A 547,405-nucleotide genomic window follows, 5' to 3' on the forward strand; every position below is an offset into this window, starting at 1 on the left:
ACAAGCTTCTCAGTGTTTCCTGGCAGTAAAATGAGAGAACGGAGGACCTCAAAGGAATGCCACGAGAGTACAATGAAATAATGGATGTGAAAAGGCCTCGGTGAACAAGTGCAAGGGATCAGGCCTACCCACTTGAATCACTGTCGAAAACTGGCTACCCAGGGCCCCCGGCCAACGGTTTCGAGCCCCAACCCAGCCCCTTCTCCGCCCAACCCACGGCGATATCTTTGAATCTCTTTCTCTATCTCCTCGGCTCCTGCCCCCAAACACTGGGTTGAGGGGCGGACCGGAGAATAGAAGGTACGCGCGCGAGCAGGAGGCGGGGCCTGCCGCCCCGAGCCGTACCGGGGGTGGCTTCTGCACATGCGTCGTGGCTCTGCGGCTTCAGCTGCCCCCTCGCTGCAGCCAATCAGAGCCCGCGGCGCGCTCGAGACGTATTAACGCTGTGTGAGTCGCTGCGTGCGAGGGGGGCGACGTAAGGGCGCTCCGCGAGCCCGTCTCTCCTCGAATGAAAGGAAACAACCTCCGGCGACAGAGCCCCGCTCCCAGACGCTGCTGGAGAACCGAGACCGACTTCTTTCTCTTTCCCCTCATTGGCGCTTCTCGCCTGCCGTTCGCCTCTGGGCCCCGCCGGTGAGTCCCCACGGTACCCTGGGGCCCCCTATTCTCTGCCCGGCGGGAGAAGACAAGGAGGATGGCGGTGGCCAGGCCGCCGCCCCTGCCCGTTGTTAAGGGGGACTCTTGGTGGTCTCGCTTTATTGTCAGGGACCCCAGAAGCGCCGCTCATTGAAGGCGCTTGGCAGAGAGGCTGCGGAGAAAAGTGCTGCGGAGCCACCAAGGGAGAGGTTAGGCTTTAGGCTAGACTTCGGGGGAGGGGGCGCAACATTTAAGGAGGAAAAAAAATACTGGGAATTTTTAGTCTTGGCCATCGCTTAGGACATATTTGGGAAGGAGGGAGACTCCCAGTTTGGGAAGAGTGAGAAGAATTGTTAGGGTGGCAGGAAGGTTAGCCTTACGGAATAAGGAAAAACTCCGGGGTGGGGGGAATTAGGGGTGAAACTGAGATAGGAAGCGAAGACTGTTAGAGGGCGAACTCCTGGGGGGGAGGAGGATTAAGGAAAGTGTAGGGTGATATTTCCCTGGATCCAGGAGGATTGGCAAAGGACAATTAGGGGACCCTGACTTTACGACCGAAAGGAACCTGCTAAAGTGTTTTAGAGGAAGATAGTTTTTGCGAGTTTACCTAGCTCTTGATTAGAGGGAGATCTTGGAGTCTAGTGTATATTGAGGAGTAAATAACGGAGAGGATCTGGTACGTTATGTGTACCATCCTTTATTATATGGACGAACAGCACGGCATTCTTTTGAAATTTCTTCGTTTCGATATTCTGCGTGGAAGTTGAAAAATCCTTTATTTTCGAAAAACCTTCCCTCTTCGTCGGCTTACTACGTAATATCAGGTCTTATACACTTCAAATCCTTTCTCTACGCTTGGGTTTGAAACAACTGGAAAATTCCTTCAGTTTCCTTTTGAATAACCGCAAAAAGCAGTGCGAAGCATGTAATAATATCGTGCAGCCAAATTCAGGTGCCCTTCCGGTTCATCTCTTATTCGTTTATTTCTCTCCAGTGTAACTTTCCTGACAGAAATACTGCCTCTTGGATCGTGTTTATATGTTTTGGTCTGTATATTTATTTCAGCTTGCTTGCGTGGGGAATTGTTTGATCTTCCGAAACTGCAATTTTTGTTTTGTTTTGTTTTTCTGTAAAAATGGTCTTTCAGATACCAGCCATTGAATGAGCTCTCGAGTTGGCTCTTGAATGCTCTCCTTGATGTTTCAGGTTATTTCCACCGTGGTGCTTTACAGCATCTTGGAAAATCGGAAATGCACTGATTGCTTCAGCCTGACTAATCGGGCTTTTATTTATGCATTTTTTTCAAATGTTTGAATGATGTTTCTGACGCTGTTATCTTTGCCTCTTCATTTCTGTTTTGTAATATTATCCATAATGCTGCGTTTCTTTTAAGGAAAAGCTTTCATTGTTGGGTGAAAGCATCAAAGTTTGATCTCTGCCTGCCCTGAAAAACCTTTTAGACCAAAATTAAAATGCCTTATACTGTATGGATCATTATGAACCTCTTAATACTGGTCCTTGGAATGCCCTTATTCCACTAAAGTAGAGACCACAAATGTGACAGCAATAGATAAAAATCTGTATTTTTATGATAAAGACATTTTTGCTAGGAGTCATTGTTTCCATGATGTTCGCCACTTCATGTTTTACAAGGAGACTGTAAAAAAAAATTAGCAAGATATGCACAGATGCATTATTTGAATTTTAGTGGAAAAATCCATTTAGTCATTGCACGTTGGGGAAAGTTTTTAATTGGTTTGATGCACTTTGTGTGCATTTTGTTCACCTTACAAATTACATTTAAACTGGTAACAGAAAAAAATACACTAGGATATTTTTGAATGCAAAATAAAGTGTACCTTTTTTTTCTCTTTTAGATTTTGGCGTCTTTGATATCTAGAAAAGTAGGTTCTAAAAATTAGGATGAGAAATTTACCTGTGTATAAAATGGAAAGAGGCAGGATTCAGTGTAGGTAGGATTTGGGGTGGGGGGGCACCATTTTCAGAATTAATTTCAAGAATGAAAAGCGATTTTCTAATCTAGGAATTTACTTTATCTTAAGCTGGTTTTATAGCTTATGCTAGGGTTGTACAGAAATTACACATTAAGATGTCTGTATAGATCGGATTCATAATGTGCCATCCTTTCAACTAGCCAAGTATGACCGGGAGAAATGCTGTGTACACTACAGTGCTTTTAGAGTGCTTACTGTTCATTGCGTAGTAGTGAAGAAAGCTAATTTAGAACTCAAATAGCAAATTTTGCTGCTATTTATGAATTTTGGTGTTTTGCATATTTAATTCTAAAGGTTTTGGCAGCTATATTCTTGATAAAGCAACTGAACACATATTTGCTTGAGCAAATGCAAACACACTTCCCCTTTTGTTTCTTTTGTTTCTCTGTTATGTTCTTTTTTTTTTTTCTTTAATCCTAAAAGTATTTGCTGCCTGTTTTCAATCAGTTTCACGGTTTATAGCCAGTGCTATGAATACAGTATTGTTGTAAAGTATCTGATGCCATTTGGAAGAGTGAGGTATTTAAAATTGTAGATACATTAAGAGTTTGTTAAACCCATCAATGCAGAGACTGTCAGAACATTTGAAGTTCCATTAAAGAGAAAAACCGAGATATAAGTTGATGGAGAAGACCTGTTTCTTTGTGGCTTCCTGTGAAATTTTAAGTATCTGCATTTTTACATTGGAAAGCACTGAATGGTTTGCATCTACCACCTTGCTAGTGTCCAGCTGCTGCTGCTGCCGTTGGTGAACAAGTGCTTCTCAGAAAGCAACAGTATGGTAGTAGTGAATCCATTTTTTCAACACAGTGTTATGAAAATGTTCAAATATAGAGAAGAGTGGAAAGAATTTAGTAAATTTTAAGACAGAAATTTGAGATTTTATTGATTATCATGTGTGTTGTGGTAACCTGGATCCCAGGCTGCTTAATTAGTTATGTTGATTTGAGAAAATTGCACAATTTAAATAACTGATTTTACATCTGTTTAGATTCTTCTGAAGAATCCATGTTGAGATTGATGATCTAAATCTGAAACCTTCCATGTTAGAGCTTTTCTTCCCTTTTTTTGTTTGACTATACTAAGATAATTATAATTTGAGTAAATTTAAGGCTCATTCAGAAAAATTTTCCTTTCTTTATACAGTATTACTAATTTAAGTAGGAAAGTAACTACATTTAGAACACCACTGTCAGTTTGTAACTTTAATAAGCAAGCAGACTTTTGGAGTGAATCTCAGAGTCAGATAATATAGTTGTTTTTTTATAAATAATTGGTTCCTAAAGTCTATTTTTTTTATAGAGTGGTATAAAGCTTAATTTTTCTTTTCTTGCAAAAGGAGTACAACAGCAAAATTAATAAAGATGTATACATGATTTTTTAAACTTGAAAATAATTCAAGTTTTAAAAATAAGTATTCCAAAGTCATGGTTATATAAATACATGTCTTATTCATTGTATCATCAATATGTGTACTTTAAGGAACTTTGCAATTATAGGATTCTGTTCACTCTGGATATTGTGTAGTTCTCTTAGTAGTTTTTGGTCTGCTCTTAGATGCATAATTCTTTGTCTCCTTGAAGGGGCACCTAGCTATACATGAAAAATATTTTTCGTTAATTATGCTAGCAGATGATTATTTTAAAATCACATATTGTTCATGTTTTATTTATCCATGTAGGAATAGTTCTAATTATTTCACGTCCCTTAATTTGAGAGCAGTTTGTTTCTCAGTTACTTCATTAACTTATCTTTATGCATACACAGTACATATATTTTAAATTATAGAAGCATCTTATGTTTCAAAACTAATTTGTCTATACTAAATAGCTATTTTAAAATGCATATATTAAAATCTAGGTCAAATATATGAAAAAATAAATTTATATGACCACATGTAAACTGATTTTAAAACAAAATTAACCATTTTGTTGTGCTTCTTATTCTCTGTAGCATTTCTTGAGGCATAAAGTGGCATTCTAAAGGCAATTTAAAAATCATGTCAAGCTCAGTTGAACAGAAAAAAGGGCCTACAAGACAGCGCAAATGTGGCTTTTGTAAGTCAAATAGAGACAAGGAATGTGGACAGTTACTAATATCTGAAAACCAGAAGGTGGCAGCACATCACAAGTGCATGGTAAGTACTGCTGGCAGCTGCCAAGAGGCTGAAACCTTGAGAATCTTGACAATGGCTCTTCCTAAATACTAAAAGCAAAAAACAAACCAACAGCAGCAAAACCCAGTTAAATGTCCAAGAAGTGGTTGCTCACTAATGCTATGCCATTTTTTACTTGATTATTTCTTTTAAATTTAACATCTTACGTTTCACTGTAATTTGTTCATATGTGAACCTTAATTTTTTTAATGTAATTTATAGCTCTTTTCATCTGCTCTGGTGTCATCACACTCTGATAACGAAAGTCTTGGTGGATTTTCTATTGAAGATGTCCAAAAGGAAATTAAAAGAGGCACGAAGCTGGTAAGTTAGTATTTCTGCCTCTTGAGAATAAAACTTACTTTAAGCTCATTAAGGAAGAAATTGCTTATTTTAGAGTGTATTGCATTATTAACTGAGTATATGCTTTTTTAATTGCAGTCTTATTTTTTTCATCAAATCAACAAATTCTAAGGCTGGGTTTAACTTATTTGCCAATCAACAAAAAAGGAGTGAATCAATATTTATATTATCTAATTTTTTTTCTTTTCAAAGAGAATTCAGAATCTTCTTGGAGGCTTTGTTGACGTAGAAAACAGGCAGCTTGCTTTATTTGAATGTTTTATGTGTTAAAGTCGTCATTCAAGTATATTTTCATAATTAAAATTCTGATATGTTTTCATTTTCCATGATAAAGTAATTGTGATCCTTACAAATGAAGATGGCAGAACCCTTTCAACAGGAAAATGTTAGCAGTTGCTAAACAACGTAATTAACTATACCACACAGCTATACAACACAGCATTTATGATTTTGGATAACTTTTAGTGAATTTTACAGTTTTTTTCGGAAGCTAAGCTAGTGTAACAACCCTGCAGTTTTCTCCTCTACCAGGTCACCAGTTTGGCAAGATGCTATATTGCTCTGTTGGAAAAGTCCTCAGTTGATATTTGATACACTATGGTTTACACTGAAACAATTTTTTTTTCTTTTCTTGGTTATTTTTCTCCTCTGAGTTCTTTATTGAAATTACATCTGTAGCATCACTGTCAAGTGTTCATCGTTTTAAAACAGGTTTGGGAGAATATATATGTGTCTTCTTAGGCACGAACTTATATTTCACAAAGAACCTGATGGGAAGGGGGCTGTCATTGTGATATCAGGAATAACCTATTTTGAAAAGTAGTCAGTTTTCTAGTATTACATTAAGAAAAAAATACGAAGAAGTTCAAAGAGAGCAGTTGAGATTTGTTTTCGGATCGTCTCAAGCTCTAGAATCAGTATTGGCACAAATGGGAATGCAGAGGTCAACCCATTTTTGTTGTAGTGAGACCTTAACTGGGAAGATGTTTATCTTCCTCACCCCCCAAACCGTAGATAGCAAAAGAATGCTCCATTTTTTAAATGTGATTTAAAAAAATGGGGGTTTTAGATTTCTTCATGTTACTGTGGCATGCTGATTTTTGAGAACCAGAGCAGTATGTTTTTATTTCCTAATCGTTAAAAACAAATTTGGATACAAAGGAAGAATTTCTGTTTACTTGAAACTAGTCATACTGTAACCCTTAGCACCTCATTATTTATTCCTTTGCATTATGAATATTCTTGGAAAATTCTTCTACATCTGACTTGTTAGCATTGCTATTTGACATGGCTGCTCCAGTCAGAACAGGAGCAGTTTTGATCCTTAATGTTACTGTGTTATTAACAAATGCAGTGCCTAGTTTTACACAAAGCAGCAGCATACATCTGGCAGTATGGCTAAATTTAATGGAGATTTAATTTATTTAGACCTGTTTGTGCAGAAAGCATCAGCACTTTGTACAGATTTCACTATTATAACTTTTTTTGGATTCATTTTTAATGGTATGGTGTAGGGACTTGATATTTGTTTCCCAAGTGTAGTGAGTTATAAATAACTAAACTTGTTTCTTGATCTAGGGAGTAGAACAAGATTAGAGGTTAAAACCACAAGCTATAGTCACGGCCGTGGATTTGAATCCCAGCTCTCTCACTGACTAGCTGGGTGACCCGAGGCAAGTTATTTACTTCTCTACGCCATATTTTCTTCACCTGCCAGAAGGAGATAATGACAGCCCTTGCCTCCCAGGGATATGGTGAGAATTAGAGACTATGCAGGACTTAACATGGTGCCTGGCACGTGGTTAAGACTTGATAAATGGTAGCCCCCATTGTAGTTACTGTTCATAAGTAATAATAAGGTCCTGCTAATATTGTTGTAAGCTAATGAAAAGCATCCTGGGTGGGGAAGTCGTAAAGCCTGTTTTTTAAATAACTCTGCCACTTTAGACAAGTCATTAACTTACTTGTATTTTCACCAACAGTAAACGGATAATGCTATATCACTGCTTCCTAAACAGTGATGTTGCATAACTAAAAAGTGCTATAAAAGATATAAAGAGTTACTTAGGAAAGGTGTTTTGAAGCCATTTTGAGGCTGTGGGCATCCAGCATTGAGGAATAGTGGCAGAAGGAACTTGTGAGCTTCGGTATATAATTTTGCCTCTTTTCCTTCTTTTAAAATGTCAGAATTTAAATAATTTACATAGGGGCTAGGACTAGAGTAGCATTTATATATTCTTTAAAAATTTTTTTTTTCGGTCTCTTTGCCTTTTCTAGGGCTGCTTCCGCGGCATATGGAGGCTCCCAGGCTACAGGTTGAATCAGAGCTGTAACCACTGGCCTATGCCAGAGCCACAGCAACGCGGGATCCGAGCTGCGTCTGCAACCTACACCACAGCTCACGGCAACGCCAGATCATCAACCCACGGAGCAAGGCCAGGGATCAAACCCACAACCTCATGGTTCCTAGTCGGATTCGTTAACCACTGAGCCACGGCAGGAACTCCATATGTTTAATTTTGAAATAATTTTTAAGTTTCCATTTAGCCTTTAGTTTTGCTCTATGTTGTTTTTACATGAAGTACTATTAAGTAATCAAAACTCCAGATTTCAGTTTTCCTCTTTACTTTTCCCTGTGTAGATTTGTCTAAGCAATAAAAGGGCCATAAATCAAATAGAAAGGGAGGGGAAAAGTGCAGAGCTTCATGTAAATGGGTAGACTACATGTAAACTAGGTAAATCAACTTCCCTCATTGACTTTTAAAGACATTTTCTCCTGCGAGTCTGTTCACTCTGGCTCCTGTCCATCTCGATTTCTAGGTGAATACTCATTGAAAGTCATCGAAAACAGGAGTGCTGGTCCGTGGGTGCTTTTAAGACAGGTTCCAGTCTGTATCTCATGCTGGCTCCAGAGGTTCTCATTTGCCCCCAAAGAAAAGTAGAAGAGGCTGGGGTTTGAGGTGAAAATATATAGGCGGCCAAATGGGTCAGAGTCTTAAGAGGATGGGCAGTCACAGAGGAGCAGGCGCTCCAGGTGGCAGGTTTCTGTGTTCTTGCTGCTGTAGGCCATTTTCCAAGGTTTTCATGTCACCCATAAAGATCGGGGGAGGAAAGCACGAACACATTCATCCCCTTTACGCACCAAGATGGACCAGAAGACCTTTGCCACCTTACTAAGGTTTTTATAATTCGAGACGCTGCTTTTGCAGTTCAGGAAGAGCTATGTTTTTCCAGGATGATTTCTGGTTCCTGTTGAATCCATATGTGGAGACACCACATCTGTACCATCTACTCTTATTCTCCAGCCATCTAGCCAAGAAAGGCACATTTCAAGGTAAAATTATCGTCGCCGTTTTCATTTGGTTTAAGGAGACACCTGCGAGGAGACTGTGAAGAATGTACTCTTGCCAGCTGCAGCTAGGTGGTGAGATTGTTAAGAGTATCCACAGCAGATAGTCACTGTTGTCATTGGTACCTGTGTCAGATGTATCACAGACTCAGAACAGAAGGCTTTGAGAAGGCTGTTTAATCTGTTTTCCTTCCCCTGCGGCAGGATGACTGACAAGCCATGCGACATAGTTTTTTTGTCTGCCTTATTTTTAAGTATATCAAGAAATTGTGATTCTACCCAAGCAACCTGAAACAGGACCGGTATTATATAACACTCTTCACAGTTGAGAAATTCATCCTTGTATATAACTCCTCAAGTATCTCAATTTAAAGTCATTTATTCCAGGTCTATCTCCTTCCGTTAAAGGAAGTATTTGATTTTTTTATACTAAAAATGAGAAGTCCTTCACATACTTGATGACTGTTCCTCAGGTCATTCCTAAACTTTCCCTTTTTCAAATTTTACTCACATGTCTTAAAAAATCCTCGGGACATGTTCCTACTTTTTCCAGCAGCAGAAATAGCTAACATTTATTGAACACCAAATATGTGCTAAGACTACGTACCTTAAATACAGGATCCTTTTTAATTCTCACGGTCATACTTTGAGATAGGAAGTATGTCATTCATTCTCACTTTGCAGATTAGGAAACTGAGGCTCAGAGAAGTTAGGTAACCAGACTGTGGTCATATAGCTTAGTAAGTGGAAGAACTGAACTTTGAATCCAGGGACAGTAAACTCCAAAGCCAGCATTCTGAACCACTGGGTTATACTTGACTGCCTTTTAAGCTACCCAGCCAAAAATCACATTTTAAAAGATGTAATGATCAGGAGTTCCCGTCGTGGCACAGTGGTTAACGAATCCAACTAGGAACCATGAGCCTGCAGATTCGATCCCTGCCCTTGCTCAGTGGGTTGAGGATCCGGCGTTGCCGTGAGCTGTGGTGTAAGTTGCAGACGCGGCTTGGATCCAGCATTGCTGTGGGTCTGGTGTAGGCTGGTGGCTACAGCTCCAGTTAGACCCCTAGCCTGGGAACCTCCATATGCCCTGGGAAGCGGCCCTAGAAAAGGCAAAAAGATGAAAAAAAAAGATGTAATGATTAGAGCTTAGTAGTTTTCTAATAAAGATGGAAATAGTACTGAATTTAGGACATAGTAGATTCCTATTAAGATATTCTGTTACTAGCATTGTTAGTTTTTAGGACAACAATCTTATATCCATGCTATGTAGGAATATGCCAAGTCTCTATTACCCTCAAAATATTATTTTTTTGTAACTTCTGAAAATAAAAAGACCAATTCTGCATAGTCTTTACTTTGTTGTTTACCCAGTACCGGTACCAGTGGAGTGCTTGACACCCTAGAGAACAGCATGTCTGGTTTTGAGAATACCTCATCTAGGTATTGGGCATGTCATCCATCTGCATATACGACCGTTTGTAGATACACCTTTTTCTGCTCTGTGGGAGAAGTCTTGTCAGTTTAGGTAACTAAGACTGCTTCCTAGAGATGGTAAGTTTAAAAAAAGATGATGAGTCCACAAAACAGGTTAATTGTACCAGAATGGGTCACTGAGACTGGCAGTCATGGATTAGAATTGAGAAAGGTGGGATGCCTGCAGAGTCTTTAAGCATTAGACGGGGATTTTGACTCAAATGGGAGGGGAGGGGCAAAGCAGGATTTTTTCAGGAGACAAGTGATGCACAGTAGTCACTGGGGAGAATGAAATGTAACAGTGGCAGCGTATTTGTCTGCTGTGCATAGATGTCCTGCAGGCATCTTAAAGTCAGCCTGTCTGCACCAGCAGTCATCATCTCCCTGGCCTGAAACCTGATTCTTCTTCTGAATACTTTACCTTCAGTTCTTCCTTCTTCTGCATCCGTCCCATAGATTCTGTTTCTGGGGTGTCTTGGCCTTCTTTTCTTTCTTACTGTGACCCTGTATCCATTTGCTCTTCCCATCCTTCCACCATACTGCTGGCAATGACTCGATCTCTACCTTTCAAACCTAATCTCACTCCCAACTCCAGTGCTTTACTGATTCCTTACTGCCTACAAAATAATATCCAGAGGCCTCAGGCTGCCTTTCAGAAGCCGTACCTTAACCTGCCTTTTCCTTATCTCATCCCGTCTCCTCTTGGTTTCCCACACATCCTCTGCTTGTCTCCATTGCCATGCATTATTGATGTTGTTTATCTACCAGCTGCCTCTTAAAAGTTGTGTTTTTGAGTCCAACTCAATTGACTTCACCTCTGTTGTAGAGTTTATGCATTGTTTTTGCCGCATTTGCGGAGGCCATTCTTCTCCACTGTGTTGTGAACTCCGGGAGAGCGCAGACTATTCTCTTTGCCTCGCACAGGACTAAAGTGGGGGAAACTCATGGAAAACACTTAGCACGGTGCTTGACATCTCATTTGTGCTCAATAGTACTCTAGTAAGTGGACGCTTGTTAATTGTTGGCTGAGTTTGAAGGAGAGAAGAGCTTCAATTGGATAATAGTGTGAAGTTTTAATAATGGGCTAGGCGTAAATTGACCAGGGAAGTAATGGTATAGCATAAAATTCCTCTGTTTTGGTTAATCAGTGTTTTAGTGTTATTTGCAGCTCTAGCGGTTTGAAGATGAGAGAAATCTAAAGGGAAAAATCAGGTTGGTTATTTGTTCGGGATGGTGGAGAGCTGTGTTTGCCTCAAACGAGAAGGTTTTCGTGTTTCTTCAATCTTCTCTCTCCCAGTAGGGTATGATTTTTGTAGTTTTCCTTAGGCGTTATATTTGTCAAGGCCTCCATCTAGACTCTGAAGATCATCTCTTTGCCCTTTTATCAGATACTTAATTGAATGCCTTCTTTGTACCAAGCACAGTGCTGGACACTTTGAACAGTCATGAATGCATGTAGTTTAGCCGTAGAAATATATTGTGAATGCCACAGGGCACCTGGGAAAGAGGACTATAACCAGTTCTACCTGAGAAGTCCAAAGACTTCATAGAAAGGGACATTTGAAATGTGTTGCATTGGGAAAACGATGCTGTAGAAGTGAAAGGGGGAAGAGTGTCAAGGAGGAGACATACTTTTTTTTTTTTTTAATCTTTTTAGGGCTGCACCCGAAGCACATGGAGGTTCCCAGGCTAGGGGTCGAATCAGAGCTGCAGCTGCCGGCCTACGCCACAGCCACAGCAACGCCAGATTCAAGCCATGTCTGCAACCTACACCACAGCTCATGGCAGCGGTGGATCCTTAACCCACTGAGCAAGGCCAGGGATCGAACCCACATCTTCATGGATACTAGGCAGGTTAGGTACCACTGAGCCACAGCGGGAACTCCAGGAGGAAGTACTTTTGACAAGTATTAATATTTGATGCCTGTGCTATTTAAAGTAGTGTGTGTGTGGCTCATTAAGCATTCAGTAAGAGTAAAATGGACCACCCAAAGTGTATAGAATGCTACTACTGCTTACTACATACAAAGAAGCAGAGGATGCCAGGTGATTAATGGCCCTACTAAATCCTTAGAGCAGTTGGTACTTAACCAACTATTAAATCAGAAAGCAGGGGGCAGTTACAGAGAGGTATCTTTTGAAAAAGGTTTCCAAGCGATTTTTGATGAACACTCTCGATTCCGGACCGTTGGCTTAGGACAGGGTTGGCACAGTTTGTGTAGAGGATCAGATAATAAGCATTTAAGGTTTTGCCGGCCAAACTTTTTCAGTTACAGTCACAGACGGTACACAACAAAGTGAGTATGTGTGTGTTCCAATAAAACTTTATGAAAACAGGTGATGGGCTGAATTGGCCTTGTAGGACCTTTGCCTTAGAGTATTTTTGGGGGAAAACGGGTAAATTTTTTCCTGAAGATTTGTTAACTGGCCTCATTGTCATCTGTGTAACTTTTACAAGTGTACATACATCACGAATGTATTTGTATAAATGTGAATTTTTTTGAAAGTTTGGATTATGGCATGCAGATTAGTTTTAATGTGTGCAGATATTTTACGTGTCATTTATATAAAATGAACTTTGTTTTACTTTGGAGGTGATAAAGAAGAAGGAATGTAAGACCGAAAAGAAACTAAGGCTAATGATGGAGAAAATCAGGTCTTTCGACTATTACTGAAAGTTCACGGCTTTTTCCCTTTGCCTTCATTCAGTACTTCTTTGTAATTGAGAATGCTGCAAATGTATGCCATTATATAATTACTAATGACTTATTTGTGCTAATGGAAGAGAACCCAAACCAATAATATAAAAGAATCTATGGTTTGTGGGGGGCAGTCTTGTTACTTATTTGACCATGGATGTATATTTGGTGTTCGTCACAGATGAAGTATAGCAAGCAAGCAGCACGGCAGTTTAAGGGTACCCTCAGCATGAAAGACCTGCATCTCAGAAGAGCTTAAACATAAAGAGCTGAGCTTGGAAAATCTGTCTGAATCTTTCAGATGGATAAAGAACTTTAAAAGCGCCAGTAAGAGAATTATATTCCTCATCAATGTTGATTCATAAATTTGGATGGAGCTGAAATCTGTGATATTGAGAACAAGGTCAGGAGATGGTTAAGGAAGAGCTTGGTAGGCTTACTTATTTAGCTCCTTGGCCTCTGATTTCCAAAAGAGCTCTGAAATGATTTACCCAGTAACTGCTTAGATTTAGTCTGTTACTCTAGTTAAAAAAACACAAATACTTTTCAGTGGCCCTGTTTTTTAAGAAGCACTTGGAATTTAAGGTTCTAATATATCAAGTCACTTTTCTTTTTTTAATCAAAAACATTATCTTTTACTTGTCTTAATTTTCAAGTCCCTTGTCAAAGACTTTGACAACTTTCAGATTTCATTTTTGCTTCCTAGCTTTCCATTTAAACCTAATTATTTTATTATATAACCCTTATTATTATTTTGTTTTTATGAGACCTTCTTCAAAATGCTATAAATACATTTTTTAAATTATAGCTTTCAGATAAACCAGAAACAGTTATCAGTTATGTTCTACCCTTCTAGGCAGTGGTAATTTTTTTAGGGGTTTTTAAGAAATAGGGTGGAAAACATCAGCTGAACATAGTTCAGAGGTTACTCTGTTTTCTAACTATGTTGGAGACATGAGATATTAGTATATATAAAGTAATGAATCTGGAGTTAGGAGCATTTTTTAGGGAACTCTGAAAATTTGTCCCAGCCGCACTGTCCTGCTTTCTAGTTTATACTGGAGGTAGCGTTTTCTGTGATTAAAAACAACACACACAAAAAAACAAACACTAGCATAAGGTAAACTGCTCTCACTTTTTGTCTCATGTCTCCTGCGTAAAGACCCTATTGCCAACTCCAAATGCTTTTGGCATTTTTTCTCTGCCTAGAGACTCTTTGTGAAACCTCTCGCATTCTCTGTGTATTTGGAGTTTTCTTGGAGCAGGGGCCTTGAAAGTAGTAACTACTTGGCCATGAGAATTTCTGTCTGTACACCGTGGTCCGTTACTGACATGCATGGTAGATACTCAGCAGTTAAGCTGGGCAAAGCTACGTCTTAGAGAGCTCTTCCTCCTCTGGTTCCGTATGGCTGTCTGGCCTTCTGAGCCCAGCCTTCTCTGTCTGTCTGTCCTGGGACTTGGCAGTCTCATTTGTTTTGCGTGATGTCTGCCTGTGGTCTTAGTTGAGTTTTCCCCACGCTTTCCCCACTGCTACTAAGAAAGCAGTATTTTTTCCTTTTATGACTTAAGACTTCTTCCTTTTGCAAGGTGAATTTCAGTCCTAGCCTAGTTCAGTTGACTGAGGAGCAGGTATGTGCCAGCCTCTGGCTCCTGTGGGACTTGAGTTAAGTCATAGTCCTTTCAGTTCCTTTTGTCTCCTCTCATGTGTGACTTAGTTCCTCTTTCTCCTGAGGATCAGCTCCTTGAGACTCTGCTTCTGTGGCACAACTTAATCTCAACGTAGTAGAGCTTCCCAGACAGTAGAACCCTGGTTACCAGGGGCAGGAGGGGTGGGGAAAGTGGGCGATGATCAGAAGGGACAAAGTTGCGGTTCTGAAGGATGAGTAAGTCTAGAGATCTGCCCTAGAGCATGATGAATATCATTAATAACACTCTCTGGTAGCCTGGCAATTTGCTGAGAGTAGATTTCTAGTTGCTTGTACTACATGCACCAAAAGATGGTAACTGTGTGAAGAGATGTGTATGTTAATCAGCTCAACTGTAGCTGTCATTTCACTATATGAATATTAAAATAGCATGCTGCACACCTTAAATGTATGTAATTTTTATTAAAAAATTTTAAGAGCGTGATATGTAGACATCTGTAAGAGGATGAGGTCTCTTTTTCTAATCTCCCTGTTTTGGAAGAAGTAATTGATTATTGAAATTTATTAGGTCTACTGGGTAGCAAACTGAATAGAGGAGTAAAAGTAAAAAAAAGAAATCGCTAACAAAGAAATTTTCACCTGTGTCTTTTTTTTTTTTTTTTTTTTTTTTTTTTTTGGCTGTACTTGCGGCATGAAAAAGTTCCCAGGCCAGGGATGGAACCCATGCCACAGCAGTGCCCTGGGCTGCTTCAGTGACCACACTGGTCCTTAACCCACTGAGCCACATAGAAACTCCCTCACCCTTATTTTAAAAACTTGGAATCTGGGTATAGTCAGGATAAGCTGAGAATTGACGTTTATACCTATATTTGAAGATAGGAAATTAGCCCTCCACAGAATATTTGACATGTGGGACAGACCTTTTTTCAAGGGGGAAGGAGTCCGCCACTGTCCTTAACAAACATGTTCCTGTCAGGTTAACTTTCATCTCCCTACGTTTGAGAGAGCCCTGGCTATGGTGCAGGGGGGCGTTAAGTGGCAGCTGACAGTCATTCTGCTGAGGGCCCAGTACGGACTGTGACAGAGTGGAGGGCACATAAATGTTTTGTGTAAAGAGGATAAGGTCACTCAGGTCTAACCAACTGGCGCCTTGCTCTATTCTACTTTTTTTTTTTTTTTTTTAAATAGAAGTCCTCTTTGTTCTATTTTATTTTCCATAAAAGAAAGTTTTTAAAAGAAACCATCTATCTAGTTTCCCAACTTTAATTTTCTTTTTATTTCTGTTTCTCAACTTTGTTCCTAAACAGGGCTAATCTTTTCCCCCAAGTATTCCTGCCTATGCTCATTCTGTGCCCCTTCAACTGGTTTGTTCTCCATTTCACCTTTGCAAATCAGACTTGTAAAATATTTTTAGATGTACTTGAAGATAACTGTGTCAAAACTGCGGCTATTAGAAACATGAACGAGAAAGAATATGCCATATGCTATTGGCATCTTCAATAACAGCGTAAGCTTAAAATCAGCTTAATTGAGGACTTCGTGGTAAGACACAGTGTTAATTTCCCCAAAACTTAATCTAGAAACAATTGATGGATAAGATCTATACATTTATAAAGATAATTAGCCATACAAGGAAATAAAATGGTAAAAGCCAAAATGAATACTCTAAGTCCCATGGAAGTTCAAGGAAAAGATATAATTTCAGGGGTTGGAATATAGCAGTGATACCTTGAAGATAACAGTAGTGCTCCTGCTCTGTATTCATAGGTACACAAGCAGGTATATTCATTTTTTATCATGGAGAATTTTTTGCTACTTTCTTAGTACCTTGCCAGAATTTCCTGCTAGTGTATGCGTGCTGCATCAAATAGATCTTATAAATTCTAATTAAGAGAAATTCCTGGAGTTCTTACCGTGGTGCAGAGGGTTAAGGATCCAGCATTGTCTCTGTGGCAGCTCAGGTCACTGCTATGGCTCAGATACAATCCCTGACCCAGGAACTTCTGTATGTAGAGGGTGTGGCCAAGAGGGGGAGAGAGAGAGAGAGACCTACTTCTAACCTTGGGGAGAATCTTCCACTCTCTGAAAATATTTTTAGTATATCTTCCTCTTTCTTTTCTTCCTTGAACAAAACTGAAAATAAAGGTGTGAAAATAAGCATTTTTTTAAAAGCTCATTTAAAAAATTTTTTATTTGTCCTGTGTTGCTGTAGTTAGTTACTTATACTTTGAACTGGCTTGACTTTATAACCAGCCAAAACAGGTTTTTATATATATATATATATATATATATATATATATATATATATATGTATTTTGTCTTTTTTGTCTTTCCAGGGTCGCACCCTTGGCATATGGAGGTTCCCAGGCTAAGGGTCGAATTGGAGCTGTAGCCGCCGGCCGACCCCACAGCCACAGCAACGCGGGATCCAAGCCGCGTCTGTGACCTACACCACAGCTCACGGCCACGCTGGATCCTTAACCTACTGAGCAAGGCCAGGGATTGAACCCGCACCCTTATGGTTCCTAATCGGATTCGTTAACCACTGAGCCATGACGGGAACTCCAGGTTTTGATATATTTTTGACATCTGGTTTTCTTCTCATTCTCAGTAAACTGAGAGATGGGCTTGTGAGAGAGAGATGCAAGCAGGCAGGCATGGGAGCTCTGGCCCCAGTGGTTTTTAAAGAATTGTTTGTATATCACAGTCATTTGCACATTGTAGAAAAATCAGAAAATATAGGAAATTAAGAAAAAGAAAACCAGCCACACAGAGATAGCCACTCAGCATTTTGCTGTGTTTACTTCCACCTCTTTTCAGAGAACGTATGTTATAAACATAATTGGGGTCATTGAAGGCTTGTCACTTGTTTTCCACAGGTGATTTTACATTTTGGGCTGTTCTCAGTACTTCTGCAGTGAACATGATTGCATATGAATCATTTAAGTCTGATTTATTTTGTAGATTACTAGAAGGAAAATTACTGGATCGGAGAACAGAAACTTTTCAAAAGCTCTTTGATAAATAAAGCAAGTGGCTGTCCAGAGAGCACACTGATTTCCAGCAGAATCTGAGAGTGCCCATCTCACTGTATCTAGGCGAGTGCTGAGCCGGCCCAGGATTTTTACAGCACCTCTCCTTTCATTTTTGCTTTTGCTCATTGAGTTCAGTATTCTTTTTCAAAATGTGCCTATGCAAACCAATTTTAGATGTAATTTCGAAATGAGCTACCTGTGCTAGAGGTCTTACTGAAGGAATGGCAGTGTTCATTAAGTTAAAAAAAAAAAACAGGTAGCAAAATAATACATACAGAATTACATAGAAAAATACTTTCACATAAGCATGGCAACACTGTAATGGTGTCTGCACTTGGTGAGTATGAGTGATTTTTAAATTTTCTTTATACTCTTGTGTTTGCCACAATTTCAAGTATTTTTTTAATTAGAAGTATAATTTACTAAAATAATAGAACCTCATAAATAAAGCTGTAGTACAAATGCTCCACCTCCTCAAGAATTTATAAGCCACCCAAAGTATTTAATAGCTTTCCCTGCTTGATAATTTGGCAGAGTTTCTTTTTACAGTAGTACTTTGAAGTTTCCGTGTTTATTTAAGGAAGTGGCATGTTTCTTTAGCATTAATAATGGGCACTGGCCCTCATGTTTTCTGGGAAGTACCTGTATTGAAAATGTTTCTGTTTCTTACGTAGGAGTCTTTTTTGAAATGATAGCTCGAATGAGAGGTTGAGTGTTTGACTTGCTTAGAGAAATATAAAGCATCTTATTCAAATAGCTGTTAGCCTCTTGCTCAACCAGAATTGCTTAGGGGCCAAGTAATCCAAAAGTTCAGATGTTCTCTATGTTAAAATTAATAAAGAGGAATGAGAACAGTTCAAATGAGGCATCTAGCAACCAAGAAACAAATGAGCAGTTTTGAATATTTACCTTATTGTGAATTTATTCAGGCATGGCATTTATTGCTTAGGAGACAGCCTCATTAAAAGTCCACCCAGTACAGTATGCTGTGATATACTGATATGTTCATCAAAACCACTAACAATCATTGTTATGTAGTTAAAGAATTTTTTTTCTGAGTTTAGAGCATGAGCTAGTTAAACAATGTGAATTATCCAGTAAAGTCTGAAGATAAGGTATATTAAAACATGTGGAAAGAATCTTGTAGTTTTTTTATCTTTTTGCCTGGATTCATAATGAGAGGTAAGTAACATAGGTGAAATTAAAATAGATGAGCATATTTTCGCAATCAGTTGATATCACAGTGTTCTTAGAGATCGAGGCATTTAAAAATCTACCTAATCCTTTTATTTTCTCTCCCTCCCTCACGTGAAGTTGATTTTACCAAGTTCCGAAATACTATGTGAGATTTTTTCTAAAAATTCTCATTGATTAAATGCAAATGTGAAGGAGTATTTTTCTAGTATGAGCCATTTCCCCCAGTTACTCATTTCCAGGAAGATCTGGGTAGTGAAAAGGTCTGCAGCTTACATTCCTGATTCGCAGCATTTCAGATTTTCTCTTGACCACAGTGAAACAATAGACATTAATAATATTCCATTCATTTTGTCAGTGTTTAACATGGGAAAAAATACTCCCCGTAGAATTTTATTTGAATTATTGCTAGGTGAGAAAACAAGAAAAATAGCATCATTCGTTACAAAACTTTTCAATAACCAGTTTGTTTTCTTTGACAGAGATTTGATATGCCTCTAACCTGGTATCATAACCATAGCGAAATCACACACTAATAATATTATTTTCTTGTTTTGCTGTAGATGTGTTCTCTGTGCCATTGTCCAGGAGCAACAATTGGCTGTGATGTGAAGACATGTCACAGGACCTACCACTACCACTGTGCGTTGCATGATAAAGCTCAGATACGAGAGAAACCTTCCCAAGGAATTTACATGTAATTATGTAACTTCTCTTTTAGTGGGGTTTTTGTGTTTTTTTGTTTTTTTTGTTTTTTTTTGTAACAGTCATTCTTTCTTTAGGCTCTTGTGAAAGATTTTCCCATTTCAAATCATTTTTATCTTTATGAGCGTACAATGGTTTTCACAGGGAGTTTAATGCTTAGACAAATGGCATAGGGAGTTTAATGATAGGGTTTTGGGAATCCAGCTTGTGAATTCCCAAAGGGATGAAGGGTAGTGCTCATTCTTAATTTGAAAAATGAATTTTCTTTGTGTACTTGGTAATTTTTAGTTTCTTCATTTTTTTATAGGGTTTATTGCCGAAAACACAAGAAAACTGCACATAACTCTGAAGGTATGTCATTCAGCCACTTTTCAATTTCAAGAGGAAATTTTAGTAAAATATGAGTGAATTATATGAATTTTTACCATGAGATATATCTCAATATTGAATGCATTTCAAAGAATTAATAAAAACATTGGAATAAACTGATGTACATAGTGAAAAAGATCTGATTTTTTAAGAAAACTTTTATCCCAAAGTTCTCATAAAGAGTACATTGAGAAAATACTTATCTTTAGGAGGAAATGATGCCAGTAGTTATGATTTCTGTGTTCAGGTAAAATATGTTCGTAGATTGTAAAGGTGATCATTAGAGTCCTTGCTAGTGTCAGGTAAAGAAAATGTGAACTGGGGATGCGGGCCATTTTGTGATAACTAGGCTTTCTCTTAAATTTTTATTCGCATTGTAGTACTTTTTTTTCTTATACAGACATATTCATAAGAAGTAGTCAATTTTGGAGTTCCCATCGTGGCGCAGTGGTTAACGAATCCAACTAGGAACCATGAGGTTGCGGGTTCGGTCCCTGCCCTTGCTCAGTGGGTTAACGATCCGGCGTTGCCGTGAGCTGTGGTGTAGGTTGCAGACGCGGCTCGGATCCTGCGTTGCTGTGGCTCTGGCGTAGGCCGGTGGCTACAGCTCCGATTCAACCCCTAGCCTGGGAACCTCCATATGCCGTGGGAGCGGCCCAAGAAATAGCAACAACAACAACAACAACAAAAAGACAAAAAAAAAAAAAAGAAGTAGTCAATTTTAAAATACAAACTTTTAAAATTATTTTATAGTTTGCTTCCACTTAAATTGACACAAAACCAGGATAGTCATATTTATATATAGTTAGCCAAGCTGTAGTTGGTCTTGAAAAGGTATGGGAAAGTCTCAAATTGAATTCTGTCTTGTTTCAAACCTTTTCAAACAGATGGTTTTGATACACTTACTAGCAGTATAAAAGGCTTAGATTTAATCTGAGATTGTTCTGTCCTTCCATATTAGATTAGAGATCTTTAAAGTTTTTGTTAGCTTCTGAAAGCATGTTGCTTAGAATTAAGAATGGTTTGAGCCTGTTGTTTCAGGAAGTTGTTTCTTTTATAAAGACTTAGCTAATTATCAGTGTTAGCATATTAAAATTTGTAGCCCTTTTTGATCTCTTAGATCTTGTTTTTATAATACAAAATAGTATTGTTTCCACTTGAGGACCGGATTAGTCTAAGTACTTTAGAAGTGCTGGTTAAAAATTCAGTCTTTAGCAAAAACTTGTCATTAAGGTAAACAAATTGGACAGATAATAAGAGAAGAATGTTTTTGAGGTGATAAAGTGCAACTGATAAACATTTTTAGTGTTTTCCTTCTGTTTTTTTTCCTGACTTAATTCCAAAATTGAATTGAAAAACCTTTCCTGAAAAGTTAAGAATATGCTTTCCTACCTTTCATTATTTCAGATTTTAACAATGTATTTATTGGACTCTCTTCAAGAGTCCAATAAATATGTAGTGAGCATATATGATAAGCCGAGAATTGAGACTTAAGATCTGGAAAATACGAATGTATCCGCATACTGGGGCAGATGTTTGAGGGTGGCAACCATGATTAATGTAGACATCTTCCCTTTTATTCTCTTGGTTTCTGCAGCTGATAGTGCCATCTAGTGGTAGAGCTAAATCACTGCAGGCCACCTCTTTTTTTCTTTCTTTTTTTGGAGGACGTGGGGGCTGCCTGTGGCACATGCAAGTTCTCCAGGCCAGGGATTGAACCCACCACAGCAGTGACCTGAACCGCTGCAATGACAACAGCGGATGCTCAACCTGCTGCACCACAAGAGAACTCCTGAAGTAGAATAATTTTGACTACCTTTTTGCTTAGAGAAACTTTAATGAGGAAGATCTAAATTCATACTTTTCAAGATGACTTTTCTTTTAACATGACTGGCAGGAATACTAAAATTCAAATTTGTGCTACAGTTGATTTGAATTTTGGGTTCAGTGTATACTTTGTAGCACATTGGGGTCACTTCTATTATTTACATGTGTGTGTATTTATACTCATAGAGCTTGAAAGCATAATTTTGCAATTTAAACCTATTACAGAGTTTGTATTTATTGAATTTTGACTTTCATCACATTCATCTAGCTTGAATTTATTAGATATTGAGTGCTTTGTCAGTAACAGAACTTTCAATTATTTCATTATTTTAATGGGGAGCATATGTTCTACTTTATGATTGTAATTTATGGTGGGGGTTGTAGGGTTGTACTTCAGGGCCTGTCTTTGAGAACTGTACTGCCCTAGTCTCTACAGCAAAGAGGAAAGAGGAACCTGTGACAGGTTCTTGATCATTTGCCATCTGTAGTTTAATACTTGCTTTGCTAATACTTGAAATGATACATACTCTTTAATTCAGTCTGTCATGTTAGTTTGATATAAGGTGAACTGTGTTTTGAAATATTATATTTGAGACTCTCTTTACAGTCTCTGTAGTTTTGTCTTTTCCAGAATGTCATATAGTTGGACTCATACAGTACGTAGCCTTCTCAGGTTGGTTTCTTTCACTTAGTTGGCCTTTTCTTGTGGGGGGGGAATTAGTCGATATAACAGTACTTACAAGAAAGGATCCATTGGGCAGGAGAAGAGTGCAGATACAAAAAGGAGGATTCAGTGCCCAAGTGGAACAATTGCCCTGTGATAAGGAGGACATTTCCACTGTGACAGGAAAGGAGCAAGAGGAAAGGTGGTTCCTATCAGGTCTCTTTCCTCAGTGAGCCAGGGAGAGCAGCAAGGGTTGGAGGTTGAAGGAGAAGAGTTTTGAAAGAATAGTCGTGAAGACTGAGGGAAGAAGCTCGCTTAGAGAAATGCAAAGTTTCTGGACTGGGTTGGACCAGTTGCAGTTGGTAACCGTGAATTTATAAAGGGATGCCGTCAGTCAGGCTGTGTAACATTTCCTCCAGCAATTCCGGATCCTGGGTGTGGCAGAGAAAGTGGCTAGTTGGTTCATTCAGAATCGGGGTTTTGCCATGTGGGTTCAACAAAGAAATAAAGGGATAAGGGAGTTTAGAATATTTGCAAGAGAGAAATAAGAAACTGAAAGGAATGAATAGGCTGGAGGTCCTGATAAGACTGAAGAACAGTGGGAATGAAAGCACGTGGGAAAGCAGTCATTTGTAGTCCCCAAGTATGATGTAGAGAATTTCAGGGGTAGAAGCATTTTAGGTTATCTTGAGATAGCTGGGTGTGATTATAGGGATTAGGTGGTTGCCGGAGGACATCAGCGAAGATAAGAAACTGAATGGCTAGGTTGTTGCTTGGATTGTCCCTGTGGACTGTAAAGTCACCCACGATGATGGCAGGGTTCGGGATGGAGGAAAGGGCTGTGAGCTGAGTGCTGAAGAAAGTCGGATGTGGAAGGTCGAATGAGTGGGAATTGGCAATTGTTAGCAAGGAGGAGGGGAAGAAGATAGCATAGTCTGTAGACCAGAAGAAGTGGCGTCAGCTAGGAGTTTGTTAGAGATGCCTAACCTGAAGCCCCGCCGCGACCTGCTAAATAGGAATTTAAACAAGATCCTAGGTGGTTTGTATGCAGATTAAAATTTGGGAAGCAGTGGTTTAGCTGAATGACATGAATGAGCTCAAAGGTGCAGGGCTGTTTACAAGGGAATGGAGGATTCATGGCCCAGCAGTGCTGTCTGGCAGAACTTCTGTGATGATGGAAATGTTCTATGTTTGCCCTGTCCCATGTGGTAGCCACAGGCCACATGTGGTTTGTGGAGTGCTTAAAATGGTTTAGTGCCCTCCTATTATTATTATTATTATTTATTTATTTATTTATTTATTTTTTTGCTTTTTAGGGCCGCCCCCGCGGCATATGGAGGCTCCCAGGCTAGAGGTCAAATTGGGGCTGTAGCCACTGGCCTGCACCACAGCCACAGCAATGCCAGATCCAAGCCACATCTGCGACCTACACCACAGCTCACGGCAACGCCGGATCCTTAACCCCCTGAGTGAGGCCAGGGATCGAACCCGCAACCTCATGGTTCCTGGTTGGATTTGTTTCTGCTATGCCATGATGGGAACTCCTCCTATTCTTTTTTTTTTTTTTTTTTTTTGTCTTTTTGTCTTTTTTGTTGTTGTTGTTGTTGTTGTTGTTGCTATTTCTTGGGCCGCTCCCACGGCATATGGAGGTTCCCAGGCTAGGGGTTGAATCGGAGCTGTAGCCACCGGCCTACGCCAGAGCCACAGCAACGCGGGATCCGAGCCGCGTCTGCAACCTACACCCCAGCTCACGGCAACGCCGGATCGTTAACCCACTGAGCAAGGGCAGGGACCGAACCCGCAACCTCATGGTTCCTAGTCGGATTCGTTAACCACTGCGCCACGACGGGAACTCCCTCCTCCTATTCTTAATAGAAACTTCCATGTTAAAAATGGCCAGGAATGGTCAGAATTAAATCCTACATCTTAAATGTTTCCCCCCCACTGGCCTGTTTTAATAATAGGTACATCCTTTACCTTTTTTAAAAAGCGATATTTCAAAAATGTCAAACGTTGGGAATAACTCTAGCTGCAACTGATGCTAGTCTCCCTTTTGTAGCAGTACTTTAATATGATAATTTGGCATCACTAACATTTGAGTACTTACAAGGAACTGTTAATTACAAATGAATGGTGGTTCTTTTAAAATCATTTTCATTAGGAGTGTTAAGATCTTTGTGTTTAATAATTTATATAGAGCAAAGATCTGTGATGAGCTGAAAACAGTATCTAGGGTAGATGCTGCGTGTTAGCTATTCACAGCAAGAATGTGTAGAATGTAAGTCATCATCACAGAGATAACCGCAGCTTAGCTTAAGTTCTTAGCTGTAGAAGAGCCAAACTTGTGGTTTATTATATTACTTAACTTACCCAATATAGAATGGTTTGCGTAGGATGGGTACTCAAGAAATGTTTGTAACTTCGTCAGTTTCTTTGGCTTGGAACTAAGCATGGTATTTGATGTGTCACTTGTTTGCGGGCGACGCTTATATATGCTCACTACAATCCTTAGCTTCTCTTGTGTGAGGAGTGAGTAGAGCAAGACGAATGAATAAAACAGGGTTTCAGTTGTGGGGGGGGGTAACACAATTTAGTGTGTGACCAACTGAGTAAAATACAGCGGTGATACATGGAAGTGCTTAGAGATAAAGGGCATCATGTTTGTATCTTACTCTTTAAACCTTTCAGAAAAATTATGTGGACAGAGAGAATGAATGATAAAGCATATGTAGTAAGATATTAACATTTGCATGAAGTGTATATAGTAACTTTTTTTTTTTTTTTACAAATTAAGTCTGAAATTACTTTTAAAAATATCCTAGTAGAGTTCCCCTTGTGGCTCAGCGGAAGTGAACCCAATTAGTATCCTTGAGGACATGGGTTCAGTCCCTGGCCTCGGTCAGTGGGTTAAGGATCCGGTGTTGCCGTGAGCTGTGGTGTGGGTCACAGACGCGGCTCGAATCTGGCATTACTGTGGCTGTGGCGTAGACCGGCAGCTACAGCTCCAATTTGACCCCTAGCCTGGGAACTTCTCTATGACGCAGGTGCGGCCCTAAAAAGACAAAAAAAAAGAAAAAAAAATATATATCATAGTGATAAGTGCCACAATTACAGTGACCATAAAATCCCAGGTATTCTGAGACAGACAGTGTAAAAGAATCTTTGGTACCTATAGCCTTGGAGGCTCTCATCTTGAGTTTGTTCAGGGACTTGGTGGGTCCTCCAGTGGACAGTTTAGCAACTTTCTCTTAGAGATGCTTGTCTAATGATATAACTCAATTTATGTTTTAGGAAGTATGTGGAAGTATGAAGTTATATTGGAAGTATTTTGGGGGGAAAAAGTGTGTTACCATTTAGATTCAAAGCCTTTGCCTGGTTTAATAGTCCCTTAGTATTTTCTTTTCCTTGTTTTTTTCCCTCTAGATTTTGCTGCAATTTTCAGTCTTCATTACTTTTATTAACTGAAAGCTTAGAGAGATTTTAATGTGGCATCAAAGTCTTTTCAAACCTTTTAAGTTGGGGTGCATTGAATAGATTAAATACTGGAAAAGCAGTTTTGTACACTGGTTGAAAATGGGCTTTGAGTTCAGATCTGTATTTGAATCTTAGCTCTGCCGTTTACTAGTCACATGATCTTGGGCAAGTTATTTAGCACCTCTTAGAACCTTAGATACTGCATCTGTAAAACGGGGATTAAAAAAAATCTCACCTTGTCGGATTATTGTAAGAATTGAATGAGGAGCTCTCTCTGTGGCGCAACGGGATCTGCAGTGTCTTGGGAACGCTGGGACGAGGCACAGAGGGTTAAAGATCTGGCGTTGCCACAGGGGGCTTAGGTCGCAAATGTGGCTTGAATCTGGTCTGGGAGTTCCATATGCTGCAGGTGGCCAAAATGGGGTGGGGGGGAAAGAATTGAATGAAATAATGCATGTAATAAAAGGACTCTTGGCAATGTTCCTGGATATAGCAAGTTGCTCAGCAAATACTTCATTCTATGTCATTATCGTCATTACTGTTATTCCTTGAAAAGTCTACTTACCCCCCCCCCCCCCGTATTTCTAAGGCTGTACCCTCGGCTTATGTAAGTTCCCAAGCTAGGGGTCCAATCAGAGCTGCAGCTGCCGGTCAACACCACAGCCACAGCAATGCCAAATCCAAGCCCCATCTGCGATCTACACTGCAGTTCAAGGCAATGCTGGATCCTCAACCCACTGAGTAGGGCCAGGAATCAAACTCATGTCCTCATGGACACCAGTCAGGTTCATTACCGCTGAGCCACAACGGGACTCCTTTACTTACCTTTCTTATTACAACTCATCTTTCATGTGCTCTTCCTTGGAAGATAATAGAATTTAAATTGCATTTGCCTTGCTGTACAGTGGGAATATAAAAAAAATTATTTAAAAAAAAAATAAATTGCATTTGTGGTTAGGACAATTTTAGTAATGTATTCATATTGTGCTCTTTGCTAGAACTAGCTCCATGTTTTTTATTTGCTTTTCCAGATCTATTGATCAGCCATGTGCAAAGGCTGCGCTAGGCATTATTTACACCCATCTTTGATTTAGCATACTTCATAGACCTTCATTATAGAAAGTTTCAAACATATGCAAAAATATGTTAGAAAAAAAAAGCCCCGTCTCTTAGCTTTAGCAGCCATCAGTTCATGGACAGTCTTGTTTCATCTATCCCCCCTACCCACTTCCTTCACTTGGATTATTTTTTAATTAAATCCCAGACATCGTATTTCATTTTAGCACACTTAAGAATAATAAGTGTATATGTTGCATATTTATATACATATGTATGTTACATAAAATAAATCTGTTAATCTGAAACATCTTATGAAATAGCAAAATTGGCTCATGACAAGGGGCATGCAGAGCAAATCTCACCACGAATCTGACTAGCATCCATGAGGACGCGGGTTCAATCCCTTGTTGCATAGGGATAATCAGAAGGGTAATAGAGAGAGGCTTGGCCTGTCTAAGGGGACTTAGACATCTGGGGCCTGTGCTCATAAAGGCTGGGAAGGCTTGGTGGCTCAGGAAAGGAGGACTACCTTATTGGTGTCAGCTACTTTATCAAACCTGGATTTTTAGAAATTGTAGGTGTGAATATAAGGATAAGGTTTCATTTTCCACCATATTCATTTCTTTGACTAGGTAGATGAACATTGTACAAAAATCAGCAATACAAAAGAGTATACACCATAAGTAAGCTTTCCTCCCATCCTTGTCCTTGTATCTCAGTTTCCAAATTTTTTTTGCCAAAAGCAACAGCTTATCAGTTTCTTATGTGTCCTTTCAGAGCAGTTCTGTGCATACATAAGCATGTGTATAGCTATCCCTTTCCTAATTTGTAGGAGCATATGAAAATATTAATTTCCATGATAATGGGTATTGGCCACTTCCAAAGCAGGTAGTAACTCACTGACATGTGTTTGTCCCAGCTCTGCTATTCCCTAGCTTTGTGACCTTGGGCAAAAGTATTTAACTTTTATGAATTTAGTTTTCTTACCTATAAAACGGAGATGGGAATGGAGACTGATACAACCTTATGCGGCTGTCGTGAGGCTCAAATGAGGTCATGACTATACTAGATGTAAACTGCATAGCACATCCAGTGTAGTCAAAACTAAAAAAGCTCAAATGTTAACACTTATATTTTGAGTATTTGCATTCATATATTAAATGGAAAAGGGCAAGATGCAGAGTAGTATGCTTAGAATGCCATTTGTTTGTATATTATTTTAAAATAGATTTGTATATGCATAGAAAATAATAGCTGACATTTACTGAGAGCGTCTTTTGTGCCAGGCCCTGTTCTAGTACTTTATGTGAACTCACTCATTTAATTGAAGACCCCTCAGAGGTAGGTCTCAGATCCAAGGACACAGAGTCTCTGACAGATCCAGGATTCAAAACCAGACTCTCTACCATTGAGACTGAAAAAAGAAGTGTTAAGAGTAATTACCTGGAGGAGTCCCTTGGTGGCCTAATGGGTTAAGAATCCTGTGCTGTCACTGCTGTGTCTCGGGTTGCTGCTGTGCGGGTTCGATCCGAGGGAGTGAGTACAAAGAATGGGAAGCATGGAGGCTAGGGCCCCAGCTGAGAGGGCAGAGCAGGTGGAATCAGGAGGTGGAAAGGAAGATTTTTTTCCCCTACTTTTATACTGATAGTTCTTTTATAATTATTATGAAAAAATAATAATAATTTTTTGAAATGTTGAAACATTTTCAGTTTCAATTTGGGAAAAAAACAGTAAGTAACTGAAAAATTTAAACAAAGGTGCTGTGACTAGCTTCATACTCACATTTTTTTCATGTGCAAATGATCTTCAGTTATTTTCTAGGATAAATTTCCAAAAGTAAAAATCAGTGGGTCAAAGGGTTTAATCTTTTTAAGGTTCCCAATACACATGCCATATTACTTTCTAGAAAGATTGTGCTAGATTATATTCCCATCAGCGGTGGATAACTTTACCCCCTCCTTTCAGCACATTGGATATTAACAAATTCCTTTAAATACAAAGGTAGTGGGAGTTCCCGTCGTGGCGCAGTGGTTAACGAATCTGACTAGGAACCATGAGGTTGCAGGTTAGGTCCCTGGCCTCACTCAGTGGGTTAAGGATCCGGCGTTGCCGTGAGCTGTGGTGTAGGTTGCAGACACAGCTCGGATCCCGCGTTGCTGTGGCTGTGGTGTAGGCCGGTGGCTACAGCTCCGATTAGACCCCTAGCCTGGGAACCTCCATATGCCACGGGAGCGGCCCAAGAAATAGCAAAAAAAAAAGACGAAAAAAAGTAAAATAAAATAAATAAATAAATAAAATACAAAGGTAGTATATTGCCCATTGTTAAAACAATTAAAGTAATTCAGAAAGCCCTCTCTTTAGCCCCCAATCACATTCTCTGGGTAACTAATGACAGTTTGTATATTTCCAGAGCCTTCCCTACATACATACAATCTGACGTATATATGCATATGTGCACTATTTGTAGTACAGTAGTACAGTGGCATCATAGTATATATAATTTATCCAACTTGTTTTTTTCATTCTGTATTATATCACAGATACCCTTCTCTGTGTGCATGTAGCTCAACCTCATTCTTTTTAACAGTTGTGTTATATCCCCTAGAATAAATAGAACTGTAGTTTAAGGATTTCTCTATTAATAAAAATCAGTTTTATCTTTTTTCACAAATACAAATAAAACTGCATCGATATTCTGTATACATATGTGCTTATGTACTTATACAAGTGATTCTTTAAGACAAAGTCCTAGAAATGGGGATGGCAGGTGAGAGTGTGCATTTAACTTTGAAAATAAGTACCGTCACATGTACTAACAGTGTGTGAGAGTGCACTTCCCTACACCTGTACTGGGGTTATCATCAGTCTTTCATTATCTCATCTAATTTGCATTTTTCTTATCACTAGTAAGGCTGGGCTTCTGCCCTTCTTTTTTTTTTTTGTCATTTATATTTCATCTGTGAATTGTTAGTCCTATTCTTTGCACATTTTTCTTTTGAGGTTTGTCTTTTTAAAATTGATTTGAAGGAGTTCCCTTGTGGATCAGAAGGTTCAGGATCTGGCATTGTCACTGTGGTGACTCTGCTTACAGCTATGGCACGGGTTTGATCCCATGCCCAGGAACTTCCACATGCCCCGAATGTGGCCATAAAATAAAAGTGCACTTCCTAAAAAAACATTAATTTGAAGTGCTCTCTTAATATAGATATTAATTCTCTGCAATTAAATGGCTTTTTAAGTGTCCTAACTCCAAGATTATAAAAAATACTCTCTTCCGTTTTCTTCTATTACGTTTTTAGCTTATTATTTTATTAGATTTTTTTTTGCCCCATCCCTAATTTTTTCATGTTAATATGAGGAAAGGAATCTCAGTTTTTAAAAAATAGCCAATTTTGCCAATATGTCTTTTCCCCCACTAATTTGAAATGCCACCATTATCATACTCTGATTTCCCATATGCATAGGGGGCTGTTTTCAACCTGGCTTTCTCTTCTGATGATACATATCTATTCCTATGCCAGTGTTTTAACTACTGTAGCTTTATGGCATATTCTGATATCTTTTTTTAAAAAAAGATAGTCTCTGTATTATACATTTACTCTTGCAGAAAACCGTGGAATCAACTTGAAGTTCCTTTTTATCAGCATTTCATTAAATTAGGTCAGTGAGAACTGATATTCTAATGTTGATCCCATTCATCTAAGAGAAGCATGGTCTACCTCAACATTTTTGTGGAGCTGCTTTTATATTTGTATTTCTAACATATTTTTAGTTGGGTTTATTTGTAGCTTTTTATAACTATTTAAAGGTTCTATTTTGGTAGGCGAAAATGATATATCACTTAATTTACACTTTTTTGACTCTAGAGAAGCCAAATTTTCTAAAAGTATATTTAAATACTTCTATGAATTATTTGATCATATGCTTGATCCATTTTTCTGTTGGGGGTCTTAATCTTTTGTGAGCTTATCAGATCATAAGGATACTAATCCTTTGTCTTAAGTACAGCAGGTATTTTTCCAGTTTGTTTGCCTTTTAAACAAATTTTTTTTTGGTAGTTGATTTACAGTATTCTCTCAATTTCTGCTGTATGGCAGAGTGACCCAGTTACACATATACATACCTTCTTATTCTCACATTATCCTCCATCATGTTCCATCACAAATGACTGGATACAGTTCCCTGTGCTATACAGCAGGATCTCATTGCCTATCCACTCCAAATGCAGTAGTTTGCATCTACCAACCCCAAACTCACAGTCCCTACCACTCCCTCCCCCTAGGCAACCACAGATCTGTTCTCCATGTCCGTGAGTTTATTTCTTTTCTGTGGAAAGGTTCATTTGTGCCATATGTTAGATTCCAGGTATAACTGATATCATATGGTATTTGTCTTTCTCTTTCTGACTTCCCTTAGTATGAGTCTCTAGTTCCATCCATGTTGCTGCAAATGGCATTCTTTTGTTCTTTTTTATGGCTCAGTAGTATTCCATTCTGTATATACACCACATCTTCTCAATCCATTCATCTGTTGATGGATATTTAGGTTGTTTCCATGTCTTGGCTGTTTTTTTTTTTTTTTTTAGGACCACACCTGTGGCATATGGAGATTTCCAAGCTAGGGGTTAAATCAGAGCTGTACCCACTGGCCTATACCACAGGTCATGGCAATGCCAGATCCTTAACCCACTGAGTGAGGCCAGGGATCGAACCTGAGTCCTCATGGATGCTAGTCAGATTTGTTTCCGCTGAGCCATGCCAGGGACTCCTTGTCTAATTTGAATAGTGCTGCAAGGAACATAGGAATGAATAGTGCATGTATCTTTTTCAGTGAAAGTTTCGTCCAGATATTTGCCCAGGGGTGCAGTTGCTAGATCATATGGTAGTTCTGTATTTAGTTTTATGAGGTACCTCCATACTGTTTTCCATAGTGGTTGTACCAGTTTACATTCCCACCAATAGTGCAGGAGGATTCCCTTTTCTCCATTCCCTCTCTGGCATTTCTTATTTATAGGTTATTAATGATGGCCATTCTGACTGGTGTGAGGTGGTACCTCACTGTAGTTTTGATTTACAGTTCTCTAATAATTAGTGATATTGACCACTTTTTCATATGCCTACCTGTTGGCCATCTGAATATCTTCTTTGGAAAAATGTCTCTTCAGGTCTTCTGCCCATTTTTCAATTTGTGTGTGTGTTTGCTGTTGAGTAGTAAGAGTTATTTGTATGTTTTGGAGATTAAGTCCTTGCTTAATTGTTTACAACTATTTTCTCCCATTCGGTAGGTTGTCTTTTTGTTTTTTATGGTTCCCTTTGCTGTGCAAAAGCTTGTAAGTTTGATTAGGTCCCATTGGTTTATTTTTGTTTTTATTTCTCTTGCCTTGGGAAACTGACCTAAGAAAGCATTTGTACAGTTGATGACAGAGACTGTTTTGCCTATGTTCTGTTCTAGGAGTTTTATGGTGTCTTGTCTTAAGTTTAAGTCTTTAAGCCATTTAAGTTTGTTTTTGTGCATGGTGTGAGGATGTGTTCTACTTTCATTGATTTAAATGCAGCTGTCCTTTTTTGCCAGCATCACTTGCTAAAGAGACTGTCTTTTTCCCACTCACCACTTTTATTCAACATAGCATTGGAAGTCCTAGCCACAGCAATCAGACAAACAAAAGAAATAAAAAATATCCAATTTGGAAGAGAAGAGGTAAAATTGTCACTCTATCCAGATGACATGATACTATATATAGAAAACCCTAAGAATTCCACATGAAAACTACTCAAACTGATCAACAAATTCAGCAAAGTCGTAGGATACAAGATTAACATTCAGAAATTGGTTGCATTTATATGTACTAACAATGAAATATCAGAAAAGGAATATAAAAATACAATACCTTTTAAATAAATCACACACCCCCAAAATTAATTTTTTAATTTTTAATTTTTTTTGTCTTTTCTAAGGCCGCACCCACAGCATATGGAAGTTCCTGGGCTGGGGTCTAATCGGAGCTGTAGCTGCCAGCCTACGCCACACCCACAGCAACGTGGGATCTGAGCCACGTCTGCGACCTACACCACAGCTCACGCCAACGCCGGATCCCCAACCCACTGAGGCCAACTGATCGAACCTGCAACCTCATGGTTCCTAGTCGGATTCGTTAACCACTGCACCATGACGGGAACTCCACATCCCCCAAAATTAAAAATTTAGGAATAAATCTGACCGAGGAGGTGAAAGACTTGTTTGCTGAGAACTATAAAATGTTAATCAAGGAAATTAAAGGGGATTCAGAGAAATGGAAATATATTCCATGCTCCTGGATTGGAAGAATTAATATTGTTAAAATGGCCATACTACCCAAAGCAATCTACAGATTTAATGCAATCCCTATTGGATTACCCATGACATTTTCTCACAGAACTAGAACAAATAATCCAAAAATTTATGTGGAACCACAAAAGACCCAGAATTGACAAAGCAATCCTGAGGGGAAAAAAAACCAAGCAGGAGGCAAAACTCTCTCAGACTTCAAACAATGTTACAAAGCTACAGTAATCAAGACAGTAGGTTACTGGTACAAAAAGAGACATACAGACCAATGGAATAGAATAGAGAACCCAGAAATAAATGCAGATGCCTATTGTCAACTAATCTTCAACAAAGGAGGCAAGAAAATAAAAGGTTTGCCATTTGGGAGTTATCGTGGCTCAGTGGAAACGAATATGACTAGCATCCATGAGGATGCAGGTTTGATCCCTGGCCTCGCTCAGTGAGTTAAGGATCCGGCGTTGCTGTGAGCTGTGGTGTAGGCTGGCAGCTACAGCTGTGATTTGACCCCTAGCCTGGGCATCTCCACGTGCCACGGGTCGGGCCCTAAAAGGACAAAAAAAGAATTATTTCAACTTTTAATATCTTTTTTTTTTTTTTTTTTTTTTACTTTCAGAACTTTAAAGGTCTAGTATAGTTAAATCTGTCATTCTTTTTGTGATTTTTTTTTTTTTTTTGTCTTTTTAGGGCCGTACCCACGGCATATGGAGGTTCCCAGGCTAGGGGTCTAATTGGAGCCGTAGCTGCCAAGCCTACGCCACAGCCACAGCAACGCGGGATCTGAGCCACGTCTGCAACCTACACCACAGCTCACGGCAACACTGGATCCTTAACCCACCGAGCGAAGTCAGGGACCAAACCGCACAACCTCATGGTTCCTAGTCGAATTTGTTTCCACTGCACCACAACGGAAACTCCTGTGATTTTTTTTTTTTTTTTTTAATGGTTCCTGTTAAAGTCCTTCTAAGTTTTATACTGAATGATTCCATCTTTAGGACAGATAAATATGCCATGTGGAAAACTAGTCATGTTGGCATGTATCAGTTAAGTAATTTCTTTATAGGTGTTTAACAATGTAGTGTTGTCATAGTGTTAATGATTATTTGTTTTCATTTTAAATAACAGAATATTATGCATCTTACGTATATGATATGTATCGGGATGATCAAAACATTTGGTTATGATTTTCAATTGTTTTAAATTTTTGTACATGCAAGTAATTCTAATGGCTTTAATGGAATTCTGTATTTTAAAAATTGTCAGATTTATTGTTTAAAATAGGTGTTATGTTCTTATGTGAAATTTGCCATAGTGTTAATGATCAGAAGATCTTTAATTGACTTGTCTGTCTTCGCAGGAGAGTTATTCACATGAATTTGTCATGTTGCCTGTGAAACACTCTACTACTTACTAGCTTTTACCTTTTCTTCTCTCAAAGTCTTCCTCATTAGGTGAAGTTACATTGATATTAATTCTTATTAACTGTTTTGCAAATGATCTAATGCTCTCAGTTCCCCTGGAGCTTATATATTCAAGTATACTAATTAAATTACCCCTTTCTTGTCATAATGAATATGATTTTATTTCTTTAAAAAAAAAAACAAAAAACCTGTAAAGGGAGTTTCCATCGTGCCTCAGGAGTAACAAATCTGACTAGTAACCATGAGGACGCAGGTTCGATCCCTGGCCTCGTACATTGGGTTAAGGATCTGGCATTGCCGTGAGCTGTGGTGTAATGTTCAGTAGAGACTCAGCCTTTGGCACATGTGACTGTGAAGACTTTGAAATGCGGTCATGGAGACTGAAAAACTGAATGGTTTAATTTTCTTTTTCTTTCTTCTTTCCCCTTCTTTCCTTCCTTCCTCCCTCCCTCCCTCTCTTTCTTCTCTTTTCTTTTCTTTTGTCTTCCTGAGGCATATGGAGCTTCCCAGGCTAGGGGTCAGATCAAAGCTGCAACTGCCGACCTGCATCACAGCCACAGCAACATGCAATCCGAGCCATGTCTGTGACCTACACCACAGCTCACAGCAACGCTGGATCCTTAACCCACTGAGTCAGGCCGGCGATTGAATCTGTGTCCTCGTGGATACTAGTCGGGTTCATTTCTGCTGAGCCATGGTGGGAACTCCTAATTCTCTTCAATTATAAATGACTTAAATTTTAAAAAGCCATGTGTTGTTAGTGGCTACTGTATTGGATAGCACAGGTATACGTACTTTATTTTCATTCGATTTTCCAAGTTATAGTAAGTAATTGTTCTGATTTTACCAACAGTATGAGGTAGAACTCTCTGAAACCGATGGTAAAAAATAATTATACAAGATCTAATTCTAAAAATTTACTTATTAGAGTTTAGAAATATTTACTGAATTATGTGCATAGTCAAGATCAAAACTCATTTTCATAGAATTATAAATGTGGAAATAATTTTACAATGATTATAATAAAACTATTTCTTTGTTTTTGATTGTTGCATTTATATGAAATGTTAGGTTGCTATATGAGACAGACATATCACAGACCACTTCTTCTCATATCTTGAGGTGATTTCATTCTAAGGAGAAACGTATGTTCTAAGGACCCATGAACTAATGCTCATTTTTAGGATTGGTCCATGTAAAGCTTTTGTTCATTTTTAAGCAGCTGATTTAGAAGAAAGCTTTAATGAACATGAACTGGAGCCCTCATCACCTAAAAGTAAAAAGAAAAGTCGCAAAGGAAGGCCACGAAAAACTAATTTTAAAGGACTGTCGGAAGATACCAGGTCCACATCCTCGCATGGGACAGATGAAATGGAAAGTAGCTCCTATGTAAGTAGAAAAAAATGTCGGATTCTTACTTTTTGTTGCATCATGAATATCTCATCTAAATTGTGTTTATAGGTAAAGTTCATCATTTGAAATGTTAACTAAGCCTGAGCTACTGGTAGTATATTTTCATGGATTTTTTTTTCAAGTTTATTTTTTTGCTTTTTCATTTGCAGAGAGATAGGTCTCCACACAGAAGCAGCCCTAGTGACACCAGGCCTAAATGTGGATTTTGTCATGTAGGGGAGGAAGAAAATGAAGCAAGAGGAAAACTGCATATATTTAATGCCAAGAAGGCAGCTGCACATTATAAGTGCATGGTAAGTATGGTTCTTTTTATGTGCTTATAAACCCAAGTTTTGGAAAGGCATTTCAGATATGGCACTTTCCTCCCCAGCATTCGTGTTTTATGAACAGTGTATCCTATAATCCCAAATCTTATTTTTAAAGTATAATTGACTTACTATGTTAGTTTCAGGTATACAACATAGTGATTTGATATTTTTGTACATTACAAAATGATCACCATGATAAGACTAGTTACAATCTGTCACCATACACAGTTATTATAGCATTATTAACTATATTTTCTATGCTGTTCATTACATCCCCATGACTTATTTATTTTATACCTGGAAGTTCTGTAATCCCAAATTATAGTTTATTTCATAAACTCTAGATTCAAAAATATATATAGCCTTTATTATTTAGAGGGATTTAAAGTAATCATACTTATAGTTACCATGTTCCAGATAATCCTTAGTTAACAATTTCATAACTGTAAAAATTTCAACTTTATAAACTTGTCTTGGAAGCTGTTTGGCTTCCACTATTATCCTAGTAAAACTCTGGCTTAAGAGTTCCCTGGTGGCTCATCAGGTTAAGGATCTAGCATTGTTACCGCAGCCACTTGGGTCGCTGCGGCATGGGCCTGATTCCCTGGCCCAGGAACTTCCACAAATTATAGGCGTTTTTAAGACTTTATTTTTATGTCCACACCTGTGGCATATGTAAGTTCCTGGGCTAGGAATTGAACCTGTGCCTCCACAGTGACCTGAGCCACTGCAGTTGGATTCTTAATCCACTGCATCACAGCGGGAACTCCATTTATGTAAGCATTTTTGAACTATATTGTATTGAATTACTCATCCCAAATACTATTAGGGTTTTGGGGGGGAGGTTGCGGAGGGGACCGTACTTGTGGCATATGGAAGTTCCCAGGCCAGGAATCAAATCCGAGCTGCAGCTGCAACGTATGCCAGTTGTGACAACACCGAATCCTTAACCTGCTGTGCCACAGCAGTAACTCCCTAGCTTTTAAAAATTATTTTATTTATATCAGAAGTTCTTTCTTAACCAGTGATGCATATCACATTTACCTGGGGAACTTTTTCCAAAGTATGCACCCCTAGAGTAGATCCCAAACATGTCTTGTTTGGGAGAAAAAAACACCAGGTGATTCTTCTCTACATCTATAGTTGAAACTTTGTGGAAGTGTAAAATAGTTGAGATGACAAGGTGACATTGCTGAACTCTCCTTGTTTAATGAAGCATTTAATCTTGGCCTCACACTGGCAACCTTAGTTTTATTCCATCATCCTTACTTTGGGTTATATTTGAATCAGACATATGGATATATTAAAAAATATTTGAGCCAATACTTGATTATTAAGGAAAAGTCATCTTTCTCAGGACATTAAAATAATATAACGCATTTGTTCTTATGTTGTTTAATATTTTTCTCACAAGGATTGTGAACATTAAATGTTCCTGCATTTTTCTTCTCTAGTTATTTTCTTCTGGCACAGTCCAGCTCACAACAACATCAAGAGCAGAATTTGGAGATTTTGATATTAAAACTGTACTTCAGGAGATAAAGCGAGGAAAAAGAATGGTCTGTGGATTTATGTTTATGCTATGCAACGTTACTCCTCTGACTTTGTGCTTTAAATTTAGAACACAGTTCACATATATGCAGCCTTCAAAGGTTTAATATAATGTAGTTCATATGTTAAGTTAGCAAAGTATATATTTGACTTATTTGTAATATAATAAAGGATGCTGATGTTGCTGAAAGTTATTCCTCTTTCTATGTAACTTCATTACTTAAGAGAATTATATTAAGATTTATATTTCAGGGTATCTGAAAGTCTTTTTTTTTTTTTCTGTCTTTTTGCCATTTCTTGGGCCACTCCCATGGCATATGGAGGTTCCCAGGCTAGGAGTCGAATCGGAATCGGAATCGGAATCAGAATCGGAGCTGTAGCCACCGGCCTACGCCAGAGCCACAGCAATGTGGGATCCAAGCCACGTCTGCAACCTACACCACAGCTCACGGCAACGCAGGATCCTTAACCCACTGAGCAAGGCCAGGGATCGAACCCACAACCTCATGGTTCCCAGTCGGATTCATCAACCACTGAGCCACGACAGGAACTCCCTGAAAGTCTTAATAAAAGAAATGAAGATGTGAATGTGACCTTATTAAGTTTAAAATGTTAAGCTGTTTAAGGTCACTTAAAGAAAAATTCCATAACTCCAATAGAACATTGAGAACCTCCCCATGTTGTTATGCATTCCTTTTTTTAAAAAAATAAAAGGAAAAGATTTTTTTCAGAGCCTTCTGATTAAAGTTCACATACACAGTTATATCCTAATATAAACTTTAAAGTTTATATTTAAAGTTTCCTTTATAAAATGTGCCTAAGTCTCATATTTTTAAACGTACTGAATTACTAATAAATAGCTTTAAGAAATATTGGCATCTTTATTGATTGCTTACTCCTTTTCAGTTTATGAATATTATAAAATGTCATTGGAATGCAAAATCTTTAAGACAGTAGTTGTCTCTAGAAATGACTTTAATTAAAAATTTTTTTATCGTAAAAATTTTCAAACATCAAAATTAGAAAGATTAGTAACATGTCTGTCCATCACCTTGACTCATCAGTTATCAAGAATTTGTGGCACTTGTTTCATCTATGCCTTTTATTCTTATTACTTGAAGTATTTTAAAGCAAAGCTGAGACTTCATATCATTTTACCTCTACACATTTCAGTATGTAGCTCTTTAAAGTTGGACATTTCTTAACCTAACCATGTCATTACACCTTATAAATTAACAATGCGTCTTTAGTGTCATTTAATACGCCAATTATCTGAAAACTATATTTTTTAAGTTGGTTTGTGTGACTCAGAGGAGGTTCACACATTACATTTGGTGGTTATATATCCCTTAAATAATCTAGGGCACTCCCTCTTCCCTGTCTTTGTTGTTTCTGTTTTGTTGTGTTGTGTGCCATTGACTTGTTGAAGAAAATGACTTAATTGTCCTGTAGAATATCCTACCTGTCTTGTCTGTTTGCTTTTTCATGATGCCGTTTAACTTGTCCCGCTGTCTGCCAGGTTTTCTTTTAAAGCGTAAGGTAGATGTAAAGGCTTGATTAGATTCATTTTCAACATTTTGAGGGTAAGAATACTTCACAGGTGGAAGTCTGTCATCCATATTTTGTCACATGAGACAGGTCATTATGTCTGATCCTTGGGTTCAGGTGGTGAGTCTGACCCCTCCGTTGTGAAGTTCCCTGTTGAGCTTTCATCTCGTGGTTTCAGACATTGCTGATCTTTGTCTGAATCCATTAGAAATGACCCTTTCCTTGTGGAACTGCATTTTTGAAAATAGAAAGATATTGATGTCATCTGTTTCATTTAAATCCATTTCGGTTTCTTGATACTCTGTTAAAAATGAAACTCCTTTAAATAGAAAAAAGAAAAAAAAAAGCACTTGATCATGTCACGTAGAGCAATGCTGTGTCAGACAGCTAAAGTCCAAATAGGTCACTAGGATAGCAATTCTGTTTTCTTTTTTCTTTTCTTTTTTTTTTTTTTGTCTTTTTGCCTTTTCTAGGGCCGCTCCCTCAGCATATGGAGGTTCCCAATCTAGGGGTCGAATCAGAGCTGTAGCCACCAGCCTACACCACAGCACAGCAACTCTGGATCCCAGTCGAGTCTTCAACCTACACCACAGCTCATGGCAACGCCGGATCCTTAACCCACTGAGCAAGGCCAGGGATCGAACCCGAAACCCCATGGTTCCTAGTTGGATTGGTTAACCACTGAGCCACAACTGGGAACTCCAATTCCATTTTCTTGATCAACTTCCTTACCTGTGCACTGTGATATGTTAGCATAAACACTAACCTAGCATCTCCCCAAGTGTGCTCCAAAGGAAATCAGTCCCCCAGGATCCTCTTCCGCTGCTCCAAAATGAAAAGGGCATCTGGAGTTCAGTAAACTTGGGAACTGTTTACTATACCCTCCTTCATGGAGCAAAGGCTATCAGAAGTTCTGCCATCAAAAATCTGTTTAAAACTGGCATTTCTCAAAAACTTATTTGACTATGAAACCCCTTTGTCAAAAACCACTTTTAAGTCTTGAAAAGATTGCAGCCCCTTTAGTCTCCTTCTGCCCTTTTGCCTACTGGTTAGCAATCCCTCCCTGAAGGGAATTGCTTTCCTACCTTCTCTTTCTTGTCCCTGGTTGTAATAGGAAAGGAACTGATACCAGAGAGGAAAAGAAGCCAACCACTAAAATATAGACTATCATCTTTTTTGTGTGTTCGGCAGTAATAAGAAGTGTTCTCTTTATGTTTACATGTCAGATCTCTGATGGCTGGTGCAATTAAATAATGAAACATTAGGTGTGACTTAGAAAGTTTCAAAGTATGATTTAAATTGCAGCATTACTTAATATAGATGTTATATAATAAGTTCAGTGTACTCTTTTTCAAGAGAAAAACTGGCTGTTTTCTTTGTAAAGTGGAATATTTGGCTGAGATATGGCTAAAATAGAAGAATAAGATTACGTAAACTTGGAAATACTGCTAATGATTATTCTTTCTCTTCCCTTGAACAGAAATGTACACTTTGCAGTCAGCCCGGTGCTACTATTGGATGTGAAATAAAAGCCTGTGTGAAGACTTACCATTACCACTGTGGAGTACAAGACAAAGCTAAATACATTGAAAATATGTCACGAGGAATTTACAAGTAAGAGAACCACAATTATCCATGTTCCTAAACTTGTCAGTAAGTAGCTGCTCTTAAATATATGACGTTAGTTTACTTGCTCACTGTTCTTAGATGGTGTTTAGCCAAGCGCAGAATGCTGAGGACTCTGTGTAAGACATGGGAACTGTAATTGCCATTTTCCTCTGCCTGTACATCCCTGGATTAGCATCCATTCCTGAGTGCCAGGCATTGTGCTAGGGGCTGGGCATTGAACGGTGCTCAAAACAAACAGAGACTGTGTCCTCATGAAAGCTTACAGTCTAGTGGGAGAGTCAGCTCAATTAAATGGCCACATATGTAAATATACAATCACTGACTTTGGAGGTGCTATGAAAGATCTGTGACAGAGCCCTGAGAGAGCATGTAACAAGGAGGAGCTAAACCAGTCTGTAGAGGGGAAATGTTTAGGCATTTCCTTAAAGACATAGTGCTTGAGCTGAGAAATGAAGGGTGACGTGAATGCAGGTGTTGGGAAGGTGTTTTAGACCAAGAGACTAGTGTGTACAAGGCCCTGAGGTGGGCCGGAAACAAAGGTGCAGATGGGATGGGGCGGGGGCAGGGGGGACCGGTTAGGAGGCTACTGCTGAGAGTTCAAGTGAGAATTGTCGGTAGCTTAGAACAGAATGTAGTCATGAAGACAGAGAGATATACTTGCAAGACTGAAAGAGTAAGACTGGGAGATTTGGGATTACGTGTTACCTTCTTTTTTTATGGCCTTCCACTTAGCTGTGCTGCGTTAGGCTAGTGGGTGCCAGTGTGAATCTGAAATGGTTCTTTTTGTTTTTTTGTTTTTGTTTTTGTCTTGTCTTTTTAGGGCCACACCCACAGCATATGGAGGTTTCCAGGCTAGGGGTCAAATCGGAGCTGTAGCTGCCGGTCTACACCACAGCCACAGCAACTCGGGATCCGAGACACGTCTGCGACCTACACCACAGCTTACGGCAACGCTGGATCCTTAACCCACTGAGCAAGACCAGGGATTGAACCTGTGTCTTCATGGATACCAGTCAGATTCATTTTTGCTGAGCCATGACAGGAACTTCTGGTTCCCTCTGTTTAATGGAATGGAGAATGAGTTGGTAGGGATCCCTGAATATTGGGTTTGCCTTTGCAGGTTGTAAAGCACTTTCTTGCTCTTACATTCCCAGGATGCAATAAACTAATGACTCAGGGTCTACTATTCCATGTACAAAGCAGTCACCAACTGATTTGCATGACCGCATGAGGTGCTAATGCTCTGTTATAAAATTGGCCAAACTTTGCTTAATAGTAAAGGCACATGTTTTTCAAGTGAGTTCCAGCGAGCCTTTAAGGAACAGGTAATTCCAGCATTAAAGAGGTCTAGCACAGAGCAAAAGATGGACAACTTCTTGGTTCGTTCTGTAACACTTGCATATTTGAGACACCAAACCTGACAAAGATAGCATTTAACAACAAAAATTGTAGAACTATAACAATCTTATTATTAATATTATATACCAAAATCCTAAATAAAATATTAGAAAATCAAATTCATTGCTGTATTCTAACAATTTAAAGGCTATTCAAAATTAGGAAGTATGTTGGAGTTCTTACTGTGCTGCAGTGGATTAATGATCTGGCTTATCTCTGTGGAGGCACCGGTTCGATCCCTGGCCTGGCACAGTGGGTTAAGGATCCAGCATTGCTGCAGCTGTGGCATAGGTCTCAGCTCCAGCTCAGATTCAATCCCTGGCCCAGGAACGTCCATAAAAGGGAACCTAGTGGATAGTGAAAGACATTTGATATCATTCAGCATCGATTTCTGAATTTTTTTGTTGTTGTTCCTTTTTTTGTCCTTTTTAGGGCCGCACCCGCGGCACATGAAGGTTCCCAGGCTAGGGGTCGAATCGGAGTGGTGGCTGCCGGCCTACACCACAGCCAGATCCAAGCCACCTCTGCGATCTACACCACAGCTCACAGCAACACCAGATCCTTAACCCACTGAGCGAGGCCAGGGATCGAACCCAGGGATGGTTCCTACTCGGATTCGTTTCTGCTGCGCCATGACGGGAGCTCCCATTTCTGTATTTTAAAGTAAGGTAGCAAGAGTGCTCGTGTTAAGCTAGGAGTCTTAGTAAGAGTGTTAAAGAGAAAGAAAACAGTAGTTTATTTAGTATTAAAGTAAATGGACCTGGTTCTTAACCAGAGCTGAGCCTCAGAATGGCCCGGAGGTGGATAGAGCCCTCTTTAGAAATGTTCATGCCCGAGCCCTACCCTCAGCTTGAAATTGTGTAGGTTGAGGCCCAGACCATCTATTTTGATGACTCCCCAGGTGACTGTCGTATTCATCTCTAATTGAGAGCCTGAGCGCCACTCTATCAGGACACTTCCATTCAGCTCAGGAACCAGACAAGCTTGCCAGCTACCAAGGTGACTTTCACTGGTCTTCTGGAGGATGTGGCCGGTGCAACAAGAGAAGGAAGGAAGATGTATAGTAAATATTGTGAAGGAGAAGAGTATTTATTGATATCATTGTCTGCCAAGAAAATCCCAAGAAATTAACCCTGAACTTATTAAAATTTATAAGAGCTCATTAAGGCTGCTGAATATGAGATGAATTTTTAAAAACAATTCCAGAAGTAACTAGTTAGAAAATGTAAAGAAGTGTCTACCCACTCTCACTCCCCACACATAACCAAGAGTGAACCTTTTTTTAAAAAAAAATAGCATCTTGGAGTTCCTGTTGTGGCTCAGTGCTTAACGAGTCAGACTGGGAACCGTGGGGTTGCAGGTTCGATCCCTGGCCTAGCTCAGTGGGTTGAGGATCTAGCATTGCTGTGAGTTGTGTAGGTTGCAGATGCAGCTTGGATCATGCATTGCTGTCACTGTGGTGTAGGTCAGTGGCTATAGCTCCGATTGGACCCCTAGCCTGGGAACCTCCATATGTCACAGGTGCAGCCTTAGAAAAGACAAATAGATAAAAATAAATAAACAAATAAATAAATAAATAGCATCTTACACAGGACCCCAATGAATGACGAAATATATTATGTTCTTTGATACACTCAACTTTGAAAGATACCTCTTCTCCCCAAATAAATCTATATGTTGAATATAATTTTAATGAAATCCAACTTTTGACAGTTTTATCCAAAGAAGTAAATGTGGTATTATTATCTATTGGTAATGATTAAGTTACCTATGTAACAGGAAAAGAAATAAAAGCTTAAATAGGGAATTCCCACTGTGCCTCAGTGGGCTAAGAACCTGATGTAGCGTCTTTGAGGATTCAGGTTTGATCCTTGGTTAAGGATCTGGCATTGCCACAAGCTTTGGTGTAGGTTGCAGATTCGACTCGGATCCAGCATTGCTGTGGCTGTGGTGTAGGCTGGCAGCTGCAGCTCCAATTTGACCCCTAGTCTGGGAACTTTTATATGCTGTAGGTGCAGCCCTGAAAGGAAAAAAAAAGAAAAGGAAAAAGAAAAGGCTTAACAAGATAGAAGTTTGTTTCTCCCCTAAAAGACTTCCAGATGAAAGCGGTGCAGTTGTGGTGGCAGCATTTCAGTGTTATCAGGGGCCCCATGAGCGTCTTTCTGCTCTCTCCTCCTTGGGTTGTCCTTCCATCGGATGTAGGAGGAAGCAGGGGCAAAGGAAGATGTAAGGACAAAATAGCTCTTCCTCCAGCTGAGTCAGGGGCTTTAGTCAGCCTTCCTGAAAATTCCATACACACTCCTGCTCAGCATCTGATTTGCCAGAATTTAGTCACACATCCAAAGGAAGCTGGGAAATGCACTCTTAGTGGACACAGTGCTAGCCAAATAAAATGTGGTTCAGGAGTTCCTGCTATGGTGCAACAGGATTGGGAGCATTTCTGCAGTGCCAGGATGCAGGTTCAGTCCTCAACCCGGTACAGTGGGTTAAAGGATCTGGCATTGCCACAGCTGCGCCTCGGATCTGATCCCTGGTCCAGGAGCTCCATATGCTGCAGGGTGGCCAAAAAAGAAAAACATTAAAAAATATATATATGGTTCAGTACAACTGAGGGGAAGGGAGAAAATAGATATTGAGGTAGCCAACTGGTTTTATCACATCAAGCCAAGAAAAATTTTAATTTGATTAAGGAGAAATCTTCTGTTAGATATCAAAGCTGATTGAAGAGTAATAACACAGTATGATCCTGGCCCAGTGACAAAGATCACAGAAGATAGATCCATGTATATATCTGTGAAGACAATAGATCGATTCAGTACCTGATGTCTATGCGATTGCCTCTCCATTAGAAAACAGTCTTGCGTCTAGAAGGCCATTCTAATTAAACATGGTAGGAAACTCAGAACTTTCATTTGAGTACATTAAAGTTAGACTACATAAAGAGAACTCCAAATCATTAAGAAGATCACAACCCAATTTGAAAAATGAGCGAAGGACATGAGCAGGCAATGTATAGAGGAAATAGCCACTGGTTATAAGCATGTGAAAAACTGTTCAACCTTCCTAGTAATGAAGTGAATACAAATTAAAACAAGGTCTTACCAGTTTTGGGCAAAGATGAATAGGATTTATTATCTAATGTTGGCTAGGTTTTTGAGACACAGGCATTCTCATTCCATGTTAAGATGAATACAATGTATGGGTACAACTTTTTTTTTCTTTTTTGGCCGCCCCTGGGCACATGGAGTTCCCGGCCCAGGGATCAGATCCAAGCCGCAGTTGCGACCTACACTACTGCTGTGGCAATATTGGATCCTTAGCCCACTATGCTGGGCCGGGGATCAACCTGCATCTCAGTGCTCCAGAGATAGCACTGATCCTGTTGCACCAGAGTGGAAACTCCAATAAATGGGTACAACTTTTTAGGAAAGCAGTTTTGCATTTGAGACCAAAACCTTAAAATAATGTATATATTTTGCTACTCATTTGCTTGTAGAGATTGAGCAGACAACAGTTCAGAGATATCTATGCAAGAAGTTTCATTGCATTACCGTTAATGATAGCTGCAGCAGCCGCCCCCCCAGAGCATCCTCTTAGACTCAACTCTACTTCAAACTAACAGGATTACCCCAGATGACATCAGTCTACTGAGGAAGGATGCAGACAGGAACTACAGCTCGCCAGCAGGGTGACATCCACTCTTCCTCTTCTATGAGCATCCTTGCAGCAGTCAGTGCAGCACTACAGCTCAGGTCGAGTAGGATAGGATTCACATTGGGTACAAGCCTCAAACCCCATCTGAGTCAACCTCTCTTATAATATGGTTACATAGGCATAGATAATTTTCAGATTACACCACACTGAAAGAGGACCAAAGATAAAGCTTCTTATCAGAATATTCATATTTTTCCCAGTCTAGATACAGTCTACCAGTTGGGGGGTAACAGATCAGTGAAATAGTTGACACCAATTTTTGTTAAGTTGCCTGGGGGACAGAGCTAAATAGTTAACCAAAGGTAAAATTCTCATGCAGAAGGGGAAAAAGTTTTTAACTTTTCACCACAATAGCAGAAAGGAAGAAAGAAAAGGAAAACCAGGATTCCATCAGGAGACTTAATAAATTTCAGTACGGACGTGCATTTGGTGGAGTACTGTGCAGCAGTTAAAGAATGAAATAGACCCATGTTTAGAGTTGTGGAGAGGTATTTCCATAATAGAGTCAGGGGAAAAACGTGTAATTCTATTCCAGCATATAAAAAGTACACAGGCACACACATGTATATAAGATATGTGTATGTTTTTTATAGATAGAAAATTTTCTAGGAGTATAGTCAGCAAACTTAACAGTTGTCATCTCTCATTCGAGGCATGGGTTGGAAAGGCAATCTTATATTCTCCTTTATATAATTCATGAGCAATACATTATTTTTAAAGTAGCAAATAATACTTTAAAATAACAGGCCCATTTAAAACATTTAAAATTAGGTATGTGGAGAATTATTGTACTTAAATTTTAGTTTTATTTAGATATTCTTATTGCAATAGTTGTCCATTTTCATTTTGGGAAAAAATGGAAACTATAGATAAGAAAAATAAAATTTAGTGTCAACTTACAATTCTACCACCTGAAATAACTTTAAATCTTTTGGAATATTTTCTTTTAGACATTTATATGATTGTATATGTGCGTACATTTATAAAAAACAAAACTTTCATATATATATATACTTTTTTTATATACATTTTTTCTTTTTAGGGCTGCACTCATGGCACATGCAAGTTCCCAGTCTAGGGGTCTAATCAGAGCTACAGCTGCTGTCCTGCACCTCAGCCACAGCATCACCAGATCCGAGCCATGTCTGTGATCTACACCACAGCTCAAGGCAAAACCAGATCCTTAACCCACTGAGTGGGGCCAGGGCCTGAACCCACATCCTCATGGATACTAGTCGGGTTCATTACCACTGAGATGTAATGAGAACTCCGTTATATATACTGTTTTATAGCCTGTTTTCCACTTAACTATATCTTGAATCATTTTTTTCTGACATTGTTGTATATCACCATTTTAATGGTTGCATAGTATTCCGTTGTATGGGCATGTTTGCTTAATTGAGCTTTTTAAGACATTTAGATAGTTTTTATTTTTTAGCTATTAGAAAACCATGTTGCAGTCATCATCTCTCTCTAAACAAAAATATTCGGACTGGGATCCATGATTTGAAATGCTTTTTTTATTTTTCACATTGAGATTTGTTTCTAAAATCTGCTTAGAAGGTAGATTCCACACTTTTTCATAGAGACCATTGAGTTCAAATGAGAGTCCATAACAAGTAGTTTGGGGAGAGAAGAATGGACAAATAGGAGGAAATGCAAGGAGGAGTTTCTCTCTCTCTCTCTTTCTCTTTTTTTTGGCCACATCTGTGGCATGCAGAAGTTGCCAGGCCAGGGATGGAACCCACACCATAGCAGCAACCTGAGCTGCTGCAGTGACAGTGCTGAATCCTTAACCTGCTGTGCCACAAGAGAACTCTTAATTTTTATTTTTATTTTATTTTTTTTGGAAGGAGGAATATTTCTGAATGAAGTGGCTTCCTTCCCTCCTACATGTAACTTGCTTTCTTTTTTTACCAACCCTTTCTGGATCCTGAATGTATTCATATTTAAAAGTCAAGGGAAGATTATATAGTGATTCTGTTTATCCTATTTTGTTGTGTTTATTATATTTCTAAACTATTTAAATATGTGTTTTTCTAAAATGTCAGTCTCCCACCATAAAAATGGTAAGTTCTATGACAGCAGGGATCTTGTTTGACTAATCGACACCTGTAGCTGTTGGTGTCCAGACTGGTGAAAGACACTTAATAGGTCTATGGGAAACAGTCCTTAAGTGAAAAATGATCTAATGAAAAGATTAAAATTTGTTCTAACAAGAAAGGGTCCATCCTTTTAGATAAAACTTTGCTATAAAAATTTCTAAAAGTATATGCAAAGGAGTTGCTGCTGTGGCACAGTGGGTCAAGGACCCAACGCTGCCACAGCTGTGGTATAGGTTGCAGCTGTGGCTAGGATTCGATCCCTGCCCTGGGAACTTCCATATGCTGTGGGAGTGGCCAAAAACAAATAAATAAACAAATAGGTAAATAAATAAACACAAAAATAGAAGAATGTAGCAACTCCCCATCTCAGCAGGTACCAAATTATTGCCACGCTTGTTTCATGTATTTTTTTTTTTTTCTTTCTAAGGCATGTTAGAGCAGAATCCCAAATCTGTCTCCTATCACTTTATCCTTAGTACTTTGGTATCACTATGTCATCATCACACCTTATAAAATTAACAGTATCATCTCCTACCTAGTCAACTTTCACATTTCCGTAATTGACTTGAAAATACCTTTTTAGACTTAATTTGTTCAAATCTCAATGCATACAAGGTCCTTACATTGCATTTAGTGGATGTCTCTTAAATCTCTCTCAACATAGAGCACCCCTGCCTTTGCCCCTACTTGTTGAAGAACCCTGATAAGTTGTCCTGTAAAAGTCCCATATTCTAGATTTATCTATTTGCTTTTCCATGATTGTCGTTTACTTCGTTTCTCTACTCCTGTAATTTATAAGTCGGTTCAAAGGCTTACTTCTGTTTAGGTTATATTTGGGAGGAATATACTTCATGTGTACACTATATAGACGTCTTATTCTTGACATTTGAACTAATGATTTTAAAAATGCTTTCCAATGTGCAGCTTTTAAAAAGTAGAAATTCTCCATAGTTCTTTGAAAATTATTGAAAATAAAAAAGGATGATTCAGTAGTTCCCTGGTGGCTCAGTGAGTTAAGGAGCTGGTGTTATCACAGCTATGGCTCAGATCACTGCTGTGGTGCTGATTCAATCCCTGACCTGGGAACTTCTGCATGCCACAGGCACAGCCAAAAAAAAAAAAAAAGAGCAAAACTAGGTTGGATGTCAGTTGTTACGGTTGCCCCCCCAGTCCCACTTGTTAAAAACTTTCATATTAAACTTTCATCTATCACTTGTGGTAGATGAATTCTTACGTGGTCATCTTTTATCCATCGCTGACCACAAGAGGGCATTCACTGAACATTTTTTAAGCATCGTTCCATCTTGTCATCTTGTGTATAATTGACCTAAAACTGAGCTCAGATCCGCTCCCACCTTTCTTCAAATATGGTGGGGGTGGTTAACTATAAAAAATACATTGGTGCAGATACAGTAAAGTGGCCTGATCCTTTGTTCAAAATCACCTGCATAGCTGTTTTCGTTAAAAACAATGAATGTCAAATGTATAGTGTGTTTACCCAAATAAAGGTTGTTGGAATAGCATGATGTCAGAGTATCGCTCCAGAGATAACTTGCTAATTTCAAAGAGGGAAAACCTACCCTTAAAATGCAGGAATCTGGCCATCACTACCACCTTAACCAAACGAAGACAGCATCACTCATAGCAGAACTTTCTAAAATTACACGCCTCCCAAAGTATGCAGAATTACCCGCAGAGCATCCTGGACTAACAAAGCAAGGTTGAACCTAAAGTTAACCAAGCCCTTAGACCTTATTTCTAGCTTATAGGAAATAAAGGGTGAGAGAAAGCAAAATAAAACATTACCACAGTAAGAAAAATCCAGAATGTGGTGTAGTTGAGAAGGTGTATGTTCTCTTCCCAGAAAGTGTCATAGGGGCAAAAACTGGAGGAACCAGTCTACATCATGACAGATGTAGCTAAATGCAGTGCCTGGAAAGCTGTTAGGTGCCCCATAAAGGTGTTCTAGTGAAGGCCAGGAGGCTAATGATGAAAAGGCACTTGAAGAGTTTGGGTAAAATTGTTCCATGATGGAGTTCCCGTCATGGCTCAGTGGTAAACAAACCTGACTAGTATCCATGAGGACACGGGTTCACCCTGGCCTTGCTCAGTGGGTTAGGGATTTAGCGTTGCCATGAGCTGTGGTGTAGGTCGCAGATGCGGCTTGGATCCTGAGTTGCTGTGGCTGTGGTGTAGGCCGGCACCTACAGCTCCGACCTGACCCCTAGCCTGGGAACCTCCATATGCTGTGGGTGTGGCCGTAAAAAGCAAAAAACAAACAAACAGAAAAACCCACAGTTGTTTCAGGAAATGTGAGCAGAAAGCAGCAGTATATATAGAATTTGTATCCTTTCCCAAAATGTGCTTTTTATGTTACGTATATGAAACCTAGAATTTATTTCATGTGTATACCTGAAAGTTGATATTTTCATGTTGGCCGAAAACTTTTTTTAATCTCATTGGGCAAAGTGAAGAATTGCCTTATATTTGGGCATATGTAGTAACTTAACTTTGATCCTAAACCAGAGGTTTTATTTCAGGTGAACTTTTATTATCTCATTTATAGTGCTTTCCTTGCTGTCTTTTAGATAGAAATGGACGTGTAGCTAATTGTGGAGTGTTTTTTAAGTGTGGATGAGGAAACCTATGTTTTAAATGGGCATCAACCTCATTCCCTCATGACATAAATGTATTCTCATGAGCAATGGCAAAACACTTTGAGTTTTTTATCTTTCATCATAGACTATATTGTAAAAACCATAGTGGAAATGATGAGAGAGATGAAGAAGATGAGGAACGAGAGAGTAAAAGCCGGGGAAAAGTAGAAACTGATCAGCAACAACTAACTCAGCAGCAACTTAATGGAAACTAGGTATGAAAGTTAATTATATTGGCTCTGTTATCAGGATACAGTACATACTGATAAGTATATATTGAGGTAATGATCTGCAGTATGATTTTTTTAATGCTCTTATGTTTAGTTAAGCATGTTACTAGAATGCTGAGGACATGTAGGCTTGCATAGTTTTTTCTTTTTTTAACTAGCTGATTTTGTAGCAGTAAAAACAAGCTATCCACTTTATCAATAAATGTAGTCGTAATGTCAGACCAGTAAGATATTCTCGCTCCTCGATGACATTATATTTATTATGTTCCGCTCAAGCATCATATTTTACATTTTTTTATCATCTTTTAAACAGGTTCATGGGACAGAGTTAGAAAACTGGGAATGAATAAGACATCCATAACTACTATTCTTTTTTCACTGTTTTCTAAAATCAAAAAGGGTTTGTAACTTTTTACTGCCCAACTCTTAGATCCTTCATTGAACTGCCTAAAAACATCTTGTTTGTTTTATGAGCCTTCACTAGATGGCAGAGTTTGACATGTTGATATTACGTAGCTGTAGTTTGCAGTTTCTGGGAAGCAATTGAAACACTATTAACCCTGTGTATAGTGTCATCAGTTAAAGCAGACATTGAAATGAAGTAAGCTATATTTCTGGACTGAACAAAGTTCTACTGTTTATAGAGTGTCTAAGTTTGTTTAGTGAATTCGTACTCAAGGGAAAGCATAAGCAAATTTCACTTTACAGTGCAAACCTGCCTCTGGTGGCAACACATAGGAATTTGTGAAATTTTTTTCCCACACTCAAGTAATGGAGGCTAGAAATGAAGAGAACCTTCTTTTTCTCTTGGCTTTAATAGCACATGCTAAACATCTCTCCCAAGAAGTGTGCTAAAGCTTTTCGTTTGGTTCGTGTTAAAGCTGTTCTCACTGACCAGCATGGACTCGGGCAACTGGTGATTATAAGCTATGAGCTCCAGTGCTTATGCCAAAATTCTCTTGACAGTACACCTCTTCTCTTTTCATGTCATACAAAGAGCTTCTAGCAAAATGATTGGATCCTTTCAAGAGTAAATTAATATTTGGCAACAGCAAATTAAACCTCTTTAAGATTGAAAGGGTTACCACTTACTGAGGACTTTAGCCACCATGTCTGAACCCCGTTCCTCTCAAGTGCCGTGTTGTTGTGGAACACTTCATGTATTGGCCCAAAGTATGTATGGAGGTCTCATGTGCTGTAGAAGTTAAAAAAAAAAAAAAACAGTCTTTGCATAAAACAGTATTTATTTTTAATTTCGTGACCACTATTTTAGAAACTTTATTTAATATTGTTGATGTTTTCATTCATTGCTTTGCTTATCTATAAAATAGACTTCTGTGCCCTGTTTCTCTTCTGGTAGGGTTTGGTGTTGTTTTATTGATCATCCGAATTGTTTCTCAAAGCCTAAGAACCCAGCTTTTTAGAAAGGATTTTCACACTGGCATTTCTAGCTAGTGATACTTTCTTCCACTTACCTGCTGAAGCACATTTATATATTTCTTTATGGCAAAACCAAAAAACGTTAGTTGTGTTCTGCCTGATGTTGCCATAGCACCTCAATATCAAGGGTAGGGATTCTGATGTCTGAATTATGAGTTAACCTACCACATAAAAGCAAATTAGCAAACAAGACATAACATGTTAACTTGACTGTACATTGACATTCTGCAGCTTATGGAAAAGCATTTTAAAAATGTAACAGGTGGAAAATTACACTGTGCTTAATGACTGATTTTTTTTAACTGCTCGTCCCTTAAAGTCACATTTGTCAAGTGTGTATTCACACATTTACTTAAATCAAGGGACTTGATGATTGCTTTATTTTAACCATCTTTGATTATTTTTAGAAGGAAACTAGCTTTAGTAGTGGTTTGCCCTATATGTTTTTCTCTTTTTGCTCTAAATATACCATTGGATTTTTTGTGTGTGTATGTGATGAATTTTCAAAATTCACCATGACTTGAAGTGCAACGACAGATCTAGATGTTTGTTTACCAAGCTATGTGACTTTTCCCAAAGGATCTGTACTTTATTTCCTTACAACAGCTTGAAACCCGTTAGTTTAAATCTTTGAATCACTGTGTCTAGATCACTTTTACATTGTGTGCCATAGACTTACCCATGGAATAATAGAGCACCTTCATTTTTGGACAACTACTGTAACGATGTTTTTCGGAAAAATGGAAGGTGCCAGGGTAATAATGGCCAGTCAATAGTCATGTAACGGACTTCAAATACTATAACTGTCAGTTGACGGATTTGTTATGTAATAAAGTGTATGACTTTGTATGGGTTTCTTCAACCCTTTCTCTGCCACTAGCAACCAGAATAGCACTTTACCATTTGGTTGGCTAGAGAAGTGGCTGGCTACCTATTTTTCTCACTGTGGTGTGATTGGCTAAACAGTCTTTCATTAAAAATTGAAATGTAAATTGAAGTCACATGAAAAATCACCTTTGGTTGTAAACCTCCAATATTTTGATTCTCTCTCCATGTTTTCGTCACATGCTGAGTAAAAGTGCCTTACAATGTAAAAATTGTACAGTACTTATGTTCCCGAGTAGCATCATCATCTTCTGGGTAGTAATTACATTGTGGTATGAATATTTAGCAAAATGGACCTCAGCAGTGTATTTACTGTTCATCTCTTAAGTCCTTAACTGTAGTTTTAATAAGCATGACATTATTTGCTAAGTATATAACATTTTACATCATTTCAAAAAATACTGCCATGACTGTCTTTTACGCATTTTAGCTTGAAATTTTGAAGCGTCTGTTCTTTTTTTCCCTTTTTCTTTTTCCCCTTTTTTTGTTTTGTTTTTGTTATTGATATTAAACAGTGTAATCTTTGCAAGCGTATATTGAAGATTATTCTGGAGCATTTATTGCCTTACCAGAAATGTTAGTAAGAAATGTTCTTTAGAGTAGAAAGATAGACTTGAGTTTCTATACTTTAATAAGAGCTCTTTGTTCCTGGGGGGAGGGGGGAGGGGAGGGGTGAGTTTTACTTTCATCTCAATTTATTAAAAACCCACAACTGAAATACGTTTTATTTCAAGGATCAGCAGTTTTAGAATTTCAGATAGTACTTGCTCAGGAGTACATGCTACTCAAGATATTAAGAGAATAACAAGATATGTAGATCTACTGTTGAATCAGAATCTATGTACTTGAACAAATGTGTGAATCTTAAATATCTCAAAGAAAAAGAAAAGTGTTCTAGAATGTTGTTGCTTTTTTAAAAAGCACTAAAGTTAGACCAAGGTATACAGTTTTGTTCTAACAGACATTTAGGGTAATTGTAAAGATAAGGAATGCATTATGGGTCAAAATCAAACATTCCTCTCATGTTATGTATATTTTGTTCCTGTTATATTGGCTTTATTTTCAAAATTGTAGTTTGTAGTATTAGTTTCCTTTTATTGGTATTCTTGCATATACTATTCATTCAATAAATGAGTTATGACTTTCATGTTTGTATTTATGTCTTTTTTTGTGCAACGGTATGATGAAGCTTATTTGTAACAGCAGCAGTATTATGTTCCTTTTAGTCTCGTTCTTATTTCAAGGTGAAATGCCTAGTTTGTTTAATAACTTTGTCATTAAACAGGTATGAGACAGAGAAAGATGTGAATTTGAGTTTAGTCCAAAGTTTCACACATAAAGATTTTTATCATGGAGAGAAACAGCAATCTTTCAAGCATGGTAGAACTGCATTACATCTTGGTTCTTCCTCTGGAACCTAGTTAGAAGGTAATTTTAAAAAAAAACAACAACAGGAGTTCCCGTCATGGCGCAGTGGTTAACGCATCCAACTAGGAACCATGAGGTTGCGGGTTCGCTCCCTGGCCTTGCTCAGTGGGTTAAGGATCGTGCGTTGCCGTGAGCTGTGGTGTAGGTTGCAGACGCGGCTTGGATCCCGCGTTGCTGTGGCTCTGGCTCAGGCTGGCGGCTACAGCTCCGATTGGACCCCTAGCCTGGGACCCTCCATGTGCCGCGAGAGCAGCCCAAGAAATGGCAAAAAAAATTTTTTTAATTTAAAAAACCGAAAACTCCAAGTACAGTTTATCTGATTGCTAATAAGGGTGCAGGATTAATGTCCTTGTCATAGAGGTGTTCCACCTTAACCATTCCAGTGTACTTACTCCCTTTTCTGTGCTTAGCTTACTTCTAGCAATAGTGCTCATATATTGAGAGGGTCCTATCCAAGGCAGAAATCAAAGTTTTAATTGATAGAATATACTCTTTTCATACATACAATTCCTAAGCTGCATTCCTGCATTCCTACTCAAGAGGAAAACTAAATCAAGTAAGAAGTTCTGATTAACGCTATTGCAATAGGACCGTGTGCTTTCTTGCAAATGTTTCCTAGTTGTGCTTGGTGTGTGTGTGTGTGTGTGTGTGTGTGTGTGCGTGTGTGTTCAAAATCCATTACTTAGTTTCATTTTAATTACCCAAAAATATGGAGAAGAGAGTTATGTGGTTTTCTTTAGCTAATTGAAACTGCTGACAGCTGGGTTTTGGGACTGGGGTGTTTTGGGGTTTGTTTTCCTTTTTCATTTGCAGTCATCAGCAATTGCTTAGGTCATTCCAAAGCATAAATGTCATAGAATTTCCTAGGATAATTCTTTGGCCAGCAAATGGCCGGTCCATAGTTTTTAAGGGAAAAACTCAGTCCCTGAGACAGTGCTGCTTTATGTATCAATCAGTGTTGCCTTGTTCAGATATGGAGGTAACTGGACATTAAGGACAAAGCAAAAATGTACTCTTGATTTTTATTCAGAAGATGAAAACTATATCAGTTACCGTGAAAGTTAGCGATAGCATTTTAACTCGTTCTACTGTAGCAGACAGATTCTGTATGTAGTCAGCCTACTGGTCAGTCCACTAGGAGTTCTGTTGTGGTTAAGGATCCAGTGTTGTCACTGCAGCAACGTGGGCCACAGCTGTTGCGTGGGTTTGATCCCTGGCCTGGGAACTTCCACATTCTGTGGGTGCGGCCAAAAAAAAGATTTAAAGTCAGTCAGCAAACCAGACCTGGGTCTTTGTCAAGAGATAGCAAATTCATGAATATAAATCCTACCTTTGCCTGTACTTCTGTAGGCTAGAAATGTGTTTTTGTGTTGGGGGTGGAGGCAGTGGTGCAGAGATAGGGAAGGTGCAGCTGGGCAGAGAGCTAACTAGGTCTGCTCTGTGACTGATAATAGCCTACTAAAGAGACTTATGTGAAAACAAAAATGTTTTGAAGGGACAACCCTTTAAATGAGACCTGAGAGAGTAGCTGTTCAAGGGAGCATTGGGAGCAGGGAAATAGAGGTAGACTGTACTTTAACATGGACTTTGGATTTATAGCTGTTGAGTTTCTATTAAGTCATTTGTACAAAAGGATAAGGTTTTTTAGTTTGTTTATTTTAAAAATCAGAGCTATTTCCAGATTTTGTGTGGATAAAAGTCATATGTGGCCGTAAAAAGAAATGATGTGTGCTACAACATGGATGAAGCCAGCTAAGAAGAGTCCAAGAAGTCAACACAAAGGGTCACGTATTGTAGGAGTCCCTTTATAGGAAATGTCCAGAAGAGGCAGATTCATAGAGACAGAATGCAGATGAGTGGGTCCCAGGAGCAGGAAGGAGGGGGAATGAGAAGTAACTGGGAACAGGCATGGAGTTTCTCTCTCTCTCCTTTTTTTTTTTTTTTTTTTTTTTTTTGGTCTTTTAGGGCCGTACCCGTGGCATATACAAGTTCCAGGACTGGGAGTCAAATCGGAGCTGTAGCTGCCGGCCTACGCCACAGCAACAGCAATGCCATATCCAAGCTGTGTCTGTGACCTACCCCACAGCTCACGGCAACGCCGGACCGTAACCCCATGAGCGAGGCCAGGGATCGAACCTGCATCCTCATGGATGCTAGTCAGGTTCGTTACTGCTGCGCCACTATAGGAACTCCCAGGCATAGAGTTTCTTTTGGGGTGGTGTAAACATATGGAATTAAATAGTGGTGATGGTTACACAACTTTGTGAATATACTAAAACCCACGAATTATATGCTTTAAAAGTTGAGTTTTATGTTTATGTGAACTTTACCTCAATTGAAAAAAAAAATGTAGCCATGGTACAAAATTGAAATATGCAGATACATAAAGCAAAATGTAAAAACCACCCCTTTTCCACGAGCCTACTTCCCAGTATTTGATGTGTATTCTGCCAAATGCTTGTGTATAGATACAACTTCGACACTTTTTTTAAAGCATAAATAGGCTCATGCTGTATCTACAGTTTTGCACCTTGTCTTTTTCGCTTGAACACCACCACAAGGTGTCATCAGCGCAGTTAGAGTCCTCACATTCTGTTTAGCAGCTACATGGCATCACAGTGTATGGATGAGCCGGAGTTGTTCTGTCCAGTCTCATGTATATATCTTCATGTTCTGAAATTTCCAGAAGCGGAACTGCTGAGTAAAGGGTTTGTATAGAGTTTTGATAAAAAAAATGCTGTCCAAAACATTTGTAGTTTGGGAGTTCCCATTGTGGCTCAGCAGTAATGAACCTGACTAAGTACCCATGAGGACTTGGGTTTGATCCCTGGCCTCATTCAGTGGGTTGAGGATCCGGCGTTGCCCTGAGCTGCAACGTAGGCCGAAGATGAGGTCCCACATTGCTGTGGCCATGGTATAGGCCGGCAGCTGCAGCTCCCATTCATTCCCTAGCCTGGGAACTTCCGTATGCTGCAGATGAGGCCCTAAAAGACCAAAAAAAAAAAATGTAGTTATTTAAAAGTCCACCCATAGGCCTTGGGCTCCCCTGTTCTGCTGCTCCAAAGGAGTGCTTTTTAATGAAAAAAGGTATGGTACCTCTAAAAAAAAAATACATGCTCTCTAGAAAATTCTGTGGGGTTTTGATTTTATTATAAGGACCAGATAGACTATATCTCAAAGTGGAATGTGAATTATCTTTGGGACACTGGGCAGTATATTTCATGTGTGAAAAGATTAAGTCAAAAGGTTTTGTTTCATATGTATTATTAACAGTAGTAATTGCTGAATCATTTCCCTTCTGCTTTCTGAAAATAAATAGCTTGCTCAGAGCTGTTCATTTTTGCCACATGGATCTACTTCTCTGTGTGTCCAGGGTCAAATATAGCCCAGTTCAGTGTACTTGAAGGAACCGGGTATTGTTTTGCTGAAGAATTCCTCTGACCTTTAGCTGTTGTGATGGTTCCTACTCCCCACATCACGACTCTGTCTTCCCACTGGTCAATTATGTAAAAATAAGATAAAATCATTTGAACTTTCCACTTTTCCACTAGTTATTTTGTCCCTGTATGAATAAAATCTAACAAAATGAGTGAAAGACTAACTAGAAAAATTGACTTGAGTTCCCATCGTGGCACAGCAGAAATGATTCTGACTAGGAACCAAGAGGCTGTGGGTTCGATTCCTGACCTCCCTCAGTGGGTTAAGGATATGGCATTGCCATGACCTGTGGTGTAGGTTGCAGATGCAGTTCGGATCTGATGTGGCTGTGGCCTAGGCTGGCAACTGTAGCTCCGATTAGACCCCTAGCCTGGGAACCTCCGTATGCCGTAAAAAGCAAAAAAAAAAAAAAAAAGAAAGAAAAAGAAAAATTAACTTGATATACATATCATTTGCTAGAAAAATTTTTATTTAAAAATTTCAAGTGACAGATACCTGTATGTATGAAAATAAAAATGAAGAATAAAAATAACATGAATATTCAGTTCTACTGGTCAATCAACAAGAAAGTTTCTAAATAGGGAGTTCCCATCATGGCTCAGTGGTTAATGAATCCAACTAGGAACCATGAGGTTGCCCGGGTTCCATCCCTGGCCCTGCTCAGTGGGTTAAGGATCCAGTGTTGCCGTGAGCTGTGGTGTAGGTCGCAGATGCGGCTTGGATCCTGCATTACTGTGGCTGTGGTGTAGGCCGGCGGCTACAGCTCCGATTGGACCCCTAGCCCAGGAACCTCCATATGCCGCGGGAGCGGCCCAAGAAATGGCAAAAAGACACACACAAAAAAAGCTTCTAAATAAAAAATAAGTCGAATGTAGTCAAGGATGAATTGATGCCATATGAAAACTAGTTTTTTCCTAATTCTCAAAATCACATTTTGTGCTAATTAGGTGTTTATGATAGTAACCAAACAACTATTTTATTTAAAAAGACTTAACTCAGATATATAACATTACAAAGATAATTTTTAAATATTTTACCAATAACCTTTTCTTTGGCCACGTGTCCTTCCTTTTTTTCCCATATGCTTATGAGATAATTAAGTCTTTAAGGAGGGGTGACAAAACAGGATGACTACATTAGAGAGTTGTTCTGGTAACTTTGAACTGCCGTGATCATGGAAACGATGTTATTTTCATTTCAGAGTTTAGGCAGACGACTTAACCCACAGGCTTATTTTCAAATGTTCCTGATCCGTAAGCCCAATAGGCTTATGTTCTATATTTAGTATTGATTTAGTATTACCAGGAAGCAATAACTCTTTGGACCCTGGTCTCGTATGTTCTCGGTTAGAGAGCAAGCACAGAAGATAAGCAGTGTCTGAAAGTTTGCAGATCAGAGAGCTGGAATTTTGGCATTATCCTCAAATACAAGTCTTTCCGGACCTCCCTTAGAAGAGTTGTTCTTAAGCATTTCTCCTCATCCCAGGTACCCAAACAGCTTAGGGAAGCTATGAGGTATGCGGGGGGCAGGGGGCGGGGGCACAGAGAGAGGAGTTAGAGAAAACATGTTGCTGGAGTTCCCGTCGTGGCACAGTGGAAACGAATCTGACTAGGAACAGATGAGGTTCCGGGTTTGATCCCTGGCCTCGCTCAGTGGGTTAAGGATCCTGCGTTACCGTGAGCTCTGGTGTAGGTCTCAGACACAGCTCAGATCCCATGTTGCTGTGGCTGGGGGGTAGGCCGGCAGCTACAGCTCCAATTCAACCCCTGGCCTGGGAACCTCCATGTGCCCTGGGTGTGGCCCTAAAAAGCAAAAAAAATTAAAAAAAATAATAAAGAAAACATGTTGCTTAGGAAAAAGGCTTGACAAATTTCCTTTCTTCCTGGGAAAGAGGCAGGCTAAGAGAAGATTTAGGCAGCCTTTACTGCATTTAATAACTGGGGTCACTCCATTCCATGAAACTTGGAAATGCAGCCAATGTTTTAGGCCACTTCCTAGAAAGATTGTCACAGAACTTTAAAACATGCGTAGCTTTCTTTCTTTCTTTTTTTGATTTTTAGGGTCTCACCTGCGACATATGGAGGTTCCCAGGCTAGGGGTCTAATCGGATCAGAGCTGCAGCTGCTGGCCTACACCACAGCCACAGCAACATGGGACCTGAGCCGTGTCTTCGACCTACACCATAGCTCACGGCAATGGCAGATCCTTAACCCACCGAGCGTGGCCAGGGATCGAACCTTTGTCTTCATGGATCCTAGTCGGGATTGTTAACTGCTGAGCCACGAAGGGAACTTCCTAGATCACCTTTTAAATGCATGTGAAAATAGTACTGGATGCATAGACCTGGGAGGATTAAAGGACTGAAGATTCTCCATCAACTAATGCACTGTCCCCGGTTCCTGTGTTCCCTCTCATTTTACCATATTTCTCTACTCTTCTCATATAATTTTTTTGAAAGTCAAGTCCCCACTAGTCTCCACTTCTGTATTTTTACAGCCCATTCCTTTGCTCACCGCACTCGCTTCTGTCTACACCTCTCCATTTCTCTCAACTACAGTAAAACTGCTCAAGCAAAGTTCACTAAAGCCAGTGGGTGCTTTTGAGTTCTTATCGTACTTGACTTCTTGACTCTATTTAATGTCCCTGACAGCCAAGAGCCATCACATTGTTCTCTGCCAGTGTGCTTTGGCAGATGACCCAAAGATAAGAGTAACTCATTAGATGACAGGACCCAGACTGAAAAGGCCTTCCATTGGCTATGACTACACTTGGACTGTCTACCTGGCCCCTCCGCACTAGCAGAGATTTAATAGGCACCTAAGCAAAATTACAGTCTGGTCTTTCCTTGGCAGAGGACCTTCAGATATGGAGCGCAGTGAACTGTAGGTGCCTGGGAGGTAAAAGGGCAGAAGGAAAAATTGAGAGGAGGAGGATACTGAGACCAGGGTGTCAAGAGGACAATGACATCGACTAGCCAACTTGCTTGTGAAAAATGCCATGGGGTCAAAGACAGCTCAAAGCGGAAAACACATCAGAAAGCAAAATGCACTTGTGTACGTAGATAACACATACGTAATTCTTGTTGAGTAGAAAAAGTAAAAGTTAAGATGTGTGCCTACTTATAAAACCTATGAAAATCACCAGAGGTATGGTGGTGAGACCAAAAGCTGGGGAACTGTCAAAATTCCCAGCCATCATCCAGATGGAGTCAGGCAGAAGACCCCTGAAAAAGGGCCACACGGGAGCAGAGTGAGGTCAGTGAAGAAAGGACCTAGGTTTGAGTTCTAGTTTTGCCACTAGTAAGCAGTAACTCTGAGCAGGGTACCCTTCCCCTCTCCCAGCCTCAACGCTCACTCCGTGGTTCCGAACCACTGGGTTGTCTTATAGAGCAAATAAAGATAAAGCGATTTTAAATGAAATTAGCTGGTTCATGGTAGATAACAGGACAGATAAATAATTGCTATTCACTTTTCCACACAATGATCCTTCAGATATAAAAGTGAAGCTGTCCTGTCACTTTTTAAAGTTTTAAAAAATATTTTCACTATTCACAGATGACTTGATGCTCATGTCAAAATTAGAACATACAGATAAGTTTAAAAAAAAAAAAAGTCCCTCATAATCTTGGGAACCATAGGTCACTGTTAATATTTTCTATAAAATCTTCAATGTTTCTATGCATATATATAATTATATAAAATAGGCTCATATTACACCTACTGAGTTGTATTCTGCTGTTTTCACTAAAAAATTGGAAATATCTTCACAGGTCAGTAAGAACACTCTATCATTCTTATTGGTTGCATAATGGAACATTTTGTGGCTGTGTCACAATGTATCATCGGACAGTTGTTTGCAGGTTTCGTTGTTGCCATTATTTTGCTATTGCAAACAGTGCGGATCTAATCATGAAGAAATAGCAGAGAATCCCAGATTGAAGAATATTGTACAGAACCGCTGGCCCGTACTCTTCCAAAAAGTCAACACCTTGAAAGACAAAGGCTGAGGAACTGTTCCGAGTTGAAAGTGACCAAAGAGACATGGCAACTCAATCCTGAGTTGGATCCTGTTCAGAAAAAGAATTCTTGCAATGAAGGACATTTTGGGGACTGTTACCTCAATGTAAATATGCATTTCAATTAGTTGATATCAAATCAATGTCAATTTCCTGATTGTGATCACTGTTGTTACATAAGAGAATATCCTTGTTCTTAGAAAATACATACTGAAATGTTTAGGAGTAAAGGGATGTCATGTCTGCATTTTTAACTAGCTCAAAAAATTTGTGTGTGTGTGTGTGTCTGTAAAAAGACATAAAGGCAAATAGGGCACAATGTCACAAGTTGGTACATCTTGGTGAAGGATATACAGGAGTTCTTTGTACTATTCTTGTAACTTATCTGTCATTGTGAAATTACTTTTTTTCACCACTGGAATATGATCACTTTATGTCAGAATAAAATAGAATGGGCAACGTAAAAATAAATGGCATTAAACTCAGCAAATTGTTTTAGGATAAAAAAGGAGGAAGGATTTGCCCAACATTGTAAATCAACTCTATGAAATGATTATTTTTGCTTTAAATTGAACACACGAGCAAAAACAGCAGCTCTCCGGGAGCCTGAGGAAGGTCTAATCTCAGGAAGCAGGAGCAAGCCTTGCGGTCACCGGGATGTTTCACTAAGGAAGCACATGTGGAAGAAAGAGTGCAAATTGTGTTTGGATCAAGTGTCCTAGAGAGGACTTTCTCCTTTCCATTCAGGAATCAGGGAGGAGTTCCCATCGTGGCACAGCGGAAATGAATCTGACTAGTATCCATGAGGATGTGGGTTCGATCCCTGGCCTCGCTCAGTGGATTAAGGATCCGGCGTTGCCGTGAACTGTGGTGTAGGTTGCAGACGCGGCTCGGATCCCGAGTTGTTGTGGCTGTGGTGTAGGCCGGCGGCTACAGCTCCCAGTCGATCGATCCCTAGCCTGGGAACCTCCCTATGCTGCGGGTTCGGCCCTAAAAAGAAAAAAAAAAAAAAAAAAAGGAATCAGGGAACTGGGAGTCAGAATGATTCCCAGCCTTTTCTATTGAAGTACACCCAAAATAGAGCAAACTGATCTTTTGAGCTGTTTTTGCCCTCCAGCTGCCCGTTTTGCTTGGTCTCATGTTTGCATCCGTCTTTTATTTCTTTTTCATTTTGTTGAGGTAACCTTTTTTCTTCCTTATAGGATACGTAACAAGTATTTTTAAAAATAATGCTGAGACAAACGTCCTTCTTTTTTCTTTTTCCCTTTTGGCCAGGCCTGAGGCATGGGAAGGCTAGGGATTGAACCTGTGCCACAGCAGTGGCTTGAACCACACCAGATCCTTAACCCACTGGGCCACTGAGGAACTGTGAACATTCTTATACATAGGGTTTTCTGTTCTTGTCTGGTTATCTCCTTAAGATAAATTTCTAAACAGAAATCCCAAAGTCAAAGTTCTGTGCACACTTTTTTTTTTTTTTTTTTTTTTTTTTTGGCTGTACCTGTAGCATGTGGAAGTTCCCAGGGCGGGGATTTAACCTGCACCACAGCAGCAAAGATGCTGCGGCACAAGGGAACGCGATCTGTAGCACATTTTTAAAAGCCCATTAATTCATACTGGTAAATGCCCCGCAGAAAGTTTTTACCGTGAACACATTACCCAGCTTCAGCATTTTTTTCTTGTTGTTGTTTTGTCTTTTGAGGGGCGCACCCGCGGCATGTGGAGGTTCCCAGGCTAGGGGTCGAATCGGAGCTATAGCTGCTGGCCTACGCCAGAGCCACAGCGACATGGGATCCGAGCCTTGTCTGCGACCTACACCCCAGCTCACAGCAATGCCAGATCCTTAACCACTGAGCAAGGCCAGAGGGATCGAACCTGTGTCCTCATGAATACTAGTCGGGTTTGTAAACTGCTGAGCCATGACAGGAACTCCTTCAACAATTGTTAATAACTTATTTCCAATCTTATTTCATATATAGCCCTGCCTGTTCCTCTCCCACAAATCAGATGATTGAAATAACACATCAGTCAGGGAAAGAGTTAAGCTTTTGGTTTAGAAATTGCGGTTTAGGTTGAAAGTCCACTGGTGGTGGAATTTTTGAGCTAATGTGCTCATCCCAAGGGCATTGATGAGCCTGCTAAACTGAGGGTTAAAAGTGGAACAAAAAAAAGAAAGGGGTCTTTGTCAATGGCTGTCAGAAAATAGGACATTCAAAGCAATTCTGATAAGATTCTAAGACAACCGCAACTAGCTTTCTCATCTATTCTACTCAGTCCTGTTTCGTTTTCCACTTAGAATAGTCGACTGCTTTTAGGAAGACATCTGTCTCTGCACTAAAACAGTCCTGGAAATCCTGCGTCTTAGGTGCAGGGGAACAGTCTGTCATTTTCGTGCACCTGGCAGCGATATCAGCTTACACTGAGACACCTGCTTCCTTCCAACCGAGGCTCTGAGGCTGTTCTTTGTCATTCCTTTCAGAAGACCCACTCTAGCCCAGAGCTGTCCTGCAGAACTTTCTACACGGATGGGAGATGTTCACTGGCTGTGCTCATACAGTAGCCCCTAGCTACAAATGGCTGTTGAGCATTTGAAAGGTGGCTAAGTAGGAATAAGGAACCAAATTTTAAATTTTATTTAATTTTAATTCATTTAAACTCAGATTTAAATAGCCACATGTGGAGTGTGGCTACTCTGTCAGAAGGCACAGTTCTATCTAGTTTATAGCAGGGCCCTTTAAGCATGAAGGGAGAGCCGGGACCACCTGCTGCAAGATGGGAGGATTCTGTTTCATTTATTAGAATAACCAAAAGTATCAGAATGGAGGAAAATGGAATGCCTAAGTAGAGAAGAGCAAGTGAATGGACCTACTTGTAACTTAATTAGCGTGTGGTAACCCTGAGACAAGAACATATTAGGAACAGGGAAGGCCTTGCTAAATCTTCAGGGTGTTAAAATCTGTCCTGTACAGCGTGTTCTATGTAACCACTTTCAAACAACAGAGCTGTTTTAAACTCAGCAATAAAATCTTCAGAAGTCTATTTGTTACCTGTCCACCTTGTTACTAACCAACTTGAAAACACACAGTATGGAGTTCCCACTGAGTCTCAGTGGTAGTGAACGAACTCGGCTAGCATCCATGAGGATATGGGTTCGATCCTTGGCCTCACTCAGTGGGTTAAGGATCCACCGTTGCTGTGGCTGTGGTGTAGGCCAGCAGCTGTAGCTCCGATTTGACCCCTCTCCTGGAAACTTCTATGTGCCACAGGTGCAGCCTTAAAAAGACAAAAAAAAAAAAAGAAGAAGAAGAAGAAAATATACACAATTTCCTAGAGTGTTATTCTGCCTCTATAGAATTAATCTAAAGAAACTTGAGCTTCTGTTTTCGACTTAGAACTTTCTCAGTGTTGGGAGTCTGAACTCTAAGACAGTTTACTGTTGAGCTGATTAAAAACATATGAAGCATATCTATTATACCTAATTATTTCTAACACACACCCCTCCGCCCTTTTGCTTGTGATACCACGCTGTGCAGGGAGCAAGCCTTTGGTGCCAGCAGCCTTCTACGAGGGCACTAAAGATGGTTGGTTTGGTGTGAAATACCCTGTCCATTTTAGTATTCTGAATTTTGGGCCCGATCCTGGAAAAGAGCCCCATTAGAAAGAGATGTCATTTCAGCATACAGATACCCGAGAACCCCAAAGAGCCACAGCTTTAACTGTATTAATAAGCAGGTCACCATGCTGTACAGTAGAAACATATATATGAATAAATGATAAAAAAAAACATAAAAAAAATAAGCAGAGTAACAATGCTTTCTGAAAACCACACAGAAAGTAACATATCCTTAGGATTTTAGCTTCTCTAGAAGCAAGGAAGCTTCATGTAGGAAGTAAGTCTTTAATGCCTCACATTGAGAACAAACTTTTTATTTTTGTGAGCTACTAGTTCTATTTAATGTAAGGTTCTCTTTTCCAAAGAGAATTTAACAGTTTTCTTGTGGCGTAGCAGGTTAGGGATTGGTGTTACAGCAGCGGCTTGGGCTTGGCTCCCTGCTGTGGCATGGGTTCCACCCTCACCCAGAAACTTCCAAAATGCTGCACCTGCAGCCAAAAAAAAAAAAAAAAAAGGAAAAAATTAACATACATCAATATGTACATATTCCAATATTTAAATTCACAGACTTAAGTTTAAGTACACATACTAAATACTGATATGGCATTCAGTTTTAAACCTCAGAAGAGACTTGGTTTTTACCATCATGATTCAAATGTTATAACCTAGTGCCCAGAGCTTGGTTTCTAATGCCACTCTTCAGTGAAAGGAACGAGGGCCTTTTGACAAAATGGCTGATTCCAAGGCTAGGGCAGGGACAGTACAAGAAGAGCCTAGAATATCAGGTGGTGCCAGAAATTAAGTGTGTTCAATGAATGGTGGGGACATACCAAGACACAAGAACCAACATTGAGGAACTCCCAATGAGCCGATCTTCGGCATTTTGGGCAACAAAGTAATGCTACTAATGGATCATTACCTATAAAACTGGAATCCCTAAGTCCATGATGATATAAATAATTTAATAAATAATGAATGAGGAGAAGGGAAAGCTCTTCATTTTAATAGCATTCCAGCTAATAAACTAAGAAGTAATGATGTCAATAGGAAAATTAATACTTAACAAACACTCCAGTAATAATGATTTCAGGCAAGATTCATCAATGGATGCTAAACTTGGTGAAAGTTTGATAAAGAACAATATTTTCAGTCTCAAAGTATCATTCCTCATAATCTTTATTGTTTGCAAAGGGGGAAATAGTATCTTTACAGTGAAGAAGCCTGGCAGATACTGCCCTAAGTAAGTAATCCAAGTTAATATCAGTAATGGGGATTTCTCTGTTGGCCTAGCAGTTGAGGATCTGGCATTGTCACTGCTGTGGATGTGGGTTCAATCCCTGGCCCAGGAACTTCTGCACGCCCTGGTGCGGCCAAAAAAAAAAAATTCAAAATTCAAACCAAAATAAACCATATTTAATATGAGTAATGGGACAGATTGGTAGCGTGTGCTTCAATTTGAAGCACTGTGAAGGACACATCATCACACCTACTATATTTCTGGCCCAAATGGAATGCCTAAAATTTAATGATGTCATGACATTAGACGAACCCAAACTGAGGGAAATTCTACGGAATAACGCACCAGTGCCCTTCAAAAATGTCAAGATCAAAAAGACTGAGGAACTGTTCTAGAATGAGGGAGACTTAAGGAAATGCAAACATGTGTTCCTGGATCCAGTTCTGGTCCAGGAAAGGGACATTAATGAGACACTTGGTGAAATTACATAAGGGTTCTAGATTAACTACTACTGTTACAGCAATGTTAATTTCCTGATTTTGATCACTGCACTTAGTGTGGCAGTGCTGGATGTTAACACTGGGGAAGGTATACTAGAAACAGAGAAAGCAGGAAGAAATAGGGCGGTAGGAGAATCAGGAAGGGGGTGACCCAGAAGCCAAAGAAATACAGAAACATTCAAGGACAAAGTGATAAGCAGTATCAAATGAAATATAAAGGACAGTTATGTAAGGCCAAAAATAGTGTCCACTGAATTTGGCAAGATAGCAGTCAATGGTGTTCTTTGTCAAGGCTCTTTCAATACAGCAGTGGGTACAGAAGACAGGGTGGTGAGTGTGTTGAGAAAGTGGATAGAACAAGTATGAACAGACACATCAGTTCTGGGCCTGGAGGAAAGAGGGGAAGAAGCAGTGTGGATGTGGATGGAAGGAACGGGTGTGATTCGGGCCCGATTCCTTCACTCTCTTCATAGGTTAATGGGTTGAGTCTGCCATTCTAGAGTGAATTTGATGGGGTTGAATGGGAATGAAGCTTCAGAACATTACAGGGGAGCAAGGGAGGAGCCGACCCAGCACTTGTAAAGGATTGTGGAGTGGTGTTGAGTTGAGGGTCCAGTTGAGGTTTGAGCCTATGCACCTGTAGAGGTTGTGGGATTTTTCTCCAGCAGCCCTCCCGAGCCTCGTAGGCATGGACAAAACAGGCTGTGAGTCAAGCCAGGGTGTGGCTCTGCCATCTCGGCAAAGCAGAATGAGAAGGATGCAGAGGACTCTGACAGTGGTGAGAGAGTGGTTTAGGTGGGAGCCAAACTGAACTAGAAAGTATGGGAAGCCAAGTGATAGCCCGTGGGATTGGAGGTCTCCCATGAGTCTGAAGCACAATTATGCTGGGCAGGGTGGCCAGAGTGAACTGGAGAGGAAGAAAACTGGTCAGAGGTTGGGAGACTGCAGTTGAGGAGCTGCCATTAGCAGCATTGGGAAGCCTCTTCCACCAGGCCCTACACCATTGTAGGGGGACTATACATTCCAGTTTGCCCAAGACAGTCTCAGTTTCTGGTGTTATCCTGGCATCTTTTTTTTTTTTTTTTTTTTTGCCTTTTTTAGGTTCCCAGGCTAGGGGTCTAATCGGAGCTATAGCCGCCGGCCCACACCACAGCCACAGCAACTTGGGATCCGAGCCGCGTCTGCAACCTACACCACAGCCCACAGCAAGGGCAGGGATCGAACCCGCAACCTTGTGGTTCCTAGTCGGATTCGTTAACCACTGCGCCACAACAGGAACTCCCTATCCTGGCATCTTATCCAACCTAGCATTTGTCCTAGATTTTTTTGTTTTCCTACAAAGTGAAAGGATTAATAGTTGAATCAAAATAAGCCAAGATGGGTCTGTCGCACCCCTCCCCCGGCCTTTTAATTCCAGCTTCTGCCTTGGTCTTGTCCACTAGCTTGTGCGATGCATTATACAGAGGACCAAATTCTCACTTCAACAGAGAGTTAAAACACAACCAGTGATAACCCCTTCTTCCTTTTCCTAATCTTTTCCAGATAGACTGTAACTAACACCTCCCTCACAAAGACAGCATGCTGGGTGTTCACTGATAACAAAGCAAATGCCCTGACCCTAGAGTTAGAGACAACTGACTCATTCTAGTCCTGGGTGGGTGTTGGAGGGAGTTGTCACCACTGTGTTCCTTACTGGACCCTGAGTGTGCCAGCTGGGTGTGCTTATACCAAAACCTACAGGACACATGAAGCTGCTGGGCCCCCAGTCTGTAGGCCAGAGGACATAGGAAATTACATATTTGTGTGTATGTAAAATATTCAGCAAATAGAGGCAGAAGTGTGTCCTGCCCAAGAACATAATATAGCAAGAAATCTGAATGCTCCTGGTACAACGGATATGTCATTCGTTATATGGAGCAAATCTACAGCTGGTCCTTATATATTTTTTCAATTTGCAATCCACCCTTTCCGCATGAGTTCAAAAACTAAAGTGCATAACTAACTAATGAAAAATTACCAGGGAGTTCTTATTGTGGCACAGTGGTAACGAAACTGACTAGTATCCATGAGGACGTGGGTTTGATCCCTGGCCTCACTTAGTGGGTTAAGAATCTGGCATTGCTGTGAGCTGCTGTGTAGGCCACAGATGCAGCTCAGATCTGGCATTGCGGGGGCTGTTGTGTAGGCCGGCAACTGTAGCTCTGATTTGACCCCTAGCCTGGGAACTTCCATATGTTGTGGGTGTGGCCCTGAAAAGAAAGAAAGAGAAGAAAAATTAAACACCAAACCTGTTACACAAGAAAATTGAACATGTAACACGAACAAAACATTTGTCGATAATTATCATCCACACTTGGGTGCAGCTCATGGGTATCACTGACCACATGAAAACCAGAAAATATATCTGCAGACACAGCAACATCATCTACGTCAGAGGTTTGCAGTTATTTTAAGGCGACTGTGCCCAAAAGTGATTTCATGAGGTGCACCTGCAGAGAGGGTACCTGCCTATTGCTTGTGAATGATTTTTGTTCAGATCAAGTACTTCTCTTCAAATTTCATGTACTCATTTTTTGATTTCAAGTTTTCTTGTACATGATGAAAAGTGACCCAATAGCTTTTACTAAGTACTCTATTAGCAGAACTTCACACTTAAATGATGTCAGTTTTATATTGAGATTGTGAGATGATTCAAACAAAATCAGTCATATTAGTCAGAATTCTCTAGAGAAACAAAACTAACAGGAAGTGTGTGTGTAAAAGAGAGAGGGAGAGAGAGAGAGGAGGGAGGGAGAAAGAGAATGAGAGATTCATTTTAAGGAATTGGCTCATGCAATCGTGAAGACTCGGCAAGTCCAAAATCTGATGGCGAAAGTCAGCAGGCGGGAGACCCAGAGCTGCAGTGGCAGTGGCAGTCCAAAGGCTGGCAGAATTCCTTGTTGCTTGCTGGAGCGGTCAGCCTTTGTTCTCTTCAGGCCTTCAAATGAGGGCCACCCACCTTAGGGAAGGTAATCTGCTTTACTCAAAGTCCACTGATTTAAATGTGTATCTCATCCAGAAAACACCTTTGCAGGGACATCCACAATAATGTTTGACCAAACATCTGGGCACCATGCCCCAGCCAAGTTGACATAAAATTACCTATCACGTTGGTCAATTCCAGGAATGGTTCAATTTCTCATCCAATTCGTGGAATCAAAGTAAAGCTAATGGAAATTTATTCTGGTGAAGGAGAAGCATCTGACATAGAGAAAGCTATTGTACATTCACTTTAAACGTTCTGTAGTTAGGGTGAGTGTTTTTTAGGTGATGATTTTTTTTCATAGAAATATGAATTTTGGTGGACCATAGCACCATGGCAAAAACAAAGCTCTTACTAAATGAAGTAACATGTGGAGCAGAAATATACTCAGAATTGCTGAGCATAATGAATATAATGAGTATAATTGCTGAGTGCTAACAGAAATAATTCCTCATTATGTCCACACAAAGTGGACTACAAAATTGTTTCTGGAAAGGCAGGAGTAGGACAGAGGAATCTTGGATTGTATCCATGTTTTCCTTATTTCTTCCTGCATGCTGGTATTCTGTAAAAAACGGTGGCACACCTGACACCCAGAGTAGATAACTTTAAAAAAAAAGACAAAATTATATGAGAAAAGTACTTGTCTATCTGACAAAATTATTCTCTATATTAAAATTAGTAATCACCATTATGTTCTTGATTTCATCTGTAGTTTTAAAACAAAATTGAAAAGAATACAGGAGTTCCCTGGGTGACTCAGCAGGTTAAGGATCTGGAGTTGTCACTGCTGTGGCTCGGGTTCCATCCGAGCCCAGGAACTCTTGCATTCTGAGGGTGTGGCCAAAAATTGTTTTTTTTATATATATTTTTTTGTTTTTTAAAGACTACATTTCAATTTTAAACACAAGTAAAAGCTCCAAGTTGTCGCAAAGAATGCCAGGGTTAAAATAATGACAGTTTCTAGTCTCTACAATCATTGGGCTTTCATTATTTCAAAATCTCTGTTAAAATACGGGAGCACGTGGCACCACAGGGGTTGAAGAAAGAAACTGCAAGCCAAAAGCAAGCTGGGAGGGTTCTGAAGTGTTGGGTACCTAATTTAGAAACCATTGTGGGCGGCTGAGTCCACATGTGTCAGGGGCCAAGTGTATAACCGAAAGTTCTCTGAATTAACTTCCTAGTGAAGCGATGTTTGTTAAAAGAATAATAAAAATGTGTTGATATGCACGTCAAAGGAAATGCACTCATGTTCACCAAAAGTTACATTAAAAAAAGTTGTTAGCAGCACCGTTTTTTGATAAAGAGACAGGCTCGGAGTTCAGTGAAATCTCCCATCTATTCCTCAGTGGCCTTAATGGAGGCCACCAGCTAAGTGCTGGGCACTGTGATGGGTGCTGGAGCTACACAGATGAGTTAGGGATGGAACAACTATTACTTGCTTACCTGACCTACTGGAGAGTAGGGGAAGATTTTTTTCCCCCCAGTTTAATTAGGAATTGTGGAGGCAAGAATAAAGAACAATAATAGCAACAGTTCCTATTTACTGACTGTGTGCAGTGCTAAATCACATATACACATATGCACACGCCATATCGCTTCTTTAATTTTCACAAGATCCTTGTTAATACCCTCATTTTACTGAGACGAAAAAGGCTGAAAGGTAAAGAGCAGTTAAGTGTTCCCCTCGGATTTGTACCCTGATCTGGCTGACTCTAGGGCTCTAGGTCTCAACTCTTACATCCATCTAAAGATTTGTGTTAGAACTGGGCCACGAGTCAGGAAAATGGAAGCCGCAATGCAGTCCAAGGTCTTGAGAAGGGGACGCTGGGCGAGAGGAACCACGTGGTGACAGGAACCTGAAGAGCCGGCGCCCAGTTTAGGGCCACAGGGAAGAAAGGAAGGCGGCGGCAGTCCTGGGAATTGGGGAGCCGTCTGGATGGGAAACTGAGGGAAAGAGGGATGGAGGCTGCGCAGGAGACGCCGCTTCTTCGGGAACGCAATTCCCACGGCCACCTCGGGGGAGTGGAAACTCGCAGGCGCCCGCCGGAGGCCCGGGGGCGGGGCCTCGGGCGGGGCGGGGCGGGAGGGGCGGAGCCTGCCGCGCCCGGGCTCTGAGCGGCTGTTGCGGCGGCGGAGAACGCTCGGGCGGACCTCTCGGCTTTCCCGCGCGGCGCCGCCTCCCGCTGCACCTCCGCCTCTCGCTCGGCCCCGCCGCCGGCTTCCTCCTCCCCAGACCGCCCTCAGCCCGCGCGCCAGCCGGCTCCGTTATGGCGACCCGCAGCCCCAGCGTCGTGGTGAGCAGCTTGGCCGGCCAGGCCCGCGGCGCCGGCCCCCGAGGCGCGGGGCCGCAGTGCGGGCTCGGGCCGGGGCGGCCCGGGGCCGGGGGGTGGGGGGGGCGGCCGCAGCCCCCTGGGTTCGGCCGAACGTCACCCCGGGGCGGCGGGGGGGACGGAATGGCGAGGTCAGGGTGGCCGCCCCCGGAGAGCCCCGGGAAGCAGGGCGGCGTGTGGGGAGAGAGGGTGGAAATGGCGATTTGGTTGACATGTGCGGCTTGCGAGCGTGCGGTGGGGAGGGGCCGTGGGCCAGTTCGGGAATGATCTGGCGGCGTGAGGGTGGGGGCTTTCTTAGGAGAGGCTCTCGTCTAGATTTGGGGGACTGGGGGTGAGGTCCTCGGGGCACCTCCGAGAGGGCCCCGGGGCACGGAAACGACCACATGGGAGGCATGCGTGGACTGGTATTTTCACCTAGTTCTGCAAACATTATAATGAATGTTTGTGGGAATGCGCATTGCCTCGTTGCATCCTCACGGCAGCCTTGGCAGCAGTCACCATGCCTACCTTTTTTACACACGTAGAAAATTGTGAACCGATATTAGGTAATTTCCTCACGGCCCAGAGGTAGCCGAGCCTCCGAATCAGATCTTCTTGAATCCGTATCCTCTGCTCTTTGATGCCGCGGGGGACGGAAAATGCGAATCTGGTCCTTAACCTTCAAGGACGTTCGTGTCTGGTATCCTGCCTCCAAACTCATTGGTTCTTTTTCTCATTTCTCGAACTAGCCAAGCTGCACCCTCCCCCCACCTTCCTTTTCTGATCCCTCTTGCTAAAATAGCCAACCGTCTGTCAGTTAAATGCCTTAGCCTGCATTATTATTATTATTATTATTATTATTATTATTATTATTATTTTGCAGTTACCTGATTACCTGTTGATTATCTCTCCCATAAAAACATAAACTTTATAAGGGCAGTAATCACCACTGTAATCCAGTGCCTGGCATGTAAGAAATTCTCAACATGGTCTGTTGGATAAATAAATTAAATAATTAAGCACTTGAACCCTAAAAAAGGAAGGATTCTCTTTCATATTAGGCATTGTGACTTGAGGTAAAGAGCACTGCGCTTCATGGAGTCTGGCCTGGAATCCTGCTGGTTTGGGCTATTTACTAGCTGTGTGGCCGTGGGTAACTACTTTTCTCTTTCTCGACTTGTGCCCTTATGTGTAACTGAGGTGCTAGCTACCCCATGGTGTTGCTGAAAGGATATCTGGTCTTTGTGAATGAACAACCTTTGTGTTCCCTGATATGTTATTGTGTTCTACCTATTTAGTCCTCAAAACAACCCTCCAACAAGAGTGTGATTATCATTTTACAGACGAGGAATCCTTGAAGCCTCAGTGAGGTTAAGTAACTTAACCTCTTAATGTAACGTACTCAGGTCATACAGTCATTAAGAGGAGCTCATGGAGTTCCCGTCACGGCTCAGCACAAGCAAATCTGACTGGTATCCATGGGGACGCAGGTTCGATTCCTGGCCTCGCTCAGTGGGTTGGGGATCCGGCATTTTGGTGAGCTGTGGTGTAGGTCGCAGACACGGCTGGGATCCTGCATTGCTATGGCTGTGGTGTAGGCCGGTGGCTGTAGCTCCCATTCGACCCCTAGTCTGGGAACCTCCATATGCCGTGGGAGAGACCCTAAAAAAAAAAAAAAAAAAAAAAAAAAAGAGGCGCTCAGACTCAAACCTAGGTCTCTCAAGGGCCCAGGCACTTAAATGTTATGCTAATAGTAGATTCTCAAGCATTTTTACTCAGTTTAAGCTTTGGAGTCTAGTGCCTCCCCCAGCATACAGTGAATTACTTTTGCTAGAACTGGCTGTTAGTTTTGTTTGAACATCAAGATATTCATTGTGTTTTTGGTTTCCAAATTCCTGTTCCTTTTTTTTATTTCCTCCCCAGAAATTGTCTGCATGTTAGCAATAATGAACACTTAAATAGTGCTTACTATGTGCTGGCTACTAAGCCTTTTACACATATTAATTGTTTTGATGTGTATAAAAAAATTATTTGGCTCAGAGAGGTAAAGTAACTTTCCCAAGATTACCCAGCAATACTAGGAGTTGCATCTAAGCTGTCTGGCCCCAGAGTCTGCTCTTAACCCCTCCACTTTTAATAGTGACAGATATTTATTTAGTACTTACTATGCCTTAGGCATTGAAGTAAATGTTTTGCAACATTATCTAATGCAAATGCCCCAAAGCTATGTAATAGGTACTCTACTGGGTAGATAAACACTAGCATGACCTTGCAGGCACAGATGGGGTGAAGTAACCTGCCTGGTATCACTTAGATGGACTTGGCCCCAGATCTGCCTGATAGGACCCATGCTTCTTGTGACTAGCATACTGAACTGCCAGGGTAAACCTGGACACACTGGAACAAAGAACAAACTTCTGGATTTTTGCAAATTATTGTGAAACATCAGATACACATTATGTGGATAAAATATCTTCTTAATTTCAGGATGGTAGTGATAAAAATGTAATCCTTAATTAAGTGGACTTAAATCTTATCCTGCTAATAATTTTCACAGAACTGATAAAATAGTGCATTTTTGGGGTCCACAACACTATCATTGTTAGCAACAGGGTTTGACTGACTTTAGTCAGTATAGACCCAAATTATTCTTTGTGACCACCAAGAAATGGAGCAGTTGAGTTTGGGGTTTTCATTCTACAAATTAATGTGAGACACATACTGTATTTTCATCTGGTTTTCTGTTCATTTTTGGTATCTAAATATCACAGAAAGTCCATAAGCAGGAGTGGGAAAAAGACAAAAGGACCAACCAGACTGGCAGGGAAGGGGGTCTTGGGGTTCTCTTTTAGATTTCTGTAGTTGACTAGACACAAACTGGGCCATGTCGTCTTTGCCCCCTGTGTGAAGAGATGCTACATCTGTGCTAATGTACTCTTTTTCCTCTTTGTAATTATATATTCTGCATCAGTAAGATTTATATGCCGTTAAAGTGTCACCCACCACCATTAATATCAATATTGAGGCTCAGTTGTTATTTTCCTGCCAGTGACTACCAAATTGCTTTTAGAATAATTTGCTATGTAAGAATTCAGGAGTTCCCACCGTGGCTCAGTTAATGAACCCGGCTAGGATCCATGAGGACGCAGGTTTGATCCCTGGCCTTGCTCGATGGTTTAAGGATTCGGCATTGCCATGAGCTGTGGTGTAGGTGGCAGATGTGGCCTGGATACTGTGTTGCGGTAGCTGTAGTGTAGGCTGGCCCCTGTAGCTCCGATTGGACCCCTAGCCTGGGAACCTCCATATGCTGTGGGTGCTGCCCTTAAAAAAAAAAGACCAAAAAAAAAAAAAAAGAGAGAGAGAATTGAGACACTTCAAATTGTTATGGAACTACTGTCTCCAACACTGTGCTTCTGATAATTGAAAGGTATATATGTTTTGCCCAGAATGAATATGGCTGTTATTCTACTGTGCGCATTGGAAAGGAAAGGTCATAGTGTTGGATAAATATATGCGTGTCCTTGCATATGTAGATAATAGTTATGGGCTCACTTACTTAGGACCAGCTAATAATTTTTCCCTGAGTTGAATAGAATGCTGATTTTAATTCTTGTAACGCTTAGACTCTTGTCAACCTTTTAGTTATTTAACACTTAGAAGGGAGGGCAAGCAAGTTATATATGTAATTTATTTGTAAGACTAACATAAAATTGGAAAGTGGATATACTACTAGCTGAAATTATTTTCACATTTAGGAACATATGCATCAGTAATTCATAATTTTGGTTTTATGATACCCTGAGTTATCACAGATTATCCTTAAGAAATGACACATCTACTTGGGTAGTGTTTTTGAGAATTTTTGTTTTGTTTTGTTTTTGTTTTTGTTTTTGTCTTTTTAGGGCTGGACCTTTGGCATGTGGAAGTTCCCAGGAATCCTATGGATACTAGTCAGAATTGCTTCTGCTGCACCACAATGGGAACTTCGTTTTTGAGAATTTTAGGGTATCTGAATGTAAAATACATTTCTACATGTATCACCTTGAAATCTGTTCATTCTAGGAGCTTGGAATTATTGTTGGTTACTAGGGAATAAACAAAAAGTGTATTTTATCTATTATTGTACCTCTTATAATTCACATTTTAAGACTGACTTCCTCACTTCCATTTAGTTTTGTTTGGACCCATGAACATTATCATTTTTTGACCACAAACTTAAGCAATTCTGCTTAGAGATGATGAAGTGCTATTGCATGTTGTCTTTGCTCGAGTTAATTTCCTTGCTTACTATAATTTTAGATAATATATCTTTGTAATTAGAAGTTTTATGTATAACCACAAAATTTTTCATATATGAAAACCACTATTATAGATGTGACACATGTAATTATTAAGAATTTGTGGTTCCAGTTTTACTGGAAATAAAATTATTTTGGTAATTCATGATGGCAAAAGTATTGACAATTTTTCTAGACAAAAATTGTAATGTTTTGTTTGTTAGTAATCATTCATATTAATAAAAGTGCCTTGTAGAATTTACCATGAACAGGTATATTACAGGTAGGTTAGAATTTGAGAGCTATGTGGGTTTTTTTTGGGGGGGGTCTTTTTGGGGCCACACCTGCAGCATATGGAGGTTCCCAGGCTAGGGATCAAATCGGAGCTGTAGCTGCTGGCCTAGGCCACAGCTCACAGCAACACTGGATCCTTAACTCACTGAGCAAGGCCAGGGATTGAACCTGTGTCCTCATAGATGCTAGTCAGATTCGTTTCCACTGAGCCATGACGGGAACTCCTTGAGAGCTATGGTTTTGTTTGTTTGTTTGTTTGTTTTGTTGTCTTTTTGCCTTTTCTAGGGCCACTCCTGCGGCATATGGAGGTTCCCAGGCTAGGGGTCTAATTGGAGCTGTAGCCACCGGCCTACACCAGAGCCACAGCAACGTGGGATCTGATCCGCGTCTGCTACCTACATCACAGCTCACGGCAATGCCGGATCCTTAACCCACTGAGCAAGGCCAGGGATCGAACCCGCGCCCTCGTCGTTCCTAGTCGGATTCGTTAACCGCTGAGCCACGACAGGAACTCCGAGAGCTATGTTTTAAGCTCGAGGAGATGCAGTCAGATTTCTGAACTGTCTGAGTAACTCAGAGCTGTTAATAACCTATCCTTTGGCCATTTCTGGCTAAATTGGAAATCATAATAGGAAAGATGGCTCTATAGAGAAACCACATTTTCATTTGTTTACCACTTCCAGCTCCTCCAGAGCTCTCCCCCAAATATTTTGGGGTTGGGCCCTCCCCAAAGCCATCTAGGACCTTCTTTGCGATCTTTAGCCATTTTATGTTAAGTTCATGTGTTGAAGCTCTAACCTCCCAATGTGATGTTATTTGGAGATGGGGCCTTTGGGAAGTAATTAGGATTAGATAAATTCATGAGGTTGGGGCCCTGGTCTTTTAAGAAAGACACTGGAGAGTTCCCCGAACCAGCCCCAGCCCCCACCACCCACATAGCCAGGAGAAGATGGCTGCCTGCAAACCAAGAGAAGAGACCTCAAATGAAACCTACTTTGCTGCTACCTTGATCTTGGACTTCCCAGCCTCCATAACTGTAAGAAATAAATTACTGTTGTTTAAGCCACCCAACCTATGGTATTTTGTTATGACAGACTAATACAGATCTTTTAGAAGGTGTTGGTAATAAATGTGATTTATTTGTTTGTTTGTTTTTTTATGGCCACACCTGCAGCAGCACATGGACGTTCCCAGGCTGGGGGTCAAATCTGAGCTGCAGCTGAAACCTACCCCACAGCCACTGAAACACTGGGTCCTAGCCACATCTGCAACCTATGCCAGCTTGCAGCAATGCCAGATCTTTAACCCACTGAGCAAAGCCAGGGATCGAATCCAGATCCTCATGGACACTATGAAGATTCTTAATCTGTGGAGCCACAGTGGGAACGCCATGATTTATATTCATATAGGAAGTTGGGCATTGCTATTGCCTAGTTAGTTTAGAAGGCTGTGCTAATTCAGTGTGACATGCCAGTCTAACTTACTCAGTTTATGTCCTAGGCAACAAAATATAATGACTACTTTAAGCTTGGTATTGCTTTAGGAGAGTCATTGGTGCTGGGTGACCTTGGGTTCTAAGTTTGTCTTTAGTGTATATATAACTACTTTGGGTAATCACATGTTTATGGGCTTATGAAATTAGATTTGGTACAAATTATAAGCTTTATTGTGCTATATAGCTGTATGTTATATATGTCTTTTCCATTAGATTATAAGCTCTTTGAAGGCTCTAAATTTATAATCATCTCTGTATCCCCTTACAAAATCTATTGCATAGTGCCTTAATCAGGGTGGATGTTGAATGCATTTTTATGTAATTAAATATGTTGCAATCCCTTCCTGTCAAAGTAACCACTGCATTATTAACTAATCCGTATTAGATGGAGTTAATTAATAATCAGACATTAACCAGTATCAGATGGAACAAATAAGGGCTAATAAGATTAGAGACCACTGCAGAGTTCCTGTCGTGGCAGAGTTCCCATTGAGGGTCAACGGGTTAAGAACCCAGCATAGTGTCCATGAGGATCTGGGTTCAAGCCCTGGCCTTGCTCAGTGGGTTAAGGATCAGGTGTTGCCACAGGCTGTGGTGTAGGCCAGCAGCTGCAGCACCAATTCGACCCCTAGCATGGGAACTTCCATGTATCACAGGTGGGTGCAGCCCTAAAAAGAAAAAAAATTAGTATTCTAATGTAATACTTATTTGATCATTAAACATGAATTTTTAAAACTTGGATTTTTCATTAAATATAAAATTGAAAAAAAATTGATGTTGGTACCTTATCATTTAAATAAATTACTCCTTATTTAATTTTATTTGAAACATATGCCAGTAGACATTAGTACAATGAAACTCATGTACTCATTGCCCAGTTCTTTTTTTTTTTTTTTTTTTTTTTTTTTGCTTTTAGGGCCACACCCGTGGCACATGGAAGTTCCCAGGCTAGGGGTCCAATCAGAGCTACAGCCACCGGCCTACACCACAGTCACAACCATGCTGGATCCCAACTGCGTCTTCAACCTACACTACAGCTTACAGCAATGCCGGATCCCCCCACCCACTGAGCAAGGCCAGGGAGTGAACCTGCAGCCACATGGATACTAGTCAGATTCATTTCCGCTGAGCCACAACAGGAACTCCTCATTGCTCAGTTCTGACAATTATCTATGCATGGCCAAATCATGTTCCTTAAATTAGGACCCCCTAATAAATATATCCCATGTATTTATAGTGAATTATAACAGAGGTTTAAATTTATGCCTAAAGTACCTCATGCGATGCAAGTTATATGAATTCATTTTTGCCTTTAGGAAAAGTTACACTTAGGTTTTTTATGCTTTAAATAGCAAATCAACGCTTTGACATTAAATGTGATATATAAATCTAACAGTATTGATTGAAAAGAAAGCCTTTTGAATTTGAAAATAATTTGGGAGTTCCCGTCGTGGCTCAGTCGTGGCTCAGTGGTTAACGAATCCAACTAGAAACCATGAGGTTGCGGGTTCGGTCCCTGCCCTTGCTCAGTGGGTGAAGGATCCGGCGTTGCCGTGAGCTGTGGTGTAGGTTGCAGACGCGGCTCGGATCCTGCGTTGCTGTGGCTCTGGCGTAGGGCGGTGGCTACAGCTCCGATTAGACCCCGAGCCTGGGAACCTCCATATGCCGCGGGAGCGGCCCAAGAAATGGCAAAAAGCCAAAAAAAAAAAAAAAGAAAAAGAAAATAATTTGGCATGTCAACAGAGGGAGAGAATTCATTTTCGGGGTACATCCATGCAGGTCTGTCTGTATTAGATCAAATGTCTGGGATGAATTCTGGGAAGAATTCACATTGGTTTCGATTGAGACGAATAAGACTCTTGAAGTTCTGAGACTACCTGCAAAGCCCACAGCCAGGCACTGGCCATTCTCACAGAACCAATAGTCTTTACAAGTGTTGCGTGTTTCAAAGAGTCCGTGGTGGGTTCTGGCTTATGTTTGTGGCAGGAGCAGTGAGTAACTGGGAGGAAGGGATGAGTAAGCCTCAGGGGAGCCATTTTGGTGCTCTGGATCTTGATTTTAAAGCACTGTGAAATGGTACATTTTCTTGAAACACATGAAATGGCACATGTGTTCTCTTGAACCTGAGATGAGTGTTTATCCTCTTATAGGATCTATCAAGGTCTGTCTTCTTTTCTCAAAACTTTAACTCAATTTCAGTTTGTAACATTTATTATTATTATTATTATTTTGCCTTTTCTTGAGCCGCTCCCGCAGCATATGGAGGTTCCCAGGCTAGGGGTCTAATCGGAGCTGTAGCCAGCGGCCTACTCCAGAGCCACAGCAATGCAGGATCCAAGCTGCATCTGCAACCTACACCATGGCTCATGGCTACGCCAGATCCTTAACCCACTGAGCAAGGCCAGGGATCAAACCCACAACCTCATGATTCCTAGTCGGATTTGTTAACCACTGCGCCATGACGGGAACTCCAGTTTATAACATTTATAAAAGTTAGGCTAGCTTATTATGAAGCATCTTTAAATACCCCTATAGGTGACACAAATGTCCCATTCCCGTTCTTTTTGTAGTCAATGTCTTCTGAAATAAGCACGATACGAATGTTTAGCAGATAACACCAGTACTTCAACTTAGAGGATCTGGCATAATCTTTTTTCCTTACAGGTAGAATTTTTTCTACGTATGAAAGTAATACATATTTGTTTAAAAACAAATCAATATTGACTTCAGACCACATGCTGAGCGAAAGCTTGTGTACTGTGTACCACTGGACCTTGCCCGTGGTCATGTCCTGGTCCACCTGCCCGAATCACCATGTGTGCCAGGTGGAAGCAAAAGGCAGGTACTACCAGCCTGACATGACAATACCTGAAATTCCATCAAAGTCTGGAAAACTCAGAGCTCTTGGGACTGAAAGAGAGACCACATGAACCTTAAATTTTCTTAGAATATAATTATCAATTCTGTGGATAATAATATAAAGTACATATATAAATATATACTATTGTGAATATATGTATGTAAACACCACAGTGGGCAATGGCTTGATGTAGCATCTCAGTTCCCAGATCAGGGATTGAACCCAGGCCACAGCAGTGAAAGCACCAAATCCTAACCACTAGACCATCAGGGAACTCCCCTTAAATATGTATTTAAAAAATATATTGAAAACCAAGCTACTTGTCCTTCAGCACCTAATACAGTGCTGACTGAAGGAGGAGGTGCTCAATAGATAGTAATTGATGCAGTGAGATTTAATTAGGGCTTGACCAATATTTCTTGCATACTGTCGGAGTTCATGTCATCAGCTTTTTGAATGATTTAGAAGATATTTAATCTTGAATATCATATGAAACAAAGTATTATAATTCTGGTTTATGTCTTTGAATTATCTTTAAATATAATGCTGTGTGGGAAATAAGAATTAACTAATTATTACAAAGTGAAATTGACAATTTAAAAAACTAAGTCAACATTAAAGTGTAGAAAGTGGCAGGTCCCACTTCTTAGAGTTGACCATTGTTTGATATAGTCCTCCATACCCACTCTTTTTTTCTCCTTTCCTCTCTCACCCTCTCTTGCCTCTTCCTCTTTTTTTTTTTTTTTTTCAGGGCTGCACCCACGGCATATGGAAGTTCCCAGGCTAAGGGTCAAATCGGAGCTGCAGCTGCCAGCCTATACCACAACCACAGCAATGCCAGATCCTTAAGCCACTGAGTGAGGCCAGGGATTGAACCCGAATCCTCGTGGATACTAGTCAGGTTCGTTACCACTGAGACACAACAGGAACTCCTTCCTTTTATTTTTGTATTATAATTTTTTGTTTGCAGATTTGGTTTTAATATATCTTTAAAAATTTTCCCTTCCTTTTCATATATATATGTATAAAAATATACACTACCAAAAATAATTTATGAGAAAGACTTGAAATTTCTTTTTTTTTTTTTTTTTTTTTTTGATCTTTTTAGGGCCTCACCCACGGCATATGGAGGTTCCCAGGCTAGGGGTTGAATTGGAGCTGTAGCCGCTGGCCTACACCACAACCACAGCAACGCCAGATCTGAGCCACATCGGCACCCTACACCACAGCTCACAGCAATGCTGGATCCTTAACCCACTGTTCAGGCCAGGGATCAAACATGCATCCTCATGGATGCTAGTCAGGTTCATTAACCACTAAGCCACAACAGGAACTCCAAGACTTGAAATTTCTAAAATGCAGTATTTTCGCTTAAGAAAATTTGAAATATGTAGTATAAATAGCTAAAGAGAATTGCTGTAACTCCCCTCCCCAAAATAATCATTTCGTTGATTTTGTTATGTTTTTTCTGTGTGTACAGGTAATATTTCAAAAGCTGTAAGTGCATTTTACCACCACAGGTACCACATTATCAGTGTTAAGTGTTTTGTCTGCCAGGGACTGAGCATACCAACCGGACCAATATGTAGTCCTGTTCAATAGAGTATCTACTATGAAGGCACCTCCTGAGAATCTCAGACTTCTAGAAGTTTGGGTTTTTAAGGAATCGTGTAGCTTTTTTTGGTGATTTGTTTTCCCCCCTTTACTCTGAGATGAGAGAGGCTCTTTGGATTTGAGGTGGGGAACAGCTCTTTTTCTTGTTCACTGTACTATTTTATTGTATTATTTTATTTTATTTTTTTGTCTTTTGTCCTTTTAGGGCCGCACCCGCAGCATATGGAGGTTCCCAGGCTAGGGGTCAGATCGGAGCTGTAGCCACCGGCCTACACCACAGCCACAGCAATGCCAGATCCCAGCCGTGTCTTCAACCTACAGCTCATGGCAATGCTGGATCCTTAACCCACTGAGCGAGGCCAAGGATCAAACCCGCAACCTCATGTTTCCTAGTCGCATTTGTTTCCTTTGCGCCACGACAGGAACCCCCAACTGTACTATTTTAACTTGTTAGACTGCAGTGCATTAAACATTATCTTAAACTGGATTTTCAAACATACACAGAAGTGGAGAGATTAGTATAATGGTTATTATCAAGACTTTGCCACATTTGTCTTAGCTCTTTCAAGTTTTTTACTCTTTGCTGAACTAAAGAAAATTTCATATCATGTCATTTTTGCTTCTATAATCTTAACTATTTATCTCTAAAACATGTTGGTTTCTTAAATAACTATAATTCATTATTATACCTATGAAAATTATAGAAAGTTCTTGATATCTCATATCTAAATTTTTCTGATAGGCCAAAGTTTTTTAACATCTAAATCCAATCAAGTGTATCCTGAAATGCTCTCATTGAAACAGCCATGTGTATTTCTTTTCCAGATTAGTGATGACGAACCAGGTTATGACCTAGATTTATTTTGTATACCTAATCATTATGCCGAGGATTTGGAAAAGGTTTTTATTCCTCATGGACTAATTATGGACAGGTTAGTATGATCTTAAATTGAAGTTTTGTTTTATTCTTATATTAATTACAAGTCTCATCAACTGTTTTAAGTAGTTGATATTTGAACATAAACTAGGTTAGCTTGTCACATATAGATGCTTTCTATTTTAAAAGCCCTCTTTACAAAAAAGAGAGGCGGGGAGAGCTTACTAATTACCTAGTATAAGTCATGGTATACTGGGAATCTGTAGAGGGTAGAATAAAGTAAATATTGAAGGGACATTGAAAGAATGAACTCTAGGCATTAAGTCATTGATTTCCCAACCCTACACAGGGTAATGGACTGGGGTTGAATCAGGTGAAGGCAAGGTCAGATTTTGATTATTATGTACCTCTAACTTGAAAATCTCCTGTTAAATGAATTGCAGTGAAAAACTTCACTTGGTATTTAAATGCTTGCCTTGTGTGTGTGGCTGTTGTTTTTTATTTTAAAATTACAATATCAAAATTACAGCCAAATTATAAGACAGCTATATTCTCAAATTCTAAAATATTCCAACTATAGAGGCTTAAATGAGAAGAGGAAAGTTCTCTCAGCCTCCCGTACACATTTCCTCCCTACACAGTAGCTGGGTACATATACTGTATATTTTAACACAAACTCTTATAGGTCAAAAATTCATTGGACAGCTTTTCATATTAGTACATGCAGAGCTATCTCATATATTTTAAATGTTGAGTGGCATTCCATTTTCTGGCTGTATAATAATCAATTTAACCACTTCCTTCCTTATTTATTTATTTTTTTAGAGCCGCACTTGTGGCATATGGAGGTTCCCAGGCTAGGGGTCCAATCAGAGCTACAGTTGCCGGCCTACACCACAGCCACAGCAACATGGGATCCAAGCCGTGTCTGCGACCCACACCACAGCTCACAGCAATGCCAGATCCTTAATCCACTGAGCGAGGCCAGGGATTGAACCCACAGCTTCATGGTTCCTAGTTGGATTTGTTTCCGCTGTGCCACAATGGGAACTCCTAACCAGTTCCTTACTGATGCATGCAAAACGTCTCCATTATTTTGCTTTTATAGATCATACTAGAATGGAAACATCCTTTTATAGACCTTTGAGCAATTGCTCAACTTAGTCCACATGGAAATTTTGGTTCGAAGGGAAGATGTTTATTGAAGGTTTTGAAGCTACCAAATTATCCTCCAAAAGAGTTATATTAATTTATATTCCCAGTGGCATATGAAAGTCTTCTTTTCCTCACAATCTGTTTTAATACTGTATATCAGACTTTGCCAGTTTGGTAGGTGAAACTGTATTTTGTCTTAATTTATATTTTTCAATTTTATGGTAGATGCTATAGAGGACTTGGATTTTAAAGGTTTTTGAAATTTTCTCTCCACTTTTTGAGCAAGGGTATATATACTTCATGGGGGCAAAAGATGTGTTTTGTAGAATTTTAATCCTTAAGAGATGTTTGTTATAAATTTTAAGTGTTTCTAGTATAATTTAATTTCTATGAAATTCTCGATTTTATTTCTGTAGGACTGAACGGCTTGCTCGAGATGTGATGAAAGAGATGGGAGGCCATCACATCGTAGCCCTCTGTGTGCTCAAGGGGGGCTATAAATTCTTTGCTGACCTGCTGGATTACATCAAAGCACTGAACAGAAATAGTGATAGATCCATTCCTATGACTGTAGATTTTATCAGACTGAAGAGCTACTGTGTAAGTAGATTTAACACATTTCAAAAACACATGGCATTTTTACTATATGTCCTATATTCTTCAGCTTTAAATGTTATATTTAAACTCCTTTTTTACTTATAACTTTTATACAACGAAAGGACTCAAAGTGATTTACATAAGAAATTAAAACCATATGAATTCCAAAATTCAAGGTAACATTAATTTGTGGTGAAGGATTGTTTTGCTGGAAAAAAAATCCAGCAACTGTAGGTTTTCCTGTATGTTTTTGAAGCTCTGCAAACTATACTTACATTTTACTTGGTTCATTTTACTTGGTTATGGTGAGATTTTCTGATCTATTCCATAGTACCTTATATCCAAGTGAATATTGTCTTTTTCAAACTAATTGCCTTGGAAGCTATATACTTATTTTAAAGGTGTTTTGGGTTTTTTTGGATTTTTTAAAGCCCCTTTTAGGCATTGCTGCTGGGACTTGGGAGGTAGTCTTACATCTAGCCTCTCTGGAGTTAGATTAATTTGCAGAGGAGTTGTAAGTCATTTTGAACTAGGTGCGAGGAACAAGGTGGGTCACCAGTTGTCTTTTAGAAAAGCATATATGGAGCAAGAGCATTAGCATGTCGAAGAAACCACTTTTGAGTCACAGTTGCTCTGCCTGTGTCACACAGTCTCAAATGCTTCAGAATATTGACACAGTAAGCCATATTGACACCGTGGGGTGAAACTAAATCCATGTCTTTTTTTTTTTAGTCTTTTTAGGGCCACACTGTGGCATGTGGAGGTTCCCAGGCTAGGGGTGGAATTGGAGCTGCAGCTGCCACCCACAGCCACAGCCACAGCCACAGCCACAGCCAGGCCAGATCTGAGCTGCGTCTATGACCTACACCACAGCTCATGGCAATGCCAGATCCTTAACCCACTGAGTGAGGCCAGGGATCAAACCTGCGTCCTAGTGGATACTAGTTGGGTTCATTACTGCAGAGCCACAATGGGAAGTCCCCATGTCATCTTTACATGTGAATGTCATCATCCTCAATTTCTTTGGCCGCAGTGAATGTTTGATTTTTATTACTTCATATTGTTGCTTTTTTTCTGGTTGCATGTTGGCATTGTTGTTTCTGAGAGTTACTATTTTCCTTAAGGTTAAGATTTCTCCCAGATTCTTCAAAGGTTAGAACGAATGTCTGATCTTTGCTGTTTCATGAAATCGGTGTTGCAGTGCCTCTTTGTAGAAACTTGCTTTATGTTTATTACATCTTTTTTTAGTAATGATTTTTATTTTTTCCATTATAGCTGATTTACAGTGTTCTGTCCATTTTCTACTGCACAATGGGGCGACTTAGTCACACATACATGTAGACATTCTTTTTTCTCACATGATCAGGCTCCATCACAAGTGATCAGACATAGTTCCCAGTGCTATACAGCAGGATCCCATTGCTTATCCATTCCAGAGGCTATAGTTTGCATCTATTAACCCCAAACTCCCAGTCCATCCCACTCCCTCCCCCTTGGCAACCTCAAGTCTGTTTGCGTGTACATGATTTTCTTTTCTGTGGAAAGGTTCATGTGTGCCTTATATTAGATTCCAGATATAAGTGAAATCATATGGTATTTGTCTTTCTCTTTCTGACTCACTTCACTTAGTATGAGTTTCTAGTTCCATCCATGTTGCTGCAAATGGTATTATTTTGCTCTTTTTTATGGCTAAGTAGTAGTCTATTGTGTATATATACCACATCTTCCTAATGCAGTCATCTGTATGTTTACATTTTCATTGAGAATAAGACCACTTTTAACTCTCAGCCTTCATTCTCATCTGTTTGACTCAAAGTCTTTGCCCTTTTCCCCGTTTTCATCAGTCCTGTGGGTGCTTGGCCAAACATTTCGGTATCGTTGTAGACATTTTCCCTATCCCATTACAACCCTTTGTGCTCAGATAGCATGACATTACTTCCTACTTACAAGCTCCTTTTAACTTGAATTAAAGACTTGTTTAAATACAAAATTTGGATTTTTACTCACCAAAAGTTATTTATTTTGCTGATTTAATCCTAGTTAGTATAGCTACTAACATTATAGCCACCCAGCCTTTAATGTATTGTGCTCAGAGGTAAAATAATGTGCTTACAATCCAGGGCATGATTTCTCTTTTTGGTCTTCTTAAGCCACCCCTCACTCCCTAACACACACGTACACCTAAAAAACAATTTTCTTACTTTATGACTTACACTTCATTCCTCTGGGGATTTGTGCAGAATGTTCTTTCTTTGAAAAAGATCATTTAAAAAAAGAGGGCAGTTTCATACTTTCTTTTTAAAAATATTTTATAGTTATGGAGCAATTTGAAATGATAGAAAGACTTTGGCATTTTATTTCCATTTTCTACTTTTAGTTTTTTTTTCCTATGAGTTTTAGATCTTGGAAGATTGTTAAGCTAAACTAACTTCTCGACTGACAAAAGCATGAAATCTTGAACATAAGTAAAGCAAATTTTTAGGGTAATTTTTTTTCTTTCTTCTTCTTTTTTTTTTTTTTTTAGCTGTGCCCAAGGCATGTGGAAGTTCTTAGGCCAGGTATCGAGCCCACACCACATCAACAGCCCAAGCCACTGCAGTGACAACACTGGATCCTTAACCTGGTGCGCCACAAGAGAACTTCTAGGTTAATTTTCACATCGAAAAAAATAATATCTGTTCTGTGTTAAATTCTGTGTAGATTGATTACTAAACAGTAGAAATTAGGAAAACCATATACTTTGGTTGATTTAAAGTAGCATTTCTATCCTATTGAATAATTCATCAGCTTGTCATGGAAGATAGTCACAGGTACATATAAAAAAACGAGGTGATTTAATTTGATATAATCATAAAATGGAAATTTAAAGTTGTTTTCAGCATCAGTGACATTGATGTTTGTGTAGTTCTACATGCTGATCCTGACCAGTTTGAAATAGCAAATTAAATATTAACTGATCTGTACTAACCCTAAAGAAATGCTCCATGAACTATTAAATGTGCCCAGAATATGTCAGGAGCCATAACAGTGTTAACACACCACCTCTCATTTTTCTTCAGAGTGAAAATTTTCTGATTAAAACATACATGTTCATTATAAAGAACAGCCACAGAAAATTATAAAGGAATTAAGTCACCCTGAATTCCACTACCACTTTTATTTCTAACATTTTAAAAGAATTTTCTCTCTGTGTACACACACAGGTTATAGTTTCCATACTCATCATCAGAGTAGCTAGGCAGAGTCTCATTTGCTTAGTGGCTAGATGGGAAATTGTTTAGGGATTCCGAATACCATGTTGTATTAAATCTAAGAGAGTCCTGATTTTAAGACTTACCGCTATTTTTTATACTGCTAAGAAAGAAGACACTGTCCGTCATAGCTGTAAGTTGCTGTCAATATGTCAGTCTTAGGGATATTAAAATGTGAATGTACATTCTAGAACAATAAAATGTAGTACTATATATTCAGTGACCTTTTCCATCCCTAAGATTCTGTGGTATTCAAAAAAAAAAATGAAATAGTTGAAAAGTGTGCAGATGCATTTTCTTTATTGAGAGCTCAGTTTTGTAGTGAATTTTTTTTTTTTTTGTCTTTTTAGGGCCACACCCGTGGTGTGTGGAGGTTCCCAGGCCAGGGGTCGAATCGGACCTCTAGCCACTGTCCTACACCACAGCCACAGCAATGCAGGATCCAAGCCGTGTCTGCAAACTACACCACAGCTCACGGCAACGCCAGATCCTTAATCCACTGAGCAAGGCCAGGGATTGAACCTGTGTCCTTATGGATACTAGTCATGTTCATTAACTGCTGAGCCATGATGGGAACTCCTGTAGTACATTTTTTTTTACTAAGATAATTTAAAAAATTTATGAGGCTTCAGGAGGAAAAGTTGTTGGACAAGTAAATTTTTTGTGGGAATATTTTTGTGGGCCTTAAGCAAAGGAAAAATTAGCCCGATTTATGGTATGTCCAGACTAAATGGCTTACATGAAAATGAGATTGTCCTTAGGATTTTAAATCTTGGAGAAAATTCTTTTTAAGTTATGAATTTTGTCTCTATGTACATTTGATAACAGTGAGGTACAGAGAGGGATTAAGTGACTTGCCCAAGACCATATAGATCTTTGATTTGAAACCCAGGCCTTTCATTCTGTGCAGAAATGAGAGTATTATTTGAGAAAATTTTTAACCGACTTGGACCCTTTAATATGGGCTTCCTATTAATTCTTTTTCTTTTCTTTTCTTTTTTTTTTTTTTTTTTTGCCGTACCTGCGACACGTGGAAGCTCCCAGGCCAGGGATTGAACCCACGCCACAGTTTTGACCTGTGCCACAGCTGTGTCAATGCTGGATCCTTCACCTGCTGTGCCACAAGGGAACTTACGAGCTTCCTCTTAATTCTTAATCTCTAGGAGTTCCCATTGTGGTACAGCAGAAATGAATCCAACTAGTACCCATGAAGATTCGGGTTTGATCCTTGGCCTCACCAGTGGGCTGGGGATTTGGGTCGCCTCGAGCTGTACTGTAGGTCTCAGACGTGGCTTGGATCCCGAGTTGCTGTGGCTGTGGTGTAGGCCAGCAGCTGTAGCTCCTGATTTGACCCCTGGCCTGGGAACCTCCATATACCACGGATGTGGCCCTAAAAAGAAAAAAAAAAAATCTCAATTCTCTCCTAGTCAGTTTTGCATGCAAGCAATTCATTTTACCAGTTAAGGGATTTTTACTCAGTTATAGTCAAGGTTCATTAAGCCGTAAGTTTCAGTCCTAATTGCACAAGTCCCTTGATTAGTAGCTTGATGAGGCTATCTGTTTAATGTATCAGAGGTGCAGATTACTTTATAGCAATTTATTATTTGTAAGAAGGTGGCTTTGTGAGTGATCTTGTTAAAGAAAAATATAGGAAATAGTGGAGTTCCCGTCGTGGCGCAGTGGTTAACGAACCCGACTAGGAACCATGAGGTTGCGGGTTCGATCCCTGCCCTTGCTCAATGGGTTATGGATCCGGTGTTGCCGTGAGCTGTGGTGTAGGTCGCAGACTCGGCTCGGATCCCACATTGCTGTGGCTCTGGCTTAGGCCGGTGGCTGCAGCTCCGATTGGACCCCTAACCGGGGAACCTCCATATGCCGCGAGAAGCGGCTCTAGAAAAAGGCAAAAAGACCAAAAAGAAAAAAAGAAAAAAGAAACATATAGAAAATAGTGAAGTAGTTCTTAAAGTATCTCTTATGAGAAGAGGTCAGTAGCTTTCAGTCTGACATTTTTCTCTCTATGTATTTAGTCAGTTACTTTAAGGTATGCTTTTTTTCTCCAGAACAGTTGGAAGTTAAGTGCAAGGGTACTCCTGTGATGTTGACACTAGATAATCTAAAGCAGATCTTCTCTAAATCTGCCTCTCTCTCTCTATATATATAAAGCGAGTGAAGGGCCTCTGTTCCACTTGTTGAATTAAGACCATAGACATGGATGGGGGAAAGAATTTGTTCAGTTTAAACTGGCAGGAATGGGGATGTGTACTGTCCATGGCGTAAGAAAGCTCTAACAGAACTAAGGTCAAAAGTATACTTTCTAGCCCTTGCCTGTGAATTTTCACTTTAATATAAGTCCTTGCCAGGCAACTTAGGTTTTATATAAATAAGCACCTTGATTCTTAGAACGTAAAGGCAGTGTTCAAATTTGGTCCCACGAAACCACAAATTTTGTAAAAAAAAAATTTAAGGAAATTAATTTGCTCAGTAAACATATTATCACCTATTGTGTGCATTAGGCCATGTAAAGTGGCTTGTCGTTGGGTTTTTTTGGGGTTTTTTGGCCACACCCACAGCATATCTAAGTTCCTGGACCAGGGGGCCAGGGATCAAAACTGAGCCGCAGTTGCAGCAACACCAGATCCCTAACCCATTGCGCTGGGCCGGGACTGAACCTGCCCCAAAAGAGTGGTTCTGTTGAACATGTTTATCAGGTCCTCGTCCCAAACCAGACATGGAATGAAAAGCATGAAGATAGGATGCAATAACTTCTGAAGGTTTGAAAATAATGCACTTAAAAATACCAGATATTAAATACTAGTACTAACTCGTCAGTCTTTTCTACTGTGTTGTGCTAAATGGTATCTTTGATTTGTTTGTTTGTTTGTTCTCTGTTTTAGGGCCGCACTCGTGGCATATGGAAGTTCTGAGCCATGTCTGTGACCTACACCCCAGCTCACGGCAACGCCGGATCCTTAACCCAATGAGCAAAGCCAGGGATTGAACCCTCGTCCTCAAGGATCCTAGTCGTGTTTGTTAACTGCTGAGCCACGAAGAGAACTCTGCATCTTTCATGTTTTTAGAGTGGTGCTGACCAACAGAACTTTCTGTGATGATGGAATGTTCTGCTTCTGTGTTGTCTAATACAGAGCCACTAGCCACAGGTTCCTGTGTCTTGTGCAACAGAGGAGCTAAATTTTAATTTTTGGTAGTTGCCACATGTGGTTCGTAGCAACTATATTGGATAGTGCAGGACTAGATGATCTCTAAGGGCCCTGCTTCATTACCATCATTGTTTAAACTGATAGTAGCTTTTTTTTTTCTCTTTAAAGCAACATTTTTTTTTAAGTTTAAGAGAACTTGTGAAATACAGGTAAATAAATTAGCTCATTGACTGGGCAGATATCTTTCTAGACTTTTTATTTTCTGCATATATGCGTATATATATTTTTTTGTCTTTTTTAGGACTGTACCTGCGACATCTGGACATTCCTAGGCTAGGGGTCAAATTGGAGCTGCAGCTGTCAGCCTACACCACAGCCACAGTCACACCGGATCCGAGCTGTATCTGCCACCGGATCCTTAACCCACTGAGCAAGGCCAAGGATGGAACCCACATCCTCATGGATACTAGTTGGGTTTGTTACCGCTGAGCCACGACGGGAACTCCTCTGCATATATTTTTAGAAATTGGATTATCTGCCGTTTTTCATCTGAAGTGCAGTTTACCTCTAAAAGTTTATGACTTTAATGTTCTCCCTTTGGTTCCTGTTTTATCAGGGTGTAGGAGGAGAGCTAAAAGAACAGAGGAGGGTTGAAATGATGAGGTGAAGAGAAGGTGTGATTGAGTACAGTAGAGGTGGGGCCTAATTGGACATAGAAGGAAGGACTGTTTCCCAATAAGTCTATGCTGGGGGCCTAAAGAATGATCTACCCTGCAGGAGTTCCCGTCCTGTCGTGGTGCAGCAGAAACGAATCCAACTAGGAACCATGAGGTTTCGGGTTCGGTCCCTGGCCTTGCTCAGCGGGTTAAGGACCCGGTGTTGCCGTGAGTTGTGGTGTGGGTCGCAGACATAGCTTGGATCTGGCGTTGCTGTGGCTGTGGTAGGCTGGCAGCTACAGCTCCGATTCGACCCCTAGCCTGGGAACCGCCATATGCCACAGGTGCGGCCCTAAAAAGCAAAAAAAAAAAAAAAAAAAAGTTCCCTGCAGAAAGCAAGCTCCATGGTGCTAAGCCTGGACTTCCTAGCTCAGTAATACTCCTAGTCTCACCCTCCTGGGGGTCCAGGTTTGGTGACTAGTCTCTGTACATTGTCTTCTTAGGGTCTCAACCTGTCTGTTGCAAGCCATTCTTTTGCAGCCCACTTACTACGTGTTTTCACACAGCTTTCTGGCCTCTTCCTATACCAAGCTGCAGTTCTGGTTGCTGCCTGGAGGTTTTCAAAATTTCTAGGGGTAGACAAATAGGAATAAACCAAGTTCCTTCCTGTTTCCCTTCTCATTTTTTTCCACCTGGACTCAAGAAAGGTAGATAAAAACAGAAACACAAATACTAGGGGTATATGTATGTAGACCCAAAGAGCTTCTCTGATAATTTTACGTAGTTGACAGTGACATTCTGAGTTAAAAGGACAGGTTGGGCTCTCTGGCTGGGGGTGGGGGTGGGGGCTTTCCCCTCCCCCATGCCAGTTCCGCCGTCTCATTAAAGATGAAGCCCGGAAGAGTCACTCAGTAATGACGCGAAGCAGGGATACAGCGGGACGCTTGTTCTGGGCAGGAAGGGAGGTAGCGAGGGGAAATCCTCTGGTGGAGTAATTGGTCCATGGGTGCTATTTGCATGCAGTTTAGGCGCTTGTACCTGCATTCTAGCACAGTGGACTGTAATGTTTTTCTTCAATGAATCTTCTATACTAATTTCCATTTAAACGGTGGCTGTACGTCCAATCTCTTGGGATAGAATGTGATGAAAGATACTATGAGAAAAAGATTGTGTGTATATATATGTATATATGTATATATATATGCGTTTGTATATATGACTGGGTCACTGTGCTATACAGCAGAAATTGGCACAACATTGCAAATCAATACTTTTTAATAAAAAGAAATACAAATAAACACAAATAAAATACAAATAAAAAATGAAAGGTGGCTGTATTTCCAGGAAAGAAGCCTCAGAAGCTAAAACCCTTGGGGTGAACAGGAAGATGGAGATTTAGGTCTCGGAGAGCAGCAGTGCTTGAATGCTTGAAGTTTTCTGTCTCTTACGCTGTCACCATTGCCTGGGTTTTTTCCACACCTCCATGCTTTTCAGTTCTCAGTTATTCCTTCCCTCTAAAAACGGGTCCCAATTGAAGTTGAACTGTAATACCAAACTTCTACAGAAGATGTCACTATTTCACTAGATTTACAGTGTAAATCTTTTAATAAGATTCACCATGCTGTACAGTAGAAAAAAAAATTGTATTGGGGAAATAATTTAAAAAGTAAAATAAAATTAAAGAAAAGATTCACTCATTGAAAGCTTCAGGTTTTGTCAGGTTTTTTTTTTTTTTTTTTTGCTATTAATTCTCTGTGTTTGAAATTAGGTTTAAGTTAGAATAAGAGATGTCCAAAATTTCCTTAAGATGAGAAGTAATATACAGGAGTTTTTTGATGTTGGAAATCATACTCATGTATCTTCTCTTTAGCTTGCAGCATTGTATACTGTTGGCCCATTTGTGCTTTTCAAAAATAACACTCCATAAAGAAATGGACAAATACATAGAAGCATAGGACAAAAACAGAGGTACAGGCATGGCTCACTTTATTGTGCTTTGCAGGTACTGCATTTTTAATAAATTGAAGGTTTGTGGCAATTCTTTGTCAGGCAAGTCTATTGATGCCATTTTTCCAGCAGCACTTAGCCACTTTGTGTCTCTGTCACTTTTTGGCAATTCTCCCAATAGTTCAAACTTTTTCATTATTATTATATTTGTTATGGTGATCTGTGATTAGTGATCTTTGATGTTACTCTTGCTAAAAGATTATGACTCCCTGAAGGATCAGAGGATTTTATTTTTAGCAATAAAGTATTTTAAAATTAAGGTATGTGCTTTGTTTTTTTAGACATGTTGTGATTGCATACTTAATAGACTACAGTATAGTGTAAACATAACTTTTTTTTTTTCGTCTTTTTAGGGCCACACTTATGGCATATGGAGATTTGCAGGCTAGGGGGTCTGATCAGAACTGTAGCTGCTGGCCTACACCACAGCCACGCAACACGGGATCTGAGCCGCATCTGCAACATACACCACAGCTCATGGCAACACCGGGTCCTTAACCCACTGAGCAAGGCCAGGGATCGAACTTGCATCCTCATGGATGCTATTCAGATTCATTTCTACTGAGCCACAATGGGAACTCCTAAACATAACTTTTATATGCACTGGGAAACCATAAAAATTCATGTGACTCGCTTTATTGTGATACTCACTTTGTCAGAATAGCCTGGAACTAAACCCCAAATTACTGAGGTATGCCTTAGGTAAAGGTAAAAAGTCTCCTTATCCCTTCTCACTACTCAGGAGTAATTGCAGTTATAAACTTTTTTAAAAATGCTGAACAGAAGTGGTTTCACAGGCAACACATCGCTTTACAATTTGGTATTTTTAGTTACCATCGTTCATATCCATATGTATAGATTATCAGATTCTTTTTAATAGCTACACAGTGTTACATTGTGCATATATACCTAAATTAAATAGCTCCCTGTTAATAGACATGTTGGTTGTCTTCAATTTTTGTTTTTTATAACAGTTGATACAGCAAACATCCTTGTATGTACCTTTGCACACCTGCGCTTTTGTAGCATTGATTCGTGGAAGTGGGGTTGCCAGGGCAAATGGCATGCATGTTTCCAGTTTTAATAGGGATGCTCTGTCTTTTTCAAAGGACACTATACTAATTTATACACTCACCAACAACAGGGTGCTTATTGCCTCTCACTCAAGTTTTGCCAGCATGAAGGGCTGGACAGTAGAATTACATTGAGTATCTGTTTTTCACATAATCATTTTAGATGTTATGGCTTTTTCTGTGAATTACTTATTTGTGTTTGTTCCCCATTTTTCTCTTGGAGTCTTATTGTTGGAGCCCAATGTATAATAGAAATATTTGTTACAGATATTTTCTTTCACTTGGGGTTCATGTCACGCCTAGGTTTTTACTCTCACTGAGAATGTGAAAATATCCTACATTTTCTTCCAGTCTGCTTATGGTTTTGTTTTTTACGTTTATATTTTAATCCATCTGGAATTTATTTTTGTGTATGCTGTGAGGTAGGGATCATACATTTTTCCCCCCAAATGGATTACTAGTTGATGAAACACCATTTATTGAATAATGTATCCTTTTCTTACTGACTTGCAATACCATCTGTATCATATACTAAATCCTCACATATTTCTGGGTCTGTTTCTGGGCTCTATTCTGTTCCTTGATCTCTGTGTATATGACTCTGCTGGCACAGTCCCATGGTAATTGCCATAGCTTTGGTGTGGTTTGCTCTTTGGTAGGGCAAGTCTAAGCGCTTTCCTTCATTCACCTGCTCTTTCAGTTTTCTGTCTTGAATCCAGCACAGCCAAATTATGATCGTTATCACCACCAATTACGGTGGGTATGGAACATTCCCTTTTGAAACTCCTTTAAGGGTTTCTACTAGATTCTGTGATAGCAGAAAACTGGCAGCCCAAGAGATGTGCCTTAAAGGACTACTGATCAGACCTGACTTCCCAGACTATGCTGAAAATGGCCTGGGCCTGGGCTAGACTTGTGAGGGAAATACATTTGGAGTTGTTGGTGACACAGACCAGACCCTACAACTCGACTGACTCATGGGAATGGTCCAGGGCCAGAACCAGACACCTGTCATGCTAATAACTTCTTTCCTGGTTCAGAAATTACTGAGACTGAAGATGGCGGCTGCTATAATACTGCCCACTCAAAAATGGTGTACCCTATTTTTAGGACTCTTAAAAGCATTGACTCGGCAGTGGCCAGTTAGCACTTCTTAATTTTTACTAATCTCTGGTGGAACGTTACCTAGTCATTCATTTCTAGAAATGTAATTCTTACAGTTTGTATCATTGAGAATACCATAATGCTATGACATTAGATAGCTAACTCCCGAAATCTTCTCGTTCCCATTTGATAATTTGAAATGTTTGTGTATACATAGAAGGATATACATATACATTTATTATCTTTTTTTTTTTTAACTAGAATGACCAGTCAACGGGCGATATAAAAGTAATTGGTGGAGATGATCTCTCAACTTTAACTGGAAAGGTATGTATCCTGGAGGGGGAAAAAGTACTCCATACCAGGAGTCAATGAGTAACACTGCTTTCAATCCATCACCAAGAGGCAGTTTAGATAGTTACTTAGGCACGCAAAGGTTATTTAACCGTTAAAAACTGTCAGGTATCTTTCTCTAGGTCATATAGCAAAGAGGCAGCAGAATTCAACAATAAACATGAAGTTTGGGTTGCCAAGTACTGCTGGTCTGCCTCTGTGGGGCTCTAATTTGGGTTCCTTCAAAAATATATATCTGGGAAGCACAGTCTTCTTTTTAAAAATAGACCACGCATATAGGTTTCTTAAAAGGTAGAGAAATGGGGAGTTCCCCTTGTGGCTCAGTGGAAAACGGATCTGACTAGCATCCCTGAGAACGCAGGTTCAATCCCTGGCCTCGCTCAGTGGGCTAAAGACCCGGCGTTGCCATGAGATGTTGTAGATGTGGCTTGGATCTGGTGTTGCTGTGGCTGTGGTATAGACCAGCAGCTACAGCTCCGATTCGACCCCTAGCCTGGGAACTTCAATATGCCATGGGTGCGGCCCTAAAAAGACAAAAAGACAAAAAAAAAAAAAAAAAAAAAGTAGAGAAACAGTATAATGTGGTGGCTGAATGTGTGGGCTCTGGAACCAGACAGCTTTGATTCAAATCCCAGCTCAGTACTTCCCAACTATGTGACCCTGCACAGGTTATTTAACTTCTCTGTCTCCCATATATCTATAAAGTGAGGTGACAGTGGCAGCCACCTCAGTGACTTAAGAGGATTGAGTGATAGACTGGTTGTAGAGCTCTCACAACAGTTCCTGGTAGTTAGAACACTTAGTACAGAGAGTTTTAAATATGTTAAAATTCTTCCAGTGTAGATATTTGGCTGAGATAGTAGAGCTTTTAAGCTATTTCAGTATTATTCTTCTGATAACACTGTAATGATTTCTGAGTAACCAGTGGTAAATGATGGAAAGGTACATTTTTTTCAGCTGGCAGTTATTTTTTTGCTTATAGACACAATGCCAAATAGAATGACATAATCTCATAAAAGTTTCCTAAGAATCCTGTAATGTAGATTTTCTTCACCCCCATTTTACGGATTGGGAAACTAAGACACTTATTAGCAAGGTCAAAAGATTTGGCCAAGGTCACACTGCCAGTTAAGTGGTAGAGCTTGAAATTAAATGCAGATAGATCTGTCTGGCTCCAAAGTGCTTTTCTTCCTCTGGCTTTTAGATTTTAGTGTTTCTAGCTTACTTGACTGAGCATCTGTAAAGCAACTTTAACATACAACACTTGTGTCATAGTCTGTGGTCCCATTATCAGGGTCGTGCCAAACTAGTGTTGTCTTCCTCAACATCTTTTGAAAACTTCAAAGGAGAAATTATAATCTGTTGACTCTTTTCCCTTCCTGCCAGACCTATCCTCCTTCCCTTTCAGCATGTTTTGCCCATATTTAGAAGTCATTTGAAGCCCTTACTCCTATAATCAGTTTTTAGTGCTGGAAGGAGCCTAGCCATCAAAGCTTTCTGTGATTCCATTTGACCTTGCCTTTCCCACCTAATGGCTCTGTCCCACTTCATGGCTCTCTGATCTTAAAAGGTCTCTGCTTCTAAAATAACTTTCTTTTCATGATAGTCACAGTAAAGCACATTTATTGTGGAAAAAAATCAAGACACAGAAGTTGGGTGCAGTTATTTCTTGGTGGTGAAATTATGGGTTACTTAGACTTTCTATTTCAGTTCATCTCTTGGGGATACTGTGTGTGTGCAGATATGTATGTATATGCATACTTGTCCCTTCTTTTCCAGGTAGTGGTTGGGAATATGGGTTTTGGACCCTGAAAACCCCTCTTGAAATCTATCCTCTACCACTTGGCTATTTTTATGACTTTAGGCAAGTCATTTGACGTGAGCCTCGGTTTTGGTTTTTTTTTTTCATTTATTAACTAAGGACGTTACTGTTTGATGTAAAATAAGCTCTCAGTAATGGTAGCAATTCTCATTCTTTTTTTTTTAAACAGTAGCGATGATGTACTCTGGATGCTACAGTTTTGTGTTGGACAAATATTTAATCTCTACAGACTTTGATTTGTATAAACTGTCACATGCTACTAAAAAGCTATGATTATGATTTAATCAAAGTTGTGCATCTACTTAGTATTAGAGCCAAGACTAGAGTCCTGTTTCTCTGTGTCATAATTCAGTGCTATTTTCAAACTATAACTCCATCCCATGGTAAAAATCGCAGCATCAGTGAGCCACAGTTACTGATGTTATACTTCAGCTGAGAAAGAACCATGTGGTAGGTGGTGAAACAATTATTGGTTCATTAATCGACTACAGTTGACCCTTGAACAACACAGGTTTGAACTGTGTGAGTCCATTGCATGTGAATTTTTTTCAGTAAAGCCCTAGTACACTGCTACATGATCTGCGATTGGTCGAATCTGAATACGGAGGAACTGTGGGTAGGGAGGGCCAACTGAAGTTCTATGTGGATTTTCAACTGTGCGGAGGGTCAGTGGCCCTGGCTCCCTTTTTGTTCAAGGGTCAACTGTATATTCAATTTTCCTAAAGATTTAGGTTACAGTATCTTTTGAAAACAGATTGGTTGTGATATGAGGAAAGGAGTACATTATATATGGACTATAATAGTAATATAATGTATATTATAAATACATGCAGTTATAAGTATAAATTACAGAGTAAATAAGTTGAAGTTTTACAAAAGTGCTAATATTTCTTTTAACCCAGTGGATCTTGTGTGCCCTAAGAGTATATAGAACATTAAAATTCTGATGCTATAGGTATGTGACAGAGAAATGAGAACTACAGGTAAACAGTAGAACATGAATCTTCTTGTGACAATGAATATACCCAGTGTGTGACGTGCTTCCTCACTGCCAAGCATAGATAGGACAGTTACCTCGACCTTGGAGGTAACTGTTAGACAGTATTTGCTCTCAGGGTTCTTCCAGCTCTAAAATTCTGAGAGGTAGAAATTGGAAGGAAGCCCTGTTATCTTTCTTAAGTGTAGTCCAAGAACATGAACACATCCAGAAAATGCAGATCAGTCTCAGCCTACTGAGGAAATGGGTTTCGAATTGGATTCCATATGGTAAAGTAAATATCTGATTTTGGAGTTATTATACAAATTAGAGTTTTTGAATGTTAGGCTTGGAAGACACATACTAGTTCAAGTTCCTCATTTTACATATAGGAAACTGAGGCCTAGAGCAGTTTTGTGATTTGCCCAAGATTAGACCTCTCTTTAAGTAATGAAAACTTTTAAAACATGAACGTATGGGTCAAATTTTATTTTTAAAAATTCCATTGCTCTGAAAATTTCTTATTAATGAATTCCAAATCCTAATAGATGGCCCACTTGTTTATTTATTTATTTATTTTTGTCTTTTTACCATTTCTTGGGCCACTCCCATGGCATATGGAAGTTCCCAGGCTAGGAATCGAATCAGAGCTGTAGCCGCTGGCCTACGCCACAGCCACAGCAACACAGGGTCCGAGCTGTGTCTGCAACCTACACCACAGCTCACGGCAATGCCGGATCCTTTACCCCCTGAGCAAGGCCAGGGATGGAACCCACAACCTCATGGTTCCTAGTTGGATTCGTCAACCACCGCGCCACGACGGGAACTCCATGGCCCACTTGTTTAAATCAGGGTTTGATAAAGTAAAGTATTTTCTTATCGGCTTCGCCTGTGGCATGAGGAAGTTCCCAGGCTAAGGATCAAACCCACACCACAGCAGTGACTTGAGCTGCAGCAGCGACAGTGCCGGATCCTTAATCCACTGCACCACAAGGGAACTCCAGTATAGTAAAGGATTCTTAAAACAAGATTTGGATAAATCGTTAGAGTTTGTTCTGTTGTGATTTGAATTATAATTGGAAACACTGTCTGATTCATTGTCTTGATTTTAATTTCTCTTTTTCTTCTAGAATGTCTTGATTGTTGAAGTAAGTTTTACATACTTTCAATATGGTGTTTATGATTTTCTGACTTGGTATGCACAGTCCTAAAGGTAACCCAGGGAAAGAAATTCCTTCTCATCAGTTTTAACGGTGGGCTTGTGTTACAAGGGAGTGAGGGTGTGTTTTTTTGTAAGAAATATTTAGTGATTTATTCTTACTAGATAATGAAAAAAATTTTGGTGTATTTCTTAACCCTCTCTTTGTGGCTTGACTTTTTAAAATTTCTTTTAAAGTTGCAGGTGTTATTCCCATCCATGTTTTTATGCTTCTATTACACATGTCTAGCCATATACAAAATATATTTTTTGATAATTTATATGGTGCTGCACTCTGTATCTCTCTTGCAACTTGTTATTCTCACTCGAAATTGGTTTTGAGGTTATTCATGTTGAGACATAGAGAGTTCCTTGGCTTTAATCCTTCATAGCATTGCAGTGTACAAATCAACCTATTTATTGCCCTGCAATTAGGGAGCTTGCTTCCAATTTTTCCTACTATAACAGGGCTGCTAAGAGCATCCTTTTGCAGTATCCTGTGTGCAGGGGTGTGAGTTCGCTCTGGATACAGGCACTTAGAAGTGGAATGAGTGGTTATAGCGTTTGTACGTTTTCAGTTTTGCCGTTATTGACAAATGACTCGCCATAGTGGTCGTGTGCTTTGTACTCCCACCAAAGGCTGAGTTCTCACTCTTGTATGTAGAATGGTGTAAGGCTTAAGAGCAACAATAACCCCTAATTCATTTTTGTTGTCGTCAGGGTTTTTAGAAACTTTCGCTTACAGATTAAAAAATAAACAAATAACATCCTTTTCCAAGGGTTTTTGTCCATGAGTCATCCCTGGAAACTGGTTGTTTTTTTAAATGTACATTCACTAATTCCACTTTAGATTGATTCACTTTGTCTGTGGTAAAGTGCCACCTAACACATCACCACAAACTTAGCTTAAAATAGTCTATATTTATTGTCTCAGCTTTATTGTCTCCTGTCCTAGGGGTCAGGAGCCCTGAGTGCAGGCTAGCTTTGTCCTATGCCCCAGTTCTCATGAGGCTGAAATCAAAGCTGGGGCTCCTGCCTCACTGGTGGCTCTCGGTCCTCCTCCAAGTTCACTCAGTTTGTTGGCAGAACTGAGTTCCTCTGGTTGCAGGACTAAGGGCCCCATTTTCTTGCTGGCCCATGGCCTTCTCACATGGCAGCTGACTTCTTCAAAACCAGCAGCATCTCTCCAGGCTGCTCCAGCTCTCCTGTCTAACATAACCTAATGACTAGCCTGTCATTTCACAAGTCCCACTCACATTCAGGGCGGGGTTATTCTGGCTGTGTACACCAGGGGGCGGAAGTCCTGAGGGCTATCAGAATTCCGTCTGCCACAGCCCAGAAATCTGCATTTTTCACAAATCCCCAGCCCCGATGTTTCTGATGACTTAAAGCCCCACTTTGTGAACACTGCTTTATACCATTCTGTAGAGAGTGTTTTCATTGAAGAGCATTAGGGTTTTGGTTTAAGAAATAATTTCGCAGTTAAACATGGGTTTGTTTTAAATAATGTCCTACTTTTGACTAAATTGCTAAGATTCACTTTCATGTAGTCATTCTACATGGTAAAAACCTTATTACTCTGGATCCTTTTAAGATGATATAAAGCAGTGTTTCTCGGTGTGATCTCTTACCACCTGCATCTGAGAGTTGAAGGGAGAGTATCCTGATCTTGAATATATGAAAATCCCCTATATCTTTTATAATAAAGGGCAGCATCACACAACTCTCTAATATGTGTGTATGCATACTTGTATAGTATATATATATATATATGAAAGTATATATATATTTAAATTAGCTGTCATTGACCTCTTGATGTCTATAAAATCCAACCCTGAGGACTAGCATTCCTACTGCTTGCTGAGAGCTAAATTTACAGGTTCTAGAATATCTCAGTATGAATTGTGGTGAGAATTACTACACTAAAAAAAATGGCATTATTCCAGTTATACGTGGGATTTGGGTATTTTGTGTTTATATAATAATGAATTTTAAGCTATGATGGTTTTATTTACCATTTAAATGTCTTCCCTTTTTTTAAAGGATATAATTGACACTGGCAAAACAATGCAAACCTTGCTTTCCTTGGTCAAGCAGCATAATCCAAAGATGGTCAAGGTTGCAAGGTATGTACATAACATTTTGATATATCTCCTTTCCTCAGTTGAAAAAGGATTAAGTAATTGCTTCTTTATAGGGTAAGTTCTCTCAACTCTTTTTGTGTGTGTGTGTGTGTGTGTGTGTGTTTAGGACCGTACCCACAGCATGTGGAGGTTCCCAGGCTAGGGGTCAAAGCGGAGCTACAGCTGCCGGCAGCGCCAGAGTCGAGCCACATCTGTGACCTACACCACAGCTCATGGCAATGCAGAATCCTTAACCCACTGAGCGAGGCCAGGGATCGAACCTGCATCCTCATGGATACTAGTCTGGTTCGTTACTGCTGAGCTACAATGGGAACTCCAGTTTTCTTTATCTTCAAAACGTAATATAATCTCAAATAAGAATCAGTAAGTGTCCTTTGTAAATAATTTGTCATGTGTTAAAGCCTTTCCGTGCAGTCACCTTATTGCCTAATGTTCCTAACATTTGGTTTTTCAGCAATCTGATAATGGCGTCAACTTGTCCTGAGTAGCATGGCAGAGGATTTTTGGCCTCTTTGCAAAACTGAGACCAAGGATCCTAAAGAGGGCTTAGGCAGTGGCAGGAAGGGGTGGGCCCTGGCGCTCCTGAGCTCCTGGAACCAGTGATGCATCAGGTTTTGTAGCCACATGGGAAATGTGCAGTGCCTGTTTCCTGTCTTCTAAGCCAGCCTCACCTCCTGGTCTGACCTACGCTGTTTGGCTTTTGCTTCATTAGTTCTACCCATGTTTATCCTTGATGGGGGTTTCACTCCCTGACAGCTCTGTGATAGACTGTTACCCCACTTCACAGATGGGGGGACACCAAGGCATAGGGGGTTAGCCACACAGGCACAGAGCTAAAACACTGTAGCAGGGAGATTTGAACCCAGGCAACCTGGCTCAGAGTTCATACCTTATTATTTTAAGCTTTTTGTCCAGTGACATCCCTGGGTGTTTTTTTGTTGTTGTTGTTGTTTTTAATGTTTGACCAATCTGCAGTTTTTGTGTAGGGGTCACATACTGATCTAACTTTTTTTTTTTCCTAAATGATTAACCAGTTTTTATAAACCTTTTGAAGGATGAGAATATCTGCCCAGTGTCTTTGAATCCCAGTAAGCCTCCTACTGAGTCATATGTCAGCAGTTTGTCCGCGGGGGCTTTTCTGACAGCTGGTGCAAGTGTATTGTCAAGTGAGCTTTTACTTTAAATGGACTGGGGACAGGCATGCTGAGTGTGTATAAATGATGCATTTGAGGGCACTAAGTAGTTTCCTGTAAACCCGTCAGTGCACTTGCTTATTTCTCTCCATGCTTTTAGGGTTTTAAATGTCACCCTACTGTGGCTCGGGCTCCTCCAGATGCTCTTTTGTGCCTCTTTCTTGGAATATGCTGTGAAACTGAGATAGGCTGCCTCAAGAGAGCTATTTCCTGTGGCTGGAGGTGTGAAGTGTAAACAGAATACCTAGGTCATTTCTTAGTGATGGAGCTGGCCCAAGTCAGGTGTTTGAGTTGTTTCTCAGCCTTCTTTTTTCCTCATCTCTTCCTTACCATTACATTTTAATATCACAGATATATTATATATCTTTATGTAGTGTATGTGTATACATGCTTTGTGCATAACAAGAGTAAGTGTCAAGCTTATTCTTTTTATTCAGTGCAGGTTTAAGAATGACCAGAAAGCTTCTTAACTTAAAAGTTTAATTAAAGGGAGTTCCCATTGTGGCTCAGCAGTAACGAACCTGACTAGTATCCATGAGGATGTGGGTTCGATCCCTGGCCTTGCTCAGTGGGTTAAGTATCTAGCGTTGCCGTGAGCTGTGGCATAGGTCACAGACGTGGCACATGTCCTGTGTGGCCGTGACTGTGGTGTGGGCCGGCAGCTGTAGCTCCGATTCTGCCCCCAGCCTGGGAACTTGCATATGCCTCAGGTGCCACCCTAAAAAAGAGCAAAAAAAATTTTTTTTAATTATGGAGTTCCCGTCGTGGTTCAGTGGTTAACGAATCCAACTAGGAACCATGAGGTTGCGGGTTCAATCCCTGGCCTCGCTCAGTGGGTTAAGGATCCGGCGTTGCTGTGAGCTGTGGTGTGGGTCACAGACATGGCTTGGATCCCATGTTGCTGTGGCTGTGGTGTAGGCCGGCGGCTATAGCTCCGATTCGATCCCTAGCCTGGGAACCTCCATATGGCAGGGGAGTAGCCCTAGAAAAGGCAAAAAGACAAAAAAAAAAAAAGTTTAATTAAAAACTATTAACCAACAGGCATGTCAAATGCTATGGCCACTTTGGAAAACAGTTTGGCAGTTTCTTAAGAAAGTAAACATGTGACTACCATACAACTCTAGCAGTTGCAGTCTAGGCGTTAATCCCAGAGAAATGAGAACTTAATGTCCACATAAAAATCTGCCTATCAGTGTTCATGGCAGCTTCATTTGTAATGGCTTCAAACTGGAAAGAACCAAACTGTCCTTCAGTGGGTGACTGGTCAAAATAACTGTGGGCCACCCTACCGGGGAATCCTACTCAACACTAACAAGGAACAAACTGTTGAGCCACACAACGACCTGGAAGAGCCTCAAGGGAATTGTACCAATAAAAGCCCATCTCAATACTGTACTGTACTGTATTGAGTACTGTACTATATGATTCCGTTTATCCAACCTTCTTCAAGTGACAAAATGGTAGAAATGGAGAGCAGATTAATGGTTGCCAGGGGTTAGGGGTGATGGGTGAATGTGACTATAAATAAAGAGGTAGCAAGAGAACGCCAGGTGTGATGGAAAGTCCTGCATCCTGGTGGTGGTGGCTACATGGTTTCTCCACATATGTGAGAAAACTGCGTAGAACCACACACATACAAATCTGGATAAGGTCAGCAGTGTCCACGTCCTGGGTGTGGGCATCCACTACAGTTATGTGTGATGTTCATTGGGGGAAACTGGAGAAAGGGCACGCAGGCCCTCCCTTTGCCTTTTTTTTTTTTTTTTTTTGCAACTTCCTATGCATCTGCAATTATTTCAAAATAATTCATTCAGATCTATAGGCATATGAGGTGCCAGGTTCCCCAGAACTCTCAGTACAGCTTGCACTGCATTTAATGATACCTTTTCTGGATTGTTCCTGGATGAGTGAGGTACATGGCTGGGTGTTTGCTCTGATTGGTTCGTTATTTCCTTTCTGAGTGGAAATCGAGTCCAGGTATGCCTTCTGATTCCTAGAAGGAGACTCACGAGGGACTTGCTTGCTTAGGCCAGTGCTTCTCAATTTGGGCTGTGCGTTGGAGTCATCCACGAGTTTGAAACACAAAACCACCTATATCTGTGTCCCACCCCCCGAGATTCTGATGTGAGTGGTCAGGGGTATGGCCTGGGTATCTGAGTTTTGTTACATATTTTTTAAAGTTTCCTCTAATGTGCAGCTAAGGTTGAGCATCCTTTTAAGTCCTTTCGAGCCCTTTTAATATATTTATCTAGGAAGGTATGAAATCTTAAGTTGTATCGGGACTGCCCTTATTAACATATGTAAAGGCTTTCAAAACACCGTTACAGATTTTTTAAATGGTTGAAAAATTTCAGCAGGGAGTGCTTGGGTTATGAATGAGACTTTGTTAGAGTTGACGCATCCTACCTGCAGGTTCTGCTCTCAAAATTAAATACTAGCTCCTTCACCCTGCTACTTATTTTTCAGCCGGAGGTGATACTCACCTCTGCCACACCCATTGGTGGCTTGGTGACTGTATTTCCCAGGAATTTGGGACTGAGAGCCTCTATCTGGTCACCTTGCTCAATTGGCGTTCCCCACCCATTCAGCCGCCCAGTGAGTCGGGGGCAGCCCTCAGAATGGTCCATCATGTTCCAGGTGGAGATGAATCCAAGGCCTCCTCTGTCATGTGAACCCACAGCACCCCCTGCCCAGGGACCCCTGGGATTGAGCTCTCCATTTCAGTCTTTCTTTGGGTTTATTAAAACTGACCAGGGTGGGCTGAACTGCAGATGAAACCATGCTGCAGCACATGAATGTTCTCTTCTGTAGTGCCCTGCAGTGTCTCTCTGTGTCACATGTCACATTTTATAATTCACAGCTTGCTGGTGAAAAGGACCCCTCGAAGTGTTGGCTATAGACCAGACTGTAAGTGAATTCGTTTTTGTCAATCATTTAACCATCTTTAACCCAAACAAGTTTTATATGAAATGGTTTAAAGTTGCTTTAGAGACTCTTTGCATGTATTCAATTTGAAAGTGATGTATTCTGTATCTAAATGATGGATTATGATTCTTTTTAGTTGTTGGATTTGAAATTCCAGACAAGTTTGTGGTAGGCTATGCCCTTGACTACAATGAATACTTCAGGGACTTGAATGTAAGTGATGCTTCTTTTCCTCACTCGCATTTTTCAGAACCCATATAACAATTTACAAAAGAGAAGAATTGTTTTCTCTTTCCAGCACCTCATCATTTGAACAGCCTGATGGTTCCCATTAGTCACATAAAGCTGTAGTCGAGTACAGACGTCCTTAGAGCTGGCACTTGGCCAGGCTAGGGTGACACTTCTTTCTGGCTGAAACAGTTGAACAGCTTTAATGTACAGTAACTGTCCCATTATTATTTCAGAAGATAGATGTGGTCATAAGTAAGAAATAAATGAACCAGCTTAAGTCTTTTAATTCACTCGCCTTCAAATGCGTGCCTCCTACTCCAGAGGCAGGAGTCCCAAGAACGCATTTGCGAACCCGGGTGAGGAAGATCCGGGAGGCAGCGCAAACCTCTGTTTGTCTTGTACAAACCCCTGCAGCGTAATCCTATTCACATAAGACATGCAAACGACTGTTCTTGCCTTTCATTTCTGAATACACTTTTCTAAGATGAATTTCTGGATGTTTTATTTTGTAGCATGTTTGTGTCATTAGTGAAACTGGAAAAGCAAAATACAAAGCCTAAGAGGAGAGTTCAAGTTGAGTTTGGAAACATCTGGAGTCCCATTGAAATCACCAGTAAAGTTATCACATGTTCTAGTTCTGTGGCCAGCTGCTTAGTAGAGCTAATTGCATGTTATCTTCTAAGAATTTTACGTTTTGTATTTTAGAAATGTCAGTTGCTGCATTCCTGAACTCTTTATTTGCACTATGAGCCTATAGACTATCGGTTCCCTTTGGGTGGATTGTTGTTTGACTCGTGAATGAAAAATCTCTTAAACCACACCACTATTGAATGAAAATATTGAAATCGTATCTGTAAGAAACATTTAAAGAGAAGAATATATTAGTTTTTTAATTGGTACTTTAATTTTTATATATTCAGGAAAGAACAGAAGTGATTGAATATTGTTAATTATTACCACTGTGTGTTTAGAAAAGTAAGCAGTCAGTTTCATATCAGTGACAGCACTTAGAGGTATTGTTATGTCAAATAAAAAATATGTCCTGGGATTATTTTAGTAGGTTTCAACACTATTGACTGTATTTTCTCTCTTGTTCAGATTATTTCCGGTGAGTTGTTGTCAATAAGTACAGACCCATAAATTCCAGAAACCTACCAATTTTTGAATTCGTCAGTGTAAAAATCCTTAAAATAAAGGCTGTCTCTTTAAAAGAAACTATGCATGCCTGTTGTTTCTCTACAAATTAACCTGGTGTAGTTTTCTGTTGGCTACTTTTCCCTGTCTGTTAAATTTTAGTAGCTAGTTTAATTGTAATCTTTACCAAGCACAGAAAATAATGATTATCTGGTAGAATGGGTTGGTGGAGCTACTGAGATTCTTACCTACTTCGGAGACATGCAATTTGAGACACGTGGTATATAGTTTACTATATTTGCCTATGCTAAAATCACATGGCTCTCTCGGCATTCTGTTAGATTGCAACCCCACAAGCATCTCCACGGTTTGTTTTCAGACATACTATTAACCTTCTTTGTGTAGAAGTACCCTGTCGACTAAAGAACAGTAATAAAATCTTTTGTTTTCTGGGAGCAGGAAGAAAAGTTTTAAACTCAAATTCTTCACTGCTTCTCTGCCAGGTAAGGTATGAACTAGCAACCTTGCAAGCCATCCAGCTATATTTATCCCTTTAAAAAAAGCTTGCTGGGGGAGTTCCCACTGTGGCTCAGTGGGTTAAGAACCCGACTAGTATCCATGAGGATGTGGGTTCGATCCCTGGCCTCGCTCAGCAGGTTAAGGATCCGGTGTTGCTGTGAGCTGTGGTGTAGGTCGCAGATGCGGCTCAGATCTGGCGTGGCTGTGGCTGTGGCTGTGGCCAGCAGCTGTAGTTGCAATTGGACCCCTAGCCCGAGAACCTCTATATGCCGCGGGTGCAGCCCTAAAAAGAAAAAAATAATAAAAAAGCTGCTGTAATTTCTAGCAGCAACTAGGGATCTTTAAATGATACTAAATAATAATTTGTTAAAGACCTAGAACTTCCTAGTTTACAAATGTTTTCACTTTCGTCATCTCATCAGGTCTTCCTAATAATCCTGTGAGGCCAAGATACGTGCAGATAATAGCCAGGATAATTCCTCACCCCTGTCGTCTTCTCAGCCCGCCACCTCCCACCTCACTTCCCCTGCATCCTGCCTCCCACCGTAGGCCCTCCTCACCTCCTCTCTCCAGTTGCACTTGGCTCCTTGGGTTAGGTCGAACCGTATGAAATTACCATTCTTGTAGTTAAAAATCGTTGGCTCTTGGCAGTTTTGGGTGATATAACTGAATAACCTGCAGAATAATTTACATTTCTATTTGTACTCACCCTATCTCTCCCCTTCCTGTCTTCTAGAGTGTAAGTTCCTTATGAGGAGGGCAAGGGTGTTTTCATTTTATCGAAGAATAGAGTGAAGGGGGAGGGGCAAGATGGAGGGAAAGAGATGAAGAGGTTCGAACTATTACATATAAAATATTTTATTCATTTACTTATTGAGGCCCCACCCATGGCACGTGGAAGTTCCCAGGCCGGAGATGGAACCCACGCCACAGCAATGACCGACCGGAGCCACTGCAGTGACAACACCAGATCCTTAACCTGCTGTACCACAAGGGAATTCCGTGTGCATAGGATAAAGGAGGACAAGAATTTGTATTGTTCAGTGATGTATAGCTAGTGCCTCAGACGTAGTAGCAGCTCAGCTGGTTGTTGAATGAATGAGTGAATAGCTAAGGGCTCTAGGTTAGACCATCCTGACCTTTCCTTATTAGCTATGTGACCTCGAGTCCCTTAACTTTGGAACCTATTTCCTCAACTGATCAATAGAAATAATGCTGGCTTGTCCACAGGCTTACTGTAAGGTTTAATGTAAGGTTTAATTGGATGCGGTGGTGCAGAGGAAACAGGACAGTGAAATGAAATGTCCTTTGCTTGATTTTAGGACCAAGGGCAACATGAACTGTTTTAGGAGTACTACCCTCCGAGGGCGTGTTGGGGCTTACCTTAGCCACCTGGGAGGTGCCTGTGTCAAACCTCTCAGGTTCCCACATTGCGAATGCTTAGACTGTTGTCCATGTCATACCTGTAAATATAGGTAGGCCCCCGTTTATAAAAAAGATTTATAGATAATCTGCGCCACTGCTCTGATTCTTTAGTTTGGTAAGTTAAACATTTAATGTCCTTACCTGCATTTGAGATTCTGGAAACACACCAAGCACCCACAGTGTGCCAGGAACTATGGAAGATGAGCAAGGTTTCTGATTTCATAAGGGCTACATTCCACTTGGGGCAAGTGACAGTAAATAGACGAATTCAAATAGTTGCAGGCTGTGAAGGCTGTCCAACAGCAATGTGGGAGGGGCTGGGGACCCGGGTTGGGCGCCATGTTAGGTCAGGCTGTTGGGGAAGGTCATGGTCGAGCTACCACTAAAGGGAAGAGTTGGAGCACAGAGTTCTTCCAGTAAGAACAGCAAATGCAAAAGGGGGCTGAGATGGGGACAAGCCATCTGAGATGCTGGAGGGAGAGAAGGAAGGTCAGCGTGTGACAAGAGTAAGGAGAGGGGTAGGAGCTGGGATTGGAGAGGAAGGCCACGGCCAGACCCCGGACTGCTCAGGCCCTCCATTGGCTGTGACACGGAGGCCGGATGGCGCGCATTCCGCAGAGGGAAGGCACTTGAGAGTTGTTTCCCTAGAGAGGGGTATGGTTTAATTTGCATTTTTAAAGGGACAAGAACCGGTCAGCCCCATCCCTACCCCGCATTGCACTTAGGGTCATTCTTCATTCTAGGGTTTTCTTTTCCTCTTTTTGGATGATGATCTTCTAAAAAACGTACGTCAGGGTACAGTTGGCCCTTAACATGATTTTGAACTGCGCAGGCCCACATTCACAGGTATATTTCAATAAGTACCTACAGTGCTACAGGGTCCTCTGTGGGTTGAACCCAAGCATGTGGAACTGCCAAGTTCTTTGCGGCTTTTTGGAGTTCCTGTCGTGGCTCAACGGAAACGAATCTGACTAGTATCCATGAGGACGCGGGTTCAATTCCTGGCCTCACTCAGTAGTTAAGGATCTGGCGTCACTGTGGCTGTGGTGTAGGCTGGCGGCTACAGCTCTGATTCGACCCCTAGCCTGGGAACCTCCATATGCCGCGGTGCAGCCCTAAAAAGACAAAAAAAAAAAAAAAAGGTTCTGTGTGGCTGTTTGACTACTCAGAGGGTCAGCGCCCCTAACCCCCGTGTTTAGCTGTTTATCACTTGCCTCCTTACCACTTGAAAGCTCGAACCATCCTCTGGTGGGTAAGCCCATGTGTAAACTGGCCCCTGGCCACTTGTGTAACTGGATTTATCCTCCGTCTCCTTGCACATTCACTTCCCACTGCTGTTCCCCCTGCCTGTCACTCAGTCGTCCCCCCCCCCCCGCCACCCATGGGCCCAGCTGGCTCAGGATCACCTTGACAAACCCTTCCCTGGTCTCCCTCCCCAGCAGCCTCAGAGGCTCTCTCATCACTTCTCTTTTAGTTTCCTCGTGATCCTCAGCTCTGACCCAAGTGCACTCCCTAAATGGCAGCTACGACCACAGCTGCTAGTTGGAGCTGCTCTGCCATCCATTCGAGCGGCGGGGCAGGGAGGTGGGGGGAGCAGAAAGCCTGAGGGGATGCAGATAGTTTATTATTTAGCAGCGTAGCCAAGACCAGCGCGATGTCAGCTTCCTGTATCCCCAGTCCCACAGGATGCCATGAAACTAGAGAGGAGAGATGACGCAAGTGGTGGGATGCCCTGCCGTGGAGGAGCCGGGCTCCACACTCCAACCAAATGACTGCATAGCCTGCAGCTGCACCCTGAGTGGGGTGGCCAGGTTGAAAGTCCCATGCCTCACGGGAACCAAGGAGGAGGAGGTGGGTGGCAAATGGCCTCGGGACAGCTCCTCCCAAGGCTGCCTGTGTTCCCGGGAGGGCCCAGGGCATTCATCTGAGACTTGGGTTGGACTGCAGTTGACCTTGTCCGTACCATATGGCCTGGGCAGCAACGTCCATGGCAAAGCTGTTCCCTTACGAACACCCGCCCAATGGAGCTTTTCCTGTATTTCTCTACTTACTGGCTGTCTCCCCTAGTAGACCGTCAGCTCCGTGAGGGCAGGACCCTGACAGGCTTGTTCACGGCTGTATTGGACACGTATGGGAATGCCTGGCAGATTAAAGTGCTTGATAAATATTTGTTGAGTGGATGATAGAAAGTTAAAAAGCGAATATGTTAAAATTAATACTGAATTACCTAGAATAAGAAACAAAACATTTTTCAGGTTGAGCAAAGGAAAAAAACCCCTATATATTAGTAATCATTTACTGAATTATCACCATGTGCAATGGAACCATACTGAGCATTTTTTTTTTTTGTCTTTTGTCTTTTTGGGTCCACACCCACGGCATATGGAGGTTCCCAGGCTAGGGGTGGAATTGGAGCTATAGCCGCCGGCCTACACCACAGCCACAGTAACGGGATCTGAGCTGAATGTGCAACCTACACCACAGCCCGCGGCAATGCTGGATCCTTAACCCACTGAACAAGGCCGGAAATCAAACCTGCATCCTTATGGATGCTAGTCAGATTCATTTCCACTGAGCCATGACGGGAAATCCCATACTAAGCACTTTTGAATCCCCTATGAGGTGGGGTGAGGTTTTTTTAAATCATCCCAATTTCACATATGAAGAAATACAAGCCCAGAGAGGTTGCATCATTTGCCCAGGATCACACAGCTAGACGTGGCGGATGAGGAATTTGAACCCAGGTAATTTTATTCCAGAGCCTGGCTCTTAGTTCATTGCCACTTAACCTTTGGCACCCAGCTCTTATGTGGAAACTAATACACTGTAGAGGAAAATATTAAGCTCAATGATTCCAAATGGCTTGTACATTAAAGAGTTTTTTTGAGGTCACAGCTATCTTTAAGCATGTAAACTTATCAACAGCAAAAAAGAAAAAAAAAGACCCAACAACCCAATTGAAAAATGGGCAAAAGGAGTTCCCATTGTGGCACAGTGGTTAACAAATCCATCTAGGAACCATGAGGTTGCGGGTTCGGTCCCTGGCCTTGCTCAGTGGGTTAAGGATCCGGCGTTGCCGTGAGCTGTGGTGTAGATCGCAGACGTGGCTCGGATCCCGTGTTGCTGTGGCTCTGGCGTAGGCCGGTGGCTACGGCTCCGATTGGACCCCTAGCCTGGGAACCTCCATATGCCGTGGGAGCGGCCCAAGAAATGGCAAAAAGACAAAAAAAAAAAAAAAAGAAAAATGGGCAAAAGACCTGAATAGACATTTCTCAAAGAAAATATACAGATGGTCAACAAGCACATGAAAAAAAATGTTCAACATCACTGATTATTGGAGAAATGCAAATCAAAACTATTGGGAGGTACCACCTCACACCAGTCAGAATGGCCATCATTAACAAGTCAACAAATAACAAATGCTGGAGGGGGTGTGGAGAAAAGGGAACCCTCCTGCACTGTTGGTGGGAATGTAAATTGGCACAACCGCTATGGAAACAGTAAGGAGGGACCTCAGAAAACTAAATATAGAACTACCATATGACCCAGCAATCCCACTCTCAGGCATATATCCAGACAAAGCTTTCATTGAAAAAGATACATGCATCTCATGTATTCACAACAGCCAAGACATGGAAACAACCCAAATGTCCATCAACAGATGACTGGATTAAGAAGATGTGGTACATATACACAATGGAATATTACTCGGCCATTAAAAAGAATGAAATACTGGCATTTTTAGCAACACGGATGGAACTAGACACTCTCATACTGAGTGAAGTAAGTCAGAAAGACAAATACCATATGCTGTCATTTATACCTGGAAGCTAATACATGGCACAAATGAACATTTCCTCAGAAAAGAAATTCATGGACTTGGAGAACAGCCTTATAGTTGCCAAGGGGGACGGGGAGGGAGTGGGATGGACTGGGAGTCTGAGGTTCATAGATGTAAACTATTGCATTTGGAGTCGATAAGCAATGAGATCCTGCTGCAGAGCACAGGGAACTGTATCTAGTCACTTATGATGGGAGATAATATGAGAAAAAGTATGTGTGTGTGTATATATATATATATGACTGGGTCACTTTGCTGTACAGTAGAAATTGACGGAACGTTGTAAATCAACTATGATGGAAAAAATAAAGATCATTAAAGAAAAGAATGTAAATTGCTTCCTCTGACACTGGGAAGCATTTTCAAAGACAACTGTGGAGTTCCTCTAATGGGATCTTCAGATTTTTCTGCTGGCTCATTTTATGATCCCGTGGGCAACTTCAGACAAAATAACTTTCTGGCCTGAAGGATTGTGTGTGCTCTTTGCCATTTGTACATGTAAATGTTATAGATACTTCCAACCACTTGAAAGAGTAATGATTTTTTAGTGGTTTTTCATTATTATTTGTGACTTCAAGCATTACTGATAATAACAGCCAAATTAAGTTTCAAGTTTTCTCTTTACACAGCATGAGTGTACTTCGTAATGAGCTTCCCCATTTTGATTCATGAGTGAAGTGACTTTCAAACTTTGAAGCTTTTCATTTTTCTTTTTTTTTTTTAATTGCCACACCAACGGCATATGGCAGTTCCCAGCCAAGGACTGAATCTGAGCTGCAGCTGGGACCTTCTCTGCAGCTGTTGCAGCACCGGATCCTTTAACCCACTGTGCCAGGCTCGGGATCGAACCCACACCTTTGCAGCTACCTGAGCCATTGCAGTCAGATTCTTAACTCACTGTGCCACAACGGGAACTCCCTAAACTTGGTAGCTTTTCTGTAGAGTTTCTTTTCCTAACTTTTTTTTTTTTTTTTGGTCTTTTGTCTTTTTAGGGCCACACCCTTGACATATGGAAATTCCCAGGCTAGGGGTTGAATCTAAGCTACAGCTGCCAGCTTACACCACAGCCACAGCAATGGCAGATCTGAGCTGTGTTTGCACCCTACACCGCAGCTCACTGCAACACCGGATCCTTAACCCAATTGAGGAGGCCAGGGATCGAACCTGCTGCCTCAGGATTCCTAGTCAGATTCATTTCAGCTGCAACATGACGGGAACTCCTTGAGCTTTGAACTTAAATCACAGGTTCACTTACATTGCGTCTTTTCCTCTGGAACTTTTGCTGTGCCTACCCATTTTCAAGCAGGTTCCTACTTCCTGGCACCATGGACTATTATAGATTCACCTTGTGTTTTCCCTGCCCTGGTCTGGAATCAGCCATTACTTCAAGGAGCTCTGGTTCCTTTATTGGAGAAGGGTATTAGAAACCAAAATCTGGTTGCTGGGTGTGCTTATGACTATCTGAGTGTCCTTGCTTCTAGGTCCTCCCAGTGGCGAGACCTAGGAAATATTAGCATGCGTACTAACCCATGTGCAATCTGTATCTACTTCTCTATCTGGGTGAGAATGAATCTTGTATTTTATTTTCACATGTCTGATGTCTCCACTCTAACCTACACCACAGGATTCAGTCTAGCCTTCCCTTTTGCCTTATTCTTCACTTTTTTCTTTGATGGCAGGGACACAGCTCTATTCACTAGTTTGTGCAACTCTAGTATAATAAAGTAGTTACATATGCCTGTAACAGATTTATTGACTAGAGTCCAGTATTTGTGGACAGATCTTTGTCGTAAGCCTTACAGTATCCAATCAAAATGCTGTTTTCCAAAATGACTTTGGCTGTGTTATTAACCTGTTATGCAATTCGATTCATGTGTTAGTGTTTATATCTTATGTACGCCCCCATCTCCCATATCCTAGTTGTAGTTACTTATTGTGGTGAAACATAATAAGAGTCAGAACTATATAAAAAGTTCTATGCAGGAGTTCCCCTTGTAGCACAGAGGAAACGAACCTGAGTAGTACCCATGAGGATGCGGGTTCAATTCCTGGTCTCGCCTAGTGGGTGGGGGATCTGGCATTGCCTTGAGCTTTGGTGTAGGTCACAGATGCGGCCCGGATCTGGTGTTGCTGTGGCTGTGGTGTAGGCTGCCAGCTGTAGCTCTGATTTGACCCCTAGCCTGGGAACCTCCATATGCCATAGGTGCAGCCCTTAAAAAAAAAAAAAAAAAAAAAGTCTACACAGATATTGTTCCCTCTCCACGTCCACATCACCCCCATCTCACTGCCTTTCCTCCCATCCCTCCCATGCCCTTGTTAATGGCAGTTACAGCTTTGCCGAGTACTCACTGCATGCCGGCACCTCGCACACATTGCATCGCTCCTGTTCACAACGCCTTGAGGTAAGTACTATTCTGACTCCCCATTTTCTTGGATGAGGGGGCTGAGCCCCCAGAGAGTGAAAGGAACTTGTGCGCGGTGACATATCTGGAATATAACCAGCACTCATGCCAGGGTCTGACACCAGAGCCAGTGTTCACACCAACCACCCCCTTCTTAAAAATTGCCTGGTCCCTCCTCCTTCCAAAGCCACCTTTCTGAAGACACTCTGTTAATGTGTTAACTAGCCCTTGCTCTAGTTGGTCAGGTGCGGTTAGGCAAGGTCCACAAGGGGCAACCTGGCCTTTGGTTGGAACCTGGGGAAAGATGCTGCCTTCGGCTGATTCTGCCCATTTTCAAAATATATTTACATATGTTACCTGTAAATTTGAACACATAACAATTTCCTTAAGGAGTTCCTGTCGTGGCGCGGTGGTTAACAAATCCGACTAGGAACTATGAAGTTGCGGGTTCGATCCCTGGCCTTGCTCAGTGGGTTAAGGATCTGGCGTTGCCGTGAGCTGTAGTGTAGGTTGCAGACGCAGCTCGGATCCCGCGTTGCTGTGGCTCTGGCGTAGGCCGGTGGCTACAGCTCCGATTCGACCCCTAGCCTGGGAACCTCCATATGCCACGGGTGCGGCCCTAGAAAAGGCAAAAAGGCAAAAAATAAAATAAAATAACAATTTCCTTAAAAGGTCACTGAGCTTTCATAGAAAATAATTGTCGGGGGTCACACAGGTTAAAGCTGCTCAACTTCCTGTGTCGCAGGCTCTGTGCTAGGTGCTTTGGGGCATTCAAAGAGGAAACTCGGAGCAGGGAAGGGGAGGCAGGAGGTATTCTGGGAGCAGCAGCATTTGAAATGGGACTTGGGAGAATGGGAAAGGGTCAGACAGATACGGAGGAAAGAAGGCCATGGGGAAAGGTTTCAGCCCAAAGGTCTGCCTGGGCAAAGGGACGGGGATGAAAACCACAGGAGAGTAGGGGGGAGGGCGCGTGGTCTATTCTGGTTGTGGCAGAAAAAGGAGGAAGAGGGCGATGAGAAGAGAGAAGGCCAGACAGGTAGGCTGCGGTCATCTTAGTGGACTTGGTATCAGCTAGGATGTTCTAGGCTTCCAGCCCTATTGCCCCGATCAAACTGGCTTCAACAACAAGGCTTAGGAGTTCCCCGTGTGGCTCAGTGGTAATGAACCCAATGAGCATCCATGAGGACCTGAGCGCGATCCCTGGCCTCACTTTGAGGGTTAAGGATCCTGCGTTGCCATGAACTGTGGCTGTGGCTGTGGCTGTGGCAGGCAGCTGCAGGTCCGATTGGACCCCTAGCCTGGGACCCTCCGTGTGCTGAGGGTGCAACCCTAAAAAGCAAAACAAACAAACCAAAAACCCAATGAAGTTTATTGGCTCCGTCACTGGGAAGTCAGGCCTGACCAGTTTGATCCGCTGCTCTACCAGGATGCCCAGGCCCGTGATTTTCATGAGTCCAGCCTGCTGTCCATAGCGCCAGCGTCACCCTCAGTCTGGTCCTTCTTGCGGTCAGAAGGAGCTGCCAATCATCATCTGAGAGTAAGCTTCCTTGAGAAAGGCTTTCTGTGTCAGCTCTGTTAAAAGGGGTGAAAAGAGTTCCCGTCGTGGCTCAGGGGTTAACGAATCTGACTAGCATCCATGAGGACATAAGTTTGATCCCTGGCCTCGCTCAGTGGGTTAAGGATCCGGCGTCGCCATGAACTGTGGTGTAGGTTGCAGATGCGGCTCGGATCCTGCGTGGCTGTAGCTGTGATACTGGCTGGCAGTTGTAGCTCCAATTCGACCCCTAGCCTGGGAACCTCCATATGCTGTGGGTGTGGCCCTAAAAAGCAAAAATAAAATAAGACACACATTTATGACACTTAGGACGCAACTGGAAATTTGAATAGACTTGGATGTACATTGATAGCCAGAAATTGTGGTTTTTAAAGTATGGAATAATATATTGTGGTTATGTTTCTTTAAAAAGAGTCCTAGCTTTTAGAAATAAATATTCAGTTATTTACAGATGAAAATAGCTTGATGTTTGGGATTTATATCAAAATAATCCGGGAGTGGAGGGAAGTAGGTGGAGATGTGGCTGCAAGATTGGCCACAAGGGAGTTCCTGCTGTGGCTCAGCGGTAATGAACCTGACTAGTATCCATAAGGATGAAGGTTCCATCCCTGTCCTCCATCAGTAGGTTAAGGATATGACGTTGCCACAAGCTGTGACGTAGGTCACAGATGTGGCTCGGATCTGGTGCAGCTCCGATTCGACCCCTAGCCTGGGAACTTCCATATGCCTCAGGTGCAGCCCTAAAAAGACCAAAAAAAAAAAAAAAAAAAAAAAAAAAGATTGGCCCTGAGCCGCTGATTACTGAAGTGAGTGATGGGTCTATGTGGAGTTTATGATAATGTTGTACCTTTTTTTATACGTTTGAAATTTTCCATAATAAAAAATTTTTAGGAAAGGAAGAAAAACAAGATATCAGGATAAGCCTAATTGAGAAGGTGACATTTGCTCTGGAATGCTTAGCATGTACAGGGCCCCCGCCACCATCTGGCATTAAAAATACTAAAAACATACTGTCTAGGGACTGCTATGATAGATCGAAGATGACCAAAAATTCTTTCCTAATCCTCCCTTTAAGGGGTGGAGAAAAGCCCTCACCCCCACCGCCTTGAATCCAGAGACTTGAATTTAGAGACTTGCTTGAGCAACAGACTACAGCGGAGGTGACATTCCAGCAGGTCTAGGCTACGTCATAAGAAGTCTTACAGCTTCGTGTGGCTCTCTTGAAACACTCAAAGTCCCAAGCTACTCCATGAGAAGGTTGACCACCCAGAGCCTGTCACCCAGGAGGCCAGGCTCCAGGAAAGAGTCCTAGCTGAAGCCAGTCTTCTACGCATCCCTACCAAGGCTCCAGGCTTGTGCAGAGCCCGTGTGGTCCTTCCAGGCCAGCCCACCTGCCATGCGAAATAGAAGAAAGTCCTTAGCTGAACCCTGCTTGAATTCCTAGCCCATAGAAATCATGAGACATAATTGATTGGTTGACGCTTTAAGTCACTGAGTTTTGAGGTCGTTTTTAGACAGCAAGTGGCGGCCAGAATAGAGCTCTATACAGATGGGACAAGTTATTTAAGCAAGGCGATAATAAACACCAACGTCGGAACGATGTTTATTGGAGGGGGAGGTGCAGGTAGGAAGACGCAGGGGATGAGATGGGAATGGACACAGGTGGATTTGAAGGTGTCCACAGGGCCTAGTCCTGAGATGGGGTGTGCATTTTAATTTTTTTTTTTTTCTTTTTAGAGCTGTACCTGCAGCACATAGAGGTTCCCAGGCTAAGGGTCCAATCGGAGCTACAGCTTCAGCCTACACTGCAGCCACAGCAACACCAGATCTGAGCCGTGTCTGCGACCTACACCACAGCTCAAGGCAAGCCAGATCCTTAACCCCCTGAGCGAGGCCAGGGATCGAACCCGCAACCTCATGCTTCCTAGTCAGATTCGTTTCCGCTGTGCCACAATGGGAACTCCTTAATTTTTTATGCACTTTACAGACATAATATTCTAGGCACTGACTATTTCATAATAAAAGACACTTGGAAAAGGTCTCAAGTAAGCGTGGGAAAATGCTGACATTTGTTAAACCCAAGTGGGGGGTACATGGACATGTGCATTATGATTCTCTACGCTTTACATTTGAAATATATTACAAAAAAAATATTTTGAGGAGTTTCTATTGTGGTGCAGCTGAAATTAACTCGACTACTATCCATGAGGATGTGGGTTCAATCCCTGGCCTCGCTCAGGGGGTTAAGGATCTGGCTTGCCTTGAGCTGTAGTGTAGGTCGCAGACGCGGCTCAGATCTGGCATGGCTATGGCTGTGGTGTAGGCCGGCAGCTGCAGCTCCAATTTGACCCTTAGCCTGGGAACTGTTTCAAGGACAAAACCACTATATAATATGTATATACATAAGTGTAGAAAAAGATACATGAAAAGATGTGTCCTAAATTTTTATTTTTTATTTTTTGGCTGCATCTGGGGCATGCGGAAGTTCCCAGACCAGGGATCCATCCCGTACCACAGCAGCGACCCAAGTGGCTGAAGTGACAATGCCAGATCTTTAACCTGCTGCTCCACGAGGGAACTGCCATGGCAATTCTTATTGCAATTTTTACCTAGACTTTTCTTCCCGATCTTCTTAACAGCTCTATGTTACTTTTTTTTTTTTTTTTTGTCTTTTGTCTTTCCTAGGGCCGCACCCATGTCATATGGAGGTTCCCAGGCTAGGGGTCGAATCGGAGCTGTAGCCACCGGCCTACACCACAGCCACAGCAGCGCAGGATCCGAGCCGCATCTGCCACCTACACCACAGCTCATGGCAACACCGGATCCTTAACCCACTGAGCGAGGCCAGGGATCGAACCCAAAACCTCATGGTTCCTAGTCGGATGCATTTCTGCTGTGCCACAATGGGAATTCCCAACAGCTCTATGTTACCTTTGAAACAGTAACTATTTCGAAATGAAATAGCTTTCGTTTCTTCAGGAATGCCCTGGTTTAGAGGGTGCCCTTCCACAGTGCTACTGAGATCGGTTAAAATTTTCAAAGCAAGGTCTTTGAATCATACAAAGGCAAGATTTTTAAAAATCAAAGTTATTAATTTATTAATCAAAATGGCATTATCATCTTTTCTAGATATACGAGAAGTTATTGAAGAGCATTGGAAATGGCAAGTGAGTAAACATGAAAGACTATGCTCTCTTCTTGGCATTTACTTAAAAGACAAATGACCATAAAGAAAAAACAATAAGTGCTATCAGCTGGGGTTCCTAAGAGTTGTAGAAGTGAAAGATAGGACAATAATTGGACAAAGAACAGGAGGACAGGTGTGTGGAATTGTGTAGGAAAGCTATTTGACGTGTGAAGTGCCACACATACGATGAGCCCGTTGTGGCTTAGCGATTAACAAACCCGACTAGCATCCGTGAGGACGTGGATTCGATCCCTGGCCTCGCTCAGGAGGTTAAGGATCCAGTGTTGCCGTGAGCTCTGTTGTAGGTCGCAGACTTGGCTCAGATCTGGCATTGTTGTGGCTGTGGCTGGCAGCTACAGCTCTGATTGGACCCCTAGCCTGGGAACCTCCATATGCCACAGGTGCGGCCCTAAAAAAACCAAAAAAAAAAAAAAAAAAAAAAAAAAAGATGAGCAGGGGAAAGTTAGAAGTTTGATGTTTCAGGAGTGAAGTATGAGAGAGAGACAGTAATGACTCCAGACTTTATAGGTTAAGGCTGCCTGTCTCAGCCCTCGAGCAACTGCGAAAAAATAACAAAAAGCGGTAAAGCTAAGACAGCTATAGAGGAAATAACATTATCACAAAGAAATGTTAACCCAAATAATGGCAGGAAAGTCCCAAATATTAGAAACCCAACACACTTCTAAATAACCCATAGATCAAAAAAAAGAAATGTGAGAACTTAGACTTGCAAACAAATTAAATCCTGTGGTTATGCCGCTCTTTCCTGATTTGACAATATTTAATATTTTCTATTGATGGCCTCTCTCTGTCTCTGTCTCTCTCGCCCTCTCTCCTGGAGTGTCTTCAAATCCTTGGCTAAATGTTTTCATGCTGTCCAATAGCTTTGTACAACAACTTTCAACCCCAATTTTCATGTGGGAAATAAATACATTGGCGAATCTTTGGCTCCACCTTTTTTTTTTTTTCCTCTTGGAAAACAGCCTTCCTAAGGCCTTCCATCCCCTGCTCAAACCTGAACTGGTGGAGCTCAAGGTCTAGCGTTCTGGCTCCTCCTGGCGCAGCCCTTCCTCGTCACCGTGGGAGTTTCCTTTTTATCTCTCCTGTGTTTCACTCCCTATTCAGTGGGTCCTGTGTCTCTGTCTTTATTGGTTTGCTCTCACATTTTGTTTGGTTTTCTTGTTTTTAATCCATGACTCGATTTGTGGTTTTCAGTTTCCTGCCACAGTTGTAAAGCTTGGCATTCTCCCTATGAACAAAAGATGCATCCCTGTTTGATAAATTCTGCTCTTTGGAGTTCTTCTGCATTTATTTCTCTTGGCTATCATTTCTACTGGTGCTTGCTCATAGCATCTTAAATCTTCATGTGTTTAATTATATGTTGGATATTAGATTTGTTTTTGTTTTCGGCCACACCCATGGCATATGGAGGTTCCCAGGCTGGGGCTCGAACCTGAGTCACCACAGAGAGAACACTAGATCCTTAACATCTGCGCCACAGCAGGATCGCCAATATTAGATTTTGCTTTATTTTATTTTGTCTTTTTGCCTTTTCTTGAGCCGGTCCTGCGGCATGTGGAGGTTCCCAGGCTAGGGGTCTAATTGGAGCTGTAGCCACCGGCCTACGCCAGAGCCACAGCAACATGGGATCCGAGCCGCGTCTGCAACCTACACCACAGCTCACGGCAACACCTCAACCCACCGAGCAAGGCCAGGGATCAAAGCCGCAACCTCATGGTTCCTAGTCGGATTCGTTAACCACTGCGCCGTGACGGGAACTCCTGGTTTATTTTTTTATTTTTTGTTTTTAAATTATTATTATCATAGTTGATTTACAATGTTTCGTCAAGTTTTATTGAACAACAAAATGACCCAATCACACACATTTCCCTGTGCTGTACAGTAGGGTCCCATTGCCCGTCCATTCCAAATAGAACAATTTGCATCCAAAACCTCCCCCAGGAGTTCCCGTCGTGGCGCAGTGGTTAACGAATCCGACTAGGAACCATGAGGTTGCGGGTTCGGTCCCTGGCCTTGCTCGGTGGATTAAGGGTCCGGCGTTGCTGTGAGCTGTGGTGTAGGTTGCAGACGCGGCTCGGATCCCAAGTTGCTGTGGCTCTAGCATAGGCTGGCAGCCTCAGCTCCAATTAGACCCCTAGCTTGGGAACTTCCATATGCCGCAGGAGCGGCTCAAGAAAAGGCAAAAAGACAAAAAAAAAAAAAAAAAAAACCTCCCCCAAATGCCCATCCATCCCACTCCTTCCCTGTCCCTCTTGGGAACCCCAAGTCTGCTCTTCTTAGCCATGATCTGTTTCTGTTTGTTTGTTATTTTGAGATAGGATCATCTGTTCCATATTTTAGATTCCGCAAATAAGTGATATCATATGGTATTTGTCTTTTTCTTTCTGGCTTACTTCACTTAGTATGAGAGACTCTAGATCCATACATGTTGCTGCAAATGGCATTCATTTGTTCTTTTTTATGGCTCAGTAATATTCCATTGTATATATGTATCACATCTTTTTTTTTTACTACTCAAATGAATTTATCACATCTGTAGTTGTATAATGATCATAACAATCTGATTTCACAGGATTTCCATCCCACAGCCCAAGCACATCCTCCCACCCCTCAAACTGCCTCCTCCAGAGACCATAAGTTTTTTAATGTCTGTGAGTCAGCATCTGTTCTGCAGAGAAGTTCAGTCCGTCCTTTTGTCAGATTCCACATGTCAGTGAAAGCATTGGATGTTGGCGTCTCATTGTATGGCTGACTTCACTTAGCATGATAGTTTCTAGGTCCATCCGTGTTGCTAAAAATGCCAGTATTTCATTCTTTTTAATGGCCGAGTAATATTCCATTGTGTATATGTACCACATCTTCTTAATCCATTCATCTGTCGATGGACATTTGGGTTGTTTCCATGTCTTGGCTATTGTGAATAGTGCTGCAATGAACATAGGGGTGCTGCAATGAACATAGGGGTGCATGTATCTTTTTCAAGGAAAGTTTTGTCTGGGTATATGCCCAAGAGTGGGATTGCTGGATCATATGGTGGTTCTATATTTAGTTTCCTGAGATACCTCCATACTGTTTTGCATAGTGGTTGTACCAGTTTACATTCCCACCAACAGTGCAGGAGGGTTCCCTTTTCTCCACACCCTCCTCAGCATTTGTTATTTGTTGTCTTGTTAATGATAGCCATTCTGACTGGTGTATTGGATTTTAATTTAAAGACATAATTTGAAGTCTAGGATATTGTTATTTTTATCCAAAGAAGATTTCGATTTGTTTTGCCCACGTGCCTGGAACTGCTAGCAACCTGAAACCCATGTAGTCCAATTTCAGGATATGAGGTTTTGAAGGCTGCTGGGATGAATGGAAGACAGGCTGCAATGCAGGTGAGAGCTGGTTTATTTCCAAGTCATCCTTCCTCCCGGGCTAGCTTTTCCGGATATCAGCCCAAGGCAGGCGATGATTTACCAGAGTCTTGGGCTGCTCCTGGACTGTGACTTTTGTTCCCTGATCCTGGGAGGCCAAGTACGGGGAGCACTTGGTCTCTCAGCTTCTTGGTCCTGATGGGAAAAATCTCCCTGAGCTGAAGTGACCGAAAGAGCTGGTGTCACCTCTCTGGGATCTTGGCTCACTAGTTTCTATCTTGTTAAGTGTTTCATGCTTTTAAGGATATTGTGTTGTGTTGTGTTGCATTGTATCGTAGGTATGCATGCATGTATTTTATTTATTTTGCTTCTTAGGGCCACAGGTTTGGCATATGGAGGTTCCCAGGCTAGGGGTCTAATCAGAGCTACAGCCGCCGGCCTACTCCACAGCCACAGCATCACGGGATCCGAGCTGCATCTTTGACCTACCCCACAGCTCATGGCAATGCCAGATCCTTAACCCACTGCACAAAGCCAGGGATTGAACCTGCATCCTCATGGATACTAATCAGGTTGTTTCGGCTGCGCTACAGTGGAAACTCCTAAGGATATTTTAAATTATGTTGTCCACCTTCTTTGATGTTCTCAGCAGGAGTCTTGGGCCAAATGACCTGGGCCGCCACCCGCAGAAGCTGAAGTCTCTCTTCCTCATTGCGGTGCACATCGCCTCCAGTAACTTCCTGAGAAAGGGCGCACCAGAAGGAATTATTTTGAGACCCTGAATGTCTGAGAATGCTTATATTTGATATCCTCTCCCTTAACTGTGGCTGTGGCTGGATGTAGGCTTCTGGGCTGTGTCTTAATTTTCCTTCAGAACATGGAAGGAATTGCTTCCTGTCTTCTAGCTGCCGGTATTTCTCTTTGGAAAAATCCCAAGACATTCTGATTTCCGATCCTTTGCATGACATCGATTTTTTTCTCCGATAAGCTCTCCGAATCTCCTCTTTATCTTTGTGTTTGAAATGTTCACGATGAGGCGCCTCGATGTGGGCTTTTTTTCCATTCAGGTCTTTCATTTCTGGGCATTTTCATGTATTATTTCTTTGATAATATCCTCTCTGCCTTTTTCGTTTCCTGACTCTCTTTCTAGAACATCTATGATTTGTCTCCGGGAACAGTCCTCTAATGTCCTCGTTTCTTTTCTTTCCTAATGTCCTACTCTGCCTTTTTTTGTTCTACTCGCGGAGGGACAGCCGAAACTTTCACTGCTGAGAGCTCGTTCTGTTCTTTACCTTTTTTTTTTTCCCCTTCCTGCTTGAGGAGTGCATAAATTACGTCTCTGCGGCTATTGTGGTGTTTTTAACTTGTTTTCTGCTGTGGGCATTATTTCTCTTATTTACTCTTTTATCCATTTGCTTGTTTCAATTTTTTTTTGGTCTTTTTAGGGCTGCACCCGCGGCATATGGAGGTTCTCAGGCTAGGGGTCGAATCGGAGCTGTAGCTGCCTGTCTACACCACAGGCCTGTCCACTGGCTTTACTCTAGAATGGGCGGACACGGACATTTCACTCTGGTCTCTAAATGGTGAGCGTCTCAATTTGGGTCCCCTCCAAAGAAGGCACAGAGGAAAGGATTTGAGAGCAGGTAGTTTATTTGGGAGTCGATCTTAGGAAGTTGGAATGAGGGGGCTGAGAGAGTGAACACAGGGAAAGAGGAAAAGCCAACATAATGGTGTGTTATTGAGGTCACCCCTGTAGGAAATATGGGTTTTATTCCAGCTAGGGCCTCCCTAGAAGCTTCCAGAGGCCTCCCAGGATTGACTGCTGGAGAACAGGAAGCTGCAGCCTTTAAATACCAGTTCCCTTCTCCTAAAACCATCACCTCAGGGGTTAGGTTTCAACATATAAATTTGTGGGGCCAGAGGCACAAACATTCAGCAGCCACAGCATCAGAGAAGGCCTTGAAACTGAAAGCAAAAGAGGCCTAGTGAAGGTCAAACGCTGCCAGCGTGAGGTCAGTCTGAGCTTGCACAAAACGGTGCACTTCTGCAGCCGAAATCCGAGGTGGCCCAAGAGGCACCAGAGGTCTGCTCCCTAGAGTGAAATCCAACCTCCTGCCTGGGGGACGGAAGCCAGGTTGCCAGCATTCTGGAAGCTCACTGGGGAAGGGAAGCTGGGGTCAAGGTGGTGGAGTTCTCAGAGTTCCCGTCGTGGCGCAGTGGTTAACGAATCCGACTAGGAACCATGAGGTTTCGGGTTCGGTCCCTGTCCTTGCTCAGTGGGTTAAGGATCTGGCCTTGCCTTGAGCTGTGGTGTTGGTCGCAGACGTGGCTCAGATCTGGCGTGGCTGTGGCTGTGGTGTAGGCCGGCAGCTGCAGCTCCCATTCGATCCCTAGTCTGGGAACTCCATGTGCCGCGGGAGCAGCCCAAGCAATGGCAAAAAAAAAAAAAAAAAAGGTGGTGGAGTTCTCCTTCATTTAGGCTTTCGCTTCATCTTTTCAATTTTGGTTTGGGAACTAGCTCCCATCCTCAGCTATGTCCCGTGTTAGCAAGATCAGATCTTCTATAATTCACTGCCCCCCGTACCCATGTCTTCCTCAACCCTTTTGGGCCAAGATGCCCATGTCCCAGGCTGCCCCCTCCACATGGATGTGCCCTCACCGCGCTGAGGTTTGTGTTTTGCAAGCAGCTGCAGATTTTCTGGCTCCCCCTCCAGGAACCTAAGCGCATCCGGTGCGGAGGTTTAAAGGCCCCTGGGCAGTGGCAGGATGAAGCTGTGACTCTGGGGAGACGGGGGTAGAGGGGGAGACGGGGGTAGAGGGGAAGACGGGGATGAGGGTTTTTTTTCCTCTTACGGGCGCCCCTGAGAGGCAGCCTTTCCCAAGCTAAGAGCTGAAAAGGACCATCAGGCAGCAGTTGGCCCCGGCGGCTGGACTTCCGGTTTGTTCATGAATTGCCTTTGAATACCTCCTGGATCTGGACTGAGCTTGGGTGCCTTTCCAGTCTTTGGGGGGGCAAAACAGGGCTGGTTTACACACCCGTGGCATGAAATAAACAGAGGCGAACCCTGTAACTTGTAACAGGCTCGACTGTGGCTTTAATGCTTCATGTGCTCAAGAGAGTGTGGGAACCGGATGCAGCCGAGCAGGCACGACTTCCCAGAGCACTGAATTGCAATAGGATGCTGTTTGGATTTTGTAAATATTTTGTCTTATATCAGGAGCCACTTCAACGTGGCGGCAACAAGAGCCCCTTCGGTACCCTTCAGATGAGTACGTGGCGGTGTATTTTATCATCAGACACTTCGGAAAGTGAGAGGACACTGCTAATGATTATGGCAAAGAAATAGGCCTAAACCAGTTCTGTCCCAGGAAAAGGATTTCGATGCTCTTACCCCTGAACCATCTGCACAATCAGCCCCATCAACCAAGCAGGGGTTGAGCACCCCCTCTGCAGGGTCAGGCACAGGGCTAGGCTCTGTGGGGGGGAGGTGGTGAAAGGAGCCTGGTTCTGGGCCTCATGCAGCTTCCTATGAACGGCAGGAGGCACACCTGGCAAAAGTCCACATGCAAGTACCTGATTGTGGGAGCAGCAGGAGCTCAAAGGAGGTTCAGCTGGGCTGGGGCAGTCGCAGGAGTGTTCTGGAGAAGGAAGCACTTGCAATGGGTCTTAGGTGGGTGGGTTGGAGCAGGGAGAGGGCAGCCTAGACCGGAGCCACGGTGGGCCTTCCCTTCAGTGTCCATGGGCAGCCTGTGAGCAGGGCAGGGGAGGCTGAACCACACCACCAAGAGGGGGCGGTAAGTGCAGATGGGAGGAGCTGGAAGAGCTGGGTCTGGAGCACTTCCTGGAAGCACGTTACTTTCCTTCTAAGTTGAACTTCATTCCAGGAACCTGAATTCCAGCAGGACATCCTCTTCATGGGGTCTTTCAAAAATGGAGCAAATCGGAGTCCCAGCCATGCCAGCCTTTTCCTACTCGCTGCTTCTCACCTGCCTGCCTCAAGCCTAGACGCCTGTGGATGACCGCGTGAGTCCTCTGCTCAGGAGATTTCTGACTCCCTTGGAGATTTCCTAAATAGTATAGACGTGCGCTCTTTCTGGTCCTTATCCTAGCATGTACCTTCTTCTGCGATCTAGCGGGCAGCCCTGTTTGGGTCACAAGTGACAGAAGCACGACCCAACCGAGAATGTAAATCCCCCAAGGGCGTTGTTTACGGCTCTACATCCAGAGCCTAGAACCGTGCTCCATAAGTGTTTGTTGAATGAATCAAGTGAAACCAGCTTAAACGAACAAAAAAAAAGGCACAGACAAGATACACTCTGGACCTGGGTTCAAGGACATAGGCTAGGTCACTTGCCTCGTCTACACCCCCCCTGCCCCCCGCCCCGCCCATGTTTCTCAGTATTTCTATGTGCATTCTGTCCTCCTCTCGCCTGCTGAGGAGGGAGGTCCCCCTGGGGCTGGACGTGGTGGAGCAGGCTGATCCAGGGCACATACAGCTCCAGGCCTAGAAACTGCAGGAGAAGGAGACACTCTCTCCATATCAGGATTAACCCCACGCCCCAACATAGAAGTGTTCTCATTGGTTAGGCTGGGATCACGTGCGCTTTCCCAGCGCAATCAGGCCGGAAGGGTCATGGGGCAGTGCGGGATTGGCCTGACCTGGGTCACACGCCTGGCAGGAGGCTCTAGCAGCTTCCTGTGATTGGCAGCTCTTCCAGAATCATGTGACGGGCTGGGGAGCAGCAGTTCCCAAAGGGAAGAGCAGGGCAGCTGTTATCACAAGTCGAGGACCCTGGTACTGGCAGGAAAAACAAAAAGCCAAATGTCTAGAGACGAGTGTATAAGTCCGTCCCCCCGAAGGAGGCTGGGGTGGGAGTCCTGAGGCCGCCTACAGGGGCCTGCAAGAAACCTGAAATGGTTTTGAGGTCTCAGCTTTATCTTGTTGCTTTTGTATCTGTCTTAACAGAAAAACAATGCTTTAAATGGCTCACTCTCAAATCTGTGCCCTGGAAAGTTGTGCCATATGTATTCTGTGGCTTTTTTGTGGTCTTTTTTTAGGGCCGCACCCGCGGCATATGGAAGTTCCCAGGCTAGGGGTCGAATGGGAGCTGCAGATGGAGCCTACTCGACAGCCACAGCCACGCAGGATCCGAGCTGCCTCTGTGACCTACACCACAGCTCATGGCAACGCCAGATCCTTAACCCACTGAGCAAGGCCAGGGACCGAACCCACAACCTCATGGTTCCTAGTCGGGTTTGTTAACCACTGAGCCACGACCAGAACTCCCTTCTGTGCCTTTTTGCACCTGCTGGGACCCTGTCTTATGCCCTCTAGGGTCCGCACGGACCGCATTGAGAGGCTAGACTTGACCTTCGCAGTTTCTTCCAGGCCTGTCTCCCGACGGCCCGAGTGCCACCCACATCCATCCCTGCCTGCGCCATCATCCCCACCTAGAAGGTCCCTGCCTGCCTCGCTGCCTCTTCTAGCCCCATCCACCTTCTCAGGTGTTCCGCAAGCCCCACATCCTTTGTAGCATCTTCCTGGGTTGCCCTCTCTGTCCTTTGGACGTGGCGTATTGCAGTTGGAAAGAGCCCTGAAGATCGAGGTTCACGTTCTGACGTCGCCACCCATTCTCTGCACAGCCTCTCTGCGAGTCACGTCCCCCCTCGGCAACTCTGTTTCCTCTTCGGTAGAATGAGGGACTGCACGGACCCCGTTACATACAGGCAGCTCCCAGCTCCTTCTGTGCCGGCGCCGGGCCACCCCCAGCCCCTCTTGGCAAGCTCCCAACTAAGAGGAGTACTCTCTGTACCGGCCAAGTTCTAGGACTTTGTATTGGTTCAGAACATCAGGGGCTGGAGCTTTTTTTCTCTGGTACAAGGGTTTATGGTCAGCGCTTACATTAAGGCTTCTCTCTCTCTGGGGTGGACGTGAAAGCTTCCATCAGGGAAGGGGGCCCTCGCACAGCCCCCGCTCTTCCATACTCTGGTCTAACCTGGGCCAAAGGAGGACGCTTGCTAATGCAGCGAAGCAGAGCAGATTGTGTGGTCCGCTCCGGCTCAGAAGGTCAAAGCCACAGCTCTGCCCCGGTGGCAGAGAGAGGGCAGGGTTCGCATTCGTGTGTTCAAGGCCGCACAAGCGAGTAGCACAAGGGCACGGCGCTGGGAAAGTGGAAGCATGTTTCTCAGAGTTTTGTTTTGTTTTGTTTTGTTTTGTTTGCTTTTTAGGGCCACCCCTGCGGCATATGGAGGTTCCCAGGCTAGGGGTCCAATTGGAGTTGCAGCTGCCGGCCTACACTACAGCCACAGCCACGCAGGATCTGAGCTGCATCTGGGAGCCACACCACAGCTCACGGCAACGCCAGATCCTTAACCCACTGGGCAAGGCCAGGGATTGAACCCGAGTCCTCATGGATGCTAGTGGAGTTTGTTACCACTGAGCCACAAGGGGAACTCCTCTCAGTCTATTTTTGCCTCACAACTGCAGCTCCTGCTCTAAGGAATATTATGGACATAAGTAACATCTAGTTATATGGGAGCTCCTGCGAGCGCATGGGTCTTTGGGTGGTGGGTGGGGGACAGTTTCCCCAGAGCGCCTCTGAAAGGGTGGGAGGGACCCTCGTCCTCTTCTGTTCAGATCAGTGCAACTGAGGAGGGTTCGACCCTGGCAGGTGTGTCGTTGGCCCACGGGCCTAGTGTGTCTCCAAATGCCCACGTCTCTCTTAAGGGGACAAGGAAGGCTTCAGTTCCAATGGCGCGTGTGTCTGCCACCACCAGGGTTGTTATGGAGCGCAGCAGAATTGGGGGCGGGGGGAAATGCAGGGGGCATTTATCCGCATCTGCGAAAAGTTAGCCAAGTGGAATGGGACTTTCTGTAAGGTGTTTTCTTGACTCAGGCATGTTCCAAACTGGCCAGTGTCTCGAGGCCTGGGCAGCAGTCCAGGCCCCACCATCCTCAATTGCTCCTGGAGGAAACGCAGCCTGTTTGCACTTTCTATACTTCTCAACGTGTTACTTCGATTAGACAGGAGATAGCAGTCTGCTTAGCAATATTACTATTATTACTCTGTCACGGTTATATTTCTCAATCACGCTTTCCCTTTCCTTTGCCAAGAGTAAATGATAACATACGTTTGCACCACGAAGCCAACCGAAGCTGTGTAGGTTTTGCCCACACAGGTTTGAAAATGCAGGCCCACTTGCTGCCCAAATAGGAAGTCTTTTCCCATCCCCAGGCCAGGGGGCCATGCTTTTTTAAAACAAACCAACAAACTCTTTAAAAAATAAAATGTTTTATTATCGCTATGAAAGTAATGCATCTTGTTGTTTACACAAGTATTACTTGGAACATACATAAAGGTGTAAAGAGAAAAACAGATATCATGTATAATACTAGAACCCAGAAATAAGTGCTACTTAACTTTGGTATATTTCTTTCTAGCCTTTTCTCTAAATATCGATACAAAACTATGGATGCAAAATGTTCCCAATATACTTATATTACATATTCAGGAACATATTGCAAAAATAATTTTGTACCTTACTTGTATCGCTTCATATTATAACCCACAGATAACCATTGTACGACTTTTGGTTTATCCCCACCAGCCTTTTATCTGTATAGTGATACAAAACCATGCATGCAAAATGCTCCCAATATATTTATACTGCATATTAGGAACACATCGCAAAACCAGTTTAGCATCTTTCTTTGACAGACTTTTGGTATCCTTCCTCCTAGCCTTCTTTCCATATTATTGACACAAAACTACGAATGCAAAATGTTCCCAATACACTTAGATTACGTATTAGGAACACATCGCAAAAATAGTTTAGTGCCTCTCTTTTATACCACGACTCAGAGATAACCAGAGTGAAAGTTTTGATCTACCTCCTCCCAGCCTTTTATCTGGATATGGAAACAAAAGTGCACACAGAATGCTCCCTGTGTGCTCGCATAGATGGGAACAGTGAGAAAAATGTGCTCATTTCTTTTATCGCTACGTGCACCAGCAGGAGCGCATTCTCGTGCAGCTGGCTAGAGGCGCCACAATTTATTGAGGCGATCTTTTGTTGTTGGCCATCAGGATGTTTCTAATTTCTATCCTTAAAAACAATGAAAGGAGCATCTTTAATGTATTCTTTTTCTGTAACTTTTTTGTTTGTGGGGTGTTCATGCCTTTTCTTGACCGCGTATATCGACTCAACGTATTACGGATGAGTTGGTTGCTTGAGCATAAATTCTTTAACATTCTAGCATGAATATAAAATCTTATGCCTTGAATAAGTTTCAATTCATTAAAAAGGAACTTAAAATACCAGTGAAAGACCCAGAGTCTGACCCCCCACCCCCCATTAAACTATTAGTGTACAACTCGCCCTACCTACCCGCTTCCTCCTTGTCTAGGGCCCACATCAACCGGCCTTGTAATACTTACCCGTCATATTGCTGTGAAGATGAGCGGCTCCCAGACCTTTCAGTTATCAATCTGTCACAAGTGCACAGTGGTCTCTCGTGACATGATGATCCCCGAGACGTCTGAGGTCTGTGCATCCTTGACCCAAAACTGCTGTGTCGCCCATGACCCCTAAAGACTTTTTAAGAGAATAATGTTTGACTATGTGATGAAAAACATGGCGTAACAAAAAAAAAAAAAAAAACATGGAAAAGCAGAGAAAGAAAAAACTTCAGCTCCAATTCCGCTACCTTCGGCAACAAGTATGTTGCTTTGATATTTTTTCCAGTTTCTGAGCCTCTACAGACCCGCTGGTCAATTGTGGGGTCCACGTTATTTTATCGCCTTTATTTGAAAACATGATATCATAAGCATGTGCCAGATTTTGATATAGTCTTTAAAATTATTATTTGTAATGGCCAAAAAAGGTTCCATTGATCGAGTGACTAAATTAAGGTAACGGATGGCCATTGCATCTGTTTCTTTAAGACTGAGTTGGTTGAAAATATAGAAAAATATAGAAATAATGTGGTTGGGTCTATCTCAAATACGGCTCAGAGATTTTTAAATGATTTCAAATCACACCTTTTTTTTTTTTTTTTTGAGTGTGTACATCCTTACATGTACACAGCTGGGTAATTTACTGTCGCTATTTGTCATCTTGGGGCCAATGCTGGGCCTCACCCAGGAGGTGTCCAGGGTGTAGGGCAAATCTCAGCATGTGAATAATCAGTTTTAGCTCTAATGTTTCGAACCGAACGGCTTCAACTCCATTTGCTGTTCTAACCGCAACTATGTAGTAGTAGGTTCCGATTAACAGACAGTGAAGCAGCACAACACGCGGTCAGGAGGAGGTCCCAGGCCAGCCTCCTAGCCTCGCTGGGACAGGTCCTCACCCTCCAGGAGCCCCAGTTTTCTTGTCAGCAACTGTGTTTTTTTTTTTTGACACCTTATTTATCTCTTGGGGTTGTTGCAAGTAGAAAATATGAAAGCATTTGGAGAAGCTTGTAAAAGCACCATTAAAACAACCAAGATGTTGGGATGATTATGTTTCTGATTATTGCGGTTTTTGTGGGCACATAAAAAGTCTGGTCTTGGGACCACAGTCTGGTCTGGAGAGCAGGTCGGGGCGGAGTTGGGGGACAGGTGAGGGAGCTGCTCGGGGAGAATCAGGCTTCAAAGCCATCAAGACCCTCACTCAGTGCACTGCTCTGTTCTCAGCTCCCAGACCAGGGAGGGTGGGAGGGGGCGTGAAGCCAGGGCCCCCCACCCAAACTTCCACTGGGCTGCTCAGATTCTACAGCTCACTGGTGGAAGAAGAGTGCTCCACAGCCCAGCAACTGCCACAAAGGGAAGTCTCCTCATGGCTCAATTTACTACCCCCTGGAGCGTCTTCCTGAACTTGCCAGAGATCACTGGTGGGGGGCGGGGGGAAGAAGGAGGTAAAGGCTGCAGGCAGGTGAAATATTACGAAAGAGCCGGCAGATCTTTGTTCATTTACTGAGCAGTAGTTGATGGGGAGGGTGAGGGAGTGGCGGGGAGACAACACATGGGCTATAATTGGTGCATAGACGGTTCTTCCTTTAATATTGTGATCATTCTAAATACAAATGCACAGATCAAGTTTTAGGGTTAGGAGGAGAAGTTACACTGCAGGCTGATGGGAAAAGAGATCTTTAAAATTTTACTCCAACTTGGATAAGGCCCCCAGCTCTCATCTCTAATTCCTCTCCGTAAGTTTTCATCATCCAGAAAGTTCGTTTTGGACCTATTTTTATTTTCATCGTGTGCTTTCTCTCGGGGCAACGGCCTAGACGTTCATTCCCACCTGTGTAGGATGGCTTTTTCTCCACGTGTTGCCCTAAGCCTGACAGTCCAGCATTGGGAGAACAAACCCCATCCCCTGCTGCCCCATCTGCCTTGATGATTTGATAGGTATGGTGTTTTTTAAAACAATCAGCAAAATAATTTGCACTGCAGAGCCCTTAGTAGGTCTTTTTAATTGGACAGTTATCTTGCATTAATGGAAAATCCAAAGCAGCATACAATCAGTCTCCCAGCACTGGCGTGTATCCAACTCTTTTCCTGGGGGGGGGGGTCCCCCTTTAGTCATTGTCTGTAGGCAGGCATAAATTTTTACAGAGTTGCAACCACTGCCCTTTTTTTGTGGCCCTGGTTATTGGCATCTAGTTTTCCAAGTAACATTGACACACATCTGTTCAAATCAATTGCCGTTCCCCTTCATGACTGACTCATTTGGCCGGAGAGACAAGTTTACATGCCAATTGGAACATAGAAGCGTGGGTATAAGGGAGCAGCAGGGAGAAAGAAACGATGGGAAAGGGTTATTTTGACTTACAGATCATAAAACATTTTCCAATAACATTTTTAAAGGATGTATAATATTACACCGAATGATTGATTATATTTTACCCTATGTTGTGGGACACTTGGGTGGCTTTCAATACCTAGTGAGTTTAAACTGCATATAAATTACAGGATTTGAGAGATGATTGTATTTTCTTGAAACAGGAGTCTTCTGTGTCCAGATCCAGGCCAAGAGTGTTGATGTAGTGTTGGGGGAAAAAAGTCAGTACTGCTAACTGGAGATGCTGGATGCCTTCAATAAATAGTCCTGTGATTAAAATATTTCAAAATTACGTTCAATTCTGGCTTATACAAGTAACATATATCTTGTCCCAGAACTTACACAAATGTGGAATTTAAAATTTGGAACTTGACTTAACTTTTCCTAGTTTATGGGCCAAGTTGGTCTAATAAACAATACAATGCTGTGTGCACCGTTTTCTAACCACACGTGATGGGAAAAAGTGAGAAAACCATGGAAAGGTGCCTCCTTGAAGGTGGTTAACATTGGCTCAATTAATCGGCTGACTAGAAATGGATGCATTTTACACAAGTCTGCCACACGTTAGGATGCACATCTAACAATGCTGAAAAGCAGTTTGAAAGAATACCTAAGAGAGTTGTTAAGGAGAATTTATAGTCTGGAACGAATTGCCATCTTCTTAATTGACACGGAAAGGTTTGGCTAAAATATTGCTTTATTCACATTTTCGTCCTTGGAGGAAAATCTAGGCACACTGCACCTTCGATCGTGTGAATGAATAGTGGTGCAAGATTAAGTCAGAAAAGGGGTACCACGCAGTCTGAGGGCTGTGTGGCCGCCCTCGATCTCGATGCCTCTTGGGACCCCCGGGCATCTGGAAGGCAACGCCTCCATCCGGATCGCTGTTCCCACCCTCCGCGCCCCTCGCGGACCCCAACCCGAGTCTCTCACCTGGGTCCCGCAGGAGGGAGCCGGATGGCGCCGGTGTGGTCCTGGGCGGTGGGGGGGGGGGGGCGCCGCTGGCCGCTACCCAGCCTCCTCCTTGCTCGAGGGGACCCGTCCGGAGCGGGGAGAAAGAAAGGGAGAAGGGGAGCTGGTGAGAAGCAGGGGACGGCCTCGAGGGGCCCCCCGCCCCGCCCCGGCCCCAGGGCACAGCCAGGCCAGTGCGGGGAACCTGTTCGCCGTTCAGGCCTCGGGAATGCGGGCCGGAGGGGCCCTGGGCCGGCCGGGAGCCAACTCTCGGGCTTCCCCGCCCGGGCATCGCGGCCGGGGCGGGGCTGCAGCGGCCGGGGAGCCGGGTCCGCCCCGGCAGCCGAGTGGCGGCGCCCCCGGGAGCCCGGGGGTCCGCGGCGGCCGGAAGGGCCCCGACCCGCCCGCCCGGGCGCAAGGGAGTCTGGGAGAGCGCGCCTTGGGGCGGCGGGAGCCTGAGCCCCGGCCCGGGCTACCTAGAGCCCCCGGCCTCCTCGGGGGCCCCACTCCCGGCCCCTGGAAAGGCCAGCTCAAGGCAGCCCGTACAGCCAAGAGCGGATTTCTTGACTTGAGTTTCTTTTCGGATGACGGCGAGCGTGGGAACGATTCCACACCCCCCCTTTGTCTTGGCCGGTAGTCCTTGACCTGCCCAGGCTCCGGGTCGCACCCAAAAACCTAAAGCGATTTTCACAGGCGACGTGGGGCCTCGGCCAGAGAATTAGCCCGCTCTTTCCTAGGCCGCCTGTCAAGCTCCTGGCCGACTCGGGGGCGGGGGGGGGGGGGCGGCGCCCAGAGAGGGATGGAGGTGGCTTTCGAAGTCGACGGCCGTGCAGCAATCACTAGCAATAGTGCCCAGAGGTCTGGAGGCACGAAGGGCCCCTGAGTCGACAGCTCAGGTGCTGGCATTTTCTCAGGGGCTGTTGAGCCGGTGCCCCGCCACCGGGGCAATCCCTGTGTGAGGCCCCCGGGCGACCGAAGTGGCCTGCGGCGGCGTCCAGGGTGGGATTCTGGGGCCAGATTTTGGGAGATAGGGCAAGAAACGGATGGAAACGCGGAGCGTCCTTCCGAAGCCACCCCCTTGGGTCCCGGAGCTCCGGGCAGGCCTCAGATCGGGCAGGTCGGCGGCGCCTTTCCATGCGGCTGGGGACTCACCTGCGGGCAAGGCCCCACGCCTCGTCCGACCTCGACGGAAGCTCCTCCCCCCACAGCTAGGGAGAAGGGTGGGGAGGGTGTGGAGAAGAAGGGCCAGGAACTTTTGTCTTTCCTGGACTCCAACGTCTTTTCCACCTGCAGAACGTGAGCCTTTTTACCAGGCGCCGCAAAGGGGCCTGGGGACTGCCGACAACGGGTCCCCTTCCCGCGTCCCCTTACTCTTTTGCCAATACTCCTCTCCTCCCCAATTTAGTCGTTGGGGCTTGATGACAGTCTGTCTTCGTTTCTGTCGTGTGGGTGGTATTCTAGGTAATCAGGGGGGATTCCCACCCCCAACTTTAAATTTTATCCGGGCAGGGAAAGGAGTGCTAAAATGCAGTATCTTCCACGCCTTATTTATATATTCGAAGGCGGGCAAATATTGGAGGATGAAGGCGCCTGACTCGCTGCTGGGGTGGACACTGCGGGCACCGGGCTAGGACTTACCTGGAGGGTGGGCCCCGGCGGGAGTCCCAGCCTTGCCCGGGCAGCAGAAACAATACCCCAGAGTACCGATCGCCCACTGCAGTACTGTTCCCGCTGCTAGGGCACGGCTGAGTGCGGGGCGCCGCGTCCCTCCACTAAGCGCAGCACCTGCACGCAGCCCGGCCGCCCCCAGCCCCCAGCGAGCAGTAGCGCCCTCCCCGGACTACCGCGGGGCCCCGTGGGCGGGGAAGGGTGCAGAGGGAAGAGGAAGAGATGCGACCCCCACCCCCAGCCCACCTACCTGCTCCAGAGCTGGCCTGGGGAACCAGCGCCCCTAGGGAACGCACGTCCAGCATAACCCCAACTTCCAACCTGCTCGCGAGGGGGTATAGCAGCGCCTCACGTTTTGAACCATTTAAAGCCCTTCAAAACATGAATTGCTGCTGCATCCCCTCGGAGTCAACGAAGTGGGATCGCTCTGGGGAACCTGCAGAAGGAGAAAGACGAGGTGGCTTGAAGGAAGCCCCGGCCCGCCCTACCCAATGGCTAAGACTAAATCCAAACGTCATTCCAAATCGAGGTACTTTTTAGAACTTCTGCCGTCTGATTTCCAGGATTGGCAGGTGGGGTGAAGAATGTGACTCTCATTTGTTCCCCCCGCCCCCCCCGAGGGTGAATCTTGGAAATGTGTAGTGGTGAAAAGCAGGGAGGTGAGAGAGGAATTAGGGTGGGAAAGAATCTTACCTCTGAAAGTAAGAATAATAAGATAAAACAAATTGAGGCAGTTTGGCAAGCTGGGATCACTTTTGCCAGCTTCTAAGTCTTAGTGAAACTTCCTCCCGATGCATATTGTAAATCATAAGTGTCACTCAATGTCCCCACTTAAAAAGTAACTTTTCATTTATTGACTTAGAGAAGATCACCAAAATGTCTCTGGCAGCTGCAGCTGATTTTAACATATAGGTTAGCTGGGAAATATAGTCCATCCACACAAGCATCAGATGTCCTCAACTCGCCAGTGCTTCATTCTTATAGCAAACGCTCTGTTTTGAGTTCTTTTTAAAGGTATTAAAGAATGAGAGATAACTGTCCCGAGATGAAATATCTGGATATTTACATATGGACGTGATTATTCAAACTTCTTTTTAAATACTTTATACCCTTCCATGTCACCTATCAAAACAAATCAATCAAAAAGTTTAAATGCTTGATGTTACGTTACTCCTTCTAGTCTCAAGCAGTTCCACAAAAACTTTTTCACGGCCTGAAATGGCCGGCACTGTGCATACTCCTTAATGATTAACTCATTGGAGACCACTTTTTACTTTTTAAAATGGACACACATTAGCAATAAGTTACATGCATCCTCCCCCACACAGTTTAAGCGAAAGAACCAATTAGGCATAGAAGAAAGGACCCTGTAACCTCAACGGCAAACCTAAAAGTTAAAACAACAAAACCAGGACGAAACTCCAATGGTTTTGAAAGTTAAACTGCATTTTAATACAAGTAATAGACTCTCAAAGTATCCCAGTCAGCTAAGTGTTTTGAGGTCTATTGGCTTTTCAAAACCAGTATAGTGGATGTTGTCTTGTTAATTAGCTAATAGAATGTGCAGAGTATTTAATGTGACTAAGTACAAAATTCACACTAGACTGAGATCCAGTGTCACCACTGAACTACTTATGTCACTGTAAACTAACATATTAATAATAATAATAACCTCACTCCCTAAACTGGGACATAATTTAGGTGTCTCTAAATTCCATCTTGTTCTGGCTATGCTATTTACAAACAACTTTGACTTTGGGGATTAATGGAGATAAACGTCCTTGGTTGTCCTTAAAAAGAAAAAAAAAACATGTTTAGCAAATGTACAGTTATACTTTATAACTCCACAACCTTCTCCCAGTTAAATATTTATGTCCCAAACAAATATGTAAACCAGACATTAAAGTCATCCCTAATTTAACATTTCCTTATTTGACTACTTAGAAAAACAAAAGTTCTTGCGAAATAGCAACGGTGTCAAAGGCGAAGGTTCCTTTCAGATTGCTCCGCAAACTCACTGCAATCGAATTCTTTTGTATCTTTCACTTAAGCCCCTTTTTCTCTCCAAGTGACAGGACAACGATTTACATTCCTAAAAAGCCACCTCGCTCCCCTACTTTATGGATTTCCCTTTAGATTGAAATTTACTTACGAAAAGAGATTACAAAGAGGCGTCTTGTCACTTCAGAAGACAGTGTAGTCGCTGATACAATAGACAAAGAATCGATACTTTCGAGTTGCCCATAGCCCCGCCCCCCCTCCTTTTTGAACTGTTTGGCCAAATCAGTTGAGTCCAAGAATACGCCTCTTCCTCTGCTCATATTTTACAACGTTTTGTCTTAATTTTGCAGATACCCCCCCCCCACCCCAAACAAGCTGTAACTTCCCTCGGCGCATTCGTGCCAAACTTTCCCAAAGTCAAGTTTCCTACTGGGAAATCTAAACAACCTTGAAAGTTTTAATTGGGAAAAGACAGTGCAAAATTAATCACATATTTATTTCCAAGACATATTTTACTGCTTGCAAATCAGAGCCACGAAAAATCCATTTATGGTCTGTCAAAACCAGTCGATCCCGACCCTGGCGAGGCTGACAGGCGGTCACTGCCCCTTACTCAATTTTCTCTCCCCGCCCCTCCACGCTAGCTTTTTCCAGCCCGGTTCCTAAGAAGCCTCCCGGCCGCACTCATGTGTCCGTTTCGCCCGCACCCTGGCCCCCAAACGTGCTTTACAACCCCAGAGCAACACAGAACTTTTCCAGCATTGTGACCAGAGTTCTTTTTTTTTTTTTTCCAGTCTGCCGTAACCAACGTTATTAAAGGGAGAAACGCCAGCCAACAAGTCCCTTAAAAAAAAAAAAAAAAAATCGCATGTCACCTCTCGATCCACTCGAAAATGGCGCCGAAATCGAAGAACTCCTTAAATTTCATTGTCGGCTTTTTGCAAAGGTTTCTGGGATTTTCCTGCGAAGCTGCTTCGCCGCGTCTGAGAGCTAGCGAACAAGCAAGCAAGCAAACGAGAGGAGGGGGGAAGGGGGTGCGGGGTGGGGGGCACCGCCAGACGGTGAGAGAGGGGGCCCGGGCGGGGAGCAGGGCCGGACTTGGGGGATGGCGAGGTCGCGGGGCGCGAGGGGCCCGGCACCGAGTCACAGGGACCCGGCGCCGGGCGCGGAGAGCCGGGAGCCGGGGGCCGGCGTGGCGGCGCGGAGGGCGCGCTCCCGCGCCGGCTGCAGCCGAAGCCCGGAGCGCGGCGTGGCGGAGGCGGAGCGGAGCGGAGCGCGGGGCCGGAGCGGAGCGCACCCAGGGAGGCGAGCGGGGCGGCCGGCGGAGAGCCTCCTGCAGCGGCTCTAGAAAAAGCCGGCTCCGGGGGCGTGGCCACGCGGTGCCCACGCCCCCGAGTCCCTGCGCGGCTCCCGGCCCGGGGGCGGAAGGGGGGAGGGGGAGGGGGAGGGGGAGCGGTAGGGAGGGGTGGGGGGGGTGCAGGCTCTCGACGCCACAACCTTGGCCTGCAGCCGGGGAGGGCCGAGAAGGGCACAGGGAGCCCAGTATAGCCGGTACTGAGCCGAAGAGCGGGCGTTCAGGGAGGAAAAAGAGAGAATGGGCAATGGCAAAGCCACTGGCACGGGGTAGCGCAGCAGCGCACCCAGACCCAGAGGATGGACGCCACCCCGCGCCCACCGGTGCCCCGCGGTGTCGTCTGAGCCGTCGGGAGGGAACCAGGTGGCTGAGCAAAGCCCTTTGCGCTGTGCTTGCTGAGAGGGTGCTTGACTTGGTTGGGGAGGAAACGGGGCGGGGGTGCCTCGGACGGCGTGAGTGTAGGTAGCGCTCTCCCCATGGGTTCGAAGCCAGCCTTGTCGGGACCCCCTTGCCCTCGCCACCCTGCCAAATCCTCAGGGAGAGAGGCCCCGGGGCGGGCCCCGTACGTGCAGGCTCGGGGGGACAGAGCCCGGGAGGGAGGGAACCACTGTCTGCGCACGTCCCAGTCCTAGAAGGGAAACTGATTTTAAGACTGACCGGGGAAACTGGAGGGACAGGAGCCCTTATGGGGGATGCCAGAGGCTGTTCGGGACGGAGAGTTCATTTTCTTAGGTGTGAGAATGGTACTGAAGGTAAGTAGGAGGATGCCCTTATACTTAGAAGATGCAGGCTGAAGTGTAGAGGTGACATGTCACCGCGTCTGCAATTTTCAAATGATGCAGCTAAACATGCACACGTTGTGACAGAGAGAGGAAGCAAGGGTGGCAGGGTGTTAAGTTATTACATCCAGGTGGGGGGTAAACGGACCTTCGGCGTGCTGGTTTTTGCTTTTCTTTTTCAACCTTCCTGTCTATTTGCAAAATGTCATAATAAAATTTTTGTGACAACTCCCCCTACCCCTTATAAAACTGCGCCTGAACGCTGTCTAAGAAAATGAGCGCGGCTTCTCGCTCCGTGTCCCGGGTGGGACAAATCTACGAGCACGCGCGGCTCAGACCCGCGGGTTCTGGACGGGAAGGGCAATGGGTAGCGCTGGCCCGCAGCGGCCTCTGTCCGGGGCACGCGACCCAGGCTGGGAGGGGCCCCAGGGACCTCGGGGCAGGTGGGCTGCCAGGCGCGCGGCGCCGCCGAGTGCGCGGGGCAGGGCAGGGGGCTCGGCGGGCGGCTCTCCGCCACCCGGGTCCGACTCCGACTCGGTCGGCTCAGCGCCGCCCGGCCACCCGCGCCGCGGACGAGCGAGGAAACCGATGGGCCGCGGCAAGCAGAGCCGCGCGGCCGCCGCCGCCGCCGCCGCCGCCGCCGGGGCCCCGGACCCCGCGCTCCCCGAGGGAGGCAGGGCTTTCGGGGCCTGCGCCCTGTGCCCTGTGCGTGGGGTGGTGGGGCACCGGCGCGCGGCACTGGGGGGGGGGGGGAAATACGGGTTCCAAAAAAAAAAAAAAAAAAGCAACACACACACCCAAAATCAGTATACAAAAATAAAACCATGGATCCCGCCCTGCTAGGCGCTCAGGTTTCTTGAGCTACTTAACTCTCGATTGCATTTCACTGTGATGTTTCTGCAGCGCTGATGTAAAGCTTTAATTTCTTTGCAAGGGCGATCTCGCAGCCCCAAGGCTTTGCAAGTGCTGCGCGGCCTGTCGTTGGCCTCTGTGGCTTTTTTTTATTTTTTTAAACGGGGGCGGGGGGTTGGGAATAGAATCTTCCAGGGTCTGCAAAACAGTTTTTAAAAATTAACCCAAAGATTATACAGACCAAGATGTGATTTTTCAGAAAAGGTTTTAAGACTGCAGTGACTTGTACGGCTTCGGTGGGCGCTAAAAACGTATTTCTCAACGATAATTTCCCTCTGAAGTTCTTCAAAACACTTGGTGGACAGGGCCGAAAGTGTCGGGCTGTCAGACGTGACCGAACAAGCTTCTAAATCCTCAGATCATTTATAAAGCACCAGTGTCCTTGGGGTGAAAGACTTTTCTGGGCTTTTAAGGCTCGGCTTCGTGGGTAAATTTGCTTGCGTTGATCTAGCTGCGCACAAGCGTGCATTTCCCTCCCTGGATTAGCAGAAGGGCAGCAGATTCCAGCACTATAAGATAAAAGTCGAGTTTGCAGCACGTCCTCTAAACAAACAAAAAAATGCAACAGCTTCCTTTATTAAACTCTTTTTGCTACCTCAGCAAATTAGAGAGCCAGTAGACTATTGATGAATGCTTTCGGGGTGAGTAATATGGCTACAGCCGCAGAAAGTAAGGGAGGGCAGGCTAAGTATTTACTCAAGTGAACAATCCTCAAATAGTTTTCAAATACGATGCCTCCAGGATTTTCTTAGGTTTTCTTAGGACCTCTGAAGCAAACCCTGATTCTGCAAATGGTTTCTCATTTTAGTAGGCCCTCCCTAACCTGACAAAATAGAAATTGACCTAAGAAGTGGTTAGAAACTCAAACTGGCATGAGAACCCGGCCCCAGCCCACCCGTCCAGGTGTCAGGGAGGGAACTGCTCACTTGCCAACCGAGAGACCCAGAATGAAATGGACACAATTCACGGGCTTTTGTCGTTTCTGAAATTCTGTTTCACAGCGGGTGTTTTCAGGAAAAAATAGCACATATTTTTTCCTTCCATGAAACATCCAGAAATTACATTGATAAGAAATAATTATAGTCAGTCGTGGGAGGAGGGTTTAGCAAAAGCTTTGAAGGATCTGAGGGCGCAGCTGAGAAAAATAAATTAGCCCCAGACTGTAGATATTTTGCAAGGAAGTTACCCATAATAAGGTATTTGGAATAATTTTTGGAAAGTGTTTTCAGAAAAGCCATTGCGAATATGTCTTTGGAATTATATATTAGGAAAAGGAGTTGGAGAGTCTTTTTTAAATGGTCAACAAAATTTCTAGCACTTAGCATTTTAATTTTAACTAGAAATGTCTTTTATGATTATGTTTTTTCACGAAGGCCTTGAGTTAGGGAAACCAGACTTTCCTTATGTTGTAAATATCCAGAAGTCTTCAGAGAGATAAAATCAGGATAGAGTTACAGATTTAACCGAAAGAAAACAACTGGAATCGTGTTATGAAGCTTCTACTGTGTTATTTGTAAGAGCTTTTTTTTTTTTTTTTTTTTTTTTTTTCAGGGTTCAAGCCGAGGCTAGCAGTGAGCAGTAATAGTAAAATAATGCTTTTGCCCTACTGTCAGATTAAACAAAGAAAGATAGTGCCCTTTGGTAATTTTTATTTTACTTTATGAAATTAGTTATGATAAAAAAATAGTTCTTTGCGAAACTTAGAACTTTGGGGAAAATGTTCAGATCCTAACTTCTCCCACCCCCATGATCTCACCAGGAAAAAGTCGAATGAATCAGTAAATTTTTCCTTCCTGCCAAAGAGGAGCTAAGTAAGTCCTTGATGGCTGTTGCTTTTGATTTCGAAGCCTCTTCAAAGACACGAAGAATCACTGCCTTCAGTGCGGCTGGGATTTCTTCTTTAAACACGGCATGTTTTTCTTGTTGGGTGTGCACTATTACTGTCTTAATTATTCCTGGATTTTGGCCCATGAAATCAAAGACTGTCTCAGATGACAGAAATGATCGGATCTCTGCACAAAGGAAGGCCACATGAAGGGACGGACATAGGGTGACCAGTCTCTACACTCTGCTGGCCCTACAGGGTCCCCTTCCTGTACGTGGGTGTGACTCACTCTCCTTTGCACCAGTGTGAGCTGCTGGAGCAAAGTGTAATGACGGGGGCGGGGCCACCTGCCTTCACCCTAAACATGATGATCCTCAAGTTCTAGCCTCATCCTTCGAGCACCTTCCTTGAGCCTTACTTGACTATACAAAGGAGAGAAGAAAGAAACACAAACATTCAGTATAGATCAATGACAACATGTCAAATGTAATGGCATTCCGGGAGGCTCAAGTGCATTTGGACAGTTGGTTGCTCCATTTATATCAAAAATTTATAAAAAAAAAAAAAAAAGCCCCAAAGTGGCCAGCGTCAAGGAAGTCCTGTAAAAAGCACAGAGGTCCACCAAATCTGAATGACATCTCTTGTAGGGTCTTGCCACCTAAAGAGAGAGCTTGCCAAGGTGGTGGGCAAGTAATAGCCGGCAGGGTGGAGGGAGGAGGAGAAAACTGGAAACCGAATGGGGCTAAGGGGTGCTAACTTGGTTTAAAACCCACCGTGCTTCCCAAACCACGAGGTACTTTGTTGCAGGAGGACAGGAGGGAACGTCAGTACGCATATAACTGCAGCAATTTTATGAAAGCTGTCAACTATCCAGAACTCGCAGCTCTCCCACTTGTCCCCGCAACATACCTGTGTGCATTTTTAAAAATTAGACGTCATAGGTAGTTTCTAGGACCAGTGGAGAATGTAGTTTCCTTTACCTCCTGCCTCTTAAAATACTTCTTGGGTTTAGAATCAGGTGGCCTTTCGCAGGAGCCGGTGACGAGGGGGCGCCCTATCCCTGGGCAGCAAATGGAATTGGAGAACTGGACCCAGTTTGCCTTCTTAGCATTTGCCCTGAAGCCAGGGCTCAGCAGCTTCCTTGGGTCATCGTCCCCAGGGAATGCCTGGGCCACCGGAGACGAGCAGGAGGCAGAGAGGGAGGGCGAGGATAAGAGAGAGAAGAAAGAAGGTGAAAGAAGAAGAGTCCTTCCCCAGCCTCATTCCTACCTCCTGTTTTCTTTCTTTTTTTTTTTTTTTTTTGTCTTTTTGCTGTTTCTGTGGGCCACTCCCGCGGCATATGGAGGTTCCCAGGCTAGGGGTCGAATCGAAACTGTAGCCACCGGCCTACACCAGAGCCACAGCAACGCGGGATCCGAGCCGTGTCTGCAATCTACACCACAGCTCACGGCAACGCCGGATCGTTAACCCACTGAGCAAGGGCAGGGACCGAACCCGCAACCTCACGGTTCCTAGTAGGATTCGTTAACCACTGCGCCACGACGGGAACTCCCCTACCTCCTGTTTTCTAATGCAGACCCTCAGTTGGCCACCACTAGACCGTCGAGGTCACCAAGGTCATCTTCCCAGCCTCCCCACTCATCTCCCGGCTGAGTTTGGCCCCCGTCCCAGTGGTCTCCTGAGTTCTGCTCTGAGACTCATTCTGATCATATTCATCCTTGGCACAAACCCCATACGGCCGAAAGGGTAACGTCACACAAGGAAAGGTGTAACCTTTGACCGTGGCCTTCAAGGCGCCGTCCAACCTGGCCCCGTCTGCCCCTTGGGCTCTGCCCCCTCCCCCGCTCCAGCCGCACCTTCTTCTTCATGCTTCCATGCAGGAGATGCTTGTTCTCACTTCATCACCCTCCAGGGCCCAGCCCAAATGCCATCTCCCCCCTGAGGCCTTCTCAGATGACCTCAGAGCTGGAATGAACTGTGTCGGGCCCGGCCCGGCACAGCACAGTAATCAAGCTTGTCATTCGGAGTCTCTTTCTGGCAGACGGGCCGCCCCATGCCTATCTAGGGATCTCTGCTCTGCACGTCACACAATCACGTGCATCAGTTGGCATCCAATGTGCATTTGTCAGATAGATGCGTCCCCGAGGAAGGGACACGCGGAAACGGAGGGAGTGAGGGAGAACACGGAGCCGTGTCGCCGGTAAAGATTCCGGCCAATGTCCTCAACCGTTGGCTTCGGTGGCCTCCGGCGCCCTAGGTGCTCAGGGTTGTCTGACCCAAAGCTAACACGGTGGCTGAACAAGTCGGTCTGGGATTGACATTTGAAACGCATCCTCTTGGGTAATATGGAATTCAGTCACTTTTATTTTTTTAATTTTGGGGGGCTCTGCACCCGCGGCATATGGAGGGTCCCAGACGAGGGGTCGAATCAGAGCTACAGCTGCCCGCCTACGGCAGAGCCACAGCAACGCCAGATCCGAGCCATGTCTGCAACCAACACCACGGCTCACGGCCCCACCAGATCCTTAACCCACTGAGCAAGGCCAGGGATCGAACCCCATCTTCATGGATACTAGTGGGATTCTTTACTGCTGAGCCACAACGGGAACTCCCCGAATTCGGTTACTTTTAAATTAGCAGCATGAGACACCCTCTCCTAAAAAACGATCACCGTCCTTTTATAACTTTTAAGTTTCAAGCATGTCCTTGAAGGGAAGGTGGGATTGGGGTGCAAAGGGGGAGACAGGGTTCAGAGGCCAAGAAGAGAAGGGTTAGAAGGCGATGGACTCAGCGAGACAGAGGCTCTCCACTGGGGAGTTAGCTGGAGACTGAGCTGGACAAACAGGGTCCATCCACTTGAGGACAAAGAGATTACACGGGGCGTGCAAGTAGGCGGAGGAGTCTTGATGTGGGGTTCCAGGATGGCGAGGAGCCTTCGAAGGGCCTTGAGGAGGGGCGTGGTGTAATGAAAACAGTGTTTGCAACGGATTTGCTTGGCTTACCTGCTAACTCTGCAAACGGAGCAGCTGATAAACCTACGACGAGCTGGACTATTCAACCCTCCTCTTCTCCACACGCTCAGGAGTGTTTTCTTCCTAGGGAAGAGGACGGATGGAAAACTACTGCTTCCTATATGCCTGCTGTGTTATCAGGCCAACGGCTAGGCTTCCTCCAGCAACGGTTCTTTGTCCCCCCCCATCCCTCTCCCCCCTTTCCTCCCCCGCTCACACCGCCACCATCCTGTCCCCCCCCCCCCCCCCCGCCACTAAGACTCGACTGGCCTTTAAAGTTAATACATTTTCTGTTACATTACTCATAAAAACATGTTTTTAAACTACCAGTAAATATCAAGCAAAAAATTCAACGAAAGAATCCAGAAGTTTCCCATCATGTGGTGATTTGATGGAACAGAGGCACACACACCTTCTGGACTGAGACGAACTGTTTGGGGTGGTGGCAGAGCTTCAAACTGGAGAAATGTTATTTTTCGTGGGCAGCTCAAAAAATTGTCATTAAATATCTTCAAGAAGTTAAAATAACATCGACAGCAACCTGGGCACCTTAAATAGTCGCCGCCGTTGCTGGAACCCAAATAGCCCAACGTATTTCGAGCTTAGGTGCCTCTGAAAACATCAGAAGAGGGGGATTGGTCTATACCTTAGTGGAGCGAGAATGAAGCGGATGAAATATGGCATGAACACAAGAATTAAAAATTTGTACTGTGGATCATAAAAGCCAGATTTGTGAAGAGATTATTTTATTTTGATTGCAGACTGTAAATTATTGCAGGGAGTTGGTGTAGGAATGACACGGAGGCTTACTTTTGGGTCAATCTGTTCCCAGCTTGACCCACCCTTGGTCGTGGGGAGGGCTCGGATTTCTCTAACCCCAAAGAAATCCGTCTCACTTTAGGACTTGTCTCTCCTCTTCTCACACTGGCTCTCTTTCACTATGTTGTCATGTAAATGCAGCTTAGAAAGCAGAATAAATATTCTCTGGGCATTAGTTGGGAAATAAACTTTTAACGATTGTGTGTGTGTGTGTGTGTGTGTGTGTGTAAGTTGTAGACTTAGAACTCCAAAGAATTCTTGATAGGAAGAAATAGGTATTTGGCTAAAAGTCAAAAATTTTGAAGTAACTTTAAAAGGTGAATAATTTACATTAGCGTGGTGTTTATATAATAGGGTGTGTGTGACAAAGTTAAAATAACATTGAAAATAACTCGAGCCATTTAAATATGCCTCCTGGTAACTGTAGAATATAAGTGCCTTCGCATGGGAATGGTACGTTTCCAGACAGCTGGCAGGGATTTTTTTTTTTTTAAATGTTCCTTTACATTTGGAAACTGGTACTAGTCTTTACTTCTCAGTTCCCCCTCGCCTGGCAGAGAATGTTTACAAATGAAAGGCTGACGGAACCAGACAGGGAAGGGCAAGCCAGTCTTCACTTCCTGAAACCTGTTCCTGCAGCCTCCTGCACCCACCCCCTGCTCAGACCCACGCAGCCCCCTCAGCTCCTGCTGCTTAAGAATTCCGAGAGCTACTTTGATTTCATGCATCACCTTCCAGGTAAGTTACAGAAACTTCACCAATGGCCAAGCCAGATGGTTGCGGATTGGATGAGAACGAAGCAAAAAAACGGAAGTAGGAAGGGACAGGAAGCATCGTGTTATTATTAGTATCTATAAATCAATGAGCAAAGCCCCCTACCTCTTTGATTTTGAAGGTGGATAATAATGCCATATATATGATGATATACATATACGTACATATATATACTGTATATGCCTACGTATGACACAGATTCCCCCACGTCCCCACCCCCGCTCTGAATGACATTAGGAGATCGTTGGCCTGATCTGAATTACAGTACAGCAGAGGATGGTTGGAAGAGTTTCTATCCGACTCAGATACAGAGAACAGACTTATAGTCACCAAGGGGGAGGGCGGGAGGGCGTGGGATGGACTGGAGTTTGGGGTTGGTAGATGCCAGCTATCATGTTGAGAATGGGCAAGCAATGAAGTCCCACTGTACAGCTCAGGGAACTCTATCCAATCTCCTGGGATGGACCGGGATGGAAAAGAATATTTTGAAAAAACGTATATATAGGGAAGACTGAGTCACTTTGCTGTTCAGCAGAAACTGGCACAACATTTTCAATCAAAAAAGTTTATATGATCACTAATACAGGTAACATTAGAAACGTTAGAACCTCGCCCCAGTATCTTCCTTTATACGATTTACTCTGCCGTCCACATGTCCGCCCTTGGCTTTAAATGTCTTCATCAGTGTCCTCTATAAAAAGAAGGAGACGCTTACTCTGGAATACTTGCCTCCAGTCAATCAGTCAGTCCTGTAATTTGCAGCTGGTAAGACTTGCTTTCCCCAGAGATGGAAAATGGAACGGACTGGGGCAAGGGTTCGGCAGCGACGGATCACGCACTCGCCCACCCAGTCTGCGTCCTGCCATTAACTGTATTCGCACAGATGAAGGGAAGAATGGTGCGTTTGTAGACTTTGCCTGTGTGCTCAGCTTGCAGGTCCTTGCCAGGATGCTCCCCAGGGATCCCGCCTCCCCCGAGGGTGGGCGGCCCTGGAGACTCGCTTGTCTAACAAAGAGAATGCAGCAGAAGCGACATGTCACTTCTGAGGTGGGGATACAGAGGGCTGGGGGCTTCTAACTTGGACTCCGTCCCTTCCCTTGGACTCTGACGCTCCCCTCGTCCCCTTCCCTCCTCCCCTCTCTCTCTCTTCATCGCCACCGCCATCTGCCAGACGTTGAGGACACTCAGCCAGCCTATGACGAGGCCCACAGAGAGGAGCTGAGGCCTCCTGCCAACAGCCGCTTGACTGAAGCTTGCAGGTGAAGTTAGAGCACCAACTCCAGTTGGGTCTTGAGGTGACAGCAGATGCACTGACAACTTGGTGGCACCTTCCCGGAGACCCTGAGCCAGAGGCACCCCGGCTGCATCGTGCCCGGGTTCCCGACCCGAGGAAGCCGGGAGAGAATAACTGCTGTTGTTTGGGGGTAGTTTGTTGTTGGACAATAGGTAGCTGGAGTTCCCTGGTGGCTCATAGGGTTAAGGATCCAGTGCTGTCACGGCTGTGGTGCAAACAAACAATAGACAGCGAACACAGAAGGTCTCGTAATCGTATACACTTAAGTGTATAAGCTATAAGCTGACCGAATCGTTTGTAGAAAACTGCAAGACTGAAAGCCCCACCCCCGCCCCTTCTCTCTCTATTTCTCTGTCCCTCTGTCTCTCTCCCTCTCCCTTTCTTCTCTTTTTTGGGGGGAATAAACAACTATAATTACAATTTAAACAGGATATCATAGAGATCAATCGTAAGGATGAACACTAATTAGATTTAAAGTAAAGAGAAAAAAAGAATTAAAGAATGTTACTGGGAAAGTTCCTTTCCTTTATAATAAACACTTGTTCCTTGATAATGTGCTTCTTATAAACATGGTATGAGTGTGAGTGTGTGTGTGTGTGTGTGTGCGCGCACACGCTGTGTTTAGTTTGATGCTTGACCAGGCTTTCCTTATTGGTGGAGGAATATGGAGGAATGAGGATACTTACATGCGGCTCCAAAATGGGCCATTAGTTAAAACTAAGGATAAAAGACTCTTTGCCCTTGACACTTGTATATACTTTACACAGTTAAAGAAAAATCTGGTTGGCTGTTTGCAGGGTATAGGAATACAAATTAAATGTTACTCTGAGGCTCCTTTTATCAGGGAAAAAAATCTCATTATGGCTCTAATTTTTAAATATTTGACAAGCAATTATCATAACAAATGGTTTCAGACATTTTTGGCTCTCCTAGAGATTGAAAGAAAGGTGAAAATGCTCATTTCTTGGGAGGGCAATAAAGCATCTCTTATTATTATCACAAATATGATTAACACCACGTGGTAGATTTTTATAAATCATGTCACTTTAAAAATGGAATGAACACTATACCACAATAAAGGAGGAAAACACTCTTTCAGAGTGGCTTTTCAAAAGGTACATAAATCAGCCAACTAAAAATGCACTTTTCTCTTAAAGCACTTTCATCTTCTCATCTTTTTTGTCCCCTGTACCCCCAGGGTGTGGAAGTTCCCAGGCCAGGGATTGAACCTGTGCCACAGCAGTGACAACCCCAGACCCTTAACCAGCAGAGCCAGCAGGGAACTCCTATCTCCCCATCTTTTGAACGGTTCCCATGGTTAGAACTCCCAGACCCTTTCTCAGTACCAGTCAGCCCCCTGGCTTGAGCACCTACGCAATACCTTCACCAAGTAGTATGGAAGAGAATGGCCACACAAAGAAACAAACGAGTAGGAGGGAGTGTCTCAGGCTCTGGAAGCACACAACCAAGTGGAGAAGATCAAACCTGGAACGGAAATGGTTGAAGTACACTTTTCCTGAGTAGTAACAAGTCCAGGTTAGCAAATGCAGATCACTCTTGAATTCTGAAAAATTATGCCTAATGCTACGGAGCCGTTTCCCCAGGCAAAATGGAACTCTCAACCGCAATATCGCTTTGCATCTTTGTTCTTGCTGTTCCCTTTGCCTGGAATGCCCTTGTCCTCCATCTTCACCTGATGAGATGCTCTCCCATTTAAGGTCTAGTTCAAAGGCTCCCAATTGCAGGATGCCCAGGCTTACTCATCCGGACTTATCTAATGCACTGGAAAATCTAGCCCGCTCGGCTCTTCTCTCTAGAATCCCATCAGTCATATTTCTTCCACTTCTTGAGCACTTCTGTTCTGTCTCCTTTTATGTCTCTTTTTTTTTTCTCTCCTAACTGTGCCTTGAAGAGTCTTATTTGCCTGTGTTCATGTCATCCCCCCCGCCACCAAGTCTTTATCTTCCAGTAATTTACCTCTTAGACCCTGTATTGGAGCTGCAGCTCAAGGAAGCTCTATTTCTTCAGCTTCTTTCTGGGATATGATGAGATCATGAGGGTGGAGCCCTCGTGAATAGGATGAGTTCCCTTATAAAAGAGGCCCCAAGAGTTCCCATCACGGCTCAGTGGTAATGAACCCAACTAGTATCCATGAGGACTCGGGTAGGGTCCCTGGCCTTGCTCAGTGGGTTAAGGATCCGGCGTTGCCGTGAGCTGTGGTGTAGGTTGCAGATGTGGCTTGGATCTGGCGTTGCTGTGGCTGAGGCGTAGGCCGGCGGCTACAGCTCCGATTCGACCCCTAGCCTGGGAACCTCCATATGCCGCGGGGGCGGCCCTAGAAAAGAAAAGAAAAGAAAAAAAAAGACTCAGTCCAAATGACAAATTCTCAGAAGCTGTCCCTGACTACTCTGACTCCTCCAATTTCCCTCATATCACCTTGTTTTCAGTTCATCATGGCATTTGTCGCTACTGATTTTCTCTTTGTGTGTTTATTTATTTGCTTAATTTCTCGGAGCCTGTTTCTGTTCAGTGCCATACCCTCAGTGCCCAGAATGATGCCTGAACTATAGTAGCACCCAGTGAATATTTGTTGAATAAGCTGACTTCCCTTCCCCTTCCAAGTCTTTGAGAAAAAGCTAATGGGTAGCCAAACTTGGGTGATAATTTCTGATCACGTAAGTCGGGGAAGAAAGCTCTTTTCAGAGTATTATCAGCCTGTGACTAAAGATGCAGCCTCTGGCCTCAGGAGCTTGCCCCCCACAGGGTGGGATGGGAGTTGGGTGATTCTTGGAGCCCCTGGTGGTTTATCAATCCCTAGTGCGAACTCTGACCTCTGTGGACGAAAAGTGACACACGACAATGATAGCTCGGACGAAGAAGGTATGTAGCTAAGGGCTAAGTTGGGTGCTGTCACGTCTAAGGGACGGGAGTAGGCAGAGAGCGGGATTGGGCCCGGGGACCTTAAGGGAGAGAGAGGTCATCCCAGAGAGAAGGGACCAGGCGGTAATACGTGTAAGGCACTTCGAATGACACCTGGCCCGTAGTCACAGCCCTGCATGTGTTTATGAAATGAAAATGCCCAGCGGGTATTTTCATGCCATCAGAAATTTATTTTCTCTCTTAGGAAAGATACACAAAATATCCAAAAGCTTTATTCATGAGATTAGCACAGGCTACCCATAAGAGGGCCACAAGAGCACGGATTAGTCCCTAGTATATACCAATTTCAGAAAGGGCAAGTACAGGAGCCCCCCAAGCCCGGGGATCCCTGGACTCAGCCAGATCACCCGAGAGAAGAGATTCATCGTCAGAAGTATAAAGGAAGGAAGACTACTGCACAGGTGGCCCTCCCGAGCCCCCGCCTGGGCCCGCAGGGCTAAGTACGCCCGCCTGCGCTGAAGACATAGGGCGGACAGTGGCAGGTGGGCCTTCGGCCGGCCTGAGACAAGGTGAACACGTCGTAGCAGGGCTCCCCCGCCGCGGCCGCGGGCGCTCCCTCGCCGGCCGCTTTCCTGGAGCAGGGCCTGGTGAGCCACGGGGAGCGCTGCGGGGCGGTGCAGGACACCGGGATCACGTACTTGGACGAGGTGCCCTTGGACGCGTAGTACATCTCGGTGCTGTAGAGAACCATGTCCTGCGAGACGGCCTTGGCCCGGATGCCACATTCCGTCACGCGGTAGGTGAACCGGTAGGCGTGGGGCTGGATGTGGTTGGGAGGGCAACCCAGGCCCAAGTGCAACTCGTGAAAGTGCACATACACGTCATTGTTCAGCAGGAAGGGGTGAACCGTGACCATGAGCCAGTCTATGGAGCACAGCACGGTCATTGGGTTCTGTCCGGAACAGGCCGAAAACAGAGAGGCGAGGACCACCAGCCCCCGCATCCACTCGGAAGCTCTCATCTCTGCAGCAGGTCAGGCGCTGACGCTCAGGACGCAGGAGGCTGTCTGGTGGAGGTTTCTGGAGCACACAAAGACACAAAAGGCAGATCATCTTATTTCCCTTCGAAAGTTCAAGCATGACCTTTTTCTTTCGTTTTCTTTTTTTTTTCTTTTTGACAGATGCACCTGTGGCACATGGAGGTTCCCAGGCTAGGGGTCGAATGGAAGCTGCAGCCGCCGGCCTACGCCACAGCCACAGCCACGCCAGGTCCTACTCACATCTGCGACCTATGCCACAGCTCATGACAACGCCAGATCCCTAACCTACTGAGCCAGGCCAGGGATCGAATTCGAATCCTCATGGATCCCAATCAGGTGCATTAGCACTGAGCCACAACGGAAACTCCCTGACCATTTTTTTTTTTTAAACAAAAGGCCACTCCTAAAGCATTAAAAAGAAAAAGCTGAGAGTAGAACTTAAATGTTCTCACTGAAAAGAAAAAAAGGTTGGAGCTCCCGTTGTGGCTCAGTGGGTTATGAACCCGACTAGTATCCATGAGGATTCGGATTTGCTCCCTGGCCTCGCTCAGTGGGTCAAGGATCTGGCGTTGCTGTGAGCTGTGGTGTAGGTTGTGGACGTGGCTCAGATCCTGTATTGCTGTGGCTGTGGCGTAGACCGACTACAGCTACTCTGATTCGGCCCCTAGCCTGGGAACTTCCACACGCTGAGGGTGTGGCCCTAAAAAGAAAAGGAAGGAGAAAAAAAAAGAACAAAGAAGACAAGGTCAACGTGTTAGGTGAGGGATGTGTTAATTGCCTTGATGGAGGAAATTCTTTCACAAGGTATTCTTTTTATTTTAAAAAAAGGTCACACCCATGGCGTTCAAATTTCCCCAGGCCCGGGATCAAACCTGCACCACAGCAGTGACAACGCTGGATTCTTTTTTTTTTTTTTTTTTTGGCTTTTTGCTATTTCTTGGGCCACTCCCACAGGCATATGGAGGTTCCCAGGCTAGGGGTCGAATCAGAGCTGTAGCCACCGGCCTACGCCAGAGCCACAGCAACGACAACGCTGGATTCTTAATCCACTGAGCCACTAGGGAACTCTGACTTTACCGTGTTGTTTTGGTACAAAAACACAGATCCCTCGCCTGTAGGATGGAAGTGTCCCCTGATCCAGAGCAGCATTCCTTGGAGTGCAACCCCGTCAACGAAAAAGAAATCAAAACAGTTTTCATGCCAAATATTAGATAAGGTGCCCTTCCATAGACCAGGCAGGCTAATGAACACTGCCCCATTTCCTTTTGGTGGTTAGCGACACATTTAATGAAATGAAAATCTAAGAAGCAATTGTAGTCTATTCCCGACAACCATCTATTGAAATTTTGCCAAGTGGCCCACTTCAAATGATCGAATGAATGCTTCAGAAATGCCCCCAGTAGCATCAAAAGTCATCATGAGCAACAGACTCCCTGATATATTAACCACCACACACTGTAAAAGAGTGAAGGTGCAGAAATAAAAACATGCTAGTTTTAAATGTGACCTTTTTCCGTCCATATCACACACAAAAATTACTCAAAAGTCCCATATTAAAGAAAGTGAGGAGTTCCCGCTGTGGTGCAGTGGGATTGGTGGTGTCTCGGGAGAGCTGGGACGCAGGTTCCATCCCCAGGTCCGACACAGTGGGTTAAGGATCTGGGGTTGCCGAAGCTGCAACTTAGGTCCTAACTAAGGCTGGGATCTGATCCCTTTTCCGGGATCTCTACATGCCGCGGGGCGGCAAAAAGGAAAAATTTACATATATATGTGTACACGCACGCAACATACACATCGCCTTGCTTTTCTCTTTTCTTTTTTCGTTTTTGTTTTTTGTCTTTTTTCAGGGCTGTACCCATGGCATATATGGAGGTTCCCAGGCCAGGGGTTGCATCAGGGCTATAGCTGCCGGTCTACGCCACAGCCACAGCAACACTGGATCCTTAACCCACTGAGCAAGGCCAGGGATCGAACCCACGTCCTCATGGATACTAGTCGGATTCGTTAACCACTGAGCCATGATAGGAACTCCTACACATTCCCTTTCTTATCTTCCATCATGTTCTATCCTAAGAGCCTGGATAGAGTTCCCTGTGCTGCACAGCAGGACTTCCTTGCTTATCCCTTCGAAAAGCCATAGTTTGCATCTACCAACCCCAAACTCCCGTCCATCCCACTCCCTCCTCCTCCCCCTTGGCAACCACAAGTCTGTTCTCTATGACTCTGAGTCTGTTTCTGTTTTGTAGATAGGTCCATTTGTATTTCCACTAGTTTTCACATTTCTTTTTCAATAGGAAGCTCAGTGGCCACTTCCCAGTCCTATTGCCTTTTACCTCCTCAAGAGTGACAGGCAGAGCCATAAGGAAAAAAAAAAAAAAAAGAGTAAGGCTATGACCGAGTGTCTAAAACATGGTTTCAGAGGGAGGTGACACATGAAGAAAGGAGGCAGCAACAGGAATATCATCAAATATTGTTCAACTCAGCTTTCATTTTAAAAGTGAAAATGAAATAAATCAAATGGAAAAGTGCCTAAAATTTCAAAGGAAATGTTTCTATAGGGTTTGTGTTTGTTTCCTGCAGAGTTAAGCAATCCCTGCATAGATGAATTCATTCTTTTTTTTTTTTTTTTTTTTTTTGCTTTCTAGAGCCACACCCACAGCATGTGGAGGTTCCCAGGCTAGGGGTCTAATCGGAGCTATAGCTTCCGGCCTACACCACGGCCACAGCAACACAGGAAATGAGGCGTGTCTGTGACCTACACCACTGCTCCTGGCAATGCCGGATCCTTAACCCACTGAGCGAGGCCAGGGATCGAACCCGAGTCTTCATGGATACTAGTCGGGTTCATTACTGCTGAGCCACGATGGGAACTCTGAATTGACTCTTGGACTGCTATTTATTGAGCGTCTACTATGTGCCCAGCACTGCACTAAATGTAAAGCATCCAAAGACACGTCTCTCCTCCCTTTTTCCTCGTTGTAAAAATGCAGCTCTTTCTCCTCCTTTGATACTGATGAATTTGCTGCATTCCTTCATGGAAACCAGGGCTGGGGAGCCCACCAGCAGGGTACAGCCGCCTGGAAGAAAGGCTTGATTTTTACATCAGGCACTCAATCTGATTGGTACCCTCCTCTCTCCCTCTCTCATTATGGACTCCCCATTCTCTTGGGGATGTTGAGGTGTAAAGAGAAGCCTAAGAGGTCTACAAGGCTCCTTGCTGTCCTCTTTGTTCTGAAATGTCTCTCTTAGAATGGCTTTTTAGGGCCACACCCGCGGCATATGGAAGTTCCCAGGCCAGGGGTCGAATCGGAGCTACAGTTGCTGGCTTACACCAGAACCACGGCAACACAGGATCCGAGCAACATCTGCAACCTACACCACAGCTCATGGCAACGCCAGATCCTTAACCCACTGAGCGAGGCCAGGGATCGAACCCGCAACCTCATGGTTCCTCGTCGGATTCGTTTCTGCTGCGCCACAACAGGAACTCCAGGACAGCTTTTTAAATTTGTTTTTCAAGAAGCAAAAAACCAAACCAAACCAAACCAAAGAAACAGAAGCAGCAGCAACAAACAAAAAACCCCAACCCTCTTACCCCTCAAAAAAAAAAAGAGGAAAAAAAGACAATACAACGACAACGACAATAACAGCAAAAACCAAGTAAATTCTGATGCCAGCTGGTCCTGGATAACGACGATGCAACAGTTGAATAAGCAAACCATTTGCTCTGGGATGATGCAGGTTTGCTGAGGTTCCTTTTGGAAGCTGAGAGCATCACTCCATCGCTGCTGCACTATTGTCTTGGTCTAAGCCTGGTCCTTGGCCTGAGCTTGCTTTAGGAGTGCTTCGCCCTAAACAGCCCCCCTCTTACGTCGCTGCTGAAATCGACCAGGGAAACCCCCCTTTCCGCTCCAACTTTGTTGTTCGAAACCCAGAATTGAGACTCAAGTGTAAGGCTGTGTTCTTGTGCAGGGAGTTAGCCACCCTCTTCCTTTCTCCCCTTCAAACATCACTTCTATCCTCTCCTCCTCCTTCTCACCGTTTTTTTTTTTCCCTACACCCCACTCCCGCCCCCGGCATCCACTTGTTGAATTGCATTGCACTGAATCAGTCTTGAAGGAAGGGGTTTAGTAACACCACTGAGTTTGAGGGTTTCTTTAGCGCAAATCTCCAAACTCGGACAGGGCAGACTCTGTTTCCTCTGACTTTCTTGTAGCCAAGGAGAGATTGCCACAAGGTCGGAGCAATGAACGCATGTGACAACATACCTTTGAGCTCAGATACAACTGAAAAATGAAGTCAGTGGGACCCACGTTTAGAGACTGCATCTCGAAGGTGAGAGGGAGGAGTTGGGAGGTCGTGGGAGAGCAGAATGCACTTGCTAATGAACTTGCCAACGCCTAGCTCAGCGGCTCTTGGGGAGTTGCTCTCTTCTGCTGAGCACACACAGGTCATCAGATCTGCGTAGCCTCCCTTCCCTGCTGCCTGCAATTCCCAGGGAAGGGTAGAGGTTGTATGTGTGCGGACGGGTGGGGGGGAATGTGTGGGTGTGTGTCTGCTGAGGGATGGTTATAAGTCATTTCACAACACAGTGTGAATTCCTCAAATCAGCTGGCTTTTCTAACATCCAGCTGAGATGTGCGGGCAGGACGGGATCTTGGACAGGGAGGGAGATGCTGGGCTCGGATCTGGGGGCAGAGGAGAAAGAGGGCCGAGGGGCTAGAGATGGGAAAGGGGTGCCAGAAGAGAGGGTTGTGCAGCGGGGCGGGGGTGTGTGCCAAAACAGAGGCCTTTTTAGCCAGAGTGGGGGCTGTGCCCAGCCTCCCCGGAGCGAAGGCAGTTGCAGAGTGGGGAGAAGGGAGCGCTCATCTTGGGGTTACCGCCCAGGTTGTCCAGGCGGCTGGGCTGTTAGAAAGCAGGTCCCAGGCTTTGCATTATCATAACCCCATTTTGGCTTGCTTGCACATGATCCCTGCTGCATTTCAGAAGCGAGGAGCTTAGATGCCTCTGCAGAGCCAAGCAGGGCTCAGCTATTGGCACCTACAGTCCTGAACTGAGCGATAGAGGGGCCGGCAAAAGCAGAGCTGCTAATGATGCTAATGACACCTGGATGCAAAATGTTTGCTTTCCTTGCAGCTGCAGCGTACAGTAGCTTTCTGTTTTTCTAAATGTGGTTTATGCATATACATTTTCCAATAGTGCTTTTAAAAGCGCTTTCCTCCTTCCCCTTCATAAAAAAAAAAATTAGGTTTTCCTAATAAGCCTAATTCTTAATATATCCTTTACATTTTAAAAAAATCATGAAATGTTTCATTCCGGGAATATGAACTCTATCTCTTAATGTCTTACAAGAAAGAGATTGAATATTGGTCTGAACACAGTGTGTTTTTAATCTCGGGGGGTGGGGGGAGAATCTTTTTTAAGAGAGACAAAAGCTGAAGTCCAAATTAGTTTTGGGATGTTGGTGAGACGTGTAACACAAAGCTCCTTGAAAGCAGACCGGATTTTCCCTCTGCATCTCCTCTGATGTTGTTTAGAGACACATACGAACTCTTTGCATGGGGAACGGGGAGGGGCATTAGCTAAACATTTCCACATCTGGTTTGGAAGAAGAATTCACTCCATAGGCTCCTGGAAGCTTTTGGGGTAGACAGTTATTTATTTTTAAAATTCAGTATGCTCAGGACAGCATAGTTATCATTTGTATATTGTTTTCCCAGAATCTTGTTGTCAGAACAAAAGGAAACAGAGGGGAGAAGGAAACGCCGAAGCAGTATGCAATTATCTCCGGGAAATATAACTGTCAGGGCCTTGATTTGCAGCAAAGTTTGTTCATTCTCTTGCAGCTGATTCGAAGAGAAATGAATCTGAGTTGGAATAAAGTTTCCTTTACACAATAAGAATAGAGGGGGGGGAAATCCTAATGCTCTGGGGACCCTTTAGTTTAGAAATTCAAATAGTCCCATATTGACTTTGCCCAGCCAGCTAGCTCAAGGTCTGGGAGCCTTTGCAAACTGAGGCCCAGTTTTAAAGAATTATTAGTTGTGGGTTTTTTTTGCCCCCCCCCCCTTTTTCCTTTTTAGGGCTCCCCCTGCGGCATATGGAGGTTCCCAGGCTAGGGGTCAAATCAGAGCTACAGCTGCTGGCCTACACCATAGCCACAGCAACGTGGGATCCGAGCCGCATCTGTGGCCTACACCACAGTTCACGGCAATGCTGGATCCTTAACCCACTGAGCGAGGCCAGGGATGGAACCCACAACCTCATGGATTCTCATCAGATTCACTTCCGCTGCACCATAACGGGAACGCCTAAAGAATGAGTCGTTTCGCTGCTCTCAAAGAAAGTGAGGTTCCTGATTCTACTAATGATGTCGAAGAGGCATTAAATTGAGTTAGAAAATCAAACAACTGCTTTTGGAGAATTTACATCCGGTCTAATGAATCTGGGCCCAGTTCCGTTTTCCAACCTCGTGAAGCCCGGTGGGTGTGAAAGTAACCACACATTATTCATCATTTGGCGAGGAAGAGGAATTTTGAACCGCTAATGCTTACCAATGTCCATTCTCAACCGAGCAAAACACCTGGACTCAACCCGAGGAAGGATTTCCTTCAAATTCAACTAAAAAGTAATCATTAGCAGTGGGTTTTTTTTTTTTTTTTCTGATTCCAAATGAAGAAAAAATCATAGGGAAAAAACTCTAGAAAAATTGGGAGATATAGAAAAGAAAAAAGAAGAAAACAGTTGTCAACCTCAAAATAATCCTTGTTAAATTTTTGGCTCCTATACTTTTAGTTTTCTGGCAGGGGGAAAAGTCTACATACATATATATGATCCAAAGTCATTTCTGGAAAAAAAAAAAAAGGCATGGCTTTTTGAAAGCTGTTTTTAATTTTTGACATTGAATTTGAAAGCAATCAAAGCATTATTTTTGTTTGGGCCATCTGGTTTTGTTCTTATAATCTGTTAAGCTATCAAGCATAGTTTAAATGTCATGGTTCAACTCATGCACAAATAAAGGTTGCGAAATAAGTAAGAATCCAAGCTCCTCGTAAGAGGGAGACGTTTGCGTTGGGTCATAAATTTGGTTACTAAAAGGTAAGGAGGCGGATACGAAATCAGACCATAATGATGGGGACACAACCAGGGTAAACCAACCCCAACTGGGCATAAGGATTTCCAAGCAGATACGGAAAGCTGTGCCTTAGCGCGAATGGCAACTATCAGGTCATGGGAGCGCCTTCCCTTTCATGCAGAGACGCTGAGTTAGTTTAATTTTCAGCGTTGAACGAGGCGCTGCATTTCACCATGTCCTTCAAATGTAAGGAAAATCCCAAGTGCATGCCCCTAATTCGGTGCACCTTTTAATTTAATAATTGATTTTGAGTTTGATTTTTCAGAAAATGACACCCTTTGCCACAAGGCCCCAGAGTCCCTTCTCGTTTGAAAACACCAGGTAAGCGTGTGTCTGCGCAGACGTGCCCAGTCCTCGGGCGCGTGGCCTCCTTTTGAACCCACGAGCCGTTTCTGAGGGTCTGCCCAGACCAGATAAAGGCCCGCTGGCCGGAGGTGATTTCTTGGGGGGTGGGGGGGACAGGGCCGAGGCCTGAATCAGACGCTCCCTCAAGGGCTCGGGCACCTCTCTGCTCCACCTGTGTCAATAAACCCGGGCTCTAGACGGCTCGCAACAAAGCGCTCAGGCTCATTCCTCTCTCCCTTTCGAAGGTGCAATTTGGGGGTGCGAGTTTTCTTAAAGTGAGGTGCACGCGTACGGCCCCGGCTGAAGGGCGGCCTAGGTCCAACTCAAACCACAGTTGACTTTACAGACTGTGTGGTTGATTTTTAACTGACTTGACCACTAAGCAGCTCTCCAAACCCCAAGGCCGCCTTGTGTAGGCCCCGGCTAGAATGTGGCCCCGTGCTGCGTGCGGGTCCACCCTGACGGAGGCCATTCACCTTCCCCGGGCGGGAGAAAGGGGTTAGAAAAGGTTCCTTTGCCAGGAAGGCTGTTGGTCGTTGTTGGGGAGGCCAGAACACTGAGAGGAGCAAATCCTTCTCTCTCTCTCTCTCTCTCTCTCACACACACACAGATGGACAAATAGACAACAGACACACACACCAAGGAGAAAGGGAAGCCCAAATCTATTTCTTGCTGTGGTCCCAATTCTGACTATTTTTTCCCGCATCCCTTTATCCCTGCCCTATAAATTCCTCAGGGAACGGCGTCTTGCTCTACTACGGTGTCTGGTCCACCGTCAGTCCTCAGGAGATATTTATTGAATAAAAGAATAAAGGCATCAATGAATGACCACCAGAAATCGCCACTTTCCCCCGAGCCTCCTTGTGTAGCCCCTTAGGGCCCGAACCTAGTTACTGGCTACACCGCTCCTCCACTCCTTCTCCAAATCCCCAGGTGAAGGCCTGGAGTAGCAGCACAATTTCTCTTGACAGAAAGTGTAGGGTCCCTGCCCACTTATCCACCTGCCTGCCTGCTGTCTGCCCAGCCCAATGGTACCCACCACCCCCCAAGTAGGTCCTAGCCAGCCACTCCTCATGGAGCCAACTAACTGCTGGCACGACCTCCTCAACTCTGGTTACCATCTTCCGCCCTTCTCTCGAGCAACCCAACACAACCAGTGTCAGCGTGCCTGAATTTAGTAGTAGAGTCACAGGCTATTCCGACTCTGATGGTTTGAGGCAAGTTGGAGATATATATATATATATCAACGCGCGCGCACACACACACACACACACACACACACACACACACACAGATATGTTGATTTGTGTCCTCTCAAATTCATATGTTGAAGTCCTAACCCCCAATACCTCCAAATGTAACCTTATGTGGAAACGGGGTCCTCACCCTAAAATGAGGTCATTGGGGCAGGCTCTGATCCAATATGACTGGTGTTCTTACTAAAAGGGGAAATGTGGACACAGAGACACACGCAGAGGGAAGACCTTGCGAAGACTCGGGAAGGGGCGGCCATGGGACGGGAGCGATGCATTTACAAGCCAAAGACTGCCAGGGATTGTCAGCAAACACCAGAATCTACAATTGGCAAAGAAAGACCCTCTCCTAGAGCCACTGGAGAGCACGTGGCCCTGCTGACACTCCAGTCTTGGACTTCTAGCTTCCAGAGCCCCGAGAGAATACATTTCTGTTGTTCTAAGCTACCCGGTTTGTACAGCAGCCCCCAGCAAACTAATAAATACGTTTTCCCAACAAACTGAACAGACACACATGCCTCCTTCCCAAGATAAGAGCTTGCAACGATTAATGTCCTGACTCTATGTCTTGCTACAACATTAAATTCCTTCTGGGATTAGAGGAATGATGCCTAACCAGGAACGAAGACGGGAAGTGAGAAAGAGAGAAGCCTGTCAAAGGGGCGCCGGTGCTGGCATTGGACGCCTACAGGAGCGTGGAATTAGGGAGGGAGAACTCAACGTAACATCAGGAAGCCTTTCCTAACTCTAAAAGCTGCCCAGGAGTTCCCGTCGTGGCGCAGTGGTTAACGAATCCGACTAGGAACCATGAGGTTGCGGGTTCGGTCCCTGCCCTTGCTCAGTGGGTTAACGATCCGGCGTTGCTGTGAGCTGTGGTGTAGGTTGCAGACGCGGCTCGGATCCCGCATTGCTGTGGCTCTGGTGTAGGCCGGTGGCTACAGCTCCGATTCAACCCCTGGCCTGGGAACCTCCATATGCCGCGGGAGCGGCCCAAGAAATAGCAACAACAACAACAACAACAACAAAAGACAAAAAAAAAATAAATAAAAGCTGCCCAAAGGAGTTCCTGCTGTGGTCCAACAGGATTGGTGTCTCTGGGACGCAGGTTCGATCCCCAAAGCAGTAGGTTAAGGATCCGGCATTGGTGCAGCTGGGGTGTGGGCTGCAGCTGGGGTGTAGGTCACAACTGCGGTTCAGATCTGATTCTTGCCCATCCCTGCCCCCACCCCCCGGAATTCCATATGCTGCGGGGAGGCCAAAAAAGGAAAAATGAAATAATAAAAGCTGCCCCCAAACGAACGGAGAAGTCTGGTGTAGGACTAAGTTTCCTTGGTTGTCTCCAGGCCTTCCAGTAGAGTCCAGGTGGCCACTTGTTACACTGGCTGGAGAGGGGATTCTGATCCTGTGTGGGAGGCTACATCAGGGGGTCTTGAAGGCTCTATCACAGAATGCCTTGTGTGCTCATAACATGTTATCATCATTCCGAATGTGTTCATAATTATGTATCATAACGTGGTCATAATTAGCGCATCTATGAAGAATACAAGCAGGGGAGAACACACACACACACACACACACACACACACACATACACACACACACACACACACACACACACACACACACACATCATGCCTAAGTTATTTGTATAGATCTTCCTGGTATAGACAAGACTATACAAACCTGAGCTTTCAGCCAGGTTTTTGCTGTGATCGGAGCTGGCTGATATTGGTAACTGGCAATTACAAGGCAAGAGCGAAGGGGGGGGGCGGTGAGTCACAATATGGACTAAGTACCCAGAATGGGGCTCCCTTTCCAGCTCTAAACGATGGGGGCCCACAGGGCCTTTTGAGCGACAGCATCTCTGAAAGCCCTGCTCCCGGGGATTCTCTTGACAAGCTTCCTGCCCTGAATGAAAAGGCTGGGGCTTTGCTCTTTGAAATCATCTTTGGAGGCCCTGGCGCAGCGAGAGGGCAAGTGCTCAAATGGGCAAATCTTTTCTTCTCTTTTTTTTCTTTTTAGGGCCTCACCTGAGGCATATGGAAGTTCCGGGGCTAGGGGTGGAATGGGAGCTGCAGCTGCCGGCCTACACCACAGCCACAGCAACATGGGATCCGAGCCGCGTCTGCGACCTACACCACAGCTCACAGCAATGCCAGATCCTTAACCCTCCGAGCTAGGCCAGGGATCGAACCTGTGTCCTCGTGGATACCAGTCGGGTTTGTAACCCCCTGAGCCACAACAGGAACTCCTGAATATTTTCTATTTAATCTAGAAAGGAGTCGTGGGAACGACTTTCCCCCCTCTGTTTATGCTTCTTTGCAGTGTTCTAAGCAACTGCAGAATCCCAGGATTTTTGAAAGTTTGTTTCAATATATATGAGTCATACATGGCAAAAAATCTCAGTTATTTTCTTTAATTTGGGTGTCTTTTCTGTGTCTAGAGACACCCCTCTCATAGAGTGTCCTCTGTCCTGTTGTGTCCCTTAATCCTTGCAGCCATCCCTGTAAGGTCCTCAAAAACAGACATCACACGTGAAAGCTGTGCAAACAGTGGCGGGGACGGGGGTGGAGGGGTGCTGGGGGGCAGAAGGTCAGAGGGCCTTTGGGCCTCAGGCCTTCCCAGCCGCCTGCCTGGCTTCTCTCCCTCTTTTACGCCATGTATAAAATCAAAAGATGTTATGGTGAGCAAGTCACTGTGGAAAGGAAGACCAGGTCCTGAACCTCTGGACCTCTGCTCCAAGGTCCCCAGAGAATTCTGTGTCAGGGCCAGTGGCCGGGTTCTTGGGAGAGGGAGCAGAAGTGGCCCTCAAACTCAGCCCGGGGAGCCCGAGAAACCAAAGTCCAGCGGGGCCCTGGGAGCGGAAAGCCGAGAGCGGCTCTCAGGTGGCGAATGGCAGGGAGGGGCATGGACCGAACTTTCCAGAATGGCCCAAGATTTGAAAAGGACAAGAGGAAGAAGGGAGCATTCACAGGCTGGAGAGGGCAGACCCAGCCAGACAGCAGCTGGGTGCACCATTTGTGCGTCCCCTGTCACTTTTCAAAGTTTTCTTTCTCCTCCCAAGTTAGGGCAACAAAGGCAGAAACCGAGTCCACCGGTTAGATAGGGCTGTTCATCAGAGGCAGCTGCCTGGTGTAGACACCGAAATTCCTCTGAAGAAGGACGGAAGGGAACAAACATTTATTGAGACATTGTGTTGGGGGCTTTCCTTGCAACATCTCACTGAATCCTCCCAGCAACGTCCTGGGGAGATGTCCTTAGTAATAGCAGCATTTTACAGAAGGAGAAAGTGAGGATCAGATAGGTTAGGAAACTCACTAAAGACACAGAGCTTGGAAGGAGCCAAGATCAGTTTGGAAGCGTCTTCCATGCTCATGGAGTTTCCATAGTTTTTTGTTTTGCAGCTTTGATTGTGGCACAAGGACGTTCCCAGGCCAGGGATGGGACCTGTGCACCACAGCTGCAGCAACGCTGGATGCCTCACCCACTGTGCTGGACGGGGATCCAACCTGTGCATCAGCAGCAACCTGAGCCACCACAGAGACAACACCGGATCCTTAACCTGCTGTGCCACAGCAGGAACTCTCATGGTTCTCTTTTTAGTATCACGCCGAGGCTGGAAGGTATTTAACAAAGAGGATATTTTTTAAAAAGGCATAGGTTGTTTATGGGGATCAGCGTGTAGAGTGATGGGAAGGTGAGCAAATTAAGAGCTTTTCAAGCCGGGGGAATTGAGAAAAAGAGGCATTAAACGAGAGACAGAAATTCAGAGGCACGCAGAGAAGATCATTCTAAATCACTGGTATCACTCCTTGCACTTTTGATGGCTTGAGAGCAAGCAGTCATTCCTGATTTCAATGTAACACATTTATTCCGTGAGTCGCATGTTCACCCAGAGTCGGATCAACCCCGGGACACGCTATACATGCAGGCCTTCCCCATCTATTTTGCCCAGGGAAGTGTGGACGGCTTCTGTACAAAGCCATCCCATAAGGCAACCCCAAACTATGACGACGGGCCTGCAAGCTCAGCCCCAGAATCTCTATGAATGGAAAAAGGGTGCCGCACATTCTCAAACTCTTACGTTGGTTACAGAAGAGGGCAATCACATGTCCCTAATTCCACCCCGAGGACAGAGATTGTGTCTCTCTTTGATTTCATCATGTCTGAAAAAGGAATGCTGGGCTTCATTTACCAGGCCTGGATGTTTGTGCAGCTCCACACAGGGCTTAGATGGGAGGCGGGGAGGCAACGGACAGCCGAAGGGGACTTCACATGAGTTGCATGTTCTAAACAGCTAGAGCTGGCCAGCCCTGGTGCCCAGACGAAAGTCGGGTTTTCCTAAACATTTTAGTACTCGCTTAAAAAAAAAAAAAAAAAAAAAAAAAAAAGCACACTTGGTGGGTATAAAGAAAGCAGCAGATGGAGTTCCTGTTGTGGCTCAGTGGTAACACACCCAACCCATGAGGACGTGGCTTTGATCCGTGGCTCCGCTCTGTGAGTTAAGGATCCGGTGTTGCCGTGAGCTGTGGTGTAGGTCACAGATGTGCCTCGGATCTAGCATTGCTGTGGCTGTGGTGTAGGCCAGCAGCTACAGCTCCAATTCGACCCCTAGCCTGGGAACTTCCAAATGCCGCAGGTGTGGCCCTAGAAATACAAAAACAAACAAACACACACACACACACACACACATAAAGCAAGCAGCAGAGCTGGGGTGCTCATGGATCCTGGTCAAAGCCACTAGCCTGAGATGCTGGAGAAAGGAACTGAGCTTATTCCCCCAATGATACCATCTGACATTCTTGCAGACTCTTCCTGAAGAATCTGATACTGTTTGAGCCAAGCACTGGCTCATAATCAGAGAGGAACAACTGTGGCGCCCACCTGTTAGAAATCAAGACTGTTCCATCGAGACCGGACCATTAAAACAGCAGCGCTGACCCATGGGTAGGGCCTGACCATTGCGCATGGAGGACGAACCTCTCCTAAGCCCAGGGATTAGCATGTTCCCAGTGGGACAGTCACTGAAGCAGGTGCTGATTCTCCGGGTGGTTTGGAGTCGGTTTTTTTTTTTTTTTTTTTTTTTCCGACTGCCTAGAGGTAGAAGCTGAAATCCACTAAGTCCTCAAAGGGCATGACCCATCTGGGGGACTGGGCGATAAGGGAGACATTCCTTGTTCTTTGCTTCCTTGGAAAATGGAGAGAGAAACTCTCGGCACAAAATGGCAGCTGCCTGGCTTTTTGGTGTTTGGCCTCCAGAACTAGGGAGAGGCGCTGATTAAAGAAAGATGAAGCATTGGCCTTATCAAGAAGTAGGGTCATTTGGAAGACATCCCTCCCTCACCAGTAATGCCTGTTTAAGTTCTGAGTCTCTACTTAAGCAACACTTGCAAAAGAGCCACCTTATCGTTATTTATAAAATATACTGATTTTCAGGAAGGAGGAGTTTTGCCTTCCTCTGAGAGATTTTGCTGGTGGGAGATGGTTGACCTGGGGGGACATTTTTTTCAGTCAATTTTTAAGTAGCATTTATTATTTCTTTTTTTTTTTTTTGCCTGTTTTTCTAGGGTCGCACATGCGGCATATGGGGGTTCCCAGGCTAGGGGTCTAATTGGAGTCGTAGCTGCCAAGCCTATGCCAGAGCCACAGCAACACGGGATCTGAGCTGTGTCTGCAATCTACACCACAGCTCACGGCAACGCCGGATCCCTAACCCACTGAGCAAGGCTGGGGATCGAACCCGCAACCTCATGGTTCTTAGTCGGATTCATTAACCACTGAGCCACGATGGGAACTCCAGCATTTATTATTTCTATTAAAAATTTTTTATTTTAGGGCTGCTCCCACAGCATATTGAAGTTCCCAGGCTAGGGGTCGACTTGGAGCTGTAGCCATCTGCCTACACCACAGCCACAGCAACGCCAGATCCGAGTCGCGTCTTCGACCTGCACCACAACTCACGGCAACGCTGGTCCCACGGAGCAAGGGTGGGGATTGAACCTGCATCCTCATGGATACTAGTCAGATTCGTTTCTGCTGAGCCATGATGGGAAGTCCAGTAGCATTTGCTCGTTCCAAATACAAGAATGTATGGTTTTTACTTTGTCTCTTTAAGATTCCACGACGCAGTGGTTAACGAATCTGACTAGGAACCATGAGGTTTCGGGTTCGGTCCCTGGCCTTGCTCAGTAGGTTAACGATCCGGCGTTGCCGTGAGCTGTGGTGTAGGTTGCAGACGCGGCTCGGATCCCGTGTTGCTGTGGCTCTGGCGTAGGCCAGTGGCTACAGCTCCGATTCGACCCCTAGCCTGGGAACCTCCATATGCCGCGGGAGCGGCCCAAGAAATAGCAAAAAGACAAAATAAATAAATAAATAAATAAAGATTCCACGAGTCTCTCAAGGCGACTAGGAATTTGATGCCGGTCACTTTCTGGTTCCGATTCCCCCTACAAGGCACGTCCTTGGGATTTCTAGGCTGAGCAGTCTTGGGGAGGAGGCGGTGGAGGAGAGAGTGGCTTATGTCGTCTTCCGGGACAGAAATGGGTGAGATTTATATGGACAAAAAGAGGGTGAGCAGAAAGTTTGAGGAAGGACTATAATAAGATCCTGGCGGGCTGATGGCAGGACAGTCTAGTAGGTGAGTGGCTGTTGTTACATGTAGGGTGACCCTGCCATGTTCCTTTCTAGGCATTGCTCTCCTAATTGGCAACATGAAGATAGTAATGACGACAACAACAACAACAACAATAATAATACTTGGTAGGGTTGGCGTAATGATTAAATGAGACCACGAGTGTGAAGCTGTTTAGTTCCTGACATATAAGCGCTCAACCAACATTAGCTATTATTCAAGTGAGTATTCTTGAATATAGAAACTCCCCAAGTAAACTGTACAGAGAAACAGGGCTCTTAGCACCTTTTAGAAACTCCTAATCTATTTTCACGCTGATGTCTAAACCACATTCTGAGGTGGGCGACTCACTTCCCCTTCCCGGCCTCAGTTTCCTCACTAAAAAACCAGGGCCAGTTATAGGAACTGCCTCACAGGATTGGAGGATTGAATGAGGTCTGAGAACCGCACATCCAGGGCCTGGCAGAGAGTCAGCGCCTGATAAACGGGAGCTCTAGCGCAGGCTTGGGCAGACAGCCTGGCTGCAGCCTTCCTTCCATCCCACCTCCCTCCACCCCCTTGTGAGTCCCAAGGAAAGTCCCATCAATCTGCCACTCTCCCCGGGGGTTGCCGGAAATTCCTGGCACAGATGTCTCCTACAGGGAAGAATTTTGGCTATTCCTGCATCCACCCCTGTTACCACTGAATTATGGGGAGAGAGAGAGGAGAGAAGACCCATTGAGAGGGAGAGGAGCAGACAAGCATCGTCTGTACACCCTGCCCTGGCAGCCCCGGCTGATGCCTGAAATAGGTGTTCGGTAAATACTCGAGGAATGTATGTCCAAATGAATGAAAAAAGAGACGGGGCGGGCGGGCAGCCAGGAAGGGACAGACAGAAGGGGGAGTCATCGCAACTTTTCCCTGACTGGGCACCACAGCATCTTTCCACCTCCGAGGCCTCCCCTGACCAGGGGACGCGGCCAATCCGGATCCTCTCCTTCCTCATGCACAGGTGACGCGCCCCGTCCGAGACACCCACGCAGAAGCTTGGAGGATGGGTCGGGGCTCCCCACTCAGCGTCTAGAGTACCTGGATCTCTCAGCTGTGCCCAGAAACCAGCTTTGTTCCAACGCTGGACTCGGGAAGCTCCCTCCAGGGAGATCAGGAGGGAATCCCACCCAGCACTGTGGGAGCCCCTTCTTGTCCTGAGGCTGCGCAGTTGGGGTGCCCGATGACACATCCACTTCCATTCCTCGTCTCACACACGCTCGCCATCTGACTACCAGGTTTTGCTGTGCGTGACGCGCAAATGAGCAAAGACATCTGTACACGCAGGTGGATGCGCACAAACATCCAACATGACTGTGGGAAGCACTGAGGCTAATGATGATGCTTTTTACAGGGAATGTTTTTTTTTTTTTTTTTTTTTTTTTTGCCAAGCCCATGGCATGTGGAAGTTCCCAGGCCAGGGATCCAACCTGCACCACAGCAGCGACCTGGGCCTCTGCAGTGAGAACGCTGGCTCCTTAACCTGCTGAGCCATCAGAGAACTCCCGGGCAACATTTTAAAACCTTCTGTGCCGTGGTTTCTCAGTGCCTTCCATAAGCTCAACTTCTGTTCTGACATTTGTTTCAAATAAGGTTTCCTTCCATAAAAATACCGCTTAAGGACACACATGCAGGAATGTGCATTTGGCTTTTCCTGGGTGTTAAATATTTTATTTGATGTGCTGATTTTCAAACGACATTGCTGGGAAATTAATATACACTTAATTGCCTGTGTGACAACCTCTCAGCACAGAAGCAACAGTGATTCAGATCCTGAATTCTTGATTCTTGGGTTCTTGCTCACGGTGGCTTCCAGCCTCAATGTCACACCCAATCTCCTATTGCCCACAAATTCTGCAAATGACACAGAGAAACAGGCCAAACATCTCAAAAAAACCCAACCCAAACCAAACCCAAACAAAACCTCCAAAACCCCTCCAAACCAACAACAACAAGGAACTGGAGGAAGTGTGAGGATTCCGGCTTCCACGATGTGATTGAAAATCTAAAAAATATTTTAAAGGGAACCATTAAGCCGGTTCTTTCTAACACGTGAAACTTCTTGATTGGTTCCACATTCATATCATCTCTGGCTCGATCTGGTTCTCGGGATCTGACTCAGCAAGCTCTTGTTTTATCTCATTCCATACATGCTAGCGTGAGGGGTATCTGTAACCTGCCCTTTTACTGTTCAAATAAAAACAAGACAAAACATTGGTGAAAAACAGAGCTGATTCCCAAGTGGGCAATTCCAGCTGCTGGGTCAGCGGATGAGCCCCGGGGAGTGTGTGACGGACCCGAGGTGGGGGTGATTCTGGCCTAACGGCAGCTGGCTGGGCAGCTGGGAGGGAGCAGCTGCAGGAGGGGACTGCTTCCACGGACGGGAGAATTTAAACTTGGACTTCTGCACAGAACTGTTCAAGTTGACCTGATCCTGGGTCGAATTCTACGCCGCGGTGTACGTTACCGGCTTACTCTTTGACACCAGAGGCACAGCAGTGGGGGTGGGGGGTGGGGTGGGGAGTGAGCCGGGCCGTGACCAGGACCCGTGCCTACTTCCTGAGTCACAGCATTATTGGGGAGGTTTCGGGATCCAGAGGTGGCAGTGCTTAGGGGACCTCCTTTCCTCAAGGCGATGTTTTGATGGAACTTAGCTCTGAGAATATAACCGCCACCAACAGGGCTCTCATTTAAAGGGTTTTTTGTTTGTTTTTTTGTGTTTATCTTTTTTAGGGCCGAACCTGCAGCATGTGGAGGTTCCCAGGCAAGGGGTCCAGTCGGAGCTACGGCTGCTGGTCTACACCACAGCCACAGCAACACGGGATCCAAGTCATGTCTGTGACCTACACCACAGGTCATGGCCACACCGGATCCTTAACCCACCTAGCGAGACCAGGGATTGAACCTGCATCCTCATGGATACTAATCGGGTTCATTAACCACTGAGCCACAACGGGAACTCCTCATTTAAAGTTTAAAATGTCTTTTCGTAACCGTTGGAAAGGAGATTTGTATATATAGAGAGTATCTAGGATTTTCCCATTTCTTAAAAAAAAATCCTTCCTGACTGTAAATCCTGTGCTCTGTAAATAATTTTGGGGTCCAAGAAGACCAACGACTCACATTTTCGTACCCCACTGGAGCCCACAGCGACAGGGGTGGGGGGATGGTGAGGGAGGGGCAACAAATGGATCCAATCATATACATTTTCTTTCTTTCTTGGGGGGGAAGCACCCCCACGGCATATGGAGGTTCCCAGGCTAGGGGTCGAATCAGAGCTGCAGCGGCCAGCCTACACCACAGCCACAGCCACGTGGGATCCTTAACCCACTGAGCGAGGCCAGGGAGCGAACCCACATCTTCATGGATCCTAGTCGGGTTCTTGACCTGCTGAACCACAACGGGAACGTCCCAAACATACATATTTATTTAGTAAACAAGCTCATCATCTTCTAAATTTTCAAATTCACTGTGAGCAAATACAAGGGCAGGCTCCCCTTGGGAAAAAAAAAAAAAAAAGTACAGCCTTCCCCTCAAAGCGATTTGATACCTGCAGGAAGGCGAGAGCCACATTCCAGCCACGTGCACAGGACGGCACACCCATCAGTTTGGGAACAAAGTCTCAGCTGCTGAACCTGAGGGGCCACGAAGTGAGCTTTGAGTTGGGCTGGGACAGGTGGGCGGGGGGGAGAGCGAGGCCGGCTGCCAGGGCCCTTCTTTCCAGTAGGATCCAAGGTCCTCTTGCCCCTGGCCCCACTCCTCCACTTCACGTCCGACACTCACCGAGCACTGACAACAGAGCCAGCGTTGCATTTAGGGTTTTGCAAGCTTTCCTGATTGTCCTTCCTCTCCCACTTCATTCCGGAGCTACTTCCCTTGGCCTCCACCGGGCATGCCAGCTTATTTAGGAGACCCGCTAGGTTTCAGGGTGGCAGGCGGGGTGAAAAGGGGACAGACCATGACATCAGTGGGGCTGGCCTTTCCTTCTTCTTAACCTTCAAGCTAGAGAAAGGGGCAGGTTTCATGCAGAAGAAAGTTAACTGCCAACCCATTTCTTCGTTTTATGAACTGGTATGGTTTTCCCCTGCTTAAAAAAAAAAATGTGGTTGTGCCTAGGAGAAAACCCCCCCAATGTAGAAGGTTCTGGAACTTGTAGTCTCAGAGTACTTTGAATAAGGTTCCTCTGCATCACGTATGCACGCAGGGAAGTGCTGTAAAATGCCCTTGCGTAGACTTGATTATGATTTGATGAGCCGCTCCCAGTTCTGGCTGTTTCGCTGAAAACGGCTCTCATGGGAACACTCCGTGCTGTGTGTATCTGGCCTGTCTTTCCCTACACCCTTCTCTCCGGTTTTGTGTGTCCTGGAATCAGACCCTCTTCGTCGTGGAGAATAAGGGGATCTCAGGCGGCTGGGGGTGACTGGCGACTGCCACTGGCTAAAGGACCATATTCTCTGAGACAGGGAGCCTGGGCATCAAAGAGGGCGGAGTGGACACGGGCCCAGGATGCGGGGTGGGGGGGTGGGGGTCCGCTGTGAGATAACAGTGTGAGCAGGGTATGGCGGGCAAGAGAAAACCCCTCAAGCTTGTAGGAAGTGCAGGTCAGAGGAAGGGAGGAGAGACGCGGGATGAATTCACTCAGGAGCGGTGGAAAGCAGAGGGGCAGCTTGGGAAAAAGTTGACTTAGCTGGGGGCCCAGAGAACCAAGCCGATTCAGGCCCCTCAGGCCCCGGAGCCATGGGAATGTGGGAGGGTTGAGCAACCGCTCTGGTGTCAGGTGGCCGTGAGGAGAGCAGGGTTCACTGGAACTTGGGAAATGCATGTGGAACTCAGCCAGCAAGGACCTTGTTTCCCCTAAGGGGCTGGGGGTGGGGGGAGCCTGGGTGGCCTGGGGCTGGATCACGGTATATTGAGAAGAAAAGGCGAGTTTATGTGTTAAAGGCTAAACAGGTTGGACTTGTCCCTGAAATGTACTGATATGGAACCCCCCCCGGCCCCCGCCAGTTCCTCCCACTGGAAAAATCCGGTTTCCTTGCTGGCTGGTGGGGGGCTCCAAGTTGCATGACGGGGAATGGACAACCTAGAGAAGCATGAGCAAGAGCATTTGGGCTCTAAGGTCAAAGTCTAAAGGAGACTCTTCTCGAGAATCGTCTGGGCTCTCCCAACTCAACTCAGTTATGCCCACTCGGGGGAAGAAACTTTATGGAAATTTAAACATTTTTGATACCTACCAGTCCTTATTTAGCTTGGGCAGTAACTCAACCTAGTGCACGGTTCCATCAACCCCTGGGCTCTACTGGGTGAACTGGAGGGATAGTGGGTGGGTAGAAAGAACCCCTAGTGATGGATGCATTTTCACACACTGCACTTCTAGGGCCTGGATGCCCCGCTGCAAAGAGGATACAATGAGTCCCCTCGAACTCAAAGGGTCGGAAGCCTGTGCTTTGTTATCATTAGCCCATGGACTTGAACCGTGCTTTTTACTCCAGAGCTTCTCCATATCTATTCAGTCTTATCTGATGTGATAAGTGGGATAAGGAATGTTTTTCCTATTTTCATAAGAGAGAAAATACAGATCGGAGTTTATTTTCCTTCATGCGATTTAAACTAACCGCTTAATTCAATCAGGATCAGGCTATCTCCACCCCCAACAACTTCATTCATCCAACCAATAAGGACTGAGCACGCTCTCTGGACCAGCATGGGGCAGGTGCTTGGGAATACGCTAAAGTGAACTAAGAGAGGGTTTCTACCTTCACAGAGTTTACAGCCCCAAATCGGAGACGAGTTGAATAAACACGTACATCATCATTTAACATTCAGTAGTTAATCTCTAGAGCAGAAACTGGCACAACATTGCAAGCCAACTAAAATTTCATGAAACAAATTAAAAGAATAGTTCATCTCAAAAACATGTAACTAAAACTGTGATAAATGATAGTGACGTCAGAGTCAAGTGTTGTGAAGAATGTTCAACACGAGGACCTAACCTAGTCTTGGGGTCTGGTGTAAGGGCTCCCCGAAGAAGCCCCATTTCCAGATCAGTTCTCAGCCTCAGAACTGGGGCTGCAGATGGGGAGATAGTGAGCATGGGTCAGGAGAATGGCCAAGACCAAAGCTACAGAGCCGGAGCACAGGTCAGCCCCAGCCTCTCCCTGAAAATGATCAGGTTTATCTTTCTCTCTTCCCTGCTCCTCTTTCCCATCGCTCTATCTCTCATCTGCGAAAACGAGTCAACAGAGGCAGAAATCCCATAGCACGAAAAGCCCGACATCTTGGATGTGTGTGTGTGTGCACGAGAGTGTAGATGTAACAGTGTCTTATAGACGTAGGAGGAGGATGAGAATATTTAAGAAACATGGCTTTAGAGACTGCCGCTGCGCATACATTGGAACAAAACTGAAATCACCTGGGGTGCTTCTTTTTGTCGATATGTCTTTCGAATCCTAGGGGACTGCATCTATCATGTTTGCAATTAGGGGTGCTGGGGTAGGGGGACTGGGGAGTGAGGGGGTGGAGATCTTGGAGCAAACAATTTGGCCACTCAGAATAAGACCCTTGAAGTCCATCCAAGTTGCTGTCTATTCCTTTTCATCGCACCCACAGTTTGTTTAACTAGTCACCTGTTGAAGGGCACTCTGATTGTTTTCAATCGGGGGCTATTACAAGCAAAGCTGCTCTAAACGTCCATGTACAAGATTTTTGTAGGGACATAAGTTTTCATTTCCCTGGGATAGATGCCCAGGAGTGTGATTGCTGGGTCCTATTGTAATTGCAGGTTTAGTTTTATAAGAAACTGCCAAGCTATTTTCCAGAGTGACCGCAGCATTTCACATTCCCACCAGCAATGTCTGAGAGATCTGGTTTTTCCACATTCTCGCCCGCATTCGGTATTGCCACTATTTTTTATTTCAGCTGTTCTAATAGCTGGGTAGTCACATCTCACTGTGGTCTAAATTCGCATTTCCCTAATGGTTAACGATGGCTAATGTCTTTTGTGCATTTACCATCTGTACTTCCTCTTTAGTGAAATGTATCGTTATGTCCTGTACCCATTTTTTTCTGATGGGATTGTCTGTTTTCTTAACTATTGAGGGTTTTTTTTTTTAAGTTCTTCATATATTCTAGACATGAGTGGTTTGTCAGATGTGGTTTACCATGTTTTCTCCCACTTTATAGCTTGTCTTTTCATCCTCTTAACAGGGCTTTTCATAGAGGAAAAATTTAAATTTAGATCAGGTCCAATTTATTGATTTTTTTCTTTTCTGTATTAAGTCTAAGCACTTTTTGCCTAGCACTAGGTCCTGGAGATTTTCTCCTATGTTTGATTTTTAAAAATATTATCGTTTTACATTTAGGTTCATGACCCACTTAGACTTACTTTGTATATAAGTTATGAGACTTAGGATGAGGTTTGTGATGGTTTATTTTATATGTCAATTTGACCAGGCCATGGTGCCTGGATATTTGGTGAAACACAGCTGAATGTTGCTGTGAAGGTATTTTTTGTTTGGTTTGGTGTTTTTGGCCACTCTATCTGTGGCATGCAGAAGTTCCTGGGCCAGGGATCAAACCTGTGCCACAGCAATAAGAACATCAGATCCTTAATCCACTAAGCCACCAGGGAACTCCAGTATTTTTTATTCTGAAAAAAGATTAGCATTTAATTCAGTAGACTTTTAGTAAAGGAGATCGCTCCTCACAATAGAGGTGGGCCTCACCCAATCAGTTGAAGGCTTTAAGAAAAAGATTGCGCTCCCTCAAGGAAGAGGGAGTTTTCTAGAAGACTACTTCAGATTAGAGCCTCAATTTCAACTCTTCCCTGGGTCTCCAGCTTGCTGGCCCGACTTGCAGATTTGGATTTGCCAGCATCCACAATTGCATGAGCCAATTTCTTAAACATTTCTCTCTCTCCCTTGTATGTATGTATGTATGCTTTTAAAGTACACATGGAATTCAATAGAGGAAAGGCAGATAGACTTTTAAATAAATGGTTCTGGAGAAACTGGATATATATACACCTACACACACAATTTGCTGCATCTCTCTGAAGAACTCTAATACGAGGTTCTTTTTTTGCCTCTGGATATCCAAAGCCTCCAGCACTATTTGTTGAAAAGCCTATCTTTCCTTCACTGAGTTGTATTTATACTTAAAAAAATCAGTTGAGCATATTTGTGTGGGTGGATTCTGGATTCTATTCTGTTCAATTGCCAATATCGGTCTTGATTACTGTAGGTACATAAAAGGGCCAACTATTTCCTCCCACTTTATTCTTTTTCAAAATTGTTTTAGTCTAATGTCCTTGACTTTCTGTATAAATTTTATTATTTATTTATTTTTTTATTTTTTTGACTCCTGGGTTTGGGCTCTAGATTAGGAATTTTGTTGTTGTTGTTTTGGTTTTTTTGGTTTGTTTTGTTTTGCTTTTTTAGGGCCACACCTACGGCCCATGGATGTTCCCAGGCTAGGGGTCGAATTGGAGCTGCAGCCACAGCCACAGCAATGCAGGATCCTTAACTGGCTGAGTGAGGCCAGGGAGAGAAGCCGCATCCTCATGGATACCAGTCAGGTTGGTAACCCGCTGAGCCACAAAAGGAACTCCTGACTTTCTGTATAAATTTTAGATAAATCCTTAAAGAGTCTTGCTGGGATTTTGATTAGGAACTATGTTAAACCTGCATATCAAAATCTGAGGAAAACCGGACATCTTTACTATGTTAAGACCTCATATCCAGAAACGTGGTATGTCTCTCCATTTATTTAGACCTTCTTTGAAATTTTTTTTTGTCTTTTTTTTTTTTTTTTTTTTTTTTTTTTTTTTGCTATTTCCTGGGCCGCTCCCGCGGCATATGGAGATTCCCAGGCTAGGGGTCGAATCGGAGCTGCAGCCACCAGCCTACGCCAGAGCCACAGCAACGCAGGATCTGAGCCACGTCTGCAACCTACACCCCAGCTCACAGCAACGCCGGATCGTTAACCCACTGAGCAAGGGCAGGGACCGAACCCGCAACCTCATGGTTCCTAGTCGGATTCGTTAACCACTGCGCCACGACGGGAACTCCCTTCTTTGAATTTTTTAATTAGCTTTTAGTAGTTTTTAGCATATGTCTTATGCATGTTTTATTAGACATACATCTCAATCTTTTTCTGAGGCATTATAAATGGCACTATACTGATGATTTTGGTGTCCACGTAGTCAGTGTCAGTATATAGAAATACAATTGATAACATTATGTTTATTCTGTGACCTTGCTGAACTCATTCGTTTTAAGAGTTTTAAAACTAGCGATTTTTATTTTTTCCATTCTAGCTGGTTTACAGTGTTCTGTCAATTTTCTACTGTACAGCAAGGTGACCCAGTCACACACACATGTATACATTCTTTTTTCTCACATTATCATGCTCCACCATGAGTGACTAGACATAGTTCCCTGTGCTACACAGCAGGATCTCATTATGTAAAAATGAAAAAATAAAATGAAAAAATAAAGTAAAAATAGGTTCTTTGGGATTATCTACGTGGATCATCATGCCATCTGCAAATAGGAAAAAGTTTCGTTTCTTCCTTTCTAATGCGTATGTCTTTTATTTTCTTTACTGGCCTTACATACTAGCTAGAACTTGTAGCGCTGTGACAAATAAGAATAAATAAGAATGGTGGAAGCGGGTATCCTTGCCTTCTACCTGACCTTAGGGTGGAAGCCTTTGGTTTTTCACCCTTAAACATAGTAGTCGTTGTTGCATTTTTTGGTAGATATCCTCTATCAAGTTTCTTTCCATTCCTTGCTTGCTGAGAGAATTTGTCCCGAATGGATGTTGAATTTTGTCAATGCCTTTTCTAGATCAATTGATATGCTCAGGTGATTTTTATTCTTCAGCCTGTTAATATGGTGGTTTACACTGATGGGTTTTTAATAACGAACCAGACTTGCACACTTGGAATAAACCCCACTTGGTCATGGTGCATAATTCCTTTATATTGCTGAATTCTATTTGCTAATATTTTGTTAAGGGCTTTTGCATCTATATTCATGAGGGATATCGGTCTGTAGTTTTCTTGTAATGTATCAGGATAATACCAGCTTCATAAAATAAACGGGGATTAGAATGGATAAGCGAAGAGGTCCAACTCTATGGCACAGGGAACTATATCCAGTCTCTTGGAATAGACCATGATGAAGGGTAATACAAGAAAGAGAATGTGTGTATATATGACTGAGTCACTTTCCTGTACAGCAGAAATTGGCACAACATTGTAAATCAACTGTACTTTAATATAATAAATAAAATAAAAGGAATGGGGAATTGTTCCTGCTACTTCTATTTTCTAGAAGAGGCTATGTAGAATTAGCATTACTTTAAAAAAAGTTTGGTAAAATTATCCAGCTAAACCATCTGGAACTAGAGATTGCTTTTGGGGAGTTTTTATATTATGGATTTAATTTCCTTAATAGTTATAGGGCCACTAACTCTGTTTATATTGGGTGAGCTATGGTAGTTTGTGCTTTTCAAGGAACTGGTCCATTTCATCTAAGTTGTTAAGTTTATGTGTGTAGAGCTGTTCATAGTATTCCTTTATTATCCTTTTGACATTGCAGGATCTGTCGTGATCTTCGGGAGCTGCAGGATCTGTTTTGTTCCTGATATTGGTAATTTGTTTCTTCTCTTTTTCCTTGTCTGTCTTACTAGGGATCTGTCAAGTCGATTGATCTTCACAAAGAAACAGCTTTCATTTCATTGATTTTCCTCTTTTCGGTTTCATTGATTTCTGCTCTTTATGGTTTCCTTCCTTCCGCTTGCTTTGTGTTTCTTTTGCTCTTGTTTTTCTAGGTTTTTACGTGCGAGGTTAGATGACTGATTCAAGATGTAGTTAGTGTGATAAATTTCCTTCTCAGCATGGCTTCTGCTGTGTCCCACAAAATTTTAAATGTTATATATTAATTTTCAATTTAGCTCAATGTCTTTTTTGATTTCTCTTGAGATTGCCTCGTTGACCTATGGATTATTTAGAAGCGTGTTGTTTAGTTTCCAAGTGTTGGGAAAACGTCCTGTTATCTTTTCTAATTTGATTCCATTATGGTTAGAGAACACATTGTGTGTGATTATAACCCTTCTAACTTTGTTGAGGTTTGTTTTATGGCTCCAGATATGGTCTATCTTGGCATATGTGCCATGGGTGTTTGAAAAGACTGTGTATTCTTCTGGGGTTGGGTGGAATGTTCTATAAATGTCAATGAGATCTTGTTGGTTGGTGGTGATGTTGAGGTCTGTATCTTTGTTGGGTTTTTGTCTCATTGTTCTATCAATTGTTGAGGTAAGGGTGCTGATATCACCAACTATAATTGTGGATTTGTCTATTTCTCCTTTCAGTCCTATTAGTTTTTGCTTCATATATTTTGCTTCAAAAACAACTCAGTTTTGGGGGGCCATACACATTTAGGATTTTTATGTCTTTTTGGTGGATCGACCCTTTTATCAGTATGTTATTATCATATATCATAATGTCCCTCTCTGTCTCTGGTAATTTTGTTTGCACTGAAGCCAATCTGATATTAATATAGACACTCATACTCTCTTTTTATGAACTTTTGCATGATATATCTCTTTCTAGCCCATATCGTTATGAAGTGAGTTTCTCGTTGAATGCGTATAACTGAGTCATGCTTTTCTTATCCACTCCACCAATCTTTGTCTTCTAGTAGATGTACTTAGACCGTTTATATCTAGTGTACTTTTTTGATATATTAAGGTCTAAATTGGCCATTTTATTATTGTTATTATTTTTTTTGCTTTCTTCTTTTCACTCTTCAGCTTTCTTTTTCCTGCCTTCCTGTGGGTTACTTGAATATTTTGATTTATCTGTCATGGTTTTGAGTGTATGTCTTTGGATAAATTTTAGAGGCTCCTTTAGTGGTTCTTTTCAATTTCAAGTGAAGTGGAACCCTTACCTCCATTTATGTCCATTTACCTTCCTCACCTTGTAATTATCTTTTTTTGTTTTGTTTTGTTTTGTTGCCATTTCTTGGGCCGCTCCCGTGGCATATGGAGGTTCCCAGGCTAGGGGTCGAATCAGAGCTGTAGCCACCGGCCTACACCACAGCCACAGCAACACGGAATCCAAGCCACATCTGCAACCTATACCACAGCTCATGGCCATGCCGGGTTCTTAACCCACTGAGCAAGGCCAGGGATTGAACCTGCAACCTCATGGTTCCTAGTCGGATTCATTAACCACTGAGCCATGACAGGAACTCCACCTTGTAATTATCTTAAATATTTCCTCTGCATATATTTAGAACCATATCAACTAGTGTTATAATTTTTGCTTAAACCATCAAACATAATTTTGAAGACTAAAAAGGGGAGGGAAAGTTTATTGGTTTTTTTTCCATGTTTTTGTTTATTGTGTTCTTTCTTCCTGATGTTCCGATATTTCTTCTTTTGTAATTTTCTTTCTGTTTAGAGAACTTCCTCTAGCTATTCTTTTAGGGTAGGTGTGATGGTGACAGATTCCCTTAGTTTTTCTTTATCTGAGAATGTCTCGATTTCCTTTCCATTCTTGATGGGTATTTTTGATGGACATAGGACTCTGGTTCTTTTCTCTTAGTGCTTGAAAAAATGAGCCAATTCCTTATTTAAAACATTGTTTCCCTGTAAGTAATATCTTCTCTCCTCTCTCTGCTTTCAATATTTTTTCTTTGTCTTTGGTTTTCAGAAATTTCACTATAATGGATCTTAATGTGAATTTCTTTGAATCTTTACCCTGTTTGAGGTTCTTTCCGCTCTTTGAATATGTAGGCTTATATATTTTCACAAATTTGGAAACTTTCAACCATTATTTATTCAAATGCTTTTCAGCCCCATTCTCTTTCTCTCCTCTTCCTGAGACTCTAATGATCTGAATATCTTCTGTTACAGTCCTACAGGTCCCTGAGGCTCTTTTCATTTTCTCGTCTCTTTTCTCTGTGTAATTTCTATTGCTATATCTTCGAATGAATTCTTTCATTCGTCCCCTCCATTCTTCTGTTGAGCTCATCCCCTGAGGTTCTCAGTTCTAAAATTTCCATTTACTTCTTATTCGTATCTTCTTATTTGTTTGCTGAGACTTTGGATTTCTTTGCTGAGACTTTCTATTCTTTTCATTTGTTTCAAGGATTTGTAATTGCTCATTTTTTTTTTTAATCTTTTTACGGCCGTACCTGCTAGGGGTCTAATCGGCTAGGGGTCTAATTGGAGCTACAGCTGCTGGCCACTGCCACAGCGATGCAGGATCCGAGCTGCATCTGCTACCTCCACCACAGCTCACAGCAACGCCAGATCCTTAACCCACTGAGCGAGGCCAGGGATCAAACCTGCAACCTCATGGTTCCCAGTTGGATTCGTTTCCACTGCGCCATGACGGGAACTCCTGTAATTGCTCATTGAAGCCTTTTTACCATAGCTGCTTCCAAATCTTTGTCAGATAATTCTAACACCTCTGTTATCTTGGTTTAGGCATCTATTGATTATTTTTTAATTCAGATTAAGATCTTTCTGGTTCTTGATCCGATGAATGATTTTCAGTTGAGTACTGTTCATTTTGAGTATCATGTAATGAGGCTCTGGATCTTAACCTTCTGTTTTAGCTTTTTTTTTTTTTTCCTGACACTGTTCTGGCAGGAGAAAGGGGGTTGCTGCCTTGTTACTGTCAAACCGGGGTAGAAGGTCAGGCTCCCCACTCGTCCTTTTGGCTTGGGTGAGTGTGGAAGTCATGTTTCTTCCTGTGGTGTTTGGCTACAATAGAACCGTGCTTGCCTAAAAGTTTTTGACCTTGCTAAGCTGCCCCTTTCCTGGCCCTCTGGCTAGACAGAGCAGGCTTTTGGGGGGTCACTCCTATTTAGTGTTTTCTGAACTGCTGGTGTCTCCAGCAGCCAGTGTGGGATTTGTGAGGCAAAAAGAAAATCCAGGGAACTCACCACCATATCATTCTTTGGTTACTGAGGTCCTGCCTTCTCTCCACCTTTCTTGGCCTTTCTATACTTGTTTTGTATATAATGTCCAGGGTTTTTGGACATACTTAGTGAGAAGAGCAGGGAAGAGTACATCTAGTCCAGCTTCTTGGAGGCAGAAGTCTCTGACTTTTGGGATGCCACATCTCCTGTTAGTTAAATCTCATCACTTATCTCTGAAGGTACGGTGTTAAAAAGTCACATTTTGATATGCGGTCCTCATTGAGTGACTGGATCATGCTCATATAGCTTGTGAGATATTGAGGCAGAACCATAGATTAAGGCATCTGCAGAGTTCTCCAGCTGCTGAGCTGGTGACAGATTCCTTAAATCTGTTCTGCTCTCAAACAAGTAAGTCTTTAATATGTGCCCAGGGATGCGATGGCTCTTTAAGAGGCTCTGGAGAAAGTTGTAGCCTCAACTCTCAGGGTGTTAATGTCTAGTTGAGGAGAGAAGACAATGCATGCTCCAACTCAGGGCCTGGCATATAGTAGATACTCAATACATGCCTCTTGCCAGAATGAATGCTGCTGAACAAATGCTAATTGCCCCGAATGCCAGGTGCTAAGCTAGTTGTGTGTCGAAGACTAGAATTTCTGCATGAAGCCAGAAGAGAGGCAGCAGTGTGGGCTGGAGTAGTCAAGAAGGGATTTCTTTTCTTCTTCTTCTTTTTTTTTTTTTTTTTTTTTTTTTAGATCTTTTTAGGGCCATGCCCGCGGCACATGGAGATTCCCAGACTAGAGGTCAAATCAGAGCTGTAGCTGCCGGCTTATACCACAGCCACAGCAACTTGGGATTCAAGCCGCGTCTGCAACCTACACCACAGCTCACGGCAACGCCGGATCCTTAACCCACTGAGCAAGGCCAGGGATCGAACCTACAACCTCATGGTTCCTAGTCGGATTCGTTAACCACCGCGCCACGATGGGAACTCCGTGACGAGAGTTTTTAAGATCTACTTTTAACTTTCAAATACTCGATACAGTAGCATTGGCGACAGTCACCATGCTATGCATCACAGCCCTATGACTGACTGATTTCATAACTGGAATTTTTGTACCATTTTGAAGGAAAATTGACAAGACTTGTTGACAGATTGTTTATGTGGAGGAGGGGGTGTGAGCGAGAATAAAAAGCCAGATTTTGGTTCAGATCGTGGGTCAGTGGAGCCAAGGGGAAGATTCTATGTTTGATTTTGGTCCTGATTAGCTTGAGCTGTTAGCAAAACATCCAAGCACAATTACACCATAAGTATTTGAACTATCTGGAGCTGAGGGGCTAGAAAATACTAGAAAAAAAAAAAACAAAAAACGTTGCACCTGAGAGTCCTCAGAAGATGTAGGACCTAGCTCCAGCTTTGCAGCCAGCAAACCATGTGATCTAAGGCAATGCACACCCCCTCCCTGGGCTTTGCGTTCCTCATCTGTAAAATGGGGTGTGTGTTGCCAGATGGGTTCTAATGAGATAACATTTGATCAGCACCCAGCACAGTATCTTCTGGCATCTGGAAGAAACTCTATATTTATTGGAATATTTTCCTTCCAGCTGTAAAGTTCTCAGATTCTGAGATTTCTTTGAAATGTGAATAGTCCTCACTGTATCTGCCTTCTAGGACTGAGTTTTTACTTCGTAGTTTTTTTTTTTTTCCCCCAGCACAGCCCCCCAGCTTATATTATGTGGAGCTCAGAATGGAGGGAGGGGGAAGATTGCACATGTTGTGTCTCGATCTTTTCAGATTTCCTAAGTTTGTCTGTGTTCTGAGCATGTGCAGTTTTCACGCTTGAATCAGAAAAGCCTCCGTGTTGGCTGACTCCAGCCCTTCACTCTGGGGAGTGCATTGGGCAGGTAGCCATGAGTACACAGGAAGGGAGGGCTTGTGGCGTCTTAAAGCCATTGGATTGTATTTATTTCCAGTTTGCTCAACATTTGTTCCACAGATCTGCACAGTTTAAAAACGGGTGGGGATGGGGAGAGAGAAAGATGAAACCTAAGTAGACCTAGAGAAAGGATGAACACGTTTGCCTTCCAATATCACACTGCGGTTCATTACTGCTCAGCCACAGTGGGAACTCCCACACTGGGGCTCTTAACACTCAAACCTGAAAAGACCTGTAGGCTTTCATCTTGTCTTTCTGAAAACTTAAAAACCCTGCCCTGACTTGCCACGTGGCATCTGAAGAGCTGACTTGGGGTTGAGATATGGTTCCACATCTTGTTACGAGGATCATATTTACGGCTTTCAAATTAGAGAGATACTTTTCAGATTGTAAAGTAATACGAGCTCATTGCAGAGGATGTGGAAATTCCAAAAATTAGAATGTGAAAAGAACTCATATTTGTTTGTGTCTGGCTTGATTGTAGATATAACAATATAACCACTGTTAATATTTGTACTTTCAGTCTTTTGTATACATACACAGACACAGACACAAACACACACATGCAGGATCATACTGTATGTTCATGTGTTTCTTTCCTTTCCCCACTCCATTTAGGTTGTGAGCCTTTCCCTGTGTCATTTAATACTCTCCTAAACATGATTTTAAATAACTACATGTACATTTCATAGTAGGAATGTTACTGCATAGCCTTTTATAGCACAGATGACATTTAAGTTGATTTTACTTTTTCCTCTATTTTAAATGCTGCTACTATGCGTTTCCTATCTTTTTTCTTTTATTTTTTAGGATAAGTCCTTAGAAAGAGAATTACTGGGTGAAGGGACAAGAACACTGTGGGAATGTGGTACCAATTTGCATGCCCGGTAGTGTTTGAGAATGCCCAGTTCACTACACTCATACAGAATACTTCACCACTATGTACACACGACACTATTTTGGACCATTTCCATGCAAAAGACATTTCCTGAGCACCTACTGGGTGGATAACATACATACGAAGATGTTTAAAAATGCAAGTAAATATCACCACATATAAATCCCTATGGCCAGGGCTGATATCGCTCAGCCTTTAAATGGCTACTTTTTGAGGAAAGACACTGTGATAACAATTTTCTTAAAAAAAAAATTCAGATCTTATACATGGTTTCAAAAAAAAAGAAAGAAATGCATTGGTACGAACCTTGCAGACAACGGGGGTTCAGTTAGAGTCATTTACACCGGCTCCCTGCTGTATATTAGCGTCAGAATGGAAGGGACTATTATAAATCCACATCTTTTATAAAAGAAACAAAAGGACCATTTCTGCTTTTGTCAGTTCCCTTTAGAAAGTTAACCTGTGAGTTATCAGAGGAGGAGGACACAGAACACCCAGAGAGCGAACCTCCTTTTGGCGGCGGGGGATAATTTGTCAGTCTCCTTTGAAATGTGGCTTTGTGCTCACTGGTGAAGGCAGCTGGAACAGGAAAAGCATGACAGACAAAAGCTAAAATCCACATGAAGAAAGGTCTTTTTCCCCCAAATTACGGCCCGAGTTAGCAACGGCCAGGACAGAAAGCACCTGTATATCTTCCCAGCCACAAGCACGTTTGGAGCTAGGGGAGCCCCCTGTGCCACAGGGGCCCTTTCGAAGAGCAGGAACCCTGAACAGGGCAGCTGGATAGCCTTTAAACCTGCCCTCCTACCCCCGTGGAAAATTACACCCTCAATTTCAACCTCTTTAAAACGGAGACGAAATGAATAAATTACCAGGATTTGAAATCCAGTCAAAAGCATTTACTATTCTGAAAAGGAAGACCTGCTTAATATATAGTGGATGATAGGAGTTCCCGTTGCGGCTCAGTGGAAATGAATCTGACTACCATCTGCGAAGACGAAGACGCGGGTTCCATCCCTGGCCTCGCTCAGTGGGTTAAGGATCTGGCGTTGCTGTGAGCTGTGGTGTATTTCGCAGACGTGGTTCAGATCCTGCATTGCTGTGGCTGTGGTGTGGGCCAGTAGCTGCACTCTGATTCGACCCCTAGCCTGGGAACCTCCATGTGCTGTGAGTGTGGCCCCCCCCCCACCAAAAAGACAAAAAATATAGCGGATAATATCTAGAGAAATAGAAATAGACGATTAAGCATATGATTTCAAGTTAAAAGGCAACCAATAGAATCCACTAAAAATAACACTATCAAACTGGAAGAAACCCAGATGTCCTTCCACTGGTGAATGTGTAAACTGGTACATCCACTCAATGGAATACTACTCAGCAATAAAAAATGAACTACTGATACATGAATCTCAAAATAATTACACTGAGTGAAGGAAGCAGTGTCAAAAGATCACATGTTTTCTGGTTCCATTTCTATAACATCTGGAGAAGGCGACATCATAGGAACATAAAACAGACCAGTGGTTATTAGGGGTTGGAAGTGGAGGGCAGGGTTGACTACAAAGGGCAGCATACGGAAGTCGGGGGGCAAGGGAACTCTGCTATATCTTGATTGTGGTGGTAGTTACATGACTTGATGTATTTGTCAAAACTCATAGAACTGTACATCCCGAATAGTAAATGTGACGGTATGCTATTTTAAAAGGTGAATTTAAAAACCTCATAAAGGTAATACTATCAAACGTCGGGAGGTGGAGGAAAGAGAAGAGGTTGGGAGTAATGTTAAGTGAGCTAAATCCTGTTTTTATAGTAGGGAGTCGACAGATAAGGTCCAAAATGGATAAATCAAGAAATAGGAGTAGAGGCATATTTAGAGAGATCCAAGTAACCACCAGATGAATTGAAAACAGAATCTGGGCAGTTCCTGTCATGGCTTAGCAATTAACGAACCCAACTAGTATCCATGAGGACTCGGGTTTGATCCCTGGCCTCGCCCAGTGGGTTAAGGATCCCGAGTGGCTGTGGCTGTGGTGTAGGCCGGTGGCTACAGCTCTGATTCAACCCCTAGCCTGGGAACCTCCATATGTCGCGGGAGTGGCCCTAGAAAGACCAAAAACCAAAAAACACCCAGAATCTGCTAAAAATGGTTGCTTCTGAGGAGTGGGACTAGGGGTGGAGCAGAAAACTTTTTTTTTTTTTGTTAATTACAACTGCTCCTGTATTATTTGATATTTTAAAACCACGCTCATGTAGTACTTGGATTTAAAATAAATGTAGTGGAAAATGCACTGGACTGGGACTCAAGAAACCTGATCTCTAATCTTCCTTCTGCACTAATTGAGCAGCTCCCTTCTCCTCTCTGGGTCTTGGTTTCTACATCTGCACCATAAAGGGGTCGGACTAGATAGCCTCTTTTTTTTTTTTTTTTTTTTTTTTTGGTCTTTTTGCCTTTTCTAGGGTCGCTCCCGCAGCATATGGAGGTTCCCAGGCTAGGGGTCGAATCAGAGCTGTAGCCGTCGGCCTACGCCACAGCCACAGCAACAGCCACATGGGATCCAAGCCAGCTAATACAGGATCTGAGCCACGTCTGCAACCTACACCACAGCTCACGGTAACGCCGGATCCTTAACCCACTGAGCGAGGCCAGGGATCGAACCCACAACCTCATGGTTCCTAGTCAGATTCGTTAACCACTGAGCCACGATGGGAACTCCCCCTAGACGGCCTTTAAGATCCCTTTTGGACCAAAAAGAACTTATAAAATGAGGTGTTTTGCATAGCTACAACAATTCTTTGTTGACCCCAAAGCTGAGACAGTTTAATTTTTAAGGCCGAAAGCGACTAAACCATCCAATTAAACAGTTTTAACCACCCAAGAAACCAAGACTCAGATTGGTTAAAAGACTCACTCGGAATGACAGTTACTTGGCAACAGACCTAGGACCGGAGCTCAGGCTCTTGCCTCTGCACTCCCGCCCCCAGCTTCACGGGTCTCATGGAATCATGTCCGGGCACCAGGGCTGACAAAACCTCCCAGGGATGACACCCGGCATGTCACTCCTATGCGGACATGGTTTCGCTGGCCTGGGAAATGAGTCAGAATTTTGGAAGGGGTCCCTGACTTAAGCATGGATGACGCGGTCCTGCAGGCATCCTGAAGTTGGTCAAGGCGACGTTCGAGCCAATCCGGGGGCTCCATTTCCTAATAACCGCTGGGCAAACCGCCTTGGACGGCTCCTGCCAGCCTACGGACGTTCCTTTTTGTGTGCCAGGAATCCCACCACTCAGACATACCACCATTCTCATTCCGATGGAAGACAGTGGGCATCAGTCTTTTATCTCTACGACCGCCCGGCCCAGGCCCCGTCTCACTGAAATGTGTCAAGTAGGATCAGTGTCCACGTGGAAACGTTTATCGGCCGTCCTCAAATTAACCGGTTACCTCCTGGGGAGAGAGGAGAGGCGGACCCCTGACTCGGACCACCCCATCTTCCCAGGGAAGGTCTTGCATGTTGGCGGGCAAGCCAGCTCGGAGCATGCGCCTTTCGCCAAGGCTCCCCCCTCCCCCCGGGCCGGCAGCTCCCTGGCCCCTCTTCGCACAAGGTCTGAGGTTGGGAGAATAAGGACACCATTATGCGGGCCTATCATTCTTCCTCCGTGGAAACAGCGCTGCCCTTTGTAAGCTCCCAGCGAACTTCAAAGGGTGTGGCTATCTTGCTGGGCTCCCCGGGGAAGCCTCCTCGGGGAAACACAGCTCACTGTGCCTTTCCAGTGCTAGAATCTTCTTCAGCTGATAGTGAGTTAAAGCAGGAATTTTGTAGGCAGCTCCCCCAGCCCGCTAGCGCTTTTTCGACCTTAGAAACAAGATTGTATTTTTTTTTTTTTTGGTAAGATTGTGTTTTTAACCACCCCCTTGGAAAACACTTGTTTGCCAACTTTTGTGCCTCTTCCCCCCCCCCCCCCCCGCCCCCGCATCAATGCTCCCACTCAGGCCTGGCCGCCTGCCCGGTTCGGAATCCAGCCTTACCTACTGCCTGGCGTTTACTTTACAACAGCTGGCCCAGGCATCTCAAGTGCTTAGCCTCAGCTGCCAGCTTAGGGAAGGAGAGGCCCCTGTAGTTGAGCCTGTGACAAAGACAGCATTTGTTGCCACACCGGCATTCTCTATGTCAACAGCAGTGACAAGCTCCAAAGGGGATCGTGCCCAGTCACTGCCCTCTCGGCAAGAACTCCGAGAGCCCAGGGAGGGTCACCCATCCAGCTTCTGGATCTGCTTTGACTCCCCCCACCGTGCTGCGAGGGGGCTAGAAACCAGTAACGAGAGTCTCCTGTTACACCGGGGAAAGGCCAGCACCTGGACACCAGGAGATTTGCCCAGGGGGCTGATGCTTCTGTGGTTTGAAACAGACATCGGGATACCTGGGCCTGACGAACGCTGGTTTCTGGGATTTGCCAAATTGCGTATGTGAAAAAGCGCTGCAGCCTGGCTCGCTCATCACTGAGTGACAGTGTTGGTGCCCCCCCCCAAAGTGCTGGAGGATGGAAAGGAGGCCGAAGCAAGGGTGGGGGCATCTCTGTACCCTGTGGGAGCACGGCGAGAAGAGACCCCACACAAGGCCCTCTCTCCCATGGGGCTGGGTGGCACCTCTGTCTTCCTTCCACCAACACATGTGGACTGTACCAGGCTCTGGAGTGGTGAGGTTCTCACTGGCTTCAGTGGTGACTGGGGGCTACAACCAAGAGTCCAGCTTCCGCCTTGAGGGCGTTCACGCTCACCCCTGGGCGGGCCAGCAGAAAACGGCATGCGTGTGGGTTTTCTAACCATAGTGCTGGGTTTGCTCTGAATAACTCACCTTAATTCCCCTCCAGGGGAGGAGCCTCTTTGTCCCTAATCCGGCCAGGCAACGTACAATGCTTCAACATACGGCTTCAAATGACTGTATGTTGGTGGTTGGGTTTTTCTTTTCAATATTAAGAATGGTGCCCTTCTCTGATTCCTCAGTAAGTTAAACACAGCATGACTGCATCATGCCCCAACAAGTCGACTCCTAGGTACACCCCCGCAAGGCCTGGAAACGAGGGTTCAACCCAAAACCTGCACAAGAATGTTCACAGCGGCACTGCTCACAACAGCCAAAAAGGAGAAACAGCCCGAAGGCCCATCAGCTGATGAAGGGGGAGGCAAAATGGGGTTTGCAGAGTCTTCATCTGTAAGAGGGCATGACCTTCTGACACCTGCTCCAATGTGGATGAACCTCGAAAACGTTAAGCCAAGTGAAAGAGGCCAGATACCAAAGGACAAACACTGTATGGCTCCAGTTCTATGAAGTATCCAGAACATGCAAATCCGCAGAGACAGAAAACAGACTACTAGTTACACAGGGCTGAGGGGAAAGGGAAAATTGGGAGTGATTACTTAATGGGTGAGGATTTCCTTTTGGGGTAATGAAAACGTTCTGGAACTAGCTAGGGGTCATGGCTGCCCAACACTGCAAATGTACTTTATGGCTCTGAATTGTATCATTGAAAGTGGTCACAACGGTAAATTGTGTTGTGTGTATTTTACCACAACAGAAAAGATGGGGGGCCCTGCTCTCTGCTGGCCATGTCACCGTCATCCCTTAGCAACCACAGCCAGGACCCTTAGATACTCAGCTACGGGCTGTCCACCAGATGGACAGACCCACGTCTCCCACAGGAAACAACGAGTTTCACTGAGACCCAGTGAAGATGCTCAGACACGTGCATATACGCAGATGTATCCATAGAGACGCAAACATCGAGAACAGGCCTTCTGCACACAGTCCCGCCTGAGCCCTCCAGCCGCAGGGTCTCTCTCTACTCATCCAACAAAGGCAATTGGAACACAACAAAGGCATTTTCACACTCTTTCAAAGTTTGTAAAAACAAGCATCTCCTCTTCCCCAGAGCGGAGGTGTGGTTACCTTGGTCTGCCCGACCCCGCCAGGAGCTGAAAGCCACTGGATCCAGACGCAGTCCGCAACCTTGATCGGGCACACCAACCCCCCCTCTTTCCCCCCTCCCCCCGGGGAGGGGGTTCTGGGGCTCCGGCCGGGCTTGGCCTCCCAGGCACCCGCCCGGGGGCAGGTAGAAGCGGGGCTTCAGAGCTCCAGCCGATGTGATGCTCAGACAGCTCGCCAGCCACCAACCCTCCCCGGCGGCCAGAGCCAGAGTTTCGAACCACTTTATTGCTCTGGGATTCACACCCCCCCCCCAGGGAAATGCTCAAATCCGAGAAAAAAATTCTCAGGACTACAACACAGGGAACCGAATCCCCAGACCCCTGTGCAGACGGCGCTTCCATACCTTTAATGCTGAATGTCAACAAAATCGGTTCCTGACCCATCCAGGCCCAGAGGCGTTTTTCCATCTGAAAAGCTTCTCGAGGCCTGGGCAGAGGCTGAGGAGGGGGACTGCCGAGGTGTTTTGTCACCCACCCTCCCAAGCCTCCCCAGGACACAGGGAGCTAACGTGCACCTGACTTCAGGGACTCAGTTCTGTTCTTTTTTTCTTTTCTTCCTTCTCTTTCTTCTTCCCTTCCCTTCCTCTCTCTTTCTTTCGTTCTCTCTCTTTCGTTCTTGGGATATTGTGGAATTTAGTTAACTTCTTTCTCGAAGAGCCTCATTTTTCTCATCTATGAAATGGTGGGACTAGCAGGAAATACCTCAGAAGATTGTGAGGAAGGTTACACAGGATAATTGTTGTAGTGATATGTCTGTTTTATTAAACTGTTTAGTAATACATCTCATACTTAGCAAGGCCTCAATATGTGTCTACTACTCTTATTATTATTTTTTTTTTCTGGCTGCACCTGCAGCATATGGAAGTTCCTGGGACAGGGACCGAATCCCAGCTGCAGCTGTGGCAACGCTGGATCCTTTAATCCACTGTGCCGGCTGGGGGATCCAACCTGTGCCTCCACAGTGACCCGAATCCACTGCCCCACAGCGGGAACTCCTTAACTACTACTATTATTACTGGTTACGCCTCACATATTTCATCTTACTAAATGACCATAGCTTAGTATTATTTTCAGAAGTTGTAAGTTGCTTGCGGTTCCCACGAATCACAAGAAAGGACAACTGGAAACATTTGACTTTTTTCTCCTCCTCTTTTAACTTTTTTTAAGCTAGTTGAACAGTTTTTTTTTTTTCCACCTAATTTCTGACTCTGTTCGTCCTAAATTCAAAAAAGCCCAGGTGCTCCAGTCTGAAAGCATTCTAAACTTTAGCGAGGTTCTAAGTCAAAGAACCTTCAGGGTGTCCTTTGGTAAAGAATTGTCTTGTGGAGTTCCCTGGTGGTGTAGCAGTTAGGGATCCAGCATTGTCACTGTTGTGGCACGGGTTTGATCCCTAGCCCGGGAACTTCCACATGCCTCGGGCATGGCCAAATACCAAAACAGCGTTTTTGCAACAGGAAGAATCATTTCTTGGTTTTTCTCTTTTTCAAGTGATTTTGCCTGGTTGTCTACAGCAGCCGGCCGCGTGCTCCTATTTGAAAGAGGCGTCACTCATGCCAGACAAATATCAAGGCCCCAGATCGGTCTGCTCCTTACAGAGAGAAGCGGCTTTGGGTTCCTCGAGGCAAAGGCCTCCAAAGACCGACACGCTCTCTGCATCGCTCCCTTTCTGTGTTTCTGCAGTGTCCCTAGCCCAGACTCTGACTGCGTAGATCTGGATTCCCACTCCTGGCTCCCAGCTGGGCTCTTTGACTGTGTCCCCTTGTCTGGCCCTCTGTTGCCACCTTTAGCTGCTCCTCACTTCCTACCACATCCGATCCGGAGCCCTTCCCTTTCTGTTTGGGCAACCGAGGTCTCCCTAACCTCTTTAACCAAAGCTCCCGCTACTTTCCAAAGCCCCCCGCGTCCCTGGCTCGTCCCCCTGGGTAAGCGCCTCCGTTCCCCAGCAGGCTCATTCCAGCCGCTCTGCTCTTGCTTATCTGCCTCCCACACCTTCCTTCTTCCCTCTGCGTCTCTAAACAGCCCAAGGCCGGCCTTCCTTAGGAAGGCTTTCCGGTGTCCTGCTAGTGACTTATGTCTTCCCTTCTCTAAAGTCTCACAGCCCGTAACTGGACCAGACCATCCGTGTCTAGCTAGACTCTCCTGTGTTTTTTTCCTTTTATGGAATTTTTGACACCCCAACCTATGTGAGCCTGTGCAGGTGCCCAGCTCTGTGCTATAGCCATTTATAGTCAATAAACTCAATACTCACAAACCAATACTCAATAACCATTTTTTTTTCGCTAATACATTCATGATGCTCTTTCACAAAACACTGCATTCTCATCAAGCCCTCGAAACCCCCAGACTTGCTTCTATCGTTGCCACAATAAATGGCTTCTCTGACACCTGTCCTGTGGGCCTCATGTGGCTGTTTTGAGGCTCAGATGGGAACAGGGGTGGGAAGCCTTTGAGACACAATTATTGTGGCTGGGCCAAAGCACCAACTGAAGGTTCTGAGCTGCTTGGACTGGACCCAGTTGCTCTGGCCTGAATCCCTTCATAGATGGATAGACCTTCTTGGTTCAATAATCAAATATGGTTTCGGGGCTCTTCAACAGCAGAGGACAGGTGTCGAACAGGCTGTATTTTGACAAAATGCCAAAGGTCCAACGGGTTTTGTTCCCATGCCCACAAATAGGTCACTGAACATGGCTTGGGGCAGCAAGGTGGCCCCAGACAGAGTGATCCTTGTCCTCGTGTCCTCAGAAAAGGCCTTTGGATTTTTTTTTTTTTTTGGTCTTTTTGCCTTTTCTAGGGCCACTCTCGTGGCATAAGGAGGTTCCCAGGCTAGGGGTCGAATCGGAATCGGAGCTGTAGCCACCGGCCTACACCAGAGCCACAGCAATGCGGGATCCAAGCCGTGTCTGCGACCTACACCACAGCTCACGGCAACGCCGGATCCTTAACCCACGGAGCAAGGCCAGGGATCGAACCCGCAACCTCATGGTTCCTAGTTGGATTTGTTAACCACGGAGCCACGACGGGAACTCCAAGACCTTTGGATCTCCTTAAAGACTGGGTCACCTGGAACAGATACTGTTGGCGTTGTTATTTATTGAGCACTTACTATGTGTCAAGCACATAATAGCCACCATCTCACTTACAATCCTCCCAGCAGCCACGTTACTCTCCCCGGCCATCTGATGAGGAAACTGCCGTTCAGGTAGATTAAGTGACTTGCTCAGGCTCACAGAGCTGTCTGCCTCCAACACTCAAGGTGGGCAACACATGCATCTGCCTTGGAGGCCGCACTCTGGGATTGAGAACCGAGGACGAAGACTTGGAAATTTGATCACCTACCTTACTGCAATCTACAACAATCACCCCTCAGCCCCATCAGTGTGGCCATTACCCTGCACCCAGGGCAGGGAGAAGACCAAAGCCTGGCAGCCCGTCCCAGGGCTCTCCGTCCTTTAGAGGTAGCAGGAAAGAGGAGAATCAGACCACGGCAAGGGACAGAGACGATGCCACCTTCCTAAAAACTTGCAGCCGAAGTCGCGTGTCTTGGGACTGATGCACACAAGCACAGCTCCACCCTCTTTTCAGCCAATCCTTCTCCCCCTTTGGGGAGGCAGACCCCTTTGAGAATCTGAGACCACCTGTAGACTCTCTTCTCAGAAAAGATGTCGAAATGCAAACGCACACTTTTGCATACACTGTCAGAGAAATGCACGCAGCTTTCTGAATCTCATTCAAAACGACAGACCCCAAGTTTCGAAACTCCTGCTTCCAGCCAACCTAGTTCTAGGTCTTAAAAAGGTGGTCAACTAGGGAACAATGATTCCTTGAAACAGCAAAGCAACCTTGGGCACAAGAACCAGGATTGGCTTTGTGGAAATTTTGTTTTCATGTAACTCTTGAGGATCACACCTAATTGCCCGCATGACAGGCATTTGCAATCGACCCCTCTGGATTTCCCCAGAAATGCAGTCCGACGGTGACAGTGGAGCCGCTGACCATCCGCAGAGCTGGCCAGAACCCAGCACTGGAAAGTACGCACAGAGCGGTCGTGAGTTTTGGGTCAGCGGAGGGTGGGCACCACTCAGCAGACAGAGGCGTCTTCATCGGATGGGACTTGGACTCTACGACCCATGGAAACCTGGAGAAGTTTCAGAGCACAAGTCCACTGCTGCTAAGCCACTGAGAGGCTTCATGAGCGGACGGGTGCCTGAAGGGACGGATTCAGTCTACACTGGCTCGCCTACCTGAGTCCAGAGTCGGCCTCCTTACACTGGCCTGTGCTGTTCCAAATAGCGACTGTTAGTTCCCTGCCAACCAAAGGCTCTATTGTTCTTGGACAAAAATACCAGACGATCCGAGCCCAAGTCATTCCATGTCGTGTCTTGAGTGGACAAGACCTGGCTGTAAATCTTTAAGAGCGCTGTTCAGCATAGCTTGGTACCTCTTCTTCTGAACCCACCGCCAATGTTTGAAACCCTCATACAAGCGGCGCTTAGTTGCAAGGCAAAGACCTGATGCATGCATCGGCTGGCACGTTCTCCTTGCAAACCCTTTTTATTTGCAAATAAGAGGTGGAGTAGTGCGTTCGGAGGCGCCTGGCTCTGGAGCCCTAGTGCCTTCATGGACCACCTCCCTGCCTCTCTGAGCTTCACACCCCATCAGACAGATACAAACCCTTACCCTGCTTGTCTCGTGAGCCTCAAACAAGGCGCTGCGTACCCAAGTCCATTAACTGTCAAGTGCCAGACAAACAGAAGACTTCACAGCCATGATTTCGTTTGCTTCAAACCAACTCCACGAGCTCCACAAATCCTTATCGCTCGGCCATGCCCGTGTTCACAAAGCATTTAGAGGCTGGATTAGCACCAGGCCCTACATGTAGCTCGAGTAAGTGCTCACAGAATGGGAAACAGGCTTAGGAGCGTGAAATAATGCTTCCAAAGTCACACTGCGAGGTGGCAAGGAACTGGGATTCCTCCTCTCCTCTCCTCCCCTGGCCCAAGACTGGATTCTTTCCAGGCCTGCACGTTGCGGTCCCAGAACCGCCCCCCCCCCGCCCCCACCCCATTGGCATAAGAAATTGTTACTCACTTTTGAAAAATAAATCCTCGACCCTGTTTTCTCTTGGGACCGCGCGGGTGGGGAGGGGGCGAGGCAGGCCCCTCGGGCTGGACTCCTGGGCGTCGGGCACTGTGGGAGGGGTGCGGAGCTCCTGGCTTTCAGAAGGGGGCCGAGGACATGCACGCCCCTTCTCTGCCCGCCCCCCTTTTCTAATTTGCAAGTGGCAAACATGTGTCCCCACCCGCCCCGCAAATGCACCAAGTACGTCCAACTTTGTCATTGAGCAGGGCAGACTCCCTCCTGGCCCAGAGCCTTGAAATGTGTACCCCATTTTCGTTTCACTGAATTAAGGCCTTCAGCTGGGGAGCGGACCAACGGAAGGTCAATGTTCGTTTCCTACAATCGTCCAATGTGTGTGCGGTATTCAGACCTGAAAATGATGACTCGACTCCAGACTGCAGCCTCCCCAGAGGGTGCCCTGGGGATGGGAAGCCAGCCCACATTGCCTTCTGATCAGTCAGCATAAATGAGCCTCTCTTGCGAGTTCAAGGTGGGCCCGGAATGGAAGCTGCCTTGAGATAAAGCAGATCAGCCCCATTCACCCCCGGGGAAGACCTCTGAGCCGGGGAACGTGCAAGGCCCCCTCCGGTCAGGGAGACATCCGCTCCCCTTGGCTTCGGGCTCTACCACTTGGCAGATGAAGCTCTGTGCAAATGCTGGCCAGACCAAAATGGTGCCGAGACAGCCGCAGTGTCGTTGAGCAGAAAAGAAAGGCAGCAGCTGCAGACGCTGCCTTGGTGCTGAGCGGGGACAGCCCGCGGCTTTTCCTCACGGGCCCACGGTGGGCCAGCTCCTGACGGATCAGGATGGTTGCCCGAGACAAATGCACTTGAAAGATATTTTCCATCTCCCGCCTCCCCCCCCCCACAGGAAATTCTTGTGTTTAGTCATCCTTGCTACATGGGCTGAGTCAGCAAGCCCTGCTTTAACCGCAGCTGCTTTCAAATGGTAAGCTAAGACGGCCAGTTAGTCAAGTGAGGAGGCTTGGCTGAAACACTTTTGACAGCCCGAGCTCCAAAATCAGAAGGATAAATTGGAGGACTCGCAAGTTGGGCACTGCTCAGTACCTTTGAGTCCTTCTGGGTGGGCCTCAGTGACTGTGTCGTGTGTTGGTACTCTGGGGCATTCGAGAACCCGAAGGAACAATAGTTTGAGTGCCTTAAGGGAGCAGCATGGTGCAGTGGCATAATCTTTTGGCCTAGGATGTAAATCCTGGGTCTGCTAATGATTAGCTATAGGGACTATAGGGCAACTGTCCCCTCTCTCCGAGTCTGGCATTTCATCCTTAAATTCAAGGCTTGGATAAAATAGTCTCTAAAGGCTCTTCCTGCTCGGATGGTCCATGAGACAGTCTAGGACAGATGGCCAGCCATTCCCCACCCCCACCCCCCATTTACCAGGGAAGGACACTACGTAACCTGCTGTGGGAATCTGGCCTAGTATTTTGTCCATCCGTGGTAAAAATCTCTTTCCTGGGTCTGACCACAATCTGTTTTGTGTTGTTTGGGCCTCAGTAGACATGGAGTGCCCTCAGGGAACATTCTTTTCTAAGGATCCTTTGTCAACTCCAAGAGCCTTCAAGTCAGAGTTCTGGTATGTCCTCCCCAAGCAGGGGAGACAATTGCTTTGGTTTAAATGGCCACACTTGGAGTTCCCGCCGTGGCTCAGCAGTAAGGAGCCAGACTAGTATCCCTGAGGATGCGGGTTCCATCCCCGGCCTCGCTCAGTGGGTTAACGATCCGGCATTGCTGTGAGCTTTGGTGTAGGTTGCAGATGTAGCTCGGATCTGGTGTGGCTGTGGTGCAGACCGGCGGCTACAGCTCCGATTCAACCCCTAGCCTGGGAACCTCCAGATGCTGCAGGTGTGGCCCTAAAAAAAAAAAAAAAAAAAGAAATGACCACGCTTTCCCTCCCATGGATTAGTTTTCTGCCCTTCTGGTCATTATCACTGACTTGTGAACCCAGAGAGACACAGACTGGGACAGACTTAATACCCAGTAGACTGTCAGCTCTGTAGAAGAGAGAAGCCACTTCATTCAGATCTGACACCTCACAACTAGACCACAGAGACACATGACCTGTGAGAAAAGATAGCTCGATGTGGTGCGACTGTCTCTACTCCTGGAGCCACGCCTGGCCATGTACACCTGACGATGAAAATGCTTAACATTGCGGGTTCGATCCCTGGCTTCGCTCCGTGGGTTAAGGATCCCACGTTGCTGGGCTGTGGTGTAGGCTGGTGGCTACAGCTCCAACTGGACCCCTAGGCTGGGAACCTCCATATGCCACCAGTGTGGCCCTAAAAAAGACAAAAGAAAGAAAAGAAAAGAAAATGCTTCGCATTTACTGAACACTTGATATGTAGGTGTCAGACACTGTTCTAAGTACTTTACATGCTCATTTGATCTCACTTAACCTTCACAACAGAACAGTTCTGAGTCTTATCTTACAGCTTAGGAAACTGAGTCACATAGAGGTTAATTAATTCGATCGAGCTTAAACGGCTAGTAAGCGTGCTTCTGAGCGGGACCAGCCCCACGAGGGGACTGAGGCTGTGCCGATGTTTCTGGCTCCTGTAGGGACCCCCCCACCCCACCCACCTCGCGTCTGTATCTGTTGTCAGGTAATAGGGCTGCTCTGGTTTCCATGGCATTCTGCGTCTCTTTGGAGAAAAAAAGCTTTCTCAGGCAGTGCTGCCAGGGGTTGACATTATGACACTGAATTGGGTTGTATTTTCCTCTGACGGGGGCAGCCCAGGGAAAGAACACGATATAAAACAGTTTCCCCCAAGTGAAGACAGCGGTGGAAAATGGCCACACCGCTCGGGGCTGGCGAGTCCCTTAGATCTGTCCCATGTCAGAGACTGGGGAGAACCTACGGCCTGTCTCCTCATTTCTCTCTCTCTCTCTTTCTTTCTTTCTTTCCTCTCTTTACGCCTACACCAAGACCACACTGGAGGCATATGGAAGTTCCCCGGGCCAGGGGTCCAGTTGGAGCCGCATCTGCGACCTACACCCCAGCTCACGGTAATGCCCGATCCTTAACCCCCTGAGCGAGGCCAGGGATCCAAACCACATCCTCATGGATTCTAGTCGTATTTGTGACCACTGGGCCACAACGGGAACTCACAAGGGAGCACTTAAAAGGCTGGGAAAGGGACAGAAATTACGGGGGGGGGCTGATTTAGAATTTCCCTTTGAACCAACCCCACAAGGGGCTGGGGAGGAGGGATTCACCCATACCAGAGCCACTTCACCCAGGGCGCTGCCCCCACGGGGACTCCACAAGGGGGGCGTCTGGCGCAGGGAGGTACCAAGCCCGGGCTGCCCTGAGCTGGCCGGGGGGGCCCCCCACCTAAACGGCCACGTCCCTGTTACCTTTGTAGCACAGGACCCGCTTCCAAAATGGATCCCATGTTGACAAACGCTAACCCCTTGTGCTGAAAAAAGCAGCAGATCAAAAAGTCTGGCCCGAGGGGGGGGATCCAAGGTCACCTGTCAAAGCCCAGGATGATGAGGGCCCAACGGAACCACCTCCTGTCTCCGCCTCCGTATTGAACGTGCCGACATTATTGAAATATTTTCTAGCCCAAAGGCTTGTAAAGTATTATTTTAAAATACATTTTGTAGTCGTATACCATTTCACTGATCCTAACACAGGAGCCAATGTGGAAAAAGAGAAAGGACCCGAGGCTTTGTCTTTGGTTAAAGCCGCCCAGGAATTGGCCCAAGGGAGCGGTCTCTTAATGGCTGTTTTCAAAGAAACAGTAAATCTTCTCTCCTTCCCTACTGTGAACCCACAAAGTCCCTTCCAAGTCTCTTCCTCCTAAAGTCCCAAAAGAAGAAAGTACCAGAGTTGAACAATAAAAGGTACACAAGCAGGGATCTTGCCTGAGTCTCACAACCAGTAAAACATTACGAAGGGTCCTGTCTCTCCGGCGCCACTAGGGCGGGGCTGGAAGAGGTCGTTAAAAGAACCACAGCGTAATATGAGAAAAAGAGTCGGTACATATGTGTTATGCCTGGGTCACTCTGCTGTACAGCAGACATTGACAGCCCGCTATAAATCAGCTATACTTGAACAAAAAGAATTTTTAAAGATGAAAAAAACCAAAAACCCACATCGCATTTGGGGGTCTGGTGCGCTGCGACTGGTGGTGCAGGAGGCCACACACCCTCTTATCAATAACCAGATGCACCTCCGCTTGGTGTCACAGGGTCGCTGAAGCCTGATTGCCTTTCACAATCAGCCACCCTCTTCCTTCATCCCGGGTTGCTGCTGGGCCCCAGCAGCATGGACGGGCTTTGGTTGAGGAGGGAAAGCAGAGAGACAGAGGCACCCAGAACCACTCTGGAAGGTTTCGGATAGGTAGTCAGGGCTTTGAAGCTCGGAAAAAACCACCCCAGCCTTTGTGGTGTTAAGGGATGACATTTCATTGCAAAAATAAATGATTTGGTCATTACCATTTCATGGTTGCTGGCAACCAGCATCCTCTGCTTTCTAACAATTTCCATTTTAGGCACTGACAGGCCCTTCGAGGTGATTCAGCCAAATATCCACCCAAAGTTGCGTATTTGGCAGTTTCATACTTGAGAAATCTGGGGCCTCTGGGCAAATATGTCAGAAAGGGCTCCCTCCTTCTTTGTCGGTTGCGAAACAAAGAGATCTCACCGTAAGCAGTCACGGGGGTGGCGTGGGGTGGGCGTGGGGTGGCTGTGGGGTGGGCATCGAGGGGCTCCGGGGCGGCGATGCCAGACGGAAGGGAAGGAACGGGAGTTGCTGGCAGGGGCCGCTTCCTTGGCTCCGGGTCCTGCTCTGGCTCCCCGCTTGCACTCGCGCTTTGCCCGCAGGCCGGAGCGGCCTCAGCCCTTCACCCTGACCAAGGCGAGGCCTGCCCTGCGGGTGGGAAGCAACGAGCAGAAACGGAGACCCCTGGGACGTGACCCTCTGCGGCCCAGGAGTCTAGGCATCTTTTGGAAGCTGGCCTTTATCCAACCGGTGGTCCCTACAAGCAGGCTGTCACCACGGGTCCTCACGGGGCCACTTCCCCATGGGCTTCTGGAAGCCACCTGGGTGTCTGGGCCCCGGAGCCACCACAGGGCCTAGAGAGAGCGCTCTGGATTGCCCGGGGGAGGGGAAGCGGAAGGTCGAGCATCTCCCAGGTCGCCTCCTCTTTGCCCGGCAACTGCAAGGGTCTGATCCCCCAAAGTCCTTTCCTGTGTTTCCCTCAGCCTCAAAGATTGTCCCCCTGGCTCTTTAAGTGACTGCCACCACCACCACCCCCCGCCCCCCAGGACTGGACCTCGGCTGAATTTCCTTTTGCCTAGAACCTATTTTTTTCCCCGTTCAAATCACTCCTTACCATTTATAACGAGGTATTTGTGTGTGGCTTGCTTATGACTTGTCCCTCGGATGACACAGTAAGATCCATGAAGTGAGGGACCATCATGTTATTTTATCTTATTCAGTTTTTGGCTGCACCCACGGCACATGGAAGTTCCAGGCCAGGGATTGAATCCATGCCGCAGCTGCAAACGACTCCACAGCTGGGGCAACACTGGATCCTTAACCCACAGCACCTGGCCAGGGATCAAACCCTTGTGACCTCAGTCGGGGACAACGCCGGGTCCATAACCTGTTGCACCACAGCAGGAACTCCAGGACCCCCCTTATTTTGTTCAGCACTGTACTTCCAGATGCCTCTCACCGTGCCTGGCACACAGGAGATGCTCAGGAAATATTTGTTGAATGAATGAATAAAATGCTGATATTCTGCGGACTAGTCCATTCTGTGGCCATTTCAAAAGCATACTTATTGTCTCTATGCACAGCGCCTTTCCTAAAAGCTTCTTGCCTTTGTCCCTTGCAATCTGTTTATCTGAGGGACAGAGCTAGCTGGCCCTCAGCTGCCTCCCTGCCCTGTGCACTTCCTCTTTCGTAGTTGGTTCACGCCGTCTAGGATCAGGCAGCTTTTTGGTCAGACGTAGTTAGTGCTGGGCATTTGCCAAACAGAACTGCCTTTAACAGCAGCGTGTCAAAATGTCTCTTGAGGGGCCAGACTATTAGACCTAAAAAAAATTTGGTTTTGGCCATACCCATGGCATGTGGAATTTCCTGGGCCAGGGCTTGAAACCAAGGCACAGCAGTAACAACGCCAGATCCTCAACCTGCTGAGCCACCAGGGAACTCCAGACTATTATACTTAATACTTAAGTTCACCTCCCCTTCCCTTCGGGAGCTACTTTTGAGAGGTTATTTAGATGCCCTATCTGAAAACAGTGGCCAGTGTCCTCAAAGCTACAAATAAAGTCAAGTCGCTATTACGTCTGAAAATTGCCATGCTTCCAGTGTGCCAGCCTTCCTTCTGGAAGCCTCTCGGAAGACTGTCTGCTCTTTAAATAACAGCCACAGCCATCCTGTTCAACACTCCGGCTTAGTTCCTCTTCCTTTAAAATTAAGGACTGCAGAGAGATGAGTGACCCGATCTCCAACATGTGAAAATGGTTCCCAAAGGGTCCCCATGCCTTCTGCTCCCTCTCTTCCTGTCACCAGCTGCCACAACGCTGGTGTCCATTCGCTTTAGAAATGCACAGGAGGCCCTGTGCTTTTTGATTACACTCTCGAATAATGACCAATCAATCCATTTATCTCTGCTCTATCATTCCCTAACACTGCCAAGGAAAGTGTTTTTGCATCCTTGTTTTAAAACGTGGGTTTTCATCTCAATCCTGAAAACCTTTTTCAAGAAGTCTAGCACAATTTAAAATGTGTTTCAGCCTAGCAGTTGTGATGTTTGGAATTACAGGAGGCAATGATGTATGTACATCCAGAACGTTCCCTGCGACTGCGATGGTGGTGTTCTTCCAGAAGGAACCCTGAACCGTCACAGAAAGAGTAAGACAGAGCTACATGCAGGGTCACAGAAAGATCTCCATGATGTCCCCAAGGAAACAAGTGACTTTCGGTACAGTAGGATCCCATATGGCTTGAGAATCTGTCAATTCCTTCTCCCAGCGGTTTCGCCGAGTCTATGCTTTTCATCCCCTCTCATTGGTTCAGCCTCCTAACTGGTTCCCTAATTCCAGGGTTTCTCTTTCCAGTTCCTCTTTCCCACCAACTGGAATGAACATTCTGGAACATCACCTTTGTCCGATCTCTACTGCCAGAGGGAGAGTCCCAAGCAACCAGGTCCCAAGCAATGACACAGGCAGGATGGTGGAGGGCATCCATGTTCTGAGGAAGTGAAGGGAGACCCGGATTTGAGAGCGGCTTCTGCCATGGGCTAGCTGTGTGACTTAGGGCAAATGACTCAACCTCTCTGAGCCTGTTTCGTCATCCGAAAATAGTCACAGGGCGATTGTGAGAAAATGCTGTGAAGAGCTCAGCACGGTGCCTGGCACACAGTCAGCACTCCATCAATGGTAGCTATTATTAATAATGTTATTATTACTGAATCAGGAATTGGTTTATTTGAAGTTCTTTGAGAGATGCTTTATAAGTCGATAACACCTTTCAGAAGAAAAAGATCTGCACGTTCCCTTCATGTTTACTGGGCATCCAGTACCCACTGTGTACAGTCAGGCTGCCTTTTGCTTGTCTGCTTTTCCTCAAATGCACCACAACGTCTGCCCTTCTTATACTCCAGGATCTGGAGGATGTGTCTATGTCTTTTGGCTCCCTAGCCTTCTGGAACTTCTCTATAAACTTTGATCATATGATAGCCTGTCTATGCCTTCATTTCCCCCAACTATTTTGTTCGACTCTTTCCTGCCAGGCCTTGGAGGGCAGCTGCCCTGAGCCTTCGGTCCTACCCTGGCTTCGTTAAGAACTTTCTTTGCAGCTGCCTGTTTTGCATTGCTCGTCTTTGGGATCAGGTGACTGTTTTACTCCACTAATTCTTTAAAACCTAAGGGGCCATTAGCGGGTGCTGTGGAATGAAAGGGCATGCCACTTCTGTTTTCTTTTCTTTTCTTTTCTAGTGTAGAATCCTAATGTGATGGCATCATTGTGAAAGGGCAATCATGTTTTTATATTCCATTTTGATATCCGTCTCTTTCAAAGTGGGCCTCCAGAGTGGAATCATGTCTCAGCTCCGCCTGGGGACAAATTCAGTGTGTGACCTTGGGCACGTCCAAGCCTCCTGTACCTGTATCCTTGACAGCGAGACTAGTGTTGGATCATGGTTCCTAGTGTGTCTGCCAGCTCTGATATTTTCTATTCTTTTTTTTTTTTTTCTTTTTAGGGCCACACCTGCAGCACATGGAAGGAAGTTCCCTGTCTAGGGAGCAAATCAGAGCCACAGCCACAGCACTGCGGGATCCGAGCCACATCTGCAACTTACACCACAGCTCACGACAACGCCAGATCCTTAACTCACTGAGCAAGGCCAGGGATCGAACCCGCATCCTCATGAATCCTAGTTGGGTTCTTAACCTGCAGAGCCGCAACAGAAGCTCCTGCCAGCTCTGATGTTAAGTTCTTCTAGGATGCGGATGGGGTCCTGAAGGCAGTGCTGTGACTAAAGTTCTCTCACTATCCCCATGCCAGTCACTGCGCTGGGCTGGTTCAAGATGAAATTAGCTGTCTTCTGAAGGACTGTTCCCTATATTTCTAAGGGCCCATCTTTGGAAAGTTCTTCTATTGTGTGGCTGTCAAAAGAATTCATTTTTCAGGGAAAAAAGTGGGGGAGAGTTCCCTGGTGCCTCTATAGGTTAGTGAGCCAGCAGTGTCACTGCTGTGGCTCAAGTCAATGCTGTGGCATGGGTTTGATCCCTGCCTGGGATCTTCTGCATGCTGTGGGCATGGCCAAAAAAAAAAAAAAAAAAAAAAAGAGAGAGAGAGAGAGAGAGAATTGATTTTTTTTTTTTTCCTCCCTGGGCTCAGCCCAGCACCAAGCTCTAAGCCCGACTTGTGCTGAGAAGAACCAAACTTGCTGAGCTCTGGTTAGATCTCAGGGTAAAGAGCATCTTTCTCGTCTCCACGTCTATTCCCAGTGACGGCCGCCCTCCCACGGTTACATCTTTTGTTCTCTTCCAGGCAAATGCGGAATGGTTATTTGCCCCAACGATTTTCGCATGCCCTCGCTTGGCTGTTGCCTCCAAAGTCTTTTTACTGAGAATTTTTACATTAAACATACACTAAGTCTCAAGCTTGACTTTAACGGATCCCACATGAAGGAACGATTTTCAACTCATCACACATGAGGAACATCTGTTCTGCTTATTTGAATTCAGGCTGTACTGTTATTATTGCTGCAGAGGCAGAGTGTTGAGTATCAATATTTGTCTCTTTCGGTTCCATTGAACTTTCCCGAGTGCCACTCCCATTGGCGGAGCTTTGAAACATACATCCTGGAGTCTAGAACACAGTGGGACAACGCACACCTTCCCGTCTCTTTTCCCCACCTTTGGCTGCTGCATTTGGGGGTCAGGCCTTGGCTCTCGCTTGCACACATGGTTGGGCATGAGAGTCCCTGTGAGATGCAGCCAGAGTCACTGTTCAAAATCCAGACATCAGGCGCACAGCCTTCAAGGCTGCCTCGCAAAGGCCACCCCAGACCTTGGTTTGAAACAGCCAGCTCCTCAGGCCCCTGGGGAAACTTGACTGAGCAGAGTCATAGCTCTCTGGAGCCTCTTGATGGACCACGAAGGGGAAAGTCATTGGACCAGAGGGTCTCATCTTTGCGGGCAGCACATTTTGATGGTCTGACCATCAGTTGGTATTTGTTCCTAATAATCAAATACCAAAGCTTGTGTGTGATTTACTTAATAAACTCAAGCAGATTCAAGGATTTCTTTATAAAGAACTCCCACATTCCCACATGCTCTCGTGAGGAGGAGGGAAGGAGCGGGGTTGTGTTCCGTGCTCTGGAAACCAAAGGAAAGTCTGGGTATGCTCGACGGCATGTGAGCCCTAGGGGCACCCGTGCCAGCCTCCTATCTCTGGCAGCGCAGGGCTAGTTTAACAAGGGCCTTGGGAGCTTATTCCTCTGCCTATGGGGTCTCAAAGGCAGGCAAGATGGGGCAGGCAGCACATACCACAAAGGCAGTATGTTGGCTCTAACTAAGCCGATTGGCTCAAAGTCGGGTTAAATACATGACAAATACCAGGAGGACTTAAGTTGGAATCTTAACTGCTCGTGTGACCTTGGCTAAGTCACTCAATTTCTGTGAGCTCCGGGAGTACTCACCTTTTTTTTTTTTTTTTTTTTTTTGTCTTTTTGCCTTTTCTAGGGCCACTCCCGTGGCTTATGGAGGTTCCCAGGCTAGAGGTCTAATCGGAGCTGTCGCCCCCGGCCTACACCACAGCCACAGCAACACCAGATCCAAGCCGCGTCTGCAACCCACACCACAGCTCACAGCAATGCCAGATCCCTAACCCACGGAGCAAGGCCAGGGATCGAACCCGCAACCTCATGGTTCCTAGTCGGATTCATTAACCACTGAGCCACGACGGGAACTCCAGGAACTACTCACCTTTAAAAGGGGACATTACTGTTACCTACTTCAGAGAGTTGTGAGAATTCAACAAGGTGGGGGACAAAAATTGCCCAGCACGGGTCTTGAGTGAGCCGAGCACTGTATTCCAGAAAACACAGCTGCAACTGCTACCTGGTGTGCCATCAGAGGCTGAAGCCTCATGCCTATTACGGCAACCAGCAAGCACATGTACGTACTAAAAAAAAAAAAAAATGCTGGCTTGACACAAAAGGTCACGTAGTGTATGAGTGCACTTATATGAAATATCCAGAACAGGTAAATCCATAGAGACGGAAAGCAGATTAGTGGTTTCCAGGAGCTGGAGGGCGAGGGAATGGCGGGTGACCGCTTAGTGGGTATGGGTTCTCCTTTGGGGGTAATGAAAATGTTCCAGAACTAGACAGAGGTGATGAGTGCACAACCTTGTGATTGTACTCAAGGCCACTGAATTGTGCCCTTTAAAATGGTTGAAAGGGTAAGCTTCGGAGTTCCCTGGTGGCCTAGCGGTTAAGGATGTGGTATTGTCACTGATGCGGCTTGGGTCATTGCTGTGGCTGGGGTTCCCTGGACTGGGAACTTCTGTATGCCATGGGCACACACGCCCCCAACCCTCCAATGGTAAGTTTTGGGTTATTTGCATTTTACCACAAAAAATTCGCTGGCTTGGATCTAGCACTTTCTTCTCTTTTGTGGGTCTCTTCATAGACAGTTCGGAGACAGTGCCCGTGGATGGAGGCTGATGATCGGATACCTGCTGCTACCCCGGGGTGGGCTGGAGGCACGGCTATGAGGTGCTCAGGTTCTAGGCAGACGTCCAGCAAAATGGCAGGGCCCTCCCACCCGTCTCCTGCGAGCTGGCGGGTCTGTTGGCTCCGTTGGCCTTGCCCCTGACCTGAGCCCATGTAGGAGGAATAAGATTGGTAGGACAGATGCCAGCAAGACCCAGAGGATCAGGCTGAGGGCCAGCAGAAACGGTGGGATCCAACGCAAAGCCAACTGTTTCTCAGTCAGGCCACTCTCAGAAAAGGCCACTCGCCGCGCCAATTGCAGGGAGCCCGAGGGGGTCATATGATTATTAAGCCCGCCCAGTACCCTCGTTGAGCAATCACCCAACACTCCAAAGGCCAAGATTCTCGAGCTACTAGGAGGAATGTCCCTGGAGTGAATTCGTTTTGGGGAGATTGAGGGACAGGCTCCAATCTGGGGTCTAGAGTGTGACCGGCTGCATTGGAGATTTGTTACCCAATAAAAAACTCTGCTGAGGCCCAAGACTGAAATAACTCAGCTGGGCTCTGGACTCAGCAGGGACCATTCATTAGCTAACACTCCTCATCTGTGATAGTTACAGACAGGTTTTTTTCATGCCCCCCGAAACGGGCTTGAGCGTTGCAGCTGGCAGACAGCTGTGGCCTCACCGTGTTTACACGACCCAGACTAATGCAGTCTGTGCAGGAGACACAGAATGAATCTGATTTAGCTTTTGGAAAATGGGATTTTGAAAAGTTCCGTGGTTTTCTCTCACCCCTCCCTTCCTGAACGGCAAAAAGACGGAGGTGGAACGAAAGAGGCCCGGCGAGGAAAAGAGGGCTCTTGTTTCTCAGGCTGACCCTTTTCTTTGTTTGGGACTTGGTTGGTTGACACCTCCAGGTGGTGGGAGCTGCGCGGAGACCGTAGGATTAAGATGAGCAAACGTCGGGTCATCGCTTTGGAGCCTCGTCTTACCGGGTCAGCACAAGCTCCCCGGGGACTCAGCACAGCCGGCACAGAGACAGCTGGACGGAGGCCCCTCGGCAACGGTCTGGTCCCTTTCACTCTAGATGTGGAAAGAACAGAAGGGCCAGGGTCCCCGTAGACAGCTGGGTCCATGACCAATTGCCCACAGGATGGAAGCAGGGGCTGGCTAATCCTCCTGGGTCTGGAGGACCCAGCCCTCCGCCTCGGGAGGGTCTTCCTCCAGTTCAACAGCCATTTTGTTTTATTTCCTAAAGTCATTGTTTTGTTGTTGTCTTGTTTTGTTTTTAAGGGCTGTGCCTGTGGCATGTGGAGGGAGGTTCCCAAGCTAAGGGTCCAATGGGAGCTGCAGCTGCCGGCCTACCCCACAGCCGCAGCCACACCAGACCCAAGCCACGTCTACGACCTACACCACAGCTTAACCCACTGAGCAAAGCCAGGGATCGAACTCACAACCTCATGGTTCCTGGTCAGGCTCATTACTGCCGAGCCACAGTGGGAACTCCCTGAAGTCATTGTTAGATAAGGTTCCCAAGTCTTGTGCATTCTTCCTTCAAAATGCATCTGATATCCTCCCTTCTTCTCCGTCGCCATTGCTCCTGCTGGGGGCACGGGGGTGGGGGGGGAGGGCGCAGGGCCAGGTTCCCTTATGTCTCTTCCAGGGCAACATCTTTCCAAGCTTATCTCCTCTCCCCGCCTTCCCTTGCAGATGGCTCCTCCAAATAGCTAACCTCGTATCCCATCTCATCCCATCAGTAAACATTTCCTGAGTGCCGGCCATGGGTTAAGCCCTTTGCTGGGCATTAGAGATATACGCATCCACCAGACGTAAGCTCTTCCCACAAGAAAGTCAGTTTGAGAGGCAGAACTCCAAGGAAGCAGAGAATTACAAGAAAGTGTCAAAAGGGCTGAGATAGAGCCCAGGGCATTGTGGGAGCCCAGAGGAGGGCACCCAGTGTCGACGGGAGGGTGAAGAGAAGGCTCCCCTGACCTGGTTTTCATCTGATCATTGCTTTCACGAGCTGTCTCCAACTTTTTCAATCGAATATCCCATGACTCCCTTAAAAGAAACCTCTATGCCAGAAAGACTGGTCCCCTACTATTCAGCATATAGAAACTCTGCTCCCTCGTCAACTTTGCCCTCGGCCTTGGCCATGCTTTGTCTTCCTGGGGGCTGTCGGGCTCCTACTGGACAAGCATCACGTCTTCCCTCTGTCCTCTCGTGTCTTCCTCCAGGACCAGCACAGTGCCTGGTGACAGTGTCTGGTGACCAAGGACCTACTAAGCACATTTTCTTTTCGCTATGGCACGGATCTGACTCTCCCTGGCAGCGTAAGGGGTTGTGCTTGTATTACGGCTCTCAGAAAAATCTGAGTGCAGATGACGGGGTTTGGAAAACTGCTGCTAAGTTTCGGTCACACTGTCCCCAGCTTTGTCCTGACCTCCTGGAAAGAGGACGCCGTTGATAATCAAGTGGAGATGAACAGTGTCAAGAGCTTCAGTAGGCGTAGAGTTGGATATATTTTCCATTCTGATTTAAATATTTAGCCTGATTTGGTTTTTGGCTTTCATTTTTTTTGTTGTTCTGTTTTGTTTTGGTCCCGGGCCTGTTGGTCAGGGCTCATTTGTACAGCTGCTTTTTCATTTGGTTTCTTCCAAGAAAGCGAGAGGAAATAAGGTTGCCAGCAAATTTGCAGTTACCAAGGTTTTCCTAAGATGAATATTATTTTTCTCTTCTAATACTGCCAAATACAGTATAAAGAGAAGCATGTGATTATTCCACAACTTCAGTTGCACCAGGGCTCAAATCCTGTCCTTGTCCACATCCCGGTGTGGGAGACCTGTCATGCACACTCCCTGACCCGCTATTGAGTCAACCAGATTTCCAGCGTTGTACCATATTTCCAAAATTATAAATTCACCCTGATTGTGAGCTTGGATTCTCAGACTTGACTCCTCCTGGATTTCAGCAGGAAGGGCCAAAGGGGCTGCTTTGGGTAAGGCAGGAGCAAGCGGGGCAATGGAGAAGCTGGGGCAAAAGTAAGAGCCCTGGAGGGGGGAGTTCCTGTCGTGGTGCAGTGGAAACAAATCCAACGAGGAACCATGGGGTTTCGGGTTCGATCCCTGGCCTTGCTCAGTGGGTTAAGGATCCGGCATTGCCATGAGCTGTGGTGTAGGTCGCAGACGCGGCTTGGATCCCGCATTGCTGTGGCTGTGGTGTAGGCCGGTGGCTACAGCTCCGATTGGACCCCCTAGCCTGGGAACCTCCATATGCCGTGGGTACAGCCCTAGAAAAGACAAAAAGACAAAAAAAAAAAAGCAGTGGAGGGGAGTCAGTGGTGTGGGGTTCTGGTTCCCGCTCTGCCACTGACTCAATGTGTGGCTTGGCACGTCGCTTCCCCTATCTAATCCACAGGGAGCATTGGAGTGGATTAGCTCCAAAGTCCTTTCCTGTCCAATATTACTGGGTCCTGTGACTCTGGGATGGATGGCTCTATAAAGGCTGATTAAAAATGCCAAGGCCTTGTGGGTATTACCAAGGCTCCTCCCCGCTGCTCTGCCCTTGGGAGGTATTTGCCCAAGTTGGTGCTTGGACAACCTTCGAAGACGGAGAAGAGTGGCCTGGAAGAGAGTGCCCGTGTTCTTACTAAAGGCATGCCAGGTCCAGCCTGGGTAGCCAGGACTGAGGCTTGCTTAGGCCTGGAAGCCACTTTTGAAAACAAGCTTTCTTGAGATGGGATTCGCATGCCATTCAATTCATCCCTTTAAAATGTATGGTTCAGTGGGTTTGAGTACATTCGAAGATGTGTGCAACCATCACCACAATTGCTTTGAGAACATTTTCATCAGCCCCAATGAAAGAAGCCCTGTACCCTTCAGCTGTCACTCCCTGTCCCAAACTCCCTACTCCTCCCGGTCCTAGGCAACCACTAATATTTATGTTTCTATGGATTAGCTTGTTCTGGATATTTCATAGACATGGAATCATATGATGGAGTCGTTGGTGTCTGGCTTCTCTCACTTGGGCCAATGCTTTCAAGGTCCCTCCGTGTCGAAGCTTGTGTCCATCCCGCACTACTTTGATGGCTCAATAATATTCCCTTGTAAGGATAGACTGCATTTTGTTTATCCATTCATCAGCTGATGGACATTTGAGTGGTTTCCCCTTCCTGGTTATTATGCAAAGGGCTGCTGTGGAACTCGATGCACACATTTTGTGTGCGTGGAAATTTGCTTCCATTTCTCTTAGGGGTAGAACTCTTGGGTCCCATGGTGACTCTGTGTTTAACGGCCTGGGAACCCCCAGACTGTTTGGCAAAGTGGCTGTGCCATTTTACAATCCCACCAGCAGTGTGTGAGGGCTGCCCTTTCTGGAGGCTGCTTTTTCATCGTGTCCCTTAGGTAGAGAACACTCGCCAAGGTTGACGGCTTGGAGAATCCATTTCCATGGAATCATTTGACCACGTAATGTTATGCTTTCATGGGGATAACTTTTTTCAAAAAGCATTTTGAGAAATTTTTCTGGACTTGGTTTTTTTTTTTTTTTGGCCGCACCTGTGCCATGTGGATGTTCCCAGGCCAGGGATCAAATCCATCCCACAGCAGTGGCAATGCTGGATCCTTAACCCGCTATGCCGTATGGGAACTCCACCAAAGGGATCATTTTTATCAGCAAGTCACCTCCATTTTGTTATTTGGCGGTTGGAACCTGGGAGAAGATGACTTGGGGGAAGCCACTGTTGGCCTTTGAAACCTACAGGAATTTGGCGAAAACACTTCCCGGATATCTGATCGATGACTTGTCATGAGACGCCGTGGCTTGGTAGTCGGCTCCTATCAGTTTTAACCCTTTTAAGGTTACTTTCTGTCAGCGCGAGATCATTTCTGGGGTCGGGGGAGTTGAGGAAGTTTGGGTATATCTGCCTCCTCAGTCTCAGGGTCAGCCAGTGCTGCCTGGGGCCTGGGGCAGGCACGAAATAAGTCACAAAGGAACTCAGTGCTTTGGGTGGGTTGAAGACAGGTACTGGCTTATCCAGGGATGGTCCCAATTTACACCTGCTAGTCCAGGATTATGAATTTCTTTTTTTTTTTTTTTTTTTTTTTTTTGCTTTTTAGAGCCGTGCCCGCAGCATAACTTTATGCACAAATGCCTATGGAGGTTCCCAAGCTAGGGGTCCAATGAGAGCTACCACTTCCAGCCTACACTACAGCCACAACGACGTGGGATCCAAGCCACGTCTGCGACCTACACCACAGCTCACCGAAACGCCAGATCCTTAACCCACGGAGCGAGGCCAGGGATCACACCCACAACCTCGTGGTTCCTCGTCGGATTCTTTTCTGCTGCGCCACGATGGGAACTCCCCCGTGTTAGAATTGATGGCACTGCTCTTCCCCCTCAAAAGTGGTCCAGTTTGGACAATAAACTATGTCTCCCCGGTTTTAGGCTGCAACCATGTAACGCCCAGACTCACACGCAGGGCTATAAAGACTACAGAGACTCCCATCCTGACGGATTTCTATCTCACCGCGCTAAAGAAAGGACCTCTCAGATTTGCTGAAGGTCGGCTCCAAAATGACAGCGTGAGCCAGGGCTGTACACCAGAGAAAGCAAATGCTGATGCGATGCAAACAGGAGGCGGGGTAGGAGGTGCGTGGGGATGGACGTCCCTGCAGCAGAGGCTCACATGGAAGAGGTGAAGCTTAAAGCGAACCTTGAACGAGGTGTAGGATTAGGGTGCTCCCGGTTCCCTGACAGACCAAGATCTCCAATGGCCTTCATCCTTGTTCTAATTAAAGGCGCCGTGCTCCCTTGTGCTTGGGCAGACAATTCACATGACCTCCCAGCTCATTTGGCAGCACTTGGGGGAAATCTGGCCTTGCAATCAGACTGAATGATGTGTTACCCTACACTTAATCTCCACCATCCATCAAAATCCAGAGGCCTTGGCCTCAGCCCTCGACAAGAGGCCCACGGTACCTGGGTAGGATTTCATCCAGGGAATGAAGGCAAAGCCCCTAATTCTCCATCCGTCTCAGCCCTCTGTAAACAGTTAAAGCCTGCAGCCAACAGCGAAAGAACTGCCAACCCAAATGAAAGCAGTGAGTCAGCAAAATAAAGACAGATGGCAACGGATTAAGTGTAGCAGAGGCGGCAAGAAGCAGACCTTTCTGAGTTCGGACCCGACGGCTTCCCCACCACTGCAGGCGACCCGGTGCTTGCACGGAGCCCCTCGCAGTCATGGTGGGGGTGAGAGAGAAAGCGCATTTGGGGCACGCGGTGTGTGGAGCCGAGGTGGGCCAGGGGGCCGCTCCGCTGTCTCCAGGCGCTCCAGGCATGGGGAGAGGGACAGAGGGGCCGGAGAGCCGGGAAGAAGACCCCGAGCAGGCTCTCCAATCTCTCCCACCTCCCCTGTCACAGGACTACGGCCGCGTTTTCAAGTGCTCTGCTGTCCCTTCACTGCACGTGTTTTGTTTTTTTAAACAATTTTTTTATTTTTTCCATTATAGCTGGTTTACAGTGTTCTGTCAATTTTCTACGGTACAGGGACCCAGTCACACACACACACGTATATACAGACCTCCCCTTCACTGCATGTCTTGCACCGCACAGTCCGGTCTGTGGAGACACCGTCAACCGGCCCTGCTCTGGCTCATCCGCTTGGTCAAGCTCTAAGTCTGCGAAAGGTTGAAATGAGCATCTAAAAATGATTTTTGCGGTTGTATGTGACTTGCTTTTATCCACGTCTGTGACGATGAAAGCCTAGCACTCTGCTTCCTCAATATTTGTTGATATTTCTGCTCAATATTTGTTGAGTTAAAGAACAGAGGGATGAAAGCTCTGACACGAAACATGGCCCGGAGACCAGAAACATGAGGGGGCCTCCCTGAAGGCAGATCCTTTATGTCAATATCTTTATTTATTCAACCCACAGACCCGTCAATCGATAAGCATTTCCTAGCCGCCCCCGCCAGGTACCCAGTACTCTGTGCTCACCCATCCACTTGGCTACATCGACATTTTCTGAAAACTTCTTTCAAAAGGTCATTTAAAAAAAATTTTTCTTTTGGGTCATACCCACAACATGTGGAAGTTCCCGGGCCAGGGAGCAAACCCATAGCACAGCAATGACTCGAACTGCTGCAGTGACAACACGAGGTCCTTAACCTGCTGCACCACAAGGGAACTCCTCGAAGGCTATTTTCTTAAACTGACCTATGTCTTCATGCTGGCTTCTCATATGCCTAAAATCTTTGATATCTGGGGTGCCTTGGAAGAGCTCCGAACAAATAACAATGGCTTTTCTATGAACAGGCCTCTGAGAAGTGGAATATACTTAAGAATAATTCCAGACAATGCTTGCATATGAACAGGAACAGAAATAGGAATAAACACTTGACATAGCCGGGTGGGAAAGGAACAAGCATCGGAGCACGGTGGAGAGGGGGTGCAGGAGCAAATCGTGCCCACTCTATACCCACCTCATCGGCCACTTCCCACACCTCCCCATCTGCCCAGAATCAGCACTGGGGCTTCGCTAGGCTCACTGTTCCTAAGGTAACCCTAATATTATTATTTTAAAAAATGATCGAAATGAAATTCACATAAAATTAACCATTTATTTTTATTTTTTTGTCTTTTTAGGGCCACACCTGTGGCATACAGAGGTTCCCTGGCTAGTGTCAAATCAGAGTTGAAGGTGCTGGACTACACCAGAGCCACAGCAACATCAGATCTGCAGCCTACACCCCAGCTCACGGCAATGCCGGCTCCTTAACCCACTGAGCAAGGCCAGGGATCGAACCTGTGTCCTCATGGATACTAGTCGGGTTTGTTAACAGATGAGCCACGACCGGAATTCCTGAAATGAACCATTTATAACTGAACAGTTCAGGGGCCTTTAGCACATTCACATATTGTGCAACCATCACCTCTATATAGTTCTCGAGCATTTTGGGGGGTCTTTTTAGGGCCACACCCACGGCATATGGAGGGTCCCAGGCCAGGGGTCGAATCGGAGCTGCAGCCGCCAGCCTCCACCACAGCCACAGCCACAGCCATGCCAGATCCGAGCGGCGTCTGCGACCTACACCACCGCTCCCGGCAACGCCGGATCCTGAACCCGCTGAGCGGATGCCAGTCAGATTCGCTTCCGCTGAGCCACGGCAGGAACGCCTCGTTCTCAGGCATTTCCGTCTCTGCGAGGTAAAGCAGATTCTCCCCCATTCCTCCCTCTGTCTAGGCCTGCCAACCACCAGTCTGTGTCGGATTGCTATGGATGGATTTCTTCTGGATCTTTGCTATAAATGGTATCATACACGTGTGACCTTTGCGTCCAGCTTATTTCACTTCGCGTCCTGTTTTCAGGGTTCATCCAAGTTGTAGCCTGTATCCGCACTTCCTTCCTTTTTCTGGCCGAATGGCATTCTACTGTATGGATATCCCACACTTTTAACATGTATTCATCCAGCGGGGGGCTGTGGGCCGCTGCTGTCCTTTGGCTCTCCTGTCTGCTGCTGCTGGGAACATGCATAGACATTCCTAGCTCGAATCCCTGTTTGCAGTTCTTTGGGGTGTATGCAGAGGAGTGGAGTTGTGGGGTCATATGGTAACTTTGTTACTAGGACATTAATGTTTAACTTTTCAAGGAGCCACCAAACTGTTTTCCTACTGTATTATTTTAATACCTTCAAGGATGAGTAAACACAAGGATAAAAGTGACCGATGCAAAGTCACCGGCGTCTGTGAAGCTGACTTCGGTATCTCTGGGGGTTTTGGCCCATGATTCTGGGGGCTGCCCCTCCGGAGCCTGAAGTGTTGACACCTAAGCCTCTTTCCTCCCATCCTTCCCTCTCCTGGTCTTTCCTTCCTTCATTCATGTAACAAATGTTGTTGGAGTGCCTGCCACCTCTGAAGTAGTGAGCTAGATATTGGGGGTACAGAGATGAATGACACGTACTTCCTGTCTTTGAGGCCATTGAAAATGCTGAGAAGGAGTTCCCTGGTGGCACGGTGGGTTAAGGTTCCTGCCCTTGAGGAGCAAAGCAGCCTCAGGAAGCTCTGCAGTAGGCTGCCTGGCAACGTCAGGGCATCACCTTTTCCCAGTACCCCCGGGTGGGGTCCACACCCTGCCCTGCGGACCGTCTCTCTTCTGGAAGGTCTATCTTAGGTGGGTGGCACAGAGGGGGTGTACTTTGGGTCCTGCTGCCTGTAACTTTCCTCTAGTTTCAGAACGAGTTCTCATTCAAAAGTGTTTTGGGAGTTCCCGTCATGGCGCAGCAGAAACGAATCCGACTAGGAACCATGAGGTTGTGGGTTTGATCCCTGGCCTCACTCAGTGGGTTATGGATCCGGTGTTGCTGTGGCTGTAGTTCTGATTGGACCCCTAGCCTGGGAACCTCCATATGCCAAGGGTGCGGCCCTAAAAGGACCAAAAAAAAAAAAAAGCGTTTTGATATTTTTTCGTGTCATGATCCCTTCTTTCAAAGAGGACCCCAGATGATGCAAGGAGACCATCAGTCACCGTTTTGATATCTGTCTCTAGAAATCGTCTCCTATCAGACTGTAGCTTAGGGTGGAGGTGGAGGCTGAGGTGGGCGGGAGCTGGCCCTCCTGCTCGTGGGGTTCCATGATTTCGGTACGCTTCTCTTTCAGTTCCGCCTGTGTTCTGCTTTCCTTGGACCTGATTGCTAACCACAGAAGTTTCCAGAAGAAAACCTAGAGCAGCAATGCCTAGATGCTGCCAATTTCATAAACTACTACTTCAGTTCATATTCTTGAAACACCTCCTGGACACAAGTAATAAAAAAAAAAAACCCTGCAGGGTCAATGGTGAATAAAAGGAGGGAATTGAGGGGACAGATGGATAGAGAGGAAAACGCATTTCAGATGAGATTGGAGACAGGCGAAAGCCCCCCCCCCCCCACCCCGGCCCCTCGGGAAAGTTGCTTTTCAATGGAAAAGCCCCGGGGGCAGCCTGTAGACCTTGAACTCCAGTTAGTCTCAGCTCCCTTAATGGCTAACTCTTGGCCTTGTCTCCTTTGCGGTTGAAGCTTCTAGGCCCCTGCCGGGGTGCAGGGCTGAAAGTGGCGCGTGGAAGGTCTCCTCCCTAAGGGATGACCGTTATAATCACACATTTGAAGGGTTTTCATTTTTTTCTTTTAATCAAGAAAAGAAGTTTTAGCAAGGGGAATTTTTTTCCTTTTTTTTTTTTTTTAAGATCCAAAGGGGTGGATGAAATAGGTGAAGGGGGCAAAGAGGTGCAAGCCTTCAGTTTTTTGTTTTTGGTTTTTTTTTTTTTTTTTTTTTTTTTTTGTCTTTTCAGAACCGCACCTGCGGCATATGGAGGTTCCCAGGCTAGGGGTTGAGTCGGAGCTGTAGCTGCTGGTCTACACCACAGCCACAGCAACACAGGATCCGAGCCGCGTCTGCGACCTACCCCACAGCTCACAGCAACACCAGATCCTTAACCCGCTGAGCAAGGCCAGGGACCGAATCCGAAACCTCATGGTTCCTAGTCGGATTCGTTTCTGCTGCGCCACGACGGGAACTCCCAAGCCTTCAGTTATAAAATCAATAAGCCAGGGGGAGTATTCTGTGATCATCCAGGTGGGAAAAGAATCAGAGAGAGAATGATGTGTGTATGCGTGTGACTGGGTCCCTGCCGTACAGCAGAAGTGATCACAGCCCTTGTACATTAACTATATATACTTCATTAACACTAAGAAAAGATAAGCCATGGGGAGATACTAGACAGCCTAAGGAATACGGTCAATGATATTGCTATAACTCTGTATGGGGACAGATGCTGACGACTCATCGCGGTGGTCGTTTCGTAATGTATACAGACGTCCCATCACCATGCAGCACCTCTGACATGAACCTAAGCCTGCACATCAACAATATTTCCATACATGCAAAGAAAGCCCCCAAACCTCAAGCAACAGACTGGTGGGAGCCCCTCTGTTAGATGTGCCTGCCGGCCCATGGGCTGGCGCCCCCAGTACAATTTCTACTGAGATGCCAAGTTCTATGTGAGCCCCTTGGAGGTACAATGATGAACCAGACACGGTCCCTGCCCTCAAGGAATTTACAGTCTAATAAGGGAGAGAGACAAGCAGGCGGCCAATTATAACACGACATGATGAGAGCTAGAACGTCGCTGGGGGAGGACAGAGGATGGGCACTTAAATCATGCAGGAGGGTCAGGGAAGGCTTTCCTGAAAGACGTGATGCATAAACTGAAGAATGAGGAGGAGTCAGCCGAGGGCAGGGGAAGGAGGAAAGGATAGTCCAGACAGATGGGCTTTGCGGGAATAAGGCTTGCTAATCGAGATTAAAGCAAGAATGTATAAAATACACAATGGCAGAAAATGGAAAGTTGATCTACACAAACAAATGTTGGCTCTTTGGAAACACCATTAAAATAGGCAAGGTTAGCAAGTTTGTTAGAAAAATAAACCACTCAGGAGTCAAGAGAAATACTGAGAGGGAGAGGGAAAGAGAGAGAAGAGAGGTATTAAAAAGTATCAAAAATAGTAAATATTCTTCGCAGTTGCGTCCCTCCTGGTATAGGTATAAGGTTATAAATAATTGGTATTTTGGATTAATATTTATACCCATACATTTGGAACCTGGGTGAAATGGACAATTTTCTAGCGGAAGATAAATGACCAAATTTGGCGTTAGAGAAGAAGGTGAAAATCTGAGGACCCCAATAAACTAGAGAAGAAATTGAAAAAGAATCACAGATGCGTGTACCTCAACCCTATTTACACACACGCAAGGGTTTCAAAGGTAAACCGTACAAAACAATTACGGGGCAGATAATCTCCTTATCCAACAAACTGCTTCAGAGCATTGAAAAAGATGAAAAGTGGCCAAGTTACTTTCCAAAAATATCATTACCCCAATACCAAATTGTATGAAGGCAAATAAATAAATAACATTCTACCAAAGCCCTCAATAAATTACCAGCAAATCAAATCCTGCCCTTTTGACAAAGACGACCATAACAAAACCAAGTAGGGTTTAACCCCAGACAGGCAAGGCTGGTTCATCTTTAGAAACGACACCAATGTAATTCATTATATCTGCAAATTAAAGGAGACAAATCGCTTTAACAGATCATTTCAATAGATGCAGCAAAAACATGTGACAAACTCAGCCCCCATTTGCTCTTGAAAGGCTCTAAGAAATCTGGGAATAAAAGGAAACTATTTTGATAATTAGGAATAAGAGTATCGTTCAGAAACCTACCGAAAAGCCCCTGCCTAAAGAGGTAGTGGACATAGCAGAGTAGTTCAAAAACACAGCCTCTGAAACTAGAGCGTGGAAGTTTGACTCTCTGTTTGCCCCTTGCTGGCTGTGTGACCTGGAGTAAGCGACTCAGCTTTTCAGGGCTTCAGTTTCCTTGGCTGTAAAATGGAAATGACAACAATAATACCTATCTCAAAACTTGGAAGGAGCATTAAATAATGTTTAGAGTGTTGATAAATCATACCCTCTAAGACACTTAGGTATCACTCTCTTCTTCTGGATATTTCTACTTGGATGTCTTGCCAGCCGATCGAACTGAACACTGAATCCATGACTCTTCCTCCACGCCTGCTTTTCCTCTTGACTCCCATTTTTCTGTCAGTGGAACCACCACCTTCCAGGTCATCTAGATGCAAAACTTTGGAACCCTTTTGGCCTCTTCCTTCTCTTTCATTTCCCACATCCAATGATCTACTTTATTCAGTCAATCCGCACCGCCCCCCCCCCCGATATGTTCAAAGGTCTTATGGTCTCACTCTCATGTCCAAGGCCACATCAACTCATACTCGAACTAATAGACATCCCTCGGTCCCCTCCAAGTCACTGAGCACACCCCAGGACAATCTGCTGTCCTCAACTCATTCTCCTGCTTCAAAGTCTCTGGCGGCTCCTCACTTCCTGTCATTTCCAGTCTCAACTCCCCTGCTTGGCAGTCAGGTCTAGCGGCCCCCAACCTAACAAAGGTGATTTTCTCCTGCTCCTTTAACACGTGCCCTCTGCTTTAGTAAGACCATTATCTTCAGCATCCTCAGACATTCCCTTTCCTTTCTCTTCTTTTCTTTTTAAAAATGTGTTGCTTTTTAGGGCCGCACCTGTGGTATGTGGAGGTTCCCGGGCTAGGGGTTGAATCGGGGCTGCAGCTGCTGGCCTCTGCCACAGCCACAGCAACGCAGGATCCGAGCCATATCTGCAACCTACACCACGGCTCATGGCAACTCAGGATCCTTAACCCACTGAGCGAGGCCGGGGATTGAACCTGCAGCCTCATGGATACTTGTGGGGTTCGTAATCACTGAGTCACAACAGGAACTCCTCTTTTCTTTTTTAATTCAGTGCCTTTGTTTAATTCTGGGCCTTGTGTTGCCCTGTCTCGCCCTGAGTCCCTCCAAATCACCCATTCTCCAATGGTCAGCTCAAACGGGGCCTTCATGATACCATTTGTTGAACACTTAACGGCATGCTGGGTCCTGTGTTCATTTAATCTTCTCAGCAACCTTATGTGGTATTTATTACTCTTCATCTCATTTTATGATAGGGTACAGCTCTTTGCTCAGAGTTCACACTGCTGGTAATGTGACATCTGGAATTCGGATGGATGGATCTGGAATGCGACGCCATGTTTATTGCCCAACCCCAGGGCTCCTGCTTTTAGCCACCCGCCTCTGTTCTGACTCTCTGGGATGCCTCTCCTGGCTCCGTCGGTTCTCCCTGACCCTCACTGTTTTGTCTGCCACGCACTGTTGTCTAGTGTGTACAAGTTCAGCTCCCAGCAAAACCGGAAGCTCCTGGAAGCCAGGGCCCACGTCTCTGCGCCCCCACCTAGGCACTTGATGACCTGGTAAAGGTGGATCAGATGGAGCGAGCATCCAGCCTTTGGGAAAGAATGTTTGAGGAGCTAGAGGATAACATGAGCCACCCGCCCCCACCTCAAAAGCCTGGGTTTTAGCTCCAGAAAGGGAGGGGGAGAATGACAACATTTTTCGAGATTGCTCTCTGGCCCATCCTGTCACCCTTGATGATCAGGCCTCTCTGTCCAGCTTAAGGTCAGTGTTGAAGGACGAATCTTCCCTTGGCCTAAGGATTGGACCAGGCCGGGTTGTGCTAGCATGTGAAAATGGAGCCAAATCTGCCAACTTACAACTGAGCAAAACCTGACTGCTGGGCATCTTGCAGAAGCGAAGCCCCAGGGCCAACAAAGAGCGGTCCTACCTACCTCACAGGGTCCTGGCGAGAACCCCGTGGGATCAAGGATGTGAGCACACACACTTTGGAAAATAGCAATGGGAGCAGCTTGCTTCTTGAGCCTGGAGCAGGGCGAGCAGAGCTCTTTGGTGATATCAAGGCCACGGCCAGGTGAAGGGCGGGGGCGCTTCTGAAATTCTTGGACTCACCATTTCCCAGAGGTTGCGAGCCTTGCTTTCCGGCAATTCTTGGGAAAAATTCACTTTATCATGAGACTTCTTCAGCTACATTTGAATTTATCCTTGACTTCCCTCTTCCTTTTTCCAATTACACTTACTCAGCTCGTCCACAATACCCTGGGGGCTTCTGAAAGATAAGCTAATGTTCCCTCCTTTTGGTGCAGCGAAGAGACAGCATTTTGCTGGTGGTTTACATTTAGCTTTCAAACCTCTCCCCAAGGTCAAGAGCAAGTGATGAGGGGAAGGCACCCTCAAAGCACTGCCTTCTGTGGATGAACTGGACCCGATCGAACCATTGGACGTTATCAAATAAATGAGGAGCCTCCCTGCTTCCCCTGGAGAGGCCAAATTCCCCTGGAATTCAAGTGTGGGAAGCCTCAAGAGAGTTTAGGAGTCCGGGTTGGGAATCAAGTTGGAGGGAAAAGAAGAGACTTTTGTAAGAGAGAAAGTCTGGGTTCAAAAGACTCTGATTCGGAAAGTGAAGGGCTTTGCGGGGAGCCAGGGGAGAGCGAGCTCAGCTTGGCCAGAGAAGAGGAGAAAGTGCCGACTGTGCAGGGGCCGGAGCCAAAGGGCTCTGGATGGAGAATAGACCGGGCTCGCAGAGGTAGCCAAAGGTATTCTGACCAGGGAATTGAGCAAGATTTATCACCTAAGTTGGCCTAGACGGGACAGAGCTTGGCTTTGAGTCGGTTTTACGTGTTGGGCATGCATTCCTCCCTCTCTCCAGTTTGGAGCCTTCGGATAGAGAGCCGTCGCTCTCAGGGAAACGGGGACAAGGGGAGGCCATCGGGAGCGGGCATTGAACCTGAGAAGCCAAGCTACGGAAGGACCCCCAGCCTCTGAAGGCAGCCTTGCAGGCGGGAAATAGCAGCCCCCACCCCGCTCTCGTGCTGCTGGGCCACTGGCTACCCTGTTTGCAGCGGAGCAGTGCGCACGCAGCGGACTGGGCAGCTGGCCGGGAAGCTCACCACGGCAGCCCCCCCACCCATGGGCCCCCAGGCCCCAGCTTCCAAGCATCACTAGCCGTTGCTCCGTTTTTGATTCTAGAACATGGATCTTGAGGAGCTGAGCTGCTGCATTGAGCTGTGGGAACATTGTGGGCGTGTGTGTGTGTGTGTGTGTGTGTGTTGAGGAGTTCCCGAGTGGCCCCAGCCTCAGCCTCTCTGCCTGCGGGCTCCAGAGGGTGCCTGGGCCTGTGAACTTTGCTCGGCAGTCGGCTGTGACTGCGGGGCGGAGAGATGCGAGCAGGGCCCCCGCTGGTTCTGTCCCACACTCCCCGTTATGATAGGCAGTGAAGCAAATCATTTGGGCAATTGCCTGACCTTAATGGGATAGAAAGGGCTCCTCTCTCGCCCGAAAGGAACATCCAAGTATGTGCTTACTGTTTAGTTTTCCTGGAAAAATAATTTCTCTGGCAAGCGAAAGAGGGTGAATTTGCCTTCAGAAGAGGATTGTGTCACATCCATAACTCCCGCGGCCCCTCGTGCATTTCCGCGGCTGAAAAAGTTGCAGTCAGTGGAAACGCCACCAAACATCTGCTAAGAAAAGGTTTTCCTTTTTACTTAAAGGAAACGGTGTTATATAAAGAAACATAGAAACACGCGATGGGGCAGCGATGGGTAAGTCCACGGAAATGCGGAGATTTTGGAAGGAGAATGCGAAATAGAAGATAGGTCAACATTAGGGATTCCCGGGTGGTGCAGTGGGTTAAGGCTTCAGGGTGCTCACTGCTGGGGTTTGGGTCATTGCCGGGACGCAGGTTCAATCTCTGGCCTGGGAACTTTCACAGGCTGCGAGTGCGGCCGAAAAGAAATAGGTCAATTTTAAGGGTAGCCCTCCTTCTTGGAAGTCTTCCCCTTATAAAGCCATCCCTTTGTATTTGAGACCTCTAGAAGCTTCTGGAGTCATGTGTTGAAGAGTAAGATATGCCTGGGAGGGATCCCACCTGAAACCAGATCGGGTGACTCCAGCTCTGTGTTCCGTGGAGATGGGGGCCTCTGGGTGGCACAGAAGGATCTCTGGGAACAGCAGGAACGAGAGGGCCGAGTGACAAGAAGGGACAAGGGAATGAAAGGGGAGATGGAAACTGGCTAACTTAGGATATCCTAGATGGAAAGCGCCTCAGAGGCCATCCACACCAGTGTCTGCCAAAAAAAAAAACAAAAAAAAAAAACCCACCCAAACCTTTTAAAAATATTAGTAGCCTTTGTTCAAACGCAGATCCCCATCGTGTATAAAATGAATGCAAGTGGGGTGCTCTGGTTAACGGGCCGGTGAGGCCCCGGGGCCCTGTTTACTCAGCTTCTCTGGACAGTGAGAGGTGACTGTTCAACAACAAGTGGGGGAGTTGGTTTGTTTAATAGAGTCACTGTTAAAAATTAAAATAGTTATATTTACGGTTAAGTTATAGTCAAGATAAAGCGAAGGAATACTCAATACCCATCACTTCCAAATGGTTTTGCTACAACTCCTAGTATCTACGCCCTTGATTTACAGCTGTTGAGTGCGGGTGGCGGAACCCCCTGGCGACAGGTCGCTGATAAGCCTCTCTTCCTGACTCCTTGTTCCGGGACATCAATTTGGGAGCTTGCGATTGGTGGTGGTGGGAGTATTTACACCATGGAAATCAGCAAACACTATAAATCAGCACCTTCTCCCGCCCCCCCAACAGAGACAGCCGATTGTTAAACATTTACTGAGGAGAAGGCGCCTTAGACCTCCGTTTTCTAGGGGAAGATAAATGACCAAATCTGGCGGGAGGGAAGAAGGCAAAAATCTGAGGGCACCGACAGACTAGAGAAGAAATTGAAATAGAATCAAAGATGCATGTACCTCTCAACACTCCTGACACACACACACACACACACACACACACACACACACACACACACAGGTTTCAAAGGTAAGCTGTACAAAACTTGAAGGAGCAGATAATCTCCTTATTCAACAAATTGCTTCAGAGCAGCGCTCACTGCTTCTGAAGCTGTTATTTCCAGCAACTTCAACCGAGGAGAAGCTGCCTCAGAACTCAGGAGCAGAACAGGAAATGCAAGTGACCGATGTTACAAAACACAGACCCTTGACTCTGGGGAAGAGACTAGCCCCTACGTGGCTCCGGCCCATGCAGATATGGGTGAAATAACGCGGTAGAGGAGAAGCGACAGGGTGACAAGGGCATGGATTGACAGCTGACGGAGGGAGGTCCCAGTGTCGCAATCTTGAGCCTTAGACTTTTGAGCCTTAAACACCATCCAACGTATTCCTAATTTCTGCCTGGTTTCAGTAACTGCCGAGATCGCATGTATCCCAAGCACTGTGTTCGTTTGAATCGAAGGACACTAGTTTGCTAACTGGTTGTGCGCCTTCTTGACGTGGCTTGCAAAAGTCAGAGCCACATGTGCAACCTTCTGCAAGCAAAGATCTGCAGGGGACCTCGCAGCCTGCGTTGGATTGACCAACCTCGGTCTTTGTTTCATCTTTTCTCGCTATGCTCGCTTTCTCTGTGGTTTTCCTTCTAGCTTATTATTGCATATGTGTGTGTCAGCCACTTTAAATCCTTTTTGGAATAGAAATGAGAATATATTTAAAGAACATAATGTTACTTTTAAAAAATACTCAGGTCACCTAGTAAAGGAAGGAGGAAGGAGGAGGAGGAGAAGCAGCTGTGGCAGGTCTGTGGGGTTCCCCGGGGGCCCGCAGCACCCAGCCCAGAACCCGGTGCCTAGAAGGCTCTAATAATCCTCTATTGAAAGGATGAACCAGTTTTTACAAGCCAAGCCCTGGCCCGTTTCGGCATGATTTCTCCCCTACTGCCCCCACTGCAGACAAATCTGTTCCTCTTCTCTCACTTCCGCTCTCTGGGCCCCCCTCCTCTGCCCCCCCTGTCCTCCTCTGTCCTCCTGCCCTCAGCCTGCCAGTTGTCAGCCCCTTGCCCCTCCCCACCCGCCCCAGCCCCCGCCACGCCAAGTCCGGCCGGGGGCCCTGGGGGCTGCAGACAAGTCCCCTCCAGGCCCGCCGACCCGGCCCCGTGTCTGCCGTCTTTACAGCAGGAAACCCATCTAGAGCCTGTTCTCCTTCCTCATTTTCTGCTGGCGCGGGGCGTGCCCCACCCCAAGCGCCTCTGCGGGGCCCCAAACACCTTGGACGCCTTAGTGTCCTTCCAACCTCATTTGCCACATCGAGGGTCTGGAGCGCTGCTGGGACGAGCTCGAGCGTATGTCCTGAGGCTAATGAAGACTTTCGGGGTCCTGGTGACCCAGATGCAACCATCTAGCTAGTTTAGGCAGCCTCCGGAGGGGGCCCAGGCCAAGTGCTCTTGGCAGAAAGGACCCAGATGGGCAGGGGATGTGGTCGCAACGTTGGGACACTTGGTGTGCTGGCACTCTCACTGCCCAGCGGTGAAGGCAGCCATCCGACCGCTGTGCTTCAGGGACATTTTCCGGGGTGGGGGCAGTTCTGAAGGATTGGCAGGCTTGTGGCCAACACTGGGGAGGCTTCTTATTTCGGTCCTATAGGTCCGAGGTGGCGGCCCTCTGAGTGACGAGGCTGGGTCCTGCTCAGGCTGACTCCACAGCACAGCTACAGGCAAGCTTATTATTATTATTATTATTATTATTATTATTATTATCTTTTGAGGGCCACACCCGCAGCATATGGAGGTTCCCAGACTAGGAGTCCAATCAGAGCTACAGCTGCCGGCCTCCACCACAGCCACAGCCACGCCAGATCTGAGCCGCTTCTGCCACCTACACCACGGCTCACGGCAACGCCAGATCCTTAACCCACCGGGCGAGGCCAGGGATCGAACCTGCAACCTCATGGTTCCTAGTCGGATTCGTTTCCGCTGTGCCACGTTGGGAACTCAGGCAACCTCATTATATAGACAAATCTCTCGCCTGGGGCGCTGAATCGATCAGGAGAGACAATTTAGAAGTTTGAGTTTAGAAGTGTAAGGCGGTGGATTCTAGTGGGCTAGCTGACTTCTAGAAGCTCTGCTACTGCAGAGGTGAGCAGAGCTGGCGGAGGCACTTAACTCCTCTGTGCCTCCACTTCCGCATCTGTAAAACAAAGCCAAGGACAGTGCCCACCTCACCGACTTGTGGTGAGGGTTAATTAAATGATGGAGCTAATATGCTTACTCCAGCACTTGGCACAGAGTATGTGCCTTAAAAAGTGTGTGGGGGGGGAGGTCCCTACATGGTGCAGTGGTTAATGAATCCGACTAGGAACCATGAGGACTCGGATTCGATCCCTGGCCTTGCTCAGTGGGTTAAGGATCTGGTGTTGCTGTGAGCTGTGGTGTAGGTCGCAGACGCGGCTCAGATCTGGCGTGGCTGTGGCTGTGGTGTAGGCCGGCAGCTACAGCTCCAATTCGAACCCTAGCCTGGGAACCTCCATATGCCAAGAGTGTGGCCCTAGAAAAGACAAAAAAAAAAAAAAAATTGTGTGTGTGGAGAGTTAAAAGTAAAAAAAAAAAAGAAAAGAAAAATCGAAATTGTGGCCTTCTTAAGAGGCCCAGCAGAGTTGGAATAAATTATATTGCAAGGTCCTTGAGACCTGATCCCTCAGTGGTGAGGCCTGTGGCTGCCCCCTGCCACCTGCCATCTGTCTGTCTGTTTGTCTGTGCCACAGAACCATGGCGCACGAAGAACTGTCTCAGGTTACAAGGCTCACAGGAGACGTGGGAAGCACACACACTCGGCCAGGTCACGGTAGCGACAGAGGTAGGGAACTGGGGACTGTGACTTCCCAGGGTCACAATCACTCGGGCCAGTGTGCCGGTGGGGCCACATGTGAGGGTCTTGGCCCAGGTTCCTCATGTGCTTCCTGATTCTGCCTCTGCCTGAGCCCCACACCTTACCTCCGTCATTCCCGAACCTTCTACCAGTAACTCCAGGGCCAGGTTGACAGGTCTTGGGCCCACTAGGCCCTCTCTTGCCCTTTTGGTTTTTTTCACTCGAAGTGAGAAGTCAATCTTCTTCAAAGATTGAGGATCCTGTCTCTATGTCCAAGACACTTGGATTTAGAGAGGTCAGGGGACTGTAGTGCTTCACACTGAAATGGGACCTTTTCAGGCAGCGTGGCAAGCCAATGGCCCCTCTGGCTTTTTGGGTCCCTGCCGTGATGAAGAGACATGGATGCCTACTCCACCCAGTCCCGCTTCAGGGGCTGGTTTGGATGCAGGGCTACGGTTTCCAACGCTCCCCAAGGGAATTCTTTGGGGTCTGGGGACTGGCTTTATAGGTCTGCAGGGACTCAAGGCCCCACAGAGCTCAGGCTCCTGTCTCAGGATTGTTTTCGAAACACTGTGACAGACTCCTAGGACTGCTTGTAGCAGGAGTCCAATTCCCCAGATCTTAAAAAAAGTCATTTCTTAGAAATTCAAGTCCATATCAGGAATGATAATGGGATGGCTGCCTCCCAAGGTTTGCAAGCTGTTCAGGATTTAGCTGCAAAAAGGAAGAAAGAAAGAAGGAAAGAAAAAGAAGGAAAGAAAGAAAGGAAGGAAGGAAGAAAGAAAGAAAGAGAAAGAAAGGAAAAGTAAAGGAATCCAGTCCCTTTTTGTTAATTGTGCCAATGCTTTCATTTTTCACGCAATTGCAGTTCAGTCCCAGATCTGGTTTCTAGGTCACATTGTTCCAATCAAATCCTTCCCACTTGCAGGGAGGAGCCTGGCGGCCGAGTGGAGGACTTGAATTTGCTCAGGTGCTGGCAGTTAGGGAGGGTTTTCCTGTCCGAAGCTGCACATGCTTTGGAAATGGGACCCGATGATTGCAACAGGAGGCAGTCCTCTTTGGCGGGAAGGGCAGGGGGCTAAAGCTCATATGTGAGTTTGTGGGCTCTGTCCTAGGACCTCAGCGTGTCTCTGGCGTCCTGCCTTCTCCTGCTTCTACGAGCACGTTAGTGACCTTCCGCTCCTCAGAGCAGTCTCATCACGGGAAGCCCAGCCCTGTTTCTCCCACTGCTTATGGCGGCATTGCCCAAGCTTGGGAGCGTGTTTGAAAAACACCCAAGTATTCTTCCGATCAGGTGAGTCCAGGAAGCCCAGGCAATTTCCACCCAGTGGCACTGCCCCCCCATCGTACCCCAAGTACAACATGACTAAAATCATACTCATCCTTTAAGCAATGCATCCTCAAAACTGTGCTGAAAGAAGGCAGATCTACCCAATGTCAGATGGAACAATCTCTGAGAAGGCCAGGGAAGTTACAAGAGAACAAGCTGCCAGCACTGCCAGGGACACTCGCTTACCTGGGCTCTCTGGCGCCACTAACTCTCCATTCCCTCCATAAAATGCATAAAATGCATAAAACGCATAAGACACTGGATGCGCGCGGGGCTGGGGGGGGGGTGCCTCTCCCTAGGAGATCCAGGCACTGCTGCTTTAACCGAGTTTTAATTAACTGACTAATGACTCCCCCAATCGCAGGGATAAAAGAGAGTCTACTGCAGCTAACCAAAAGATTTATAGCATCATCCATCAAAAAAAGAATCTACAAATACATATATAAGCTTGTAAATGCAGATGAAATTTCAAGAACTGTGCACAGTGATTCTGGAGGGGAAGTACGGAGCGTCTGGGGTAGAAAGACTCACAAGATTCACTTCATATCCTTCTGTATTAACTTTTTACATTGTTTATGCGTGATTTTTTCCCCTAAATTCTTATTTTGAAAAATTTCAAACATACACAGAGATCGAAAAATAAGTACAACGAACCTACATACAACTCTCAAGTTTCTGCAGTTAACCTTGACATATTTACTGTATATTTCTGTTTCTATCAATCAATTTATACATGTATTTTGTTGTTGTTGTTGAGTCACTTGAATGTAAGTTACAGGCATTGTGACAGGCGACTCTAAATTCTTCAGAATGACTCTCCTAAGACTAAGGAAATTCTCCCTCCTCCTCACTGCAAACCATGATCACACCTAAGAAAATAATCGAATCTAATATCTTCTCATTTCCAAGCCATATTCAAATTATCCCAATATCCCACAAATGTCTTTCAGAGTTTTTAAAAATCCCTACCCCTACAAAAAAGAATCCAGACTCAAGGTCTGTGCATTGCATTTACTCATTTCTTTCTTTTCTTTTCTTTTTTTTTTTTTTGTCTTTTTAGGGCCACTCCCACAGCATATGGAGGTTCCCAGGCTAGGGGTCGAATCGGAGCTGTAGCCACGGGCCTACGCCACAGCCACAGCAGCACCAGATCTGAGCCTCGTCTGCGACCTACACCCCAGCTCATGGCAACACCGGATCCTTAACCCACTGAGCGAGGCCAGGGATCGAACCCACAACCTCATGGTTCCTAGTCAGATTTGTTTCCACTGTGCCACTACGGGAACTCCTAGTCATTTCTTTTTAGTGTTATTGATTCTATAATGGTGCATATTTTTTGTTTTTGTTTTTGTTTTTTTGTGGCTGCACCCACAGCTTGCGTAAGTTCCCAGGCCAGGAATCGAACACATGCCATAGCAGTGACAAGCCTGGGTCCTTAACCTACTGAGCCACACGGGAACTCCCGCATGGTCTTAATTTGTGTGTGTGTGTGACATTGACTTTTTGAAGAGTTCAGGTCAGTTGCGTGTAGAATATCTCATATTCTGAATTTCATGGTCTCCTCATGGTGTACATTCTTTTTCCAATAAAAAGATTTAATAGCAACGGTCATAAAGGAAATCAGGCCCTGTTTTATATAAACAGCAACTTCCAAATTAGCTCAGCTTCCCAGTATCCCCAGCAGCAGCATTACCAGTCTTCGGTTCTCAGACCCGATATTTAATCCCTTCCCCTGCATTCTCCACGTTCAGTCAGTTCCCAAGACTGTCAGTTTGCCCTTTGACCCGCCTCTGGGTCAGGCCTTTAATCCCCACCCCTAAATTACTGCCACTGCTTCTCCTCTAGTGCTAGAATCTTCCCCCAAACATCTGTGCCCCATGCATGTAAAAGAAACTCTGCTTGAGAGTTCCCTGGTGGTCTAGTGGTTAGGACCTGGCACTTTCACAGCTGTGGCCCAGGTTCCATCCCTGGTCTGGGAACTGAGATTCCACATCAAGCCACTGCACACTGTGGCCAAGAAAAAAAAAAGAGAGAGAGAGAGAAAGAAAAAGAGAGGAAATATTGCCATCATTATTTTACTCCTCTCTGAAAAAAAAACTGTCAATGGCTCCCTAGTTCCTACTTTCTTTCCGGCAAAAGACCATCTTTTTTTGGTCAGAGTCAGCTTTGAACACAGCCGCCAGCATCAGAGACCCATCAATTCCAGCACAGCCAATTACTAGCTGAGTGGCCTTGGCCAAGTCACTAGGCTTCTCTGGCCTTGCAGTTTCATCTTCGGAAAATGGAAATACTAATTGTGCCTGCCTCCTGCGTTTGTCCAGCACATGCCTGCAGAGTGCCCCCTTCTTCCAAGGGTCCCTCCCAGTCGCAGCCTTTCTCTGAGCCTCAGCTCAAGCCCTGCCTCTTCCAGAAAGACTTCCAATCCACAGCAGCACCCCACCCCCGCCCCATGCATTCCCCCAGCACTCAAGGTCTACAGGGAATAGTTTAGCAGATGCTAGTTGCCATGGGCTGAATGTTTGTGTCCCTTCTCGACTCATATGTTGAAACCTAATCCCCAATGTTTACATTTTCCTCTTATCATCGGCTAGTTCGGGTGGCTGGGGCCCCTTGAGGGCAGGGGATCTGTCTGTTGTTTGGCCTCGCGTTTAGAGAGCTAGTGCCTCTGTCCGCAGCACCAGCAGCTCCGAGCTGATCACATGACTGGATGTGAGAAGATGTTTGTGGATCTTTAGACTCCGTTGAACCCTGAGAAAATATGACCCTGAGCTTCTCTGCCTCAGGTGAGACGAGAAGGATGGGGGGCTGTGACCATCGTCGGAATAAGCAAAGTAATCGCTCCTGTTTGCAGAGTCCCTGTCCTGTGTCCAGCCCTTTGAATATGTACTCCATTTGATTCCAAAGTTATCGATTAAGAAACAGAGGCTCAGAGAGGGGAAGTAACTGGCTCAGGGTCACCCAGCTATGAATAGCTGACGTTGGACTTTGAACCCAAGTCTAAGTACAGAGTGTGTGTTCTTTCCCCGCTGCCCGGGGCGGGGGGGGGGGAAGGGGGCAGGAGTCACAGCGAACAATCGATTGATGGAAGGACGGGTTATCAGAGATGCTATGATTAGGATCAAGTTTATTCTCCTTTCTAAATGGGAACGCGCACACCGGGAGTGGTGCTGTGTTAGCAGGGAGGGGGCAGCTCCTGTAAGGAGCTGAGGCCACAGACAGGCTTCTCTGCAGCCACGGGAGAGAGAACGAAGCGAGCAGCCCGCGCTGGAGAGGGACCGAGGACCCCGTATCTGTCTTAAAGGGCCCCAGATGGATGGTCTGGGTTAATGGGAACACTAAGAGGGTTAAAAGCCATGATAAGGAAATAAGTCGGAGAGCAAAGGAAGGGAGAAGGATGAGATGACAAGTAAACAGGGGACCGCATCGGAGAGGCGCTTAGGAAATATGTGTTCAGAGGAGGAGTCCAACAGGAAATCCTAAAGAACACTCCCTGGAATTGGGGACTGGTGTGTACGTGCGTGCGTGCGTGTATGATACTGATTTTATACGTGTGTGTGGGGGGGTGGGTAAGTGTGTATTGATTCAATCTTTGGATTTAAATATAGAACAGACCAAATTCAGAGGCAAACTGCCTCCTTCGCAGCAGCCACTCCATCACCCCGGCGTCACATTTCCCAGCTGGAGGGCAGTCATTGCATGGCCAGATCTGGACCCATCTGGGAAACACCAGCGTCTTTCTGAGTCGTCATCCAGCATGCCAGCTGCCAAAGGAGTCAGGCGACCTAAGTGAAGCCTTCACACCGAGTCATAAACCCCCAAGGGAATGTGGTGACACAGGCAGCCAAGCCGGCGTGCCTGCCAAATTTCCAAGGGGAAGAAGGAACTCGCCGCGTCCGTCTTTGCCCCCCAGGATTGGAAAAATGTATCTCAGTCACTGGATCTGAAGGGGGGTGGCCTTTACCTTCATAGGAGAGTCAGTGTTTGTACAAACACTGCTGATGCCCTGATATATGTCCGTGTCTTTATATAAATAGAGCCATGCACTTGCTTTGCCAGATTGCATCAGCTACCTGTTTAACGTTTTCCTCTCGTGCTTTACAACAAGAAACAGTCTGAAAATCAGAATAAGCCGTGGCCTCTGCAGTGTTTTCCACTTTGCTCTTTTGCTTTGAGGGTAAAAGAAACCCGGATCTGGTGCTTAACCTTGAGCTGGTCACTGATTGAGCGCCTTATACCTGCTGTCATTTGTTAGAAACCATAGTGCTTTGACAGAACCTGGGCACAGGAAACAGGAGTGGATGCCCCCCCCCACCGGCCCCGCCCTGCACCGTGGTCTCGGTGGTAATTCTTAGAGAAACTAAGCACTGAGCTGGCCATTTGTAGCACATGGTGTTGCCAATGTGGTTTAATTTCTTCATTCAGGAAACGTCTGTCAAGTGTAGCAGGCCCTGTACCAGACATAGGGGATACAGAAGCAAGCAAAACATGTCCCTTCCTGGCCTGGATCCTTCTCTCAAGGACCCCAAATGAGAAGTAAGCCTCTTTAGAAAGGATGTGTGGAGATTTCCTTGTGGTTGCCTGAGCTGTGGCAGGAAGCTCTTCCTCCACTCCAAATGCATCGTTTTGAGGACATTAGAATACGAAGCAGAGAGCAAAAGGAAAAACAAACAGATTCTAGGGCTGGAGGTAAAGAGGTAGCTCGGGGCCAGAGCAGTGAGCAGGAATTGCAACTCCAAGATCTACAGGGGAATCCAAGACGGACATGCGTCCCGGGTGCAGCTGTCCTCATGGCAGGGTGGGGGTGGGGTGGGATCTGAGCTCTTCTAGAAAGCCAGCAGCTGGAAGGGCTGGCCCTTAAATGCGTGTGGGGGTAGAGAGAGAGAGAAAAAAAAACTATTCCAAAGCGTCTTGGCCACATTGAGCTGAGCATGGGGAAGGCGTCTCTTAACCAGAAGTACAGAAGCAGGCCTCCCAGGTAAGACAACTCCTGCCAAGTAGGAGCATTAAAGCTAACCGAGTGCTTAATTATATGTGGCACACTGCACCAAGTGCTTCACTTACATTAACACATTCTTAGAACAGCCCTATTTGAAAGATACTGAACCCAAAGCACAGAGAGAGCAAGTAACTTGCCTAAGGTCACACAGCTACTATGTGACAGAGCCAGAATTCAAATCCAGGTAGTACGGCTCATGAGTCTGTGTCTGAAGATGAACTCACAGCCCCAACCTGCTAAGTCCCTGAGGAAATAAACCACTCAGACCGGCATGGCAAATGGGAGAATACATTACAGCAAACAGAGAAATTTGAAAGAGACCTCAAAATCAGTATGCTTTGAACGTTTAAAAATACTTTTTAAAAAGAATAGGAATGGGGGAGTTCCCGTCGTGGTGCAGTGGTTAACGAATCCCACTAAGAACCATGAGGTTGCGGGTTCGATCCCTGGCCTTGCTCAGGGGGTTAAGGATCCGGGGTTGCCGTGAGCTGTGGTGTAGGTCGCAGACACGGCTCGGATCCCGTGTTGCTGTGGCTCTGGCGTAGGCCGGCGGCTACAGCTCCGATTCGACCCCTAGCCTGGGAACCTCCATATGCTGCGGGAGCGGCCCAAGAAATAGCAACAAAAAGACAAAAAAAAAAAAAAAAGAGAGAGACAAAAAAAAGGAATAGGAATTATAAGACAAGAACGGTTTGAAAAATATGGGTGGACTTGGAAAAGAACAAAAATATGGACATTGAAACAGAAAAAAAGAACACTTGATAAATGGACTAAGCAGCAAACCAAACACAGTTGATAAGAGGATTAGTGAACTAGACGCCAGATCTTAGGAAATCATCCAGGACCCAGATCAGAGGAACAGATTGATGGAAACTTCGAAAGAGACATTGAGCCACATGGAGGATGGACTGCGAGTTCTAACAAGTATCCTAAGAGAGAATAGCTGAATGGGAAAGAGGCAGTATTTGAAAGATAATAGAGGACATTTTCCAGAGTTGTTGAAAACCAGGAGTCCTCTAAATTCCTGTCTTAACATCAGGCTCCGGAACCTGCAGGTAGGTCGCCAGTCCTCATGGGAAGAAGCCAGCACCTTAGCTCTGCCGCTACTACTACAATAGCTCAAAAGTGCCACATTCTTTAAAGAGACTGATATTTTTCCACCTTTTTTCCTTTCATTATTGCCTCGCTCCTCCCACTCGAGAGATTCTAACATCAAAGATACACAGGAACGGAAGCTACGCTACTTTCTTCTCCCTCGTCCTTTGCCTGGCTTTCTACTCATGCTTCGGCTATCAGGTTAAATGTCACATCCTCAATCCCCCAGGACAGGTCAGGTCCCTACGTTATATGAACTCCTTTACGGCGCTTATGAAAAGTGGACGTAAATAATGGTGTAATTGCGTTTTCAGCAGGGTCCATATCTCTCTTGCGTTCCTGCTGTGTCTCTAGGGCTCAGGACAGTGGCTGCCCCATGGTAGCTGAATAAGTGAATGAGCACGGTGAGCGGCGTTACCTGAGCAGATGAAAGGAAAGTCACAGCCTTGGGAGGGACCTTGGGAAACTATTTTAACTCTTCCCCAGTTTATGAGCAGGACTGTTGTGTAACTACTTCTGAAAGAGCAAAGTATGTGCTTTTCTTGAAACCACACGACAGTAGTTCCTTTTTCCTTTAAATAGTTCTGATTATTTGGAAGCAAAAGGTGGTCAGGAAGCTGTTGAGAATAGAGGCAGATCTTTTTTGAAAATATGTAAAAATAACATCGAAAATCATTTCCTATTTTAGAGGAGCCAAGGAAACTGCCAGCTTCAAAGAAACTCTGTAGTAAATCCTTTTGTTACAGGGAAAAGTGGACCAAATTGAGTGAGGATTCTTTTTATCCAACAGAACCAACACAAACAGGTTGTTAGGTGGTGTGGTCACAGTGGTTGCCCATATCAGCTCGTGAGAGCCAAATTATGAAATTTGCAGAAATGTTGAGAGCCGGTTGTTAAATGACAGCCATTATTAAAAATTAAGTTACAGCAACTTACAATTAAATAAATTAGATTAAAAAAAGCAAAGGTGATAGGAGTTCCTGTGTGATGAAGCGGGTTAAGGATCTGGCGCTGCAGTGGCCCAGGTCACTGCTGTGGCACCAGTTCCACCCCTGGCCTGGGCACTTCCATGTGCCGCCGTTTGAGGGTGGGGGGGAAGGTAATAAATACTCAAAACTCATCACTTGGCTAAGTATTTTCTTATACTTCCCTCTTATCTATGCTCTTTCGGTGATTTATGTCTTTTGTATCTATGTAGTGGAAACATTATACAATATTTTGTGTCTGGTCATCTCTTTGCAACTCCACGATAAGTGAAGTCAGGTTGGTAGTTTGAAATCGGCCCCAGTCAGAGTAGTTCCATCAGGGAAATTGGCACCTGCTACAAATCAGGGCTTAATCTATTGTTCTGCTGATGGTCTTGACCAGGGGTCAGCGAACTTCCGTCCACAGTCTGTTTTTCTACAGCTCACAAGTTAAGAATGGTTTTTATGTTTTTAAAGGGTTGTAAAAAAAATGAAAAAGAATATTCAAGAGAGACCCTCTCAGTAGCCACAAAACCTAAAATATTTATTATCTGGCACTTTACAGAAAATTTTAGACGGCCCTTGGTCTAGACGTAAGAAAGTGATGGAGAATTGTTAATGGTGCAAATTAAATTTAAAATTACAGAGTTCCCGCCATGGTCCAGTGGGTTAAGCATCCGACTGCAGCAGCTTGGGCTGCTGCGGAGATACAGGTTCAATCCTGGGCCCAGCGCAGTGAATTAATGGATCCGGCATTGCTGCAGCGGTGGCTGGGATTCAATCCCTGGGCTGGGAACTTCCATATGCCACTGGTGCAGCCATTAAAAAAAAATACATATATATATATATATTGCACCATCTCTGTAACTGTTACATTTTATTTATTTATTATTTTTATTTTTTTCTTCTTTTTATGGCCGCACCCACAGCCTATGGAAGTTCCCAGGGCCAGGGGTCGAATCCGAGCTGCAGCTGCTGGCCTGCCCCACAGGCATGGCCACACTGGACCTGAGCCGCATCTGTGACCTACACCATAGCTGGAGGCGTCGCTGGATCCTTCTGAGCGAGGCCGGTGACTGAACCCACATCCTCACGGATACTAGTCGGGCTCTTATCCCGCTGAGCCACAACAGGAACTCGTATACCTCTTACATATTAAACAACACAAAAAACAGAGGACATCGTTTTCCGGTATTCAAAAACGACTATCTAATTTAGTACAGAAGTCACTCATGTCACTGATGTGAGCTAGTGACATTTCAACATACATTCTCTTGTTTCGGTTTTGTCTTACTCATTAAGATAAATCAATATATCAACCAATACCCCAGTCGGAACCACGCTTACTTGTTAATTGCCATCTTAGGTTGGCTATGGACACAAGAGGTAAGAGAAAATTGACTAAAGCATTCTATGAGAGCTATTCAGCTGTATGAAACTTACAATAATGAATTTTTATTTTTTGGTATTTGTAAATCATGTGCTACACATTATAATCAAAATATATAGATGGTTCTCCTCAGAGAAAACCATTAAGTTTATTAATTATTTAACACCGTTAGTCATACCTTTGGGGTTTTTTTTCAGATCTCTAGCTTATTTTATAGTTAATGTCTTTAGTTAATATCGGTATTGATGTTAAGGCATTTAACATGAGATCTTAATAGCTTTTTGGGTGTATAGCACAGTATTGTTAGCCAGAGGCATGATGCTGTAGAGCAGGTCTCTAGAACTTCATCTCGAATACCTGAACATGTATGCCTGCTGATCAGCAACACCCCACTTCTTCCTCCCCCTTGCCCTTGGCAACCGCTGTTCTAGTCTCTGCTCCTTTGAGTTTGACAGTTTAGGTAACTCATGTAAATGGAATCACACAGTATTTGTCCTTCTAGGTCTGGATTATCTCACTGAGCATAATGTCTTTCAGGTTCGGCCATGTTGGGAATGGCAGGGTTTCCTTCTTTTTTAGGGCTGCGTGCTATCCCACTAGACGTATATACCGCATTTGCTTTATCTAGCCATGTGTCGACAGACCTTCGGAGTGTGTTCATATCTTGGCTATTGTCAAAATGTTGCAATGAACATGGGAGAGCCAAGATCTCTTTGACATCCTCATTTCAATTATTTTGGACAAATACCCAGAAGTGGAATTGCTGGATCCTATGCTCATTCTAGTTGTAATTTTTTCAGGAACTTCCATATGCTGTCTTCCATCGTGGCTAAAACATTTTTTTTTTTTTTGGTCTTTTTGCTATTTCTTTGGGCCACTCCCGCAGCATATGGAGGTTCCCAGGCTAGGGGTCAAATTGGAGTTGTAGCCACCAGCCTACGCCAGAGCCACAGCAACGCTGGATCCGAGCTGCGTCTGCAACCTACACCACAGCTCACGGCAACGCCAGATTGTTAACCCACTGAGCAAGGGCAGGGACCGAACTCGCAACCTCATGGTTGCTAGTCGGATTCGTTAACCACTGCGCCACAACGGGAGCGCCCATCGTGGCTAAAACATTTTTACAATGTACAAGGGGTCTGATTTCTCTACATTCTCACAAGCACTTGTTATCTTTTTTTTTTTTGGTCTTTTTAGGGCCACACCCAAGGCCCATGGAAGTTCCAGGTTGGGGTAGATTCGGAGGTACAGCTGCAGGCTTACGCCACAGCCACAGCAATGCTGAATCCAAGCCACATCTGTGGCCTACGCTGCAGGTCACGGCAACGCTGGATCCTTAACCCACTGAGCGGGCCGGGGATTGAACCCGCGGCCTCGAGGCCTCATGGATACTAGTTGGCTTCACTACCTCTGAGCCACAAAGGGGACTCCTCCTTGTTATCTTTTGATTCTTTGACAATAGCCACACTAACAGGCGTGATGGCTCATTTTGAGTTATATTTCCCTGATGAGGTTGGTAGGGTTGAACATCTTTTCCTAGACCTGTTGGCCATCTGTATATCTTTTTTGGAAAAATATCTATTTGAGTGCTTTGTTTTTGTTTTGGTTTTTTTTTTTTAATTGGGTTATTTGCTTTTGTTTTTTGATATTGAGTTGCGGGAGTTCCTTATATAATTTAGATAGCATCCGCTGTCACAAAAATGGCTTTCAAATATTTTCTTCCATTCTACAGTTTGCCTTTTTCACTCGGTTGGCTGTTTCCTTTGCCGTACAGAAGCTTTTTAGTTTGATGTAGTTCCACCTGGCTATTCTCGATTTTGTCGCCTGTGTCTTTGGTGGCCTTATCTCAAGGAGGCGAAGTCTGCGGGGAGTCTTCGAGGCGTTGCATAGGTTCATGGTCTCCTTTCTTCAGCTGTGTCTGAGCAAAGTTACTAACCTGAAAACAAACTTCCATCTGAGCTGTCGTAAAGCATTTGAGTTATGGCTGTAAAGCTCTAACCCTCTTCATCTGATCCTGGGGAGGGAGGAGGCTGTCTAGTCCTGGAGGCCTTGAGATGCCTGGGAAAATCCTCAGGAAAAGATAACATTTCACTTTGGTGACAAATTTGTTGATTTTACAGATAACATCCACATTTTGCTTTTGAGAAGGAGCACTTAACAAGGACAGGGGTTTTTATGTTTTTCTCTAAACAGTCATTAGTACAAATTAATAAATCTTTTTGTTCGGGGAACATTGGGCTATATTTCATCTTCGTTCAACTAACAGAGAAAAAAGGAATGCATTTCCTTGGGTTCAGGATATAAAGAACAAGAAACTTTGAAGTTACATGGACCTGGCTAAGTCATGCTAAGGACACCGTGCACTGGTTGTGAGCATGAGAGAGCATGCGTGAGGACATTTTTGCTTTCTCTGGCAGTGGAATTTAGAAACCTCTAGAACAGAAACTTGAGAGTGCATCAGAAACACTTGGAGGGCTTGTTGAAACACAGATGCCTGGGTCCGACCCTTAAAGTTTCTGAATTACCAGGTCTAGGGTGGGCCCCTGCAATTTGCCTTTATGACCAGTTCCCAGGTGATGGTGGTGGTGATGCTGGCACTGCTGGCCCAGGAATTGCACTTTGAGAGTGGAAGTGATGCTGAATCGTCCTTTCTCCGAGAGCCAAAGTGGTACCACACAGAGGTGGAGCCATAAGAGAGGTGGAGGGGGCAATGCAATATCTAAAATGTCTCCAGTGGTTATGTTGGGGGTGGGTCCAGGGGATATTTTTCTTTTTACTTCTCCACATTTCGTAAATTAAAACTATTGGGAGTTCCTGTTGTGGCACAGCGGAAATGAATCCGACTAGGAACCATGAGGTTTCGGGTTCGATCCCTGGCCCCACTCAGTGAGTTAAGGATCCCGTGTTGCCGTGAGTTGTGGTGTAGGTTGCAGACATGGCTCAGATCCCGAGTTACTGTGGCTGTGGTGTAGACTGGCAGCTGTAGCTCCGATTAGACTCCTAGCCTAGGAACCTCCATATGCCGAGGGCACAGCCCTAAAAAGCAAAAAACAAAACAAAGGAAACCAAAAAAACCTTAATGTGTACATATGCTAATTGATAATCAAAACCTCCTCACCATTTTTCCCTTTAAAAAATGAAGGCACAGACTTCCCGCTGGGGCGCAACAGGATCGGTGGTGTCTCTGGAGCCCTGGGACGCAAGTTCAATCCCTGGCCAGGGATAGTGGGTTAGGGATCTAGCGCTGACACAGCTGTGGCATGGGTCACAACTGTGGCTTGAATCTGATCTCTGGCCTGGGGAACTCTATATTCCGCAGGGCAGCCAAAAAAAAAAAGAAGAAGAAGAAGGCATAACATATATGGCTAAGTGCATCAATTCCAGTAATTTTGAGTGCAAGCTTCATGATTGTGGGAGTACGTGTACCCATGTTACCAGAATCTAGATCAAGGCAGCGAACATTTCCAACTTCCCATAAGGCTCCTTCATGCCCTCGGCCTTGAACATCAGAAGAATGGAAGCAGGATTGGGCAGGGGGTCTGTCAGGCCATGGTGCAGACCTGCCAAAGTCCATCGGCGCTTCGGAGCAAAGACTGCCTTCTAGAGGAGTCTTTCATGTGGTGGAAACGGGCTCGTATCACCCCGTTGATCAGTCACTGGCTGGGGACCGCCCCAAGAACACCGTGACCTTGGCTCCGAAGCGGAGGAGGCCTTTGAGGAGCCAACAGCTGGAGGCCGTCAACTAACCTCACAGCCGGGCAGAGGGCTCTCTCTCCACAGGGGTTCCGAGCAGTGGGCAGGGATCAAAGCCGGCCTATCCGGAGCCAGTGTCGCCCGCCTCTCCACTGGGACACGCTGCTTCCCCCAAGTCCAGGAAGTCTTCTCGTCAAGAGGTCAAGAATCTCTTCAGGACATGAGCCAGGGTCCTCCGGCCCTAGAAAGGGCTGAACCCAGGGGAGGCCGGGTTCCCGTTCTGTTCTCGGCAGTCTGCTTCCACTGTCAGGTGCCCATGGTCAGGTGGGGTCCCGTCAGCAAACGTGGGAAGGACACGTGCAGAATAAACCCACTGCCCCTTGCTGGGGTGCTGCCCAGAGGACGAGGCTGCGTGTGAGGCCAACGAAGCAGGGGGAGGAGCAGTTTCTCTGAGGACAAAGAAAGAAAGCCCAGCTCCTCTGCTCGCCGAAAATCTGGGCTCTCACCGCAGCTTACACGCAGAGGGGGCAGTCTTGCAGGGGTTAACACTGGACGGGGCGCCCCTCGAAGGGCAAAGGGCCTCAGTCAGGACAGGCGACTTCTTAAACCCAGGGCCGCATGCTCAGAAAGAGACACGGGGTCTACATCGAAGCATAACTTTCCAGGGAAAGGAAGCTTGGCTCTGGAAACCCGTGGAACTTTCTAACAGGATTTGCTTCCAGGTTGAGTCATTAGACCTAATTTCGGTGACTGTGTCCCCGGGCTGTGCCTTCTCTCTGCAGAGGGGAGGCCTAAGAGGCCGCTGGGTGCGCGCGCCTGAAACACTGGGACGGTTGTGAGGCCTCTGGATCTGACCATTCTTTTCTGTCAGTTCAAAATGCTGTGGACCAGACACGAGCCCTCACATTTATGGTCAAGTTACTTTCAACAAGGGAGCCAAGCAATTCAATGGGAGAAAGAATGGAGTTGGACTCTTACCTTATACCATAATCCAGAGTTAACTCAAAATACATCAAAGCTCTAACCAGAAGAGCTAGAACTATAAAAGGCTTAGAAACAAACACAGGTGTACATCTTTCTGACCCTGGGTTAGGCAATGGTTTCTTAGATGTGACCCCAAAAGCACGAGCAACCAAAGGGAAAAAAAAATATACATATATAAATGGGACTACATCAAAATTAAGAGCTTTTGTGCTTCAAAGCACACAACCAAGAAAGAGAAGAGACCACCCACAGAATGGGAGAGAAATTTTGTGAATTATATATCTGATAAGAGACTTGTCTCTAGAATATACACAGAACAGTTACAACTCCATCATAAAAGCACAAATAACTCAAAAACGATCAAAGGATTGGAATAGACAGGCCTCCAAAGAAGATATACAAATGGCCAGTAAGCACAGGCAAAGATGCTCACCATCACTAGTTATTAGGGAAACGCAAGTCAAAACGACGAGGAGATACCATTGCATACCCGCCAGGACGGCGATAATAAAAGATAAAACGGGAAATAGCAAGTGTTAGTGAGGATATGGAGAAATCGGAACCCTCAGACATCGCTGGTGGGACGGTAACATTGTGCAGCCACGTTGAAAAAATAGCTTGGTAGCTGCTCAAAAAGTTAAACAGAGCGTTAGTTGCCCTATGACCCAGCAGTTCCATTCCTAGGTGTATACCCAAGAGAACTGAAAACACATGTCCACACAAAAACGTGTACATGGATGTGCATAGCAGCACCGGTCCCAAGAGCCCCAAGGTGGAAACTCAAATGTCCATCTCAGTGAATGAATGCGCAGGTAAACAAAATGTGACATCTCCATGTAAGAGAATATTATTCTGCTTATAAAAAGGAATGAAACACATTCTACAGCGTGATGAATCTTAAAAATATGCTGAGTGAAAGGACCATCTATTACATGATTCCATGTATGTGAAATGTCTAGAATATATAAATCCATAGAGAAAAAGTAGATTAGGGGTTGCCAGGAGCTGAAAGGGAGGAAAGAACCAGAGTGATGGCTCAAGGGCTGTGGGGTTTCTTTTTGGAGTGATGACAATATTCTAGAAAGGTGATGATGGTTGCACAGCTCTGTGAACTGACGATGGTAGGTGAATTATTGCTCCATACAGAGGCTGTAAAAAATGCTGCGGATCCCTGATCACCTTGCACGCATACCCTGGGATCCCGCTGAGCTGTCCCGGATGGGTGGTCAGTTTTATCCAGTTCTAAATTCCCGGACCGGCACAAACAGCCAGAAGTTAGGAATTAGGGTTGGAGCGGCTTTTGTCTTTTGCTCCCAAGTAACATTTTTCTAAATGATGTTAGCACAGTGCAGTCTTTCTTCTGAAGCAGCCACTGTCAGAAGGCCAATTTGGACAATGTCCCTTGGATATTTTTTACCCTGAATGTAGTGCCTACTTCAGAGGCGATGCGAGGGACGGCTTCCTTCTTGAAGACCTGCGTCTGGCTAGTAGAAGCCAATCTGCAAAGATGCTCAGGTGCTACCCTGTCTCAGCAACGTAGATAAAGCTGTGTTCAGGCATGCGCACACACAATCACACATCAACATGGGTAAGAGAAAATGACTGACAATACTTAGTGTTGCAAGGGTTTATAGCAAATGGAACTCATACATTGCCGATGGAACTGTGAATTAGTAAAACCACTCTTGCCAAGGTTTGGCTATACCTCCTAAAGCTAAATAGGTGTACACCCTCTGGCCCATCAGTGCCACTCTCGCCCATACACCCAACAGAAACGCCTAAGTGTGCTCACCAAAAGCAAATATAGGAATGGATACAGCAACCTATTCAGAACAGCCTCAAGCTAGAAACAATGCAAACGGCCATCGACCGGATGAAGGATAAATTGTGATCTATCCATACCATGGACCACGACTAAGCATTTTAAAAAACCCCTCCTTGGAGTTCCTGTTGTGGCTCAGTGGTTCACGAACCTGACTAGCATCCATGAGCACACGGGTTTGATCCCTGGCCTCGCTCAGTGGGTTAAGGATCTGGCATTGCCCTGAGCTGCGGTGTAGGTCGCAAACATGGCTCAGATCCCGCGTTGCTGTGGCTGTGGTGGAGGCTGGCAGCTACAGCTCCAATTGGACCCCTAGCCTGGGTACCTCCATATCCGCCAGTGTGGCCCTAAAAGCCAAAACAAACAAACAAACCAAACCCTGAAAAACAACAACAACAAAAACCCCTCCTGTACACATAATAATACAGATACATCTCAGAAATACAATGTTGAGCCAAAAATGCCAGACACTATCACCAAGCATGGTGTCTATGATTCCATCTCTATAAAGTACAAGAAGAGGCAGAAGGAATCTATGGCGATGAAGGTCAGAAAACGGGTTTTCTCTAGGGGAGGGTGCGACTGGAAGGGACACGGGGAAGCCTGTGACTCGCTGCAGTCTTTCCGGATCTTGATCTGAGTGGTGGATACAGATGGAGACACAGGTACGCACGTAATGCAACAATTCATGGAGCCCTAGCACGAGGTTCGGACAGTTAACTGAATGTAAATTGTATTGCAATTAAAGAAAAAAAGAAACTAAGGTAGAAAGAATATGTTGTTGTTGAAAGCGAGAGCTAGAAGGGGCCCTAGGGATCAGGTCCAACCCCTCTTTTACAGATGAGAAAATTAAAAAAAAAAACAACCAAAAAACCAGTTAAAGATTTATCCAAAGCCACGAGCTAATTGGTGCAAGACCCAAGACTGACAGTAACAGTTGGCTGTCTTTGGACACTTACGTTCCAGGAGCTGTTTTCGGTTAAGCGATTTAGGCTGGCATTAACCCTATGAGGTGGGTGGGTGGTGTTATCACACCCATTTTACAGATGAGGCACCTAGGACCACATAGCCATCAAGTGGTGGGGCCAAGACGCCAGTCCAGGCAGTCTTACCCCAGCACCCACAGCCACAGCCACTCTGCCCAGACTCATATTCCAGGGCTCTCAATCCTGGGCATGATGCTCTATTTAAAAAAAAAAAAAAATTAAACTTGAAAAATAAAATAAAATAAATTAAACATTTTTTTTTTACAGGGCTATCTGTTTATTTCCTCAAAAGGTCCTCTGAGAGTCCTGGGAGGGCGGGTGGTAGGTCTAACCCTTGTGATAATGGCCAGCTTGAACTTTTCTATGGGAATTCCACCTAAGCGAAGATTTTACACAAAGGCTTCGAGGCTGATGACAGAAACTTCTAGAATTCGCAAAGATTTCCTCCCGGCTGCTCCAAATCTCGCTGGGATTGGGGCAGGATGGGCTAAGTGTGACTCCTCCAAACAAAGCCCGCTCCCACCCCACCCGCTCTCCCAGTGAGCAAGTGCATTGTTGTCTTTAACTGAAACCAAATGAGAAGCCATGGTTACCCTGGTGGCCAGGAGGCAGGCGGGCCCAGTGGAAACGGGTCTGCCTCCCAAGGTGGGGCCTAGAGCCTGGTTCTGGCCTTTGTGCTCACCCTCGGGGGTAGGGGGGGCGTCTGCTAGGCTTGGACATCTGTCTGCAGGGGCAGCTGGGAGACATGTGTCACCAGGGCCCTTCTCTTCTGGTCCTTCTCATCTTTCCAGGATCTCCTGCAGAGGCTCAAGGGTCAGATGTGCTTCAATTAAATTCATCCAACATCCCTGGAGGGGCTCCTCTGAGGATTCAGATGCGCTTTGATTCATCTGTCCTCAAAGAGTTCACCTTCCAGTGAGGCAGATCCCAGAGCCAGACAGCTTGGGTTCAAGTCGTGGCCTCAACACTGCCTCCCTGTGTGGCACTGGGCACACTCTTTAAGGTCTGGGGTCCCCGGTTTCCTCATCCATAAGATGAGGCCATCAATACCACGGCAGCGTTGTGAGGATTCGAGGTTAATACACGCGAAGGATTTCAAACAGTGACTTTTGCTCAGTGTAAGTCCGAGCTAAGTGTGAGCTACTGTCATTATCCAGTGGAGAAGCACTGCGATTAGAGAAAGCCCGGGGATCTGTGGGAGTGCAGAAGGAATCGGGGAAGGCTTCCCGAAGGGGGTGACACCAGAAGCAAGCCTTGAAGGTTGAACAGGAGTTTGGACAGAGACGCAGTGTGGAGGGACCACTGCAGACAGAGGGATGAGCATGAACGGCAGCAGAAGGGCCTGGAAACTATTTGGCACCAGCAGGGTGCGGGGGTGCAGTCTGGTGTTACTAAAGCTGGAGGCACAGAGTGGGGTCGGGGGGGGAGGGTCGCCGAGGCTGAAGAACTTGAACTTGGTGGGGTGCTCCAATGGCAGAGAGTCTCAGAAGCCTGACCGCTCTCCCTGAAGTCTCTTTTCCTCCCTCTGAGCCAGGCCAGCCTGCTCTTGGCCATGGGGCTTGCCCTGGATCTCGAAAGAACCTTGGCCGGGGTTCACAGGAGGCTGCAACCATCTCCAGGAAATGCCAAGGTGATGAGGATGGCCCCGCATACGGCTAATGTAACTGTCACTCCAATCTCTCCCCCGCCCCTCCCCCCCCCCCACATTTTTGTCTCTGTCTCTGGAAAACATGTGTGCAGGCGAAGTTTGGCTGGGTGGCAGAGGAAACATTTTTTTTTTTTTTGACAACAGAAAGGCATCCACAGTCCAGCTACATAAGAGCCCCCAGCCCAGCCTCCCGTGTTCACCTGAAAAACATGCTCATCTGAAAAGCCCCGCTCCCCTGGGTGGTCCCATTCCACCTTGGGGGCTGTCCTCAATGCATCTGTTTCCCGCTGACCTTACAGCAGAGATCCAGCAGGCAGAGGGACCCCACTGCCTCATGCTTGAGGAATGCCTCGGGGGCTCCCTCCCACCTCCAGCCTCCTGGCTTCCAGAACTCAACAGCTCGCCTCTTGTGGGCCAATGTTTGCAGAAAATGTTTGCAGACTTCATAGCATGCCACTTCCAGGAATAATTAGCAGTCAGGCAGCCAGTCTTTCACGCAGGTCTGGTGAAGAAAACCTCAAGAATGCGGAGCTGGGGGTGGGGCAGGTGAAGGAGGTTAGGGGTGTTGGCCGAAGTGGGCTTACGAGCCCCTGGATTGCAGTCTCTGAGCCTACACCTATCCACCCCAGCACACCACCCCGAGAACCTGCTCGGCCTGGCCGCCACAGAGCAGAGGGTCATTGGCTAGTCTGTGTGTGTGTGTGTGTGTGTGTGTTTGTGTGTGTGTGTGTGTGTGTGTGTGTGTGTGTCTTTTTAGGGCCACACCCGCGGCATATGGAAGTTCCCAGGCTAGGAGTCAAAACGGAACTGTAGCCACAGCCACAGCCACAGCCACACAGGATCCGAGCCCCATCTGTGACCTACACCACAGCTCATGGCGATGCCAGATCCTTAACCCACTGAGCGAGTCCAGGGATCGAACCCACATCCTCATGGATATTAGTCGGGTTCATTACGGCTGGGCCACGCTGGAACTCCTTTGGCTCGTCTTTGTATTGACATGAGGAACACCAAGTCGCAGGGTAGCCTCCAGCCTTCCAGGCCAGCCAGACAAGGAGATGCCCTCGCTCATGCAGCTTGCGCTGCGGGCTGCATTCGCGGGTGCTTTCCAAGAATGTCCCTTGCCTTGGAGATCTGGCATCTGCAAATCGCCCTTCCGCACTGTCACCAAACAGAGACACTGCTGGACTTGGAGCTCCCAGACACAATCGGGTGTCAAGCACATGGTAAGCGATTGGGGACCTTTCTGGGAAGACTGAGCTATGCTGTGTGTCAGAGTTTTCGGCACCATTTTAGAGAAGCAAAGCAGAATATGATCGCTTTGCTTCGGGGTTTAAAAAAATTTTTTGAACCCCATGGACATATTAGTATGGGTTTTTGTCCAGCCTCCAACTGTTGGCTAAGACCTAGTTTCTCTCTGTGATAATCCAGTGTTATAACTTTTTTTCTCTTTTGGGCCGCACCCGCAGCATAGGGAGGTTCCCAGGCCAGGGGTGGAATCGGAGCTGCAGCTGCTGGCCTACACCACAGCCACAGCAACGCCGGATCCAAGCCACATCTGCAAGCTACCCCATGGCTTACGGCAGCGCTGGATCCCCGACCCGCGGAGTGAGGCCAGGGATCGAACCCGCATCCTCATGGATACTAGTCGGATTCGTTTCTGCTGCACCACAACAGGAACTCCCCAGTATTGTGACTTTTACATACAGGCCCTTGAGTTAAATTTGGCAAAGGACTTTCTATCCCGCTGAATCCCAAACTAGCTCGAGAGACAGGAATGACAGGGTGTTTTAGCAAAATAAAATTGAACAGAAATCAAGGAAAAGTCCTGTAATTTGGACCCCCAGTTCAGTTGCAGAAATACAGGCTAGGAGAAAACTGGCTTAATGGTATCATATGCTTTTAAAAGGGGAGGAGGGGAGGAAGCTTATAGTTTTCTGGTGACAGTCAACCCGCTGTAATTCAATGTATGACCCAGCCAGTAAACTAAAAAGAAAAGGTGATTTTAAGTTGTATTCATAGATCTCTAGTCTTCAGAATAAAGAAGCCTCTGCTCCAGTCCCATCAATTAAGCAAAATCCTCCTGAGTCCTTGGGTTACATTTTGGGCACCACAAACCGGTGTGTCAAGGGCCAGAGAGTGACAAGCTGGGTGTGTGGGACATTCTGCTCTTGTATTATCTATCTGCCCACTGGACGGTAAACTCCATGAGGCAGCGATCACACTTGCTTTGGCCACTCCTCTATTCCCCGTACGTCGAGCAGCCCGTGTGTGCTCAGTAAATAGAACCGAGGGATGGAATAAATGAAAGGAAAATCTTTTCCTGGCAGAGCTCTTCCAGAGTGCCAACATCCTTCCCCTCCCCTCTGGGGCGAGCTTCCCTGCCACTGGAGGAGGGCAGGGAGAGGCTGGAGAGCCCCGTGGTGTGGGGACTATAGCGGGGCTTCAAGGATCATTAGATGGGGGGGAAGCACCCTTCACCCAAAGTTCCAAGGGCTTATAACATCCACGGTAGGAAATGCAGAGGCTGATGTGGTGTCTCTGGGTGGTCCCTATACCCTAGGCTGGCTGTGGGCTCAGAGGCACATAAAGCATGTGTTCCCCTCATGCTTCCTTGCCCTTTCTTGCTCTCTCTTCCCTTCTATTTTTTTCCGATAAGGTTGAATGGACATAGAACATTACATAAGTTTCAGGTATACAACATAACTGGTATATATGGTGAAATGATCACTGCGATGGGTCTAGTTAACATCCACCGCCGCACATTAAGGTTTTTTTTCCCTGTGACGAGAACTTTTAAGATTGACTCTGTTAGCAACTTTCAAATATGCAATACAATTATTAACTATATTGTAATATAATTACAATATATATTATATTGCATTATAACTATATTGTAACATTGTAATTGTATTGCAATGCAACATGCAATACAATTATTAACTATAGTTGCGAAATGGTACACTACATCTCCATGACTTACTTATTCTATAACTGGAAGTTTGTGCCTTTTGACCCCTTTTACCCATTTGGTGCCCACCCCCCAACCTTGCCCTGCCTCTGGCCACCATCAGTTTTTCTCTGTATTCGTGAGCCAAGTTTTTTTTTCTTTAGATTCCACATATAAGAGAGAGAGTCAGTACTTGTCTTTTTCTGTCTGACTTATTTCACTAAGCATAATGCCCTCGAAGTCCAGCCATGTTCTTACAAATGACAAGATTTCACTCTTTTTAATGACCAACTAATATTCCATTGCATATATGTACCACATCTTCTTTATCCATTCATCCACTGATGGATACTTAGGTTGTTTCTATATCTTGGCTATTGTAAATAATGCTGCAGTAAACACGGGGTGCATATATCTTTTTGACTTAGTGGGGTTCTTTTTTTCAGATAAATACTCAGAAGCAGAATTGCTGAATCACATGGTAGTACTATTTATAATTTTTTCAGGAAACCTCCATACTGTTTTCCATAGTGGCTGCGCCAGTTTACGCTCCCACCAACTCTTCGCTTCTATTTTGATGTCAAAAGCTGTCTTGCATGTGCCTTGCGGTAACTATTAAAATCAGGCAATACTCTGTTATCTTGCTCAGTGACAGAGAATGTTGTTGTTGCTAATCTAACCAGCTGCTCAGAGGCGTAACTCCACTCTGTAAAGAAAATGTCTTTTTCTTTTTTTTTTTTTTTTTTTTTGTCTTTTTAGGGCCGCACCCTTGGCATATGGAGGTTCCCAGGCTGGGGGTCCAATCAGAGCTACAGCTGTCAGCCTACACCACAGCCACAGCCACGCAGGATCCCAGCCGCGTCTGCGACCTACACCACAGCTCACGGCAACCCACTGAGCTAGGCCAGGGATAGAACCCACAACCTCACGGTTTCTAGTCAGATTCGTTAACCACTGAGCCACAAGGGGAACTCCCGGATTTATTCTTTTAAAAAAAGAAAGAAAGAAGGAAAGAAAGAACGAACGAGAACGAGGGAGAGGAAGGAAGGAAGGAAAGAACGAAGGGAGGGAGGAAGGGGGGAGAGTGTCAGGTGGGTTGGTGACAGGATATGAGAAAGGGAGCTGCCCATCATTCCTTGGCCATTTCCGTTTAGCTTAGAAGCTCTGTCACGTGAAAGCCGCATCATAGTCCCCAAATTAAACTCTATGAACAGAGAGGTTTAGTGTGTTAAATGATCCCAAATGGCATAGGAGACAGCGCGCACCCTGTTCCCCAGCCCCTCCGGCTGAAAGCGTCGGTTCCAGATCGCCACCTTGCCAGCAGAGAGCCGGGTTTATTGATGGTGCGTGTCAACCGCTGGAGAGATTTGTGGGGAGTAAGGCTGCCACTGCCTTTTGATCTCCAGCAGCAGAGGGAGGGAGGGGCCTGCCTTGTCCCCTGACATAACGTCATTCCAGAGCGAGGGCCCAGAGATCTTCCAACAGTGTGACCCAGGTACTGCGGGCCCGTTCCCAAGGGGTCCGCATTTGTCTTTACTCTCCTGCTAATGAGTAAAAATGGGCCTGTAACACAGGGCAGGGCTGCGCAGCCCCGTTCACACAGTCTCATCTATTCTGGACATGAAAGAAGGGAAAATGCTCAACAGATGGATGTGTCCAAAGGCGACCATCCTTGGCTTTTGTGAAGCTACGCATCTGTTAGATATGGTGACACTCGTCCCTATGGGGGTGAAACACAACACGCTTGCCTCGGACCCCAAAATCTCAGCCCAAGAGCCCCCTTGGGCGTCATTTAGGAGATGGCCTTTGGGTGAGGCTTCACAGGTTTAACGGAGGCGGGAAGACACCGAGGTTGTCCGAAAGGACCTGATGTCATGGATCTTCCCCGGAAATTCTAGCTTCAGGATGCCATGTGGCCAAAGAGTCTAAGCACTAAATCCTAAAACTGAAGGTCTCGGCCCCACGCCTTGGACTCTCTTGGGAAGCTTGAAAGGGACCCATGGAGATGCCCTCGATCTTTGCAAAACCAAGACAGCCTCCATCCCAAAGGCCTTTCAGGAAGGAAATGAGCGGCCTGGGGGAGAGGGCAGGGAAGCTTTGGTGCCTTCGGGAGACCCGCCAAAGGAGAGCGCAAGCATCCAGTGAGAGAAAGCCAGAGTGAGAGAAGCCCCAAGACAAAATAAGCTGGGTTCCGACAGCATTCGTTCCATGACCTCCAGTGCACGTACTGTGACCCCCGTTTCTGTGGGTCATTCAGAGCTGGACAAAACAAACATCCACAGCCTCTCCAAAGGCGCTTGACTGCGTTCCTCACTTTCCTACCGGCTCTGGTGGTTTCACACACACATGGCCCGAGACAGACCACGCTAAATTCTTTGGAACTTCCAGGTTGTGGAAGAAAGCATCTTAGCGCCTTCAAGGAAAACTTGAAAACGGGTTCCCTGGTTGGCTTCTCATTCTTTCCTTTCCCTGCCTCTTACAGTTGGCAATACAGGCTAGACTCAATCTTCCAGCTGATGCGGAAAAGAGAACTTGGGAAGAGTTTCCTTCTATAGAAGACCCACAGGATAGGAATTTGGGGATGTTCCGTAAGAGAAAAAGATAGGATTGAGGAGACACTATTTACTCTCCTCAATTCTTAGCAGAGGGTCTTTGGACACATCATGGAACCACTGGATCTCAGCTGCCTGACTCAGTGTGTCGAGCACAGTAACGTCAATTTGCCCCAGGGAGGAGAGCTAACCTGGTCTTCGCTTGGGAATCACATCTAGGATCAGCAGGCTTGGTTCTGGCCCGTGGACACCCATGGGTTCTGAACGGTGTTGATGGCTGAACTGGTTTATAATCCAGAAGGAAAAAAAAAAAAAAGCTATCACATCTTAGCAGAGCCCACAGCCACTGCCTGGCTTCCTCCTTTACTTTTATTTATTTATTTATTGTCCTTTTGCCTTTTCCAGGGCCACTCCCGCAGCACATGGAGGCTCCCAGGCTAGGGGTCGAATTGGAGCTGTAGCCGCCGGCCTACACCACAGCCACAGCAACACGGGATCCAAGCCACATCTGCGACCTACACCACAGCTCACGGCCACGTCAGATCCTTAACCCACTGAGCAAGGCCAGGGACCGAACCCGCAACCTCATGGTTCCTAGTCGGATTCGTTAACCACTGCGCCACGACGGGAACTCCCCTTTCCTCCTTGACTACGCTGGAATTCTAGAAGAGGCCAACACAAAAGTTGGTAAGCTTTGCTTGTCTCCCCATAAGCCTCTCCAAACATTTCCTCTAGATGTGACCTAGTAAGAAATAAAAGTGGCCTTTTTTTTTTTTTTTTTCCTCCTGTTGCTTCTGTCCCCAGAGGATGAGGCACAGTTGGAACTCAGTGTGGACAACCAGTACAGAAAATCTGAGCTCACAAGATTCCTTTTGGGTGGAGATGGAGAGCCTGAATTCCCAGATGGACAAGGTCACCACATCATTGCTCAACCCTCTGTTGTTCTGAGCGAGGCAGCCGAGCCTCTCTCCATCTCCCCCCAAAGGTAGAAGGCGCAGTAGCAGACGCAGGAGCAAGAGGGGACTCAAGAACAAAGGAGTCTTTCTTCAGCAGCGTGACCTTCCAGAAGTCACTTAACCCTTCCATGCCCCTTGCCGCCATGGGACTCAAGTCATAATTTATTGGTTACAAACGTTTCAGTTGCTCAATGAAAAGTAATGGAAAAAGGGTGAACTTGTGTAGTTATCCTACTAAGGAAACTTTGTCCATTCAAAGTCAGGTTACAGAGTGGCCTTTATTTTAATTAGAAAGCATCTGGAAATTGAAAAGCCTGTTTGGCCCAGGGCCTCCTTGGAGAGTAATTGATGCATGTCATCTGGCTGAGCCATCCCGTGGTCCCCTCAGTGGGGGCCGCAGGGGCGGGGGCTGCCTAGGCCTGGTGCACTTTCTCTAGTGCACATGCTGCTCCCTCGGCGGGCTTTAGGGGGCCATTCCTGCATACCAGCCTCCACCAGAGCACGCCCCTTGCATCCAGGCTTCCAGGCCTCTGGCTCTGTTAACGTCATTCCGAGGGAAAAGGATCACTGCCTTTAAGCACACATTTCCGGAGAGATGCTTGGAGAACCCGATGCCAGGGTGTGTTCCTGCATTCCCTGACAACCAGCACTGATAGCAAAAACATTTCTAGATAACCTCTCATGACTGGGTTTTTATGTGGGACACGATCCCAGGCCCTGCTCCTCCCAGAACATGGAATGACTGCACAGAATGGAAGCCTCCGTGCAGGCAGAGACACACAGTCTGTCTCGCTTCTGACTGGCTTTCAAGAGGTCCATTCTCTTGTCTGGGCTTCACTGTCCTCGTCAGAGAAAATGTATCTGGGGGTTCCAAGCAGAAGAGATTCATCACAGAATCGAGGATGGGGCGTAGAAGGGGAGTTAAGAGTACGGCCTGCCTGTAATGTACATGATCGATGTAATTAACATGGCTGTATGCTACGTACGATTGTCATTAAGAGAGTAAATCCTGGCGTTTCCATTGTGGCTCAACAGAAACGAACCCGACTAGGAACCACGAGATTGCAGGTTCGATCCCTGGCCTCGCTCAGCGGGTTAAGGATCCAGCGTTGCCATGAGCTGTGGTGTAGGTGGCAGATGTGGCTCGGATCCTGCATTGCTGTGGCTGTGGTGTAGGCCAGCAGCTCTGATTTGAGCCCTAGCCTGGGAACTTCCATATGCCGCCGGTGCAGCCCTAAAAAGCAAATAAATAAATAAATAAAAATCAAAAGCCTCTGGGTTATTCCAATGCCCAGGCACTAAATGGTCCTTAAGCTACCACCTAGCCGTGCACCATGAAAGAAGTGCATTCACTCAACAAATTTAACGAAGGGATTACTGTGTGCCAGACATTGTGCTCGGTGCTGGGGATACAGCAGTGAACCAGACAGATGTGAACCCTGCCACAAGAAGCTTACCTCTTCGTGGAGAGAGACAAATGTCAAACAAGTAACCATATAAAGACATAAGAAATTAAACAAATACCTGATAGAATATAAAATTTCAGAGAGTAATAAGTGCTCTGAAGGAAACAAAAGGGTGGCGGTCAGGGTCCTACTTTCATGAGGGTAATCAGGGAGGCCTCCTGGAGGAAGTGACAGCAGTTGAGAAGACCTATATTACTGTCTAGGGGAACAACTAGTGCAAAGGCCCTGAGGTAGGAACCAGCTGAAAGGATTCAAGGAAGGAAAACAAGACCAGAGCAACTGGAATGTGGAAAGTGATGGCAAAAATGGTAGAAAGTGGGGTTGGTGAGTCAGGTGGTAGAGCGCTTGCATTTTATTTTAAGAGTACTGGATAAACCATTAGGGGTTTTAAGCCAGGGGTGATATGTTCAGACTTATGCATTTCAGAGATTGATCTGGCTGCTGTGGTGGGAATAGACTAGAGAGGCTAAGGTTGAAGCAGGGGGACTAGTTAGGAGGCCGTTCGCATGGTCCTGGCTTGGACAAGGATGGCAGTGGTGAAGGTGGTGACACGTGGTCAGACCCTGGATATAGTTTAGATATGAAGCCAACAGGATTTTTCAGTGGGTTAGATGTGGGTGATGGGAAAAGAGAAGAATCTGGAATGAGTCCCAGGGTTTTGGCCTGAGTAGCTGGAGGGGCGGTGATACGATCCCTCCGTTTCCACTGCCTGCAATCACCGCCTGTTCCCTACACGCTTGCCCCACTGCTGGGCCTTCATTCTCCACCAGGCAGCCGGGCTGATCTGCTGCAAAGGCAAGTCAGGCCATGTCACTCACCTGAGCTCTAGCCTCAGTCTCATGGTTTCCCATCCTGCTTAGTAGAAAACCAAAGTCCTCTCCACAGCCCACAATTCCCTACGTTTCCTCTGCCTCCAGCACCTTCCCCCATGCTTCAGTATTCCCTGGGATGTCGCCTCTTCCAGGAAGCCTTCCCCGAGCACGCTATCAAAACTAGAAGCCCCTGTCGTTTTCTAGCTTCTTGTCTTCTTTCCCTGTTGTATTTTTCTTCTGATCATATCATATCATGTCATTTTACATCCAATCATATTATTATTTATTATATCCTGGCATTATATATTATATTCTGACATTAGATGTTATATCGTTACCCATGTATGATCCATCTCCTTACAGTCTAGTATAATTTCTATGAGATCAGGGACTTGGCTTTGTTCTCCACTGTACCCCCAGTGCCTATCATATCCCTGGTGCCCGGTAGGTATCCTGGGTTGAATGATGGCCCCTAAAAAGATATTTCCATGTCCTAACCCCAAGAACCAGTGCATGTGACCTTATTTGGGAAAAGGGTCTTTGTAAAAGTCATTAGGTTAAGGGCCTTGAGATGAGATCACATAGATTATCTGGTGAGCCTGAAATCCTTATAAGAGACAGACAGAGGAGAGATACGGAGAAGGCCCTGCGAAGACAGAGGCTGGAGTGATGCCCCAGCCACAAGCCAAGGAAGGCCTGGAGCAACCGCAGCTGGAAGAGGCGAAGGCAAGGAAGGACGCTGTCTGCGAGCCCTGGGATAGAGCACGGCCCTGCCCACACCTGGATCTGGGACTTCTGGCCTCCAGAGCTGGCAGAGAATGCGTTTCTGCTGTCTTAAGCCTTCAGGTTTGTGATAATTTGTTATAGCAGCTGTAGGAGACTGATACCGTAGGTGTGCAATGCTGAATAGTGTAGAGTGAATACATTCAGGAATAATGAAGAACGGATACATATGGGCAAGAACGAGAGAGAAACAGGGCAGGGTCCAGAATCAGGAGTTCGCTGTTGGTCATGCTGGCTGAGATGCCTGTTCCCTGTGCAGGAGAGATGCCAAGCAGGCGGTGGATGCATGAGATGGAAGCGGGCAGGAGACGTCAAAGCTAGAGACACGTGCAGGAGCCACCAACCACGGGGCTAGATGGTGTTGCCCCTGGCGATGGTGCAGTTAGGAGTTGAGGAGAGGGCTGAGGAGGAAGCTGCATTTGCGGTGCTGCTCCGTTCAGCGCTGCTTCTCAACCTGGGGTGATTTTGCCACCCACCTCCCTAGCAAAGGACACTGGCAATGTCTGGAGGCACTTTTCACTGCCACAGCCTGGGGGAGGGGATGCTACTGGCATCTAGTACGTGGAGGCCAGGGACACCGCTGAACCCCCTGCAATGCACAGGACAGCCCCGCAAGGAAAAATTACCTGGCCCCAAACTGTCAATAATGTAAAAGTTGCGAAACGCTGGTATACGGGGAGGGATTAGCTTAAGTCTTCCGGATTTGTGGTTTGTAAACTGTTTTGTGCTGCACACATTTTTCTTTTTAAACTTTTCTTTATAAAAAATTGGGGGGAAAGATCAAGAGGTGGTAACCATCCCTCCACTACCAGTTTATCGTGTGACCTTGACCCATTCACTCCCTTTATTTGGAGTTTCTGGGTCCTTTGGGTGCCTATGAGTGCCCATGTGGGGGGCTGGCTGCATTCGCTGCTCTCTGTGCTTCCTACCAGACACGAGGGTCTGCATGTCTCTGCTTTTCGTTTGTTTGTTTTTGATTTTTTGCTTTTTAGGGCCGCACCCGTGGCATATGGAAGTTCCCAGGCTAGGGGTCGAATTGGAGCTGCAGCTGCCGACCTACCGCACAGCCACAGCAACGTGGGATCCAAGTCGAGTCGACCACCTCCACCACAGCCCGTGGCCCCACCAGACCCTTAACCCACTGAGCGAGGCCAGGGATCGAACCCGCATCCTCATGGACCCTAGTCGGATTTGTTACCACTGAGCCACGATGGGAACTCCTGTGTGTCTCTGTTCTTTCCCCCCAAAGACAGGGAAATTCCCACCTGGCCAAGCTATTGGGCAGAGTTTTCAGGACAACCTGGCACAGAGCAGAATGCGAGCTGCCTGCTGGGCACAGAGATGACAGCCCCAATTTCAAACATTCTATCCCCCCGAATCTCCAGAAAGACACGGGTGTTTTGTGTCTCGATGTTCTCTGGGAAATGTTTTCCTAACACTGCTAAGCGCCGGGCACGGTTCTAAGTGTTCCGAGCACGTGACTTCATTTAAGTCTCACCATGACCCTGTGAGTTCGTACCATGATTCGTCCCATTTACAGATGAGGAAACTAGGGATCAGAGGTTAAGTAAACCTGATAAAGGTCACACCCAGCCAGCAAACGACAGAGCTGCGACGGAGACCCAGGTCTGCCTGGTGCCCCGCGCACCGTCTTCGCGACACCATTGCCTGGCTTTTCTCGCCAGGTCGCCCTGTGCCCTGAGCAGTAGGGGAGGGAGAAAAGGAGAAACGGGTCCTGCCTCCAATGTTAGCCATGTCTTTGTCTCCGGAAGGGCTTCTGGATGAGCAAATGTTTGAAAAAAGAAAACTCCTTCCCCTAGCCCTACCTCTCTTGTGAGCAGCCTCTCAGGAAAATTACCCAGTTCAGGGCTCGGCAAATCTATTCTATGTGTGGGACACTGGCTGTAATTTTAGACTTTTCATTCGGTTGCCTTGATGAACACCCAGAGCCAAGTGTCTGTGCACTGCACGTTGAATTAGAATAGGGCAGATGTGGTGGTGATGAGGGCCATTTGGGAAGAGGCTGTACCTTCATTACTTTTTTTTTTTTTTTCTTTTTAGGGCCGCACCCACAGCATAAGGAAGTTCCCAGGCTAGGGGTCAAATCAGAGCTACAGCTGCTAGCCACAGCCACAGCAATGCGGGATCCGAGCCGAGTCTGCAACTTACACCACAGCTCACGGCAATGCCGGAACCTTGACCCACTGAGCAAGGCCAGGGATCAAACCTGCATCCTCATGGATCCTAGCTGGGTTTGTTAACCGTTGAGCCACAATGGGAACTGCAAAATGCTCTACTTTTTTTTTTTTTTTTTTTTTTTTGTCCTTTTGCCTTTTCTAGGGCCGCTCTCGCGGCATATGGAGGTTCCCAGGTTAGGGGTCTAATTGGAGCTGTAGCCACCGGCCTACGCCAGAGCCACAGCAACTCCATATCCGAGCCACATCTGCAACCTACACCACAGCTCACAGTAATGCCAGATCCCAAACCTACTGAGCAAGGCCAGGGATCGAACCCACAACCTCATGGTTCCTAGTCGGATTCGTTGCCACTGAGCCATGAGAGAACTCCAAAATGCTGTACTTTTAATCCTGGTCATTTCCTCCCTCCTTGAAGTCAGGAGGAATCAAGCCCAACAGAAAACTGTAAAAGATTCCAGTGTCCAGAGGGCAACCCCTTGGTTGTACAGGTGAGCATACGGAATTTCAACAGCCTAAGGCTGGCCCAGAATCATACAAGCAGGTTGTGGGGGAAGCCGTGATTATACTTATGTGACCAGGCCAGGAAATTTCTGCGTGCCAAGGGGTCCTCATCAGACAAGGGGCAGAGCATCACTCCTTCTCAGGACCCAACATTGTGTTTGCTGCTCTTTTGTTAGGTCAGCGTTGTGGTTTCCACAGGCTCCCTGGGAAACTAGGAATTTTTGCACCTTGGAGGAAGCTACCCAAATTCGTCTGTGGTCAGGAACAGAGTTAACTAACCAAACTACCATCACAAAATGGTGTCATATGAGAAGCAAATGAGTGGTAAACACTTTTTTTTTTTCTTTTTGGGGCTGAACATGCTGCATATGGAGGTTCCCAGGCTAGGAGTGGAATCGGAGCTGCAGCTGCCAGCCTATGCCACAGCCACAGCCATGCCAGATCCAAGCTGCAGCTGCGACCTACACTACAGCTCGCAGCAACGCCGGATCCTTAACCCACTGAGCGAGGCCAGGGATCAAACCCACAACCTCATGCATACTAGTCAGGTTCGTTACCCCTGAGCCACAATGGACACTCCCAAAACACTTTGGTTCTTAAAAGGAGGAGGTCCCCTTGAAAGATGTCTTTGAGCAAATGAGGCTGCCTTAAAGGACAGTGAGAGAGAAGTGGAGATGCTGTTCCAAGCAGGGGGGATAGACGGAGCCGAAGTGCAGACACGAAGCAGTAATATGCACACAGTGTCAACACGCACACACACATGCACACATGAGTGCATGCACACACACATTCATTAATTCAACAATTTATTAACACATACTTCCTATCAGGGCCTGGAGATATTATCCATTTAGGAGTTTCTCTGCAAAGGACGGTACATTTAAAAGAAGGTGAATACAATAAAATGGCAATGAGAAGGATGCGCATGAAGCAGGCAAAGATGAAAAATACGAAGATGACAACTGCAACCAGAGCCATAGCTGTAACAAGGCCAGATCCTTAACCCACTGAGCCACCAGGGAACTCCCTGGAAAGAAAGTTTGAATGTGGGGTCAATCTGGGTAAGATTAAAATAAATTTAATTAAGGTAAAAAAAAAAAGAAAAATACGAAGATGCATGAAAGCCCCAGGAAGGCTGAGAGCTTTTGTTTTTATTCACGGATGACTTGAGTGCCCAGCGCGGTCCCTGGGACCCAGCAGGAACTCCAATGATATTTGTCGGGAAAAGAAAAGAATGTAGCATCGTGATCAATAACAGCATCATCACGCTTGGGACTGGACGGCGCACCAAGAGGCCGTGGAGAAAGGATTCTGATCGCAGTTTTTGACACCGTTTCTTCTCTTGGAGTATCAGCTTCCCAATTTGTGCAACAAGGTCCTTTTTTGCCCTCAGCCTTTTATTTTAAAAATACTCCATAAACAATGCGGTGTCCTTATCATTACTGATGTTTGTGCCACTGTTGCTGCTGTTAGGTTTGTAAATTCGAAGGGAAAATACTTTTACAACGGAGCAACTGAGCAGACACCACCATAACCAAGAAATTAAACCAACATAGCCTCTGGCTTCGCGTTTTCGGCTTGATTATCATCGCCCAGATCCCTTATTAAGATGATGGCTGCAAAATGGTCATCTGCTAAGTCTGTGATCTCTTCTGTACATATTTGTTGGCACTCTTCTGGGGAAGGTGATTTTCAGGCCCTTTCTGACTCAGATATTCTGTGCTTCTACAGTTCAACTGGATTTCGTTTATCTGGCAGCAGACACTTGGGGGAGTCGCGCCATTGAAAAATGGAGTTCCCACTGTGGCGCAGGGGGTTAAGGGTCTGGCATTACTGCAGTTGTGGCTTAGGTTGCCGCTGTAGCTTGGATTCGACCCCTGGCCCGGGAACTTCCATACGCCACAGGTGCGGACAGAAAGAAAGAAAGAAAGAAAGAAAGAAAGAAAGAAAGAAAGTTCCTCGCAGGGCAGTCGGATGGGACACGGAGCCCAGGCTTTCTTTCTTTCTTTCTGAGAGGCTCAAGGGGGAAGGACAAACCCTCTGGCCAAGTGGTTCCTGTCTTGATCAGAGTCACTGATCAAGGTTACTGAAGCCTGGCCTTGCCCTAGGTGACTCACATGGCTCCCTATCTGCTCTTGACTCAGATGGAAGCTGATCCAATGGCTGAGGAGAAGTGTCATATAAATTCCTTTAAAGCCAACTCAGATAGTAAGTGGAGATAAAGTAAGAGGACATGTGAGCTCTTCCACTGGGAAACCAAGATGTCGTTTTCACCCCAGTCCGGTTCACAAGTGGTAGAGATAAGCCCAGGAAATCTGTGCAATGTCATTTTGTGCGTGATTTATTTGTTCAGTTGCAACGATTAAGAAAGTTCCTTTTTCCAACTCCAGAATTTTCCATGAAGTCCCAGTACACTCAAAAATCAAGGAGTACCTACGTACAAAATTTCCATTTTTCCTGTGATTGAAGCAGCCACCACATTAATTTGGGGGTGTAGGTTCAACAGTGAAATGGGACATGGCTTAGTCCGGTGGGCCCTGGGATCATCCCAGAACTTCCACAGCCATTTCTCCCACCATCTGCAGGGAGCTGAGAGATGTCACCTGGCGCATCCTTTCTCCGTCATTGTGGGCCTCCCTACCCTCCACTGCAAACAGCAAAAATGGAGAGGTGACTTTCACAAGCTGGTTCAGATGGGCCTACACAGGAGTCTAGAATCTGGGTTCCTTTCCTAGAAGCGACTCTGGTCAGCTTTCGTCATATGATGGCCCAAAGATCTGAGTGTCACAAACCTTTTTCCACCACGGATTGCTGGAGGTTTGCAAACAGTGGCCTTGTACCATTTATCTTTCTCTGCTTCCCATCACAGGCTAATTCAGCCCAGATTGAAAACAGATGATAGGGCTGGCTTTGGGTAAAGTTGGGGTAGGATTCCTCCAGAGTCCTGTCCATAACACTGAGCCCAAACATGGAGTGTCTATGTGACTTGAAAAATATTGCGAAACCATCCACGCTAGCTATTGTGGCAAGACACTTGGAAAAGGATACTTATTCTCCCATGAAAGGCCTTCTTTTTCTGGAGCTGCCACAAAGTCAACACTGGCTTTGTGCCCAACCCCCGTGGGTGCCAACATCGGTCTGTGTGGGTACCATGTGTAAGGCCTCTACAATCATGTTGGCCCAAATCTGAAGGAAGAAGCTAAGGAGGCATGCCCCTACAGGCGAGGTGGTAGAGGCCTCTTGCACACTGCCTGATCGAGTCACCTGGCTTGAAATGCCCAGTCAGAAAGAGAGGGGGTGATCTCCTTGTCACCTTGATGGGAAGCTGGCCACATCAAGTGATGATCCATCTTGGACTAGAATTAGGCAGAGAGGTGGAGTGGGAGAAAAAGACTGGGGATGGGACTTCTGTGCAATGTGTGAGAGATTGGCAGGTTTACCAGTAGTCTAAATGGAGTTCCAAGGGAATTGAGTTCGCCTGGTGCTAAGAATTTTCCCCCGTCACCCTCAACAGAAGACCCCCTTTTTACATTGCTCAGCCCGACCCCCAACTACATGAAGGCAAATGAATGTCCCTCTAAAACGTCTAATGAAAACGGGATTTAGCATCATTCAGGACCTAAGACGATGCTAGGGATTGAATCTCGTTACCTCCTCAATAGCCAGAATCTTATCAAATGCTCTGCCATAAAAAAATTTTTAATTGAAAAACCCACTGCAATTTGTCTTTGCTTTGATCTAGTGTCTTTTCATTTATAGTTATGCTATCAACAAACTGAAAATCTCCTAATCTCCCAATTTTCCCACTTACATTCTAGGGAGACAAGTCGTGTGTATTAGCTATGTTCCATTACCCTACTGAGTCTTTTTTTTTTTTTTTTTTTTGGCTCCGCCACATCCTACGAAGGTCATCCACCAGCTAATAGATTGACTGTCCTTGGCTCAGGTGCCCATCCACGACCTAAGAAGGCACCACTCCATGTTGCAAGGAAGAGTCTAGGGCCATCTTCTTCAGTAAGAGACTGTGAGCCTTGCAGTTTTCTTTAGAAGGAAGTGGTGGAGATGGCGGTGGCCGTGGCTGACATGCCTGGTCTAAGATCTATGACAGCGTAATGGCTGAGGAGGAGGGATAATTACAGCCCTTACATCGGAATGTGGAGCTGATGTAAGGCCATCTAGTTCAGCTTTGCCTAAAGCGGGCCGAGGCATCGCCCTCAGATTCCACGGAGTATACACGCAGGTCCGGCCCTGGCTCGGACCATGGAGGGCAGGCCCACCCGAGCTGCTCCATTGATGGCGGAAGGTGATGGCAGAAAATAAATGGCTTGTCCCGTCTTGGAAGGCTGCCCGGCCCCTCCAGAGGCCTCAGCAGAGCAGCTGTCAGCCTCTACGGAGGAGGAGCTTTGGACCTGCTGAGTGCGTGGCCACGGGTCATGTGTCCCTTTCCGAGGAACATGCACCGACGAGCACCCCCTGCTATATTTGAGCTGCTGAAAGTAGACCCAGCAGGAACTAAGCATGTGCAGCGTTAAGTGGCAACACCAGAGCACCACTCTGACTGGTCTGGGGCTTAGAGTGAAACGGGAGCTGAGCCCAGCACCAGAGACACAGGCATCTCTTCTCACATTCCTCACTCGGGTGCCACCGTCCTTTTGCTGAGCTTAGCTCCAAATATAGTGCCCGTGTTGGGCCACCGGCTGGTGGGCATGGGGAGGTGAAGCATGCAAATATATGGCACACAGCAGCCTGGATGAAGTGGCATCTTTTCCTTTTGCGCCTGGGGGCGGGGGGGGGGGGCAGTCCTCACGACTGGGGAAATATTGGTTATTTCATGCGAACGGAAGACTGTCTGAACTCTGGGGCCTGGTGAAGGAGCAGGTAAGGTCTTCCGCGAGGAGCTCAAGCTCGGGCTTAAACGCCAATTCTCCCCAAGCGCGGGGCTCGCTCGCCAGGATGGTTCAAGTCAGGAGACTCCGTATCCCTCTTCTTGGATGGGGAAAATTCAACATTTTGTCCATTTGGTCCCATGGGGGAGGGGGAGGTAGGTGACAGACACGCTCTCTCGTGTACTCCAAAAGCTTGTGTTCCCTTATCAGGGTGTGTAACCGCTATTTTTCCCTGCCCAGTGTCTAAGGAGTCATTTTGAGACAGACATCTGTTCAGCCATCTGAGAGCCCCAGACAGAAGGCGGAGACATTCATTTTCCTTTACTCAGAGCGCGGAGGCCAGGCAGGACTGATTTGGTGGCAGTGTTCCATGCTGGCCTGCGTTGCAGTTGATCTGGGAAGAACAATCCGGGATGACACTTAGGCACCATCCAAACGGCCTTGGATCACCAAACGAGTCCCCGAAGCCAGCTAGAATACTTTGGAACCCGAAACGGATGTCAGCCAAGAGGCCCTTAATCGGAGGTCTGCCGTTGATGAGGTTACAATGTGGTGAAGTAGAAGAGGGAGCATATCCAGCCATCAGGACATCTGGGTCCCGGCCCACCACGAACTCACTGCATGACCTTGAGCAAATCCATCTCCCTCTCTAAGGCTCTCTGTCCTCAGTCTGTGCCACGAAGGGTGATGCTGGGTGAGGACTTCCTGTCCAGCTGGGTCCTTCCATGGTTTGAAGATGGGAAAGTCGGTGGCCGAGAGCATCCCTTGCAGGGTAAAGGGCCAAACCCCGGGTATAATAAGGCGGTCAGAACTGCTGGCTTGACTTTTGTGTGGGCTGGTTAGTTTTATTGAAAAGTAAATAAACAAAGAAAAATGCCTTTCTCTGGCCAGACGTCTCCCTGCATCCCAGCCAGCCATCCTGTCTGGCACAAGGGGGGATTAGGTGAGAGAGTGCGAAGCACTTGTTATGAGCCCCGAATCCTGCTGGACAAACGCTGGGAAACCCGGCCCCGTCCAAGGTGGGTCCGCAGTGGGCAGCTCCCCCAAGGTAGGACAGCGCTCACATTATTATAATAATTCTGTTACGCTTCTCTTTTAACCTCCTGTGACCCAAGGGCAGAAGACCAGGGGTCTTAGTGGGAGCTCCACATTGGTCCTATGCACACAGCAGGGTGCTCAGGGCCAGGGCTGCGGCTTGATGAATTTGGAAAGGAGCCTAGGTCTCCCTTGGTTGGCCCCTTCCGGAACCCCAGTGGCAGCTCAGCCCTTGCCCTTTCTCTCCTTCCAACATGACCAAGAATCGTGGTTCTTAGCCTTTGTCTTGGAAAACAATGGGATGAACTAATCCCAACAGCAACTGGGGGATAATTCAAGAGGAGATGCTGGTCTGCTCTTTCCGAGGACTTGCATCAGGGTCTAGGGGCCCATCCTCAAGCTTTCCCAGGGCCCAAGTGTGTGGCACACTTAAGACTGATGTATTAGTAGAAAGGGATTACAAAAGGGATGTTGCCATTAAGCCTCTGTCACACGTCAGTCACGGGAGGGGCTGGAGAGAAGCAAAGTACAAATTCAAAATCCCTTGAAAAGCCCAAAGAAAATGTGTGTTATATTTTCTCATCTGAAAGCCTCTAAAGAGTGACTGTAAACTTTCTGTCAAACCCAAACTCTCCCTTGACCCATGTCAAGGGTATAAAACTTCTTCCCACTTTCCTTTGGATCATGGGTGGAGGCAGTCTGAACGGTCAGATTTAAGGGCTTCCAGGAAGTTCATTGCTGAAAAATATGATGTGAGAGTCTCCCGGTTGCTGGAGTTGGACTGGCTGCTTTGGTTGGCTAGGTTCCGCCCCCTTCCTTTCCTATCACTCTGTGACAAAGAGTGATGGAGTGGAAAAGGCCCTGGACTTGGGTTGGTGCCTTGGTGGAATCTACTTGACCTCTTGAAGCTTCGCTGTCCTGAATCTGTACAACGAGGGGAATAATAGTACTTACCTCATAAGTTTGTTTGAGGACAAAATGAGATAATGCGCATATAAAGCACCTAGCACAATGTCTGGCATCCTGTCAATTCTCAATACACAGTAGTTATTATTAGTTGTAGTGAGGCCTCGCGGTGGGGGCCTGGGGCTGGGCGAGAGCGCTGGGCCCTGGGAGGTAAGACTATTACAGCTAGTTGTGTGGAGAGACTCGGAAGATGGGCAGAGGGGTGGAAGGGCTAAGGGGAAACGGGATTAGAGGAAAAGGCTCCCAGAGTGCACTTTGCAAATGTGTACCGGGCAAACCATCGTCCCGCTGGCGCTCTCCGCTCTCTCCGAGCGCGCGGGAACATCTGCTGAACCTGCTGTTTTCCCCAATGCAGATATTTCCCATTCGTTTGACTCACAGAAATCGGAGCTGACATTGTGGGGGGTTAGCAAGTCCAAGAGCTTTGTCAGTCATGCTTAAGGGGGTATAGCCTTTCATACCCTGGGCACGTATGTAACAGACAAGGCCGCAAATACTGCCAATCCCCCCACCCCCCGCCTCATTTAGTCACATTAGGCGGTGTTACGGGATGCCTGGATATGAATCATTCCGGCAGCTGCCATGCTGCATTAATTGCAGAGGAACTGGCTTCCTTACAAGGTGTTCCCAAAGGTTCATGACTAAATACTCCTCCAGCAGTTCTTTGAAAGGTTGCGTTGGGTGACAAGGACACTAAATCTTTCTATGCGTTAGAGCTCCAAGAAAGAACAACTGGAAATTACACCATGGTTTTTCTCTCTTTTCTTTCCAGAAGTGAAAATGTATAATTACTCACTTGGGCCCTTCCCACCCTTTCCTTGATGTTTTCTGGCTTTGAAGGCACTGAAATGCTTGCTCGCTTGTGTTCAAAGCCTTCGACCACAATTTCTTTATGAAAACAGTATGTCTTTTCAATGAAGACTAATTAGAAATGAATATGTCACGGGAAGGCCATCTTCGGGTAAAGTGTCCAGAATTAAAATGAGGTTAATGACCTCTAACCTCCAACCCAAGTTCCAATCTCCCATTTCACGCTACTTGGAGACCATCCTACTTGGATATTCCACCATCGGCTCGCACTGTCCAAAACCAAATGTTTCCCCTTTGCTCCAAACCACCTCCTCTTTCAGCTTTTCTCCCTTTCAGCTGAAGGGCAACGCCACGGCCCCGTCACCCAAGCCGAGAAACCTCGGAGTCATCCTAGAGTTCTTTCTTTCCTTCATCTGCCCTTTCATAGATGACTACGTTCCGACTGTTCTGCCTTTGACTTGCCTTTGAACGAGCCTTTGCTGTGCTCTGCCTCTGTGTTCCCACTGCTGCCGCCTCCGTTCTGGTTCCTGTCTGATTTCCTTTTATCCATCCTGTTGGCTGCTGCCAGATCAATCTTCCTATAAGCCTGCCTGCAGCTTGTCACACCTCTGCTCGAAATTCTACAAGGGTTGCCTTTTGCTTATTGCATCAAGTCTAAATGAACCTACCATTCAAGAGCCTTCTATCATTTCAGAACCCTGCTCCAGCCAGGGTTCTGGCTTCACTGTGGCAGTACAAATCACAGACCACACTCATTCTTGCTTCCAGGCCTTTGTTTGTGTTCATGCCCCCTTCCACCTCCTCTGATTTACAAATCCTTCCATTTCTAGAGCCCACGCCAAGTTCCAGTTCCTCTATCAAGCACTCCCTGACTTCCCTGGCAGACATGGTGTACCTTCTGTGTCTGTTGCCTACAGCACAGTATTTTAGCAACTCATCAGATGATACGAATGAAAAAATACTGATAGAGTTGGGAGACCTGGGTGCTAGCCCTGGCCTGCCCTCCAACTCAACATGTGACATCAGACAAGTCCCTCTCCTTCTCTGAGCCTTGGTGTCCTCCTAAGTAAGAGGAGAAAGAGAAATTACAGACATGTTTCTCAAACACCAGTCAATTTCACAGCACCTTCGTGTTTGCCGTAACTGCAATCTGCCTCTGCTTTTACTTAACATTTTTCTATCCTGCTTTTAAACTGACATACATTTTGTATTGTGGCAAAACATACATCGTATAAAATTTGCCATTTTAAAGTGTACAGTTTAATGACAATAAAGCACATTCACATACTGAGCAATCATCACCACCGTTCACCTCCAGAACGCTTTCCATCTTGCAAAACTGGAAGCCCCTACCTATTAAACACCAACTCCCCAGCCCCCGCTCACCCCAGCCCCTGGCATCCACCATTCTACTTTTGGTCACTCTGAATTTAACTACTCTGGGTACCTCATTTAAGTGAAATCACATAGCATTTGCTCCTTTGTGTCTGGCTTATTTCACTTAGCATAAGGGCTTCGAGGTTCATTCCAGGCTGTAGCACAGGCCAGAATTAAATACATTTTTTTTTTTGGTCTTTTTAGGGCCGCACCCACGGCATGTGGAGGTTCCCAGGTGAGGGGTCGAATCAGAGCTATAACTGCCAGGCCTATACCACAGCCACAGCAATGCAGGATCTGAGCCACAGCTGCGATCTACATCACAGCTCCTGGCGACACCGGATCCTTAACCCACTGAGTGAGGCCAGGGATCGAACCCACGTGCTCATGGATCCTACTTGGGTTCGTTAACCACTGAGCCACGACGGGAACTCCCAGAATTAAAGACATTTTTAATAAAAGAAAACTATCATAGCTCTGAAATCATAGTTTTATGGAATAGCTATATTTTCTCTTATTCATGGAAAGAAAAATACAACTGCTGAAAAATAGTGTTTTAGTTCCGTCGGTGGTGGCCCCCTCCTCTTTGGGAAAACACTTGACTTGACCATCTCCATAGGCTCATTAAGTCCTAAAATATCTATAGATTGATGGAGCAATGGTTTTCAAACATGGCTGCTTGTCAGAATCCTTCAGGTGGCTTTGAGGAAAGACCTGGGTCCTACTCAGACCTAGTGAATCAAAATCTCTGGTCACGGAAGTCAAACTCAAAAGTATCATATTGACTGAACAATCGAGAATTCCAGAAATAGAAGGGAGAAGAGATTTTAAATGAACTTCTTCCATTTCGGCAGTGCTCCTCTCACCAAGTTCCTCTGTAAAAGAGGAGGAATGATCCCTACCTCACAGGGTTGCTGTGACTCAGATCGGATAACAGGTGGCCAAACAATGACCGGTACTATGAACATTTCTTAGGCACTTCTCGTGAGCCCAGAATCACGCCAGTAGCCGTAGAAGACAGAGAAGAAATTGAAAACATCACCCCTCTTCTCACAGAGCTCAGCATCTGCTCGAGGAAACCAAACTGACCCAGGTGGAACGTGTGCGGGGCAAGACTTCCGAGCAACTCAAGCCAGGCGCACTCTGGGCAGGCTTCATGGGTAAGACTCAAGTTGAGCCCTGAAGGGAAAAATAGGATGTAGAGAGAGGGACAGGGGAGGCCAGAACATTCCAAGTGAAGGGGACGGCATCACACGTGGCCGAGGCAGTTACCCACGTGGGTGTATTTGAGTTGGCCCAATAAGGCTTGTCTCATCACACAACGCCCGGAATAACTCTGGAAATCTGACTGTTTAGCATTCTGTTCCTTAGGATGGCCCTTCTGGAAACGCAAACACACCTGGGCTAGTTTGTGCATGCCCTCACTTACACCTCAGCGTGCATTAGTTAAATCAGAATGCTTTCCCCCCAGCATCTGGACGCGATGGGTGGGCTGATGGACGGGATTCTGATTGACAGAGGCGCAAGAAAGGGTCATTCTGGGGCCCCAGAAACAGCTTCAGCTGGGAACCCAGAAAGTAGCATGGGCGCCCCGGGAGGGTGGCTGGTATCGGAGCTCTGAACTGTCAGTGAGGGCATCATTTTGAACATGAGGGAGGGGTCAAGTTCTAACCAGAATCCATTTCAAATGGCTTCTGTTGATGGGCTTGGAGGCTTTTGAAAACCAGGATAGCAGGCAGATTCATATTAGAAAAGCATTGCATGTCCACGTTGGACAAAGATTTGTCACAGATGGGTTCGTTCATTTGGTGAGTGTTGGGAAGATGGACAGTGACAGGCATGGAGATGTGGTTCTTTGGAACCAGGGCTGTAAGAGACTCTCCTCTATCATTTCATACCCAGGCTCTCCCTCTAGTTCCTTTACAGTCTGACTCTTGGGCTTGACCTCAGGTTAGACAGAAGTTTCCTTTGCAAAGACTATTTTTTTCTCCCAGAGTCTGCTGCTCTCAGCAGAGCTTGTGTTTTGAAGAGCAGTGATTAAAGATAGAGGCTGTTTCTCTTCCTCCTCTGGGCTCTGAGGAAGCTGGTCTCCCCCACGGGGCCGTGCTTGGGGCATCTCTTCCTGGCCAGCCTCTCATTCTCTGCAGCCGTTATACCAGTTCGCTGAGCCAGCCAGCTAGCCTTTGTTTGGCTTGGCAGGTCCCTGGCTAATTTAGGCAAAGACATTTAGTCAAATGTTCAAAAGACTTGACTCTAGACCTTCAAGAATGAACTTAGGACAGAGAAGCTTGTCTGCCTTTCTTTGATTTTACTACTTTCCTCATAGAGTCAGGACTTGCCCTGCTGATGGGACACTTTGCTTTTCCTGCTCTGATTAGGCATGTCCATAACCAATCACTGAGTTAATTCACAGATAATGCCTCCAGAACCCACATTGTGCTAAGTAAGCACTGTATGGCAGACAGGAAGTGGAAGGTAGGGCCGTATCTTCAGAGAAAAGATCTCTCTCTCCCCCCCACCCCCCATACAGAGAGAAAACACTGAGTTCCCAAGATGAGGTGGTAGAAGGTTAAGGTCAAAATTATTGTGGGGGAGGAGCAATCAGTATCAGCACAACCTGGACGAGGAAGGCTGAGATCCAGGAGGGGGAAATGGTCCAGCCAGGCTTCGAGTAGGAAGTGGCTGTCAGCTGGACTTTGACAGAGGATCTGTATTTGGAAAGCATATTTAGATAAGTTTTTATCATCCTATGCCCCTTGAGTGAAACATCTCAAACAGTCCCTCCAGAATCGTCGCCTGGCATTTAAGGCCTTCAGTCACGGGGCTCCCCCTTCTCCCTCCAACAGCAACTCCTAATGTTCTGCTACCGAGGCTTCTTCACCCACCCCCGTTCACTTCTGCTCTCCTGCGCATCCCCACTCATCCAAGCCTTGGCTTTCTCTGTGCTCCACCTTCGCTCCTTTCCGCCCCTCCAATTCGCCAGTGTTATCCATTCCTCACCAAGTTCAAAGTCACTTCACCCTTGACCTCTCCCTGCCAACGCACATCCAGTTATGTCTTCCTCCCCTGAACTTCTTCAACAAGATAAGGCACGTCTCCCTCATTTGCTACGCCACATATAAATCACTTGCTGTAACAGTTAACAATGGGATATTATAGAATGTGACACAAACAATTCTAAGAGGGAAGGTCATGGGAATAAATGCCCACATTAAGAAAAAGCTCAAATAAACAACTAACTTTACACCTCAAGGAACTAGGAAAAGAACTACTATGTGAAAAGTTCGTGGAAGGAAGGAAATAACAAAGATCAGAACAGAAATAAATGAAATAGAGGCTAAAAAGATAATAGAAAGGATCTATAAAACTAAGAGCTGTTTTTTTTTAAAGATAAACAAAACAACAAACCTTTAGCTAGATTTACCAAGACTGCATCCTGAGAAAATAGAAAAGCTGAACAGACTAATTACTAGTATGGAGATGGAATCAATAACCAAAAACCTCCCAATAAAGACAAGTCTGGGACCAAATGGCATCATGGATGAATTCCATCAAATATTTAAAGAGGAATTAACTATATGGGAAAAGAAACTGAAAAAGAATGTATGTGTGTATATGTGTGGCTGAGTCACTTTGTTGCACAGCAGAAGTGATCACAACATTATACATCAACGGTATGTCCATAAAACTTTAAAGGAGTTCCCACTGTGGCTCAGGAGTAAGGAACCCAATTAGTATCCATGAGGACGCAGGTTTGATCTCTGGCCTGGCTCAGGGGGTTAAGGATCCTGCGTTGCCATGAGCTGTGGCGTAGATCACGGATGCGGCTCGGATACAGCATTGCTGTGGCTATGGCACAGGCTGGCAGCTGCAGCTCCGATCTGACCCTTAGCCTGGCAACTTCCACATGCCTCAAGTGCAGCCCCCCCCCAAAAAAGCAAAAAAAAAAAATAAATAAAACAAAACTTAAAAAATAAATAAGAATTGGAATTCCCATCTTGGTGCAGTGGAAATGAATCCAACTAGAAACCATGAGGTTGCAGGTTTGATCCCTGGCCTCGCTCAGTGGGTTAAGGATCTGGTGTTGCCATGAGCTGTGGTGTAGGTCACAGATGCGGCTTGGATCTGGCATTGCTGTGGCTCTGGCGTAGGCTGACAGCAACAGCTCCAATTGGACCCCTAGCCTGGGAACCTACACATGCCGTGGGTGTGGCCCTAAAAAAAGACAAGAGGCAAAAATAAATAAATAAATAAATAAGAATTAACATCAATTCTTCTCAAATGCTTCCAAAAAATAGAAGAGAAGGGAACACTTCTAAACTCATTTTATGAGGACAGCATTACTTTGATACCAAAACCAGACAAAGACACTGCAAGAAAAGAAAAGTATAGGCCAACATCCCTAATGAACATAGCTGTAAAAATCCTCAACAAAATATTAGCAAACTGAATTCAACAATACATTATAAGGATCATACACCATGATCAAGTGGGATTTATTCCAGGGATGCAAGGGGAGTTCAACATCTGCAAGTCAACCAATGAGATACACCATACTAACAAAATGAAGGATAGGAGTTCCCATTGTGGCTCAGTGGATTAAGAATCCAACTAGTATCCATGAGGATGAGGATTCGATCCCTGGTCTCATTCAGTGGGTTATGGATCTATGTTGCCATAAGCTGCACTGTAGGTCACAGATGCAGCTCAGATCTGGCATTGATGTGGCTGTGGCGTAGGCCAGCAGCTGCTGCTTCAGTTTGACCCCTAGCCTGGGAACTTCCATATGCTGTGGGGACAACCATAAAAAAAGGATAAAATCCATATGATCATTTTAATAGATGCCGAAAAAGTATTTGACAAAATTCAACATCCTTTTATGATAAAGACTTCCAGATCACTGGGTGTAGCGGGAATGTACCACAACATAATAAAGACCATATATGACAAGCCCACAGCTAACATCATACTCAATGGTGAAAAGCTGAGAGCTTTCTTTTAAGATCAGGAACAAGATAAGGATGACCACCCTCTCCACTTTAATTCAACATAACACTGGAAGTCCTAGCGAGAGTGATTAGGCAAGAAAAAAGAAATAACAGGCATCCAAATCAGGAAGGAAGACGTAAAACTGTCTCTATTTGCAGATGACATGATGTCATACATAGAAAACCTCAAAGACTCCATCAATAAACTGGTAGAATCAACAAATTCAGTAAATTTGTGGGATGCAATCTCAACACACAAAAATCAGTTGCATTTCCATATACTAATAATTAACTACAATAAAGAGAAATCGAGAAAACAATTCCATTTACAACTGCATTAAATATCTAGGAATAAATTTAATCAAAGAGGTGAATGATCTGTACACTGAAAACTGGAAGACAGTAAAGATGAAAAGAGGGATTTCCCTTTGTGACTCAGCCGTTAATGAACCCAACTAGGATCCATGAGGATGCAGGTTCAATCCCTGGCCTCGCTCAGTGGGTTAAGGATCTGGCATTGCTGTGAGCTGTGGAGATGGGACTCAGATCCTGTGTTGCTGTAGCTGTGGCATGGGCCAGCAACTGTAGCTCTGATTGGACCCTTATCCTAGGAACTTCCATATGCCATGGGTGTGGGCCTAAAAAAAAAAAAAAAAAAAAAAAAGAAAAAAAAATGAAAAGAAATTGAAGAAGACACAAATTAATGGAAAGATATCCCACGCTCATAGATTGGAAGAATTAATACTGCTAGAATGTCCATACTACCCAAAGCAATCCACAGATTCAATGCAATCCCTATAAAACTTCTCATGGCATATTTCACAGAAAGAAAAAACAAGCTTAAAATTTGTACGGAACCACAAAAGACCCTAAAAAGCCAAAGCAAACTTGAGAAAGGCAAATAAAGCTGGAAGCATCACATTTCCTGATTTCAAACTATACTACAAAGTTATAGTAATCAAAACAGTATGATGTTGGCATAAAAACAGACACATAGCTCAATGAAAGAGAAGAGAGATCCCAGAAGTAAACGCATGCATATATAGTCAGTTAATTTATGACAAAGTAGCCAAGAATATACATGGGGGATGGGGAAAGAATAGTGTCTTCAATAAATGGTGTTGTTCAAACTGGACAGCCACATGCAAAAAAATGAAGCTGGGCCCCTATCTCACATCATACACAAAAATCAACTCAAAATAGATTAAAGACTTGAATGTAAGACCTGAAAACCTAAAACTCTTAGAAGAAAACATAAGATCCTTGACATTGCTCTTGGTGATAATTTTCTGGATATGACACCAAAAGCATGGGTAACAAAAGCAAAAATAATCAAGTAGGATTACATCAAACTAAAAAGCTTCTACAGAGCAAAGGAAACCATCAACAAAATGAAAGGCAATGGGTAAAAATATTTGCAAATCATATATCTGGTAAAGGGTTAATAGCCAAAATATTTAAAGAACTCCTACAACTCTATAGCAAAAGACCACAGACAATTGGATTTTAAAAACATGAGCAAGAGTTCCCGTTGTGGCTCAGTCGTTAACAAACATGACTAGCATCCACGAGGATGCGGGTTCCATCCCTGGCCTCTTTCAGTAGGTTAAGGATCTGGTGTTGCCATGAGCTGTGGTGTAGGTCACAGACACAGCTTGGATCTGGTATTGCTGTGGCTGGGGCATAGGCTGGCAACTGTAGTTCTGGTTTGACCCCTAGCCTAGGAATTTCCATATGCTGCAGGTGTGGCCCTAAAAAAAAAGAAAAAAATAAAAAAAATTAAAAATAAGCAGAGGAACCGAATAGACATTGTTCCAAAGAAGACATACAGATAGTCAACAGATGCCATCAGATGCATGAAAAGGTGCTCAATATCACTAATCATCAGGGAAATGCAAATCAAACCACAATGAGGCATCACCTCACATCTCTTAGAAAAGCTATCATCAAAAAGACAAGAGACAACAAGTATTGGAGAGGATAAGGGAACCCTTGTGCACTGCTAGTGGGCATGTAAATTGGTGCAGCCACTATGAAAAACAGTATGGAAGTTCCTCAAAAAATTACAGACTGAACGACCATATGATCCAGCAATCTCACTTCTGGGTACGTATCTGAAGGAAATGAAAACAGTATATCAAAGAGATGTCTTCACCCCCATGTTCACTGCAGCATAATTCACAATAGACAACACATGGAAACAACCTAATTGTTCATCAATGAACGAGTGGATAAAGAAATATGGCACTCCCGTACACAAGGGAATATTATTCAGCCATGAGAAAGAAGGAAATTCTGCCATTTGTGACAACATGGCTGGACCTCGAGGGCATTATGCCAAGTGAGATAAGCCAGTAGAGAAACACAAATACTGCACGGTATCACTTACACGTGGAATCCAAAAAAAAAAAAAAAATCAAACTCTTAGAAACAGAGTAGAGAAGTGGTTGCCAGAGGTTGGGAGGAGGGGGTAAATAGAGAGAGGCTGGTAAAAAGGTACCAACATTCAACTCTAAGATAAAGTCTGAGGATCTAAAGTAAAACACAGTGACTGTAGTTGATAGCATTGTATTATATAATTAAAATGTGCTAAGAGAGTAGAACTTAAATGTTCTACCAAAAAGAAAAGAGCTAAATAATTTAAGATGATGGAAATGTTAATTAACTAGATGCTGGAAATCCCTTCACAATGTCTACATATATCAAATCCCCAAGATGTATATATTTTAAGTATCTTACAATTTTACTTGTCCGTTGTATCTCAATTTTACTTGTCAACTATATCTTACAATTTATTATTTCTTCTTATTATAATTTGCCAATTATATCTTACAATTCTACTTGTCAATTAGATATCAATAAAGCTATAAAAAATAAAAATAAAAGAATAAAACGCGATTTTCCCCTCTAGCCAAAAAGCAACATCGTGTATATGCATATTAACATAAAAGCCTCCATAAAAGTGAGCTATTCTATGTATGTAATTATATTATATATATTTAAAATATAAAACAGTTCACCATTGCTGGAGGCTTTTATGTTACTAGGCACTAAGCTCAGCATTTTTGTAAGCATCATTGCATTTGATTGGCAGAACAATCCTGTCAGGAAGAAGATGCAATTTTCATCCTTGTTTTATAGAGGAGGGAATGGCTGCTAGGTGGGGTTCACTTGGCCAAGGTCATACAGTCAGTAAATGATGAAGCTCACCTTCTTGTGGCCTCGCCTATCTTAGTACACAGGTATGAAGACGTATACTGTAAGCAAACTTTTTTTTTTTTCTTTTTAGGGCTGCACCTGTAGCATATGGAAGTTCTCAGGCTTCGGGTCAAATTGGAGCTGTAGCTGCCAGTCTATGCCACAGCCACAGCAACGCAGGATCCAAGCCATGTCTGTGACCTACCCCACAGCTCATGGCAAAGCCGGATCCTTAACCCACTGAGCGAGGCCAAGGATCAAGCCTGCATCCTCATGGATGCTAGTCAGATTCGTTAACCATTGAGCCACAACGGGAACGCTGCAAACATTCTTATAAGAATTTGTCAATATACAGAAAGAGAACTTGAGAGAGAGAGAGAGAAAAAACAATTTAAGTCAATTGGGCAATTCTATTCACCATTCCACACAATAAGATTTGCCCTGGAGTTAATGTGAGCTGGGAGATAACTAATCCGCTGTTTCCCGACAGTGTTGGTTCCCACACGGGATTCTCAGGTTTAAATACACGTGCTCTATAAATTCAACATGGCATCTAAATGTAAGCTAATTAGCTGGGTTCTTGACTAAAGAAAGAGAGTCCTCCGGTATAGAGTTGGAGGGGAAAATTAAAACAAACCCGTGTTGGACTTGTTAAAAAAGAGTATGTTTGTCGCCAATGTAGCTCGTTTCAAGGGAATTTCTGAGGGGTATTTTGTCAATAAATTATTATTAGTTTTGCTCACTAGGATCCTAACCCCTCATAGGAGACAACATCCCCATGCTTGTGCTGTTTCCTCAACTGGTGTGAAAACTCCTCATGAGTAGAGCCTGTAGCACAAACATCGTTGTATTTCTCCAAAGTGCCTGGCAAAGCGACTTGAAAATAATAGGTCGGTGTTGAAGATTATTCCTTAGACACATTTTCACAACAAGTTTAAGGTTCCTGAAACACCCCCAAGCGCCTTAGAAAATAGAAGGAAAGATTTCTGCTGTCACATACATCCCATGACTTGTTGGCATCTTCTGTGCTATTTCTAGAAACGGAATCTGTCTCTTCGCATCCTTAGCTGGATCAACTGAGCACCTGGCAGTTTCCTATTGATGCCTGTTCAGCTGTCACCTTCAAACCCCTGGTTCTGTTTGCTCAATGTGTCTCTTAGAGCAGGCCTGACTATTTTGGGTCTAAGCTACAGCTGTCGGCGTTTCAGGCGTACCTCACGTATTTCTAGAATTAGTTGGAAATATTTGAAGGCTGAAAAAAGGAACTATAATGTTCTAAGTATGAAGGAAATATTTAGGCAAGTATCAACTGGCAGCACATAAGGCTAACTAAGAAGAATCGAGTCCCTGGTGACAAAATGAGATGAGAACAACATAGCCAAGCTATCTTGGGTTTCTTGCATTTTAGTAGCATGGGGTGAGTTACCCAACTATTTATGTTATTTTTATTAGTGTGGTAATAAGGAATTGTCTAAACGTGAGACTGCTTGCTATAAATGGGAAATGACAGATTGACTGAACACATTTGCTTTGCTCCAACAGAGAGTAATCATAATTCTTCAATTAAAAAAGCCATCCTGGTTATATGTATGTCCTAGGGATGCTTTGAAAGTCAAGTTGTACCTCTTGACCTCATTCTTTTCAATTTTTGATAATAGTTTCTGCTCTCCAATCTGATAAGGTACAGTACTGACCTGGAGCAATTTGGCTCTGTACCAAATTAGCAAGAGAGGATTAGTTCTCTTGGAGGAAGAGTAGAGAGGAAAAGGAAAAGTAGAGAATAGATTTTATGGAATGGCTAGGCACCAAGGCAAGTTGCGGGTGATGGAGACTTTTTTTCAGCTTCCAAGATCAAATTAAATCTGGAGGTTTAATATTGGCCAGATCACTCATCTATCCCCTTGCATTTGGCACTTACTCTGGATTCCTGTATTTGGGTGTGTTGGGGAAGGTGACAAACCCCTCTTCAATTTTGCCTTTTAATAAGTTTACATCTTAACAATTTTGCTTTTATAATGTGCAGTGGAAAAACCCAAACCTAAAAATAACCAACAAACCCTCTGTCATCAAGATCCTCTGGATAAAAGCTATTAGTGGAACTAAAGGCTCTGGGAGATGAAGGAGGAAGCAGTTGTGCTGGTGCGACAAAGACCATGAGCTCAGTCCCTGAAAGGGTCAATTACCTTCAATGTCTGTGTTTACAGACTGCCTTCCAGATGATTCTGATGCAGGTAGTCCAGGGACCGTATTTTGAGAAACACTATCTTAGAGACTAAACACAGTCATGTTCATGGTCTAAAGAAAATGAGACCCTTAAGAGTCATTGCCTTTAGATTCTTTTTAAATTTTACTTTTCATGGGAATATATGCCTTTCTGATCATTTTAAGCCTGCTTCCTTCTAGCCAGTAAATCACTGATAAAGAGACCACTGAATTAGATCACGTGTTGGAGAACTTGAAAACTTACATTTTCATCCCTAGCACTGATTTGCTGTCTAATCTTGACTTAATCGGTTAGTTATTTTTCCCCTTTTGTAAACTGAAAGTCCATCTAAGAAACATCTGCTAAGTTTTGGATGAAAAGCACTGAGAAAATGCTTGAATCACAAGATAGGTTTTTTTTTTTCTCTACCTAAGGTTGCCAGATTTTGAAAGGGGAAAAAAAGACACCCAGTTAAATTTGAATTTCAGATAAACAATGACAATTTTTGGCATAAGTATGTCCCGTGCAATATTTGGGATATACTTGTCCTAAAAAATCATCAGTTATTTGAAATTCAGATTTAACTGGGCATCCTGTATTTTATCTGGCAACCCCATCTCTATCGCCACCCTTTTCCTGGAGCCTGCACTTTCCAAGACTTGGGCAACAGAAGAGAGCATTTTGTAACTCAAGGTCAGGAAGGAAATGAGTACTCATTTAGCATAATACACTACAGGAGAAATGTTAGCAGGAGACTAACCTTCCACACTGGAGAAATCTAGGCATCTTCTGGTGATGGGGGGCAGGGGCGAAAGTGGGGGAATGGAGGGGAGGCCAGAGAGTGATTAGCAAACACACGTATGAAATCCCAAACAATATCCAATCAGTTATTCAAGAACATAATCCAACTGGCTTTTCTTACAGTCACAGAAAAAAAGAGAGAACCAGGGACTTCTTCAAACAGAAGTTTCCATCATTTTCACTGCCACCACTAAAGGTAATGAAGCATTTCTGTACCAAACAGCACAATCTTGGAACCACAGCTTGGCTCCTTTATTAACTCCTACATCCATCCACAGTCTCAAGTCAAGAATTTAGATTGCAAAATTCGCTGTGCTCTCTGGATTCCACAGGCTCCTATCCCCCCAGGTCAGGTTTTGCAAGGGGCTCTCAGTTTAGGCTAATGCTGCCCTGTTTTGGGAAAAAAAAAAAAAAAAAAAAAAAACCAGCTCAACTCCTTTCTTGTGCCCAAAGGCACAAGTCTTTCTTCCTTATAGTTCCTGTGGCTCTTCACCCTCTAGTTCACTTTTCCTGCCTCCAGCTCTCCAAGGGACAACATAACTCTTTGCTATCATTCTGATCTTCCTGCCCAGATATGGATTTACAATGACAAAGCAACTACTTTGCTCTGAATTCAGCCAAACAGGGGTACTTGGAGGTCACAGGTAACTGATGAGGGTGGTGGTGGTTTCAAAAATTAAAAGAATTTTCTTCCTGATAAAAAGAAGCTATGCTCAGTGTCTAAAACTTTCAAAAATATATAAAAGAAAGGAAAATAAAATAATTTAAATCACAAGACCCAGAGATATCCACCCAATCTTTTGGTGACTGTTTTTCAATATTCATTCATTTCTTCATTTATTCCTTCAAAAAGTATTCATTAGCACCTATTAGGTGCTAAACATTGTTTTAGATTCAAGGGATTCATCAATAAACAAAGTCAAAAGGCAAAACTCCTACCCTGATGATGACATTTATATACATACACATAAAACATATAATTTTATGTTAAATGTATATATAATTTTACATTATACTATATGCACTATTACGTAACCTGCTCTTTCATGTAATACAGTGTTGTGGTTCTCATTGCATGTCAATAAATATTGATATATGCGATCTTTTTAATGTCTGCCTGGCATATTCTATAACATGTATGCACCATGACTTATTTAATTATTTCCCTACAGATATTTATTTCCAATTTCTGCTGCTATTAAAAATTCTCTTATGAGTATGCTTGTACATGTATATCTCTACAGGCTTGTCTAATCATCTTGTTAGGATAAATTACTGGTTTTACTCCTCTTACTTGCTGTTTCTTCTCAGTCTTTTTTTTGCTGTCTTTCCCTCCTCTGTTTGAGCTCTAAATGTTAAGGTATCCCAAGTCTAAAGCCTTAGCCCTCTTTTCTAGCTTCACTCCACCCTAGATCATCTCATACAATTCCATGACTTTAAACACACTATCTATATGCTGAGGACTTCCAAATTTATATCTCCAATCTTGACATCTTCTCTTGAGCTCTAGACGCATGTATCCAACCACGTTCTTGGAATGCCCACTTGTATATCTGTCATAGAATCTTAAACGTAGTGTGACCAAAAGAGAACTCTTAATTTTACCCCCCAATATATGCCTACCTTGGTCTTCCATACTTTAGAAGATGGCATCACCATCCACATAGTTACTCAGGCCCCAAACAAAGCATCAACCTGACTTCTCCTCTTTTCTTCACCCTTAGCCACCATATAATGAATCTTTCAAGTCTTTCCAAGTCTCAAAATATAGTTCAAATATGTCCCTTTCTCTCTATATTTACTGCTACATTCACTTGCTACTATCTTAATCCAAGTCACTATAACCTCTCACCCAGGCATTGCATCACTATTGTACTCTAGTTATTGTACTCTAACTGGTCTTTCTGTTTCCCCTGTTGCTCCTCTACCATCCTTTCTTTACACAGTAGCCAAAGTTATCTTTTAAATATATAAATGAGATCTTGTTGCCTCCATGCTTAAAACCCTCTAATGGTTTCAAATCACACTCAAGAGTAAATAAAAACTAATCCCCCAAAGGATAAACCCAAAGAAATCCAGGCAAGATACAAAGTCGAACTTCTGAAAACTAAATACAAAGAAAAATCCTGAAAGCAACCAGAGAGAAATGATATGTTAACTATAAGGGGAAAAAATCCAGTGTAAATGGATTTCTCTTCAGAACCTATGGAGGTCACAAAGTGGCACAAAGTTTTTCAAGCACTGAAAGAAAAGAACTGCCAACACAGAATTCTACATCCAGCAAAAGTATCCTTCAGGAAAGAAGGGGAAATCAAGACATTCTTGGATGAAGGAAAGTTAAAAGAATTTGTCACTAGTAGGACAACTATTAAAGAATGGCTAAAAGAAGTTCATCAAACAGAAAGAAATAATAAGGGAAGGGATCATAAAGCATCTGGAAGGAAGGAGGAACAAAGAAAGAGCAAAAAATGTGGTTAAATGCAATAGGCTTTCCTTCTTTTCTTGAATTTTCTAAATTATGTTTGATGACTAAAGCAAAAAGTTAAAACATTGTCTGATATGTTTCTTAATGTATTTAGAGGCATAATTTAAGACAATTACATTATAAACTGTAGGGGGTAAAGGGACATAAAGAGAAACAAATTTTTTATAGTTATTGGGTAAATGATGACAACAGTAGACTAGGACAAGTATACAAAGAGTATATAGCAATACAAAGAGATACACTAGAAAATCTGTAAGTAAATCAAAATGAAATTCTAAAAAATGTTCAAGTAACCCTCAGGAAGACAAGAAAATGAGAACAGAGAATCAAAAGACAGAGCAAACAGAAAATACAAACAACGGAGATGACAAAAAATGTCCCTCAGGGAAGGGTTCAACAAAATGTAGTGCATCCATATGATGGACTATAACTCAGTAATAAGTAGGAGAAAATCATTGATACACACAAAAACTTGGGTGGATATCTAAGGAATTATGCTGAATTTTGGGGTACTCCAAAAGGTCACATACTGTATGATTCCATTTATATAACATTCTTGAAATGATAAAATTGTAGAGATGAACAGATTAGTGGTTTCCGGGAGTTAGAGATGGGGTGGGTGTAACTATAAAAGGATATCATGAGGGATGTCTTTGTGGCGATGGACTAACTCTGTATCTTGATTACAGTGGTGGTTATACAAATCTACACAGGATAGAATGGCTTTGAACTATACACAAACATTGTACCCATGTATAATTCCTGGTTTCAACATTGTACTCTAGTTATGTAAAATGTAATCACTGACCAAGTTTCAGTTAGGCAAAATGAATGCATTCTAGAGATCCGCTATCCAACATTGTGCCTATAGCCAACAATTCAACATTGTACACTTAAAATTTTGTTAAGAGGGCAGATCTCATGTTAAGTTCCTAAAGACAAAAGAACGACCAAAAAAGGGAGCAGGAAGAAACTTTCAGAGGTGCTGTATAGCTATTACCTGATTGTGGTGATGGTTTCATGGACATATGCATATCTTCAAACGCATCAAATTGTATGCATTCAATATCTCCAGATTTTAAAAAAATATATCAGTTCTACCTCAACAAAGCTGTTAAAAAAACCAAGATGTAACCACTGTAAGCAAATGGGTGAACAGGACAAAAGATGTCTCTGTGCTACATTTCCACCATCCTGCGAATCTATAAGTATATCAAAATTTAAAGTTTAGAAAAGGGTGACCTCAAAAAGGGACAGATATTCGACGATGGTGTATGAGGAGATGCAACATCAAGATGGCAATTCTCTTGAAATTGATCTATACATTTAATCCAAGTTCAATCAAAATTGCAACAGGATTTTTAATGGATCCTGAGAAGCTGATCCTAAAATTTATACAGAAGAGTAGAGCACCAAGAATAGACAAAACAATTTTGAAGAGGAGCAAGAGGATGGCAGATTCTGAATACTTACTATAATGTTATAGCAACTAAAACAGTGTGGTGTGGTATTAGCAGATGGATAAACAAATAAACCGATGGGATAGAAAAGAGCCCAAGAACAACTCATGTAAATCTGTGAGAACTGGGTATAAAACAGAGGTTAGTTATCAATCATGGAGGATATGATACAGACTATTCAATAAATGGTGTTAAAATGATCCACATGAGAAAAGGGAAAAATTAAAGAACTTCTTCAAATCCTACCTAAGAATCAAAATGAATTAAATGGAGTTCCCATCACGGCACAGTGGAAACGAATCCAACTAGGAACAATGAGGTTGTGGGTTCGATCCCTGACCTCGCTCAGTGGGTTAAGCATCCGGCATTGCTGCAAGTTGTGGTGTAGGTCGCAGATGTGGCTCGGATCTGATGTTGCTGTGGCTGTGGCAGCTGTAGCTCTGATTCGACCCTTAGCCTAGGAACCTCCATAGGCCGCAGGTGCGGCCCTAAAAAGCAAACAAAACAAAACAAAACAAAAAACAAAAATGAATTAAAGATCTAGATATTAAGAGCAAATTTTCATAACATTTTGATGCAAGTATAGCATACCTTTATGGTCTCCGAGTAGGGAAGACTCCATTAACCACACACACTCACACACCATCTCACAAAGTTTAATAGAAAAGACTGATAAATATGACTGCATTAGATATTAAAATGTGTATAGAAAAGACAACCCTATAAAGTTAAAACAAGCTGTATAGTCGGAGAAGACATTTGCCATGCAAAAACTAAAAAAAGAAAGAGCTTCTAAAATATATGTAATAAGTCAATTTTAAAAAGGCAACCAACCCCAAAGAAAAATGGGCAAAGATGACACAACAGGCAACAGAGTCAAGAAACTAGAATGATCTATCCATAAACGAAAAGATGCTCAACCTCACTAGTATTTGGGGAAATACGCCAAAAAAAAAAAAAAAAAAAAAAGAGAGAGACACCATATTTACTTGTCAGACTGGCAAAAGTTAAAACTCAAAAGTTGTCAATGGTATGGTGTCACAGGACCACAGAGACTATTGGTGGGACCAGAACAATTAAGAGTGTGTGCATCTTCCAAGCAGCAATTCCACTCTACAATCTAAAAGGTACATACTATTGAGAAGTTCCCACCCAGTGTACAAAGACGCATCGACACCAGCATTCACTCCAAGTTGTTTGCTTTGAATAGTTTTTTAAAAATGGAAACAAGCTAAATATCCATCAACTGCAGAATGAGTAAATGAAATGCGCCATGGTTGTGCTATAGGTTACAGTTCAGCCAGGAAAATCGAACTGCACCCACATGGATTGATCCCAGGAACATAATGCTGAATTCCAACAGCACATGGAAATGTAGCACAGAGACATCTTTTGTCCTGTTCACCCATTTGCTTACAGTGGTTACATCTTGGTTTTTTTAACAGCTTCATTGAGGTACAACTGATATATTCTTTAAAAATCTGGAGATATTGAATGCATACAATTTGATGAGCTTAAAGATATACCCCTGAAACCATCACCACAATCAGGTAATAGCTATACAGCACCTCTGAAAGTTTCTTCCTGCTCCCTTTTTTGGTTGTTCCTCTTAAGGAAATTGGGTGGACTGGAAGTGGGGAATTAAGGGAACTTCGACTTTTCCTATAGTTGATTTTAAAAACTATTTTAAAAGGATATTCTATGAAAGTAAGCTTTTTTTAAAGGAAAACAAAGTAAATACCACAGTGTATTCCACGCTGCAGGACAAGAACACAAGTGTTTGCTATCTGCTTCCCTGTACCTCCCCGCATTTTTAAAATTCTCAATATAAATGAGAGATGTGGAGTTCCCGTCGTGGCTCAGTGGTGAACGAACTCGTCTAGGAACAATGAGGTTGCAGGTTCGATCCCTGGCCTTGCTCAGTGGGTTAGGGATCCGGCGTTGCTGTGAGCTGTGGTGTAGGTTGCAGACTCGGCTCGGATCCTGCATTGCTGTGGCTGTGGCTGTGGCGTAGGCTGGTGGCTACGGCTCTGATTGGACCCCTAGCCTGGGAACTTCTATATGCGGCGGGAGCGGCCCTAGAAATGGCAAAAAAAAAAAAAGAGAGAGAGACGTGCTGCGAGATGGTTCTGACACATTCTCAGTTTGGGGAACCAGCACATTAAGGTCCTAGGAACGAAGGCGGCAGCGTTTAATCCGAAGGTAGAGGCACCCCGGAGGGTGTGGGGGATGAAATGTGAAGGCAAAACTTCAAAGGGTGCGATTGTCCTCTAACTGCTAGTCTAACTGCTAGTTAAGACTAACTGCGCTGGTCCTGCAGTTCGGGTAAACGGCCACCGCTTTGACAGCCTGACAGGTTTCCCCTTCATTCGTTATGAATAAACCTGCGCTGAGAACACCACCACCAGAAATAAAATTTAAAGCAAGCGTTGTTGAAACACGGCCACCTAGGGGCAAATAAATCCCTTCGAATTTTATTGAGCATTTGTTCTATCTTGCTGGTCAACCTTGAGTAGCCTGAACACAATGTAGCTACTTCTTGGCTTGTCTGCAGAGTATCAAGGCTCCGCGGTGGCTTTACTCCCTTCACCTCAGTCAACTCTAGCAGTTGTTTAAACTGCTCACATCTTTCTTCAGGCACGGTTTTAAGTGAGAGTCTTTTTATTACTCTGGGCATGTTCCTGCTCCTAGCCAGTGCTCAGAATTTTAACCATGTAGCTATTCAGTTTCTCTCTGTCTCCTTGCATGGGGGAGAAACTGGATTTCTTTTGCACAGCTTGGCAAAGGCCAGCAGGGAGTCAGAGATTACAGCCAGATGTACATCTGCATGTCAGCAGCGAGAAGGTCTGGGATGTGGTGCTTTTTCAATCAGAAGGGAGTCATTTTCCCCCGAAAGGAGATGGCCTCCTCCCTCTCATCAGATATTTGGCTGCTAGATGCTCACTGATTAATTACTGAGGTTGTGTCTCTACACAATGGGTCTTCTTAACAACAATTCTAGCAGGCTTCCAGTTCTCTCCTGAATGTGCTTCTTATGTTTCAAAGAAGGATCCTCCTTTCCCAGAGCAGACATTAAAAAAAAAGAAGAAAAGCAGTTCCAAGTGCAAAGCATTGTTTTAAAAGAAATAAAGTAATTCTACCACCGCTTCTAACAGTAGAAAATCAAGCAGCAGCGGGAGGGGAGTTTCAGGAACAGAGAAACATTTCAAGTACCTTCAAATCAGAATAGCGATCCCACCCCTTATTCTATTTGCATGTGAGGTATTATTCCATCTGTCTTCTGGTTGATTCCAGAAATCCATTTTCTTTGGGGAAGGTAAGGCAACACAGGCCCTCCCGCTCTGTCATCCCCAGCAGCCGGCCGCACGCCCAGCAGAGATAGCAGATCAAGTTCATTATTAGTAAGAGCCTTGTCTAGTTTGACTCTTTAATGAGATGCCCCCCTCTGTTTTCTAGGACAGACATATGAGGTCCACAATAGAGCCACTCCATGAAACCCAGCCTGCACACTGCCTCTTGGGTCACATTTTCAGTTCTAAGGAGCGCAACATGCAATGCAGCCGGGATGAGGAGCAGTTGGCCGTGACAAGGATGATTACGGGCTCTCCGGGACAGGCTCAATTCACAAGTATCACAGCTTTAACTAAGATCCCATCTCTGTATCCAAGGAAAGACTGAAACGATAAATGAGCAGCAGCTCTTTGAGATCAACGACCATCAGCCCAAGGAAAGACTGAAACTTGATAAATGAGCAGCAGCTCTTTGAGATCAACGACCATCAGCTCTGTAACAATTTGGGGCCAATCCAGTTGAAACTGTGTTTATTCAAGCGGCACCGACCCATCGGACCTGCCCAAGTTCATCTCTGCTTCCTCCCCCACACAGCACACACCCTGTGGGCCACTCCAACAATTCCCAAATGACGTACGAGTGACAGATGGTGTTCACATGCCTGACACACTCCTGTGCGTGTAACTCGGGGAATGCGTGACTCTTGGCATGCTGGCTGTCACTTGGACGCTCTTCTCTAACTCTCATCAAAACGTACTGAAATGCAAGCAAGTGCGAATGATGCCGTTCTTATAAGGATGCCCTGGAATCCATTCCAACTTATAACGAAAGTAAATCCTTCGGTGATTTTGGTATGTTCGCTATCATCCGTAACGAAGCATGTCACACTTTACAGCCAATCATGACTCATCAGCTGTGGCTGACAGCGGCTATATCCTTATCATATCCATGACCTGCCATGCTCTCTCCTGCCTCTGCAGATGCTTTCCCCTCTACTCCCAAAGGTCCTAAACTCCACAGGGTAAATCCACAAAACAAGTTTGTTGACTGATTGCAGGAATGAATAAATGAAGTGCTTGCAACCTCAGATAAGCCTCCCACTGTGTTTAGAACGTTCACACATTGGGCTGCAGCCATGCATCCGTGAAAACTAATATTCTGTTACACATAGCAAAGTCAACTGCGATGATGGGCAATGTTCTTAACCAGAAAGCACTGGGTAGTAAGATGCTTTGCAGCTGCACAGTTTTATTAAGGGCTGTCTAAATAAACATAAAACATGTTTGCCAGGAGAGCGTAAGAAAGACGGATGCAAATTTCAGTCAGAAAATAGGTACATTCATTCCTTTTTTTTTTTTTTTTTTTTTTTTTTGCATTTGCCTTAACACGTGCCCCTAAAACAGCAATTATCCTTGGATGTCATTTTTGACCAGCGACAGGGACCAGAAATAGTGACTTAATTGGGGCCAGAGTTTGCTGGGACATAATATGGCTACTGTGCCTGGAGTCTTTCTTGGTCATAAAAGCAGTAAGGAAGCATGACATAACGGTGTGATGGGAAATCGCAGCCCAAGCCATTTTGGTTGGCAGAATTTGAAAGACAAATAAACATTACTTCAGGAGCAGAGAAGACGTGCCTAATTACCTCTGTGCCTGGGCTGGGATCCCAGCAGCTTGTGCAGGTCCTGGACTCAGGTGTGTCCACACGGACGGGGTCCAGGTGTGCAGGGGTCAGGATGCTCCAGTGGAGTTAGGTTCGCTAGGGATGTGAGCACTGGAAGCCCCACCTCCACAGCCTGTCCAGGGAAATCAGGTGGCCCGACGGAAGCAGAAGGGCCTCCTTGAAGGGTCCCGTGCTCCTGGAGGGAGCGGGATTGGCGGAAGAGGAGAGGCTGCTCCCAGCCACTCTACCTTGGAAGTAAAGGGGAGGGGAGCCAATTGCATTCATGAATCTTGAATCTCTGCCATTTTTACCTCAGGCCAGCCCAAGGCACCTCCTCCTTCCCTTCTAAGGCCTCCCCGCCTGGCTGCAGCTGTGGCCCAAATGGCTGTGACCACAGCCTTGGGAGAGAGCCTAAAGAAGGCTAGAGACCTAGCTTGCTGCGCTCTCGGAGTTCAGAAACTGCCATTCTCTTGACTCTTCTGTCTTACACTCACAGCCCCAGGCTGCTGTCCTCTCCTGCGTCAGCTTTCTCTGTCTCTGCCCCCTTATGGAAACCGGTCGCCCTTTCGTAGTGCAGTAGCTCATGGTAGGACCCCAGCAAGGCTTTCCCTGGGGGCACTCATGTCTTTACCAAGGCTCTTTCCCCTCTCATTCCTTATGCATACACTCCTAACCCCATCAACCCATCCATTCTCAACCTTTAATTTTTATTTTATTTTTTTGCTTTTTCTTTTTAGGGCCACACCCATGGCATACGGAGGTTCCCAGGCTAGGGGTCCAATTGGAGCTGCAGCTGCCAAGCTACACCACAGCCAGCACCATGCCAGATCGGAGCCACGGAAACATGAGGGACGAACACCAGCAGGGCTGAGGGTTGCAGGCTCCCCATTCTCTGCTCTCCGGCCTCCTCCTCTTGGACCATCACAGCCCTCACGGGTTGATCACGCAGATGGCTTTCTATGTGCTCGGCGGAATTTCTCATGTTCGAGATCCACCACAATGAGGTGGGGTAGGTGTTACCCCCATTTTATAGAGGGTGACACTGACACAGAGAGAAGCTAAACTAAGCTAAGCTAGCAACTTGCCTAAGATCAAAGAATGAATAAGTAGCAGAGCTAGGATTTGAACCACCCTACTCAGAAGCAACCCCCCCCCACCCCCAGTGCTTGTTCCAGGCCCAGGGGCCTTTTGCCACCAGTTGTGACTTCCTTCTGTTTGCTTTTACATGGGGTTGGTTTTTGAGAAAAGCAGAGCCGACTCTACGCACTGACAGACCATTGACCACAGGTGCCTGCAGGGACCTTTCTAACCCTCAAATCCTAACCACCACCCCTGCCACCCCCGCTGCCATCTCTCCCGCTCTCCCGCTGCCCTCCCCTTCTCTCTGTCTCGCGCATGCGCGCAGAGTTCTGAAACCATTCTACTTTGGGGCTGCCAAGACTTCTCTATTGCTGTTTCAACCAGTCAGTGAGCTTCACTGAGGTGCCAGGATTTGGAAGCCTGGCCTAGAAGACCAAGGTCTTTGGACACCTGTTCTTGGATCTGTAAGTCTTCCTTAAGTTTGTTTCATTTCTTCTCCCGAGGCGCTCTGCTCTTATCTACCTTGAATGGATTAATTAAAGAGGTGCCCAGCATTTTTTAATGCTAGAAGAATTAGGCTTGAGGCTATGGGCAGATGCTTACCTGCAATGTAGGTATGTCTTAGATGCCTGAGTGACACCAGGCTCCACTAAGGAGAAAAAGGCCCAAGGGATTTTGTGGCTGAGCCTGGGATATGTGTGTGGGGGGGGTGCCCCGTGGGGTGAGAAGAGGCCCAGTGGGGCACGGAAGGTGCAACAATAAAACACAAACTCCACTGCCTCAGTTTTGCCAGGCGCCTGGGCAGGCCACGGCATTCGCTGATGCTACCACAAAGACTGGCCGCGGTGGCTGTGCACATGCCGGTACCCTGGGCAGCAGCAGGCCCAGCTGGGTAAACAGAAGCGCAGGAGCAAAACAAGCCTGCCTGGTCCCCGCCTCCCTCTTCCTTTCCAGCTCACCTGGGGCTCCCTATCGAGCTCATGGGCCCAGGTGTCCTCTGATCCATCGCCTTTGCCCTTTACAAGGGAGAAATGTATCTATCGGAGGTGCCAGCTCAGCCCCACCTGTGACCCGCTCCCAGCATCCCTTGCCCAGAACCATTTTGCTCATGTAGCCAAAAAGCAAGCAGAGATGGACCCTTAAGGTTGGCCTCTGGTTAGGGGGCCCGGGATGGTTAACTTTCATTCACAGAGTTATGGAGACGAATGGGGCATGGTCTCCACTTTAAGCATCAGCCAATGCCAAGTGCACACAGCCCGGTCAGGACCAGCGCTGGGCCCAGACTTTACCCTTATCCCTTTGCCTCATGGCTTGAGGTTTTTATACATTGCCTGTGCTCAAGTTTGGAGCGCTCACATTTTCGAGATCCCTCATCCTCTTAGCAAATGGATGTTCGTCCACCGTTATGTCATTGATCCCCAGGAAATTTCCCTCAGGAGGTCCCCATAGTGTCATGATCCACAGGGTGACCTTTTGACTACTGTATCTCCAGTGCCTAAAACAGCACTAACACATAATTGGTGCGGATTAAATACTCGTCGAGAGAATGAATGAACTGGCATGGTGTTAAAATGCAGTCTCTAGAGTCAGACAGACCACAATTCCAGCCCAGGTTCTGCCAGTGTGACCTTGGGCCTTGCTTTCCTTGTCTGTAAGATAAGAATAATAGCATCATAACAGGCCTATCAGCTACTGTTATTATTTTGTATACCAACTGCAAGCAATAGGTCCAGACTGCCAAGAGTGCTGAACTGAAGGTTCTGTGATCTCATCTTGCTTTGATGGAAGAGAGTGCTCTAAGGCCTGCTATGGTGAAGATGCGAGAAGCGAAACCTTGCTTACGAGAGATTTGCCTTTTTTGGTTTGGCTGGCCAAGCCCCAGCTATCTGGAAGAGTCTTCAGGGAGAAATACATTACATGCCTATGACAAGCAGCTTTTATTAACCAGGCAGATGTCAGGAAAAGAACTTAGGCCTTCATTGGGAACCCTCCCCCAGAATGAGGGCAAGGGTTGAGGGCAGGTCTGCCTACTAAAATTCTGAAATCATTCAAATAGCTCATTCTTTGCCCAAGAGTTGGAAATAGCATTCAGACTCTTCATCAAAGAGCTTCCCAGTCTGAGTCCACCATCAACGGAGACGCAGATTCCCAATGGGGAGTCATTTCCCTATTCCTGAGTGGCATCTTTGGCTCTATAAGCAGAATAGCTGCCTTACCATGTGCTTGAGTTTGTCAAATGTCACACACTATATTTCAAACATGCGAGTTGACATCATGTGAGCAATATTACACTATTTCAAACTTCATTTGAACTTCAAAAGAGATGTCAGTTGCCTTGGCCCCACCTAAATATGTGGTACTTTTGATCAACGGGTACCTTATGGCCAAGAAGACTTAGAGGCCCATGTGTAATTAGAAGTGGAGCCAAGAAAGAGAATTGTGACTAAAGGTAAATGAACCCAAGTCTTGGAAAGTTTGAGTTTAGCTGGAAACACAAAGCACATGAGGTCAGAGCAAGTCTTAAATTCTCTATCTGCAAACACTCCCATGACATCACCTTGAGCCTGAGAGTGTCCTTGGGGTCCAGAGAAGTGTGAGCCAGGAAGCCTCCCTGGAGAAAAAAAATCTTCCCCAGCACCAAGTCTCTCCAGGGACTTTTCGCTCTCAGCAAAGCTGTAGGGTGGACTGGGCTATGAGGGGCACTGTGAGGGTGGGAGTGGAACCTTTGACTCCCACTCCCTAAGCCTGCTTCACCAAATAACAAACTTGCCTGTAGGCATTACTTGAAAATTACATAAAGCGCAGCACCCGGCTCTCCAGAAATACCTCCTTCTTGGCCTCCAGCAAGTCACCTTTTTTACAAATTCCTCACGGTCAGGGAATTTGGACAGGGTAACTTAGGGAGAGCTTAGCAAACAAGAACACGTGGTTCAAGCAAATGGATGCCATCTGGCCAGTTAGCAAGGAGTGTAGGTAAGGGACACCCAAAAGGGAACCAATTTTGAAAGCAGTCTCTGGGAGAGGGCCCCAGCTCAGGAGCAGAGACCTCAATGTCCTGGGACCCAGATACTTGAGGCCACTGGGGGCTGAACACAGCAACACAAAGGGGAGATTAGAGGACAAAGATAAATGTTTGCATTTTGCTTGAAGTCATGTGAGACAGTCTCCCCCCCCCCCAAACCCTCCTTGTCATCAGACAGAAGGGAGACAAATCTAAAAGATTACTTTCCTCCTTTCCTCAGCCCGCCTCCCTCTCTGGCCAAATGAAGTGGGTACAAAAGGGCCTGTGAATCATTGTGTTTTACAGAAGGCTAGGCTCCCTTGTTGCTGATAAAGAATTTGAAACTGTCATTCTCTAAATAGGAAGGATTTCATCCAAGCTGTTTTCACCTCGTATCTGGGCAAAAATATCCCTTATGAATATAGACGTAAAAACCCTCCATTCAGAATGGGTAAATCCATAGAGAGAGAAATTGTATTAGTGGTTGCCAAGGGCTAGGGAGAAGGGAGAGTGAGGAGTGACTGCATAACGTGTAAGGGGTTTCCTTTTGGGATGATGAAAATGTTCTGGAACTACATAGTGATGATGACTGCACAGTATCGTAAACGTACTAAATGCCACTGAGTTGGACACATTGAAATGGTTGAAAGAGTGAACTTCATGTGTGTTTTACCACAGTAATAAAACATCCTCAACAAAATACTAATAAAGTGAATTCAACAACATATAAAAAGGATTACATACACTGGCCAAGTGGGATTTCTACCAGGAATTCAAGGTTGGTTCAAAATATGAAAATCGACCAATGAAATATGCCTTATTAATAGAACAAGGTACAGAAAACACATGTCATCTCAGTAGATGTAGGTCAAGCATTTGACAAAAATCCAATATCCTTTTATGATTAAAAACACTCAACAAACTACAAATAGAAAGTAACTTCCTCAATCTGACAAAAGACATCTATGAAAAACCCACAGCTAACATCAAATTTAATGGTGCAAGACTGAAAGCCTTCTCCTTAAGATCAGGAGTAAGACAAGGATATCTATTTTTAGCACTTCTACTCAACATTGTACTAGAGATTCTAGTCAGGCCAATTCGGCAAGAGAAAGAAATAAAAGGCATCCATGTTGGAAAGGAAGAAGTAAAAATATTCCTAATTACAGATGATCTAATTTGATATGCACAAAATCCTAAAGAATCCACCAAAAAACCCTACTAGAGTTAGTAATCATGTTCAGCCAAGTTACAAGATGCAAGATCAAAAATCAATTGTATCACTATACACTAACAACGGACAAACAGAAAATCAAATTAACAATTCTTTTTGCATTAAATAATACAATAATTAGGAATAAATTTAACAAAAGAAGTACAAGACTTGCACAATGAAAACTATAAAGCGTCATGGAATAAAATAAAAGAAGACCTAAATAAAAAGAAGGATATTCCATGTTCATGGATTAGAAGACATAATATTGTTATGATGGCAATACTCCCCAAAATGATCCACAGATTCAGTGCAATCCCTAACAAAATCCCACCTGACTTTTCTTGTAAAAATTGACATGTTGATCCTAAAATTCATACGTAATGATAAGAGACACAGAGCTAAAAACATAAAAACCAAAACTAAAACTCTTAGAAGAAAACATAGTTGTAAATCTTCATGACATTGGATTAGGCAATGGATCCTTAAATAGGACACCAAAAGCACAAGTGGCAAAAGAAAAAAAAAAGAGATAAATCGGATGATTCAAAAATTTAAAACTTTTATATGGCAAATGATACCACCCAGCAAGTGAACAGACAACATACAAAATGGGAGAAAATATTTTCACACCATATATTTGATAAGGGACTTGTACCTAGAATTTGTGCAGAACTCTTACAACTTAATAATAAAAAGATAAATAACCCAATTAAAAGTGGAGGAGTTCCTGCCATGGCACAGTGGAAACGAATCCAACTAGGAACCATGAGGTCGTGGGTTTGATCCCTGGCCTCGCTCAGCGGGTTAAGGATCCAGCATTGCCATGAGCTGTGGTGTAGGTCGCAGACTCGGCTTGGATCTGGTGTGGCTGTGGCGTAGGCTGGCAGCTACAGCTCCGATTCGACCCCTAGCCTGGGAACCTTCATATGCTGTGGGTGCAGCCCTAGAAAGACAAAAAATAAATAAATAAATCAAAGTGGGCAAAGATCTGAATGGACATATTTCTCTAAAGAGGATATACCAATGGCCAGTAAGTACATGAAAAAATGCTGACCACCATTAGCTATCAAGGAAATCCAAGTCAAAACCAGAAAGAAATGCAGTCAATAGACACATGAAAAAATGCTGAACATCACTAATTATTAGAGAAACATGAATCAAAGCTACAATGACGTACCACCTCACACCAGCGAGAATGGCCATTATTTAAAAATCTACAAAGAATAAATGCTGGAGAGGGTGTGGAGAAAAGGGAATCCTCCTACACTGTTAGTGGGAATGTCTATTGGTACAATCACTATGGAGAACAGTGTGGAAGTTCCTTAAAAAACTAAATATATATAACTACCGCATGACCAAGCAATCTCACTCCTTTTCATATAGCCAAAGAAAACCATAATTTGAAAAGCTATATGTATCCCAATGTTCACTGAAGCTCTATCTGCAACAGCCACGACATGGAAGCAACCAAAAATGTCCATCAACAGAGGAATGGATAAAGAAGATGTGGTACATATACACAATGGAATACTACTCAGCCATAAAAAGTTATGAAATAATGCCATTTGCAGCAACATGGATGGACCTAAAGATTATCATATTAAATGAACTAAGTCAGGCAGAGAAAGACAAATACCATATGATATCACTTACATGTGGAATCTAATAAAAATGATACAAAAGACCTTATTCATAAAACAGAAACAAACACACAGATTCTGAAATCAAATGTAGGGTTACCAAAGGGGAAACTGGGAGGAAGGAATAAATTGGGAGGATGGGATTAATATATACACACTACTATATATAAAATAGATAACTAACAAAGACCTACTGTATAGCACAGGGAGGTTTACTATAATAAACTATGTTCTGTAATAAACTATATAGGAAAAAAGAATGGATATATGTACACGTATAATTGATTCCCCTTGCTGTAAACCTGAAGCTAATACAACATTGTAAATCAACTATATCCCAATAAAAAATTTCTAAAAGGTCTACAAATAACAAATGCTGGAGAGGATGTGGAGAAAAGAGAACCCTCCTACACTGTTGGTAGGAATGTTTGGTACAGTCACTACGAAAAACTAAGGATAGTGTTATCATATGATCCAGCAATCCCATGCCTGGGCATATACCCAGACAAAACGATAATTCAAAAAGATACATGCACCCCTATGTTCATAGTAGCACTACTCACAATAGCCAAGACATGGAAGCAACCTAAGTGTCCATTGACAGGGGAATGGATAAAGGAGATGCAGTACATATATACAAAGGAATAGTACTCAGCCATAAAAAGGAATGGAATAACGCCATTTGCAGCAACATGGATGGACCTAGAGATTATCATATTAAGTGAAGTAAGTCATACAGACAAAGATAAATATCATATGATATCACTTATATGTGGATCTTAAAAAAGGATACAAATGAACTTATTTGTAGAACAGAAACAGACTTTGAAAAACTTACAGTTACCAAAGGGGACAGGTAAGGGGAAGGGAGGGGTGGACTGGGGTCTGGGGATGGAAATGTTCTAAAATTAGGTTTTGATGATGGTTGTACAACTATAAATATAATAAAGTTCATTGAATTAAAAAAATAAGGTCCATGTTTGCATTAGTAATATGAAAAAAAAAATAAAAGAGTGAAGTAACAGTATTATTTAAATGTTGATCTTTATAATAGATTGGAAATAATATCTTTGCAAATATTTACACTTATTTTTAAATTGTGTAAAAAATGTGCAAGGGGACACAGTTCTTAAAGGTCAGGAAACACTGATAATGGTACAAATCAATTATGTGATATTTCTGTCAAAAATGTATAACCTCGATCTAATCAAGAAAAAAATCAGCCAACCCTAAATTTAGAGGCATTCTGCAAAGTAGCTGGCCAGTATCTTAAAAAGCATCAAGGTCATGAAAGACAGAAGAACTGTTAGATATTGGAGGAGACTAAGGAGCCATAACAACTGAATGCCATATGGGATCCTGAATCGAATTCTGGAACAGAAAAAAAAAAAATCACTGGAAAGCCTGGGGAAATCAGAACGATGACGTTTCCCGTTCAACCGTGTTTAATGCAGTGAACTGAGAGTTTGTGTCCCCCCTCCCTCCTCCAAATTCACATGATGAAATCCTAATCCTCAACACGATCTTATTAGGATGGGTGGCCTTTGGGAGGTGATTAGGTCATGAGGGTGGAGCCCTCGTGCCTAAGATTTGTGCCCTTACAGGAGAGACACCATAGAGCTCCCGCGCCCTCTTTCCGCACGTGAAGATACAATGAGAAGAAGGCAGTTTGCAACCTGCAAGAGGACGCTCATCAGAATGCAACCGTACTGGCATCCGTTTATCAGGTCTCCAGCCTCCGGAACTGTGAAAAATAAATTTCTGTTGTTCATAAGTCACCTAGTCTGTGGTACTTCACTGAGGCGACCTGAGTGGACTAGGACATTTAGTTAGTATTTTTGTATCTGTGTTCATTTCCTGGTTTTGATCACTGTTTTATGGTTAAGTCAGTTAATATGAAGAAAAGCTGGATGAAGGAACTAACTCTCCATACTACTTTTTTTTCAACTTTCATGTCAATCTAAAATTACTACAAAATAAAAAATTTAAAATCTCAGGGGATCCTCGGGCAGAAGCATTTGAAGATTATTGAGTTACGTGAGTCACAGTGTCCATAAGATAAAAGCAGACCAGGGCAGCTCTTCCTGGTTCTGAGACCTGAGAGAAACTTCTCCCCCAGTGCCCTCAGCACACACTGATGTGATAAGATCCTCAGCATCCTCTGGCAGGAAACAGTGACAAGCCAGGCTCATTTTTCTTTCTGTAGGTCTGCATTGTGTACTGAAGGATGCTTAGATCCTTCTCAAGTGCACGTCATCAATTTATTTCCTTTTTCAAAAGAGCGTTTTTCCCTATTACAAAGGCAATATAAATTTCTAATAGAAATTTTGGAAGACAAAGATAACTACAAAGAAGAAAATTAAAAGTATGATTAAGTATATTGGTCTGTTTCCTTCCTTCTTATATTTCCATGCATATGTATACACGATTTGTGGGTTCTTTTTAAAAAAATAAAGATACCCAGAATTTCTGTTGTGGTGCAGCAGAAATGAATCCGACTAGCAGCCATGAGGATGTGGGTTCGATCCCTGGCCTCACTCAGTGGGTTGGGGATCTGGCATTGCCTTGAGCTGTGGTGTAGGTCGCAGATGCAGTCAGATCCTGAGTTGCTGTGGCTGTGGCCGGCAGCTGCAGCTCCAATTCGACCCCTAGCCTGGGAACTTCCATATGCCACAGGTGCGGCCCTAAAAAGCAAAATAAATAAATAAACAAACAAACAAACAAGTAAATAAACAATAAAACCACTGATCATCTGTCATTATTGTAAACTACTTTAAAAATAATTATAATACCATCTCTCCACATCATAACATAATTTTCTCCATCGTTTTATTTAAATTTATTATGTTTTAAAAGTCATACTCCATTTATAGTTATTATGATATATTTGCTATATTCCCTGTGTTGTACAATATATCCTTATAGCTTATTTGATACATAATAGTTGGTACCCCTTAATCTCCTACCCCTATATTGCTCCTTCCCCTCCCCTCTCCCGACTATTTGCTCTCTACATCTGTGAGTCTGTTTCTGTTTTTTTATAAACATTCCTTTGTTTTATATTTCAGTTTCCATATGTAAGTGATATCATACAGTATTTGTCTTTCTGTATCTGACTTATTTCACTTAACATAATGCCCTCTAACACCATCCATATTGCTACAAATGGCATTCTTTCATTTTTTATTTTTGTGACTAATATTCCATTGTGTGTGTGTGTGTGTGTGTGTGTGTGTGTGAGATATCACATCTTCTTTATCCATTCATCTGTTTGGTTTTCTTTTTTAAAGGCCACACCCATGACATACGGAAGTTCCTGGGACAGGGAATGAATCTGAGCTGTAACTGTGACCTATGCTGCAGCTGCAGCAATGACTGATGCTTTAAGCCACTGCACTGGGCTGGGGATCAAACCTGCGCCTCCGCAGCGACCCCAGCCACTGCAGTCAGATTCTTAGTGCACTGCGCCACAGTAAGAACTGCTATCCATTAACCTGTTGATGGATATTTAGGTTGCTTCCATCTTGACTACTGTAAATGGTGCTGCTCTGAACACTGGGAAGCATGTCTTTTCAAATTAGTTTTCTCAAATGCCCAGGACTGGGATTGCTGGATTAATGGTAGTTCTAGTTTTTGTTTTTTTGAGAAACCTCCATACTATTTGGTTTTTGATGTTGAGTTGTGTGAACAATTTATATATATTGTCTCCAACATCATTTTAAATCACGAGATAAAATTCTGTGGGGTGGATGGATCAAAATTGACGTTACTGGCCCCTGTATTACTAGACTCTGTACTTGTCAGCCACATAAGGCAGGGACTCTGTCTCTTACAGAGTCTTTGCACTCCGGGTAGACACGTAGACCAGGACAGATGGACCGATACGCCATTTGTGGCTATTAAATGCCAAAGAGGATGGGTTTTCTGCTCTACCAAAACACAAGCAGCCCTTAGAGTATTGCTATTTCTAGTGGTTGATGGTGGGCTGTGTATTATCTCTGCACACTTCTATTTAGAAAATGTTTTCAAGTGTATCTCCAAATATATATGTATAATTTAAATATATTTATTTATATGTTCTATCAATGCATTATACTTATAGAAATATATTTCTAGTTACAAATTATATTAATGTACTATATACTAATATAAGAATTAAGGATATTATATATTATAGACAAAAATGGAAAATTATTTCTAAATTATGAGTATATTAATAATTTGTAAATTATAAATACTCACTCCTGAATCTGCTTAGTGTATATGTCCTACATCATAAAGCATACATAGAAAATAGTAATTTAGGAGTTCCCGTCGTGGCGCAGTGGTTAACGAATCCGACTAGGAACCATGAGGTTGCGGGTTCGGTCCCTGCCCTTGCTCAGTGGGTTAACGATCCGGCGTTGCCGTGAGCTGTGGTGTAGGTTGCAGACGCGGCTCGGATCCCGCGTTGCTGTGGCTCTGGCGTAGGCTGGTGGCTACAGCTCCGATTCGACCCCTAGCCTGGGAACCTCCATATGCCGCGGGAGCGGCCCAAGAAATAGCAACAACAACAACAACAAAAAAGACAAAAGACAAAAAAAAAAAAAAAGAAAATAGTAATTTAAAAGTGATTAAATAAACAGGCAATGGCATGAGAAGTCCTAACATTTTCTTCCCACACCTCCATGTGCATATCACCTACTTTGGATATTGATGAATGGGGAGATGGTCAGCTTAACCCATTTCTCTGCTGAGAAAGAGAGAGAGCAAGTCCCTTTTCATAACGCTTTCAAATAGCTTCTGAGTCCTCAGTCAGGAAGTCCATCTCAAACCCTCTTGGACCCCTCCAGGCATTTCAAGTTGACTCCTGCAGAGGTCTGCTGGCCTTGGTGCCACATGACTCTTGGTTACAGGGCTGGTGTATTGTCCATTGACTTTAGATTGTTGGTGCCTGTAGGCAAGAGGCAGGCCATTAATCTGTCCAGCACTTGGCATGCTGTTAGCTTTCATCATTTGAGGCCACTGTGATTTGTAGACCAAACATTGGCCCTAGAATGAGAAAACCTGGGCTTGGAGTTCCCGTCGTGGCGCAGTGGTTAACGAATCTGACTAGGAACCATGAGGTTGCAGGTTCGATCCCTGGCCTTGCTCAGTGGGTTAAGGATCCAGCGTTGCTGTGAGCTGTGGTGTGGGTCGCAGACACAGCTCGGATCCCACATTGCTGTGGCTGTGGTGTAGGCCGGCGGCTACAGCTCTGATTAAACCCCTAGCCTGGGAACCTCCATATGCCGCGGGAGCAGCCCAAGAAAAGGCAAAAAGACAAAAAAAAGAAAACCTGGGCTTTAGTCCTTCCTCTGCTCTTTGCTTAGTCGTGTGACCTTGGCCAAGCCCACTTATCTCTCTAAAGCAGACCGTAGTGTACCACAGGAGGCAGTGTTTGCAGACATAAGACAGGTCCTAGAATCAGGCAGGCCTGGCTCAAATCTCAGCCCTGCCCTTTGGGTGCTCTGCAATTTGCCGCCCATTGATCTTCTCTCAGTTTCCACGTTCTCATTTTTAATTGGGGGCGGGTAATAATAATACCTATCTCACAGGCTTGGAAACTTTGTGAAAGTTACTAGAATAGTACTCAATAGATGTTTGCTGAATCTGACTCTTTCAAAGGTAAGCAAAGCAACTGGATGTCAGAGTCCCCCAAAACTATCCATTCCAACCCCTCACTCCACAAAGGAGCATACTGAGGACAAGGCCTGGGAAGGGGGCATGTCCAAGGCCACCCTGAGCTCCACTTCCTCAGCACAGTCGGAAGATCTGAGTTCTTATTAGCATGCCACCGCCATCTCCAGGGAATTCGCCTTAAGCGCCACTTGGCTCCTGATCTACATTTAATAAGTATTTTTCTACAGAAGAGGAAAGAGAAGGAAAGGGCAGGGCGGGGCCGGGAAGGGACAGGCAGAGCCATGACACTAAACGAAGGCCCACACATCAGATAAAGATGCTCAACTATCCACAAGGCATTTGCGTGGTGATAACATTCGTGATAATGGCTCGGATACCATATGGACCAGACATGACTCTGAGTGCTTTTCATATATTAACATACTTCAACCTCATGACAACTTCATAATCCACATTTTTACAGCTGAGGAAGCTGGGGCTCAGAAGGGCTTCAAATTTGCCCAAGGTCATGCAGGGGGAGGGCTGGGATGCCAACCTGGGTAGTCTATTGAGGGCTTCGGTTCTCCAGCTTGGGCATGTGTCAGAACCACCTGGAGAGCTGGTGAAAACAGAGATCATTGGGTCCCACTTCCAGAGTTGCTGATTTCAGCAGGTGTAGTGTGGACCCACGAATCAGCATTTTTAACAAGTTCCCAGGTGATGCTGATGCTGCTGGTAAAGGGGCGATGCTTTGCACATCAATAGTATACGTATTGTGGAGTTCCCGTCGTGGCGCAGTGGTTAACGAATCTGACTAGGAACCATGAGGTTGCGGGTTCGGTCCCTGCCCTTGCTCCGTGGGTTAATGATCTGGCATTGCCATGAGCTGTGGTGTAGGTCACAGACACGGCTCGGGTTCTGGCGCTGCTGTGGCTCTGCGTAGGCCAGTGGCTACAGCTCCGATTAGACCCCTAGCCTGGGAACCTTCATATGCCGAGGGAGCGGCTCAAGAAAAGGCAAAAAGACAAACAAACAAAAAAAATAGTATATGTATTGTACACTCTGAACCAGCTCATTACACCATCCAGGTCATTTCTCTGTGAAATCCTTCATTGACTCCCCTACAACCTTCAGGATAAAGCACAAATGTCTCCTTCAAACATACAGGACATTTCGTGATCTGAGCTTATTTATCTTTCTAATGTCACCTCCTTCTGTACCTCCATACACCCCATGTCCACCCTCCAAAGCTATTTTTTCATTTCAAATGTACCACGAGCTCTCTGGCTTCTGTCTGCATTTGCTGTTCCTTCTCTCTAGGATGCCTGCATCTCCACACTCCTCCTGCCAACATTTGACAAACGTCTTGTGGTTTAAGATTAGAGATTCAGCTCAAGCATGACTTCCTTATAGAGGCCTTACGGATCCCTACTTCCTCCCCCCCTCCAAGCTTGAGTGAGGGGCCTCCTTGGGGCTCCCAGTTCTCTGGCCTTCCCTCACTACTTCCCTCGGTCATAGTCCTTCTCTCACCATTTTCTCTCAGTTTCCCCTATAAGCATGAGGGAACAGTTTTACTCATGTCAGTATGTCCAATGCCTGACACCAGGTACATGTTTGTTGAATTAATATACATTAATTAGGAGTTCCCGTCGTGGCCCAGTGGTTAACGAATCCGACTAGGAACCATGAGGTTGCGGGTTCGGTCCCTGCCCTTGCTCAGTGGGTTAACGATCCGGTGTAGCCGTGAGCTGTGGTGTAGGTTGCAGATGCGGCTCGGATCCCGCGTTGCTGTGGCTCTGGCGTAGGCCGGTGGCTGCAGCTCCGATTCGACCCCTAGCCTGGGAACCTCCATATGCCGTGGGAGCGGCCTAAGAAATAGCAAAAAGCCAAATATCTATATCTATCTATATATATATATATATACACATTAATTAATATACATTAAGTTGGATTGTTACAAGGAGCATCTCAAGAATCCAAATAACTATTAAAAATTGCTTGGCGAAAATATGGAATCAGAGAAAGCAAACTGCCCCTTGCTCTAAGCCTGCCCCGGTGGCATAGAACTTATCAACCACTCTTGGTCCCATTGCCTGTTTCCTTCTCTCACCTTCCCTCCTTCCCCGATTCCCAATCCAGTGCTGGAGACACTCTGCGCATGCTCCTCAAGCTAACTGTGCAGTTCTTCTGCCTCAGTCTCTGGTTGCCTCTAGGTCACCATTAAAGCTGCCCCTCTGTCTGTAAGGAGAGGACCTCACATGGGCACCCCTGCCTCTGGCAGCACTGCAGGACTCGGCCAACTCGGGTTTGCAAGGGTGTACGTCCCTCCCCTCAAAAGCAGGGAAAGAGTTCCCATTGTGGCTCAGGGGTAACAAACCTGACTAGGATCCATGACAACGTGAGTTCAATCCCTGGCCTCGCTCAGTGGGTTAAGGATCTGGCATTGCCGTGAGCTGTGGTGTAGATCACAGATGCGGCCCAGATCCCGCATTGCCGTGGCTGTGGTGTAGGCCGGCAGCTGTGGCTCCAATTCGACCCTTTACCTGGGAACTTCCATATGCCATGGGTGCAGCCCTAAAAAGACAAAAAAAAAAAAAAAAAAAAAAAAGTAGGGAAGATGGGGAATGGAAGGAAAGGGCTAGGGATACCTATCCTGGGTGACACGGATTTCAACTCTCTTTTGGGAGTAGGGCCTGTTCTCTTTAGGGGATCTTTTCAGGCTTGTAGAAGAGTGGAATGGGATTGTCTCTCATGCCATATAAATCTCTCATTTTTTTTTTCTGTTTCTGACGTGAAGGCACATAATGAATGCTGGTTGGTCTTGGGATTTACAAGTTCTTTGAATAGAGGTTGCTCAGTAGATATCTAAGAAGCATAAGACAAATTTAATATTTATAACTAGCTTCCCCCAAAGACTGGCCTCAAATTTCATCAAAAGAGTTTTGGAGCAGCCAAAGAAAAGAGTAGGAAGAGTTACACCTTGCAAACTCTAACTATGAGATGGGGCCAGCCAGCTTTGGTGGAAGCTCAAGTAGAAAGAGTCATGTAACAAACAACAACAAACCCGGGGGAAAAGAAAGGATCTGATTTCCAGTGTTACCCCATTGTGATATTCCAAATGTCCACTTTTCAACAGATAATTATGAGCCCTGCAAAGAAATAGCCCATACCCAGGAAAAGAGCAGGCAACCAATAAAAGCCCAGACATTGAGCTTTTTAGACAAAGATTTAAATCAGCTATTTTAAATATGTTTGACGAGCTAAAGGAAATTGTGTATAAAGAACTAAAAGAAAGTATGATAATGATGTCCCAATAAATAGAGACGATCCATAAGAAATAGAAATTATTGTTTTTAAAGAACCAAAAAGAAATTCTGGAGTTGAAAGGCACAATAACTGATATAAAAAATTCACTGGTGAGGTTCAACAGCAGATTCAAACAGTCAGAAGAAAAAAAGCAGCACACTTGAAAATATCAAAAGTCAATGTGAGAAACAGAAAGAAAAAAGAATGAAGAAAAATGGCCAGAACCTCAGAGACCTGTGGGACAGCTTCAGGGGTACCAACAGACATATAATGGGATTCTCAGAAGAAGAGAGAGAGAAAAAAGCAGAAAGAAATATTGGAAGAAATAATAGCTAAAAACTTTCTAGATTTTATGAAAAACATGAATCTACACATCCAAAAACTCAACTAACTCCACATAGGATAAATGAAAAAAGATCCACAACTAAACACATCATAAGCAAATTGTCAAAAGCCAAAGGCAAGGAAAAAATATCCTCCTTTTCCTTTTCACAGCCACACCTGTGGCACATGGAAGTTCCTGGGCCGAGGGGTTGAATTGGAGCCATAGCTGCTAGCCTACACCACAGCCACAGCAATGCCGGATCGGAGCTGTATCTGAGACCTATGCCACAGCTTATGGCAATGCCGGACCCTTAACCCACTGAGTGATGCCAGGGATTGAACCCACATCCTCACAGAGACAAGGCCAGATCCTTAACCAGCTGAGCCACAATGGGAACACCAAGGAAAAAAATCTTGAAAGCAGCAAGGGAAAAGTGACCCACCACATACAAAGATCCTCAATACGATTAACAGCTGATTTAGCCTCGGAAACCAGGGAGGCGAGAAGATAGTAGGATGACATATTGGAAGTGCTAAAAGGCAAAAGCTGTCAACCAGGGACTCTATATCCAGAAAAACTATCCTTAAAAATGAAGAAGAGGCGTTCTTGCCATGATTGTAGCAGCTCAGGATTCAATCCCTGACCTCGCAACTTCCAAATGCTGTGGATGTGGCCATTAAAAAAAAAAAAAAAAAAAAAACAGGAGTTCCGTCGTGGCGCAGTGGTTAACGAATCCGACTAGGAACCATGAGGTTGCGGGTTCGGTCCCTGCCCTTGCTCAGTGGGTTAACGATCCGGCGTTGCCGTGAGCTGTGGTGTAGGTTGCAGACGCGGCTTGGATCCTGCGTTGCTGTGGCCCTGGCATAGGCCGGTGCCTACAGCTCCAATTCAACCCCTAGCCTGGGAACCTCCATATGCCGCAGGAGCGGCCCAAGAAATAGCAAAAAGACAAAAAAGAAAAAAAAAAAAAACAAACAATGAAGAAGAATATTATTCAGCCATAAAAAAGAATGAAATCTTGCCATTTGAGACAACATGAATGGATCTTGAGGGCATTATGTTAAGCAGTAAGTCAGACAGAAAAAGATCACTACTGGATGCTCTCACTTATGTATGGAATCTTAAAAACAAAAACAAGCTCATGTATACAGAGAACAAATTGGCGGTGGCCAGCGGTAGGGGGTGGGAGGTGGGCAAAAGGGGTGAAGGGGGTCAAAAGGTACAAACTGCTGGTTAATATACTAAGTCCTGGTGAGACAATACACAGCACAGTGACTAGAGATAATACTCCTGTATTGTATATTCAAAAGTTGCTATGACAGTAGATCTAAAAATTCGTATCACATGAAAAAAATTTTTGTAACTATCTTTGCTGATGGATGTTAACTAGACTTGTGGTGATTCTTTTGATACAGGTATCAAATCATTATGTTGAAATGAATACAATGTTATATGTTAATTATACCTCACTTTTTTTTTTTCCTTTGGTCTTTTTGCCATTTCTTGGGCCGCTCCCGAGGCATATGGAGGTTCCCAGGCTAGGGGGTCCAATCGGAGCTATAGCCGCCGGCCTACACCACAACCACAGAAACACCAGATCCGAGCCGCATCTGCGACCTACACCACAGCTCATGGCAATGCCGGATCCTTAACCCACTGAGCAAGGCCAGGGATCGAACCCACGACCTCATGGTTCCTAGTCGGATTCATTAACCACTGAGCCATGACAGGAACTCCCTACCTCACCCCCCCCCAAAAAAAAAAAAGGAGAAAATGAAGAAATGGCTGAAATGAAAGGACACTAGACAATAACTCAAATTCACATAAAGAAATAAAGAGCACCAATAAATGTAACATTTACCTGTAAACATCAAAGATATTAATGTATTTTTTTGGCCACGCCCACGGCATGCAGATGTTCCAGGGCCAGGGATCAAACCTGTGCCACAGCAGTGACAACACCAGATCCTTCACCTGCTGAGCCACCAAGGAACTCCAAAGATAATAATGTATTTTTGTAACTCCATTTTTTCCATCCGATTGAAAAGATAACTGCATAAAGCAATAATTACGAATCGATGTTGATGGGCACAGCATGCATAAAGATGTAATTATGACACGCAACATACAGATAAAGAACCAAGGCATGAGCAGGTAGGGTGCCCTGCCAAGGTCACACCACAGTCAAGAGGCAGAAGCAAGAAGTGAACCTCTGCCTGCCTGATGGCAGAGCCCATGAATTTAAACCCCTGGCTATGCTGTGTAAGGAAGAGCCCCTGGCCTCTCCACCTAGCTGCCAGATGGGGCTCTTTGGAAGAAGCTCAGAACATTCCACCAAAGATCCTTGGGAACACCCCCTCCTTTGCAGCTTCCATTGTATTCCCCATGGTGTCCCTAGCACGGGGCTAAGCCCACAACAGATACTCAGTAACTCCAGTTGAACTGAGTTCCCCCAAAGTGAGCTACACAGTTCAAGGACCTCAGGAAAAGCCAGCTTTAGTGAGGAAATGGCGAGACTGGCCACCATTCATGAAGTGCTTCCCACTGGGCCAGGCGCCATGCTAAGTGTTTATAGATATGCGAGTTACCTTGTTTCACCTATATAAGAACCTGTGAATTAGGTTTTATAACTATCTTGTGTTATAGAATGAGGAAACTGAGGCGACAAGCATTTAAGTAACTTATGCAAGGTCCCACAGCTGGGAAGTGGCAGAGCTGGAATGTGACCTTAGACAGTCTGGCTCCAGAGCCCATGCCCTTTCCGCTCAACCGTGTCAGGAGTGTCTGAGATTTTTCCAGCTATAGATATTAGTTCCCATATAAGGAGCTGACATTCAGAGCCACTAGTATGATTTCAGAAGTACCAGAAAGGTGCCTTCTCTCAAAAGTCCTTTATTAACCTCCCACTTGCTGGCTGACAATCTGAAATTTCACACTTAGAGATTTATTCCTTTGGCTTAAATTCCCGTCCCCTTCAACGAAAATCTGGGAAAAAGCACATAAGCCATTCTTGCCAGAGAGCTATTTTTATCGCACACATGCAGATGAATCAAGGTAAGCTGCAATCACATTTGGAGAAGGGGGAAAACGTGAGAGTATGGAAGAGAGAGCAAGAAGGTAGAGAGCGCCAAGAGACAAATGCCACCGCTATGGAGAGGACCAGCCTTTGTTAAATGACAGGCACTGCTCTGGAAAGATCCTCGCAGACAGCACAGAGTTCCTGAGAGGGAAAGTCTTTCACGTGGGGGCCTCAGAGCGTGGTTCTTGGGGGGAAGGGCGCTGAAAACCCTGGAGTTGTCTGCTGTCCGGAATCCCCTCTGTTAGCTCTGAAATATTACTCAGCACAAATTCCTCTGATTGTCAACAACGTTACTGCCATCTGGGAAACAACTCCTATGTCTAACGCAAGAGGAAGGGGGCTGAGAACCGGATGGGGAGGGCAGAGCAGCCTCCTGGCGTGGAGGTCACAGCGAGAGCTGCACTTTCCACCCAGCTGAAGGCAGAGGCCGTTGGCGGGGGGGAGCACTCGCCTGGGCTCTGCCCTTGGTGGCTGGAACACGTCCTTCTGGCTGGTGCTCTCCCCTCCTCCGGACCTCGCTTGCCTTCTATTTGCTGACGGCTCCCACGCCTCTAGCCTTTATCCTAAACCTCCCCACGGAGCTAGAGCTGTCCTGGGAGGGTGGAGGGGCCCCGTGTGATCTCGATTAATGAGCCTGACCCTCCGTCTCCTGGTCTATAAAATGGGGATGGAATCATAGTTGCCTGTCACATATTAAGCACTGTGCCTGGAACATAGGTAAGGGTTCAATATGTGCTTTTCTTTGAAAGAGAAGAAATGAGCCGTAGTTGGAGTTGATTCTCAAATTCGTGCTTTTGTGTCGATAGAAAATTGAGTCCTGTTTTGAGACATTTCGATCAAAGGAGAGCCAATTCAAGTTTTAGAAACACGGTAGAGCCTTCAACCTTCTTGTCTAGACCACAGGTGCCACTTGGTACCTGGTAACCGCTCCCTGCCCAGTGCCGGGGTGCAGTGGAGAGATTGGAACGGTCTGACCAGGGATTGTGTGGTCTGCCTGGTGGGATTTCTGGGGCCCTGGGAAGCAACTCCCCCCTGCCCCATTTTCCCAATCATTCCCCCATGATGCCCGTAATGCCCACGGCATCTCCTAAGGAGACTCAGTCCAGAAATACCTAACCTATGAGCTCCCATCCGAGCATGGTGGCCTCCATCCCTGGAGACTTTCAGCCTCCTTGAGACTGCTGTTAATATGCAAGTATGCCTGTTCTGCCTCGGGCTCTTACCAACGAACTCCCAACTCGCAGTTAATTCCTTAGCAGGGCTTGACAGAGCAGAGGCACAGAACGCGGACACGAAACTAGAGGGCTGACTCGCAGCAGGAAGCCAGGTGGTGCCGAAGGAGGTGGGGAGGGGGGCTGGGGCCAGAGTCTCTGACCTGACCTCACTGCACAATGCCCTCGTGTCCCTCCCTCGCGTCTGCCTAAAACTCCAGGCAGAGATTCAATCCAGCATCTGAGCAGCCCAAGACTGGACCACCCAGTCATACCAATTTGGGCTAATGGGTGCAGAGGAAGCTGGTCAACCGTATGGACCATTTTTCACAGACTTACAGTTTTATGACTGCCCAGCCGGTACAGTAGCATGGAACTAATAGCTAACCAAGGGCTGCCAAGTCGCAGGCTTGCCAGATCTGCTTTAATGACAAGATAAGAACCATTTATAATTAGCACATTTGGTCTGTAAATGGGCCCCGCTGCACTCCAAGCCAACAGTTTGTTCCCAGGGTTGCGATGAGCGTGTACCCACAGTTCTTACCCCATTTTTACCAGGATCTCAAAGAAAACCCAAGTTTTAGGCGCCCAGCAGATGCTCTCAAATGCCGAGGTGGGGCCATCTAAAGCAGTGACCGAAGCTAGGCTACTGCCAGATCATCAAAAAGCACTATTGGGGTGGGGGGAAGGGGACCGGGAGAAACCCTGGCATTTGTTAGAATGCACACCAGGGAGTTTCCGTTGTGGCTCAGCAGGTTAAGAACCCAACTAGTATCCATGAGGATGAGGGTTCAATCCCTGGCCCCACTCAGTGGGTTAAGGATCCCAGGTTGCTATGGCTGTGGTGTAGGCCGGCAGCTGCAGCTCTGATTCAACCCCTAGCCTGAGAACCTCCAAATGCTGCACCTGCAGCCCTAAAAAGACAAAAGAAAAAAAAAGAAAAAAAAATACTACACCAACACCCTGAGACAGGAATGGCCCCAGCCTCCCTTATCTGCTCAGAATAGGTACGGACAGTCTCCCTAAACATTGACTGAATGCGCCTTTTCGGGGGGCATGGACTGGGGAGGGGGACATAACCAGAGATGCAACCTTTTGGTTCCACCCCACCCGACTGCTAGTAAAAGGCATCCCTGAGGGGCTGGAGGGGGAGGTGGTGTCCCCCACCCCCCCAGCCCCGCTGCTCCCCAAGACCACTGGGAACAGACACTCACTTCTGCTTCCTCTCAAGAAAAGTGAATGGACAACAAGGATCCTGTGTGCCTTCTCCTGCCATGGCACACACTCACACACACACTCTATACACAAGTCCTTTGTTGGGCTTGGAGGCAGGAAATGGGAAATTCAAATAGAAGAGCCTGAGAAGTTCATTGTTAGGGGGCGTCTCACCATCCTGCAAAGGAGCCAGCCCCGAGTGACACAGACCAGAGCCCCTCTCCCGGCGTCTTATTTCTCCTCCTCGAGAGAAAGCCGAGAAGTCCCAGAGCAGGCGAGGCTTCACTCGAGGGGGTAATCGCCGTAGGCTGTGAAATTTCGTAACCCCGGGCTGGCCTCCTCGGGGCTGGGGGAGGTTTGCGTTTTTCGGGGAAGTGAGCACATGAAAGAGATGAGGGTGAGCAAAAAACAAAACAAAACTCACGGGAAAAGCTCCAGAAACCCACTTGAACTGGGTCTGAAGGGGCAGCCAGAGAGGCTCGCTTTTCTCCTTCAGGCTTCTTTGTCCTCTGGACTGGTGGGCAAGCAGGGAGCTCGTGAGCCTGTGCACGCAGGCCCTGGGCCAGGCAGCAGTGGGGGGACTGGCGATATGGACGGATCAGGAGGCTTCGGATCATCAAAGGGCAAGAGGAGTCCAGAGGGAACAAAAGCTTAAAGGCAAAGATAGCTTGGTGGGGTGGCGGGGCACGGAGAGCGGGCTGAGGCCGGGCTTGCAGGGAAGGCCCCAGGCCAGGAGCGTTGAGAGGTAAGGAAATGAAAACAAACAAACAAACAAAAAAAAACACCCAGACTGTACTTGTCAGATACTACAGGTTATTGGCATAAGAGTGTTCCCTGCCCTTCCCTCAGGGAAGAAAAATTCTTTGCAGACCCATGTGAGTTCACGGGTGCTGCGCTCCAGCCCCACATCTGCCTCGTGGCCTCACCTTGCGGGAGGAACTTTCTTCAAAGATCCGATGGGTGCTGGGAGACCTAGGCGAGGGTCTTTCTCCGATGCCATACAGCAGCGGGACAGCCATGCTCACGTCTCAGGAGTAAAGCAAGGAGGGCAGCGCCTGGCTCTGCCTGGGCTGGGAGGGAAACCATCCTGGAGCCCCCCGCCCCAGCCCCCGCTAGGCCTTCCCGCTCTGCTCCCTTGGGCCCTGCCTGAGTCAGGAGCCCTCTCCAAGGTGAGGGGTCGAAGGTTGAGAATAAATCCTGGTTATGGTTTCTTTCCCAACTCCAGCCCGGGCAGCCTTCCCACACCTAGCCTGTTGTCCCCAGCCCCCCTTGGCAATGACCTAGGCCTGACCCCAAAGGCAGAGCCTGGCTGGTTTCTGGAGCAGTGTCAGCACCAGGGAAGCCTGGGGGTCGGGGGCCTCCTGGGAGCCCAACAGGTCCAAGTGGGGCCTGCAGGAGTTAAAAATGCAGGCTTAGTCCCCTGCTGCACACCTGCAGACGGACGCAGGCCGCTCTGCCCCCAATGGCTGGCATACAGGGGCCTCATTCACAATTCACTGCGTTTGCAGGGGCATCGCCTATCACAGGCTGCTCTTCCACTGGCCTCCTAACGAGTTGCTGCTGCTCACAGTCAGGCCGCTCTAATCTCCCAGATAGGCCTGAACCTCCCTCCCTCAGCGCATTTTTTAGGAAGAGTGGGTTTTTTTCCCCCTCTCTCGCGCTCTCCCTCTCCCTCCCTTTTTTTTTTTTTTATCATCATCAAAATATATTCACAAAACACCCACATCTCTGTCCACACTATAAATCAGGGTGGGGAGCCTCTGGCCTACAGCCCAGATCTGGCCCTCGGCTTGATTCATCTGGCATGTGGGGGGACACTGTACTGGCTGCCACAGCTGCAACCCAGAGAATAATGCCTGCTCCCTCCCGCCCCCCGCCCCCCACCCCCAGGCTGGGGCCGGCCCATTCCAAAGGATGCCTCGAAAATAGCCAGACTCAGATGGGGGGGGGGGGCTCCCGTGACTCCTGCAGTTGCTCCGAAACAGGAAACAGGACTGCAGAGCCAAGGAGGTGATTTTTATAATGAGGAAAGTCACTCTTTAGCGGCCACTGTGCTAATTTCCAGGACTGACCTAACAGAGCACCTCACCTACCTTTGCTCACTTCACCTTCCCAACCCTTTTGTGCTAAGAACTCTCATTTTTCATCTGGACTGTAGGAAGCAGGGGCTCGGGTTTGCCGACCCCCACGGCTAGGAAGGAGCCCGGCTGGGACTCAGGCCGACCTGTGGCTATCAGCGCCTCCACGAGCCTCTGGCACCACCATCTGCGCCTGTGCTGGCGATTCTCAAGCCCTAGCTCCTCCTTGTCTTTGCAGCATACGCAGGAACCACGTGCTAGTTCTGGGGCGACTGTAAATTCGACTGCAGCCACTTAAGTGTGACAACTTCTGTTCTAAAGATTTATACGACAAACAAAACTGAAGGGTAGAGAGAGATGGTGTTTAACAGGCTACCGAAAATTGGAAAAGGCAGCGAAAGTCTTCTCAAGCTCAGAGCCCAAAGGAATAGGACGATGTTAGGGGAGTGAAATCATAAAGATCCCCCCCCTTCCTATTTGCCTAGATAGGTCATGACTTAGGGCTGGAGAAGGAGGGGGGAGAGGTCTGAGCAAAGCCTTGCTCTCCAAGAGAGCTCTTCAAACCCTCCCGTGGCCTCTCAACGCCCCGCGAATCCCTGGCTCAAGTCTTCAGCTCCTGCGGGTGAGCTGAGCTAGAGCCCAGAATTTTCACCCCAATAAAACAGAGTATGTTTCTGGGAGTTCCCATGTGGCTCAGAGGGCTAAGGATCTGGCATTGTCACTGCTGTGGTTCAAGTCACTGCTGTGGTGCAGGTTTGACCCCTAGCCCAGGAACTTCTGTGTGTGTGTGTGTGTGTATACACTTCTGTGTGTGTGTATATATATACTTCTGTACATACACATGTATATGTATGGTATGTCTATATACACGGTATATGTCTCTATATATGGTCTTATATGTATGGTATGGTTTAGATCTATATATGTGATGCAGGTTTGACCCCTAGCCCAGGAACTTCTGTGTGTGTGTGTGTGTGTGTGTGTGTGTATACACTTCTATGTATGGTATGTCTATATACACAGTATATGTCTCTATATATGGTCTTATATGTATGGTACGGTTTAGATCTATATATGTGGTCTTATGTATATGGTATGGGATATATCTATGCATATGTGGTATGTGTCCATACATATGGTACGGTGTGTGTCTACATCTACATATATGTATGGTGTGTGTGTATACATACACGCACCATATATATATGGTATGTCTCTGGGCACCGAGAAAGATGTCGTGAATCCAGAAATACCCAGCAGCTGAATGGTTAAAAACAAAAAGGGAGCGGGGCTGAGCTCAGAGCCCTCAGTGTCAGACCATCTGTCTACCTTCAAAAAAGAAATATAAGCTTTTGCCTGACGTGAGATCTGTAAATACCAATGGACCCACACGAATACCCTCTGCTGAGGCTGCAAGGCACGGGACAACTGCTCGGGTTTAGGAAAAATCGGGGGAACTCTAGACTGATCCAGGGAAGAGGAGGCAGCTGCTTGGTGACAGAGCCCCAGAGGCGCCCTGACTCCCGCTTCTTAAGGCCCAAGGGACCAGAGGTATAGAATAAAAGAAAGGGTTGGCTGGGCCCCTACCTCCACCAACAGGGTGGTCCCAGAATCCAACAGCTGGTACTAGGAGCTCTGGCAGGTGAGCCTCCGAATGAGAACATTTCGTCCTCCCAGGATCCTTGGAAATGGGAACTTTGCCACGCTCGTTACTGAGCAGCTCTGGCGCCCTCCACCCCACCTGTATCTCTTCAGCCTCTCTCTAAACATGTGTCGTCTGGCAGGCACAGCTGCAGGCTCCTAAAAGCCAAGGCCTCAGACCCCGCGGAGACCCTGCCCACGGGGGTCGAGGTGAGGAGTGTCAACCTGAAGCGCATCTGGCCTGATTCCTAGAAGCGAGGCGACCCTGCAGGCCTGAGCGCGGAAAACGCCTGCCTCTGTTGCCAGGAGCTGCTTGCCTCTTTCCCTGTGTGGCACTCCCGGAGCCAAATAACCCAGAGGAGTTTGATTCCACCCAGAGAGAAGTGAATACAAAAAACTGCAAGAGTCTAAGGAAGTAAATCAAAATAACAGTGCATCTAGCAGCCTGGTGACCTATTTCCTGAATTGGATGTTGGAATCGCCTTCCCACAGAACAGCCAATTGTGATGTGTTAGTATTTTCATGCAGCGCAGCCCTCTGGCATGGAGGCGCTGCCCCATTCCTTCCCAAGGAAATTCCACTGCAGGCAATGTTATGATTAGTGGACTAATAACACTTGTCGTTGGAACACTCCAGACAAAGCTGCAGTGTGGACTGGCCTCCAAGTCCTTTAATCACCTATTTCATCATCTCGACATTGGAGCCCTGGCAGGAGGGATGGGCTTATGGATCTCAATAATTAACCAAAGGGACAGCTGCTTGCTTGCACGGGGACCTCCCTTCCATCCATTCATAATCCCAAGCCGATCTGGGGTGTTAACTGGTGCGGTTACCAGTTAACCGATGCTGGATGGCGGCTAGGAAAAGAGATGCTGATTCCGAAGCGAGCCACCAGCCTGCTCACTTCTGGTGTTCTTGCAGGGGCCGGGGAGAGGTGGGGAAGTGGGGGTGTACTGCCTGGGAGCCCGGGGGAGAGGAGACGCAGAACCTCTAACCCCACCAAGGCCTCGTAAGGAACCGATCGGGTCTATGGGAAGTGAGGCAGAGCTGCCGAAGGACCGTCTACGCTACTGCTTCATCATGGTCCCTTTTGATTGGGCTTCAAAGCATATCAGAGTGAATTAGCGGAAGGCAGATGCTGAGAGTCTTTGAATGAACTGATTTAGAAGTGTGCATTTATTCCAAGCGCATGTGATAACATAGACCAGGAGGAGACAGGGAAGCTGGTACAATCACAGAGGCAGGAAAAGAATCTCCCCGAACTTACTGATCTCTCAGTACCACCGGCTAGCCACAGCCCACTGGATCTGACCTCCATTCTAACCCTGAGAGCCATCGAGGCTTCTTGGCCATATCTTTTTCTTTCTTTTTTTTCTTTTTTTTTTTTTTTTGTCTTTTTAAGGGGTGCAATTGCCACATATGGAGGTTCCCAGGCTAGGGGTCGAATGGGAGCCGTAGCCGCCGGCCTGCACCACAGCCCCCGCAACGCCAGATCGAGCCACATCTGTGACCTACACCACAGTTCACGGCAACGCTGGATCCTTAGCCCACTGAGCAAGGCCAGGGATTGAACCTGCATCCTCATGGCTACTAGTCAGGTTCGTCATTGCTGAGCCACACCAAGAACTCCTTGGCCATATCTTTGAGGAAAGAAATAAACATCCAAAGAGAAAACTAAGTTGGGAGTAGGGACAAGTAGTGAGAGCAGGAGAGAGGGTGCGTAAAAAATCCGAAAGGAGGAAGGTCAATTATTGTTGGAAGATGAAGCGCTAAGGGCAATGTCTGCAGGCCGGGAGCAGAAGCACGGGAGCTCTGGGGTGCCTGGAACTGGCTTGGGGGAGAAGCGGTTCCCAGCACACAGTATTTGCTTATTTGAAACACATGAACAGTTCTCTAGATAACAAGACACAAGGCAGACAATCTTTGGCGACTCTCTTCCCACAGATGCTGTGCTCCTTCTCCAAGGTTCCTGATGTCACTACGCGGTTCATGGGGTTCCCAGGGCGAGATGGCTGCCTCCAAGCATCCTGGGCACATCCCACATGTCCACCCCGCCCCAGGTATCAAGAGAGGGTGGCTCTGTTCTCTCCCTCCCCCGCCGCCTCCCACCCCCGAGGAGTACAAGCTGTCCCAGGGACCAGACACTCGCAGAGCAAAGGCTCTAGCATTCTCTGGGAAAGTCCCACCCCGATCCCTTTCCCACTGACCTTTCCAAAATTCATCTGGCTTTGTGTGGGGCTCCACAAGTTATGAGAGTTAGCTTCCAGGAGAGCCAGAGCCGAGGCACTCCCAATGCGGGATTTAGACCTCTGCTAATTTCCACCCAAGGGCCAGAGTAGAGTTTGAGGGACCGTTTCTCCCGCATATTTAGACAATGACGTAAAACCTGTTGATTTGTTTAGACACAATTGTCCCTCAGCAGGACAGCTGGTATTCAACAGAATGAAATAATTAGGAGATTGAAAAGAAATAATTATGTGGGAAAAGACAGTCCGAGTCAAACATGCCCGGTGATCTATATGAAGAATCCATGTTTCGAATGTGCATAAAAGTTGTCATTATGGATTTTGCTACCTCGTCCTCCTGAGCTAAAACAACGCTTTGTCGCCGAAAGATGTTCCATTTCATGCTGTTAAAGACAAACATGATTTTTGAAGAATCGTGGGAACGGTGACATGAAACATGCAGTTTATTTTCATCTCTTCCTGGGGAAACTGAAGTTCCTGGTGAAACAACTTTATGAGGCAATGGCTTAATTACACTAAATGGTTTTTAAAACATAACACAGCAGGGTGGTGGGAGGGGGTGGGGAGAGTAGCTATCTTGTTAAATTGTTTGTTTGACTTTGAGCTGCCTTTGGCTTTCCACAGCCCAGGGTCCAAAAGACGAGACTCTTTGCTGAAACCTACACTTCTCTCAACGCAAGCTTCACGGGTGATGCTCTTTGCCAGGCACACATCACCCCCGTCCCCTGCCCCGAGAAAGAGTCTGCCCGAGACACTTAATTCTGAGCCAGCTGAGTCCTGGAGCAAACAAGAGGCCTCCATGCAGGGAGGAAGCCAATTAACTGCCGTGAACACTCTTGGCCACGTGGTTTGCTTCTTGCCTCCCCGACTGCCGGCACCACCAAACTAACTCCCTTTCACTTGTGTGATCTGACAGAGGCAATGCAGTGTGATTTTGGCCTAGCACCTTGGTGGGGCACTAAGCCAGAAGGCCAATATCTGATAAAATCTGCCCAATTCAAAAAGTCTTGGAGCAGGAGAAAGAGTGGACTTTGCATTAAGTGGATTGGGGACTATTTGCGTTTCATTTAAGTGAAGCAGCTGGTCTTGATCTCAAAAAGTCACTCTACCTTTCATATTCTAGAATTCTTTGACATTATCTACCAAAGCTGAATATGCAAACAACCTCGGACTCAATAATTCTACTACTAGGGACACGCAACAGAAATGCATGCACGTGGACTTTAAGACACATGTATAGAAATGCTCATAACAGAATTATTTCCATAATAATCGCCAACATCAATAACAACTCAAAGATCCATCAAGAGTAAATTGTGATAAAGTTGTTCAGTGGAATACTATACAGCAACGAGAATGGATGGTCTACTGCTATAAGCAAACATGTACATAAATCTCACAAGTGTGATGCTGAGCGAAAAAGGACATCCTGTGTGATTCCATTTATATATAAAGCTCAAAGGCAGGCAAAGCTAAGCTATGCCCTTAGAGGTCATGACAGCTGTTAGCTTTGACAGGGGAGGGGCTGGAAGAGGTGATGAAGGGTGTGGCAGGTTGAATGGCGGTCCCCTCAAAGATACATTGTGCCCTCCAGAACTTGTGACCGTGACCCGATTTGGAAAAAAGGGTCTTTGCAGATATAATCACATCCAGGATCTCAAGAGGAGATCATCTGGATTATGTGAGTGGGCCCTAAATTCAATGCCAAGTGTCCTTATAAGAGATGGAAGAGACAAATACCATATGATACCACGTATACACGGCACAAAGGAACCCTTCCACAGAAAAGACACTCATGGACCTGGAGATCAGACTTGTGGTTGTCAAGGGGGAGGGAGAGGGAGTGGGATGGACTAGGAATCTGGGGTTCAGAGATGCAAACTCTTGCATTGGGAGCAATGAGATCCTGCTGTAGAGCACTGGGAACTACATCTAGTCACTTTTGATGGAGCAGGACAATGTGAGAAAAAGGAATGTATATGTGTATGTGTGACTGGATCACCACGCTGTACAGTAGAAAATGGACAGCACGCTGTAAACCAGCTGTAATGGAAAAAAAATAAAAATCATTTAAAAAAAATAAGAGATGGAAGAGGAAAAGACACAGGCAAAGGAGATGAAGGAGGTGGGCCTTGCGAAGAAGGGGGCAGAGATTTAGAGGGATGGGGCCACAAGCCAAGGAACACCTGGCAGCACCAGAGCTAGAAAAGGCAAGTCAGGATTCTCCCCTAGAGTGCCTGCTGACACTCGAGTTCAGGCTTCTGGCCTTCCAAACTAGGAGAGAATACATTTCTGTTAAGGCCCTGCATTTGCAGGAATTGGTTCTAGAAGCCCTAGGAAGCTGGAGCAGGGAAGGGGCTCTGTTTCTTGAGCTGGGTACTGGTTATAGGGGTACGTCCATTTTATAAAAATTCATCAAGTTGTACATGAATAAGTTATATATTTTATGTGTATATTTTACTTCAATACACAGGTTTTAATTTTTGTTTTTATGGTCACACCTGCAGCATATGGATGTTTCCAGACTAAGGGTTGAATCAGAGCTGCAGCTGCCGGCCTACACCACAGCCACAGCCACGCCAGATCTGAGCCACGTCTGTGACCTACACCACAGCTCATGGCAATGCCAGATCCTTAATCCACTGAGCCAGGCCAGGGATCAAACCCGCATCCTCATGGAGACTAGGTTGGGTTCTTAACCTGCTGAGCCACAACGGGAGGCCCACATTTGTTTTAACTACTCTTTGGCCAAGCCTGTGCCATGCAGAAGTTCCTGGACCAGCAATCGAATTCATACCACAGCAGTGGCCCGAACCACACCTGTGACAAGGCCAGATCCTTAACCCAATGAGCCACCAGTGACCTCGTAAAAATTTATTTAGGAGTTCCCGTCGTGGCTCAGTGGAAATGAATCTGACTAGCATCCATGAGGACATAGGTTCAATCCCTGGCCTCACTCAGTGGGTTAAGGATCCAGCATTGCCATGACCTGCGGCATAGGTTGCAGATGCGGCTCGGATCTGGCGTGGCTGTGGCTGTGGTGTAGGCCGGCAGCTACAGCTCCGATTAGACCCCTAGCCTGGGAACCTCCATATGCTGCGGGTGCAGCCCTAAAAAGACAAAAACAAACAAACAAAATTCAATTAAAAAATCTATGACTTTATATTCTAGTTTCCAGTTACCTACCCTTTTGAGTAAACAGAATTTGGGCTTTATGAGGTTTCATTGTTTATGTTTAAACGGTGCTTTACAATAAGGAAAGCCTTTCAGCAAGTCAAAAAGGCATGCCCCTAACAAATGGAAACTCAGAGTCTTTCCCCCACTGCAGTGTGGTCAGGGGAAACCTTAGAAGACGATACATCTCAGAAGCAAGTAGCCGGCATCCGTTTGTCGTGTATTTCTTTTTGTCGAAGTAGGCAGCACGGCGGTTAAGGGCGGACAAATCTCCAGGATGGGAACTCTCTGGACGTGCGGGCTAGTGATCGCCTGACCAGCATCTTGCTTTTGCTCCAAGTGGCTCCACGGGGAACTGTTTGTGATCAACAACAACAAGAAACCAAACCCTATCCCCACCTTCTCTGGCAATTTTGCAGAGGGTGGGAAAAGCATTGCATATCATTTGTGTGTTATTAAGAATGAGATTCAAAGATGGTTTCCTCTGTTTTGGAAAAAAAAAAAAAAAAAAAAGAACACATTTGGCAGCCTACAAACAATAAACCAGTAGAGGATTCAGATTTTTTCCAAAAGGATGAGATGACTCCAAAACGAGAATGTTTTCCATTTTCCACTCCCTCCAACCCCAGGCAGATGATTTTGAACGTGCACTCTCCTCACACTGGCTTTGAAGAAGTCAGGACTTGCCAGAACTGTGGACTCGAGACGAAAGCCAAGCACAAGGGAAGGGGCTGTGGAGAGCAGGCCCGGACCCCCTGAGCAGGGATTCCTGGGAGCAAAGCTGGCAGCGTGGGGATTTCAAACAGCCACAGGTGCAGAGGGGCGCAGGGCAAGGGCTGGGGTGCAGGGAAGGGCCCTTCCGCCTCCATGGACGTCGGTGCTCAGGCACATCCGCTTAAGGGGGCCACTGCTGCCTAAATCCAGGTATTGAACTTGTCGGTTCCAGGAGATCTCAGCACTGAAGGTGGGCAGACAGGCCTGCTGGTTCCCCCACGAAGGAGCAGATCCCCCCCCCACAAGCCCTGCCCAGGCACCAAGAGCATGGGACTGTGGCCACCCAGTCTGAGGCACAGAGTACGCAGTTACAGAGACAGCAGTGGTGGCAGAACTCTGAGAGGGGTTTGGAAGCCTTCAGTAGGAATCAGCACAATTTTGGCAGTGAGTTAGGGGCTGACTTCCTGAAGGGGCCAAATGAGGTTAAAATGGATGACTTCTCCAAGGTTCCTCCTGCACTGGAATCCTCCAATGTGTGTGCTTTGTTTTGTGTGAGTGCTCTGTCTTTCGCCCTTCAAAGTGCAAGCTACAGGAGTTCCCATCATGGCTCAGGGGTAATGAACCCGACTAGTATCCATGAGGACGGAGGTTCGATCCCTGGCCTCGCTCAGTGTCAGGGATCCGGCATTGCCATGAGCTATGGTGAAGGTCGCAAGCACAGCTCGGATCCCGCATTGCTGTGGCTGTGGTGTAGGCTGGCAGCTGTAGCTCTGATTCGACCCCTAGCCTGGGAACTTCCATATGTCACAGGTGCGACCCTAAAAAGACAAAAAAAAAAAAAAAGTCCAAGCTACAAAGACAGTGAGGGCTGGGCCCTCCATATCGCTTGGAAATTTTGTCACCTACATGTAGCTGTTAATGTCAAAAAAAAAAAAAAAAAGGAAAAAAAAGAAGAAGACAGAAGTGAAATGACATGTGTTCTAAATTAGGCCACCATGGGATGGTAACAACAGTGATTTCTTCAGCCAGAAGAAAGGCCTTGCTCAAATATTTGTTTGAGAAGGGAAAATGTGAAATTAGGAGGCAAAGAGAAGAAAATTCCCGCCTAGAGATATGAAAAGAAAAGCAATGTTTGTGAGACCAGATAATAACTAACTGATTTGAAAAGAAGTCAAAGCATTAGGTAATGTGAAATCCTGAGCCTTGACTGTAACATATATTGCATGTTTTTTTCCTAACTCAGTTTTGTCTGTATGGCATTCCGGCCAAATGTTCTAACCAAAAGCCCTTGAGGAAAGACTGAACATGAGACAATAGTTCGTAATTCAATTCCATCAGCATTCACTGAATGCTTACTACGTGCTCGACACTCTGTTTGGTGCTGTGGGGAATGGGTAGGAAGCAGAAGACACAGCCAATGCCTGTAAGAAGTTTGCCATTTTGTTGGGAGAGAGACGCTTTCTAAACATAGAACAATTCAATTCAAAAATAAAGACATAATAAAGAACCAAGAGAAACATACTTCGGTGCATAGACGTGTGGTTCAGGCAAGAATGGGCAACTCAACACCACCAAAAATGCTGAGGATGGTAAGGAGAGGTCAACAGGATACAAATAAAGTAGACTCCTGGGCTGTAGGAAGAAGGCCAGCCCATGTCACCTTCTGAAACTGATGTTAACGAGAAAAACCCCACAAGAGTACCAAGTTGGTTTCTGAAAACCAACAACAGACTGTGAGAAGAGCTTCTAAAATCTCAACTGTAAGGCATCAATTTCAAAGGCTAACCAATACCAACTCAACTATCTAATACTTTTGTGACAAAAGGTTTTTTGTTTGTTTGTTTGTCTGCTTTTTAGGACTGCTCCCACAGCATATGGAGATTCCCAGGCTAGGGGTTGAATCAGAGCTACAGCTGCAGGACTATACCACAGCCACAGCAACACAGGATCTGAGCCTCGTCTGCGACCCACACCACAGCTCATGGCAACACCGGATCCTTAACCCACTGAGCGAGGCCAGGGATCGAACCTACAACCTCATGGTTCCTAGTTGGATCTGTTTCTGCTGCATCATGACGGGAATTCCCGACAAAAGTTTTTGGAGTGTGAACATAAGCAAACCTCAGAGATCTTACTTCAAGCTATCACTCACAGACCACCACAATAAAGCAAACATTGCATACAATAAAGCAAATCACACAAATTGTTTATGGTTTCCAAGTGTGTCTAACAGTTGTGTTTACCCTATAGTGTAGTCTAGTAAGTATACAACAGTCCACTTGCGTCTAAAAAAGCAATGTGCGTAGTACCTTAATTTAAACATACTTTATCACAAAAAAATGCTAACCATCATCTGAACCTTCAAGTCATAATTTTTTTGCAAAGGTAACACCAAAGATCACTGACCAGGAGTTCCCGCTGTGGCACAACAGGATTAGCGGCATGCTGGGTGCACTAGGATACAGCTTCCATCCCCGGCCTGGTACAGTTGTGTTAAAGGATCCAGTGTTGCCACAGCTGTGGCTTAGGTGGCAACTGTGGCGTGGATCTGATCCCTGGCCCAGGGAACTTCTAATGCTACAGGGTGACCAAAAAAGAAAAAAAAAAAAAGATTGCTGCTCACATAACAAATATAGTAATAATGAAAACGGTTGAAATATTGTGACAATTACCAAAATGTGACACAGAGATACAAAGTGAACAAAAGCTGGTGGAAAATGGTGTCCATAGACCTGCTCAAACCTTCAATTTGTTAGAAAGAAAGAAAGAAGGAAAGAAAGAAAGAAAGAAAGAAAAGAAAAGAAAAAGAAAGAAAAACAAAAACAAACAAAAATGGCATCGGCAGAGCACAGTAACACGATGTCTGAACAAGAAGGCCTGGATCATAAGAAGCTGTCAGTGAGCATGCGTGCAGCACTGGCTACAAAAGCAGACCTGGTTTCCTTAGGCCATCAGAAAAGCAGATTTGGGATCAGAACAGAGGCAACAACCCAGGTGCTACCCTTCTCACCCTCCCCCGGTTATGATCCCCTAAAAAATAGTGGTTCCTGTAGCGTCCATCACTTATTACCCATGTGGCCTTGGCGATTACTTTCTCCCTCCAAGCCTCAGTTTCCTAAATTGGGAAGAAGAAGAATAATACCTACCCTCACACTGGGGTTTGATGAGGATTGGATTAGCTAATCCACTGGAGTGCTTGGCCCAGGGCCTGCCATTAGGCAGGAGCTCGGTAAAAGTGTGCTATTGTTTTTGTTCCTCCTAATAGCCTCTTGATTGCCACTAAGGCCTACATAAATTGCTCAAAGTTTGGGCTTTGGACTCAGAGAGATTAGAGTCTAAATCCTGTGCTCTATTTACTAGCTATGTAACTTCAGGCAAATCAGGCTATTATTATTTACTGTTGTGGCTACAGGCCGCCAACTCGACACCTTGATACTGGGAAAGGAAGCTAGAGGACATAAGTCTTCCAGGCACTGGAAAGGCTTTCCTTCCTTGTTAAGGGATAACCAGGTCTTCTGAATGATAACATCCTCTGGGTCTAGTTAGTGGGTATCCATCCCCCTGGATGATCTGCAAGTTCCTGCCTCAGTGACCAGCCACCCTCTCTCGTCACCATCTACCTGCTTCCTAAAAAGAAAGTTTTAGGCTCACAAAACTAGACGTCCAGAGGCAAGTGGCTTCGGGGCTGACGTAATACCATAATCCCAGTTTCTTTTCCCTGCTCTTCTCTTTGTCCTGATCTCCTCCCTGAGTTGACTTTATCCTCCAGGGAGATGTCTGCAGCACTTTCAGACCACAGGTCCACATGTGACAGCATCTTTGTGGGAAAGTCACCTCTTTCTTTCTTTCTTTTTTTAAGGGCCACGGGTGTGGCATATGGAGGTTCCCAGGCTAGGGGTCAAATCGGAGCTGCAGCTGCCGGCCTCCACCACAGCCACCGCCACGCCAGATCTGAACCGCGTCTGCAACCTACACCACAGCTCCCGGCAACGCCAGATCCTTAACCCACTGAGCGAAGCCAGGGGTCGAACCCACATCCTCATGGATCCTAGTCGGGTTTGTTTCCACTGAGCCATTCTTTCTTAACAATGAGGAAACTTTCCTTCCTCTCTAATTAATGTGCACTGAGTCAAGTGCCCATTTCCAAAGGCATCCTGGTAGGCAGGTATATCAGAACGCTGCAGGGCTGCAGCATCACCAAGGTTAGCTTAGACGAGTTAGGCTCCACCCACTGAGGCTGGAAGGTCTCCGCAAAACTCTACTCGTGCTGAACAATGCGAAAGAGGTAAAATCAATAGGATAGAAGGACATTATCTCAAGCGTCGGATATGCACACTCCTTAATGCTAGAGATGGGGAAAACTAACCCTGCCACGAGTCACTGGCCACTCCCTAAAAGCCAGATGAAGTCAAGGTCTACCCCAGTGACCTCTTTGGAACTATAGTCATATCCGGAGTAACAGGAATGTCACTGCCTGGAAAAACAGGGTCCTTTTCTAAAATGGGCTTTCCCTTCTGGCCAGACTCCTTGGTCCATAACTGCAGTTGATAGGATCTTTGGGAGAGGTTTCCTTGGCCTTTTGTTTGAATGTTATGCCCCCTTTATGATTCTATACGTGAAGAGGAAACCAGCCCTTTCCAGCTATGTCAGAACCCTGATTAATGCCTCGGTAGCAAGCACGACCCAAACCCCAGCAGGAAGCTACCATGGCTCTCCCTTTGTTTGAAGGTGCTGGGTTAAAAAACACCAGCTGCAGTTTCAGAGGGCAGTAAGGAGGTCCCAGAATTGGTTCCCCTCCTCACCCCTCGGGTTGAAGCGAAGCCGAATCACCCTGAGAAAAATTAAGATTCCTCCAAGCCGAGGGGAGGACTCCATGCATTGGCACGGGCGAGGCTGAACTCGCAGAGTTCGGGGTGACACCCTGTTCTGGATGGTGTGCGACCACAGGTCCGGCCTCAGGGTTTGGTTTCCACCCCTGGCTTCCTCGTTGACCTGTTTTTAATTTTTTAAAACTCCCACCCCCCTTGCAGAACGCTTTCGGTTCTTTGCCTGACCTCTGCCTGGTCTCCCTGGGCAGGTTGCCTGGGTCTCCCTCGGTGGCCAGGCTGCCTGATGCCTAATTGTTCCAAGAGACGGGAAGGCACCCTTTCCATCTCTCCGGTTTGGGTCCGTTTTTACTGCCTCTCTCGAGTTAACCTCGAGGACTTTAAAAACATCTTGGTAAATGCAGATGTGGAGGCTAGATAGGATTGTGGTCACCTTGGCCCTCATTTTTCTTGCTGCTCACAGAGTAGGAAAATTCAGTGCTGTTTTTGGACTTGACCCAACACCTTTTCTGTCCAGAAAGCCAATAACTCACTCTCGGAGTGACTTGTTTGGCTCTGCCGGCTATATCACGTATCATATATTATAGATGATATATCACTGTCATTGGCAAAGTTAACGAATGCCCAAACTCCTCTCCCAGATCCGAGCACCGACGGCCAGAGGGAACCAGACAACATCCGTGAGACATGGTGGGCTGTGAAACCAATCTGCATTATTTGAGGTGAAAGGGTGGACGCAAACAGACTTCCAAGTTTCTTGGCTTAGTATCAGCATCATTGCTTTTGGACGGTAAATACTTTGAAAGATCGTATTTTCTATTACTTGGAATTTGTTTTTCAAATCAAGTGACTATTGTGGACAGAACCTTATGCTCGATGTGGAAGGGACTACAAGGGTTTTAGCAAGGGACACACGCCATATACTTTGGAAGCCGTGAGCCCCAACCCCAGGGAGTCCATGCTCGGTCAAAAGTAATGGTATAGAGCAGTCTGGAAGGACAGAAGCACAGAGGACTTTGCCCTTAGTTGATGTGTAACAGCTTAAACTCATTTCTAAGCATTGCCCTGGGGCCCTTTCATTCGGGACAATGACATACTCTGGGAGAGGTGAGGTGGAACACCAGGGACCATCTAGAGTTAAATGAAACCTTCTCATTAACCCACTGCCAACCTGCGCCAAGGGCGCCCTGCTCAGTTGCTTGCTTCCTGTGGCTAAATGTGCCCAAGCCGGGAGGCCCAAAGAGCCACTGCCCGGGGGTTTATACGGCAGCTTGCGTTCTGATGCAGAAGGCAAGAGAGGTGCGGAACGACGCGGGGACACTGGCGACCTGACCTCCCTGGGAAAGACCCTGCTACATTTCCAGTTGCCCCGTCACTCAGCTTCATGATTTGAAAAGAAGACATTATTTTGCTCCGTGGCCTGTAGCGAAGTTTGCCCTCTGCCAGGGGAGAGAACATCAATGTCTGTGGGAGTGGGCAAAGAGGGGGGACCCCCTTGGGAAGCTCTCGGCTGGTCAGTCAGCTTATTCATGTTTAAGAGACCTGAAGGGATCAGAACGAGAACCCCGGCCTGGAAGTCAGGAAGTCGGGGGTGGGGTGGGGTGGGGGGCTCATTAGGAGACGGAGCAAGAACATCAGCCACAGGGAGCCCCAAGGAGCATTTATAATGATGGTGACATAAATGTCACATTTTATACCTCGTTACTATTTTTAAAGCTCTTTCACATTTACAACCGTGAAATCATGGACTCTTAAGAGTGGGGAAGGGCTTTAGGAATTACCCAGCACGGCCTCCCACGCAGGTCAGAGTCTCACCTACAAGACCCCTCTCATCTGATGTGGCAAGAAGCCCTCTGCAGGAGCCAGCTTAGCAAGTAGCACCGTCTTCATTTTCCAGGAAAACCAGCTAAGGACTTAGAGTTTCCGCCCAAGATGGTGCAGTCTTGCGACAAAACTGGCCGTAGGCACGCTAGTCCGGGGTTCTTTCCATGCGATCGCATATCTCTTTTATATTTAAGAGGATGGATTCTAGTCACCCTACTGGTCCTTACTATTGAGAATTTATTGTCTTCGATTTGCTTTTTTTTTTTGAGATTTTTTTCTGTCATATGCTAATTTTTTAGTTTTAATTTTTATGTGTATGACTATGACCCATTTCTCTTTTTTAAATGATTTTTATTTTTTCCATTATAGCTGGTTTACAGTGTTCCATCAATTTTCTACTGTACAGCAATCAATTTGCTTTAGAAACTTCAGCTCTGTTACCTCAACTAGACTATAAGATCTTTGAGGGTCAGCTTCATATCTCATACTGCCTTTGGTTGCAATTTTTTTTTGTCTTTTTTTTTGTTGTTGTTGTTGTTGTTGTTGTTGCTATTTCTTGGGCCGCTCCCGCGGCATATGGAGGTTCCCAGGCTAGGGGTCGAATTGGAGCTGTAGCCACCAGCCTACGCCAGAGCCACAGCAACTCAGGATCCGAGCCGCGTCTGCAACCTACACCACAGCTCACGGCAACACCGGATCGTTAACCCACTGAGCAAGGGCAGGGACCGAACCCGAAACCTCATGGTTCCTAGTCGGATTCGTTAACCACTGCGGCACGACGGGAACTCCGCAATTTTTTTTTTTTTTTTTTGGCTGCCCCAGGGTGGCGTATGGAGTTCAGGGGTCTGGGATCAAATTCAAGCCACAGCCACAGCTACACAGGATCCTTTAACCCACTGTGCAGGGCCAGGGATCAAACCTGTGTCCTTGGCACTGCAAAGATATCAATCATCCTGTTGCACCACAGCAGGAACTCCTCACAGTGACTTTGAATCTCCATCTTCTCCCCACCTCGCTACCAGCGTTAGAGCTTCTTGGAAGATATTTAACAAGTGCCTGAATGAACGGATTGAAATTCTAAAATTTCTGAGTTACTCCTTATACGTTAGAGGCATGCCAGCTTCTACTTTCCATGATTTTGTCCTCATCTTTGGAAATTTCATTTGGTTGGAGCTACTGAGGTTACTTAGGCAGGGTGAAATACTCTAGTATCGGGGTTCCCGTCGTGGCGCAGTGGTTAACGAATCCGACTAGGAACCATGAGGTTTCGGGTTCGGTCCCTGCCCTTGCTCAGTGGGTTAACGATCCGGTGTTGCCGTGAGCTGTGGTGTAGGTTGCAGACACGGCTCGGATCCCGCGTTGCTGTGGCTCTGGCGTAGGCCGGTGGCTACAGCTCGGATTCGACCCCTAGCCTGGGAACCTCCATATGCCGCGGGAGCGGCCCAAAGAAATAGCAAAAAGACAAAAAAAAAAAAAAAAAAAAAAGAAATACTCTGGTATCAGGGCTTAAATGGGGGGACTGTCTTGATATCTTATAGCAAATCTCCTTTCTCAATGGATAATACAACTGGCAAGTCAATTACCTAGGTCTGATATTGGCAAGTTGTGGATCCAATATGTATTTTATTTGTCTTTAAAGCCTTGGCTGGAACTCTATAAAATGGAGAACTCGTACTGTCCCTTTCTGGCCATTGGGATGTATTAAATGAAACACATTGGGCTCATCTAAATTCTTAGCATTAGAGGAAGAGTCCTGATCCGGGTTCTTCACCATGGACTTTTGACATTAACTAGCCTCTTCCAAGAGGGTTCGGTTCAGCTGCAATGAAAAGAAGAATCAAAGACTTACGTGGAAATATCCACAGGACTGACTAGGTAGCCAAAGTGCACACTTTTTCCCGAAATTAAAATTTTACGCTTGGTGAGTTTCATCTAAAAATTAAGATTTTCAGGAGTTCCCGTCGTGGCGCAGTGGTTAACGAATCTGACTAGGAACCATGAGGTTGCGGGTTCGGTCCCTGGCCTTGCTCAGTGGGTTAATGATCCGGCGTTGCCGTGAGCTGTGGTGTAGGTTGCAGACGTGGCTCGGATCCTGCGTTGCTGTGGTTCTGGTGTAGGCCGGCGGCTACAGCTCCGATTCGACCCTAGCCTGGGAAACTCCATATGCCGAGGGAGCGGCCCAAGAAATGGCAAAAAGACCAAAAAAAAAAAAGATTTTCAGCTGCTGTCTATACCTGGACTTTAAAAAAAAATCTTTGGTTCATAATCCCTTTGATGCTGTTGACATACAGAAAAACTCTAAATGATCAATCTCCAATCCTATCTTCTCCTTCCTTTCATTTTTATCCTTTCCCACAAATAGGATGAATACTGCAGTAAGCATCTCCTGCTATTGCCCCCCCCCCGCCGCCGCCACCACCACCACAGCCAAGAATGGCTGAAAAGGATGTTAGCTAAACAGCAGTGGGTTTGCACAGCGCTATAATGTTTAGAAATATAAGGAAACCTCCCGCCACCTTCGCCCCCACCCAGTGATGGGTGAGCCACCTCTAGACTCTTCCACAAGGAGAACAAGCAATGGGACCTGGCAGATCACCCTAAGCAAACACCACCCAGGCAGAGGGACCCAACCTGCCTAGCGAAATTCTCTTAAATACATTTTATACTATCAAGGCTTAAACTCACCAGAAAAAAAAAAAAATGAAATTCAGCAGGAAATGTTGGAGGTAGAGTAACAGAGCTACTGTGAGACACTTCAACATAGCTTCCCAAGCTTAAACTGTGTAATAATCTTCCCCAGATCCCTTTAGGCTGGTTTCTTATTCCAAAAAGTACGTTTTATGGAATTGCACATACTTGGCTCAGTACAAATGTGACCATATCGAGCCCCTTAGGCTCGGCCCACCACAAATTCAGACTGTCAGCTATGGCTTGGCTCCCACCACTGCCCAGTGGCTCCTTATACATCTCATACTGTCAATATTCCAGCGTTTCTCTTCAGGCCCCCAAGTCCTCTTTATCCTAATACCCCTATTCTTAACAGATGAGGTTGACAAAAGTTGCTGAAAAAATTGCAACTATGGGTGTAACTCCTTTAGCTACTGGAGATGTGAGACTATCTCTCATGTCATATGATTTTTTTTTTCTTTTCTCTCTTCTTTTTAGGGCCACACCTGTGGCATATGGAAGTTTCCAGGCTAGGGGTGGAATCAGAGCTACAGCTGCCGGCCTACACCACAGCCACAGCAACGCAGGATCTGAGCCATAGCTGCAACATACACCACAGCTCACAGAAACTCAGAATCCTTAACCCACTGAACAAGGCCAGGGATCAAACCTGCATCCTCAATGGATACTAATTGGATTTGCTTCCAGTGTGCCACAACAGGAACTCCAAAGGAACTTTGTCTAGATAATAATTCTGCTAGTCTTTTCTCACGACCAGTGTCAAAACTTCAGGATACTACCAAAGTTCTTTTTTTTTTTTTTACTACTGAGTTTTTTTTTTTAATTAGGGTATAGTTGATTCAGAGTTGAGTCAATTTATGCTGTACAGCATAGTGACCCAGTCATAGGTATTCTTTTTCTCATATTCTTTTTCCTTTTGATTCCTTCATCTTCCCCTTTTTTTTTTTTCCTTTTGGAGGGAGGACTGGGTTAGTAACCTCCATATTGCCTCTCACAGCAAACTCCACAAAAGTTGTAGATCAAAATGGAAACGCAGTCACTTGCACGAAGGCACCAGCATGCAATACGTCCCCAGCAAATTATACCCTGGTGGTTTGTGAAGGAAGTTGACAGGACAACACCTCCTTCCCTTCTCAAAATGAATGCACAAAATACACTCTTAACATTTAATAGCATATAATGTCTATAAGTAGCAATGAAGAGGAGCCAGGACTTTTTTTTCTCCCTTTGGCTTTTATTTTTCCTTCAGCAGACACATTGCTCTGCTGATTAGAAAACTAAGAAAGGGAGTAGGTAGAAATAGATAGCTTATTCAGCTGAAGGAAAATTAAAGTAGACAACGCAGTGCATAGTGGCTTGATTTGATTACTCTTCATTTAAAGACCACTGGGTCCTGTCCGGTGCTCTTTCCCCCTCTGCTTTATTGAGGTATCGTTGACAAATAAAATTGTACTATATTTAAAGTGTACGACGGCATGACGATTTGATGTGTGTATAAACAGTGAAATGATGACCACAATCAAGTTAATGAACAATGGACACATCCATCACTGCACAGAATTCCCTTTTTTTTTTTTTTTTTTTTGGTGAGAATGTGTATGATCTACTCTCTTGGCCAATTTGAAGTACACAACACAGTATTATTAACGCTCGTCACCATGGTGCATGTTAGATCCTCAGAGCTTGCTCACCTTTGAACTGGAACTTTGCACCCTGTAACCACCATCTCCGCATGGTCCCCACCCCAGCCCCTCGCAAGCAGCACTGTACTCTCCGTTTCTATGAGTTCGACTTTTTTTTAGATTCTACATACAAGTGATACCATACACAGCCCTTCTCTTTCTCTGTCTCCTGACCAACGCTCTTGAAACGTAAATGCAACATCCAAAACTCACACACGAAGTTACAACACTGGGGAAGAGGAGACATTAACACGGGACAGATGTGGGCAGTCCCTAAAGGCAGAGATCTTTGACAGCGACAAGGTCAAGGCCATTTTTCAAAGGGATTTGTATACATTTTGCTTACAAAAGAAAACAACAATGTAAGAGGGTATTCAGATATATTTGAGGTAATCAAAGTAGCAAAAATAATCTCCAGAGTGGGCATTTACTAGGCAATTTAGGTTACGATGATATAAAAGGCAGATTGTTTGGGCCAGTACATCTGCCTCTCTTGCACTTGAAGAAAATTTGTAGAGGAAGAAATTGCCTTAAAAAAAAAAAAAAAAAAAAACGAAAAGAAGAAGAGCCTCCCTTCCCACAGCCTTCTGCCAAACAGATTCTGTTGCTAGGTAAACATAAGCTACCAACAATTTATGTACCAATATATATAGCAAATTAGAGCTGAGAGGAAGCTTGCTAGCTTATGAAACAGATGGCAGATTTGCTGTGGCTCGAGAAAGAACAGAGTTTTGCCATGACGAGCCCCCGCTAGTCTCTCTGACAACTTCCTAGCCTAATAAACACTCTGACTTTGTAGCTGTTAAGCTGGAGGAGAGCAGGGATCGCAGAGAAAAGAAAGGAAGAGCCACAAGGAATGGCAAAGGCGGTGCTCTTTGAGAGTAGGACTTGTGGGCTTTAAATGTTGTGCTTAAATACACAACGGCAGCTGAAAGTAAACCAGCACAGATTGTAATATCACCCCCAGACTGGCCATCTGGGTGGAAGTCAACTTTAATCAGCCCAAGACCGTCCACTCCGTTTCTCTAGCACTATTTTCCAAATTTAAGAAAGTCTGGTCAAACAATCAGGAGCTGGAACAAGAGGGTATACTCTTCTGTGAGCCTCTGTAACGAGAGGATACAGCCGTGCTTATTAAAATTGTGTCAAAAGAAATTTTGGCAAGTTAAGGCTTTGGCAGCTCATCCTTCTCATCCAAACTAAACTAGTGTTTGTTTAATAAGCAACTGGTTCACAGCTGGACTTCAACTGTCCTACCACATCCTGGAATAAACTGTTGAGCCACACTCAGATCCACACTGACATCTGCAGGTAACCACAGCAGGACTTCTAGGAGTTGATTTCTAGATGCAAATTCGCAAACCCTTCCCCACAGTAGGGTGTGAACCCACACGACCTAAATACTCCGCATGATTACTTCTTTCAAAAAATACTCTCATGGTTTAAGTGTCTTCAGACACTAAAATATTATACAGAGAGTATGAACTCAATTATCTAGAGAAAACCCACGAACGGAGCTATTTCCACCTGGTGTCATTATGGTGATTTTTATTTTCACTTTAAACTTTTTCTTCTATGTTCCATTACTTTTCCTGTATTCTCCAATGAGCATGGAGTCCTTGCACAAGAAGTTTTTTAAAGGCTGCTACCTGGATTTTAACCTCCCACCCTTGGTTCTCCCAGTTCAATTTGTATTCACATTATCAAAGACTTAAAAAAAAAAAAAACCCGCAAAATGTTGGGTTTTTTCCCCCCTGTGGTACACTGCTGCTACGCATCTTGCTTATTTACACAGGCTACAAAAACTCCTAAAGCGGCACCAAGATAAGGAACAAGCAGATTTGTAGCCAACTCAAGCTGCTCGAGTCAAACACATGTGCTTTTTCTATAGTGCCTTTCAATGGAGGGAAATTTCAAAGTGACGTTCATTGGATCAACCTAGAATTACAGTATTAGAGAAAACAGGATCTACCACCAAGGGGCTGCATTTACAATGACTGTCTGGGGGAAAGCTTGTTTGGGGGGGGGGCTCGTAAAATCAAGTGACTCATTAACGTTCTGCGGTTAAAAAAATCAACATGTGAAGAAAGCCGTATTCTGCATGCTGAAAATTAAGTGTAATAGAAAAATACATCCAGAGTTCCTTGTGGTAGAAAAAACAATAGGACAACTGCTTAAAGGCTTATGAATACATTCCATCAAGAGGCACTCACAAACATGCAGACCCTCAACTTCCAAGGGTGCTGCATTTCCAACATCTAGTCCTATGTTTATTTTTTGGTGCCTGGAATGCATTTTCTTGAGGAAACAAAGTGACAGTGGTTAGAGTCCCAAGTTAATTCACAAGAGTAAAGCTAAAAGATTGTAGGTTTGCAACGAAATCGTAGGAAGTAGCTTTAGTAACCTGATCAAGCAAATGTTGGAAGGATTTAAACAAATTATGTTTCAGTTTTCTTGTTTTGGTACACGAGAGAATAATTATAGAACGGTAAGAACGAGGGACCTTTTCAAGCACTTTAGATGTGAACATTTAAGTTCCCTTTAAAACTTGCAACTTTTCTTATTTTTGATTTTATGCTTATTGGCCATACTTAACGTTCTACTTTAGTCAACAAAGGGACACAAGATGGCAATTAGGGAGAAAAATTAGCAGAGAAATTCTGAGATGGAAACTGGGTAAGAGTTGAAACAGAAGTGGAGAACTAAAGAAAACATGGGGTTACCTCCACTTTATTCATTTGTTCATTCATTTAACAATTAAGTGGCAGGTCCCCTGGTAAGTATAAGGAACGGGTTCATTCATTCATTCATGCAACCATTCATTCACCCTCCTCCCCAAGTGATCCAGATAGTTGAGCGGACTGTATTTTTTTTTTTTTTTTGTCTTTTTGTCTTTTTTGTCTGTTGTTGTTGTTGTTGCTGTTGTTGCTATTTCTTGGGCCGCTCCCGCGGCATATGGAGGTTCCCAGGCTAGGGGTTGAATCGGAGCTGTAGCCACCGGCCTACGCCAGAGTCACAGCAACGCGGGATCCGAGCCGCATCTGCAACCTACACCACAGCTCACGGCAACGCCGGATCGTTAACCCACTGAGCAAGGGCAGGGACCGAACCCGAAACCTCATGGTTCCTAGTCGGATTCGTTAACCACTGCGCCACGACGGGAACTCCCCGGACTGTATATTTTTAAAAAACATATTTGTATCTTTCTTACTGTGTGTGAAGCTGAGTATCTTTTCATATACTTAATGGTCATTTGCATATTTTCTTCTGTGAACTGTGTTTTCATATTTGTGCCCATTTTTCCTCTTGGGATTTTTAGCCTTTTCCCCTCTCTGGAATTTAAGAGTTCTTTATATATATATTTGGGATATCAGCCCTTGATATAAGTATTTCTCCCAGTTTTGTTGTTTCTTTACTTTTGACTGTGCTTATGTGGTGTTTTTTTTGGGGGGGGGGTGCTTTTGTTTTTTTCCTATGCAACAGGTTTCTATTTTTATGTAGTTCATATTTTTATGTAGCTGAAATGATCCTTTTCATTGTATCTAGATTTGGAGTCAGAAAGGCTTTCCCCATATCCGGGTTATAAAAGAATTAATTCATGTTTTCTTACAGTGCTTACATAGTTATATTTTTTTAACATTTAGATCCACTGGAGTTTATTCCAGTGTACAACGTGAGGTAGAAAACCAAATTATCTACTTTTACAGCTAATCCAGTCATCCCAACAGCCATTTATTTTATTTTTTTGGCCACACCCGTGGCATATGGAAGTTCCTGGGCCAGGGATTGAATCCGAGCCACAGCTGTGACCTACACCACAGCTGTGGCAACACTGGATCCTTAATCCATTGCACCAGGCCAGAGATGGAACCCATACCACCTCAGAGACAACACCAGATCCTTAACCTGCTGTGCTGCAGTGGGAACTCCGGGAATTCTATTTTTAAAATCTATCTTTGCGGAGTTCCCGTCGTGGCGCAGTGATTAACGAATCCAACTAGGAACCATGAGGTTGCGGGTTCGATCCCTGGCCTTGCTCGGTGGGTTAAGGATCCCGCGTTGCCCTGAGCTGAGGTGTAGGTCGCAGACTCGGCTCGGATCCCGCACTGCTGTGGCTCTGGTGGAGGCTGGCAGCTGTAGCTCCGATTCGACCCCTAGCCTGGGAACCCCCATATGCTGCGGGTGCAGCCCTAGAAAAGGCAAAAAGACAAAATAAAATAAAATAAAAAATAAAAATAAAAATCTATCTTTGCCCCAGTCATTTGGATATAACGCCTTTACTATATGTTAAATTTTCATATATACTTGGGTCTATTTCTAGACTCTGCTTTGTTCCATTGATCTGTCTATTCATGCACCAGTAGAATATAATAATACTAACAGGTTATAATACACTGATATGCAAAAGGGGGACAGCTTTCTTTACAGAAGAATGCTAGATAATATATGTGGAAGGAATGACAGAATTAGTAAAACATCATTTTGCAGGCACCATCTTAAAAACTGACCCAGGGAGGCATCACTCATGGATGCTAAAACTATTGGGTGAAAGTTGTTGGGAAAGAGGGCATTTACACAGCCACATCTGCTTTTTAAATGCTAATTTCATAGTAATTACGAAGGGGGAAAGGTACTTTTATAGTGGAGAAATCTGGAGAACCCTCCCTTGACTGAGTGATTGAACTTGGCATCACCAGTGGGACAAGGGACATCGTATACCTCCTGATGTGATAAACTGAGACTCACTCATGTGGTGTTCTTGCCAGAAAGGTTTGGCTCATCTAATGCTTAACCGAATCTAATCGTGAGGAAACAATCTGACAAATCCAAATTACAGGACATTATATAAGATAACTGGCCCAGACTTTTCAAAATGAATATTTCATGAAATATGGAAAAAATGTGGGGACTGTTCCATATTAAAGAAAACTAAAGAGACATGACAGCTAAACAAATTTGCATGATCTTTGATCTTAAAACTTTTTTGATTTTACATGATTTTTATTTTTTCCATTATACTGATCTTAAATTTTGAATCCTTGATTGAAAAAATTTGATAAAAATAATATTAATTCACAATCCATACTCAAATTTCCCAAATTGTCCTAATAATCTCTTTTAGATCAGCTGAGCCTGGCCCTGAACAGCAGAACCACCCGGCTTACCCATAGATTCATGAGAAAAAGTGAACTATTAGTGTTTTAAGTCACTAAGGTTTTAGGGGGAAGGAAGAGGAGATTACACAGTAATAGCTCATAAAATAAGCTATCGTTGGTGGAAAATTTTGGAAAAAAGAATATACTGATATATTTATTTGCATATACACAAATTTCCTCTGTAAGTTTACGCAAGAAAATGAAAACACAATTGCTGTGGGGAAGAAGAGCTATGGTGGCTGGGGGATGAAGACAGAAGGGAGACATTTCACTGTCTGTCCTTTTGTACCTGTAGAATTTTGAAACACATCAATGTGTTTCTAGTGAATGAACAAGTGAAATCTGTTTCTTTTACTCAAATCTTTCCAGAACCCTTGTGTCATCTCTGGTAGGTAACGGGAGCTCTCATACCCTATTGGTGAGATTATAAATTGGTACAATCTTAGTGGGGTGGAGGTGTGGCTTTAAGAAGTGCATATAAAATATGCAAATACATATGCAATAAATAGACTATCTCTAGAAGAACCAGCCAGGCTGATAACATTGGTTGCTTCTAAGGAAGGGCCTTATGGGACTGGAGGTAGAAGGAAGATTGACTTTTCCTTATCTGCCCTTTTTACTGTTTGCATTTTTTAGGCTGAACTTGGATTACCTTTGCAAAAGGAACATCATAAATAAAATGCACATACCCTTTAACTCAGCAATTTATCACTTCTAAGATTCTCTCTTGCAGAAATACTTACAGAAGCAAAGATAAATGTATGTTATTACTTATGCATACTAATAAATTACAGAGAACCTAAATGACCACCCACTAAGGATTAGTTAAACAAATTATGGAATGTTCATACAGAGGAATACTATACACTTGCTAAAAGTGAACCCATAACTTAGCACCCAGGTCAACCTAGAATACTGCAGAAATCTTAAAGCACTCCCTAATGCCTGCATCCAGCCATTCACCCCCTTTAACTTATCACAAACTGAATAAACCCATGTAACCATCACCCAGGTCACACAGAACATTCCAGAACATTCCACAGACCATCCAGTTTGTAATAATTCATCAAGCTGTATACTTTTTTGTATGTATGTTATACTTCAATAAAAAGTTCTGAAATATGCCCGTGTGTCTGTTATAAACATTTCACACATAAATTCAGAAAAAGGTAGTTAGATATACAAATCCAGCTATTCATGGATGAAAAAGCTATGCAGGGGAGGTGTTTATTTACTCTGCATACTTCTACAAGGTTTGAAATTTTTATAACAAACTTTTTCCCTTCATAATTTATAATTTTAAAACAAAAAATAAATGATGAAGAAAAACACTTTTTAAAAAAGAAAATTTTAAATACTGCTATGAGATGTTCATTTTGTCTTAGAAGAGGAAATACACAGTATCAGGATTGTACATTCTAGAATTCTTGACCCACTACCTGCAACAGCCACCATCCCCCCTCCTCCTCCTGATCCCATCCCAAAGGTCCTGGAGGGAGAGAAACGCCTGAAAACCAGATGCAAACAAAGAAACACTTTCCTAGCTCAGCCCTTCACCTCCAGCCTCAGTGTAGTGGCCCAATGGGTTAGACTAAACCTTGCTTTTGCCCAAAGCAGGCAGGCCTCAGTGACCCTGACTAGAACCTTCTTCCTTCAAGCGCTACATTCTGACCTGAGCTTTGGAGCTCTCACTACTACTTCAGTCCGAAGACATCGGTGAGGAGACAAACTGAAGGAACACCGCACCTAGGGAAGGCAAGAAACCATTTAGGGTGACCAACGGGTCCCAGTTTGCCTGGAATTTTCCTTGCGTCAGCCCCGCAAGTTCCCAGAAAACCCCTCAGTTCCAAGCAGACCAGGACCCAGAAAATCAGGCCTCAGGTGCTCTATAGGCCTGTCTTCCCTGAGCCCCAACCAAGTTCCTTTTTCACCTGCAAGGTGAGACGGGGCGGGGGGGGGGGAGGGAATGGAGGTGGGGGTGGGGGGGTGGCCGGTGGGGGGGGCGGGGGCCCGGGGCCGCAGCTAAAGGAGAGATACCAAACTTCTCTTACCACACTTCGCAGGCAGAGAGCCAGCAGCATCAGCATCAAAGAAGCGCCAAAGAGGCCCCCAAAGGAGCGCTCCACAGAGATTCAACAGCTTTTAACCTCTTCAGACCAACAATTCCACGCATCACTGTGACCCAATGCATTCCTGGATCTAAATTCTGATTTATGTTTGGCTTTGAAGCTTTTGGCTGTATCTGGCTAGTTCTCACTCAGGCTACTGTTTACTGAAGATGTTTCTTTAAGTGAACTTACTTTTTCTTTGTTACATTTATCTTTAAAACACTCCTTGAAAAATATGATTTGCCAAGTTTAACAGAAAAACATCACATCGCTTCCATCAATGGAAAAGGCCCCAAGCAGAAGGTACGGACGAGGTATATAGGAATAGCTATTACCTAGAGGGAGCAGTCCTGGACGAAGATTCCTCAGGCACGTTTTCCCCAGGAATGCCTGGAAGACAGAAGCTTGATGCTCCTCCTAGAGGTCAGAGCGTGTGCTTAACACCGCCCCGGGGTTCCTTCTCCGTCTTTCTATAGGCTAACCCTCTCCCCCTGCGACTTTCTTGCAGCGCCCTCTACAGGTGGCAGTGATTTTCTTGCAGCTCCCTCTGTGGGTTAGTGTGGGGCTGTGGTTCGATAACATTTTATTGAGTGACTATTACATTTTAGATACAGCGCTGGGGAGACAGAGGAGAAAACAGGCACAATTCGAACGGAGCACGAGGTGGGAAAGAGGGCAAGGAGGAAGTGAGAAGATCCGGCACAGACTGTCCTATTTGCATCCATTTCCTAAACACCCCCCCCCCCCGTTTATTCAAGCCACTGCAGTCTGACTTTTGTCCCTTCCACCTCACCAAAAAGCACACTAACAGAAGTCTCTAGGGGACCGCCTAATGACCAGATCCAATGAGAAGTTTTCAACCTTCGCCTTACGTGACCCTGGCGACGACACCTCCTTAGCTTTGCTGATAGCTTAGCTGGTCTCTCTGCTTTGCTCCTACCCCTCTTGCCAAGCCCGCCGCGCCTTCAACCTGCCTCTTAAATGCTGAGGCTTGTCAGGATTTTGTCCTTAACTCTCTTCTCCATAAAGCTCCTTTTTTTCATCTATACCCACAGCTCCCATCTACATAAGCTAAAGGCTCCCCAGATGCTAAAAGCCCAGATGTGCCTGTTTCTCTCTGCAGCCTTATTTCTCATATGAGCAAAGTACTGGCATCACTGCGCCGGTGCCTTGGTCTCTTCCTGCCGGATCCTCTTTCCCTCTCCTACCTCCACCCCAAGTTTGTTCTGCGCTTTAGCCTCAGTGTTACCTCTTCTGGGAAACAGTCCAAAAGCACAGCCCAGGCGCTGGTGGGTCTCTCTCTTTGGGCTCCGCTCCGCACTTGATTCGGTGCCTCTAATGGTCAGCGGGCTTCTGTTTATTCCACAAGGGCTGGTGATCGTGAAGGCACTGACTTAATCTGCATTCACAGTTCCCGGCCCAGGCTCAATAAATGCTTGTTAAATTGATGACTGTAAGAAATCTCTGAGCTGTGAACAGGGAAACAGAGGGAGAGGAGCTTGGGAGGTGATGGTTGGCGTGGGTGTGAGGAAGGGATATCGAAAACCTGAGTGTTAGAATCCTCTTCCCTTTCCCCCCGCCTCCCATAGAGGCAGCCAGGGCTGGCGGGGCTGAGGGGGGCATGAGGGTGGCTGGGTCAGAAACTGGTTATGTCCGGGAGAAAGGAGCAATGTTATCAAAGAAAAGGGGAAATAGGTCTCTCGCTATCAGAGAACAGTTTCAAAGAGGCATAGGGTGGACGCTGGATTGAACACTGAACTGGAATTCTAGTTTGAACTCATGATCTTTCTTTTTTTCTTTTCTTTTTTGGCTGCCCGGGCCAGGGGTTGGATCTGAGCTGCAGTTGCAACTTATAACGCCGCAATGCCAGATCCTTTAACCCCCTGCGCCGAGTCAGAGGTGGATCTATGTCCCGGCGCTGCAGAGACACTGCCAATCCCGTTGCGCCACAGCAGGAACTCCAAAGTCATGGTCTTTACTAGATGATTAGATATACATGTGTGTATATATACAAATACACATTTACATGTACTTTCTTTGTGTTGAGAAAGCCTTTAAACCATAATGCCCACCTAGTGATGACTGCACCTAGTGTCTTTACTTTGGTAATTGTACCAAATACCATTCTTTCTTAAAAGGAAACAAGGCTCCTTAAAGAAATTGCTGATCTCAGGACTGGGACAAGGAAGTATGGATCTGAGACATCTTATTCCAGAAAGTAAAATACTGCTCAAATAATGATAGGGATTTGCCAAAAGGACACAGCAGCCAGCTTGGAGGGGCTCTCACTGTCCAAATCTGAGATGTACTATCAACATAAAGTATGGCTATGAATAAAAACCCACTGACTGAAATAAGAGTCCATAAGTCCAATGACCGAATAAATGGTGGTGAAGGGAAAGTTCTTTACGGTAGATTTTGCCAACTAATAAGTGTAGAAGGAACAGTGGAATTAGAGAGTCGCCACTGGGTAGTCACCATAACACCAGAAGGCACGAAAGATCAACGGACACTAAACTAGTGGTGGGAATCAGATGAGAGAACAGAATACTGATATGGAGTTCCCACTGTGATGCAACTTCATCAGCAGCATCTCCACAGCACCAGGATGCAGATTCTATCCCTGGCCCAGCACAGTGGGTTAAGGAGCTGACGTCACTGAGGCTGTGGTGTAGGTTGCAACTGCAGCTCAGATCTGACCCCTGGCCCACGAACTCCATATGCCACGGGGCGGCCAAACAAAACAAAACCAAACCGAACCCAGGATATTGATATAGTCTCAAAGTACCTCCACAAAAAAAGTACTTTGTGAATTGCAAGGGGAAAGCCCTAACGGCGCAGTGGAGAAACACAGCGTTCTCCTCCTTAACCAAAGGATCAAGGCTCATCTGTAAGAGGACAAAGTGGCACCACACGCCTCCTGCAAAGATATATTAAGAACACAACACAGAAAGAACCTCTGTGCTTATTTCTGCCCAAAATGTCTAACCTGAATTTATTTATTTATTTATTTTTGGTCTTTTTGCCTTTTCTAGGGCCACTCCCATGGCATATGGAGGTTCTGAGGCTAGGGGTCGAATCGGAGCTGTAGCCACCAGCCTACACCACAGCCACAGCAACGCCAGATCCAAGCTGCGTCTGTGACCTACACCCCAGCTCACGGCAACGCCGGATCCTTAACCCACTGAGCAAGGCCAGGGGTCGACCCCGCAACCTCATGGTTCCTAGTTGGATTCCTTAACCACTGCACCACGACAGGAACTCCTAACCTGAATTTAATAATGAGGAAATATCAGTCAAACCTCAATTGAAGGGCATTTTTCAAAACAACTGGCCAGTGCTCGTCAGAACTATGAGGATTATGGAAGACAAGCTGAGATGGGGGCGGGGGGGGGCTGCCTGGCATTCCCACTGTGGCACAGTGGGTTAACGGTCTGGCATTGCCGCAGCTGTGGTGTAGGTCACAGCTGCTTCTTGGATTCAATCCCTAGCCCAGGAACTCCCATGTGCCTCAGCTGTGGCTGGGGGAAAAAAAAAAAAAAAAGACTCCTAGCCCGAGGGAAATCCAAGACACTTAATTCTAAGTGTAACACATAATCCTGGATTGAGTCCTGGGCCAGAAGAAAATATTTTTTTCCTTTTGTTAAAAGGGCTTTATCGGGACCACACGCAAAATATGAACAGGGGCTGTGTACTAGATGAGATAGTTTTTTTAAAGATGGGTTTGAAAACATTTTTTAAAATTATAGTTGATGTATAATGTTGTGGCAATTTCTGCTGTGCGGCAAAGCGACCCAGTCGCATATTTACACACACGCACACACTTCCTTTTTTTTTTTTTTCATTTTGAGGGCCACGCCTGCAGCATATGGAAGTCCCCAGATGAGGGGTTGAATCAGGGCTGCAGCTGCCAGACTACACCACAGCCCCAGCCACGCCAGATCTGAGCAGATCCGAGGTGCATCTGCAACCTATGCCACAGTTTGTGGCAATACCGGATCCTTAACCCACGGAGTGAGGCCAGGGATCAAACCTGCATCCTCATGGATCCTAGTTGGGTTCACAACCCACTGAGCCACAATGGGAACTATTTTCTTATATTATCTTCCTAGATGAGATAGTTTTATATCAGGGTTAATTTCCTGATTTTGATGTGTGCAAGGCGGTTATTTAGAATGTCCTTGTCTTTAGGAAATCCACACGGAGGCACATCAGAGTAATAGGGTATCATGTCTGTAACTTACTCTGAGATGGTTCAGAAAAAATATGTGTGCCACAGACACACACACACACACACACAAGAGAGTGGGAGGGATGAAACTAATGTGGTTCAATATTAACATGTGGGTAAACCGGGTGAGACATATATGCGAGTTCTTTGGGCTATTCTTGCAACGTTTCTGTGTAAATAAAGTGTAAAATAAAATAGTTTATGTATGTTCTAAGTACTGAAAAGAAAAACGAATGTTTATAACCCGAGTCATGTATGAAAGAAAGGCTTTTATTTTTTGCCTGCCTACCCCCGCCCCAACGCGTTCCAAAAACAACTGAGCGTCTTAGGAGTAAAAAAGTAGTAAGATAAAAGAAATCCCAAACAAGTAAGAAATATGTGTGGCCTTGGCAGGAACCTTCTACACTGTCAAGTTCTCCAAAATGCTCTTGGAAACGTGACAGATTATGTGCAGAGGTTTCTCTTTGTCTGGGGAAGGACCCCCAACTTCAAAACAGCTCCTAGGCCTTTCGTGTTCCAGGTCTCCTTTGCTTCAAAGCTGGACAGTACTTAGAGAATGCGAGACTGGGACACGGAGGCAGAAAATAATTGATGAGACTAAAAGAGAGAGGCTGAGAAAATGTCACCGAATTCTATGCACGTGTACACACTTTATTAAACTGGCATTCTAAGATATACACAAAGGTCGGCATTTCACAAAACTTCCTAGTATTCCAAAAGCAGTCATTGGGAAACACAGTGATTACATAAGTCAGTCCGGCAAAAAGAGCATCTCTTAAATTTTATCGTATCATCTCTTGTACTTGTTTCAAATCAGGCCTGAAATATGATATCGTATTAGAATAGGAAGAAACATTTTTACTTTATAACAATGATCACTTGTCAAATATTAAACTTTTATAAAAATAAAGGAGTACTGTCAACAAAACTCATCTGAAGGTTAGCGTCTCTATTTCTTTATTTATGCCAAAACGATCCCTGCATAAACTTAACTTTCTAGTCACTTTAAACAGTAACGATGAACCTTGGTTTAAACAGAAAAAAATGTCACCTCGCCTAGTTCTCGTACCATTGGAGCAATTTATTTTCCTGTCTCAATTCTACCCCGCCACTGAATTTCAAAAATAACTTTTAAAGTGATCACATTCCAAAGGTTATGTCTTAAGAGTCCTAAATTCAAGCCAAAAAGTGATGGCCCGAAGTGTCCCTTTAAGGCAAAGAAAAGAGATTGCAGGTGGATAAATATTTTATAAGAGAAAACCACCTCTCAGTATCATATCAGCAGAAACTTTCAACATGGTTCTTTCACAAACAATAAATACACTGAATACCATCAAAGTAATTTTTCTTTAAAATGGCATAGAGAGAACAATCTTCATGATATATACATTCATGTCAGGTTTCAAGGATTATGGGCTCTGCCCAGGTGAAAGCCAAGATGAGAAATAAAGCCATGAATGGCTGTGATGGCGGTTATCACGATTCGTAATAGACACCACAGCCGATGCTTACAAGAGAACTACTTACGGCAAGCTAAGTGCTGTGCTCTTGTAATTCAAGGAGAAGAGGTTTCCCTTCGAGCCCTGCAGTACTACCAGTGAGTACCCCCTAAGCCATCATCTTCCTTTAAAACGCAAGGACCTTTGACTTCAAAAGACACAGATGCAGTAGTTTTCGTTTTTTACATTCATTGGAAAATGGAATATTCTGGTCCTAGCAGGCAAATTTGCATATTAAATACAGACAATCCAAACACCATGTCTGAACATTAAAAGCCATCTACCACAAGGACATTTTTGCAAAGAGTTTTAAATAAGAAATAACACTGCAATAGGTTACACTCGGGTTTTGGTTTTGGTTTTGTTTTTTTACAAAAAGCTCAATCAGGATTTTCCTCTTTTAAATGTGAAGTAATTTATGATACCGCAGACGTCCTATCGGGTACACTGGTGACAGCTCAGACAGCTTCTTAAAAGCGGAATGCACAAGGACATTGACTCGCGCAGCTCCTAGGAGGCAGCGTGTGCAAGAACTGGACTTTGATTCCGGGGGCCGCACGAGAACCAAAAGGCAGTTGGCAGCACCACTCACCGCACGACAGAGCAAACGGCTCCAATGACAAAAAAAAAGTAATGAGAAAGAAAGCAGCAGTCGACACAGTCTGTGGCAATCGGACACAGAAAGCCCCCCTTCTACCCTACCTGACGGCGCAGGTCTTTACAGAGCGACACGGACCCCGAGGCCCCGTGACACCATCTGAGACAAGCTGTCAAGCGCCGCACACGCTTTTCTACACAGGGGTTTGGGTGTAAAGAACATTATTCATTCATTTGTAGATGCTCCACACATCTGGTCAAGGCAGGGATTTCTTCTCCTTGATAACACCACCTAGAAACATTAACAATATTTTATATATTCCTTACGGCAACCGGTGCGGGGAGAAAAACATCAACAACTGTGCTGGCTGAGTCCTAAGCAGCTGTGCTGGCTAACCCAGGCATCCTCTGAGCTCGTGTACATTCTGGGCACTAAAACCCATCCTCGGGTCACACACTCCCAACAGCAAAGAAGCGACATGGGCAGCAATGAAAGCAACGCCATGTTTTTTCCCCTCGGTGAGGAATGACAAGGAAGCAGCTCCAACAGGAAAGGGAAACGAAATAAGGTACTTTAAGCAGATGCAGAAAAAGAAAAATGTAATATGATCAAAAGCAGTTGGACGAATATGGCGAGTTAGAGATCGGAAACGATGCGGAAAGAGAGAAGAGCCCCAAAAAAATCTCTCAAGCAAGAGAATTTCTGATCAACTCGAGCTGTCACATCTGCTGGGGAAAAGAACCATTAACAAAACGACACATGAATGCTTTCCTTAAACGTATAGATCCTAAAATAGGTGCTCTTTGAGGCACTGAGGGGGGGAAAAAAAAAAAAAATATATATATATATATATATATACACACACACATATATACACTCAAAGCAATAGAAACTGAGTATTTGAGATTTAGTCATGAGTTCAAAATGAGATCGGCAAAAGGAGACATAAGGTTCCTACTACTCGTAAAAATCAACACTTTGGAGAAGACAGGTGCCAAAAAAGAACGGCACAGAAATGGTTTCGATCAGTAACACTTTAATCCTCATTATGGATCAAAGTTCCCTGGGCTCCTCACTGAGTGTTTTGTGCAGGAAACAGCAGTTAGGACACTGAGTCAGAAATGGGTAAGTCACTTGGGTGAGAGATCATCCATCAAGATGAACGGAGCGCGTGAATTGGAACATGCTACTGGAGCCTCTGCGGTTGCGCTGCCTTTAACCAGCAAGTCTGAGGATAAGCCACTGCCGCTACTACTGCCATCCAAAATATCTGAACTGAAGACAAACAAAAAGAATTATAAGCAGATGCATCTATCAGGGTAAAGGCAAACATAACATGCAACGACATGGTTTCAGGAACTCACGGGTCAGCACAGCATTTGTAAATAATAAAGAGCATAAAAGCCACAGCAAAACCAGATTAATGTACTATAGCCAGATACATGCGGCAAGGACAAAGTCACGGAAACCCCAAGTCAAACCCTCAAGGTTCTGTGTCACCTGGGTGCGCTCCTGGAAGCACCAGAAGGTCCAACAGTGAGTGTCCCTCGTGACGGGTCGTGGTTTTCGGGAGCGAGTTCCCCTACCTTCAGCGCAAGACATTCTCACCCTTGTATTTCGCTTCTTACCTTCCCACCAGCCTTAGAGTACGAGGCCTGGTTACCCGCCGGGGGACCCAGGACCGTCTGAAGTAGTCTAGCAAGTACACTGCTCCATGGTCCCTCCATTGCAGAACACTCTCTCAGCCGCTCTAGATTTTATCACTTCCCCTCTCCCAAAAAGCCTTCAATTCAAGCACACATCTTTTCTTTTTTCTTTTTCTGATTCCTCCATTATTTGCCTTTTAAATTCGTCTCCGTGTAGGAATTTCTTACATTATCTCCTTTCCTATTGCTTTCAAAAACTCAAAGGTCGGTCCATCCTATTTCTGAAAGGCTCCTTTCTTTGACCCCTCCAGTCACCATCCGGTCAAGTGTCTAAAAGGCTCCATATCCACAGACCCAATACTCTCCCAGTCTGTCTGGCTCTTTAATCCTGACAACTGGCTTCAGCTCTTATCCTTCCACTAAAGCTCCTGATCTGGGCAGCAATTGCTTCTAGAACCCAGCCTGGGGATACCTGACCCATGCAGCCCAGGCTCCCAGGGCTCCCACCAATGCAGCTGGCCTGCCTCATGAGTCACTCACAGCTGACAGCCTTAACGATCTGACTGCAGGCTGCCCTCCTGGCTGTGATTTGATCAATCCAACATGTAAGCTCTATGCTCTCTATCTGGCCCAAACTCACTCATTCACTCACTCATGTACTCCAGTATCTACTGAGTACCTGCACATGCAGGGTGTATGCTAGATATCAGAAATACAATGGTCTGTAAGACAGACGTGACCCCTGCCCTCATCTCATTTACAGTAGCGTACAGGAGACCTTGTCACGACCATGCTGATACATACATCATTTCAATCTGTGATCAAAGTGGTAAAGATACAAGGGGCTCTGAGAGTCTATGTTACATGGGTGACCTGACGTAATTTGGAGGAATCGGGAGGAACGGGGCTCCGCAGAGGTGAGGTCTGAGCAGTCATCTGAAAGATGAGTAGGCATTAACCGGGTAAGGTTGGGGAGGAAGTGAGGGTTATTTCCAGAAGCCCAAAGCAGGCTAGTATGGCTATAGCACAGAGAGCAAGGGCAACACGATCAGAGAAAGCTGGAGAGCGAGTCAGGCAGTTTTAGGATCTACGCACACATGCTTTTTTTTTTTTTTTTTTTTTTTTGAAAAGGAAACAAAGCATAGAATTGGTGGAGGAATTAAGAATCCGCAAATATGGGCTCCAGTGTAAGTTGATCACTAGCTCCTTTGCAAAAGCCCATTCTGGTCTAAACCACTCTGAGACTAAATGTTATGTCTTTGCTATTATCGTTTTGATGAATTTCCAAGGTGATATATTTCTGTTGTTAAGCAACCTTCGATACATTTGGAAGATTCTGGGTTCTATACACCCTTAATGAAATTAACTTCCCCACCCCAGCTTCTCTACGCTTTTATTTTCCTTCAAAACATCATTTCTTTCTATTGCCTGTGGATTGCTTTTAGGTGGAAACAGAATACAAATAGGCTTTGGAAAAGTAAAAATAAAAATGGAAACAGTATATTCCACAGTACTCCTACTCTATGCTTACTGCTGTCAAATGAGTCATTAATAATACCACTTTTAAGGACAAAGTTCGGAAAATTTAGCTGGCTCTGGTATTTTTCCACCAAATGGCAAAAAGGGTCTAAAATATGAATTATTCAAAGTACCAAAAGCAAGTCGCACAGATAATCTAAGACATTGGAAAATCAAAAGACCTCTGTATTTACCTTTGGAACACATGTGACTTTTCCTCCTGCAGCATTTTGCCCAGACTAATATTAAAATGAATTTACTTTCCTCCAGCACATATTGGCTAAGAAGCCGAAGGACACGGTCTCCGCTACTTGGCAGGAAGAACCAGGCTTAGATTAAAATCTGGCCACCGAGCAGATAATCCAAATATAAATACTTTCTTATTCCAACCAGAGTTCTGGCGAGCCCTGGGTTAAAGACCCTATTTGCAATAAGACCTGCTTGCTGAGGGGAATCCTGTATTCCTTCACAAACAGAGAACATGACTCACGCCCTGAAATCTGTCTTCTAACACTGCGGATTACTTTAAAGAAACAAGCAAGTGGGGAAGTTACTACGGGGGAAAAAGTCTGACCATTTCGCTTCATATATTTTTTCAAGAATATATATTTTTCTGGAGTTTCCATTGTGGCGCAGCAGAAACAAATCTGACTAGGAACCATGAGGTTGCGGGTTCGATCCCTGGCCTCTCTCAGTGGATTAAGGATCTGGCGTTGCCGTGAGCTGTGGTGTAGGTCGCAGATGCAGCTCAGATCCTGCGTGGCTGTGGCTGTGCTATAGGCCGGCAGCTATAGCTCCGATTCGATCCCTAGCCTGGGAACCTCCATATGCTGCAGATGCGGCCCAAAAACAAAAGCAACAACAGCAAAAAATAATACATAGGTAATTTTGTTCATTAACAGAAAAATATAGTGTATTTACATTTAGTCTCTGGTGCAATTTAAATTCAGAGCCTGCTAAACCCTGAACCAGGTATTTTCTCCAAACTGAAATCTAGTCTCCGTTCTAATTAATCTGGCACGACAGCACATGGTCATGGAAGCAGTGACGACAGCTCTCAAACCACCCACTGTTAATACAGCAAGACCTCTGTGGTTCCTTTAATCCCTAGAGACACTGCTGTACGATAGTGATTTTCACAGTGTCTTCTACGAAACATTCTACCAGGGCTTCTAAAAGCAACGAAGCATGGTTCGATTTGTTTGTCTCTCTTTTTTCTTTTCTAGTTCAAACTCCGATGGCGGTGCCAATGAACCTTGCACTAACGGTCCAAAGCCAGACAATGGCAGGAAAGCAAAGGACCTAAACAACAAATCGGACACCGGAGTACATGAAACAAAAGTACGCTAATTCATTCTTGCCACTGACTATACATATTGAGGCAATAGGGACTACCAAAAATATCTGCGGCTGTTAAAGTCATGCTCTTTATCTAAACAAAAACAAAAACAAAAACCAAAACCTGAAGGTGAAAGGATAAGGGAATCATTAAAACTTTCAATGATAAAGTACCAACAAAATTAGGTTGTCTATCACAGATTTTGAAAATAAACTTATGGTTACCAAAGGGGACAGGTGGGGTGGAGTTCCCATTGTGGTGCAGTGGAAACGAATCCAACTAGGAACCATGAGGTTGCAGGTTCAATCCCTAGTCTCGACCCGTGGGTTAAGGATCCGGCATTGCCGTGAGCTGTGGTGTGGGTCGAAGACGTGGCTCGGATTTGGTATTGCCGTGGCTGAGGCACTGGCTGGCAGCTGTAGCTCAGATTCGACCCCTAGCCTGGGAACCTCCATATGCCATGGGTGTGGCCCTAAAAAGCACAAAAACAAAAACCAAAAAACCCCAAAACAACAACAACAACAAAAAGGGGACAGGTGGGGGGCGTGGGAGGGAGGGACTGGGGGTTTGGGACTGGCATAGGCACCCTGAGGTCTATGGAATTAGTGCCCAGTGGGGACAGCTGTATAATACGAGGAACTCTGCCCAGTATTCTGTGATCATCTCTGTGGGAAAAGAACCTGAGAGAATGGATATGTGTGCATATGGAACTGAATCACTGTTGCACAGCAGAAATCATCATAATATTGTAAATCAACTATACTTCAATAAAACTTTAAAAAATGAACAAAAATACCTTGTCCAGTGTGACTCGTGCTGTCACCCATCTGGTCGAGCCACTCTGTGCCTTGTCCAGTCCGTAAACTGGGCTCTATCTGATTAATGGCAGGCAGGTAAATGTGCTAGGAATTAGCCACAACCCTGCCAACCCCCGCACAGATTTCGGTATAAGGTCCGACTACAGGGCATCCCCGCCGGCCCTTGGAATGGGTTAAACTGGTCCATAGGATATGCTCTCCAGTCTCCACTATCTTACCTTACAAAGACCCAGCACCAGCTTGCTGCCCAACCTCTAAGTTTTTAAGAGCATGTGTTGAAACACGATCGTTCCCACTGTCACTTACAGGGATGTAAGGTACAACATGATAAAGACAACAGCACCGTACATGCTAAAAAAACAAAGCTGCCGAGAGTCAAATCCTAAGAGCTCTTATCACAGGAACAACATTCTTTTTCTTTTTTGTTTTTTCTAAGGCCACACCTGCAGTATAGGGAGGTTCCCAGGCTAGGGGTCGAATCGGAGCTGTAGCTGCTGGCCTACGCCAGAGCCACAGCAACATGGGATCCGAGCCGCGTCTGCAACCTACACCACAGCTCATGGCAACGCCGGATCCTTAACCCACGGAGCAAGGCCAGGGATCGAACCCTCAACCTCATGGTTCCTAGTCGGGTTCATTAACCACTGCGCCACAACGGGAACTCCCAAAATTCTTTTTCTATTTCTTTAATGTTAGACCTATATGGGATGATGGATGTTGACTCAACTTACTGTGGTCATCGTTTCATACTATAAATCAACCCATGATGCTCACCTTAAACTCATACAGTGCTGTGTGTCAGTTATATCTCCATAAAACTGGAAGAAAAAAGTTGAATTAAAAATATTACTCTTGGAGTTCCCATTGTGGCTCAGCGGTAACAAACCCAACTAGTAACCCTGAGGATGCGGGTTGTGTCCCTGGCCTCGCTCAGTGGGTTAAGGATCCTGCATTGCTGTGGCTATGGTGTAGGCTGGCGGCTGTAGCTCTGATTCGACCCCTAGCCTGGGCCTCTCCATATGCTACGGGTGCGGCCCTAAAAAGAAAAAAAATAATTAAAAGTCAATCAATAAATATATTACTCTTGGAGACACACAGGTTTTGAAGGCATGAGCCCACTGTGTCCCCTTTTGCCTGGCAAAGCAATATAGCTATTTACTCCTTCAAAAAAATATTAGTCTTTATCACCAAGAAAGTATCAGCACAGAAGTCTAAGCTGCTCACACGAACATCTTCAAAGTGTGTGTAAACGCTTCTACCATTAACTAAGCCATCGTTAAGCCTTATTCTTCGTACGTGTCACAGACGCATGAAAAAATTGTCTTGCCATGTCACATGACATTAAAAATAACGTTAAAACCACTGAATCTAATGAAAAACATGAAAATAAACACCATAAAGGTTAAATCAGCAGTCACAGTAACGCTAAGGCACTGGGCAAGCAATTTCATGGAAGACTTTCTCCTTTTCTGTCAGAGAAATAGACCGTCGCTTACTACACAGTTAGCAGCCCTGAAAACGCCTGTATTTCAACAGCACGCCACAGGCAGTCCTATTTCAAAAAGAATGAGGAGCAAAACAAGACTTCCCAACCTTGGAGCGAATCCCCCTTGCAAAGGTGTACTTTCAAGCTATGGTCAAACTGGATGTTCATAAGGACTAAAGGCAGAATGACGTCATTCCCGCCTTGGGGTTAACAACGTCCCCCAGCCTTGGTTGGCAGAGACTGCCGAGTGCTTAGTCAAAAATCTGTTTGCAAAAAGCAGGCTTACTACTCCTTTGGACAGCAGTTGGAACACCAGACACAAACTCCAAATGGGTCCCGATGCAAACTTCACGTTTAATTTATACTTCGAAGATGTGAGATTTTAAAGATCACCATCTAATAGGTAAACTTCCAAGTTTTAAAACCCATCTTTTCTTTGTGGAACAAACCTGCTCCACTCCATGTTATTTAAAAATTAAGTAATGACTTAAACGATGAGCTAATACCTACTAATGATCTGATACCTGTTCTCTCCCCCAAATGTATATAAACTGTCTCCTTAGTTATCAAGTAGATTGGTATCCTTGGCAATAGAACACAGCTAGCTCCTCTCTCTGTCCCCTTTTCTAAGAATATGGCTGTCTGATCAATGAAACTGCTTTAAAGAGATAGGAAAAAAGTTTCTGCAAAAGCAAATCCAATTTTTACAAATCATGAACAACTCATATTTAAATTCTCTTAATTGCAGACATAAATGTCAGCAATATCAACCTGCAAGGTGTGCTAAAAATCTTAGTGCAATTTTATGCTTTAATAGCCTCAGAAGTCCAAATGCTACAAACTTCCTAAAAACGTCACTTGAGGAGTTCCCGTCGTGGCGCAGTGGTTAAGGAATCCGACTAGGAACCATAAGGTTGCAGGTTCCATCCCTGGCCTTGCTCAGTGGGTTAAGGATCCGGCGTTGCCATGAGCTGTGGTGTGGGTTGCAGACACAGCTCGGATCCTGTGTTGCTGTGGCTCTGGCGTAGGCCGACGTCTCCAGCTCCAATAAGATCCTGAGCCTGGGAACCTCCATGTGCCTCGGGTGCGGCCCTAAAAAGCAATAAATAAATAAATAAATAAAATGAATCAAACATCACTTGAAAGTTTAATCAACTAAGTATCTTGGACGGCTAGTTTTGTGAACTTTGAGGAATAAAGTTAGTTCACACTGCCTGTCTTCTCCTTTTCAGAAACACTTTTATTGGAGTGTAGTTGACTCACAATGTTGTGTTGGTCTCAGGTGTACAGCAAAGTGAATCCGTTCTGTTTTAACCTATTACTGGAGCCACGCGTTGGCTGGTTAGCACACTCTTGAGTGGCCATGAATAACACGCGTCTCTCCAGTGGGAGGCGCCGGGTTTGGTGTTTACAGATCAAAAGCACCCTTCATCCCCAATGCTGACGTTCCCGGGGCTCCCCCAGGCCTATAGAGGATGAGAGGGGTGGCAACAGAACCAGAAGCCTCCTAACAGCCACCACCACGGACTGCTTAGCTTGTGCTGCTCAGAGGCATGATGTCTGCACAAGGAGAGGGCCTCTGGTGACCAGCATACGTTCTCTTTCCTTTCTTACTCATTTGCGTGACCCTGTTTCATGACATCGAGCACAGTCAGCCTACAACCACGTTTAAAAAAAAATAAAAACAATCCCCTCACCCGGCATGGTTTAGGCTTGGCAAATGCTTTCCTATCTTTTAACGTGAACTGGGTTACTCGGTTAGTAACTGGGTAAACCGATCTATTTATAATGCCATGTGCCTATATTAAAACACACTTTACCATAAAAGCGATACGCAGTTTCCATGAAGTATTGAGTTTCACCCAGTAGTCCTCTCGACAAGCTTTAGACGTTTTCTCTTTGCAATCATGTACATACCTGGAAAGGCACTCTGTACCAAAATTAGCACCGGGCTACCAAGGACAGACAGGGATGAGAGAGAAGAGGGAGTGTGGGGCTGAAAATAGCTAGAACAACCTAAAAGGCATCTGTTCCAAGGTTAGAACAGTACTGATCAACGAGTCTAATGAGCTCGAATAGTCTGTGACCTCTTGGGCAAACAGAAGTAGAGGTTATCTTGGACAAAACAATGAATAATTGATTTGGAAAGATGGAATTGTCAGTCTGTATAACTTATAAGTGGCTTTCATGATTCTTCCACTTAGAGGGCACCATCTTTTTATTTTAAAGTGAATGCCCTCTGGGGCTCTAAGAAAAAAAAAATCCTTAGCCATAAAACTCAGGGAACAAAACACTTCTGAAAGGTACTACGCAATGGCACCTAGAACACGGGTGCTCAGTGAGCTGATGAAAACATACTACAGGATTTCAAAATATCACCTGGCCACTGCTATTATCCTTCCCCCTTCCTTCCATTATGTATGTCTGCATTCAAGTACTCAACTTCATTTTTCTTTCTTTTTTTTTTCTCTTTAGGGCCACACGCTTGCAGCATACAAAGTTCCCAGGCTAGGGGTCCAATCGGGGCTGCAGCTGCCCGTCTACACCACAGCCACAGCAACGCAGGATCCGAGCCACGTCTGCAACCTACACCACAGCTCATGGCAATGCCGGATCCTTAACCCACTGAGAGAAGCCAGGGATTGAACCCGCATCCTCACGCATGGGTCCTTCATCTGCTGAGTCACGACAGGAATTCCCAAGTACTCAACTTCAGGTAAGGGAAAGAAGGGACCTTTCGAAGAAAAACGCCGAAGGGCTTGAAGGTAGACGTCTACACTTGGATGAGTAAGACTCAAAACAATTTACGTGAACAGACCATAGGAACCTGATGTGTTACCATGAAAACGAAACCTGTTACCGGCATTGTGACCGAATACGCCAAAATTTTCAAAAACATTTTGTAACAAACAGACAATGCTCTTTAGAAAATGCCATGCTGAAGAGAAGGCTCGTGGTCTCTGCAAAGTCAAAAGGATAAAACACGAGATGCAGGCAGAGCAGCTAAATCAATGCATGTGGCCCAGGGCGACCCAGAAGCTCTTGCAGCCATCCAGCTGTTGCCATGCTCCCACGCCATTACCACCCCTCGAGAGAGGCTGACCTAACGGGAGCTGGGCATGAAGGTGCAGGTGCCAAAGAGAGACACGCACTTCCCAAGGAGGTACCGGGGACTTCCAAACCACCTGGTTTCTCACACTGTCTACAGCTCCACGGAGATTTCACCTCTCGGGAGCATGGATAAAAAGTCGAATATATTTGAAATGATCCCCAAACACTTTCGATGTGGTCCTTTTAAAATACATCCTACCCTAATATCCTTTTGGAGGTTTATTCCAGGTTTTTTACCATGAACTGAGATCAGACAATTGGGTAGCCTCTGGAGACAGCATACTGGTGGTGCCTTGGAAGAGCCTCTTGGGCTGGCTCTCGGTCTCCATCTCACCTAAAACAGAAAAGATGATGCTGCCATAAAGCAATTTTACAGATCCAGACTTGCTGCCAAAATGGGGCGATCTTTGTTTAACCAAAGATTAGAACACTTCGAGGTGTCACTTGAACGCTATATTCCCATCTGCTTTAATGTAGAAGAAATATACTTCCATAACCTCAACCCCCAAGTCACCAGCCCTTAAAAACACCTTCTCACTTATTATATGGAGCAAGCTACCTATATAGTCGTGTCCCTTAACAGAAGAGCAGGACCCTGACTGCGTTAGGCAAAATGAATCAAGGCTAAGCACAGTAGAAATGGAGTATCTCCCAAGAGCCGAAGCTCGCAATAAATAATAATTTATGTTAGATGATTAGTAAAGACTATTCATTTTATATGTTTCACTATCAGAACATTTCCCGAGTAGAAGTCAAATGGATTCAAAAGTATGCAGTTTGGGAGTTCCTGCCATGGCTCAGTGGAAACAATCTGACTAGCATCCATGAGGTCACAGGTTCGATCCCTGGCCTTGCTCAGTGGGTTAAGGATCCAGCATTGCCATGAGCTGTGGTGTAGGTCGCAGACACAGCTCGGATCTGGCATGGCTGTGCCTGTGGCGTAGGCCAGCAGCTGCAGCTCTGATTCAACCCCTAGCCTGGGGACTTCCGTATGCCACAGGTGTGGCCCTAAAAAGACAAAAAAAATAAAAAAAAATAATAAAAGAAGTATGCAGTCTGATGAAGAGCATACCAGTCAAAGGCTGCTTTAGGCTGCTTAGTGAAAAACTGATGGACTGGCTACTTCAATCCTATAGATGTTCTCAGAACTGGGACCAGGAAAACTTTGCATCAGGACTACAAAGACCAACAAACTCTAAATTGGACCGAAAAAGCTCCCTTCCAAGTAAGCTATGATTGAAAACACACCCACATCTTGATTTTAAAGCTGTTTATCCGAATTTTATGTATTTATCTATTTATTGGCTGCACCCACGTCGTATGGAAGTTCCCAGGGCTGGGGATCAAACCCGTGCCACAGAAGGGACCAAAAGCAGCTGCAGTGACAATGCTGGACCCTTAACCTGCTGCACCACAAGGGAACACCTATCTGAGCTTTAAAACTGAACGCTGAAGACAATTTAATCGATGGTCCTATCTATACTCCAGTGGGAAACGAGCAACCATGAACTTAGACCTGTCCGGGATTCTCATGATGTAAAAAGATCAAAGAAGAACACAAGGCAACATTCATTTTTTTCCATATTATTAATTCATTCATATTATCTTTCCTCTGGAGCTATCCCGAAAATTACTGAAATTCAAGAAAGGTTAATTTTCATTTGCTTTTTTCCATGCTTTAATATGCAGCTTTTGGAAGCCGCTGCCTGACTTTCAACACCTCATTAGCAAAAGACTTTAGCCCTTTCTCGCAAAGAATCCCTCCATCTGCTGGTATATTTTGGAATAGCTTTGAACCCGAACAACCATACTAATTTCCACCAATTTCCTATGACATGTTTAAAACGAATAATAATAACAATACCAGCTTTAATTCCCAAGTTTTACTTTCACATAAGAGCTCCTGAGAAGTGTCTTCGGACTGTAAATAATGCCTAGCAGGATTGAGAAAAAAGACTATTGGTTTATAAAATAAAATTTATTCACTAATTACAAATGTCACCATGTCAGCATCTATTTCCCAGAGCACACCATCTTTACGTTTTCTGACATATAGCACTTTTCAAATGTGGAACATTTTCTCCAAAGCCACAAGTATCCATTTTACGTAACTTTAGAAGAGTAGGTTTGTTTACTGGCCCTGGAGGTGATTCACACAAAACAAGACACTGATTGAATTGCTTTTTCAAAAACATTAAAACTCTCACTTAAAATGACATCCAGCCCTTGCAATCATGCAATTACATCCCCAGGAATAAAGACTAAACCTGGGTTAAATTTCTTTGCCTTTTTTTTTTTTTTAAACACACCCCATCGGGTGTGCTCTATAAGCATCTAAAACTAGCACTGAGTGAGACTGTTTTTGTTTAGGGCTTTGTGGTTTATGTAGAACAAGGTAATCAGGAGAGTGCCCCACTCTATCAAACCCCCATAGAGACTCTAATATGAGGCAAGTCTCCCTCCGTCAAGGCGTCACTTGGTGGCGGCTCACATATGAGTATACAGCATGTTTATGGACTTATTTGCTGTGACATGAGCAGAAATTTCCGCAATGCATCAACTTGCATCTCTTTTATATTCAGATCACTGAGAGGCAAAATTTCTGGAATATATATTGATAATATGAATATATGAATAAGATTCAGTTACACAGTGTAAAATAAAACAGACAGTATCAAATAACGAATTCACAGAAGTTACCATCAGTAACGCATACCTTGGAAAGAATATTTCACTGTTTCTTTAGGAAAAAAGGAGTCATGCCTTGAACTAATTGCAGACAAATTCTAATCTGTAATTCCAGCTTGACTAGGTTTAGCAGCAGAAGGGGGACGCATACCTTTTCTTTTAAGAGGACCAAGAACACTGGGCCTAATGCACTTGACTGGACTCTGACTTCTCCTGCTTTAAAGAATAAACAAACAGGATGGCATTAAGCGCATTTAGCAAATTCATACAACTGACAGCCATGCAGGGAGAAAGGCACAACGTCTGTGTTGTAGGTCAAGTAACCGAAACGCTACTACATGATCTGACCTGGCATATGGCAATCTGGAATAACATGGCATTTTAAGCTATTTTTTAAAATTGTTTTATAAGACAAGATATCCACAACAGTTAAAAAAAGATAAACCTTACTAACAAGTTACTTGGGATTTTGACTGGTCTACAATCTTAAAAATGTTTTTCCAGGAGTTCCCATTGTGGCACAGTGGAAACGAATCCAACTAGTATCCATGAGCATGCGGGTTCTCTGCTCAGTGCGTCAGGGATCCAGCGTTGCCGTGAGCTGGGGTGTAGGTCGCAGGCTCAGCTCAGATCCTGTGTTGCTGTGGCTGTGGGGTAGGCCGGCGGCTGCAGCTCCGATTCGACCCCTAGCCTGGGCCCTGCCATAGGCCACGGGTATGGCCCTAAAAATTAAAAAAAAACATATTTTTCCTTATCCCCACAAAGGATATATTTACATGAGTATAAACTGGTGCTAAGTCTCAAGAAAATAAACACGGTAAAATGTTAACGGCAAAATGTAGGTGGTAGGTATGCGGATATTCACTGTGAAATTCTTTGAGTTTTGCTCTGTGAAAATTGCCATCATAAAATGCTGCGAGAAAAGCTCACCCGAGAGACAAATCTAATGAACGGTCTTTCAACCACATTGAAAAAGTAGGTTTACTTTACCTGGAAAAGCGTCTTGGACTAGAAACAGGACTTGGGGGTAGCCCACTGCTGCTCACAAACATTTGTAAGGATGGTGAAAAACACTGCTAGGAAAAAATTATATTTAAGTCGTGCCAGTGCTCCAGCTTTCAGAAGGTTCTTCTCAAAATGACAAAAACAATAACCTTAGAATTGCTTAGCTGTCTGTCTTTTACATATGTTCATGATAGACTGATGGATAGGTATTTTTTCAAATAACTACCACAGATTTTTATTCATTTTCCTTCCAATCATTGAATTCATCCAAAATGAGGTGACTGGAACAAGGATACGTACAGCACAGGGAAATCAACTTAATACTCTCTAATAACCGATCTGAGAAAAGACTCTGAAAAGGAATGGCTCCATGTCTATGTGTAACTGATCCACTTTGCTGTGCACCTGAAACTAACACAACATTGCAAATCAACTATACTCCAATAAAATGCAAATTTTTTTTTAAATGAGGTGATGTGTGTGTGTGTATTTGAGAGAGTAACTAGCTCAGGGTGTGAAAGAGAGTTAATATCTTGTCACTAAACTCACCTTTCCAAGCCCTCTGGTGGGTGATGGTGCAGGAGAAACAGGAGTGAAGTCAATCCTTTTCGGAGAATACAATTTCTCCGGCTTGTCGAAGTCACTATCACTCTGTAAACATACAGCGGTATTTTCTCATAATTCACAACGCAACACATCCCGGCTCTTCTTTACTACACAAACACACGTGCACTTTAAAAGTAGAAATGTACAGACTCTAAAAAGTCGCAAACTCATAGTCTGGTGGAAGAGCCGAGATCAAACACTGGATTCACAAGTTGAAAAGAGAAGGGCCAGGAGAGGTGTAGGATGAAAATGAATGATGGCAGAATGAACACCACAAGGGGGCCTAGAAAATCAAAAACAAGCGGACACGGGAAAACTTTACCAGGCTCAAACTTTCATCCCATGATTGGCTTATCTGCATGGCGCTCTGCATTTCTCTAGAACAGACAAAACGAACGGCCATCAGTGCGCGCACGTAAGACATAGCTTAGGCTACGCCCTGGGCCTGTGAAGGACTAACCTTTCATGCGCCGTTTCTCGGTTCATCATATCCATGCCTTCCTCCTGCAAAGGCAAACATATGCTGAAAACATACCATTTCTCCCCGCGGGTCTCTATTTCAAGAAGAACAAGAAGGGCTTTTCGACTTCATCTGCATCATCACAGGAGAACAGGACCAACGTTCTAAGACTGTCACCCGGGCCACATCTGTATTTTATCTGCACGCTCAGAAGAACTTTAATCTGTCCACCACTAACCAGAGGGGCAGCCTGATTCATTTTTAATATTGAAATCTGCAAAGTGAGACTAAAACCGCAATGTAAAATGCAGACAATGAGAGATCTGAGCCAGGAAGTAAGATTTACCCTTTTGATTTGATGCAGTCTGCTGCTAGGAATACGATTAGGTGAGGATGACAGCAACTGGAAAGAAAAAGTAAACATTTACCATTTTCGGACGCACAAATCAGCAGTCTGCTGTCAGTGCCGGGGGTACCACCTCTTCCTAGGTAATTTTTCATTTTCTTCTTAGAAATCTAGCTCTTTAAATCACTGAACATTAATGCACTAGAGAGGCAGAACATTCAGGCTTTAGCAAGGGTACCAGGTGTCCAACCTCGGAGCACCATCTGTCGCTAGACAGGCACTGACTTTTACATTTTTCCCAAATGAATGCAGAGCTGTGCACATTTATGTAAAGGGAGATCCCGGGTCTTGGAAAGAGCCATTACCCCACTTATGCAAAATAAGGAACTCTGTGTGAAGAGAAAGCGAAACCACTGATTCTATCCATTGTTATTACCAATACACCAACGGAGGAAGACAAGCAAAGGAGCCCAATATGACATTTTGTCTATGATTAATGTTTATCGGAAACACTCCAAAAGTGCAATAAGGAGATTTTACTTGCACGATCTAAGTCAAGGCTAAAGTTTGAGCACTAACGCTATCATCACAAACCTTACTAGTTAAAAAAACAAATCAATGTAGAAGGCACGGTGCATTTTTAAGATAACTGTTGCTTCCCCTTGAATCTTTTTTTTTTTTTTTTCCTTTTAGGGCTATACGTGTGGCATATGGAAGCTCCCAAGCTAGGGATCGAATCAGAGCCGCAGCCGCCGGCCTACACTACACAGCAATGCCAGATCAGAGCCGCATCAACGACCTCCACGACAGCTCACGGCAACACCAGGTCCTTAACCCCCTGAGTGGGGCCAGGGATCAAATTTGCATCCCTCATGGATCCTAGTGGGGCTCGTTACTGCTGAGCCACGAGGAGAAATCCCTGAGATCATTTTGTGACGATACTAAAATGAAATGATTTGGGGGCCAAATTATGTTCCTTCAAAATCATCATAATCTGACCACAGAATGCAAAGTACAATTCACACCAACATCTTACGGGGTTCTAAGAGCCATACGTAGATAACTACTATTTATTCCAGGATGAAATGAAAATGAATTTGTAATATAAAGCCAAATATGACAATTACCCTGCCACAAGAGGCCCTATCCTGTTAAAACCCGAGTAGTAGAAAATGGTAATTAACTGCTCGAAGTTTCACAGGCAAAAGCTAGTTCCGGTGAAATTTTGTTAAGTTATCCACTGAAGCAAGATTTTACCTCAAAAGAGATCCATTCACTCCTCACCCCTTTCTTTTACTTTTTGCCTCTGCTAGGCTTTGAAAAGAGAAAAACTTTACCAATAAAATCCTTTTAAAAAATTGTTTTTCCATTATGAAAGTTAATACATATTTGCTAGTAAACACTTAACAAGTCATTGGAAAAAATGCTAAGGCCGAATAAATAAGGCAGGAGCGGCTCCAGGAGGATCATGCGGCAGAGAGCATGAATGTGCCCATCAGGGAACCCAAACACCCCCCAAAGGCAGCGAAATAACCAGAAAAGCCAAAGGAAGGACAGCCAGAAGCTGACTGTGGAGAAAGGCACACGTTTAGATGGGACATCGTCATCCCACACAGCTTGTCAACTTGGGACAGAGGACAGCAGGGCCGTGTCTGGTACCAGCAACGAGGACGACGGATGGGCTGAGCAAGAAGCAAGAAGCTGAGATCCCCAAGGAGGCGCCGGTCAGTGGCGGGAAGTAAAGCAAAGAGCTGGAGAGACGAGGGAAGAGGCCACGGGCCGGGGGCAGGGGCTTTTGCAGGATGGTTTGCAGTGAGATTATAAACTGGCTGGAAAGCTTGTTTTCCAGATATGAGATGTGAGAGCCGGGCGAAGCAGCTGGGAGGAAAAGAGCCAGCAAGGCAGAGAGCAAGGACACAGGACAGACAGGAGACAGCAGAGCGAGCAAAGCCACCAGGCAGCCCGCGGCTTCCAAGCCTTGAGCAGCAAGCACCACGTGTGGAGGGACAGGCCCTTTTGGGAGAAGCAGCTGAGGGCTGTGGAAGGGGTGTCAGCCTTCTCTGTAAAGTGAGGGGGGTCATCTGCTGGCAGTGAAAGGTGCCGAGAAACAGGAAGCCTCCAGCTTGGGAAGGGATTCTGAACATCGCTTTGCAGAACAGCATGGGACCCCCGCATGGGACCCCCAGCGCCTTGCGGCCAACGCATCTACAAAGAATGTGTCTGCCTTCCCTTCCAACCGGCAACTCCTCTCAGTTCCCTCCCTGGGCCCAAGGCAACGCTCTTCCCCCGGTCATCACGAAATAAGAGGGCAGTCGCCCTGGGTCCTCCTTTTCCGGCCTTTCTATCTCATCAGTTGTCAAATCGGGAAGCGTCCCCTGCGTGGCTCTTTCACCAGCCCCCCTCCCCCACTCCTTTCCAGCAGCAACACCTTACTTTTTGCATGTTAAGACCTAGGCTGAGTGTATGGAGATTTGTAGAGTGAGTACACGGTGATACAAGGCATGTGGTGTAGTCGACATTATGACAAAGGCAGCGGAAGGTATCCCAGACCAGAAAGGAGGAGGGCACGGGGTGAGGACAGCAAAGGGATCAACAAAGCGCAGTGGATCCACACGGCCCCTTCAGCAAACACGTGCGTTTTCGGGCCGCCAGAGGGAAGGGTCTCAGAGATGAGCCCTGCCAGAGCCGATGACAATCTTCACAGCTGCGAAAAGAGCCAACGGAAGTGCAGAGGGGAGAAATCATTTTCCCTTCTTTGCTACGCCGCGGCTATCAGCACCACAGCCGTCTAAGCCGGAGAAACGGTTTTGACACATACAGCCAAAAACCCAGTAGTTGTATTTTCTGGCATCCTCAGGGAAGAAGGCGAGGTAAACCAAGCCTCCAGATGGCTACCAGTTCCCTCTTCAGGTGTGTGGAGCCACCTCAGCTGGAAATCCTTCCTGAAAGTGTGACATCCCCCACGCCCACTTTCGTAAAGAGATTTTGTCCAACAGAATGGCCCTGCCACTGACTAATTGTGTGATTCCCAGCAAGTCACTGCGATCGCCCGAGTCTGAGCTGCTGCCTCTTTTAATTGGGAAAAACATGTTTTGCCCTGCCTACTTCACAGAGGTTGCCATGAGACCTAAATGTGTGGAAGTGCTCTCCAACATGTAAGATACCATACAAGTGTAGGCACCCCTATAACGTAGGGAAAGGTGAATGACCCAGGTATCCGCACGAACGTCAGTTATCTTCCAGTTCAATGCCAATGACACCCTCAGGGTCGATTAACAGGCTCTTAGCCCTGATACTAAGGCACAGACTCACTGTTTTTTAAAAAAGCCTCTGTCTGCTTTCCTGTTTGCCCCCTTCCTCCCTTGCTAGCAGCAGCTGATACACCTTTAACCCAAATGTACCTCGTCTGATTTGCTGCTTCTCACACACTACTGGGTTGGAAGCTTATTATAATTGTGCATAAATTTTAGATGATTCAGAGGTCAGAGAGCCTCTCCTATAAATAAACTGATGAACCTTTGGGCGCAGACTATGGAAATCTGGTTCAGCCATTTAGCCGTCTATTTGCTTACATCTCAGATACCTTCCAGGGGGCTGCAGCGACAGGCTAAGTGGGCTCCGCATGTGAAGAACGTCTCTAGAAAAACCTGACCATAATTTCTCCCAACACGACCCACTAAAAAGGTGATCCCCGGTGGCTCTGGCTATAGAGCCAGTCACCGTCAGCCCCTCTCCTGAGAATACAAATACAGGCATTTTAAAGGACACTTGGCTTTGCATAGATAGCGCTGGCCAACACAAATAAACCCTCTCTGCTGCCATTTCCATGATTTTTGCATCCTAGACAAATGAAGACCACTGTCGTCAGCTATCATTAGAAATTAATCCAGGCTTCCCTCACAAGCGTGATGCAGGCAGTGACCAAAAACAATGCACAATGTTTTACATACACCAAGTCCCAAGGCCAAGAAAAAAAAAAAATGTAGAACCAGATTTCCTTTTTGCACCAAAGGCTGAAAATGGCCACGGCAGAAGCAGCAAACAAGACAGGTGAAATCATTTTTCTCCTCTCGGACACAAGTGGGCAGGGCACCTCATCGCAAGAAAGAATGACATTTGAAAGTGATGCCCCCGGGCCTGACCACTAAGGATACTTACTCCTTTACTTACCAAGCCGGGCCGGCTCATGATGATTGTGCTATTCCTCCGGGTTCTAAATGTGTAAGGTTGAAAAACCTGCGAGAGGTCACTGAAAAGTCAAAAACAAAATGATTAATGTCTACGCAGCCCAGCTATCCGCTGACTGCACGCATGCCAGTTCGCTGGCTCACGGCGAAATCCTGCAGGGCTCCTCGCCGTCCTCCTCGGAGCTTCCCCCGTGCTGTGCTGCGGGTTGCAGGGTGACCGAGATACTGATCTCCCCCGGCTTGGGGGACAGCTAGGAGAGGTATGGGGCGGAGCTCCAGGCTGGTCGCCTCCAGCTGCCTCTGGTCAGAACTCACACCCCCAAACCGGTTACCACCAGACACCAGCGACCTCATCTGTTTAGCTCAGAGGGACCTGCCCGCAAACTCCAGTATGAGCCCCAGCAGCCCAGCTCCCACGAGCGCCCTAAACCTGTGTTTGAGTCTGGAACCCTGTGGTTCCACTCCACCCATGTCCCTGGAGTTTTGCTCTCTGGTGTCCCTTGGGCCTCAAAATGCCCTCCCTCCCGCCACCAACTGTCAAGACCCTTCCTCTCCTTCAACACCCGTCTCGAAATGCCATCGCGGGCACACAGGCTCTCTTCATCCCCCAGACCCAGTGCCATCCTGCCCTTCTCTCCTCTGCACCCAAAGAGCACAGTCGGAAATCAGCGGCTCCCTGAGACACCGACTTCACCTTTTATTAAAGCCAAGCGTTCATGTGGTTTTAAGCCCTTGGTGGAGGTGTTCTGGTCGTTCCTGCGGTCCCTAGCAGAGGGCCATGCCCAGGACAAGAGGTCAAGATGGATTTTCACGACTGAACTGGATTGGGCTTCAAGGGACCATGGAGATTACCTAATCCAGCCCCCTGAAATTTTAAATGAGAAAACAGACTCCGAAAGGTGGAGTGACTCATTCCTAATCACAGCTAGTTAGGGAGAAAATTGAGACCAGGCCTGGTCACCTCACTCTGTCACATCATGCTACCTTTCAGGTAATTACTTAAATCATGATTCAAAGACCCATCATGCCATTCCTACAACAGTCTAAATGCAGGTCAACAGGCTCGCCACAGTCCGCAGCAACTGCTCGATTACGAGCTTCAAAAAGACAAGCAAAAAACACCAGCTTATTCCTATAGCATCAAAAATAAATGTAGAGATGAGGACAGCCTTAGGAAAGCAGAGTCAACTCCACCATTCCTAATAAGAGGAAAAAAAGTAAATCTGTTTTTTTCTCCAAAATAAGGATATTATAATCAGTTTCATAGACAAGGATTACCTCTTTCTTTGCCTTCACTGTGCTTGATTAATGTTTTTGGCTAATTCAGCCCCCATCCTCCTCTTTTGGAGTCATTCCATTTCTACAGGGTCTCACAAATTGGCTCTCGACCTAAGAGGGATTGTCTACCTAACAAAAGTGAAATGTAATAGGCTCAAGAGGGCTGCCAACCAAACCTTCGCTATCACAAGAGTCCACCTTAAAAGAGACCCTCTGGTGACTTATTCGCATGAAAACACAAGACCCTACCACTAAAATTCAGGGGTCAACTCTGTTGATTGTTTTCAAAAACCTGTGCATTCACTGATCTAAGCTACATGTCACCCTTATGTTTTATTCACTCGAATGCATTTCAGACAGTTTTCGGATCTGAAAACATGACAAATCCGAATCACTTAATGGGACGTGAACACGCCATTTAATTACAAGTTATTAGATAAACTGCGATTTATTGAGGGAAACCTCAGTTAATGCCAGGGTTCCTAAACTAAGGTTAGAAATAGCAGCTCTTAGAAGCAGGTATCAAGTTGCAATCCTACTTCCAGGGGCTTCAGTCTGACATTCAGTGGTGTAAATCAGGCAGGGCAAGCAACCTGTTAGAAGAGCCAGAAGCTTCTCGTAGTTCCTTTTAGAGTGGGCCAACAGAGCCTCAGGTAGAGAGGGCCCCCATTTCCCCCACACTGCCCAGTCTGGGTCAAACTTTCACTCCACCTTGGGACCCAAGTCACCGTCAAGCAAACAAGTCCCAATCCCCTCGGGCTGGAGAACCCAAATGAGCTGCAACTCTCACTTGAAGGAAAGAAGACTGTTCGCAGGCGGGTCGAGGAGCCCCTGAACCTGGCACTCCATCCTCCCCAACCCTGCTCACCTGAGCCCATGGATCAGGGGAGCGCTGTTGGATCTCCTCAGGGTGCCCCCATCAGATGTGTCAGGCTCAAAGTCCAGCTCCATTTTTTCCTGAGCCATGTCGGAGACTCGCAGGCAGGCACAGCGGGCAGTGCTCAGCTCCTGGTGCTTGGCTATGGACTCCCCAGACTCTCGCTGCGGGACTGAGCTGCTGGGGACGGGCAGCTGGGGGCGGGGGCTAAGGGGCGGAGGCTTGAGGGGCGGGGGCGGGGCGGAGAAAAGCAGGAGAGGAGGAGGGAAGGAGGATGAGGATGAGGAAGGGAGGAGGAAAGGGAGGGAGGGGAGGAGGATGCAGAGGTGGTGGTGGAGGGAAGAGGAAGCAGGAAAAGGGATCGAAGCGGGAGGTAAAATGGCAAGAGGGGGGAGGAAAGATGGAAAAGCAAGAGGACAAAGAGGAGGACAGAGGGGGAAAGGAAGAAGTTAGGGGGAAAGGAGGAGGGCAGGGTGGAGGGAAAGAGGAGCACGGGGGTGGGAAAGAAGGACGGAGGTATGGGGAAGAGGAAGGAGGGAGCAGAGAAGGAGGGGGAGGAAACTAGGCAGCAGCGGAACTCATGCTCTCTTTCGCCGACGACCTCAAGCGGGGCCGGGCTACAGACACCCTGGCTGCCCGGGCAGCACTAGCACCAAAGAGCTGACAGTCGGGCAGGGCCCGGCCGGGCGGCCTCGGCAGCTCCAGCTCCCCATGCTCGGGGACGCGGTCCAGTCCCCCATGCTTTGGGACCTGGCCCCAGAGGTTCCTCAGCCCTGTGATCGGTGCTTCTCCCCTCCTGCCCCCCCTCCCTGCCAGGAGGACAGGTGGGGGGTTTGGCCGGCCGCCGCCGCGATGCCTCCTTTTCCTTTCTTGGGTTCTAATGGCCCGGGGAAAGCCCTCGGGGCCGAGACCAAAATCTACAACCTGCAGCCTCTTACGCCTCCCACGCTTCAGGAGCTGGAACCTCCGCGGGGCCAGGTCTTCCGCGTCCGGGCACCCATCGGTCCTGCGCACGCGCCCGGTGGCCGCGCCAATGGGCCCGCGGGCACGGAGCATGCGTGGGAGCCCCGCCCAGCAAACCTCCTCCAAAGGGGTGGAGCGTTTCCAGGGAGCCCGGCGCCTTTCTCGCCTGCATTGGACCAGGGATCCTGCCGCCCAATTTTGAAAAGAACCAATCGTTTGGAGATACTGGAGCATCATCTTTCAGGAAGAGTTTGGGCCAGTATTCAAAGGAAAAAGAAACACGTGGTTTCCACGTTTTTTTCACTCCAATTCGTACGTTCTGACTTTTGCGATTCCCCCGCTCACCTTTCTCAAATCCCAGGACTTTGTTGCTTTCTGTCTGGAAAAGCAGATTTCTTTTTCAGATCATCCTTTTGGATGCACTAGACCAAAGGGGAGTTAAAAAAAAAAAAAAAGCAATGGTGTAAAAATAAAGAGAATCAAATGAGAGTTCATATAGCTAGTGAGAAGTACTCATTTCCATTATACAAGCACCGGTTAGCTTCAGTGATATTAAGTCCTGAAGAACAAGTAGCAGAGCCAGATTTTTTTTTTTCTTTCTAGGATTTACGGAGACTCTTAACAATCATGATTGTGTGAGGCCTGGAATTACTTATTTTATTAAACACTTTTGTAGCAGTTACTGTGCTCTAGGTGGTGTTCTAAGAGCTTTAGAAATATTAACTCATCTAATCCTCACCACTTGAAAGACCCTGGGAGAGAGAGAACCACCTTACTGTGTGGTACCTACCTAGAAAGTACAGGAAACTTAATAATCAGGAAATTGGTTTCATCTTTTGCAAAAATAGTTTTACCTGCTTGTTCAATTCAGCTGTACCATATTAAACTTGGCAAGTCCAATTGTCATTTTATTCCTCAGTGTTTTATGTTCTACTTGAAGTATGAGAGTTTTTAAACCACTTTTAGTTTCCCTTAAATTGCCTATATTTTCCTGCCACCTGCATTAGAAATGCAAGCTCTGGTTTTGATCAATTTATATAGCTCTTTTTCTATCTCAAGGTCTCAGCAACACCCCCACTCCCCAGTAATCCGCTCCAAAAAATTATAGTACATGCTGTTATTCACCACAGCTACCAAAAGACCATTTGTTGACCACATACACTGTCCCTAACTCTGAAGAGTCAAACAATTTAGTAGAATCCCTGACTTTCAGGGGCTTCACAATTAGGAGAAACTCAAGGATATGTGAGAAGGCAGATGCTACCTTGGCCATCATTTCCAGGTTTTATTCACATCATTCTTGCCTTCATGTAAATCTTTTGGGAGGTGTTGGGTGTTGGTGGTTCAGGGATTGGGATTAACTTGAATGTGTCTTGCTCTTGTGGTAACAACCTAACATGTTGCTTAAAGGTTGCCATGACAACTGATAAAATAAAGAGCTGATTATGACATGTTTGTGGGACACCTTTTATAGGGAAGAGGCCTGGGGAAGATGGCAGCAGACTGAAACACACAAAGAGAGGAGTAGCATAAAGATCAAGGTACACATCTAAGCAAACCTCCGATCCAAGGTCATGGCACATGACTATGGAACAAGCAGACACGATCATGAAACACAGCTAGGTTTGTATAACGTGTGGGTAGAAATGTATACTATAGTATACAGAATTCTTTGTTTTTGCAGTACTTGTTCCTTTTGACTTTCCAACTTGTGTATGTATTATGAGTCCTGTCTCTGTTTTTAACAGGCTTAACGTTCCTGATATGTAGCTGCTCTTAAAGAGAATTTCTCCCTTTGGTAGTAGCTGAAAACTTATTGCCATCTCATGTATTTAGTCATTTCATATTATTAGCCCTTTTCTAGGAATGATCTCTTAGTTACTCTTTCCATGTCATTTTATTATGCCTATTTTCTTAGTGTTAGGTACTTAGATCTTTATTTTTTTTTCTTATTTACTTAGATCTTTAAAAATAAGGTATGTTTAGATGTTTAGGCATAATGAGATTTGGCTTGTCTATTCATTCAAAGTATATCCATTAAACCTTATTACCTGCCAAGGATATTAACAAACTCTTTGAAAAGGAAAATGAGCAGGAAAGTGGGGGTATTCTGCTTGTTCTCTGATGTACTCCATATTTTTCAGCTATTCAAACAGTTTGGTTTTGACCCTCTGTTTTGTATTTAACCACTACCTTCCACATTCGCCCTGACTTTACTCAGCATTAGCTGCCATCTTTCATAAACTTTCAGCTTTCCTGGGGAACTTTAGCAGTGGCTTTCAGGAACCTTGGTAGCAGCCCAGATTCTACTGTTACCTAGTTATGTGTCATTAATCTCTCTGGAATTTTTTTTAACATAGAAATGATTTACCTAGTTCACAAGATAGCTGTGAAGGACGGGTTATTTAAACTTGCATTTGTTCATAAAATGATTGTATAAGTATTGAGTGCTTATGGGTACAAAAATAGTGCCCAGAGAAATATCAAGAGGTGCCTCCTCTGTCTTTTGTTTTGTTTTGTTTTGTTTTTGCTTTTTGGTGTTTTTTTTGTTTTTTTTTTTTTTTTTTTTTTTTTTTGGCTTTTTGCTAATTTTTTGGGCCTCTCTCGCGGCATATGGAGGTTCCCAGGCTAGGGGTCAAATCAGAGCTGTAGCCACTGGCCTATGCCAGAGCCACAGCAACGCGGGATCCAAGCCACGTCTGCAACCTACACCACAGCTCACGGCAACACCGGATCGTTAACCCACTGAGCAAGGGCAGGGACCGAACCCGCAACCCCATGGTTCCTAGTCGGATTCGTTAACCACTGCGCCACGATGGGAACTCCATGTCTTTTCATTTAAATAGAAGCAGAGGAACCTTGGCTTAGCGACTTAGTAGTTGTAATTTGAATAACTCCTCTGGGCTTCGGTCTCCTCCTTTGAAAAATGGGCGTTGTGATGATGCTTACCCCACAGAGGGTGTTGCTTTGTTTTGTTTTGTCTTTTTAGGCCACAACCAAGGTATATGGAAGTTCCCAGGCTACGGGTTGAATCAAGCTGCAGCTGCTGGCCTCCACCACAGCCACAGCAACACCAGATCCAAACCACATCTGTGACCTACACCACTCATAGCAACACTGGATCCTTAACCCACTGAGCGAGGCCAGGGATTGAACCCCGTCCTCATGGATACTAGTCAGGTTCGTTACTGCTGAGCCACCACAGGAACTCCCCTCACAAAGTTATTGTAAGCATTGTGATCACATAGTTCAAGTGCCCAGAACAGTACCCGGCATATAGTAAGATCTTGTTAACCTGTCATGTATCAGGAATGGCGACTCCAAATAGTTCTCATGTCTGGGATTTAGGTAACCTCATTCTGCTCAATATAATTACACTTTTTTTATTCTGTTCTCTGAATGAAGAATGTTTATAATCTTTTATGTCATAACTTGTCATGAACTGTTTCAGATAATCTCATTATTTTAAGCTCATCACTGATTAGCTGAGCAGGGTTAATGATCGCACCAATTGAGATAAGTATGTGAAAACACTTTTTGAGCCAGGAAGTGCTATACCATGTTATGACTGTTTTAATTAACTCCCATTTCACTCATTTCATTTGCCTTCTCTGTCCTCTATATGCTTCCTAAAATGTGTGGTTTTTATAAAATTATTAGCGTGGAGTTGAGATTTCAGTATTCAATGTGGCTCAATTAACTGGCAGTGAAAAATTCTAAAAGAGCTGTTCTTAAATTGTTCTGAGCCATGACAGCATTGTTAAACACTGATTTGGATGGATACTAAATTCTGAGATGCGTTTTAAGAAAATAAGCCTCCCTGCTTTAACCCAAATCCTTTTTCTTAGATGAAAAGCTTTGAGGGCTAGATTTTATTCAGTGTAAAAATATACACTGTATGATTGTTTAAAAAAAAAAAAAAGAAACACATGGAAAACAATGATTTGTTTGAGGAATCAATTCAATCGTTTAGCACCTTACCAGGACCCTTTGGGAGCAGGTGGCCTCTAAGCACTTAGAAGCGCCCTACCCCCACCCCGCCCCAGCTTTAGCGGGTTTTGTTTTGTTGTTTTTTTTTTTAAATTACATTATGTAGAGTGTCTACCGTAAAAATTCGTCATGGGAGGTAACAAGCTTGTTGGTGTCAGTCATAAGGGGACCAAAGCTGAGTATTAGACTTCGGGCAGAAAGAAGGGTTACACCTTCTTCCTTTCTTTCCTAGCAATGGTTAACGAAACCACCCCAGGGGCTAACAGAGGAGCAGAGAACAACCACGAGGAATCTGCAATGGGGAAAGACGATGGAACACTGCCTTGGGGTAAAAAAGGCGGCTCTCTCATTGCGCGTGCGCACCCAGCAATGCTGACACAGGCGCCCGCAATAACGCGCGTTGCTTGCGTAATAAATATGCGCCAACGGGCGGGACCCAGGACGCTTGCGTAGAAGGCCGGCACCCACCAGATTCTTGAATGCGGCGGGTTTTTGTTTTGGCCGGAGAGGCTTACCCGGGTTGCCTTCGCTGTGCGAGATAAAGGAGACGGGTTCACGGATTAAGTTAAATTTCTCATTTTCTTTAGAGGCTTGGAGGTAGAAGGTCTCAGTGTTAAGGGCCCCGAGCTTGGGAATTAGGATGTTGAGAGGTAGACCTGTCTTTGTGTCCACTGGTGTTAAGGATGGTAGGGCTGCAAAAGTGAGCACTCACTCGTCTAAGAGCTACCCCCTCTCTTCTCTTTTTCCCCTTTTCTTCTCTCCCTATTTATCATCTCCTCACTTAGTTGACTTGTTCTTAAGTGAACCGGAGCAAGGAAACCTTGAGAGCTCCGAAGTAAGCTTTGGCACGGACCTGTCACAGGAGAAAATGGAAGTAGCCCTGAAGCTGCAGCCGAGTTCAGCCACCACAGACGACAACACCTTGAGAAGATCCAACAGCGCCCCTTTGATCAGTGGGCTTGGGTGAGCAGGATTGAGATACTGGAGGAGGCAAGCGGCGGGGGTGGGGGAGGGGGTGGCAAGAGTTGCAGAAAGTGACTTCCAGTAAGCATTCCCGCCCCTTCATTCCTCGCGGTTCCGCAGGTTTCTCCTTTGTTCCTGGTGCCCGAAGATCCCACCCTCAGTCAGGGGGCGGGGGCGGGGCGGGCTGGCCAAAGAGCGGTTGCACACCCACCCTGAGGTTGACACACCCGTGAACCTGAACATCCTCTTCCGACAGTTCACCGGGACCCGAAAGCAGCATCCAATTGGTGTGGAGCACGGCTTTTTCTAACTTCACCCCATCTCTTACCCACTCCTTTGAAGAAACTGAACACTCCCCACCCTTGCCTCCAGATCTTCTGTGATGACTGTAATTTTGTCGTTCTCTCCGCAGCTTTGTCACCTCTGACGTTCACCTTCAGCACACCTGGAATGGGAATGGTTGTCAAGCAAATAAGCTTGGGCCTTTTTTACACCTAGTTTTTATTTGAACAAAAGTTTAAGTATCACAGAAAACCGATATCCTGAGTTTTGCATTCTCAATGGCCAATATTGCCCCTACTTAGTTCTTGGGGGTGGGTGAAATTTTTTTCCCCTCATATGTATAAAGCACAGATACATATGCAACACATAGACAGATATACAGTAACATTTGTGCTGTTAAAATTTCCTGGGAATTTTCAAGGAGGCGCTAATGGGGTGGGGGGGAGATGTCTAAAAAGGCTCTTTAGAAATCTGGTGATGAAAAAAAGCTTTAAAAGAGTAACCGGTTGTTAACTGTATTTCCTGCACGTGTCCAAAGGTCTGGCATGACTCAAACTTATTATTTCTTAAAAGTGGAATTTTTAAGTGAGATCTTGGGTCTCATAGCTCACTGTCATAAGGTTTTCTCTATATTGTAAACAATATCTGAAAAATGCGTTCACTACCTATGTTCTTAGCTTTGCTCCTCAGCTTTTGCCAGCCTCATACTAATCGATAGGGTTGTCACTCACAACTGTTAGAAGGGAACTCAAGAGACCCGATCTATTCTCCTTGTTTCATGTGCGAGGAAACAGGCCCATATATCTCCAAAAGTGTCATTGTTAGTAGTAGAGCCAACACTAGAAACCTGTGTCTCCAGACTCCTAGACTAGTGCTTTGTCCACCACTAATCAACATCTAAGCTAATTAACTAAACAAATGCAGCTTTCAGGTCATTTGCATTAAGGGGGAATATGTTATAACAAAATGAAAAGCAAGCTAAGGGTGACCAAAAAATGATACATTACCTTTTCAAATAGGCAGAGAGAAAAAATAAGGGGGAGCAGTTCTGCACGTTGTGCTGAGAACAAGAACATTTTATAAATTCAAGATTCTACGCTAATCCTGCTGTGTGAATAAATGAATTGCTATGGACCCACTCTGCCAGTGGAAGAAAATACTTAGGGAGGATGTTAATTTTATTGAAAGGCTTTATGAAATGAAGAAACAAGTCGCAGATACCTAGACAGTGGAGGATATATATTTGAAGGATCATGTGGGTCCTATTTAATATACGTTAAGTGCTGGGGCAGGAGGGGACCAGGCCCATTTTCCCCATTCTCAGAGTCAGGGAAGCAAAGAGAGTGATCCTAGTTATCCCTTCATGCTTTGCTTTGTTCTGTAAAGGATTTGAAGTGTTTATTTTTATCATATTAAAGCATAGGTACAGTATGGAATTCCATAGCTTAAGATCCTGATGCAGGAGGTGAATTTTGCCCGTAAAGGTGAGGGGCAGCTGCACATTTAGCTGGTAGAGTTAACCCACAAAGTGGACCAAGGCCCCGGATCCTTGCGTCAAAAAGAAGTAGCACAGGAATGATATGTGACATGCCCAAGGTCAGGGAACTTGTCCACGTGATCTCCTGAGGGCATATTTTACACTGACGTGGCAAGTTTGGGGTGTAATTCGCAAGAAAATGTAGAGTGGAATTAGGAATCATCTGAGCCTTAGCCAAATTCACTTTCACCCTAGTTCTTCTCAGTTACATGTGTACACTGCTCACTTTCCCCCTTCCCGTTAGTTGGGCCTCTAATGCTTGTTGCCTTGCCTCTTTCATAGCTCGCTAAATAACTATTGCATTTCTTTCAAGCAGTTTTCCAATTTTGCTTGGTGCTTCTTGTATATAAAGAGTCAGTCTCTCTTGCGCCAGCATTTGCAGAATTTGTTCTTTAAATGTCAACTCCTTAATACAAGTATTACTATTTTTTTTAATTTTTTGATTTTTGTGTATATCCTGCATTAATAAAAATATCAACGTCAAAAGTTTTGAACCTCTCGGTTCTTTATACTCCTTAGCCCCTCTGGTTGACTGACTTTACTACTAAAGTCAATGACTTTATCTAAAGGTAGTATTTTTTTTCTTCTACTTCTCTGGCCTTTATTAGAATTAGAGATTAAGTTTTTGGATTTCTGCCAGCGCCTTCCCTCTTTAAATGCCACTAGACTGACCCTGCATTCAAACTGTTATGGCCTCAATTCTTTTTAAAGGGCAAACTACTGTCTAGGGACCAAATTGAGCCTGCTGATTCGTTCTGTAAATAAAGTTTTATTGGAACATGGCCACACACATTTATTTACTTACTGTCCTTGGGCCACTTTCCTACTACAAAGGCAGAGTTGGGTAGTTGTAACAGAGATGGTATGGCCCACAAAACCCCAGTTACTATCTGGCTCTTTGCAGAAGCATTTTGTCAGCCATATCGTTTGTTAAACTTGTACAAACCTGGAAAAATAGTGGCCATGAAGAATGATTGCTTTGGGAATATAATTGATACAAATAATGTTGTAGTTTAGACAGATCATTTATTCATTTGATGTGGATCATCGAACATTCGTTATATTACCTTCACTTTTTCCAAGTTGTAAGTAGCACTTGGTTCTAGGTATCGCCTAGGATTTTTTGAATTCCTGTTGAGTCATGGATATCAGTTGAGAGATACGCTGCCTCAATGATTTTTTTAGTTACTGTCTTATTAGCGGACAACAACTTAGGGAGAAGAGAATTGTCAGCCTTAAGAATTACCCCCCATACAAAAGATAGTGGAAATACGTAACCCATTAGTGTCCCTCCAGCTTCGTAGTAGTGACTGCTAAAATATATTCCTGTTCTCATAGGGGGAAAATGGGAAAGGAAGTAACCATTAGCCCTGTACTTATAGACTCCAAATGAAGTATTGAGTTGCTCCCTGTTATGTGCAAATTCCTATGCTGCAAAGATGTATCTCAAGCCTCAATGAGCGTTTAATAGGGAGAATAAATATGCAAAGGACTTAAACGTCTGCTATAGTAAGATCTGTGCCCAGGAGGGAAAGTGCGTGCTAGGGTAATTAAAAGAATGGAGGGAGAAGTGACAGAGGGATTGATGAGGGTACAGGGAAGGTTTTTGGAGAGGTGGTGTTTGAGATGGGGCCGAACAAAGAGATTGATGAGGTGCAACCTGGAGGAAAAGGGGTTGAGAGAGCTGGGACAGCATTCCAGGAATGTGGACTAGGCTTGGACATAGGGAAGCATAAGTGTATTTCAGAATGCTGAGCAACTCTGCCTGGATCACTGGCTCCCGCGTCTTCATTTGACCGGTGCTGATCCCGGTCAAAGACATTTTGCCGAATCTGTGGCTTTAAAAAAGTTAATACAGCATACTTCCCCAGGAAGTTCTGTCTTTTCACCCAGATTATTAATGTCCTTTTTATAAATGAAATGATGTGATGGTGTTGGTAGTTGAGTGAGTTGTTGTTTTTTTTTTTTTTAATGACCTTACTTGGCCAGAGAAAATGGTAGCGACTGCATGTGCCAAGATTTTCAAAATTTTCCTCATCGATGAAATCCAAAAGTCTGTGGAACTAAATTATGAAGGGCTTGGAATGTTACTGTAAAGAAAGTAACTTCTGCATTCAGCAGATGATGAAGAGAGTCGCTGAAAGCCGTGAGCGGGAGAACACGCTGTTATTTCGGAAGGGAATCTGGGAGTCTGTTAAATAGATGGCTGTAGGGAAAGAATCGAGGTGAGGTGATGGATTAGACTATTGTGGAGTCGGTGGGAAAGTGAAGAAGCTTTAGATGGGTTTTTGGCAAGGAGCCTGGAAGGAATAAGACGGATATGAGAGATCACAGAGGTAAAACCTCAAAGACCTGATTGGCTATAGGTGGCAGAAAAGAAAGTGCTAAAGATGCTTTCACATTATCATTGGGGACATCTGGTACACGAGAACCCTCTATATTCTTTTTGCAGTGTCTTCTGAATCTTAAATGATTTCAAAATAAACAGTTCTAACAAGAAGAAAACCTAAAAAGGAAAAGACGACTTCTTCAGGATCCCAAGCTCAAATAGGGTTGAGGCTGGCAGTGTGGGCACCGTCAGAGCCGAGGGAATGAGGACCACCTTCAGTGGGCAGCTGCAGTGTGTTGCTGCCATGTGGGCATGTGGCCCAGTGTGATAACATCTTGCAGAGTTTCAACAGAAGCCAGAAATCTGGAATCTGCATTCTTTATTGGAAATCTCCATAGTTGTTCCAAGTGTACACAATGAATTCAAAAACATTTCCAGCATTGTGTAGGCCAGATGAAACCTATCTGTGAAGATCTCAGTTCTGTTGCCCCCTGCTACTGGCTCTCCCCCTTGTGCATGTGGAAGTTGGGGGATCCAGAGGGGATTGGTACCAGCACATAATAGCTCCAGGCATACATTGATCACTTCCAGGTTTTTTACACAGAAAATGATGTATCTCCAAGGCCACAATAAATTATCCTTATCCTTGATAGCATGATTAGGGGTGAAGTGGCACATTTGAGAATTCCTTACCTTACATGGACACTTGTTTAGCCTCTGCCAACTCAGGCTGTGTGTGTGTGTGTGTGTGTGTGTGTGTGTGTGTTTTATTTTCTACATCTGCATAGCTGTCTCCACAAAGAAGCTATTTACACTAATGGCATTGCTGTTTTAAGGATTTGAAATCTTCTGTAAATTTTTTTGGTAATAGGTCTTAAGTGACACCTGTTTTCCTCTTTTTCTTAGTGATAATTCACAGGTGTTCCAAGCTGACACATTAGGAACTCGAAGAAACAGTGCATTTCTGGCACAACACTGTCCGGTAAGCAAATGCTTGTAGCCTTGCACTATTGGTCTTTACCAGGGGTTCTCAAACTTGAGTGTGCACCCGGAACACATATTAGAAGAAACTGCTGGCCCTCAACCCCAGAGATTTTGATTCAGGAGGTCTGGACGGGGCCGGAGAATTTGAACTTCTAATAAGTTCCCACTTTGAGAAACACGGCTATAAACCCTACTGCAGGAAAAATAAACACACTGACTACAGTTAGGATTGTTGCAGCTGCAGCGGGATTAACTTTTAAATCCTTAGGGATTTAACATGGAGATTTGATTTTATATGTAAAATCATCTGGCTTCCACTTTTAAAAAGAACATTCTAATTTTGAGAGGAAGATGTGCAGGCTCTCCTGAGGGTAGTTCTCAGGCTTTTAGTTTGACTTTTACCTTGCATTTATCTTGAATTGAAAATATAGTTTAGGGAGTTCCCATTGTGGCCCAGTGGTTAATGAACTTGACTAGTATCCATGAGGATGTGGGTTGGATCCCTGGCCTTGCTCAGTGGGTTAAGGGTCTGGCATTGCCACAAGCTACGGCATAGTTCACAGATGCGACTCGGACCTGGTGTTGCTGTGGTGTGGGCCAGCAGCTACAGCTCCAGTTAGACCCCTAGCCTGGGAACCTCCCTATGCTGAGGGTGCCACCCTAAAAAGACAAGAAAAAAAGAAGAAAATATACTTTGTTTTTCATGGTGTTTTAATGCAATCTCTACATTATAACTATTTTCTTTTTCTTTTTAGGCCACACCTGTGGCATGTGGAGGTTCCTGGGCCAGGGACTGAATCTGAGCTGCAGCTGTAACCTACACCACAGCTGCAGCAACATGGAATCCTTAACCTACTGCATGGGGCTGGGGATCCAACTGGTGCTGCCACAGAAAAAAGCTGGACCATTAATCCACTGCATAGGTGTAGGAAAGACACTTGTAGATCAATAAGCCACAGTGAATGAACGCTTCACTCTATGAATATTGAGGTGAAATTCATACATGGTTAAGTATTTTAAAATAAACAATTCAGGGGCATTTAGTGCCTTCACAGTGTTGGTCAACCACCACCTCTCTCTCTCATTTCAAAAAGGACACATCCTTGTCTTGTTCCCGTTTTTAAGCGGAAAGCTTTCAGTCTTCCATCATTGACTGTGATATCACCTGTAGGTTTGGGTAAATGCCCTTTATTATGTTAGGAAGTTTCTTTCTGCTCCTACTTGCTGAGTATTTTTTATCAAAAGGACACTGAATTGTTTCAAATGCTTTTTCTGTGTCTCTTGAGATGATCATGTTGTTTTTTCCCTCTCCATTCTGTTAATGTGATTTATTACTTTGATTTTCTTATGTTGAACCACCTTTGAATTCCTGGTCCTCTGCGTAATCCTTTTAATGTACTATTGTATTGGGTTTGCTACAATTTTGTTGAGGCTTTTTCCACCTGTATTCGTAAGAAATATTGGTCCGTAGTTTTCTTACAGTATCTTTGCTAGCTTTGCTACCAGGATAGTTCTGATCTCATAGAAAGCGTTAGGAAATGTTCCTCTTCTATTTTGGGCAGTTTTATTAGGACTGGTGTTGATTCTTCTTTAAATGTTTGGTAGGATTCACCAACGAAGCCATCTGGTCCTAGACTTTTCTTTGTTGGGAGATTTTGTAAACAGATTCTCTCACTTATTTACAGGTCTGCTGTGATTTTATATTTCCTCTTTAGTTTGGTAATTTGCGTGTTTTAGAGTTTTGTCCATTTCATCTAGAGTACTTGGTTTGTTGATATACAATTATTCATAGATTTCTCTTACATGATTTGTTTTAATATGATGGGAGCTATAGAACATATTTTAATGAAATGTTATAACTTCTTACCCATTTTAAAATATTGCCTCCTAATCTTAAAACTGGGCATTGTCCTCTTTTTAGAATGATATTCAATATTTTTCCTGTGAATGCAATAGTAGTATATTGGGAAAAAAATTAAAATTGTTCATTAAGTAAATCTTTCTTCCTCTCTCCACTCACTCATCTACTCCCTCATCAATATTTACTGAGCAACCGCTTGTCTATCAAAGCCCTCCATACCTATCCCATCTTCTTCTTTTTTTTTTTTTAGGGCCACGCCTGTGGCATATGGAGATTCCCAGGCTAGGGGTCCAATCGGAGCTGTAGCCACCAGCCTATGCCAGAGCCACAGCAGCTCAGGATCTGAGCCACATCTGTGATTTACACCACAGCTCACAGCAACACCGGATCTTTAACACACTGATCGAGACCAGGGATCGAACCCTTGTCCTCATGGATGCTAGTCAGGGTCGTTAACCTCTGAGCCATGACAGGAACTCCCCTGTCTTCTTTTCTACTTAGCTAAGTCAGCAGGTATTTTTAGGAACCTACTGTGTAGGTGGTCAAACATGATAAAGACTGAAAGGCGTCCTCTGAGTTACCAAAATGAAGCTCATTCATGAATTTCTTTTATTTGAAAGTTCAGTGGAGAAAAGTGTAGGGTGAGAAGCCAGATTGGATTGGGTTAAAGAACGACTGAGAGGCAAGACACCGGGGTCTCAAGGAGCTGGATTATTTGGGAGATTACCCTTTCTGTGCCTTAATTTCCTTATCCGTAAAATGGAAATGTAGTAGTATCTGCCTCCTAAGTTTGCTGTGATTATATTAACTCAGCACAGCACTGGTACATCCTAAATGCTCAATAACTATGCCTTTGTTCGTAAACTATTATGTATATGTAGAGCAACTGTGTACCTGGCATTTTTTAATGCATAATTTTCTTTAGGATTTCTAGGCTCTTAATTCCCATAAGATTCAGCTTAGTATCGTGCGTATTTAAAATAAACCATGGATGGCGTTTGGCAGAACGGAAGTCATTTTAACTTATTTGATGATGGGAATTTCAAGGCTTATTGGTTTGGCTTGCTGTAACAGCATTATGCATGTGCTTTTATTTTGTTCCAAGTATCACCTCGTTATAATTATAAAACTTACGGAGGTATAGCCTTGCCTTCAGTATAGATAGGCTGAGTTGTCTAGGAGAATGACATGATAATTATAATGTTTTTGGCAGAGGTGACAAAGCTCAATTAGAAGTAACTTAAGGGACATTATTAGTTCACATAACAAGAAGTCTTATGAAAGGAGATTCTGGGGTTCCCATAGTGGCTCAGCGGGTTAAGAACCTGACTAGGAACCATGAGGTTTCACGTTCGATCCCTGGCCTCGCTCAGTGGGTTAAGGATCTGGCATTGATGTGGCTGTGGTGTAGGCTGGCAGCTGCAGCTCTGATTCAACCCCTAGCCCGGGAACTTCTACATGCTGCACCTGTGGCCCTAAAAAGACAAAAAAAAAAAAAAAAAAAAAAAAAAAAAAGAAGAAGAAAGAAGGTTCCAGGTGGATCACTGATGTCATCAGAGACCCAGTTTCCTTTCATCTTTTCACTCTACCATCCTGAGCAGCCTCACTAACCTTTGTACCCAGTAATTAGACCCAGGGTTCAGAATCACATGTATAGTGTGATCTTCTCTATATTTACAGGTGTTGAGAACGATATGGACCAACCTATTAGGAGTAGTCATCTCTAGAGCATTGAATTATAGGAATAATTTTATTTCCACTTGATGCATTTCTACATTATTTGAGTGTTTTTCTTTCTTCTTTTTTTTTTTTTCAGGGCCACACCTGCGGCATATGGAGCTTCCCAGGCTAGGAGTCAAATTGGAGCTTCAGCTGCCAGCCTACACCACAGCCACAGCCACAGCCACGCCAGATCTGAACTGAGTCTGTGACTTACACCACAGCTCACGGCAGCGTTGGATCCTTAACCCACCGAGTGAGACCAAGGATCGAACCCGCAACCTCATAGTTCCTAGTCGGATTCATTTCCGCTGCGCTACAGTGGGAACTCCCCTTGATTGATTTTCGCAAACCGTTAACAGTAGAGGTGTTTCCATTTCTAGCTGATATATCACATTGCAAAATAGAAACATCATTCTTGAAAAAATACTGTTTTGAAAATCAAGTCGTCCCTTGGTATCTCCATGGGGGACCCACAGATGATACCAGAACCCACAGATGTTCCAGGACCCACAGATGATACCAAAGTCATCCAGTCCCATAGTATGCCCCCCCCCCCATCTGCGGGTTTGAATCCTCAGATTCAGCCAACCATAGGTTGTGTATTATTAAGTTTACAATCTGCAGGGTCGAATCCATGGATGGGAACCCTCCGATATGGAGGGTAGACTATATTTATTGAAAAAAAAACCCACCTATAAGTAAACTTGTGTGTTTCAAACCCATGTTGTCAAGTATCAGCTGTAACACTTGAAAAGTGTTATTGAGTATCATGAACCCTAAGTTTAGGGATCCTATTCCATTATTAGACTGGCCTTAAAATTGGTGCAGCGGGAATGTAGAGTATTCAGATTCCCAGAGACAGAAAGTGGAAAGGTGGTTGCCGTGGGCTGAGGGCGGTGTTGTTTAATGGATACAGTTTCAGTTTTGCGAGATGAGAAGAGTTCTGGATATTGGTTACATGACATCAATGTGCTTCACACTGCTGAACTGCACACTTAAAAATGGGGGAGTTCCTGTCGTGAGACAGTGGTTTAACGAACCCAACTAGGATTCATGAGGACATGGATTTGATCCCTGGCCTCGCTCAGTGGGTTAAGGATCTGGCGTTGCCATGAGCTGTGGGGTAGGTCACAGACGTGGCTCGGATCCTGTGTTGGTGTGGCTGTGGTGTAGGCCGGCAGCTACAGCTCTGATTCGACCCCTAGCCTGGGAACCTCCATATGCTGGCAACCCCCCCCCCAAAAAAAAGACACAAAAAAATGGTTGGTAGGGGTTGAGATGGTAAATTTTATGTTGTGTATATTTTACCACAATTAAAAAATATTTGGAGTTCTCTTAAGGTGCAGCGGGTTAAGGGTCCAGCATTGTCACTGCAGAGGCTCAGGTCACTGCTGTGGTGTGGCTTCGATCCCTGGACCAGGAACTTCCACATGCTGCAGGCATAGCCAAACAAAATTATTTCTTAAATTGGTGCTGCTTTCCATGTATTACAATGTAGACAAAAGTGTTTTAGAGAAAATCGCAGTGTTAGAAGGCCTTGAAGAACCATGGGTGCCATTTAACACAAAAATAGTGATGCATATTTCCAAACCTTGTAAAAAGTCTATTTCACACTTTTTTTATTAATCAAGCTCAAATGTTTTTTTTCACCACTATCAGGAAATCACTCCACCCCACTTCTTTTTTCTTTTTAGGGCCGCACCCACGACATATGGAGGTTCCCAGGCTAGAGGTCAAATTGAAGCTTCCGCTGCCAGCCTACGCCCCAGTCACAGCAACACCCGATCCGAGCTGTATCTGTGACCTACACCACAGCTTGTGGCAACGCCAGATCCTTAACCCACTGAGTGAGGCCAGGGGTCGAACCTGCATCCTCATGGATACCAGTTAGATTCATTTCTGATGAGCCACAACAGGAACTCCTCCACTCCACTTCTGCTGAGCCAAAGCCTGAGGCCCTTTCTGACTATGGAGAAGCCTCTTTGGCCTTCCCCCCAAATTACCCCTTTGCTGTACCCCTGAAGGCCTCCAAGGTTGACATGCCTGTTCCTCCCTCTTCCAGTTCTCTTCTAGGCTCCTCTGTTGAATTTAGTGCAGCCTGGTCTTTTCTCCATCTTCACCCCTTCCCACTGCAACAGAAGCAGGAAAAGGACCTCCTCTTCCTAGCAGAAACAGTTGTGCTTTACTTGAGCAATTTGTCCGTTTTAATTTTATGGCTGCTAATATTTACCTGATTAGGTTTTGCTTTTCCCATTGGCAAGTACAAACCCTCAGTCCAATTCGTGGCTCATCTGGCCCTGAGTGTGTAATACATCCTTGCCCCGCCTAATGCTCTGTCCTTTGGTTCATGTTCACTCACATTCGTATCTTCATGAGCCACCTTAAATCATTTTAGGAACTAGGTGGAGACATTTATAAACTTAGCATACAACTCTTGTTCAGGATTTTCTTTTTTTAAATTTTTATTTATTTATTTGCTTTTTAGGGCCACACCCACGGCATATGGAGGTTCCCAGGCTAGTGGTTGAATCAGAGCTACAGCCGCCGACCTACACCACAGCCACAGCGACATCAGATCTGGGCCATGTCTGTGACCTACCCCACAGCTCACAGCAACACCAGATCCTTAACCCACTGAGTGAGGCCAGGGATCAAACCCACAACCTCATGGTTCCTTGGATTCGTTCTGCTGCACCACAGCGGGAACTCCTTGTTCAGGATTTTCTAAGTGTTTTTTTTTTTTTTTTGAAATTGAAGTATAGTTGATTTCCAATATTGTGCTAGTTGCAAGTATACAGCAAAGTGATTCAGAATTTTCTAGGATCAAGGATTTTCTAAAATTTTTAAAAAATCTCTAGTAACTACAGTAGGAAATGGGTTAAAAATAGCAAACCTAGGACAGTTAAAAATTATTTTTTAATAATTTAATGTCTTGGAGTTCTTGCTATGGCACAGGGTTAAGGATCCAGCGTTGTCTCTGTGGCAGCACAGGTTCCATCCCTGGCCAGGCACAGTGGCTTAAAGATCTGGCATTTTCGCAGCTGCAGCATAGGTCACAGCTGTGGCTTGGATTCCACCCCTGGCCTGGGAACTTCTACATGCCACAGGTGCGACCAAAAATTTTTTTTGCTGTCTTTACAATGTTAGCTTTTTGTGGTCTCTCTTTTAAATGGAACTAAGCTTGATCTTTCCTTCTATCTTCATTTCTTCACTGAAGATAACACTTGGGAATCAGCTTCGCCAGCACCGTCCCCACTCCCACTCCTCCCCTCTCCCCCCATGACATCATTTCTTGGTGCTGGTCCTCTTGCTTCCTCCCCGGAACTTTTTTTCCCTAAAGTATGAGAGAATGGCACAATGGGAAATTCACAGCAAAGATACCCATGGGGCTTACTTACATCTCAGGAAACTATTTCTATTTTAATACCTTATTTCATATAGAAAAATTATCTGAGGCAATTCCCTTGTACATGCCACCTACAATACTTAATCTTTGGGAGAATTCTCTTCTAGAAGCCTTCTTTTCTACAGTTTTCCATGTTATTACTAAAGAAACCAACCAAGTCCAGTATTTGATCCACATTTTGCCCAATTTGAAAAGTTTACGGAGTTCCTTTTGTGGCTCAGTGGTAACGAACCCAACTAGTACCATGAGGATGAGGGTTCCATCCCTGGCCTCGCTCAGTGATGCTAACAGATCCGGCATTGTGCTGAGCTGCAGTGTAGGTCACAGATGTGGTTTGGATCTGGTGTTGCTGATTCAACTCCGAGCCTGGGAACTTCCATAGGCCAAGGTGTGGCCCTAAAAAAAAAGAAAAGAAGAAAAAAAATGTTTACTGTGGCTTCTGAAGTCTATAGCTCACGTTCAAACCCTGCCTTCCCCAGACATTTCACCGTGTATCCCTGTTGAGGGCATCCATTGCAGTCAGGCAGTCATCTCAGGATTTCCTGGATAAAGTTTTCTAACAGGAAATTCTGAGCCTTTGCCTGGAACTAAACCAGTTCCTTCCCATCCCTTAGATAGCAATTAAAAATAATATCTTCCAGGAAGCCCTTCGTAATTATTTTAGAACAGTTTGCCACACCATGCAATTTTCTTTGGTTTGTTTTTAAATAACAGTCATTTATAATACACCTAAAGTCCCATAGTTTGAGTATATAGAGTGTATTTAAGTTCAGGTTAGTGTGTATTTTCAGTTAGACTACAAATCACATAAACCTTAGTGTTGCATATTCTATATTGTAAACTCTCCAGGCATTTGAATGATGATGATATAAGCATCAGTAGCATGAATTAAACTTATTAAGATTCTGCTTATTTAAAGATGTGTTCATGTGGATATACGCATTTGGCTTTTTTAAAGGTAAACCTAAAATTTTCAGCTTTGGTGCATGTTACCACACACCTTCTCAGTGATCAGTGCTAATAGAGGGGCACATTGCGGAGGATATCCAAAACTCTGGATAAATCACATTTTCTACTTGATTTGGAAAATAGGTTATTTTTACAGGATGCCTTAAGAGTGAACATACAATTTTTTAAATTAGTAGTACTATCTAATGTTGGAGAAGTACCAGGAAATTGATATTTTTACTTTTGGGGATTTTAAAAAAATTGAATAGTTGATTTAGGAAATCAGTATTTTCATACACTGTAAAAAAGTGAATTTGTATAAGCTTTCTGGAGGGTAGTTCAGCCAATGCATATCGGTCAGCCTTGTGACCCAGAAAGTCCAACTCTGCGAATTTTTCCTAAGGAATTCATTAAGGGTGTGTGTGCAAAGATTAGCTTAAAGGCTGTTATCATAGCATGATTTATAAGCACAAGCAAAAAATGTGGCTGTATGAATATCCAGCAACAGGGGATAGGTCAAGTGAATGAGCCTTCATCATCTGTGTTTGCGTCCCACCTGTGTGAGCGTGGGCACATTGCTTGATTTCTTTGGCCGTCAGTTTTCTTCATCTTTCAACTGGGGACAAATAATAACGCCTGTGTCATGGAGTAGTTGTGAATTGAGTGAGGTAAGACATGTCTGGAGCATAATAGGTGCTTCTTCTTATGGTTCTTCTATATAGTAGAATATTCGGCCTTTAAGATTATTGTTGCACGTGCATTTTACATGGAAAGATACTTGGAATGTATTTTGCTTTAGTTTTGTTGCTAAAGTAAAAAAATTCAGCGTACTCATCTGTTTACCATACAGTAAAGAGATGCGAAGTGTTTCACAGCCTAGATTTCATTCCCAACTCCTTGGAATGCTCATTTCTTTGGCTCGAAGGAGAGACTTGCTGGGAAAGCCAGGCAGTGCTCAGGCAACTAAAACAAGGTGGAGGAGGAGGCAGGGACGGTCACCGTCTCAGGGATGAGCACAAGAGGGCTGTTAATCACAAACTGATTTTCTAGACCTGTCAGCTGCAAGCATAGGAGCCCCACTCCTGGACACTTGTGCCATCTCGAGCTTCACCCGCATCTCCCCGGCACAGTGACATTTACTGGTCGTCACCCTTGCTCTCCTCCTAGATGTGGTAGTACAGGGATCCATCATACTTTCTCTTGAATTCAGACCTAATTTTCTCTTCTCTTCTTTTCTTTTCTTTTTCTTTTTCTTTTTTTCTTTTTTTTGCTTTTGAGGGCTGCACCTGTAGCATATGGAGGTTCCCAGGCTAGGGGTCTAATCGGAGCTACAGCTGCCAGCCATAGCCACAGCCACAGCAACTTGGGATCTGAGCCGAATCTGCAAACTACACCATAGCTCACAGCAACACCAGATCCTTAACCCACTGAGCGAGGCCAGGGCTCGAACCCCTCAAGGATCCTAGTTGGGTTCATTAACCGCTCAGCCACGAAGGGAACTCCAAGACCTAATTTTCAATGTGTCCCCTTCCTTCACTGTGGGAGACTATGATTCTAATTAGGACCTTATCATGAGCCCCCTTGCCTTTCATGGAGTTATATAGTCAGTCAGCAAACTAGAGGGACTTGTTCTGAAGACATTGGACCAGGTTCAGGAAAGCATTTTCTAGGTCTCCTGCAATCTCCTCCTTGATCATGAGGCCTATGCTCTTATACCTTTCAAGTACTTTCTGGAGGTGACACACACTGTGCGGTCATGATGCTGATCCACTTAGGAACATCGATTCTTTTCCTCTTCATTCCAGCATTGTAAAGATCCCAGGTGTCCTGGGTCAGTTCATGGTCAATGACAGAGGCATCCTCTGTTCTTCTACCCTTCGTAGGGCAGAAGTCGCCAGATGTGTCAGAAACAGTGTCCTTCTCCAGATCAGTCTTGTACATTTCCTTGTAGACTGTTAATTTCTTGCAGCTCCTGGTTGGTCCTTGAGCAGGTGGTTTCAATGAGAGAGCTCTCATCAGTCCCCAGCCCCTTCATGGATGACACTGTAATGCGGGATATGTGTTGTTACACATTTGCCCGACCCCGCAGGATGTATAACACTGAGAATGAACGCTAGTGGAAGCCAGTGTAAGGTCGATGCTATGTAATTGTCATTAAACCTTGGCTGTTTCCTCCACCTTCTAGCAAATGATTAGGAAAAAAAAGATTTCAACACTTTTTTTTAAGCAAAATAAAAGAATATCTGGGGGAGGGAGTGGGAGGGATCGGGAGCTTGGGCTTATCAGACACAACTTAGAATAGATTTACAAGGAGATCCTGCTGAGTAGCATTGAGAACTTTGTCTAGATACTCATGTTGCAACAGAACAAAGGGTGGGGGGGGAATGTAATTGTAATGTATACATGTAAGGATAACTTGATCCCCTTGCTGTACAGTGGGAAAAAAAAAAAAAAAAAGGTAATGTCTTCTTAAGAAGCCATATGACACTTTAAAACCTAATAAAAATTCGGACTCTCTGCTTCATCAAAACATTTATTTATCCAATGCACATATTTTGAACACTCGTCTTCGCACTAACTCGCTCCTCTCACTGCCTTTCTTGGCTACCGTCCCTCTGCAGTTTCAGCCAGAACCCTCAGGTCCGTCTTTAGCTCTTCACTTTCTGATCATTTCTCCCATCTGCCTCCTCGTCTCCCTCCCTCTCTTTTCTGTTCAAACCCTCGTTCGTCATCGGTTCCCTGGCTGGCGACCCTGCTTCTTGTCCCTCTTCCCTCCACCCTCAACTTGTTCTGTGTACACTGCTAGGCTTGCCTTTCTAAACCAGATACGATCTTCTTGTCAAAAATACTTTTGAAGTTTAAGAACTCAGAGGGCCCTATGCTTTAGGTGTCCTATTGGGCCCAAAGGCTAAAATCCAAAACCGCAACCTGGTTTCAGCCAAATTTCCCCAAGTTTGCTTCCTACCCTGTCCCGTCATGTGCCAGGTGTTTCGGCCACCCCGAACCTCTCTGTTCCCCAGGCAGGCCACTCTGCCTGAGCATCTCTTCCCATTCCCGGAAATAACCTCCTTCCTCTTCGATACCTAATAAATTCCTGCCCTCTTCTGTGAGGCCGTCTCCAAGTCCCCAGGCAGAATAATATCCTCTGTCCTTTGAGCTCCTACAAATCCTAACTTGTTCTGGCCCTTACCTGTGGCCTTGTTTTCCCTACCCAGACTTTGAGTTTCTCAAGGACAGAAAATGTCTTATTTATCTTTGGCTCCTCGGAGCCTAGCACAATGATTTAACCTATGGTAGGTGCTCATGAAATATGTTTGCACACACAGCTCAGTATGATCTTAGATATAATATGTGAACGTGATGTATGGTAAATTCATCATCTTGCACTTCAAGAACTAACCACGCTATAGGTAGAATGAATGAATGAATTCTGCAGGTAATTCCCAAAGCTTATTTTCACACAGATTTATGTATTTATTTATGTATTTATTTATTTATTTGTCTTTTCTAGGGCCATACTCGCCCCATATGGAGGTTCCCAGGCTAGGGATCTAATTGGAGCTGTAGCCACCGGCCTACACCACAGCCACAGCAACGCTGGATCCTTAACCCACGAGCAAGGCCAGGGATCGAACCTGTAACCTCAAGGTTCCCAGTCAGATTCATTAACCACTGAGCCACAACAGGAACTCCTTCACACACCTTTAAATCTCTCCATTCTTTCACTTCCCTCTTGTGTGGGTCTTCATAAGCTTCAAGGAACGACCGACCAAAAAGGAGAAAGCAGTCTTGCAGAAGAGAAAGAGCCTAGACAACAAGTGTCTGGTCAAGCAAGAGTTAAATGTGCTGAACTACTTGAAAGCCATGGCCTTTAGTCATTCCTTAAAATGAAAGTTTACTTTCCCCAGCTGGATTCCAAGATACTTGGAGTTATTTTCATTTGTTTCTTTTGTGTGCTTATTAGCTGCTGATTTAATGACTATTTCTGGTTTTTCTGGGTACTGCCTCTCTCTAAGCTTTAGGAATGGGGCTAAAACTGGCAAGAAAAACTGAGGTGATTTTAAGATCTTAGTGCCTTGGGAAGGGAAATGTAGGAAAAAACAAAATGTTCCCATTGATGTTCTGCCCTATATTTCTTATGTCAAGTTATTTTATCTGTTACTATATATATAGACTTCCGATTAGTATAATTTTCAGTCAAGATGCAATTGCATTTTTGACTTTTAAAAACTTTAAATTTAATTAATACTGTTGCTAGCATGCATTAGGCACTCAATAAATATTTTAGGCCATTCAACCAACATTGACTTAACTGATGTTTAGAAATAATCAGAAACATTAAAGGAAACTTGACTTTTATATTTTAATTTTCAGCTTGTGCTGTCTTCTCCCAGTCAAGCTTCTGTCAGTTGCCTTGATCAAAACAAACAGGTAAGAAGACTTTCAAAACTGACAGCTGTTCATTAAAAATAGTAAATTTTATTTTTCTTTTTAAAAATATCTATGATTCAGTAATCCTCAGTGATGTCACATGCGAATAAGCTTTTAATTCCAGGAGTGAATGGTTTTTCTTAAAAAAAAAAAAAAGAAGGAACCACAAGCAACTAAGGAGTCTTCTATTTATTTCGATTATTAAGTATTTTAATAAGCTGCTAGTTTCCTGAAACACTGCATGCTTTTACTTTTTTTTTTTGGCCGCACTGTGGCATACAGAGTTCCCAGGCCAGGGATCAGATCCGAGCCGCAGTTGTGACCTAAGCTGCAGCTGCGGCAACATATCCTTAACCCATTATGCCAGGCTGGAGCTCAAACCTGCATCCCAGCACTTCCAAGATGCCCCCGATCCCCATTGCGCCACAGTGGGAACTCCTGCACACTCTTTTACCTTGAATCTAGCTTTCCTCCTAGATCCCAAAGAAGATGACAAATGCTATGTATGGAAATTAATTTTCAGCTTCATAATAGCCACAGTTATCATGGTTTTCTTAAACAATCATCTGAGTTCAGGGATACATTGTACCTCATTGAATTATGGGTGTCTGTGGGGGGTGTGTGTTTAATAACAGAAGCCTAATACAGAATTAAATCTTTGATTTATCCAAGGATTAGTCACAGAACTCAAAAGATGAAATCACCACTCCACCACAGGTGGTAGGATTTTTTTTTTTTTTTTGACTCCACTACAAGCAGACTTTTGTTTAAGGTGGGGAGAGGGGCGCACTTTAACTGTTACGAAGCACTGATTATTCACTTAGCACTCTCATAGGTACATCTGTGGTCTCATTGCATCCTGCACCAAACCTGTGAGGTCAGACACCAAAGATGGCAGAAATGTTTCCAATGTCCAGAGTTAGCAAGCGTCAAGCCATGACTTAGCCCCACATTACTGGATTCTTTTACAGCTACCTGCACTCTGTTTTAGCGGCAGAAAACCCAGAGTATCTTGGAACCCTAGTTTTCAGTACTCCAGCTCCTGCTTCCTTCCCTCTCTCCCCCACACCATGACCTCCCTAAGGCCAAACTTACCCACTAGCAATAAAGTTTGGTTTAGGGAGTTCCTATTGTGGCTCAGCAGGTTAAGGACCTGATGTTGTCTCTGTGAGGATGCAGGTTCAATCCCTGGTCTCATTCAGTGGGTTAAGGATCCCGTGTCACCTCAAGCTGCGATGTAGGTTGCATACATGGCTCAGATCTGGTGTTGCGGTGGCTGTGGTGTAGGCTGCAGCTGCAGCTCCAATTAGACCCCTGGCCTGGGAAGTTCCAAATGTTACACAGGCAGAAGTAATAAAGGAAAAAAAAAACAGAGAAGAAAGTATGGTTTCAAAGATTCTTTTTTTTTTTTTTTTTGTCTTTTTGCTATTTCTTTGGGCCGCTCCCGCGGCATATGGAGATTCCCAGGCTAGGGGTCGAATCGGAGCTGTAGCCCCCGGCCTACGCCAGAGCCACAGCAACGTGGTATCCGAGCCGAGTCTGCAACCTACATCACAGCTCACGGCAACGCCGGATCGTTAACCCACTGAGCAAGGACAGGGACCGAACCCACAACCTCATGGTTCCTAGTCGGATTCGTTAACCACTGCACCACGATGGGAACTCCTCAAAGATTCTTTTTAGTAGTTAAGGTATTCTGTTACTGTTTGTATGTAGCTATCTATCTAAGAAATTCTCAATGAAAGAGCCTAAAACTATAGTTAAAGTGACCTCTAGTTTATTCCATGCAGGGTTTTTTTTTGGATCAAGTATTTAAAAATTGATTTTATGTTGCTATTTGATTACGAAGATTGAAATCGGGGCTAATTTAACTGGTTAGTAGTATAAGCTATAAAGCAACTTACTTCCATACTGACAGAATGTATATTATAAACATTTAAAATGAAACACAAGGTGTTCCCATTGTGGCTCAGCAGTAACAAACCTGACTAGTATCCAAGAGGATGCAGGTTCAATCCCTGGCCTTGCTCAGTGGGTTAAGGATCTGACATTGCTGTGAGCTGCAGTGTAGGTCACAGACACAGCTTGGATTTGGTGTTGCTGTGGCTGTGGTGTAAGCTGGCAGCTGCAGCTCTGATTCGACCACTGGCCTGTGAACTTCCATATGCCATGGGTGTGGCCCTAAAAAGAAAAATTAAAATAAAATAACATAAAACACAAGTGGTGATCATATTTTGTAATATATAGAAATATTGGGAGTTCCCGTCGTGGCGCAGTGGTTAACGAATCCGACTAGGAACCATGAGGTTGCGGGTTCGGTCCCTGCCCTTGCTCAGTGGGTTAACGATCCGGTGTTGCCGTGAGCTGTGGTGTAGGTTGCAGACGCGGCTCGGATCCCGCGTTGCTGTGGCTCTGGTGTAGGCCGGGGACTACAGCTCCGATTCAACCCCTAGCCTGGGAATCTCCATATGCCGCGGGAGCGGCCCAAGAAATAGCAACAACAACAACAACAACAAAACAACAACAAAAAAGACAAAAGACAAAAAAAAAAAAAAGAAATATTGAATTACTGTGTCATGCACCTGGAGCTAACATAGTGTTGTAGGTCAATTATACTTCAGTAAAAAATAAAATAAAATTTAAAAAATTAAAATAAAACTGTAAAACAAAGTAAGAACTAAAACTAAAATAAGATGAAACACAAGTGGAAAATGAATGAAGTGGGGAAATAAAATAACATTAACTTTCAATCAAGGTGCTGGTTGAATGGAAAATGCAGACTTATTTTCAGCAGTGTACAGTCTGATAGATCGCATAATTTGCATATTTCTTTACATACCTTTACCCATGACTTCTTTTTAGCTATTGAACTTAATCTTGTAAGTACAAAACAGAAATGTCTGGTTTTTGCCTCATTACATTCTGAGCTCTCACTCTAATAGCCTCAATAAAGGTATAAAATTTGTTAATTTTGTTTGTTTTTTAGTAAAATGGGGAAAATATTAGTAGCTATCTCATGGGATTATGAATGAAAGGAGGACAAAATTAATTAATATATGCATGGTGCCTGGCACACTACATTAAAAATTGTTTAGTGAAAATTTTAAAGCCCGCAAAAAAGAACCTCCATGTAGTCAATATCCAGCTTTAACTATTGTTTACGTTTTCTACATCATTTTTCATCTATCCCTTTCTATTTTGGGGGAGGTAGGTGCTTTAGAGTAAATCTCTGATATCTTTTTACCCTTAAATACTCAGCATGAATCTCTGAGGACTTTTACATAATCATATCTTATCTAAGAATTACTCCTTAATGTTATCTAATAACTGGTACATGTTAAATTTTCCTGATTCTCAAAAAAAATGCCTTTTGGGAGTTCCCATTGTGGCTCAGTGGTAGCAAACCCGACTAGTATCCATGAGGATGCAGGTTTGATCCCTGGCCTTGTTCAGTGGGTTAAGGATCTGGTGTTGCTGTGGCTGTGGTGTAGGCTGGCAACTGCAGCTCCCATTTGACCCCTAGCCTGGGAACTTCCCTGTGCTGCGTGTGCAGCCCTAAAAAGACAAAAAAGAAAAAAAATGCCTTTTTCACTGATTCAAACATGTTCCAACCATGATCTCCTAGGTCCCTTTTATTTAAAACAGCTTTCCCCTTCTGTTTTTATCCCATACCACTTACTTATTGAGAGAACTAGGCCATTTGTACTACAGAAAGCCCAACATTCTGATTCTGCTTCCATGTGTTTGTTTGTTTGTTTGTTTGTTTGTTTTTTAGGGCTGCACTTACGGCACATGGAGGTTCCCAGGCTAGGGGTTGAATCAGAGCTGTAGCTGCCAGCCTACGCCACAGCCAGGGATTGAACCTGTGTCCTCATGGATACTAGTCAGGTTCGTTTTGCTGAGCCACAACAGGAACTCCCCATGTGGTGTTTAATACGCTGTTTTATTTTCTGTATTTCTGATAAATTTATTTGATTATGTTTGCTTTTGTTTTTAAATAAGCACATAGCCCCAAGGCAATATTAGATTCTGGGTCAAGATTTAAGTAACTGTATAGTTTAAGTTGTCCTTTCCTGTTAGTTAATGGACAATTTCTTCTTGACTGATTATTGGTTTTCTAGGTATTAGAGAGCTTGAGGACATTAAGCTAGAATTTTCTCTTTTTTTTCAACTTAGAGGTATATAATTGACATATAACATCGTGTAAGTATAAGGTGTGTCATGTGATAATTTGACGTGTGTGCATTGCAAAATGATTACCATGGAAGTTAATTTTCTAAACATAGTTATTCTTCCTAAATATTCAGGAATTATTCTCTTCTATGGCATTTTCCTTTCTTAGTAACAATTGAGCTTGTTCTTCAGGAAGTTTGCAAGCACTCAGCCTTTAGTTCCCTCTCTTCCAGACCCCTAAACAAGTAAGCGGCCTGCAGAAATAGTCTGAGTGTCAGTTTGCTAGGATTGCCCCCGGAGGCTTGAACAGAAGTTCATCTTCTCACACTCTGGAGGCCAGAAGTCTGAAGTCAAGGGGTGGGCAGGGTCGGTTCCTTCTGAGGGCTGTAATTAATGAATCTGTTTAGGCCCTTCTCCTTAAGCTCGTAGATGGCCGCCTTCATGTTCACGTGTTCTCCCTGCACAAGCATTTGTCTCTAAACGTCTCTTTTTTATAAATCATAATGGATCAGGGCCCACACCAAGGACCTTATCCTAACGTGCAGATTTCCTCTGCTAAGACCCTGTGTCCAGGTAAAGTCCCATCCTGAAGCACCAAGGGTTAGGACTTCAGCGTATGGGTTTGAGGGGGGCACAATTCAACCCGTAACAGTTTGCTCGCAGTGTATTATTCTATAATTCTACATTTACCTCCCGACTTGTTAAATAGGACATAAAATTGTTGCTACCCAGTAAGAACATGACTTTCTCTATAGAGTCTTCAGTAAATCAATTTAAAAAGGATCTGCCTAGGAGTTCCCGTCATGGCGCAGTGGTTAACGAATCCGACTAGGAACCATGGGGTTGCGGGTTTGATCCCTGGCCTTGCTCAATGGGTTGAAGATCCGGCGTTGCCTGAGCTGTGGTGTAGGTCGCAGATGCGGCTCGGATCTGGGGTTGCTGTGGCTCTGGCGTAGGCTGGCAGCTGTAGCTCCGATTGGACCCCTAGCCTGGGAATTTCCATATGGCGCGGGAGCGGCCCAAGAAATGGCAAAAAGACACCCCCCCCCAAAAAAAAGGATCTACTTAGATACTACCACTGCATTTTTAGCATCCCTTTATTTATAGCTTCACAAATGTAAACTTTAGCCACACGTATTACAGTCTTATTTTTATATTGCTTTAAACTGGATTTAGACACAAATATAAGGGACATTTATGAGATGAAGCTGCTGAAAACAGATTATACCCTCTGGAGTACAGGGCATGATTGTGACAGGGATAATTTTGATATTGTCTCTTATATACGGTGTGCCCCTGAGCGTCCTCTTCTGCCGCCAGGTGTCAGTTAGCCTGTCTTATGGACTTTGCTACCACTTTTTAGTCTAGTAAAGCAATGACATTAGATTTCTGTGATTTATTTTTGAGTTTTCCTTGGAACCTACTAAATACTTAGTCTCCCTTATGAAGTGGCCCCTTTCCCCCTTTTTTTTTTGGCCATGCTCTTGACATGTGGAAGTTTCCAGACCAGGGACCCAACCTGTGCCACAGCAGCAACACGAGCCACAGCAGTGACAATGCCAGATTCTTTTTTTTTTGTCCTTTTGCCATTTCTTGGGCCGCTTCCCACGGCATATGGAGGTTCCCAGGCTAGGGGTCCAATCAGAGCTGTAGCCGCCGGCTTATACCACAGCCACAGCAATGCGGGAGCCAAGCCGTGTCTGCAACCTACACCACAGCTCACAGCAACGCCGGATCCTTAACTCACTGAGCAAGGCCAGGGATCAAACCCTCAACCTCATGGTTCCTAGTCGGATTCATTAACCACTGAGCCATGACAGGACCTCCGACAATGCTAGATTCTTAACCAGCTGAGCCACCAGGGAATTCCCTGAAGTGACCTTTTTTAAGGGACTAGCCTAGCTTGTTTTAAAAGAAATTTAATTTGATCTTAGTTTACAAATTGTTTCATTCTTTCAACAAGCATTTATCGGGCAGTGTGCAAGCGAGCAACTAAAATCTTTCAGGCATATTCTCCTTCAGAGAGCGAAAGTGGGTGACTTACTATTTCCATTTTTACCTTAGATACTAAAAAATGAAAAGCTGAGTTCAGGGGAGTTCCCATCATGGCTCAGCAGAAACTAATCTGACTAGTATCCATGAGGACGCAGGTTCCAACCCTGGCCTCGCTCAGTGGGTTAAGGATCCAGTGTTGTCATTAGCTATGGTCACAGATGTGGCTTGGATCCTGAGTTGCTATGGCTGTGGTGTAGGCTGGCAGCTGCAGCTCCAGCTTGACCCCTAGCCTGGGAACCTCCATATGCTGCAGTGCAGCCCTAAAAAGAAAAAAAAAAAAAAGCTAAGTTCAGGGCTCAAGTGCAGCAACCCTCTTTAACCTCAGTTTCTAGCATAAAGTCGTCTTCGCCATTGACAGTTAGATAGCTTGTGACCTTTTATCCTTATTCTAACCATTTTATTTTATCATAAGCCATTTCAAATCTGTTTTAGAAATACGCAAGATATAAATAATAAAGTCAAACCCACTCTTACTGATGACGCTAAAATAGCCAATATTGGAGTGTGTTCCACCTTTCAGTGAGAGAAACAATAAGCAAAATCCTGTCCTGGTTCTGGGAAAACTTGCTCTTTACTTGCGGATGGAGCAAATTACAAAATACTTTGAGCTTCTCACTAGAGGAAAACATCTACACAAATATTAAATGGAAGAACTCTGCTGACAGTTACATTTTGCTGAAAAGATTACTGTTATTCCATTGTTTTAAGAGAGCTTCTTAAACTTCCTTTCCCAGTTTCCCTCATTTTCCATGATGGCATCAAAATCGTCACAGCCTCACAGTTTTAAGACTCAAAGCCCTAGATTCATCTTTGGTTCTTCCTTATTTTTCTGCTGTATCCAGTTAGGCACCTAATCCTATTAATTCTTCCTCGACAGCATTTTCTCAGTTCCCCTTCCTATTCCCTCCTCCCTTGGGTCCAGATTACTGCAATAATATTCTAGTAGATTTCCTATCTCTGCCAGCTTGATCCGGCGTCCACAACCAGCACCAAGATAGCTTTTTGAAAATAGGGTTTTCACCTTTCCCTCTCCTGTGCAAAAAGGTACATTGGCTTCCCATTACCTTTGGAATAAGAAGACTAGCTAGGCTGTAGGGAGCACTTCCCGTCCCAGGCCCTGTGATAGGAACTGTACCACCGCCTCATTATCATTATTATCATCATTTTCATAGAAAGAAGAAATCGAGGCTCAGGTTAAATTGCTTGCCCAAGGTCACACAGCCAGTAAGTTACAGAGCTGGGATTTGACTCAGTTCTGTTTGGTTCTAAAGCCTGTGGTCCAAACAGCTATGCTCTTCTGCCCCAACTCTTTAAAGGCAATCGCTTCGATTATTTAAGATCCTATAAATCTGGCACTCCAGTTTTCTTTGTCATTGCTTCGTAGCACAAATTCCCTTCCAGCCAAGCGAGTCTCACCATCCTGCAACGTGACATATTCTTTCTCTCCTCTAAACTGCGGTTCATATGGCTCCTTCTGTTCTTCCGCCATCGCCTCCACCCACTGCTTGTCCCGATTTTAAACATCTTCCAAGGCCTATTTCAAATTTTAACTCACACAACTCACACCACTCCTCTGTTACAGACTATTTATAACATTTATTGTTTATACTACAGACAGTAATATTTAAACTCTTTTGATCACACACTACGTCAATAAAAACTGTTTGAACACATGCTTCCAGTTTATGTATACTGTATTAAAATTACGGCCATAATACTACTGAGCTAGCATATAGTGTGACTCATAGAATGTATGCAAAATAGAAATAGGCAAAGGGTGAGATGAAGATGAAAGGGTATTTTTAGAAATTTTTAAATTGCATTAATTACAGATCCTTGAGTGGTGAATTCATATTTCCAATAGTCTTGATGATGAAAATGATTTTAGCCAGCTCCTTGACAGAGCAGACTGGCTCAGCACTGTGTTTTTGGTCACGTTGGATGAGGGGTTGGGGTGGGAGAGGCACGAGTTTCGCCGTTGCCGTTTCCATGTCATTTGCCTAGCTCTGCATTGCTAATCTCTGTCCAAGGTTTCTTGTGGGAATTGTGTTAAGGCACGTGTCCATTTTGTGGACCTTGGTTTAGTTAAAACTAGATAATGTATCTATATGCCCACCTAACTTGGCACAGGTGAACTACAATTAGTCGTACTTAACTAAAGGCCTCCAAAATGTTCTTCTCTCACAAGATCTTTGGGCACTGTGGGCCGAGAGAGAGCACCAGTGTCAACCTGTATGTCTAATATCAGCAAGCTTTCTTGTCTTAGATTTTTAAATGTATAAATTGAATTTCTTCTTTTTTTCTTTTTGCTTCTCGGTGGATCATCTTATACACCTCTGGGCTGTGACTCTGCTTACTTTGGAGAGCATCCAGTTAATCTATATAAATCTCGTCTCTCAAATATGATTCTAGGCCTCTTTCACAGAAGGCTCATCGGCTTATTTCATGTTCCCCATAATATTCAGCACCATACTTTCCTAGCGCCATCCTAGGTCCTTTATTATTTGTGAAATAGGTTTTTAAGAATGCCAGAATGAATTTGGACTATGGGTTGTTATTTTTTTTAACCATTTTTAAGACTACAGTTCAGTGGTGTTACATGTATTCATAATGTTGGGCAGCCATTACCAGCCTCCATTTTCAGAACTTTTTCATCATCCCTACAGAAACTCTGTACCCACTCATTAGTAACTTCCCATTCTACCCGCCACCTCCTGTAACCTCTGTTCTACTTTCTGTCTCTGTTCTAGGTAGCTCATATAAGTGGAACCATGCAATATTTGTTCTTTTGCATTTATTTCACTTAGCATATTTTCAAGATTCGTTCATATTGTAGCATGTGTCCGAACTTCATTTTTTGTGGCTGAATAATATTCCATTTATGTATATACTGTTTTTTAAAATCTGTTCATTTGGTGGAGGGTACCATTTGGCTGCTGTGAACACTGCTGCTATGAACGTTGGTATACAAGTATCTGTTTGAGTCCCTGCTTTCAGTTATTTGAGGTATATACCTAGGAATGGGATTGCTGGATCATATAATAATTTATATTATTCAGAAACTATTTTTTTCCCACAGAGTCTGCACCATTTTACATTCCTACCAGCAATGTATGTTCCAGTTTCTCCCCCTTCTCACCAACACTCATTTTTCCCCCATATTCTTAAATAATAGCTATCCTAATAGCATGTGAAACTATTTCTTACTGTGGGGTTTGAAGTGTATTTCCCTAATAACCAATGGCATGGAACATTTTTTTGTGTGCTTATTGGCCATTTGTATATATTCTTTGGAGGAACGTCTATTCAAGGCCTTTGCCCATACAGATCTCCCTCAACTTACAGTAGGCGTATGTCCCAGTAAACCCATTATAAGTTGGAAATATCCTAAGTTAAAAGTACATTTAAGGAATTCCCATTGTGGTGCAGTGGAAAGGAATGTGACTAGTATCCATGAGGATGTAGGTTCAATCCCTGGCCCCGCTTAGTGGGTTAGGGATCTGGCGTTGCCATGAGCTGTGGTGTAGGTCTCAGATGTGGCTTGGATCCCATGTTACTGTGGCTGTGGCTGTGGCCAGCAGCTGTAGGTCCGATTCCACCTCTAGACTGGAAACTTCCATATGCCACAAGTGCGCCCCTAAAAAGCAAAAAAAAAAAAAGGCATTTAATACACTTAACCTTCTGGCTATCCCATCTTAGCCTAGCCTAGCCTACCTTCAGTGTGCTCAGAACACTTACATTAGCCCACAGCTGGGCAAAATCATCTCGCACAAAGCCTATTTTGTGATAAAATGTGGAATATCTCATGTAATTTATTTATTTTTTATTTTTTTGCTTTTTAGGGCCATACCTGCGGCATATGGAAGTTCCCAGGCTAGGGGTTGAATCGGAGCTGCAGCTGCCAGCCTATGCCACAGCTACAGCAATGCCAGATCTGAGGCACATCTGAGACCTATACCACAGTTCACAGCAATGCTGGATACCTGACCCACTGAGCGAGGCTAGGGATCCAACCCGCGTCCTCATGGATGCTATTCAGGTTTGTTAACCACTGAGCCACGATGGGGACCCATGTAATTTATTGAATGCTGTCCTGAAAGCGAAGACAGAATGGTTGTGTGGGTCCAGAATGGTTGTAAGGGTATCAGTAGTTCCCTCGTGACCATGTGGCTGCTGCTGCCCAGCATCACCAGGGAGTATCTTACTGCATATCCCTAGACCGGGAAAAGATCCAAGTTCAAAATTCAAAGTAGGGTTTCTGCTGCATGCATGTAGCTTTCACACCATTGTAAAGTTGAAAAATTATAAGTAGAACCATTATAAATTTTGGACCATCTGTATTTTAATTGAGTTGTTTGTTTTGTTGTCATTTGAGTTGTAGGAGTCCTTTATAAATTCTGTTAATCCCTTATCAGATAGATGATTTGCAAACATCTCTAATTCTGTGATTCTTTCCACTCTCTTTTGATGCACAAAAGTTTAAAAATTTTTACGAAATTCAATTTATGTATTTTTTCTTTTGTTACCTGTGCTTTGGTATCATATCCAAGAAGATCATCGCCAAATCCAGTGTCATAAAGCTTTTACCCTTTGTTTTCTTCTAAGAGTTTTATAGTTTCAAGTCTTACATTGAGGACATTGATCCATTTTGAGTTAATTTTTGTATATAGTTTAAGGAAAGAGTTCAGTTTCATTATTTTACACGTGGATGTTCAGTTTTCCAAGCACCACTTATTGAAAAGACTGTCCTTTCCCCACTGAAGAGTCTTGGCATCCTTGTTGAAAATCAATTGATCATGTGTGTAAGGGTTTATTTCTAGGCTCTCTCTGTTCTATTCCATTGGTCTATATGTCTGTCCTTATGCCAGAACCACACTTGGGCTTTCTGTAGTGAGTTTTAAAATCAGATAGTGGGAGTCCTCCCAAGTTTATTCTTCTTTCTCAAGATGGTTTTTCAATTTCTGCGAAAAAAGTGCCAGTGAGATTTTGATAGAGGTTTGCTCTATGTCCCTAGATCACTTTGGGTAGTATTGCCTTCTTAACAATACTGAGGCTTCCAATCTTCAAATCTAGTAACTATTTATGTGAAAAGTACTTACATACTATAAAAAGACAAACAATGTGGTAAAGCACAGAGAAAGAAAGGACAAATTGCCACAAATCTCACTGCTCATTGATAAGTACTGTTAACATTTTTGGTGAACTTCGCCTTCTGAGCACCTCTCATTTATAATTTTACATAAATACCATTTGTGGGTTTTTTCTACTTCATATGTAATGCATGTTTTTCAGTGTCGGTGACTAGATTTAAATCATGCTTGTACCATCATTTACGTAAGCCAACCCATGCTGTTAAGGCATTTAGTTCATTGGACTGTGAATGACATTTATTAATATCATACATAGTATTAATGGTAGGAAAAGTAGGTTAATATTAAATGTTTGATGTTTTCTCTTTTGGGTGAAGAAAGGTGCAAAGTTTTTCATCTAATCTGTTCCTACAAATCTATTCAATGTTCTATAATGCGTAATAGATCTCTGATGATGTAGGTACAACAATGAAAAGTTGGGAACCAAACACTTGTTTAGAGATTTGTTATACTCTAGCTCTACTGTAGTGCAGTGAATAGAAGTACAGCCAAATGAAATAAAACTTTGTAAAATCATGGGAACTGGATATTCAGTTTGTCCTCTTGTTCTCACCTTTCAGGAAGAAGGCATGGATTTAGCAAATAAAGAAACAATGTATCAATGGTGAGCAGTGTAGTTGAACTACTATTCTGATCATATTCAGTTATATCTTTTTTAAAAAATTTTAAGTTTATATCTTGTTTTTTAGATTGGCAAACTTCAGTACTGATGTCTTTTCTTTTGTAGGGAGGTACAAACTGTAATACAGCTAAATCAATCTTGGAAAGAAAGTTTGAAACTGGTATGGTATTAGCACTTCCATTTTGTAAAAAATTTGAATTTTTTTAACTGATTTTTAATATTGGCACTACCTAGTTTTGCCGTAATTTCTAGAAATTTAAGCTCTCATTTGAAGCTAAAATTTCATATGCTTTATATTTTTTATTGCTCTTAAGAAGCAATTTATGATTTATAACTGTTACAGAGTGGGGTTCAAAGTAAATAGTTGTTTGATACAAAACCATTATTTTTGTGAATTAACCTCCTCTCTGACCTAGTGGGTCTAAAAAAATGTTCAGATGTGCTGATTAAATTGCTTAGCTGATAAAACAATAAATGATTTCACTCCCTTCTACATAACTTATTACCTTTATGTTGAGTTTTAAACCACAGACAATGGAGTTACTGGGAAAATACCAAATTTTTATGACTGTAACACATATATTCCTACAAACATTTTAGTATATAGCTTTTCATTTAAACACGTTTGGCGTTTAGTTACATTCCTTGTTAACAATTTTTAATGTCCCTGTACGTAATATGATTACTTAGTTGCAGTAATTTAGTGATGTTCGGGGTTCTTTGCCATGGACATAACAGATAATGAGGGAATAAAAATTGCGCTGAAATTCGAGTGAAAGAGATTCTGATTAGATGTCAGTTTCTAGATTTGGAGATTACTAAGAGAGGGAACTGGGTCATCAGCAGCAGTGACATCTTGTTTTCTTTTGAGCTGTGACTGCCTTCGATGGGCAGCTCTCCCAGATTTGGGAGAAAGTGCTGAAGAATCAGTAGATAATCAATCTCTGGAGCCTGTCACTTTTCCTGTTTTTGGTGCTAATTACAATTTATAGAGGCTGTTGGATTCCCTTAACTGACCCAATTCTAATTACTTTTGGTTTGAGTGAGTGAGTGAGTGAATCTGCAGGTGTGTTAGAAGGAGGAAAGGAACGTGTCATATAACTTTACTTGTGTCTTGGAGAAGAAAAGAGCCCATTTTAAAATCCTGAATTGTGCAGCCTTGATTTTGTCTACGTAAAGTCTCAAAACATTTTCACAGCTCTTTATTTTTACTGTCCCATTTGTATCTCAGTTCCAACCAAATCTCTTTGGACCCTGTCCTGGACATAGGCTTATAGTTTTCAGCAATAAAGCACAAGTCAAACCTGAAGAGAAAAATTGAAATTTACGGTCTGTGTATAGAGTAGGCATCGCTCAATATTGAGGACTCACAAGAGGTCTTTTTAGGCTGTTAGGGAAGCCCTTCATCCGGCATGTAGCTCTCTTTCCCCAAAGGCAAAAGGCACCTTTGCTTAATGCAGTGAACCTTGGGTTCCCTGCTTGCTTTGGGTTGGTGAGAGTTCCCTGGCACAACCCCACGCAACAGCTCTCACCCTAGGTATTTACTAAGTAAGCCGTGGGGGCTGCAGTTGACCACTGCTCTCTGCTTAGAGTAACAACGATTTAGAGAAACCATCTTCTCCAAAGTGCACTGATTTAATTCCAGTATCCCCAGTAGCATCTGTGACCTGGGGGATTAGGAAGGTAAGAAAGGAGTGCCTAAAAGTCTGTGTCCCTTGAAATATTCGTGAAACATTAATGTTTTACCACCCAAATCTTTGGGAGGATGTATTTTGCTATAGGATCTGATTCTGAATGACAATCTTCTCTTCCTTTTCATTTCTTAAACTGTTATTTACTCAGTACCTAAGTCACTGATTTTTAAATATATGATTTAATTTTCATAATTCTGCACAGTCCTGTAACTGGAACCATAATCAAGATATAGAACAGTTCCCACACTTCAAAGAGTTTCCTTGTGATCTTTTGCACTTGATCTCCTCCGCCCAACCCCTGGCTACCCTAGGAAATCACTGATCTACTTTCCGAGAAAAGCGGCAGCTTTAAAACCTCTGTTCCGGTTTGGTTTGAGCAATGTTTTTCTCCATCTTACAAACTTGTGTGAGTTGTACTGGCTTGCCTCCAAGTCCTATTCCCAGGGCTATGTGACCATTTACAATGTAAGTTTATATTGTATAAAAATACCAAATTGCTTATAAAAAAGAATTTTACAAAATTAAAAGAAATTATAGCTCCAGGTTCTGTGACAACAAAGATGTCTTTTGAGCTAAATTAACATGTCATTGTTTTGGTTTATCATTTTGTATATTGAAAAGAATCAAGGGACTAAGACCATCTGAACAGATGAAGAATCAGTAATTCATTAGCCCTGTTCGAGCAGTTTTCCTCTGACCCAGCTTGTTCATAGGGATCAGAGCTAAAATGTACCTTTGACAACCGTACCCTCTCTTCCCCCACAATTCTTACCTTGACTCAAGGCAAGTCACAGTCAGGACTACGGGTCCTTCTAGCTTTTCCCTCCACAACTTGGGAAAATCCTGAATTCTTATAGATTACAAGACCGTTTGCTGTCCAGAGGCATTCGTGGTTTTACTTAGATTTAGAGAAAAGCAATGAAATGATGTGACGTGGGGTACTACAGCATCCTCTTTTATTGTATGTCCTTAGATCTGTTATAACGAAATAGTCCCAGCTGATGGGACTATTCAAATATTTTCTTGTAATGATTGTGATAATTTTATTTTAGAAGTCGTCAAAGCCCCACCAACAATAGACCAAGTATCCGTGGACCATTAAAAAGAACAGGTACTTTTATCTACCAACAGAAATAAATGTGATTTTTGTAAGATATCACACAAAAGCAAGTATTATACAAGAATTCCTTTTTAAAGATTTATTTATTTAGAATATATTTAATAAGTTACTAGAGGCCTTTCATTTTACTTAAATGAAACTATATGGAAGGACATTTTAAGAAATAAATTTATTTATTTATTTAGTCTTTTTAGGGCCGCACCTGCAGCATGTGGAGGTTCCCGGGCTAGGGGTCTAATCAGAGCTGTAGCTGCCGGCCTACACCACAGCTCACAGCAACGCCAGATGCAAGCCACATCTGGGACCTACACCACAGCTCACAGCAAAGCTGGATCCTTAACCTGCTGAGTGAGGCCAGGGATCTAACCCACATCCTCGTATCCTCATGGATACTAGTTGGGTTCTTAACCTGCTAAGCCACAATGGGAACTCCCTAGAAGGACATTTTGAAGATGATAAAGTGCCACATAAATGTGAATTGAGAATCCCAGTTTAGTTGACTGTTATGATTTTCACTATATAATTCACCAAGCTAACTGCCTTAAATACTTTCTGAAACAAGGTGGGAAATGAGAAAATAAATAGAGTGAGTCAGTCATCAAGTATTCTGCTGTATCTCAACCCCTGCCCTGCCCTACCACCACACCACACATTGATAATCATATGAAGAAGTTGACACAAATTAGATCCACTCACAACACTAAAAATATATATTAAGGTGTATGTTCTTTGATGTTTCACTTGCTTATGGGGGTTACTTTTGGTTAAATATATGGAAAATGACCCACCTACTCAGTAACAAAAGGGCAGTGGGAGGAACAGAAGTGGTTTTGTTTAAACTCCCACAGTCCTGGGTCCCACTTCTCAGCCCTGCCTCCCCAAGCTAGGTGCTTCCTCCAGTTTTTAAATACCACTTCTGAATTATAGGATTAATTCAAAGTTTAACGATAACAAGGAGGGAAAATGGATAAGTGGGAAAGGAGGTTAAACTTTAAAAATGTGTGTTTGTGAAAAATCCACTAAGATGGGAAAGAAGAAGGTGAAAGAGAAGAAGGAATGAAAGGAGGAAAGGGGTGCGGAGAGCAAAGCCAGAGGGCAGGAGATTGAAATAGTCTTCACTGTTCCACGCATTTGGCGTGAATTAATGGCAATCTTCATAACAACATACCTAACTAGTGTGTACTCATATTCTAGATTAAGATGAGATCAATTCTGGAAAACACTCTCTTATAAACTAAGCACACTGTTTTATGAGATGATCTTTTGCCTGTGCTGCGAAGATAGGCCTAAGGTTTGAAAAACCTTCAAATGTATTAACATTTGCTAGGAAGTTGGGGGTTGTTTGAGTACTTCAAATAAAATATGCTTAAATTGAAGACAGTGTTTTAATAAATTAATTCTTCTTTAAGACATTAACTCATAAAAGGTTTTATGACATTGAAAATGGCTTGAATTTTCTTAGTTTTTTTGTTTGTTTGTTTGTTTGTTTGTTTGTTTTTGGTCTTTTTAGGGCCACACCTGTGAGGTTCCCAGGCTAGGGGTCTAATCGGAGCTATGGCCGCTGGCCTCCGCCACAGCTCACAGCAACGCCAGATCCTTAACCCACTGATTGAGGCCAGGGATGAAACCTGCGTCCTCATGGATACTAGTCAGATTCGTTTCTGCTGAGCCACGACAGGAACTCTAGAATTTAAGCTTTTAAAAATTGTTTTCACATTTCGTTTTAACATTAAAGACTTGGTTTCTGCCCAGTGTTTTGATGGATGTAGCATGTCCAACACAAGCTTCTTGTACCTGGTTTTCCACTGCTCGGGAAGTTAACTACCTCATTTCTTTGGGGTGTCCCTAAGAACTCCAGAGCAAAGTCTGTAGATACCATATGGTCTATATGTTTTAAGTCAGACCCTCCCAAATGTAGCCCATGCAAATTTGGTCAAAATTCATCGGACTTTTCAGACGTAATAACAAATTAAAAGAAATTCAATTTTATTTCTATATTTTGGAATATGAATATTTATTTGGGAAACAACAAACTATGTCCTGTTTGGAGCCCATTAATGCAAGTGAAATGTGGGGAAAGATGGTATAAAAAATCAAAAAGAGATCCTGGGGGGGGGGAGAATGAGGACTTTCTGAAAAGTGGAGGAGAAGGCGAGGTAAAGGTTAGAGCCTCCAACCATATGAAGGCATATTTTCTGGTGATTAGCAGCAGTTACTTCCAATAGAATAAGCAAGAAAAAACAAGGCTTCAAGGGGGAATTCTGAGAAAGCTACAGAAATTGGGCAGCAGTAAATATTGTTTTACAAGTAATAATTACTTTAGCAAATAGCATTTTCATTTTCTTTTGTGATGAACTTTTTGATTTGTCTTGTTTTTAATTTAAACCGAGAAGGAGAGTTGAGTAATTTTTCTGTAATGGTGTCAGTGTATCTGGCATAGAACAGACTATCCAGACCTCTTTTGAGCTTTATGAGCCATGATTATATGCCTAAGGAAGGTCTGTGAAATCTCTCTTCCTAGGGATATTTTTTAATGAGTGGGTGGCTGTAGCACTTTATCATTCAGATATATTCCACCCTTGAAGTTATGGGCTTGAACAGCAGTTTTTCTCATGTCTGGACATGGTTATCACATGCACGTGCAACCTTTACTTCAAAGTGAAGATTATAGCAGGGCGGCACTTTGAGATTAAATGTTTTCCCCTAACCTTTAAAAATGTATTTATTCTGTTAATTGTACGCTATAAGAATTGATCTATTTAGTTCATTGTATATGGCAATGTAAGGATAGCAATAACTTATTTAAAATAAGGAATGAGATTAAATTATGGTACATCTTTACTACATAGCTATATAAACTTGTAGAATTTATGAGAAAAATTATAAGCAGTAAAAACAAAAAGTAGATTACGTATCAGTATTATATACAGTACAAATCCATTTTTTTGAAATAATTATGTATACACACATATACAGTAATTACTGAAAAGTGATTATCCCTGGATAATGGTGAGGTAAAACTTTTTCCTTTTGTCTTTATTTTATAAATTAATTGCAATGAACAGGTTTTTCTTTTGTAATTAAAAGCATAATAAACACATTGGATAAAATATATCTACCTTGGTCTGCATTTTTTTTTTGTCATAGGTGAAATGGCATTTGAACAGCAGTCAAAGGGATTTTTCAAAGACACAACCAACGTGCTTTTTCTTCTGATAATACCCAACTGTCTGATAGGAATACGTGGTGAGTATTAACATGAGATTTTAAGCGTTCATCGGCTACTTTTCACTTGGGTTTTAAGTCTACTTTGGCTATTGTGTATATTCAGAAGTATGCTATATTATTAATATTTTAGAAGCTATAAAACAAATACCCCAAACGGATAGTATTAACTTTAATTCTTCTCCCTAACATTTATGTGTGACATTAATATATGATAGACACGTTTTTTCAAGTGGGGATTTGGCATTAGATTAAGAGTGATTTAGAAATACATAGAAATGCAAGCTTGGAAAAAAGGCATCTTCTGCCCATCTTTTCTACCTTAGATTTTGTGTGCTGTGTTATTTAGGCCGAGCATGTTATTGGAAAGTGTGCCAAGAAAGCATGTTTTAATAATCATATTGCAAACTGCGATGAATAGGTTTTTATTTATTGTTATTATCGCTTTTGTTTTACTGCTCTTAGGAAACTGCCCTTGTAACTGGTGCTGATTCTTTGCTTCGTATATTTTACATTCGTTTGTAGACAAAGCAGAATGCACAGAGATCTCTTGAATTCTGTTATCAGTGAGTGGCATTTTCTTTCCTTAGTCTATCTTCATATGCTCTTGGTGGAAACAACAGCAATGCAGGATCTTCTCATAATTCACCAGCTACAATCAGCACTGTCACAAACTCTCCTGTGTTGCTTTATTCTAGAAGATGAACTTTCAACTAAGCAATTCACCTATCCCAAGACTTTCTCACTAACGGTGAAACACACACACACTTGCTTGATCTCTCTCTCTCTCTCTCTCTCTCACACACACACACACACACACACACACACACACATATGCTGGCGCAATAACAGAATTGTATGCATTATCATTTAAACTATATCCTATTTACCTTTTTCTCTAAATTTCCTAAAATTCTGTTTATCTACAGAGCTTGCATGTCTAATTGCTTTGTATGCCCTTAAAAGCAATGTAGTAGCACTTTCAAAGATGTTTTCCAAATAAGAACTATGCTGAAGATACAATCATACACAATCATACATCTTCAAGCTGCTAATGTATAGAAATATACTGTACCTCGACTTTTAAAAAAAAATTGAGAGCTCTATGTATGTGAATAAAAAAATAAATTTATACATTCTAATGAAATATAATTATTCCATTAATCAACATGTAAAAGGATTTTTCAAATTATATACTGAATATCTGTGCTAGTTTTTAATATTTCCAGTAATTGCTAGTTTCCACTTGGTAAGGAAAAATCACCTATCAAAAACAGTTTTTAAAATCAAGCTAGTTATACTGTACTGATCCAAGAATTGCCAGTTTTTCACATGAATCCTTAGATGTTTAATTTGTTGGGAAGGAATAGGTAGGGGAAGCAAGATGAATGGAAGCTAATTGAACAGCAAGAAAATAATATGTAATTGGAGCTTCACTGAATTTGTACTTAACCTGATTATCCCTGATCAATTTTGTATTCTAATTAAGTGCAGAAAAAAGACAATGTGGATAAATTGTGGTCTTTTATATTTCTGTGAATTACCTTTTATTCATCATCATGACTACTGATTTGATTAAATGCATGCTTAATATGTTAGGGATTTTCTGTAAGAATCACGTGCTTCCAGTTGCTCCCTAAGGGCTAAAAGGTTTGTTTAAAACTCAATTTTCTATTCAAAAGTCTTAGAATTTTTTTAAATGAGAAAAATTATGTGTTAAAAAATTTAATGCTGTAAGTAATTGGGGGTAGTATTAGCATTTTGAAAGATAGAAAGGTATCTTCATGAAATGAAGTTGAGAATTGGTTTAAATTTCCTCAGCTAATGAAGGTAGGAATGATTATCTAAAATATTTATTAAAAGTTTTTCCTTGTCATTAGAAATAATCAGAATGGTGGAAATCTGATGTAGGTGTACCCTTCATGGGAAAAAGTTGACACCAAGATTTTTTTGGCAATGGCCCTGATGGAATTGATGAGAATGGATATATTTGGGGGAGAGGTTTATTCACCTATGAATAAGTCAAACAATATTTATGAGATGAGCGGGATCGTGTTAGTCTCCTGAAACTGGGGTAGGAGTCTACAAATTGGCTGAAGACAAGTGAACTATCAATATTGCTTTTGTTACTTGGCTTCTTTACTTGCTGGAATTTAGTGAACCGATTGTCAACATACAAGGGGGCCCTCATGGAATGAGGTATGGTTGCAGTGATGTTCTTTGCTGAAATTTATAGATCATGCCCTATTGACACTTCAGCAAAAATAAACTTTTTCAGAATGATCAACTGCAAAGACTAAGGATGGGGAGTTCCCATTGTGGCTCGGTGAGTTAATAACCTGACATAGTGTCTGTGAGGATGTCGGCTCGATCCCTGGTCTTGCTCAGTGGGTTAAGGATCTGGCATGGCTGCAAGCGGCGGCTTAGGTCACAGATGTGGCTTGGATTGTGTGTTGCTGTGACTGTGGTGTAGGCTCACGGCTATGGCTCCATTTGACCCCTAGCCTGGGAACTTCCATATGCCATGAGTGCAGCCCTAAAAAGACTAAGGATGGAGAAAGCGAACAGTGGGATTGAGACTACTCCTCAGTTGTGTGAGGAACTTTCATCAATAAACCTTGGTAATCTTGACTATCTCATCTCAATATACTTCTCTCAACTCAGACAATTTCTTTTTCTCTATTTGGTTAATTTTTATTGTTTTAGTTGGATCCTAGGATGCCACAACTCACTATAATATGCACAAAATCGAGGATTTTGTAGTTGGTTTTCCATTGTTATTACCTTTTGACTTGTATATTGGGAGGATCCATTTCATAAGTAATCTATTAATTTTTAGACCAAAGCAGTTAGTTGTAACTTTTCCTTGAGATATTTTGTGGGTTTGGTTTTTTTTTTTTTTTTTTTTTTTTTTTTTTTTGCTTTTTAGGGCCGCACCCATGGCATATGGAGGTTCCCAGGCTGGGGTCAAATCAGAGCTATAGCCGCCGGCCTACACCACAGCCACAGCAAGGCAGGGTCCAAGCCACATCCACGACCTACACCACAGCTCACGGCAATGCTGGATCCTCAACCCACTGAGCGAGGCCAAGGAACGAACCCGCAACCTCATGGTTCCTAGTCGGATTCGTTTCCATTGCTCCACGACAGGAACTCCTTGTGGTTGATTTTTAAAAATCATTGTTAAGACTATGTTTTGTTATCCTGAATGTGCCAAGTAATTATCGTGCCAGTTTTCCATAGTGAAGGACACATACTAGTTTCCTAGGGCTGCCATAACAGAGTACCATGAACTGAGTAACCTAAAACAATAGAAATGGAATATTTCATGGATCTAGAGACCAAAAGTCCAAGATCAAGGTGTCAGTGATGTTGGTTCCTTCTGGACATTTCAAAGGAGAATCTGTTAATGTCTTTCTCCTAGCTTCTGGTGCTTGTCAGAAATCCCTGCCTTGCAGACATATCACTCCAGCCTCTTTGTCCATCATCACTTGGTGTTCTTCCTTGTGTTTTCACATGGCCTTATAAAGAGAGCAGTCATTGGATTTTAGTGTCCATCCTAATCCAGTGTGACCTCATCCTAACTTGATAACATCTGTAGAGACCTGATTTTCAAATAAGGTCACATGCACAAGTGCTGGGGGTTAGAACTTAAGCATTATCCTTTTTTTTTTTCTTTGTACAGGCACACCTGCAACATACAGAGGTTCCCTGGGCTAGGGGTTGAATCAGAGCCGTAGCTGCCAGCCTAGGCCACAGCCACAGCCACACCAGATCCAAGCTACTTTTGCGACCAACACCACAGCTTGAGGTGGCACCGGATCCTTAACCCACTGAGCAAGGTCAGGGATTGAACCTGCATCCTCATGGATACTAGTTGGGTTTGTTACCGCTGAGCCACAGCAGGAACTCCCATATGTCTTCTTATACATTATAAATATATAAATATATTTTAAAATGCATATTTGTGTATGTATATGCTAGTTTTCACATGGTCACGAAGAGGATAAATATAAGTGAAAAAATGTTTTTCAAATATTTTGAAAACGTCTTTTTAAACCCTTAAATATGTGTTCATATTCAATCAAGTATTCCTGTTTTACTTATAATCTTATAAAAGAATAGCCCTCCAAATTCATCCTAACGTGAAAACTCATTGCAGTAAAAACTTAGATTCTCAGATCAGGGAAAAAATATGGTTCTTAAAATTTATAATGACTAAATCAACTAATCAAGCTTGTCATTTCAAGTATATTCAAGTATCTAATGAAGGCTTTCTGTGTACATAAACTATACTTAAAACTGTAGGTTCTGTGGAGATGAGTGCGATACCATTTCTGTCTTGAAGCACGATAACACAAGTATAAAAATAATAACAATACAAGGCAGTCTAAGATAATATGACTATAAATACACATAGGAAAGGACCTCTGTACTGTAAAAGTAGGAGAGAAAGACAGTAGTCAAATCATAAAATCTTAGAACTTAAAGGATTTTAGAAGTCTTTTAATCTACCTCTCAATATAGGAATCCTTTTGAGAACTCCAGACAGGTTCTCTTTTAGCCTTATTTTGAAATCCTCTGATTTCTAAGTAAACTCCCTCACAGGCCAGTTCATTCTATTGTCGGACAACTCTCACTGTTAGAAAGGTCTTACCTTAAAAGGGGGGATGCGGTTAGAGTCAGGATCTAGGTAGCCTGCTTCACTGGTTCTTTAGAATTGAGGCAAATCAAATGAGCTATTAAAAGCACATGAGTTAAGATTCTAATTCTGCATTCTTTGTCCCTGCTCCTTGAATTATTAGTATTTCCACTATAGGATATTTAATCTCATCTCCTAAATGAATTTTTAAAATTCACCTAGAAGCAACTATATATAAATATCCATGATGAAAATGCATGTATGGTGCTTTGGATATCTATGGAGAAAACTAATTATAATTTGCCCTAAGTATTTTTAAGTATTTTAGATCGTAAAAGTTGAGCGTGAAAAATCTATCATCTAGGTAGACTTCACTCTCAGATACTTGAAATTGTGCATTTAAAAAAGGCCAGGTAGCTCCCCGTTGTGGCTCAGCAGTAACGAACCTGACTAGTAATCATGAGGACATGGGTTTGATTCCTGATCGCGCTCAGTGGGTTAAGGATCCAGTGTTGCCATGAACTGTGCTGTAGGTCTCAGACACAGCTCACATCTGGCATTGATGTGGCTCTGGCGTAGGCCAGAAGCTACAGCTCAGATTAAACGCCAGCCTGGGAACTTCCATTATGCTACAGGTATGACCCTAAAAAAGACAGGAAAAAAAAAAAAAAGCCAGAGAACAGTTTAAGTTACTCTGGCAAAAAGGTAGCTTAGTTTCCCTGGAGTTCCCATCGAGGTGCAGCGGAATCTAACTAGGAACCATGAGGTTGTGGGTTCAATCCCTGGTCTCACTCACTGGGTTAAGGATCTGGCGTGGCTGTGGCTGTGGTGTAGGCTGGCAGCTGTAGCTCCAATTCATTTGACCCCTAGCCTGGGAACCTGGGAACCGTATGCCGCAAGTGTAGCCCTAAAAAGCAAAAAAAAAAAAAAAAAAGGAGCTTAGTTTCCCTTAAATTCCATGATATCTCACAGATTTCTTAAAATGTGCTTCTTAACCCAAGAGTAAGTAAGACTGATTTTTACACATGTCCATAATGTATAGGTGGAGAGAGTCGTCAGACATTATGTGGGAATCTCGGCAACTTGCTCGACTTTCTTAATAGTGGAAGACTTAATGACCCTCGTCTCCCAGAAGCAATGTTAAATCCATGCACTTTTTAACCAAACCCTGTAAATTGACCCATAAGTTATTGCATGACATTGGAGGCATTACTGACAGCAGAGTAGATTGGTAACATTCGTTCATGCCAACCTTCCAGGCCAGTGACCAGCCAAGATTATGAGGGAGTACAGGAGTCAGGAAGCCTGACTTGTAGCTCCTGCTCTGCAGGACTTTGGGCCGGTCACGTCACCTCTCTGAGCTTCATGTTTCTAATCTGCAAAATAGAGTTGGACTGGCTATTTATAAGATCCCTTCTGCCTCTTAAAATTTTATTGATTCTGTAAAAACATCTGCCTTCACCTTTGTTAGCCCGACAGCGAAGTCATGATGACATTAAACTCCAGAAGGCTTTAAGAAAATATTTAGGAAATTAGAGAGCTTTGTACCTAATATTTTGACTCTTTCTGGCAACAAGCAACTCATTTTGTTCCGCCTCATCAATAGTTTCCTCTCTTCTATGAATCATGCATGCTTTGTGATGAAATATGGAAAGCTAATTTCCCTTTGGTTTCTTGTTTTGTATGGATAAATTATCCTCTCAGGATTTCCATATTAATAACAAGTTCCTACTGGCAAAGCACTACCGTAAAATTCTCTTTCTATTGTAACCTCACCTTAAGACAAAGTAGAGATATACTGGGTATATTTGTTTCAGAGAAGCAAAGGAGACAGGGCCAAAAGCTACATCAACTATAAAAATTCTATCCCAGTACACATTTGAAAAAATGTTCAGCTAGTGCTAAAAAGCAGATTACCGGTACAACAGCCTTTTCTTTCTCCTTAAGAATTATTATATGGCTGTACGAAAAACCTCTAACCAGTTTAGTTGATTTCCTGGCATGACTCTTGTGCTCGTATGGTAACTCTCCATGGACACACTTGAAAGTCACAAACAGCTGATCTGTGACTTTGTGCTAAGGAAAGAAATATTTTAAAATTACATTATCCAGCAGAGGAACCTAACTATACTTTCCATTTCTAGTCCAGCTCTTCTGAGAGGATGGGTTTAGTTGGCTTCGTTAACTAGACTTATATTCAACTCTGCTGTGGTTTACATCAAGTCTTATTCTCAGATAGTCTTCTTTTTTTTTTTTTTTTTTTTTTTTTTTTGTCTTTTGTCTTTTTTGTCTTGTTGTTGTTGTTGTTGCTATTTCTTGGGCCGCTCCCGCGGCATATGGAGGTTCCCAGGCTAGGGGTCGAATCGGAGCTGTAGCCACCGGCCTACGCCAGAGCTACAGCAACGCGGGATCCGAGCCGCGTCTGCAACCTACACCACAGCTCACGGCAACGCCGGATCGTTAACCCACTGAGCAAGGGCAGGGATCGAACCCGCAACCTCATGGTTCCTAGTCGGATTCGTTAACCACTGCGCCACGACGGGAACTCTCAGATAGTCTTCTCATACGTGTGAGGTCATTGGAGAGGAAGGTGCTAAGCCTAGTGTATTGGGGCTGTCAAGAGAAGTTCAGCTAGGAGCTCCCGTTGTGGCTCAGTGGTTAACGAATCCGACTAGGAACCATGAGGTTGCGGGTTCGATCCCTGGCCTTGCTCAGTGGGTTAAGGATCTGATGTTGCCGTGAGCTGTGGTGTAGGTTGCAGCCGAGGCTCAGATCCCGCGTTGCTGTGGCTCTGGCGTAGGCTGGCGGCTGCAGCTCCGATTTGACCCCTAGCCTGGGAACCTCCATATGCCGCAGGAGCAGCCCAAGAAATGGCAAAACGACACACACAAAAAAAGAAGTTCAGCTAAAACTTCCTTAAATCTGATGTGGAATACGTTCCCACACCACATTTTTTTGACCACCCAAAATGCGTATTTGTTTTTTAAAATATATTTTATTGAAATATAGCTGATTTATAATGTGTTTATTTCTGCTGTACAGCAGTGATTCAGTTATACATGTGTGTTTTTTCATATTTTTTCCATTATGATTTATCACAGGATATTGGAATATAGTTCCCTGTGCTATACAGCAGGGCCATGGTGTTTACCATGCCACATTGATTGGCAGAGACTTTTAAAGTTTTTATAATATTCAAGTCTGTTGAGAGTGTGGGGAAAGCGGTATTTAAATTCACTTCCTAATGTCCTTTCTGGAGGAAGTTTGGTAGTATGTATCTAAAGCCTTCAAAACACGTACATCTTTTGACATAGCAACTCCTCTAGGAATTTTTATTAGGGACAAATATGGGACAGGTTGAAACAAATGTTTACTGTTGTGTTATTTGTCACTGTGAAAAATCTAACGTTTTTAACAAATGGTGCTAGGGCAACTGAGTATCATCCACCTGCAAACAAGGAAGTTGGATTTGTACCTTATACCATATGCAAAAATTAACTCGAAATGTGTTAAATTAAACCTAAATATTGAGTTAAAACCATTAGATTCTTAGGAAAAAACAGGGGTAAATCTTTATGACCTTGGATTTGGCAATGGATTCTTAGATATAGCACCAAACACATGAGCAACAAAAGAAGAAAATAGATGAATTGAACTTTATAAAAATTAAGAACTTTTGTGCATCAAAGAACATGAACAAGACAGTGAAAAGACAGCCTACAGAATAAGTGAAATATTTGTAAGTCATATTTGATAAGGGTTTAATCCAGAATATATAAAGAACTCCTCTAACTCAGGAACAAAAAGATAACCCAATTAAAATATGAGCAGAGGACTTTATGAATAGGTATTTCTCCAACAAAGATACACAAATGGCCAATAAGCACATGAAAAGATGTTCAACATCATTAGTTATTAGAGAAGTACAAATAAAACCACAAAAAGATACCCCTTCATTCACGAGGATGGCTGTAATCAAAAAGACCGATAATAGCAAGTGTTGGTGAGGATGTGGAGAAATAGGATCCTTGCACATTGCTGGTTGGAATATAACATGATGTAGCAACTGTAGAAAACATTTTAACAGTTCCTCAAAATACTAACATAATTACCATATTATGATCCAATAATTCCACTCCTTGAAAACAAGGATTCAGACAGGTACTTGCATGCTAATGTTCCTTGCAGCATTATTCACAATAGCCAAAAGGTAGAAACAAGTCAAGGGTTCATCGCCAGATGCATGGATAAAAATGTGGTATATCCAAACAATGGAGTATTACTCAGCTGTAAAGAGGAATGAAATTCTGACACATGCTACAACATGGATGAACCTTGAAAACATGACGCTAAGTGAAATAAGCTGGACACAAAGGAACAAATATATAGCATGCCTCCTCTTATTTAGAATAGACACATTCCTAGAGACAAAAAGTAGACTACAGGTTACCCGGGGCTGGTGGGAGGGGGAATGGAGAGTTATTCTTAATGGGTACTGAGTATCTGTTTGGGATGATGGAAAAATTTTTGGAAATAGATAGTGGGAATGGTTGTACAACAATGTGAAGATAATTAATGCCACTGAATTATATACTTAAAATGGTTAAAATGGCAAGTTTTGCTTTTTTGTTTTTGTCTTTTTGCTATTTCTTGGGCTGCTCCCGCGGCACATGGAGGTTCCCAGGCTAGGGGTCGAATCGGAGTTGTAGCCACCGGCCTACGCCAGAGCCACAGCAACGAGGGATCTGAGCCGTGTCTGCGACCCACACCACAGCTCATGGCAACGCCGGATCGTTAACCCACAGAGCAAGGCCAGGGATCGAACCCGCAACTTCATGGTTCCTAGTCGGATTCGTTAACCACTGCGCCACGACAGGAACTCCCAAAATGGCAAGTTTTATGTAAAAAACAAAAAAACCTAGTATCTAACACTAAAAGATCAGTGAAGCCAGCACTTCTCAGGGTGTTTTGTAAAATATGAACAAGTAGGTGTCCTGAAGGATTAAAGATCGGGGAGGCCCCGGGGAGTCTGTGTTAAAGTAAGTTTGGGCAAGTCAGTTAATTCATGTCTTGAACATTGTGAAAGCTCAAGAAAGAGGATATGATATGGATCATTTTTAAACTATTAACCTAAGTTCTCTTTTTTGAGGGTCATCGTGTAGAATTGATGTCTTGTAGAATCCTCTTTGGGAAACATTAGGTTAAATTATAGTACATTTCATTCCATGGAAATCTCCACACCCATTAAGAATAATGACGTGGTCATATATCACTTGACATGGAAAAAATGTGTACACTGTATTGTAAAGTAAAAAAGAAGTGCAATTAGTGGGATCTCATTTGTATTTTTAAAATGTATATGTATGTATTTGATAGGGCTGTATAGCAGCAAAAAGTCTGTTAGGCTATGTGCCAGAATGTTTAAATCTCTGGGAGATAGGAAGATGCATGGTTTTGTTTTCACTTGCTTTTCTCTTTGCTTGTCTGTATTTTGAGGGTTTTTTTTGCACATGGAATAGCTGTTACTTGTATAGTCAAGAAGTAACAGAAGTTAAAATAAATGTTTTAGAAACTCATATGCAGTTATTAATTATGTGAAGGAAGGGATGAGAGGATCAGGACTCTCTTACTGCACCTGGATTCTTCACTTACTTGTATTTGAATTCTTATTGGAGAAGAGTCAAAGAGGCTTTCTGCTATTGGAAAGTTTTAATCATTCAAAAATTCCCTCATATATTGAACTAAAATCTACCTTCCATCCTTTGGTCCTAATTTGTCGTAGAGAATGCCGCAAAATAAGAGGAGAGAATGCCATCTCCTCTCCCATAGACACTTCCAGATATTTGGCAACAGCTACCACGTCCAGACAGATCTTTCCTCCTCAAAGTCCCCATTCTAATCTTTTTTGTTTCCCCTCTGAGATGGTTTCCAGGCCTTGTTACCAACCTGGCCATTGGCCTCCAGTTTGTCACTCAGAAGTGGCCACAACCTTCCACACTTTTTTTTTTCACATTTGAATATCAGTTCCTAAAAAACTGTGATATTATTAGTTCAAAATACTTCCCAGTGTGGTGTGACTATACTCTGAATTGTATCCTAAGATTATATATGAGAGATACTCAATGATCTACTTCCCCCATCTTTTACTTTCTAAATTAAAATATTCCAGATCAGTTCCTCCCCCAATCTCCTACATTTATTGAAACCTTAGTAGAATTTTTTACCGAACACTGAAAGGAGAATGAGAGAGCTTCCACGGTGATGGGGAAGGCAAGGGATTCCCTGTAATCTGGCCAAGGAGTCTGAAGAATCTCTTTGTCCCAGTCATTTGGTACCAGTTTTTAGATAAGGTCAATCTGCATCCAGATTGATTGGCCTCTCTATTAAGAGGCACCTCGTAGAGTTCCTGTCGTGGCTCAGTGGTTAACGAATCCAACTAGGAACCAAGAGGTTGCGGGTTCGATTCCTGGCCTTGCTCAGTGGGTTAAGGATCTGGCATTGCCGTGAGCTGTGATGTCGGTCACAGACGCGGCTCGGATCCCACGTTGCTGTGACTGTGGCGTAGGCTGGTGGCTATAGCTCTGATTCAACCCCTAGGCTGGGAACCTCCGTATGTCGCGGGAGCGGCCCAAGAAATGGCAAAAAGACAAAAAAGGGGGGGGGCACCTCACAAGATGACAGTGAATGACAGTGACAGGCTCTGGTTCATGGTGAGGTAGAATCTCATTTCTTGTCATTGATCTGATCCCTGATCTTCCAGCCAACTTACTGTATATTGGTCTCCTTTCCAGCCTAATGAATGCTTTGCCTTTATTCCTTTTGCCATTTCTCCTACGTGGCAGGCATTGTTTGGAAGAATCTGATAAACTGTGCATACCAGTTCCAAATAGCATCAGGCCCAATGCCTTCCACTACACACATGTTCCTGTGGACTTAATTTTTTCAAGAGAGTAGTTTCCCAATTGTAGAGACAGCATCTTGGTATACAGTTTGCACAGGATACTTAATACTTCTATTGAAAAACAGAAATAACTACAATTTCAACTTTTGAAGAGTTTTCACTTTTGCTGTTTTAAAAATCAACTCTGTTGAGATATCATTTACATACTTACTACACATTTCACCCCTTGTAAGCTTGCAGTCAAGATAAAGACCATTTCCATTGTCGCAGAAAATGTCCATTACCCCTTCTGTAGATAGTCTTCCTCCACTCCTACCACCGGCTCCAGGTTACCACTGATCTCCTTTTCTTTATCACTGTAGATTAGATTGCTTTTTTATAGAATTTCCTGTATATGTATACAATCACACAGTGTATACTCTTGTGTCTGGTTGCCTTTGCTTAGAATGTCCTTGAGATCCATTCATGTGGCTTCTTGATCGGTACTTCATTACTTTTTATTGCTGAGTTGTGATTCATTGTATGTATAAGGTACAATTTGTTTATCTATTCACCTTTTCATGGAATTTGGGTTGTTTCCAGTGGGGGTTATGACAGACAAAGCTGCTACGAGTATTTGTGTTCAAGCTTTTGTGTAGACATATGTTTTAATTTCTCTGGAGTAAATACCTAGTAGGATTGATGTATTATATGGTGAGTGCATGTTTAACTCTGCAAGAAATCGCCAATCTGTTTCCCAAAGTAATTGCACCATTTTATATTCCCACCAGCAATGCATGTTCATTTATGTGGTTCATGTATATAGTTTCTTTAAACAGTGTTTTGACTTTGAAATCCTGTTTTTCAAAAGGGTTTGTTGTGTTAAATGCTGCTTGAGATAAGAACACCATCAATGAGGGTGAGGAAATATGTTTATTTTATTTAAAATGTTCATCAGCTTAGACTTGTTTTCAGGGACTTTATTTTGTATATCTTGAGTTTTGATATCTGGCCAAGTGCAATTATTCATTACTGTTTAAAAGGAACAGCTAAAGGGAAGACTTCCTTCAAAAGATAATCCTATTTGATTTAGAAAATAAACTGACCTGACATTCTCCAGAGGAGTCTAAGATTCTTAGGAATAGCTTCATATGACTTCCCACTTCTTTTAATTAACTTCAAGATAAAATCGTAGATAAATTATAGTCAGTTGAAGAGAAGCTATGGCTTGCTCAAGTCCCAGTGACATACTAAATGTGTATGCAGCCACCCAAACCCTCCTCACTCATTGGCAGAAGGGTCTGACTTTATGGATATTCTCCAGTGTCCTGTTGGCTAGGGGTTGTGGGTACCCTGAAAACTATGAAGCATGATATCAGCCTTTGGATCTTGGTGACAAGGAAGAAAGGAGAAAAAAGCAGAACAAAATAGTAGATGTACTTGTCTATTTCATCATAGCCACGATCTAAGCCTCTAATAGAGCACATATTACCAAGCAACAAGCTTCGTTAATTTCACTTTTTTACCAACTAGGAGCTCCCGCGTAAGTGCCAGAGTTGTCCCAGTCTTGTCTACAACTCGTCAAATGTTGAGCAGGAGAAGGAAGCCATTCATGTACTAGAAAATGTGGTACCACATTCACCAGGCTATCAACTGGTGATAGAAAGTTAAATCTTCTTGTTTCCTTTCCTACATTGTAAAAGCAGGGATAAGTGTGCTTGCCTTTAGAGATGTCTGTCCCATCATAGATGGTCTACACCAAGCAGATCCAATATTTTTTTTCCTTTGTGACATAGAACCCACATAATATCACATTTGAGGGCAATTTTTTATTTTTAAAAAAGCTTATTTTTATAAAACAATACTCAGATGGGAAAATCCAAAGAACTGGAAGATTAAAAATTTACTAACAATCTTAACTCCTAAAGATAATAAATAATAATATTTTGATGTACTTGTTGATAGTTTCCTTCCCTGTACATACATTTCTGGTTTGACGTAGACCCATTTGTTTATTTTTGCTTTTGTTTCCGTTGCTTGAAGAGACATATCTGAAAAAATGTTACTAAGACTGATGTCAAGAGCATACTGCCTATGTTTTCTTCTAAGGGTTTTATGGTTTCATGTCTTACGTTTAAGTCTTTTAATCCATTTTGAGTTGATTTTTGTGTATAGTGTGAGAACGTAATCAGTCCAGTTTGCTTCTCTTGCATGTCGTTGTTCAGTTTTCCCAACACCATTTATTGAAGAAGCTGTCTTTTCCCTCATTGTATATTCTTACCTCCTCTGGCATTGATTAATTGACCATATATGTGTGGGTTTATTTATGGGCTCTCTCTTCTGCCCGGTTGACCTATGTGTCTGTTTTTGTGCCAGTACCATACTGTTTTATTATAGGTTTGTTCTATAGTTTGAAACTAGGGAGTATGATAGCTTTCTTCTTCTTTCTCAAGATTTTTTTGGCTATTTAGGGTCTTTTGTGTTTACATAGAAATTTTAGAATTATTTGTTGCAGTTCAATGAAAAATGTCATTACTATTTTGATGAGGATTGAATTGAATCTGTAAATTCCCTTGGAGGGTGTGGTCATTTTAATAATATTAATTCTTCCAGTCCACAAACATGGTATATCTTTCCATCTGTTTGTGTTGTCATCATTTTATTTTATCAGTGTCTTACAGTTTTCTGCTATAAGAAGGCCTTTCACGTCCTTGGTTAGATTTATTCCTGGCAATCGTAAATGGGATTGTTTTCTTAATTTCTCTTTCTGATAATTCATTGTTAGTGCATAGCAATGCAACAGATTTCTATATATACTATAGTATATCTAGTACTATAGTATATTAGTTGTGAATCCTGAAACTTCTGCAAAATTCATTGATGAGCTCTAGTAGTTTTCTGGTGGCGTCTTTAGGATTTTCCATGTACATGTCATCTGCAAACCATGGTAGTTTTACTTCTTTTCCAATTTGGATTCCTTTTCTTTCTTTTTCTTTTCTGATTACTGTGGCTAGGACTTCCAAGATATTTTTATGTTGAATAAAAGTGGTAAGAGTGGGCATCCTTGTCTTGTTCCTGATCTTAGAAAATGCTTTCAGCTTTTCACCATTGGATGTGATGTTAGCTGTGGGCTTGACATATATGCCTTTTACTATGTTTTGATATGTTCCCTCTATACACACTTTGTTGAGAATTTTTATCACACTTGGATGTGGAATTGTCCTAAGCTTTTTCTGCGTCTACTGAGATCAATATGATTTCTGTTCTTCAGTTTGTGAATGTGGTGTATCCCATTGATTGATCTATGGGCATTGTACCATCCTTGCATCCCTGGGATTAAACCCCACTCGATCATGGTGAAGGATCCTTTTAGTGTATTGTTGGATTCAGTTTGCTAGTATTTTGTTGAGGATTTTTGCATCTATGTTCACTAGTGATAGTGGCCTATAACTTTCTTTTTTTGCAGTGTCTTTATCTGATTTTAGAATCAGGGTGATGCTGGCCTTATAGAATGAGTTTGGAAGCACTTCTTCCTATGTAATTTTTGGAAAAGTTTGAGACGGGTAGGTGTTAAATCTATATCGTCATTATTGTTCCCATTTATTTAGGAGGAAACTGAGGCTTGAGAGGGTTAATCACCTGCCCAAATTTCCTCCCAAACAAATGCGGAAAATAATGGTGCCTACCATGTAGAATTCTTGTGAAGATAAAAGTATCTGCTGCATGTAAAATGCTAAGCTACCTGGAAAATAATAAGCACGCAGTTTTAAAACTGCTAGTTGTTATTGTTCTTATTTACTAGCTAGTGTCTGTAATGAAGAGAAGAGGCCAGTCCTAGGTGTCATCTGGTACCTTCCCCTAGACCTTCATGGCTTGTAATACTGGGTTTCTAGTTATGCTGATGTTATAAAGCTTCCTTTAAAATAAATTTAAGGAGTTGCTGTTGTGGCTTAGCGGGTTATGGACCTGACTGGTATCCATGAGGATGCGGGTTCAATCCCCTGCTCCACTCAGTGGGTTAAGGATCCAGCGTTGCTGTGAGCTGTGGTGTAGGTCGCAGATGTCACAGATGTTGCTATGGCTGTGGTGTAGGCTGGCAGCTGCAGCTCTGCCTCGACCCCTGGCCTGGGAACCTCCATATACCTCAAGTGTGGCCCTAAAAAGCAAAAACAAAATAAAGCAAATTTAAGTAGGGAAAGGCAAATTGATTTAAAGAAATCATAAGGTATCAGGTATCAGGTGCTATGTGGCTATGGCACAGATGGTGATGAATATGCATGAGTGTCTACCTCAGTGACTCCTCATTCTACAACGTGTTCAATCTCTGTAATGGGGCGGCCATTCTATTTAATATTGTACCATGCAATATTAACTATTAATATTTAGTAATAATATACTATTCTATTACTATAATATAATAAATCCATATCCAGCACCTCTGATCCCCTTTAGCCTGCTCTACCTTTTCTTTTTTCTTAGCACCTTCTAACATCCTCTGCAGTTTACATATTCCTTTTGTTGTTTGTCTCTCTTTGCTAGAATGTAAGCTTCTCCGAGGCCGGAATCTTCTGTTTTTGTTCACTGAGTGCATCAAGTGCCTAAAACAGTGCATGACGCTAGCAGTTTCACACCATTTGCTCCCCCATCTCTGTGCATTTACTCATACTCTTTCCTTTGCCCTGAATAACTAATCATAGATCTAGGCCAATATTTAGTTCTAAGAATGTCCTTCACAGTCTGGGTTTAATATCAGTGAAATGTTTGAAAAGAGCCTCACTCTCAGTCCGTAAGGGATAAGTTAGAGAAATCGTGGTCGTGTCTCCTTGACGAAGAGCAATTGGGCAACATCTGTCAGAATTACACATGTGCAGAGCCTTTGAACTGGCAGTTGTTCTTCAAGGAGTTTATCCCAAGATATGCTGTTTGTGTGCCGAATGCAAACGTGTCGGTGAGTCACTGCCATGCTTTAGTCACTCCTATTAGACACAGCACTGACAGAACTCATTAAATTGTTCTGTAGAGCTGTATTTATTGATGTGGGAAGATCGTGATAGCAAACATGAATTCAGCTTGCCATGTGTCCGGCACTGTGATATGTATTTTTATATATTTTTATCTCATTTCATCCTCATAACTGCCCTGCAAGGTGGTTACTGTCAGAGTCCTCATTTTACACAGGCAGAAATGGACTCCGGGACGTTAATTTCCTTAACCAGAATCAGACCACTGATAAATAGCAAAACCAAGATGTCTGAAATATATTACGACAACGCGTTGTGTACTGTGATCCATTTTTGTAAGGAAAAAAATACGTATAGATATGTGAACATATATATGCATATAAAATGATGGGAAAGAAATACAGTAAAATATTACCAGTTACATGGTGGTTTTTATTTTCTTCTTTTTTGCTTATCATTCTTTTCCAAGTTTTCAGTCAGATTTGGGAGCTGACTTGGAAGGAAGAAGTGACGCCAGGAGGCATGTGTCATTTTAAAGATGGCTCAAGTTTCTCGGTTTGGTGGTGGTGTGAAACAGTAACATGGATATGAGGGGAGTGTTTGGAGGCTGAGAGGGAAAAGCCAGCGGGGAGGGAGAGCCTGCCCAAAGGGCCAGAGGGAGGCCTCTGGGGCCGAGGGCACGAGAAGGCGAGAGAACCTAGGGTCCAGGGACCGGTGGCAGAGGCGGCCTCGAGGAGGAAGGCCCTCGATCTCTTGAGGCCGAGGGCTGGGGGGCGAGCAGGCCGAGGCGGAGATGCGAAGTGAAGAGCGCAGGTTCGAGGCAGTCCCTGCCTGGTGAAACCCCTGAGGGCCCAGGGTGAGGGCAGGCGAGGGGATCTGAGGAGAGGGGAGGGTTGGGAACAATGCCTGAGAGCAGTGTGATACCGACTTGGAAAAGGACTGCCGGGTCCCGTCGCCCTGGGGGCCCCACGGAGGCTGGCTGGCTGCTTTGCAGCGGGGCCAACCCCATGACCTTCACCGGCAGTCGTTAGCAGGCCGGGAGTGGGGGATGGAGAGGATGGATGGGGGGTGTTCACGGGGCTGAGGACTGGCAGAGCAGGTGCTCCAGAAGGTCATGGGGAGGGCGAGCCTAGGGGTCAAGGCTGGCATGGCTAAGATAGCTGCGCACAGGGCCTGCTTGTGTGGAGGCAGGCCAGCCGGCAGGCTGCAAGTGACCTCTGGGAAAGGACAGGAAAGGAGGGACAGGCTGGGGGCTGTGGGGGCAGAGGGGCAGAGAGAGACCCAGGGGAGGCTGAGGTCAGAGGAGTGTCTCTGAGTTTGATGTGTTGAGACCCTCCTCCGCTCCGGGGCGCTTAGAGTACGTGGGCAGGAGGAGCAGGAAAACCGTGCGTGGGAAAGGACAAGGACAGCAGGAAACTGACGCCTCCCCGATGGAGGGCAGCTTGGCAACATCTCTCAAACCTACACGCCCACGGTCCTTTTCATCCAGCAGTTCGGCTCCGAGGCGTTTCTCTTACAGGTAGATAGACTTCACTTGCTTGGGTGCAAGCTGAATGCCGGAGGTGCGTCTGCAACACAGTCTGTAACAGCAGCAGACTGGAAACCACCTCAAAGGCCATCAATAGTGATTCGATTCGGTAAATAAATTAGGGTCCTGCCGTGGAATGCTGGGGAGCTGGGGAAAAGGAGGAAGCTCTTTATGTGTTGAGACGGAATGATCTCTTAAAAGATTTTGTGAATTGGAAGAAGCAAGGTACAGATCAGCAGGCATGGCTGGCAGTCTCTTTGCTAGCATGTGCATAAAACGTGTCTCTCTATGTCTGGAAGGATACATAGAGAGACCATTAATGTTGGCCGCCTCTGAGGAGGGAAAGCTGTTGGCCAGGTGCCAGGGTTTGGGAAGGCAACTTGGTACTTGTCCTTCTGTTTTGTGCTTTTTTTTTTTTTTTTTTTTGCCTTATGGAAGTGTGATGACAAAATTAAAATTGTGTATATTAAAGGTGTTCAACCTGATGTATCTTCTGAATTTTGAGCCACAGGAATAGTTTACTGAGAAAATTAAGTACTAAGTAAAAGCATAATATGTAACAATATATATAACGTGTGTCTATATAATATGTATGTGTATATGTAGTTTGAATCTTTCATATATATATATATTAAATCATTTTTTTAAGCACAACAAGAACTTCCATGAGAGATTTGCTTCACATCATTCGGTTTGCCAGGGTAATGGGTGGGGATTTGGATGAAACGAAGTTGACTATGTGTCAATAGTTGCTGAAGCTGAGTGATGGGTATATGGGGGTTCATTTTCATTTGAAACGTGACATGCCATTTTTGTAGGTCAAAAATTACCACATTTTGACTGTTCTCATTAGTTTTATAAATTTTCCATAATATAAAAGTTTTCAAAGAAAGGCAAAAAATGAGCTCCCACCAGGCTCCCACCGTTCATGTACTTTCTCATCCTGGCTCTTCTGTCTTGTAATCGAGTGGAAATTCCCATTCCCGCATTGACTTCTGAAACAGCAGCCCTGCCTTGCTGAGTTCCCTTTATTATGGATCCCGGTGCTGTTCTGGGGATTTTTCCTATTAACAACAATCTCTCCCCATCCTGTTGTGTGTTAATTGGGTACTACCTTATCCTTATTGCTGGTAAAGCTCCTCCTGTTCCTGAAAAATCACTTCTTTAGTTTCTCCTGATCACTCGCTGTCCTCTTCCTGCCTTGCAGTCTATTTTTAGCAATCGTAACTAATCTGGGGCCGGCCCTTACCCAAGGCTACTTATGTTTATCCATCTCGGGGCGGGTGTCTCTCAGACATTCAGTATATAGCACCACAAAGTTCATCCTAAGCACACTTGTGTTCAACCTTTCAGCCTCAAGTGGTTTTGCTTAGGCTGCCCTTCCTCTGTCACCTCTGCAGCTGTGGTGATTTTGGCCTGGCCCCTGGCACTTGCTAATCCGCACCTTGTTGTCTGTCCCCAGGAGGCAGGTGGCTTCCTCTTGCTGCCTACAGTCCCAGGCACATCTTCTCTACAATCCACCATCTCTTGGTCAGCTCTGCTTGCATGTCCCATTGGCACCCCCAACTCAGTTTCCCCAGCCTTAAGCTTCCCCTTTCCCTCCTCTGTAAAGAGCCTCCTCCAATGCCCTCACCCTAGGAAGCCTGGCTTTAGCATACCTCCTCTGTGCTGTCACAGCATCCTTTATCATGCTGGCCTCTTTTTCTGTCCTCCCCTGCCCCAGGCTGTGAGCTTCCTTCTGTCTGTTGTCCCTTGGCTATCTCACACCCAGCACATAGCATCAGTCCCAAGATTAAATGCTCAAAATCATATATTTTTTAAAATTTGAAGTTGAAATACTTTAGACTTACAGAAAATTGTATGCAAAAAAATAGTAAAAAGAAATTTCACATACCCTTGATGAAGATGTATCTGTTGTTAACATCTTGTTACATTTACCATTCTCTCTCTCCCTACACACACACACACACACACACACACACACACACACACACACACACACCCTTTTTTTTTTCTGAAACACTTGAGAGTAAGTTGCAGACATCATGTCCCATCACCCCTAATACTTAACTTCAGTATGTGTTTCCCAAGAAGGTTCTGTCATATAGACACAGTAAGGTTGGCACATTCAAGAAATGTAACATTGATACAGTAGACAGTTCTGTAAGCTACGGGTCATATTCTGATTTTGTTAATTGTCCCAAGAATGTCCTTCATGGCCCCTTCTCTCTAGTCCTAGGATCACACATTGTGTTTTGTTGTCACGTCTCTTAATTCTCTTAAATCTCCTTAAGTCTGGAACAGCCCTCAACCTTTCTTTGTCTTTCGTGACATCAACATTTTGGAAGAACTCGGGCTGGTTGTTTTGTAGAAATGTCCCTCAATTGGGGTTTCCTGGTGAGTGTCACAATGAGAGGTTCTGCATTTGGGGCAGGAGTAAAACATAAAAAGGCACATGATGATTTGGGGGATGTTAACTAGATTACTTGGCTCAGATGGTTTTCCACTGTGAGGAAAACCATTTTTCTTTTTTTTAATTTTTAAATTTTTAATTTTTTTCTTTATAGCCTATCAGATAATGGTGTACCTTACAACAGACAGTGTGTTCACTCTTCTTCCTTTTGTGCTGAGTAACGAAAGCACAGGGCAGCCCTTCGAGGCTTCGTGGACACCGTGTTCCTCATAAACCGTCCACGCACTGGTTCTGGGATTCGTGGGCAGCTTGTCCCTAAATCAGTTGTTACTCTGGTGGTTGCCAAAGAGAAATTTGCAGAATAATACATGTGTATTGATCAAATGAATCACTCACTTGTCTCACAGAAGGGACGCTTCCTTTGCTAGGACAGAAGCCTCTGGTGGGCAGCTCGGCTCTAAAGCACCGTGATACTTTGCAGTGCCTGGAACCCTTAGATGGGGTTGGTTCTCCTGCAGGCCCCGCTGGCCTTTGGCAGGGCCCAGAGTAGACTGCGTGGCTTTCCCAAGCTGGTCCCCATGCTGATGGCCAACAGCAGCAGCTGTTTGAGGCCCCTTGCCTGGTATGTCCCACCCCTGCCTGCTCTTACTACTTTCTTTCGAACTCGAGGGCAGAGGAGGTCACAGGGCTATGTTTGCCTTCCATTTTGACGGGTTTGAAAAACACAGAATGGAGTTCCCACTGTGGCACAATGGGATCAGTGGTGTCTTGGGAACTGTGAGACACAGGTTCACTCCCCGGCCCTGCACAGTGGGGTTAAAGATCCCACGTTGCTGCAGCGGCAGCTTAGGTTGCAATGGCAGCTCGGATCTGATCCTTGACCTAGGAGCTCCACATGCCACGGGGGGCCAAAAAAGGAAAAAAAAAAAGGAAAGCCACAGAATGAAATTCCCTGTTGCGCACAAGCTCCTCTGCCATCCTGGAGACCCACATTCTTAGGCGCTGGGATCAAGGCAGCGTTTTCATGTGGGTTTACATACAGAAAAGGACAGGCAGTGTGGTCGCATGGAGGGCAGAGGGAGGTGCTTGTGCGCACTGTCTCGTGTGTGTGTGTGTGTGTGTGTGTGTGTGTGTGTGTGTCCCTACATGGCATTCTCTTTGTGTCTGTGTCTGTGTCTAAATTTCCCTCTTCTTATAAGGACACCAGTCACATTGGACTCGGACCCACCCTAATGACCTTATCTTAATCTGATTATATCTGCAAAGACCCTATTTCCAAATCAGGCCACAGTCACAGCTATGCAGGGCTAGGACTTCAGCAGAGAATTTGGGGTGGGGACACACATCAGCCCATAACAGGACCCGTGTCTGAAATCCGGTCCATCTGAGAACACAGAGTGGAGTGCTGTTCCCTCTAATGCCTCGGCCCAGTGGGACAGCTCTCTGTCCCTCCTCCTGGCTCTCGTCTTGGTTGGTTTGCCAACTTGCGAGAAAAGCAAACGGAGATGGGCAGAACCTGCTCGGCCCCTTTGAAACAGACTTCAGACACAATTTTCAAGTGATCACAAGCTATTCATGGAACCATTACATAGGGGAGGACAAGAGAGAACAGTCACAGTCTGCAAGGCTCTGGCCCCTGCGTTCCTTCAGAGAATTCACATAATTAGGAGGTAAATAGATTTGTCACCATTTGACAGATGGCAAGCACAAAAGCCAGAGAGGTAAAGTACCTTCCCACAGATCACACAGTTACTGCTAGTAAATGCCACGCAGGCCAGAGTCATGCCTGTGAAGCACAGAACCTTCTAGCCCCGCAGTAGGCACTTAGCAAATCTTCATGGGCCGGATGAGCAAGGGCATGACCAATTCTGGGCCAAGAGCTCTGATCCTAGCTTCCTGATCCATTACTCTTTCCACTGTACCTCGCAGAACATTGCAGACTCAGGTGTGGTCCCAAGACAGTGACTGGAGTACACATGTCACTGGGTCCTTCGCAGATTCTTTTGCTGTGTTTGATGACCTTCTCAATTCTGTGGTAAAAGCATATCAGTCTGTAATTGATTTTTTCATACTTTGTACCTAATAAACTGATCAAAAAGCCATTTTTGTCAAGATACTTAAGCCACTGACTTTAAGTTTACTTGAGCTACATAATATTTATCTAAAATTATATTTGCGAGAGTTCACATCATGGCTCAGTGGTTAACAAACCCAACTAGGATCCCTGAGGACGCGGGTTCGATCCCTGGCCTCGCTCAGTGGGGTCAGGGATCCTCCATTGCTGTGGCTGTGGTGTAGGCTGGCAGCTGCAGCTCCAATTCGACCCCTAGCCTGGGAACCTCCATAGGCGATGGGTGTGGCCCTAAAAGACAAAAAATTATATTTGCACTAAAGGCGGGACTTAGCACATGGAGAGTTTTACCATCACAGCATGTCAAAGAAGTAGAGAATTCAGCACGTTGGTTTCATATCTTTGAAATGGGATGTCAATACACCTGGAACATTAAATTCTATAAATCAACTATACCTCAGTTAAAAAAATAATTTTAAAAAAAGCAAGTGGAGAAAACCAAAACCAAACAAAACAAATGGAATGTTGATATTCCCATGTGCCCGTTTCTGCATCTCCATCGGTATCACTGAGGCAGCCGGGAAGGCACCACTTAGCCTAGCCAATAGAGACTCGTTAACAGCATGCTGTGTGCTCAACCCTGTGCTGGGTACACGGGGAGAAAGAACAAGAAAGAAGCTCTCTCAAGGAGCTTCCAGTCTAGTAAATACCGTGGCACTCACGCCAGAAACAATGTGCAGGGCAAGGAGAAGGCAGACATTTGCTAAGCACCTGTTGGGTGCCAGACATTTTACAAACCCTGTAAGGCAGGTATGATCCCCACTGACCTGATGGGCAAACTGAGGGGCAGAGGGGTTAAGACAGCTTGCTCAAGATCACACAACTGATAAGCAGTGGAACTAGGATCTGAACCCAGGTCGCTACGACTAAAATAAGAGGAAAATAGACAACTTAGACCCCTGTGCTCCGGGCCAGATAAGATGTATTGAACAAGTTTCAGTGAGACGCCCATGGAATCCACAGAGGCCAAGATGGGGCCTCTGGGAAGGAGGGTGTGTTGGGAAACTCCCACCCCAAACCCCTTACACCTGTTCCCACGGAAGGGCTCGGGCTCTGCCTGTCTCCTCTGCTGGTGCACTGGGGAGGTGGCGAGGGGAGGCCAGGTCGCATTTCTCCCTTCCCCTCCAAGGGCTCCCTGTCTGAGGCTAGTTGAACTGTTTATCTTTCCAAGGGCTCATCCTCCTGGGGCGGTTTCTCCACGCTTCTCCAGGCCAGGCGCGCAGCTCCCCTGAGCTGAGAGGAGCCTCTCGCTTTACCGAGACCCCGCACCCTCCTGACCTGTCCTCTGCATCTCGCCTACTCATGCTTTTGTTCACAGGGAAGGCATGACAGGAATTTAACGTGTTTCTGCTTTTTTTTCATGACAGGGAGAAGAGCTGGCTTAGTCAGATCTAGAACCTCTCAGCCTGCTCAAGGTATTACCAATTGAATAGCTCCATCGGAATCGTCCCACCTGTAGATTAAACTTTTAGAAGCGACACTTGCATTCTCTGACATTTTTTTCGCCAATGAGGAAATGACGATGGAAAAGGCAAAGTTTGTGCCTAAGTCTATAGATCTAATCCGCGAGAGTCAAGGAGTGACGGCGTGTGGGGGCGGGGTTCTTTGAAAGAAAAATTGGATAAATGAAGGCTTTTGTAGGGCACTTAAACGCAGGATTGTGCTTGATGGTTTTTAACTTTTTATTTGGAAATAATTAGAGACTCATAGGAAGTTGCCCTTCACCCAGTCTCCCCCAGTGAGTACATGGCACATAATTACAGTACCATATAAAGGCCAGAAAATTGGCACAGGCACAGGGCGCGTGTATAGGTCTGTGCCACTTTATGACCCCTATTCATCTGCGGAACCACCACCGCATTCAAGACACAAAACTGTTCCGTCACACAAAGACTTCCCTGGTGTACCTCCTTCTAGTCCCACCCGCCTGTCCCCCTCCAGCATCCCTCCGCCTCTGGTGATGGTTCGTTCTCCATCTCTGTAATTTTCTACTTTTAGAAAGTGCTGTTTCCTTAAGAAAAAGGATCGGCACCTCTAGTTTTCACAGAATCTCAGACTTGAAGGAGTCCCTTCTCCAGCCCCATCTCCCATCGCTCGCCCAAATTCCATCAGTGACATCTCTTCCTAACGTCCAGTTAGTCCCGTAACATGCAGACGGGAAGCTTCTCCAGCATTTTAGAAGTGCTGCGGTACTTGATATAAATATTCAGAGCAAGGACATTGCTTCTTGCCCTAAAGTAGTTCAGTAACTAGCAAAACCCTCACCTTTAGATTAAATATTACAAAATGCCCTCTCGCCTGCTGTTTTTCCCATCACACACTGTCCTGTTCCAAACAGACATCTCCTTTTTCCATTCCTTTTACGTAACGACAGAGATGAGATGTGAGAAGCCTGGAAGGCTCACAGAAAATTCCAGAAATCCCTTCCTTAACTAGAGATTAGTCTGGCTCCCAGCAATCGGGGCCTTTCAAATGTATGTGGTTAATGTGTGGAATTTATTTATTGGGCTGACTATGTTATCCACGTGATAGCTAGAAGGGTCGTTCTGAGATAACCTGACCTGGAGCCCCGCTCCCCAGGACTCCCTTGTGGGCAAGAGAGCTTTACAGAGCACTCTACAGCCCGTTGTAAGAACATCAGAAAATAACAAGTCAAAGTCATGCTACGAGCAAAAGTGAGGCAATGGGAGCTCCATAGCTGGGATTAATTCAGTTCCCCCTCTGCCTTTCCCCTGACCTGTTGTGAAATCTCTTCACAAACTTAACTTGCTCTTCACTTCACACAGAGCGCTGTGCTCTCCTCAGCTGGACAGCAGCACATACCCAGATTCAGACTCAGCCCCATTAGGACGTGTCCTTTAGAATAAAAGACTCCAAACTAATGGTCCCCCCCATTGCCAGACCTAGAGGCAGAGTTGGGGCGGGGACCTGACTTTGGCCCTGAAGACGCTGCAGTCTAGTCAATGCACTCTTCTCTCGATGTTGAGGCAGCAGTGCACCAGCTCCCTACTTTCTGAGTAGGGGCCCCTGCCTTCTAGAACATTCCTCACATCCCCTTAGGTGGAGAGCCTATGAGCAGCGAGGAAAGGAGAGAACATAGCTAGCTATGTGCCCACCTCCAGTGCCATTCCTCCGGGTGCACATGCAGCTTATAGCCCGAAGGCCTTCGGTACTCATGTCGCAGTGTCCCCCCTCACCCAATAACCCGTGGGTCTAATTTCCAAAGTAAAAAGCTATTTCCGGCGAATTGAATAATCCTGCTGTGTTCTCAGCGGCCTTCGTTTTTTTAGGGGGTAATGTGGGGGCTACTCTTGTGCTCACGTTTTCTTCACCCTGTGGTGAGTGGAAAGAAGACAGGACTGGCTCATGGTCGGGACGCTGATCTTGGCCCTGCGCCTTCCTCGCCGGGAGGCCTGCTTAGGGAGGGCCGTGAACTTCAACTGGTGGAGCCTCAGCCTCCTCAGCTGCAAAAGAGGGGTGAATCGTAACTGCCCTCCTGACCTCACGGAGGTGGTCCTGTCAATAAGCAGAAACATCTTTGGGAAGCTTTCAGAGGGAAAATATAGTGATCAAAACATTCAAATAGTATTAAAATACTATTTCTTTTGTCTTTTTGCCTTTTCTACAGCCGCATCCGCGGCATATGGAGGTTCCCAGGCTAGGGGTCCAATCGGAGCTGTAGCCACCGGCCTATGCCAGAGCCACAGCAAGGTGGGATCCAAGCCACCTCCACGACCTACACCACAGCTCACAGCAACACAGGATCCTGAACCCACTGAGCAAGGCCAGGGATCGAACCTGCAACCTCATGGTTCCCAGTAGGATTTGTTAACCACTGAGCCACGACGGGAACCCCAAAATACGATTTTAAAATGTTCTTTAATGTTTAGAAAAATATTTGCTTTTTTTTTCTGGCCATGCCTGCGGCATGTGGAAACTCCCAGGCCAAGGATGGAACCCGCACCGCAGCAGTGACCCAAAGCACAGCAGTGACCACACCGGATCCTTAACCTACTGCACCACAAGAGAACTCCAGAAAAACAGGCTTAAAATTACTTTTGTAAGTCTTACCTGTTTTACCTTTGGTGGTTTTTGTGGGGGAACCTATTTCAACTCAGTTCTTAGTATTATTGTTCATTATATGTTTTAGCATGAGGGCAAAGTTGGCCATAAAGTATTAGGAAATCCATTAGAATGTGAGATTTTTTTTAAGAAGAATGTGGGATAAAGTAATGCAAGTAGGTGTTTATAAGGCAGAGAAGATACACCAGGAATTTGATTTCATGCACAAAGACAATTAGCGTTGTTGAGCCCGTGGGTTTGCTGGTTTTCGGTAGGAATACTGCTTCAGAAGAGCAGGTTGCGTTCGGGTCATTTGGTTGTAAAGCAGAAAGGCAGTCATAACCCCTGCGGCGCCCTCTCACCAGGCCAGTTCGCACGCCTCTTCACCTGGTCTTTTTTTTTTTTTTTTTAGCCAGGACAGATTGCCCTGAACTAGATCCCTGGGGCTTTGAACTGAGAACATCATCAGGTTCCTATTAGAGGCCAATTAATCATCAGATCAGCTCTTTGCAAAAGCAAGTCACCATGCTGATCCCCTGAGTCATTAGGCAGCAGAGGGAGAAGGAAACGGCCTGCTCTTCTCTCAGGATCAGAGGGGAGATGTTCCTGAGATCTAATCAGTTTCTGCTCAACGTGGGGGGTGCTCTCAGATGTATGTTTTTCTCGACCTTTTCCTGTAAAGGCTGCCCAGAAAACAAAGCGGCTGATTGCATTGCCCAGCAGTGCTCTGCGTTTAAGGCTCCCTTCTCGGTGTAAGCAGAGCTGTAAGCTAAGCCGCCCAGCTGGTTGGAAAGTGAAAATGACAGTCAACTACCTGTCTTTCCTGTCTGTATGATGTCCAGTGGGTCTGAAGGATTTTTTTTTTTTTGTCTTTTTGTCTTTTTTGTTGTTGTTGTTGTTGCTATTTCTTGGGCCACTCCCGCGGCATATGGAGGTTCCCAGGCCAGGGGTCCAATCAGAGCTGTAGCCACCGGCCTACGCCAGAGCCACAGCAATGCGGGATCCGAGCCGCGTCTGCGACCTACACCACAGCTCACGGCAACGCCGGATCGTTAACCCACTGAGCAAGGGCAGGGACCGAACCCACAACCTCATGGTTCCTAGTCAGATTCGTTAACCACTGCGCCACGACGAGAACTCCTGAAGGATTTTTTAAAATGTACTTACCAGTCAGTTGAATCTATAGCACATCTTCTGTTGATTCTGGGAGAGCTTGTGGTTGGCAGTTTGGTTCGTATTTGGGTTACCAGGTACTGTCAAGGGACACTCACTTTGTCTTTTTTTATTCTTTATGTTTTTGCCTTTTCTAGGGCCACACCTCACGGCATGTGGAGGTTCCCAGGCTAGGGGTCTAATCGGAGCTGTAGCCACCGGCCTACACCACAGCCACAGCAACTTGGGATCCGAGCTGCGTCTGTGACCTACATACACCACAGCTCACGGCAATGCCGGATCCTTAACCCACTGAGTGAGGCCAGGGTTCGAACCCACAACCTCATGGTTCCTGGTCGGATTCGTTTCTGCTGCGTCACAACAGGAAATCCAAGGGACACTAACTTTGATAATTGCTCCAGTGAGATTTTATTCTCTCTGACCACTGAAATATTCAGCTGTCTACGTGATACCATTATAACTGGTTGAAAGTGAGAAGGTCTTTCAGTGGAGCGAGCGATGGCTTGCATGATAACCAACAGTTTGGTTTTCGGTCCTTGTTGTTGCTTTTGTTGCCGTCGTCTGCCAGGGTGACGGGTTGTTCCTGTGTTGTGTAAACACACACTGTATCGCCTTTCTCCTTTTCCCTGACTTGACCCAAAAGCGAACCCCCTAGCTGGGAGGCAGCGTGCTGCAAGAGGTAAAATCGTAAAGTCTGAAGCCAGACAGATCTAAGTCTCGTTGTGGAGACCTTGAAAAAGCCAATATCTCTGAGCTTCAGTTATCTCATCTGTAAATTGGGCAGGATAATATCTGCCTTGAGGTGTTGTTGCAGGATTGTTGGGAGGCTGTTTTAAGTGTCTGCCGTGGACTGGGGAGTCGGTGTTTTTTTTTTTTTTTTTTTTTCCTTTTCTCTCATGGCTGTACCCACAGCATATGGAAGTTCCTGGGCTAGGGACTGAATCTGAGCCACAGCTGTGACCTACACCCCAGCCTCGGCCATGCTGGATCCTTAACCTAGGGTGCCAGGCCAGGGATCAAACCCGCACTTCTACAGTGACCAGAGCTGCTCCAGTCAGGTTCTTAACCCACTGTGCCACAACAGGAACTCCTGCGTGCTTCTGTTAAGCCACATACAAAGCACCTGGGGATCTTGCTAAGCTGCTGACTCCAGTTCAGTAGGTCTCAGGTGGGGCTGGCGAGTCTTCATTGCCGGCAAGCTCTAGGTGATGGCCATGCTCCTGGTGCACGGACCACACTAGGAGCAGCAAGGGTCTAGACAGCATGTGCCAAGTGCCTAACGCAATGCATGCGTAATACACGGGCCCGCTGAGGAAGCCACTCGCTTAAGACCTACTGAGAAGAAACCCTTTGGCCACAACAGTAATAGCGGTCTGCCTGGAGCTATGTTCTTACAGCCTTTGCAGAAGGCCTCATTGAGATTGGCCGTGGGTGGCGATTTCTGAGAGCAGGTGACGGGTCCGTGGGAGGGTTTCAGTATACTGCTCTCTCTGCTTCTGTGCATGGTGAACGTTTCCCGTAATCAGATGTCTAAGTTAAAAGGGAAAACTCTGACAGAGGACTTCAGGGGCGTCCTGAAGCTATTCCATATGATACTCTAAAGGTGGATGCGTGGCTTTACACATCTGTCGGAGCCCATAGAATATACAGCACGAGTGAATCCTGCCACAAACTATGGCCTTTGGTTGATAATTCTGGGTCAGTGTAGGTTCGGCCGTCATAACCAATGCCTTTCTGTGGGGGGCGGATGGTGAGGGAGGCTATGCGTGTGTTGGGGGTGAGGACGGGCTAGACGAGAACTCTCTGTACCATTAGCTCAGCTTTGCTATGAACCCAGAACTGCTATAAATAGAAAGGTCTGTTAAGAAAACCCACAAACAAACAGAAAACACCTGTTTCCTAACAGTCTGGGACACTGGATTACCTAGTATAGTGAGCTCCAGACCTGTTCATTGAGAGCGAGCTTTCATTTCAGTTCCCCAAAATAAACCCATGCCTAACCTGACCTCTCCTGACTTAGAATTCTGCAAAAGCGGTTTCCCTCTGCATCCCAGGGCTTAACACCTGTTTTTCCCCCTAACATTATCACAGTTCACACTGCATTTTTGTCAAGACAGTTTTTGCCTTCTTTTTCTCTACCTCGGTGGACTAAAGTCTGACTACATCCCTGTAAACTCATTTCATTTATTCTTTGTACATTCTGCAAATCAGCACCCCCGCAGCCCTCACCGCCCCCTACCTGGATCACGTCCTGAACTGCCCAGCTCGTGTGTTCCTTAAGTCGCTGAGTCACAGCGCAATCTCCCAGCTAATTGGAAAATGCATTCAGTGGACAGGACATTCCCCATCATCTTCCCTGAACTGGGCCAAATTTTTCTCAAATACCGAGCCCACACAGCCCAGGGGCGGCGCCACTCTAATTTTTTGGACATATTTCTGATGAACCAAGTGATGGGCAAATTAGGGAGAAACTCAATGCACGAAATAAAGGCAACAGCCAGCTTGAGTTGTCTGTTTGCCTTTCTTTGTTCTCTCAGTCATCGAAAGCCTCTGCAAACCAGGGTCTTGAGGCTTCTTTTTCTGCCTATGGCTTTACTTTAAGGGTCTTTGATGTGGTCACTGGACAGGGTCTCATCCCAGTGGCGTGTAGCTGGGTCACCTCTTTGTTATTTGGTCTGGTGGTTAATCCTGGGGAGCAGTGGTCTGCTCTGGTATGTTGTGGGTCGCCTCAAGATTACAGGTGTAGCAAATATTTTCCTAATGAAATAATCACCAACCTGACCTGCTGCTGCAGGGATAATGCAGCGGGGCTGAGGCTCTGCGGGGCCCTCCGTGGAGTCTTCTAGTGTAGCTGCAGAAGCCCACTTTGCCCGACAATTTCCTTTAGGTCTATTTTATTTTTAATTTTTAATTTTTTTTTCCTCTTTTGGCCGCCCACGGCATGTAGAGTTCCCAGGCCAGGATCAGATCCGAGCTGTAGCTGTGGCAGTGCCACATCCTTTAACCCACTGTGCTGGGCCGAGGATCAAACCTGTGTCCCAGTGCTCCAGAGATGCCACCAATCTTGTCGCACCACAGCTGGAGCGCCTATTTTATTTTTCGATTATTTTTTGGCTGTGCCCCCAGCGTGTGGAAATTCCTGGACCTGAAATCGAACCCATGCCACAGTAGCAACCCAGGCCACTGCAGTGACAATGCCAGATCCTTAACCTGCTGCACCGCAGGGGAACTCCCCTTTAGGTCTATCTTCAATTGTTCCTATGAGGCGTGTTCTCGCAGAATGTCAGTGCTTTAGGTGCTGCTTGAATTCTTCAGTCTCTTTCATAATAGCAATGTTTCGATACCTCAGAATTGTGTTTCCATGTTCACGTTGAGACCCGGCAGCTGTCTCCTCAACAGCTGCTATACAGACGTTCGACTTAATTGTTAAGGGAATGAAAATATCAAGGAGACACTCGTTTCCAGAATCCCTACTCGAAACCTGAAGCGTTACACGCTGACTTTGTATACCTCCTTCTGAAGCGGACTTGGGGGGCAGAATTGTACAGACCGAACAATTTCAAGGTGGCAGAAAGGACAGCTATAGTGACAAATAATGTTCACTATTGCCATGCCTCTCGCTTTCCTGTTTACTAGCTGTCTTCGGGATGAGTCATAATCATTTTCCCCGTGACAGCTACTTCTTCTTCTTCCTGATTGCATTTTGTAAGGCCTCTGGCCCCGTGGCGAGCTTGGTTCTTGGCTCGCGAGCCTGTGTTCAGCCCCTTTAATCACAGCAGAAAGAGCTTTGCTTCAGGGTAGACAGGAAAGAGTGGCACCCACATCACAGCCGCAGACATCTCCCTGGAAATTGTCTCAACACAACTGGCCTCACCTCATGGCACACTCACCCTTGCCTTTTCCTGCAACTCCAGCTGAATCGAGCCCCTTTTAAGACTAGCTCAGGCCTCTGCAACTGCTGCCACATTTGTGGGGTGTGCGTTGGATCAAAGGCTGTTCGAGCTGCGTTTGCTTTTCCACCCTCCCCCCGCCCACCGCACACTCCGACCAGGGCTGTAAATCCAGACAGTGCAGGCCCAGTGTATGATCGCTTGCCAGTCACCCAGTTCTCGTCGATTACAGCCTGTCCAAATGCGGCAGGTTTGAATTAAAGGGGAGGACTTGAGTTGAATCAAGTCATCTCTAATAAGGAAAAATCCAACCGTTTTATGGTTCTGGGAATCTACTTTGAAAACTCATGGGGGGGTCCTTGGACAAAATGGAAAATTACCTGCTGAGGAGAGAGGAATGACCACTGCCAAGGGGAGCCGCTGGTTCCAAATCTGGTCTTAGATGTGGCATCAAGAATGAACCCCGAGATTATAAAGGAATGAATTCTCCCATATTGTCGTCTAGCACCTTTATGGTTTCATCTTTTTCCATTTAAATTTTTGATCCCTTTTGAGTTTATCCTGGTGGGATGCATCAATCCAAGTTCATTTTTTCTGGATGGCTATCCAGTTGTCACGCCATTTATTTTTAAAAGTTTTTTATTAAAGTACAGTTGATTTCCAACGGTGTGCCCATTTCTGCTGTACAGCATAGTGACCGAGTCCCACATACATATATATTCTTTTTCTCATTCTGTCTTCCATCATGGTCTGTCCCAAGAGACTGGCTCTAGCTCCCTGTGCAGTACAGTAGGACCTCAAGGCTTCTCCCTTCTCGATGGAATACTTTGCATCATCAACCCCATTGACCAGTACATGCTTTCCTCCACTGTTTGTGGATGGCAGCTTTATCTAGATTCCTGGCTCTATGTAGGTCTCTTTCTGTACTTCCAATTTTTTTCATTGGTCTGCTCATGGGCCACTGCCACACTTGGAATTATTGGGGTTATATAAAGGTTTTAATTTCTGGAAAAATTTCTCCCTTTATTTTTCAAGTTTTCCTAGCTAAACCTATTTCTTCACCTCTACTTTTTTTTTTCTTTTTTGGCACACCTGTGGCATATGGACCTTTCCAGGCCAGGGATCAAATCCAAGCTGCAGTGGGGATGGAACTGGCGCCACAGCGAGAACTCCTATTTCTTCATATGAACTCAAGAATCAACTTGTCTAGGTAAAAAAAAAAAGCAACAAAAACTGTGTGGTATTCTTTTGGGGATCATGTTAAATTTACATAACTTTGAAAGATAGGAAATTTTTTTTTAGGGAAATCTTTATTTTTTACTTTATTTTGGTCTTCTTATGGCCACACATGCGGGTTATGGAGGTTCCCAGGCTAGGGGTCCAATCGGAGCTGTAGCCACCAGCCTATACCACAGCCACAGCAACTTGGGATCTGAGCCGCATCTGTGACCTACACCACAGCTCACGGCAACACCGGATCCTTAACCCACCGAGCGAGGCCAGGGATCAAAGCTGCGTCTTCATGGATACTAGTTGGGTTCATTTCCACAGAGCCGCAAAGTGAACTCCTAAACCTAGGGTTTGTTTTTTTGTTTTTTGTTTGTTTGTTTGTTTGTTTTGGTCTTTTTGCCATTTCTTGGGCCGTTCCCACGGCATATGGAGGTTCCAGGCTAGGGGTTGAGTCAGAGCTGTAGCCACCAGCCTACACCAGAGCCACAGCAACATGAGATCCGAGCCTCGTCTGCAACCTACACCACAGCTCACGGCAACGCTGGATCCTTAACCCACGGAGCGAGGCCAGGGATCGAACCCACGACCTTGTGGTTCCTAGTCGGATTCGTTAACCTCTGCACCACGATGGGAACTCCAACCTAGGGTTTTTTTAATTTAATGTTTTGCTGCTGTAAATGGACGATTCTCTTCATTCTATCTTCTAACTGGTGTCTGTGTGCATATGTGTATTTGTATAATTTGTTACATTGGAGTGGGATAAGGTTTTCTGATTCAAAATCCAGAAGTCATAAACATTTCATAAATTCAGCTATCCCAGGAGTTCCCATTGTGGCACAACGGAAATGAATCTGACTAGGAACCATGAGGTTGCAGGTTCAATCCCTGGCCACGATCAGTGAGTTAAGGATCTGGCGTTGCCGTGAGCTGTAGTGTAGGCCAGCAGCTGTAGTTCTGATTAAACCTCTAGCCTGGGAACCTCCATATGCCGAGAGAGGCCCTAAAATGCAAAAAAAAAAAAAAAAAAAAAAAAATTCAGCTATCTCAGAATAAAGTTTTGCATAGTGAAGACACCATAAGCAAAGTCAAAGTAAAATGATAAACTGAAAAGAAATATTTGCAACTCATATCACAAAGAGCTCCTACAAGCCAATAAGGAACAAACCCACTCACCCACCAGAAAGCAGAGGGTAGGGGACAAAGATGTGAGCAAAGAGCTCTGTGAACATGTGGGCAGCCTCGCCTTTAAGTTCATACAGATTAGAACCACACTCATATGCCACTTCGCACCAGATTGGCAAAACACATGGCCAATGAGACATGCTCATGTGCTACTGGCAGAAGTGGTCAGGAAAAAAGTGGTTAAAATGAACTTTGCTCTAAGCCATGCAAAATATTATGCAGCTGTAAGAATCAGGATACTCTTTAACTACTGATAGAAAGTTTTTCCTGGATATAGCATTAAGTAGAAAAAAAAACTAGGTTCAGTATAGTAAATAAAACATGTTACCACTCATCTATAAAAGCATTAAAATAAGAATATATATTTGGGTACAGAAATGGAGTATATTTCATTCTTGCCGTTGTGGTGCAGCAGAAATGAATCTGACTAGTATCCATGAGGACGTGGCTGCGATCCCTGGCCTCGCTCAGTGGGCTAAGGATCTGGCGTTGCTGCGAGCTACGATGTAGGTATTGCTGTGGCTGGGAACCTCCATGTGCCAGGGGTGCAGCCCTAGAAAGACAAAGAAGAAATGAAGCATATTGAAACTAATACAAGCGATCACTTGTAAAGGGCTGAGTGGATATGAGATGGGGTAGAAAGAGATGGTGAGGAGTGATTTTTCACTGTACACTTTTTATAGTTTTTTTTTTTTTTTATTAACGGCTACACCTGCAGCATATGGAAGTTCCCAGGCCAGGAATCAAATCCAAGCCACAGTTGTGGCAATGCCAGATCCTTAACTCGCTGTGCTGGACCAGGATGGAACTCACGCCGCCACAGAGACAACAGCAGGTTAACCCACTACACCACAGCGGGAACTCGTAGTTTTTTATTTTCGAAGCATGTAATGCTTAGCTATTCAAAAATGTTAAAAACAAATAAACTCCCTTGGTAGATTTAAAAATGATTTTAGCTCTCATATGTCACTTCTCTTTTTTTTGCTCTTTAACTCACAGGAATAGGAGACGGCGTTAGGACACGGGAGGAAGAAACCGAGCTCCTCAGAGGTATACCCACCCCAAATGTGTAAATCCATGTGAAGCTTAGGGCTCCATTTGCTTTTATTGTTTTAAAGTAATTTGTTTCTTACAGTGTTATTACATACACACACACACACACACACACACACACACACACACACGTGCACGCACACACACGGGACCTGAGATGGACAGAGAAACAAGGATAGCATTCAAACTCGAGGTGTTTTTTGTTTTTTGTTTTTTTTTTTTTTACAAAGTTCAAAATAGACTGACATTTATGTGCTTTTCAGTCATCACACAATGTACAGACATGATCCATTTGATGATTTCTATGCCCCCAATGGTTACACAATGAGGATTTTCTATGAAAGACTATACATAAAAGCTTTTAGATGAGAAGTAAATTGCTGTTTCCTGCAAACACCAGCCTCAGGCATACACGTCTGTGTTCGCGTGTGTTCCCGGAGGCCGCCGCGGTAGCCGGGCGTGAGCGCATCCTGCAACAAGACCTGGACGATGATTTCCAAGAGACTCGCTGCATTGTGCTCTCAAGATAAAAATCCCAAGTCAAAAGACCAGTTACTATAACAATAACAGGTAAAACTGCATATATATGTTAGAGATCAGAAGAGGCTATAAAGAACTGGAAGTAGTTGTGCTTCAGGGACCTTTTTTTGGTAAAGTTATCTTCATCATAAATACAAACTTAAAAAATGTCTCCGTGACTGATACAAAATAGACACAGATAGCAAGGTTTTTTCTTTTGAACTTGGCTTAGAGTTTAAAGGTGAAAAATCACCTCCACATAAATCACCAGGCATCGCGAGTCCCACTCTGGACAAGGAGCTTCCAGGCAGGCAAAGGGCCGAGGAGCCAAGTTAAGGTGATTTTTCCTCCTATCAACATAAAGCATTATCCAGAGGGAAAGGCAGGGTGTACCCACTAACGAACCAAATGCCTACCTTCCTTTTGGATTCTTAGACCAAACAAAATGGTCACCCTGCTTCTTGGTGGCTGGACCACAAGCTCTTCTGTAGTTCACCGGATGAATTAAATACGGCCTGTCTTCTGTGAGACCCTAAGGTAAGCATGATCCCTCAGGACTTGATGCCTCTTTTTTCACCCTCTACACATTAACTGTAAAACTCTTATTTTAGAAACACCATGGCAACTGCTTATAATGCTAGAGGACAAGGTATAATTTACATAGTAACATTGATGTTCGCAGCTAGGAAATAAATGTCATTTTATTTTCAGGCTGGTCAGTTTGCTCTTTTAGGCCTTTAACTTTGAAGGACACATGACCTCAACAATCAGAGTGAATTAGAAAAAAGATGAGAAAATAACAAGTGTCTTAATTAAAGTCTTTTGCAGGATAGGCTTAAATATAAAAAGAATTTCTTCAAATAATTTCCTAAGTGTCACTCAGAAGCATCCTTGCTGTCTGTAACATAATGTGCCTGAAGTCCTTGGAATAAAATTATAGAGTAATTTAAAATATATATTATACATTTGCAATGATTGTAAGTCATTCAATAGTTTGTAGCATGGCAAGGGGGTGAAATAGAGATAAAAGGCAGTCCACATTCATATTTTCAAGATAAATTTACTTCAGAAGTCAACTGAATTCCTTGCTCATGTTCTAAGTATAGCCATTGTGATAAGACCTGAAAGGAAAAAAGTTGGAGAGCACTTATAAAGACATGCATTTCACCACCTCTTCCATTCGATAAATAATTGTTTGGACCTTAATGAGCAAATAAAATACAGGACAAAATAAATAACACAGGTGCTCCACCAAGAACTCCATCAACTTGAATTTAGTTGATACTATACAGAAGAAAGCCAATTTATAGCAATAGGCGGTCACTGAATAGACTTAATTAAATCACTCATGTCTGGCCACAGCTCATTTTTTAACCGTCAGCTATACCTCCCACTTGATCCAGTCACAGCAGCTGTAATAATAGCAGACATGGCATTTTATAGGGTCAGTAAAGCCAGCCAACTCCAGCAACAGAAACAAGGCGAGCCCATCTGTATCCCAGGGCCTTAAGGACCACAGAGAGATGGAAGCACAGTATTCCCGCTTGGCTCGTCTCTTTTGAAGAGACTCCATACATAACAGCATAAAAAAAAATTTAAACATAAAAGAAGGAAAAGAATCACATCGCACAGAGAAGATGCCTCAAAAGGGAAAGCTGAAATAAGCCTAAACCACGGACAGCAAAGATGGAGAGCAAGGAGATGGGCGGGCATTTCGGGTCAGGGAGTGGCCCCAGATGAGCTTTTCGGGGGATCAGTGATCTCCGGGGCTCTAATCAGCTAGTTGAGATTAAGTCAGGACTCGAGAGTGTGCAGAGTCTTAAATGCCAGACTATGGAGTTTTCCTTCATTCTGCGGATTAGGGGGACTCCCTGGAGGTGTGCACGCAGGGAGCCGTGGTGGCGAAGCCAACACAGAATGGAAGTCAGCCTGAGAGCGATGTGATGCATGCTCTGGGCATGCGGGGAAGGAACAGGAAGAGAAGGGACACAGACAGGAGGCAGAGAGACAATTCAGAAGACAAATTTGATCATTTTTTGAAAAGCGAGCACACCAAGGAATTCTAAGAGAAAATACCAAAAAGAGTTGGCATCTCAGGAAGAGATGAGAGGAGACTCTGGGAGTCATTCACCGCCAGCATCCTAACTCTGGACACATGCTGGCTACTGAGTAAATGTTTGTTCGGCTGAACTAGTTAACGCTAAGAGTTCAGGCCAGGATGACTGAAAGAGGGATTCAACAGGAAGCACAGAAATGGTTTACAGAGAGCGTCACAATATTAAACAAGGCCACACTGTTCATCTTTAGCACTGCACACACTTCGTCCACGTGGTCCCCTAAGATCAAGTCCTCGAAGCAGAAAGGCTGTAAAAGGGGGTATATGTATTTTCTGTCTTATACACGTGCTGTTGTTGTTTTTGGCTGCACCCGCAGGATACAAAGGTTTCTGGGCCCAGGGATCAAACCCAAGCCACAGGAGTTCCCATTGTGGCTCAGCAGAAGCAAATCCAGCTAGCCTCCATGAGGACGCAGGATCAATCCCTGGCTTCGCTCAGTGGGTTAAGGATCCCGAGTAGCTGTGGTGTAGGCCAGCAGCTACAGCTCTGATTCGACCCCTAGCCTAGGAACTTCCATATGCTGTGGGTGCGGCCCTGAAAAGACAAAAATCCTCCACCACTAGGCCACCAGGGAACTCCTAGACACCCCTGCAAATCAGCAAAAGGAAAATAGCTGAATAAGTGGAGTACTGGGTACTAGATCAATAAGCTGAAAAGAACCAAATGTGAGCCAAAAATTAAACTGTACTTTACCTCAACATGCTTTTGAAACAATCTCTGATCTGTTTTTCTAAAAAGAAAAAAAAAAATCAAGCCACCACCATCACCTCATACACACATAAGACCACCGCTACCACCTCCAGGCCACAGAAACTGCCAACAGAGAGGTGGGGGGGTACAGAGGTGGGGGAGCGGGAGGCACAAACCACTGGGTCTGAGACAGGCTCAGAGGCGCAACACGGGGAAGAGAGCCAACATTTGGTAATAAGTGTAAATGGAAAGTAACCTTTCCAAATTATATTAAAAATTTGTTCTTAATTTTTAAGAAAATTCATGGTAATCAACAGACTCCCGGGCCAGGCACTTGTAGATCTGGGGCCTTGATTCATGTTAGGGGTCCTGCGCCTACTGAGGTTTCATGTTAGCGCTTCCACACCTTCACGGCTTTACAAATGCATATGGGAAGTACTTAGGACGCGATGTAGTCCAGAGTAGATTTTTTGGAAGAAATAATGGAATAAAGGGAAAAAAAAAATAAAGGAACAATGTATTGTTCTTTTCAAGAAAAAAAAAAATTGCCTACACATATGCCCCAAATGCCTCTTTAAAACACTCACCTAAGATATAAGCAGCCACTAATTTCTGATTCACACTTAAGTGGAGGTAGAGAGGCACCAGCGATTCCACGTCCCCCAGCGTAGGAAGCATCAGAGCTGCAATACACACCACTCCCAGGAAGACGGTCAGTAAACTGGGTCCTGAGGAGACAGTTCTGTTTTCTGAAAAAAGACAAAACTCTCTGAGCTGGCCTCTAAAACCACTGAAGACAAAAGTTCATTCCCAGTGACGGGCCACCCCTCCCCGGGACTCTGGTTTTGTCTAATTTCTCTGACTCTTTCCCATCATTCCTATTCCACGGGGCCTTAGCTGCTGGCCTTACCGGAAGCCCATTACTCGGCTGAGTCATTACAGGCCCGAATGTGGAAAGGGCACTGGGGGGTAGGGAGTGAGCCGGAGTCTGTAGAAAGTGTGTGTGTCTGAATTACAGACAGAGGTACTGTACTATTATGTTTAATATAAAATACATAAAGAGAATTTTAAGAGAGTGGCTAAAAGGAGACAGAAATTGAGCTTCTGGCAGGTTCCCCCTGTACCCCACACTGCCTGCGTGTACTCCATCTTGGAGCCCACTGTAATGGCGCGCCACTGCCTTCTGGAAGAACCTTCGCTGTGCCTCAAGACAGGTTCGTTCCTAATAACTGCAGCATCCTGCCACCGTTTTTTTAAGGCGGCAAAAAGGCACTACTTTAATGTTATTAAAGCTGCCTATGACAATTCTGGCCCCTCCACTCCACCCCCATTTATAGCACAGAAAGAGGAAAGCAGCAGAAGCAAGATCTGGTAAATATCATGCTAAATGAAAGAAACCAGGCCCAGAGGACAAATACTACATGGGTGCATTTATACGAGGAATCTGAAATAGCCAAACCCATAGAACCCGAGAGCAGAACGGGGGCTGCCAGGGGCTGGGTTGCTGATCAATGGGCATAAAATCTCAATCATGAAAGGGAAGTTGTACAGCACTGCGCCCGTAGTTAGAAATGCTATATTGCACACTTAAAATTTTGTTCAAAGGAGTTCCCGTCGTGGCGCAGCGGTTAACGAATCCGACTAGGAACCATGAGGTTGCGGGTTCGGTCCCTGCCCTTGCTCAGTGGGTTAACGATCCGGCGTTGCCGTGAGCTGTGGTGTAGGTTGCAGACGCGGCTCGGATCCCACGTTGCTGTGGCTCTGGTGTAGGCTGGTGGCTACAGCTCCGATTCAACCCCTAGCCTGGGAACCTCCATATGCTGCGGGAGCGGCCCAAGAAATAGCAACAACAACAACAACAAAAGACAAAAAAAAAAAAAATTGTTCAAAGAGTACATCTCGTGTGCGTGCCACCATAAAATAAAATTGTAAAAACATCTGTTACCAGGCCTGCTCTTCTGCAGTTCCAGCTGTACACCTACCACACTCCTCCTCACGGTTTCAGGAAACCCAACAGCATTTTCTGTCAATATGGCTTTTCCCATGACCCTTCCTTTCATGAAGAGGAATAGCCAACAGCAACACAGTCTTTGTGTTTTACTAATGAAATAATGCTATACATTTGATTATTAAACGTGGCTTTTCTCAATTACTGATACCTTAGCTGTTGTGTGTGTGAAGTTTAACTGCAGCTCACCCATGCCAGATAGGTGGAAACAAATTCAGATCTTACAGTGATTACGCCTGAGATGAAAGAGTAGCATAAATACCTAAAAACGAGTCTGTCTTTTGCTAAAAGAACGTAATACTTTATATTTACACTTGTTGCAAGGGTAAGTTTTCAAGGAAAATACTTAACGACACAGGCGCTGTTGGATGCAAAAGCACAGTAAAGGTAATTTCAAGGAATTTTTACTGTTTAGAGAAATTCCAAGAACATTCACATAAATGCTTGACATTTTTCAAAGTGGAAAGTTTTTCTGATACTACAGGGTTGTAAACATTTGAGAGACCCAGAAAACATAAAGGTTCCTCCTAGAGATGACACTCTACACAGCTTGGTAGAGATCCTTTTAGATTTTACCAGTGCCCATATCAACATAAATAACTTTTACATAAATGAGACCATATTACACATGCTGATCTCTAACTTTTTGCCTCTCAACCTGGAAATATGTTGGAACCTCTTTCTCCGTCAGTATTTAACTATCTACCAGTCTGTGAAATCTTGGTAAATGTCTGCCTGACATGCCATCTTATGAATAGTCATAATTTAATCAATCCCAATTGATAGACTTTTAGGTCATTTTCAGTCTTTATTATTGCAAACAATAATAACATAATTTTCTTAAGCCAGAGGGCACCGGCTCAAACCTGGCACAGACACAGTAGTTCATTAGTGATGTAATTAAGACAAACCCACTAGAATTCAGCTGAATCTTTTAAAAAGACTTTTTTAATGACCTTGGCTTTAGTATTTTGTGAAAGTATGCTTTGGAAGTTTCTCTTCAACTTCCAAAAATGAATGTATATATACACACATGTATATACATATACGTGTACATATATATACACACATACAACACACATATACGCACACACGATTGGTTTGGTTTGGTTTGATTTTGCTTTTTAGGGCTGCACCTGCGGCATATGGACGTTCCCAGGCCAGGGGTCGAATCGGAGCTACAGCTGCCGGCCTACACCACAGCCACAGCAACGCGGGATCCTTAACCCATTGAGCGAGACCCAGGGATCAAACCCACATCCTCACAGAGACTATGTAGGGTTCTTAACCCACTGAACCACACAGCAGGAACTCCCCACTTCATTTTAAAAATCCAATCTTTCATGAGACAGCCTCCGTTTTCTAGCTACACTCACAGAGAGAACCCTGCAACACTGCTGTGCCTGTAACATGTCTAATAAATACTTCCTAAAGTTAAAGACATGCAAAGATAATGACATTTCAAAACCTCCTTAAATAATCTCAGTTTGTTTCAACATTGTAGTTTGGAGAAACTTACTGAAAAACCTTAGAATTCTACATACTGCAAAACATATAATTTGCTATTAACTTAATAAACAGAAGTTAAATCAGCAGAGACTAAATCAGTCACTATTATGCTCTATTCCTTTACTGCCATATTAATTTCCTGCCGTATTAGAAGCATTAGGGTAACTACTCAGAAATGGGACTCGCTGGCAGAGACGGTGGCGGTGGCGGACTCCTGTGGTATCGCCGCTGCTCTAGAAAGTAGCAGGAGCCTTGGAAACCTTGTAAGACAAAGAAAGCCAATCCCACAGCCCCTGCCAAGTGAGAAGTCCAGCCTTCCTAGCCAAGTCCATGGACATGTTCCCTGTGTAACTACTCGGTGCCTGCCTTCTTCAGCTTCGGGACAAGGATGCCTTGGAGAGGGGTTTTGGTTTTGGTTTTCAAAACAGCGACCACCGTGGAGTTCCCGCTGTGGTGCAACAGGATCAGGGGTGTCTCTGGAGCCCTGGCACGCAGGTTTGATCCCCAGCCCAGGACAGTGGGTTAAAGGATCCAATGTTGCCACAGCAGTGGCGTAGGTTGCAACTGCAGCTCAGATCTGCTCCTTGGCCCATAAACTCCACGTAGGGAGGGCCAGCCAAAAGAGAAAAGCAGAAAAGAGGCAACCATGCACTAGGCCACTATCACCTGTCATTATTCATCTACCCACTCCAACTTTACAATGAGAAGTCTCTAATACACTTCAGAAACAAAGGTTCATTATAAAATAAGATGCCCAATTAATATACACTTGTAATTAGCCTTTTAGGATGATTTTAACTGAATTCTAATACATTTGGAAATAATAGAAAAGATATGTAAAACACTAAACTTTAAACCCTTATTATCCTTGACCATTAAACCAGTCTTTTAAATACAAAAATGATTGACAGTGACCCCTTTATTTTAAATTACAAAATTAACACCAAAATCCCAGTACTCAAAATGGCCTTTCTTGTTCTACGGGAGGCATTTTTTCAAAGAGGAATCCTGCATTTCATACTTACTTACAAGTCAACTTCACCATAATGACTGCACAGTGAAGTGACATTTGACTGAGATTCTCTTTCAGCTTCAAAACATGAAAAACTAGTCCTGTCAGTTAATAATAGTTGCTGAGAAGAAAACAATCTACTCGCTACTACCTAGTTCCTAGGCTTGGTGTCACCAGAAAATCTGGGCACTCCCTGCTTGGACTGAGAAAACCCTTGGCTAAGTACATCAAGGAGGCATGACTCTGTCTTGTCGAAATAAACATTCCAAGATGAACAAACGGATAGCGGTCTCTGGGTGGCTTTAATCCCTCCTGTGTAATGCTGCAATTTCAGGGACAGCTGCGATCTCATTTGTACAGCACCATCAAGAAGTTTCCATGCTTTTTCCATGGAAAATTTTATCTTCCTCCCCTTATACTAGGGCTGGAGGGAGATAATGAGACGTGAAGAGGGAGGGGAGGGGAATGACGTCCGAAGAGCTGCCGATGAGGCTAGTGTCAACGTTGGAAGAATATATCATAACACTCCTGAACGTCTAAGCTGGAAGGAAATGAGGAATGGAGAGGGATTCAATTAATAGCCCGTAGGGGATATTATAATCTACTTAGTTTAATTAACTTCTACTTTAATGAGATTTTTTTTCAAAATAATATGAACAGTGCACCGAGCTTGGCCTACTGCCAAACACAGTGTCTCTCCTTCTTGGAATTCATTAAACGAGAAAGGATATAGGAAAGTCACAGGAACAAAGGTAGAGAGTTGCCAGATCGTGCCGCATTACAAAGCACAGCGCCTGCACTCTCAGGCTTTAGCGACTAAAAAGGCTAGAACGACAACGGCCGGCTGGCCGGCCCCTTACCGCCCCGGCTCCTTACCGCCGGTCCAGTGGGAGGGCTTCTCTCCTCTGAAAGGCCAGCTCCAGGCCTCTGGTTCAATTCGAGGTACCTGATCCCTACATTCACTTGTGAAGTAGTCGAGCTAGCTTTACAAGGGGCAGATCATGGTTCCAGTAATGATTCTTTGCTCCCTGATTATTTTAAAGTAAGAAGTTATTTTACTGTCGTCTTTTTTTCTAGGGCTGCACCCGCGGCATATGGAGGTTCCCAGGCTAAGGGTCGAATCGGAGCTGTAGCCACCTGCCTACGCCAGAGCCACAGCAACGCAGGATCCGAACCGCATCTGCGACCCACACCACAGCTGACGGCAGTGCCGGATCCTTCACCCACTGAGCGAGGCCAGGGATCGAACCCGAATCCTCATGGATACGAGTCGGGCTCTTAACTCCCTGAGCCTCAGTGGTAACTCCCAGAAATTATTTTAAAGGAAGACCTCGAAAGGGCTTGAAAAGCAACCCAAACTACCTGGTTGAAACGACTGCTCAAAAAATAAACTCTCAGTTAAATGTTCCTTTATTCTTTTTTCCTCTTCTTCCTTTTGTTGTTCTTTTGCCGACGGGAGGAGAGTAGCCACAACCTCCTTCCTTCCTAGCGCCTTCCTCTGGCTCTGCTCAGACACTTGGAGACGGAATTTGTCTATCACACCATAGTGACAGGATCGAACGTCTCTGTGACGAATCACACTGAAAATGTTAAAAAAAAAAAAAAAATAACAATGCTGGTTAGGTTCCCAGAGGCCCGTCAAGCAGAATTCAGCAAGAGATTTCACACATGTTAACTGACTATAACCAGATACTCAAATACAGAAATTTGCTAATGATGCTTTTTAAAAAAAAAAAATCACAGTGTAACTCCAAAAGAAATAGGTAATTCTGAAATGGCTGATGAATAAGAGTCTGAAGTAAAAGGATGATAAGCAAAGAAAATTCCTTTTACCAATGACATTTTTTCCTGGATATCTGTGTGCAGCCCCGTGTTCACTAAATAGGATAGATGAAGTCGTTCCTTCCCCACAACAATCGTGTCAATTCCTACTGCCACTTAATTCTTGTTCAAGTAACAAACCTCACTCTAGCCTTCAAATGGAAGTCCGGGGCCGAAAGCAAAAACAAGCAATCGAATAAGTAAGCAACCCAGTAAGACCAAGGCAACGGAAGGCTAAGAATCCGTTTTTGCATTTCTCTGAAAAGACCAGAAAGCACCTTAATGTTTCTGAAAGTCATTTATTTTACTTCATTCTTAATAGAGGACACAAAACATTTAGGTCAGAGGTAACACATGTATCTGGCAAGGGCCCGCACTGCTTTGGAAGAGGCCTTGCTTACTGTGTACTGGGTGAAAATCAAAAGGAATGTGCAAAACCTCGTGTGCAAAGATCCATCATTTCATGGCGCCGAGGCGGTGAGATTGTGTGCCGAAGAAAAGCAGATCTAAACAAATACACTTTACGTGGTAGCTTAAGTTGAGCTTTGGTCACTGCATCCAGCTGGTCAGCACTAGTTCTAAAGTGAACGCAGCATACGAACAGCTTGAACACACAATCATTTATCTGACTCTCCAGGATGAAATTATCTGGAAGAGCGCAGATAACCTTTTGCAGATGAGTAGTTACACACTGGCTTCCTGTTCGTACAGATGAACTTTCAGGCTTAAGAGCTGAATCATCTCAGATGAATTTCTATTAGCAGTGTTCTGAAAGCACCGTAGTATTAGTTTCCCAAATGTCACAATAACAGCAAAATGATCTAAAGAAGGCTCACTTAGCTGTTATAGCCAGAGATATTTAAAGGGATAAGTTAGACCTTCACCTCCATCAAGGTCCCTGCCATGACCAAAACATCAAAATGAGGAAATGTTTGTGGAAATATTAACAAACACATCAGCTCCAACGTCATGAATTATTATTTGGCCGACCTGTCTCGAACTTCTCAGAAATGTCTTTAAAAGGATGTGGATGGACTTAAACGTTCCACACAAATTCAAAATATAATGAATGCCTTCTGTGACAGCGGCTTCAAGAAAAGAGCCTTTGCAAGTTAAACACGTAAATATTAACACACGTAAAACATGTTACCAGGAAGTGATTTTTGACTTACATATCCACACAACACTGAGGCTTTACTGCACCTGCAGCATCAACGACAACATACTTATTTGGAGTAGTACACAAAACTGAAAGAAAAAGTCACAATAGCCATTAGTGGTTTTTAAAAAATTAGTTTCTACAAGTAAAAAATTAGTAGGGGGTAGTTAAAATCCATAAAATAGACCTAGGAGACTCACCTTTGAACTTTAAGGCAAACTCATAAGGATTATACAGAGTCAACACTTGTTTATGTGTTGACTGGTCATCTGCATAAAATATTAGCTCCGTGGGAAACACGAAAACGGGAAGATTTCCTTCCACTAACTCTGGCTGTCTTTTTTGTTGATGCATTGGCACTGAATCCCTCTTGCTGCAGCTTCTGCTGTTACAGTCTCAAATCGATTTGGGGCTTTTCTCAAAAACAGTTAAAAACTCCAAAGCATTTTGGCAATCTGGAAAGAGAAGGAAAAAAAAGGAGGAAAGAGAAGAGAGGAAAGCAAGCTGAGTGATCCTGTTTTCATGAGTTAGCTATGACGAGCCTGTGAAGCGTGCTTCAAGAGAGTCCCCAAATCATTTGAACCTGCCTGTTGACGTTTCCTCTTGGCTTACCTATACAGCTTTTACCAAACTCTGCAGAAAAACTTACACACACTCCTTTCGCATTTGGATACCAACCTATGATAAATTACATAAAAACTTGAAGATGGGAATAAACAACTCTTTCTATTTAAAATTAATCACCCTCAAAGAGGTGGGATCAAAGGGCTATGACTCTTTTAAAACCTCAGTGGGTGGGTGCAGTGGGTTAATGATCTGGCTGATCTCCAGGGCATTGCCAGTTCGATCTCAGCCTGGCACAGGGGGTTAAGGATCCAGCACTGCTGCAGCTGCGATGTAGGTCAGAGATGTGGCTCCATTTGATCCCTGGCCAGGGGACTTCCATATGCTGTGGGTGTGACCAAAAACAGAAGAAGGAAAAAAAACACCCCAGATTTTTACAAAAGAATAAATTCAGTTTTGCCACAGCTGATTGTATGTGAGCCAATGAGAATTCTTAAAGACGAAAAAATGTCAAACAAAGTAAGCTTCCATGATTTACAGGGGAAAAACATGAGACTTTTTTTTTTTCTACATTCATTTCCACAATGCTTTAGATAGTACCTTCTGGCAGTTTGGGTGGAAAAGTTCTTTTTACCTTTTTTTTTTTTCCCTACTGAAACCCAAGACAAGCAAAAATGTCTTGAAAAGAAGCCAAATATTCAAACTTCTTAAGCAGTCCTTAGAGTTTTCTATGAAAATCCTAAGTCAGTAAGCAGGCTTTGGCATGCAAGTGGCACCATGCCTCCCCTCCTACGTCAAGTACACAGGCTTCATAAGAGCTATTTTCTTCCAACTTTAGAGACCTTTTTGGATTCCTTCTGGGGTTTCTGAATATGTTCCAGAAAGTTGTAGCTGGTAAAAGTCTGACTGTCTGAGAAGGTTTCTATATTCCTAATCCAGTTTTGATCAACTACCTACTACTTATTTAGCGAGCACCCCAAGGGTGGCTTTTTAAAATAAAATGTGAAAGCTACAACGTACAATCACAGAAAATGTCTGATTTTCACCCTGAAAATAGGCCACAAACCACTTAATACTTTGCCCTCGGGTTCTCATGCAAAGAGAAATATAACAAATGATTAAACTGTTGGGTGTCACCCGCTATAGGGGCTCGGATTCTGATTGAGGCCTTTGCAATTTTTATCAAATAGAAACTGTATAATCATATTTGCAAATGTTTATTCTTTTCTCTTAGCTGAACACCTGTGATAGGCCAGTTGTGTCAAGAGCTGCACAGAGATAGAAAAATGAATAAGGCACAAGGCCCCGCCCTCAAGAAACTCAAGTCTAGTTGAGAGGACAAAAGAAATATTTATGCTGCCTTTATTATCATTACAGCGCGTACTGCTGTACACCAATGCTAGGCAGTTAGAAGACTGCATAGGGAGTTCCCGTAGTGGCACAGTGGTTAACGAGTCCGACTAGGAACCATGAGGTTGCGGGTTCGGTCCCTGGCATCACTCAGTGGGTTAAGGATCCAGCGTTGCCGTGAGCTGTGGTGTAGGTCGCAGACGTGGCTCGGATCCTTTGTTGCTGTGGTTGTGGTGTAGGCCAGCAGCTACAGCTCCAATTAGACCCCTAGCCTGGGAACCTCTATATGCCGCGAAAGCAGCCCAAGAAATGGCAAAAAGACAAAAAAAAAAAAAAAAAAAAGAAAAGAAAAAAAGAAGACTGCATAAATAATTCTACCTGGATGAGAGGCCAGGAGATAACATTTGGGGTCGTCCTGAAAGAAATGGGGTGCTTTGGTGTTGGGGGGAGGAGGGAAGGCGCTCAGACCTAGTGACCAGCATTAAGTAAAGACACAGGAATGTGAAGGTGGGGAGAATATGGCTAAAGCGGCCCCGGATTCTACTTTCTTTCTTTTTTTCTGTTTTTTCAGGGCTGCACCTGCGGCATCTGGAAGTTCCCAGGCTAGAGGTCGAATCCGAGCCACAGCTGAGGCCTACGCCACAGCCCCACTGAGAGAGGCCAGGGATCGAACCCCCATGGTCACAAAGACCATGTCCAGTCCTTCACCTGCTGAGCTACAACAGGAACTCTCGGATTCCACTTTTTATTCATATACTTTAGAGCAGGCATGAAGCTCATGACATTGTTGGGCTGGTCCGTTTCTTCGGTTTTTGTTTTTAACTAAACTGAAAGCGCCTATCGGCAGTTTTATTAGCAATACGCTGTTACATTTGTTTAATTCATAACAGATTACAAACTTTGTAGTAACACATACTGTAAGTATTTGATATATGTAAAGCTTTTAGCACCTGTTCTAGGCAAGGCGATGTTCTAAGGATTCATTGTGATGATTAAATTAGCAAGAGACAGACTTCCCGTTGTGCCACAGCAGAAAAGAATCTGACTAGGAACCATGAGGGTGTGGGTTCGATCTCTGGCCTCGCTCAGTAGGTTAAGGATCCGGCGTTGCCATGAGTTGTGGTGTAGGTCGCAGACACAGCTGGGATCTGGCATTGCTGTGGCTGTAGCTCCAATTGGACCCCTGGCCTGGGAATCTCCATATGCCGCAGGTGCGGCCCTACAAAGACAAATAAATAAATTAGCAAGAGACAAGATAGATAAAAATTTGTGGAAGATAGTTCAACCAATAAATGTTGATAAAACCAGGTATCCATCTAGGGGAAAAAAGTTGAATTTATCTCTCATTCCTCCTTATAAAATTCCAAAATTTCATTATGGTAAATTCCAAATGGCTCAAAGCTTTAAATGTATAAAAAATTAAAACCATAAAAACACTAGAAACCATGGGAAATCTTTCTTTCTTATAATCTTAGGCTTTCTAACAACCAGAAGCTGAAAAATCATAAAAAATTCAACTACATGAAAACTTTTAAAGTTCTGCATGGCAGAAAAAAAAAAAACAACTTTATAAGTAAAGTCGAAAAAATATTTTCAAATCGTTAAAAAACTGAGCAAGCCCTATAATATTTTATAGAAAAGGACAGACAGATTGTCTTTAAACTTACAAAAGGATGCGTAACCTCACAAGAGAAATACAAACTAAAGCTAAACTGAAATACAGGCTTTTTTCCTGTTGGATTAGCAAAAATCAACAAGTCTGACAGCACACGGTGGGAGCAATCAGGCATGTTCTTACATTGCTGGCAGGGACATAAACACCAATTGGCACATCTACCATATCTGCCAAAATTAAATGCACAATTAAAGCCTGAGACCTAGAGATTCTACTTCGAGGAACTTATCGGCCATAAGTAAAACTCTTGTGTGAAATCATGTATGTGAAAAGGGTTTTAATTTTTTGCAACACTGAGGATTAAGTAAAATAATTCATGGGAAGCACACAGAATAAAGCCTGGCACGCAGTAAGAGCTCGTTGTTGCTACTGTCAAAAGCAAAAGACTGGAAACAGCCGCACCGGCCATTAATAGGGGATTCGTTAAATAAAGTCAGATACAGCCATTCACTGGGATACCTGCTACCTGTCAAGAAGAAAGAGGAAGCCCTTTGTGTGATGTGGATATGGACGGATCTTCAAATGCAGCAGCATTCAGGAGAAAAGTTGAATCAAACAACAACCTTACTAGAGCCTAATTTAGAAAAGGTGCCAGTTTTGAAACATAAGAAGGAATTTAGAAACAATGTGTGAAAAAAATCTGTTAATTGCATTTTCCAATTTATGAGCTTTTAACAAGACCAAAAACAAACTGTGTGTTAAATGGAATGATTTTAATTATTTAAAATTTTACATGCAAAAGAAACTCAGCAAAATGAGAAAAACCGAGATTTATTTAAGGCAACTTGCAAGCTTAAGGAAATAAATGTAAGACTTTGTCCTTAGGGAGTATGAGATGGTTTATAAATCTGGCTGGGGAGTCCAAATTAAACCCACAGAACAAGTACTAAACTCCCGCTTCGAACCTCAGTGCGTTAGTGGGCACGGGTGAGAGGTGAATTTTTATGGAAGTTTTAAATAATGGCTTAGTGGAAATTCTGATTCTTTGACTTCTGAAGCTTTCTCTTTCCAAGCTACGGTGCCGTGAACCAGGAATAGGCTGTCTGTCCTCTGATCACCATGTTAAAAGCATCGAATCACTCACTCTTCAGCAGTTTGTTACTTCTTTTCGGATCTCTGTTCCCCTTTCTCACTTATCTTGGCTAAGACATAAATTACCACCGAAACTCCAACCAGGGGAAGATTAGGGAGGATGTTGGCACCAGGTCACCAGTGCAGTAGTACAGACTCTTGCCAACAAACACGAGAGCATGACACCTGCCTTTCATCGATGGTTTTCCTGAGACTAACGCTTTCTCTTCCCCCCAGTCAATAGTGCAAAATGACAGAGCGCACGGATTCTGTGGAGAGGTTACACACTGAGCTGGTCCAACCAACCTCCCTGCAGATCAGTTAAGAACGTTGCTTTCCCAAAGTCGAGCACACACAGTCAAAGGATGTCAGCTAACCCTTCTCATTTTACCAACGAGGAAAGTGGGCCCAGGATGGTTAAGGGTCCTCACCAAGGGTGCACAGGGTGGTACTGGTGGCGAAAACTCTACAGAAACCATCTCTGTCTCAGTTCAAAAGTCCTGCCTCCCTGATGCTGATGCCCACGCCTGCACTCATCTCTAGAAAATTCCCCTGCTGTTTCCAGAAGAGTTTCTCAAAGGATGATTCAAAATTCAGTCCTGATACCTGTGTTTCCCCTTCAGTTTTATCAAGAAAAAAACCCTGAGGGAGTTCCCGTCATGGCGCAGTGGTTAACAAATCCGACTAGGAACCTTGAGGTTGCAGGTTCGATCCCTGGCCTCACTCAGTGGGTTAAGGATCCGGTGTTGCTGTGGCTGTGGTGTAGGCCAGTGGCTGCAGCTCTGATTAGACCCCTAGCCTGGGAGCCTCCATATGCCACAGGAGCGGCCCTAGGAAGACAAAAAGACCAAAAAAAAAAAAAAAAAAAAAAAAAACCCTGAGAGACAATTTCACTTACTAAGTTGCACACACTCTTCCTGATTATGAACGCATAGCTGGGGCGGTAGTGACCCAGGTTTATTATTTTATTCTTGCTCGCTGCACACCACAATTTGACACATTCTTCAAAGCCCAGTTCAAATGTCCCTTCTTTGTGGGCCTCTTCTACCACCCTGATCTCCATGGATCTCACCATTACATTTTTTTTTTTAATGTACTTACTGGATGGAGTGAATTTTTTCGTCTTTTGTCTTTTTAGGACCACACCCATGGCATATGGAGGTTCCCAGGCTAGGGATCAAATCAGAGCAGTAGCCGCTGGCCTACACCACAGCCACATGGATCTGAGCCGCATCTGCGACCTACACCACAGCTCACGGCCACGCCGGATCCTTAACCCACTGCGCAAGGCCAGGAATCAAACCCTTGTCCTCATGGATGCTAGTCGGGTTCGTTAACCACTGAGCCACAACGGGAGCTCCCTGGAGTGAATATTTGGACATTTGTTTTGTGTGGACCAATTGGGACTCCCCAGATTTAACAATAACACCCTATTGCTTTTCTGAGGAGTTTTGCTTATTTGTTTTCGTTTCGTTCTCTGCATCTGAAGACTCGGGGCAAAGCACTTAGCAGATACGGACCTCAGCAGTCAACCCACAGGTACCCGCTAATAAGTGACTCCTCCATCAGGGACCATGCCTCTCCCCAGAGCTGACCACCCCCCTTCGCTAAAGCCGGGCCAGCGGCCCGACTGGAGGGACAGTACATCTAGGGCGGCTGTCTGCCATGGGCTGGGGCAAGAGCCCAGGGAATCAGCACCTCCAGCTGCCTCTGCCCTCCTCCCTCCCTCTCCTCATCATCCCCGCATCATCCCGGCTGCCTCCTCCACACCCAACCGGGCCAGCCAAGTTTGGAAACCTGAGGCCCTGACACACCCCGGACCTTACAGGGAGACAGTGCAGCTGGGAGCTGGCGGTGCAGGAAACGGCCTCATCCTTTTCCTCTGTACCCGAAGCACAGAAATGCAACCGGGAATGAAACTGGAAAGAAAACCTTAGGTGTGCACACCACCTTGTGACCGGTTTGCAAAATAAATACTCTCTCCCACACACACACAAAAACAAAACCAAACAAAAAAACCAAACAAAAAACAAAACAAAAAAACCCTCAACACACTGAAATCCTCGCAGACTTTCCAGCATTGGTCCAGGGAGACCCATACCCCAAAGTGAGATCATTTTTCTCTGTCTTTCTCCCTGTGGATGGATCACAGGAAGAAAAGATAAGACTCTGAGATAAACAGGGGACTTTCAAAATCTTTTATCCCCATAGATTTAAAACCTGGAGCCTTAAAGAGCACAGGAACCACTTTCAAAGCATAGTCATTTGCCCCTCCACGCCCCACCTCCCGACTCTTGGAGGAGCGGGGAGAAGAGACTACGAGAAAAATCAGATGAAATAAGTGAACCTTGGGGATTCCTGGACCAAAGGGGTTCCAAGCTTGAAACAGTTAAGGCTGATTCCAGGTACAGATGTCCCCAGAAACGACTGACCCCTCCACTTGGCTACAGTGCAGGAGCTGCTCACTCCCTGGCCCCGGCTCCTGTGTCTACTGCTCAGGGTTCCCAGCCCCACCTTCAGGCCAGCTCCCCTTTATCTGGGCACAGCGCCTATCTCTCTCCTGCACGCTTGGTGCAGTCTTTGCCAATGGCCCGCTGGGCACGACACAGTTACGACTCCTACGTCCTTTTGCTTTACTCTCGCTGCTGTTAAACCCTCTCTCCTCATTCTAGTATCGTCCACTGGGATTTTTAATGGTTGGTATGTCTCTAAAATTAACTCTTTCACCAGCGACATTATAATGTTCACTTTTTTTAAAATTTGTAAATGGTCCACCCCTCGATATTCGGCCATTCTATTTTTATACACTTTCTAGTTTAATGGTATAATTTCACGTCTCACTAATGGATTGACTGCTAGAAATGTTATGGAGTGATGGGCTATTACAGATTTAAGATGTAGAAGTTGAGTAGTGTATGTTTTGAGACTTAAAAGAAACAAGGACGCCTTCCAGCGATGTTTAAAAACATTTCCTGGGAGTTCCCGTCGTGGTGCAGTAGAAACGAATTGACTAGGAACCATGAGGTTGTGGGTTCGATCCCTGGCCTCACTCAGTGGGTTAAGGATCCGGCGTTGCCGTGAGCTGTGGTGTAGGTCATAGACGAGGCTTGGATCCCTCATTGGTGTGGCTGTGGTGTAGGCCGGCAGCTGCAGCTCTGATGCCACCCCTAGCCTGGGACCCTCCATGTGCCTTGGGTGCGGCCCTAAAGAGCAAACAATTTTTTTAAAAAATTAAAATAAAAACATTTCCCTTAAGGAGCTCCCACAGTGAGGCAACAGGAATGGTGGCGTCTTGGAAGTGCTGGGACTCGGGTTCGATCCTCTGCCTGGCACAGTGGGTTAAGGACCCAGCGTTGCTGCACCTGCGGCTTAGGTCGCAACTGCAGCTTGGATCTCATCTCTGGTCCCAGAACTCCATGTTGTGGGGCAGCCAAAAATGAATAAAAATAAAAAATAAACAAAACATTTCCTTCCAACTAGTTATTTCCAAGCCTCGTTTTACAATATGCCAACATGTCTTCGGGTATTTCAAGATGTGTGTGTACTTCTCAAAGCAAAGTCCACATGCATTCATTATATGAAATACATACGTTGCTACCCAGAGCACTCTCAGAAGTCACAAATTACTTCAACAAACATTCACCGAGGGCTAAGTGCACAGCAGGCGCTGTGCTAAGGGAAATGGAGAAAACATGAAAACATGGTCTCAAGCCCTCCAAAAACCGCAGTCTAGCAGGAACAATGGATGTATATGGTAATTGGCATATGTGACAAGTGTTAAAATGCTGACAGATACAAAATGCTCCGGGAGCATAAAGAAAGAGACGGTCTGCCTTCCGCAGGGCTTTGCAGTAGGGGTGGAGGCAGAGGGACTTGAGTTACAAGGAAGAGTATGTGCGGAGGCACTGCCTGTGATGAAAGGAGCTTGGGCGCTGCCTGTGGTGAAAAAATAGCGTGTGTGGGGAGCGACAAGAGGGAAGGTTGGGGAGGTAAGCTGGAGGCAGGTGCCAAAAGTCCGGTGAGCCAAGTTGGAGGGCTTTACACTTGATTCTGGATGCGCCAGTTATCTCGCAAAATGTGGTACCAGACCAGCAGCAGCTACTGCTGCTGCACCTGGGAACTTGCTAGAAATGCAGATTCTTGGGTCCCGCCCGAGACCTACTATATCAGAAATTCTGAGGTTGGGGCCCAGCCCCCTGTGGGTGTTTGTTTTTTGGGTTTTTTTTTTTTTTGCCTTTTAGGGCTGCACCCGTGCCATATCGAAGTTCCTAGGCTAGGAGTGGAAAAGAGCTGTAGCCACCGGCCTACGGCAGAGCCACAGCAACGCAGGATCCGAGCCGCGTCTGCAACCTACACCACAGCTCACGGCAACGCCGGATCCTGAACCCACTGAGCAAGGCCAGGGATGGAACCCGCAACCTCATGGTTCCTAGTCGGATTGGTTTCCCCTGTGCCATGACGGGAACTCCTCCCTGTGTTTTGATAAGCCCTCCAAATGTTTCTGCTGTACACTTGGCTCTGAGAACCACTGCTGGCAGCGGAGGGGGACCCTCTGAAGGGTCTTCGGCAGGAACTGACTGGATCAGATCTGAGGTAGGAAACTAGCTGCCGCTGGCCAGTCAAGCACAGTGCCTGACTCCAGAGTAGTTGCAGTAAAAAAGAAATATTGAGCAAATGTGGGGTGGAGAGACGAGGGGCTACACTAAGGCAGTAGGAATGCAGAGGAGAGAGTTTAGAGATGCTTTGCAGGTGGCCCACATTAAATCTAGTGACTGAGCTATATCCGTACAAAGCTATGACTGAAATGGTTGTTATTTACAAGCAAGCTGTTAGGAATTCCTGTTGTGGCGCAGCAGAAACGAATCCGACTAGGATCCATGAGGTTGCAGGTTCGATCCCTGGCCTCGCTCAGGGGGCTACGGATCCAGCGTTGTCGTGAGCTGTGGTGTTTAGGTCGCAGATATGGCTTGAATCTGGCATTGCTGTGGTGTAAGCCGTCAGCTACAGCTCCAATTTGACCCCTAGCCTGGGAACCTCCATATGCCTCGGGTACAGCCCTAAAAAAAAAAAAAAAAAAAGGAAAGAAAAGAAAAAGCAAGCTGTTAGTTTGTCGAATGTATCAACTACTAAGAGTTTTAAGAAGGAAGTGGCCCACAGGCCCTAGAAAAAGGGGAGGTCAAGAGAAATGTCTCTGTGAACCCCACAGTGTCGAGAGCGAAGGGTACCCTGGCTCGTACACGAGTCTTCTGGTCTGCTTGGCAGTTCTGCGTCTGACTTGAGTGAATAAATTGGCATATGCATGTTAACATAGAAATTGTGAGTTTTGTTAGTATGAATCCATCCCCGAGTCTGATCATTTCTGGAGGGACTGGCAAACGTTCATTTTGAACCCTGAAAAACTGAAAACCAGACGTTGGTTCGGGTGATCTAATCAAGGTACTGCCAAGGTGAGACCTTGCTAGAACTTTCTTTTTATTCTAACTTCATCTCTGGTCACATAGCCCATTTAATTCAGGAAGAAGCCGGAATGAGGGAAAGAACCAGACTTTGCACTGTGCCCAGGAGCTCACGAAAGTCAGGTGGAACTGTTATTTCCAGTTCTGGAGACAGCATTCAGCTGAGGCAATCCTGAGCGTCCTGAGAGGGAGGGAGACAGGTACGTGTTGACCTACATGATTGAGTTCCCTGAGGAGAATGCGGCGGAAGGCAACTCCTCGCTCCGTTGGGGCTCTGGGGACTTCGCGTTGCTTACTGCGTGTTCTTTTAGTTGACACCAATATCGTGGTTTATTTGACCAGCTAATTCTAAGAGTAGTTCCCAATCAAAAATTGCACCATTTTATGAAATTTGAAAGCTATAAGGGGCTCCAGAGATTAAAACAAAACTTTCGTATTACAGATAAGGAAAGGGAGAGCCTCAAAGAGTAACATTTTTTTTTGTCTTTTTCTAGGGCTGCACCCGAAACATATGGAGGCTCCCAGGCTAGGGGTCTAATAGGAGCTGTAGCCACTGGCCTACACCACAGCCACAGCAACACCAGATCCAAGCCACTTCTGCGACCTACACCACAGCTCACAATGCTGGATCCTCAACCCCCTGAGCGAGGCCAGGGATCGAACCTGTAACCTCATGGTTCCTAGTTGGATTCTTTAACCATGGAGCCACAACGAGAACTCCAAGAGTAAATTATTCAATCTTTTTTTTTTTTTGGTCTTTTTTGTCTTTTTAGGGCCACACCTGTGGCATATGGAGGTTCCCAGGCTAGGGGCTGAGTCACAGCTACAGCTGTGGGCCTACACCACAGCCACAGCAACGCGAATCCTTAACCCACTGAGGGAGGCCAGGGATTGAACCTGCAGCCTCATGGTTCCCAGTTGGATTGCTTCACTGCAGCCAGGGCTTGGGAACTCCCAACTATTTAATCTTTTTATTGTAGGGTAAGATTCTCTCCAGAATACTACAAGGTGGCAAAACAAGATTCAGAGCAACACTAATAATCCAAGTTTTACACAAGATTTAAAATTCTTCTATTTTCCATCTTAATCTTTTTAAAAACAGAAGAATAGAAAATTACTTTATTGGGCTATTAGAGGCTTGGGAAGCTTTTCTTGAAGTTTTTCTTTTTTCTTTTGCCACACTGCATGTGGAAGTTCCCAGGCCAGGGATCGAACCCGTGCCACAGCGACCCAAGCCACTGTAGTGATAGTGCCAGATCCTTAACCCGCTGTGCCACAAGAGAACTCCTACCGTTTAATCATTTTTGTTTTTCAGAAACTGAAGTGAAATGTAAAAGGTCCATGAGAAAAAAAAATTTAATACCAAATTGGGGAAGGAAAGGTGCATGAACAATTTAAAGGGAGAAACACGCAGTACTTTATAAGCTCTTTGTTCTATTTTCTGTCTTGGCCTATAACCTGGTAACTCTGTACGGAATATTGTCCACTACATTTAATTGTATTTTATACATAAAGGGCATCTATACATAGATTTGAAACACTCCAAATTTTCAAATATCCTGGTATCTGAGTAAACCTCTCATTTTGAGGGCTCTAGAAATGCTTCAGAAACTAGTTTAATATCGAATCCTGTTTGGAGATGTGGATGAGAACAACTTGAAAGGCACATCTGGATCCATTTCCTGTTTTCCAAATTTCCCACTGCTTTATTCTACCAAATACATGTAGAATCTCAAAGGTGGTGTCCCCACTCCCTATCCACCATCCTGTATGTGATATTTTAGAGGTAGCGATTTCCCAGCACTTAGAGGAAACAAGTGGAGAAGGCTTGCATCATCAAGAATACGTGAAATCCCGTGCGTGCCCTGCCCGAAGAGGTAGATATTTGCCCCCTTCGGCCTGGAATCCACATGAAGAATGCAATGCATTCCGCAAGTACGGGACTGCTTTTTTAGGCAAGATCCAAAGGACTCAATCTTTCAGGTTTCCATCCTTATCTTACTTCCCTCGAAGGTTAAAAAAAAAAAAAAATCTGGGACCTTTTTCACTTCACATTTGCCCTGTTGCTCCCCGAAGTGAGGGCTCTTCGATTCTACTGGGGCAGAAATGCTACTTCAGTCTGGAGAGGACAGATGTCAGTTACTTTACCCAGAGGGGAGACCACATAGCACAGATGAAGGGCTGCAAGGCTGAAGAGTGAGAAGCAAACGGTCCATCCTAGGACTTCAGCTCCACCTGCTTGGGGCCCAGTCTTTCCAGTCCTCGTCCCCACACCGGCCGGCTCCATGTGAAACCGGTCATGTGAGCCTGTTTACAGCCGAGCAGCTGGTGCAACCATCAGGATCCGCGCGGAGGTCCAGGGAAGGCAAAGGATACAGGCCACGTACCCCTTCGGCCGCCACCCCCTCCCCCCATTATTTCAAGAAGGCGTCTGCTCTCACTCGCTGCCTGTCCACCCCACTTTCATCGCCCTCCAGCCATCCCGGGACGCCTCGCTCCAGCCTCGCCAATTTCCTTCCAACTGCTCGCCGCGGGGACCGGCTGGGCCGGAGGAAGGGCAAGGACGGTGTCACCTCGAACAGGGAATCGACCTCCCTCCCCCAGCCCTCCTCGAAACATCCGCCGAAGAGTTGTCCCTGGAGTCGCATCCCCGGGGCAACCGAACTCTGCCGGGCAGGAACCGGGAGGATCCCGAGCCAGCTGCCTCCGCCCGGGCAAAAGCGAAACCCACACGGGCCGGCCAGACCCTGGGGCGGGGATCCGCGGGCGGGCGGCGGGGCAACTGCCAGTGAGAGAGGGGGGCAGAAAGGACTCCATCTGCCTTCCCCCCACCTCCCACCCACAGCCCGGCGCCGCGGAGCCCGGCGGTCAGTCGCAGAGCCGAGCTCGGGATCTGGGCAAGGCTCCTTCGTTCCGCGGGGTCTCGCGGCAACGTAACTTCCACGACTTCCCGAAGTCGGAGGAAGTGGGTGACGGGACGGTGGGGGACTCTCACCTCGGCAACACCGGCTCCTCGGAAAGCAGCTGCGACTGCTCCTCCGGTCCTTTGTCAGCATCTCTAGGCTGCACTGCCTGCTGGGATACCGGAGGACTCAAATGCCACCTCTCTCCGCCCTCGAGGATGAGCTGCGGTTGGGGGGTGGGTGGGAAGAGGTGGAGTCGGGGGCGGGGCCGGAGTCGGGGGCGGGGCTTCCTTACTGCCACCTGGCCTCTCGGTTTCTCCCTTCTCTCTCTCTAACCTACCCCTCCCCTAGCTTCCTGCCGCCCCATGCGGAGAATAGGGGCTCTGACAGAGGGCCACCTCTCATCGCACTTGTTACGCTGTGACCCTTGACTCCTCTCTTGTCTTGTTGCCCTACACCCCCCCCCCCCACACACACATCCAGTGAGGACAGGGGCTAGTCGAGTCTACCTCTGAGACGAGGCTTCTAAACCACCTCCTTCTCCACGCCATCCTCAGTGCTACGGGCCCTGTTTAGACCCTATGACTTTTTGCTCGGACCATTGCAGTAGCCTCCTGATCACGCTCTCTGCTTCCACTCTTGTCTTTGTATAAACCATTTCCCAGACAGCAACCAGAGAGATTTAAGATGTATATGTGACAAGTTATTCCCCCTTGAAAGCCAGCCTCATTGTCAGTAATGCTTATAGGCCCCTTGGAGTATCCTTAAAGATAGAATTTTCAAAATTAGATCTTAACAATGTCCATAAAGGAGAGCAAGGTACAGTCACGCCAGGTCCCCTCCCCAGAAGTATAATGCCCGAAGTAGTTGTCCTACCCAAGCAATAGGCTGCCAGTAAATCTCTCTTGGGCCCAGACTTCAGATGCTTTTGCTCATAGATTCCCTCAGTTTATAATGCCCTTCTGTCTTTGGAGTACCTGCTTATCCTTCAAGGCCCAGTGGAAGTGTCACTTCCTCCAGTAAGCCTTCCAGAATCATCCCTGAGAACAATTAACTCCTGCTCCACCACCATAGGATGTTACTTATTTTGCTTTGTAATTCTCTCTCTCTTTTTTTCCCCCTCGTCTATTTAGGGCCCCACCCTTGGCATATGAAAGTTCTTGGGCTAGGGGTTGAATCAGAACTGTAGCTGTGGCCTACACCACAGCCACAGCTACGCCAGATAGGAGCCTCCTCTGCACCCTACACCACAGCTCACAGCAACATCAGATCCTTAACCCAACGAGCAAGGCCAGGGATCAAACCCACGTCCTCATGGATACTAGTTGGGTTCGTTACGGCTGAGCCACAACGGGAACTCCATGCTTTGCAAGTCTTTTTTTTTTCTTTCTTTGCTTTTTAGGGCCACACCCGCAGCATATGGAGGTTCCCAGGCTAGGGTCCAATCGGAGCTACAGCTGCCAGCCAGCCTATGCCACAGCCACAGCAACGACAGATCCAAGCTGCATCTGCGACCTACACCACAGCTCATGGCAATGCCAGATCCTTAACCCACTGATGTCGACGGCAGGGATCGAACCCGCAACCTCATGGTTCCTAGTCAGATTCGTTTCCGCGGCGCCACAATGAGAACTCCTGCAATTCTTGACTTATGTAACCACGAGTCGTGTATATGTCTTCCTTTCTCTCCTGCCTAGACTAAGAATTCCTCCAAGCCCACGCATCGCTGGCAGCAGAATGTGTGATCCGGAGGAGACATCACACAGTTGGATGAAACGAACGGAATCCTTCAGCTTCACTGCATGTGAAGCCCTCAGCAGGCCCAGAAGGGATCCTCGGCAAAGCCTCATACAACCGCCACCCTTCCTTCGCTAGGACATCTCCATCGTGGCCCGGCCACGTGTCGTCTTGCAAACACAAACTGGTTAGGCCGAAGAGCATTGCAAAAGGACCAAAGCTTGCACTTCCCTTGCAGGTCAGACTGGTTTGTGGTACAACATGTGGTTGTGGATAATGTAGCTGGTATAGTTCAATGACAGTCCGGAGTAGAAAGATTTCATGGTGCCCTCGAGGATAACAGAGTTTCCAAATGCAGACGTATCTCCTGCTTTGGGATGGCTTCGGACTCCTATTTGCTTCGGGCTATTCCTGGGCTCCACCCATGTCCCTTCAGACCTTGGAAACGATGTTACCAGGACTGCTTTTATGAAAGGAGGCATCTTGCTTTGGGTTGTTCTTGCATCACTGAACGCATATTTGTTTTCTCCCTAATTACATTACCAGCCACACTCTGGCAGTTTCCTTATCCCTGAAATGGGGACAAGAATCCTTGCCCTACCCAGGTGACAGGCTGTTAGGAGGTTCTAATGTGGTAATACTAGAGCATATGTGATAACAGAACTACGCATGCGCTTCAAGTGTGAGAGCTCTTTTATTATTACATGTTTTAAAACCTGTACACGCTACCACTTAGGTACATGTGTTTGAGATGCCACATTAGAAATCCAAACCTTTATTGTGAAGTCCTGGGGATAACGCTTTAAATCATGGTTTCCGGAGTTCCCATCGTGGCTCAGTGGTTAACGAATCCGACTAGGAACCACGAGGTGGCAGGTTCGATCCCTGGCCTCGCTCAGTGGGTTCAGGATCCGGCATTGCCGTGAGCTGTGGTGTAGGTCGCAGACGCAGCTCAGATCTGGCATTGCTGTGGCTGTGGTGTAGGCTGGTGGCTACAGCTATGATTTGACCCCTAGCCTGGGAACCTCCACATGCCCCAGGTGCGGCCCTAGAAAAGACAAAAAAATAAAAAATAAAATAATAAATCATGGTTTCCCCAATTTGCCTGAAGAATCACCTGAAACTGTTGGCTTAAAGAAAGACACAACACAAGAGTTGTGAGTTTAAGGGGTTTGTCTGCTTTTTAGGGCCACACCCTCGGCATATGGAAGTCCCCAGGCTAGGGGTCGAATCAGAGCTATAGGAGCCGGCCTACACCACAGCCACAGCCACACGGGATCCGAGGCGCGTCTGTGACCTACCTACACCACAGCTCACAGCAATTCTGGATCCCTGACCCACTGAGAAAGGCCAGGGATTGAACCCACATCCTCCTGGATGCTAGTTGGGTTCGTTTCCTCCTCGTCTCGATGGGAACTCCAATGAGTTTAAGTTTTATTCAAAGTTTTGCTGAGACACGTGCCCTGGAGACCACCGTTCCGTTAGCTCTGAGGAAAGTGCTCGGCAGTGGCAGGGGAGAAGCCAAATTATCTATGACTCTTAGACTGGAAATATGTGCAGTCAGTAGACCTCCTGGTAAAAGATTACTGCTAATCACAAAGAACAGATAACTCAAGTTAATGAGTTTAGTGCTTTACTGCGTATGAGAAGATGCAAGCATCTGGGGTCATTGAAATTCCTCTTAAAATATGCATCTAAATATCTATGGGGCCTGATTGTCCAAAGCACGGAATGCCGCATCCAGTTTTTCATCCTGAGTTTCTCTCGGGGTGCACTGTCCATTAGCGAATGCAATGGGTTATAACTTCACCCTTGTAGAGCTGGGAGTGAGCAACTCTCTTTGTTCTTCTGTGTCACAGAGCCCTTGTTAAAAACAGATTTCCTGGGAGTTCCCATTGTGGCGCAGTGGTTAACAACTAGGAACCACGAGGTTTCGGATTCCATCCCTGGCCTCCATCAGTGCGTTAAGGATCCGGCATTGCCGTGAGCTGCGGTGTAGGTCACAGATGCGGCTCGGATCCCACGTTGCTGTGGCTGCGGTGTAGGCCGGTGGCTACAGCTCCAATTAGACCCCTAGCCTGGGAACCTCCATGTGCCGAGGGTGTGGCCCTAGAAAAGACAAAAAGACAAAAAAAAAAAAAAAAAACAAAACCCAAAAACAAAAAACAGATTTCCTGAGCCGCCCAGACTTAAATAAAATTTATTTACCTGAATAAAAATTTCCAGGTAAGATTCTGCTCTAACAATCCTGAAGCGTGAGCTTTGCCAGGCCACTAGCTCATTCTCTGATGCCAGCTGGGTGTCCTCCAACTCCATGCCACTCTGCCACTGACCAAATGCCACTCTGACGCTGACCGCCCTCAATTCCACGCCACTTTGACCCTCAGCACCCAGAGAGTGTCAGATTCCACGGGTTCAGGGCTCAGTCCCAGCAGACTGCCCTCCGCACTCCTGACCCGTTGGCTATCAGCCAGGGGTTTCCTCGACTTCCTCCCTTGGGTTCGATTAATTTGCTAGAGCAGCTCATGGAACACAGGAAACCACTTTACTCACCGGCTTACCCATGTATTGCAAAGCATAGTCAAGAATATGCACCACTGGCCATATGAAGAGATACAGAGGGCAAGGTCCTGAGCCAAGGAGCTTCTGTCCTCCTGGAGTTGGGGCCCCAGCATGGTGGCACATGGAAGCGTTCTGGTTTACCAACCTGAAAGCCCTCTGAACCCCGCCCTTTTGGGTTTTTATGGAGGCTTCATTTTTTACGTAGGTATCACTGACTAAATTACTGGCCACTGGTGACTGAGGCAACCTCCAGCCCTCCCCCCACCGTCAGGGGCTTCCTAAAAGCCACTCCATTGGGTTGAAAGGGATTGTTAGGAATTTCTAGACACCTTGAGCACTCTCATCGCTTAGGATATTTCAAGAGTTTTAGGAGTTCGGTGCCAGAAATGAGGAGGAAGACCAAAGACATATTTCTTCTTCTTCTTTTTTTTTTGTCTTTTTGCCTTTTCTGGGGCCGCTCCACAGCATATGGAGGTTCCCAGGCTAGGGGTCGAATCGGAACTGTAGCCACCGGCCTACACCACAGCCACAGCAACGTGGGATCCAAGCCGCGTCTGCGACCTACCCCACAGCTCACGGCAACACCAGATCCTGAACCCACTGAGCAAGGCCAGGGATCGAACCCGCAGCCTCATGGTTCTTAGTCAGATTCGTTAACCACTGAGCCACGACAGGAACTCCCCGTGTTTCTTATTATAAATCACAATATCACACTAGGAGGAAAACAAGGCCAACAGTACAATTAGGAGTGACATCAGGTGATTGTTATCCTCAGGTAAGCCTGGGAGACAGGGCTCTTACCAGTTAGTCACATTGTCAGAGGGAATTGGTTTAGGATTCTTCCTGGGAGAGGCCTTTCAGATAAGGGGAAATCAAAACTGGAACAGGGGGAAATCAAAACAACAAGAGGGAGGGAGTGGGAGGGATCGGGAGCTTGGGGTTATCAGATACAACTTAGAATAGATTTACAAGGAGATCCTGCTGAGTAGCATGGAGAACTTTGTCTAGATACTCATGTTGCAACAGAACAAAGGGTGGGGAAAAAAATGTATACATGTAAGAATAACTTGATCCCCATGCTGTACAGCGGCGGGGGGTGGGGTGGGGGGACTGGAACAGAACCTAGGAGGAGCCTCCAGAAGAGCAGACAAACCTTGCTTTGCATCACAACTGTGCCTGCAACGAGTAAAGCAAAACCTCCCCATGGGTTTCCGTGTCCTCGCCCCAAGCGCCCAGAAACTGGCTTCAGGCCGTGTAGCTGGCAGCTAATCTGATTTCCCGCTGCAAGATGAAGAAAACGGGGTCTTTACTGCTTCCATGCAATTGGCAGCTTCCCAGGACTCTCTCAGTGTGACCGACACTCTCTTGAGACGTTTCAGAGTTTCCCCCAGCTTCGCAAGCAGACCTTTTACTGCAGCGGTTAAACAGCATGGCCGGTGTTTTGCTGTTTGTCTCTGGGTGGTGAGGGCTGGACTTGTACCCACCTTCGCACCCCGAGGGGGTGGCCTTGTGCCTGAAGCGGTGTAGGTGCGTCTGTTGAGCTGATCTATGAAACTGTTTCCTGTCTGCTTCACCTTCTGGGAGCTCACTGGGGACAGTCACAGTTCACTTCCACAGCCTCGTGACTGTCAGCTCCCCGGGGCCTCAAAACTCACTCGTTTGGGGAGTTCTCTTGCGGTACAGCAGCATAAGGACCTGGTGGTGTCACTGCTGTGGCTTGGGGTGCTGCTGCGGCCCGGGTTTGATCCCTAGCCCAGGAGCTTCCACATGTCCTGGGGCAGCCAAAACAAACCCAAAAAACTCACCCATTTGTGCAGTGAGGTTGCTGAACTACAAGTCTAGGGCAGGCCTGCCAGAAATTTTTGTTCAACGTCCAGAAAATAGATTTTCTCCTGCCCCGACTCCCCATCCAAACTCATAGAAGCTACTACCAATAAACTGTCCTGTATTTCTCTTCCCTTCCACCTCACAGCCCACATTATAAAAATAAAATGGGATAAATTCCCATTTCGTCAAGACCGTCTATTGACTGACTTGCTGGATGTCAAAACCAGCTATGAATGATTTGGGTTTATTCTTTAAATAGCAGGAGCATTCGCCATGTTCCAGGAACTTGAGGTGGCCTCGGTGACACCAAGAGGAACCTATGACTTGGTGAGCCTGTGGGCAGAGCTAAGGATGGTTTTTATCTTCTGTTGTGGCAACCAAGGTACGTGGACTCTTTGCACCTGTCAGGTCACAGCAGTTACACAAGTCTATGCAGTACACTATCAAAAAAAAACTGACCGAGATAAGGACATGGCCTTAGGCATAGTATTAAGGGAAAAGAAGCAAAAGTCAGGAATTCCTTTTGAGAACAGAAAACAGCTGTGGGGAGAGACACGGGAGACCGTGTGCTTTCCTAGAAGCTGCGTGGCATCAGTAGCTGTGGAAACTGGGGTGAGTTGCTTAACCTCTCGGGGCTCAGATCCTTCAGCTATAAAACCTGCTTTCAGACACTGGCCTCAATAGAGGAAATAATGCCCATTTGTAAAGAGCCCGGAACATAGACGGAAGACACTCCGTACACAGTAAATTATTACTGTTATTGTTATGAAAAATCTGAGACCTGATAAAGAAAGAAAGGCCATGAGCCACTGAGACTAGTCAACTCTGTCAAACAAATTCAAGGGAAAGCCATACTATCTAGTGACAGTGTAGCCCAGCCACTGGCTTGGGGCCCCCTCCTCCCCGCTTGCAGGCTAGGTCTCTGCAGCCTGCAGGGACCTCCGTGCTTTAACGCCCTCGTCCTCCAGCGCCTCCCTGCCCTCGGACACTGCGTGCCGTTTTGGCGGGCCTGCATCCAACCCGGAGAGGTTTTGCCATTTTCCACAAGAAATCCAGAGGCTCAGCATTTCCTAAATTTGGTAACTTGACTGCCAGTGGTCAAGGTTGTCAGAGGGGTCATGCTTCACACCCCTGCTCTCTTGTCTCCACCCTCTCACTCTGCTCCTTTCCAAAGCCTCTACCCCCTGTGACCCATGGCTTCTCTCATAAATGATAGAACAACCTGGGATTTTTCTATCTAGTCCTGGTAGGTGTTCAATAAAATGTATTTATATTTAGGAGTTCCCATCGTGGCTCAGTAGTTAACGAATCCCACTAGGAACCACGAGGGTTCAGGTTCGATCCCTGGCCTTGCTCGGTGGGTTAAGGATCCAGCGTGGCCGTGAGCTGTGGTGTAGGTCGCAGACGCGGCTCAGATCCCACGTTGCTGTGGCTGTGGTGTAGACCGGTGGCTACAGCTCCAATTCGACCCCTAGCCTGGGAACCTCCATGTGCCGCAGGAGTGGCCCTAGAAAAGGCAAAAAGACAAAAAAAAAATGTATGTATATTTAGAGCTTAAAACCACACTAAAAGCTTTGGGACACTCCGTGGAGGGGCCATGCCAAAGGGCTGCACTCAAGTCTCTGAAGCATCCAAGACATAGAACCGGTCCCACTCTCGCACCCATCCGTCTCCTCCCTCGCGGCAACCCTGGAAGGCGGGCGGAACGACCGTAGCTGAGGACCACGCCGAGGTGGGCACGCGCCACAGCGCATCTGAGAAGCTGTCCTCACGGAAGAGGGCGGATGGCAGTGACTGGAATGCGTGAGCCCTGGCGGGGACATCTTGCAGTAACACATACTTAAGATGTAGCTTGTATGTAATTATACTTCACATCAGCCCATGGGATTTTGTACTTCAAAAGTGACCAACCCTATAATCCAGTTTGAAATCTTTTCCAAATGTCCACTGCAGACGGCAGGTAGTGGTTTTAAGAGCAGGGAGAAGCAGCATTCCGATCCGGGTTGAAACCTCATCATTGACATTTGCCAGCGGTGTGTGACCTTAGGCGAGTTTGTCTCTTGTAGTTTTGGTTTTCTTATCTGTAAGATGGGAGTGATTATACAAATGCTGAAGGTCTCAATATAACTACGCAAAATGCATTTTTTTTTTTTTTTAGGGCCGCATCCGTGGCATATGGAGGTTCCCAGGCTAGGGGTCGAATCAGAGCTACCGCCGCTGGCCTACACCACAGCCACAGCAACTCAGGATCTGAGCTGTGTCTGTGACCTACACCACAACTCACGGCAACGCCGGATCCTTTACCCACTGAGCAAGGCCAGGGATCAAACCCACATCTTCATGGATTCTAGTTGGGTTCGTTCACCACTGAACCACAAAGGGAACTCCCAAAATGCATTTTTTACGTTGACATTTGGAGTCAAATAAGCGTGTAGCTATATATTTAGAATCAGTAACTTTACTAAATGAGTGAAATCTAACATTTAAAAGACCCAAACTCCATGTTTAAGAAACCAATTCTAGGGAGTTCCCTGGTGGTCTAGTGGTTAGGATTCAGTGCTTGCACTGCTGCAGCCTGGGTTTGATCCCCGGCCTGGGAACTGAGATCCCACATCAAGCCAAAGGCCAAGGCCAAAAAAAAAAAAAAACAAACAAACAAAAAAAAAAAAAAAGAAAGAAAAAAGAAAGCAAAGCAAAGAAACCAATTCTAATTTAATCTGGTTACACACAAACAACCTCCTAGTCTTTGAAGCAACCCCCCCCAATGAAACCCTATTTAACTAATAAGAAACTATTACAAAGGATTATGTCATCAAAACAACACTTTGATTAGCCAGTGGTACTTTTAAGCTGGGCTGTTCAAGCTTGCGTAACTGTATATTCTCAGCAGTGATGGAAAGTCCATGACTTTTGAAAAGAACCAAGGCGTTTTGGGTCCAAATGGTACTTTTCTGTGGCCACATTAGTGAGCCTCTGATAATAGGCAAGAAAAAACTGCTCTGACAGTTTTCCCATCAACAACTCAAACCACTTCCTTGCCTGTAGTCAGCTACCAGTGCTGCAGGCTTTTAGGTAAGACCGACTGCAATGGCAGTGACTAGCTGTCATATTGCCTTAATACATCAGCACAAACCAAGTGACCAGATTAAAAGAGATTAGAGATTATTTAGGTATAGGTAACAAATCTCTTTATTTTGTTTAGAGCAGTATCTAAATATTTCAACCAAGGACAAATCCTGTCTCTTTTGAGTCCCATGGTAATAGTAATCCTATAACCTTTTTTTTTTTTTTAACTAAATTTGTGTTCTGTTTATAGCACTTGATAATGATTTTTTTGTAACTGAATATATGCTCTGGTAGAAGCCTGGACAACTTAAAATAATTAGAACGGGGAGTTCCCGTCATGGCTCAGTGAAAATGAATCCGACTAGGAACCATGAGGTTGCGGGTTTGATTCCCGGCCTCACTCAGTGGGTTAAGGATCCGGTGTCACAGTGAGCTGTGGTGTAGGTCGCAGACGTGGCTCGGATCCTGCGTTGCTGCGGCTCTGGTGTAGGCCGGTGGCTACAGCTCTGATTCAGCTCCTAGCCTGGGAACCTCCATATGCCGTGGGAGCGGCCCAAGAAATGGCAAAAAGACAAAAAAAAAAAAAAAAATCAACTTGCTCAGTTGAGTTACAAACTGAACTAGCTGCTTTTTTCATGGAACTCTATTTTTATTTGAAAGAATGATAGGCAAACTGATAAGGTAACTAAGACTAGGTTATTTAAACCTAGTATTTGGCAGATATTTCTCTCATAAATGAATGAAGTCAGCCTGGCACTTTAAGAGAATAAGCTTTGTTTTCAACTGAAGTCAACTGTAACAAACACTCCCAAGTTACCTGGGAAGACGAGAGTCAAAAGCTGCCCATTAGGTTTAGGAACATGAAGGTCCTACCAACCTTCTCAAAAGGTCGCAGTGGATGGTGAGGGTGGAACACAGGTTGGGGCACATTGAGAAGTGAGTGAGCACTTCACAAAAAATGGAGGTGGTGAGAATAGACAGCTCTTGGGAGAAGTTAAACCGTGAGGAGGGGGCAAAGAGACTGACAGCTGGAGGGGGAAGGGGGGCCAAGGAAGATTGTTCTAAAGATGGGAAAGACCTGAGCATATTTAACAGACGGTAAGGGACAGAGAAAATAGAGAAGTAGTGACTGAAGAACCAGCAGAGGGAATAGCAGGCAGAACTGAGGAGTAGAGATTGGGATCTGGGGCTCTGTTGAGGCGGTGGCAGCGGCGGTGTTTGTGTGCTGGTGGAGGAGTATACCCACGCCGAAGAGGGTGGTGAAAGTGTGAAATTGTCCTTGCAGAAAGTGGGAGAGCAAGCAGACCAGAGAAACAAAGCAGTCTTGTAGGCATTGTTTGTTTTTGTCTTTTTAGGGCTGCACCATGGGCATATGGAGGTTCCCAGGCTAGGGGGTCCAATTGGAGTGACAGCTGCCGGCCTACACCACAGCCACAGCATCGCCAGATCCGAGTCGCCTCTGCAACTTATGCCACAGCTCACAGTAATGCTGGATCCTTAACCCACTGAGCAAGGCCGGGGACCGAACCCTCGACCTCATGGTGCCTAGTTGGATTCGTTTCCACTGCGCCACAGTGGGAACTCCTTGCAGGCACTGTTGATCTCGTCTACACCACTTGCTTCTACCATTTATATGCTGCTGGCTCCCAGACCTCTACCTCCAGTCCAGGCATTTCCTCTGACCTCCAGGCCCACATGTCTAATTGACCCCTGGGTGACTCCGCTTGGGTACCACACAGGCATTTCACCCGCTGCATCCAAAGTGAAACTCATGATCTTCTCTCCCAGACCAGGGCCTCTTTAGTGTTCTTAGCCATCATCCGTCTTCTTGTACAAGACAGAATCCTAGGAGTCATGCTGGTTTTGTCCATTTTCCTCACCATCTACGTTCAATCAATGAGCAGGTGCCACTGAGTCCACTGCCTTAGCATACCTGAACTCCATCCCCTCGTCCCGGTCCCCTCTTACCACTCAAGTTCAGACCAGGCTGACCTTGTATCTGGACCATGGCCAACTCCTCCAACGTGCCTCCCCCACCCTTAAGTCTATTTTCCATAAGCAGAGTGACCTTTTTCAAAAGCAAATATCATGTCATACCTCCCTTTAAGACCCTTCAAGAGCTTTTCCTTGCCCCCCCCCCATAAAGAACAAAACTCACAACCCTCCCTCTTTCCCTCTACCCCCTCCCCCACCTTCCGCCACCCAGTTCATATGCCCAGTACCACTCCTCACCTTCTAACAGGCCATAGCCTTTGTTATAACAGTGGATTCTGGGCCTCCCCTGTCTAGACTGAGACCTTCTCTGCGAGCCCATGCCTCCGCTTTATGTACAGCTCTATCTGCTGTGGGCTGAACTGTGTCCCCCCTCAAATCCATACATTGAAATCCTCACCCCCCTGTCCCACGGACTGTGGCTGTATTTGGAGGGAGGCCCTTTAAAGAGGTAACTGAGGTAAAATGAGGTCATGTGGCTGGACCCTCATCCAATAGACTGGGCCCCTCATAAGAAGAGAAAGTTGGGACACCGCGGCCACCCACGGCGGGACGACACGGCCGCCAAGGCACGAGGCCTCGGAGGAGACCAGCCCTGCGGACACCTTGACTTCCAACTGCCGGCCTCCAGAACCGGGCGAGATTGAGTTTCTGTTGTTTGATCCCCCCCCCTCGTCTGTGCTACTTTGTCACGGCAGCCCCCGTGAACTCAAACAATCGCAAACCCCCAGAGCAGCTCCTGGCACGTAGGATGCCCTCAGCAAGTCTTTGCTGAACCAGTAAGAGAGTGCGAGGCCCCGCGCCATCTGGCCTCTGCTGCCCTTTCTGACCTCGTCGCCTGCCCCTTTGCCCTTAGATCTCTCAACTCCTTCCAAACAGGTCTTTTCTGAACCCCCCGGACACGCCGTACCCTTCCCCCTCAGAGACTCCGCACACGGTTCTCTCCGGCTGGAGTTCTCGCTTCCTCAGCCCGCCCCCCCTCCACCCACGTGGGCAGCACCGTTTCGCACGAGTCATTCCTCGGGTCTCAGATTCAATCCTAAAAAATATTTTTCAAACAGATTAATAGAGGTAGAATGCATATTCAACAAACGACACCTGTTTAAAGTGTATAATTTGGTAAGTTTTACGTATATATATACACACACACACCTATGAAACCATCACCGCAGTCAAGGTAGTGAACACACACACACACACACACACACCACCTCAAAAGTTTTCTCATGGCCCTGTTTAATCCCTGCCTTTCTGCTTTTCCCCGGTCTCTCCAGCACACATCTACTTTTAGTCCCTATAGATTCGTTTGCATTTTTGCATTTTATTGGGATATGATTGACATACGAAAAGCTGCACACCTTTCATGTCTATACTTTGCATGTTTACAGTTTTATACAAAGGAATCAGATAGTATGTCCTCTCTATTTTGGTCTGGCTATTTTGACTCAGCATAATTATCTTTTTTTTTTTTTTTTTTTTTGTCTTTTGTCTTTTGTCTTTGTTGTTGTTGTTGTTATTGTTGCTATTTCTTGGGCCGCTCCCGCGGCATATGGAGGTTCCCAGGCTAGGGGTTGAATCGGAGCCACAGCCACCGGCCTACGCCAGAGCCACAGCAACGCGGGATCCGAGCCGCGTCTGCAACCTACACCACAGCTCACGGCAACGCCGGATCGTTCACCCACTGAGCAAGGGCAGGGATCGAACCCGCAACCTCATGGTTCCTAGTCGGATTCGTTAACCACTGCGCCACGACGAGAACTCCAGCATAATTATCTTGATATTTATCTCTCTTGTTATGTGTATCGGTAGTTCATTCCCCTTCATTATTAGTTTTTGTTTTTGTTTTTGTTTTTTCTAGGGCCGCACCAGAGGCATATGGAGGTGCCCAGGCTAGGGATCCAATCGGAGCTGTAGCCACCGGCCTCCACCACAGCCACAGCAACGCCAGATCCGAGCCTTGTCTGCAACCTACACCACAGCTCACGACAGCACTGGATCCTTACCACTGAGCAAGGCCAGGGATCAAACCCGCAACCTCATGGGTCCTAGTCAGGTTTGTTAACCACTGAGCCACGACGGGAACTCCCCATTCCCTTTCATTATTGAATAGTGTTTCATTATTGTTTCATTATTGAGCAGTATGGCTATGTCACAGTTTTTTTATTCTTTCAGCAGCTGACAGACATTTGCCGTTTATTGTTTACAGCTATTAAAAATAAAGCTGCTATGAATGTTTGTAACCGTCTGTTTATTCCTATTATTTTCTTCCTTTCTTTTCTTTCTCTCTCTCCCTCTTTTTTTTTTTTTTTTTTTTTTTTTTTTTTTTGGCTGCACCTGAGGCATGTGGATTGGATCTTCCTGGGCCAGAGATTGAATCTGAACCCCCAGGCCAGGGATCGAACCCGCATCTCCGTAGGGACCCAAGCCACTGCAGTCGGCTTCTTAACCCACTGCGCTACAGTGAGAACTCCACTCCTATTGTTTTCTTAGGGAAATGTTTTCCATCTCCCAGACTGTCAGGTCCTCCTGTTCTGCTCTCTTGTCTACACATCTTCTCTTTGTGTGTATTTGCTAAGGAGGAATGTGGTGCTGGTTTGGAAGAATGCTTTTCGTAAGTGGCTTGAGAACATTGAGATTCAAAGAGAGACAAGAAGAACTAATTTTCCTCTTGAGTGAGACGGGGATAAGGAGGGTGGAGAAAACAAAATCTTTGGATTTGTCTGTTATAAAAATGAATGCGCACTCTGGGGACAATTTCAAGTGTGTTAGGTTTTTTGTTTGAGAAGTTGGTTTTTTTGTTCAGAGGTTGAGAGACAATAAGATCAATGTTAAATTGATCTACTTTTTAATTTTTTAATTTTTTGTCTTTTTGTCCTTTTTAGGGTCGCACCCATGGCATATGGAGGTTCCCAGGCTAGGGGTCCGATCAGAGCTGTTGCTGTCAGCCTACACCACAGTCACAGCCAACACCGATCCTTAACCCACTGAGCGAGGCCAGGGATCGAACCCGAAACCTTATGGTTCCTAGTTGGATTCGTTTCCACTGCGCCACGATGGGAACTCCCCTGACCTACGTTTAAAAAAAAAAAAAAAAAAAGCAAAGAAAAGGGTCTAGTGCTGTGGTTTCTGCTTATTGTGGGGTCCTGGCATTTATACAACTTTCCTATACCTTTATCCAAATAGCCGCTAAGACCATCTACTGACTCCATTCTTCCTGTAATCCTTGTCCTAAGAGATCAATGTTAAATTGATCTAAGAGAGACAAACCCGCGGCCATTCACTGTTCCACGCTGCTCCTCTCAGAGCTTCCTCTCTTCCATGACCAGCTGCTGGGTTTGATCCAACAACTCAGGACCCAGCGGAGGTGAGAGACCCACCCAGCAGCCTGGCTCAAGTTCCAGGCATACAGAGCCCTGTTTCCAATCCTGCTGGTCCTAAAAATATACCAAACATTGGCAGGTGGCTAGGCTATTTTCAACCTTGGGGGCCTCAGGAATCAAAGGATTCATTCCAGGCCAGGAAGCAAAAAAGTGGGCCCTTATTGGTGGGCTTCAGATAAAAACAGCTGTCTTGTGGCATGGGTTCAACTGATCCTCGACTGTGTATTTACAGGCATTGCCAGCTGTTTCCCTTTCTTAGGTTCAATCATAGTTTCCATTTCTCCTCTAAACCATGGACCTGGGACAGCACATGAAGATACGGCGAGGACAGGGTGGGAGGCCAGACAAATGTTTGGGTTTTTTTGTTTTCTTGTTTTTGACTTGCCCAACTCCATGTTCTCAAGTTACAAAGGAGCTCAGAAGTTTCTCTACACTTTCAGGCTTAAAAACAACACGCATGTCTAGAAAGTGGGTCACGGTGCCTGCTTCTGCTGGCAAAAGTAAAGCACTATTATTATCATCCCCATTTTATAGAGGAGGAAACCTGAGGAACAGAAGGTTAAATACCTTGCCCAACTAGAAACTGGCAACGCCAGAGCCAGGATCCACACTCCCATCTGTTGGATTCCAAAACCTTTGCCCTTAATCTCTAGTGTGTCCAGAAGGGTGGTCCTAAAGTGTCTCCCAGAACCGTATTAAGCGGATGGCCACCTTCTAACCAAGTGCTGCCAGGCAATTTCAGCCCCAGAATCTGCATTTCTGTTTACAATCAAATAGGACAAAGAGCATTGTTTTAATTGTTTTGGAGCCAAGAGAAAAGCGCAGAGGTGGACCCAAAGCATAAATGATGTATTTGTTCCAAGCGAAGGCAGATCGTATCATAGTTACTTCAGAGGAAGTGTTTCAATAATGTTCGTACCAGTCTTCACACTGGGGAAAGCGATTTAGTTTTGGCAAAACAACATCATCCATCCCCTTAAATTAATGTCAGTGATTTGAATTTTATTGACTTTGTAGTTTCATTGGCACTTAATAGGCCAAATCATTCTGGTTTTCTAGTTGTTTAACGAGTATAAGCACAAGGAGCTAATGTCTCCTTTTACGTTTCCATATATTTAAGTAATATTATACGAAAAGATCACAGCTGAGGGACCGAAGGAATTTTTTTCCAATAGAAAGTGTTGACACGTTGCTCATATTTGAGAAACTGCCATACAGGGAGTTAAATACTATAAAGAGCTGCATGACTATCTGGGGATTCCAGTTATTGGAATTTTGTTTTTGTTGCCGTTATTACCTTGGAGATATCTCAAAGGTTCAAGGTGACCGTGGCCTCCCTTTACCACTTGTGTGTGTGTGTGTGCAATACAGCTGCGGGTCTTTGGCATTCCTCGACTCTTCAGCCTAGCTGCTAGAGCTTAGTCATTTGTGCTTTCTGCCATTACTAGTATATGGTTTGTACTCTTTTTTCAGTTGTTTCTCTAAACGAAAATGATGCAGTGGCAGGCTTGAGGCAAGAAAAGAGAAAAAGAAAGGAACAGGTCCTGTTGTCTTTCACTTCCGCTCAATTGCATATCACTTCCTTTCTCAATACCTCTATTCCTTGCAAACCTGGAAGGAGTTATGAAATTGAGCAACAAGCGGTGCAGAATGATTTTCCAACCCCACCTTCCTTAAAAAGAAGGAAATGAGGAGTTCCCATCATGGCGCAGTGGTTAACGAATCCGACTAGGAACCATGAGGTTGCAGGTTCGATCCCTGACCTTGTTCAGTGGGCTAAGGATCCGGTGTGGCCGTGTGGCTGTGGTGTAGGCCGGTGGCTACAGCTCCGATTCGACCCCTAGCCTGGGAACCTCCATATGCTGTGGAAGCGGCCCAAGAAAAGGCAAAAAGGAAGGAAGGAAGGAAGGAAAGAAAGAGAGAGAGAGAGAGAGAGAGAAAGAAGGAAGGAAGGAAAGAAAAGAAAGAAAGAAAGAAAGAAAGAAAGAAAGAAGGAAGGAAGGAAGGAAGGAAGGAAGGAAAGAAAATCTTCCTAAGGATGACCTGGAAGGCCCCATTCCATCCCCAAAATAAAGGGAAATGTTTGGGCTGCTGCAGACTGGGACTCCAATTCTGGCTTTTTAGAAGTTATGTGATCTGAAGCCACTAATAACGTCGCTGAGCCTCAGTCTCCTTATACATGAAATGGGAATAAGATAAGGAGAGTTCTGACCCCAAAGAGCTGAAACTAAAGGAGAGAACGAATGAATATCATCTAGAGAGTGCTTCCAATCTCCACGCCAACAGCCCTGCACAAATGTTTTATTAACTTCAGTTCCCTCTGACCTCCAGAGCGCAGTCTCTGTGCTCATTCTCTCAGAGCAAACACATGGACAAAATGCTTCCGAGACAATGTTAAGCCAAAAAGAAAGTGAGGGGGAATAAAGGTGCCAAGTGCACGTGCACCAGGGTCGCAACCAGGGCCAGGACTTTGTCTTTGCTGCATACTCAGTCCCTAGGGCAGTGAGCACATGGTATCACCTAGCAAATACCTGTGCAACGAAGGGATGAAACATCTGGAAGCAGGTGAACAAGAACAGAAGGAAGCCTGTGGGAATGAAGGAGATGGAGATTAGGTCAGAGCAGAGGTGCTCTCCCCACGCCCCCTCCTTTCTTTCCTCCTTTCCTTCCCTCCTCTTTCTCTCTGAAAAAGTTTCATGTCCTATTTCCAATGAAAACATGGGAAAATAAGTGCATTCTGTTGGTCGCAGAGTAGAATGCGCATTGGACATTTCAGCAGGGCACACCAAGGGAGCCACGTACGAATTATTAAATTATAATCCGGCGCTAAGCAGGTTTTACTGGGAATGTTCCTTGGTCCTTTAATTGTGCTCTAAGGAGGAAATATTCAGAACATTTTGAAGCATTCATGCTTGTCGAATAAACATAAAAGAAAAGAGAGATTTGGCAATGGGTGAAAATGTCACGCAGGCTTCAACGTGGGAACGGAGTGGAGCCGCTATAGGGAGCATGACAAGTGAATTTGTTGGAGTTTGTTCTTGAAATGATTTACTTTTAGTGTGGAGACAATGGACCTTGCTCCAAACTGTTGGATTTAGATTCTGAAAGTTTTACATGTACCTTGAGGGTTCAACGTTCTCCTTTTTTCTGATAGGAAACCCCAGTTTGGGGGTGTGACTGGCCAAGGTCACATCTGTACGTCTAGCCCTCTACGTCCTCATCCCAACCATCCCCCGCACTTGCAGAGCCCTTTGGGGGTTTCAGTGCTTTGGGCCACCTTCCGCTGCCTCAGGATCCAGCAGTCAGTGCTGATACTCTCGGGAACCGCCTCATTCACGGGTAGGGTAAGAGTTAAGTGTTAGCAATTATGAATATCTTTATTGGGATAAACAATATCTCATGGAGTCTTTTCCACGACCATGGAAGGATGGCAGCATAGGCCATCCTTTCACTTGTGAACCTATGGAAAGGCAGCAGGGTCATCTGGCTTGCAAGTAGCACAGTCACATCTGGTGGCACATTCTACCACCCAGTTCATTGGCCAACACTTTCTCTCTCTCTCTCTCTCTCTCTTTTTTTTTTTTTTTGTCTTTTTTAGGGCCACACCCACGGCATATGGAGGTCCCCAGGCTAGGGGTCTAATCGGAGCTGTAGCCACTGGCCTACACCACAGCCACAGCCATGCCAGATCCTTAACCCACTGAACAAGGCCAGGGATCGAACCTACCACCTCATGGTTCCTAGTCAGACTGGTTTCTGCTGCGCCACGACAGGAACTCCACTAAGTGATTTCTCATAGGTCATTCTATATCTACGGAAACTTGCGTCTAAAAGCCTTAGAATATCATTTGGAATCTGGGCACGTTTATTTGAGAACATTCATATAAATCCTGGTCCAGACCACAATGGCGCCCCTGTTACCCTGAGAGCTAGTGAACGGAATTGATGCACGGGTCTCTAAAACTCTTTGTGTGGGTTCTTTTTCAAAGTTACTTTGTAAGGTAGCTATTGTTCTTGCTATTAAAGACTATTCAATTGAAGCAATGCCTAAAGTTTCAAAAATCATCTAACTTGGTTTGTTCATGAGCGTTAAACTAATTTCCATCCTGGAGCGGGTTAGAAATCTGGAGGCCGGATTCCACGGTAAGGCTCTGAGTGACTTTGAAAAAACCACCTACTCAGCTTTCTTTTCCTAAAATTGAGATGATATCTTAAGATTCTGTCCAGCTTTAGCTGTATAATTTGAAATATTCCCGGATTCTCTTGAAATATCTGGATAACTCTAGTCCTTATAAATGGCTAATTTATTTTTATTTATTTATTTATTTTGGCCACACCCATGCCACATGGGTCCCAGGCCAGGAATCTCACCTGTACCACATCAGTGACCAGAGCCACTGCAGTGACAATAGCAGATCCTTAACCTGCTATGCCACTAGATAATTCCCATAAATAGCTAGTCATTATTTAATCAGTTACTAAGTCTCAATGTTGCCTATGATATGAAGAGCGAAACTTTCAAAGAGAGCTTCCAAATCTGAGGGATGCTGTTTTTCACAGCCATGTTTGTGCCACCCAATAATGGAAACAAGTGTTGCAAAGAGCCCAGCAACACTGACAACAAAAGCAGGGATGCCCGGAACAGTTGCAGAAACCACTTGGAAAATATTTGTTTCTTTTACAAGCTTGATGTTAAAGATGAAATCTAGTTCTGACTTCTGTCTTCCTAAGAATCTAATTTAGCTCTCAGGCTATCAACTTCATAGTCATTGTCCTCTCTAATCGTATCTTTCTTTAGTCAAGCATTTTCTTTCTTTCTTTCTTTCTTTCTTTCTTTCTTTCTTTCTTTCTTTCTTTCTTTCTTTCTTTCTTTCTTTCTTTCTTTCTTTCTTTCTTTTTTTCCTGTTCTGGGGCTGCTTCCCGCAACATATGGAGGTTCCCAGGCTAGGGGTTGAATCGGAGCTATAACCACCGGCCTACGCCACAGCCACAGCAACGCAGGATCCGAGCCGCGTCTGCGACCCACACCACAGTTCACGGCAATGACGGATCCTTAGCCCACTGATCGAGGCCGGGGATCAAACCCGCAACCTCATGGTTCCTAGTCGGATTCGTTAACCACTGTGCCTCGACGGGAACTCCATAGCCAAGAACTTTCTGATGTGTTCACCCATGTGGATGCTCCCTGAACCTCCTACTCTTGGGATTTTGTGGAGCTTTTGTCACGGAGGCTCCATCAATTATTGACTCTGCTTGTAGCCCCTCGCCCTTCTCTGGAGAATAGGTGGGGGGCTGAAAAGTCCAAGCTTCTAATCTCGACTTGATCTTTTCGCTGACCCGCTCTTCTTCCGGAAGCCTCCCCGAGTCCCCCAGCAGAACAAAAGAGGTTCCTAGCGCTCTCGTCCTCTAGGGATTTACGAGGGTTTTAGGAGCTCTGTGTCAGAGACTGGGGACAAACCCCAAAGAGATATTTTGCATTATGAGTCACAGTGAGAGAGGGAGCGAGGCCAGGGGAGGGGAGGGGGAGAGAGAGAGGTCTTTATTATCGCACAGAACCCTCCCAACCCTCGGGCCCCTGTGGCACCCGACGTGTGGGGTTCCCCCACCCAGCAACTCCCTGACACCAGCTGCGGGGCCAACACAAGCACCCCCCTGACACCATCTACCTGGAGGTACGTCAGATCCCACAGGTTAAGGGTTCAGTCCCACAAGGCGGCTCCCACCTACGGCAGGTGCCAACCCCAAGTCCAGCTGCTCCCTCGCGCTTCGGACCAAGCGACTATAAATCTATAAATCCGAGCCTGCACTTTTCTGACTGCTGCTTCTGGGAAGGTGACACATCCCAGTTCCAGGAGTGGGCACTGAAGCTCCTGTGCGCAGGATCCTCCCCGACTGAGTCCTACGTGTCTCTTCATCGGGCTGTTCACGGGTACCCTTTAACATATCCTTTTATAAAGTGATAAACACCCGGGCTTCCCTGAGTTAGGTGAGCGGCTCTAGTAAATTAACCAAACTCGAGGAGTGGGTTGGGGGAGGCTCCGATTGAGAGCCGATTGGACTGGTCAGAAGCACAGCGGAGCCCTGTGGGATCTGACATGTCTCTAGGCAGACAGTGTCCGGGGCAAGTTACAGTGTATGACTCGGCCGGTGTCAGAATATTGCTTGGCGGGAGTTCCCATCGTGGCTCAGCGGTTAACGAATCTGACTAGCATCCATGAGGACGCAGGTTCCATCCCTGGCCTCGCTCAGTGGGTGAAGGATCTGGCGTGGCTGTGGTGTAGGCGGCAGCTACAGCTCCCATTTGACCCCTAGTCTGGGAACCTCCACTTGCCGTGAGTGCAGCCCTAGGAAAGCAAAAAAAAAAAAATGCTGCTTGGTGGGGGGAAAAACTCCCACACATCTGGTATCGGAGTGACCAGAGTGTTGGGAATGTGTTGTGTGTGATGGTTTTTCAAATCCATTCTCCCCCTCTCTCTCCCCCTCTCTCTGTTTCACTGGAGAATCCTGTCTAACACGGCCACCAAGGCCCCGTATAAATAACAGATAAAAGTGAGAATGCTTTGGCTGCAACAGAGCCTCTCTCTTCCTCTGGGCTCGAGTTTTGATGAAAATCATTTATCTAGAATCACTACTTGGCAATTCCATGGAATGGTTTCTTTCTCTCTTCAAGAAGGGTGTAAATTGAGAAGTAAAAATATTCTAGTGGCTCCTCTTACCTTCATATCCATTTATATTAGTTTCCTATTTGCTGCTGTCACAAATTAACTTAGTGGCGTCAAACAACAGAGTTTTGTTATCTTATAGTTTTGTGGGTCAGAAGTCCAATATGGATCTCACGGGGCTAAAGTCAGGGAGAGAAGGGCTGCATTCCTGTTGGGGGTTCAAGGGGAGAATCTGTTTGCTTGCCCTTTCTGCTGTTCCGGGCCACTCGCATTCCCTGGTTCATGCCTCATCCTCTCTTCAAACCTAGCAGTATAGCATCTTCGAATCTCCTTCTGTCCCTGACCCCTTACTCTCCTGCCTCCCCCTTTCACTTATAAGGACTCCTGTGGTTGCATTGGGCATGCCTGAATAATCCCAGAAAATCTCTCCATCTTAAAGTCAGCTGACTAGCAGCCGTGACTCCATCTACGACCTTAATTCCCCTTTGCCATGTGCCAAAGCATATCCATAGGCTCTAAGGATTGGGACATGGATACCACTGAGGGAACAGTGGTGTCCTTAGTGGTGGCCACTGAGAAGAGCTTTTTTGCAGAAATTTTATGTATATGCAAGTGTTCATGCCTGTGCAATCCTTACAATTTGTGTATACATGCAGATATTTTTAAACATGATATTATTCTATAATTTTCTTTTTCAGCAATTAAAAATATCTTTGTGTGTGCTTTTTAGGGCCACACCTGCAGCATATGAAGGTTCCCAGGCTAGGGGTCCAATCAGAGCTGTAGCTGCCAGCCACAGCCACAGACACAGCAACGTCATATGAGAGCTGCGTCTGGGACCTACACCACAGCTCACGGCAACACCAGATCCTTAACCCACTGTGCAAGGCCGGGGATTGAACCTGCGTCGTCATGCTTGCTGGTTAGATTCATTAACCACTGAGCCACGATGGGAACTCCTAAAACTTTTTTTTTTGATATTTTAAAATATCATCTCCTATAGAGCCACCTAATGATTTTGTCCACTTAAACAATAGGAGAAGTATCGCTTTTAACCATAAAGGGCATTGGTTGCTGTAAAAATGTCCATCAGAGATGGCTCCCAGCTTGTGTTATCCTATGCAAAGATTAGAGTCACTCTGCAGAGTGCAGCAAAGGAAGATGAATCAGATGCCAGTATTCCGATGACAATGTGGTCTATCTGATTCCAGTGACTACAACGATTTATTTGCTTCAACTAATTTTCCTTGAAAATTAAAAAGAAAATATGCACGTTGTTAAAATAATTTAGAGAAGAAAAGGATGTACAGTGAAAAGTAGGTCTCCTTATTAACCCGAGGCCCACAAAACTGCCACTATTAACTGAACTGTCTCCTGTGTGGCCTTCCAGAAATTTTTTATGCGTGCAGAAGCACATCTGTATGTCTATATGCTTTTGGCGGCATGAATACAAAGAGAGAGTCATACGACGCCCAGTGCTCTATGGAATTGGCTTTTTGGAAAAAGTTTTCACTTTGAGTTAACTATAGAGGCACGTGTTGTAAGAAATAAAACAGAAGATCCCACACGCCCTTCAGCAGTTCCTCCAATGGTCACACCTTGCATAACTAGTGAACATACTGTCACGACCAGGAAGTTAACATTGATACACTCCACCAACCTTAAAGTGATTTCACCAGTTTTACATGCACTCGTGGGGGGTGTGTATGGACTTAGACATAATTTTGCCACATGCGTAGAATCATGTGACCACCACCACGGTCACATATAGAACAGTTTCATGACAAAGATCCCTTATGCTGCCCTTTTATAGCCACAGCCGTTTCCCTCCGTCTTCCGACATTCCTAAGCCTTGCTAAGCACGGCTCTATTCTCCATCTCTATCATTGGGTCATTTCAGATATATTATATAAATAGAATCATACAGTATGTTACCCTTTGAGATGGGCTTCTTACTCAGCATCATTCTCTGGAGATTCATTCAGGTGGCTGGGTATCAATTTCTCATCCCATCCAACTGCTGAGTAGTATCCATGGTATGGAGGTACCATAGTTTGTTTAACCATTAGTTGAAGGACATTCTGGTTGCTTCCAATTTCAGGCTATGATGAATCCACTTACCCCCTCCCCCCAAATAAAACCCTGTGACTTACTACCTACACCGGAGGTCTTTATTCTGGGGTCCACGTGCTCCTAAAGAGTCCGAAAACTTCCCCAAATTATCCATGTGCCATTTTATGATGGTCTGATTTCCAATTGTCGCAATTCTGGGCAGAGGTTAATATGTTCAAGGTACTGCAAATAGATGACCTGACCTCTTGCTCCATTTCTCTGGACAAGTGGCAAATAATTCTCTCTGCTTCCTGCTTCTGCAGCCTGGTCAGGGCTTCTGCTTGTGACTAGATGGCTAATTTTGTCTAATTTTGGAGGAAAGAGTAGTTAAGTGCGTTTGGGCCTTGAGGCCATGCAGAGATATGGAGAACATATCTCCAACGCATATCTCTATTATTAACAAAGCTCATACGTGGATTCTGATTCGCAGGTGTATTTCTCTATGGGTTCAGATCCTGTGAGGGAGGGGCGTGATTAATCCCCCTCTTTGACCCCCTCCCCCACTACATACATAGCTTTTCATTCAACGATCAGAGGATTCCATCACACACACACACACACACACACACACACACACACACACACACTCCTTAAAAACCTACAGGATCAAGTCCACAGCCCTTCCCCTGAGGTTCAAGTTCTTCCCAAACCTGCCTCTCCACATTTATTCCCCAGTGCCTCCCATAACAAACTCTCTGCTTCACTTGGACCAGTCCAGCCGTCTTTATTCCAGCCTCTGACTCTCCTTAGCCCCTTCCTCTCCCTGAGATGCTCCCCAAAATCCTCTCTGCAAGTCCAGATCCTTCCCACATTTCAAAGCCACAACCTTCTCAGTGAAAACTCTCCTGGCCATTCCAGCACAGTTTGAATTTATTCGTCCCTTAATGTAAGTTGGGCTCAACTTCCTCCTTCTCTATCTGCACATCTATTCTCCGCACAACTAGATGTATGAGGCCCTGGAAAGCACAGATCACGCCATCACTGGGTTCCCTCAAAGCGTAGCATGAGTTAGAATCACAGTAAATATTTGGGGCTAGAATTTCTCTTTTCTTTTTCCTCCATTCAGAGCACTGGTTTCCCAAGCTAAGGGGTTTACGGGCGTGAAGTTACTCTTATCCATCGCTAATAACACCAATAGACAGTCTTATAAAAATACATTAACAGCTTCCATTTATTAGGTGCTTAGTCTCTGACGGGCACCAGGCTTCACCAGGATTAACTCATGGATTCTTCCTACAAACCCTTTCAGAGATGAAGAAATTGAGCTTCAGAGAAGCTTAGGTAGGGAGTTTCCGCCGTGGTGCAGTGGTTAACGAATCCGACAAGGAACCATGAGGTTGCGGGTTCGATCCCTGGCCTTGCTCAGTGGGTTAAGGATCCGGCGTTGCCGTGAGCTGCGGTGTAGGTTGCAGACGCGGCTCGGATCCTGCGTTGCTGTGGCTCTGGCGTAGGCCGGCGGCTACAGTTCCGATTGGACCCCTAGCCTGGGAACCTCCATATGCCACGGGAGCAGCCCTAGAAAAGGCAAAAAGACCGGAAAAAAAAAAAAGGAAAGCTTAGGTAATTTATTCAAGGTCCATGAGCCCAAAAGTGGCAGGGCCAGGACTAAACCCAGGTCTGCCTGAACTTCGAAAGCACTATTTCCCAACTTTGGCTGCACAACACAGGTTTAAAAAATAAACCTGGGTTCCACCCCCCAGAGATTCTGATGTAATCAGCATGGGTTGCAGCCTTGGCCTCGAGTTTTAAAAGCTCCCCAGGTGTTGCAAGTGGCAGCCAGCACTGGGCTCTTCCTTTCAACACTCGCCATTCCTGTTCCTCAGGTGGCCGCAGGGTCGGTGGGGGCGAGATGGTGAGACCCTCTCTTCACTGAGCTAATTCAGCCCGAGCAAGAGCGTGGAGCCAGGATGTGTGATTAGGAAAAAAGCAGGGCCTCCTCGGACTGCGCAGACACATACGGGTGTGCCTACGGATGCCAGACAGCGCATTAAGCCGATTATATGGGAATCTCAAATGACAGGGTCACCCCCCGTTGACATCTGATTTTACAGACACCCACCCCCCAGATGGTCACTCATTCACTCTATAAGTGCTACTCGAAAGCCTTGGGCAAGGCCTCCTTTTCCAGTGTGTCAGGAGCTTGAAATATTAAATAAAACATTTTAAAGTTGCTGATGAGACACAGAGAACAGACCCGTGGGAAGGGGAAGGCGGGGGAGGGAGTGGGATGGACGGGGAGTTTGGGGTTGGTAGATGCAAACTATGACGTTTAGGATGGATAAGCAAGGAAGTCCTGCCGTGCAGCACAGGGAACCCTCCCCAGTCTACCGGGATAGACCGCGATGGAAGGTAACAGGAGAAAAAGATTGTCTATATGTATGACTGGGCCACCGCATTGCAGAGCAGAAAGTGGCACAACACTGTAGATTGACTGTACCTTAATTTTATTTGTATTTTTTAATTTTTTTGTGTTTAAGGGCCATACCTGTGACATTTGGAGGTTCCCAGGCTAGGGGTCGAATCAGAGCTGTAGCCCCCGGCCTACACCACAGCCACAGCAATGCGGGCTCCGAGCCACATTGGTGACCTACACCCCAGCTCATGGCAATGCCGTGATCCTTAACCCACTGATCAAGGCCAGGGATGGAACCCGCATCCTCGTGGTTCTAGTCGGGTTCGTAGCCCACTGAGCCGCAATGGGAACTCCCAACTATAATTTTAAAAAAATTTTGAAATAAAGTTGCTGATGAAAACAGGGAAGCATCCTCCATAAGGAAGGCCTTATCCGCAGCTCTCCTGAGTTAGGAATCAGCAAAACACAAGCCTCTTTCTCCTGCTTTATCTCAGTGTCTCCTCTGTGCCGAGTGCAGGGCTCCTGGGAAGGAGAGTGAGTCTGGCTCAGGGCGAGGTCCCTTGGTGCTGGGCCATCGGGAAAGGCTCGCCTGAGAGCAGAGTCCGAAGGATCGACACAGCCCGTCTCCTGGGAGGTTTTCTCAGTGGTCAGTAACTCGCTCCTCCCTGAAGGGGTCCTCTCCACCCCACGCCTCCACCGCCGCAGGGGCCCAGAGCAGGATGCGGGAGCAGGCCCCCCTTTTGCTCGAAGCCCACAGAAACCAGAAGCTCGCCAGTGTGGGCATCACTGGTGCCGCAGTAGCAGCCACAGGTAACAGGACAGCCCAGGAGAGGCAGCGGAGGGGTCACTAGATTCACAGCTCGGTGACCCCCGCAGAGCCCTGACTCGTGCCAGGAACAGAGGCTACTGTGTGTTCAACTCTGTGTGCCAAGCACTGGGCCCTTCACCTGGAGATATGACACGCTTAGTTGCCCAGATTTTTTTTTCTTATTTTCTGGGTTTTTTCTCCTTTTATTAAGGTATAATTTAGCTTCAGTAAAACTCACCCTTTTTAGGTGCACAGTTCAAGCGGTTTTATCACACAATCACTGCCAAGGAAGACGTGGGATATTTCCATCACCCCCTGAAGTTTCTGCAAATCTCTTCGCCATCAATTCTCTAACCCCTGCCGAGCCCCTGGCAACCACTGCTCTGATTTCTGTCTCTGTAGTTTACCTGTTCCCTTGGGATCATTGCGAAGGAGCCAAAACTTACAGCCAAAGACACCCAGTTCCCCCCTTTCTTTTTCTTTTTAGGGCTGCACCTGCGGCATATTGTTTCTGTGCTAGGGGTCGAATCGGAGGTGCAGCTTCTGGTCTACACCACAGCCATAGCAATGCAGGATCCAAGCTGTGTCTGTGATCTACACCACAGCTCACAGCCACGCTGGGTCCTTAAGCCACCGAGTGAAGCCAGGGATTGAACCCACATCCTCACGGACACTATGTCAGGTTCTTAACCCACTGAGTCACAGCGGGAACTCCCCAACTGCCCACATTCTAGGTGCAGTGGACCAGCACCAGCCCGCAGACCCTGCTGTTGGAAAACCAGCTTTATGCTCCCAGTGCCCAGTGTCCAGCTGATATGAGGTCTAGTTTGGGGCTGTTTCCCTTCCCGAACATGTGAGGGGACGCTCTATGAGAACCAAAATAAAAATAGGGGTCACTGGAGTTCCTGCTGTGGCACAGTGGTTTAGTGAGCCAGCTTGTTCAATCCCCAGCCCCGCAGAGCGGGTTCAAAGATCCAGCATTGCTGCAGCTGTGGCCTAGATCGCAAATGCAGCTCAGATTTGATCCCTGGCCTGGGAACTTCCAAAGGCCAAGGGTGTAGCCAAAAAAGAAAAAAAAAATATGGGTCACTGGTAGTGACCCCCCATCTTACTAAATTTGAGACTGGCATCTGTCCTTCCTCTGAAAGTTGCAAAGCTTCCTTACTGGCACTGTGCCTGATGCTGCTGGGCACAAAGGAGGGGACTTCAGGAGAGACAGAGACCTGGGGGACTGCCGGGTGGAAAGGGGGCCGAAGACAGGTGCCTCAATTTCCTGATGCTTGAGGTGCACGTAAGATATACACAGCATTTATCTGCAAGCCCAGGAATCATCCCAAAATGATAGCTCAGACGGGGGCCCATGGTCTTGGCCCAAACTACCACAGTATATGGGGGAAGCGTTTCACACCTCAGCAGAATGGGCATTATGCCTCCATCAGGAGCAGAGTGCAGCTGAGGGGCATTTACTGGGAAATACAAAAGAAATAAAATGAAACCATTTTAGGTATCTACCCCCAATGAGTGGAGACACCTCCCTAAACTTGTTACACTTTCATTGTCTCCATTAACCCTAAAAACACTCTGCATGATAACGAGCGAGGCTCCTTGTTCCCATTTTATAGATGAGTGAACTGAAGATCAGAGAGGGCAAGTAATGTGTCTGAGGTCACACAGCAGGTAAATAAACGAACCATGATTTGAACTCAGGTCTGCTTGACTCTACAGCTCAGGTTCTTTCCTCTACATCTGGCTTCCTTATACGTGTGTGTCAGAGAGGCAGGCGCGACATCGCCACCCAGCACAGTGAGATGCCAGTGGCCGCTCAAGGGTGTCCAATAGAAGTCTTAGGTCCTTGTACTCTTCCCGTTTGGTGACCTTCCCCCCACCCCCCCACTCTTTAGCTACTGGGTCTTGATTGCTCAGAACGACCTTTCAGAGGATCTAGTTCACCTCTAGCTCCAAGATTCCGTCAATATGCTTCTCATCACTTCAGGCTGGAAGCCTTCAACCTGCTCTGACCCCACACCCGAACGGAAGCTGCCGAGGGCTCCACAGCTGTATCCATCCCCCAGCCCCTGCCCTGCCCCTCACAGGAAGACCGACCCCAGCCCCTCTCCACAGCCCCTCTATCCTGTGGTCCCACTGCGGACAACGGGGCCTTGCCCTGCGGACAACGGAGCCTTGCCCTGAGATCTGGCATAACTGCTTCCCCAGCAAGCTTTCTCCCCGCTCTGCGGGCGTGGCTCGGGATGAGCTGGTCAGTTAAGGGAAAAAAAAGTCCTGTGCTGCTCAGTTTATGTGCAGAACAAAACCTCTTCTTCAAGGACAGAAAACAATCATCTCAAACGGAGGGTTATTTAGCCCTATCAGGGAAAGAAATTTCCACCCTGGAAGCTTCTTGCTAAGACGCGCTGCCTGGGTTGGGACTTATTAAAGTATGAACAGGGATCCCCTTAACGTCGGTACTAGAATGCCTTTCCCAAGAGCGTTCGCGGAATGAGGAGCAGCAAACACTCAGCATTCGGTTAGGAAGATGTTAAACCGGCAGCAACACCATCGTCTAAACCAGTCCGGTATCACAGGTGCTGCTAGAGCAAGGCCAAGGCTGCCTCCTCATCAGGATTCACTAGGCCTGAGGATTTTCTCTGTGGAAAGGTGTGTGTTAAGAAGTGCAAGGAAGGAGATCCGGTCCTGGCTCAGTGGTTAAGGAACCCGACTAGCATGTATGAGGATGCGGGTTCGACCCCTGGCCTCGCTCAGTGGGTTAAGGATCTGGCGTTGCCATGAGCTATGGTGTAGGTCGAAGATGTGGCTTGGATCCCTTGTTGCTGTGGCTGTGGTGTAGGCCGGCAGCTACAGCTCCAATTGGACCCCTAGCCTGGGAATCTCCGTATGCTATGGGTGAGGCCCTAAAAAGACAAAAAGACAATAATAATAATAAAAAAAAAGAATGCAAGGAAACCTAATGAGGGTGATATGAATTTGCAAAAAATGGTATATGATAATCCTTTTTTCTTTCCTTTTTTTTTTTTTTTTAGGTCCGCACCTGCTGCATATGGAAGTTCTAGGGCTAGGGGTTGAATTGGAGCTACAGCTGCCGGCCTGCACCACAGCCACAGAAATGCATGATCCGAGCCAGGTCTGCAACCTACACCACAGCTCACGGCAACGTGGGATCCTTAACCCACTGAGCGAGGCCAGGGATCCAACCTGCATCCTCATGGATGCTAGTCGGGTTGCTAACCGCTGAGCCACCACGGGAACTCCTGTCTCTCTCTCTTCTTATAGGGGCATGAAGCCTATCATGAGTCTCCACCCTCATGACTTCACCTAATTACCTCCCAAAGGCCCAACCCCCAAATACCATCACATCGAGGATTAAAGGCTTTAAAATATGGACTTGCAAGGAGGGCACAATTCAGCCCCTAAGACAGCCCATTCTGGCCATTCCTTCAGTCTTGCCTGGACCAGTTAAATATCACTGGTGGCATCTGCCTTCCCAGAATTCTGCCATCTCCACTGCTCCTGGGGGGCCCTGTTCCAGCGCAGCATCTCCTACTGGGAATCCTGATCTGCCGAAGACAACTAGTGGTCTTCTCAAACAGGCTGGGACCCCTGGCCCCCAGGGCATTCCTGGGGAAGGAATGTCTTCTTTTTTTTTTTTTTTTGGTCTTTTTTGCTATTTCTTTGGGCCACCCCACCCCCCCACCCCCGGCATACGGAGGTTCCCAGGCTAGGGGTCGAATCGGAGCTGGAGCCACCGGCCTACGCCAGAGCCACAGCAACGCGGGATCCGAGCCGTGTCTGCAAACTACACCACAGCTCACGGCAACGCCGGATCCTTAACCCACTGAGCAAGGGCAGGGATCGAACCCGCAACCTCATGGTTCCTAGTCGGATTCGTTAACCACTGCGCCACGACGGGAACTCCAGGAATGTCTTCTGAGCCTTCCCAGCAAACACGGACTGTTTGTCTGGACAGTTGATCTAACATTGCCACATCCCTGACACTCTGAACGTTCTGATTCCTTCCCCGATACCTCACCGGGGCTGGCAGGTCTGCTTTGTTGACCTCGGCACTGTTTGTTCTTCCTCCCCGTTCCTCAGCCTCAGGTAGCCGGCCCAGCAGCAGCCGCATATTAGCCCTGGCTCTGGGCGTCCTGGCCAGGACGTGAAACCCTGAGTCACGGGTTAGTGCTCCCTTGGCAGCGACTTCTCCCCCTCCCACCCTATTTCATCCCCCGTCAAATCCACTACCCGAGCATCCTGGGACGAAGGAAGGGAGGGGCAGTCCCGGTCTCGGCCCCGGCGCAAGGCTGCCCAGGCCCTGATAGCTCAGGGAGTACGGAGAGGTCAGCTGGGAAACCCCTGTTTATGGAAAAGTCTAGGGCCTCTCAGGGATCCTCAAAGAGGAAAGCATGGTCCTTGACACTGTGATGGCAAAAGACGCAGGTGTGAGAAGGCTTTGGCGGCCTGGCTGCATTCGGCGGCCGCTGGCCGGGACCGGAGCTCCCTGTCTGCCCCGAACGGGCTCCGTTTGGTCCTCTTGGGGGTCGCACCACCGTCCCCCACTCATGCCCAGGGCTCTTCGCGCCCACGCTCGCCCTGGCCCTTGATCGACGGTCACTCAGGGCCTGCTGGCCCGGACTCCCGCCTCGGCGGGTCCCCTCTTCTCCAGCCCCGACTCCAGGCGCCCGCCCTCGTCGGCCTCCTGATGGCAGAGGCCCTGCCGCGAGGGCCCGGCCGCTCCCAGAACCCATTTTCCGCTCCCTGCTGTCGCTGCTCCTCCGCGTATTATGGCAGCTGAGAGCGTGGTGCCACCCGATCAGAGGGCGAGCATTTAGAATTGGCCTCGGAGGGCGAGCGAGCCTCCACTTGGGTCTGCGGTGGCACCCGCGGCGCTGCGCGGCCCGGCTGGACGGAGCTGTTTCCTCAGCCCCCAAACGGGCAACAGCTGTTTGAAGCAGCCACCAGGGGGCAACAGCTGCTCCGTGGGAGTACATTCTAACACCCTTGGGTGTTCTTCCCTTTCATCACGTCGATTTTACACAGGCAGGAGCATGAAACTGCAGGAGATGAAAAAGCCCTGTGACTTTGAGGCGGTGATCGGGGCTTTGAACTTCCTCAGGGACCCTTCCCCTCCTCCCTCTGCGCTGCCTGAGCCGCCTCACTTTCCGCAGCTCCCGCCCCTGTGCTGCGCGCTGCACTTGGCAGAAGACTTGGCATCCCTGTGCTATGGGCTCGACTATGTCCTCTCCCGCCCCCGGTTCATGTGTTGACCTCCTCACCCCTAGGACCTCCTAAGGTAACTGGATTTGGAGATAGGGTTTTGGAAAAGGTGGTTGAGGTTCAACGGGGCATGAATGGGGCCCAAATCCGTATGACGGATGGCCTCATAAGAAGAAATCTGGACACACACAGAGGGACATCAGGGACGCGCTGGCACAGAGGGAAAATCGAGTGAGGACACAGCCAGAAGGTGACCAGGTCCAGCTCAAGAAAAGAGGCCCCAGGAGAAACCAGCCCTGCTGCTGAAGCAACCCGTGGTCTCGAACTGCTAACCTCCAGAGCCGTGAGGCTTAAGCCACCGGGCCTGTGGCATTTCCTTAGGGCAACCAGAAAGCGTATGGAGGAGTTCCTGTCGTGGCGCAGTGGTTAACGAATCCGACTAGGAACCATGAGGTTGCGGGTTCGGTCCCTGCCCTTGCTTAGTGGGTTAACGATCCGGCGTTGCTGTGAGCTGTGGTGTAGGTTGCAGACCCGGCTCGGATCCCACGTTGCTGTGGCTGTGGTGTAGGCCGGTGGCTACAGCTCCAATTAGACCCCCAGCCTGGGAACCTCCATATGCCGTGGGAGCGGCCCAAGAAATAGCAAAAAAAAAAAAAAAAGACCAAAAAGAAAAAAAAAGAAAAGAAAAAGGTAGTTTGTTCCAGTTCCCAAGAGGAGGAGGGAGCAGGCCACACCATGGGGAACCACACGAGGAAGGCCCTGGCTTGGTCAGGAGGCACAGGGAGCCTGAGGCAGGCAGGCAGCTTGAGCACTGGTTAGTCTGAATGATTTCAGTGGGCTCCAGGGCCTGGGGCTGTCCCTAGTAGTCTAGTACCAGGCCCGAGGGTGATTAGGGCAGGTGGACAGTGGCCCCAAGTGTGGAGGCCCATAAAGGAGGTGGTTGGTGGGTATGGGCTCTGGATTGGTTGGCTTGCTTTGGAAAGCAAGCGAGTCCTTTACTCTCTCCAGGAATCGGCCACCCCTGGGAGGGACAGTCCCTCCAGTGTTAGCAAGGCCCCAGATGTCAAAGCAGCAAAACTATATAAGAAAAAAAGGCACGACGACGATGGATACACTTCTTTCAGTTCAGGGCTGCTTTGCAGTTCTCAGCGTGAGGTCTTCACACCTTTTGAAAAGATTTTCACTGCCTCCTCTGCCAACCTCGGCACGGATGCTGTCTGCACCCCACTTGGCCTCTGAACCCCCCACCCTTCCTTGTGGATGCCCATCTCACCTAACCCGAGCTCAAACACTCTGTGCCAAGCTGCGCCCACACAGCCCACCAGCACCTCTCTGAGGCTCTCACATCTTTGCCAGGATCGGACCTCCCCCTTCACTCAGGAAAGCCCCCCTTCCCCAAGGAAAGCCCCCTTCCCCACTGTGCTTGGTTTCTTCCCGCCCCCCACCCCGGCCGAACCTGTGCCCGGCTTAGTGATGGGTGTACCTGCAGAGCACCTGAAGGCCCACGTCTCCTTTTCCTCCAAGAAAAGAAAGGTAAGAACCAGGATATGTTTTGCTGGTCCCAGTGGAGATTTTTCAGCTACGGAGAGGTCTCCCTTTTGTGTAGTTCTACAGCATAACGCAGCATCCTAGTGCCTATTATATTTAAGTAGCTTTTTGGAAATACCCTGGACACATAAAAGTTGTATATTTAAGGCATGCAACGTGCTGTTTTGCATACATATACATCATGAAATGGTTACCACATTGCTTGGATTCTGACTCCTGCGTGGACATGCTTTTCCTTTTTTTTTTTTTTTTGTCTTTTTAGGGCCCCACCTGCGGCATATGGAGGTTCCCAGGCTAGGGGTGGAATCAGAGCTACAGCTGGCGGCCTACACCACAGCCATGGCAACATCAGATCCAAGCCAGGTCTGCGACCTATACCACAGCTCACGGCAACGCCGGATCCTTAACCCACTGAGCAAGGCCAGGGATGGAACCCTCGACCTCATGGTTCCTAAATAAATATAAAGCATATAAATAAATATAAAGCAGATATTTCCAATATCTGAGGCCTTTGGATGTTGGATTTTGCTGTTTTGTTTCGGCTGGCTCTCACTCAAAGTGTTTTGTTTTTTCTTAATTGTCATAACATGTTTATCAATGATTTATGTGCAGGAAGAAGCTGGAAAGGCCCAGGAGCCCTGCTTCTACGATAAAAGCCTTGGAGTAGAGATGCTGCTTGGCCTTCCATCCGGTGGCCACGAAGGTTCTCCATCAAGCAGAGGTGAGCCACAATGAGCCACAAAACAAACATGAACACACATCCACAGGGCCCAGCAGTTGGAGAGAAGGGATCAGTCAGAATCCTCATTCATTGGAAATAATAAAAACCCCTCCTGTTTCTGGCCATGCCATGCCAGCACATGATACAAGCAGTTGACAGATTAGTAGCTCTCTGGTGTGGCCCTTCCGTCTTACCACATGTGAGCTGATCAGAGACTCTCACCTGAAACTGTGTTAGGAGTTGGGGTTGAAGAGATGTGGCTGAAATCATGGTCAAATAGGATATAACTCAGAGCTTGAAAACCATTGTTTTTGAAATTTGCCTGTTCCTTTGAGGATCCTAGTAAAAAGCTGAACCCCTAGGAAATGAGGGGAGGGTGCCCTGACATCATAAGGGAGGTTTTGGCCCAGAGAGGACTGCCTGGCTGGATTCAGTGGCTGCCAGCCCAGACAAAACTTTCATTCAAAAAGAATCATGTACCCCTATGTTCACTGCAGCACTATTCACAATAGCCAAGACATGGAAACAACCTAACTGTGTATTGACAGAGGAATGGATACAGAAGATGTGGTACATACACATAATGGAATACTACTCAGCATGAAAAGAACAAAAGAATGCCACTTGCAGGGACATGGATGCAGCTAGAGATTCTCATACTAAGTGAAGTAGGTTAAAAAGAGAAAGACAGGAGTTCCCATCATGATGCAGAGGAAATGAATCCGACTAGAGACCTTGAGGTTGTGGGTTCGATCCCTGGCCTTGCTCAGTGGGTTAAGGATCCAGCATTGCCATGAGCTATGATGTAGGTTGCAGACGCAGCTCGGATCCTGCATTGCTGTGGCTGTGGTGTAGACCAGCAGCTGTAGCTCTGATTCGACCCCTAGCCTGGGAACTTCCATATGCCGTGCGGTTGCAGCCCTAAAAAGACAAAAAAAAAAAAAAAAAAAAAAAAAAGAGAGAGAGAGAGAGAAAGACAAATATCATATGATATCACTGATATGTGTAATTTACAATATGGCACAAATGAACCTATCTACAAAACAGAAACAGACTCACAGACATGGAGAACTGACTTGTGGTTGCCAAGAGGGAGGAGGAGGGAGTGGGATGGACAGGGAGTTTGGGGTTACTAGATGCAAACTATTCCATTTAGAATGGGTGAGCAATGAGGTCCTGCTGTACAGCACAGGGAACTCTATCCAGTCTCTTGGGACAGACCGTGATGGAAGTTAGTATGAGAAAAAGAATGTGTATATATATATATGACTGGGTCACTATGCCGTACAGCAGAAATTGACACAACACTGTAAACCAACTATACTTTAAAAAAATAAAGATTTAGGAGTTCCCATCATGGCTCAGTGAGCAACGAATCTGACTAGGAACCATGAGGTTGCAGGTTCGATCCCTGGCCTCACTCAGTTGGTTAAGGATCTGGCATTGCCATGAGCTCTGGTGTAGGTCAAAGACTTGATTTGGATCGGTATTGCCGTAGGCCAGCAGCTGCAGCTCCAATTAGACCCCTAGCCTGGGAACCTCCAGATGCTGCAGGTGCGGCCCTAGAAAACACACATACACAAAAAATAAAAAAATAAAGATTTAGGGAGGAGATTTATTATGGACTATTTACTCATTCACTTTTTTTTTTTGTCTTTTTGCCTTTTCTAGGGCCGCTCCCATGGCATATGGAGGTTCCCAGGCTAGGGGTCCAATCGGAGCTGCAGCCACCTGCCTACACCACAGCCACAGCAACGCGGGATCCAAGCTGAGTCTGCGACCTACACCACGGCTCATGGCAACACCGGATCCCTACCCACTGAGCAAGGCCAGGGATCAAACCCGCAACCTCATGGTTCCTAGTCGGATTCGTTAGCCACTGCCTCATGACGGGAACTCCTACTCATTCACTTTTTAAAGACGTCCTCCAAAAGGGCTTGGGAGATTTCTTTCTTCAAGACATTGAGAAACATATTGGTAGAGAAAGTGCCAGAGTCTTTGAAAATTGTCATGGTGGCTGTTCTCTATGGGCTATAAAGGTTGGTGGGAGATACTGCAATTGAAAATGGATTCCTGGGGAGTTCCCATCATGGTGCAGTAGAAACAAACCCAGCTAGGATCTGCGAGGATGTGGGTTCGACCCTTGGCCTCTCTCGGTGGGTTAAGGATCAGGCATTGACGTGAGCTGTGGTGTAGGTCACAAACTCGGCTCGGATCCCGTGTTGCTGTGGCTGTGGTGTAGGCCAGCAGCTGTAGCTCTGATTTGACCCCTAGCCTGGAAAGTTCCATATTCCTCGAGTGTGGCCCTAAAAAGAAAAAAAAAAAAAAAAGGATTCTTGGAGTTCCCATTGTGGCTCACTGGGTTAAGAACCCAACATAGTGCCTGTGAGGATGTGCAGTCAATTCCTGGCCTCACTCAGTGAGTTAAGAATCTGGCATTGCCACAAGCAGTGTTGTACGTCCCAGATGTGGCTTGGATCCAGTGTTGCTGTGGCTGTGGCACAGGCCTGCAGGCGCAGCTCTGATTCGACCTCTAGCCCTGTAACTTCCATGTGCCACAGATACGGCCGTAAAAAAAAATACAAATAAAATGGATTCTCTTTTTTTCTTTTTTTTTTTTTGGGGGGTGCACATGCGGCATATGGAGGTTCCCAGCCTAGGGGTCCAATCAGAGCTGTAGCTGCCGGCCTACACCACAGCCACAGCAATGCGGGATCTGAGCCACACTGGTAACCTACACCACAGCTCATGGCAACGCCGGATCCTTAACCCGCTGAGCGAGGCCAGGGATCAAACCCACATCCTCATGGATGCTGGTCAGATTTGTTTCCACTGTGCCACGATGGGAACTCCCAAATAAAATGGATTCTTGATTAAAAAAAAAAAAAGACCCCGCAAGGGAACTGGCTGGGGCAGGACTCAAACTTTTATGACTGCTGGCAAACAGCTTCCCAGTCACCAGCCTCCCCAGTCCTTTGGCAGGAAAGGGCCCTGGGCACAGAGGTGCCACGAGCCTTGACGTCTCCGAGGTAGAGCTAGGGCACGTGGGCAGACCGAAAGGAAGGTTCCCAGGGCCCAGGCACTCTGCAAGGTACAAGGAGGAGGAGGAGGTGGGGGCCAGCAGACAAAGGCGCAGAGGGCTCCCCTCGCTCTTCCGCTCGGCCTGGTGGCCTCCAGCCCCTCGGCCCCCTCCCTCTCCCACGCCTGGAGCTGCCGGAGCTACTGCGAGGGCTGCTGAGGCGCAGGTGCTAAACTACTTGGTCTCCGTTCCCACAGGGAAGGAACAGAGCCTGAATTGCACTGAGAGTTTGAGTAAAACTCTCCGCCAAGGAACACAGTTCAAGTGACCTTATGGTTAGAGGTCTCTGGGCCAATCCAACCTACTGTGAACATGTGCAAGGACACTGATGTGTTAAATGCTGGGACTCTAAGTGCCCATAGGCGGAGGAGAGTCTTCCATTCAGGGCAGGGACACGGGGACTGGGACAAACTCCCCTGCTATGTGCCCCCCGAGGGAGGAGGGGCTCCGCAGTCTGTGTGAGGGCCTTTATCCTCTGATGTCCACAGCTTTCACTGCATAGACGATGTCAGAACTGCTCCGAATCAACAGCCCTGACAGCACGGTTCTCACACTTGTGCTCAGTGGGCAGGACTCCAGGCTATTCTGTCTGTCTGTCTGTCTGTCTCTCTTTTGGCCATGCCTGTGGCATGTAGACGTTCCGGGCCAGGGGTCAAACCCAGGCCACAGCAGTGACATGGTCTGATCCTTAACCCACTAAGCCACTTAAGAACTCTTTTTTTTTTTTGGCTTTGGACTATTCTTTTAAGTCTGGCCAATCCTCTCCTTGATGAACCTTGTTATACTTTTACTGACTCAGGCTATTTTGTTTTCAATGAGCTAACCATTTGATCTGTCAGTTGAAAGACTAAAGACGGGCAGATTAGGAGCTCCCACTGTGGCACAGTGGGTTAAGGATCTGGTGTTGCCACAGCTGTGGCAAAGATCACAGCCATGGCTCGGATTCGACCCCTGGCCTGGGAACTTCCATATGCTGTGGGTGTGGATGAAAAATAAAATTAAATAAAAAAAATAAAAGACTGGCAGATTAAAGACACCTCTTTGGGGGGGTCATAAACTGTGGGAACAAAAACTGTGGATGCTGATGGGTTCAACTCACAGAGATGCCTACAGTAAAGGCCTGTTCTCTGACGAGCTCAATTGAAATCAAGATGCTGATCAAGTCTACACCGCCAGAATGCCAAGCTGGGCACAAACTAAAGGACTCTGTTTCTTTTTTTGCTTTTCTTTCTTTCTTTTTTTTTTTTTTTTTTTTTTTGCTTTTCAGGCCCACACTCGCGGCATATGGATGGACGTTCCCAGGCTTGGAGTTGAATCGGAGCTACAGCTGCCAGCCTACACCACAGCCACAGCAACGTGGGATCTGAGCCACGTCTGTGACCTACACCCCAGCTCACGGCCACGCCGGATCCTTAACCCACTGAGCGAGGCCAGGGATCGAACCCACATCCTCATGGATCCTAGTCGGGTTCGTCAGCCGCTAAGCTACAAAGGGAACTCCTAAAGGACACTGTTTCTGATGCAGAGGCCATTACTATGGACCAGACTTGTGACTCTCGCCCAGAGTTGGCCTGTCTGTCTTGCAACAATGGCGGCCATGTCGCCTGGGACCCTGACCCTAATTGCTCTCGATAGATCAACTGCATCAACTACATCAGACCTTTGACTGTTCCCCTCAATGCTGCCAATGGTGTCATCACTTTTGATACTTTAATGGTATGCGTTGCTGCTTCAGTCTGATCAGCTGACTCCAACCACACTATTCTGTCTTCTTTGAGTCTTATCTGTGTCATATTTTCATTTCTCCAGCCCATTTGCAGCCTGAAAAATGGTGCACCTTTTTTTTTCTTTCCTCAGTATCATCCAGTAATGGGCCAATAGTCACAGTACTTGGTAAACATCCCACACACTCTACTATCCATTCGTATCTGATATTGTCAGGCACTGGAACAACTCTGACTCCACTCCCTCTTGATCCATACATCTTAGTAGAGGGCAATTTGGTCACTGACTGCAGCTGTCCTCAGAAAGAAATCTCTTGGCTGCTTCTTGTGCAATGACCAGGATGAAAGGTTTGGATACAGACAGAGGGTTATTGGAGAAGAAGTGAAGTTATAGTTATTGGGATGGGACACCCCTGATGAAAACAGAAGAATTCATGTGGCTATCTATGGCAGGTCTAGAAGTCTTGTTATTCTTTCTTTCTTTCTTTCTTTCTTTCTTTATTTTTTTGTCTTTTTGTCTTTTCCAGGGCCACACCCACGGCACATGGAGGTTCCCAGGCTAGGGGTCCAATTGGAGCTGTAGCCGCCGGCCTACACCACAGCTCACGGCAACACTGGATCCTTAACCACTGAGCGAGGCCAGGGATCGAACCCACAACCTCATGGTTTCTAGTCGGATTCATTAACCACTGAGCCACAACAGAAACTCCCTAGAAATCTTGTTATTCTTGATGGCAGCCCCTGAAAGTGAACATGTATAAACTCATGATCCAGTACAACGTTGTTTCAATCTAATTCCCATTCATATGCTTCTTCTGACACCCAAGTGGCCTTGGGTGAGGTGTGAAGACCGAGGCTTGCAGATACTTGGTGACACTGCCCGCGTGGCTTGAGCAAACCAAGGTAACGGTGATAACATCTTCTAAACTGTGCCCCTTTGAGTTATCTGTTTGTATGTGGGAGAGAATGAGCCCCGGACTCTCGCCACCGGGAACAGAGATCGCCTTTTTGGTTTTATTCTGTGTTTGTTTTTGACTGTTTGCGGCGTGTGGAACTTCCTGGGCCAGGTACTGAACCTGCACCACAGCAGTGACCCGGGCTGCTGCAGTGACAACACCGGAAACTTAACCTGCTGTGCCACAAAGGAACTCCTCGAGATTGCCTCCTGACCCATCTATTCCACTTAGAATTATTGGCAATGATGCCAAAGATCATTAGGCTCGTCCAAACTCCCTTATGTGGGCTGCTGTGGATCACGATCTGGCCTGAGATTAATATCCTTACTGCTCTTTTTCTTTTTCTTTTTCAGCTGTCCCTGTGGCACTGGGCCGGGGATCAAACAAGGGCCTCCACAGAGGTAAGCCGGCTCATTAACCCACTGTGCCACAATGGGAACTCCCTATCCTTACTGTTTAAAAGAAGACCTAGTGGTCCCCCAGGGACTTATTCAGAATTGGATGAGACTAGGGCTCTGGGAGGCGTGGATGAGGTCACTACTGCAAGCCGGTCTCATCCCGCAGCTCGGATTTCTGTTGAAAATAGTTTATCAGACACATTAACCAGATTTGATCAAAGACCCTCTTGGTCGGATTAGAGTGGCATACTCATGCAAAACTTCAAATGCGGCCAAGAATGTGCTGGACTAAAGGGTGGACTCTTGGAAGAGGCAGTTTCCATGGGCCACCAGTGCCCTTGCATTTTTCTGCTGAGCATGCCAAGACTGGAAGACCCCAAGCGCTCTTTACCTGGCCATTTCTCGGGATTGTGTTTTCATCACGGCAAACAGCCTTGAGGAATGAGGTGACGCCTACCCCTAGACAGAAAGGGCTTGTTTCCATTTGCTATAAAAGCGATGAATTCCCCAAGCCCACTGTTCTCCTGTAATGCAGGCCCTGCATGTACCCACATCCATGATAGAGCCTCTGATTCACCTCCGTGGGACTTAGGAGCATGGAGGACCAGCAAGAGCATCGTGCTAACCCTCTAGCTATGGCACTTGCCAGGAGTAATACAGCCGCTTGGCTCAGACCAAGGAGTCTCTTGCTAGCATCCACAGAACAGTAACAGGTTAACTTTTTAGCTTGTAAGTATGGAAAAAAATCTCATACCCTGTAGAATTATTGACAGTAAGACCAAAAAAAGAATTATTGACAGTAACTTGTCTTTTTATTTTTAAAGCAATCTTTATTTATTTATTTTCTTTTAGGGTAACACCTGCAGCATATGGAAGTTCCTAGGCTAGGGGTCAGTCGAACTGGAGCCACAGCTGCCGGCCTACACCACAGCCACACCTGATCCAAGCCACATTTGCAAATGCTGCAGCTGTGACAACACCGGAACCTTAACCCACTGAGGAAGGCCAGGGATCAAACCTGCACCCTCATGGATACAAGTCAGGTTCTTAACCCACTTTCTTTTTTTGCCATTTCTTGGGCTGTTCCCGTAGCATATGGAGGTTCCTAGGCTAGGGGTCCAATCAGAGCTGTAGCCACCGGCCTACACCAGAGCCACAGCAATGCGGAATACAAGCCACATCTGAGACCTACACCGCAGCTCACAGCAACGCCAGATCCTTAACCCACTGAGCGAGGCCAGGGATCGAACCTGCAACCTCATGGTTCCTAGTCGGATTCGTTAACCACTGAGCCACAACGGGAACTCCATAGTATAATAATTTTTAAAATAAAATAGATGGGGGGTTCCTGTCATGGCTCAGTGGTTAACGAATCCAACTAGGAACAATGAGATTGTGGGTTCGATCCCTGGCCTTGCTCAGTGGATTAAGGATCCGGCGTTGCCGTGAGCTGTGGTATAGGTCGCAGACGCGGCTTAGAGATCCTGTGTTGCTGTGGCTGTGGTGTAGTCTGGCAGTTGTAGCTCCGATTAGATCCCTAGCCTGGGAACCTCCATATGCCGCAGGTGCGGCCCTTAAAAAGCCAAAAAAAAGGGAGTTCCCGTCGTGGCGCAGTGGTTAACGAATCCGACTAGGAACCATGAGGTTGCGGGTTCGGTCCCTGCCCTTGCTCAGTGGGTTGACGATCCGGCGTTGCCGTGAGCTGTGGTGTAGGTTGCAGATGTGGCTCGGATCCCGCGTTGCTGTGGCTCAGGCGTAGGCCGGTGGCTACAGCTCCGATTGAACCCCTAGCCTGGGAACCTCCATATGCTGCGGGAGCGGCCCAAGAAATAGCAACAACAACAAAAAAAAGACAAAAGACAAAAGACAAAAAAAAAAAAAAAACCTAAACGTCTATGTTATGTAATTAAAGATGGAAGCATATTGTTTATCCTCTTCTGCCTTTTGGAAATTCGCCTGTGTAATGATGCTCACCGCAATAATTTCTGGCATAAGAAAACCTGGAACCATTCAGAACGTCCATCAACAGGGGCTTTGTGAAACGAATTACTGAACATTATCAGTCAACATATGTACCAGTCTAATAATCCATCGTCAAAGGGAGTGAAGTACATTATGGACACGGTAAGAGTACCTGTCAGCACATCGCACTGGAAGTAAATACAGGATGAGTAATCACAGTTCACTGGCGGGGGCCATACCCTGGGCACATGGAGGTTCCCAGTCTAGGGTTTGAATCAAAGTTGTAGCTTCCAGCCTACACCACAGACACAGCAATGCCAGATTCCAGCCACGACTGTGACCTACGCGGCAACGCGGGATCCTTAACCCTCTGAGCGAGGCCAGGGACCAAACCCGCATCTTCGGGGTTCCTTGTCGGGTTTGTTACTGCTGAGCCACAAGGGGAACTCCCTACGCAGGGAACTTGTTCTCGTCGTTCTCACTGTGTTGTTGACAACTTCCCAGGGCTCCGGATCCCGGCGCCCCGCCCGACCCCGCCCCTGGCGACCGGGAGGCGGCTTCGCCCGGCGGCCCCGCGGGGCACCAGCAGCTGCCGCGGGGGTTGGAGGAGGTGGAGGGCGCCCGCCGAGCAGCGCGCCTCGCAGCTGCAGCCACGCGATCCGCTTCCCGCCTCCGTCCCTGTGTCCCCGGGGCCGGCAGGAGGCCCCCGGCTCCGGGCGCTGGGTGGGAAGCCGCACCAGACCGATGGGGGCGGCGGTGGCAGCCCTGTCCGGCCTGGCCGTGCGACTGTCGCGCTGGGCCGCGGCGCGCGGCTCCTACAGCGCCTTCTGCAAGGGGCTCACGCGCACGCTGCTCACCTTCTTCGACCTGGCCTGGCGGCTGCGTATGAACTTCCCCTACGTCTACGTGGTGGCTTCGGTGATGCTCAACGTGCGCCTGCAGGTACACATTTAGAGCAACTAACTTTGCGGCATTAGGGGGACCCCAGCAGGATGGCTGACCGCCACTCACCAGCTCACCCGCCCTAGAGCAAAGTGACCAGCTCGCCACGCGCACAGACTCGCCAGCCCGTCCTGCCACTGCCCCTTCTCGTCATATAAATGGGAGGCTGGAAATCATTATTTGCGGGAAGCCTGCAATATAACCAAAAAGCCTAAGACACAACGAAAAATTGAATCTCGGAGTTCCCGTGGTGGCTCAGCGGAAACTAATCTGACTAGCATCCCTGACGACGCAGGTTCAATCCCTAGCCTCGCTCAGTGGGTTAAGGATCCTGTGTTGCCGTGAGCTGTGGTGTAGGTCGCAGATGCGGCTCGGATCTGCTATGGCTGTGGCTGTGGTGTAGGCTGGCAGCTACAGTTCCCATTCAACCCCTAGCCTGGGAACCTCCATATGCCATGGGTGCGGCCCTAAAAAGACAAAAGACAGAAAATAAAAGTTGAATCTCAAGGAAACAGCTAATTCGAGGGACAGAAAAAAAAAAAAAAAACAAACTTCAAACTCTCAAAATCCTCAGAAATATTTGAGTTCTTGCATCCATAAAACAAAAGACAGCACGAACACTGGGAAATGACAGTGAACACAGGATGCCCAAAGGGGGCAAAAAGGAAAAGTTACCAACAGCTTAAATAAGACAGACTGTACAAGAATGGCCCAAATAGGCACATCTATGTAAAAAAGTGAAGATCCTTCCAATTGAACGGAAAATTCTAAGCCATAGATGGGTGGAGTCAGAAGTTGGAGGAAGTTAATCATTTGATCTGGAAGGCATACATTTCTTCATCCCCAAAGGAAAAAAAAAAAAAAAAAAAAACGACGGCAAACAAACTACATGGAAAAACAAATACTTCAAATTGTACAAGAGAACATGTTTCAAATATTAAGCAACCTCAGATGTGTCCTGTTTTTCAACCTTTGCCTGGAATGTGAGAAAGGGAATCAACTTGAACGCTTGGCACATGGACCAAGACTCTGCAATCACAGAAGAGAAAATCCAGTCATAGAGCGAGCAGCTCAACTTTGCTATTCAGTGAATAGGGTTTAAATAATCACTACAGTGGGACTCTTCGTTGTGGTTTTTCATTTTTAGAGTAAATCTCTAGGCAAAGCAGGCAAGACAATTATGCCTATAGAACAGCATGGGAACGTTAACCAACTTTGTCAAGAGCAGGCAGCGAGCTGGCAGGCAGAGGGGAGAAAATGCAACAGTGGTGTCATTCTCTCATAGGGTAGGAAGTCCAGATACTGTCCCTAATTAGGGGTTTCGTCTTTTAAATGAACAAGGTAACCAACAGAAGAATTAAGAATCGTGTTACAGCCACAAGGCGGGGCGGGGGTGGGGGGGAGCCCAGGGGACAGCAGGAAGTCTGTAGAAAATGCCTCATGTCATCAAGTTAAGAAACAGTAAGATATTATTAAGAAAAATAGAGTTAACCTCCAAACAGACATGTGTAAAGTTTTTGCCTCTGGGTTGAGATGCCTCCAATCCTGCTGCACCCTATTGGGAACTCCCTGCCTTCCTATCTTTTTGCAATAGTGGATGCATATACTAAAATATTTCTGAATGATCACATGAAATAAGATTTCCTTGCTTTCCAAGCAAACCTTAAGGAAATACCTTAAAACTAAAATGACCAGTAATCTTCAGTGAGCCCAGAGCTTCCTGACTCTGTAATTTTTCATGAGCTAATCTCTGCAATGTCACAGTTAAGGTACAAACAAAACAAAACAATGTGATTTAATTTTAAAAACTGAAAAGTTTTTCAAAACTGAAAAATTGGACAAGTGCCCCAGGAGGTTTAGGGACCATTCTTACATTTTAGTATTGGTCATAATAGCAAGATGGGAAAATAAACTAGATGTACAACAGGCGCTTGGCTATCTAGAAACAGTCTATCTAGGTAATGGGATACTATGTAGCTATTAAAAATAAGCAATTGTGGCTCAGTGGTTAACAAGCCCGACTGGTATCTGTGGGGATGCAGGTTCCATCCCTGGCCTCGCTCAGTGGGTTAGGGATCCAGCGTTGCCATGAGCTGTGGAAGGGATCCTGCATTGCTGTGGCTGTGGCGTAAGCTGGCAGCTGTGGCTCCGATTCTGCCCCTGGCCTGGGAACCTCCGTAGGCTGTGCGTGCAGCCCTAAAGACCAAAAAAAAAAAAAAAAAAAAGGCAATTATGTCCATGTAGAATGAATAGATGTAAGGTCACCTCACCAATGGCTGAAGTGATTGATCCAGAGAAGAATATATATATATATATATATATATACACACACACACACACACACACACATCCTTTCATACATTTAAATACTCCACTTCCTTATAGTTATGGTAACTCTATTTTTAGTTTTTTAAGGAACCTCCATACGGTTTTCCAGAGTGGCTGCAGCAATTTCCATTCCCACCAGCAGCCTAGGTGGGTTCCCTTTTCTCCACGCCCTCCCCAGCACTTTATTATTTGCAGCCTTTTGGATCATGGCATCCTGACTAGTGAAAAGAATTCCTTTCCTACCTTGACTCTAGTATTTCCCCCAGGTCTTCTCTGGATAGAACCAGACTTCTGAGTTTATAGGCACAAAGGCAGGTTCCAGGCCCTGGACATCCCTCAGGCTGGACCACAGCCTGCACTTCCCATTGTGACCTTTGACCCCTCTCCTTGGACACAGTTCCATGACGGCCTTCAGACTCAGACTGCGTCTGGTCACCTGGATGACTACTGGTGTTGGCTCCCTTCTCCAGCGATTCAGAGACTATGTCCAGAATCCTGGGCCCCAGTACAGGGGAGGGAGTGGTCGGAGAGTTGCAAACACGCAACCGTAAGTTCCCACTCTGGGTAGTCTGACTGCAAATCCAAGAGCTTTACTTCAAATTCTTCCTGAAAAATCCTTGGGAATCTAGAGGTCAAGTTCATAAGCTAAATTTTGTTGAATCAAAGAATCTGAGTGATTCTGGGCAAGGTAACCAAAGTCTTAAAAGGTGGGTGCTCCAGGTTCCTTTCGTGCCTCAGTGGTTAACAAACCAAACTAGGATCCATGAGGATGTGGGTTCCATCCCTGGCCTTGCTCAGGGGGTTAAGGATCTGGCATTGCTGTGAGCTGTGGTGTAGGTCACAGACGCAGCTCAGATCCCGTGTTGCTGTGGCTGTGTGGGAGGCCAGTGGCTACAGCTCCGATGGGACCCCTAGCCTGGGAACCTCCATATGCCGCAGGTGCGGCCCTAAGAGAAAAAAAAAAAAAAAAAAAAAAGCTGGGGGCTCCAGGAGAAGCGAGGATGCCCAATTTTCTGGGGCATTACTGGGTACTGCTGTCCACTCCAAGCACTCCTCTGACCTGGAGAGTGAGTCCGTGTGATTTTCAGCAGTTCCCCAAAGGAGGGGATGTTAGGTAGACAGAAAAGTAATATAGACAGTAAATCCCTTCTACTCCCAGCATGTACAAACACCCTCCTTCCATTTGTAGAATTCCCAAAATGCTCCCTCCTGGCATAATTTAATTACTCCATATACCACCAAGAGACATGACACATATGCACTCTCGCGGCCGTCACAGTCAGAGGTGAGGCCACGGGGCTCTGTTCATAGTTGAACGTCTCCCTGTGCCGTCTCTTTGACTGGTGCTTCCATTACGGCAACTTAATATCGCTGTTCTACAACTACAGGACATAAATGGTGATTCACCACCACTCTCACCCCTCTAGCCTATTTACAATATTAAAGAAGCAGTCCGAAAGGTTTTTTTTTTTTTCTTTTTCTTTTAGGACCGCATGTGTGGCATATGGAGGTTCCCAGGCTAGGGGCTGAATCCGAGCTGCAGCTGCCACAGCCACAGCAACGCGGGATCCTTAACCCACTGAGCAAGGCCAGGGATCGAACCTGCATTGTCATGGATACTAGTCAGATTATTGACCCACTGAGCCACACTGGGAACTCCCCAGAGAGTCTTTTTTAAAAGACAATCAGCAGGGAAACACAGAGAGTAACAGGTAAGTTTTCGTGTCTTCACATAGTCGTGAGGTGGTCCTGTGATTAGGACCTCTCTGGCGATTCCATGATCCTTTGGCCTTATCTCCTGGGGAGGCGAAGTTTCATGCCTGAGGCTTGATGGGCTTCTGTCGTGCACCCCTGTAAGACTGTCATATAAGAAGGCACCTTAGGAGATCCGGGTCTCATCCACAGTCCTGTCATTCTACAGCATAACCACCTGTTTTGAGTGACTCTAGACGCCAAGAGTAACTTCACACTTTGTTTTGCCCCACACTAGATGGGTTTCTTCTAGGGAATGAAAACCTCTAAGCCAGCAGAGATCAGAGCTACAGGGAGACAAGGGAAACCCGTTGCAGAAAATGATGCGAGGTGCCACCTTTATGTTTACCCCTCTGTTTCCGAACTTGGCAATGGGAGAACCAGCACCATGAAGCGGGTACAGGTTCACAGTAGATATTACAACCTAGCAGCCAGCACAGTGATTCTCCCATCAGGGCTCGCCACAAGCTCCAAAAGCAAGCATACTGATTCACCCTAAACATTCTGGGCACCCCTGAATCTGCCAGATGATATGAGCCCCGGGGGCAGACCAACTAGCATGGTAGCCTACCCCAGCTGGAGAGCCAGTTTTAGCTGTGGATCCACATTAGTCTGGGCGTGCTAAGAATAACACCGATCTTTTCCAATCTTGGATGGTGGCCAAAATCTCTGCAATTCCCGTAAGGATAAGCTATCGCGTTTTACTTCCTCTGTTGATAAGGAAGGTGATTTGCCTCTTCTTAGCCCTACTATGGCTTTCCCCAGGGGCCAGTGCCTGTCTCTGCCTGGAGGTCTCTGGAGTCAGGAGGCTCGTTGGAGCAGCTGTTTCCGGCAGGGTGAGCTGGAGTTAGGAAGAAAAGGATGGGGGCGACCGCCCACTCGCTGCCTTCTCTCTGCATCCCTTGGGTGTTAGCCGTGATACCCCGGGTTGGAGCACAGAGGTCAGAGGAAGCAATAGAACCTCAGGGTAGCCCTGATAGCTACCAGCAGCTAAGAGACACTCCACCTGGAGAAGGGGTTAGGGATTTGGTTCAGTGGGTTCTAAAAGGAGGCCCCAAAGTCCCTGTCTGGGAGGGTCCTCAGCTATTTCAGGGGAAAGGGGATGTCACGAGGCAGGACGTCAACCACAGTGTACAAACGCTAAGTAACGTGCAGGTGCTGCCTGGCGCTAAGCTTACCTGGGAGCTGGTAGCGTCATCCCAGAGGAGGGGGGTCAGGCTCTCTCTGAGCTTCGTGAGCAGCAGCCTCAGGGAAGGCCCCCCACTTCCCCATAACCTCCACGAGCACTGCGTCCACTCTGTGCTATGCGCTATTGTGGGGGTGTCCTGGGTCCCTTGGCACTAGGATTGCCTCAAAAGGCAGTTCTGATTCGCCTCTGAAAGGTTTGGGGCTGCCCTGCTTCCCCACTGCAAGTTGCCAAGGTCAGTGGGGACGGGTGCCTTGGGGGCAAGGCCGAGAGGAAGGTTCACCAGTATGACATTAGATTCGTCTCACCGTCCTCATTCTAAGCTCTCTGGGTGTCAGTCACTAATGAGGCTTGGGAACTGCATGTGAGCTGTTCCTCTATTAGGCTACAAGCATGGTGACTCAAATGCCAGCCACCTCTGTTGGCCAGACCTAAGAATCATTTGTGGGTTTTTTTCTTTTTCTTTTTTTTTTCTCATTCCCACGGCATATGGAGGTTCCCAGGCTAGGGGTTGAATTGGAGCTACAGCCGCTGGTCTCCACCACAGCCACAGCAATACCAGATCTGAGCCACATCTTCAACCAACACCCCAGCTCACGACAACGCCAGATCCTTAACCCACTGAGCAAGGCCAGGGATTGAACCCGCAACTTCATGGTTCCTAGTCAGATTCGTTTCCCCTGAGCCACAACAGGAATTCCAGAATCGTTTTGGTTATACAGATCAACTCAGGCCTTGGTGGGTTATCTGTAGATTTCATTCATGGGAACTCCAAGGTTAACTATCCATAGCCAGTGGTCTGTGCATGTTCATGAGTCCGCTCCGGCTGCCATTAACAAAATACTACAAATTGGGTGGCTTAAACAGCAGACATTAATTTTCTTGTGGTGCTGGAGACTGCAAGACCAAGGTCAAGTTGCCAGTAGGGCTGGTTTCTGGTAAGACCTCCCTTCATGGCTTGCAGATGGACACATTCTCTTTGTGCGCTGACGTGGCCTTTTATGTGTTTGTGGAGAGGGAGCTCTCGCATCTCTTCCTCTTCTTCTGAGGACACCCATCCTATGAGAATGGGCCCCACCCTTATGACCTCACTTAACCTCAGTGACTTCCTTAAAGGCCCTGTCTCCAAGAACTGTCACTTTGGGGTTAAGCTCAGACACTCCCATTGGGGAGGGGGCACAATTCAGTCCATAGCAACGTGTCAGAGGCTCCCCAGATGTCCCTTATGGTAATAATATCTGCTTTGCTGCTGACAGCTGCCACCACCTTGACTCATCTATGTCTGGCTCCCTCTGCCATGCTGCAAATCAGAGAGCCCATTTCGACAGTACCTATTTCTCAATGGCATCCTCAGTCTCAAGATGCCTTTGAAAGCCTTTTTTTCTTTTCTTTTCTTTCTTTTTTTCTTTTTTTGCACATATGTAGTTCGGGAGGTCTCCTTGACTTCAAGAATGAGAACTATGTGGTCTCTTTATCTGTTTTTTTTTTTTTTTTTTTTTTTTGCCTTTTTGGAGGCCGCACCCATGGCACATGGAAATTCCCAGGCTAGGGCTCAAATCAGAGCTGCAGAGCTACGCCACAGCCACAGTAACCACAGTAATGCCAGATTTGAGCCGCATCTGTGACATACATTGTAGCTCATAGCAACGCCAGATCCTTAACTCACTGAGCGAGACCGAGGATCGAACCTGCGTCCTCGTGGATACTAGTCAGGTTCGTTACCGCTGAGCCACGATGGGAACTCCCCTTTTGAAAGCTTTTGATGCTTCCTTCACCCACTAATTTCTCGAGGTAAAGGTTACAGGACAGACATTTAAATTTTGGGGGAGGGCAAAGTTAGGGAGTGAATGGGTAGGTGTTCATAAGGTCCAATACGTACTCTCCTATTCAGAAGTTTTGAATTTCTTCCCCTACGTTACGCCAGTGGGCTTCTAGCCACTCAATGCCATATGTCACAGGCTAGCACCTCGTCCAGGTTTGCATAAGACAACTCAGAAAACAGGATTACTGCCTGCTGCCTGAGCTCAGCACTGTGAATAAAATTCATGAACGCCTGCCACTCACTCTATTCCCTCGGCACATGGAGGTTCCCAGGCTAGGGGTTGAATTGGAGCTGCAGCTGACGGCTACACCACAGCCACAGCAACGTGGGATCGGAGCCATGCCTGCAACCTACACCACAGCTCATGGCAACACCGGTTCCTTAGCCCACTGAGCGAGGCCAGGGATCAAACCTGCATCCTCATGGATGCTAGTTGGATTCATTTCCCCTGCGCCACGGATGGGAACTCCGATTTAACTCTATCCCTTGACTGACATTGCATCACATTTCCCATCCCTGGATAATGTACCTTACGTCGATCCAGAAGGATGACAGCATCTTTGGGTGCTGGATATTACCCTCTGCAGAGGTGGCTCCTCCCCCTCTACACACCGACACGCGGGTCCCATGGAAGAGAAAGGACCGTAATTATTGACTCACATCATGAAGATGACCATTTACTCCTTCTCAGCAGATGTGGAATGACTCCATCTTTGCACTATAAACATTTTATCTTTTCAATTTGGGGAGGAAGGAGGGTTAACAAGCAGTTGGCTTCAGTACTCCTTGCCCTCCACAAAGATTTGTGCAAGCTAATCAGGATGCCATCATTCCCTTTGTCAGCAAATGGAAAAACAAACTATGGGAATATGATCCAATCAGGGTCAGTGGAAGGTGAAAAGTGCACTAGGGGGCTTCTAAAAAAGACTTCTTTTCTCCTGAGAAGTTAATGCACAGAGGAGTGGGCCCTTTGTTTTCCCTGTGGAAATTGTTAGGTCTGGATGTGACCCCTGCGAACTCCTGTAGCCATCTTGCCAAGAGCCTGAAAATGAAGCCCAAACATGAAGGATGACAGATTCAAGGGATCACAAAGAAGTGAACTGGGGCTCTGTGTCTGGAGCCTGTCGTACCTCTGGACTTCTCCCCTGATGACACTAAAGAAGGGAAGCTCTTACTAGTGTGCAACAGGTATTTGAAACACACATGTGCTTTTCCTGTGTGTGTGTGTATCTCTGGTGTCATATCTTGCCCAACATAAATTGCTAGAGTCGCTAAAGTCAAGTATTAGCCATCATCCAAACTGTCACTGATTTACTGAAGGAGTTTAGCGAAGATAAACCAGATGGTGAAGCTGAGACTTAGGAAGGGAGGGGATTTTCTTGGCCACAGTAGGCTCTATGGGACAGGAAGGGTGCTGCTTGTGCCCCCTCACCTCTCCCTTCCTGGCCCAGACTTCATCTTCCCTCCCTTCTCCTTCCCAGGTTGCAGATCTGGCCTGTGAGGAACATACAGAAACAAAACAGGAGCTGCTGGGTCCAAGGCACCGGCTCATGACACATGACAGACACTCACTTGACTAAACTGTTGTGTTTCAAGGCTCAAAATCGTTCAGTAATCTCTCAACTACACACCCCGCCCCCGGGGCCCCCACGGAATAAAACCAAGACACAGACTGCCACCTAGAGGTCATTTATAGCAGAGGGAAAAGGGTTCAAATACTTGCTCTGGGCTCACACCTGGGCAAGTCGTTTTTCCCTACAGGGATCCTAATTTCCTCTCCTATAAATACTTAGATCAGTAGTTCCCAAATTCGGCTCCCCAAAATGTGTACGCCTTTTTAGTCATTTGTAATTAGGTGCACTCACCGGAATTATCTATATGATCTTTGAAATTATACAAATGCCCATGCTTCACCCCTGGATATTCTGGTTCAGTAGGTGAGGAGCAAGCAGAGTCAGGGCCAGGACATATGTATAAAACAAAAATAAAAACCATCCACTGGTGCTTTCAGAGACCTCATGTAAGGAATCTGTGATGCAGATGTCAGAAGATGTTCCTGCAATAATGACAGTCTTCAGTGATGACCTCACGGATCCTAGTCGGGCTCACTTTCTCACTCTAGGGCACTAGAAGCCTTTCCTATTCTAATGTACATCGTAGATTTCCAATAGACCTTAATATTATGCAACACATTCAAAGGCGGTTAACCATAGAATCGACAGCTACGAATGGTCCAAGCACACCAGTGTTTTCAAGATCACAGTTAGGAAAATCTTAGATTAGGTGTCTTCACTCCGGTTGTCAAAACAAAATACCATGGACTGGGTAGCTTAAACTACAGAAATCTGTTTTTCAAAGGTCTGGAGGCTGGTAAGTCCAAGATCAAGGTGCCAGGAGAAGACTGCCTTCTCCCTATGTCCTCAAATGGCTTTTCCTCCACGTGTGTGGGCAGGAAGAGACCTCTCTCTCTCTCTTCTCCTCTTCTTATAAGGCCACCAATCTTATTGGATTAGGACTCCATCCTCACGACCTCTTTTATTTTATTTTTATTTTTTATTTTTTGGCCACTCCATGATGACATATGGAGTTCCTGGGCCAGGGGTCAGATCTGAGCCATAGGTGCAGCAACGCTGGATCCTTTAACCCACTGTGCTGAGCCTGGGATCAAACCTGCATCCTGGGGCTGCAGAGACTCTGCCAATCCCCTTGCAGCACAGCAGGAACTCTACCATGACCTCTTTCAAACTTAATTATCTCCAAAAATCCCTGTGTTCAAATACAATCACATTGGAGTTAGGGCTTCAACAGATTATCTGGGGTGGGGGTGGTACACAAGTCAGGCTACAGCACTAGGAGATATCCAAGGCCATTCTGAGTCTACATCCTAAGATTTTTGTTTGTTTGTTTTCCTTTTCTAGAGCCGCACCCGTGGCATATGGAGGTTTCCAGGCTAGGGGTCAAATCGGAGCTACAGCTGTCGGCCTACACTACAGCCACAACAACTCGGGATCCGAGCCGCGTCTGCGACCTACACCACAGCTCATGGCAACGTCGGATCCCTAACCCACTGAGCAGGGTGAGAGATCAAACCCGCAACCTCATGGCTCCTAGTCGGATTTGTTAACCACTGCCCACGACGGGAACTCCCCATCCTAAGATTCTTAGTGAATCATTTTCTTTTGATGAATCATTGTTCACAATATTAAGGAATTTCCCATGGGAAAATCATATAGATGACCTCACAGGGGCGTATTTTCCAAGTGTTCTAGTGCCTCCGATGAAAGGTATTACCAAAGAACAAAGGATTACTGTGAAGACCAACCTTTTAGAGGTTTGTCCCCTTTATTAATATTGGAACTAAATCAAGAACCAATATTCTGAACTTGCTCAAAATGCTAGCCCGTATCACATTGCCATTTCTAACCCAGATGGTGCCAAGACATATTTATCATCATGTCAAAACAAATAATCAATAAACAATCTGTAATAGGAAGAGAAAAAAGTTGTATTTGAACCAAACCAGGCCTAGGAAACAGCTAATCAGTAATTCTGAGAAGCTTCTCTGGAGAAGCATGGTTTTCATCACGGTTTTATGTCTTTTCACAACAAACAACAACCATCAAACACAAACATGGCAGGAGTACATTCCTGCAAGATTTCAAGAGGGAGAGATTAGCACGTACACAGTGAGTCAGCTTGACCTTAGTGTCTGGGAAGGGAACCTTATCTTTAAAGGAATATTAGCATAAGCGTCATAGGATGGGGTGGCATTTATTCCTATCTTCAAAGTGGACATACTTTACTTCTGGATAATGCATTCTTTTCTTAATGGCTAAAGCAGATGCACAAAGCATGATAAACAGGTCACAGGACAGGCTGTTCTAGTTAGCATAAAGTTCAAGCCAAATCACATATAAGCCAGAATGACTTCCCCATACCTCAATTGTGAAAATTTCTTCCGTCAATCACAAAATTTTACTGATCCCAGACAGTGGTCTAAAACTGTAATCCTGCATCTGAGCTTTACGTAACATTCAAGTTGTGGGCGAGATGTTTATTTTCTCCCCCCCCACCCACCCCCCCAGTTCTGTAGAAAGGACCTTCCCTTTATTTTCTATTGCTCTTAGGGTATGAAGGGAGAAGGCTGAGCTGAAATTCGAACAACTTGCAAATCCACAAATGTCTCCTTTACACCTAGTTTCTTTCTTTTTTTTTTTTTTCATTTTAGGGTCGCACCCACGGCATATGGAGGTTGCCAGGCTAGGGGTCGAATCGGAGCTGCAGCTACTGGCCTACGCAGGATCTGAGCCAAGTCTGCGACCTACACCACAGCTCACAGCAACGCCAGTTCCTTAACCCACTGAGTGAGGCCAGGGATGGAACCCAAATCCTCATGGATCCTAGTTGGGCTCATTAACCACTAAACCACAAAGGGAACTCCTACCCCTAGGTTTTGCTTTGATGTTCATCCCAATGGATTAGAAGGAATTCATACACCCTGAGTAAGCTCATATCTTACATATAGACTTCATTTCCATATATTAGTTCTTGTATTTTTATGAATCCATATTCTGCTTATAAGACTCTGCTCTAGGTAATGGCTCATATTGCCATATACAGACTGTGGTATACTGACTGAAAAGAAAGCCACAGCAATATCTCTCATCCCTGGATTTACAGCCCTTTGCTTGTATGTTGAAGGGAGAGCTGAGGATTTGCTGACGGAGTTAATGTGGGGCATGAAACAAACAGAGGAATCAAGGAGGACACCGAGGTGTTTGGCTTGAGCAATAGGAAGGAAAGAATTTCCATCTACCAAGGCGAGGAAAACAGAGGAAGAATAGAGTTCAGAGGGGCAAAAAGACAGTCTTAATGAATAAAACTTTCACAGATACTATATAATTTATTTACTTTAAAATTTATAATTTATTTACTTTTAGTAAACTTATAAAATTTATAATTTATTTACTTTTTAGTAAACTTATAAAATCAGTGAACCCAAGATTCCCTTAAATGTTCGCATATATAAACAACCTATAAAAGTAAGAGTTCAACTAAAATCCCAACCCCAAACCCATTAATCAACTATGTATTTTAAACAGGAACAACAGGAGCCATATTGTCTTTGGATGGAGCTGTTGTGGGCATCCAGAGAGTTGCCCTGCAGCATTATCTCATAAAAACGTGATTTATGAAAGAAACTGGAGTGTCATTGCCCTAAATGGTGAATTATGTGCATATATGTGATTACAATGTTAGAAAAAGTAATTTAATGATCAGAGTGGTAATTTGATTTTCCGGTATTGGTAATAAACTAAAAGTAAGTGCCTCTGGTAAAATCAGATAACCCCTCATTTTTATCTTTTCAACATCGATGCAGATGACCATATGATTATCTTCTTTTGGTCTTTAAAAATTTTTTTGATTAAAGTATAGTTGATTTACAATTTTTTTTCTTTTGGTCTTTTAATATAGCAAATCAAGGGATTTCTTAACACTCAACCTTCCTTACATTCCCTGGTCATGGTGCATCATTCTCTGAACATGCTGCTCTGGACTATGCTGGCTAATATTTGGGGCTTTCCTATTAATACCGCAGGCAACATGTGCAGCCTGGGTGCAAGTACTCTCTGGCTGAGCGATGCATGAATAATAAACAGGAACGTGTGTTCACAGAACCTCACAAAAGTGAGGGGGGGTGTCCAGAGACTGAGCGTCAGACAAGGAACTCGGAAAGGCGAGTGAGTGCCAGGGAGGGTGGGGAAGGTGAGCACCTGGCTGACTCTTCAGCCTCAGAGCACCTGGCCCTCCCCTCCCCAAGCGCAGCGGGCTCTGTCCCCATTACGTAAGACCTAGCCTCCCCTACAGCCTTGGGAAACATAGATTCCGCCCCCGCCCTCCAAGAGCAGACGTTAGCCCCGCCCCTTCAGGCCCTAGCGTGGACTCCATGTTGCGCCTGCGCACTAGCAACCATCTGGTCCAGTGGGAGGAACCCGCGCAGGCGCCGGTATGGGCCATGGCCCCGCCCACCCCTGCCCTGGGCCCGCCCACCCCTGCCCTGGGCCCGCCTCCGCGGAACGCACTCCTGCTGAAGCCTGGGAATATAAACATCAGAGTGGTAGTGAGATTTCCTGGTGTTTGGTAAAGCCTAAGTGCAAATGCCTCAGGTAAAATCATACCCACTGACCTGAAATAGGGCCAAATGGCAGATGGCTCACAGCCTTATATGAGACACATTCTGTAACACAAGAGAGGATAATAAAAGGGGTATAAAGTTCCAGCTCCATTTGGAGAAAAAGAGAAATGATTTGAACTTTGCATACTTATGAACCTCTCAGGCAGGAAATGAGACACTGCACCTTTGGCCACTCTAGTCTGGATGGCAAGAACAGAGCTGCTGACACCTGGGGCCCACGAAAGAGAACTGTACCCAACCACTCAGCATGTCTACAGGCAGAACAGATTGCCAGTATTGTTCTCCTTTCCCTTGGGGGTTGATTTTAGTAACCATAATCATAATGATAAGGCTTCTGCTGATGTGTTTTGTTTTGGGTTTTTTTTGTTTGTTTGTTTTGTTTTCCTTTTCAGGGCCGCACTCGTAGCATATGGAAGTTCCCAGGCTAGGGGCTGAATCGGAGGTGTAGCCGCTAGCCTACACCACAGCCACAGCAGCGCAGGATCTGAGCCGCGCCTGCAACCTACACCACACTCAAGGCAACACCGGATCCTTAACCAACTGAGTGAGGCCAGGGAACCAACCCACATCCTCATGGATACTAATCAGCTTCATTTCCACTGAACCACAAGGGGAACTCCCTGCTGATATGTTTAAACCATGGTAAGCTATACAGAAGACATGAAATTTTAGTTAACTGCATGTCTAATTCCAGTTAGGGCTGGATACTGTGTTGACATGTTTAAAGAATAAACAACGCCAAAAATTTCTTCTACTTACTTAATTCTGCTATTACAAAGGCTTTCTAAGATCTAGTGATGTCATGTAATGAAAGATGCCTCGGACACAAAGAACCAAGGTTCTCATGCAGGCCTCACCAGGAATTAACTGTGTGCTTGTGGCTTCCAGTTTTGGTCCTACTGACTTCTGATGCTTTGTACAACCATGCTGGTCCTCCTACCTCTGCCCTACCCTTGGGAGGATCAGGAGATTTCCCCCAAAACCTCCACAATCCCCAGATATATATTTATGGCCTTCATGAAGTGGTTAAAAGGATCACTTCTTATAGGGAGGTATTGGATTACCTATGACCTTTAGGGGTGAGCTTAATGAAGGGTGGAACTTCTACCATAGCCTGGAAAGACCCCATTCCCCTGCCACCAACTCCTGTTCTTAATCTATCAGATTCTATAGCTTAGAGCTCAGCCCTGGTTCAGGCAACAATGCACATGGCAGAGCCGTCGATTCTTTGATCAGGCGGGTGTTCATTGTGAATAATAAAAATCTACAAGTGAGATCTTCTGAAACAAATTTTATTGGAAGAACACAAGTATTTTACAAAATACAAGAAGCTTAAGCAGCAAATACATTCTAAAGACACAGAAATGAGGATAACCCAGGGAAACCCCACAATATGTCTTTTACATGATATTTTCTGCAGTGAAAGGTTATTAATGAGCCTTTGCAGGCTAGCCTAGCACCCATTCTTGGCATCTAGTCCCAAACTCTAAATATAACAGAAGCATGGTTTGCTCAACTAGGACAAGATGAAAAGTATCAAACTGAGTAGCTAAGGCCAAGGAACTCAGTCACACAGAAAACAGAAGGTGGTGGGAAGACCTCAGAGAAAAGAGGCCTGCTGCAGAGACCAACCAGCCTGAGACACTACCTTCCACCCTATAGGATACAGATACAGTACATATACACCTTGACGTGTCCCCATATGTAAAATATTTTACACCTGGACATGTCCCCATGTGTAAAATATTTTAAAAGATTTCTCAGGTAAGCACAAAAGCACATATTATAAGAAACAAAACCAACCCAAAGTCCAAGCCATTCCCAAAGGCACAGGACCCAAAGTCAATTTCTGGTCAAATGACAAATAGCTGATGTCACAGGCCACTCCTTGAGCTGAAGTCCTCCAGGTGAAGTTCACAGCTTTCGCAGAAGTGCTGTGATTCTACAAAATTCAAAATCCTATGGACTAAAGGTTAACCTTATATGTGCCAATGCAAATGCTATGCATACATAGAAAAACCAAGGCAAAACAATAATACAGAGTAGTAAATAGCATTACCCATTTCCCAGTGTAGAAGCATTCTTCCCTTTCAGTTCTAAAACCTCAAGACACTTGAGGGGGAGTATACATCTGTAACCACGAGAGGGTCTTTTTTGTTATTATTTTTAAACCACTTTATTGAGGTTATGAAGGTATGACTGACATACAGAAAGCTGCACATACTTAATACATACAACTTAATGAGTCTGGAGATAAGTATACCTCCACGAACCATCATCATAATCTATGCCTTAAACATATCCAACCCCTGTTAAGTTTCATTCCACCCTCGCTAATTCATATTATTATTTTTTGACAGAAGGTAGAATAAGATTTACTCTCAGCACATTTTTCTATACACAATACTTCAAACTCTGAGCTCAGGAGGAGACGCGCACGTCTTGGTTCCCAGCTTTAACTACATCCTACATCCCGTAGCTCAGTACCCTGACTGTACAACCTATAATCACTAGAGTCGAGTCTGCGACAGGCCTTTCAGCATTCAGGAAGGCTGCTATGTCTGACTGCTGGGGCAGACTGAGCAAATCAGAGCATCTCCTTAGGATTCATTCAACAGAGCCCACTGCTGTTCTTATCCAAACTTGATATGAAGCAGTACAGTAGGCCTGCACATGAGTAAGAAGAGGGAAGGGAAGCTGAGAAGGCCAACCCAAATCTAGACTGTGAAGGGGCCTGACTGGCGACACTCAGTAATCCCTTTATTGTGTCAGCTGAAGGGCTGCGAGGGCAAATTCAAATCCAGAGGGATCAGAGATCATTCAAGCTACATAGGAGGGCACACATTTTGCACACTCTTTCCACCCTGTTTGACAGGGCTGCACACTAAACATTCACAACGTGGGATCTGAGTCCTCGCCTCCTACCACATATTCTATCAGGTCCCATGTATCCCAAGACACAGAGATGACATCTCTGCCAGGTGCTCCTCTGGAGACTCAAGAAAGGGAGGATAGGAGAGGGAAAGCCCAGCTCCACCTGCCAACACACCAGTGACATCAGGGTATCAGTTTACACCCTCTCAAAACAAGGTCTGTAGTTTTAATCCTCATTCCAATTGATCCTAGAGATCCCAGAGAACTCCCCCTGAGGACAGAGGCACGGGTAAAAGCAGCCCAGAGGATGAGCAGTCACGCATACTGATCACTTGTCCTTCAGGTGCTTTTGGCACGAGCTCCTCCTGAGGAAGGCCTCTGCACAGGCCTGACTTTGGCAGAGCTCTGGAATCAGCAACTGGGAGCAGGGTGCCAATACCCAGGAGACCAGGTGTCTCATGGGAGCATGTTGTAAGGGCAAAAAAATAAGAAAAGTTAAAGAATCCCTGTTGAAAAAAGGGAAACGGCCTCTCTTTTCCCTTAAAACATTCACCTTGGAAAACTTATCAGCTCTTTCTCTGCCTCTTTGCAATGTATGCAAATCTTTTTCTTGAAGCTAAGTAAGCTTTTTGGTAATGTGACAACCCAGAATGTCCCTTTAAGGACCAGGCACCCAAACTCCTGGCAATAAGTGAGAACTAGGTAAAGGGGGAACAACTTGAGGAGCTGAAATCAGAAACTCACCTAGACCCTCGCAAAGAACAGGAGGAAATGGACACCATAAAGCAGCGCCTAAGAGTCCATAAAGCTACAGGAAAAGGGAGGGAAATATGTCCGGAGAAAAACAGCATAAGCAACAGCAGTTCCTTCTCAGAACTCCCTCAGATTATAGACTGTGCAAAAGTCTAGCAGGATGAAGGGCTCCCCTGTCACAGTGGCCATCCTTCACAGGCCTGCGGCAATACAGAATAAGGATGAGACAGCAAAGTCATCCTCTGCAGACAGAGCACGATTCACTTGGAAAATGGAGAATAACCCTGTTCCGTAAGAAATGTCTCAAATTTACAAGAGAGCCACATTTTTTCATAGCATATTCATCAGTGCCCATGGTTATCTTCTGTCCCCCAAATATACTGACCCAAAGGTGTGTGGGAGAATGAAGAAAGGGGACAGGAGGAGTTCCCGTCGTGGCACAGTGGTTAACGAATCTGACTAGGAACCATGAGGGTGCGGGTTCGGTCCCTGCCCTTGCTCAGTGGGTTGACGATCCGGCGTTGCCGTGAGCTGTGGTGTAGGTTGCAGACGCGGCTCGGATCCCGCGTTGCTGTGGCTCTGGCGTAGGCCGGTGGCTACAGCTCCGATTCAACCCCTAGCCTGGGAACCTCCATATGCCGCGGGAGCGGCCCAAGAAATAGCAACAACAACAACAACAACAACAAAAAGACAAAAGACAAAAAAAAAAAAAGAAAGAAAGAAAGGGGACAGGAGAAACAGCCCTGAAGCCACAATGCCCCCTCACCTTGCACACCCAAAGCCTTGGGTCCTGCCCACCGGCAGCCCCCCCTTATATTCTCATTACCACTTTATTTCTCCCTAGGCTGTGGCTCCGTGTTTCAGGAATCGAAGCTAATCAGAAGCTTGAGATAAGAAAACCAGAGCAGCCTCCCTGCCCCAGACTCATCTCCTGGATCCTCCTGCCACCCCCAAGGGCGCAGGACCACACACAGTCCCACACATGCCACACAAACCCCCCACTGTCTTGGGAGGGCAGACAAAGGCCCCTTGATGCAACCTCATCTCCCCCGACAGCAAGACCAAAACGGCCCAGGGGCTAGACCAGCAGGCATCAAGGCCTCCCAGCAGATACACACAGAAGGAACAGCGACAGCCGGGGGGCATAGGCCCTCTTCGGCAAGCAGAACAGGGGGGCTTCCCACACGTCCCCACTTCAGCTCCTGCACACGGACAGCACCCATGTGACCTCTTGCTTCCAACTAACATGCAGAGGAGTCAGCAGGAGAGGGCGGAGCGCGACATGGAAATGCTCTGATGAAGCTCCAGCCACATCCCCACACGCGCAGGTGTGGTTCCTCAGGATCCCCACCAGCCACCGCTATGCACAGTGGACACTCTTCTGCTCAGCTCCTTCCTGTCACCAAGGAGTCCTGACCACAGGCCACGCTCTGCTTCTGCCCTAGACCCAACATCTCCCACAGCCCAGAAGCTCCATCGCCCCTATGTGCCTCCTGCAGGCCCCTGGCAGGGCATCTGAGCCACGGAGTGGAAAGGGGCGTCTGGACAGGGACCCAGAAGAGCACCCCCGCACAGCGACGCACCTTCGCCAGGCTCTCTGTGCAATTCGGCTCACAGAGTGGAGCCGTCCACGCAACCAGGCCTGACTATTCACAAGAAAGAACCAATGTCAGCATGGGCCTCCCATGAGACGGCCCCAGAGTCCTGGTCTAGGCCACCAGTGGGTGAAGAGCCCCCTTTCCTGAGCCACTTGTCACAGGCCAAGGCACCACACAGCACGAGGCAGAAACACCAAGACCTTCCCCAGCAGCAAAGCCCCAAATGCCTGGGACTCCTGGAAGATGGGGAAACGCCTCCATGGTAACAGCCTCCCCTTTCCCAGAAGGCCACCGATTCTCAGGTCACCCCCGATGATGGGCCCCGTGCTCCGCCCACCCCAGGCAGGACTAGGGGTTGGGAAGCGGGCAGGGGCCTGGCCTGCAGTCACACAGTCCAAGACCCCTTTCACACGGAGGGCCCAGGCCCTCCAGCAGTCTGCTTTCTCCCCCTGCTCTGACAGCCTTGCTCCAGAGGGCTACCCTTCCCAGCCCCAGCCCCAGCCCCAGCCCCATCTCTGGGCTTTAGGCAGCCCAGGGAAGGCCCGGTCGTTGCATCTTTCCTGATCAGGGAAGCTCTTCCCGGTCTCAGCCCCTAATTTCTATAGCTCTTCTCCTGAAAAGAACAGACAATCAAAGGCGGCCGGAAAAGCAGTCATGAAACTCATTTAGTTCAGGATGTATTCTCCCATGGAAACTGGTACAGCCACTGTCAAAAACAGTATGAAGGTCCCTCCCCAAAACTAAAAATAGACCTACCATCTGATCTAGCAATCTCGCCTGGGGTATATACCCAAAGGAATACTTTAAACCAAGAATTTATAAAGCATTCATATTCCTACCAGTGAGCAGACATTAACTGAGTACATGCCTCATGAGGCTAAGTGACATGCCTGGCCTAGCACTGAACGCCTGGGAAAGAAGCAGCAAACCAGATCCTAGCTCAGATTCCGAGGAGGATCATCTTCTGTTTTCCTGAGAGTCCTGATTGTGAGAAGGTCACCCATTAGAGGATCACCGTTTGAGAGTCCTCAACCTTGCGACTCATTTTTAAGTGCCAATACTCAGCAGATTTACCCATTAAACCATCCATTTAGGCCTTCCCGATCCCTCCTTCCAATGAAGGCACCCAAGAGTACCTTGATGGGCAGTGGGCACAAGTGCATGTGGAAGGGGAAGAAGGCATCACAGTAACTGTTCAGTTTCACAACTGTTTCTGATTAGTAAATAAACCAGTCTTGCTCACATCACTTGGTGAAGGAACATGGGTTTGGGTTTTTCTAAATATCTCAGGCCTCGGGTTTCCACTGGGTAGAAAACCATCATGACCTCATCTTCCACAGCTTTAAAGTAATTTAACCAATTACAGGAATGAATAAAAAGTCTCTGAAATGTCAACATGCTATCTAAAGGTTACATCCTTAATTTCTAATCACAAAGAGATGTAAATTTCTCTTACCCTTTGGTGAGTGAAATTTAGGTTCTGTGATGCCACCTTCTGGATAAAACCCATGCTAATAAAGCAACAGAGGAAGCAGAGGTATTTATGAAACTAAAGGTTCGAAGTGTTCTTAAACACACCTTGGTAAAGTTCATGCATTTAGCACTCTCTTCCCCCACCCCAACTGTCAAAACTCTTAATTTTCAACAAAGTAACCACTGCGCAGAAACAAAGTCTCTTTATATAGAGGAAGGAAAGGAGACCTCTTTGGCGCTGCCAGTTAACAAACACCCTCTTGGTGCCCAAACTTGGTGCTGAGTCACATCAGCTTCGATGTAAGGCATCAGTGCTGGCCAGAAAAGAAAGCGGCTCCGAGCAAAGCAAGGTCTGAATTGCCGGGCTACCTCTTGGCATCATAGCAGGATTAAAGAGACTGGTTTCCAAAGAGCTGCCAGGTAATCCCCAAAGGACATGTGCTGGCTCTGTGAAAGGAAACAAACGTTTAATTGAAATTATAACAAAAGTCTAAAGAAATGAAGTAGCAGTGGGCTCTGGACAGGTAAGGAGAAGAGCTAAACTAAGCCACAATGTTCTGTTTCAACATATGGATTCTGTAAATGATGTACTAATTCCTTCAGTACCTCTGTGTGCTGAGCACTTTACAAAAATTATCACACTTGATTCTTACATCCCTGATAGCAAGGTGTGATTCCCACTTTGCAAATGTGGAAACTGAGGCTCAAAGGTGCGAGTAAGAAAGACACAAGGGTCCTTCAGACTCAGATACTAGAAATGTATTGTGAATGGAACACAACGTATTGTCACAGCAACATCTGCAAGCCCCCCTCCCCAAATAAAAGCCTGACGAAGTATGGAAGAGTAAATATTTATGGAAGTACTGACCTGCATATTACTTGACTTATTAGCTTACACCTCCAGGACCACTGCCAAATAAATGCCTGCCCACCCACAGTGGGGGTAGACTGGCAGACTCTCATTCTCTGACACCCACTTGGTGTACAGATCTCATCTTTCTCCCTTGTCTTAGACAGAGCTGGCTTTAAATTATATTTAAATCCATGTTCTCATACCTGAAAAATAGCAGCACTGCCACAATCTGGATCCTTGGAGTTTGTTTTTGGCAATCCCGTCCAGTCCATCCTGCTTCATCCTGGTATTACAAGGGTTTTCCAAAAGGATAAAAAGACAGATCAACACTTTGATGTGAAAATGCCAAGATAAGGCTGTTTGGAAATCTGACATTCTGATAAAGTATGTCTCTAGTAGTGGCACCCACAGTGAACAAAGGAACACAAAGAAGGACTGGAAAAAGATGCCACTGACTAAAGACACTGATTAGAGATACAGGATCTGAACCAGAGAGTTAACAAGTAGTGCCCAGAGGGTGACCCCGACATTGTTGGAAAATCCTATCTTAGGGATTCAGGAAAGGCATTTCGATACCATCTTAATTATGGTATAGCTGACAGGGAGTGGGTGCTACCCTCTGTCCAGCATCTATGGCCCCACATGACATAAGTTTGCACTTACTTGTTTGGCAGGTCTAGAAGTTGGTTCTGGGTCCACTCTCTTCTCATTACAAGCCCATAGGCTGAGCAGTACTATCCTTTTCCATCCCAGGTCCTAAAGGAAATGGTGATTGTACACATCTGCAAGAAGACTTACTTATGGGCACACAGCTTAATACCACTGCAGCAAACTTAGGTAACTTGCAAACTCGTAAGTTAAGTAGCTAGGGCAAACTTCCCCTTTCCCTTACCCAGAAAAATTTCTGAAAATGGCTGGTAGGGCCAGAGCACCCAGTTATGCAGCCTGTGTGAGGTAGGGCAAAAGAGTGTTAAGACAGGAACTGCATGAATCAAATCACAAGATATGGCTGCTGCTTTATAGAAATATACCTGATTGCCCCTTCAAAATGAACCATGGCTCACCCTGCTTTAATAAAACATCACAGAGTAATTATTAAATATTTTTTTTGCAAGGCATTGCTAGTTATTTGCTAGAAGGGGAGTCTCAGAACTCCATTTTTTCTTTTCATGATGACTCATACAAAACCATGGGTAAGAAACCTTTGGAATGGGTTACCTCTTCTCACTTTGCTTCCAATCACAAAGATTATGGGTAATAAATCAAAAGGGTTTTGTGTTCTACTTCATAGACCATGAAATGCGCATTATACAACTGTGTTATTATTAGTCTCAGTAGTCGATAATATAGTTCCAAAACTGATAAAAATAGAAATGAGCTAATTTAATTCAGAACAAATTCATGAAGAATTTTTTTACATTACATGATGTTTCCAACATTTTTCATTGAACATAGGTCTTTGAAGAGAAAATAATGGGGAAAAAAGACATTGGGTAAAGTATAGGTTGAGGAATTAGCTCTTAATTTGCAAGTATGTTTCTAGGATACCATGGACAATGGGCATGTAATAAAAATCCCTTCACTCCACACTTAGATATTGTTCAAGGTCTAGGGATCTGCCTGAAAAGTCAAGATTAGTGAGGCTAATTAGTGTCAAAGTTCCTGAAATCTGCATTCCTGCCAGTACCAATGACACAGATACAGTAAAACCCAAATACCAGCGATGAGTCTTTCACATTTCTAAATGTAATCAACTTATGGATTTAGACATCATCAATGTTCCACCAATATAAGAGTCATTAAATCATTTCTACATGAGATAATACATAGACCTGAAATTGAAACCAAGAATCAACAAGCAAAAAGGCTAATAAGCAAACTTATAACCATCACCATCCCGGAAAGGAGGTAACTGTTTTACTTAACACAAAGTATCAGAGTCTCTCGGTGCTTGGGGTACTCAGGGCTTTGAGCAAAACCACAATTTTCCGTTAATTCGCTCCTTAAATACACTGCCTATTTCTTAAGCCAACATGCTAGCACTTGAGGCATTAAGGCACAGTCAGCACTTTTAAGAACAAAGAGGCAGGGACAGCACCCTCTGCAATGGTAGGGGAGCGGGACGTTGTAGCATTTGCAGTTTGGCTCAAGACCTCAAAGAAAAAGGACAAGGACAGGTGTTTTCCTCATCGGACTGGTCAGTACATAAACTGGCATAATATCCTTCTTTCTAAATAGAAAATATACAAATCATTTCTTCTATGGGAGAACGCCTGCGAATGAGGACTAGGCCAACACTTAAAGAAATAACACATTAAGTGCAAAATTATGGTTCTAAAAATAATACTCAAAAGAATCCACCGTGGTCAGCACGGGCCATGCACTCCCAGAAAACTCATTCTGGAGATGAATTTTCTTACATGCAAACTGAAAATGCTCCACGATTTTCAAAAGGAATACACGAAAAAACTAAAATCAGAACTGAACTGAATAACATGATAATCAACCTGCAATTATTTCGAGAAATGAAATCCCAAAAGCCAAATGACTTCAACGGGCGGCCGGGGACCGGCACTTCCGGGAATTCACTGTCGTAAAAGAACGGACGCGTAGCCAGATAGTCAATGAGTGTTTTTTTTTTTAACTGAAAACAAAACTTTCCTTATTTTTAATAGAGCTACGAAATAAGATACACAAAAGCTAATTCTCAGATAGATACGATGCTATTAAAACATTTTAATGATTTAAAAAACCCGTAATGTTAGGCTGCCGGGCCGCGCGCGCCGGTAACTGTCGTAAAGCAAGGAGCAGAAAGACAGAACATAATTTTTCCTCATTTGTAAATTGAATATAACGTGAAAATTTTAAACATAAAGCTTATTAAAAGGGCCAAGGCCCACATTTAATAAAGTGATACCGAACACAATTCTGTAAAACACAATCCGAAACTGTGTTAACGGCGAACATTAACATACGGCATACACTGTCGTAAAACGTCGAGAACTCAGCCAGCTGACAGTTCTGCATTGTAAAACTAGAGTACCTAAAAAGATTCATTTTTAGGAAAATTTATGAATAGAGATCAAGACTAGAATTTGACAAAATGTATTATGTCAAACACGCAATTATATTATAAACTTAAAGCATTCAATCACACGTTAAACGCCCCTCTGTGAATTGAAATTTACACTAAACCATTTAAAGGAAATTTATTAGGAGAGCCGGGGTAAAAATTTAGTTGAATGCATGAGTACGAAGATGTAAAATTAAATGCCAAACAACACCCAGTCTTGGCTGTCAAGTACAGCTAATAGGCATTCACAGTTTCTAAAACATTCAGGCACTCAGCCAGATAATTCACTTCCAAAAGTGCACTCTGAAAATACTTTAGTCTGGAAAATATTTACGAAACACTGCCAAAATAAACATTAAAAAAATTCGAATGATTGCAATGTAATAAAAAAATACCCCACGCCACTATATTAAGATAAAACAGTAAACAGGATATCTGGGTGCGTGATTTCTTTCACGGTCTCAAAGCAACAAGGTTTTGCCAACAACAGTGCGATTTTTCTCATTCGAAAATTGCAAATAATAATTTATTAGGGAAAACGTAATGAAAAGTGCCAGGACCACTCTTACGTGAATACAATGGTATGAAACAAACATAAAATGCAAAAGACCCTTCCACTGAACTGAAGGCCATTTCCGAGGTCCATGAACAAACAAACAAACCCCAAGCCGACCAGGCTTTCTGTCTACTCATTTTCACGTTAAAATTTTCAGGCTTTTTGTCTTTTTTAAAACAGTACGTGAAGAAGGCCAGTCCGAAGAGATAACCAACAAATGATATTACACTTAGAGCCATGCTGTTAAATGAAACACAAAATTACGCTCAAAGGCAGCCAAGGGCCATCACCTGTCAGGATCGCTCACGCGCTTACTTTCTCTTTTCAGGTCGAAAGTAACAGAGATTCTACGACTGGCAGGGAATCTCACGAAAACGGGCAATATCAGCATTTAAACAAACACCCGACAACAACATCCACCTGAACATCAACACTGAACAAGAAAAGGCCAAACCAGCTCCCTGGCGGCCAAAGGCTCTGCGCCGCCCCGGGCCCACAACCTCCGCCAGCCGCCCCAGCCCTCCAGGCCCCTTCTTCACATGAAGCTGCAAACACCACAAAACCTTAAGACCACGAATGGGGGCAGCGGGATCAAAACACACATTTAAACAGAGGAAACGATTAGAAAGTTTCATCATTTCTTCCATAAAGCACAACGCTGCGTTCGAAGACCGCTAACGGACCCCCTCTGCCGGCGGTCCAGAAGCCGTCCACCTGCCGCCCACCCACGGCTGTCAAAGGGTACGAGGACACACCCTCTACCCCACTCTCTCCATTTCACACTACACACTGCCAAGGACGAAAAGAAATCAACGAAACTTACAGTTTTGAGCTCTCGGGAAAGGGAGCCGCCATGTTCTCTGCTCGCCGAAGTTAACGGTTCACGGAAGCCCACGGATGCCCGCACAGTCCAATCCAGATCCACAGGCGTTTGGTCACGCGCCAGGGCCCTCTTAGCCGCCCTTTCTGTGGCCCCGCCTCCGCACATCGTCATTGGTGGGTCTGCAGTGATGGACGGGAAGACTATCCACTCCCGTCAGGCCGGCAACTGGAACCCGCCCATTTCTCAAGCCCCAGCTCAAGTACTGAAATCCTTGCTCTTAATCTTTCCTTCTACGTCTGTGTCCATCCCTCAGTGCCCAGCTCTGCTTCTTAGGCCTTTGCACCTGTCTTTTCCTTTGTTTCCTGTCTTCTCAGTCTGGAAATCTTGCTCATCCAGTTTTCCCAGGCCTAGACCAGTTGCAGCCCCCTCCAGGAGCTTCCAAGGTTTACTCCTTTCGCCCCTACAGGAAAATGAGTTCTTCGCTATTAGATTTGGTCCTGGAGACACATCAGGGCAGAGATGCAGGAGAATCGTGTTTGACTCTGGGATCAGATAGTACTGGGCTGGGCACTGTGTCAAGGACCCAAGGTTTGCACTTGGAATTTTGGCAAGGCAGTTGAGGTTGTAGACACTTAGGGAAGGCCAGAGAAAACCAACACCAAAGTAACTCAGAGCAGCCTCCCAGGACTGGTCCCAGCAATGAATTCAAGCAACTCTAAGCCACCTTTTCAGGATTGCCCCATCTATTCTTTTCTTTGTATGTGGAAATCCTCCTCCTGCCCCCCTCCTCCACTTTCATGACTCAGGCCAAAGCAGCCTCTTACTCCCCCCCCCACCCCGCCCCTGATTTCAGTTCCCTCCCTCATCTGCAGAACACTGATTCCTTTTGTCGTTGTCATTGTCGGGGCAGGATAACTAGCCTCAGATCTTGTCTGGAAAGGGCATCAAGCTTCATGATTATTCATTCTGAGGCTCTAAGCTTGCTCCTTGGCAGGAGGCCATCTGCTCAGTGAATTTTACAGCTGTCCAAACAAGGATGTGCAGATTATCTAGGTCAACTCCTTGAACGTTGAATTCAGCTGCTCCTAATGGTGGTAGGTGAACCTCACAGTGACTGGGTCATGTTATGCAATAATTCATGACGTTGCCCTACTCACTCTGGAATATCATCAACAGCCAACAGTAGCGACAGAGATGGCCTGATAATTCTCCAAGAGGAGACCTGAAAAAAACCGCAAAATGAAATTGGTTAAATTCAGTTCCAGAGAGATCAGCTTAGTAACACAGGGGAAAAGACTTGGCAGATACTGGGATGAGATTCACATCAACAGCGTTGCTCTTCTTTATCTTCCCTCCCCATGTGGATTAAGATCCCACATTCACCACGTCACTGATTGTTGAACAAGGCCTGCAACAACTCTCTAGCCCTCTGGATCATTGTCAAAGTCTTACCCCCAAGCCCCAGATCTGGGAAAAACTCACTTTCTGTGGCTTGCAAAGAAGCAGCCAGACTCTAGTCGGGAAGTCACCTATGTGACCAACGGCTGTGTTCTTAGTACCACACAATAATCTGGCTGGCTGTCTTTGGTGCTAGTGTTCTTGCCACCTGCGCCTTCATCCCCAAAGGCCTCTCTGTGGCTCACTGACCTGTTTGCTTGGAGATGCATGTCCTGCCATGCTGGTCAGAAGTAGAAAATTTCCCAGAATATCAATAGTCAAAAGAACTGACTAGACATTTCCCCAATGGCTGTGGAGTCGGGGCCCAGTAACAGACCTCTGGCTCCTTCCCCTCCTCCGTGTATCCCTGATCCCCTTCGCACTTTCTGCCTCCTTGCCTCCCAGTGGCCCTCTGGACCCACTCTTGCTCCCCCTCCTCCCACTCCCTTCTAGAGCATCAGGCCAGCTGCTTTGAGGGCCCGGGGCCATGGGAAGCCTGGTGGATTTCATGAGCATGGACCCATTGCTGTACGTGCTTCCCCATGACATGTGCTCCTGGGATGGTCAGCACATTGGGCCATGTTCTCCATCTATTGTATAAACTTCTGGAAGTGGATCCACTGGGACAAAATAAATTTTTTGGAGCAGTGAGGAGAGTAGAGTTTGGCAGGAGGGCGGTTGGGAGAAGTAGGCTGGGTAAGGTTTCCATAGGACCTTGTTAAGTCTAGCACAGTTGGGATTTTCCTCGAAGTGTGATGGGAGCACTGAATCCCCTCCCTTCTCTGTTTCAGCGCACAGTGGGGACCAGTACCCAGGAATGCCACTTCCCTGCTCTCCTGCTTGGCTCCAGCTCAATCACCAGAGCTTCCCTAACCCCTTCCTTGGGTGTCCCTCTAACTCTGCAGCTGCCCCTCTAGCCAATTTAGCCTCCAGGGCACCCCCGCCCCCCACTTCTGGGCTACTGCTTCTTAGGATTGACCTTCTGAGGCAGTTCCAGGCACATGATGAAGACTTTCTACCTCTTGGTAGGATAAGTGAGCTGTGTTCTGAGCGCTGCAGAGAAGTGAACAGATCAAAGGCTGAGCCTGTGCTTTACTTAGCCCAGTATGGGACAGAAAGAGAAGCCAACCTCCGGAGCACCCGCACTTACTCACACTCTCATACGATCGTGACATCGTAATGTATACATCGGGACCTCACAGGTATGCACAGCTCAGTGATAAATCACGATGAAAACCTGAGACAACCAACCACATAAAGAAATACTATTTTCCCAGTGTTCTGTGATCATCTATGTGGGAAAAGAATCTGAAAGAGAATGGATGTATGTACATGTATAACTGAATCACTTTGTTGTACAGCAGAAATTATCAGAACGTTGTAAACCACCTATATTCCAATAAAACTTTAACAAATGAAAAAAAAAAAAGCAAGTTGTCAGCAACCTTGAAACCTCATAACTGGCTCCCCAATCACTATTTTCTTCCTCCCTTTCAAAGGTTACCACTATCCTGACTCTCACAGTAATCACTTCCTTAATTTTCTTTTTAGTTTCACCAACTAAGCTTGCACCCCTAAATATTAAGCTTTGCCGGTTAAAATAAAATTATCCCGCCCCCCACATTTTTGGACATCTGACTCACAGGAAAATGTTAAAAAGAAAATGGGAGATGAGTTCCCTGGTGGCCTAGCTGTTAAAAATCCAGCACTGTCCCTGCGGTGGCTTGGGTTTGATGCCTGGCCGGATGGATGGATGGATAGATAGATAGATAGATAGATAGATAGATAGATAGATAGATAGATAAAATAGGATCTCTCCACTCAGGTCAAGAAAGAAAACATTTCCATCACTCTAGAGGCCCCGCCCTCCGTGTGCAGTTTCCTATTCACTCTCTCCTCCCTCCCTCCCTCAAAATAATATGCTATTTTCGATATATCTTATCACATGATATCACTTATATGTATAATCTAAACAAATGATACAAATGAACTTACTTTAAAACAGAAATAGGAGTTCCCATCATGGCTCAGCAGTAACAAACCCGACGAGTGTCCATGAGGACATGGGTTCCATCCCTGGCCTCGATCAGAGGGTTCAGGATTCAGTGTTGCCACAAGCTGTGGTGTAGATGCGGCTTGGGTCCTGCGTTGCTGTGGCTGTGGTGTAGGCCGGCAGCTGCAGCTCTGATTCGACCCCTAGCCTGGGGACCTCCATATGCGGTGGGTGCGGCCCTAAAAAAACCCAAAAACAAAACAAACAGAAATAGACCCATAGACATAGAAAATCTATTTATGGTTACCAAAGGGGAAAAGGGGGGCAAGGATAAATTAGGAGTTTGGGATTAACAGATACACACTACTATATATAAAATAGATAAACAACGAGGACCTACTGCATAGCACAGGGAGCTATGGTCAATATCTTATAATAAGTTTTTTTTTTTTTTTTTTTTTGCTTTTTAGGGTCGAATCTGCAGCATATGGAAGTTCCCAGGCTAGGGATTGATTCAGAGCTGCAGCCACTCGCCACAGCCACAGCCACACTGGATCCAAGCCACACTTGTGACCTATGCTGCGCCTTATGGCAACGCTGGATCCTTAACCCACTGAGTGAACCCACATCCTCACAGACACTATGCCTGGTTCTTAACCCACTGAGCCACAATGGGAACTCCTACAACATGCCTTCTTGATTTATCAAATTCCAATCTCATGCAGTACTTTCAATATTTCCCTAGGTAAAGCAAAAAATTAGAAAACATTACCTCCATGTAGTCCCCTACTGATTCTATGCATTATTTAATGTATTTTAAGTCTCTCTACATTTTAATCCCATAAGGCAGTATTTGTTCAGATCTGCCCATTTATTTTCCCATTTCATTACCTTTTGCTCATTTAAAAATTTTTATTCTGCCTGAGGAATATATTAGCATTTCCTTTAAGTACTATTCTGCTAGTGACAAATTCTCTCAGGTTTCTCTTTTTTTGCATAAATCTATCTTCATTCTTAAAGTATATTCCATCAAGCTAATAATTGCTACTGTGAAGGTAACTTGCTTTTATCCCCTGAAATCTTTAAAATTTTTCTATTTGTCATTGGTGTTCGATGGTTTTCCTGACCTGTGCTTAGGTGTGTATCTTTCATTTTTCCCTGCTAGGTGTTTTCAGCTAATGTCTGTTCAAATACTGCTGCGGCTTCATTTTCTCTCTTTTCTTTTTCTGAAACTAAATGTCATCTAGTCACGTTCATACTATCCTGCATGTCTTATCTGTATTTTTCATCTGTTTATATTTCTGTGCTTCATTTTGATATTTTCTTTTGTTTGTTTGTCTCTTTAGGGCCATACCCATGGTATATGGAGATTCCCAGGCTAGGGGTCCAATCAGATCTGTAGCCGCCAGTCTACACTATAGCCACAGCAACACCAGGATCCGATACACGTCTGCGACCTACACCACAACTCATGGCAATGCCGGATCCTTAACCCACTGAGCAAGGCCAGGGATCAAACCCACATCCTCATGGATGCTAGTCAGGTTCGTTAACCACTAAGCCACAACGGGAACAACTGATATTTTCTTAAGACATATCTTTCAGTCTACTATTTAACTGTTAGGCTGTATCTGACCTTTGCTTCAACACATCTGTTGAAGGAGGCAGGACTCCTTTGTCATGGTCTGCCAGCCTGTAAGGCCAAGGGTGGCTGAGGCTTGCTGCATGGAGCCTGGGGGAGAGGAAAGGATGCTTATCCTGGATATCTGGAGTCTGCACTCAAGGCTCTGGGAAAGAGGATGGTGATAAGGCCACAAGGTAGGAGGCTGGGATCTGATGAGGGCAAGTCCCAAGCAGGCAGTTTATAGTGAAGGAAACACATCTCTGTACAAACATGTGGATATAGCAGATCTGGTGGAAAAGTCCCAACCTAAAGCATTGTTACTAGAGAGTAACAATGGCAGAGTCCCATTCTCAGAAGAGTGTTTATTTCAAAGCCCTATCCCCAGGGCATTTACTGAAGAAAAATCATAGGGAATTGCTTAACATCACGGCTACTTGAGGTTGCCAGCATCTGGTACTTGAGTCAGGAGAAAAAGATAATAAAAGTAAACCAATAAATAATAAAATATTGTGAATATCTATTGAAGCAAGTCATCTCTCACTACCCTTATGTTTCAAATTTCTTCATACTATTTTTGCTGTTTATTTTACCATATGAATCTTAAAATTGCTGGCCTAATCAAAAGAAAATCCTCTTGGAGTTCCCTGGGGGCTCAGCAGGTTAAGGATCCAATGTTGTCACTGCTGTGGAGCAGGTTTTATTCTGGCCCGGGAACCTCCACATGCCACAGAGGTGGCCAAACAGAAATAATAATGCTCTTGGTGGTTTGGTAGGAGGAAAAAAATAGTGCATATAATTTGATTGAACACAATGTTGCCTCATGACAAGATCCCCATCGCTGGTCCTGTACTGGAAGTAAAATTTAACTTAGGGAAATGTAACTATTTTATGATATTGAGTAAACTTATCCCAGATCTGGGGATATCATTTCATTTGAGTATTCTTCTGTCTCTCTCTTTAGCAATTAAAACATTTCTCTTTCTATAATGATTTTGATTTTTTCCATTATAGCTGGTTTAGAGTGTTCGGTCAGTTTTCTACTGTACAGCAAGGTGACACAGTCACACATACATATATACATTCTTTTTTCTCACGTTATCATGCTCCATCATAAGTGACTAGATATAGTTCCCAGTGCTACACTGAAAACATTATGTGGTGTTTACCGTTTAAAAAATACATTCCTAGGCATCATTTCCTTTGAATTGTTTTTCCGGATAGGGTCTTCTACCATTATATAGATTTTTCTTTATGCAGCCACACCTGCAGCATGTGGAGGTTTCCTGGCCAGGGGTCAAATCAGAGCTGCAGCTGCCAGCCTATGCCACAGCCACAGCAACACTTGATCCATGCTGCATCTGCAAACTACACTCCACCTTGTGGCATGGCAAGAGAATTAACCCACTAAGTCAGAATGGGAACTCCTACCATTAATATTATTATTATTATTTGCTCTTTAGTGCTGCACTCCCTTCATATGGAGGTTCCCAGGCTAGGAGTCTAATCCGAGCTACAGCTGCCGGATTACACCACAGCCACAGCAACACAGGATCCGAGCCGCGTCTGCAACCTACACCACAGCTCACGGCAACACCAGATCCTCAACCCACTGAGCAAGGCCATGACATTGAACCCGAAACCTCATGGTGCCTAGTTGGATTCGTTTCTGCTGTGCCACGACGGGAATTCCACCTTTATGTATCTTAACTGGTTATTTGCTGCATATATAAAAGCTGGTGATAAATTTATATTAATTTTATACTGTCACAATTAAAATCAGATGTAACAGGCAATGGCTAATTTTTCCTTCTCCTTTCCAATTTGTTAAAACTTAATTATTTCTTACCTTCATTCTTACATATGAACATGCATAAAGACACATTTGGAAAGCACCCATCTACTCTTTTAGTCTTTTAGTTTCTATATTGATCATTCTCTAGTCTTTCAATATAGCAAATTAAGAGATTTCCCAACATTAAAACTTCCTTACATTCCCTGGTCTTGGTGCATCATTCTCTGAATATGCTGCTCTAAATTATGTTAGCTAATATTTGGGGCTTTTACATTAATGTGGCAGGCAACCACATCTGCAGCCTGGGTGCCAATAATCTCTGGCTGAGAGATGCATGAATAAGCAGGAAAATGTGTTCACAGAACCTCACCTAAGGGACGTCCAGAGATGGAGGGTCCTCCAGGGAACTCTGAAGGGTAAGTGAGTGGCCCACAGGGAGGATGGGCGCCAGGCCTACTCCACACTCCAGAGTACTTAGTCATCCCCTCCCCAAATGCAGCGGGATCCACACTCTACACTTGGCGATTAAGGCTCCTCCGAGGTCCCCCTCCCCTCGCCAGTGTCCCGCCGCAGGAAATCTTGGCCCCGCCCCTCATATTCTGAACCCGCCTCCTCGGGCGAGCGCTAACTCCGCCCCCACGCGCCTCTCCACACCCCTCCCCGCCCGCCCTACGCGGGCTCCATCTTGTGCCTGCGCACTACGTGACGCCAGGCACTGTGGGCGGGGCCCGCCGGCGCCGAGCACCGCCCACGGCCCCGCCCGCTCCGGCGGGCCCGCCCCGCCTCCCCGCACACGCACTTCCCGCCCCGCCTCCTCGCCCACCTCGCCGAGAGGCCCCTGCAGCCCAGCCAGGCGAGCGAGGCGCGATGGACGGCCGGGTGCAGCTGATCAAGGCCCTCCTGGCCTTACCCATCCGGCCCCAGACGCGTCGGTGGAGGAACCCGATCCCCTTCCCCGAGACGTTTGACGGCGACACCGACCGGCTCCCGGAGTTTATCGTGCAGACGGGCGCCTACATGCTCGTGGACGAGACCCTGTTCTCCAACGACAGCCTGAAGGTGACGTTCCTCATCACCCGCCTCACCGGGCCGGCCCTGCAGTGGGTGATCCCCTACATCAGGAAGCAGAGCCCCCTCCTCAACGATTACCGGGGCTTCCTGGCCGAGATGAAGCGGGTCTTTGGATGGGTGGAGGACGAGGACTTCTAGGCCGGGAGCCCCTCGGGCCCGGGGGCGGGTGCCCGCGGGAGGGTCCGCTCTGCCCGTCGCCCAGCCGCGCAGACCGCCGCGGGCGCCCTCCCGCCGCGCCTCCCCCGTCCCTCACCTTCGGGTGGCCGCGCTCTCCCCGCGCGCTCGTGTCCCCTCCCGCGTCGTGCTTGCCTTTGTTCCAGGAATAGCGCTCCAGGTTCCCGCCGCCTCCGCCGCCTCCAGGCCTGGTGCGGACCGGCCGCCGCCCTCTCGGGCCGGCCCGGCCCCTCCCGTGCACCCTTGGACCCGGTCCTGCGCTCCAGCTGCAAGCCGGGCTCCTGTTACACGCGGGACGGACCACCTGCAGCCCGGCGCCCGCCGACCGCCGGCGCCTGGCCGGACTCCCAGGCCGGCATCCGGGTGCCCAGAGACCTGCGCTGCCGCTGCCGTGCCCCCACCGTCCACCGCATCGCTCCCGCCGACGCCCTGCAGCCTTCGGGGATCTGGACTCACCACCACCCCCCGGGGGGGTGGGGTGCCTGAGCCGCTCACTGCCCCCCGAGACGATGATTGCAACAGCTCTCCACCGCCGCGGAGGGGCCGGCCAGCCTTTCACCGTCAGCGGGGCCCACTCCCTCCCTACTCCCAGAGACATCTCCTGCTCCCGCTCCCGCTCCCGCTCTTGCTCCTGCTCCTGGCAGCCACGTCGAGTCACTCATTGTCTCCTGTGGACCTGTTAGTTTCGCCCAGAATCCAGTTCTCTTCTGAATTTGGAATATTTTCTTAGTTATGTGTTTGTTGTTCAACAATATAACTCTGATATCCACCCAGCTCCTCAACACTACTTGGAAAAAAGTCTTTTCTTATTTTCAATAAATGTCAGACACTATTTAAAAAGAAAATTGAGTCTCAATGAATATGGTGCTTCTCCTTCCCCATTCATGTAAAAGCAGTCCGGAAGTCATGGATGTCCCTCGCCCTTCCCTGGGTGATGTTAGAGGCACTCTCCGCTCTGTTGACTCTTGCCGATAAAATATCGAAGTCAGAATCCTGAGGTGTTCCTGGCATGGAGACCCCGCTGGCAACCCATTCAATCCCAGATGATAGGTCCTCTAAACCAGTTAGGTTTATCCCAAGCATCTTAAGAAATGGCTCTTTACTTTGGCCAAGGTGATGTTGAGAAGTTCATCCAGGAGGCTTCTCTGAAAAGCTTTCCTCATTTCCAAAAATCCATTTGAAAGCACCCAAATTGTCCCAAACTGTTAATCCAACACAGATGGTGAATAATGTCAAAGTTTTATTTATCCCATTATTCAGGGAGCCAGCGGAATGATACAGGTGCTTTTGAAAAATATTTATAGTACCTTCACTGTGTAGGTAGTGGGGGTGGGGAAAAACACAGAAATGATATTGTTGATACATAAACCTGGTTGATGACCTGTAGGAAAATAAAAGTATAAATTTCCCTAATACGCAAAAAAGGTCATCTCTCTTATCTGCAGTTTAACCTCTTACATTTATAGCACTGTAAAAAGCCTGTGTTCCTTTACCAATTGTTATTTAATGAATTCACATATACCCTGCATCAGATGATTCCCAGGTGGGCTTATGGACAATCCTCTGGTGTGATTTTCAAAGGCTATACAAGCTCATGTATTGTCTCATTTCTAAATTTTGGTGATTTTCCAGAACACAAGAAAGAGGAATAAATAACACCAGTGTTTTTTTCACTTTTTCCCCTCTATCTTTGTTTGAACCAGTATGTTTGGGCCTTTCATATGTTGTAGTTCACAAGGCTGCATTGAGATGGAGATACATTACTTGCATTATGTGTCTTTTTTTGTTCCTCCCAATACTGAAACCACCCTTGACTTGCAATATAGCATGTGATAGGTCAAAGTCTTAGAGTCAGGAAAAATTTGAAGTGCTTAATGAAATGGAGTTTTATGATTCACAGGTTCTTAAAATAACTGAAAGCGGGCTCATGATGAGGTTCCGATTCAAGGTGCTGGCAGGAAGGCTTCCTGGACGGGTTGAAGGCTGATCGTGCTAAGCACATGCCCTGTTTGGTTTAAACACAGATTCTGCTCAAGCGGTTTGGGAGCTGCTGGGAAGCAGTTTACTTTCTGCAGTGGATCCAGCGCATTCCCTATGGCCTGCGTCCTCCTGGCTCTCGAGGTAGGCAGGATGGGCTGGGGCGGGCGACTGGGCGTCCTTTGAACAGTGCTGGTCGCCCCCACCTCCCTCAACCAAAATGCCCCTGCATTTTACTCCCTCCTGCCGGAATGGCTCTGTTGGGGATTGTTCTTTGGTCTACATTTGTTGTGTCATGCCAAGTCCTTTTTCGGGATACAAATGTCTAGGGCAGGGTTAATAGTTTGCAAGA

At 45.0% G+C, this 547,405-nt stretch overlaps 8 protein-coding genes, 1 long non-coding RNA gene and 4 other non-coding genes across 60 annotated transcripts; 5 read left to right on the forward strand and 8 right to left on the reverse strand.

Moving 5' to 3' along the window:
- Positions 435–62,928, forward strand: PHF6 (PHD finger protein 6). 6 transcript variants are annotated; one of them, XM_021079385.1, is made up of 11 exons: positions 435–633; positions 4,605–4,788; positions 5,029–5,130; positions 19,132–19,265; positions 19,581–19,624; positions 35,631–35,797; positions 35,971–36,114; positions 37,584–37,688; positions 40,709–40,842; positions 50,817–50,946; positions 51,275–54,433. In XM_021079385.1, exons 2-10 carry the CDS (start codon positions 4,651–4,653, stop codon positions 50,944–50,946), a joined length of 1,098 nt encoding a protein of 365 aa, XP_020935044.1. In that variant the 5' UTR covers positions 435–633; positions 4,605–4,650; the 3' UTR covers positions 51,275–54,433. The 6 variants fall into 6 exon arrangements, with proteins under 6 accessions (XP_020935044.1, XP_020935045.1, XP_020935042.1 ...); XM_021079386.1 differs by having other exon boundaries at positions 51,959–54,433; XM_021079383.1 differs by lacking the exon at positions 51,275–54,433 and adding an exon at positions 61,922–62,928 and having other exon boundaries at positions 455–633; positions 35,628–35,797.
- HPRT1 (hypoxanthine phosphoribosyltransferase 1) lies at positions 72,569–109,327 on the forward strand. 3 transcript variants are annotated; one of them, XM_021079504.1, is made up of 10 exons: positions 72,569–72,836; positions 78,310–78,458; positions 84,217–84,323; positions 85,840–86,023; positions 97,531–97,596; positions 101,552–101,569; positions 103,663–103,745; positions 107,817–107,863; positions 108,018–108,094; positions 108,625–109,317. In XM_021079504.1, the coding sequence occupies exons 2-10, from the start codon at positions 78,372–78,374 to the stop codon at positions 108,670–108,672; spliced, it is 717 nt and encodes a 238-aa protein (XP_020935163.1). In that variant the 5' UTR covers positions 72,569–72,836; positions 78,310–78,371; the 3' UTR covers positions 108,673–109,317. The 3 variants fall into 3 exon arrangements, with proteins under 3 accessions (XP_020935163.1, NP_001027548.1, XP_020935162.1); XM_021079503.1 differs by lacking the exon at positions 72,569–72,836 and adding an exon at positions 73,932–74,004 and having other exon boundaries at positions 108,625–109,327; NM_001032376.2 differs by lacking the exon at positions 78,310–78,458 and having other exon boundaries at positions 72,714–72,836; positions 108,625–109,323.
- On the reverse strand, positions 133,012–133,091 carry MIR450B (microRNA 450b). The gene has a single exon (NR_035393.1). It is a non-coding gene; the product is annotated as a microRNA 450b (primary transcript).
- On the reverse strand, positions 133,171–133,276 carry MIR450A (microRNA 450a). Its single transcript, NR_035376.3, has one exon. It is a non-coding gene; the product is annotated as a microRNA 450a (primary transcript).
- Positions 133,316–133,396, reverse strand: MIR450C (microRNA 450c). The gene has a single exon (NR_035405.1). It is a non-coding gene; the product is annotated as a microRNA 450c (primary transcript).
- Positions 134,022–134,101, reverse strand: MIR542 (microRNA 542). Its single transcript, NR_035392.1, has one exon. It is a non-coding gene; the product is annotated as a microRNA 542 (primary transcript).
- Positions 154,682–343,542, reverse strand: PLAC1 (placenta specific 1). Of its 2 annotated transcripts, XM_021080336.1 has the most exons (2): positions 340,829–343,542; positions 154,682–155,727 (listed from the first exon to the last, which is right to left on the reverse strand). In XM_021080336.1, exon 2 carries the CDS (start codon positions 155,667–155,669, stop codon positions 155,145–155,147), a length of 525 nt encoding a protein of 174 aa, XP_020935995.1. In that variant the 5' UTR covers positions 155,670–155,727; positions 340,829–343,542; the 3' UTR covers positions 154,682–155,144. The 2 variants fall into 2 exon arrangements, with proteins under 2 accessions (XP_020935995.1, XP_020935996.1); XM_021080337.1 differs by lacking the exon at positions 340,829–343,542 and having other exon boundaries at positions 154,858–155,728.
- FAM122B (family with sequence similarity 122B) lies at positions 321,516–369,204 on the reverse strand. 33 transcript variants are annotated; one of them, XR_002340746.1, is made up of 12 exons: positions 368,178–368,645; positions 366,003–366,093; positions 361,845–361,901; positions 361,499–361,542; positions 361,361–361,415; positions 360,982–361,083; positions 360,418–360,503; positions 359,579–359,643; positions 356,977–357,073; positions 352,917–352,960; positions 346,926–347,112; positions 345,355–346,834 (listed from the first exon to the last, which is right to left on the reverse strand). XR_002340746.1 is itself a non-coding variant. In XM_021080330.1 (11 exons), the coding sequence occupies exons 1-10, from the start codon at positions 368,273–368,275 to the stop codon at positions 352,945–352,947; spliced, it is 711 nt and encodes a 236-aa protein (XP_020935989.1). In that variant the 5' UTR covers positions 368,276–368,645; the 3' UTR covers positions 347,960–348,096; positions 352,917–352,944. The 33 variants fall into 33 exon arrangements, 30 of the variants coding, with proteins under 30 accessions (XP_020935966.1, XP_020935976.1, XP_020935964.1 ...); XR_002340745.1 differs by lacking the exon at positions 352,917–352,960; XR_002340744.1 differs by lacking the exon at positions 352,917–352,960 and having other exon boundaries at positions 346,926–348,096.
- Positions 370,652–433,674, forward strand: LOC100516891 (protein FAM122A-like). 6 transcript variants are annotated; one of them, XM_013983825.2, is made up of 10 exons: positions 370,652–370,772; positions 373,372–373,467; positions 373,925–374,102; positions 379,157–379,232; positions 391,546–391,602; positions 403,541–403,584; positions 403,708–403,762; positions 406,349–406,407; positions 409,564–409,662; positions 433,564–433,674. In XM_013983825.2, exons 1-8 carry the CDS (start codon positions 370,724–370,726, stop codon positions 406,373–406,375), a joined length of 582 nt encoding a protein of 193 aa, XP_013839279.1. In that variant the 5' UTR covers positions 370,652–370,723; the 3' UTR covers positions 406,376–406,407; positions 409,564–409,662; positions 433,564–433,674. The 6 variants fall into 6 exon arrangements, 5 of the variants coding, with proteins under 5 accessions (XP_013839279.1, XP_020935997.1, XP_020935998.1 ...); XM_021080341.1 differs by lacking the exons at positions 370,652–370,772; positions 373,372–373,467 and adding an exon at positions 373,572–373,789; XR_002340747.1 differs by lacking the exons at positions 370,652–370,772; positions 373,372–373,467; positions 403,541–403,584; positions 403,708–403,762; positions 406,349–406,407 and adding an exon at positions 373,566–373,703.
- On the reverse strand, positions 444,963–537,748 carry MOSPD1 (motile sperm domain containing 1). Of its 3 annotated transcripts, none has more exons than XM_013983792.2 (6): positions 536,986–537,748; positions 455,822–456,076; positions 455,635–455,710; positions 454,004–454,221; positions 448,700–448,861; positions 444,963–446,426 (listed from the first exon to the last, which is right to left on the reverse strand). In XM_013983792.2, exons 2-6 carry the CDS (start codon positions 455,973–455,975, stop codon positions 446,395–446,397), a joined length of 642 nt encoding a protein of 213 aa, XP_013839246.1. In that variant the 5' UTR covers positions 455,976–456,076; positions 536,986–537,748; the 3' UTR covers positions 444,963–446,394.
- LOC106506137 lies at positions 450,927–453,792 on the reverse strand. The gene is made up of 2 exons (XR_001301238.2): positions 453,518–453,792; positions 450,927–453,182 (listed from the first exon to the last, which is right to left on the reverse strand). It is a non-coding gene; the product is annotated as an uncharacterized LOC106506137 (long non-coding RNA).
- On the forward strand, positions 506,222–512,823 carry SMIM10 (small integral membrane protein 10). Its single transcript, XM_021079870.1, has 4 exons — positions 506,222–506,260; positions 507,352–507,432; positions 508,750–508,797; positions 511,135–512,823. Exons 1-4 carry the CDS (start codon positions 506,222–506,224, stop codon positions 511,708–511,710), a joined length of 744 nt encoding a protein of 247 aa, XP_020935529.1. The 3' UTR covers positions 511,711–512,823.
- LOC100736603 (protein FAM127) lies at positions 544,623–545,921 on the forward strand. The gene has a single exon (XM_021079959.1). The coding sequence runs from the start codon at positions 544,699–544,701 to the stop codon at positions 545,038–545,040; it is 342 nt and encodes a 113-aa protein (XP_020935618.1). The 5' UTR covers positions 544,623–544,698; the 3' UTR covers positions 545,041–545,921.

Source organism: Sus scrofa, chromosome X, assembly GCF_000003025.6.
Source record: "Sus scrofa isolate TJ Tabasco breed Duroc chromosome X, Sscrofa11.1, whole genome shotgun sequence".
In the NCBI taxonomy this organism is placed as follows: Eukaryota; Metazoa; Chordata; class Mammalia; order Artiodactyla; family Suidae; genus Sus; species Sus scrofa.

What these genes read in the sequence shown, in the direction of transcription:
- LOC100516891 (XM_013983825.2), top strand. Translation starts at nt 370,724, where the DNA reads ATGGCACATGACTATGGAACAAGCAGACACGATCATGAAACACAGCTA. An exon ending in CGATCATGAAACACAGCTAG is followed by an intron (nt 370,773 to 373,371) that starts GTTTGTATAACG and finishes TTTCTTTCCTAG; the next exon opens with CAATGGTTAACGAAACCACC. An exon ending in GGAAAGAAAGTTTGAAACTG is followed by an intron (nt 403,763 to 406,348) that starts GTATGGTATTAG and finishes ATTTTATTTTAG; the next exon opens with AAGTCGTCAAAGCCCCACCA.
- LOC100736603 (XM_021079959.1), top strand. Translation starts at nt 544,699, where the DNA reads ATGGACGGCCGGGTGCAGCTGATCAAGGCCCTCCTGGCCTTACCCATC.
- PLAC1 (XM_021080336.1), bottom strand. Translation starts at nt 155,669, where the DNA reads ATGAGAGCTTCCGAGTGGATGCGGGGGCTGGTGGTCCTCGCCTCTCTG.
- FAM122B (XM_021080305.1), bottom strand. Translation starts at nt 368,275, where the DNA reads ATGGCTCAGGAAAAAATGGAGCTGGACTTTGAGCCTGACACATCTGAT. An exon ending in CCGGCTTGGTAAGTAAAGGA is followed by an intron (nt 361,902 to 366,002) that starts GTAAGTATCCTT and finishes TTTTCTTTCCAG; the next exon opens with TTGCTGTCATCCTCACCTAA. An exon ending in TGGTCCTCTTAAAAGAAAAG is followed by an intron (nt 357,074 to 359,578) that starts GTATGCGTCCCC and finishes TTTCTGTTTTAG; the next exon opens with GTGAGATGGAGACCGAGAGC.
- SMIM10 (XM_021079870.1), top strand. Translation starts at nt 506,222, where the DNA reads ATGTCAGAACTGCTCCGAATCAACAGCCCTGACAGCACG. An exon ending in TCACTTTTGATACTTTAATG is followed by an intron (nt 507,433 to 508,749) that starts GTATGCGTTGCT and finishes TTTCTTTTTCAG; the next exon opens with CTGTCCCTGTGGCACTGGGC. An exon ending in AAACAAGGGCCTCCACAGAG is followed by an intron (nt 508,798 to 511,134) that starts GTAAGCCGGCTC and finishes CCCTCTGAGCGA; the next exon opens with GGCCAGGGACCAAACCCGCA.
- PHF6 (XM_021079383.1), top strand. Translation starts at nt 4,651, where the DNA reads ATGTCAAGCTCAGTTGAACAGAAAAAAGGGCCTACAAGACAGCGCAAA. An exon ending in CCTTCCCAAGGAATTTACAT is followed by an intron (nt 19,266 to 19,580) that starts GTAATTATGTAA and finishes ATTTTTTTATAG; the next exon opens with GGTTTATTGCCGAAAACACA. An exon ending in CTGCACATTATAAGTGCATG is followed by an intron (nt 36,115 to 37,583) that starts GTAAGTATGGTT and finishes TTTCTTCTCTAG; the next exon opens with TTATTTTCTTCTGGCACAGT.
- MOSPD1 (XM_013983792.2), bottom strand. Translation starts at nt 455,975, where the DNA reads ATGCATCAACAAAAAAGACAGCCAGAGTTAGTGGAAGGAAATCTTCCC. An exon ending in TGAGCAGTCGTTTCAACCAG is followed by an intron (nt 448,862 to 454,003) that starts GTAGTTTGGGTT and finishes GTCTTTTTTCAG; the next exon opens with AAAACAGAACTGTCTCCTCA. An exon ending in AGTGGCTGCTTATATCTTAG is followed by an intron (nt 446,427 to 448,699) that starts GTGAGTGTTTTA and finishes TTTTCCTTTCAG; the next exon opens with GTCTTATCACAATGGCTATA.
- HPRT1 (XM_021079503.1), top strand. Translation starts at nt 73,947, where the DNA reads ATGGAGTCTGGCCTGGAATCCTGCTGGTTTGGGCTATTTACTAGCTGT. An exon ending in ACTTCCCAGCCTCCATAACT is followed by an intron (nt 78,459 to 84,216) that starts GTAAGAAATAAA and finishes TTTCTTTTCCAG; the next exon opens with ATTAGTGATGACGAACCAGG. An exon ending in TCAGACTGAAGAGCTACTGT is followed by an intron (nt 86,024 to 97,530) that starts GTAAGTAGATTT and finishes TTTTTTAACTAG; the next exon opens with AATGACCAGTCAACGGGCGA.